Here is a 576716-nt window from a genome sequence, read left to right as displayed (position 1 = left end):
CAGGTCCGGGGTAAGGATTCGATAGGTAGACAAAACACCAAATCCAATCTGAACATCTGGCTGACTGTGCGATGATCCATAATAATAATAATAATAATAATAATAATAATAATAATAATAATAATAATAATAATAATAATAATAATAATAATAATAGACGAACTGCAAAGGTTTACCCAGGGCAAAGAAATCAAAGCCTTACCAGAAGTAATTCAGAATGTAGAGGCAAACCAGGGGGAGTTGGCAGTGAAGGAATCCAGCAGAGATATACAACTGTTCTCATTTGGAAACCAGGCACCTCTTCCTCAGAAAGAACAAAACCCTCTAACTAAAGAAATAAAAGAATTGAAACAAAGAATAACTGAGCATCTAGAACAGCACAAAAACAACAGAATAAGGCTGCCTGTATTGAAGCTTGTTCCAAAGAAACAGCTAGCACAAGCATTAAAAGATGCAAATACTGCAATAGCAAGTATAAGCACCAATTCACTGCAAGAAACAAACCAACTAATGTACAGCACAGCTGCAGTTATAACTGAATACCTGGGATGCAAAATCAACAAAGAAGAAAAACAAACAAACAGTGCACCAGAAAAATGGAAAGTTAGACTAGAAAATAAGATCAGGAAGTTAAGATCACATGCAAGCAAGCTAGAACAGATGAAAGAAAAGAAGCTGAAGAACAAGAAGACCAAAGAATACTAATCAAGAAATACCACTTAGAAACAAGGAAGATCAAGGAAGCACTGGAAATAATAAAGCAACAAATAACAGCTATAGCCAGGAAAATCAGTAGATATGAAGCTCGAATTGCAAACTATAGGCAGAACTTCCAATTTCAATCCAATCAGAAACATTTCTACCAATCCATCAATGGAGAAACTGCAAGGAATCAGTCAGTACCTGACAAGGAAGAAACAGTGCAGTTCTGAAAGCAGATATGGGATAACCCAAAGAAATACAACAAGGATGCGGCTTGCTTAAAAGAGGTGGATGCAAATAAAACAGAAGCTGAAAGGAAAGAACTAGTAATAACAACAAAAATGGTAGAAAAAAGAGCAAAGAAAATCAAAAATTGGTCAACACCAGGTGAAGATGAACTGCATGGGTTTTGGTTGAACATCTAACTGTTATACACCCACTCATTGCCAAGCAGTTCAACAATATACTACAAGGAGGAGAAATTGAAAAGTGGCTAACAACTGGGAAAACCTACCTAATAATGAAAAATCCAGCAAAAGGGGCAACACCAGGCAACTACAGGCCAATTACCTGCTTACCAACAACTTTCAAATTACTAACTGGTGTGGTAGCTGATGCAGTACAACAGCATCTAGTTCAGTGGTTCTCAACCTGTGGGTCGGGACCCCATTTGGGGTCGAACGACCATTTCACAGGGGTCGCCAAACAAGTCTGTCCACCATTTTTCCCCCTTTTCTTTGGCCATGCCCCTGGCACCTGGTGATGTATAAGTGGTTGGGGGTCACCACAACATGGGAAACTGTATTATGGGGTCGCGGCATTAGAAAGGTTGAGAACCACTGATCTAGTTGAAAACAATCTCTTTCCACCTGAGCAGAAAGGAAACCGCCCCAATAGCAGAGGAACAAAAGATCAACTCCTAATAGACAAAATGATCTTGGAAAACTGCAAGAAAAGGAAGACCAACCTGAATGTGGCATGGATTGACTACAAAAAGGCATTTGACTCTCTGCCACATGACTGGATAATCAAGTGCCTAGAAATAACAGGAGTCAGTAGAAACATCAGAAAATTTGTGCAAAGATCGATGGCACAATGGAAGACACAGTTGCAGATCAATGGTGAGAGACTGGGAGAGGTTAATATCAAGAGAGGAATATTTCAAGGAGATTCATTGTCACCATTACTATTTGTTATTGCACTGTTTCCTCTGTCAACAATACTGAATAACTCAGGACATGCTATCAAACATCAAAAAGATCTACCAGACTATCACATCTCCTTTACATGGATGATCTGAAGCTGTATGGAAAAACATCATCTGAAATAGAATCGCTGCTCAACACTGTCCGTATATATAGCCAAGATATTGTTATGGAGTTTGGCTTGGACAAATGTGCCACACTTAACTATCAAACAAGGAAAAGTAGTGAAAACTGAAGGAATCAAGATGCCCCATGAAAATAACATTAAGAGTCTGGATGAGGAAGATTACTACAAATACTTGGGTATCCTTCAAGCTGACAGCATCAAGCACACTGAAGTCAAGAAAAAGATTAGAGGTGAATACATCAAGAGAGTGAAGAAGATCTTAAAGTCCAAACTCAGTGGAGGAAATACCATAAAGGCAATCAACACCTGAGCAATTCCAGTCATTAGGTACACAGCTGGAATAGTGGACTGGACTCAAGCAGAACTAAAAGCAATGGATAGGAAGACCAGAAAAAATAATGACAATGAATCACGCCCTTCATCTACGCAGTGACATTGACAGACTTTATCTACCAAGGCAAATAGGTCGGCGTGGAGTGCTACAAGTACATCAAATGGTTGAAGAAGAAAAAATGGCTTTGGAAGAATATCTGAAGAACAATGATGAAGATGCACTGAAATTAGTATATCAGGAAGGCTTACTGACTACTGGAGAGACCAACTGGCCTACAAGAAAGAGCAAATGAAGAACAGAATAGAGGCATGGGAAGACAAAGCACTACATGGCCAATACGTGAAAAAAATAGCTGGGAAAGCAGATAATAACAAGACCTGGCAATGGCTAAGAGCAGGAAAATTGAAGAAAGAGACCGAGGGACTAATTCTGGCTGCACAAGACCAAGCCTTAAGGACAAATGCATATAAAGTCAAAATTGAGAAGACAGTAACAGACAGTAACAGACAGTAAAAATGGTGCATTGGAAGATTTGCAAAAAATATCATTTGCCTGTAAGCAAAATGGATCATAAGATAGAGAAAGTCATAGAAAATGTTAAAATTAAACTGCTCTGGGACTTCAGAATTCAAACAGACACGCACCTGCAACATAACACCCCAGACTTAACAATTGTTGATAAGAAAGACAAAAAAGTCTGGATAGTGGACGTGGCAGTGCCTGAACACAGCAGAATAGATGAGAAAGAACTGGAGAAGATAACAAAATACAAAGACCTACAAATAGAAATAGAAAGACTGTAGCAAAAGCAAGCAAGGGTAGTACCAATAGTAATAGGCTCCTTGGGTGCAATCCCAAAACAACTGGAGCACCACTTGAACACCATTGGCATTGACAAATTCGCTATTAGTCAATTGCAAAAGGCGGCCTTATTAGGAACTGCTTCCATCCTGCGACGATATCTGTAATACCATCAAACATCCACATCTGCCTATCCCAGGTCCTGGGTAAGGACTCGATAGGTAGACAAAATGCCAAATCCAGTCTGAACATCTGGCTGACTGTGCGATAATCGATAATAATAATAGTAATAATAGTAATAATAATGATGATGATGTTGGAAGGGACTTTGCTCAGCCAGGAAACCCTATACCATTTCGGAAAAATGGCTGTCCAGTCTCTTCTTAAAAACTTCCAGTGTTGGAGCATTCACAGCTTCTGGAGGCAGGTTGTTCCACTGATTAATTGTTCTAACTGTCAGAAAATTTCTCATTAGTTCTAGGTTGTTCTCTCTTTGGTTAGTTTCCATCCATTGCTTCTTGTCCTGCCTCCAGGTGCTTTGGAGAATAGCTTGACTCTGTCTTCTTTGTGGCAACCCCTGAAATATTGGAACACTGTTATCATGTCCCTCCTAGTCCTTCTCTTCCTTAAACTAGACATACCCAATTCCAGCATCCGTTTATTTTTAGCCTCCAATCCCCTTATCATCTTTGTTGCTCTTCTCTGTACTCTTTCCAGAGTCTTAACATCTTTTTTACATCATGGTGACCAAAACTGGATGCAGTATTCCAAGCATGTCCTAGCCAAGACATTGTAAAGTGGTATTAACACTTTATGTGATCTTGATTCTATCCTTCTGTTAATGCAGCCCAGCACTGTGTTGGCTTTTTTGGCAGTTGCAGCATACTGCTGGCTCATACCTAAGTGATTGTTCACTAGGACTCTGAGATTCTATTCTAGTCTAGTCTAGTCTAGTCTAGTCTAATCTAGCCTAGCCTAGTCTAGTCTATTCCTCTCAGAGTTACTACTATTGAGCAAGGTACTACCTATACTGTACTTATGCATTTGGTTTTTCTTGCCTAAATGTAGGTATTACTTTTTTCATTATTGAATTTCATTTTGTTAGATAGCGCCCAATGTTCAAGTCTATCAAGATCCTGTGTACCTTAAGTCTAACTTCTGGAGTGTTGGCTATTCTTGCCAGCTTGGTGTCATAAATTTGATGAGTCCCTCATCCAAATCATTGATGAAGATGTTGAAGAGCACTGAGCCCAGAACAGAGCCATTGGGCAGCCTACTACACACTTTCCTCCATGTTGATGTAGTTCCATTGAGGACCACTTGCTGAGTACAGCCAGTCATCCAGCAACGAATCTATCTAGTGGTGATGCTGTCTAACCCACAGATGGTATATCTGTTATTTCCAGACTCCGTGAAAAAGATGACAGGTCAAAACTCAAGGATGAGTGAAAGAAAGGGGGAGGAGAAGAAGAGATAACTTCCTATCCAATGTTGATTCTAGAGCAGTGTTTCCCAAACTTGACAATTTTAAGGCATGAGGATTTCAACTCCCAGAATTCCACAGCCAGCAACGCTGGGAGTTGAAGTCCACATGCCTTAAAATTGTCAAGTTTGGGAAACACTGCTCTAGACCCATTGACATGGAACCTATAACAAAGAATGTAACCTTTACAGAAACATCTTCATCTGTTAAACCTAGAAGAGAAATATAAAGGACCATTAAGTATCCGTTTCCTTGCCTCATAGCCTAATAGGTGATTTTTCCAGGCACCAGGCATAGTAGTCAAGAGTTAAAAGACATCCTTCAAAAGAAGATTAGGATGGAATGGAAGAAGAAAGGGTTAAATCTTCACTTCTTCCATCCCACTGCCTCAGTTCAAATATCACATGCAAAGTTAATTTTGACAGGAAAAAGTCATTGGAATTTCACTCCTGCCTTGCATAGTCTGGATTTTCAAATAAACTTAGCGATGATGAGATTTTGAGTGTATCAGGATACAGCCAGGCATAGCTGTATCTGTTCATACCAAATAGTACCCAATATAGAAAACAAAAGGAAGAGTTCAGTGTAGTTCATACTAAGGGGAGGGACCATATATGCATCATCCACATGATTATTAGAAAATAATCATGGGTATATTAGTACTATTTCCTCGGAAATTATATCTTATATTTTATCTAGTACTTATGATCAGGCAGGATGCTACTTCTTTGTATCTGATGAAAGAAAATTATTTGTAGGGGGGAGGAATAACAGAGAAAAAGAGGTTGGGAAATTTATAAATGATGGTTGAAATTCTTACTCAGTTTCATTGAGTTTACTAAATCTTTTCTGATGAAAGCTTGCAGAATTGCCAAAATGCCTTTTCCTAGTCTCCTCTTAATAAAAGAGATTTGCTGGATCTGTAAGCTACTAACTTTATGGATTTGTTTAGAAAAGCGAGACATTCAAATCCTTTCTGCTTTTCCTCATGCATTCCTTTCCTGTTGTCCTTTTTGTGAGGGCATCAAACTGAACCCAGCTTTATACTATACTGTAAAATATTTTTATTCATCATAACACCTGGTTCTTACAAAATTCCTCTCCATTCTTTCTGCTTGCTCTCATTCAACTTGACTAAAAGAGCTTGACCATCAATGGTTTAGTTCAAAGAGGAATATTTTGGAGATATTCATATGGATGGAAGAGAATCCACAGTAGAAATTTAGAAGAATCACATACCCCCAATAATTTTTCTATCATATTGATGGAGAATTTTGAAAGGCAATGTATAGCTATTTCTTTATCTTTCTAAGTTTAGAGACAAATTTGGGTGACTTACATTTAAAATTTAAAAAAGGTCAGAAAAGTGATAAACCATCCACAAAAACAAAGAAACGTACAGTATAACAGAACAACTGACAGAAGCTCAGTACCCAGCCTTGGCCTAGGAAAACAGCCAGATTTTCAAAGACTTTCAGAATGTCATGAGGGTGAAAGCCGTATATATCTCTAGGGAGTGATGTTTTGAATTATAGATTTGGAGACTCTTTCTAAGGGTGGCTGCAAGAAGAACAAATCAGTAGGTCCTTGATGAATTAAAGACTACCTCCTTCGTGTTATGATTAGCAAACAGAAACTCACATATTTGGGCATGTAATGGAAACAGATCTATGTACTAAAACAGAAAACTTTGACCAGGTTGAAGGAAGTACAAGACTGAAGGAAGTATAGAAAGGGAAATACAATGGATAAAGTGGATTAAGGATTAAGATTATCACTGGAATGTTCTTAGAAGAGCTACAGAGTGTCACTGAAGATAAATCTGGATGGAGGGAATTTGCCTACAAAGGCAATTAAAAGTCAAATCCTGCTCAATGGCACATAACTAAATTGACTACCCCCTCCCCCCAAAATATCCATTGTTCTCAGCAACTAAAAATAACAATGTTTAGGTAGCACATGTTTAGTTCATCAGATGTAAAAGCAGTTAAGAGCAACAGCATATCAAGACTCTAGCTTTTTTCTAGTGAAGCAACCCATTTGAGAGATTTTAAAAGATCAGCGTCCAGTGTTTCCATGTACTGCAGCTTTCTGCCTTCCTACAGGGAAAACCAATAGATAACAGAATCCTATGACAGAAACATCAGCTTCAAAGAATGAAATGTGGCAAGACTAATAAATATTTCTGTATAAGGCTGAAGCACTCCCAAAGCACAATTCTTGGATTTTGAAGACAGTCAAGGATGATTTGGGAGGCTGTGAATATAGTAAGGGTTATATCCTTGTATCTATGCTTCACAGCTGCAAATTTCAACCACCCTTACTTAATTCTTAAAATAACTGTTAAAAGTATTACTAAATCTGAATTCTTAAAGCTATTGGACATAAACAGTTGTAATATGACATATTTCAAATTTAGCCTTTTACTCATTGTCCCCCAGAAAGTTTTGCAGCAACAAGACTGAAACCGAAGATCTTGCTTTAGAATTCATAACTTATTATTCCAAGTAGTGATGTGTATGTATGTATGTATATATATATATATATATATATATATATATATATATATATATATATATATATATATATTAAAATCAATAAATAGTCGAACACCAAGAGAATAAAATTATAAAAATGTTAAAATTTTATTTACTAAACCTAGCTTTCGTCAAGAGCTCTTGACATCATCAGGGTGTAAATGGCTGTCATTGGGAGGGCTTATATGCAGCCTCCAATCATTTGCGCTCAGCTCTTGGATCGTGTCATGGGTCCCAGGTGTATGCGTTGTAATCTGAGTGTGTGTCCTGCATCGGGGTGTAGTTCTTTCTCACTCCTTTTATGTGTGCTGTTTCGTGTGTCTCTCTCGCTAATTCTAAAGTTAGCTGGGGTATTTCCCCTTTCCTTGCAGTTAGTGGATGTTTCACTAGTTTCCCGTTCGTCATAACTCCCCGACGAACGGAGTGAGTGGAGGCATTTTGGCAACTGAATTGCAGCAGGGAAGAGAGAGAGAGCCCCCCCCAACTGGTTCAACAGGAGAACGAAAGGTTATGAAACGGATCACCGCTGACACATCCACAGTGAACCCCACTCTGAGATGTGGGAGGAGAGGTGATGGATCTGGTAACACACGAACAGAAACAACAACTGTAAACAGAGGGGGGAGAATAGGGAACACAGCATGCGATAGAACACTCGGATTACGATCGCACATGCCGGGGGGAATGATTTACCCCCCGGTGAGTGAAACAGACACTCACGCAATGTCAGTTGGGCTGGGTTGTGAGAGGGGGAATAGTTCCATGTTGATTGACCCTTTAGGAGGGCAGAAGACCACGGACAGAGCGCGCCTAATGGTACAACGGAGAGATTCTCCAATGAAGGATGAGGACGGAAGCCCCAAACAGGATGAACAATGGACAGACCGGTTACGAGCTAGGCGATGCCTTACTGACATGCACACACTCAGGAATGACTGCTCCCAAGAATATAAGGAGGAGAGTGATGACAGACTTAAGGGGGTGATGGAAAGGAATAGGAGGGAGAGTGGTGCAGTATGGGATGGCAGACGGGGGCTATGATCCCAGAAAATAGGAGGGCTAGAACGTGGCTCGGAGGGGATGGTTGGAGGAACTAGAAGGAAGCAGAAAACAGCATGTACCGCCCGTAACAGACAGTATTACAAATGGGAAACTAGTGAAACATCCACTAACTGCAAGGAAAGGGGAAATACCCCAGCTAACTTTAGAATTAGTGAGAGAGACACACGTAACAGCACACGTAAAAGGAGTGAGAAAGAACTACACCCCGATGCAGGACACACACTCAGATTACAATGCATACAGCTGGGGCCCATGACACGATCCAAGAGCCGAGCGCAAATGATTGGAGGCTGCATATAAGCCCTCCCAACAACTGCCGTTTACACCCTGATGATGTCAAGAGCTCTTGACGAAAGCTAGGTTTAGTAAATAAAATTTTAACATTTTTATAATTTTATTCTCTTGGTGTTCGACTATTTATTGATTTTAATATGAGTATACCCAAGAGTCATATTTTTACTTGCATAGCTGATATATATGTATATATATATGATTAGTGATATCTGTAAAAATATGACTCCTGGAAACTTTCCAATGAAAGCTTGGTTTTATTAAAAGTTTTCCTGATTGGATAGCTTCCAGTCGATGGGAGAGGCTATTTATGGATATTGTGTTCTTTGCGCCCAGCTCCTGGACCTCATTACAGGTCCCACCCAATCCACTTGCATTCTGATCATAGTTTCCGTGTTGCTGATAGTTATTTTCTTGCTTTCCTTGTTTGTACCTATGTCCCCACCCCCTTCCTCATGTGGCCGTGGATTGGGGGAGCCTGTACGTTTTCGCTGTTTCTTTTCCTCATCCTCCTTGCTGATACTCCCCCTCCTCGTTCTCCTCCCACCTTCCCTCTTTCCATAGTCCTTTTTCACAGTTGCCATCTCATTGCTTTCTCCTATGTCACAAGATTTCATTGCAGTTATCTTATCAACTGGAAGCTACCCTGATGATGCTGGCAGTTGCCGGCGAAAGCTTGGTATTTTAACTTATTAAAACTTTTTATAGTTTTATATTTCCTGGTGTTCTTGCATTTTTGCTAGTTAAACATGAGTCTACCCAGGAATCACCTTTTTGTTTTTAGCATTCTTAAGAATATATACATATATCTTTTTTAGGTTGCTAACAAAAAATAAAGAGAGAACTGGTATAGCTATTTCGAGTTTCGTTAACTCTCTTCAGCCAGACTTACTCTTCTGAGATTCGAACCTGGGCTTTATATTCAAAGGATAAAAACGAGCACCAGGAGGTAAAACAATTAAATGTTTAATAAATAAATAACCTAGCTTTCGATGGCTGTATTGCTGCCGTCATCGTCAGGGTGTTAAAAGCCAGAGGGTGGGGGAGCTCGTTTATAAGCACAAACGCGCCTGCACACGGCTCATAGACCTCGTTATGGGGCCTGGTCGATTGATCCTCTCATCACTCATGTCAGAAGTATTTCTGAGTTCTAAGTTCTTGCAGCTGATTACTTCTCTGTTGTGTGCGGCTCCTAGGCTGGGAGGCGAGCATTCCATGTCACTATGCACTAGAGTAACCTGTGTAACTGCAGACCGATCCTGCGATGAAATCCCGGATCTGGCCATCTTCCTCCCCCGTGTCTGACATATCACTCTCAGGGGGCATGCCACCCATGCGTGCTCCCATCTTCCCCTATAGCCCCCAACCCACCGCCCTTCCATACATGGGATGCCCAATGAACTGCTTTTCTCGTGTAAGATTGAGAGTATCTTGGTAACGTTTCAACGATGTCCCACTCGTCATCTTCAGGCTGGGGTCTTCAGCATCGTGCTTGTGCGAGCAAAGTGTTATTGGAGCTCCTGTCTCTCTATATATATTGGTGGGGGGGTGGAGTACTGTCTTAGTTGCTGTAGGTGGATTGGTTGGCTGTGTAGGAGTTATTGTTTGTGGATTGGTTGGCTATTTTGTAACATCCTGAGTAGTTGAGGTGCTGGCTGTGTGCCCATTAGTCTTTTGTGTTGTAACAACCTGGGTAATGGGTTGTGTGATGACATCCTGAGATCTAGTGTAGTAATATCCTGAGTTCTGTGTTGCACCATCCTGGGTGGTCAGCTGGGTTGTAACATCCTGAGCTTTGGCATTGTAGCCTTGTGAGTTCTGTATTGTGATGTCCAGGGCTGAAGACTGTGAAATAACATACCAGGCTTTGGTTTGGCTCCGAGTTTGCAGTCTAGCTCTATGTTCATGGCGTGTGTCCATTTGTTTTGTGTGGGGGTTGGAGGGAGTGCAGAAGCTGGTGATGTTGTTGTGGTTTGGCTTCTGGATGGTAGTTGCATTTCGTCTGAGGGATGGGTTTGGGCTTGGGGTTGGGTCTGGTGAGGGTGAATGGTGGTGGCGTTGTCAAGCCCTCCCGGGCTTGACACACGAAAGGGGGGACAGCATGGTGGCAGAGGAGGAGAACCAGCACAAGATCCAAAGCAGCTCACCGTCCTGGGAAGAAAGCACGAGCCGTGGATCCTCCTCCGAGCGTTCTGGCCTCTGAAACAGCTGACGAGTGGTTCCAGAAAACATGGGACACCGCGCATGCGCAGATAGGCTACTGTGGGAAAAAAATTGGTAATATTGCAAATTTTGTAGCAAAATTGATCACAATATTCAGGTGTCTATATTCATTAACATGTTTTGGCTGATACATACTTGCTGTAATTTAATTATTTATTTATTTTGTTTGTTTGTCGCCCATCTCAACATCATATTGTGTCAGCATTGCACTGACCTATTCAGTATTTTTTAATTTTCAAATATTTGTCTGCCCATTTTGTCAAAGCTTTGTTCTTTCTATTGAGATCTACTGAAGCCGGCTCTTGCAGATCTAAAGGATTCATCATGTTAATGGAACGATTTGTGTTCTACATGGAATCTCTCCAGTAGCATCTCTCTCTGATTCTTGGAAAAGTATGCTATATGTTGATCCTGGAAGAGATTCCATCACTCAGGCCTTCATATACAGTACTTTCCATATGGAAAAGAAGGTGGGATGCAAGTCCATCCTTCCATTATTTTCTACTTTGTCACCAGAGAAGAACCTCAGAAAACTACTTTATAATCTTCTGGACATGTTTACATACCCTATTTCACTAATTATCTCATAAAAACACATGGGCAAGAGTTTAACTTATTTTTGGTCTATGTGAAAAGCCTTTATGTGATTATAGTTACACTATGGTTTTTAAACTTAACGGTGCTGCTACTATTTGCATTCCTTTTTTTTTTTTAATAGCATCAGAACTGTCTGGCACTATTGCTTGCCTGATACCATTAAAAAGAAAATTCATCCAACTGCACCAAAATTCTCTGCATAGCTTCAAATCTTCATGTAGCACTTAGAAGTATTACTATAACTATTTGGATATTATGATCTACCAACTTATAAATGAGATAATGCATTCTCTTTTTGGGGAGAAAATGAACGGGAGTATATCCGAGATCTTGCAGAAGTTATCAATCTATAATTTCCAAAATCTCTGATTTGAGGTTAGAACAGGGGTGTCAAACTGCTGGCCCACAGGCCGGATGCGTCACACCAAAACCGTGCCCACCCCATTGCTGGCAATGGGAAAAAAGTCACGATATGTCATGACACATCACATAACGTCATGAGTTTGACACCCGTGGGTTAGAGTAGTTAGAGATGATAAGAGCTGGTGTCTAATTATGTCTGAACATCTTGCAGTCAACTTATCTGCCACCATCTAACAAGACTTCCTACTTTCTGGTCTTTAGTGCTCCTTTAATTCCCCACCCCCACCCAAGCTATGGCTCTGTTGTTTTGTTCCAGCCACCCAGTCATTTTCATTTTAGTGTCATGCTATCCTGTCATGTTGTGAACTCTGGTTGGCCAATTTATGTGTCCATGCCCATCAGCACCTGAAAATTAAAGCAGTGGTGACAGCCAGCCCAAATGGCAACCATGGTGAACAATGCCAGCAGCAGCTGCAGAATGGGAGATTAATCACAAAGAAGGGGGAGCACAAGGGCAAGAGAGGGCTTGAAATATGCTAGGACTGATATTCTCCAGATTCAGACTTTATCTGTATAAGAAGAACATTGAACAGCTTTTTTCTGACAGCTGATTAAGACAGTAAATTCTGAAGTTTGGATGGCATTCTTCTATATTACATTGATGATCCTGCTATGAATTAGAGACAATGCTGTTCTTGTGCTAGCTATGAAAAACTGAACAAAATTTATGTTTCTGTTATGTGAAATGTTCAGCCTTGAACCTCTAGACTTGTCTCTTTAAATGCATTATGAATATTATGTGTAATGTATCAAGGTGTCTTTATATACAATGTTATAAACTTTGGCATGACTTACTGCCATAAAGTATATTCCAAAATTTTATTTATATGCACATTAGATGAATCAAATGAGATATCTAGTCCCTAGTAGGAAGGATGGAGAATGTGATAGAGGGTGGGTGGGTGGGTGGATGGATGGATGGATAGATAGATAGATAGATAGATAGATAGATAGATAGATAGATAGATAGATAGATAGATAGATAGATTTCTGTAGTCACTGCTGGGTGATTGGAGGCCATTGGTAGCTTTAATTAAAGCAGTAGCATCTAGGTAAATTGAAAATAATTCTCTAGTTAAGAAACAAGATGTAAGACAATTGGCAACAGGGATCTTAGCACAGCAAGGTTATGCTAAACAGACTTTTAAATGGTCCTTTTCTGTACCTTTGGGGCAGAAAATATAAAATGTAACCGGGTTGTTTGGGCATGAAACAGAATCCAAAGGAGGGAAATGTACATTTCAAATCTTCCTCAAGCACAGCATGGAACGGCAATTCATTTGCATGTCTAACAACTGCTTTACAATCAAATGCTTTACACTGGGCGATCCCAGGTACCTCCTGATGATTTTCTTTGCTGCATTCAAGCACGGAAGACCTTTTGGGGAGTGCTGTCATACAGTCAGTTATTCCCATGGCATCATAGCATTATTTATTAATTTGATTTACCACCCCACTCAGTATCCACTCTGGGCAGCTCACAATATAATGTAGAAGGCAAAAGAACAAATGTACAATCAAAATAGAAAACATTAAACAAGATGGCAAATCCATTCAACAACACCACAGCAAATGCCACACAGCCAGCAAGGGGTTTCAACCACCTTATCCTTAGCTCAGGTCCTGCAATATTCTTGGTTTCATTCGCTTTCTGCATCACTTTTCAGCCCACCTATACTTTAAAGCAGCTCACTTAGCATTCTGTTCTCACAATGGTCTCTACTATTTCTTGGTTTTTGTTGTCGTTTAGGGTGGTAGTGAGAGTATTAAAAAAATAAAACTGGTGGCTTAAGAAGTTATCTTAATTACTTCCTAATCTGATTGAAAATATTTCTCCCAGGCATTCTGGGTGATCAGGACCTCTGAGAGCTGAAAATGGAATGCTACAAGAATTTTTTTTTAAAATCATGAAATCTAAAACTTAGAGCAGAAATAACAGAGAAAATGAAGCCAGTGGGGATGGAGTTGGGGATAACAGGAAGTTTATTTATTTAACCTGTGTGTGCATTTGTATGTAGGCCTAGGTGGCTTACAATAAAAATAAATCAAATACATACAATATAAAATACAAATAAAAACATATAGCAGCCAAGCCAAGATGGTCCCAAAAAGTATGAGTCTACAGAATACATAAACCCATTTTTCTGGCTCCCAACTTCCATAAGGATACAACTGCGAAATTCAATAGCAAACCCCACTAGCCTGTATGATATAGATGTTGGTGTCCTGCATCCCCCACCTAATCCCCAGTGAACATGATACAAACTACTGCTTCCTCTACTCAGATAAAGCTTGCCTGCCCCTTTCTTATAAGTGCTATTCTCTTAACACAGTGGAGGAACAGATCCTTCCTGGCACAGTTGGAGACCTAGCCCTAAGTTGATTTGCCTCCCAACGAGATTTCCCCATGGATTTTTCCAGGAAACATAAAGTTTTGGTGATGTCTATTTTACAATTCATTAGGACCTAAACCTAACCCTAATTGGATTTGACCCCCAGTGTGATTTTTCCCATGTATTTTCCCAGGAAACATAGAAAATGAGGTTCAAAAAGTCAGGGCCCTCTTAACCATAGCCAGGGGCTCTGAATCTATTAGTGCAGTGTTTCTCAACCTTGACAATTTTAAGGCATGTGGACTTCAACTCCCAGAATTCCACAGCCAGCAATGCTGGCTGTGGAATTCTGGGAGTTGAAGTCCACATGCCTTAAAATTGTCAAGGTTGAGAAACACTGTATTAGTGATATCTATTTTACACTCTGAATTCATGGGGAGCTAACCCTAACTCTAAATGGATTTGCCCCCAATAGGATTTTCTAATGTATTTTCCCAGGAAACGTAGATAAGGCGCTCTCAAAAAATCAGAGACCTCTTAAGTATAGGCTGTGAAAATACTGGCAATGTTTTACTCTCAGAATTCATGGGGACCTAACCCTAAGTGGATTTGTCCCTAAGTGTTTTTCCCATGAATTTTCCCAGAAAATGTATATTAGGCGGTCTCATAAAATGAGAGTCCTCCTAACCATACCCATGGACTCCAAATCTATTGGCAATCTCAGTTTTATTCTCTGAATTCATGGGGATCTATCCCTAACTGTAAGAGGATTTCCCCCACCCAAAGGGATTTTCCCATGTATTTTTTCCAAGAAATGCAGATAAGGTGGTCTTGAAAAGTCAAAGCCCTACTTGTCCCTAAGTGATTTTCCCATGGATTTTCCCAGAAAATGTATATTAGGTGGTCTCATAAAGTGAGAGTCCTCCTAACCATACCCATGGACTCCAAATCTATTGGCAATCTCAATTTTACTCTCTGAATTCATGGGAGCCTACCCTATCCCTAAGAGGATTTGCTCCCCAATTGGATGTTCCCATGTATTTTCCCAGGAAACATAGATATAGTGGTCTCAGAAATTCATACCATGGCTTTTGAATCTATTGGCAATGTCTATTTCACTCTCTGAATTCATGGGGACCTAACCCTAAGTGTATTTGCTCTCCAATGGGAATTTTCCCATTTATTTCCTCAGGAAATTAGATAAGGTGGTATCAAAAAGATCGGATGCCTCCTAAGAGTACCCATGGGCTCCATGTCTATTGGCAATGTCTCTTTTACTCTCTGAATTCATGGAGACTTAACCCAATGTAATTTTCTCATGTATTTTCCCAGGAAATATAGATAAGGTGATATTGAAAATTCAGACCCCTTCAAGCATATCATGTGCAACAAATCCATTGGTGATGTCCATTTTGCTCTCTAAATTTATGGGGACCTACCCTAAGAGGATTTGTCCCCAAATGGGATTTTCCATGTATTTTTCCATGAAACATCTCAACAATCAGAGCCCTCCTAAGCATACTGACATGCTAGTAATCTATTGGTGATGGCTATTGTACTCTCTGAATTTGAGAGGTTCATTGTTCTTGTGCTGAGAAATGAGTCTCAGAGAACCTTTTCTTTTTGGAGAAATTGCAAATTGAAATTGATAGCATTGGAAAAAAAATATCCAAATGATATTAACTGCAGTGTCTTCCTGTTTCACTGTGTGATACATATGAGATCACCGTATCTCCCTTTCTTGTGCAATGATTTATATCTTCTTTCATATTATTCCAGATTTGGGTTGATACAGGTCTCTAGACTTCTTCCTTGGTCAGTGAAAAGATATGGTAGAATGAGACTGCAAAAGAAGCTTTGTGCCTTTTTACACTAATTGTTCAGCCACAGTTCCACACCTGAGTCTGAGGATTATAGCCTACCATAATTTAATAATAATTTAATTATCTTCTTATGAAAGATCCCAGATCAAACTATAAAGAGGCCAACAACAGTTTGCCCCAAACAGTGAATTGTGCTTTCAGTCTATAATTTTGCCTCAATTAATCTGAGGGAGGGAGGGAGGGAGCGAGCGAGGGAGGGAGGGAGGGAGGAAGAAAGGAAGGAAGGAAGGAAGGAAGGAAGGAAGGAAGGAAGGAAGGAAGGAAGGAAGGAAGGAAGGAAGGAAGGAAGGAAGGAAAGGATTTGTGAAGTAAATCTTCTAGCAAAAGAGGAAGAGCTGATATCCAATGAATTTGTCATCCAGGGATTAGCCATTTATTTTCAATAGTGCTTTTTTTTTTTACTATAGCTAACTGGAAGTTTGTTAAGTATGTTGTTTTGCTTATGTTTTAAATTAAGGAGTAGCATAGGCTAAACTTTGTATCTTGTCCAATGAGATGCCCTGCATTCTCCAAACCCAGATGCTAGTTGCCTGGGTCCTTGCTGGAATCCATTTCTCCAAGGATATTTGCGAACCTGACTTCATCACTCATAAAAGAAAGATTTAGGGAATCAATTATTCCATCCAGTGACCTCTCCAGTACTCATCCATTCCACTACCAATCATGCCATTAATGAATTGATTTTCCCATTGACATAGCCAATCCTCATATATTTTTTCTACATCATGCAGCAATAATGTTTTTCCTTCTGGGACCCATCTCTTATTCATGAAGGGAAAATAAACTTTTTTAAATAATTTACTAAAATCAGTTGCAATAGATCTACTCATTTTATATTTTCAGCAAACATATTTGTTCCTGACTTGGCTCGAAGGATTTTGAATGGGGATGTGTGTGTGTGTGTGTGTGTGTGTGTGTGTGTGTGTGTGTGTGTGTGCGCATTCAAGCATTGTACTTCTGACATAGGAGTCCCTTCCTCTCTTTTGTATTGCCTCTGTCACATTACTTGCAGGAAATGGCAATCCAGCAAATACAGTTGCCAGAATTGCTTTTTATGATTGTGTGATAGTACTCTATTCTCATGCAGCTTTTCGAAGCCTAGGATTCTGAAAATTCCTACTTGTGGGGCTCTTGTCTCCAGAAAAATTAATTGCCAGAAAAAATGCAATATGTTCTTTATTGTTCCTGAAAAGTCTGAATACCTCAATATGTAGAAGGTAGGCCCCATGTATCTATTTAGAGGTAGCTCTTGAAAGATTGAACAACCCATATATATTTGGGGATGGTGGTACATAAGCAAGCAGAGAAGATTGTTTAAGGTAGCACCTCCATTCACAAATATTTCAATGTATATAATACAAACATCTTTTGTATTTTTTTACAAAATACACAATCATTTTGTAACAAAGAATGTACACATGTTCACCAGCATCAATTTTGTTACATTTGGTAAATTAGAAATTCTAGAAACACTCAGATTTCACCATACTGCCATGTGAAACCATATACTCTTTATGGACCAAAGTTAACTTTATAGCAGTTATGAAATCCAGAGCAATAGGGGAAAGGGTCTTGTAATGTCAATATGTCTTGAATGGAAAAACTGTTTCATAACCATTCAAGTAAAGGCAAAATTTAAAAACAGTTTGAAAAAGTAGAAAAGTGACAAATCAGTATACCTGTCTGAAATGGTGTAAGTTCTCCTGCTCGAGCAGGGGGCTGGACTAGAAGACCTCCAAGGTCCCTTCCAGTTCTATTCTATTCTGTCAACAATAAACTAATACCTACACAAAAATTAACAGAAGACCCAAACAAATGCATACATACACACACACACACAGGTACACATACATACATACATACATACATACATACATACATACATACATACATACATACACCTTTGAAAATGACTGCAGAAAAAAAAACTACAAGAACAGAATTCTATATGAGCTACCTGGAGAAAAATAGACATTCCAACAGGGAACAGAAATTATACCATCAAATTCTAATGCTTTCAAATTAAACAGTGTCTAATGATACTTGAAGATGTATTTCTTACAGTTTTAAATTAACCCAGCAGCAAAAATATGAATTAAGTGCAACTAATTCCACATAAAACACTGGAAAAATGTAACTAAACTGATTTTATTCCACAAGGATTAAGGTTGACGCACCAGTATCAATTAGTAACAACACAGTACACCATAACAACAGTACCACATAAATCCTAACAACAAAGATGGGTCAGAAAGAGTTTTCAAACTCTAAAGCTGGTCCTTTAGTTTTGAATGTAGATAACCCCAATCTGAACAAATAAACCCTGCCTCCATAGGCAGATCAACTAGTGATCTGTGCATCTTCCATATTGTCAAGATATGAAGGTCAATGTATTGGTTTTCTCCTTTTTATTATTGATTCATAGCATTGATTTAACACTTCCACAACAAACCTGAATCAGCTATAAACAGAGATGAGTGTTTTCTGCATTGTGATAATGCTCATCTCCAAAGCCCTATTTAATATAGATATTCAATCAGGCCATGATTGTCCTTAATGTAAATACAGATTCGATTAATTCCACTCAATCACAATATACATAATGTTGGAGCCCAGCAACATTAATAAGCAGTTTAAGTGTTCTCATCTCCCAACAGTAGGATTGAGATCAATCATAAAATCTTATAGTTGAAGGGCTTATTTAAGTAATCAAGACCTCTAATCCCTTGTTCAATGTAGGAATCAAATTAAATCATGCCCAACAGTTGGCAGGTCAGCTCCTGGTTGAACACATTCAATGTCTTCCACTCTCAAACAGCTTTCATCACTAGAACATTTTTCTAACATTCAGCCAGAATCAATCACTGGATACAATAGATGTATATTATTCCTTTTTTTTTTTTTTGTAGAAGCGCATTATGGACTAGATCAGCAGCCCCCAACCTTTTGGGCACCAGGGACCAGAGGTTTTTCCATGGAGCAAAGGGGGCATGGTTTCACGTGCTCCCTGCATCCCTCAGATGGTGCTTCACTTGTTTGTGCGGTCCTATTTCTGGCATGCCATGGACCAGTGCTGGTCCATGGATCGGGGGTTGGGGACCCCTGGTCTGGATTTTTTGTGACATTTGTTTGGGTAGTCAAGGCTAAATATACCTAATTCCCTTATGTTCTCCTAATAGGACAAACTTATAGTTTGCTGATCATTTTCATTGCAGTTCTTTGCATATGTTCCAGTTTGTGAACACTTTTAAAGAACAGTGTCCAGAACTGGATATAACAATTCAAGGTGATATAATGTATCAAAGCTCAGTGATACAGGCTACCTCTCATCATAGCACTGACCACTCAGACTATGAGGAAAATGTTCACAGTTGCTATTGGGAAGGCATATCCAATATTACCCAGTTCTTCATTCATCAAATATGGGTGTGGGGTTGTTAATCTGAACAATCTGAACAAGTAGCACTAACAATCTCCTTAATATAGGCTTGGAAGCTAAGCAGAATGAGTCCCGGTTTATATTTGGATGAGGAATCATTAAAGAATCATAAAGCTAGATTTCTTGGAAAAAAGCAAGGATAATTTAAAATAGTTGCCAAGAGAATTACATGAATGTAGTCTTATAGCCATAGTCACTGAGCTTGACATGAGTTTGTTTTTACTTTATCTAAATCACCCTTTAGCTTTTACATTTATTGCTGTAGTTTATGATTTGTATTTATTTCATCTTGCTAATACCATGTGGGTTATCATTTTGATATACCGTGTAGTTGATTTTTACTTTGGTCTGATTATAAGCTTTTTTGTCTTACTGCTTTATAGATTTTTTTCAGTGAAAAGATAAATAAAATTATAGCTGGTAAACTAGTGGAGGTTAATGATTAGCAAAAAATACAATTGGTTCTATTTTCATGAAGCTATCAAGATATCTTTACTGGTTAACTAAAGGGAATCAATTTCTCTGATGAAAAGAACTATTTAATTGACTTCGTAAAACTTTTTCAAAATGAGAACAGTTTATGAGACTGATCAAAGGCAGTATGTTTTTTTTAATCTAAATGTAGTTATCCTGGCAGTTATACTCACAAATGACAATTACTTTGACATTAATTTGATAACTCAATAGCCCAAAAGTGATACAGAATTTCCTAGTAGCTGGCAATGCATTATGCCACCCTTCTACAGAGTAACTGTCATCTTTCAATAGTGTAAATGCTATCAATAGACAGTCTTCTGAAAAAAAATCATGATTTCTTCCAAATGATTGAAGCCCATGGATATTTCTCTTTTCATTCTCTTTCTACACTCCCCCCCCCCCATTCTTCTTTCAATATACAGCACCACATAGCAGAATGGATGACAGGTTATTTTAACACCAGTTCTGAGTAGGATTAAGTCATTTTCAAGCAGACATCATTGGACACTAAAGGAGTGCTATGGAAATTATTCCGAAGTAATGGGACCAATTATTCTTAGATACAGTACTGTTGATTCTTTTGAATCTTATTTTACATTTGTAAAAATTCAGGGAGATTTGCACTCATCAAAAAACCTGCACCCATTGTAACTGGCTACAAATGATCTCTGTTAGCCATCTAAGATATCTAGAAAAAATCTCCCAAAGACTGTCCAGTCTGAATCTGATTTGTATCAGACTGAACATTCTTGCTGGTTCAGTTTTGTATGAAAAATGTGACTACTTCCTAATTTATAACTGTAAACAGTTTGGTCAACTATCAGTCCTATGTTTTGGTTCATTTATTGGATGGCTACCTTTTTCTTTCTTCTTCCATTCCTTAACTTTATGCAGATAATAATATCAAAGAATATTTAAGCTTCTTGTGAAATCAAAATAAAATAATAAAAACAAATAATACTAATCAAGAAATTAAGCAAAATACAATCACTGTCAGAATCAAAACATCCCAGTAGAAATGTTAAATAATAACTAAGAAATAAATATGAAAGTTATGCATTGGAAGAAGGGAAATAATTGGTTCTAATGCTGCAGTTGATTTCCTGACACTCCTTTGTCCCTAAATCAGGTGAGTGATTAATTTCAAGGCATTGTCACAACAGTTAAGATGAATGTTCAGAAGCAGGTTTCATGCTCTACACCAGTGTTTCTCAACCTTGACAATTTTAAGGCATGTGGACTTCAACTCCCAGAATTCCACAGCCAGCATTGCTGGCTGTGGAATTCTGGGAGTTGAAGTCCACATGCCTTAAAATTGTCAAGGTTGAGAAACACTGCTCTACACTAATAGAAACAAATTTTACTGATGAGAATGGGAAAAAGCTTCCAAACAAGTACAATTTTTGTAAATATATTCCTGAATTCTGAATCCTCTGGCCTGACTTTTCCCATGACTTTCAGAGGGGAGGGAATTCTGTATTGATGGTGTTATCAATATGGAAAGCTCCTCTCCTCCAAACCCTGGCATCCCCTTACATTTGGCAAGACTAATGCCGTTCTTTCTTGGACTCTTGTCTAAGGAATCTGCCAGATTAAAATTTGCATGTATATGCATGTATATGTATGTGTATGTGTGTATATATATTTGTGTATATATATATTTGTCCTAGTGAGAATAAAAAGTGTGACTTTGACTTGGTGCCTAGGTTCTGTGCCTCCAAAGCCCAGCTGGAGAGCAGGAGTTTTAACAGACAACAGCAGCACAATTAGTTGGGAGTTGTGTAGCTGTCTGTGGCAGGCTGCTTGCTCCTGTCTCTCTATAGGTGGTCTCTCAGTTCATCAGTTCATAAATAAGTAATTTGAAATGTGTTCCTGGGGGAAATTTCCCTCCTTCTCTCCTGAACAGACTGTACTCATCAGTTTTCCTGTTCTCAAGGTACCTGGTGTTCTCATTTAGAATGGCCAGAGGACCTGTGCTGTTCTAATTCCTGCTTCATTACATTCCTAATGCTTGTTTTCAGCAGCTTCACAACTCCATGTTTTCTTTATATATTGATAAAAAACATGCTTTGCATATATTATTTATTGGCACGTTCATGTTAGCTTTATTGCTGATTTTAAATGGAATATTTTTACATATCAACTAAGGCTCTGAAGTTAGGTTCTGGTCTAAGGATTAGTGATTTCAATTTAAGTGACGGGCATGGGTGTCTTCTGGAAGAAAAGCATAAGCAAGCAAAATCATTGTTATTGGACCACATCCACCCATTTTGTTGCATTCCTCATCCCGAACTGGACATTCTTCCTTTCCATTAGGGAAAAGAGGCAAACACTATAGCTAGGGAATGTGGGCCATACATAAAAGCAGCATTTTCAGAGCAGTAATAGTGGGGAAGTTGAGAAACAGAAGCATGCAGTGAGCCAACGCAGATCTCCATTCCATAAGTAAAGAATGTTGATAATTTTGACCAACTCTTTGTTAAAAGATTATTTCAACTGAATTCTCACCCACCTACATTGGGTAGGTTCCCAGCATAAAGAGAATCCCAACAACCATCTGATAGGGATACCTTTGCACAAATTTATCTAGTGCACCAATTGTCCCAAAAGTGCTTTTCAAAAGACAACTGCACTTTCTTGGTTTTTTTCCTTGAAAAATGTTTTGCTTCTCATCCAAGAAATTTCTTCAGTTCTTAGGTGGGATGCAAAACATTTTTATGGAAAAAAAAAAAGCCCAGGAAACTCCAGTTGCCTTTTGAAAGGCATCTTTGGGACACTATGACCTAGATGATTGAGAATCTCCATAGATATTTAATGCACCAATTGTCTCATACCTGGAACTGGAGACTTTTAGCTTTGAATACCTCTCAGAAGTTGCAGATATTCCAGAATACATAGGTGGTTTTAGCTAAGTCATCATATGTTCATGCAACACTACTGCTTTGTGAGCTATGCAGAACACCAGTAGGCATCCAAGTGCAATTCACATAGATCATATATAAAGCCTCTCATGGCTTATGGATGGATATTTAAAGGATCATCCGATTTCCATAGTTTCCTCCTGCCCTATACAATTGGGAATGGTTCAGGTGCCATTGATGAAGCCTTCTCTGTAGCCCAACCTACCATCTGTAACAATGTCCCTCCAGAGATTTGAATGGGCCCTATTTAAATGAGCTCTTAAAATCTGGTTTTTCCCTAAATCTTGGACTGAAGTGGTTAATGGACCCCTTCTGGGATGTTTATCTTGATGATATTAATGCCCTTGTTTTCTAAGGCTTTATATAATCTATTTTTAATTGCCAAAGTTGGGATGGAGGTAGGCAGACTATACATTTAATAAATTTGAATTCCTTTACTGAGGGTTGATTTTTATGGCCTAAGTGACACCTTCTAACTTTAGGATTCTGTATCAACAAACAAAACTGACAAGCATATTTACCCATTATCCACACATGGACAGGGGTTGAAAGCAGAGCTTGAAGAGCTAAACATTAGGACTATAAACATTTTGAAATCTATTTTGATGCAGTGAGAACCTATCCGTTGGGAAACCCAGCTCTCTGTTATTTATTAAAGCAACTCACTCTTTCTGTCTGAATTCATAAAAAGTGTTGCTGCTTTAAGAGTCCCATTAGTGGAGAATTAAGGTATCATCTTGCACAGAAGCCTAAAAGATTGGTTTCCTTCAATAATTTCAAAGTACTTCTTCCCTGCTAAACATTCAAAGTTCCTTTTTGGATAGACCACTATTTCTAGTCCTTTATATCCTGTTCTTGAAGTTACCAACAAATTTACTTAAGTTTTATTGGGGGGAGGGTAATGTAGAAAATAAAATACACCCATTCCTAACCTTTTCATAAGAATTCTTGTCTATTTGATTTATTAGCTACTAGAAAGTCATGACATAGTTAACTAAATCAGCTGAATTGGCATGTTGTTGCAAAAGAAAGAATCTGAGGATACCTGTACTAGTCAATATTTCTGAAAAGTAAATAAGTTGTGCGTTGCAAACATTATGTCTGCAGAAAGACTTTTGGCACAAGCAACCTGCAGAGATACAAATGGAGTTGTGAAGTTATAAAATATGTATTGTAGATACATAGAGTACACTGCCTTCAAAGGGGATGACTGTGTTTTAACTTGAAGATCTTTGGGGATATGGGATTTGGACAGCAGTACAACACTTTCAATAACCTACATTATAGAAAGAATGATAACAGTAGCATTACATCAACTACTTGCAGGCTGTGCTTCATGAAACAACCATCTACTCTACCACAGTACTCAAATCTTATGATCATAGCAAATGTTAACTAAATAGCACAGATATTGCCTTGGAAAACTGATCAGTTATTTCCTCCAGCAATGAAGGGATTCTGTTTTTAAGTTCTCTCTTGCACGCTTTCTTCATTAGGCCCAAAATTTATTTATTTACTTATTTATTTATAGACCTATATGCTGCCCTTCTCATCTAGAGGCAATTCCACAGATGCTTTGCTCATCAATAAACTACCAATTTTGTTTTTTTAACCAATTAACCATGTGTTTCCAGATGTCAGAGTTTTAAGACTGCAAACATATAATACATTTAATTTAATCTCCTTCACCAGAAGTGGAGTTCAACTTCAGCGCATCATTACTTCTAGCCTTATTTTACATGGTGGGATTTATGTGGCATGACATAAATGTGCATAAGATTATGTTGCTGCAGAGATGACTCTCAGAAAGATTAGGAAACAATAAAGGCCCACCTTGGCCAGCATAGAGAAGTTTCTCTGATGTTCTGTGCAACAGAGAGAAGTTTTGCATGTAGCAAATTTGAAATGCCTACATTGCTTGCCTCAATTATGTCCACAGATATGGCTGTGGGCAAACATTTATACCAGGTAGCAGAAGATTCTCAAGGCAGGCCAGAGATTAACTACTGTATATCTGTTAGATACAAAATTCCTTTGTGAAGCCATGAGGTTTCTACATTATCAAGCAAGATCCATTCAACTCCACCATTATTTTTTCACTGTCATTCAACTGCTTCCTATGACCCAATTGGCCACATTTACTTGTTTGTTTCTTTGTTTTTTATGGAATGGTGTGCTGATAAATTAAAATTTAAAAATACAAAAAAACCTAAGAGTTATAAAAACTTACATTATAAAACTAAGATAAACCAGCATGTGTTAAAATCAGAATAAAACTACCAGAGTGGGGGACAAAAAACATGCGGCACGTAATAAAACAAAGTACCCTGGTACTTCAGTTTGGTATTCAACGCATTTTGAGTTCGTTTGGTACTCAACATACTGCAAAAGGAAGTGGGGGACAGCTGCAAAGGGTGGACAGGAAGTCAGCCAAGCTGGGTGTCAATGCTGCTAACATTGGATGTTCCTGCTCTGACAACTGAGAAAAATGCAGCCATTTTCTCTTCTCCTTTAGCATGCTTTTCTTTACTTTTAGAATTCAGGTGTAGCGGGGAGGGGTGGGATGTAAGCTCAGTTAGCCATAATAACAACGCTTCCATGAGAACTCAAGGACGAGCTAATAACGTTTTGGCGGGCTGAGGAGCTGAGGAGAAAGCCCGCATTTGAAGCTAATTGGGGAATGTGTTTTATGACAGTTTATTGGGGGTGGGAATTGTACTTTGTTATTTTGTATCTGGGGGAAGGGAATTTAGTTTTTTGGTTCAACTATGTGGTGCCAATACTTTGTTTCCCAAATAAATGTTCTTTAAGGAAGAATTTTGCCTCAAAGTTCTTTTGATGGGTTTCATCGATCGGAACCATGACACTGGGAAGGTCACTGACATAGGAAAAGGGACAAATAGGAAGTTCTTCCCTGCCGAAACAAAGGGTGACATGGTAAGTCAGATGGTTTGTTTGCTACTCATCCTTTTTACTTGTTGCACTTCCTGAAACCAATTAAGGACAAGTACAAGTATTACAATAAGTAATACTGTAATGCTGAAGATGTACTAGGCTCACTAGGAATGTGTTAGGATCTATAAGGTTTCTTCCTCTGAGAGCTCAGAGAAACAGAATCTGTCCTTTGACATCTATGTTCAGATGCCCCTTCAAGTCTTTCGTAAGACTCTGTGGCCTGTACCTTAACTTTAACACTACCATAGTTGGGGGGGTGGGGAAGCAGGCATTGGAGAAAGTTTGGGATCTATAAGATCCAAAGTGCTTCTGATCTACAGATATAAACCAAAATACTATCTTAGCCTTCTGTTTGCTAGACCATTTCCTCTCTTCTTGTAGTTTCCAGTGAAAGTAAATGTTTTTAAAAGAGGAAGGTTGAAAAGAAGGAAAGACAAATATCACTTGTCTACCTTTCCACCCTGTTGAGAAGTCCATCAGAACTTCAGAGTTTTTAAGACTTCTCCCCTTGATGTTTTCCTTCCTATAAGTGGGGCTACAACAGTGCAAATTGCCCTGCAGTTTATATGAATTTGAATTTTTCTTCAGTTATGTCTGATTGGGTGTGTGAGAGGAAATAGTCTTAATGTGCATTTGATAATCGAATTTACTTCCATAACTATTAAAAAAAGATACTTGTCAACAAAAATTTCTGCCTGCTGGTACGTTCAGGCAGAGTAGATATGTTCTAGGTGCCTTCAATTAAACATTGCCATCTTGTGGGATAGAGGAAGTGTGCCTTCCTTGTTATGGCCCACCCCTTTACTTCCAGACTTGCAATTAATTGTGGATGTTAGATACTGATGGGGCCCCAACATATTTTTATGCTGTTTACTTTGCCATTTGATTAGCTGCCCATTTATGTGGGTTTTAATTATTTGGAGAGGGGGAGATTTTATAAGTTGCCTAGAGACTTTTGGAATGGGCAATCATAACAAATCTAATAAATTAAATTAACAAAACAAATCTAAAAACTAGATTTCCTTTACAACATCAGTGTTCTCTTCCAAAATCTGAAAGAAATTAAATCTTTTAAAGGTGAGATAACCAGGTGCTATTTCAATCCAATATAAGCATACCCCTCTGGAGTTGGAGCAACTGAGTGCACTTTTCACTAAGAGGAAAAAGAGAGATTATTTTCTGATCTCCATTATTCTCAGCCAAGAATGGCTCAGCCTGCTCATAACACACACCTTGATCCTGCCAGTAAGTGAGGAAGAGGACCATACAATTTGCTGCTAATGACCCTTTTGGACAACTGGACTCTGAGCAAGCTTTGGAAACGGCTCAGCTTTGCGTTCCACACTGAGACACCAGCACAATCATAATGCCTGCTGTTCTCCCCCCTGCCCCCACCGCCCCCAAAGCAATTACAAGCAAAACTGGCAAATGGCGGATGGAAGAAGAACTGACGAAGGGGTTACTTTGCCCCAGGACCCCTTATCTAAAATCCTCCTCGAAGAAGGAAATAAGTTGATTTGCATTTTCCTACTGAAGCATGCTGCAGCGGAAAGTTTCCTGTTACATTATGCCATATGATCTTCCTGGGTTTGCTCCAGGCCTGCTCACAGGCTCTCAATGGCTTGGAAAACACCTGTATGGCTCACACTAAAATATACGCTTTAGACAAATCTTTTCAGAGTCTTAGACACAAGACTAATATTTTTCCCCTGCTTGCATGTATTTTCATTTCTTTTTTTCTTCCTCCCCTCCTTGCCCAAGGCAGATATTAAACATTTGAGTTGCCTCCTCCTGATTGCTCTTGTGCCTGTGAAACCTCGGGCTGAGCTGGAGCCAAGTTACAATAACTTTCTCCTAAGAAACACATTTAGAAAACAAGCTGCTCAAAGAGAGAGGCTATTGGGAGGAGCTCCTTTACTCTGAACTACTCAAATCCTCATCCTGCATGTTTCAGAGGCATTTCATGTTTGAAATACTATTTGGAAATGGTTGCTCCATTTTTTTGGGGGGGGGGGGATTGCCTTTTTAAGTGGCTTTAACAAAAATATTTTAAAACCTGAAACAAATACCATCTGGCAGGCATCCAGTCCAGCCTTTGTGGTATTTCTACACTTTTTCTAAGTTAAGGAAACACAAAGCACAGGAAGTTTTTCTCCAACTTATTGTATAGACTCTGCCCATGGGTTTTGGTGTGGAGTGGGAATACAAAAATCAGTAAATCCAGAAAATATTAATGTCACATCTTATTCTATTTTAGAAAATAATTTTGTGAATTGAGAGAGAGAGAGAGAGAGAGAGAGAGAGAGAGAGAGAATTGACTGGATTTTTTATCATTTACTTTTCCTCATTTTTGTGATTACAGTCTTTTTTATTTTTATTTATTAATTTTATGGAAACACAGTTAACAAAACAATCTCTAAACTTTAAAAAAATGTTTCAAAAATTAAAAAGGGATAACCTCAAACAAACTAAAACTGCAAACTAAAAAAGAAAAGGAAGAAAAAATATATCTTATATCTACACTTAACAATACTCACTGGTTTATTAATGAATACACTATTGTAATATGATCACTACAAAATATCACTGTAAAATGTCACACAATGTCACATAACCATAAGATCACCTTGCTGCATTCTTTGATTTGTTGAAAATATTGCCTTTTCCAAAGAGATAAATCACACATTTCCAACAACCATTCCTTGACATCTGGAATAATGGCATATTTCCAGTTTCTCAGAATTAATCTTTTCCTCATAAATGGAATATTGTCTATAACTTGCCCTGAATTAATGCATATTATGAAGCTTACCATCTGATTTTTTTTGTTTATGATGATGAAAGCAAAGGAAGTATAATCTTGATTAAGTTTTATTTACTTATCTATATATTTATTGGATTTATTAAGATCACTTAATCCCAAGAGAATCATATGATACGAGAAACTAGGAGTCATATGTTGGGTGAGGGGTGCTGTTCCAGAGGGCGGAGATTGAAACAAAGGAGATATGCTTCTTTAGTCCATAACGCACATTTAATTGAGGGGACTTGCACCAGATGGGAGAAACAAATGGGGACAGACAGTCCATCAAATAACCAGCCCCTGTGTTATGGAGGGCTTTATAGATGATGACCATATCTTGAACTTACAGATGATCTTCAAAAGCAATCCAACATATCATGCATTGCAGTAGTCCAATTGTGAGATGACCAGGATATAAATGACCATCTGAAGTAAGTAGAGAGTTGAGTCCCACCATGTGTGAAGGAGAGAGATTTTTGCTTCCTTCCTGTCAATAGCTTTGAAACATTAACACACACACACACACACACACACAAATCAAGGACAAAAACTTAGTAGTTTTTTTTAGCAAGTTCCCACTATGAGAACTAGTGGACTTCTTTTGTCTTCCTAGCACTTACTAAAAGCATCATATCCTTAAGTTTGCTTTTATGTTGATTGACAAGTAAACAGACAAGTAAAAGCACACTCAACTAATTAACAGCTTCCTTATTTATTAATAACATAACAAACAATGCTCCTCTCACAAAGGCAGGTAGAACAAATATGAAACATATTAGACCAATATTAAAAACAAACTCTTAAGCATACCTCATTATTAACTTTTCTTTCAAGTTTTCTCCCACAACGAGGGAAAGCCCTATTACAGAAGATAGATGTTGCTGTTGGACAGGACTACCACTTCTGTTTCAAGTTTAGATGTTGGATGCTACTGTATATAGTTATTACATACATACATACATACATGGGACTTACTATGCCTCCTAAATCAGCTGAATGAAATTGTTAAAAATAATGCCATAATGCTTTTATACTCATGCATAACTGCTTAAATTTATTTATTAGATTTTTACTTTCTTCCATACATGAGGTCATGGTAGCTTACATAGTATTCCTTCTTCCTCTTTTTTCCCAAAACAACAACCTTATGAGGTAGAGTAAGCAAAAAAGACTAAATGGCCCCAAATCATGCAGTGCATTTCTGTGGAGGAGAGAAGTTTGGAACCTGAATTTTTCCACTCCTAAGCCAATACAATAATTACTATACTATACTAGCACTGTCTGAACACTTGCCTGGATTCTGCACCTACAATCAAGAGAAGAGACAAAGATGCACATGACACAATACCCCAAATCCAACCAGCAAAGAACCAGACAGCTAGCTGGCAAGGACCCCACTAAAGTACTAGGAATCCAGATTCCACCATTCAACAACCTAGAGCTGAATTATGAGAGTCTTGCTTAAGAATCAGCTACATGCAATAAGAAAGCCCTTGCAGACCTCCTATCTTACTTGTGAACAGCCTGTTCTATTCTGTTTGTCACAGATAACCACTCTCTTTCTGGCCATCAGCTGAGTTTGTGTCTTCTGTTGCTTGTGCTGCAGAAAACAGGGCAGCAACTCAGGCTGGTATTGCATAACAGATTCCAAGGCGTTCTCCCCTCAGGGAGTTAGAAGTTTCTTTTTTGCCTTAAGATTTTTAGGAACAACTTGAAGTTCCGGATCTTCTTCCAAAGTGACCAGCTATTACTCGTGAAGCAAATAAACAACAAATACCAAGAGGAACAAGGTTACTTTTAGGCAAGGGTTCTTCATTGTCTGGGAGAGGTCTGCCTCTGTATATATTGTAGAGAGACTGGGGTGTTCAAGGCCATACTTTGATTAAACTATCTATGAATCTTCATCAGAGATTTTTGCCTTCCTTTCAGCATAGATTCAGCAAAATCTCACTTACAAATATATAACAGCATATCTAGTAGAATATAAAATGCAGTACAGAAATGAAATTTATGTTTATTTCTCTCTGACTTAACATGTACAGTATATATTTTGAACTCTCCAGCTATGAAAGATACTGTAATTCTAGCTTTAAAGAAACCACGCAGGACAAGAAAGCCACTTTTCTTCTTTCTTCCCTCCTTGTCAAACATTTAGCATAAGTATAAAAGCTAATTATAAAACTGTATTTAACCTTTGGGGCTGAGACAGGAAGTTACAAAATGCTATAACTCCCAGTCCAGCAACAGAAGAATGTGATTAAATAAAGCAACAGAAGCATTGGTGGAAGTTTGCAATATTTTTAAGAATTCATAGTGTTTATTTTTCCCCCTTACTTAGATCTTTGATTGATGCGCTATGTACAATGATGCATGGTCCTCATTGTTATTTGGTAATAACAGTTTTTAATTCAAAATTTATTTATTTTTCTTACTTATTGGCCCTGAAACATTCAGTGGTAACATAGACATTCTCATCCAGTCTTGTGGTGTCTGAATCAGAAGGAATGTTACATATTTGATTATTCCACCAGGTAGCCAACAAAACATTAAATAAAAGCCTTTTTTAAAAAAAAAGGTTAAAAAAATAAAATAAAGAAGCCGATTTTTTTTAAAAAAAAAAACTTGCCAAGAATGTCAAACAACACAAAACAAAACAGGTAGCCTGGTTTCTAATCCTAGGAGAGATGATAAGATATAATGTTTTCTCTAGTATGTGGGACTTTTGCCTGCTAAGTTTACATGTTTTATGTGTTTTTATTGTTAGCTGCCCAGAGTCCTCCGGGAGTGGGGCGGCTTATAAATTTTAAAAATAAATAAATAAATAAATTATTTCTTTCTTTATTGGGGAGTATTTATTTATGGCCTCTCATCTCCAAATTAATTTTGAGATGAACCATGGCATGTTCTCCCTCAATGAATAGCAGAACACCATCAATTTTTACACTTTACTGGGGCTGGCAAGTTCTCCACTTTCCACGACAATTGCAGCAGCCATTCACCTTCCTCTTAGTTCTTTCTTAAATAAAACTTAGTGAGACTTGGCAAAAGCAAAAATTAGTGTAATGAGGCTGTGATCAAATTTGTGATTTGTCATCGATCAGTTCCAGTGGAGGGGATGACCTTCACATTATACACGAGATCTCTCAAATCTCTTCTCATGTGGAGACTAAAGTAGCCTCTAGCCCCAAAATGTCCTTAGATGGACAAAGTCCAATGTTTATATATCTATATTAAAGTCATTAATACTCACCAGGGTTTAAATCAATTTCTCTTTGGACCCCAGTTGGTTTAATTTTGAGCGGGGTTTGTTTTTTCCCAGATATTGTCTGTTGAAATATTGATAAGTTAGAGAGTGGAATCATTTATTTTACAAAATATATAAGAAAATCAACGTTAGCATGGCAGGTTGTCTGACATAAAGAAGCCTGCCAGTCCAAGCACAAGACAGGAGGAAAAAGTTGCTTTGCAGGGTGGCGTCTCAACAAGCTTTGGAAAGTTCAAATGTTATTCCTGCTAAAGAAATCACCAATGGACAGAGAAAGAGAACTTCTCTAATTCAGCTCCTGCAGACAATATTTCTATCTGGTATGCTGGATCAAATCATCTGGGATCTTAAGGCAATTTTACTACTGAAATGCAGAGAAATATTCAGGAGGGTCGAAAAGTTCCAGTTCAAGTCCTAGGAATTTAATGCAACATGAATGAATGTTAAATAAAGTGGAAAATTAGAGGTTTGCCAAAACCCTCATTTAAATAGAGCAAGCCAGCTTGACTAGATTGACGGGTGCACAAACAAATAGCAGCAGGTTCTTTCCTTTAAAAAAATGAAATTGGCGAATTTGCTTATGTGCTCAAAGAATAAAAAACAGCATGATGACGCAGAAAGATACAGTAATGCAGATTTTATTGGACTGCTTTGTTCCTAGAGAACCATCAACTCCTACAGAATTTTTTTTCAGATAGAATGAAAATAGTTACTCCTAACACTAACATTATATTTCATTAAAATTAAAGCCCATCTATTTACTTATTGGATTATTATTTTATACCTCAGTTTTTTGGGAGAATGAATCCATAATAGCAGAGGGGACAGATCTTGAAACATGCACTGTTTCCCACAAGGAGATGCATATAAATGAGCACATAGTACAAAAGAAAATAAAGCAGATATGAATGATTGGAACTACATTTGTTGTATTATTTATTCATTGTGGTTGATATAAATCCAAATAAATAAGTGCTAAAGGTTGGGATGGGAGGCAAAAGAATTTCCAATTCATCATCTCATTTTTGGATAACAAATCATGGGCAGCTGATTCTGTTGCATGGGGGGGGTGTAATTCATACTTTCAGGGAAGAAGTGGGAAACACTCACAGAAGTTGGGTTGAGCCTATTCTTTTCAACCCAACAGATTGTAAAGAGACTGTCTGCTATCTGTCCATCTACTGTATGCAGAATAACTTTTAAAAATGGAACAGAATAGGACCAAATTTGTTGTATGGCATAAAGCTGATCAAAGAAAGACCAGATTAAAAAATGGACTTATCTGTAAAGAAACAAAATCTCTATCAATCTGCAATTGTAACTTTGCAGGGGGGAAATTTGGGCAGTGGCTTGCAATACCATTGATTGCTCCATTCTTAAGTTTCCCTCCCTCCTTCCCCACTTCCTTCTTTTCATGTCGAATTTTTCCACTTGTTCCATCTTATCAAGAATATTAGAGGAAACAATCATAGTCTAATAGTATCCTGAGAGTAGGAAATATCCTTTGCTGGATTAAACCTCTGCTCTGCAAGGAATGGCTCAGCACTAAAATTATTTAAAAAGACAGCAGTGGAATGATGTAAGAGAAAATCAGAGCATTATGGTCACAATTTTGAATAAACGAATTTGTTCGAGGGGATGTGTTCTTACTACAAATGGATTCCAGACAGTATCCTAAGAGATTTATAAGACTTGGGTTTCAGATATCAGATCCTTCCAACAATGCAGAAAATGGTTTAGCTTCCAATAAGAGCAATCAAAATTTAGCATAAGTTGGATCCCTAAGTCTAAAAATAACGACTTAAGAGAAGAAACTATGTTCAACTAATGCCGTACTTCATATAATATAGGTTTATGAGTTGGGAGCTGGGTTTAGTTTTTTTCTTGCCTGATTTATAGAATGACACAGTGAGACCTTCTCTAAGAAAGAGGAAAGGGCTGGACTTTCATCAGAGCATAACATTCCTGGCCCTTCCTTTGACCACCTCCGCCCACATGCTGAGAACAGCCTGCTTGGACTTTCAAAGTTTGTCTGGAGTCACTTCAGCTAGTACCATGGGGGGCGGGGGTGGGGAGAGAGAGAGAGAGAGAGAGAGAGAGAGAGAGAGAGAGAGAGAGAGAGAGAGAGAGAGAGAGAGAGAGAGAGAGAGGCTGCTCCTTTGCCTATATTTTCAGCTTAGTTTAAATCATCAGATTATATCGTGCAAAGCTATTTTTTGATGGTATTTTTTCCATTAAAAAGTAATGTCCCCTTCATGTGAAGTTTTGTCCCCTTCCTTCATTCTGTTATGAGATTAATTTTATCCCCTTTCTTCATTTTCCTAATCTCTAAATTTAAGCAGATTACTGTTACCAATGGAAAAACATATCCTCCCCCTCCTTTCCCTTCCAGTTTGAATGTTCTTTGCATTATCTTGACTGCTTTGATCTCCCCCTTTCCCCCTCCCCCTCTTTCAAGGAAACAGTGAATATATTAACAACATTTAATGTGTTGGGTATTTTTTTTTTTAAAGAAAATAGTTTGGTCTACAGCTCTCTCTGCTCAGCTCTCTAGGTTGCTCCCTTTCTTTTCCATTGCTCCCATCTCCATTGACTTTCAAAAGTGGAAAGACACAGAATCATACCAGGTGGTGGATTCAAACCCACAGAAATTATCTACATTTCTTCGTAATCTTTTATTTCCTGTAGGGAAGCAGTCTAAGAATAATCAATCAGGAAAACTAACAGTGATTCAGAACTTAATGGTTGGCTAACATCACAGCAGGATACTATTTTATTGGTACTTAACTGGATTTTTCTGACAGTAAATTGTTTTAATTGCTCACTGCCTTGGAAACTCTGGTTATGGGACAACTGATAAATAAACAAACTTTGGTAAGACTGTTCTAAAAGCAGCAAAAACTCCCAGCTAAATTTTCACTGAACCACTACTTTAGAAGGTCCACTTTCCACAATTGGATGTATTTATTCTTTTTAAATCAATATGTATACAGTATATGGATTTCTTATACCTTGTCTGCTAAAGAATATGTGAACAAGGCTTCAGCCCCCATTAGAGAGCCTAAGTAAATTATTTCAGAACGAGAAGTGTAAATAAATAAATGATGATGAATACATACCATCAAAACAGTCCCTCAAAGTATTTCTTCAGATATAATTTGGAAAGAAATGCAGTGAAAATTAAGTACACATTACCATATGCTGCTCTTATAGAACTAATACACAGCTCCATAAATATAGAAGCTAGCACTTCAGGTTTCAAAAGTGGGGATGGGACCCCAAGTCCTACCAGGCTATAGAAAAAATGCAAGAATTAGGATTTAACAGTGTGCAAAACAATTGACTTTAGCAGTTGACAAAAGACCCTCCTCTGAGACAGCTGGACAGACAAACAAATTAGCTATTACAAAATATATAGGAATATAACCTTGCATATGACAAATACCATAAGTCATAATGACACATACCATAAGTCATTAATTTAATGTTTTCCCTTAATATATATAAGTGCCAATATATGCCAATCAGGAAAGGTCTCATCATTTTTCATATGAAGGGGAAAGCCATTGTTTATGGAAAGGGTCAAGCAAATGTGACACAAGAGATACGTGATCAGGATCCCCTATGGATTCTTATATTTAATTCAACACAGCTGGGGCTGAAACCTGACTGAAGTTGCAGCATGCTTTCCTATTTGCCAAACCGAAATACTCTCCTCTCTTGCTTTTTGACAGTCAGTAGAAATAACATGCAATTACTACATGAATAAGGGAGGAAAGTCATTTTAGGACTCAGGAGGAGAAAATGGACACTCCTGTTAAGTTGGAGTACCCTTTTCAGAGGCAAAGCTTTACTCCCTGAGCATGAGCAAATTAAAGTTTGGAGAGATGGGCAATAAGCTGATTAAGCTGATAAATAAATGGAGAGACAGACTATTGGCTTGTAAGACTTTGTTTGGTCTAAACTGGAAGCATTTCTTGAAAGTTTCGATATTCCTAAGTATGCTGTGTCTTGGCTGCAAAAAAGGCAAGATGGCAGCAAAGAGTTTTTGTGTTTCTCTGCCTCCCCCAAATGGTCACTAGGTTTTTTTACAACCCAGATCTGGTTGAACTAGCTTTTTCCAGCCTTATCTGGACATGTCAGGGACTGAACTCTGGACTTTTTCTAAAGAAAACATAAGCCTAATACTCAGTATAGTCTATCAGATAGAAGGGAACAGATTGGCCTTGAGAGTTGGAGACAAATGAATGTCCCTCAATGTATTCTACCTATGTGATTCTATATGTGATTTTGACCTAACAACCTAGGGCACAGCCTCTCCTCCGATGAGCTTGCTCTGAGACTCCAAAATCTGCAGGAGACACTCATCTGGAGTTCTCTATCTCAGAGAAAGAAACGAAGGGCTTTGCCTGTGCTGCTTCCCAGCCATGGAATGCACTTGGCCCCTCCTGTCTCCAGCCTTAGGAAATTTGCAGACAATCTCTTTCATCAGATTTCTAACAAATTTCATGTTTTCATCTATTTGTTTTTCTGCTCTTTTCATTTTTTGACATCTCTAAGCCACCTTGAGTGTTCCTCTGGAGTGGGCAAACAACACGTAAAACAACTAAATAAATAAATAGCTCCCCACCATCTTACTGTAATTGCTCTTAACATTATTAAAATACACATAAATGCATACAACATGCCTCTACATCTTGCTGAGATAGAATATATACTCTTTGAGCATGCATGTTAGTGGTGGGATTCAGCCAGTTCGCACCAGTTCAGTAGAATTGGTAGCTAATTTTTTGTTGCCCAGGCCCAGAATGGACTTCCAGAAGCAGCATCCACACAGAGAACCAGTTGTTCACGTATTTGAATCTCACCACTGATGTGTGTGTATATGTAGTGTATGTACATAAATCATAAATTAATATATAAATAGAGGTAAAGATAGATGGAAGAGAATTCCATAGCCAAGTGCCAAATCAATGATTGTCATCTATTCAAACTATCCCCTTTGGCACAATTCAAATGTAAACTGAGTCAGAATGATATTGTGAAGAGAATTTAGTAATAGTTATTTGTATTTATATTCTGTTTTGTAAATCTGTAATTATTTTTTCAATTATATTATCACCTTTGTCATTGATATATTATAGCATTCTGTCTTTCCAGTGGGGAAAATATGTAATGGATTAGGGATCAAATTCTTGAACAACTTCTCCAGACCAGTTCTTTGCTTCCTTTTATTATCTCCTCAGCATTTCCTCATGTTATGCAATTGGCAAGAAAAAAGATTTGGGTAATAACTTTAGACTAGTCACAGACTAAGGGATACAGAGGAACTCCTTTCTACTTCTTTCTACTATTTGAGGGGCTGCCACAAAGAAGGGGGGGGTCAACCTGTTTTCCAAAAGCACCTGAAGGCAGGATAGTGGTGAATATTTGTAGCTTGGGTATATAGGATGAGGGTGAAGGTTCATTCTCCAAGCTTGTGGGTTGGTTTCTGAACGTTTTGTTACCAGGCTAGGCAACATCTTCAGCAGCATTTAGGGGATGTACTAATCAAGGAGACAAAAAAACCTAGAACTGAGAAGAAATTTCTTGACAGTAAGAACAATCAATCAATCAATCAAATGTCTTCAGAAGCTGTGGGTGCTCCATCACTGGAGGCTTTTAAGAAGAGACTGGACTGCCATTTGTCTAAAATGTTATAGGGTCTTTTGCTTGAGCAGGGGTTGGACTAGAAGACCTCTAAGGCTCCTTCCAACTCTGTTATTCTGTAAGCTTTCCTTCAGTTTTAGTGAAGGAAATCCCAGGCACTAATTGAAGCCCCTCCATGCCATGATATAAACCCATTGCTTCTCCTCTGTTATACCTCCAATGCTGGTGAATGCAAAAAAAGAGATGAACAGGGCAGATCTGAGAAATTTCTAAACTCCAGTTACTAAATCTGATACAAGAACTGGAAGAAAGTGTCATCCTTGGAGTTGACTCTTTTGTCATGAGCAAAATTCAGTGAGCACACTCTCAGCTACAGAAGTCAAAATACCATCCCATCACTTTTTACGCTGTGACATTAAGGCCACCAGAGCAATAAGAAGTGGTGGTTTGGCTGCCACAATTTCTCCCTCTCACAGTTCTCTCTGAGATTAATATTTGTTTGGAGAGAGACAAATGTCCAGAATATACATTTACCCTCCTAGACCTGTCATTGATTTTCTTGCAGAAAATCAGGGGTGGATACAAAACATGCGAGTTTGCTGGATTATGCTTTTTGGTATTGAAATTTAAATACAGGTAGTCCTACAACAGTTTGTTTAATGATTGTTCAAAGTTACAATGGCACTGAAAAAAGTGACCTATGACCATTTTTCACACTTACAACCATTGCAGCATCCCCATGTTCAGCTGATCAAAATTCGGATGCTTGGCAGCTGGTTCATATTTATGAGGGTGGCAGTGTCCCAGGGTCACGTGATCACCTTTTATAACTTTCTGATAAGCAAAGTCAATGGGGAAGCCAGATTCACTTAACAGCCCTGTTACTAAGTTCAGTAATGATTCAGTTAACAACTATGGCAAGAAAGGTCATAAGATGGCAAATGTCTCACTTAGCAACAGAAATGTTGGGCTCAGTTGTGATTGTAAGTAGAGGATTACCTGTCGTGGGGATGATTTTCTTTCCCTTCCAAGCTGTTCTATGTTCTTATTTTGGACTTCTGCCTTACTTTTAATGCTTCTCATATACACACCATCATTCTGAATTTATAGCTCCAGCTGTTCTACTCAATGGCTCAGCACCTCAGTCCTGGATGCTTCCTTTACTTAGTTTTTTTTTGGTCAGGCAAAAAGTGACACGTTGTTCATCTTTATTCCTCTCTATTGTTGTGTCTAACCACTTCTTTCTCCCTGCCTTCCAGGTGAGCTCTATTATGAGCTTTGTTCCCTATGCCATCCATCTGGTAAACTCGCAAGATTTGTTTTTCTCTCCATGCATAAGTATACATAATCCGAACTAGACTGTGTTGTTTCTCTGTGTCATATAATATATGTGTGTATATGCATAATTCTACATTTATTTATTTTTGTCATATATATGTAGTGTATATTGGAGGTGTATGCAATGAAAAGCGGATTAAGGGTGAAAATATTTAGAGTTGAGTGGATCTGGACACGTAAAGCAAATTCAAGGACTAAAGAAAAGTTTAAGCTAGTTGATCAATAACAAGTGAATTTTCAATATCTTTGGTTAAAAGAAAATGAAATACAAATATGACCAAGGCAGCAGAAATTTTGTAATTCAGTGTAATATGCCAAAACCCAAAAAATTAAATTTGGCCTGAATTTATATGCATGAAGAAAATCAACAAATAACACTTCAGCCAACAAACAATATAGCATAATAACATATGGAAAGTGATGGATAAAATACACATGCTTTGAATTAAGCATGTTAACTTAAGTATTAAGTTAAATAAGATATCAGAGTTCATTGGAGATTGTTTTTTGGGAAAGAAAAAGAAAAGAAAAGTCAGAATGCTGGACTAAAGCTTGATTAAGTTAATATCTACAGAAATAAGTAAATATAAATACAACATTCATCAGTTTAAATACATGTTGAAGATTTAGACAAAAGCAGAACAAGTTTACCTTTTAAATTTTGAGATTTTGACATTATGTGGAACAAACTGCTTTGCAACACTTAAAACCATGAATTAACCATCTCTTTTCCAGTCATGAAAGCGGGGGCAGCTTTGGAAGTAATCATACAAGCCTTGGGAAAAGATGCAGTTGCTATAAGAATTGGAAAAGGGATGCCTTCACAACGAATATTTGTCACTTGTTCATGCTGATAGATGATACCTCCCGCCTACCAGCCATTTGGAAACCCGCCCTTATTGACAAACGACTCCCTAATACAAAAAATGATACCAGACCCACACTCACAAAAACCACACAGGATGTCACCACCCCACATCCACGCAAAAAGCACACCCAAAGCCACACCGATGATGAGGCACGACCACAAACCAGAAGCCAGACCAGAGCTGCATCATTAGCCACTTTAAAGCCCTCCAATCCATACATGAAGCAAACTGACACCCTCCATGAAAATGAGGCACGACCACATACGCGAAGCCAAAAAATAGCAAGGCAGCCCAAAATCTTAAACCCCTCTGCAACTCAGACTAACCTGAGCACAACCAAACAGAACACTCCCCCAGCCAATCAGAGCACAGCCAACCCACCAGCCAATCAGAGCACAGCCAACCCACCAGCCAATCAGAGCACAGCCACGCCCCTAACCAATCAGAACACACCTCCACCCAATCAGAACACAGCCAAGCTCCCACCCAATCAGTTCATACCCCCACTGGCAGTTAAAAGGAAGAAACAGTTAAGACCACACATTGCTGCTCGAAGCACGAAGCTGAAAACACCAGCCTGAAGATGACGAATGGGACTTCGTCGAAACGTCGCCAAGATACTTCCAATTTTACGCGGGAGAAAACCCGAACAACCAAAGACCTACATATATATATATATATATATCAGTGTTGATGCAATGAAGCCATTTTGGAAACATTTAACTTTTTGCATAACTTCCAGTCTCTTTAGTTAGCACTAAGGTTTTCCTAATATTTCACTGTCCACCTTGGGTTGTTTCTAAGCAGACCGGAAACTGAACTAAACTATGTGGCCACAAATCTAGTAATTTTAATTAGGAAATATAGCAACTTTCTACATGTGTGCATTACTTATAGACATGTGATGGGTATGTTGTTGAAAACATATGTTAACACACTATGTGAATATTTAGATGATGGATATCTATATCTGTCTTTATACATTTTCGCATCTACATCTATATATCATGTGTGTATTGATTTTCCATTTAGGGTTGATCTAAATTCTGTTTTCATTTTATTGGTGGACAAAGCTTTTACTGTACAACTTTTGTTAGAAAACAGTGCCATCTAGCAGAAAAATATCATGAATGTTCACTCACTAACAACAAAAAGTGACAGCCCTCTGTTTCAGAACATTTTTGGAGAAGACTTGAAAAACAAGATTTGTGGCTTACAAAAACTTTTGATCACAAACCTACTCAATAAATACATGGATCTCATTGTAGATATCTTCTCAGAACAAAAATGTTGCTTCTGGGTCTCTTTAACCATAACTTCAAAACTGAAGAATTGCAGTCCAAAATATTTAGAAGATGACAACTAAGGAAAACTGGCTTACGATAAAGCCTTTAGATATATCTAACCATATAAGCTGACCTTCTTTACACTGATTTTGCATTACCTCATTTTGCATTACCTAAGAATAAGCTGAATTCCACAGCTATAGAAATGCAACCTTAGTATATTTCACCACTATGGACATAAAATAAATCAGTATTATTTACAATATCAAAACAATTCTTTTCATTAATTTCTCTCAGAATACCACCCTGCCTTGAGTTATGAACACTGGCTAGCATTTAAATTAATCTGTAAATAAAAGGAGAAGGAAGCAGCATATGTATGGTGTGACTTGAAACTCTGTGAAGAGAAATTCATTCACATTCCATGAAATCAATCAAAACATTTTGACACTTCTAAAACTGAAGCAGATTTTCAGGGACAATAAATAGATCCCATTCCAATTAATTCATTCAAATGTTTTATACTCTCACAACAGTATTTTATTGGGACAAATATAGGTTGCATTCACTTGATAAGAATTCATGGAGCATAATTATCCTTCATGCAGAATCTCTCAGATGGTATAGTCCCACTTTTTGCAATTGGTCAAGATCCTTTCTTGTTTATATGCAGTTTTCTGTAGCATTGATTTTTGCACGTTTTCTCAATTCTTATCCTAATAAATAGTTGCATTTAATAAAACAGTTATCTAAACAAAATGATTTTATTCTTGGAAAGGTCTGCTGCTGCTATTTTGTTCTGTTGATTATGATAGTCTCTAGGTCAGTGCTTCTCAACGTTTGTGTGACGGCGACCCCCGTCACACAAACGTGCCGCATATGCGCGGCATGGTGCGCATGCGTGGCACCGCCCCCATGTACAGCGCACATGTGCGGTGCCGCCCCCATGCGCAGCGCGCATGCGCGGCACCGCCCCCTGAGGGGGAAAAATGGCGGATCGCCTTGTTTGGCGACCCCCGAGAAATGGTCGATCGACCCCAAATGGGGTCGCGTCCCATAGGTTGAGAACCGCTGCTCTAGGTTAATGGAGGATTGTTTTTCTCTTCTAAAGCTGTTTTAAGCTTTGTTGCATTGAGCAATATATAAACTGTAACAAGCTAACAAAATGAATTTATGTGGCTACCGTTTTTCCTCTTTCAATTGAATAAAGCTCTTAAACATTAGGAGAAAAGCATGCAATGAATGTTGATCCTTTACCACGGTAATTGTAGAGATATGCCTAATTATGATAGTGGCCATATATTAATGGAGCTCAAGTGGGATCACAAGTAGAAGGGTTCATAGTGCTAATGCTTCCTGAGACACAGTGTTATTATTTTATTCTTCGTAGCTTGGTTGTACTTGGGACACTTTTCTACTACAGGCAAAAACTTCATAGGGTAGGCAAAGGACGTCATGGATCAGGTGATAGGAATAGCAGCATAACTGTCTTTTTGAAAAGCAGATTATACATTTGGGGGAGGAAATGTGCCCTTTACATCATAAGAAAAGGGACTACACTCGGTTTCAAAGTAGGAAGCCGATGAAAAATGAAACAGGATCCCTTAGGCAAGGATTAAATATAGTGGCTAATATATTTAACTGACATCAGAGAGATCCAGTTTCTACTCCATCTGCAGCCACAGCAGCTCACTAGGAGACTTACAGCCCAACCTACCTCACAGTGAAGAAATAGAGGAGGATGGAGCACTATTTATGTGCCTTGAGTTCCTAAACAAAGGTGAGATATAGACACATGAGCATGTTTGTGTGCCAGAGAAGGTCCGCATAAAGCAATAAAAATATCCAGTCCTTTTTTTTTCATGTACCTTGTTGCTTTTTAAAGAGCAACAAGGAGGAGTCAATTCCTTAAAACAGCTGCAACTGTTTCCAGGCTAGTGCAGAAGCCTGAAGAAAATAAGGGTTACTTTGATGAATTGTGCAGAGGGACCAGCACTGCCCAAGGTCCAAAGCTTTTTTCCCAACTGCTTTTTGAACCATGCCCAGCTCCTATGGGCATGGTTCAAAAATAGAGTTACAGTGCATGCCTGTATCTCTATTTAAAACTGCTGGAGGGGGCAAGAGGGGAAGATTTCCAAAACTATCTATGCAACTATATAGAGGTGAAACAGGCAGAAAAATATAATCTTGTAGAGGAACAGTTGTAACCAAGACAATGATGAGATAAAAGAAATCTCATGTAATTTGGGGAAGCATCTCAGACATGATCATCATTAGTTCTAATGAAGATAGAGGGAGAAAGGAGGGGAAGTACAGACTTGTCAGATTCTATTACTATAACATCATAATAAAAGTAACATTAGCTTGCATGACTTTGGTTTCCAAGTGTGGTCTACCTTGATAATGTTAGAGGGAATAGAAGGGAACTCATCAGATTTGCAGACACCAAGCTGGGGGGAATAGCCAACACTTTAGAAGATAGGCTTAAGATCCAGAAGGATCTTGACAGACTTGAACAATAAGTGGGAGCAAGGAGTCCTAGTGGTCACCCACTTAAGTATGAGCAAGTAGTGTGTTGCAGCAGCTAAAAAAGCCAACACAGTGCTAGACTGCATTAATAGAGGGTTAGAATCAAGATCATGCGAAGTATTAATACCACTCTACAATGTCTTGGTAAGACCAAACTTGGAATATTGCATTCAGTTTTGGTCACCATGATACAAAAAAGATGTTGAGACTCTAGAAAAAGTGCAAAGAACAGCAACAAAGATGATTAGGGGGCTGGAGACTAAAACATACAAAGAACAGTTGCAGGAATTGGGTATGTATAATTTAAGGAAAAGAACTAGGGGTGACATGATAGCAGTGTTCCAATATCTGAGGGCTGTCCCAAGGATAAAGATGTCAACCTGTTCTACAAACCTATCAGAGAGAGATTCAACACAAAACTAAGGAGAAATTTCCTGACACTGACAACAATTACTTCTGCTTGCCTCCAGAAGCTTGGGTATTCCATCACGGGAGATTTTTAAGAAGATATTGGACATCTGGAATAATGTAGGGTCTCCTGCTTAAGCAGAAAGATGGAGTAAAATCCTCCAAGTCCCTTGCAACTCTGTTATTCTGTTATTAGTGAAGAAATGAATAAGCTGTTATGAGGGAAAAGTATGAAAACTCCATCCTAAGAAAGAGAGGATATGAAAAAAACTTCAAGCAATCCTACCTTGATTCTGTTTGATATAAATCGCTTTCAAGATTCTGTAACATTAATTAGTATTCCTATAATCCTTGCAATGTCTGTTCTTAACCCAGTCTACATCAAGGTCTAACTGGCCATGATTCATCCCAATTGTATTCTCACATTTCTCAGGGTCAGCTAATCCTTGGACTTCAGTACAGAACATCAGCTGGTTGACAGAATACAAAATTTTGCAATCAAACATTGCTATATTGCAGATTTTATAGGTAAGCTGTACAGCTGGCTCACAAATGTGTAATAGTGCAAACACAAGGGAATGAAAATGCTACATTGATCATTGACATGCACACATTGGGAGGAGGGTTTTCAGTCTCATTATTTGATGGTTGACTAAGGTTAAGACTAATCATATACAGTGTTTTCCAAACCAGATGCCTAGAATCTACGTAGTCTAAGAATCACATTGGAAATCCAATCAACAGAAGCTTGAGATACACATTCCCACGCTAAAGATGTCACTTGAAATAGTGTTAATGTAATTGCATCAGTGAGTCATCTGTGGTTTTCATTCTTTTTTTTTTTAAGCCCTAAAAAAACAGGATGTGAAACTATACTGGTAAAATACTCTAATAAGGCAAGCTATCTTCTCAAGAACTAAGTTTTACCTTCATGTCTGTTTTTCAATAGTCAACTATCCCTGCCAACATTTTCTGGCACATTAAAGTACAATTCTTTTCTGAAAAAAATTATAGAGTGTTATTTCCCTACTGAGTTTTTCTTCTTGAAAGTAATAACCCTGAATGAGACAACCAAAATTTAGCTACAATTAACATTTATGGTCACAAATGCTAATAGTGTTAGACAGGATAAGAGATAGAATTCTCTGTTAACATATTTATTTTCTACACTTAAGTCAAAAAGCTGAAGATTATCAAAAATAGCATCAACTGTGACTGATTTCCATCAATTACAACAATAATTCTCACAGTAATCTAAAGTTGGGTTTATCTCACAATAAAATCAGAAATATATACCTTCTGGAAAGTATGCTTATACTCTACTCTCTCTCATACTTCAGTGCTAGACAATTACCTAAGTTTCTCAATGAGCATATACCAGGGGTCTTCAAACTTGGCCCTTTTATGACTTGTAGACTTCAACTCCCAGAATTTCTCAGCCAATGTGCCTGGTTGAGGAATTCTGGAAGTTGAAGTCCACAAGTCATAAAAGGGCCAAGTTTGAAGACCCCTGGCATATACCATTTCTGAAATCAGCCACAACCAGCTTTGTTTTTTTTTAGCATTAAAGCTTGCTCAGGGCTCCATGTCTGTAGGCCCCAAGATGGGGCAACCCCATCTAGACTGTACTTAAATCACTAGTTATAACATATGTGGTTTTATAGCTGACTATCATGGTTGCTATTAAACCCATACTTTCTAATTTAAAATACTCCAAATAAATAGTCTTTCCTCATAGGAGAACTGGTCTAATAATCATGTTGATCACATTGGCTTCCTTAGCATAAGAAAAAAAAATGCCTCCCACCAATTCATTTGAAATGGCTGCACCTGCCAACAGTGATGGCATTAATAAGGTAAAAGGAGGAATTTCCTTTTGGCAGAAGGAGGTGGAATAAAAGTTTAATTTTTCTGCAGTTGGAAATGCACTGAGAGTGAGAGAACAGAAAATTTTTCCTTTGAGCCAGGGAACTAAAACCTAAGAAGCTGGAGAGCCAGCAGGAAACAATAGCCCTTCTGAACTTGCCAGGAGTTAGAGAGGTAGAAAAGCAATGGTAAAACTGTGAAGATGCCTTTTATCAGTGAAGCAATAAGCAAAAGCATAGTACTGGATTCAGTAAGAAACACCAAAAGGAACCTTTTGGAGAGGCTACCAAGGAGTGCACAATGAAGGTAGCTACTCCATTGTTTCACACTGGCAACTAGGACTTTTTCAGCCATTTCACTTCTCCAGTATTTTTTTCTCTGGTGAACTTGGTTTAGATGTTTTAAAACTTTTATATGACTGAGTCTGTTTTGCATTAAACTTGTCCCTGCAGTGATTACTTCTCTGGGCACTTTAACCTCTTTTTTGGGGGGGGAGAGGGGGTTTCTGATAACACATTTACCATCACCCTCCCCCCATTGTTAAAATTGTTCAGTCAATTGTGAAAACAGGACCATAATACATGTTATTACTATTGTTACAATTGTTCAGTGAATATTTTCATTGCTACAATTGCTCAATGACCGTCTTTGTCTTTTGTGAAAGGTTCAGCATTGTAGAAGTGCAACTATACAAATATGAAGACTGTCATATTTTAATGTTCCTGTTTCATCTTTATTCCAATAATGTGGCTTTTAGCTATATATCAAGTACTTTGTGTTAAACAATAATGCAATTTGAAGGGTCCGTAGTTCTGATGATATTACCTAGTTTGAGTAATGAAATGTCTATAAGAAAATAACCAAGTTCAAAGACCACCAAGGACCCCTCATTTCAACCCTGAGCTACAAATATTCTTTATTGGCATAATGTAGTTGGCTAAGTTTTGGCTTAGCATATATTCAGAGCCAGGAATGAGTTTTACAAATCATGTATGTGGTTTTGTATGTTATTCAAACCTAGCCTAACCTTATTTAATCCATGATTTACTTGTTAAACAATTTGATATGTGAACTAAGTCTTTCTTTAAAAATGAGAATGGGAATGCCCATGATTTATATATACCAGCGCTCAACATACAACCACAATTGAGCCCAAAATTTTTGTTGCTAGGTGAGAACATTGTTAAGTGAGTTTTGTCCCATTGTTAAGTGAATCACTGCAGCTGTTAAATTAGTAACACAGTTGTTAAGTGAATCTGGTTTCCTCACTGACTTTGTGTTATGGTTCCAACTAATGAACCCAAACAAATCAGAACTCTGAGGCTTGAAGATTCCTCAAAGAACATGTTTATTGGATACATAATATCGGCACAATCAAAAGTGAAACCAACTCTAAAATTCTCATGCAGATTCAATGTAATTAAATGTAATACGTCCCTCCCTGTACCATGCCATTGATCATGCTACCCAATGAGGGCAACTGGTGGGCTCCTTAACACTCCTTCTCTCCAGTTTCCAGCACCTGTGAGGATGATCTTGGTTCCCATGTTATGTCTAGCAATACCTCCCCCCCCAGCCAGCAAAGTGTGGCAACTGTGTGGCAACCGTGAACAGCAAAGGTGGCTTCAGCCAGGTTCATTTCAAAAGTTGAACACATGACCCCAGGACACTGGAATCATCATAAATATGATTCAGTTGTCAACCATCCAAATGTAAATCACATGAACATTGGGATGCTGCAACGTCACAAATGTGAAAAATAGTCATAAGTCACTTTTTTTCAATTCTGTTGTAACTTCACTAACCAAACTGCTGTATGTATATTGTGGACAGTAAAGGAAACAAACAAATGCTGTGCAATCTTCTTGCAGCAGCTTACCAGGTGGGCCACTGTTTCTTCAGCTTCTTTGCATAGGCAGCACTTACTGTCTGTTGCTGTCTTCTCAATTTTGATTATTATTATTATTATTATTATTATTATGGATCATTGCACAGTCAGCCAGATGTTCAGACTGGATTTGGCATTTTGTCTATTATTATTATTATGGATCATCGCACAGTCAGCCAGATGTTCAGACTGGATTTGGCATTTTGTCTACCTATCGAGTCCTTGGCAGGACCTGGGATAGGCGGATGTGGATGTTTGATGCTATTACAGATATCGTCGCAGGATGGAAGCAGTTCCTAGTAAGGCCACCTTTTGCAATTGACTAATGGCAAATTTGTCAATGCCAATGGTGTTCAAGTGGTGCTCCAGTTGTTTTGGGATTGCATCCAAGGCCAAATTATTATTATTATTATTATTATTATTATTATTATTATTATTATTATTATTATTATTATTGATCATCGCACAGTCAGCCAGATGTTCAGACTGGATTTGGCATTTTGTCTACCTATCGAATCCTTACCCAGGACCTGGGATAGGCAGATGTGGATGTTTGATGGTATTACAGGTATCGGCGCAGGATGGAAGCAGTTCCTAGTAAGGCCGCCTTTTGCAATTGACTAATAGCGAATTTGTCAATGCCAATGGTGTTCAAGTGGTGTTCCAGTTGTTTTGGGATTGCACCCAATGAGCCTATTACTATTGGTACTACCCTTGCTTGTTTTTGCCACAGTCTTTCTATTTCTATTTGTAGGTCTTTGTATTTTGTTATCTTCTCCAGTTCTTTCTCGTCTATTCTGCTGTCTCCAGGCACTGCCACGTCCATTATCCAGACTTTTTTGTCTTTCTTATTGACAATTGTTAAGTCTGGGGTGTTATGTTGCAGGTGCTTGTCTGTTTGAATTCTGAAGTCCCAGAGCAGTTTAATTTTATCATTTTCTATGACTTTCTCTATTTTATGATCCCACCATTTTTTGCTTACTGGCAAATGATATTTTTTGCAGATCTTCCAATGCACCATTGTTGCTACTTTGTCATGCCACTGCTTTTAATCAGTTTGTGCAATCTTCTTGCAACAGCTTACCAAGTGGTCCACTGTTTCTTCAGCTTCTTTGCATAGGCGGCACTTACTGTTGGTTGCTGTCTTCTCAATTTTGACTTTATATGCATTTGTCCTTAAGGCTTGGTCTTGTGCAGCTAGAATTAGTCCCTCGGTCTCTTTCTTCAATTTTCCTGCTCTTAGCCATTGCCAGGTCTTGTTATTATCTGCTTTCCCACATATTTTTTTAATGTATTGGCCGTGTAGTGCTTTGTTTTCCCATGCCTCTCTTCTGTTCTTCATTTGGTCTTTCTTGTAGGCCAGTTTGGTCTCTCCAGTAGTCAGTAAGCCTTCCTGATATACTAATTTCAGTGCATCTTCATCATTGTTCTTCAGATATTCTTCCAAAGCCATTTTTTCTTCTTCAACCATCTGATGTACTTGTAGCATTCCACGCCCACCTATTTGCCTTGGTAGATAAAGTCTGTCAATGTCACTGCGTGGATGAAGGGCATGATTCATTGTCATTATTTTTCTGGTCTGCCTATCCATTGCTTTTAGTTCTGCTTGAGTCCAGTCCACTATTCCAGCTGTGTACCTAATGACTGGGATTGCCCAGGTGTTGATTGCCTTTATGGTATTTCCTCCATTGAGTTTGGACTTTAAGATCTTCTTCACTCTCTTGATGTATTCACCTCTAATCTTTTTCTTGACTTCAGTGTGCTTGATGTTGTCAGCTTGAAGGATACCCAAGTATTTGTAGCAATCTTCCTCATCCAGACTCTTAATATTATTTTCGTGGGGCATCTTGATTCCTTCAGTTTTCACTATTTTTCCTTGTTTGATAGCAAGTGTGGCACATTTGTCCAAGCCAAACACCATTACAATATCTTGGCTATATATACGGATAGTGTTGAGCAGCGATTCTATTTCAGATGATGTTTTTCCATACAGTTTCAGATCATCCATGTAAAGGAGATGGGATAGTCTGGCAGATGTTTTTGATGTTTGATAGCCATGTCCTGAGTTATTCAGTATTGTTGACAGAGGAAACAGTGCAATGACAAATAGTAATGGTGATAATGAATCTCCTTGAAATATTCCTCTCTTGATATTAACCTCTCCCAGCCTCTCACCATTGATCTGCAACTGTGTCTTCCATTGTGCCATCGATCTTTGCACAAATTTTCTAATGTTTCTACTGACTCCTGTTATTTCTAGGCACTTTATTATCCAATCATGTGGCAGAGAGTCAAATGCCTTTTTGTAGTCAATCCATTCCACATTCAGGTTGGTCTTCCTTCTCTTGCAGTTTTCCAAGATCATTTTGTCTATTAGGAGTTGATCTTTTGTTCCTCTGCTATTGGGGCAGTTTCCTTTCTGCTCAGGTGGAAAGAGATTGTTTTCAATTAGATGCTGTTGTACTGCATCAGCTACCACACCAGTTAGTAATTTGAAAGTTGTTGGTAAGCAGGTAATTGGCCTGTAGTTATCTGGTGTTGCCCCTTTTGCTGGATTTTTCATTATTAGGTAGGTTTTCCCAGTTGTTAGCCACTTTTCACTTTCTCCTCCTTGTAGTATATTGTTGAACTGTTTGGCAATGAGTGGGTGTATAACAGTTAGATGTTTCAACCAAAACCCATGCAGTTCATCTTCACCTGATGCTGACCAATTTTTGATTTTCTTTGCTCTTTTTTCTCCCATTTTTGTTGTTATTACTAGTTCTTTCATTTCAACTTCTGTTTTATTTGCATCCACCTCTTTGAACCAAGCCGCATCCTTGTTGTATTTCTTTGGGTTATCCCATATCTGCTTCCAGAACTGCACTGTTTCTTCCTTGTCAGGTACTGACTGATTCCTTGCAGTTTCTCCATTGATGGATTGGTAGAAATGTTTCTGATTGGATTGAAATTGGAGGTTCTGCCTATAGTTTGCAATTCGAGCTTCATATCTACTGATTTTCCTGCTATAGCTGTTATTTGTTGCTTTATTATTTCCAGTGCTTCCTTGCTCTTCCTTGTTTCTAAGTGGTATTTCTTGATTAGGTATTCTTTGGTCTTCTTGTTCTTCAGCTTCTTTTCTTTCATCTGTTCTAGCTTGCTTGCATGTGATCTTAACTTCCTGATCTTATTTTCTAGTCTAACTTTCCATTTTTCTGGTGCACTGTTTGTTTGTTTTTCTTCTTTGTTGATTTTGCATCCCAGGTATTCAGTTATAACTGCAGCTGTGCTGTACATTAGTTGGTTTGTTTCTTGCAGTGAATTGGTGCTTATACTTGATATTGCAGTATTTGCATCTTTTAATGCTTGTGCTAGCTGTTTCTTTGGAACAAGCTTCAATGCAGGTAGCATTATTCTGTTGTTTTTGTGTTGTTCTAGATGCTCAGTTATTCTTTGTTTCAATTCTTTTATTTCTTTAGTTAGAGGGTTTTGTTCTTCCTGAGGTAGAGGTGCCTGGTTTCCAAATGAGAACAGTTGTATATCTCTATTGGATTCCTTCACTGCCAACTCCCCCTGGTTTTCCTCTACATTCTGAATTACTTCTTGTAAGGCTTTGATTTCTTTGCCCTGGGTAAACCTTTGCAGTTCGTCCAATTCTGTTTCTGTAAATACTTTATTTCGTATTATAAATCGGCGTTGATCTGCTAGTCTCTGTTCTGTTATTTCTGATTCTGGATGTTGTTCTTTCCAGAACTGGTGCATTCGTTTTAGATATCCTCTTCTTGTTGAACTCGATCTGTAGTAACAGATCATTATTTCTTTGTTTTCCATCACTGTGTATCTGCGACGAGTAAACACCTTTTCTTCCAGTAGTTCTGCAGCTGCTGGCCCTGGTTGCTCAGCCAACAGTCCTGAGTCCTGTAACCCATTTTTCACCAGATATCCAGGAACTCCAATATCTAGTGCGGACCTTGTTAACCCGGGCGACGTCCGAGCCGGTATGGCATTCTGAAATTTACTTCTCACCATATTTTTTATGGGAGAGACACTCTTTGTCTGACTCCTCTGATGAGACCTGTCCAGTATGGTTGAACCTCTGGCATAGCTCTCATCTTCCTCAGAGTACACAAGCCCCACAACCACGTCAAAGTAGTGCCTCACTGGGGGATGATGATGATGATGATGATGATGATGATGATGATGATGATGATGATGATGATTATTATTATTATTATTATTATTATTGATTTAATCTTCAATTCAATTCACAATCTGCAACTGGTAAAAACTTAACAGTTCAAGTCTTAACCAAGGACCTAAGAACTATTAAGATAGCATCTGAACTGTAGGCAGTTCCAAGTAGGGTGGCTTTTTGCAAAGTCAGGATATTTAAATCAAATAAGCTCAACATTTCTATATATCTAGGTAGCCTTTTGAGTATTTTTCCAAGTGCTCCTATTATTATTGGTACAATCATTGAGTTCTTCCTCCATAGTCACTCAACTTTAATTTGCAGGTCTCGGTATTTCATTATTTTTTCTAGTTGTTTCTCTTCAATTCATGCATCACCTGGTATTGCAATTTCAATGAACCAGGCTTTTTTCTTCTCCACAGTAGTGATGTCAGGCACATTATGGGATAGATGTCTGTTTGGATATGAAAGTCCCACAAGATCTTGACCTGTTCATTTTCAAGAACTTTGTCAATTTGGTGTTCCCAGTAATTTTTGCTGCATTTGAACCCAAACTTCCGGAAAAGCTTCCAATGTATGATTTTGGCAACTCGATCATGATATTGTAGATAATCAATTTGTGAGATTTTGCTGCAGCCACTGATAAGGTGATCCACTGTTTCATCTTTCTTGTTGCATAAGTGACATTTTCTGTTTTTACTGAAATATTGAATTTTTGCTTTCATGGAATTGGTCTGCAGGACTCATTCTTGGGCAGCCAAAATGAAGCCTTCAGTTTCTTTGTTTAGCACCCCTGATCTTAACCATCTCAATGTTAGCTTTGTATCTACCTTTTCTTCAATGTCCTTCAGAAATTTACTGTATATAGGCTTCTTTTTCCAGTTAGAAACTCAATGCTCAGTTGTTTTCTTTTGACATTTTTCTTTCAATCTCATTGCTTTCAAGAGATTTCTCTTGTTCATTTTCTTCAGCAAAGGCTCTTTTGCTTTTTTATGTAGTCATTTAAACCATGTTTTTCTTCTTCCACAGTTTTTTTCACCTGTAAGAGTCCTCTACCACCCTGAGATCTAGGCAAGTACAATAGATCAATATCACTTTTTGGGTGCAGAGCATGGTGCACTGGCATTAGTTTTCTTGTCTTTCAATCTAAGTTATCAAGTTCTAGCTGAGTCCAATCAATTATTCCAACTATCGTATTACAGGCACTCTCCAGGTATTAATTACCTTTATGATATTTCCTCCACTTAGCTTTGATCTCAAGAATTTCTGAATTTGCTTTGTGTATTTTGTTGAAGTACCTTCCTTGACTTGGTGTGCAACAGATCAGAGGCTTCCTAAACTCCTAAGTACTTGTACCCTTCTTCTGGTGTTACAGCTTTTAGCAACTCTTCATTATCAAGTATGAATCTCTCATCTTCAACAATTTTTCCTGCCTTAAAAGCAATTGTTGCACATTTTTCAATGCCAAATTGCATTTAAGTGTCTTTGTTAAATTCCACAGTGCTTTTCAGCAGTGAGCTCAATTCAACTTTCATTTTTCCAGAGAAGTTTTAAATTATCCATGTACAACAAATGGGAAATTTTCAACCCTTTTTTAGTCTATTCCTAGCCAGAGTTTGTTTTGTTTAAAATGCTTGTTACTGGTGCCATCAAAAGTACAAGTAACAGAGCTGCCAATAAGTCACCTTGGAAAATTCCTCGTTTGATTTCAACTTCACCAAGTTCTTCGCCACAGGCCATTAATTTAGTTTTCCATAGCTTCATGGAAGTGTTCAGGAATTTCTGGATGTTGCTACTAATTCCAAAAATGTCTAAGCATTTCTCAATCCAGCTGTGTGGAATAGAATCAAATGCTTTCTTATAATCAATCCAGGCCATGAACAAATTTGTTTGTCTTTTCTTTGAATTTTTCAAAATTATTATTATTGTTGTTGTTGTTGTTTTGTTACTGTTGTTATTGTTGTTACCAATATTATTATTAAGATTTAATCTTCAGTTTGATTCACAGTATGGGACTGGTAAAATTTAACAGTTCAAGTCCTAACCAAGGATCTAAGAGCTATTAAGGTAACATCTGAGTATTGTTGTTGTTGTTGTTGTTGTTGTCATCATCGTTGTTAATGTTTTTCATGCAGCAAAGTTCTCAATATGGATGAAGATTTATTAGTAACTTCTTTGAGCACATCTCAGTTATTCCTAGCTGAGAAACCGCCATCAGTACATAACTGAAGGCTTGAAAAACTCAGAGCTTGTTTGCTCTCACCAAGTTGTCTTTCTGCAAAACATATCATCAATGATTTCTCAATCATTTTTCAGTAACAACACAGGAAAACCACAAGAGCAAATAGCCCCTATAAATGAGGAGCATAAAATTGAAAATGCTGACTTACAACATAAACCTAAATTTTCCTGTGCCAGAGAATTGATGCTGAGTAATAAAATGCAGTGTTACAACAGAGATTGCAGTTGACCTTTCATGAGTGATAGGGACTAAATCATGGAAGGTGTTATCCGTGGATCTCCTAGGTACAATCTGCCACTAGCTTTGCATAAATAAAAAGCCTGCTGTAAGTGAAAGAGGTTTGTGCCCAGATTAAATTAATTAATGAAATGAAATTAATGTTAAGGAATATTTTCAATTTTTTTCACACTTAAGACCATTGCAGCATCCCCATGATGCATCAAATCGACACACTGGGCAATTAAAAAAAATCATATTTCATTTGATGCGTATATTTTCAGTATTTATTCAGTTGACCCAACAAAAGCAACAATGTATATAACTGAAGAGATATCCCAGTGTGGGCCAACCTCTGCAAGGACAACTTATTGCAAGATTCACATCCCAGGCGGAATTCATGCCCAGAAATCTTGGCATTTCCTCTGTTTTCCTTATTATGGCTTTTGAAAGAGAAGGAGGTACAGGAACAAGACAAATCCTTGGGCAATAGTGTATCTGAAAGTCTAGTGCTATCACATCGCTTTTGGGCTTTTGGGCTAACACTAATCATCACCTCTAGGGCTATCACAGGTGAACTGACAATGTAGAAAATCATAAACTTGTTAAAACTGGACTGCCAGGCAATGAATGAAAGCAAACAGTCGGGAGCATCCTTGGGGATCCTTAATATAGGATGCTAGTTTTGACAAAAGTCCTGCCCCTTGGTATGTGGATGTAGCATGTATGCACCGGAGAATCAGGACTGGAATCAAGTAGTTACGACCATCGTGTTGACTTTTTTGACATGTACCACCAGCCTCCAAGAATAGCCAACACTCCAGAAGGCAGGCTTAAGATACAGGAGGACCTGGACAGATTTGAACATTGGGCGCTATCTAACAAAATGAAATTCAATGGTGAAAAAAGTAAGGTTCTACATTTAGGCAAGAAAAAACAAATGTACAGTATAGGGGGTACCTTGCTCAATAGTAGTAACTGTGAGAGGGATTTTGGAGTCCTAGTGAACAATCACTTAAATATGAGCCAGCAGTGTGCTGCAGCTGCCAAAAAAGCCAATTCAGTGCTGGGCTGCATTAATAGAAAGATAGAATCAAGATCACCTGAAGTATTAATACCACTTTACAATGCCTTGGTAAGGCCACACATGGAATACTGCATCCAGTTTTGGTCACCATGATGTAAAAAAGATGCTGAGACTCTAGAAAGAGTACAGAGAAGAGCAACAAACATGATTAGGGGACTGGAGGCTAAAACATATAAGGAACGGTTGCTGGAATTGGGTATGTCTAGTTTAACGAAGAGAAGGACGAGGGGGGACATGATAGCAGTGTTCCAATGTCTCAGGGGCTGCCACAAAGAAGAGGGAGTCAAGCTATTCTCCAAAGTGCCTGAAGGCAGGACAAGAAGCAACAGATGGAAACTAATCAAGGAGAGAAGCAACCTAGAACTAAGCAGAAACTTCCTGACAGTTAGAACAACTAACCAATGGAACAGCCTGACTCCAGAAGCAGTGAATGCTCCAACACTGGAAGTTTTTAAGAAGAGACTGGACAGCCATTTGTCCGAAATGGTGTAGGGTTTCCTGCCTGAACAGGAGGTTGGACTTGATGACCTTCCAACTTTATTATTGTTGTTGTTGTTGTTGTTATTACTATTACTATTATTATCGATCATCGCACAGTCAGCCAGATGTTCAGACTGGATTTGGCATTTTGTCTACCTATCGAGTCCTTACCCAGGACCTGGGATAGGCAGATGTGGATGTTTGATGGTATTACAGGTATCTTCACAGGATGGAAGTAGTTCATAGTAAGGCTGCCTTTTGCAATTGACTAATAGCGAATTTGTCAATGCCAATGGTGTTCAAGTGGTGCTCCAGTTGTTTTGGGATTGCACCCAAGGAGCCTATGACTATTGGTACTACCCTTGCTTGCTTTTGCCACAGTCTTTCTATTTCTATTTGTAGGTCTTTGTATTTTGTTATCTTCTCCAGTTCTTTCTCGTCTATTCTGCTGTCTCCAGGCACTGCCACGTCCACTATCCAGACTTTTTTGTCTTTCTTATCGACAATTGTTAAGTCTGGGGTGTTATGTTGCAGGTGCTTGTCTGTTTGAATTCTGAAGTCCCAGAGCAGTTTAATTTTATCATTTTCTATGACTTTCTCTATTTTATGATCCCACCAGTTTTTGCTTACAGGCAAATGATATTTTTTGCAGATCTTCCAATGCACCATTGTTGCTACTTTGTCATGCCGCTGCTTGTAGTCAGTCTGTGCAATCTTCTTGCAACAGCTTACCAGGTGGTCCACTGTTTCTTCAGCTTCTTTGCATAGGCAGCACTTACTGATGATGATGATGATGGTGATGATGATGATGATGATGATGATGATGATGGTGATTATTATTATTATTATTATTATTATTATTATTATTATTATTATTATTATTATTATTATTATTATTATTATTATTATATAGACCAAACCTGGAAAGCAAAGACACAAAGGCCAATACAATTTTTATTATAAGGCTATAGTAGGAGAATCATGCAAGTCTGAAATCACTTCCCCACTTCTCCTTTATCTTCATGAGAATGAGGGAGGGGCTTGTCTGAGATCCTTTCTCAGATTATGGTTCTGCCTAGCACTCAGATTTCTTTTATCTGACTATTGTCTTGGTTTTAGCTCTTCCTCCTGTTCTTCACAGTTATTTCTACTGTTGTTTGTCCATCGATTTCGATGAAGACCTTGACATCTTGTGGGTTATGGGCCATCAGCAATGTGTCCATAGGTGGCTAATAAGACCGATGTTAGCACGGAATGTTCTGCCACATACTGACCAAAGAAATGTAGACACTGTTACTTCAGCATTTGCAGCTCTGGCTTTGCGGAGTACTTGCTTTTCTTGTGCCAAGATTGTCCTTCTGTGTTCATATGTCTGGCAACCTTGGTACACCAAGGTGTGCCATGTCGGTCGATCATGCGCCAGAAGTTCCCAAGAGATGGTGTTAATATCCAGGGACTTAAGAGAGGCTTTCAACGTGTCTTTGAATTGCTTCTTTTGTCCCCCGTGCGATCGCTTTCCTTGAGACAGCTCACCATAGAAGAGCTGTTTAGGGATGCTTAATGGGTAGTATTTCTACTACCCATTACGCACATACATATGCATCACATTATGGATGCTACTGTGCATAGTGTACCAAGTGTGGATACTCTGAAGTACCAGGACACCCTGCGATCCCCTCATATGGTGGATTTACCCTCCAGAGATTTCAGTATACAGTAATTGTTCATATGATGGAAGAGTCATATATCAAATACATGGGAAGTAATTACATAAACTGTAGTTTCATGTTATTATATGTAACTTAAATTTAAATAACATTGGTCTTCAATTTGGAGAGAGTGGACCTGGCACAACATTGAAAGACCAGGTGCAAATCTCAATGTGAAAAAGATCGGACATTTTCTGGAGTAAATTCCATTACTCTTTTAATAAGCTACTACCAATATCACATAGTAATTCAGAAGCTTCCTTTTCAGTAAATTTCAATATGTAACTCTGTTAGGAAACTGATGCTCACTTTTCAGCTGGAAAGACCAATTATGAGAGCCAGAAGAGGAAGAAGCCATTAATTTGCATCTTACATGTCAACTGAATCATTAAGTACAGAGACTAAAACATAAAGTAGCAACTATTCCTATTATACCCTCACCACAAATTAAAGGGGAATATTTTTAACCCAAAAGAAGAGAGAATTTTCATTCTCAAAGAAACAATTGTATCATCCTTCCTCTTGTCTGTCTTTACTGACTTGGTGCCCTCCTCCTTGATTCCAGAGACCACACTAAGCTTTCATGAGGAAAAAATATCTGTAATAATCAATAGTCTAAAAAGTACTTTATGCAGACCAGAAAGAAGAACTATAACTAAATGAAGGAAAGTAAAACATTCTTTAATAGAACTTTGCAGATCTGACAGTTTGATCAAAATAATTGCCTGGCATTACATTCCAATAGAGATGGGAAAACATTTTTTTAAATGTAATAATAAAGTTAAGTGTAATAGTTTAACAAGTATAATTCTTTAGAGAGACTGGTTTATGTTTGGCTATCATTTGAAGGAGCACTAGTCATTATTAACAGGAAGCACAGAGAAAGTGGATTTAAATCACTAAAGTAATAAAATCAGAACAAGAGCTAGCACCTTGAAAGGCATTTGGAGAGAAGATTACATACAAATGCAATTAAAATGATGCTTATAAAATACTCAGATGTTAATTGGGTTTGGTCCCAGAAGCCTTGGCAATACAGTATGTCAGAAGTTAGCTGGTTTGAAGTTTTGAAAGAGTGGTTTAATTTGTACACCTTGTCCTAATTACCCAGCTTTCTGCAGCCTGGATATGTGTATGGTTTATGGTGGCTTAGCATTTTGTAAACCAAACACACACCAGTAAATTGTGTTACTGCATTGGAAAATTAGGCCAAAAAGCTGACAGCTTTCTTGCTTATGTTCCTTTACAGACACAATGTCATGCTCAACAAATCTGTAAGGTATGTCATTCACAATCTACTTGTGAAGTTCTTGAGAAAGCAAAGCAATAGAAACAATAATGATATAAACCTAATTTCATGGTGGATCCAAGACCTCCAGATAGCTTATTTTGATTTTTTTTCAAACCCTAATGAGTTCCAAAAGCTTTGAACTTCATTTGTACAGACACAAAAAATGGGTCTAATCAGGGTGGGAAACACAACTCTAGGGAAGTGAAAGTTTCTCAACTATGGAATCCTTGGTGCTCTCTGAACTTGGTTGTTTGCTTGCAGATGTTTCATTACCCAGCTGATGTTGCTTAGTTAGGTAATGAAATGTCTGCAGACAAACAACCAAGTTCAGAGAGCACCAACTCTGAGCTACATATATTCTCTTCTGTTAGAGCTTTTCAAATCAGGATCTCTGTCAACATTACTTGATTTTTCATAGTCAGTAAAATAACCATCAAGAAACCAGGGTCATTTCACTCCTAACACAGTTTCTGGTTTAAGGATCTAGGTATTTAGGAAAGCACTGTGTGTTTGAGTTATTCGGTAAATCTTAAAAGAGGTGATGTGTAAAGTTCATAGATTTTTGCAATGATCACACTTTGGGTGACAAAGATATGACTTATACAACATAAAAGTTGAGGTGGATCATATTAATATTTATTTGCAATGTCTAGATAGCAAACCCGTCAGTTACACATTTTTAAAAATGTATTCAGATCACAGCAAAATGAAGACAAAATGACAAATAATCAAAGAGGTACTACGCGCTTCTATGAAGGAAGCGCTGCACGTCCTCCAGCAGCCAATATATTATATAATATAAATTAGATATACTGAGGGCATTTAGTAAAGAAATTCAGGATTAGAGTTGGCATCATTTCTAAGTCTATTTGATGCAATTATGAAACTCCACAGGGTCATATCCCAAAGGGAGTGGGTTACTTCGGGTAAAGCTGAGCAGTATCATCCTCCTTCTCTGCTTCCCTGAAGGATATAGTCTGGGACTGTCTCAAGCTGTTCTGAAGTTTTTCAGGGAAAGATTGGGTTGAGTGTGATAAATAGATAAAAGTTGTTCACCTCAAAAGCAAGAGGGAAACTCTTTATTTTCTTGACCTTACGTTCAAAGACCTTGATATGTACACTGGGGAAGACAACTGAGTATTAATGGCAGTTTCCTTGTTCCATTTCAGATATAAGACATATCACAAATACAAATAGTTTTGAGATACTTTGACCTGACTACAGTTTGGAGAAATAGGAAGACATAATGAATTGTACCAATGCATCCACCAGTGGTGATAAGTATGTTGCTGTACTACATTCCTTCCATTAGCCTTTCTGACTGAGCCTGCTAGGGATCTTAGTTCAGCAACCTCTGAGGAACCATAGACTTTCCATTAAGATAGACATGATCACATCACACAAGGTCAAGCTAGCATGGTTAAAGACAAAGCCAATTCAATATTTTGAGATCCAAGTATCCCAAATGACTTCAACATTTGGATTCTAATTAGTTGTACATGGAATATTCCTCCTAATTTAAAAAAAAACAGAGAGGTTAGTGGGGCAGGTTTCTTAAGTTTCACACCTTGCATTTTTTTCTGCATTTTTTTCACATTTTTTAATAAGAATGCAAACTTAATTCTGCATTTTTTCACATTTTTAATAAGAATGCAAGCTAATTTATTTCCAGTTCTTACTTGAAAAGCACCAATTTTGTATCTGCTGCTTTAAAAACCAGAAGAAACATAACTGAAAGTCATTTCAAGGTAATGCATTTTTAATTATTTTCAGGAATCAGAAATATCATAACTATGTTTTATCATCATCATCATCATTTTAGCTATTGTCTATATCCACTCCAGGATGAAGGCCTCTTCTGCATGTTTCCAATCTGCCATTGTGTGACAGTTGGACATTGTGAAGCAGTATATAATTGTATATAATGCAGGTATATAATCTCTGCATATGCCATCATTTGGGCATTATTGTGGTTTACAAAAAAAAATAAAAAATGTAATTGTTTTGAGGAGAATATCAGTCTGTGCACATTTGGAGAAAAAAAGGATGGTGATCATATAAATTATTTTAGAATTGTTTCTTGTTTGAATAAAAATACAATATATCACATCACAATTGAGAAGGCTGTGTTTAGATGACTTCTTTCAGTTCCTATGTTACCTGTGCTTTCAAGGTCCCTGCTTCTATCTTTGTTTCTTTAACTTTCATATAAACTGGTTCAAAAATCCTTTAAAACCAAATATGCCTTCATATAGAGGGCTGTCCTCTGGCAGCTTTTCAAATAGTAGATTGTCCCAAAAGGCAACTTGGCCATCACAACGGTGTCTATTCTTATTTATTAATTAATTTAATTAAGTCAGTTAAAGTTAGCTTAGTTAGGTTACACTCCATAAACCCAGGATTTTCAAAAGTAAGGGTGAGGCTTTTATGTATATCAGCTATGATCAAAAATGATGTTCTGAAATGCTAAGATGGCTCATAAGGCCAACCAAGACCAGGACAATACATTTTTTTTTAATTTGAGACAGTCCATCCTCCCCATTTGGGCCTAACGGAGAAAAAAAAAGTACAGCTGCAAGGGGGACAAGTTATTAATTAGAGCAATTTATGATATTAAACAATGTTCAAAGTTGGCACTGAGCCTGAAAACACTATGCAAATTAAAGTCACCTGCAAAAGAGCAGCATGAGTAGAAAAGGGTTGTGATATGGTTTCTGTATCATTATTTTTGTAGGTTCCATATACTGTAGTTAGTGGCATACACCTATGTACACAGTTTTGGGCTCTTTTGCATGGAAAACTGGTTCTCTACTTTGTAACTTCCCTGACCTGAAATTATTATATTTCTAAGCTATTTAGAGCAATCCTACATTTAATTTAGTAGTTGGGTCAGAGTAATTCAGGTAGCCGGAGAAAAGGTGTTTTTTTAAGTTATTCACTCTGTTCCTAGATAGCACTCAGCTTCAGCAGAGTCCACTTTTGTGGATCATGGTATTTTTATGTCGAGAAAAAAAATGGTGGTGGATTTTTTTTGTATCCTTAAAAGGATGTATCTTTTTATGTGTATGTGGGTCAGTAGGACAACTGACAGGATTGATCCATTGCCAAAGAAATCTACGGATGTCATACACCGTTCAAAGCCTGAAATTGATAACCTAATCATTTGTGCCCACTATTGCTAATTGTCACATTGGGGGGAGTTTTAATATAATACCTTAATTTATTGTTCACTCATTTCATAAGATGAAGCCAGACATAGGACTCTTTTTTTAATCAATTCTTATTTTTATGTGACTGAGCCACTCAGATAAAAAATCTGCTAGAGGTTATAGACTTTTAAAAGTGATTCCCTGTAGGCAGTGTAAAGTACAGTGTCTATTACATGACAGCTTCGTGTTTATTGCTACTTTTGGAGCATTGTTCAGGAGTCTACTGAAAGATAACACAGAGAATAGGTTCTTTGTTCTGTAAAACAGAAAATAAAGTAGAAGTTCTTATTAAATATTTCTTTGTTAGTTTTTTTTAAAAAAACATTCTGCCACCATTGCTGTTCTCTATGATCTTGTTAATAAATGCAATAATAAAAGACATCATTCTTAGCATATAAATAAAAAGGCACAACTTTCCCACCCACCCACCCCTCCTTTTGAAAGACCTGCAGTCTTGGTGAAATCCATTGCTGCTTATGATTAATGGCCAGCATGTTATTTAGCAGCTGTTATTTTAACTAGCAAGGAATGGGACTTTCAAGAATTATTCTCAATGACAGAATAGGAAGGAGGACTGGACTCATCTGTTATATGGCTACTGTAATGGTTCAAGGTGACACCTGGAAGGAGAATGCAAAGCTTAGACTAGGTACTAAAGAAGGTAAAATTGCAATGAGAGCTGCTGAGTCATTGCCCTATATAGTTTTGAAATTGGAGAAAACAAAGTATGTACAACAGTTTTCATTCTTCTAGGCTTTTGAGATGTCTATGAAGTTTGTTGGGATGCTCAGAAAGTAAAAGTAGGGTTAACTTACAATGGACAGGTCATAATATAGTTGCAGTGAGCATACTTTGTGTGCTTAGAGACAATTGGCCTAATGGTTAAGAAGCCAGTCTAGAAACCAGGAGATGGTGAGTTCTAGTCTTGTCATAAGCATGAAAACCGACCGGGTGACTTTGGGCCAGGCACTTTCCCTCAACCCAATCCACCTCACAGGTTGTTGTAGGGAAAGTAGGAGGAGGAAAGGGTCCTTTCAACAGTTCCAAGAAGGCTCCACACCCATTTGCACTACTTAGGTGACCCCGATGACACAGATAAGCCTCCAGGGGGCATCAGTGACTCTCTAAAACAGACATGTCAAACTCGTGACATCATGTGACATCGCACAATGTATCGGGACAGTTTTGCCATTGCCGGCAATGGGGTGGGCGCAGCTTCCGGATGGTGCATCTGGCCCATGGGCCAGCAATTTGACACCCCTGCTCTAAAAGAATGCAAATGACCAGCTGTCTGTGAGGAGTTTAAAACCTTACATTCCCCATCATCCAGTCAGAGCTGAAGAAGGTTCTTAAATGAGAAGCAAAATGTCTTCAGATAAAAAGAAGAAAGTCCAGTTGCCTCGTGAAAAAGCATATTTGGGGCAACTGTGACCTGGACGACTGAGAATCTCCATAGACATTTAGGAGGAGGAAGGAGGATTATATAAGTGCACTACCTTGAGTCACCTATAAAGTAGCAAAAGCAAGACAGAAATCAAATAAATAAATAAGGTCTGGGCACATTCCTTGGCATATCCGCCAATGCAAGACAATTTTTTTCATAACTAGAAAAGGCACATATATATTTGAGATTTTAAAAAGGGTTTTGTAATTAGGTTAGCTTTTTACACACTCCTTCAGTTGACTTTGCAGTCAGCATTGGATTTGGATGAAAAGGAGGACGGCAATCAAACAAGGAAAATCTCAAAAACAGCTGTTGCATTGAACATCTATATTTATTCTCCTATATATTTGGATAGTTTCTTTATCCATAAGAACTCTGTATTGCAAAATGTTGACTAAAAAGAATTCATTGGCTTTGACAAAAAACTGATTAAAAGCTAATTAAAAACCTTTCAGTCATTTGAGTATGTGATTTACAAATAGGATGAAGGAAGCAAAGTAAATATACTGTCCTAAACCAGAAAGTCAGAAACAAGTTAACGAGTATCAGTGTAAGCTGCAGTAAGTATCAGAAGAATTGAGCAAAACTATTTGGTTTCATACAGGTTTACAACGCAGCTTGATTTCTGTCAGAAAAATCAGGTTGGGAAGTACATCAGGTCTCCTATGTTGAGAAGAATCATTCCATGCTCAGCATGGAGAAGATACCTGCTCTGTGCCAAATAGCAAAAGTACAGAATGTACCATGTTCCTCTCTTGATCACAGATGAGGGCAAACTCCTTTTTCTATGGAAAGAAAGCAGCAGGCTGTCAAAACAAAAGAGAACTCAGTTGCTTTCTTCCAAGGGGGGGGAGGGTCTGCAAATTCTCTTATTTTCATGGGTTTCAAGGTTTGAGTGTGTAGGAAGTCACACACACACACACACACACACACACACACACACACACACACACCAGAGAATGAAATATTTTGGGGAATACTAAAAAAGGCCAGAGAGAATATTTCCCCTAAAGGTGAAATGGAGCAAAATCTTAACAAAGGCAAAAAGCAGCCCCAGCCTCAAGCAAAAACATGAAGAGGCTAAGAGCCCTGGTGGCATAGTGGTTAGAATGCAGTATTGCAGGCTACTTCTGCTGACTCCCATTTACCAGCAGTTTGGCAGTTCGAATCTCACTGGCTCAAGGTTGACTCAGCCTTCCATCCTTCTGAGGTCGGTAAAATGAAGACCCAGATTGTTGGGGGAAATATGCTGACTCTGTAAACTGCTTAGAGAGGACTGTAAAGTACTGTGAAGTGGTATATAAGTCTAAGTGCTATTGCTATTGCTATTGTTATTTAGGAGATCAGAAAAAATTGGGCCACTCTATTCATAAGCAAAGAGCAGAGGTTCCAGATAAGCAACACAATTAGGCAAGCCAAAAGTTGACAAGATTATCTCAGACAAACATTTAGGATTTGCATTTCCCCTTTTGCCTGTAGAGCCAGCCATGGCCCCTATATAACCCCCTAGGAATCTGGCAACAGCCATTAGAATATTAAAGGACATGTTCTTGCAAAATGTTCTTGCATAGGAACAAACATCTCAAATACAAAGCCCGAAGAAAGTATAAAAAAACCCATCCTCTCTCAACTCCATTTTGTCACCTACCCTAGAACTACATGCTGTTGTTGGTTCTGCTCATCAATAAACAGAAATCTTCTTTCCTAAGCAGTCTCCTTTTTATTTCCAGCATCTTAGCCTCCATTTTATTTCCAGTATCTTACCCCCAGAACTGATCCTGATTTTTCATTCAACAGGTGGGATGTTCAAAGGGCCAGATGCATTTTCAAATCACTGGGTGCTCGGTGTTCCTAGGGGCAACTGGCCTCAAAACTTCAAAAGAACTGAACTACTTCTGCTTTGGTGCAGTCCTCCTACTTACCATTGGCTGCTGGCTAGCTATTATTCCTGTAATTTAGATTGGCCTGTGAAATGTGTGTGGTTGTTGCTTGCTTTGGTTTGGTTTTACTTTCTGCAGAACATTCTGCATGTTTGATGTTTAGCATTCTTTTATTGTCTGCTGCATCTGCCTGCCGACATTTTCCTTCTTCAATCTGTCTATCCTCAAGTCATTTGTCCAAAAAATCATTTATATTCATTAGCTATAGGAATGCATGTGCTTTTCTCTGCAAGCATCTGAGAATTCATCGCATCAGCCACATCAACAAAATCATAATAGCAAAAGTAGAAGAGAAATTACTATGTCTATGTGCTTAATATGAATTCCAAACCCAGAGGAAATCAGAGCAATTTGGAATAGTTTTTTAATTCATCCAGAGAGGAACAAATGCCCCTAATTTGCTTTACCCCAATTCAAATCATCCATGACGCTTTTTCTCCAATGTATTATTTGCTGGGAATTCTACTTTCAGCTTGATAGAAATTACCTTTTCCCTCTTTGCACAAATCTCCATCAAACTATTTGTCTCATAACAGGATCCATTTTTTTGCTATACATTTTATTACCTACTGTCTCCAAACAAAAAAGAGTGAGGGTACTTAACATGATTTCTTCTTATTCTGCTGAAAAATTTAAAAAAACCAAAATCACAAGCACATTAAAGAATAAGTTTAAATGCAACTTAGTTCTTACATTGGCTTCTATTTAATTAGGCTTGTTTCCTCCACATATCATGTTCGAACTCTCCTGAAAGGTTTATGCTATTGAATTCATGCATATATAGGTATATTTGGGAAAAAAATTCTTATTCAGAATAGTTGAACTAGGCAACACTCTGAATTGATTTGAAAAATATCAGGTTCCTTTCAAAGTTGATGATATGGCTGCAAACGTTCTAGAAAAGAACAACTTTGAAACAAAGACTATGCAAAAGAGCTCATATCATCCATACCTAAGAATAATGCAGTATTGTATTATTCTCCATCGTAGTTATCACCCCAGTCCTAAACCTCAGTATGGTATTTGAGAACTGTAGGATAGAAAACAGATTCCAGCTAAATGTATCGGTGCCTTGCTTTCAGCAATACCAATAATAACTGCATAGAATTTGCCTACAGTATTGTAAGTCTTAATATATTTCCACTGCTACATCAAGGATGGAGAGGATACTATGAAGGCTTCCAATACAGATTAAACTGGGCAAGCAGTCTAAAGTCAAAAAGCATAATAATTAACTTAATAGGGACTCTGCAAATAACTCAGTCTGTTGTGATGTTTGTTATGCTATGATCAATTTGATGAGTTAGTCTTTTCACCTGAGAAACAGCAAAGAAACCGATTTGTTACATTTAAATTGAAACATTGAGAAAACAATTTGAAACCAGGTTATGCATCCGAATTCATCCAAGGCCACTATGGAGTCACTCTGACTTGGAAAAATTATGGAGAGATTTAAACTGAATAAGGTTTCCTCTCAAGTGAACTGAATCAGAAACTTCCAAACTTTCATTAACAAGCCAGACATTTGGAGATTGTCTCCCAATGTAAATATTGTGGGGTGGAGTCAAAATGAAAAGAATGTGAGAGGCATTGAGTGGTATAATTTTCTGACAGTTCTAGCTTCATTCATAGCAAATAGTTTTACTTCTGTTCTCCAACCATGACACTTTTGGATGTTAAAATAAATTGACTGCAAAGGGATTTTGCAGCTCATATTTTTTCCCTCTCTCTATTCCTCAGTCCTCTCCTCTTCAAAAGGCATATTTGCAGTATGATGAAATATGTGGAAATTAGGAGATATAGCTGTAGGTTGCTCAGAAAATATTTGATGTTTGTCCTTCAATCACTATCGCTGAGTGCACTACATCTGTCATTTACTCTTGTAATATTTCACTCTCTGTATCTGGAAGATCAACTGAAGAAAGGTAAACTGTTTTCATTCATCATAACATCCATCTTTACAGCAACCATCCTTCTAAAATTGTGCAGACTTCTTGCATAGATACTTTATATCTCACAGGGGAGAGGGAAGAGAAGAGGAACAAAAACACACATTTCCAGACAGAGTGTTACCCTCTGGAACACTCCCAAACCCTCAGAATCATCCTCACCAAAAAAAAAATCTCCAATTGTGTTCCTTGCAACCATTCTTAGCATGACCAAATTTAAGAGATTCCTCCACTTAATTAGTAAGGAGGTGCAGAAATTAGCTTTTTGGCAGTGCCCTTCTTTCCCTGTCTTACCAAATTAGTTCATGGGGGGGATTAAAAAAGAAAGAATATGTTTGCTCAATGCAAACATAACATTCTAGAAGCATAGCAACAGAGATAAAGAAGGTCTTATCTAACCCACCAGCCAGCCTACATTATGGTATTGAGGTAAAATAAAAATAGCCATCTTCTATGGACTTCTGATGGCCTCACCACAGTCATTCTGCAGCAACCAGTTCACCACAGAAAATCTTCCAGTAACTTCTAGCCACACCCTTATGGCTCTAATTCCCATTAAATTTGCAATTATACTCTTTTATTGCTAAAAACTGTACACTCTGGCGCCTACGGCTCAGTCTCAGAAGTGCAATTAGGCATACTGTGGCAAATCAGGTTCCAAAAGGTAAAAGAAAAGTCAGTAGGTGCAGGGTTCTGTGTCCTCTTCTAGCAAGAAAGCAGATGTTTATGCCTCAGTAACTCTGAACAAGCTTTATCGGGAAGGTAAGAATAATTCAATAGAGAGTAGAAAATGGGAATGATTACACAAATACCTTTTTTTTAAAAAAAACTAAGCAATGTCGACAACCAATGTTGATAATCTCAGCAGAACATTTCCAAATAGTAAAAATAATTGTAGAGATAACCAAATGACAAAAGGTTAAATTAAGTTTTATTTCCATTCAGTATACAAGCACAGCTGCTCTTCAAGTTTCTCAAAAGTTTCTTTGTTTTAAAGAATTGAAGTAAAGGAGACGGTAAAAGCAACATCCTCTGATCTTTGAGAATTTTATTCACTTTCTGAACTTTGTTATACACATCCAATTAATTCAGCTGCAGATGAACCAGAACTTTGTTTGGAAAAAAATAGAGGAAAGAGAACTATTTATAGTTTTAAAAAATAATAATATGATTCTTTTTCTCTGCTTTGTTGTGCTTTCCTACATCCAAAAGAAATATACAACATCCTTGATTAGCAGGAAATACAATAGATAATAATAGAATTATAAGAATAATATTTCAGCAATACCAAATGATATAATGGAAAACTTTAAATTTCCATATCCCAAAAGACAAGAAACCAAGTGATATAATCATAATTATTATTACAGAATAATTTTCCTTGAAGCTAGGTATTTATGAATATATCAAGGGTAATTACGACTAGTTCACAGATTTTATTTCATTTTTGTACCATATTGATGATGAGCAGTATACAAAATAAATGCTCATCACTATCAAAGGGCTGAGTTCTCAATTGCAAAATATGAACTGAATTTCAGATCTGAATGTTCCTGCAATATTTCTCTAGAGGATGGCTAAGAATGATCTTCTATTGAGTATCAGTGAGGAAGAAGAAAGTCTGTTACATATTTAATTGAAGAAAGGATGAACCTTACTGGCCTGAAAATATGACTTTGCCATTGTACTTGGGGTTTGGTGGCAGTGGAGACCCTCTTCAATGGCTGTGTTGCGTCCTTGGCGGGAAAGCAGACACGAGAAGCAGCTGGAGTTCTCAGTTTCTTTTATTCAGCGTTCAGCTTACAGGAAGATGGCTTCAGCCTCGCCCAAACGCCTCGCAGCCTCTTATATAGGCAACTCCCGGGTAAATGGGTTACTTTTCCCGCGCCAGCAACCGCGCATGCGCACGGCGCTGGCGACAGCCTGTCTGGTCCCGGGCAGCTTTGCACCTGCCCGGGACTGCCTGCAAACGCCCAAGCCGTTTGCAAGGCTCGGGACATAACACCCCTTTCCCCCGGGCTAAAACTACTACCAACATACAACATTTATTTTATACGACAATTTGCTCCCCAGTGCTCCCACTGTTTACTGGCTTTTGCTTTGCCAGCAATGTTATGTAGTCTTCTAGGTACTTGGGAGATTTCTTTGCTCTCTGTGACCTTCTTAGCTCTGGATTACTGGCATAATTCCCCTGACTGGAGGGAGGCGTGAGACTGTTCTCTCTATTGTGCCCTGGTGTCTTCCAAGGACTGTGCCCCGATGCCTGGCCTGCTTGCTTGCCCACCGGGCTCGTCAGTCCAGGGCTTCTGTTACTTTGTGACCTGGTTGACCTACCTAGCTGTAGACCCTCAGGCCCCTTGAAGTGATAGCCGCTGCTGGGCGTCTCTGTAGAACCTCCTAGGTCAGTCCAAGACCTGTCAGGAGGCTGTCCATTCCCTGAACCCCATTCTGTGTTCGGGCTCATGTGGGTTTCTGTACTTTCCCAAAACTCAGGTGTTCCCTGATTTGTGCTAGGGTTGTTGTAGTCAGGACTTGGTTCCTCGACTAGCTCTGTGTATGTTTGACCCCCTGTAGGATTTGGGGTAAGGTCAGGCCAACCTTGGGGATTGTGTGCCAGCTCTCTTGCGGGGAATGATTTGTTGGAATGCCCCCGGGTATCCTCCGTGACTGGAGTGCTGTGTGACGTGTGTGGAAAGTGAGTATGCCCCGGGGTGACTCCCTGGCTGGAGTAGGCGTGGATGCCTGGTAGTTAAGTAAGCTCATGGAATTCTTGTTCGGAGCTCTCGCGGAACCCTGGGATGGGCCGTTTGTGGCTCCCTCAGTGGAGATGGGCAGCAGCTCGTGCCCTTCCCTTTGCTCCAAAGGGTCCCCCTCCCCCTGGAAAAGACCCAGGAATCTCAGCAGAAAAGTCTCGCCTAGAGCGAAGTTGGTCGATGTGCCGACGTAGGACACGACCGTTGTCCAGGGCAACCTCGTAGGAGAGAGGACCTGTGATCCTGGACACAGAAGCGGGGACCCATGTATGACCAGGCCCGTAATTGCGAGCCCAAACCGGGGCACCCACAAGTAGTTGTCTAGGTGACCTAGGATGTGAGGTAGATGAAGGCAGTCTGTCCGGATGCAACCGGTCAAGTCTAGTAGTAAGTTGGCGCCCCCAACGAAGTTCAGCTGGACTTCTCCCTGTAGAAGTGGACGGTGTGGTGCGATAAGAAAGGAGAAAGTCAGCCAACCTGTGATGCCAGTCCCCGTAGGTGAGTCTCTTCAAGGCGTCCTTTGCGATGCGCACCATGCGTTCAGCCATACCGTTGGTGGACGGGTGAAAAGGCGCAGACGTGGCATGACGAATCAGGTTTGCCTGTAAGAAAGCTTGGAATTCGGAGGAGGTGAATTGAGGGCCGTTGTCGGACACAATGACATCTGGCAGCCCGTGTGCAGCAAAAATCCCCCTCAGTACCTGAATAGTCTTTGCAGTGGTGGTGGATGAGACAGGCACAACCTCAAGCCATTTTGAATGGCTGTCAACAAGGACCAAGAAGAACTGGCCCTGAAAGGGCCCAGCGTAGTCAATGTGCACCCTAGACCATGGGGACTGTGTTTCCTCCCATCTATGCACAGGAGCTTGGGGCATCTCTGGGCGAGATCGTTGGCACAGGTGGCATGCGTGCACCTTAGCCTCAATATCTTTATCTAAACCAGGCCACCACAAGTGGCTTCGTGCAAGAGCCTTCATACGGACAATGCCAGGATGACCCTCGTGGAGGGATTCTAAGACCCTAGTCCTCATTGAGGTGGGAATGACAACTCTGTTTCCCCAAAGCAGACAACCCTGAGAAAGGGACAGTTCATTTCTTTTGGACCAGAAACTCTGAAACTCAGGACTAGGGCAGTGCTCAGGCCACCCGGACAGGACCCAGGAGCGGACACGTGAAAGTGTGTGATCTGTACCCGTTTCAGCGGTAACATCCCTGGCACTAAGAGGGAGCTCGGGCAAGGCTTGGATTGATAGAATGTTGACAGCTGGCGCGGGGTCAGCTTCTACTACTGGCAGAGGCAACCTACTGAGGCCATCAGCATGGCCCATTTCTTTCCCAGGCTTGTGGAGTAATGAAAAATCATATGCAGACAAAAAATAGACCACCTAAGCATTCTAGGGGAAATGATGTGGGGAGTCTGCTTACGTGTGGTAAACAGTCCCAGCAGAGGCTTATGGTCAGTGAAGACCGTGAAATGCCTGCCATATAGAAAATCGTGGAATTTTTTAATTCCAGCAACAACAGCCAGAGCCTCCCTGTCTATCTGAGCGTAGTTGCGCTCGGCAGAAGACAGTGTTCTGGAGTAGTATGCAATAGGAACCTGAGTTCCATCAGACCTGAGGTGACTCAGGACAGCTCCAACCCCGTAGGGGGATGCATCACAAGCGATGCACACAGGGAGAGACTCGTTGAAATGTGCAAGAACACTGTTAGAAGTGAGCAAGGCCTTGACTTCTTTAAAGCAAGCCTCATGTGCTTGTGACCACAGCCACACAGCTTGTTTGTCTAGTAGCCTGTGAAGAGGCTCAGCTACACTAGCTTTATGTGGAAGAAAAGAATTGTAGAAATTCAGGAGGCCTAGGAAGGCCTGAAGTTCGGCCTTAGACTTTGGCCTGGGTGCTTCTAAAATAGCAGTTAGTTTGGATTCAGCAGGATGAATCCCAGCAGCATCAATTTTGAATCCCAGAAATTCAGTAGAAGGCACCCCAATCTTGCATTTGTCTTTTCTGAGCTTGAGGCCTGATTCCCTGAATCTTAACAGGACAGCCCTAAGTCTTTCAGCTAGAATGTGTGTGGAGTCTCCTGCAATCAAGACATCGTCAAAGTAGGGGCAGACCCCTGGTATACCTCGTAGTGTGTTTTCCATTACGCTTTGGAAAATCCCAGGAGCGACATTTACTCCAAACTGTAGCCTTTTTACTTTAAAGGCTCCCCTGTGGGTCACAATGGTCTGAGCTATGGCAGCATCATCATCAACAGGCAGCTGTTGATATGCTTGAGCTAGGTCAAGCTTTGCAAAAACACGCCCCCCCTTGAGAGAGGCCAGGATGTGACTGACCACAGGAACAGGATAGGCATGTTGCTGCAATGCCTTATTGAGTGTGCATTTGTAATCAGCACAAATGCGAATGTCCCCATTTGCCTTTAGAGGCGTGACAATGGGGGTCTCCCAGGGCTGGAATCAACAGGTTCTAGGATTCCCTGTTGGATTAGTTTGTCTAATTCAGTGTCAATCTTACTTTTTAAAGCAAAAGGGACCCTTCTTGCTTTAATCCTAATGGGAGTGACAGTGGGGTCTAGCTTTAAGGACACAGGTGGTCCTTTGAATGTGCCCAGCTGGGGGCTGAAAACATCTGCAAATTCTTTGCAGACTTCCTGTAGGTCGAGTGTTTGTAAGCTGTTGAGTCCTGTGACGTGTATCCCCAGGGCCTCAAACCAATCGAGTCCTATGAGACTCGTTCGTTCACCCCCTACTACTAATAAGTCTAGTGGACCTTCAAAACTCTTGTATTGCACGTTAAGGGTGGCCTCCCCCTTAACACACACTCTTGAGTTCTGAAAATCTGTTAATACAATATCAGAAGGCCTTAACTTGGCCTTAGACCCACTTCTGGAACAAATCTTCCTAAATGTATGCAATGAAATGATGGACAGGGCAGACCCTGTGTCTAGTTCCATAGATAATGGAACCCCTTGTAGCTTCACGTTGAGTGACAGCTTTTTCTTCATGGGCTTGTGTGTGCCTGTTCTACAGATGCTTCTTCGCGAAGCGCAAAACCCTACCCTATTCTGGCTGGGGAATCTGGTACCTTTCAGGCGTTCTTCTTGGGGTTGTGCCTTTCGTCGGCTCAGACACACAGCTGCAATGTGCCCTTGTTTGCCGCATGCCCGGCAGGTAGCGGAGCGGAACTTGCAGTCGGTTCTTCTGTGGCGACCTCCACAGCCGATGCACTTGAGCGGAGCCGAAGAGCTTCCCTTCTGGTTCTCTTCCTTCGCGGGGTGTAGACGGTCGACTTCCTCGTCCGGATCCTCCTCGGAGTTTCGTCGGACGTCTTCCTGGTGCACGGACGCACCCTCTGCACTGTTTCTGATCGGCCGCATGTTTTTGATGGCGCCGCCTGCTGCTTCTTCTGCGGTGACTTCCCTTAAGGCGTCTTGGAAGGATAATTCTTCCTTGGCAAAAAGTCTCTGTTGTAGCTCTCGATGCCTTAGCCCGCACACGAATCGGTCCCTCAGTCGTTCCTCGAGGTCCTTGAACTCGCAGGGCTTGGCGGCCTTCCGTAGCGCGGCGATGTATTCCTTGGCTGTTTCACCGGACCGTTGATCCCTCTGCTCGAAGGTGTGGCGCCATGAGATAACGGACACCTTGGGGTGGAAGTGCTCTTTCATCAGCTTCTTCAGGTCTGCGTAGCTTACAGACTCTACTGGAACAGGTGCTGCAAGGTTTTCTGCGATTTCGAAGGCGTCTTGGCCGCAAACGCAAAGCAGGGTGGCGGCCTTCAAGCTATCTTCCCTCACTTGGTTTGCCTTGAAGTAGTTCTCCATTCTGGATACGTAGGACTCCCACCGCTCTGGATGTGAGACGTCGAATTCCGAAAGCCTTCCGATTTTCGCCATCTTCGGATCTTCAGGAGACGGGTCTATCAGCCAGCCTACCCCCGAATGCGCACCGGATTGGCGGGCAGCTGCCGAGTCGACGCCGTTCCTCTTCCGCCGCTCAGGACTCCTTGGGTAAGCTTACACTTCTTCCTTTCCAGGTAGTGCAAGGCATCCCATCCTCGTCGCCAGTGTTGCGTCCTTGGCGGGAAAGCAGACACGAGAAGCAGCTGGAGTTCTCAGTTTCTTTTATTCAGCGTTCAGCTTACAGGAAGATGGCTTCAGCCTCGCCCAAACGCCTCGCAGCCTCTTATATAGGCAACTCCCGGGTAAATGGGTTACTTTTCCCGCGCCAGCACCCGCGCATGCGCACGGCGCTGGCGACAGCCTGTCTGGTCCCGGGCAGCTTTGCACCTGCCCGGGACTGCCTGCAAACGCCCGAGCCGTTTGCAAAGGCTCGGGACATAACAGGCTGTGTTGATTGTGAGGTGTTAATAGGGTGTCGCTGCTGATTATGGTTGCTGCTGATTCTGTTTTTACTGCTGTTTCTATTGATGGTTTATAGGTTTGTAAGCTTTTCTATTAATTGTTTTGTGATTTGAGTATTATTGTAATTGTTGTGAGCTGCCTAGAGTCACTGAGGTGAGATAGGAAACTATGCAAATTGGATGGATGGGTGAATGAACCATAGGGAACTGAAAAGCCACAAGGACCACCATCACCATTTCTACTAACAGATTTCGTATTCAGAATTTAGCCCTCCCCAATCTGAATAAAAAGGGGGGAAACTCATATAAAAAAGTTATCGTTGCAAAGCCAGATGGAGAGATGAAACTATTAATGCTTAGTATATATATCATGAGTCTTTCCAAGGCATTATGTGTATATTCAAAAAGAAATAGATTATTAGTGTCCTTTCATACTAACTTAAAATGAACCAAATAAGGGTTCCAGAATGCTAAGCCATCTCTTTTAGCAATAGGGAATAGATACACTTCCAAATTGTCAGAGTTCCATGCAATGATGCATTAGCTTTTTAGTTCAAATTAAGAAAGCAGCCATAGAAGCCTCTTACTTATACTAGCAAGACTGCTGCAGGACAGTTGATTTTTGATATCTATTTTAGATGCATCCTTCATAACCCCATTTTCAATTCTAGTTATGTTTGAATGTTGTATTTATTTGCTCTTATACCTTTTACAAAAAGACAGTGCTGCTTAAACATTTGACTCTCAACTGATAGTTTGATAAAAGAATAATAGATCACCTGTTCTGAATATATTAAGTTCTATAAAAGTTTTAGTACAGGGAAAATCTTTCACCTATTTATTCCTCATAAGGAATATGACAAGAATAACTATACAAAATGGTAGAAAGTAAGTTTATCTTGAAAAAATGCTTTCTATGCAATTCAATACATAGCTAGTTAAAAATAAACTCTATTAAATAAATGAAATGTCTAGGTAAGCATTAATGTATTAATAGAGCATTTATTCCATATTTTTAGTGAAAATTCTTTCCCTTTTTAAAGTACTAGGGACTAAATATGCCAGCATTAGTTGTGCAATCAATAACAAAGATAAAGTTATTAACATGACAACATTTGTCTGCAAAATAGATGAATATGTCTAGTTTTTTTCAGATCTCTGTGCACCTTAAATCACAGAACATGAATGAGCCAGACAATAATGACTAGCTATAGTCCTTAACATAAACAGAAGAATTTCCCCATCATTTCTCTTCCGAATAAAGCTTTGTATGGATTCAGAAAGAATATAATCTTGGATTCTGGAGTCAGATAAGAGGCAGTGTAGCCTGCAGCTGGATAGTGAGCAGGGTAAGAAGCTCAGAAGAGATCCTCATTTGTTTCTCAGGCTGTAAAGAAAATCTGGGCGGGGGGGGGGAGAGAGAATTGTACTTTCAGACTTGCAAGGTTCTGCCAATGTAGCTTTACAATAAAGTGGAAATGTCTCATACTATTGTGATTCCTATCTGGTTTACCCCACGAGACCCATGGTTGTAACATTTCAGAAACTGCCTCATATAAAGCTGTAGAATACATAAAGAGAAAGAGGGCTTCTGAAATTAGGCTGTATGGATCCGCTTCTCAATACCATATTTTTCATTCGTATTCCAAAATTTTCTTCTTTCTTCACAGTGCTACTCAGGAACAGCATCTTGCTAATTTAACAAAAAGTTAAGCGAGGTTTGACAAGGTTAGTAGTTGGACTGGAGATGATTAGGAGATAGCAAGATGTAACCTAAATTGGGAAACAAAACAATCAAGCAACCAAACACAAAGTCATTGCCAGCCTATTTGCATATAATTGCTAAGAACTCACCAGGAGCTGGGCAAGACTCAAAGGAGATTTTATCCTTTTCATGTACTACACTTACTAAATATATCGCAATGTATTTAGTTTTCAAGTAAATTGCATGGAGGCACAACTATTCATTCAGTAGGAAATATTATTTATATCCCTCTGCATCAATTTTCATTCAGTTCAGCAGGTATCATAAAGCAGATGTGCTCCTAAATCATTATTCTTTCTTTCTTTAAAATGTTAGTCTATACTGTACCAGGGGGGAAATTATTAGACCTCAAAAACAGCTTATTAAAAATGTATACTGCTTATGACAGCCTCTTTCAGAAACATAACCCCCTAACTAATTCATGTTCACTTACCCTGCAGATTTCTATTTATAATACTTCACAATTTCCCTGTATTTGTGTTATAAATTATTCAGTGACACCAAGGTTTTTATTTTGATGAGGGAATTTTTGATGAATTTGACAGAGTAATTACTTCAGATCCTGTTCAGAATTGCTATAAAAATATTTAATTTTATTGACTCTAATAAATAATTAAAACAGGAACACTTGCATAGCTTATGGTTCCTTGTTTCTGTTTGCTTCTCTCTAATTAAAACAGCAATGTTGTTATGTGCACCATTTTTAATATGTTTACATCCAATTTGGTGATTTAAAAAACTACTAAGAAAATGAGGCTTGTGAATATATGGACTTATTTCAGTTCCACCTGCCTTTCTGGTCTATGTATTACTCTGCCCATTATTTCTTTGACAATTCATAGTATTTATACAATTCATGTAACAGTCTCAAGTCCTTTTTCCCACAGAGATTTTCAGTACTAAGAGTAGTTCATACCATAGAATGGATTAGAGTATAACTAAGTGTTTATGATCTAATTATTTATTCAAATAATTATGAATTTCATGTGAACAAGGTATCTATCACCAGAGTGGAGAGTAGAGTTATATTTTCACTTTTTCAAAACATTAGTGTGTATGTGATATGCTATAGATCAGTGGTTCTCAATCTGTGGGTCGGGCCCCCATTTGGGGTCGAACGACCATTTCACGGGGGTTGCCAAACAACGCAGTCTGCCATTTTTTCCCCCTTTTCCTTAGCTGTACTACTCCCTTTTATTCTATTGGCTTTTGAAAGCCAATAAAATAGACTTTCTTGAATAGAGTCTAATTCTATTGGCTTTCAAAAGCCAATAGGAATTGTCCAGGCTGTCTCTGCCCTGCTGAGCCCGCCAAAAGTCCCATTCTGCAAATGGTGCTGCACCAGTTGAGTAGTCCTCGACTTATGACTGGTTGAGTAGTCCTTGACTTACGACCGGTTGGGGGTCGTGGCATTAAAAAGGTTGAGAACCACTGCTGTAGATAGTTCACTCATGACAAGACTCCCAATTTACTCATGTAACCTTTGACAATACTGCTACAAAACTTGTCCTTCTTGATATCAAGTTAAAGATTCCAAATCCCATGATAGGAATAAAATCTGAACTAAGGATAGATGACAAGTCCTGACTCATGGATTTATTGATGATAAAGAGAAGTACCTAGAATTAATCCAGAATCAGTACCTTGGACAGTGCACTGAGCTAATTCAGGGGAAGACTAAGAGATACTGGTTAATTTAAATTTAAGATCTTTTTTGTTTTAATTGTTTTATTCAATATCTGTTAGCCACCTAGATTCACCTTTGATGCTATGGCAGCTTACAAATTTAATATTTATTTATTTATTTAAATAGTCATACAAACTTACACCAAGTGCAAATTGGAAACAGTAAAACAATGATCAAGTATGGATAAAGTACAGTTTCAAATATATTCATTTCTTATTTTATCTACCAAAGTTTGTTATATGAAAAGCAAAAGTGGCTTTCCATAAAAATTAAAACTCATTTTAACAAGAGCTGCCAAGAAGGAGTTCAAAACAGCGAGCAGTAACAAGAAGGCAACAAAATGGGTACAACTCTTTTGCAAGAGAAGTTGAAAAAGGTTGTGCTGAACAATCACACTTATTCTGAAAAGCCTTTTGAAAAAAAGAAAGCTGTACCTTGACCAAGTTAAAGGCCAATTAAATGGAAACAAAGACATTTCCTTGGAAAGATCAAGGTTGGGTTGGGTTTTTGGGGGGATGGTGGTATTTTACTCTTTTGGTCGATTGAATTGTTTTCATTTTTTGTTTTTAGATGTAAGCCACCAAAAGTCATTTGGGAGCCAAACAGCTTATAAATTAAAATAAATATCAAAAAATCAAAAATGCAGAAATGTAAACTCAGACACTCTGCTGTGTGCCAGTGGAATGAACATATTCAAATATATGAGAAGCTGAAGTGGGATTTCAAGTTGCACATTAAAAAAAAACATAAAAGATCATGGATTGACTGCCATAGAATAATCTGGTTGCATAAGAAGCAAAAGGGGTAAAAATAGGAACATCTAAAAAAAAATACTGTATTTAGTTTGTTCCAATACAGTTTTATTCCCCTGTGGTAGATTGGAATATGAAAACAACAGACAATACTACACTTCTCAATCATGTATCCTAAGACTGGGCAAATGAAAAGCTCAAATTCCAGTTTTATACAAGTCATGCAGTGCTATGTTTTCAAGGGGAAAACTGCTGCTATTATTGTATATCTAGTCCAGCCCTAACCAATGTTAGTAGCTGACTGATTACATATCAGCAAGTCAATGCAATAGCAAGTTCTGTGATTTTCAGGAAGCTGTAAATGTATTTCAGTGGCAACCACCAAAGTTTGCACAGCAGTAAATAATGCTTTACGTCACTAACAGTTGCAGGTTCTTCAGTTGTTCACTAAGTGATACAAACAATTCATCTGCACTTAAACCTAAAAATATTGTAATTAACTACTGTATACTATAACAGAGCACCAAAGAATTGAAACCTTTGAACTATGGTGCTGGAGAAGATTTCTGCGAGTCCCCTGAACTGCAAGATGATCAAACTGGTCAATCCTAGAGGATATCAACCCTGACTGCTCTTTAGAAGGCCAGATCCTGAAGTTGAAACTCAAATACTTTGGCCACCTAATGAGAAGGAAGGGCTCACTGGAGAAGAGCCTAATGCTGGGAAAGATTGAGGGCAATAGAAGAAGGGGACGGCAGAGAATGAGGTGGCTGGATGGAGTCACTGAAGCAGTAGGCGTGAGCTTAAATGGACTCCAGAAGATGGTAGAGGACAGGAAGGCCTGGAGGAATGTTGTCCATGGGGTCATGATGGGTCAGACACGACTTTGCAACTAACAACAACAACAAGTACTATAGCAAGAGGTGCACCAAATAAACAGGAAGCAAACCTCTTTGCTATTCAAAAATCCACACTAAGTATGATACCCAGTTGTGTGCCTCTTTCCTTTGACTGAAAGTCTGCAATGGGAAATTATTTCACTTTTTCCCTTCTTTTCTGCCCCATTCAAAATTATCTTCATGTGGACAAAAATAATTAAGCAGAAATAATGTTTGTAATGAAACATAGCAAAACCAACTAATTAGGTAGCTCTGTTCCCACTATTCATCTGCTTAAAATCACAACTCTCTAAGGTTGCTATTGGACATGCATGTATTGTATATGGATACAGATGTACAAATATGAACACTTTTCTTTGCTTGGAAATGTAAGTGCTTGAAAACAGGCAGAAGAATAAAAGCAAGCAGTTTCCCTCACACACACATTTATTGACCAAGCAGCCAAAATTCCTGGTAAATAAGGTCCCATATTGTACAGAGAGATTCAGATGACTATCAGTATGGTTCTCCTTTACATCTTTCAACTGAATGTGCAGAGACAGGAGAATTGAATACTAGTGTTACACGCAAAATCTTGTTTTCTGTATTCTTTAAAACATCAACTGTTCATGAAGAGGACTATATATGCATGAAGAGGACTATATAAACAGCTATTTTGGTGAAAGGGAACCCTCTAAATATATTAAAGTAAACAAAGCTGTGGACAGCAAGGCTGTCACCATATAGTCAAACAACTTTTAATATGAGCTGGATTGAAACTTACATCCATCTCTATTTAGCATCCTCAGTCTTACTTGACCATAAAATTTATGGGTGACTGAAAGGACTAAAGGCTTATATTTTGCATATTTATATATAGAGATAGCCATAATAATCTGCACTGGGGGGAAAAGTCTAATTCTGGTATATTTGTGCATTAATCAAATTTCTATGGCTGTCCATCTACCCAAATAAACTCTGGGTGGTGAACAGAGAACAAATCTCAATCCATTAAAAAACCAAACCATGGCTACACTCAAGGCTCCTATAAAAATATTATACCCCTTGCACAAACCACTGCTCCAGGAAATTAGCATCTTAACTTCAATGGCTGGTGAAAGATCCAGGTCTTTACTGCCTTCTGAAAGGCCAATAGATATAGACCAGGGGTGTCAAACTGCCTATCCACGGGCCAGATGCATCATAGCAAAACCTCGCCCACCCCATTGCTGGCAATGGCAAAAAAAGTCATGATACATCGCGACACGTCACATGACATTGTGAATTTGATACTCCTGATATAGACCATAAATTTGTTTGAGTAGAAGCTATTCCAAAAAAGATTTCCTTCCTGGACCTATCAGATGATATTGCTTCACCAAGGGACTTGGAACATGGCACCCTGCCAAGCTGATGGAATAGGAAGAAACATTGGGGATTTACAGACTTTCAAGTAACCTGGCCCTATGCCATGTAAAACTTCAAAAATGAATTGCGCCTGAAAGCCTATTGTGAATCAGCTCACCTGGCAGGTAGTTACCATGCTGTGTCCAAAACTGTATGTGCAATTGCACTCTTACCCACTTCTACATCCTTTCAAGGGCCAACCCGTGTAGAATATGCTGCAACAGTTCATGGACAGATGATTAAGACATGAGTTACCATCTAGGAATGAGCACAACTGTTATACAAAATGGTGTCCTGGCCATGACTGCCTTTTGCCCCTTGAATAAGACCTTATAATGGCCAGAAGGACTCCCAGAATGTATATCAATTCTGCCTGGGGAAGTTTAACCCTGTATGGAATTAAAGTTTAAAGATTAATTGTAGTTAAAGTTTAATTTATTTATTAGACATGCTTTTTGTAGATTCCATCCCAATGCACAGAGTACAGAGTATTAAATATATCTATGGAAAATTGGGGAAAAATCAAGTGCAGGAGGTGCATGCAATGGTAATTACTTTTTAATAGCTGCTAATTACAAGAATTGCTGGATATACAGATGAACCTTTAGTTCATGTTCTGAAACTCTTGATGAATTTTAGTGTAGTGAAAGCACTGTTTGTAAGAGTCATTTTAAAACAAAAATGGTGCTGATCTTTAATGTTAGACCATGTCACAGAAATGCAAAAGAGGAATTAATCCCTGAGGCATTCCCAGATGCTGATTTTGTTTCTTATCTACTCTGGAATCATTATTTTAGGACATAATAAATTAAACCATAACATCCAAAATATATTCACTTGATCATCTTTCAATGTGATGCATGCCATCATCTGTCAACAACTTCCTTCTACATTCTACAGCAAACAAGCAAACCTAATTCTTTGCGATAAGCAAACAAATCCAAATATGGAGTCAGAAATGGCAATGTTTAAATATCATTTCCATCTCCAGGGACTTTTCCTCTGATATTAAGATGGTCATTCTTAAACAAGGAAGTTCAAGGACAGATGTCAACATAAAGCAGCTGAATTACAATTTCTGAAGAAATTCACTTCCTCTGACTTGAACAAGGACAATTATTGTTCATTAATCAACTATTTAATGAGGTCACAAAGGAAGGGAAATTTGGATCCTCACCCAACAGCTTCCCACAACTCAATCATGCATGTTTATTTACTTGTATTTCAGGATGTACCTCATGAAACAGGCAATAAACTGTGAAGCCTTGTGCAATAATAAATTGGATAATTCTTACAATGACCCAGATTCCTTTACTATTTTGTCAAAGTACTGCTTCAATGAAAATTGCATAGAGCAGTACAACATGTAATTATTTAATAATGGTCTGATGGTTTTATTTCATTTTTCCCCTTTGGAAGGCATCTTTATTTGATTATTTATTTGAAAAAAAGAGTAAGAGAATGATGGAGAGAGTTTGCATGTATGTGTGTCAGAACTCTTAACTAAATATTACCCAGATCCATCTGTATATACATATATACTGGAAAAAAAATCAGGATTATTCAGCTGGAAAATCTTCCAAAGGAATTGATATAGGTCTTTAAGACATTGCATGATTTGTTGTACGAGAAAGGAGATCCATTTCATTACAATTTTTTTGTACAGACTCTTAGTTTTGATGTAATGCAACAATTATTTTTCATCAAACCAACTGCAAAAATAGTAGGCATCCTAACATTAATCTACATAGTTCAGTCTACTAAGTTAGGGCCTTTCAACCCATGGTACGCATACTACTGGTGGTACTTCGGCACCTGGCAGGTGGTATGCATATGACGGGTTGAAAAGCACTGTAAAAAAAGTGTATAAAAGTGTAAAAATAGATGAGCTGAAGTGGCATCAGTGCCAGAGAGACCTGGAGGAGAGTCAGTTGGAGCAGCCTAGCGTTGCTGGGGCTCTGCTGAAAGTCCAGGATCGGCCCACGTGGCTCCAGCTGATCGGTGCTTCCAGCACACCCGGAAGAGAAAAGAGGAGGAAGGGGAGAGAAGAGAAGATATAAAAGGAGAAGGAGGAGGGAGAGAAGATATAAAAGGAAGAGGAGGAGGGAGAGAAGAAGTGATATAAAAGGAAGAGGAGGAGGGAGAGAAGAAAGGATATAAAGGGAGTAGTAAAACCAGTACTTTTTTCTTTTCTTTTCTTTTTTAATGTTTGTAACATTTTCTTAGATTATAAAATAAAATAAAATACAAAAACAAATAGTAGGACACAGTGGGGAGGAAAAAGGGAAAGAAAAGTGAGGGGGAGAAGGGAAAAAGAAAAGGTATTGACTTTCAACTTCCTCTGTTGCAGTAGAATGAAGCATTAACATCGAACCTCAACTTTTTACTTTTTTCATAATAGTATAATTAGCCATTTCTATAACAATAAATCAATCTAATCAGTAAAAACCAAAATTCTCCCCCCTTTTTTTTTAGTCATCAGGTTTTTGACACCTTGCTAAAGCAGTGGTGGTACTTGGCTACTGTCATATCCTAAAAGTGGTACAATCTGTAAAAAGGTTGAAAAGCCCTGTACTAAGAGATAATGCCTTGCAGAGTTCAGCATATAAACCAAGATGCACTTTTTGTGCTCTGCACATTTGGAAATTATGGAAAATTATGGAAAATCCCTTGAAAACATGTTGGGGGTTTTCAAGATCTCAGTGTTGCTCTTTCATTTGTTTTGTTTTTTTTTTTAAGATGTTCAAAACTCATTCTATACAATCACTGGTTCCTGAAATATGCATGTATATTAATATATTAAATTATTGATAGTATGGTGATTATTGCCAGTAATTGATGGAAAGTTATTTGTTATTCAGAAAACACTTTCCTGCAGGTTCCTGCAATTTCAACTCCCTCTATCACTTCTTCTCTGTTCATGAGAATTAAGTCCAGTATGGCTGTTCCCTCCTCTACCTTTTGGGCAACCAAGTTGTTGGTTAGGTTGATAAGGAATCTATTCAATTTCTCACTTGGTGCCTAATTAATCTTCCAGTTGATGTCAGGGTAATTAAAGTCCCCCATTACTATAGTAGTGTGTATCCTACATATATTTCTTAATTGGTTAGCAAAAAGTACACCTACTTTTTCTGCTTGGTTGGGTGGCCTGTAGTACATACCTATGGCAATGTCATTCTTTTTTTCTTTGATATGCATTCTAAGAGGTTTTTGTCTTTGGTCTTGTGCATTTCTGTAGCAATACAGTGGTCTTTTACATATAGTGCAACTCCATCTCCTCTTTTATGGGGTCTGGGTTTTTTAACAGTTTTTATCCTTCTATCAGTATGTTCCACTCATGGGTTTCATCCCACCAAGTTTCAGTAATTCCAATTATATCATATCTACCTTCATGTATTAATAATTCTAGTTCACCCTGTTTGTTCCCCAAACTTTCTGCATTTGTATATAGGCATTTGAGATCTTTATGTCTGACTCTGGGTATGCTTCCAATGTTTCCTATCTGGTGTTTGAGTTTGTCTTCCTTCCCATACCTCCTTACCTCATCATTTGATTTGTTTTCTAGGGGTTTTTGCTTGTAATTATCTCCTAGAGATCCTAAAGTTTGGTCACGCTCCCCCCCCCCTCAGTTTTAGTTTAAAGCCCTCCTAATAAGTTGAGCCAGACATTTTCCAAAAGCATTCTTCCCAGTTTTTGTGAGATGCAGCCCATCCCTTACCAAAAGTCCATCGTTGAGGTAGTGCAGACCATGGTCCAGGAATCCAAAGTTCTTTTGGCAACACCAACCCTTTAGCCAGTGGTTCATTTCTAGAATCCTTTTTTTCTCTTACTGGATGTTAAGCTTTCATTGGCAGTATGGATGAAAAAACTACTGGTGCACCTAACTCGTAAACTTTGGACTAGATGACCTACAAGGTCCATTCCAACTCTGTTACTCTATTCTGTTTTGTTCTGTTCATGCAAAAGGAACATTCTGCAGGAAACCATTATTGTCACCAATCCTTGCAGAGTTACATTATTTTATAAGTAAAATATTTGATGGTGAGGAGGTTCTGTGTCATTGTATAAGGAGGTTTAGATCAGTGAAACTTCCCTGTATATTACCTGTATTACAGGACAAGAAACTCTGCCTTTAAGACTACAATCAACCTCATATCCTGAAGAAAGAGAAGAATGGCAAGGAGAAAAATGCTTTATAATGATTTCCTTAGCTGAAATATACACTGAAGAATTGTTCTGATTTTCATGGTTCATGATTGTTCTGATTTTTAGCAAGTAATAATAGCTGTTAAACTTTGTTAGAGTCTAATATCTGTTAGTCTCTCCCTGTTAGAGATTTGTAAAAGTGCACATCTTATGCAGCATCTGGGCATTTCACGAGGAATAATAAAACAATAAAAATAGTAAAATAAAACATAAAAACCAACAAAAAACCTCTGGGTACTCCCAAACACAATTAATCCAGAAACCATTTTAGAGATTCCTTGTTGTTACATCAAAATTGTCCAAAAAGGCATTATATGAAATAATCAGGGAAGGCCTATGCAATATATTGGGTCACATTAAAAAAAAATCCCACTTTCATGCATTAAGGGGACTCAGCCTTCCATCCTTCCGAGGTCGGTAAAATGAGGAGCCAAATTGTTGGGGGCAATATGCTAACTCTGTAAACCACTTAGAGAGGGATGTAAAACACTGTGGAGTGGGTATATAAGTCTAAGTAGGGAGTGGTAATGAGTATTCTCATCCCTGGGACTGAGAATAGTGATCTTGTAGGGTTTCTAACTTCAGTCCCTAGACAGATTATTCCTAAAACAATTTTACATTTGCATATTTGTTACCCAGCTCTTTAAAGAGGCGCATTTACTCTGTCACAATGTGATTATCTTTTATAAACCACCTATTCTCCATTACAAGAGAAATAAGCATAGTAGAAAAAGCAATACACAATTTATATTTAAACACGGTCCTTCTCTCCTATGAGAACAAGCATAGTGACTATATGGCATGTCCCCTGATTTTTGCAGTTCCTCCTCTACCCAATGTTTATGGAGCATAACAAACTCTAAAAGAAATCAAAGGGAAAAGAACAGGCTAGGGATGGAGTGGGGAGGCACACAGAACAACTTCCTTGTCGGGCCGTAGCAGAGGCTGCCCCGGTTACCTGTTCCGAAGGTGCCTCGACTCTCCAGGCACGCGTCCCGACGGCCCGACATCCAGCTGACTGGCGGGCATGCACGGAAGGTGCTCCGATGACCAGCTGGCATTGCTGGCTCTGCACATGCGCAGACGACGGCCAGCATACTACAACGCATGCGCAGATGGTCGGAAGGGCTAAAACTGCCCAGTGCCCATGCGCGGACGCCGAGATGAAGCTATTGACAGTAATTGAAGCAATACAAGCTGCCGAAGCGTCGGGAAGCCGTCGAAGCGTCGGGAAGCGTCGGGAGGCGGCAGCTGAAGGCTAGCATAATCGGGATGGGTCACCATATATGGGTATTTAGAGCAGTCCGGAAGAGGGTGACGGTGCATGGGTGTTAGCATGGGTGTGGGCTAGGTGGGGTATCTTTGAATTGTATAAAAGAACCATGACTGTAATGGTTGTCAGTGCTGACTTTAAACTATATTTTTGCTGTAATAAAGCAAAGTTCTTCGTTCCTGACGTGGTGGCTCTGTGTCTGTATGTGAAGTCTGGTTGTGAAGTCAAGACGAGGCAACAGTAAGTCAGCCCAAGGGACTCTTATGCAGCTTGGACGGAAAGGAGAGTTACTGGTGACGAGGAGGATGAATGGAGTTACTCCACTGCTCCTGGACAATACACCCTTGATGTTTTAAGGGATAGGTTTGGGGAAACGGGTTTCCTTCCCAAACAAGGGGTGGCTCCCCAGCCTCCTATTGGTTCATCTGGATTCCGTTTGGCTAGCCCGCGATTGAGGGTGACAGCAGCACAGCAGGAGCAAGGGGTGCAGGGAGGTTTGAGAATGGGACCCACACATGCTAGTTTCTCTGCCTTTAGGTTCTGGGGATCTTGGTCGACAATCTGCTGTTAGAGGGGGACAACAAGGGGGTCAACCGGCGTTAGTGTGGCCCACGGGTATGCCATGGACCCCTCCCCCTCTTGGTGATCCCGATAAATTGGCCATGTTCCTAGGCCATGTTTTGAATCATTTAGATCGCTTTGCAGCTCATTACACTTCACAGTGGGCCATAGTGGTAGCAGTGACTGCCAATTTGCAGGGTGAGGCAGCTACTTGGGCAGCGGATTTGTTTGGGGATCACACCAGCGAGCTGGCAGATATAGGTTCTTTCCTAGAGGCCCTGAGGGTACAGTTTGAGGGTTCAAAGAGCGGAGGCAGAAATTGTACGCTTAAAGCAGGCGGGCAGACCAGTACGCTAGTTCATAAGGGAATTCCAGCGTGTGGCAGGCCGATTAAGATCATGGCCTGAGAAGTTGCTAGTGCATCGCTTCCGACATGGGCTAGATTTGGAGCTACGACAGGCCTGTCTGGTGAGGGGGGGTTCCGGCTCGTTTACATAATTGGTATAGGGCACTTACTGAACTTTATGCTGGGTTACGGGAGATCAGTCCAGGTGCATCCTCCCCTCTCCCCGCACCCACACAGCAACCAGCCAGTAAACCGAAGACTGTGGGGGCTCCGGTACAAGCAGTTACACCAGTGGCGCCAAGGGGGGTATTCCGATGTTTCCGATGCAATAAACCGGGTCATAGGGTGGCCCAGTGTCCACTGTCTCCAGGAAAGGGGGTGTCTGCAGGACAGTCTGTGCTGGCGGCGAGAAGGCAGGATGTCACGCCATTCCGGGGTACCGATCAAATGAGAGCTTTGCGGCAAAATGAAGACAGCACACCCTATGGACCTTCCCCAGGAGTGGCGGTTTCAACCCCAGAGGTGATACCTGACAAGTACGATAGGGAGGATCCAGAAGAGGATCCCATGGTGAGTAGCCCAGTGGTACCATTCGCCATACCAATCTTCCTGGTGAATTGTAAAAACGGCCAACGCATGGAATGCAAGGCGTTGATAGATTCGGGTTGCACAAGGTGTCTAATGAGTCGGAAAATTGCGCATGCTTTGGGGCTCCGGTTGAAAGTTTTATCCCGGCCGATCAATTTCGAGCAGGTGGATGGATCCCTGTTGGGTGGGGCACCGGTGACTCAAGTGACTGAACTTGTACGGTTAGAGATGAGAGATCATTGGGAATTAGTACGTTTTATTGTAATTCCATCAATGACCGAAGAAGTAATTTTAGGATTGGCCTGGCTTGATAAATGGCAACCGGTCATATGGTGGGCGGGTGGATGTCACCGCATAAGATTGGCTATCAGTCCCCGGCCTCCAGGGGATAGCCATGAGAAACCGTGTATGCAAACACCACAGTCTAAACTGCCTGATAAGGAGAGGATCAAAGTGGCAGTGGAAGCCAATGAAGGGAAACGTCTGTTCCCGGTAGAGTATGAGGATCTACGGGATGTGTTTAGTGAGAAGGAATGTGATGTGTTGCCGCCACATCGTCCTACAGATTGCACAATAGATATCGTGCCGGGGGCAAAGTTGCCAAAGCCCCGGATGTATCCAATGTCCCCCAGGGAATTGGAGGAGCTAAGGAGCTACATTGATAAGAACTTGGCGCGCGGCTTTATACAGCCAGCCCGATCTCGGATTGCGGCTCCTGTAATATTCCAGGGAAAGAAAGATGGTGGATTAAGGCTTTGTGTGGACTTTAGAGGATTGAATGTGGTATGTACTGAAAATATGTATCCCTTACCCCTGTTGAAAGACGTTAACCCATTTGTCCCAGGGGAAGGTTTTCACCAAACTAGATCTTAGGGAGGCATACTACCGCATCCGAATAAAACCAGGAGACGAATGGAAGACTGCATTTAATTGTCCTTTAGGGAGCTTCCATTTCACTGTCATGCCGTTTGGATTAAAGGGAGCTCCTGCAGTATTCATGCAAACCATTAACGAGGTATTGCATGAACATTTATATCATGGGGTATTGGTGTACCTTGACGATATTCTGATATATTCTAGGACCATGGATGAGCATATAAAGTTGGTTAGGGAGGTCTTGCACAAGGTCCTCAAGGCCCAATTATTCGTAAAACTCTCAAAATGTGAGTTTCATAAAACCCGTATCAATTATTTGAAATATAGAATATCGGCCTCAGGTATAGAGATGGATCCGGCAAAGGTGAAAGCGGTACTTGAGTGGCAGGCACCCAGGACGAGATACCAGTTGCAGAGCTTTCTGGGGTTTGCGAACGTTTACAGGCAGTTCATTCCTGATTTCGCACAGGTGGCTCTGCCACTTACGGAATTATTAAAGATGTGGAAAAACCCCGTAAAACCCTGACCTGGCCAATCGTTGGTGTGGACTAAGGAAAGCCAATTTGCATTTGAACACCTAAAGTCTTTGTTTGCCAGAGCCCATTTTACTGCATCCAGACCCTGATAGACAGTATATTGTACAAGCGGATGCGAGTGATGTGGCGGTAGGAGCTGTATTATTGCAGCGAAATAACATCGGTAATTTACAGCCTTGCGCATATACCTCGCGTAAGTTGACAGAGACTGAGAGGAGATGGGCAATATGGGAAAAGGAGGCCTTTGCCATTAAATGGGCCTTGGTAACGTGGCGACATCTCTTGGAAGGGGCTAAACAGGAAATAGAAATTTGGATGGATCATAAGAATCTGGCAGTCTTGCAATTGCCCTGACGTTTAGCACCGAAACACGTGAGATGGGCGCAATATTTTAAGCGGTTTAATTTTCAACTTAAATATGTCCCTGGGGGTTGTAACTTCTTGGCGGACGTGTTATCTAGATTGCCCCAATATGAGAGTCAGAAGGAGGAATTGGTACAAGCCATATTACCTCCATATACGCAGGGAGTAGGTAGGGTAGGTTCCCGTCCTGATACCAGAAATATCGAATCGGAATTGAGGGCAGCAATACCACAGGATCCTTGGTTTCAGGAACATAGTAATCTGTTCACTCAAAGAAACGGGTTGGCATGGTATGGAGCAAAATTATATGTACCACTTGTGTTAAGGGCTAGAATACTTCAAAGGTGTCATGATGTAAAACTGGCGGGACATTTTGGATTCGTCAAAACATTACACCTAACCAGACGCCAGTTCTGGTGACCCACGTTACGAAGGGATGTAGAAAGATATGTAAAAGCATGTTCTATATGTGCTAGGTGCAAAACCCGTCCGGGAAAGCCAATAGGGTGTTTACAGCCAGTAGCTGATCCGGAATATCCATGGCAGGATATTGCCATGGATTTCATTGTGGAACTTCCAAAGAGTAAAAGACATACAGTAATATGGACGGTAATCGATTTATTCTCAAAACAAGCCCATTTCATCCCATGCAGGAAGTTGCCGACCACTCAGAAATTGGCTCACATGTTCCTTACACACATATACCGTATCCATGGGGCTCCCCGACGAATAATATCTGACCGGGGGGTTCAATTTACGGCACGATTTTGGAAAGGATTCACCACCTTGCTTGGGTCATCGCAGGGACTTAGCACTGCGTACCATCCCGCTACTAATGGAGCGGCTGAACAGGCTAATGCAGCGGTGGAACGGTATTTGAGAAGTTATGTGTCATACCAACAAACTAACTGGGCAGATCTGCTGGTGTTCGCGGAAGTTGCGTATAACAACGCGGTACACGGCAGTACAGGGTATGCACCGTTTAAAGTGGTATCTGGAAAAGACTTTGTTCCTATACCTGAATGCCAGCAATTTGATGCACAGCCATGTCTCCCACAAGAATGGACACAAAGGATTTGTGGGGCATGGGCTGCTGTGAAGACAGTGTTGGTAGAATATGGGCGAAAAATGAAAGAGCAGGCAGACAAAAAACGGCAACCCTGTAAGCCGTTTGTTGTAGGACAACTAGTTTATTTGTCCACTAAATATATAAGACTGAAGATACCATGTAGAAAGTTGGGACCTAAATACATTGGACCATTCGAAATCGTTAAAATCATTAATCCAGTTACTGTACAATTACAACTACCCGGGTTGTTAGGGAAAATACATCCGGTGTTTCATTGCAGTTTACTAAAACCAGTATGTATGTACCGGAAAAGAACCGCACCGGGTCCTGTTTTTGATGACGAATATGAGGTACAAGAAATACTTGACTCCTGTATTAAACAACGTGAATTGTATTATCTGATTAGATGGAAAGGTTATCCTTTATCAAAGGCTACATGGGTATGGGCTGATAATGTACAAGCTCCTCGCCTAGTTAAAAAATTCCATGTACAAAATCCTGGAAAACCAGGAACCAGTAGCACAGTGGGGGTCGGGGAGGTGGACGTGCGTGAACCAAAGTAACATATTTTTGTCTTTTCTCCAGGGGGAGCCCTGGTAAAGGGGGGCAGTATGTCGGGCCGTAGCAGAGGCTGCCCTGGTTACCTGTTCCGAAGGCGCCTCGACTCTCCAGGCGCGCGTCCCGACGGCCCGACATCCAGCTGACTGACGGGCATGCGCGGAAGGCGCTCCGACGACCAGCTGGCATTGCTGGCTCTGCACATGCGCAGATGACGGCCAGCATACTACAACGCATGCGCAGATGGTCGGAAGGGCTAAAACTGCCCAGTGCCCATGCGCGGATGCCGAGATGAAGCTATTGACAGTAATTGAAGCAATACAAGCTGCCGAAGCATCAGGAAGCCGTCAAAGTGTCGTGAAGCATCGGGAGGCGGCAGCTGAAGGCTAGCATAATCGGGATGGGTGACCATATATGGGTATTTAGGGAGGTCCAGAAGAGGGTGGCGGTGCATGGGTGTTAGCGTGGGTGTGGGCTAGGCGGAGTATCTTTGAATTGTATAAAAGAACCATGACTGTAATGGTTGTCAGTGCTGACTTTAAATTATATTTTTGCTGTAATAAAGTGAAGTTCTTCGTTCCTGACATGGTGGCTCTGTGTCTATATGTGAAGTCTGGTTGTGAAGTCAAGACGAGGCAACATTCCTTAAGTGGGTCTGCTGAAAAATAAAGATGCAGAGAAATTGTGCCATATTTTAAAAGGCCATTCTTGTTTAATTATTTATTAATTAAATTAAATTAAATCTATTTCATCACAGCCAAACACCTGGTCAAAAAGCAGGAAATTGGAATTAAATATTCTTCTGTAAAGGGTCAAAATTGGGTTCTTTACAATTGGGGCATCTTCTAAGATGCCATGTTTTGTTTTCATTGCAAAGTTATTTTTGCTGAATGCCTCTCCTCTCCATGTTCTAAATAAAAAATTCCATACATTATGATAGCTGCAGGTGGATAGTTGGGTTCTCACCTGGTTAAGGTAGAAAGATGAACCTGTCAGGAAAATAAAAAAAAACATCCAGAAATCCAGAGGCAAAACAACTAAATATACCAACAATTAAGAAAAAAGTATAAAAAAGCTATTTTCTCCCACTAACCTAAAAGCATCAAACTGAGAGAAAATAGGATAACTCAATATTTTGTAAATAATGGCTGTCCTATTTTAATCCACACGTTTGCAGTACAGAGCCACCCAGTGAAAGAACAAGACAGAACTTCTCCCAAGTCTTGGCACAGAGTGGAAGAAACCAATATTTGCTGTGTTTGGCATATATTTCAATGTTGATTGAACATTTTGTCTTGGTCTGGTATTTAATTGTACTTTTTATCTTATTCATTTATATTGCAAATTGCCTGGAGTCAATTTGGAATTGGGTGATGCTGAAATTAATAAGTTTTCTTGAACCCTCTACCAATACTTTTTATGTGCAGGGTTGGGTCTATGCATAAATTATGAAATTATTACATTGTGTGAAGATTATTTTGGGTGTTCCTTCTTACAGAATAACATGAAAATCCCTTCTAAATAAGTGTCAGACCCTCAAATCTGTCTCTGATACTGCAGTCAGAATATAAATATACAAATATTATGATCAAGAGCTTTGCAATAGCCTTAATCCCCATTAATTGTCTAATCCTCTTTTAGTGCCATCTAACTTGGATAGAATCACCACTTCTGAAGATAATGAATTCAACAAATTAACTATCACCTCTAAATGTTTTAAAAAATCCTTTTATTTGTCTATCTTAAATCTTCCATGATTCATCTTAGAAATTGTAAAACTATGAGAGAGGAAGAAAATGCATTATGTATTCATCATGTATCATTTTTAAATCCTAATCCTGTTTCCCTTTTCACATTTTTGCCCAAATGTAATGTAATTGCTCCTTTCTTTTGAGCTTCATGGACTTTCTTCACTATAACTTCTAACTTTAGCTGCATCCAGGACTATTCTTTGATTTATATATTCAAATAATAATAATAATAGTCAAGTGGGTAGCAACAATCACACAATATTTATATAACACTGAATCATTTCACATTTAATCCTTTTTACATCAGTTATATAAGGAAGTATTATTTTGAGCGCCTTAAAATTCCTCACAGAATGATAGTATTGGATGCAGCTATTCGGGTCATCAAATCCAACCTGGGCTCAGGGTAGAAACTCTTTGGATAATCACTTCTACTATAGAATTGCTCTTTTCATTAAATGGTTTTATTCTTTTAACCTTAATCAGGAATCTGCTTTTTTTGTAATATGTGTCCATTATTCCCCACTCTGTTCTATTGGAATAAGCCATAGCCTTCCTTTATCTAGCAGTACTTCAAATTTGGTCTAATGGTGAACAGCAGCAGACTAGAAACCAGGAGGCTGGACCAATCTCTCTCTCTCTCTCTCTCTCTCTCTCTCTCTCTCTCTCTCTCTCTCTCTCTCTCTCTCTCTCTCTCTCTCTCTCTCTCTCTCTCTCTCTCTCTCCCGTACCTCACTCCTATTTGCTCCCAGGCCCCAACCATCCCATCATTCCACTGTCTGCATCAAAACCCAATATGGAGCTTCCATAAACCCATTGTAAATGATCTTACATAGGTGCAAGAAAGAAAGGTTCAGCTCCAAAGGAATAGTAAGGGAGATTGGAGCAAAACAGATAGGGAAAGGAGAGAGAAAAGGTGAGGTTTTTTTTTTTTTTACATTTTAAGAAAAGAAACATGTTAATCGCCAAAATTCATTAACATTAACTTTGGGCTGTGATATGTTATTGTTAACCATTGCTGATACCATCACTGAAACATATTTGACGCCATCAGCATGAATTTGGAATAAAAACTGTGTTTGTACTCCTTACTTTTAGTTTATATTAAAACACCACAATCAATAACACAGAGCAGCTTTCAAAAGTGATAATAAAACATCCTAAAATACTCCCAGAGTACTTCTATAAATAATTTGCTTGGCATACTTATGTTAAATAGCTTGCCAGTTATAGCACTTTAAAAACCTCTAAAAGTACATGTTTGGACTTGATAAGTCTCCTGCTGCTAAGGGTCATAGAGGGTTACACAATGCACCCTAAGAAATCATTATTTTTCTTTAATACATAAATTACCATCCTATATTTCATGTAACACTCAGACTTGCTGGTATTCATGCCTTAAATAATAAATAACAAATAACTCTATTCATTTATTAATAATAATGCATGACTTTTGGGGGTCTTAATATATTTCCTTGGCAGTATATTGACTAATAGTCATGTGAAAGGACAAATAGCTAGGCCACTGGGAACATTTAGATTTTTCCAGGTTAAGAAAATTGCATCTATGATCTGACAGCCAGCTTTTCTCTGTCAATTGCTCAGATATCGACAGTGCCATGATTTATGAGTTTCAAAGCCACAAAAATACTTTTAAAGCTATATTAGCTAAGAGAAACAATTTCTCATGTGTTTCCTTAAAAGGTGATATATTCACAAATACTTATGGAAATATGGATATGGGATTATGACTATTATAATGACCAAGCATTTCATAATTCTCTCCTTTAACTAATGGAAAAGAAGTGCATTTGCTTTGATGATACTTGGACACACCATGGTCTGGATGGGTATTTTGTGGCCCTAGCTTCTAAGGCAGGGGTCTTCAAACTTGGCCCTTTTATGACTTGTGGACTTCAACTCCCAGAATTCCTTAACTGAGGAATTCTGGGAGTTGAAGTCCACAAGTCATAAAAGGGCCAAGTTTGAAGACCCCTGATCTAAGGTCTGTGGGTTAATTTCTAAAGCTCTCTGGAAGTGATCAGTTCAACTATCTATTCTAGCCAGAGTCTGAAACTTACAATAGATGAGAAGGAGAATAGGAAAAAGAAAAAGAGATTTCCACAAAAAAGATAAGGCATAGCCTCAACCACCACTGTACACTTGGTTCAGTCACATCCACCATTGGTTAAATGGCCTTCCACAGATGTTGTGTGCAACTTTTGACATAATGTAATATGTTTAGTAAGTCTGTGCAGAGTAGCAAAGATTCACTTCAGTGAGATAATTGGGATCATTTGATTGCTTAACTTTACCAGAATGAAGAGTTGACTCCATTCATCTCAAAGAAGCAATGCAGGTAGTGTTGATTTGCTTTGGGTGTTATGCAAGAAGGGTTCTCTCATTCTTCTCCTTCAGCACTGGTTGAAGTACTGCAAGGCTTGCCAGTCTAGAAAGTCTTCAACTAGTCGTGGAGTAAACATTTTCACTCAGTCTTCTCCCATAATAAATGAGTGAGGCAAAGAGATCACAATTATTTGCTTCCTTCTGCTTTTAGAGCTGCTCTTACTATTCTGCCACAAAGAGGATGGGGGGAAGCTTCACCACAGAATGAAGCATATGATTGCTGTCCTTTTGCTTCATCATTAGAACAAGAGACACTAGCAAGGAAGAAGTGGGCTGTCTATGAATAAAGAGGACCATTTTCTAAGCAATTTTCAGGGGCTTGTAACAAAACAAAATCTGAAGAAAAAGGGAATATATTAATATATATCAATCCCCTATATTATAAAAGTCAGGAGAAAGGAATACAGTCAGGGGGAGGAGTCTTAAACTTGGAAGAAACTAATCTTCCTTTAACCTTATTGTTAGGGCTAACTGTTTCTGCAGTAAAATTTACTATTCTATTCACACCTCATCCTCAACTTCCCATGAAAGCTGTAGAGTGGGGCTTGGGAGTCTTCCAAAGATTTATGACAATGATCAGAGTGAAAACCTGACAGGTAACCATTTTTTCTTGGTGAAGCAGCTTCAGGACAGTTCTTTGTTTGAAGCTCCATTGAAATGAAGGACTCACCAAACTCATCTGAGTCAAATGAGCTGAAAATGCAGCCAGGTTTTTTTGGTGGGGTAAAAGGAAATAAATTTACATTGTGATTCTATGAACATTGATATATTATTTATTTGCACCAGTCAATAAAAACTCTGTGCAGTGAGATTAAAACAATCAATGAAAATAAAAAAAGAATACAATCCAATTACGTAGACCATAAAAGCTAATATAATGAATATAGACAACTTACTTTGGAATAAAGCAGACAGACAGACAGACTTATACTATAAATTTCTCTTAGCAAGGTTAGTAAACCTCTCACTACATTATGTTAAATAATAAAAGACTTCAATCTCAAAGATTCAAACTTTGACTTGGATTCAAACTTTGTTTTATGGCATTTATATTTACTAATGGCTGATAGCTATTATAACCGCACCAGTAAGTATAAAACCAGGGTTTATTATTAGCCTTTGGTTTTCTATAATAATAAATTTTATCAAATTTAGGTGAGGATGTATATTGGATATGTCTTTATTTGTTAATTGCAACTTCCCCTAATAAACACAGTTTTCCACCTACATTTCTTTATATTACATTTTTAGTTTCTCTGAGGTATGCTTTTTGAGGTAGATTTCTCAATACATGATTTTAATATGAATTTTCCTGTGTATAATAATGTATAATATGTATAATAGTTTTTAATATTCATTTTTCAAATCAGAAATATATGCAATATGTATTTTTCTGTACAGCTGTACATTTTACCAATTAACCACTGAAATTATAGTGAACCCTATATTCACATATTGTATCTATTTATTTTCATAGAGATCTGATGAATTTCTTCCTGCAAGTCATGCAGGCTGTATGCCACCTCCAAAATCAAGGACAGAAGGGGAACAACATGATTAGCTATTGGGCCATTGCATCCTGCTTGTGAGTTTCCCAGAGGCAACTGTTTATATTCTTGTCTGGGAAACAGTTTGCTAAACTAGAGAAACCTTCGCTCTAATCTGGCAAGATTTCACTCAATAACTTTGGGCCATTTTCTGCTTCTCCACCCAAGGACAATAGGACAATTGCAGTTAACCCTAAACCCACCATCTGGACTTCTTGGCTCAAAGATGGGACAATGAACAGATTAAAGATAGCAAGAACAGCAACAAGAGTAATCATGTTCCATGAAACATCCTGCTTCTATATCTTGTCACTGTCAATGACATAGAAGCTTTGCTCAAATATTTTCAGGATTTCCAGCCTACAGTATAATTCTCCAATCCCAAAAAACAAGTTTGCCATTATCCAGGTAGAGCAGACAACATCTAATCTCCGCAAGCTTCCAGTATGGGTACCCCCCCCCCTTCCACATGCTCCTGGATAGCTTGCCAATCTGCTGTTTGGTAAGGCTGAAAATAATATGGCATAAATTTTCAATTTTTCAATGCCATGATTTCCTTTTCTTTTCTTTTTTTCAGCTGAGCCTTTGGTAAGTTTCAGATACCTATTTTATGTAACAGCCCCCACATATAAAGAATGGGACCACAATCTCAACACTCCCTGTGTATTCCTGAAGTCAAAAGAAGTAAAAATGTAAAGTCACTCCTTCCTCAAATCGAGGATACATGCCCATAATGTCATTCACCATTTCCAGGGTCAGTTAAATGGATGTGCAGTGGTGTTCATTTCCTCTCCTTGGAGGAAAATTCAAGCCTTGTGCTTTTTCTTTCCTTTCAGATAAGCCTCATCTGGATAGATGAGGAGGGATGATGGTCTTTCTACATATACATGCATGCATGTATGAATTTCTGCAGAAACACAAGCAGAGATTAGTAAGCACACAGTCCCTCTGAAAGTCTGAAACAGCATTTGGGTGGATTTTAAGCTCTATAAGTATGGCCACTCTTGAGACAGAGACATGTTGCAATCTTAAACATGTAAAATGTGCAGCCCAAACTATCTAAATACATATATAATCTTGCATGAACCTAAGTAACTTACTACTATAGCTTTCTTGTGAAGGCTTCAGTAACATGGAAGGATGGTCTTTATCCTGCATGCAGCAAGGACATAGATTTTGGTACTCCGAGGATGTGCCTTGTATGTTGAGAGCAGCCAACCTCTTTTAAACCTGTCTTCATTGTGCAGCGCTGTCATATTCTGTGACAAGAATTTTTCCCAAGGCAAAGTGATGAGGCATATCTGAAAATACAGATGAGAAATCTGATGCCCTCCCAGTGACCCAATTTATTAGATTCTTGCTGGCTGGAGTGGTTGAGTCACTTTTTTTTCCTTGAATTTTCCATACACCTAGCAAGTTACTTGCCTCTTTTGTGATCTCTGAAATTTGTTCTTTCTTTACTTTCAGTCTTCTATGTGTCACCCTAGTCTCCAAGCCTACAGCATAAACATATCCCAGATGCATACGAGGCTCTAAAGATTTGATCTTTGCATAACTAGCAGAGTTAGTTCTTTACTATGAACATTATTTTTTTGTATTTAGAAACAAGTTTAGGCCTTTGTCTCACATTCCAGCGATAGATTTTGGATTTCCAACAGGAACAGCACATCTGCTTAATCCATAGATTTATGGAAAAAATTTGTATTTAATTTCTATTGGACCTGGACGTTATTATTGCTGGGTAATTCCCCAACTTTCCTCTCATCCTTTCCTTCTTTAAATAAAAAGGCTATGTTTGGGCTATACAAAAGCCCTAATTTCAAGTCATATATATTTATGTGTATTCTTTGAGCTGATTTTCCCAAATTCCATAATTTCAAACCACACCATGCTGCACATTGTACTTAGTACTCAGCAGTATAATTTAATTGCAGTATAATTTAATCAGATTCCCATAGGTCAAGGACATGGTACATATGCATTAGGAAAATAGGGAAATCAGTGGGACTGTTGCTTTGTTCTTGATAATCATTGGTTGCTAGTCTCCAGAAAGCACAGCTGATACTAAGCTTAGAAAAAGGGAAGGGAGGGAGGGAGGGAGGAAGGAAGGAAGGAAGGAAGGAAGGAAGGAAGGAAGGAAGGAAGGAAGGAAGGAAGGAAGGAAGGAAGGAAGGAAGGAAGGAAGGTTCCAGAAGCTTTGTTATAGCTTTTACTCTAAAATAATGGATGCCAAGTCCTGGATATCAACCCACTGTAGCTTCGAGATAGCACAATGCCTTTTTGAACCAGAGTTGATAAGATCATCTAATAAATAAGCTCAGTCTCATACACAAACACACACACACACACACACACACACACACACACATACACACACACATGCACATATAAACAAACTGGGAGTGTGTGAATTCTAGTTCTATACCAAACTGGCTCTCTACATAAAATTAGCCAATATAAATATCTAGGTGGCTGGTTAGTTTACCTATTCTTCTGTATCTTATCTTTTGCTTTTAAAAATACTCAAGGCAGTTTAAAGTGTTTTGCTCAAAGTGAGATTACAAATCTTCCCACATTTAGGGTTCCTATTGATGTTACATGCTTCCAGACTTTTATCCTGTGACTATCATCTCCTAAATTCCTCTATATTATCTTGCATGTACTATGGGCCAATGGCAACATGGGATAATAAATCTGTACTTTCCACTTGGAGTCAACTACCCATGGAGTGATTGTGTGATATCCTAGAGCTTTTGAAATGAAAAAAAAGCCATTTAAATAAAAAGTATTTTAAATGAGGAAGAGACGCTTTATTTCAGTAGAACTCCCTAAGAATAAGAACTGTTCCTGCCTCTGGAAGTGGTGACTCTCCTTTCCTGGAAATATTTAAACAGAGACTGGAAGGCCATCTAATGGGGATGCTTTGACAGTACAGGTTCTCCTTGCTTGATGACCACTAGTTGAGCAATTGTTTGAACTGTTGGCTTCTAACAATCAAACTCAATGGGGAAGCCAATAGGAAGTTGCCAATGTTAGATGTCACATTTAACAACAGCAATTGGAAGTCTTGGAACTACCATCACTAAGATACATTGCACTTTACAACCACATCATTGAACAATGGTAAATTCTGGCTCAATTACTATCATTGACTTAGACCAGCACTGGCTGAAGAATTCTGGGAGTTGAAGTCCACAAGTCACAAAAGGGCCAAGTTTGAAGACCCCTGACTTAGATGACTTATCTGTAGATCCCTGCAATGGTCCGGAGTTAGACTAAGTGACCTTCCGTTCCTTCCGGCACTCCAAGCTTTGCATCAAGTTGTTATTTTTTTTTTCTCTTTTAACTTGATGTGCACAGATATTTTATGAAGCTTTAATTGCTAAATAGAATTAGTATAATGTTTATCAAATATTGTATCTCAGCTTCAGATACTGCCCAATATTTATTAGAACTATTTCATGGACTGTCAGATTGCATCAATTTTCTCCTGTCATTGTTTGAATGAAATTAAATTCAGGCTATCCCTTAGTTTAAAATCCCAAAGAGATTTTATATAAGACAAAGCTAATAACTTTACAAAGATCTTTTTAAAAAAGAAAAGGACTAACTTTTAATACTTGGACTAAAACTGGAATGGAATACTTTTACTCCTAATGAATTTTATTCTTTTAATTGGTATTTGGGCTTCACTGAATTTTGATATTAGTGTTTCTCCTTGCTCTAAGAATTAGAATGGGACAGGTTGAAAAAATAAATAAAACTTCTTAATTAACTCCTAATTAGCAAGCTCAATGCTTCAATTAGAATTAACAAAGACAGAAGAAAGACGTGTGCTTCTGCCTTGAAGCACAGCAGTAAGATGCACCTTAATAGGTTTTCGTAAAACCCACATTTTCTATTGCTGTCACCATTAAGCAACAGCTGAAAGAACAGGGCTAAACACTAAGGTACAATCAAAGCCTTGTAACACTGGCAACTACAGAGAAGCACAACTGGGAAATCTGCCATCACAACCTTACATGAGCAGGATTATTTTTATTCATTTATTTATTTTGTTAATCCAATTTATATGGCCACCCATGTATCCAAGATACTCTGGGCAAAGAACAAAATTAAAACAGGGAATTTCATTACAGCAAAAAAATACAACTAAAACGGTGTTGAGCCTAAATAAAAAAACACGAAACCACTAGAATCCATGCCAGAACTCCCATGCTAACATCCTGACTCCAGGGCCAAGGATGTGTTCTGAAGAATTTTCTGTGCACTGACATACAGCTGGCATGTGGCCTGAGAAACAACAGCTGCTCTGAGGGCACTGCATTTGCAAGCTCAAATGCAGTACAAAAATTCCCCAGTGCAACTTGGAAGATTGAGATGAGTAACTGGAGTTTGAAAGGGTTTTTTTAAAAGGCTGTTAATGGTACACTCAACAGCATACAGGCCCAGGAAGGTTGATGGGGAATTGTCCTTTCTGCTTAACCAAAGCTCGGAATTGCCCCAGTAGTTATCACTCCAAGAAGTGCCCTTAATACACAGCTGAAGGAAGCTACAATTATCCTAAACAACCATTTCCAAAGTAATGGGAAATTTAGAAAAAAACAAGTTTTTGAACAGTGCCTTAGGAGTGATTCTCAGACAACCACTCCACAGTCGCATAATGATCTTCACAACTCAGTCTCCCAGCTTCCAAACAAGCAATCAGCCTGCAACATCTAATATATAAACAGAGCCCTTTGCCTTCTCAGTTACTACCAGTCAAGCTCCAGTCACATTGAGACACTGGTCCTAAGTAATTAGCCATTTTTATCCCAGGGAATTGCGTGCAATAGAATTTGCAAGATGAGATTCAAAAGAGGAGAGTCATTCCCATGGGCTTCTGCAAGGCCTTGTTGCTTTTGCCAAAATGACAATAGTAGCATTGTACTATTGCCCCGCTATTTCCATCCTTTGTGTGTCTATGTGATGTCATGCAGATAAACTAAGGGACTTGCAAAAGATACTTGCACCTCAATGGCTTGAATCACTGCAACTACTGTATATTTTAGCTTCATATCCCCCCCCCTCCCGGTTTCGGAGCCCCATATTGCAAGGAGAGAAAGGGAAGCAGAAAGAAAAGTAACTGCCAGTAAAGTTGGGAACAAATAGGGTGAAGAGGCCAGGATCTTCTCAGGCCTCGAAGTGCTGCTGAGTGCCCATGTCTGCAGACACTCTTTGGCCTGAGTTATGCTCAGGAATAAACTAGACACAGCCATCTTTGTGCTACAAACATGATTTGATCCATAGAGAAAATCACTCTTCAATCTTTTTTCTCTTCAGTAAACGATAATGATCTACCTCACAGTGCTATATTGAAGTTAATGCAGACAAGACTTATACCTATTTATTTAATTTCTATAGTCACCCATTTTAATCAATGACTCTGGACAACTTAAAATTCAAATAATATGCTACAATTAAAACAATAAAACCATTTTAAAACTATTTTAAAAATCCAAAATAAATACAGACAGCAGCCAAGAGACATGGCCAGGAAATACAATAAAAATACAAAATGCAATAAAGCCAGAAAATGGGGTCCTTAATGCAGGCTCAGGAACCCAGCTAGGTTTTTAAAGCCTTACAAAAGGCTAACAGGGTTGGGCCATTCTAATTTCTGAGGGGAGAATAGACCCATCTTCTCATCCCCACCAACTGACACTCTTTGGCTGATGGGATCTGCAATGTGCCTAATCTGCTAGATCAAATTGGACAGGTAGAGACTCTTAGAAAAAGGCAATCCCTCAGGTAACCCTTATGAAGCAACAAGGAGGCAGATTTTGTTATCAATACAAATATTTCTAGATAGCTTGCAGACTAATCACAAAATGTGCAGTCCAGTAGGGAATTAAACTTTTAATTATATGCTGGAATCCCATTGAGGTTGGGCAATCATAGCATTTACTAGTTTGGATGGGTAGGTTTAGCTCTTTGTATGCATTGCATAGGTTGAAAAAATGAATGAGTTTGGTCATTGGCCAATCAACATATAAAGACCACAACTGGAATACCAGTGTGGGGAGAGAAGTAGATAAAGAAAGCAAGTTTGGTTTCATGTAGGTGAAACTAGGCGACTGTGAATTCTAATCCTACCTGATTCATGAAAGTTGGCTAGGTGACATTGGGCCAGTTACTCTCTCTCAGCCCAGCTCACCTCACAGTGTTGTTGTTGTTGTCAGGAAAATAGGAAGTAAGAGCATTAAGTATGTACTCCACTTGAAAGAGGAGGGAGGGAGATCCCAGCCATAGAGCTTTACATATTTCTGTTTATGGTGTCATTTTCAGAAGAGACTTTCTTCTAATATTTTTGTCTGACTCCAAATCAGCTAGCAAGAGTATTGTTTTTCTTTTCATGTCTTTAGAAAGCCAGTATTATTTTTATTTCTAACAAATTACCTGAGTCTATATTTAACATTTTATTTATTACCTCTTGTCACTGAGCTTCTAGGACAATCTTTTTCTTTCCAGTCCAAAACTGTGGAAACATCTTTCACTTGTTCTGCAGCTGAAATTCCAATGGAAGTCAAGAAATTGCCTTTGTATGTCTTCCTTGTGCATGTATTTATTTCTCCTCTTGCTTAGTTAGCTTAAAGGCTCTTCTGTGTTGAAAGCCTCATAGATGCCAGCATTCTTGACAGCCATTATGTCATGTTGACAGCAATGACCTACTGTAAAGACAGCCTTTTCCAACATCCTACCTACTTACTTTCTTGGATAAAATTCAAAAGATTTTTTTTACTTCTTAAATCTCTAAAAAGTTTGAACTCTCTATCATCAGACTTTTTTAACAGAAGTATATAAATATTCAATTAGGAAAATGACTTTGATGGTCCCTTCAATAATTCAGTTTGGATCTCTAAACAAAAACTCCAAATCCTTTGAAAAAAATGTTTCCAAATTTATTGGGAAAAAAATTGACCCAATTCAGTGTTTCAACGTGCTTTGCGCACATACACAAATATACTTTTACTGGATTGCTTTAGAAGAGCAAATTTATTTGATTCAGATTTTCTAAATAAATTCAGAATCTGAGCTGAGCAGAAGTTCTCCAAATAGATCAAAAGGTCCACCCATTAAATCTCATTCCCTTAGTAATTTAGCTTTCAAAATCCTACTTTTCACATGCCCCTTCACCTTTGATCTCATAAAAATGTCCCCTTTATCTCTAATCTCTTTTGATGGGGTATCTTCCTGTAAATTAATCTTGTTTTACTCCTAGACTTGGAAATCTTTCCATTCTTCGGCAGGATCATTTCTGAATTGCATTGATATCATAATCATGAATTATTTTCTCAGAAACATTTTTTTTGGCTGCAATCTCAATGTAGATAAGTAATTTCATCATTAGGTTACCGCCCAGATATTTTGATATGAAAGACTTTTGTTGAGTAAATCACGTTTGATGGAAAAGAAGATTTGGACATTTCTTTTTTGATAGCCTATGTTCTGTTGCTCCATACTCTAGAACAGGGGTAGGCAACCTTGGCCCTTTTATGATTCATGGACTTCAATTCCCAGAATTCCTGAGCCAGCATGGTTGAGCCAAGGTTGCTTACCCCTGTCCTAGAACTTCATACTACTGCCTCAAATCCCTTTCAAACCTGGTTACAAAAGCCAGTGGCACACATTTTATCAGTCCTTCAAAGTGGACCAGACAAGAAACATCAAACATGAGTACTAACATTATCTTTATAGTAAAGTTCAGTTACAGAAACTTGCAGGTTTGAAAACACATCTCTCCTCCCCACACCTCACTTTCCTAATCCAAGAAATTAGGATAGTTCTTTCCAAGATGTTTGCCACTTTCCCCCCCCTCTTCTTCCTTCAGTGGGTTAAGCCAATCCTTAGACTAAAGTTATTTCTCCTCCTTTTCTTCCTCTTTCTCAAGGAAATTCTCACAGACCATTATACTTTTGCAAAACACAAAGTGTAGCATGTATCTAAAAATAGTTTTATTTTAAAAATAACCCACTCTACATGTAAGAATTTCTCAAAAAAAAAAATAGAGGAAAAGGGGGAAAATATCCCTGCTCATACGTATGATACGGGTTTGGCCATATTGCATCACTGCCTTTCCAAAGCAGTTTTCAAAAAACATATACCCCAAAAAGGTTTTACAGTGATCTAAGCTATGCTTCTTTCACAGCCCACTTGTCAAGTCTCAAAAATCTGCAAATCAGTTGACCCATTCTGATTTTCAAAAAATTCAGTCAAGTCTGTTGACACTAAGATAAGACTTCAGTCATCTACAGCATTCTCCACTCAGAGAACTGCTTAGAAGTAGTGATTCAGAATTGGTTGGATTAAATTGCAGGATGCAAGGAAGTTCTTGGATGGAAAAATGAAATGCAATAACACAGGCACTTTCTTCTGCCTCACCATTGAGAGAAAATAGCTTTTCCTGGGCTGATTTGTTGATATTTCCATGCAGAATGGGTCACTGCAATGTCAGAACTTACTGGCAACTGCATCCTGTCTATGAAAGAGAATGTAGATATATTTGGTCTGGGGTAAAGGGGGAGGTCAGGTTAAAAGTTTGGCAAGCAAACCAATGAGCCCCATTTCCTCTCTGGGCCACTGAAATTGAGCCTTGGGAATTCTCGCCTGGCTCTTTTCCCCTCACAGCTCCCTGCTGCTGGTTTCTGTCCATAATGCTCCTCTCTCCCATGGTACATTGCTGTTTCCTAGGAGACAGCATGCTGCTGACCCCACACCTCATCTCGGATGCCCGTGTGACATCACCGGGTCAGCACAATCATAAAACACGACAACTGAGGTTCTGAAGCAATGGCTTGACTCATTGCAGTATTAGCAAATCCTAAAGGACGTGTGAACTGGACAGTGCACTGTGGCTCGCTCTTTCATTAAAGCTGATTTCAAGAGAGCTAGACATAGTGTCACTGAAGGCAGACATTCTAACAAAATAGGAAAGGAAAGGAAAACAGACGCCAGAAGTGGGAACAGGAAAGGGTTTCATACAGATGAAAATTGAGCTGACTTCAAGAATCAAGCAAGTTTTGCTTCTTGACACAACTTGACTCTTTGGTTGCACCGTGACACCAAATAGGTCTCAAAATATATGTCATCCTATTAACTTCTGCCCTGACTCCTCGGTTTCATGTAAAAACCTTTGAAGCAAATAACAGTATTAACATCATTGTGCTTTCTTCGTGGAATCCTCCATTAAAAAAAGAAGGATCCAAAGAAGAAAAGATGCTAGGCAGCAACATAGAGTTTAATCCCATTAGGGACATAAGAGAAATTCAAATGTAAATTGGAGTAACTTGGCATAACCTACCAAAATATATTCTAATTCCTCTACTGCAGCAGTAAATTATCTTGTCTCTGTCTATCATTTCTTAAAAAAAAATAAAAGCATACCCAAATGCTTTGCAAAAAGAAGGCTCCAAAAATAAATTCAAAGTTTTATATAAAAAGGATATTTTTTTACAAAAATGAATATTAGGGAAATCTAGATGGAAAACATATTGAAAAATATATCGATTAGAATGAATTTTTTTTGAAAATGAAATACTGTTTTTTAAAAAAACTATTTAAAAGAACTTTTTTAAAACTTAAAATATTATCATACCATGAAGGACTCCCAGAAGTTAATAATAAAATAAAATCATAGAAAATAATATTAATTGAAATGTCTGTTGTAAATGAAACACACAAAAAAACTAACATAAGATTAAAACAAAAAATGTCAACCGCCAGTCACACAAAAGACATCCCATAATACTACACAGAGGGCTATAATAAAAAACACAGATTTTGCTAGCTGTTTATTTCATAAACAGTTGTGGAATGGAGGGGACTCTCCATGCAGCTTAATAATACATACAAACCTGTGAAACTTCAGACTTCAGTCAAACTGATCTACCTTTTCTTACTATTTCTACATATAGAATGCATCAAAACAATCTTGATACACAACTTTGCATTCATTATTACAACCTTCTTTCCTTCCTTCCTTCCTTCCTTCCTTCCTTCCTTCCTTCCTTCCTTCCTTCCTTCCTTCCTTCCTTCCTTCCTCCCTTCCCTGTTGTTTAGAAGGTTACTTTTAATTGTGTCCAATATAAATTGTTTCCTCCCTCTTTTTCCATGCCCTATCAAAGATACCTTTGATTGACTGATGATATGTCATCAAGTTAGTTGTTGACTTCAGAAATGCTGCACTCCTCCCATGAAAAGTTCATTAAAATTATTTTGTCCTTTGAAAGAAACTACAAAAACAAATTCTCTTTCATCAAACTAAAAGATAGGCAAAAAAATGAAGGAGGATTTTTTTTGTTTGGTTTCTTGCAAGGCACTAGCATCGATATGGTGTAGAAGAATTGGAATAGCTTTTCTTTACTTCTTTGGTCTCTGCTCTGTCTTGTTGTTTTTACTAGATTCCATTCTTCCCACAGTTCACCGGGAAATGTCTCACAAAGATCAAAATGCATTAGAAACATTGTAACAATCAATCCCAGATCAACTGCTCTTGAAAGATAGGATTTGTTCTCTCATCTGAAAGTTTCTCATGCTTTTGGGCCAAGAAGGCAACCTCAGTTGAATCTATGGGTTCTCCATATAGTTTATGGTCCTTTGCTATTTCCACTGATGGCGAGGAGAATAAAGATGGAAGAAAACTGAATTTTCTCCTCTTTTCAAAAGCTATTCTGGAGATTCTTGTCTGTTTTCATCTTGAGTAAGTAGAAGAGAATAAAAATGTCTGGAATTTCTGTGCCAGATTTCCAAGCAAATGGAAAAGAGAATTTAAAAGCTGAACTATATAGTGTCCATCTATTACCCCCATATTTGTGTAAATTACTGATTTGGTGTATGATGAGTTTGTCTGTTTTTTGAAAGCAGTCCCTCACTGCTACTTTCTCAGGTTTGTTAGCAAGTTGTTTGTCTCCAAGATATATTATATTGTGGAACAGGATTTTTTTTTTCCTAGCCTTACAATTTATCCTTTTGGAAAAATTGATGTTTTATTATCTCAGAATCTCATAATTCTGGGATCCCTAAATTCTTACATTTCAGCATGAAAGCTTTGTCTATACAATATTTTATATTTTGTTTAGGTTGATACTGTTATTTCTCTCTCCTACCTTTTCACGCTTTGCCAGCAAGACTGCCAAAACAATAAAATGCAGGAAGTCAACCTCAGCCTGACAAGTTGTTTCCTGCTACTCTAATCTTTAACTATACTTTTCTGAACTTGACATCTGTCCTAAGACTCAAGTCATACATGCTTCTCTTCCATTAATATGAGTCAACCTACAGATGTCCTTTTGCTGCTCTTAAGAATCATGTCAGAAACAATCATTGACTTATTGTCAACTGGCTCAGCCTACCATGTTAATAGTGTTTTCAGAGCTTCTCTTCATCCATCCCTCCATCCTCACATCTGAAGAACCATTATAAAATCTAAAATAACTATGTTCTTGGATGTGAGAGGAAAGGGGATGCTGTACCTGTTTGCTAGTTTGCATTCAGATGACTCCGAAAACAGAGATATCTGTCCTACAAATAATTCCTCTTTCCAAAGGAAAGTTTAGTGCACTGTAAACTCTCTGAAGTGCAATACTCTGCATGTAAAACAACAATATTCCTTGTTTATTTGAATAGTATACTTCATGCTTCTCTGAGTTCAGTCTGCTCCTATTAGGCAAGAATAACAGAAGCATATTTGATTTTAGATCCACTCTTACCATGAAGTATATTGGGCCAGTCACTCTCTCAAAAACCAGCCTATTGCTCGAGGTTGCTATTATTTGAAGAAGAGAAAACACTGATGGAAAAAAATTGTATCTACTCATTTGAGATCCTAGAAGAATCTCTTAACAAATATTAAATAAATATAAATATAATAATAAAATATATCAAAATATACCCAGAAGATGCAGAGATGGAATTGGAACATCTTCGATAACCATCCCATATTGTATGAATTCATGAATATCTTACCAAAAGGATAATCTATCAACAGGAATACTTAATTAACAAAGGAGAAATGGCAGGAATGCTAGTTTACGTAAAGCTGCCAAAAAGTTGGTGTTCTTGATTTTATGCAAAACTTACATTGAGCATAATCAAATACATATATGGCTTTTTAAAAAAAAGGTTTGATCAGATTAGAGCAATGGTACATACATTCCCATATAGGAGAGGATAATGAGAAAAACAGTGCCATAAAAACAGAATAGAAACACAAGTTAAGATAGACAAGAAAATAGTAAGTGAGCACCTGTCCAGCCTAGACAAGTTCAAATCACCAGGACCAGATGGATTACATCCCAAGGTTCTCAGGGAATGGGCAGATGTGATCTCAGAACCACTGAACTATATTTTTCAAAGATCCTGGAGCACTGGGGAACTACCAGGGGACTGGAAAAAAGCTGATGTAGTTCCCATCTTCAAAAAAGGGGGAAAAAATGGATCCAGAAAATTACAGACTTATCAGCCTGACCTCAATACCTGGGAAGATTCTGGAAAAGATAATCAAACAACGAATCAGCGAAAATCTACAGGCAAACCAAGTCATTACTAAAAGCCAACACGGGTTTGTCAAAAACAGATCATGCCAGGCAAATCTTATTGCATTCTTTGACCAAGTGACAAAATTAGTGGACCAGAGGAATGCTGTGGATATAATTTACTTGGACTTCAGTAAGGCATTTGACAAAGTAGACCACAACCTATTACTTGATAAGATAGAAAAATGCGGGTTAGACAGCATCACCACCAGATGGATCCATAGCTGGCTGACCGGCCATACTCAGCATGTGGTCCTCAATGGAACCGCATCTACATGGAGGGAACTTTGTAGTGGGGTGCCCCAGGGCTCTGTTCTGGGCCCAGTGTTCTTCGACATCTTCCTCAATGATTTGGACGAGGGGATAGATGGGGAACTCATCAAATTTGCAGATGACACCAAGCTGGCAGGAATAGCCAACACTCCAGAAGACAGACTTAAGATACAGAAGGATCTGGACAGACTTGAACACTGGGCACTATCTAACAAAATGAAATTCAATGGTGAAAAAAGCAAGGTTCTACATTTAGGCAAGAAAAACCAAATGTATAGGTATAGTATAGGGGGTACCTTGCTCAATAATAGTAACTGTGAGAGGGATCTTGGAGTCCTAGTGGACAATCATTTAAATATGAGCCAGCAGTGTGCTGCAGCTGCCAAAAAAGCCAACACAGTGCTAGGCTGCATTAACAGAGGGATAGAATCAAGATCACGCGAAGTATTAATACCACTCTACAATGCCTTTGTAAGGCCACACTTGGAATACTTCATCCAGTTTTGGTCACCACGATGTAAAAAAGATGTTGAGACTCTAGAAAGAGTACAGAGAAGAGCAACAAAGATGATTAGGGGACTGGAGGTTAAAACATATAAGGAAAGGTTGATGGAATTGGGTATGTCTAGTTTAGAGAAGGATGAGGGGCGACACGATAGCAGTGTTCCAATATCTCAGGGGCTGCCACAGAGAAGAGGGAGTCAAGCTATTTTCCAAAGAGCCTCAAGGTAGGACAAGAAGGAACGGATGGAAACTAATCAAGGAGAGAAGCAACCTAGAATAAGGAGAAACTTCCTGACAGTTAGAACAATTAACCAGAAGAACAACCTGCCTCCAGAAGCGGTGAATGCTCCAACACTGGAAGTTTTTAAGAAGAAACTGGACAGCCATTTGTCCAAAATGGTGTAGGGTTACCTGCCTGAGCAGTGGGTTGGACTTGATGACCTCCAAGGTCCCTTCCATTATTATTATTATTATTATTATTATTATTATTATTATTATTATTATTATTATTATTATGGATCATCGCACAGTCAGCCAGATGTTCAGACTGTATTTGGCATTTTGTCTACCTATGGAGTCCTTACCCAAGACCTGGGATAGGCAGATGTGGATGTTTGATGGTATTACAGATATCGTCGCAGGATGGAAGCAATTCCTAATAAGGCCACCTTTTGCAATTGACTAATAGCGAATGTGTCAATGCCAATGGTGTTCACGTGGTGCTCCAGTTGTTTTGGGATTGCACCCAAGGAGCCTATTACTATTGGTACTACCCTTGCTTGCTTTTGCCACAGTCTTTTTATTTCTATTTGTAGGTCTTTGTATTTTGTTATCTTCTCCAGTTCTTTCTTGTCTATTCTGCTATTATTATTATTATTATCGATCATCGCACAGTCAGCCAGATGTTCAGACTGGATTTGGCATTTTGTCTACCTATCGAGTCCTTACCCAGGACCTGGGATAGGCAGATGTGGATGTTTGATGGTATTACAGATATCGTCGCAGGATGGAAGCAGTTCCTAATAAGGCCGCCTTTTGCAATTGACTAATAGCGAATTTGTCAATGCCAATGGTGTTCAAGTGGTGCTCCAGTTGTTTTGGGATTGCACCCAAGGAGCCTATGACTATTGGTACTACCCTTGCTTGCTTTTGCCACAGTCTTTCTATTTCTATTTGTAGTTGTTATTATTATTATTATTATTATTATTATTATTATTATTATTACTATTATTATTATTAAGATTTGAAAAAAAAGGTACATACTTTACACATTCAAGAGATGGAAATAGAGCCCAATCACAAAGGAATACCACAGACAGGCTGGAAGAAGACAGATTCCAACTGAAAGATAGGAGGAAATTTTCCTGCCAGTAAAAGCAGTTTGATACTGGAACCATTTACACAGGATTGTACTCAGTCTATATTGCCACCTTTTTTAAAAAAGTAATATTACACAGTATAAGGCAGTCATGGAAAACTACTCTGGGAATACACCTATTGGGATGTAGTAGTCAAAGTTGTGTTCTGATAAAGCGATAAACTATAAGTATGGTTTACAACAACAGGTTGGTAATCCCAACCTGTTTGTAACCCCTAGCTTCTTGGCTTTAACAGTTTGTCTGTTTACTGCATTATTTGAAAGGTATTTCTTGCAGCAACTGACAAGATAATATCTTCATAATTCATATGTATAACATAAGCCCTCGACATGTATATTATTGATCGTTTTGGCTTGATGACAGCTACCTGAAATTGTGATCCACCAATTTCAAGACACTGAAATCACAGTAATCAAACATATAACAAATCCATGGATGTTCTCTGAACATTTATGTCATATTAGTCAAACTTTGTATATTACATCCTGCTCCTTTAAGTCACATGAAGTCCTTCCATAACCCCATTTATACCCAATATCTCTCTATTATATATTATTAGGGAATAAGCCAAATGTTGACTTTTTTATTATTATAACACTAAAACCTCCCATTTCCCAAAAGCAACCTGAAATGTCATTTTCCTTTCAGATTCTATCTGTCTGTCTGTCTGTCTATCTATCATATACAATACAGTACCTATTTTGTAGATTTAGGAAAATTATCCCATGGTGATTTGGGGTGATTCTTTGCAGCTTGGTAGGATTAAGAATAGATTAACATCCTTAATACTTGAGTAAAAGTAATTTACATCCAAAAGGCCTATAACTCTCATTCTTACCCTCAAAATCGCTGAAAAATCTAAAACTGTTGGGGGGGAATCATTCCACCACTTCCCCACCAAAAATCAATGGGAACAGCTCCTAATCATTCCTAAATTGACTCCTGTACTTTAAATCAACTGGAGGACTGTAACAGCCTTCCAGCAATTTTAATGATAACAAAATGACATTAAAAAGAAAATGGCTCAGTGAGGAGTGCTTCTTCAGCAACTCTGATCCTCCAGTCAAAATATAGATCAGATCATCAAATCTGATACCATTTTCATCAGCCAAGTAGAAGGTGCACTTTTGTTTTTGCAGGAAGTGAAAATAGCTTAATTGTAGAGAGGCATTTAAGCTCTAATTTAAGAACTAATTGTTAGGGCTGAGATAAGCATGATGACAACCATCACATCAACTTTCTGCTTTGGAAAAAACTCTCTCCCTTCACTAATGGGAACCCTTCTCCCAATGTAAATTACAGCTGAGAAGAGTATCCAAAATGGAGGAACAAAAGCAACTAATATTAAGATCTTTCTTTCCATGGACCCAGATCATATTGATTTGGTCCAAAGCCACTAAAGTATTTACCTTTTTTTTTTTTTTTTTTTTTTATTAAAAGTTTTATAAATTTTACAAGAAAAACAAGAACAATACAGAACAAAAAACAACATATACAAAAGAAAAAAAAATTAAACAATACATATATAAAAAAAAAAAAACCCCACCCCACACCCCTCCCAAAAACCCTCCCTTCCCCCCCCCTGAGCTTCCCAGAGCAGAATATAGGCTTGAGAAATAAAAAAAAAATAAAAATTAAATTAAAAACTTTATGTTTATATATATAAAAAAGATATCTATAATATATATAAAAATAAAACTTATGAAAAAGCTATATGATATTTTTGTATACCCAATCTAAATTGTATAAATTTTATCCATTTGTCCCAGATAGCAAAAAACTTCTCTTGCGTTTGTTGCTTTAAGAAAGCCGAAATCTTTGCCATTTCCGCCAGATAAGCTACTTTAAAAAACCATTCCTGCAATGTAGGCAAAGATTCCTTCTTCCAATATTGTCCAACTAACAGCCTCGCGGCTGTGATCAAATTTAACATCAATACAACCTCCTTTGTATCACAATCTGTAACAATACCTAACAAAAATAATTGCGGAGTAAATTTTACCCTCCTTCTAAAAATTCTCTGGATATTCCACCATATTTTGATCCAAAATGCTTTTATCTCTCTGCATGACCACCAAATATGATAATAGGAAGCCTCCTTATAACCACATCTCCACATTTAGGTTGCACGTCAGGGTACATGTAAGACATTTTTTGTGGATCAAGGTGCCATCTATAAAACATTTTATAAAAATTCTCCCTTAAATTCTGTGCTTGAGTAAATTTGACATTTCTCACCCAAATAATTTCCCAGGTGTCCAATGAAACTGGCTCACCAAAGTTCTGCGCCCATCTAATCATACAATCTTTAATTAGTTCCGTTTCTGAGTCCAATTCAACTAAAACCCCATAAATTCTCTTAATGTGGGTTTGTCTTTGATCCTTCAGTTGCTTAATAAGATTTTCATCTTCTCTAAGAAAACCCACCTTACAATCCATCTTCCATCTATCTAGTAGTTGCCTATATTGGAACCAAGAATAAGTAAAATTTTCTTGTGCTAATTCTTCCCGTGATTTTAATTGCCAGTTTTGTCCATCCCATTTAAGTAACTGTCTATAAGTCACCATATCCATTTTAACCCCTCTTTTTATTCCTTCTATCGCATGCCAAGGTATAGCCCATAATGGTACTTTAAAATCACTTTTATAATATTTTCTCCAGATCCTAAGTAAAGAAATTCTTAAAATATGAGATTTAAAAGCCCAATCTATTTTTTTATTAAATATTAAATAGGCATAAGTATTTACCTTTAAGAAACATATATACACAAACACATGGCCATTCAGTTAGCAGGTATGCCTTGATTGGTACAACTTGTGTGGCTTGGACAGGTGTCCTTATTAAGAAGGAATGAGTGGCATAAATGAAAGGTCAGACTGATCAAAAGCCTTGTTAGACAGACTTTATCTTTATTGGGGAAGGAGGGGTTATTCCAAAACCATGGAGGAGGGAGGCTAGACAGTAGAGAAAGACAATGACCACAATGCAGTGAGTATGAAGGTTTTCACAAGAATGCCACCATAACTTTCAAGAATCTCAAAGTAACTCTGTCTAGAGCAGTGGTTCTCAACCTTTTTAATGCCGTGATCCCAACCGGTCGTAAGTCGAGGACTACCCAACCGGTCGTAAGTCGAGGACTACCCAACCGGTCATAAGTCAAGGACTTTCCCTGTCCGGGAGTGCCACACATGCATGGTGCCGCCCCCTGCGCTTCCTGAGGCGTATCTGACAAGGGGCAGCGACGGCGCAGGGCAACCACCGCCTGGGCCACCAGCTGGCCCAGCCCAAGGGAGGTAAGGCACCCGCCGGGCCCCACGCACACCAGCAACCCTCCCTGCATCCGCCGGCCTCCCACCTCCCACCCCTGGCTCTCTTTTACTTACATTTTTAGTATTTGCTCAGCAGGGAGGGGTGGAAGCTTCCAGACAGCTCGCCTTCGCTGCAGACAACTTGCAGCACCGTTTGCAGACTGGGACTTTTGGCAGGCTCAGCAGGGCAGAGACAGCCTGGACAATTCCTATTGGCTTTTGAAAGCCAATAGAATTAGACTCTATTCAAGAGAGTCTATTCTATTGGCTTTCAAAAGGGATTAGCACAGCTAAGGAAAAGGGGGAAAAAATAGCGGACTGCGTTGTTTGGCGACCCCCGTGAAATGGTTGTTTGACCCCAAATGGGGTCGCGACCCACAGGCTGAGAACCACTGGTCTAGAGTTACTTTGAGCCACACTTGGAATACTGCATCCAGTTTTAATCACCAGGATGTAAGAAAGATATTGAGATTCTAGAAAGAGTACAGAAAAGAGCAACAAAGATGATTAGGGGACTGGAGGCTAAAACATATAAGGAATGGTTGCTGGAATTGGGTATGTCTAGTTTAATGAAGATAAAGATGAGGGAGGGTATTGTGTCCTGAGCCTGCAAAAGCAGGCTCAGGACATTGCTATGGTCCCAGGCTGTTGCAAGCTGCCCGGGACCAAACTAAGTGTGAAAGCGCGCCATTTTCTGTTGTAACCTTTTTGCCTGGGATTTCTATTTAATGTAAGAGAGGCCTCCGAGCCTCTCAGTTGTGTTGGAGTGAGCAGCAGAAGAATAAACAGTTGTTGGCTACAGAATGCGTGCTCTTCTTTCGCCATTAACTCGAGGACTTAACAGGGGACATGATAGCAGTGTTCCAATATCTCAGGGGCTGCTATAAAGAAGAGGGAGTCAAGCTATTTTCCAAAGAAGCAACGGATGGAAACTAACCAAAGAGAGAAGCAACCTAGAGCTAAGGAGAAACTTTCTGACAGTTAGAACAATTAACCAGTGGAACAACCTGCCTCTAGAAGTGGTGAATGCTCCAACACTGAAAGTTTTTAAGAAGAAACTGGACACCCATTTGTCCGAAATGGTATAGGGTTACCTGCCTGAGCAGGGGGTTGGACTTGATGACCTCCAAGGTCCCTTCAACTTTATTATTATTATTATTATTATTATTATTATTATTATTATTATTATTATTATTATTATTATTATTATTATATATGACAAGTTTTGCAAAAGAATTGAAGATCTATTTCAAGGTTATTTATAAGCAGTACCACTAGTGTTGCTAAACTTAAATATATCAACACAGATATTAAAACTCTTAAAAAAGAGTGCAGAGAAGAGCAACAAAGATGATTAGGGTCTGGAAACTAAAACATATGGTGAACGATTGCAGGAATTGGGTATGTCTAGTCTAACAAAGAGAAGGACCAGGGTTGATATGATAGCACAGTCTTCCAATATTTGAGATGCTGTTCCAAAGAAGAGGGGGACAACCTATTCTCCAAAACAACTAAAAGCAAGACAAGAAGCAATGGATAGAAAATAACCAAAGAGAGAAGCAACCTAGAACTAAGGAGAAATTTTCTGCCAGCAAGAACAATTAATCAGTGGAATGTCTTGCCATTAGAGATTGTGGGTGCTCCATCACTGGAAGTTTTAAGAAGAGATTGGACAGCCAATTATCTGGAATGGTATAGGGTCACCTGCTTGGGCAGTGGTTTGGACTAGAAGATCTCCAAGTTCCCTTTCAAACCTGTTATTCTATTATTCCCCTTAACATGCTTTGATTTCAATGAATAGCCAGGAGGAAACGATCAAGCATCTCCTTCATTACAGTCAATATATACACTTTGATCTTTTCTGTTCTTCTGAAGTTTGCTAAGATTAAAGAAATAATTCAGCTTTAGTTTTATAACTGAACTGGTAATAGATGCCATTCAATTGAATCTTGATTTGGTTTCTAGCATATAGTAGTAAGATGTAGAATAATCTTGTTTAGTGATCACCCTGAATTCAGTTGTAATGACTTCAGAACAAAATATCAAAAATAAAGCAGATATATTGGTATTTATGCATGTATTCAGAGTAAAGCCCACTTAAAATTGGCCTCCAAATTGTAACTTTTAACATGGAAGAATCGGAAAATAATCAAGCAGGGTGTAATCATAGTAACTGTATTTCTTTACATTTTCGTTGAATTGTGTTTGTCCTGACCCATCACAATATTCATTTGAGCAAATGTGAACCTCGGTCAGAAAAAAGAAAATGCCCACTTAAATCTTTTTATTTCATTTACTAACCAAAGTTTTGAATTAGCTTACAAGGAAATAAAGACAATTCTTACAAAAGCAGACAAAAAAGTGTACAAGATTTGCCAATTTGATAGTAGTTAATTTGTTCAAACTGAAACAGGAAGACTGAAGTTCTAATCCACCTTCTGCCATGGGTGACTTTATGTCTGTTATTATTCCACAGAGGGTTGCCTTGGGGGGGGGGGGAAGAAATATGAAGTGTTATATATGCCACCTTGAGCTTTTGAAGTTCTACAGATCTAACAATAAATAAGTGTGCAAGCAGCCATTCTGTTTCTGAATAACTGAGCCATGGCAAGCTGCAAACAAATGGTAGCTGTCACAATTAGATATCAGTCCCTCAGAGAACTGCTATCAATGCCTCTTGTGATTTTGGTTCCCAATGCAAAAGCAACTAAGTGAGCAGATACTTTATGGGTCTCTCCAAATCCTTAGGTTTCTAACATAAATTAAGCTAATATGAATTGTCCACTAACATGCTGGGCAGATGCCCTTGGGTGATTTACAAGCCAAGTCAATTAATCCAGTCCACTCTGGCCTAGTATGAACAGAGATGACTGAAAAATCCCAAACTCCATGTCTCAATCAAATCCTTTTTCCACTGTCACTGGTCCCTATGGAAAGAATCTCTAAAAATAACTACATTCTACCAAGAAATACTTGCTTGTCTTCTAAACCAGGGAAGAACAACTAGGTTTTCAGGGCCACATGCAGTCAGTAAAATATCTTGGCTGTGATCACTACAGCCTTCCAAAATGTGCTATTAAATTCTAACTTCTGGTGTAACAAAATGACAAGAGAGCAATCAAATCAATTTTAATCTGACTTGTTGAATATGTGATCAATTTGCTAGAGACTGAAGGGTTTTAGAATTCAATTTTTTGTCTTAACTCTACCCTTCTTTTTTAAAAAAAAAAAATGCAGAATTCCCAGCATACCAAACCCCAAGTGAAGCCCTTGTTCAGAAAATATTGTATATCCTGGACTGAAAGGCAAATGAGCACAAGAAAGAGAGATTGTCTGAGACTCTGCCAAGCATCCTTGACTGACTGTTGCATTCTTTGTTTCCTCTGAACTCAGCTGCTGTCAGACATGCACCAGCCCTGAAAGCTGCCTCGGAAATACAGCTTTTGGGGATGCAACCCACATAACTTTGGTTCCTCTCATTGAACTGCTGCTATGTTAAGCATGCCTGGATGCAATTGGAGGGGGAGCTTTTTGACCATTTAAGAGGATCAGGCCACCCAACCTGAAGCCATGATGGACAAGCTACCCAAAGCATTGTAATTCTGCAGCCAAAACAGACAGCAAGCTCAGCCGTAATTAAAACTAATTATTCAAATACACTCTGCACATAGTACGTGTCTCCGAAGCTCCCTGTGACGAGCGTGTAGGCAGCCCGGCTGTTTTTCTTCATAAAAACTTATGAGGAGCACTGAGCAGATTAACAGCTTTAATGACAAAAATTACTGCTTACAACACCGACTTCAAATCAAAGAACAATATCCGCAGACAGATATTTTCATGGTTTTCATAACAATTCATTATAGGTGGCACCGAGGGATTACATTTTTATTTCCCTGGTGTCATTTCTCTCAGACTCAGGTTCATTTCTCTTAATGAGGCAATGGAAGATAAAGGGCAGTGACGGCTCTGCCCGGGCCGCTGCTGAGAGTGAAGCCTTTAGGAGCGAGGGGATAACTGATCCGCTGAAGGATGGCAGCAGAGAGGGAGGGAGGGGGATTAGGAGGATGAGAGGGGAGGCTCTCTGCCATAATGAACTGAAATTAAGACATAAATTCTCCCACCTTTGTTCTGACCAGATCTAACACAAGGATTCGACTTTTTTTTTTTAATGAGGAATAGATCAGATGCAAAATTATTAGCTAATTAATTGTAAAGAGAAGGGAGAGGCAGGCTGGGAGGGAAAAGAAGAGATTTCATTTCTAACTCAAGAGGGGGTGGGGGATGGGGTGGGCCAAAGGGTTCAGTCTGAGCCTCGGCAGACAGGAAGAAACAAAGAAGAAGAAGAAACCATGCTCTGCATAATGTATAGGCTGAAGTTCAGGGCTGCCTATTGGTCCATCAGCCTTTTTGGCTCCTAAAAGTGGCATTGGCAGGTGCCTCTTTTCTGTTGCACTTTGGAAGACCATCCTGTTGGGCTCTCCTGTCTCTGGAATCCCTTAGTGCCAATACTAATAGAATTAGGGTATGGGAAAAATACCCTATCGCAGTGGAAAGACACAGTCATGCCCCTTCAACCCTTACAAAGACATTCTGGGGAAGAGCTAGTCCCCAGCAAGCAGAATTTTTCTCTTAATAATGGCAGCTATAATGTTCTTTCACAGAGGCAAAAAAATCAAAATGTTAAGACAGAATTTTTGTTCAACAAGCCTTAGTGGTCTGATTCATGCATAATACTCATTTTTAAAAAAAAAAATAAAAATATTCTTAATATTGATTATTGAGATAGTATTGTATGCCATTGTGAGATGACCAGCTATATAACTTTGATGAATGAATGAATGAATGAATGAATGAATGAATGAATGAATGAATGAAACATTAAGCTGCAAAAACATGTTCCCCCTTCATAGTAAACTCAAAGGAAACAAACCTTATGATGAGCATGATATGAAAATCTAGCCAATGTGCTCATTATATCTGTAAGCTTAAAATGGTAATATTTGTATGCGGGAAGTATGTGTGTATTCAAATAAGGATCCTACCAATCCTACCTGGTAGACCAGTCTAAGAAACCAATACTATATAACATTACTTTTACTGTAAGAGCTGTAGTATCAGGATCTAGCGAGTCTGAATGTACTGCACACACACACACACACACACACACACACACACACACACACACACAAACACATTTCTCTTTATGTCATCTGATCAGGGGCTTGTCTGAGACAGTTTTCTCAAGTTATTTTCTTGTCCTGAGTTCAAGCCCTGCTCATCTGACTGACGCCATGGCAGCAGTTCTCCCCCCTGTCTTTCAAGGCCACTCTCTCTGCTCTCTACAAATAGGAAGATAATGGCAGCAGTAGAGGAACAGGTGACTTTCTTACATATGAGGAAACGGTTTAGGGCAGGGTTGTCAAACTCAATTTCACTGAGGGCCGCATCAGCATTGCGGTTGCCCTTGGGGGGGTGGGAGGGTGGCCAGAGTGGGTGCAGCCTACTGGGTGGGTGTGGATGGAGTGGGTGTGGCCTACTGGGTGGGTGTGGGCAGTTTTACATCATTCGGGTCAAGGGGGGCCTGTGGGGGCCTGGGCAGGAGTGGGACAGATCTGAGGTTCTCTGGCAGAAGGAGGTGGGACCGGGGCAAGTGCCAAGATGGCCACCACAAAATTGTACATTGGCTCCCAGCTGGCCTGGGCCAGGGCCAAGGCAGTGGGGGCCGTTCCCTCACTGTTTCCAGGATGGCTTCGCGGGCCACAAGAAACCACTTCACGGGCCGCATCCGGCCCCCAGGCCTTGTGTTTGGGCAATACAGATAGTCCTCAACTTACAACCAAGATTGAGCCCAAAATTTCTGTTGCTAAGTGAGACAGTTGTTAAGTGAATTGTGCCCCATTTTATGACTTTTCTTGCCACCGTTGTTAAGTGAATCACTGTTAAGTTAGCAACATGGTTGTTAAGCGAATCTGGCTTGCCCATTGTCTTTGTCAGTAGGTCACAAAGGATGATCACATGATCCCAGGACATTGCAACCATCATAAATATGGGTCAATTGCCCAGCGTATCAATTTGATCACGTGGCCTTGCGGATGCTGCAATGGTCTTAAGTGTAAAAAATGGTCATAAGTCCCTTTTTTCCAGTGTCGTTGTAACTTTGAACGGTTAGCAAATGAATTGTTGCAAGTCGAGGACGACTTGCAGATGGATTAGGATGGTAAAAGAATTAATTACTATTCCTACTTCAGTGCCATTTTTAAAATTGAATTGTGCAGTCTTCTATCTCTCCCACTTATCTGCGTGTTCATGGGCAGGCAGCAATCCTGCCAGGAACACCAGTGAAGCGGCTGTGTGTGCAGACAGACAGCTGGGGGGGAAAGCCTTCAGAGCATCTGGGAGACCTTTCCAGGGCATGCTGCTGTTTTAATGCTTGCAGGAGGGTTGCTGTTCTTATTCCAATGAGATTTGCAGAGCATCCTTTTGGAATTCTTTGTGCAAGCATTCTACATAGACTTTAATCCCGGGATGAATTCCTTACAAGCATTAGAAGAGGCAACCTTCAGCAGCCTGCATGTCCCCAGGGCCTTGATTGGGCCCCGAACTGGATATTCTGCTAGCTTAATTTTTATACGTTTAAATGTGGGATCAAACAAATCACTCTATATACATGACTTCAGATAATCATATAGACATTTTTTTAAAAAAAAAAGATTGTTTTCTGTTAAAACGCAGGAGTCGTTCCAATTTTGGATTTCTTTGTTTTCCTCCCTGTTATTTCATAGGGAGGGAATGTAAGTGGGTTCTGCCTGGCTGACTCTCCGCCATCCATTTCTGCAAAACCTAGAGAGCAAATAAATAAATAAATAAATAAAAGATCCTTAGAATGACAAAGAGACCACATTTTTAAAAAACCGCCTATTCAATATTGCTGACTTTATCATGTCAAGAGATATGGATTTCTTCAAACTGATGGGCATTAAATTCACTCTTTAAATTGCTTCAATTTGTTACTGGGCATTTATTTTCTGGAGTTTCAGTTTTATTTTGATTGAGATGTTGATGAAAGCTAGAAATAAAGATTTCCCACTTGAAAATGTGTCCTTGGAAGTCAGAAGAAATTCCCAGTATAATCTATATCTTATCCGATAGTGGGCGGCTAAATGTTTCCAGTGTTCCTGCCAGAAATCTGCATTTGTCTTTCCTGGACAAAAGTTATTGCCACTTGATAATCTCACTGTGAAATACAGCACGTGCAGCCTGTGCTGAACCCAATTTCCTCTGGCAGCTGCATATAGCTAAGGTGGTGGTCTGAATGTTTGGCCTCCAGGCACAATACAATTTTCAACTATTTCAAAGCTATTGGGTCAAAGGCTATTTGCATAAATTTAACAATAGTGCCTGAATCCAAACTCTGGACTCACGCGTGGAAAAGCCTGCCCTCTTGCGTTTAATGAATAGATTAGTACATTCAACAAGGATGGGAAGGAGAGGAAGAGGAATAAAGTTTTAATGAAATATCAGTGGCAACATTAGTGGCTGATTGGACAATTTCAAAATATTTCCACTGAGCATGTTTTTCCCATAATTGTGTTACTAATAATTTTGTTGCTAATATTATAGTAACATATCTTTCAGTAGTCTTACTGCAATCACATTTAAGTTTCCTGTAAATACCCACAATATGTAGACAGATGATTTGGAAGTCAGAGTAGAAATAGGAATCAGTCAGGAGTTTGTATAGTTAATTGTAGCAAATAGACACATTCTTGTTTTGTATGGAGTTGTGTGGGTTATTTAAATGAGAAATGTAGCTCAGAGGTTAGGCTTCAGCATCAAATTAGTGAAAGTCATTATTTCACTTACATTTATTTTGAAGATTTTTTTATTTTGATTACCTCTACCTATCAAAGAGTCAATTCATCAATTCCCCACATCCTCCTGTAGTCCTTGATTATCATTTGTCAAAATCTGGTGAAAATCACTTTTTCCATTTCTGCCAAAGTACAATTTCAGCTATGGATCAAAAACCTTTGGTGAATTGAATCCATCAAAGACTTGCATTAGATCCAATTCTGAGTGTCCTGCCTCTGAAATAGATAATATTAAGGGTCCCAGGTCTGCTGCATATAAGATTGTACAACCAATATATCTGGAATTTAAAAATCTCACAGAAGTAATTGAATTAATTTCCCAGTAAATGTATTTAGGACTGAATTGCTTAATGGTCCAGTCACATATTATCTTTATATATCTCCACACACATGTGTTTAAGCAAATCCAGATGCTATGGGGTAGATATGCATGCAAACATATTTTTATATAAGAGGCTGATAAAAGAAAAGCATATTGTGCCAATGACAGTAATGTGAAGAATTTGAATAACTTCCTAAATTTTCTCATGCTAGACTAACAGATGTGATTATTCAGATAATTACAAGACAGTATGTTCATTTGATTGTGTGGGAATCTATATGAAAGTTAGTTCCCTACACAGAGTTGGAGATATCTCAAGTCACTATTCCTACAAGTTTTCCCAACCACATAATCACTGACACAGTATATTCATAATTCTTTCAGATAAATTTATTTTATTGCGGTTGTACTAAACACTGTGGTTCAGTCTGTTATTTCAGAAAAAAAATATCAGATTGAAATTTGTCTGTTCTGAAAGAGTACAAAATACAGATGGATGACTTTCCAGGCCTTGAAGTAGTGAAGCTTCCCATAAAATACAGCTAAATATACATAGAAATCATTCTTGCCCTAAGAGAAAAATAGAATCCTGTGTAAATGAAAAAATTGAATAGATTTGGAATGATTTGTTGCAAGTATAATTTAATTAGAATTAGATATGTGTAGGCTGAAATCCTAGGCACCATTAAATATATTCTGCAAATTTTAAAGAGGCTTAATTTTAAGAATATTAGTTTTAAAGAAGAAAATTAAAAATTTAGACAACTCAGTGAGAACTTCTCTGGTCATGCAACCTGCTTGGAGCAAAAGGCACAATTTCCCCATCTCAGTTCCATCTTCCCAAATTGATTGGATTGGCAGTTCAATCAGCTAAACATTGATGAGTAAAAGAGTATTTCCATTTCAGCTAATGGTTACGGGCTGATATAGTCAGTGATGGATAAATTGTGAGGAACATACTGGTCTGGCCTCAGAAACATGTCTAATCCAGTCCTTCTATTAGGCAAAATGAGATGGCTTTTAGTAGTAGGACTTACCCAGGTATCTCCACATCAAGTCATGTAAGTCCTAGAAGGGAAGTCTTGAGAAAAGTTCATGAAATTCTCATTTTTCTCCACTGGATTTTTCATGCCACAATCCTGTTTGTTCTGTAACACAGAAAAGAGACATTACCTTCCATCTCACAGTCATATATTCCCCTCCTAAAGACTCTGCTAGGCTTATTTTCAAGGAAACCTCCTTTGTATTCAAGCCAGTTAGAAATAAGAATAGGAAAGCTTCTGAAATAAGATTTTTGAAAAATCAAGGGGCAAGGGGAGGTTTCCATGGAAGTCACAAGAAAGGCACTCAGTTTTTCTATCAGCAGCCTTCTATATAGATTCAAAAGGATCTTAAGTTCCAGTCTTTCAGGAGAAATACACCAAAGTCATTCTGGACCTTTAGCAATTCCTTGCACAGTTGACATAGCTAGCTTGTGTGAACTCTCTTTCTTCTCCAGTCATCACTGAAGTAACAAGTAACAACTTAGAGCACATTTAACTGAGGTGAGCAATTTAAAAATCAGTAGAAATAGCTTTAGGCCAATGTCCTTAGCACATTTCTGTGAAAGTAAATTCTAATAAACTCAATGGGATTCTGCTGTTAAACATAATATGTCACAAACAGTCCAATCCAAAAGAGATTATTTTCTTCTTTGTTTACTTTAAGGCTATCAGATCTGGTCTGGATAAATCTAGAAGGCCATGAAACATGGTGGTTAGACCAGTGGTGGGATTCAAATATATAAACAACCGATTCTCTGTGTGGATGCCACTTCCAGAAGTCCATTCTGGGCCTGGGCAACAAAAAATTAGCTACCGGTTCTGCCGAACTGGTATGAATGGGCTGAATCCCACCACTGGGCTAGACACTGTCAAAGGCAACACTAGCCAGAGCATAAAACAACTGAAAGAAGCAAGAAGAGACAAGAAAACATGGAGAAAGCTAGTCCACAAAATCTCCAGGAATCGGACATGATTGAACAGATAGTATCATCATCACCATCCAAACGTTAGACAGAACAAATAGACTCGGGACATGAGATACTAACACTGATTGAAGACATAACATTATGCTATGCTTAAATCTCCCTTGCAAACTTTCCCCCTTTTAAATAAGTTTCTGTTACTCTTCCTTATTTTCAAAATGAGAATTTCTTTTGAATTTCTTGTTGGAAGCAACAAAGAACTTTACTGCTGATGGTGATATTTCCTATTAAATGTGGGATACTTATATTTCCCAATTTGTGGAGAAAATGGGAGGTGTTTGTGATGTCTTTCTTTGAAATGTTATTAAAGTGTGAGAGGCCAAGCAGGCTTCATTCCACTGAAGAGATAATTGTGCAGTAAAAGACAAAATATTCATTCACAGGTCTCAAATCACTGATACTACATGTACCATTTAGTAGAAATTCTTTCAATTTCAAAAGCAAATCCTCTTTCATTAAATGGTAGGGGGAAATGCAGGGGATTTTTTTTCTGTATGGACTAATAAATATAGCAAGATAGAAAATCCCTTCCACTGAATCAGTACAACTATTCATCAGATTACATTTGCCTTTTGTTCTGTTGTATACAAAAACAACAACATATACAAATATATTATATTATTTATTGCACTTTAATGTCTAAAGACTTTGATTGTATTACTTAGAAGAAACCAAGATCTTTGAAGGAGGGCATATAAGTTTTGGATCTCCGCACTTATTTTCCTGCTAGATTTTACTAGTAGTCTCAAACCAGGAAACCACCAAATACCTTTTTCTCCCAAAGGGATTGATATAGAAAAATATGCAGCTTATAACAGAAAAGTTTGATGATCCAGGGAAACCTAAGTGAATCTTAAGTGAATACTAATATTTTTAGCAAAAAAGAAAACTACACCAGCCATTTTTCTTTTAGCTTCGATACATTCATTAACACTGGTTTGGATTTCCATCCAATATTGAACAGCTTCCTTCTGGTTGTGAAACAAACTAAAATTCACCAAATACATGAGTTCTAGTCCTGTCTTAAACATGAAAGCAGCTTTGGGTCAGTCATTAAATATGAGCCAGCAGTGTGCTGCAGCTGCCAAAAAAACCAACACAGTGCTAGGCTGCATTAACAGAGGGATGGGATCAAGATCACGTAAAGTGTTAATACCACTTTACAATGCCTTGCTAAGATCACACTTGGAATATTGCATCCAGTTTTGGTCACCACAATGTAAAAAAGATGTTGAGACTCTAGAAAGAGTACAGAGAAGAGCAACAAAGATGATTAGGGGATTGGAGGCTAAAACATATAAAGAACGGTTGCTGGAATTGGGTATGTCTAGTTTAAGGAAGAGAAGGACTAGGGGGTGACATGATAACAGTGTTCCAATATCTTGGGGGCTGCCACAAAGAAGAGGGAGTCAGGCTATTCTCCAAAGCACCTGAAGGCAGGACAAGAAGCAACGGGTGGAAACTAATCAAGGAGAGAAGCAACCTAGAACTAAGGAGACACTTCTTGATAGTTAGAACAATTAACCAGTGGAACAACCTGCCTCCAGAAGCAGTGAATGCTCCAACACTGGAAGTTTTTAAGAAGAGACTGGGCAGCCATTTGTCTGAAATGATATAGGGTTTTCTGCTTGAGCAGGAGGTTGGACTAGCTGACCTCCAAGGCCCCTTCCAACTTTGTTGTTGTTGTTGTTGTTCTCTCAGCCCAACCCATCTCACAGGATAGTTGTTGTGAGGAAAATAGGAAGTGGAAGGCGTATTATATATGTCTGCTGACTTGAGTTTTTTTATATAAAAATGATAAAGACTGGATAAAAAATTAAACTAAATAAATATGCCCTAAACTATGTCCCCAAATTTCTCCAGATATTACCTGTATCTACAATCCCATTTAACAGACATCCTGGAATGTGAAGTGAAATGGGCCTTATGAAAACTGAGCAACAACAATCTAGTGGAGGTGACAGTATTCCAGCTGAGCTATTCAAAATCTTAAAAGACAATGTAGTAAAAGTGCTACACTCAATTTGCCAGCAAATTTGGAAAACTCAGCAGTGGCCACAGGATTGGAAAAGGTCAGTTTACACTCCAATTCCAAAGAAAGGCAATGCCAAAGAATGTTCAAACTATCACACCATTGCACTCATTTCACATGCAAGTAAAGTTATGCTTAAAATCCTACAAGCTAGACTCCAGTAATATGTGGATCAAGAACTTCCAGAAGTACAGGCAGGATTTCGAAGAGGCAGAGGAATTAGAGATCCTAAGGAAGCTAGGGAGTTCCAGAAAAACATCTACTTCAGCTTCATTGACTATGCTAAAGCCTTTGATTGTGTGGATCACAATAAATTGTGGCAAATTCTTAAAGAGATGGGAGTACCAGACCATCTTATTTGTCTCTTGAAAAACCTATATGCGGGTCAAGAAGCAACAGTGAGAACTGGACACGGAACCACTGATTGGTTCAAAATTGGAAAAGGAGTCCGGCAAGGCTGTATTCTGTCACCCTACCTATTTAACTTATATGCAGAGCACATCATGAGAAAGGCAGGGCTAGATGGATCAAAAGTTGGAATTAAGATTGCTGGGAGAAATATCAACAACCTAAGATATGCAGATGATACCACTCTAATGGCAGAAAGTGAAGAGGAACTAAAAAGCCTCTTGATGCAGGTGAAGAAGGAGAGTGCAAAAGTTGGCTTGAAACTCAACATTAAGAAAACCAACATCATGGCATCCGGCTCTCTCAATTCCTGGCAAATAGATGGGGAAGAAATGGAGGTAGTGACAGATTTTATTTTTCTGGGCTCCAAGATCACCACTGATGGGGTCTGCAGCCAAGAAATTAAAAGACGCTTGCTCCTGGGGAGGAAAGCTATGGCAAATCTAGACAACATACTGAAAAGCAGAGACATCACCCTGCCAACAAAAATATATACTGTATAGTCAAGAACATGGTTTTCCCAGTTGCAATGTATGGCTGTGAAAGTTGGACCATAAGAAAGGCTGAGCGCAAAAGAATTGAGGCCTTTGAACTATGGTGCTGGAGAAGACTCTTGCGAGTCCCCTGGACGGCAAGGCATTCAAACCGGTCAGTCCTAGAGGAGATCAACCCTGACTGCTCTTTAGAAGGCCATATCCTGAAGTTGAAACTCAAGTACTTTGGCCACCTAATGAGAAGGAAGGACTCACTGGAGAAGGGCCTAATGCTGGGAAAGATTGAGGGCAATAGAAGAAGGGGACGACAGAGAATGAGGTGGCTGGATGGAGTCACTGAAGCAGTAGGTGTGAGCTTAAATGGACTCCAGAAGATGGTAGAGGACAGGAAGACCTGGAGGAACATTGTCCATGGGGTAGCAATGGGCCAGACATGACTTCGTAACTAACAACAACAACAATAGGGAAAGGGGAAAAGATGAATCTTTGAAGTTTGTTCCCTTCCTTTAGCTGAAGCAACACATAACATTTCAAATTAATAACCTGCTTCCAAAATACGTTTACTCAAGACATTTTTCAAGTATTGTGCAAACATTATTAAATGATTCATGGTTACTTGCCCCTAAAATATGTGGAGTTCTCTTTATATATGTAGAGCTCTTACTGTGACAACTGTTGATGCAACAAGAAAGCCCATCTGGGAGTTACCATGGAACATGTCACTTGAATAGGTGGAACACACAGCAAAAAAGTCAGTTCATAGTAGACTCAGTGGGAAATTAATAAAATATGAATGTACCTCTATGAAAAGCCATAAGTAATCTACATATAGTTTTGCCACTTACACAGTTCATGACTAATTTTTCATTTACATTTGGGAGCCTCTTTGAAGTGGATTCTTAACTTAATAACTATTAACTACTTCTATGACTTCCCTACCTTTGGTTACCAATTTGCAAAATAAGTGTAAGTATTCACTGTCTCACTTGCATCCAAGCAGGAACCCTAAAGTTTGTTGGATTCAAACCACCAGATCCTGTGCAGTTCTCGGATGAAAGAATCTATATGAGCACAGAAACCATTGTGTTTTATTTCTGTAATCAAGATTATTAACTGTAGAAATGTTGCTAATAAGTCCTTATAGCAGGGGGAATGGCTGGTTTCTCCCCTTTCATCCATGACATTCAGACTAACAATTTTCCCTTGTTCTCCAGCACTCTTCTTGCCTGCAACACAAATCCAACACAGATTCTGTTACCAGATTCTTTACAGATGCAAAGCATTAGCAAAAACTGCCATTCAGCATCCTGTTTTCCCAACCACTCTTCCAAACTCCTCCACGTTTCTCAGAGGCTTTATCAGAAAGGACGTTCCTCTGGAGCACTACAGCCAGGGAAACTGACAACTCTTCAAACACCAGCTGAAACTCATTTATTTTCCATTGCTTCCTACATATGCAGAGTTCAGACTGTCTCATCAGCATGGGCTGATTAGCAGCTTCACATGCCAAAGAATATAAACTGATTACTATGGAATATATATGCCATTAAAAACATACATCCTGATTTTAAAATACCATTAAAAGGTGTGGATTCATGCAAGTTGTGAAATGCACACATGCAATCTCCACCTAAATGTCCAAGTTCTAAATCGTTTGGGATCTAAATTCTAAATCTTTTAGAAATTCTATTACCTTTATTGAGGAGGTGCCTTTTTTCACAGTTTTTAAATATTGGGAGCTTTGTCATCATTTCTCTGAACAGTGTAAATTTTGGGAAAAAAATCAACTAATTCATGTAAGAAAAAGTATACATGTGTTAATAATATAACTTTAAGATTAATAGTCAAATTAACAGAAAAAGACATTGAAAAAGAAAATGGAAATGAAAGCAATTATAATAGCTATAAAATATGACCTTTTGAATGAGGAACATTTGTCCAAGGAATCAGGTACATAGAATCACATTGGAAGGAATTTCAAAGTCCCCTTTAAAGTGCTCTTCAACAAATCAGGATGTCCACATGCTGTACATACATCAAGACTGAACAGCCTAAAATGATAATACTTTTATATTTCTTTCTTTGAAGTTAGAGACAAAGCTGCCAACTTAGAAGTGGAACCTTTCTGCAGTCCCACTGACATCATAGATATTCCCAGCCACTGGGAATATGAGTGACAGTTTTTTTAGCAATTGTTTTCAAACTTCGAAATCTCAAATCATGGATGATTGGGCCAGTTCTTCCACTGGCCTTCTGTCAATATTCCATACTTAGTGTTTAAATTGACCTTTGACATAAAAACTGACATAGTAGAAGGCGCTTATTTTGTGTGATTTGGCTATGTTTCATATTTGTTTAAATGTTTATATTTTTAATTCTTTTGTCACAGAGTTTGACCTTGACTGATCTCAAAAACCTAAGCAGATTTGAGCTCGAACCATACTTAAATCAGAGGCTGCCAAGAAATCCTAAGAGGGTAGACTAGACTGGGAATTCAAAAGGCCACTCAAGAAAGTAAGGGCAAGTGTAATGGTGTGTGGGAATGACCTTGGGAGACTGGAGTGAAGAGATGCTGTCTAGGGCAGGGCTTTTCAACCGGTGGTACACGTACCACTTGTGGTACATTAGCATGTGGCAGGTGGTACACAGCCCTGCCCAGTCAAGTGTAGTGGGGGAGGGAACAAGCCAGTGCAGTGCAGGACTTACTGTGAGAGAGTTCTCTGGAGCTGCAGAGTGGCTGGGGTGAGGCAAAGGCCCCAGAATGGGCACTTCCAGCTCACCCGGAAGAGAAAGAAGAAGGAGGGGGCGTAGACAGGAGAGGCTATAAAAGGAGGCAGTTTGGGCAGGAGAGGGAGAGAGAGAAAAAGAGGCAGCCTTTAGGGAGCAGGTAGAGTCAGCTCTAGCTGCACCGAAGGGAAAGGAGGAGAAGGGTGGGGGAGAAGAGAGGAGATCAAGCAGGCGGCCATGAGCCGATCTACAACTTCTGTGGCAACCACCTGTTCTGGCAGCAACAAACAGGCAAGAAATGCAGTGGGGGAGGGGTCACCCTCCACAAGGAATGAAGAAAGCAGCATCGGCTGGAGGTGAGAGAGAGAGGGAGGGAGGGAGGGAGGGAGGGAGGGAGGGAGATGGAAAGTGGAAGGATTCTTATGTGCTTTTGTGACTTTGAAGTTCTGGGATTGTTAGTTGTAAGTTTTGCTTACAATTTGAATTTTGAATTCAAATTCTTCCTTCAGAAGGAGATGGGAATGAGAAAGAGAGAGGCAGGGAAGGAGGGAGGGAGGGAAGGAAGTCTCGCCTTAGCACTTGGCCACCAGCAGCCCTACCATTTTGCTTGTCAAAAGGTTGCAAAAGGGGATCACGTGACCCTGGGACACTGTGACCATCATAAATATGAATCAATTGCCAAGCATCCAAATATAAATCACATGACCTTGGGCATGCTGCAATGGTCATAAGTGTGAAAAATGGTCATAAGTCATTTCAGTGCAATTGCAACTTTGAACAGGTTTTTTTTTTTTTTTTTTTTTTTTTTTTTTTTTGGTCACCAAGTTTTTAACACCTTGCTAGGTGGTACTCGAATATTGCCATATCCTAAAAGTGGTACAATCGGTGAAAAGGTTGAAAAGCCCTGGTCTAGGGAATGGTCAGATAAGTGGAAGCATAGCCCACAGCTATACAGTGGGTGAAGCAACAGGCTTACAGGGGAACCTTCCTTAAGTTATCAGACTAAAAAGATGAATTGTATTTTCAGATTTGCAAGATTGGTGTCAACGATACTAGGTAAACTAGACAAGAAACATGTCCAGATAACTAATTCAACTTTATTGTAAAGTTACATTGACAGAATCTTGCAAGTCTCAAAATACAATTCTCCTTCCATCACTTTTACAGCTGATTTCTACATTTGCTGTGTACTTAGTCTGAACTCAGGAGTGAAGCAAAGTTGGTTCTGTTTAGTAGATGGATGGGTTAGCATAGGGAAATCCAGAATATTACATTAGACAGAAAAAAATTAAAAAATATCTAAAGAAAACAATAGCAAACTACATGGGTTGTCCTAATCCCAATGAATGTCTCCATGTAATTATTCAGAATTCAAGCTTGATTTGCTCTTTATTCTAGCTCAAAAAAAGGAACACAATTGTCTATAGAAAATTGTGCTCAAGAAAACTTCTGAGATATATCTGCAACCTTAGGAAGCTGAATGTTACAGCTCCAGGAAGAAGAAACTGTGAGTGCTCAAGCATGTGTAGAAGCCTTTTATGTTATCAGCTTTGTGTATTAATATGCTAATTGTAAAAGGAGAAATGTGGAACTAATTCCATGTATCAGTAATGTAGTACTATCCAAATAACAACCAGGCTTAACAATATCAAAACCAGACATACTTGCATTTTTTTTCTCCATATATTATACTATATCAATACAGAACATGTTCTGTTTAAATAGGTTAACAAGCTGCTTTACTGTAACAACAAAAATCCACATCCATTTCTAATTTTTACACAGAGACTGTTTAATGTTACAGTATTTATCTTTATGATTCCTACTAGAAAAAGAAACCCAAATGAATGCTTTCTTCTGCAAGAAGTAAAGCAAAGTCACACTTCTTAACTAGGGAATGAAAAAGGATTGACAAACTTTTCTTCAGAACTTTCCCTTTCCTTTTTTTTTTTTAAAAAAAATGAATGTTCTGGGGGTTCGCAAACACGGTGATTTCAGCTGTGACGGTACAGTTTTATATGTGCTTGATATGTCAGTTGATGGAAGCCACAGACAATGTTATCGTGAAAGGCACAGGATGGCTTGATTTATTGTGTTATGCATTTAGCCTATGATCACATACTTGAACACAGGTCATTCTAGCTGACTAGTGAGATAAGAAATATTATGAAAAACAGTAGTGTCCTCAAGTTGCCTGCTATGAGCCATGACAAAATTGCTTCTAAGTGCCTCATGCTGCCGGCATATAAAAGGCTTGTCCTGCAGTACAAATACCCTTGAATAAGCAGGAGACTGCAAAGTAGATAGAGATGGGTGTGCAGAGATAGAAGTAGCATTTTAATCCATTTTTCTGTGTTTGTTTGTGGGTCAGCATCCTCCCAATTATGGTATAATATTAATCTCCCAAAATTATATTAGACATACTTGGATTATCTTTGTTCATAGGCATGTGCATTTTCTAGTCCAAATTCAGTTGAAGTTTCACTCCAAATTAACTGTTCAAATAAGATTGAGCCCTGGCTACACAATTTTTCCCATCAAGCAGGGAAGCAGAGACAAGAAATTATAAGATTTGTTCTACTTGTTTTTCTTGCATGGTTGTATGGTTTATTTCTTTTCGTGCTGCACAAATCTTATTCTTCTGGCAAAGATACCAACATGTAATGCAATGAGAGGTTCTGGTTAATCTGCCAACCTGTCATGTAGCTTGATGCTGATCTGGACTGAGACAAAGTGACTGGTCCAGGGTCACCCAGCCGAATGTGTGCCTAAGGGAGGACTGCTTCAATGCCTTAACCACTACACCATGCCACTTCTCATAAGGAAAATTCAACAGCTCTTTAAATATTATTGTTACAGAAAAGACAATACAATGAGTCTTCTACTTTGCATAATATATCTGAGGCCACTTCCAGTTGCTACCTAACCACTGTATTCCTGAAATAACATCATGTACAGCACCTGTTCAATCTCTGTGAAAAGAGCATTTCATAATTGGTGTACCATCATTGTGGAAGATGAACCTCAAGAACCTCAAGAACATCTCCAGACAAGGAAGACTTAACAGGAGATCTTAAAGTCCAAGCGAAAGAAAGTATTCCAGAGAAAATATATTGGTATTCATGGAAATACATTCTATTAGTAGCTATTAGACGTTTCTATAAACTACATGGAGCCTCCATATTCAAGAGGCACTACACCTTTAAATGCCAATTACTATAAATAAAGGAAGACTAGCCATTGTCTTCATGGCTTGCTTGCAAATTTATGATGGTATCTAATTCTTTTGATGTTCTGGTGAAATCCACCATTTCTTTTCATCTAAACTAGTGGCCATTCCTATATGGCTGGTAATGAATTTATTCAATCCTGTAAAGAAGTAAGGCAACAGTAACCAAGCTGCTGGGCTTCCGGTTCCAACCTGTAGCGATGTGGCCAAGGGATCACAGGGCTCCATACCCCACAGCTGATTTCACTCTGCCAGGGGACCCTAAATGGGTCAAAAGTCACCCCTAAGAAGCAACAAAGAATGAGGAGCACCCCAATGATCACAGAACAGTGACAGTCATATCTGCTTGATCCAGGGGAAGCCCTCCAACCTGACAGGAAAAAGGCTAGCTGCACATCAATGTGTAGCCCAAGCTACCAGCAACCAAAGTATGGTACTGGTGAAAGACTATTTGGAGGGAGGAGATGAAATATATATTGCATATTTATTTAAAAGGGACAGGAAACCACACCTAATATTCCCTTCTGAGAGGTCTAGCCTGGAACATCAGAAATCTGCAAGAGTAATACTCCAAGACAAGACAAGTACTTTTCAGGAGGAAATGTACGCAATGCTATGACAGATTCAAATGACATTAATTTCAAACTATGATGAGATCAAAAACAACTTTGATGACATAAATGAGCACATCTTCAATCTAAACTTATAATTAAAAAACTCAGAAAATGACAATAAAAAATGAACAAACAAATCAGATAACAGAATATAAACTAGAAGAAAGTGACTTAAACAGGGAAGCTACAAATGAAGAGAACTACAATTTAACACAAACAGAAAAAAAATCTACAAGATTTTACCACAACAATGAAAATGGAAGAAATACTTTATCCATCAGGACTTCAAAACAAATTCAAGGATAAGAAAGAAGATTTAACAAAATGGATTATAGAGCTGCCAGGAAAATCATTAGAGTCTGGGAGACAAAAGTATACATCCTACTCAACTTATCCTTCTCACTCCCAACAACACTTACAAAAATATAGGAACTTCCTGGCAAGCGGAATATACTAACTTGGAAAGCTATTTGGCAAAAGAAAAAGGCTAGAGTTAAACTTAAGAGATCTGATTAACTTATCAGATGGAGTACTACATGATTAAACATTTGATTGAATATGGTTAAAAGAATAGATAATTTTGGATATAAAGGGGCCCTATAATAGGAGGGATAAGAGATATAAGTAGTATAGTATTTTTTTACAATAGATGAAATGTTAAAATACTGGGATGATGTATGTGAATAGAAAGTTTGCACATTTAAAGGTAATTAATTTTGAGAGAATTATGACCCAGAAGAATGATTTGAATACCGAGGGGAAATTAAGCTTATATAAAAATTTTGAAAACAGGACATATAGTGATTTAACAACACTATGTATAAATATAGTTGAAACATATTCAGAAAAGATGTTATATGTGGATGTTATAAGATATATAAATAGTATAGAATTTTTATAATATATGAAATATGAAAATATTGGGATGGTATATGTAAATGAAAAGTTTGGATATTTAGGTAATCAATTCGAGAAAACTATGACTGATAAGAATGGTTTGAATACTGAAGGGAAATTAAGTTTAAATAAGAATTTTGAAAACAGGACACATAGTGACCTAACAAGATGACTTTACAAATACAATTGAAACACAAGTTAATTAGAAAAGATGTTATATATGGATATCATTGTTATTTGTACAAACACAAAAAATGATTATATCCAACCTTGTATGCATTAAAAATATTAAGAATTATATTTATCTAATGTTGACAAAGGAGAATACTATTGGAAGAAGGGAAGATCAAGGAAACATACTATTAATTAATATATTGATCAAGGAATTATAGAAATTAATTATTATTGATTGTTGCTTTTTTTCAAATATATGAACTCAGACAACATGCTGTTCACTAAGCACTAAAGATTGTTATTGTAAAAAATTAATATTTTTTTTAAAAAAAAACAGTAACCAAGCTGCTCCTTGTTTATTTTATTGTTATTTTATTCCATCCCACTTTTTCACAAAGACTAATCTGCACACATTCAAACAAAAGCGTACAAATAAAAGCATTCATACAAAAGGGTACACATTTTAAATTCAGCGAAAGCCAGGGGCCCTTTCTTCTTTACAAGCTTATAGTCAAAATGCAAGTATTTTTACAAGTAAGGAAAGAACAGTCATTTGGAGAAAGCCCTCTCATCACACATAAATACATACACTTATACACCCCTGAACTGTTGTCTTCTGTGGCCTGAATGAGCTCAAACAGGGAAAACAGGAATAATAAATTTAAAATGGCAGATAAAGCACAGAAGTGCATATGTAGTGGATAGAAAATCCAAAATTTCTGGACTTCACAAAGAATCTATCATCCTTTCAGTCACTTTCAGCAACATTGGTTTCATTGCCATCTGTTTTCATCCATTCGTGCCATTCATTAGTACTTTAAGCATTAATACAAAGATAGAACCCTTTTTTCTCTTTCTGAAGACAAATCAATGATTGTAAGCAGGGGAACTACTCTTCACTTCTCTGCTCTCACATCACCATGAGAGGGGAAATAAGAACTGAGTTGAAAATAAAGCTTCACTTTTCAGGCAAGTAATAATTCTCTTTTCAAGGTGGGTGATATTTAAGCAATCATCCCTACCAAATTGATCATTACTACTGGTTAATGACCGATTTGTGAGCTAATAGCCCAAGGTGAAGACAAGGGCAGCGAATGCTCTGGCAAGCCACTCACCAATGGCTGGATTAACAGATTTCAAGGGCATCACTGCTATTATACACCCTGTTTCTTGATTTATAGCAACACTAATATGTTTTTAAAAAGAGCAGGTGCAGGCAGGGTTGGGAAAATTAATTGTTTCCTGCTAGTTCATAGCTGATTATTTGCTGTGTACAATCCTAAAATAAGAAGTCAAGTCCTGAACCATTTAAAGTGGCACAGGGAGGCATCTCAATGAAAGAGAAAATATAGTAGGTAAGTTTATTTTATTTCTTGGTTGAGAGTTCATTCCATAGCTCAGTGTGGCTTTCAAACTGGGTCTCTCTGTTGCAAATCTACCACTTCTTTTAACAAAACTCAGCCCATTACATGGTTTCACCCATAAAAATCATGTACAATAATGCTTCCTTTTTAAAATAATAATAATAATATCCCTTGAGATGTTCTCATTTTTAGAAATATGCAGACTGTTTTTAATTGAAATAAGGAACCATTTTGTTTGACACATTACCACAGAAACAATTCTTTAGAACAAAGCTGGCTCCTTGGCTAAAAAACAGAGATGAGCCCCACCTCCTAGAGTTGAACATGACTGGACAGCGAAAACCTTTTCCTTTTAATTAAAGTGCTGGGCGGAGATTGAGGAGACATAGAAGGCTGAAACCTCAACTGCAGAAACTCACTGGGTGACTGCCTGTTTCAACCCAAACAATTTAACAATTTAATTTGTTGTGGAGAACAAAGGAAGAAGAAGCACTGTTTTGAGATCCTGATGAAAAGCTGGAATCAAGTAAATAAATACTAAAGCCTTGTGCTTTACTTCCTGAATGAAAGCAAAAAAGCCCCCAAAAAACTGCAGAAGGAAAAACTAGCAGCAAACCCCTATCTATAAAAAGAACAGTGATGCTGATGATGTTATCCATTCAGTTGTGTCTGATTTTTTGCCGTTTCTATAGACCAGGTCTCTCCATATCTTCCAATCTTGTACTATTTTTTTGAGTTTTTCTATTCTCTGGCTGGGATCAGCTTTGATGGTGTCCAACCATTGTGTTCTTTGAAGGACTGGTTTCCTTTTACTGCTACCTCCACCAAACATACTTGCTTTCTCCAGGGAAATTCCTCTGGACTGTTTTCTCCATTCTTTGATCTTTGGTTATTTCTTTTGAATGTTTCATAATTAGAATCACTTCTATATGTCAACTGATTGCTAGAGTGTCAACTGATTGTCAGAGTGCCAAGTATCTAGGAATTCTCTTGCATTCTTAGGGTCTAACTTGTTTTAAAATGTCAATAGCTTTCCACCTGAAATTATGGTTGAACTTGTCCATGTGCTGTGAAATTAACAGATTTTCATATCATAAGACTGCCAACTGATGTTCATAGGTGTATTCTGCCAAACTTCTACCTGCTCATTGTACATATTGGTTTTCACATTGCATTTATATTGTATGTTGTAAATGACTTTCTGATTTGTCTTCTGGATTTTTGAGCTAGCTTAGGACAGTTTGCAGGGGATTTTGCTGTTTTGTGGCTTAAGTGATGACAAGAGGTTGCAGTAATCTGTTGGTGGTTTCTGAGATGTTTGTAAGGTAAGAAAATGTTATTTTCCTCGTAGGTGGTGAATGTTGTGCTACAGTTGGTTGTGTGGATAGTCTTTTTATAAAGTTATGTGAGATTTAATAATTACAATGAGACAATTCTAAAGGACAGAAAGTGCTCTAAAATTATGCTATACAAATGCTTCCATACACAAAACTTCCTAACATCCTTCCTGAACAGATCTCTGCCTAATGTCCTTCATTATTATAACACGATAATTTTATTTCTTGTTCTACTTATCACAGAAAACTTTCCCTTCCAAATGCAACCTTCTTTTTCTTTGTTTCACAAAAACCAAATAGAGGATCAGAGATCTATAGTATGTAAGCACAAACATTTATAAAACTCATAAAATTATGTGTGGTTTAGAATATCCATACCAGGAATTATCTTCCCATTTTCTTCCATTTTGTATCTTTGTACTAGGTATTGACAAACAAAATTAAAATGATTGATTAATTATTGTTATACTTTCCACACAATCTCTTAAGTCATTATTATAATTGTCATAGAGGAAGTTCAAATTATATACAGGATTTTCAAAGGTATTGTGGATTTCAATTCACCAGGTTCATTTTATACTGACTGTAAAAGGGAACATTTTCAAGAAAAGTACTGTTTCTTTGTTTTTCCAGATTAGCTTCACAATATGATAGGTTTGTATTCTGAGTTCTTCTCAATGGCTTTTCTAAATAATTAATAGTTAATTTTTGGATGGAACCCTGTAGGGTAGGCAAGGCGGGTTGTATGAGGTATGTGAGTTCTGGCATCTTTTTTTTTTACAAAAAAAGCACTGTGTGTGTGTGTGTGTGTGTATTTAGGTTGCTAACAAAGAATAAAGAGAGAACTGGGATAGCTATTTCAAGTTCCTTTAACTCTCTTCAGCCAGACTTACTTTTCTGAGATTCGAACCTGGGCTATATGCATGTTAGGCAGAATATATATATTCTGAGGTTTTCGCGGATGTTTGTGTGTAGGTCTTTGGTTATTCGGGTTTTCTCCCACGTCAAATTGGAAGTGTCTTGGTGACATTTTGACAAAGTCTCATTCGTCATCTTCAGGCTGGTGTTTTCAGCTTCATGCTCCTAGAAGCACGAAGCCAAAAACACCAGCCTGAAGATGACGAATGAGACTTCGTCGAAACATCGCCAAGACACTTCCAATTTGAGGCGGGAGAAAACCCGAATAACCAAAGACACACACACACACACACACACACACACACACACACAAACACAAACACACACACACATATATATTTTCTGAGGTTTTCGCGGGTGTTTGTATGTAGGTCTTTGGTTGTTCGGGTTTGCTCCCGCGTAAAATTGGAAGTGTCTTGGCGACGTTTCGATGAAGTCCCATTCGTCATCTTCAGGCTGGTGTTTTCAGCTTCGTGCTTTGAGCAGCACTGTGTGGTCTTAGCTGTTTCTTCCTTTTAACTGCCAGTGGGGGTATGAACTGATTGGGTGGGAGCTTGGCTGTGTTCTGATTGGGTGGAGGTGTGTTCTGAATGGTTAGGGGCTTGGCTGTGCTCTGATTGGCTGGGGGAGTGTTCTGTTTGGTTGTGCTCAGGTTAGTCTGAGTTGCAGAGGGGTTTGAGATTTTGGGCTGCCTTGCTATTTTTTGGCTTCGCGTTCGTGGTCATGCTTCCTCTTCATGGAGGGTGTCAGTTTGCTTCATGTATGGATTGGAGGGGTTTAAAGTGGCTAATGATGCAGCTGTGGTCTGGCTTCTGGTTTGTGGTCGTGCCTCGTCATCGGTGTGGCTTTGGGTTTGTTTTTTGCGTGGATGTGTGGTGGTGACATCCTGTGTGGTTTTTGTGAGTGTGGGTCTGGTATCATTTTTTGTGTTAGGGAGTCGTTTGTCAATAAGGGCGGGTTTCCAAATGGCTGGTAGGCGGGAGGTATCATCTCGCTTTTCATGCTGTGTGGGCGTTTTTCTATCTCGATGGCTTCTCTGATTATTCGGTTATTAAAATGTTCACTTTTGGCAATGGTTCTGGTATTTTTAAAGTCAATTTCATGTCCTGTGGCTTTAAGGTGTTGGACCAGGGAAGATGTTGGTTCCTCTTTTTTGACTGAGTTCTTATGTTCTTCAATGCGTGCACTTATTCTTCTGTTGGTTTGTCCGATGTATGTGGTGGGACAAGTGGTGCATGGGATTTCGTATACTCCTTGATTTTCTAATTCAATTTTATCTTTGGGGTTTCTAAGGATGGTGGATATTTTTCTGTTTGTGCAGAATGCTGTTTTGATGTTGTGTTTATGAAGGATCTTACTGATTCTGTCTGTGGTGCCTTTTATGTATGGGAGGAGGGCTTTGCCGTTTTCTTGTTCTTTGTCTTGGATTTTGGTGGGGGTTTCTTTTTGGATTAGGTTTGTAATCTTATTTCTATGGAATCCATTGGATGTTAGTACATTGGCGAGAGTGTGTAGTTCGGGTTTTAGGTGTTGTTCGTCAGCTAAGCGTTTTGTTCTGGAGATGAGTGTCTTGGCTACAGAGTTGATCTGTGCTGGGTGGTGGTGTGAGAGAGCGTGCAGATAGCGGTTTGTGTGTGTTTTCTTCTGGTAGATGGTGTGTCCTAGGGAGCCATTGGATTTCTTGTAGACTAAGACATCCAGGAAGGGAAGTTGGTTGTTAGCTTCTGTTTCCATGGTGAACTGTATTTTGGGGTGTAGGCTGTTGAGGTGTGTGAGGAAGTTGTCCAGTTTTTCTTTCCCATGTGGCCAGATTATGAAGGTGTCGTCTACGTATCTGAGCCAGAGTTTGGGTTTGTGATCCGATTTTTCTAGAGCTTGGGTTTCAAAGTGTTCCATGTAGAGGTTTGCAATGACAGGTGAGAGGGGTGATCCCATGGGTGCTCCTTCTGTTTGTTTGTATTTTTGTCCATTATAGATGAAGTATGTGTTGGATAGGCAGTGGTTGGTCAGATCTAAGATGTGTTTGGGGGGTTATATTTGTTTTGGATAGCTGTCAAGGCTTCTTTGATAGGCACTTGGGTGAAGAGGGATATGACATCGAAGCTCACGAGTAGGTCGCTGGGCTGTAAGTTTTGTTTCTTTATGATCTCTATAAACTGGAATGAGTTTTTTTACGTGTGAGGTGATGGATTCTGCATAGGGCTGTAATTGTTTGGCGAGAAATTTGGCTAGGTTTTGTAGAGGTGAGCCTATGGAGCTGACTATAGGTCTGAGTGGGGTTCCTTCTTTGTGTATCTTGGGGAGACCATAGAGTTTGGGGCATCTGGATGATTTCTCTCTGGGAATGATTCTTTGCTGGATCTCTTCGCTAATGGGGGAGGCTTTTATTTTGGATATGGTGGTTTTTTCCAGGTAGGTGGTTTTCTGAGGTTTTCGCGGGTATTTGTATGTAGGTCTTTGGTTGTTCGGGAGTTCTCCTGGGAGAAAACCCGAACAACCAAAGACATATATATATATAGTCAATTACCAATAAAACGTGAACACCAGGAATATAATAAACTATAAAAGTTTAATACCATCACCGATCACCAAGCTTTCGTCAGATGCTTCTGACATCGTCAGGGTTAATGGTCTGTGGGAGAGTGCCTTTATAGGTGAGCCGTCATTTGCACACGGCTCCTAGATCTTGTCGTAGGTCCTAATTGATTTAACTGCTTTTTAATTATGGCTTTCTTGCTTTTACTGCTTGTGGGTGTGTCATTATTCCCCTCTACCTCCCACTGTCTTGAATTAGGGAGGTTCTTTCCTCCCCTTTTTTGGTCATTCGTATCTCTAAGTTGTTCCCTCTTCACACCTCCGTGTCTCCTACCTTCCTCCTTCTTCTGATCTTTACTTGCTCCCCAATTGTCATCCCTCATTCTATGGGGGCGCACTCTCAGCCTTTCTCCCCATCCCTTGCTTTCCATTTCCCTCTCTTTGGCTGCATAAACTCCGTTTCTGTCGTTGCCATTCCGTCTGACATCTACTTGCTCTTTCACCCCATTATCAATGTTCTCAGACTCCACGTCAGACTGAATCCCTTGAATATCTCCTTCCTCCTCACACAAGCCCTTGTGTGCCCTCCTTTTTTGAATATGTATGTCTGGTTCCTTTACATCCTTCCCTCCATCAACACAGTGATCTTTTTTACAGTTTCTATCACATTCTACCCTTATTTGCATTTCCCCCCCCCAGTCACACTGCTCTCGATCTCTATATCCTCTCGGGCGTTCCCATTGGCGCTCTGTTGTTTCCATTGGTGGGCTGTCATCACAGGGCAAGCCGGTCCCATCCTCCTTCTTTTCTGATGCTGCTGGATCATCACTGTTTTGGGTTTCGGGGGGTCGGGAATGATTGTTTGTTGGCTAATTGCCTCTTTCTCATCATGCAACCGTTCCCTCACTGTCCAGGAGCGTGTGCATGGTCCTGGAGCAGGGGGGGGAGGAGTCCCTCAATTGTTGGTTATTCTCCTGAATGTCCATGGGCCGTTGTTGTTGTTGTGGGGGGTGAAAATTCATCCCCTCCATAACTTCTTCCCTAGGGTTACGCGGTACTGTCACAGGGTGTCTCCTTAGGGGTGGGTGATCTCGCCTGCTCCATGCTCTTAAAGTTAGATGTGCCGGGCACAAATCGATGTGCCGGTTGACAGAGTCCCCGTCAGAGAGCCATGCCTCTTTTAGTAACCGGCCCTCTTTCGTGTTGTCACCGGACAGGATGCATACATTATCAAAGTCAAAGCAATGTCCAGAATCCGTCATGTGCGCCCATACTTGGGAGTGCTGTTCCCCCCTTTTCACCGCTAATTTATGCTCATGGACCCTAGTGAACAACTTAGAGATATCAATGACCAAAAAAGGGGAGGAAAGAACCTCCCTAGTTCAAGACATTGGGAGGTAGAGGGGAATAATGACACACCCACAAGCAGTAAAAGCAAGAAAGCTGTAATTAAAAAGCAGTTAAATCAATTAGGACCTACAACAAGATCTAGGAGCCGTGTGCAAATGATGGCTCACCTATAAAGGCACTCTCCCACAGACCAGCATTAACCCTGACGATGTCAGAAGCATCTGACGAAAGCTTGGTGATCGGTGATGGTATTAAACTTTTATAGTTTATTATATTCCTGGTGTTCACGTTTTATTGGTAATTGACTATGGATTCACCCAGGAATCATATTTTTATTTTCACTATTCTTATTAATATATATATCCTTAATAACATTATAAATGCAAATCCTGGGTATACAATATCAATAAAAATATAGAAAAACAAACACCAGGACAAAAATAAACAAGAACATTTAATATAAACAAGCTTGTAAGTAAAAGAGTTACTGAGCTTTCATTGGCCAGACTACCAACATCATCAGAATTGGAATGCTACGTGATTAGGGAGCTTGCCTATATAGCTGCCTATCTCTGCACCCGGCTTCCTGAGCGCGTCATCGGCCCATTAATTGTGTTAATTGCAACGTGCTAAATTGATTCGCATCTGGCAGCTTGTTGGTGGACCCGATGGTTGTGTTCAGATCCTCCATTGCTTTTCTAGTGCATGTGCGGGCACCTGGGGGCAGCTGTCAAGCTGCCTCTGCTCCTTATCTCTCTCTCCTCTCATTTTGGAGCGATCTCTCAATTTGCATTTCAAATCCCCTGCAATTACGTTGGGGAAACAGCTAAAAGACTCAGGACTAGGGTTAATAATAATAATAATAATAATAATAAAGTTGGAAGGTACCTTGGAGGTCATCTAGTCCAACCCCCTGCTCAGGCAAGAAACCCTATACCATTTTGGACAAATGGCTGTCCAGTTTCTTCTTAAAAACTGCAGTGTTGGAACATTCACCGCTTCTGGAGGCAGGTTGTTCCACTGGTTAATTGTTCTGTCAGGAAATTTCTCCTTAGTTCTAGGTTGCTTCTCTCTTTGGTTAGTTTCCATCCATTGCTTCTTGTCCTGCCTTCGGGCACTTTGGAAAATAGCTTGACTCCCTCTTCTTTGTGGCAGCCCCTGAGATATTGGAACACAGCTATCATGTCCCCCCTTGTCTTTCTCTTCGTTAAACTAGACATCCCCAGTTCATGAACATGAACTGGCAATTAAAAGGCAGGAGCAACGCTCACAAGTGTGGGCCCACATGGCCAACTTGGACCACACATTTGATCTGGAAAATGCACAGGCCATATCTCGTGAGGCCACTAAGGGTGGCCACCTTCTTAAAGAAGCCTGGCTTTTGGATGAGAATTCCATCAACCAGCATACCAGACCCTTATAAGGTGGGAGAGACAACATTGCAATCCATGAAGCAGATGGCCACCCCGCATGGTGCAAAAGGACCATGGCTTTACAAATGGGGAAGCTGCAATCCCTAGGGAGGACAGCGAACCAGCAAAATGGGAGGGGGAGCCAGGGGACATCACAATGAGATAGCAACCAGCAAGGTTGGAGCGACAGGGCTACAGGTGAGGCGGCAATGGCTGCTATAGGAGGAGACGACAAACTAATGATGTGTCAAGATCAGGTGTTGGAAACAGATGCGCGGAAGCAGCTCAGAAGGAGAGACAAAAAGGGAGGAATAGGGAGCAGGAAAATTCGATCAGCTGCTCTTTGGAGGATTGGGAAGAGGGAGCTATGGGCGAAACAACAGTGACCTTAGGGGAGGATGACAGCCCTACAAGGCATTTGAAATGCAGATTGAGAGATTGCTCCAAAATGAGATGGGAGAGAGATAAGGAGCAAAGACAGCTTGACAGCTGCCCCCCAGGCACCCACACGTGCGCTAGAAAAGCAATGGAGGATCTGAACACAACCATCGGGTCCACCAACAAGCTGCCGGATGTGAATCAACTTAGCACGTTGCAGATTAACACAATTAATGGGCCGATGACGCACTCAAGAAGCCGGGGGTAGAGACAGGCAGCTATATAGGCAAGCTCCCTAATCACATAGCATTCCAACTCTGATGACATTGGTAGTCTGGCTGACAAAAGCTCAGTAACTCTTTTACTTACAAGCTTGTTTATATTAAGCGTTCTTGTTTATTTTTATCCTGGTGTTAGTTTTTCTATATTTTTATTGATATTGATGTGTGTGTGTGTGTGTGTGTGTGAGAGAGAGAGAGAGAGAGAGAGATGTGTGTGTGTGTGTGTTTGTGTGTATTCATACAGATTATCATAATATTCATGAAAAGTACATAAGGAAAATATACATAAGAAACATAGGCAAAAAATGTGGATTTTACCACATCTATTTGACTGAACACTAATGGGAAATTGCTATCATTTCTCACTTGTTTGTTTGTTTTTTGGAAGTTTTAAATTCAGGATGACACAGTTACCTTTATTTTGATGCAAATCATTTTAGTCTCTTTCCTTTCTGTTTCAAGGCCAGAAGCCAGGAATTAGAAAGAATTAAGAAAAATAATGTAATTAAATCCTACCAATCATGTTCCAAGCCCCCGGATTTGTAAAGTCCTCTTTGCTACAGTAATAAGTCCTAAAAATACAGAGTAAAAGTCAATGGCTGTGAGTTAGATGTCCATTAGGTCAGCCGCTGATTATTTATCCTGCATAAAGAAATGAAAAGAAATCTATGGCCTTAGTCTGAACTCAACATAATGTGAAGAAAGTCCAGTTGAGAGAGCAAATAAGACCAATGAACTGCTGCCAGAAGCACCCGGCAAATGTTTCCTGTTGGGCTATTCTTCTATATAATAGCTTGTTGCTTTGCAAATCCTACACTTACTCAGTTTTCACTGGGTTGACCTGCTCCTAACCTTGGCTGGTTTTTCTTTATTTTGTTTGGAGTGTTGTGCTTTCAAGGAATCTATATGGTTGGATGCCAGACAATTTAGTTTGATGGGCATGTTTGGCATTCAGAGAATGTGCCATGGCCAGTCACACAAAATAACTCCCATAATGGTATACTTTGCCACAAATCATTCCTCTCTCTCAAAACAAAGATAATGAGGATGCTCCCCATTACCCTTCCTATCATTCCAGTGTGACCATTGTCATCTCAGCTTTGTTGTTGTTCTTGTTTCACCAAAGACTGCAGAAAAGCTATTCACCACTCACCCTTCATTTTCTAAGAATGTTTCTGGAGTCCATGTGAGGCCCAAAGACATCCTTGGAAATTGTTTTGTAGGGTACTAGCTTCTGATTTAAAAAATATAAATGAATCTAAGAATCACCAATAAACTTTGTTTGTATTATAATGGAATGATACCTTAAAAAGTTATATTTGAATCTGAACTTTTCTCATTGATTTGATGTGGGTGTTTCCTGTTTTTTAAAAAACTTGATTGTTATGAAGATATGTTTAATGTGTTCTTTTTTTAAAAAAAAACCCTCAACTTTCAGTATGAGGCTATAGCAAACATCATTTCATGACAGAGAAAAATAGATTCTCAATTCGTTTTATGTTAAGAGAGAGAAAGAAATCATTTTGACATTAACCTAGAAAGCTTAATTCAGTTATTCTACTTACCATAAATATTTAGGCAATATTCTTAGTTCTCAAAGTTCTAAAACTCCTGGGCATTTCTAGAGTAGTCTGCTAATGTTATATGAAACTGAATGTAACTCAATAAGATTCTTTTAGATAATAAAGAACAAGTTCCAAATAGTAGCTAAGAAAATTTTAGGTCACAAGACAGCTTCCTAAAAAAACTAATATGGAATTGATTGTGGATCGTGCAGCTACTTTGTATTCTGCAGGGTTAAAGGTTAGATCTAGGAAGAGTAGATTCTTCCTCCTTGACCTCATTTGCAATAGCATCTACTGTACTTCAGGCCAGGGCTGGTTCTCAAGGAATTCATTGATCAAGAAAAGAAATTGGAATGATATTGTGGCTTGGAGTATTCTAAGGAAGGCCACGCTGACAATAGAAACTGCCTGCTCCGGGGCTGTTTTTTGTTCTCTCGTGAAAAGCCACATGTTAAGAGGGTGTTAATAGACATTTCATTACCAAGCTATTTTTCAGATGTTTTTCATATGTTTTAACCTCATCAGCTTTGCAAATTCCTTTCAGCCAAGAAATAGATTCCAAGTAAAACCCAAGTAAAATCCTTAGGAACAATTTCCTCTAATATTCCAGATAATAAAGCATTTTTCTAATTGCTCTGGAATTGTAACTGCATACATTTTGTAATATTTCTAAGAATTGGTTCAATCGATTCAACAATTTTAATTTAAAGTGTAGATTTTCTGAAACATACACATTAACAAGGTTCACGTGCAGCCATCTACTAGATCTACAAATTTTCATATGCTGCTCTTCTGATATTAAGCTAACATGATTTGAGTAGAAGAATAAGGCATGTATGTAAAACTGATGCTACCAGGTGGTGGCAAAACTATACAGAAAGCTGTCTTCGTTTTCTGAGGTTTTCACGGGTGTTTGTATGTAGGTCTTTGGTTATTCAGGTTTTCTCCCGCGTAAAATTGGAAGTGTCTTGGCGACATTTCAACGAAGTCCCATTTGTCATCTTCAGGCTGGTGTTTTAGGCTTCGAGCTTCTAGGAGCAATGTGTGATCATAGCTGTTTCTTCCTTTTAACTGTCAGTGGGGGTATGAACTGATTGGGTGGGAGCTTGGCTATGTTCTGATTGGGTGGAGGTGTGTTCTGATTGGTTAGGGGTTAGGGGCTTTCGTTCCATCTAGTGGTTAGGGTCTTTCTTTCCATCTAGTGGTCATCTGGATGTTTATTCTTCAGATATGGTAGCTTCAATTCAAAGTGGCTTACTCCTTTGTGTATGGTTATAGTTTTTCAACCTTTTAATTTATATAGTTTATAGAAAGCCAGTTTGGTCTAGTGGTTAAGGCTAGAAACCAAGAAATTGTGAATTGGAGCCAGTCACTCTCTCTCAGCCCACAATGTCAGGCTTGGGCAACAAGCTGATCAGTCAAATTCTATTGCAACCAATGGATCCGAAGAAAAAAGCAGACCTTGCATTTGTAGAAAAACATTAGGAAAAAACATTATAGAACTTTTATTCCAAAACTGAATAAGATTTCGGGCCTATTAAGTGTGTTTAGGACAGCAAAATAGGAAATGTCAAAAACCAGGAAGCTTAAATTTATACAATTGCTGCATGCTGATCTTCAGTAAAGCTATAATTTTTTACATATGGAATTTGGATTAATGAAAATACCAGCTATGCATAACTTTTGATGGATTCTGTTAGAGGTCATATCACAGCATATGTATTTTATAAAATTTTATGAAAGTATTGTAGAAAAAAACAAAAGTATTCACCAATAAACTTTCTTTGTATTATTCTGGAATGATACATTAAAACATGATATTTGAGTCTGCACTTTTCTCATCAGTTTGATGTGGGTGTTTCCTGTTTTTAAAAAACTTGATTGTTATGAAGATTTGTTTAATGTGTTCTTTTTAAAAAAAACCTTGTAATTTTCAGTATGGGGTTACAGCAAACATCATTTCATGAAAGAGAAAAATAGATTCACAATCTGTTCTACGCTGAGAGAGAGAAAGAAATAGTGTTGACTTCAACCTAAAAAGTCTGGCTGAATTATTCTACCTACCATAAGTATTTATGCAATATTATTATTAAATTCCAAAATTCTGAAAGATCAGATTGTTTTGGCATCTATGTTAGTAACCATTACAAGGAAGCTAATTAATCTCTATCGCATTGATTGGATGGTCATTCGGCAAAGAAAGTCTTATTTATAGTTCTGGCCTAGAAAAAAGAGACCCAGGTTCAAATCTGTTCTCAGCCATTCACTGGGTGACTTTTAAGCCAGTCATTCTCTTAGCCTAGCCTACTTCACAAGGTTGTTGTTGCAGAGAAAAATAGGAAGGAACAGTCTTATATACAACTCCTTGAGCTCTTGAATGAAGGCGGAGATATTCATCGTATAAACCAATAAATCCCTAAAGCAAAGCTCCTTCCTTAAAAAATTACTCATAGAGATCTTGGTATGTAGTGTATATCTATACGTCATAACAAACGTTATGTGGACATTTCAACTTTAAAATGTTAACAGGAATGTAGCTCTAAATCTGTATTATCATGCCAGGATAAATGGAACTATTTTCACATTTCAACTACCTAATGGACTAGCTACACATTTTCCTTTGCCTTGTGGATGACCTGAAAGCACACATACTCCTGCTTGCTTGCTAATGCAATTGTGTTCTGTTGGCTAATTCATGGCACTCAATGGGGAATCCTGCAGAAGGGCAAAGATAGATGCTGATTTCTTGGAAGCAATCTTTGCTCATTTTTATATTGTTATTTTTTTCCTGTGGTTCTGTAACAGCTGCAAAACATGAGAGATATCAATATAATATGAAACAATATTGCTGCCCAAGGTAGAAAAAATAGGAAGTGATGATGCTCTTGGGGAAAATCTTGTTTGCCTCTTCTGTAATTTAAAGGAGAATGGTGAACTCTATGGCTGGATGTGAACACAGAGGTAAAAGAGGGGAGGGAGCGGGGCAGATATCAGTTATTCATCACTGGAAAAAGGATAGTCTTGCCTTTTCTCTTGGAGGCCTTGAGTGATGTATGTTTTCATTTTTATTTATTTACTGGATTTATAGAACTGCCCAATTCAAACAGCATGATTCTAGGTAATGTACCACAGAAATACAAACAAGCACCAAAATGTACCCTATCTATAAAATGGTGACCAAAGAAAACAATGAAAACAACCCAAAGGGACTCACTTGACCTTTGTCAGGGAAGTTTGATAAAAAGAAACAAAAAGAAAATTGGCAGAATCTGTTGTCAACAATTTTAAAGTTACCATTTCTTATTGGGATGACAGATGAAATAGGATATGTGTCTAACAAAGGACTCTCTCTCTCTCTCTCACACACACACACACACACACACACACACACGCATGCACGCACACACACACACACACACGCATGCACATACACATACACCAATCCAACTTTATAAAACTTTTACATTAGAATTGGTTATGGATCATTTTAAAGCTTGATCTGATTTGCTTGCTTTGATTTATCTCTTTGTTCAGCATTGGATAGTTATACACCCTTTTCCCCACAAAAAGCAGCCCTATGAAGAAGATGGAGCTGAGAAAATGTGATCCATGTTTCCATGGCTGAAAGTGGACTTGAAGCTGAACCTTCCCAATCCATACCTACTTATCTATGGAGAGAGAGAGTAACGCTAGCTATATCTTTATATATTTTTTCTGTCTTTGACTTTTTTCTTTCATTTATTTTCTATTTACTTCTCACTCTTCCTTTACTTTTTTCTTTAAATTTGCATTGTGTTTTATTTTATAAAAAAGCTTCTTTAATAAACATTATTTTTTTTTAAAAAAAAAAAAGTCCAACTGCTGACTGCAAATTCTACAGTTTAATTTGTGCTAAAAGAAAAAAGCATTTCATTCTCTCTGTCCTGAATCTTCTTGCAGTTAGTTTCAATTGACTGGTACTACTGCCAATATTTCCTGGATGAATATTGCATCAAATTTGTCTCCAACTACTTCATGTGAAACATTTATTGCATCATTTTCTCTTGTTCATCACTCTTTCATATTAAACAATAGATTTTACAAAAACTTAGCTGGTTATGTACTGAACATTCTTATGACTATGAACAATCCAGATTAGAAGGGAAAAACTGATTTAGAGTATGGATATACATGCACATTGCACCTATATATTTAAAAGAAAACAGCTGTGAATTTTCTGGGCTCACGTCACTGGAAAAGAAAGATTGGATTTTAAAAGGGGCCAGCAGGTACCATGTGTGTGTCTACATGTGGGAAAAGTCAACACTTCCTCTTCCTATCCAGATTGCTGCATAGCCTTAAATATAGCGTGCATTTGGGCTGGCCTAATCTGATGGAAAAAGCCATAAGAATTAAGAATTTCCTCATTCTTCTTGACCATGGAGGTTCCCAGTGGTGACTTATGATAGCCAGGAAGCATTTTCACAATTGCTAATCAAAATTTTAATCAAACAAAGCAGAAACTCTGCCTGAACCAAAATTGAAAAATTAGCTGACACTTGATTAAGAATGGAAAATATACATGTAGATTTCTAGCCCTATCCAAGAAAGGGAGATGGGCAGTTCAGAAATGTGATAGATTGATAGATAGATAGATAGATAGATAGATAGATAGATAGATAGATAGATAGATAGAGATGGATGGATGGATGGATGGATGGATGGATGGACAGAGATTGTCCTTGACTTAAGATCACAACTGAGTCCAAAATTTCTGTGGCTAAGCAAGGCAGTTTTTAGATGAGTTATGGCCCATGTTCTGATCTTTTTTGCCACAGTTGAATCACTGCCGTTGTTAATGAATCATGAGGTTGTTAAGTGAATCTGACTTCTCTCATTGAGTTTGCTTGCCAGAAGATCACAAAAGGTGATCAAATGACTCCAAGACACTGCAACTGTCATAAATATGAGTCAGTTGTCAAGCATCTTAATTTTGATCATTTGACCGTGAGGAATGCTGCAACAGTTGTGTCATGAGAGCCAGTCATAAGTCATTTTTTTCAGTGCCATTGGAACTTCAAACTGTCATTAAACAAATGGTTGTAAGTCAAGGACTACTTGCAAATAAATATACATAACATATTATCTGTTCTTTGTTGTAACATAAATATAGCATTGATTTTATACAATACCTTGGATTTATGTTAGAAAATACATAAAAGTAAATAAATATGCACAGTAAGTTTATCATTAAAAGATACAATACATTAAGAATTCTTTAGAATCTATAAATGCCACTGAGGTTTTTGGCACAATAAATCCAGTGAGGGTTTTTTTTTTTCATTTACAATATTTTAATGCCAATCTCCTTCTCAGTGTGAGTATAGTAGGGCCCAGATCAAATGAAAAAAAATTATAGAGAAATAATAGAATCACAGAATAAGGAAGTACTATTCCAGGGGTACACATTTTTGAGATTGAAATTATTGGTTTATTCTGAGCTTTTCCAGTCAAACTTTGTTAAACTCTCCAACCCATCTGAATCCAGTTTCAAAAGGAGAATATTTGTAGCTCAGGGTTGAAATGAGGATCCTTGATGCTCTCTGTGCTTGGTTGTTGTTTTTTTGTTTGTTTGTTTGTTTTTTGCAGATGTTTCATTACCTAAACTAGATAATATCATTAGTGCTAATGATTAGTAATAGTAGTAAAGTTGGAAGGGACCTTGGAGGTCATCTAGTCCAACCCCCTGCTCGGGCAGGACACCCTACGCTATTTCGGACAAATGGCTGTCCAGTCTCTTCTTAAAAACTTCCAGTGTTGGAGCATTTACTGCTTCTGGAGGCAAGCTGTTCCACTGATTAATTGTTCTCACTGTCAGGAAGTTTCTCCTTAGTTCTAGGTTGCTTCTCTCCTTGATGAGTTTCCACCCGTTGCTTCTTGTCCTGACTTCAGGTGCTTTGGAAAATAGCTTAATTCCCTCTTCTTTATGGCAGCCCCTGAGATATTGGAATACTGCTATCATGTCCCCCCTTGTCCTTCTCTTCGTTAAACTAGACATACCCAATTCTCGCAACCGTTCCTTATATGTTTTAGCCTCCAGTCCCCTAATCATCTTTGTTGCTCTTCTCTGTACTCTTTCTAGAGTCTCAACATCTTAAAAAAGAAAGATTAACACTGATGATGTACCTAGTTTGGGTAATGAAACGTCTACAAGAAAACAACCTATCTCAGAGAGCACAAAGGACCCCTGAATCCAGTTTAAAACAAATCCAGAATAATTTTCAGATATATCTGAAAATATATCTGTATATATAGTTCTTAGAGAGAGACACCAGCCAATATTAGATAATCATAGGAAAAGCTGAGCTTAGAGAACTGTAAACGGTAAAGGAGTCAGTGCTCACTCAAAAATTAATAGCCAATTACTTTATTTTGCTTCAGTATTTGCACCCTTTTTTCACAAAATGAAATGCTTTCTTCTGTATTTCTATGCATACTCTGGTGGTAATGCATCCTAATTCTAGCACAGCATCAGTTATCCTTAGGATTTCTGCAGTAATCTTGCTATGACAGGATCCAAGGAGATAGGGAGCTGGGTGAGTTAAGAATTTCCATCTGCACAATCAGGGACCCATGACTGTTTCTGAGGCAACATCCATTGCTTGCAACAGCATCTCCTAACTGACTCACAGACACAAAAAAAACACATTGAAATGGCTTGCTATTTCTAGCTTTGATCTTGCTCAAGTACCAGGACTCTGCCTTTGTCTGAAAGCGCTCTATTATTTCTATAAGTAAACATTACAATTTTAGCACCTGCACATTTCTGCAAAGTATGCTTTCAGCCAATACAGCCTAAGGCATAAGGATCTTCAATGAATAATGGGATTGGTCCAATGGTTCCTAAAACACCCAATGCCAGGAGATAGTCATCAATTTCATTCTGTTTTGAGGAATGATGGACAATTGTACATTTATTATATTATATTACCTATCCTGTCTCAGAATGGATTTTGACCCATGAAATACACAGAATAAAACAACCTGGATTTTTTATTTAAAAAATTAATAAATAAAACAATAATAACCATTAGTATAATGATTATGCAGCACAGATTTTTTTTTTACCATTTATATTGAGCCTTTATGCTTCAAAGATCCTCAGTTTCTCTGGCATTCCCACTTAACAAAGTCAAGGATTCCAGTGAATTTCAAGTATGGGCAACATTAGTTAATGACAAAATTCACCCGTTTTCTCTCCTTTCCTCTCATGCTGTGGCTATCCTAATTTTTCCCTCTAGTATAGAAGAATAACAGAGGGCTATCACATCTGGGTTTTTTAAAAACAATCAAAGAATCACTTCACAGCTTCAGAACAATGCAGAAAACTCCTAAGTTTCTGCTGCCATCTAGTGGTCGTCTGGATTTGTTCAACCCAGAATTGGTAGACATAAACTATGCTACAGTATGGGGATCCGAGGATTAACTGGCTCTTCATTATTGGTATGCAACATGAAAAGAAGAAGCAAAAAGACAGGCTTTGGCCTGATGCCATAAATAATAATGTTTCTACTTTAACAAAGATATAAATTCTCTCTTGGGGAGGAGGGGCGTATTTCCAACAAGCCACATTTTTTCCCACAAAAAGAAATCATTTCTGCAAAGCTATTAAAGAACCAGAAAAATCATCTGTACCACAGTCATGGTATGATCATAATATTATTTGCCAAATGTTGCCATTACCAAAGTATTTGTCTTTCTTCCTTATCTTTTTTTAAAAAAAAAATATACTCCCCTTTCTATCACACAGTTTTGTGTAGTCAGCCCTCTTGTTTAAACTTACACAACGATCTGCTTACTGGGTCAATTGCCAAGTGCCCAAAATGCAAACGTGTGCCCATAGGGCAGAGTGTGTGCAAGCTATTGTAACTTCAAAATTGGGTCACAGCTTTGGAGGGAGATTCACTGAGCAATCAGTCATAAGTCAAGGACTACCTGTATTGGCAACAACAAGCAGACTTAAGCATTTAATTTCATTTTCATGTAGGGAAAATAACTGGGACACTAACATTGCCCTTGCCCTCCCCTTTTCTGATAAGGATCAGAAACAGACTTGATTTATGTGACTTTACCAACCATTAAAAGATGATCTCTCTCTCTCTCTCTCTCTCTCTCTCTCTCTCTCTCTCTCTCTCTCTCTCTCTCTCTCTCTCTCTCTCTCTCTCTCTCTCTCTCTCTCTCTCTTTCCTGGATATGTCAACAAGTTACCATATTTGCTCAAAACATGTGTATCCATTGTTATTTTTATACTTTATATTTGTATTATTTACTTAATAATTAAATAGGAGGTAATCATTCTGAGTTGGCTTTCCCATTAGCATTTTCTCCCTCTGACTAACCAGATATGGCACTTCCTTTGGTATGTGCTTGCTTCAGCTTTTCATGAAAGCTATCTGTGAGGAGTAACATTGTCCCTTGTGCCTACTCTTCCTTCAACGGGTCTTCTACAAAGCTCTCTGTCCCAGGCTCTTGCCCCAGACTGTCCTGAAATCAGCAACACAGCTATAACAACCAATACTTTCCAGCATCCAATGGTTTGCCATCCAAAATAGGCGAAGACTGGCTATGGATTTGATCTCAGATCTTTTTTTTTTTATCTTTAGCCAGCATATTTGTCCATTAGGTAAGATTCTTGCTTGGGTGACTGGCTGTTTAACATTTTTTTCTAAGCCCAGGCTCTTCTAGAAGATTTGAAATTGAATTTTAGATATATTTTTGACAAGACATGGTGTTCCTTTTTCAGACCACATGCTGGGCAAACCATAAACTAAACTTGAAAAGAAAAGAAAGAAAGAAAGAACTTGGCTGTGTTTAATGAAAGGTTTTTCAAGATCATTGAATGTAGGAATCCTAGAGGAGCAATGAGGACTACAACTACTAAACTGCCCAGATGGATTTCCCATGACAAATGACGCCAGCCCTTATTTTATGCTACCTCCCAGTATTTTCTTTTCACCAAAGCATGAGATTTCTTTATTTTTTTTTTAAAGGAGGGGGAGGGAGGCAGAGCACTTGGTTTTCTTGGGACATTTGTTTCCAATTTTGCAAACACCATGAATGTGGTTATTTTTATAACCCTGTTATGAAAGCGTGGCTTTTGAATCTTCATCTTGTAGTTAATTATAAATCATTTCAGGGGAGTTCTGCCCACAACAAAGTTCTCAGACCCTGAAACTGAATTGTTTTGTGATCACTATTCTCTCAGTCCCCTCCCATCTCCTGCTGTCAGATCCTCTTTGGGGGGGGGGCTTAATTTTAAGATGTTGCTCTTGGCCTGAATATACATAAAGCGTCAGTTCCCAAAAAAAAATTTCCCAGAGCAAGATAAACTCCTTTGGATCATCCATCATTTGGGCTTTTGCCTGACTTGCTTGACAGGACCCCACATTTAAATGCCTTTTGCAGGCCCATATCAGAGGGATTATGGAAAGGTTGTTGTTTTTCTCAAGGATGTATTATGAAAAGCTCCTTTCAGAGACATTGGGCTTCAACCCAGCTCTATGTCTTTAGCCCTCTCAACAGCAATGTGTTTTCTTCTGTTTCTTTTAGCACTACTCTCCTGATTTAGATAATATTTTCAGAAGAAGTCATTTGGGGTAGGGAATTCCTCTGTTCAGCTACTTGTTTTGCTTTTCAGAATAATACTCAATCCTTTTTAAGGATCTTGCATCGTAGCTCATCTCCCACATGTTTATTCAAACAAATTAAATAGAGCAAAAATTCAATTCTGCAAGATTACATCAAGTTTCCTAAAAGAAAAAAAGGGGGGCTGGCCCTTTCTTACTTAGAACAGGTCAACTCTAAATGGACCAAATGATCTTTATAAGAAACTAAATATTCAATTAGATGTTCTTGCTTTTATTTTTAAAAGATCAAAGTCCTAATGTAGCTCCTACTAAGTATATAACTTTTCTTCTGGGGGGTGTGGAGAGTGATGACTAAGCACCCTAAATAGGATGGCAGTTTAGAATAGAATAGAATATAATAGAATAGAATAGAATAGAATAGAATAGAATAGAATAGAATAGAAGTTGGAAGGGACTTTGGAGGTCTTCTAGTCCAGCCCCATGCTCAAGCAGGAGAACCTATACCATTTCATACAAGTGATTGTCTACTCTGTTCTTAAAAACCTCCAGTGATGGAGCACCCACAAACAGGCAAGCTGTTCCACTGGTTAATTGTCCTCACCCTTTAGGAAGTTCCTCCTTAATTCCAGGTTGCTTCTCTCTTTGGTCAGTTTCCAACCATTGTTTCTTGTCCTGCCCTCTGGTGTTTTGGAGAATAATTTGACCCCCTCTTCTTTGTGGCAGCCCCTCAAATATTGGAACACTGCTATCATGTCACCCCTATTTCTTCTTTTTTTTAGACTAGCCAAACCCAAGTCTTGCAGCCGTTCCTCGTATGTTTTAGTCTCCAGGTCTTTGATCATTTTAGTTGCTCTTCTCTGAACTTTTTCCAAGGTCTCAGCAACTTTTTTTGTAGTATGGTAACCAAAATTGGTTGCAGAATTCCAGGTGTGGTCTTACTAGGGTTTTGAATTCAATTGATACACAGTTATTGAATTTATTTGATCAACGGAGTAGAGATATGGTAATTTACAATCACAAGAAAGTGTGTGAGCCATGTGAAGGTTCAGTGTCTTTTAAGGCTGGGGACTGAGGGAAATCTGATTTTCAAAGTCTGTGGTATCTCTTCTGTTGGGTTCATTGTCACTGTTGTGGCTTTGGGAAATTACTTTCTGTTTCTTTCTCGCTTCCTCCCTGTGGATTTTCTGTCTCTGTCTTTTCCTTTCCATGATAGCTCTAGTTTCCACCCTCTTATCCTTTTTTTATTCATTTATGGGGGGTTTTGTTGTTGTTGTTTTCTCTTCAGAGCTACAGTGCCTCTTCAGCTGCTGCCAGAACTTCTATTACCTGCTGCTCTTTGTATACCAGATGCTTAGTGTCTGTCTGCTCTCTCTTCTCTTTTCTTTCACACAGCTTAACTATACTAGCTCCACTTTAGAATTACAGTACTTTTTTAAAATCATACATAATTTAATAAAATATGCTTCAGTTTCTTACTCTCACTACTTTTAACCAAAACATTTATTTTTTTCTTCAAAAAACAAACAAACCCCAGAAGCTATTGCCATCTGTTCTCCTGATATATGGCACTGGTTTTCAAATTCAAGGAGTTTGACCCTAAAAAGCTTAGATGCCTTCTTTGGGCCCTAAATAAGATTCAGATAATGATATTTAACTGCATGTAAAACTATGATATCTATAAATACTCAGATTCCATGACTAATCCCTGACAGTTACTGACACAAGGCAAAGCTTCAGAAATCAGTCCAAGTTAGCATGTTCAAAAGTAAAACATTTTAGACGAGCAACCATGACAGTAATATCTCGTCCCATATTGAGACAGAGGATCCTCCAAAGTTTTTTTATTAAAGAAGTTTTGTGAACTTGTTCTTTTTAAAGAAGAAATTAACCCTCTCCATTATGTTAAATTTTAGTCTTTTGTTTATATTAGGATATTGGGATTACTTTGTATTTATTAAATGCAGATTTGTTTATAGTTTGAGATGTGGAATGTTTATTAGAATGGAATATGTTGGTATTTGAGTGGCTTTCTTTGGAACTGTTGGCATATGGGATGGAAAATGTATACTGGAGCCTATCTTTTTTAAAGGACTTAAATGATTGTTCTTGCTCATGTTAAATTAGGTTTTTTGTGGAATTTTTTTCACTAAGATATCAGGACTATTTTAGGGTTTTGGCTTACAGCTAAGAGTTGAAATGTGCAATGTTTACATGTGTTAATTAATTAATGTTATTATTTTAGAGCTCTGTTTGGACTTTTTGCTCTTAACTGGACTGGAGAAGACATCACTTATTTATTATCGGTATTAGCAACCTAGAACTAAGGAGAAATTTCCTGACAGAATAATTAATCAGTGGAACAACTTGCCTCCAGAAGTTGTGAATGCTCTAACACTGGAAGTTTTTAAGAAGAGATTGGACAGCCATTTTTCTGAAATTTTATAGGATTTCCTGCCTGAGGAGGGGGTTGAACTAGAAGACCTCCAGCTCTATTCTATTCTATTCTATTCTATTCTATTCTATTCTATTCTATTCTATTCTATTCTATTCTATTCTATTCTATTCTATTCTATTTCATTTGTTTGCTGTTAACAGAGATGTTTTAGGATGAAGAGTTTTACATTTGTTAATTAAGAGGTGATGAGATTATGAATTTTTTATGCTTGTCATGATTAGAGTGGGAAGTTGCTCTTTTGGTGGGGAGGAAATCTTTTGAGTTTTTCTTACTTTTTTTTCTCTTCTCATTTCTTATTTAGTTTGTGTTGTATTTCATTGTTGTATGTGAAACTTTTAATAAAGTTATGACAAAAAGGGCATCTTCTTGCTTGCTGGAAAAATAATTAGGAGCACTTTCCAAGGGAATTTTCTGAAGAACATAACAGTTGAATAGGTTTATAAATGAGAGATGTAGTATCTTAGATAATCAGATCTGGCTTTAAAATATGGAGTTGAAATCCATTGAAATCCCCTAGTTTGGACATAGAATATTCTAGGAAACGCCTAAACAGTCCCTTTCTTTCTCTGAGAATGTGCCAGTTTGGCCATTCTAGTTTCATTTAATCATTTTCTAGAAGTATGTTTCAAGAACAGTACATGATTCTAGAAATGGCCAAGGATGAATTGCATCCAGACATTTCCTAGTCAGGAGCATTTATTATTGGAAAATCCACCAAAACACATCCCAGAGAGTAACCAGAAAACGGAAATTGGGGCATTAGTGAGAAAAATAGGACCATTCTGGGCTTTTCTAGAATATCTGCTGAGTTTTTGCACATAAATATTATTTGTGGCCAATCTCAGCCATGCACTTGTAGGTTCTGATAAAGCTACCACCCTTTAGCTATTACCTGTTTTTCTCTACTGTTAATAATCTTAAGTCAACAGTAAGACGTATTTTATAGGTCCCATCATAGAAATGTTTGATGTCAAAACCCATTTGGATTTTTCACTAGCAGGCCAATATTATGAAACAAATTGCTATTGGAGTTGATGCAATAGTTTTGCTATAGTTTAGAAGTTCAAAGGGTACCAGGCTAGAAATTGAGTTCTAGTCCCCCTCTTAGCAATGAAAGTCAGCTAGGACTACAATAGGAACAACAACAACCAGACAAATCACAATTCCCTACATACAGAATGTTTCAGAGATTGCAGCAAGATTACTACACCAACATGACCTCACAGTAGCCCAATCTCAACTCTCAGAGGGACCCTGTCAAAATCTAAGGAGCAGACAGAAACAAACCAAAGTTCAGGCATCATATACCAAATCCAGTGCAGCAACTGTGAAAAGAACTATGTGGGCGAAACAGGAAGAAAACTGTCTACCAGACTGCATGAATACTCCCTGGCTATCAAAAGACACGACCCACTGTCCCTCATGTCCATCCATGAAGATTCAGAAGGACGCAAGTTTGATCTAACCAGGATCACAGTTGTAACCCAAGGAGAGAAAGAGAATTCCTCAAAGCCTGGTTCTCCACCAATAAGTCAATAAACAGACACATTGACATCAACCCAATCTACCAACCACTGAGAATGAAAGAACTACTTCAGCCACAATCCCAAAGGCAGCATTTAAAATGAACAAACAGGCACCCCACCAGACAGCAAAATTCACAACCCTCCACAAGAAACTAGAATATGTCTCAACAACAACAGCCATCCATCAAAACAACCTGAAACCAGACCATGACTCAGAGGCAACCAAATGAAAAAACACCATTTGCATTACACAGACGATACTTAAACATCAAGGACTATGGCCCAGCAACAACAACCAGCCAATCAAACAGTCAAAAACCAGGCCATGATTCAGCAACATTCAGACAAATAACACCCACACCAATTTACATCACACAAAAAGTTATTTAAAAGCCAGTGCTCTGACAGATGAGCACAATTCAAAGCACACTGAAGATGTCTCCCCCCCCAAATGGAAACAAAACATTTGCAGCCAAATCTCCAAGCTCAGAGATCAAACCAACAGCCCAACTGCCAACCGGAGCTACTAATATTCAAACACATCTCAGTCAGCCAGGTGGACCAGTCACTCTCTCTGAGCCCAATCCATCTCATAGGCTTATTGTGAGGAAAATAGGAGGAGGAAAGGGTGTTGGATATGTTTGCTGCCTTGAGTTATTTGTAAGAATTATAAAGGCAGAATACAAATAAATAAATCTTATTTTCCTGTTTTTTTTTATATTATTATTATAGTTTTTCTAATGATACCGGTTCAGATTTTGAAGTTTATACATTTAATGCTGTTCTAGAACATTTTGTAAGGATATCCATTGTTGCCTACAGAATGGATAGGACAACAATTTTGTAAATCAACAAATCAATGTAACCATCACGTCAGGTAATCATAACAGAGAATTCTTTGTAAATGGGTCTCATTCCATGTTCCATCCTTCATCACATTCTGTGGTGAAGGTAGTTCTCGACTGAGCCCAAAATTTGTGTTGCTAAGCAAGACATTTGTAAAGTGATTTTTGCCCCATTTTACGACTTTTCTTGCCACAATTGTTAAATGAATCACTGCAGTTCTTAAGTTAGTAACAAGGTTGTTAAGTGAATCTGGCCTCCCCGTTGACTTTGCTTGTCAGAAGTTTGCAAAAGGTGATCACATGACCCCGGGATACTGCAACCCTCATAAGTATGAGCCAGTTGCCAAGTGTCTGAATTTTGATTACAAACATAGGGATGCTGTAAGTGCGAAAAATGATCATAACTCACTTTTTTCATGGCCTTTGTATCTTTGAATGGTCATTAAATGAACTGTTTTAAGTCAAGGACTACCTGTAGTAGATTTCATAATTTGGCCAGATGGTTCTTATCTGTGTCTTTGGTCTAACCCAGGGATAGGCAAGCTTGGCTCTTTTATGACTCGTGGACTTCAGCTCCCAGAATTCCTGAGTATGGCTGGCTCAGGAATTCTGGGAGTTGAAGTCCACGAGTCATAAAAGAGCCAAGGTTGCCTACCCCTGGTCTAACCCATTTCCCTATTATTCAATTTCATTGGATGGCTCCAAGTTTGAATAAAATGAGAAAAGGAGAGAGATAGCTCTCTACCTACTTTTTACACTATCCCTGATCTTATGAATAACTGTCATGTTGTCTTCTTCCCTTTTTAAAAATGCCTTGAATACTGTAACTTCCCTTGTAGTAGAAAGTGTCTCATTAAGTCTAACATAATCATTATTTGTTCAGTACATGGTAAAGATACACCTGTTCCTATTAAATATAACTGCTGTGGTTATGGAAGAAAAAAGATTTCTTTTTCAAAGTCATCAATCTCAATTTTATTTAAGCACCATAAAAGACCAATTATATTCTAGTACAGCTGCAAAGAAAGTATATGCTAATTCGGTATCAATGCAATTAATTACACAAACTTTGCAGTATATTTTAAACAAATCAAATCTGTTCTTAATTATCATGCTGAGGCAATTTTATTTAAAATTCTCCGTTAAGATATTTCTATTGCTACCAAATTGCAATATTTTAAATCTGCAGTATTGACAGCTATGTGCTTGCAAGTGTTAAGTCACTGTATAAAAGATATAAGTAAGTGACGACTCCAATAATTATACACAACTAAGGCATAATAGCTCTGTGCTTTTAAAACGATATTTCCAAAATTTCCAAATTACGAATCTTATATTTATTTTTAATTGGTCAATTGTCTCCATCTGGGTCAATTTCTGTTACAACCTCTAGAACAGCATCCCCCCTATACCAGTGATGGCGAGCCTTTTAGAGACCGAGTGCCCAAACTGCAACCCAAAACCCACTTATGCATCATCGGGTGCCGGGTGGCTGTGGCCCATTGGGTGGGTGTGGCCCATTGGGTGGGTGTGGCCAATTGGGTAGGTGTGGCTGCGGTGGTAATGGCAGACTGGGTGAGACTAAAAAGTTCAATCAATCAATTCCAACTTTGCAAGATCTTTTTTTTTCCCCGCAAGAAGTTGAAATTGATTGATTGAACCTTTTTTTTTTTTTTTTTGCACACAGCGGCGGAGGCCTAAAGCGAAAAGGTTTTATAAAACCCAGCTGAAGACCTAAGACTCGGGCGATCCATGCATGCCCATAGAGAGGGCTCTGAGTGCCACCTATGCTCGCCACCACTGCCCTATAGATAAGAACTGTGCCCTCTTTCCTAGGATTCCAGAAAGCTTTGAAAACGTGGCCTTGGTCCTAAGGCCTGTTTTTTTTTTGTTGATTTTTGTTGTTCATTTTAGTCCAGGCAGTGTGATTTTATGTTTTTAGCTGTTTTGATATTTTTCTAATTTTCTATGCCATGCAGAGTACACTGGAGTTGGTTGGTCAATACATTTAAAATAACAATAATAATAGATTTGGAAGAACTGTATATTTCTAAACTACCTATCTCATTTGTGTGACTTGGGTGGTTTACAAATAAAGCCATACAATCATATAAAAACACATTGTTAAAAACAAAGTTGAAAACAGAATTGAAACAAAATTAAAAATTGAACAACTGAAAAGTAGAAGGAGCGTTTTCAAATCACCGTCCACCTCCAGTAATTGCATGCTATTCCTAGACCCCCATGCCAGTTGGCAGAGCCAGATCTTGATGCTCCTCTGGAAGGCCAGGAGACCACAGGCCCGCCTCATCTCCAGAGGCAAGATACTCCACAGGATGGGGGCAATTGGACAAAAGGCCCTATTCCTAGAGCCCACCAACCAAAATTGATGGGAACAGCAACATACCCTGTTGGGTGGAATGAGGCAGGTCCTCATGTAACCTGATCCTATGCCATGAAGGCTTTAAAGGTGATAACCAACATTCTGAACTGGATCCAGAAGCAAACTGACACCCAATGCAGATCACATAGAAGAGGCGTTGCATGTGCAACCCTAGGAGAGCCAAAAACTCCTTGTGCCACTGCATTCTGCAAATAGTTGTGGTGGGCTACAATAACAGATTCTTGCAAGTCTACTTGTGTTTTACCCTCCCTCCTCTCAATGAATCAGGGAGTAGCCAGCTTGAGATTTTTTCTCTAAGTGTAACACTCTCTCATTTCTTGGGTCTTAAGAAATGCTTCTGCCATTGCTGTTTTCTGTAACAGGAATATTCTGAATATTCCTTTCAAAGATCATTTCATTCTACAGATGGACACTGATCTGTTGCCCTCATAGATTTTGAGCTCCCTGCTGTGAACTTTGTAACACTGAAGAAACCATGTGGAAGAATACCTTTCAGAGGTTGGGAATGGCACATTCAGCCACATAAACATCTTTCAAATGACTTTAATTGCATAATTAACACAAAGTATATTATATGCACTATTTGCATGATGATATCATTTATGTTATCTCTTCCTATCTTTCCCTGTGTATGCCAATCAGTGTTAGAACTGAGAAAGACCCTTCCTTGGATTGTGAAAGGCAATGGTGGTCAGCATCAATGGAGGGGGGGAGGTATTGTAAATAGAAGGAAACAGAAGAGATATCACATGTTTACTAGCAAATAGTTGCAATTTTAAAAAAAATCAGTCAAAGTAACCATAGATAAGAAATTTACAGCCTACATGGCTCATCCAGAGAGATCCTGTACATCACCTGAAGGCAAGATTGTATGATACAAAGATCATGTTAAGTTAGCAGCAGGATCCTAGCTTCCCTGCTGAGAGGAGGTCTATTTTAGTTGACTCCTGGGAGTCAAATGGAACAATCAAGATAGATATAATGCCTCTATTGTCCTTTATCGGTCTTCATTTGACAAAACCCTGGTTTCGAATATTATTAACTTTCTAAAACCCTTGCTGATGGAGAATTGCTTCATTACTTTACCTGCAGTTCATATAGCCATGACCCAGTTTTTCAGGAATTATTTTGGGATCAGGAATTCTTTCTCTCTGTATCAGATGAGAATCAAGAGTGTGCAGCCTGGCTGAAAGCATCTACACTCTGCCATTATCTAATCAAGGGTTCCTACCTCTATTCTAAATTCTTTGTCAAGTGCTACCCTGATCAAAAGACCTGTGACAGCAGGACCACAGTCTGCTTCTAAAAATGAGGCAAAACACATCCATGTCTTAGAACCATAGAATTGGGGGGAAAAAAACCATTTAGGCCATCAAGTTAACCTCAGAGCAAGAATCCAAATGAAAACATACTTGACTGATGGAGATCCTGTTGTTGCTTGAACATATCCAGTGAAGGGGAAGCCACCACAACCCTAAGTAATTGGTTTCATTATCAATTTGCCCTTATCGCTAGAAGTTCTTTCTGTAATAAATTATTGCAATTATTCTGTAGTAAAGAGAACCAGGAGAAAAGCTGAATTTCAGTATGTCCAGACTTACTGCCAATAGGAAACACCAGACCAAAGAGTCAGGAGGGGCAATAGGAAAATATTCTTCATAGAGAAGATAGTTAAATATAGCATTGGCTACTGTAGAATGTGAAAATCTGAAGGAATAAGAGCATTGTGTGGACTGATCATCCTGAAAAAGATAAATCTATGTAGTTGTTAAGAGTCAACATCAATCTGATGACACATGACCATAATCAATCATTACAAAATGTGTTAATGATTGTGATCTTACATAGCACTAAAAGAGATTGGATGTAATTAAGAAGACTGCTCATATCATTGGTTATACAGTCCAATAAGTCCATGACTTCCAGAATCAAAGACAATATGTCTCTAAATATCATTCATCAGGAACAATAGCGAAAGATAGTTTTTGACATCATCTAGCTAGCTGCAGGCAAAACAGTACCAGAGAGAAGATTTTAGATTCAGACATTAGGATCTTTCTTAAATTCATTTCAATAAGATTATTGCATATTAGCAAACTTATATTTTGCTTAGGAACCATGGTGGCCCAGTGGTTAGAATGCAGTATTGCAGGCTAATTGTCCACAGTCAGGAGTTCAATCCTGACAGATTCAAGGTTAACTTAGCCTTCCATCCTTCCAAGGTCGGTAAAATGAGGACCCAGATTGTTGGGGGCAATATGGTGACATTTGTAAACCCGCCCAGAGAGTTCTGTAAAGCACTATGGAGCAGTATATAAATCTAAATGCTATTGCTATATAAGAAAAAATTATCCCTGACATATAGGCTGCCAGAGAATGAATGACTACTAAAAACTGCCTCTTTTTTACATCGCGGTGACCAAAACTGGATGCAGTATTCCAGGTGTAGCCTTATCAAGGTGTTATAAAATGTATTAACACTTCACATGATCTTGATTCTATCCCTCTGATAATGCAGCCAAGCACTATGTTGGCTTTTTTGGCTGCTGCAGCACACTGGCTCATATTTAAGTGATTTTCCACGAGGACTCCGAGATTCCTTTCACAGTTACTACTATTGAGCAAGGTACCACCTATACTGTATCTATGCATTTGGTTTTTCTTGCCTTACTTTTTTCACCATTGATTTTCATTTTGTTAGATAGCGCCCAATGTTCAAGTCTGTCAAGATCCTTCTGTATCTTAAGCCTATCTTCTGGAATGTTGGCTATTCCTGCCAGCTTGGTGTCATCTGCAAATTTGATGAGTTCCCCATCTATCCCCTCATCCAAATCATTGATGAAGATGTTGGAGAGCACTGGGCCCAGAACAGAGCCCTGGAGCACCACACTACACACTTCCCTCCATGTAGATGCAGTTCCATTGAGGACCACACATTGAGTACAGCCGGTCAGCCAGCTACGAATCCATCTGGTGGTGATGCTGTCTAACTCACATTTTTCTATCTTATCAAGTAGTAGGTTGTGGTCTATCTTATCAAATGCCTTACTGAAGTCCAATTAAATTATATCCACAGCATTCCTCTGGTCTACTAATTTTGTCACCCGGCTCTGTTCTGGGCCCAGAGCTATGAAAGCAGAACTATGACGGTAATTTGGAAATAAACCTCCATTTGGTTATCAATGACAGACACTCACAGATTCAGAACTTTTATTATACACATTAGAAAACTACAACGTTACATTACTTTTTGACATAATCCCCATGCAAATTGAGGCACTTGTCATAATGTCTTACAAGGTTGAAATTCCTTAGTAGTAGTTGATCAGTGCCAAATCTGGGCTATGGGGGAGGGTGTGTGTGATCAAAAACATCCCAACAGAACTACTTCAAAAGGTGCATTCTTGCGTGCATCTAGCAGTGTGCGGACGAACATCATCATGAACCAACACCACATCGGAAGGCAGCATGCCCCAATGTTTGTTATGAATGGCTTGACTGAGTTTTTGTAATGTTTCACAGTAGATGTCTGAATTGATGGTCGAATCATGCTCCATGAACTTCACTAGCAGTACTCCTTTGGCATCTTCACATTTGGCGGGATTTTTTTATGGCACCACTTCCGGTGTGGTGTTGGTTCATGATAATGCTTGCCCACACACTGCTAAATGCACCTCTGTTTATACAACCCAGGATTGTTCACTAGAACTCCAAGGTCCCTCTCACAGCTACTCTTTTTAAGCCAGGTCTTGCCCAATCTGTACTTGTACTTTTGATTTTTCCTGCCTAAATGTAAAACTTTGCTTTTCTCCATTTTGTTGGATAGGGCCCGTTGTTGGATCCTGAGTTTGTCTTCTGGGTTATTGGCTACTCCTGCCAATTTGGTGTCATCTGCAAATTTGATGAGTTCCCCTTCAATTCTCTCATTTAGGTCATTTATGAAGATATTGAAGAGTACTAGGCCTAAGACAGAACATTGTGGTACTCCACTGCTTACTTCTCTCCATGTGGATGTAGTGCCATTGAGGACTACTCGTTGAGTACAGTTTGCCAGCCAGCTACAGATCCATATGGTGGTGATGTTGTCTATTCCACCTTTTTCTAGCTTACCAAGGAGTAGGTTGTGGTCTACTTTATCAAATGCCTTACTGAAGTCTAAGTATACTACGTCCATAGTATTTCACTGGTCTATTAGTTTAGTCACTTTGCCAAAGAATAAAATAAGATTGGTTTGGCATGATTGCTGGCTATTAGTTATAACTTTGTTTGCTTCTAGTTTTTTGCAGATCTGTTTTTTCATTATCTTCTCTAGGATCTTCCCAGGTATTGATGTTAAACTGATTGGTCTGTAGTTTCCTAAGTCCATTTTTTTTTCCTTTCTTGAAGATGGGAACCACATCAGCCCTTTTCCAATCCTCAGGTACTTCCCCTGAGGATTACAGATGACACCAATCCCCCATTACTTTCTAATTTGTCTTTTGCAGTGGTTTTTTTGGTATGTTGGGCTATAGTTTCTTTTTGTGTGAAGACTGGTGCAAAGTATGAGTTAAGCAGCTCTGCTTTCTCCCTGTTGCCCATTATTTCTTGCCATGTTCTCTCTTTAGTGGACCTACAGTTTCATTGGCTTTTTTCTTGTTGTTAATATGCTGGAAGAAATTTTTTTTATTATCCATGATTTCTTTGTTCATTCTGATCGCCTTGAAGCCTCAAATCTTGTTCAAGTGATCTGTGGGGTTCAGGATGGTTCCATAGTGCCATATTTGATAGACTAAAAGCAATTCCACGACCCTACCTTCTTATTAACTTTCTTTTTCCCCGCTCTTATTGGTATGATTATCTTTATGACTATTATGTTGCTTTGCATGTACACAGAGAGCTTCTGCACCAGAATCATATTCCTTGGGTGCATAATCACACTTGGCCAAATAAAGTATTAAATTCAATACAGTTCAGTATTAATGTGCTATCCACCTGTTCTTGATTTGGCAGAAAATGCAATATGCCAGCATAAATAAAGAACCCACGTAAGAGCTCACAAAATCTTTGAAAGGCACTGTTCTCTCAATTACATCTGCAAATGCCCTGTCCTGCTCTTTCTTGTAGCCAAACCAAATGCCAAAAGAGGGCAATGTCCATTGATCAGAGGGAAAGAGGCATGTCTGAACCAGCCTAAATAGACCAATAGGAGGTAAACTGATTCTAACCTCTGACTGTCTCCACAGCCCACAACAAAGTATAATAGATTGTGTCCAGGGCAAAAACTGCACTGGAAAAAGAACACATTACAAAACTGGATCAGCTAAATATGTTTAAACTGCCTCCACTGTGGGCAATATTATGTCATTTAGTGGGATATCGGGATTAACTCTGATTAGAAGAAGAGCACTACCAATACCAGCAGCAACAATACTTCTAATAATAGTTCATCTTAAAGTCTTTAGCAAGCACTGCAAACTTTCTGAAAGGTTCCCACTTAGTTTATATTGATAAAATGAAGCTACACGTAAAATGGGATGAACCAAAAGAGATCTTGTACCTTCTTTTATCTTCCTTCCTGATATTTTTGTGTAGCAATGATGTATCACCAAAGTATATAAATGTCTGGCCCAAAAATGCATATTGTTTTTTTTTTAATATTCATAATTTACAATGAAGTAAATATAATTTCCTAGGTAAATTTTTCAACTCAATTCTTCAATGGAAAATGCAACTATTCGCAAACAAGCCACAGCATTTTACTCTAGAAATAGATTAAGTCAAATATCATATTTCCAAACAATCTTTAAATTGTCCATTCAAATATTATCTGTAATTTGTATTCCAAAATTAAAAAAAATCTTAAATGCAGAAATTGTCCAAAGTACAGAGGTTTGTTAGTGATTATGTTACTGTGGGTTTGATTCAGCTAATACCCTTTGGAGATATACTGAAGTCACTTGAGGCTTAAATTTACATGTTGTAGCTGTTTACCTAAATCAATAAAACTTTACAATGTTGAACTTTGTCTCAATTAAGGTGTGAGTTACCTGGATAAGGGTTTACTACATATTGACAACTTTTGAAATCACAGATTTTAATTGTACAACTTCTATATGGTTCTCTTGGTAGACTGTTCCTGAAACTTAACAAACTTGCCTTAATTTGAGAGGCATTTTGTAGGCCACAATCATTTCTTAGGCAGCACTATATAAATAGAATGGAAACTGTTACCGTTGTGCTCATAGTTGGTATTAGCAAGGTTGCTTAATGAAGCATATTGTTGTTTTAAAGTTGGTGTCATATTCTCATTGTTCCACTAGATGTCGTGGCAGAGCACAGAAGTAGACTATATTTGATTAACAACTGATTCACACCAACATTTTCTTGTGGCCACCGACACATGCAGGACTGCTGTTCTCTTTTATCCTCTCCTGACACCAGCAGTGTTGAAATCCAGTTTGTAATTTGGGAGCCTTCTGTGTGTCACTAGACAAATGACCATAGTGCTCTTTTGACAGGATTCCAAGAACAAGAGATTTGCAAGGCTGATCGACTTTGCCAAGGAGAATGGAGTTAAATGTCCATTCCAGTCTCCGATATGCCCTGGCTGCTAGGATACCAACGATTCTGGGCAACACACTGCTGCTAGTAGCACACAATCAACATTAATTATTTAGGCCTTAGCAACTTTTACAGCCATTTTATTATCTCGTCTCATTCTAAAAGCATCTCCCTGTGAAAATGTTCTGGGATGTACTTTGCCATCATAATATAACCTTTACTGGATTTTTTCTCCTAGCTTCTCAAACATCTGCAAAAGTGAATTCTTCCATCAAACATGAGCTTCATTGGATACTGAGGTGTACTTATGCATTGTCCCCTCACAGCTGAGCTATTCTTTGAAAATCATAGTCTTCATAGTAATAGCCAGATGCTAGCTATTCTTTAAGTACATACAGGTTGACCTTAGATTTTACCAGCTGTTAGGTATGCTAGGCACTTCTTCTTCCTGTACGCATTCAAGTATACACTGAATAGGAAATGCTAGTCAAATGCACATGTCCAAAGATACAGACTCAAATACTAGGTTGATGCTTGCCTACTGTATCCTGGTGATAATCAGAAACTGGAAAAACAACCACTGTACCTGAAAGCTAACACAAGATCCTGCCATCATGGTGGTTCTATCTACACCTTCATCTATTGCATTTTAGCAACTTCTCTCATATTTTTGAAACACTTGATAAGCATCTGTTATACATTTCTAAATATTGGGCCTGACACAAATAAAATCTTGAAGCTAGGAACTTGAGATCTCTGAAAGGCCTTGGACAGTTGGACATTTCTTCATGTTTTTTGTGAGAGAGTGGGAAAGGAGAGAGAGAGAATGAGAAAATGAGAATTTAAAGCACATAGCCTGCTTTTTATTCAAAACATTAACTTCAGGTTTTGACATGCAAGACTAGCCAGAACTCGCTAGAAAAAAATGTCATCTTTGGCTTCTCTCTGTTCATGATGAGGCATTGAACTTGTTCCAGCCCTCTTCCATGTGATTTTTCCAAGTCTTTCAAAACACAGGGGAGATGAGGCAGAATCCTATCATTTGCTGTCAGCTCACAGATAGCCTAAGTAAATAATAATAATAATAATAATAATAATAATAATAACAACAACAACAATAACAACAACAACAACACTTGGAAAACTGCAAGAAAAGGAAGACCAACCTGAATGTGGCATGGATTGACTACAAAAAGGCATTTGACTCTCTGCCACATGACTGGATAATCAAGTGCCTGGAAATAACAGGAGTCAGTAGAAACATCAGAAAATTTGTGCAAAGATCGATGGCACAATGGAAGACACAGTTGCAGATCAATGGTGAGAGACTGGGAGAGGTTAATATCAAGAGAGGAATATTTCAAGGAGATTCATTATCACCATTACTATTTGTTATTGCACTGTTTCCTCTGTCAACAATACTGAATAACTCAGGACATGGCTATCAAACATCAAAAACATCTGCCAGACTATCCCATCTCCTTTACATGGATGATCTGAAACTATATGGAAAAACATCATCTGAAATAGAATCGCTGCTCAACACTGTCCGTATATATAGCCAAGATATTGTTATGGAGTTTGGCTTGGACAAATGTGCCACACTTACTATCAAACAAGGAAAAGTAGTGAAAAATGAAGGAATCAAGATGCCCCACAAAAATAACATTAAGAGTCTGGATGAGGAAGAATACTACAAATACTTGGGTATCCTTCAAGCTGACAACATCAAGCACACTGAAGTCAAGAAAAAGATTAAGGTGAATACATCGAGAGAGTGAAGAAGATCTTAAAATCCAAACTCAATGGAGGAAATACCATAAAGGCAATCAACACCTGGGCAATCCCAGTCATTAGGTACACAGCTGGAATAGTGGACTGGACTCAAGCAAAACTAAAAGCAATGGATAGGCAGACCAGAAAAATAATGACAATGAATCATGCCCTTCATCCACGCAGTGACATTGATAGACTTTATCTACCAAGGCAAATAGGTGGGCGTGGAATGCTACAAGTACATCAGATGGTTGAAGAAGAAAAAATGGCTTTGGAAGAATATCTGAAGAACAATGATGAAGATGCACTGAAATTAGTATATCAGGAAGGCTTACTAACTACTGGAGAGACCAAACTGGCCTACAAGAAAGACCAAATGAAGAACAGAATAGAGGCATGGGAAGACAAAGCACTACATGGCCAATACATTGAAAAAAATAGCTGGGAAAGCAGATAATAATAAAACCTGGCAATGGCTAAGAGCAGGAAAATTGAAGAAAGAGACCGAGGGACTAATTCTGGCTGCACAAGACCAAGCCTTAAGGACAAATGCATACAAAGTCAAAATTGAGAAGACAGCAACAGACAGTAAGTGCCGCCTATGCAAAGAAGCTGAAGAAACAGTGGACCACCTGGTAAGCTGTTGCAAGAAGATTGCACAGACTGACTACAAGCAGCGGCATGACAAAGTAGCAACAATGGTGCATTGGAAGATCTGCAAAAAATATCATTTGCCTGTAAGCAAAAACTGGTGGGATCATAAAATAGAGAAAGTCATAGAAAATGATAAAATTAAACTGCTCTGGGACTTCAGAATTCAAACAGACAAGCACCTGCAACATAACACCCCAGACTTAACAATTGTCGATAAGAAAGACAAAAAAGTCTGGATAGTGGATGTGGCAGTGCCTGGAGACAGCAGAATAGAACGAGAAAGAACTGGAGAAGATAACAAAATACAAAGACCTACAAATAGAAATAGAAAGACTGTGGCAAAAGCAAGCAAGGTAGTACCAATAGTAATAGGCTCCTTGGGTGCAATCCCAAAACAACTGGAGCACCACTTGAACACCATTGGCATTGACAAATTCGCTATTAGTCAATTGCAAAAGGCGGTCTTACTAGGAACTGCTTCCATCCTGCGACGATACCTGTAATACCATCAAACATCCACATCTGCCTATCCCAGGTCCTGGGTAAGGACTCGATAGGTAGACAAAATGCCAAATCCAGTCTGAACATCTGGCAGACTGTGCGATGATCCATAATAACAAAGTTGGAAGGGACCATTTCAGACAAATGGTTCTCCAGTCTCTTCTTAAAAACTTCCAGTATTGGAGCATTCACAACTTCTGGACACAGGTTGTTCCACTTGATTAATTGTTCTGTCAGGAAATGTCTCCTTAGTTCTAGGTTACTTCTCTGCTTGATCAGTTTCCATCTGTTGCTTCTTGTCCTGCCTTCAGGTGCTTTGGAGAATAGCTTGACTCCCTCTTCTTTGTGACAACCCCTGAGATATTGGAACACTGCTATCATGTCACCCCTGGTCCTTCTCTTCATTAAACTAGACATACCCAATTCCAGCAACCGTTCCTTATATGTTTTAGCCTCCAGTCCCCTAATCATCTTTGTTGCTCTTCTCTGTACTCTTTCTAGAGTCTCAACATCTTTTTTTACATTGTGGTGACCAAAACTGGATGCAGTATTCCAAGTGTGACCTTACCAAGGCATTATAAAGTGGTATTAACATTTCACGTGATCTTGATTCTATCCCTCTTTTAATGCAGCCTAGCACTGTGTTGGGTTTTTTTTGGCAGCTGCAGCACACTGCTGACTCATATTTAAGTGATTGTCCACTAGGACTCCGAGATCCCTTTCACAGTTACTACTATTGAGCAAGGTACCACCTATACCATTGTGAGAAGAATCCAAAGAAAGAAATATTTTGAGGAATATTAAAAAGACAGAATATATTTCCCCAAAGGAATAATGGAGAAGATCTTTTTAAAAAAATAGAAACCAGCCCCCAGAAACCAGCCCCAGCCCCTTTCCCCCAGGCAGAAATTAGGCAGAGGCCAGCTTTTAGAAATGCAAATGTGATAATCCTTTCAGAAAGGCTGGAAACAGGAAGCCAGAAGCTGATGAAATTAGAAAGATAAAGACCCCTAAAATCTACATACCCCACCCAAACTCTAAAGACAAGAAACATAATAGGATTAACCCACCAACACCAAAAGAGCACACTCAGACTCAGGTCAAAGTACATGACACAGGAAATACAAAGCCTCAAACAGGAACAGGAAACAAAAACCCAGAAGGTATAAAAACCCCCAACTCCCAGCAACATGTGGTCAGCTTTCCCAGAGCCATCTTTCTGTCTGGCTCTCCTCTTCAATAAACTACAATAAACTTCTTTCTAAAGAAGTTTTTTGTTATTCCTGGCTTGGACTGGACCCTGATGAAGATTTTTCTTTCATCACTAGATCTGTGTGTTTGATTTTTCTTGCCTAAATGTAGAATCTTACTTTTTTCACCATTTCACCAAAATGAATTTCATTTTGTTAGATAGGGCCAATGTTCAAATCTGTCAAAATCCTTCTGTATCTTAAGCCTATTTTCTGGAATGTTGGCTTTTCCTGCCAGCTTGGTGTCATCTGCAAATTTGATGAGTTCCCCATCTATCCCCTCATCCAAATCACTGATATAGTCATGTGTACTAAAACTTTTCCTCCAGGCCTTTTCCTCAATAACTTGAGGATCGTCTCTGCCAGAAGAAATAACCTCTAATCAACCGAGAAACAGTTTTCAAACAGCAACATCTGAAGAATATTTTTCCTTCTCTAAGAATTCTGTACTTGGCCACTGCAGTCCTTGCAAAAAGAGATCTGCCAGCAAACAAATCATGCAAACACCCTCACAACACCGAGACATAAATTCACATATGTGCTGGTTAAAGCAAAGTGAGAAAGACGTATTTCTTAAGATTTCAGAACAGCCTCCACTGATTTTTTTTTCTCCCCTGGAAGGGGTCTCTCCACCAATTTTCCAGAAAGTTTTAAGTCATGCGAGGAAACACCCGGAATTATTTAACTCTGTATTTCTGTGAGAGAATCAGTTTCCCCAATGACTCGGCTTGACAATTCATCTATTAGCAGGTGTGAATATGTCCCCAGCTTCTCCTCCTTTCCTTCCTTTCAGGACCCCCAGGGAGCCACAGATCACTCTCTTAGCAGAAGGAAATGTGCTGTCGGAGGCAAGAAGGGAGCCAAAGTCTTTTCAGGAAAAGAAAAAATGTTTTGTTAGGGTCTCTCCTACCTCTTAAACCAGCATAATGGAAAACTGATACGTACAGAGATTTGAATGCCTTGATGGGCAGAGAATGGCTCTCGCTTTCTGTGGGTTTTTCCTTGGGGAAAAAGGCGAGATGGGTATCGTGGCTAAAGAGAAGCACCAGAATTTCAAAAGAGGCTCAGATAGCAGCCTTGCTCAGCTTCTGTTTCTTATTCATTTGAGGCTTGAGCATTTAGAACATTACTAGCCTCCCACATCACTCAATGCAGCCTTTAATAATTCTATCGGTAATCATGACAGGCGTCACCTCTGACAGGGCTGAACAACAGAGTCAAAATAAGACCGGAGCACATGGAAGACTGGGCAGCAGGCAGGACTCAATCAAAGCAGCAAAGATGTCTGGGGGTTAAAAAAAAAAAGTCAATATGGTGGTTGTGATGGTATAATTATAACTCCACCCCTGTTTTAGCCATTTTGTTCATAAAGAAAGGGAGAGGGGCTTTGATCATGCAGTTGTTTTTGCTACATTGATTTTTTTATTAAATGTTATTAAATTATTGGCTTATATTGATGCCTATGTGGCCCAGAGTGCCTTAGGATGCCTTGCATGGGCTTAACGGTTATTATTTCTCAGCTATTCTCAATTAGCTGAGGAACCATTTTTGCTGTAATGCACCTTATGGACATAATACAGATGGGTTAGAAAGCTTTATCTTAGTTAAAACAGTCATACCACTTTATTCAGCTTTCTTAGAACCAGTGATGCATTTAATGAAAACAATACAAGGACAACAGAGAAAGGGAAGAAGCAAAAGAATAAAAAAAAAATCAGGCACAAATAATTAATTCCAATCAGATATTTATCAAAGGAAACAGAGATAAGTTAAATTTTGCAAAGAGGGAAGATTTCATTCCCCTCTTTTTTAAACTCCAACCTGAAGACAGGGATGGAGAAGGACAGAATAACTGGAGGGAAGCAACTCTGAAAGAAACCACAGTTTGTTTTCTGTTTCTCATTTTTAATGCATTTCTTTTTCTTATATACCACTCAGAAGCTGCTTAGAATGGAGTGGTGTAGAAATCTTTTTTTAAAAAAATGAAAACAAGAACATTGGTTTTTTTGCATGACAATTACTGTCCAGACAATAACTGCTAGGACAGGGAGTTAAGGGAGTTGTCTTCCAGAGCAAAATAGTTGGCAGGACTCCCATGCAAAGAAATGCCGGATAGTATGTGTTACAGAAAGTAAAGTAATAGTAATAGGCCCTACCATCTGGCGCCAGGATTACTAAATCTAAATTTACCCATATATCTGTGTCCAAATCCAGGCTCTCTGTGCACTTACTTGGAACAAAGCAGAAAGCAGCAATTCTTCATAAGTTGGCGTTAATGTGTCATTTTGCTCTAATTAAGCAGGATTGGTAGAAACCATCTTTTCCATTAATCAGACTGAAGTAACCTCCTCAAGTTTGGTATCATAAAAGAGCAGCAAATTGTTTGCATTTAAATATAGAATGGCATTTCACTGCAGTGGAGGAATTTATGGGATTTTCTCAGGTAGCCAAACATTTTGGGCTGATCTTGGCTGGATCTTCTCCATCTGAAGTAAATGTGGCTTTTTAAAACTATATACTGGGGGCAACTGTTTAAGTGAAACTGGATCATGAGTTTTAGCAGAAGCCATTTCTCATGAAACACAGAATTCTGGAATCTTTTGTTAAAACTTCCTGTTCCCATGCTTCTGCAGTATAAACATTCTTTGCCTGAAGCTGTTACATATCAAAAAGGAGAAGTAACCCATACTCCACAATGGTTCATTTTATGTATTCGATTCTTAGGAAATTGACAAAGACCCATGATGAACAAGTAATCTCTTTATTGATATTCTCCTTACAACCAAGCAAGCAGCAAAAGGCATGCAGGCCTTTTACAGAGTCCTGAACCCGAAAAGTGTTAGCCAATAGGCTGACTGTTTTCATGCCTTGCGCATGCGCACAAGGCTGGCGAGAGCCAGTCTGGTCCCGGGCAGCTTTTGGTCTGCCCGGGACCATTTGCAACATTTCTGAGCCTGCTGAATGCTTCAGCAGGCTCAGGGCACAACAGTTCAGTTGATCAACTAGAAGAATCAGATCTTAGAAAAAAGAAAACTTAAGGTATCTTAAAGTGCTTCAGGTCATAATTGTTGTCATTCATCATTAATAACAGAGCTGAACAACAAGCCCAGTAAGCTATGGTAATCATTTTGCAAACCATAATGATAGTTTATTATGTCTCCAGGCTGATGATTTCTCTTTTTCTCTTCCTACTTGAGTCACTTTTATGTTTGCAGTCCACATGTAATGTGTTTTTTTAAAAAAACAACAACAACAGCTTCTTCCTTACTTATCCTTTCTAACAAGCAACCAAACCAGCAGGAACCTTGAAAATGAGATATGGGATCTCAGTATGGCCTTATTAGGAGCACATATTTAATACATATGTAAATCAATATATCTCTTTTCAGGTGGGAAAAAGTATGTGAATATAGTCATTCCACTTAAATTAACTTTGTATTAAAATGTTTTTTAGAGGATACAAAGGAAAGGAAAGGAAATTAAAGTGTTAAGAAATATGACTAGATTTTTTTTCAAAAATCTTCAGTGGTTTTTCCCAAGCATAAATCCCCTCAAATCACTTCACTGTATGATTTCAGATAGTTTAATGACAGTTCTAAAATACATACAGACTTAACTATCACATTATTTCCTTTCAGGGTAAGCAATGTTTTGCAAAGAGAAAAACAGAAGAATGAAACAGGTATGAGATAAGAAAAGAAAAATTAATGTTAGTAGCTATTGTTTTCATCAACATCTTTCACCATATTTTTTGTACTTTTCTGTTATTGCAGACCAACTTAGCCTTTGCCATACTCAACTCCATAATCACAACTATTTTTAATCCTCCATTCCTCTCAAGCAGCACAGTGGTTCAGTGGTTAAAATGCTGGGTTTGTTGGCTGGGAAGCCAGCAGCCCAGGTTTGAGACCTGAGTGCCATGCAACAGGGTGAGTTCCTGTCCTTGCTCCAGCTCCTGCTAACCTAGGAGTTTGAAAACATGGAAATACAAGTAGATAAATAGGTACCAATTTCATGGGAGGGTAACAGTGCTCCATGATGTCATGCTGGTCACATAACTGAAAATGTCTTCGGACAGTGCTGGCTCAACAGCCTTAAAATGGAGATTAGCACCGCCCCTATGGTTAGTGACAACTAGCTGAGTAAACTTGTCAACTCTACAACGAACCTGGCTGTAGCCATCTTGCTCATTCAAGGTTATCACAAAGGATGGAGGGAATGCAGAGGAATTTTGCTAGTCTAAACAATTTAATTTCCCGTGCGAACCAGGGTCATTTTTGCCAGTTGGATTGGGAGGGGGAGCAGCTGAGTAGAAAGCCTGCCCAACTATTCTATTAGGAAACATAAATGATTCATAGCACTGGGGAGGGAAGTTTAACTTCATAATAGTATGGCTCTTTCACACTTGGTTTCACTTTTGACCATGCTGATACTATGTAACCAATAAACATGTTCTTTGAGGAAACTTCTAGCCTCGGAGTTCTGATTTATTTGGTCTTGTCTATCGGAACCTTGACACCACCTTCCTTTTTTACCTTTCTTTTTTTTATTCATCTCAAGCATTTCATTTTTCCTTCATTTCCTTGGAATGTGGTCCATGCATTCTCTCTCCATTACCAAACCATCTCAAAATATTTATTCTGTAATGGTCATTCTCTTTTCTATTTAATCTATACTCATTCAGCACACATTCATATTTTTGTCTATATGTCTTCTTATACTATACAGACTTCTGACAGAGCCAATTCTCACTTCCATATAACAAAGGCTCCAGACATTATCACTACTTTCAGCAAATGTTCATTTCTCACAACAGATCATATGTTATGCACAACTTTCTATAAGCATTTGTAAGCCTTAAAAATTCCCCATCCATTTTATTGTCGTTACTAAATATATACAAATTAGTCTCCAGACTCTAAGGTTTTTTTTACCTTTTATCTATAATTTCTAATAATTTTCTCTGTCAAGCCCAGCTACTTTGGTCTTTGGTATATTAATTTTCAGATCCACATTTCTTATTGTATCATGCAGTCTAATCTAACATTGTGGTTCTCAGCCAAAAAATGACATCATTTGCCTACATACTTATATCTTCAATCAACACATCTCTTAAACGTCAACGTGATCATTCCTATGTGCTTGTTCATAAATAGATTAAAAAATTAAGGGGATTTCACACATCCTTGTTTTACCCTCTTGTCAACATTGAACCATTCATTAAGCATTCAGTTTATTGTCATGCCCACTTTACTTCCAACATATGACAAGTTAACCGCATTCAACAACCAACATGTGTTTATATTCACGTTATACAATCTATGACCCACTGGGTCACTATTTCAGAGATATTTCCTTACCTAATCCAACAAACAAAATAATCACGGGCAGACAAAAAAGAGAGTGGGAGTGAGTTCTGATTTCCTATTGGCTTCCCCATTGACTTTCTGTGTGGAAATCTGGTGGGGATGGTCAGAAATCATGATCACATGACAACAGTTGATGGCAGAATTGTGGTGGCACTGCAGTGGCTACAAATTTGCCAACATAATTGGTCTGAAGATCCTTGAAATTTCAGTTCCACAGGAGTAAAAAGTCCTAGTGTCAACTTTGAAAATGAGGGTGGCTGCAGCCATTTTCCCTACTCATTTTCAGTTGACACAAAGCATGGAGGGAGTGGGGTTTGCCAGGTGCTTCACTAAATTAAACAGATTTTCTCCCATGGAAACCAAGGTCATTGGCTGTTCCTGGGACTGCAGGCTGGGTGTTTTGTGAAAAGCCCACCAAGAAGATGTATTGGGGAATGTAGCAGCTTGCATAGCTTTAGGGGTGGGATTTCTTAACTTTGTTTTGGGGATTGTTACGTGTCTATTCAGACTTGGTTTCACTTTTGATGTGCTGATACTTTGTATCAATAAACATGTTCTTTGAGGAACTTTCAAGCCTCAGAGTTCTGCTTTATTTGTCTCTGTCAGTCAGAACCATGGATGTATTCCTTAAAGTAGCCCATTTGAGATACCTTGATTCAAAAAATGTCATCCTATGATGCAGCATTTTACTCAACTGAATATTACAAACAGACAGGAAAGTTTTAGTCTTATATAGGTACAGTAGATAAATTCTAGCCATTTATCAAGTACTTCCTTTAAATCAATCAATATACAATAGAACTTTTTCCCACATTCATATATTTCTCAGTGACCTGTTGAAGAGCAAAAAATCTGGTCAGCACATCTGTCCAGCATAGAGCTGCCCTGCAATTCCCACATTTTGCTTGTCATCATCTCTTTTATCTTTTCAATTTCAATTGCCAAAGATCTTCCAAGGCACAAGAAACAAACTGATTCCTCTGTTATTACCTTTCCCATACAAATCTTTAACATATACTTTTCCTCATTATGGTTTCATCCTGAATAATTTTTGTTCTTTTATTTTTTTAAAAAAAGTATATTCATTGCTAGGGGCTCCATATTCAGTTCTCACACAGTCAAAAGTAAACAGTCTTATACTAGATCAGGCTATTATCAAAATAAGGAACAGATGGATGCAGTATCTCCCACTCAAAAGAGATTCACTTCTAGTCCTTTTTGTAGATGGGAAGAAGAAAGAGACAGAAGAAATTTGATTATTGTTACAAATAGAGCTTGGATTTGATACACATTGGTCAATTCCCTGGAATTCTTTCATAATGTCTTCATAGTTTTATAACAATAAATCCTATCCCAGCCTTTGTGTCTTGATATATGTATTCTTGCAATATTTTGTGTTGTTAGCTGAGAAAAGCCTGACATTTAGCTGTCTTCTCACATTTCCAAAATATTTTTTTATTCCCATCAAAACTATTTTTTTTTTGCATCTTTTAATCTAAACCATTCCTTGCTTTCTTTGACTGCATTCTTGGCAACATATTTTTTCTCTCCTCATGTGTTATGCAATTTCTGTCTTTTATCCTCATTTTTGTAGAACTCATCTTCACATATGCATTGGTTTCTTCAGACACAGTCTCTCTCTCTCTCTCTCTCTCTCTCTCTCTCTCTCTCTCTCTCTCTCTCTCTCTCTCTCTCTCTCTCTCTCTTTCTCTCTTTCTCTCCAGCATTTCAGCAATCACCTTTTTCATACTTATCATTAGAATAATTCCACCCACTCCTGTGGTCCTTGGTAACATAATTATTTCATTCTGCAGCTTCCAATTTCACTTTCTTTGAGTTTACTTTCCATCCAGGATGTTTGAGGTTAAAATATCTTTTGATACTTCTTTATACAAAATTTGTACTTTTTCTTCCTGAAATAATTCTACTTTCCTTTCCTCCACTGTTTTCCTTTTCTTCCATGTCTATTTCTTTCAAAGAACTACACTTGATAATGGTCTGTTTTACATTCAGAAGCTCTTATCACCACTGTATCCTTCATAATTCTCTCTATTTTTCATTATTAACAATCAATGAATCACGTGTTTAGGTTGATTCTTTTACCATTTTTATCTATGAATGAGCTTATGCTTAAACTATGAAAGTAAGTAGACATTTTTCTAGGCTAATACACTTCAGTCATCTTTCTCATTTATTCTTGGGTCTCCAAATGGCCCATTCACTCTTTCTATAGTGTCTGTCTCATTTCATGTTAGGTATTCATGTTACCTAACAGAATCATTCCTAATCCACTTGCCTGGATCAAATAAATTTAGAATGTTCTCATCTCATGTTTCATTTATTGCTCAAAATTCATCTTCCATAATCACTATGCATTGGACTATAATGATGAAATTATCATCAACTTATATACCCACAACAATTAAATGATACTAATTCATATTTCTTAACATAATTTTAGTCCTTTCACTCATGAGCAGTTAAAGTGTTGGGCTAGAAATGAGGAAACACAGATTCAAGTTTGTCTTCAACCATAGAAGCTATTGGGTAATTTTGGGATAAGCATTCTCCTTTAGCTCAATCTTCACCACAGGATTGTTGTTGTGGACAATTATGGAGAAGGGAATGCTATACATGCTAGTTTGAGCTCCTGAAAGAAATATGGAATCCTTATGAAGGATCTCTCATATAGAGATTACATAGTTTGGTGCATATTCTAGGAAGTGAAGTGAAGTGAGGTGAAATGAAGTGGTAAAGATCAGCCAATACTTAAAGCAATGAAGATTAATTCTTCTAACCCATCACACCCATTTAACTCTCAACAAGCTTGTGCAGTATGTTAAGCTTATAATCCATATCCAAGGAATTCCTTGATTTAAAGGATTATTTGGGGCCAAATATTTTCTTGCTGTTGATATGGCCAAGTGACCATGATAGCTTCATAGTCTTCTATCCACCAATCTGGAAAAAGAAAATTAGTGCAGATTAATAAAAACATGTCACTAATTTACAACACTATGGGCATTTGAGCACATTTAAAATCTAATATCAGACAAGCAAAGGACTGACAGTTTAAAAACAGATCAAAAATTTCCAGACCTAAAATGTCCTCTTTCAGGCATGAGACACTGGTGCTTTCTGGCATGAGACACTGGTGCTTTCTGGGACTTAGGGATCATCCATTTTCCCATTGCTGGAATTTTTGTCTCATCTAGTTCCCTGTTGCCTGGATTCAGATCTCTGCAGTAGATTTCACAGGGAACCCCATCTTAATTCTTCCAATCATCTACTAGCCAATTAACAAACCCTGTAAAGCTGCAATGGCACATTATGATGCAATAGAAACACATAAAAATAGATTTATGTTCACTGTTTATGTCTGTTACCAGTTTGTGTGGAATGGAACTCATCAGTGCTTGGAAAGACATCAAATATTTTTTTAATTGTCTTCCTTTTTCTTTTGTATTACAGTACAATAGTTATATGCCCCTTTACTAGATAAATCCTACTTTGGGGTATTAAAAAAAATTCCCAGGTATACATTTTTGGGGTTTTGTTTGTTTGGTAGGTGTTTGGGTTTTTTGTTATTTTGTTTTGTTTTGTTTTAGACTGGGGAAACATTTTATGAATTTCCTACCCCCTGAAGAATTAAATTATTCTAGGAATGGTGCAACAATAAGATCCTGAGCATAGAAACTAAAGAAGTGCCATAGATTAGGGCATTCAAGTGCTGGGAAAATAAAATTCTATTCTGTATCAGAAAAGAATTGGAGTGGAACAATAAGCAGTATTTGAAACTACAGTAAAAGTCCTTGATTTAATTTCTCTATCTCAAATCTTCATTCAAATACTAAACACCACAATACCTTTTATTGCTCTTTCACAGAGAAGATCTTGATCAACCCTACCCCATCCCTTCCCTGTGATGACTCTGCCCCATGAGAGGACAATATGGCCAACAAGCTGGAATTCTTAAAATCAGGTTAGTTTCCACTTTCAAACTTACAAAATAAGAAAATGTGGCACTGAAGAGAAAAAAAGTAGGGGAGCAAAAGAATAGGGGATGGGGAAGAAGGCAACTAAGCCACCACTTCTTATGGGTTCTGAGTTCTCAGAATTAATCCAGAGGTGAATAAATTGCTTATAGTTCAAACCAGGCTTATCAGCTCTTTGAGAAATTGGCTATCTTACTATGCTCAAAAAGAGGCAATATATTATAAAAGGAATAGAAGTTAATAAAAAAGAATATAAATTAAGCGCTTTTGCAGACGACTTGGTTATTACTTTATCTCAATCTACTTATTCTGTAATAGAGTTATTACAATTGATATATCAGTATGGACAGGTTTCGGGTTTCAAAATTAATAATAATAAGACTAAAATATTGCCTAAAAATATGACTAATTTGGATAAGGAGACCCTGGTTAGGTTGACAGATTTTGAGGTTGTCAATAAGGTAAAATATCTGGGAGTTATCTTATCTGTTTCTAATGCAAAATTGTATAAAAATAATTATGAAAGGCTGTGGGTCAAAATACAAAGAGATTTGGAAAATTGGGAGAAGCTGCAATTATCTCTTTTGGGGAGAATTGCAGCAATTAAAATGAATGTTCTGCCAAAGTTTCTTTTTTTATTTCAAATGATACCCATCTTAAAGAATGAGGTTAATTTAAATGAATGGCAGAAAGGTATCAATAAATTTATCTGGGCAGGGAAAAAACCAAGAGTAAAACTTAAAATTATACAAGATATTTGTGAGAGAGGTGGACTCAAGGTACCGAATTTGAAATTGTATTATGATGCTGTGGTTTTAACATTAATTAGTGATTGGGTTAATTTAACAAATGTAGAAATACTCCTCTTAGAGGGTTAGGATTTGCTTTTTTGGATGGCATGCCTATTTAATTTTCAGTAAAAAGGTTGATAGGGTTTTTAAATCTCATACTATAAGGACTTCTTTACTTTGGGTTTGGAAGAAATATTATAGAAGTGATTTTAAAATTCCATTATGGGCTATACCATGGCATGTAATAGAAGGGATAAGGAGAGGAGTCAAGATGGATAGTGTTTCTTGAATGCGCAATTACTTAGATGGGATGGTAAAAATTGGCAATTAAAATCTTTGGAAGATTTAACACAAGAAAATATTACTTATTCATGGTTTCAGTATAGACAAATAGTAGAGAGGTGGAAGATAGATCGTAATTTGGGTTTGCTTAGAGAAGATGAGAATTTGTTAAAACAAATAAAAGATCAAAGACGAACTCATATTAAGAGAATCTATGGAGTGTTAGTAGAATTGGATTCAGAAGCAGAATTAGTTAAAGAATGTATGGTTAAATGGGCACAAAATTTTGACAAACCGGTTTTATTAGATACCTGGGAGATTATTTGGGTAAGGAATGTTAAATTTACACAAGCCCAAAATCTAAGGGAAAATTTTTATAAAATGTTTTATAGATGGCACCTTGATCCACAAAAAATGTCTCGTATGTATCCTGACTTGCAGCCTAAATGTTGGAGATGTGGATGTTTGGATGCTACTTATTACCATATCTGGTGGTCATGTAAAAATATAAAAGCTTTTTGGATTAAGATATGGTGGAATATTGAAAGAATGTTTAGAAGAAGGATAAAATTTACCACACAATTGTTTTTGTTAGGTATTGTTTCTGATTGTGATAGTAAAGAGACTATATTGATGTTAAATTTAATTACAGCAGCCAGGTTGTTAGTAGGGCAATGTTGGAAGAAGGAATCTTTGCCTACTTTGCAAGAATGGTTTTTTAAAGTTTCTTATTTGACGGAAATGGCAAAGATTTCGGCTTTCTTGAAAGATCAATCGCAGGAGAAGTACCTCCTGGTATGGAAAAGATGGATAGATTTTATACAATATAAGTTGGATATAAAAAAATATTATTTAGTTTTTGAATAATTTATAATTAAAGTTTAAGATATTTCATAGATATTTTTTATTATTATTATTTTTATCTTTTTTATTTTTTCTTTTTCTGTTTTTTCTTTTCTTTCTTCTTGTATTTTTTTTATATATATTGTTGTTAATTATTTTATAATTTGTTTAATTAATGTATTTAGATTTGTTTATGGTTTATATGTGTTTTAAGATTTTTTTAAAAAAAATTTTTTTAATCAAGCCTGTATTCAGCTCTGGGAAGATCAGGGGAGGGTAGGGGAGGGGTGGGAGGGTGTGGGGGAGGGGAATCTTTTTTTTTGTAAAACTTAAAAATTTTTAATTAAAAAAAAAAAGAGGCAATATATTGGAAGACAGTAATCCAGTTGGAACCATTTCTTGTCTCTCTGCTCTGCAGATAAGGTTAAGGATGGCCCAGATGAAACTGACAGTTCCAAAGCAAATATCCCCCGCTCCATGTTTTTCCTGTATGGACAGTTAGTTCCAATGACCTTTATGAGATGGGAGAAGGCCAGGTTTGAATCTGTTGATAATAGCCATGCAATGACTATTGGATGGAAATGACAGCTCCTTGCCATCTGTTTCTTCTTCCTGGAGCAATTGTTTAACAGATTATTAACACTGCATTATTGGTAACAGAATTACTAACATAAAGCAGAGAAATACTGTGGACATGGTGTCCTTGAGCTACAGAAAAGATTTTTGTGAAGTCTCATGCAATAGTCTTCTTAATAAAATGGTAAAAGATGAGCTAGAGGAAACTAGTATTACATGGATTTGTCTTTGGTTGAATGACTACTGTATAGCTTAAGATTATTCATTAATGGCTCCACTTGAGCTTGGAAAGATGTATCAGTAACGTTGTCACTGGGCTCTATAATGTTTTTATCAAAGGCTTGGATGAGTGAGTTAAGGGGGAAAGGCTTATCATGACTGTGGATGGCATAAAGCTAATACTTAAGGTTATTAGGGAGGGATGGCTAATACTTAGCAGGGAGAAAATTCAGAAAGGCTTAGCAAGCAAGAACAGGGAGCTAAATTAAACAAGATGAAATTAATTAGAAAAAATGTCAAGTTTTGCATGTGGATAAGAAAAATGAAAGTTATATTTAGTATTCTATAACTTTTGAGTTGCAAACTTTTGCTGATGTGAACAAATTTGTCCATAATTCTAACCTATAAAGTAGGTCCTAGAAGTTCAACGTAGGTCCTGGATTTTCAATGATTTGGATGAGGAGATAGATGGGGAACCCGTCAAATTTGCAGGTGACACCAAGCTGGCAGGAATAGCCAACACTCCAGAAGACAGGCTTAAGATACAGAAAGATCTTGACAGACTTGAACATTGGCACTATCTAACAAAATGAAATTCAATGATGAAAAAAATAAGGTTCTACATTTACTTGGACTTCAGTAAGGCATTTGATAAAGTAAATCACAACTTACTACTTGACAAGATAGAAAAATGTGGGATATACAGCATCACCATCAGATGGATCAGTAGCTGACTGACCGGCCCTACTCAGCATGTGGTCCTCAAGGGAACCACATCTACATGGAGGGAAGTGTGTAGTGGGGTGCCCCAGGGCTCTGTTCTGGGCCCAATGCTCTTTAACATCTTCATCAACGATTTGGACAAGGGGATAGATGGGGAACTCATCAAATTTGCAGATGACACCAAGCTGGCAGGAATAGCCAACACTCCAGAAGACAGGCTTAAGATACAGAAGGATCTGGACAGACCTGAACACTGGGCACTATCTAACAAAATGAAATTCAATGGTGAAAAAAACAAGGTTCTACATTTAGGCAAGAAAAACCAAATGTACAGGTATAGTACAGTATATGGGGTACCTTGCTCAATAGTAATAACTGTGAGAGGGACCTCGGAGTCCTAGTAGACAATCACTTAAATATGAGCCAGCAGTGTGCTGCAGCTGCCAAAAAGGCCAACACAGTGCTAGGCTGCATTAACAGAGGGATAGAATCAAGATCACATGAAGTGTTAATACCTCTTTACAATGTCTTGGTAAGGCCACACTTGGAATACTGCATCCAGTTTTGGTCACCACGATGTGAAAAAGATTTTGAAACTCTAGAAAGAGTACAGAGAAGAGCAACAAAGATGATTAGGGGACTGGAGGTAAAACATATGGTTGCTGGAACTGGGTATGTCTAGTTTAATGAAGAGAAGGACCAGGGGTGACATGATAGCAGTGTTCCAATATCTCAGGGGTTGCCACAAAGAAAAGGGAGTCAAGCTATTCTCCAAAGCACCTGAAGGCAAGACAAGAAGCAATGGATGGAAACTAACCAAAATGAGAAGCAACCTAGAACTAAGGAGAAATTTCCTGACAGTTAGAACAATTAATCAGTGGAACAACCTGTCTCCAGAAGCTGTGAATGCTCCAACACTGGAAATTTTAAAGAAGAGACTAAACAGCCATATGTCTGAAATGGTATAGGGTTTCCTGCCTGACCAGGGGGTTGGATTAGATGATCTCCAAGTTCCCTTCCATCATCATCATCATCATCATCATCATCATCATCATCATTATTATTATTATTATTGATCATCGCACAGTCAGCCAAATGTTCAGACTGGATTTGGCATTTTTGTCTACCTATCGAGTCCTTACCAAGCACCTGAGATAGGCAGATGTGGATGTTTGATGGTATCACAGGTATCATCACAGGATGGAAGCAGTTCCTAGTAAGGCTGCCTTTTTCAACTGACATTATTATTATTATTATTATTATTATTGTTGTTGTTGTTGTTGTTGTGTTGTTTGGGGAAGGTGAGATAGGGTTAGTTTGCAGCTTGCCACTTATGTAGGCAATGTGTTGGAAAATAATCCTTACCTCTATTCTCCCACCTTCCTTTCCCTGACTTCCATTTGTATATTGTTCACGGATCCACTTACATATTGTCAGGTAAGAACTATACCCTGCATGTTTTTTTATGCTTTTTAGACATGTGCACAAAGCAGACTAATGAACAGCCTCTTGGAGCATAACCCTTTTGTAAATAGAGCACTGTCTGTACAATGAAGGAAACCTGGCTTGGTGATATTACAAAAATGTGAGTGTTCTTGTCAACCATAAATTAATGCAGCAACTAAAAAGGCAAATGTTATTTTGGAATGCAGCAACAAGAGCATAGAGTTGATATCATGGAATATCAAGTAGCAAACATTCTAGATTATACCTACCATGTCCAGTTCTGGCACCACAGTTCAAAAATGGCACTGACAAATTGGAGCAAGTTCAGTGGAGGGCTATCAAGACAGTGGGGAATCTGGAAAAAATGTGAATATGTTAAGACTTCAGAAAAGGCAACTGAGGAAAGATATAGTATGAGTATTATACCATCTAAAGGATAAATATCTAAAATATCTAAAGGGTTGTCACATAGAAGAGGAAGTGCGCTTTTGCTATATTGCCCAGGAGGTATCACCGGAATGAATGGGTTAGAATTACAGAGAAATAAGTTCAGATTAGACATCAGGAGGAACTTCATGCCAGTATGAACTGTCAGCTAGTAGAACAAGTCACATATAAAGAGATGACTTCTTCTTTATTGGAAGATTTCAAATAAAGTCAGAGATGTTCTAGTGGATCCTACACTGTGATGGGGGCTGGACTAGATTAATTCTAAAGTCCTTTCTAATGCTATGATATATTTGTTTTGTGCTTCAGAAGTTATAGTGTATATATGGTGCTAAGATTAAATAAACTGCTGCAACTTTATTATTTGAGACACATCTCACTACATCTTTACAAAGAATAATACCATTTATGTATGTGTATGTATCTATGAAAATTCATAGCAGCATTTTCTCCAAGAGAATACAGATATTCTTTATAGGCATGTGTAAACAACTTTTAAAAGTATTGAACACATACAATCAATGTGGGTTCTCATCCCACAATCCTTTTGAATTGTTGAGGTTTTTTTTTTTTCATGGGCAGTAACTAGTCTCTGTGCAGTTGTCAGTCACTGGACTCTGATGTGCAGTTCAAACAGGAGAGTTGAAACTAGATATACCTCTCCGAGATACTACTTGGTCTTTTCCGACACAGCTATACTGGTATGTGACTAGACTAAACAATGAAATTCTTTCTTAGAATATTCATTCTTTCTGTATAGATTCCTTAACAGTCAACTTATTTCCCTAACTTCCAGTTGCTTTTTCTTGTTAATTGTAATTCATTTGAGGATAGGAATAAAAAATGACAAAAGACTGTAAATCTGAGGTGTATGACATGTTGTCAGAGTAGGTGAATTAACAGATCCTGATGGATGTCATCTATCCAATTCTGATTTTGAAAAAAAAAACTTAATTTAAAAACTTTAGCATAGAGTTTTAATATACAGGTCGTCCTCAACTTGTAACCACAATCCAGCCCAAAATTTATATTGTTAAGTGAGACATTTGTTAAGTGAGTTTTGCCCTATTTTATGACCTATCTTGTCACAGTTGTTAAGTGAATCACTATAGTTGCTAAATTAGTGACTCGGTTGTTAAACAAATCTAGCTTCCCCACTGACTTTGTCAAAAGGTCGCAAAAGGTGATCACATGACCCTGGGACACTGCAACTGTCATAAATATGAGCTAGTTGCCAAGCATCTGAATTTTGATCACACGACCATGGGGATGCTGCAATGGGACATAAGTGTGGGAAAATGACAATAAGTCACTTTTTTCAATGCCGTTGTAACTTTGAATGGTCACAAAAATGAACTGTTGTAAATCAAGGACTACCTTTACTGACTTTGGCAAAATTATAAAGTCCATAGTCTGAGTCTGAGTATTATTATTTTTATAGTCTTTTCTTTCAGTATATAATAATCTGTACAAATTTAAATAAGAGTAAAGATACAGTGTTCTCTTCTCACAAAACAGTGTCAGAAGCTAAAATTGAAAAATATTCAGGAACCATTACTGCATTTTAAAATAAATAAATTAATATTAACATGATTGATATTTTTATAAAAATATTTTTATAAAATATTATTTTAAATGTTTCATTTCAGCTTTATTGATCATTAGTCAAAAGACCAGTGCCACTGACTATCAAAAATAAACATGCTCAAGGAACAACAAAATTCATATATATCCTAGATCCTAAAAGACAAGCTAAAAAAGGAATGTTTCAATTTAGCAATTATATGCTGCCTGAGCACTTAAGTAAATGGGAAGGTAAGATATTTGAAGGACCCTCATAACTTCTCTGTGCAAGGAGGCGCTGGGTAATATTTTAAAATTAGGCTACTACCATAACAATAGACTGTCATATAACAAAGACAATCTGGCAGGATGCTGAGAATACAGAAGCATATTCCACTATTCCGTGCTAATAGTACATGAACATGTAGCTGAGTCCAAGGCAAGAAAAAAAGAAAAAGGAAAAAAAACTGTCTGACAGCTGTTCAGTTTCTGTATTTCTTCTGTAATAATGTATTCTCCTTGCAGTGGAATGCCATTGCCTCTGGCAAGGTATCCCTTTTTCTGAGGCAAATGAAAAGCTCAAAGCTATGAGAAAGTAAGTATGCTCTTGGTGCCTACAGCTACTTGTACTTTTGTGACTTTCCTTCCCTACTAAAAATACATATTCCTCAAAGATTCCAGCCACTTCGGCTCTATTCCATGATAGAATTGTTTCAGTAATAATGAGCACTAGGGCACAATGGATGCAGATTTCAAGCATAACTTTCCATAGAATGTTGTTCAGTTTCTATAATTCCTCCTTCCATTTTTGCGCTTACTCTACATAGATAACAGTAGCATGCTTCTTAGCAAGATAATCATCTGATCCCATATTTTTTTTTCCATATTGAAGAGTGGAAAATCTTTTCATTTGATGCTTTATTAATTTTATGCAGTTTGCATCATCCTCATAATTTTTTAAAGATCCATCAGAATCCATCTGAATAGGTTTTAACCTTAAATCCACCCATTCACTATTATTTAAGTTTTATTGAGTGTAGAAACTGCATCAGAGGAGAAGAAACAACATCACACTGTACACGCTTTTGAATATTGCAAATAAACTCTTATGCCAACTCAGGCTCTTTAAAGATAAATTATTGTTCTCCAGATCTCTTCAGAAAAAAGTAGTGTCTTTACTGTTGACTAGCTCTCTCTAACAATGTATATATTACTGTACTCTCATTGTGCATATCTGTTTGTTTGTATCCTCAGGTGTATTATATTGCCACAAGTGTTGAATCAAGGTATCTAAAATCCACTAATTTAAAGAATGCATTGAGGATTGTTTTCCACTGCAATTATTTTTCTGTTTACGGTTTGTACTCTTTTTAGATGATCACAAAACCATCCAGCTTTGGAGTTAAAAAAAATATGGTCAGTCTAAAATGTAATAGAATAGAATAGAATAGAATAGAATAGAATAGAATAGAATAGAATAGAATAGAATAGAATAGAATAGAATAGAATAGAATAGAGCTGGAAGGGACCTTGGAGGTCTTCTAGTGCAGCCCTCTGCTCAAGCAAGAGAATCTATACTATCTCGGACAAGTGACTGTCTAGCCTCTTCTTAAAAATCTCCAGTGATGGAGCGCCCACGATTTCTGGAGGCAAGATGTTCCACTGATTAATTATCCTCACTGTCAGGAAGTTTTTCCTTAATTCCAAGTTGCTTCTCTCTTTGATCAGTTTCCATCCATTGTTTCTTGTCCTGCCATCTGGTGCTTTGGAGAATAACATGACCCCCTCTTCTTTGTGGCAGCCCCTCAAATACTGGAACACTGCTATCATGTCTCCCCTATTTCTTCTTTTCTCTAGACTACCAGGGCTCTGCAACCTTTACACCTTTAAGACTTGTGGACTTCAGCTGCCAGAATTCCTCAGCCAGCATAGGTATTCTGGGAGCTGAAGTCCACAAGTCTTATAGGTGTCAAGGTTGCAGACCCCTGGACTAGCCAAACCCAGGTCCTGCAGCCGTTCTTTGTATGTTTTAGTCTCCAGGCCTTTGATCAGCTTAGTTGCTCTTCTCTGAATTTTTTCCAAATTGTCAACATGATATGGTGACCAAAATTGGCTGCAGTATTCCAGGTGTGGTCTTTCTAGAGTTTTATAAAGTGGTACCACTACTTCGCATGATCTTGATTCTATGCCTCTGTTTATATAACCCAGGACTGTATTAGCTTTTTTGGCTACTGCAGCACACTGTTGGCTCATAGTCAAGTGATCGTCCACTAGGACTCCAAGGTCCCTCTCACAGTTACTCTTTTTAAGAGTAACTAATCTGTACTTATACCTTTGTTTTTTCCTACCTAAATGTAAAACTGTGCTTTTCTATGCATTGAAGCTCATTTTGTTATATAGGACCCATTGTTCAAGTTTGTCAAGATCATTTTGGATCCTGAGTTTGTCTTCTGGGGTGTTGGCTACTCCTGCTAGTTTGGTGTCATCTGCAAATTTAATGAATTCCCCTTCAATTCCCTCATCTAAGTCATTTATGAAGATATTGAATAGTACTGGGCCTAAGACGGAACCTTGTGATACTCTACTGCTTACTTCTCTCCATGTGGATGTAGTGCCATTGAGGACTACTCGTTGAGTACAGTTTGCCAGTCAGCTACAGATCTATCTGGTGGTGATGTTGTCTATTCCGCCTTTTGCTAGCTTACTAAGGAGTAGACTATGGTCTACTTTATCAAATGTCTTACTGAAATCTAAGTATACTATATCCACAGCATTTCACTGGTCTACTAATTTAGTCACTTTATCAAAGAATGAAATAAGATTGGTTTGGCATAATCTGTTTTTCAAAAACCCGTGCTGGCTACTAGTTATAACTTTATTTGCTTCTAGTTGTTCGCAAATCTGTTTTTTGATTATCTTTTCTAGGATCTTCCCAGGTATTGAAGTTAAACTGATTGGTCTATAGTTTCCCGGATCCGTTTTTTTTTCCCTTTCTTAAAGATGGGAACCACATCAGCTCTTTTCCAATCCTCAGGTACTTCCTGGGTGCTCCAGGATTTATGAAACATATGATGCAATGGTTCTGAGATAACATCTGCCAGCTCCTTCAGAACTCTGGGATGTAATCTGTCAGGCCCCGGTGATTTATATTCATTAAGGTCAGATAGGTGTTCTCTTACCATTTTCTTGCTTATTTTAATTTTTGTTTCTAATTTGTCTTTTGCAGTGGTTTTTTTGGTATGTTGGGCTGTAGTTTCTTTTTGTGTGAAGACTGATGCAAAGTATGAGTTAAGCAGCTTTGCTTTCTCCCTGTTGCCTGTTATTTCCTTGCCGTTCTCTCTCTTTAGTGGACCTACAGTTTCCTTAACTTTTTTCTTGTTAATATGTTTGAAGAAACTTTCTAGGATCACATTTCATTCTGATCACATCAGACTGCACTGCCTTTCTCTCAAAGGATGATTCATAGTGTTGTTTAGTTACCTTTAAAAGGCTTTCATACTTAATGCACTTTATGAATCCAAAGAGTCTGAATTATATATTTTACCAGGCTTCCCATCATTTCTGTGGTTTCTTACCTGTGCAGGAACACAGCCTTTATCTGATTCTAATTAACTCATCAGCATAAACCTCTCCCATTTCTGTGTGCTGCAGTTCTGAAAACAACCAAATCTTCCTCAGAGCATTTAGACTTGGTAAAATGAAATCTGGTCTCACTGACACTGATTACAGTTTTTCTAAAGTTTTCAAATCACTTCATCTCTTTAATGATGAAGCCAGCAACACTCGGTTTATAAATTGAGATAATTCTGCAACTTCAAAGAGAAGAATACACTGGTGCTTTGTCGACTGAAAACTATCATTCTGTCTTGTGTTCTAGCATTGTAGTAATTCCAGTATTCTTTGCTCACTTTATATTAGCTAAGGTTATGGCAGCACTTCAGATTCCAAGGAAAAACATCGTTCTGAGCACGTGGAAGCATGAACGTTGGACTTGCCCAATGCATTCAACATTAATCAAAGGTATCTTTTTCTCAGGATGACTTATCTGGAACTAAACCCATAATGCAGTACTGAATAACAATTATAATATTGTAACAATCACACTTACATTGATTCCATTTTCATGAGGATTTGCAGGAATTCATTCTTATAATTTGAACTGAGTATAAAGCTGGATCTTTGGAGTAAAAACGACTGATTATGAATGCTGCCCTGCCACAACTATTTACCATTTGGTACTACTAGCTGATTCAGTGTTCTTGTGCTGTCAGCAATGTCCACTTTTACTAATCAGAAAAACAAATACTCAGTGCCTATACTTGTTTCTCTTCTCGTCTAACATGAGTCAACTAAAGAAAGATTTCTGCTACTAAATATATTGTAGCATATAAATCTTTTGTGGGCCAACAGATGATCATATACTCTTACTTTTGTGACTACTACAGCTATTATTGAGTACTTGTTCATTATTTTATAACTCCCATCCCAAATTCCAAACAGACTCTCAGTGGCTCATAACAAAATTAAAACACAAAATGCAACATACATAATACCAAAGAAACAAACAAATGCTTATGCACCCCCATCCATTGACCATAATTGCTGTTATATTCCAACACTGTCAATTGGTGTTATATCCCACTATCAACTTTTTCTGGAAAGCAGATAATTAAAACCCTAAATCTAGTCAAATCTCCAACAGGAGGCAATTTGTTAGCCCTGCAAGGTAGATCAGACTAAGAAACCAACACCATGTGGGTTAGGAGTTCTTTTATTTTAACATGCACGTAACAGAATTTGCTTCCCCCTTCCTCCATGTGAACTAGGAAGTGACAAAATATATGGATGAAAGTAAGGTTTTTTCCCCCCTCTCTCACAAGCTTTGAATTGAAATAATTCCAGACAAAAAATGTGGAATGATCAGCACTAATAAAATGAAACTTTACACTCAAGCATATGTGTACTGTGGCATTTGTAGCAGATTGATGTTATTAGCAGTTCACAATTTTAAAAGTGAAGTTGACAAAGTCATGATGGATTGTGCTATCCCTAGTTGATAGTGTTAATTGCCCTGGAACCTCAGACAGCATACCTTAAATAGCAGCTGCTTAAGAAAACTTTTTTGGTTCGCCGCCGTATGCTACAAATACTGTATGTCATACTTAGCAACGCTGGCTGAATTCTAGAACTTAGCAGTTATTTACACACAGTGTGTTAATCTAAGAAATGATTTGCTGAATAAACCAGAATGGATGGGATTCACATCCCGCTATATCACAGGCAAGCAAACATTATTGTTTGGTAATGCTGTATTTCAAATCACAATCTAATAGATCTGGAGGATGACAGATTGGAAAATTGAATATCTGTACCCAACCTCCTTTCAAAACTACCTCCTTTCCTATGACGTTCTGAAAAATGATTAAGGATACCCTCTTCCATGCTTGTAGTATAATTGGATGAAAAGGAAAATATTCTCCTACAGTACAGGGGTATCTTTCATAAATGTAATCCTCATCAATTTATCCTCATCAACCTAATCCTAATCACTCTCTTGGGAGTGTTGAATTACTTCCAGATTAGGATGATTGTTAAAGATTAGGGTTAAATCATAGGGATCTGTAATCCAAATGGTATATTCATTAGATTGATTTATTATTGTTTTAATGAGACACTATAAAGAATGAATTTCTTTTTTTCATTATTGCATACCCCATCATTACAGTCATGATAGTTTGATAGACAAGCAATGTAAACAATCAATATGAAATATGAACAAAAGGAAAAGTCCAAGTAAAACCTACCTAACAGGGAAAAGAAAATTATTTTTTTTCAAATACACCCATCCTTAATTACTAAGCTTTAGAGAACTTGTGTGCAAGTAAAAACTTGAACGTGCAGTGATGTTGAAAGGTTCTACCTTGTTTTCAGTTAAATAAGGACTACCAGAGTGCTCTTACGTGCAAAGTAATAATTATATCTCTTCTACATTACTAGCAATCAACTTGAATAAAAAAAGCTTGGTACAAGTGCACGTCACAAACAATATGGATATTCTAGTACAACTCCAGCAGCTAAATCCAAATATAAACATAGAAAAGGTATAATACTTTAGTGTTAAGATATATTGTGACTAAACACACACACACATATTCAGACAAAATATAAGCTTGGAAAAAAATGGAGGCAATGTAGGAAGACAATCCAGTAAGCATTTCATAATTTTAATTTTTATAAAAATTATTTTAACCTAACTGCAGAGGTTGCAGTACCATAACAGAGCTGTTATAACTGCTCTATACTAACAAGTAGATGAATGGTGTTGAAAATAAAACATGCAATGTATTGTTGGCATTAATTCATATGGGATGAATTAATATTTTTTGGGGTAGTTTTATTGCATAAGTCTTCATAATTTTTATTCAAATTCGTATTCATAAAACGTTTTCACATTAATAGCTATAAATAAGTAAAATACAAAGAGATCCTCAATAGTGATCATAAGGAGAATGAGAAAATATCTTTATATGTATATAAATCTTCACATTTCCAAATCTTAACTGGTTAGCATAATCAAAAACCCAGGGAAGGAGAAAGTACAGAGGTTGTGGCCGGAGCAAATATGGCTACCGGTAGCACCACTTCTGGGAAACTACAGATATTAGGTCCTATCAAATATAAAAGTGATATTTAATTGTACTGCAGAAGAATCAAGCAAGTAATGTGGCCATCCCCAATTCTGGAAATATAAATTTAATCTATAAAAGCAGGGCTTTGTTTGTCATAGAACACACCGGAACAGAGTTCCGGCACCTTTTTTTGAATGATTTTCCAGAGTTGCGTTCTTTTCCTATTGTTTCCCTTCCTATCCTCGTTTGTTTTTGAAAATGCCTGCTGGTGGCATCATGCGAGCGGGGTCCCCTCCAGCGCTGTCTGCCTCTTCTAGGAGGAGCCATGAGACACCAGATTACCACAGCCAGAGCATGGCTTGATTGGCTGGGTCGGACCATGTGATGTGGAAGCCAATGGTGGTGGTGGGAGACACATAAACATGGAGGCCATCTTTCCCGAGACAGTCAGTGAGCCTTTTGCTTTCCCTTACAGAAGGTGGGGTGTGAAGTTAAAAAGAGGCAAAGCAAGAGGAAAGAAAGGTGGCTGGCGTGGAAGCTTGCCTGACAGAGAAACTTTGCTGTTTCAGTTCCTTGGGTAGTTCAAAGGCTGGGATGTCTACGAAAATCTCTTTTTAGCTTTTTATACTTAATATTTAAACTGCAGAGGAGAAGAATAAGAATAAAGCCAATGTCTTGTGATTTGGAGGTATTATTATTAATAATATATATTAATTATGTATTGGTCAGATGTAAAGGTAGACCTACAATATGAGGTTTAATCAGATTTATTTATTAAATTGGGTTTAACTTAAAGGTAAATTAAAAAGTAATCTGTTCATTGACAAAGTTTCAACTTTAATTTGTTTCAAATCAATATTCATATTAAACTCCAATTGTAAATTTTTCCACCTTGACAACTTCTTAAAAATAATTCAATCTTTTACAAGCAACCAAATTTTGTTTTATTGGGCCAATTTCATTCCACATAGAAAGCTGACATTTCCACTCATTAAACTAAATAGGTATGCCAATGATAAATGTCCCAAAAGATTAATAAAATGCCTTCTTGTAATTTAAAACCACACAGTGCATGATAACATTAATAATATTAACTTATCTTAAACAAAATCCTAGTCTTTTAGATACACTAAAAATTGAAGGGCTTTTTTTTCAACTACAGAGGTAAACCTTATAGGGTAGGCAAGACGGGTTGTATGACGTGTGTGAGTTCTGGCACCTTTTTTTTTTTTAACAAAAAAACACTGTATAAAAGTATAAATAATAGTTTTCTTTCTTTTCTAGAATGTATTTGTTCAATTAATAAGGCACCAGGATAGAAACAGGGAAACTGTGAGTTCTAGTCTTGCTACAAGGTAGGAAAGCTGATAGGGTGACTTTAGGGCCAGTCACTCTCTTTCTCAGTCCAGCACACTTCACAGGGTTGCTGATGGAGGGAAAGAGAAGAAGAAGGAATATTAGGTCTATTCACTCCCTTGAGTAACTGTATTTATAAAAATAATAAAGATAGGATAAGCAATCTAAAAAAAAATTAAGAAACAAACATATTGAATTAAAAAATAAAAATAAAAAGTAATCAAAGAACAAAAACAATTTATTATTACAACAGGGAGAACAATGCAGCATGAACACCAAATTATATCTTACTCAGTATAGGATTCCAAATTGCTGCCCCATAATGTTGGAAAGTCACATTTTGGGGGCTTTCCTAAATAGCAGCAGGGTAGGGCCCTGCAGGTTTTGGTGTGTATGTGTGTGGTATTTCTGCAATGGGCAGACATTTATGTTCTTTGTGTTTACTATTATGGATTTTTAATTTTTTTTTATAGTGTAAGCTGCCCAGAGTTGTTCTGCACTTGAACAGTCTTAAATCAAATCAAATATAAATTCGAGGAGATAGTGGAGCCTGGCATGCTATGGTCCATGAAGTTGCGAAGAGTTGGCCACAACTTACAACTAAACAATCACATTTAACCTTGTGAGCAAAACATATGCATACATTAATCCTTGTTGAATCCACATTAGAGCTAGATTTGAACCATTTCCATGAATCAGTTATTTGGGTGTAGTCTGGCACATTCAGGAAAGAACAATTAAGCTCCTTCTTCACCTTCTTCAAGTAGTATGTTAAACAAAGTCTCAATTTTCCCTTGTGATGACATGCCAGAAAATAACTAAAGTGGAACAGGCTAACTGGAAATAATTTGCTGTCATTAAAAGTACACATAATGTTTAATTTATAAGTATAGCTTTGTGTCCAATTAGGACTTATTTAGGTTCTTTCAGAATAAAGATTCCAGTTTCGGATCTCTGAATAAGCTTGAATAATATAGAAACAAAAATACGAAATTAAAATTTATATCTCTTCCTTGTTCCCTTTTGGCAGACAAACGCAGTTACATGGATATTCAATTGTTGAAACCTTTAGTTTACAGTTAAAGTTGCATCATTACGACTTCCTTAATCACGAATAACTTCCACTAAACCCAACTCTTCTGAGCCTAAGAAAGCAATTAATTAAAACTTCAATTCCCAGCAAACAGTGCAAATAGATCTTTTTCTAAATCCTTCCAATAAGAAGAAGAGCCCGGAAGATTCCCAGGATGCCATGCGATGGAATGCTCTGCCTTTCCTTATTTTCCAACAGGCAACGTCGTTTCTTACAGTTCGGTACTTCGTTGCATCCAGACTTCATGTCCCAGCAGGCTTTGCGACCATGAGCTGCCGGTTTCCGGAGGCAGAACCGAGTTTGTCTCTCTGTGCCGTTGGCGAAGCTCGGGAGGTGGCAAGGCTAGACGGGCCTGGCCTGGCGGTGCCGTGGCTAAAGAGCGGCTAGCTGAGCTCCGAGGGGAAAATTAAGAATTAAGGGGAATTAAGAGGGGTCTCTCGGCGGCGCCACCGCCACCGCCAAGATGCTCAACATGTGGAAAGTCCGGGAGCTGGTGGACAAGGCGTGAGTATTATAGGGTGCCGGGGAAAGATCTGGGTCCCATCCCTCTTAGTAAAATCACACAGATTTATGTCTGTAATTCGTTTATTTTCGCTTCCACCTCAGCCTCTTACTCTGGCCACGAGTTCAGGTGCCTCATTCCCTCACCACCATACGATCCCCCCTTGTAATGCCTCCTACTAGGTCCTAGCAAGATGCCATCCAGGTTGGCTCTTTTGGGGTTGCCTCTTACGCCGCATTTCCAGTTTAGAAGCCGTCACTGAAACTTCTTTCTTTTCAGCGGCTATAAACTGATATTTTTACCTGTTGGCGCTCTGGAGACCTGACCTTTGGTGTAGTGTGGGGTTTTAGCCATCTCCACGGTCCTAGTCCCATTTGATTGCCCCATCGTTGACTGATTTCAGCAATGCCCCACTTGCTGAGGATGGTTGGCTTGGATTCCCAGGGTTTATCAATCTGTACCAATCTCCCCACTACACACACTGTTTTTTGGTAGCTGCCTCTGGCTGATCTTGAGTATTTCCTCCCAGGGAGGAATCATATTTAGCATAATTGTTTCTTATCTTATCTTGCCAGTTCCCATCCCCCGCCCAGTACATTTGCAGTTCTTCATGGGAGTGTGTGTTGCGTGTGCTGGCAAGGCCTAACTTTGCAAGGGTTTACAGAAATTCACCTCTTGCTATTCTGCTAAGCCTGCTCAAAAATGGAGGAGAAAAAAAAAATAGGGATAGAGGAAGTAAAATAACTTGCTATCTTTGACAAAGGTGTGGTGGTTGCCATGTGTAAGAAGTACAGTAATAGCTTGTTGCATTTCTGTAATTTAACCTTTGTGTTTCAAACATAGCTGTCACAGGAATGCTGATATCTGCCAGTAATATAAAGACTGGATAAATTCAGTAATTTTCTACTTTTGCTTGACAGAAGGAAGCAAAACTTTCATTGATATCCATGTCACCTAAAATAAAAAAAGTAGAATGAAATTGTTTCTTGAAACATATAATTAAAGCAGTATTCAGATCAGTAACTCTCAGAAATTTTACATTATTTGACTGCTGGTTAAAAAGATATGTTAAATTGTTTCTGCCACCACACCTTGTATAAGTAAGTACATTGCCCAAGTTTGATTTACTTTTTTAAAGTAAAAAGCAAAGGAATCTTTTAGAAACTTTTTGAATAAATGTTGTTGTTTTTGTCTGAACAAGCTAGGTTTATTTTTGATGTCTTGGTCTTTGGTACAAATGGGCCTACTTTTAAGGGGTTGTGCATAAAATATACAAAGTACTTGTTTAATTGTTCTTGAGAAATAATATATAAGGAACAATAGTGGATGCATCTTCTAATCTTTGCTTACAATTGAGTTAGGAAGAAAATTGATTCAATTTTGATTCAATTCAATTCAATGTATGTTTCACAAAACAATTCACTGATGAATTGGATTTAATACCAACTCTTTATGTTCTGTATAAGTAATACAGGTAGTCCTCAAGTGACAACTACAATTGAGCCCAAAATTTATGTTGCTAAGTGAGACAGTTGTTAAGTGAATTTTGCCCCATTTTATACTTTTATTACCACAGTTAACTAAACCATTGCGGTCATTAAGTTATAAAATGGTTGTAACATGGCTTCCCCACTGACTTTGCTTGTCAGAAGGTCGCAAAAGCTGATCCTATGATCCTGGGACATTGCAACTGTTATGAGTAATTTGCCAAGCATCTGAATTTTGATTACATGACCAGGAGATGCTGCAACAGTCATAAGTGTGAAAAATGGTCATAAGTCACTTTTTTCAGTGCTGTTGTAACTTTGGTCACTAAACAAATTGTAAGTAAGGGACTATATTGTAGAAGTTTATTGTAATCAGAAGTAAGATTTATGACTTAACTCAGCCTAAGAAATTCACCAGTTTACAGTTTTGTAAATAAAAATATGCACAAAGAAACACTGAGTCCAATTTAGATAAAATATTTCCTACCTCAAAACAGTTAAATAACACTATAGTCTCAGGAACATGGGGGGAAAACAGGGGCCTTAAATCTTTACAAGGAACTGTGGTTTTGACAGAAAACACATGTCTTCTGCAGACTTTGTAACAGAAATTGAGTTGTCTAGAATAGCTTCCTGGTGTCAAGTACTAATAATACAGTTAAAGCCTCAAATACTAATATAGTAAAGAGGACTGAACCATTTGTATTATTGCATTAAGTGATATAAATTGGTACAAATTAAATTTGAGTAGTTTGCATAGTTGCATCATTCTACAAATAGTATAAATTGCCATTCTTGTTTACTTATTTAACAGACATTTGTGAATAGTTGATGCCCTTTCATTAGTCTGTTGAAATGAAATTTCACTGGGTGTCACATTTATTAATGAACATATTATTTGAAAACAAATTTAAGGTACTTTTCAACTTGAAATTAGTTTCGATGTTGGGATTCCTTGGTGTTCTTCACTAACAAAAACTGAATACTTGGAAACCAAAGGATTAAAATATGTTTGGAAATTTGTGATGAATTTTTACGAGTTTTATTTTTTTAAAACCTGATATTTCTCTTGGTTGTGACTACCTTGGCCAGAACATGGTAAACTGAATATAATAGGCTACTGTGATTTATGTTTCTGGGTTTATGATCTTATGAATTTATGATCTTTGGGGCACATAGACAAATATAAATGCATTTAGAAATTTTGGGTTATTTTGGATGCTCTTCACTATCAGCATTATTTGTTCAGAATTTAATTAGCATTCGGTTCTGCATTTTTTAAAAAAAATCATTTTAATATACAAAAAGAACAAAAGATATAAGAACAAGAGAAAACAAGAAATGCATAATGGATGCAAAAATAAGCAGCTCAGTTTTTAGACACTACATTAAACCATGACCACAAAGTACAATATTGATCAAAATTTTCCATTATGTCCATAATTATTGAGTTCTTAAACAGAAAGCAAACATCAATCCAAAACTGTAAATCTGTGATGACACTAACTTTCTACTGAAAAGGGTTGTGTTTGTTTTTGCTATAGTTCACGCACAATAAATTTATAATTCATCACATACTGATAAATTTAATGTTAAGTTCCAAAATGGTGGCATATATTTTAAATCACATTCTCTTTTTTAAATTGTACTACTACTATAGTACCAAACTTTACTAACAAATGTATAGTTGTTAAACTAAGGAGAAATTTCCTGATAGAACAATTAATCAGTAGAACAACTTGCCTCCAGAAGTTGTGAATGCTCCAAAACTGCAAATTCTTAAGAAGAGACTGGACAGCCATTTGTCTGAAATAGTATAGGGTTTCCTGCCTGAGCAGAGAGTTGGACTAGATGACCTCCAAGATCCCTTCCAATTTTGTTATTGTTTTCTGTTATTTTGTTAAACCAAAAAAAAGGTCAATAGGGGGACAAATCCTTATGATATATGTGTCTCATGATTTTACATTTTCTATGTAATGAAGTTGGCCACCAACTTGAGATGGGTAAATATATGGATGGAGAAGGAAGTACTTTGCTGAATTAGTCTCATCCTAACATTATAAGAAACTTCTTTAACATTTTTTCAGGCCCTTAATATTTCAGATTTCTTGCAAATTAACAATATCCATTTTAGCAATAACTTTTAGGCCTTGGCAAATTACAGGTACTCCTCATTTAGCAACCATTTGTAGCTACGACGGTGATGAAAAACTAACTTTGCAACCAGACCTTGCATTTACAACCTGTGTAAAGCAAAGGAAAGCTAAAGTAAAATCATAAGCACAATCACAGTTTCACTTAACAATCAAGTTGCCGATCCTGGATCTGTACTTCATTTTTTCAGTTAGCGTCACAAGTATATAATTCTGTAGTTGTATATAGAATTTCAACATAACAGGTGGGTTAAATAAATTATAATTTAAAAAATAGCTGGCTGACCGGCCGTACTCAGCGTGTGGTCTTCAGTGGAACCACATCTACATGGAGGGAAGTGTGTAGTGGGGTGCCCCAGGGCTCTGTTCTGGGCCCAATGCTCTTCAACATTTTCATCAATGATTTGGATGAGGGGATAGATGGGGAACTCATCAAATTTGCAGATGACACCAAGCTGGTAGGAATAGCCAACACTCCAGAAGACAGGCTTAGGATACAGGAGGATCTGGACAGACTTGGACACTGGGCACTATCTAACAAAATGAAATTCAATGGTGAAAAAAGTAAGGTTCTACATTTAGGCAAGAAAAACCAAATGTACAAGTATAGTAGAGGGGTACCTTGCTCAATAGTAGTAACTGAGAGGAATCTAGGAGTCCTTGTAGACAATCATTTAAATATGAGCCAGCAGTGTTCTGCAGCTGCCAAAAAAGCCAACACAGTGCTAGGCTGCATTAACAGAGGGATAGAATCAAGATCACGTGAAATGTTAATACCACTTTATAATGCCTTGGTAAGGCTACACTTGGAATACTGCATCCAGTTTCGGTTACCACGATGTAAAAAAGATGTTGAGACTCTAGAAAGAGTACAGAGAAGAGCAACAAAGATGATAGGGGACTGGAGGTTAAAACATATAAGGAAAGGTTGATGGAATTGGGTATGTCTAGTTTAATGAAGAGAAGGATGAGGGGTGACATAACAGTGTTCCAATATCTCAGGGGCTGCCACAAAGAAGAGGGAGTCAAGCTATTTTCCAAAGCGCCTGAAGGCAGGACAAGAAGCAACGGATGGAAACTAATCAAGGAGAGAAGCAACCTAGAACTAAGGAGAAACTTCCTGACAGTTAGAACAATTAACCAGTGGAACAACCTGCCTGCAGAAGCGGTGAATGCTCCAACCCTGAAGTTTTTAAGAAGAGACTGGACAGCCATTTGTCCGAAATGGTATAGGGTTTCCTGCCTGAGCAGGGGGTTGGACCTGATAACCTCCAAGGTCTCTTCCAACTTTTTATTATTATTATTATTATTATTATTATTATTATTATTATTATTATTATTATTATTATTATATACAATATCAAATTTCAATAAAACAGCAGTTATTACATGTAAAAATGGCATAAATATATAAGAAAGCAGGGTAGATTGACTGGTTCACAGAAAAGAGTATCCTGTAGTTTTGAACATTTCACAAACAGTAGATGGACCAATCTTGTTTTAAAAAAGCTTCTTATTCCAGAGTGATAGAACCAAGTTATTTTTTAAAGTGATGCTTCTGAACTAGGTCTTGTTCTTTGTTCCTGTCCTAACAAATGAGACTTTAACCTTATTTTCTCAAACTGAAACAATAAACTCGGAATTACAGTTTTACTACACAGCTCTTTTTTTGCTTTTGGGCAAGTTCTTGGTTATATTACTCTTGTAGGAAGAAAGAAGTAAATGAAGTAATATGGTACAGTGGGGGAAAAAAATATTGGATCCCCTGCTGATTTAGTTTGTTTGCCCACTGACAAAGAAATGATCAGTCTATAATTTTAATGGTAGATTGGTGAGAGACAGAATAACAACAAAAAATCCCAAAAAACGCATTTCAAAAAAGTTATAGATTGATTTGCATTTTAATGAGTGAAAGAAGTATTTGATCTCCTATCAATCAAGCAAGATTTCTGGCTCCCAGGTGTCTTTTATATAGGTAACAAGCTGAGATTAGGAGCACTCTCTTAAAGGAAGTGCTCCTAATCTCAGCTTCTTACCTATATAAAAGACACCTGTCCACAGAAGCAATCAAATCAGATCCCAAATTCTCCAACTTGGCCAAGACCAAAGAGCTATCCAAGCATGTCAGTCAGGGACAAGATTGTAGACCTACACAGAGCTGGAATGGGCTACAACAGGGGTCCCTAATCCCTGGTCCGTGGACCAGTACTGGGCTGCTGCATGCCAGCAATCGATCCGCACAAACAAAGCAGGCATGGGATGCCATGGGATGCAGGCAGCACACAAAACCATGCACTCTCTAGTCTGTGGAAAAACCTTTCTCCACGGAACTGGTCCCTAGTGCCCAAAAGTTTGGGGACCTTGACTACAAGACTATTGCCAAGCAGCTTGGTGAGAAGGTGGCAACAATTGGTGCGATTATTTGCAAATGGAAGAAACATAAAATAACTGTCAATCTCCCTCAGTCTGGGGCTCCATGCACAGGCAGTAATTTCCAAATGGTCTTCATGGGCACCCACATATAGAGCAAATTGCAGACATTCATGCACAAGGTGCCTAAAGCATGAGTAAACATGAGAAAGGATTCGCAATCTGAGAAAGGGCATAGTTGGCACATCAGACAAATTTGAGGAAAAGCCCTGACCACAGCTGTTTGGGCAGGACTGTGATCCAGCAGAAACTCAAATTGTGTCATTGTTCTGTCCAGTGGAGAGCTTCCCCATTTAGAGCTTCAGGTAGATGGGGCTTTAGACTTGACCCACCTCCATCAGAACCATCTGGAATCAGCTATAGAAAAAAGGAGAAACACTGCAACACCTACCTGCCACTCCTGATCAATGTGGTTGGGCCAAAAAAAATACTGTAATTTTGAAAGCTGATGAGAGATCAAAGAGGACCAGGACAATTGAAACACAACAATCTTAGTTCCACCAGAGCTAAGCCCAAGTGCAATTAGTAGTCTCCATGTCCTGGCTTGAAATCTGATGGAAAATGCTCCAGATAATCTATTTCCTTCAGGTAGAGTGATGGGAACCCATCGGTGGTTATTGAGGCATCCCAGGAGAATGACTGAGGTTCTGAGTTTTTAATTTCTGTTTTTATGGTTTTGTGATTTTATTTCTAAGAGCTGCACAAAGTTGTGCTCTAGGACAAACATACAAATATTTTAAATAAATGAATGAGCAACTATTGTATTAGTCATTGGGTAACAAAATGTATTTTGGATAAATTCATCTTGCATTCTGGCCTAGTGCTCGGGAAGCACCATAAAGAATTGGGGTAGCCAAACCATCAGTGGACTGATAGTCCGTAGGACAGGTGTTAGATATAAAACAATTTGGAGTTCTAACAAGATAACATTAGCAGAATTATTCTGCTACTATATATAGGTAGGATATTTTTTTAATTATATCTTTTTTCTTTTAATGGAGTAGCTCACTTAGTGCAGAGTTTAGAAATAATTTTTTATAGAAGTAGTACCAACTATTACAATAATTCCACTAGAAATTTGTCCAGTGCAACAATTTTACAGTGAGGTATTATCTGCCTTAGGGTATAATTGCTTCTTGCAGTTTTCTCATTTCTCATCCTTCTGTCTTTTAAATTAATTTTAAACTTTAGCAGTTGAAACAACATAATCTTTGATTTTATGAGCTTGAAAACAGTTCTTCAGCAAATCAAATTTCAATGAAGCAATTAACCTGACTGAAAGACTGAGCAATATTTACTTCAAGGTAGGCAGTCCTTAGATAATTTGGAACCTCCAATGTTTTAATTATTTTTCATCAAAAATTACTTTAGAGTGTCAGGTTAATCAGCTTTGTGAAATACTGTCCAAATACTTCACAAGTTGATTAACTTGGGATTTTTTTTAAAAAAATATATTTTTTATCACTATGATTATTCCTCTCCTGTCCTCCCCTTCCCTTATATACCCTTCTAAGAGCCATGCTATTGTTTGTTCTAATTTTGTTGCAAATTTACGACTAGTATTTTTATATTGTGAATATTTAGAATTTCTTCCTTTTCATTCTTGTTGAACAAGAGATTTTGGGGGAAAAGCCCTAGTTATTAGCATTTTATCTTCTAAATTAATTTTCCTTGATTCATTTCACAGCAAAAAAAAAAGTTGCTCCAGCGTTATTGACAAGCTCCTTTTCAGTTATGTTTTACCTATCTGAATTGGCCGATTCAGTATCTCTGTAGCAACATTGAACTGATTTATTCAGAATCTGTAGCAACATTAATAGCAAATTGTGTGACTATTCAAAATCTACTTTGTGAGTTACCTATTGGTTTTCAATATTTAAGTAATAACTAGGGAGAAAAAATGACTACTATAAAAACATAAAAGTTTAAAAAATTAAAAGCAGAAATGTTAATTTGAAACATTTACTCATGTATAATTTTTCCCTTGAAGATCTATTCACCAACATTTACTCAATGGAATTCAGTAATACTTATATTTATTATTGTTTAGTTGTTAGATTTATATGCCATCTTTTGCAGAGAAGGTCAAGATCTCTCCTTTTTTTAATCCCCACAATAAAAAATTTTGTCAAGTAGGTTGGGTTGAAAGAGATTGGCACAATATTGGAGATAAATAAAATCACTACACCACACTGACTCACCTAATAATATGAAGCTAAACTCTGCCCTATCTAATTTAACTAATTAAATGTTCAAGCTTAGTGAACTATGAAGTGCAGCAAAAATTATTTTGGAACTAAGGTTCTTATTGCCTATGAACTACATCTAGTACAATATGAGGGGATTTCTGTTCATACAACATGTCTTCCTCTCACTTTTTGCTTACTTGCTCCTCTCCTCAAATTTGACATTTTGTGAGTCCTTGGAAATCTAATACAGATAGGGAATGACATTCATGAAAGAAGAAAAATCCATTAAGTTCTGTGGATGAATGGAGATATTTGGATTCAATTACATGTCACCATGGGATCGCTTTATAAACAATGCCATTACTTTCCCTCAGTTTTTTTTTCTATGAAAAGTTAGTCGCCTATTGTGAGTTATAGTTATGCAGGTAGTTGAGTGGTTAGTAAAGTAGAGATAGAATGCTCCATTTATTTTGTATATCTAGCAGAGAAACCAAGCAGCTTAGTACGAAGTGGAATCTTGGCTTCTGCATGAGAGGCAATACTGAGGAACAATATTTCTGAATGCAGAGATGTCAGTTATGTCAACAAGCAATAGTGCCCAACCTCAAGGGCAAGAAATGCAAAGCAGAAAGATTCTTTGAACTATTGTAGAGTTGGAAGAAAAAAGTCATATAATTATGCCATAGTCATTATAAAAAGGTAATTGCACCTTCTAGCTGTGAGATGTCATATATCTGAGAGCCTTAAGTAGGAGTTTAGTCAATTGATGTCAAGAGTTTTGCCAGTAAGGTGCACATGTTGTACCTGATTTAAATCTATAGCTGACTGTGCAAGAATGAAGCTTTCTATTTGTTTGCATATCCTCTTTAGATTAGTATCAGTGTGTGTTTCTGTGTGTAAGAGAGAGAGAGAGGAAGAGAAAAGCCAATTAGTAATTTAATAACTTTTGTGGATTTCTCCCCAAGGTAAAATAAAAATGCAATTAAGTTTTAAACAGAATTAAAAAATGATCTTTTGAAGAGTCTAAGGCAGACTAAATTTGAAAAATATAAATTGGTAATAAGGCCTAAGAGTGACTTACTTCAACACAGTGATTAGTGAGTTTGTTGACTTCCTTGTTTTTTGTTGTTTCTTTGCAATTGTTTTACTTATTTTAATTTTCAAACTCACTTATATTTCCATTCAAAAGCTGCAGAAAGTATACAATATTTTTACTTGCTTGCTGAATCATAAAAGTAAATTATTTAAAGCAGTTAAAACTGCAACCTGCAAAAATGATTTCATATATTAATATGTTAAAATTATAAATAATGGCATACATCTATGTTATATATTTTAGTTTGACCTTGCATTTTTCATTGTGTCTATTTTTTCATACTCATATTTTGATTTCAATAGCTCCAGTAGTTACCCATATCTTTAAAAAGTGTAGGCTACATTAGAAATTTGGGGGAAAAGGAATAAACTACTTTCTTGTTGCTTAACTTTTTAAGCTGTATTTATTGTTTAACAATGGCTTTTAATACAGAACACAAAAGCTATGATTTTAAAATAATATCAGAAAAAATCTCAAGATATTTGCAACTTTGAATGTTGGGTATGAAACAAGTAGATAGAAAACATTGACTCCATTCAGGTTAATAATGGAATATTGCTAGCATGCTTATATTCTGATTTGTTAAATAATAAGAAAATGAAGATGAGTCTGATTAACAGGACTTATAAAAATCCTTGATTAAAAAATAAAATAATATTTTTAAAAATTATAATAGAAACTTCTCTGAATGTTTTTGGAAATTTTAATTTTAAACTCAAATTTAAGTTTGAATTTTATTTATTTTTTTAAAATAACTTTTTATTTAAAAATCAGATTTAAGTTTCATTATTTTTTCTTTGACTAAGTATATTAATCCATGAAAGGTTTAGGTACATGATTACACTGGGTACATTCACAACAAATACTAAACTGGATTTATAATTAAAGATTTCAGGTGAGCTCTTTTAAAATTGTTTATATTTATTTTATTGGCATCCCACCTTTATTATTTTTTTACAAATAACAAGGCAGCAAACATATTCAATATACCAGTGGTGGTGAACCTATGGCACGCATGCCAGAGGCGGCACTCAGAGCCCTCTCTGTGGGCACACATGCCATGCCCTGGAGATGGCAACTGTCCCTCTTCAACCAGCTGCCTGCTAACTCACCGAGATCCCACGTGGCCGGATGCATCCCAGCCCGGCTGGTTTCCCTCCCCCCCCGTCCCATCCTTCCTGGCTTCGCATGCTCTCCTTTTCCCAGGCACGACCCACTGCATCGCCTCCTCAGCTGTTGGCTGGCCATCCAGCTCAGAGGCAGCTTCTTTGAACTGCTGGCAGCAGGCTGCGGAGCCCCAGAGTGCGCCAGTCAAGGGTCCCTCAGGCTGTGGCTGCTGACGGACACTGTCAGCCCCCATGTGCTCGCTGGCCTCTGTGTGTGGAGGCCAATGGTGTCAGGTAGCAGCCACCCCGGCCCTTGCCTTGCCCCATGGCAATGGCACCCCCGCCTTGCTTCACCTCACCCTGCAGGACGAGCCTCCTGCCTCCTGCCCCACCTGCCAGAAACCCTCTGGATCTCCCCCAACCCTGCCCACCCCCCACAGGCATCTCTCCCCATGAGCAACATTGGGGTGACTACACCCACCTTGGCCACACCCATTCAATCTGCCATGACCACCACAGCCATGCCCACCCAGTGGGCCATGCCCACCTGGCACCCGGCGATTAATAAGTGGGTTTTGTGTTGCAGTTTGAGCACTCGGTCTCTAAAAGGTTCGCCACCACTGCAATATACCTTCCTCTTGCTATTTTTCTCCACAATGTTTTTGAAGCATATAGAAACCCACAAAATGATAAAAGCATCCAGAGTGGCAAACAAGAGAAAGAGTAGTAGTATGTACTTCTGACTTGCAATGTTCCTTCTTCTCTTCTTTGCTGACAAAAGAAGGTCTTTGAAACTCAATTTTCTACGTAATATCTAATTAGGACATATTGACTACATATAATACTAAACTGTTACATATACCGTATATGCCGGTATATTAGGCGACCCAGCGTATAAGACGACCCCTGTCTTTATCGCCGAGTCGCCTTCCTAGAACATCATCTTATACGCTGGAAACTACCAGTATTTCCGGCGTATAAGACGACTCGGCGTATAAGACGACCCCTGTCTTTGGCGCCAAGTTTAGCACTTCCGGAAGTCGTCTTATACGCCGGCATATACGGTAGTTTGCCAGAAAATCTATCACATTAGGCCAAGTAGATGCAATATGGATATTTTTTCTCACCACATTAAATCACTGGTTTGTATAATATTCTGATTGTATGTATTGCAGGTATAACGTGCATTTAAACATATCGCTGTAATTTATTCTGTTTTTAATTACATTGTATTAATTGTTGAAATGATGGTCCTTGAAACATTCCTTCCCCTTGCTCTGTACTAAAAAGAAAGAACACTTTGTTGATTCTAGACATAAATGCAGGGATAAAAGACTATTTTTAGTAGGCGGTACAAGTTTCTTTTTCTTTTAGGTATTAATGTAGTTTTGAAAAAGCATATTTTGTTAGGATTTTTAGGGATATTCTCACCAATTCAAGGAAATGTTTGCCAAGGTATGGTGGAAACCCTTTTGGTATCCACGTATGTAAGCCCAGCACAGAGGCTGTCAGACTAAATGATACCAAGAGGTATCACTAAACAACTATTTTTGCTGGCCATCTGTGGAACCTAATGGTGAAGTAGTAATTAGCAGATGAAATGTAAATATCTTTTATATTATCTGCTACAGTTAAATATACTGAAGTTCAGCACTTGATCTCAAATTACAGAATTAACTGAGAAGTACTCATTACTGCTTTAGAATTCCACTTCCCAAATTTCAGTATACTCCAATTGGTAAATTACTATTCCCAAACTTCTCACCAATGATTCTAATAGCTAGAAAATCCTGGGAGCTAAAATCCATACTTGTGAAGAGCACTGGACTAAGGAAATATGTTTTGATTTTCCAAACAAAAATATGTATATGGATATCTGAGATGCTCGAGAGGGACTATTCATACCTGGAAAAAAACAGACAGAAAACATTTCTTTTCTTTTGTCTTTGGATGTTTTAAAAAAAGTATTATTTTTCTATAGTAGTAATGACTCTTTATGTTTGTCTCAGATTCGTCTGTTTTCTGTATCAATTGAAAAAAAATCTGACTAATTAGAAGTGTTTGGTATTATTTGTGAATCAAATCAATAGTAGAACTGATTTTATTATTCCATTTTCCAATGAGCACATGAGTTATAGTTCTTCTTGTAATATTGTTTTCTTTCAGTTACCAAGCCAACATAGTGTATAGTTTTATATAATTATGTGTCTCAAAATTGATTATAATAAGCTAATTATAAGAAGAGTCGATTTTCTGCAGATTCTGTAGGAATCAGCTCGTTGCCTTTTCATTTCTGGTCAGATGGTGAAATCTATTTCAGTTTTACTGATGAGCAGTTCACAATGATACCACCCCTGTTTTGATACCAACATACTGTAGTCATCCCTACAGTGATCATGTCTTATGGAATTTCATGAAACTGCCTCTGTGGTGTGAGCCATTTAGTGATTAAGTTCTGTTTCTTGGCCCCAAAACAGTATCTATTAAATTACGGTGAATCTGTATATTTCTCCATCCACCCATAGATGCATATAAAATGAATCATAAAAATCAGTTTACATTATTTAATTAATGTTAACATTACATCCTCATATACCTCCTGTTATTTGACTTTCATAAAAAGAACTGTTTTTATATAGTCATTAAATTTATCTTGCATTGAAGATTTATTTTAGTTATTATAAACACTCTTAAAGTAGAGATCACTTTGATCATGGTAAATGAGACATTTAACCTTTAACTATATAAGTTAACCTCTTCTGATGCTATATTGAAGATCATTGAGTTATTTTGGTATTTTGAACAATCATGTATTTATAGGCAGAAAGTTGATTATTGGCTTATTCTGCCTAATTATGTCCTCTGCGCTCTTCTATAGTACAAACTGGAGAGTGATATTTTATGAAGTTAGATAATGAAATAATTTTGTCCTTCAGAATGTCACATGCAATGATTTCCCTAGGCCATTGAGTAGAGAGGTTTAAGAGAGCATTTGGTATGAAGATAAACATTATAAATTAAAATTTAATTTTATACAGACTTGGTTTAAATATACGTGTCTTTAAAAATCAGACAGCCAAGTTCTAAATGTATGGCATTTGTATAGTTGTTGCGCTTCCTGTGTCTTACTTAAATTTAAATGTTTGTATATGTACCTTCAGTGCCTATAGCAGAAGGAAATACTAGATGGAATTTTGGCTGATAAGCTAAACAAGTTGGCCCTCATTAATACTTGGATGGGAAAACCTACAGTGAACACCAGGACTGTAAACTAGATGGCAAAGTCAGAAAACATCTCGAAAGAAGGCAGTGACAAACCACTTCAGTGTAGACGTCAAGAATACTACATCGACATCTATGTCCAATTAGACAAAATATCACTTTATGCCACTCAATTAAGAGACTTTTATGAATATCTTTTAATGTTTGTTATTGATTCCTAGTAACTGATTGGACCAACCTGTGTAGTCGGCAACATTTTCAGAAGTGGTTTGCCCTTGCCTTCTTCCTTGGAATGAACGAAACTACCTTCAAAGTCACTAGTTGGCTTGTGTCTAAAGCAGGACTTAAAATCACAATCTCCAGCCTGGTGCCTTAACCATTACACCAAACTGGCTTTCTTGTCTAAATTACAGACATTAAAAGCTAATTATATTCTACCTTTCATATATCTGAGTAGCCTGATTGTATAGTCAGATGAGAGCTGTTAAGACAGTGCCCTTCCTCCATGCATTAGGGTCAACTTAGTGGAAATTTCCCCATGATTGTTTTGTTATGTGTTTGGCTACTAATTTCTATTTGGTATTTATATATTGTTTGACGTTATGTGACTTCTCTGTTTCCTTCTTTGATTTACTGTTTATTTTTGTGGTATACGCCACCCTGGTTGGGCAGCCTTGTAAATCTTATAAATAAATAAGTTGTCATGGCTCTGGATCAGCCTCTGTCATTTTGATGTCTTCAACCACCACCGTTATTCCTGACTAATGTGATCAAAAGATATTTTAGGTCTTCTGTCTGCAACCTGCACAGGTTTTAGATACTTGCCTAGCTTCCACATGTTTTATGTGTGAGCTCAATTCTTTTCCCTTTATTGTCTCTTATCTATGATGATGTATGCAACCCTTTTTCCTCAATCATTGGGACTTTTACAAAAAGTTGAAAAGTTCTGTCAGTGAATTGATGATGCCCATTGTAAGCTGCTGTTACTAAGTGAATAATCAGAATACAAAAATAAAATGTCTTTGCCATTACAGCTGGGTTTTTTTTGGGACCTAAATGATTGGCTTGATTTTATGTACTGTTCATCAGTTGCTCTTTTTTAATATGAAGGGATTAATTTGAGTTTATTAACCCTAAATATCTCATCTTAACTCTGAACTTATTTTCAGTGACAGAATTTAAGCCAACTTTTCTCAACTTTGTAGTATCCAGATGTCATTCTGTCTGAGATTTTTGGTAGTTGAAATCTTATACTTTCAAAGCATTAGGGAGAAGAAGGTTACTTTACATTACTGGTGTGGAAATAATAATAATGATTCGTGTATTGGTTATATACATGAAACAGGGAGCTCCAAATACATTTAGAATTAGGGAATCAAAGCTTTAAATCTAGATTATTAAAATCTGAAATATGGAAGGAAGTGAAATGTACCACAAGGCTAAGTTTGTAGTAAACAGATAATATACATAACATCTCAGTCTGATTAGCAACAATTTTAGGTAGCAAGAGCTATCATTTTAAAATAATTTTAAAAACATTTTAAAATATTCATTGTTTTTTAAACATTTTTATTTTAGAAATGAGAAATGTACAAAGGTCAGAAAACAAAATGTCATAATATTTGGCAGCCTCATCCCTAAGGTTTCATACAAGAATGCCAAAATATTTGGACATTTTGATATTCCTGTTTGAAAATCTTGAAGGGTTTCAAATCAGAACATCTTGTGAGATTTTGATTATTATTTTTTTTAAAAAGGAGCAACTTTGTTAAGAAAAAAACTAATTTGAAGACTTTGTATGCATATGTATCGAAAGTATTTTTACACTATGTTGGTCATCCATGTCATCATCATCATAACATTTGGTAGTCCTAATGTGGAAGTCTGAAACAGTAGAAAAAAAACTTTTGGAATTTTAGTATAAATAAAAATATAAATAACAGCAGTTAAATATTATGAATCTTCCAGCATGGTTAAAATTGTCCTGAATGAAAAAAAACTGCTAATTCTGGGTTTGTACAATTTGAACTTCTACTGGGTCTTGTAAATAAGCAGAGCACACATTATGGCTTTTAACCCAAAACTAATTACTAGTCTATCTTTCCAGCCCATTGTGCAACTTCTAATCAGGTCAGTTCTTTTCTTTCTTTTTTTCTGCAAATATCTTCTGTATAAACATTTGTGCTGTCTAAATTCTACCTAAATACCACATGAAGGCTATTAGCTGGAATTAAAGGGCAACATGAGTTGCAGAATTAGTGAAAAGCACTAGCTCTTAAGTTTAGACAGATTGGTATATGGAAGCATGAGCTGCTTTGTTCACTTTAAATGAAGATGTTAAAGGAGGGCATTAATTCTCTCTGGCCCTTTAGTGGTGAATGCACTTCAGTACTCGGAAGGGAAAGTAGAATTTTTCATGGTCTGTTTCTCCCTGTAGTTTTTCGTAACTACATGGTGATGGTTTTGTGTGGCCAATAGTGAATGCCTCTGAATTGCTTTGAACTGTCTTAACTTTTCTTATACACATCAAGGGAAAAATAAATCCCCTTATTTCTTGCTTAGAGGCTGCTTAAAAAACCAGTCATCTGTTCCTGGCCTCTAGATTTCATGCATTTAATTTGACAGTGGAGAGTTAAGTCTAGTGGTGACACTGAAAGTAATAGCACTGTGGCAGTATGTGAGAAGTTATATTAAAGGCCATCTGCTAGACGTAACCATTTAAAGAAGTTTAGCAGTATGCCTTTAATATGTAGCATCATCTTGAAATGCATAGTTCATTGCCAGCCATTTCCGAGTCTTAGGAATTCTAAATGCCAAAACATGTGCCAATTCCATAAACTACCTGCAGGTATTTTGCATAGATTCTGTCTTTTTTATTTTTTACATTGTTCTTCATTTTCATATTGCTCCTTGTCCATGTTATGGCCTTCTGGTTTATGAGCATAATTGAATCTAACAGCTTTCCTACTTGTTTTGGAGTAGCATTGATGTACTAATAAGTTCTTATTCCTCTCTATTCAGGTTATTTCACGAGGCCTCTGTATATTGGGACCTCCCCAAAACTGAGCAGTCCTAAAAACATACAGCACCCTGGAGGGTTTTACGGCCTTATGGCTATGTACTTATGTTCCATCTTATAACATAAAAATATGTTTCATATTGTAGTCAAGGGACAGATTGTCTAGTCAATGTATTTCTTCATTTGACTAATGAACACATAGGTGAATGGAAGGCAGCAATTAAAAGTATAACATTCCTTCAAGTTCAGTACAAGTTGAAAAAACAGCTGCATGTGAAAGAATTAGGAGTAATGCTGTGCATTATTCCCTATGAAGGAAAAAATCAGGGCCTGAAGTCAGTATATCATGTTGGTAACTAACTGTGACCATCAGATTTTCCCCAGATACCGTGAAGTATATTGCCATGAACTTCGCAAATAAATTATTAAACTTACCTTTGGTGAGGGAAAGACCATTGTTTGGCTCACAGATTTGTAGGTCTGGCTTATAGATCAAAAGAAAAAACAATTCCTATTACTCCAAATATTCTAAAAAAGAATATTGTTATTGATATTCATGATTGTACATCGTATTTCTATTTGCTCCAATAACCAGGTAGTACATGTTGGTGATTACATACTGTACAGTTAAACAATCAGTGGAAAGACTTGTCTCCAGGTGTGGATTCTCCAACACTGGAGGTTTTTAAGAAGAGATTGGGCAGCACATGTTCTGAAACAGTATAGGGTTTCCTGCTTCAGCAGGGGGTTGGATTAGAAGACCTCCAAGGTTCCTTCCAGCTCTATTATTTGGTTACATGTTTAAATACATTTCATATACTGTATAAAGCACTTTATAAACTTGGTACTCCTGCTATTGCAGGTAGCAATCAGAGTAGCTTTCCTGAGAACGGATCATCCTGTTGCTTTTCCTTAGTGTAGTTTGTACTGAATTGAAAGAGGAGGGCCTCCTGCCTAAGTGGTGATACCCACAGTACATGGAGATTATTAAATTAAGAAGTGGGCTATCTGCCTTGCTTGCTAAAAGAAGCAGTGACTAGACTAGAAAGATCACTGTCTGCAGCTTCTTTCCTTGAGTTGGAGTTCTTATAACAAATGATTGAAGAGCAGATGTTTTCCATTTTTCTCCTTAGAGAGAGAAAAAAAGCAGGGAATCAATGAAATGCATGCATTTATTTATGCTTTTCTGATGCATATACATTATAATGATGCATATATCTTGTTGTCTGGATGTCAAGTTCATTTTTGTTTTTGGTTATTTTTGCCAGAATTACAACAATACAGGATGTGTACATACCCATAACTTTGTCATTTGGGGTTGTTGTTGTTTTTTTGCTTCATAACTATGACCATGCCATTAGGTACATATTTTTGTTGAAAAGTTTCTTGTTGAAGAGGACAATCCATTGGTGGATTAATCTCAGAATATATACCATGTGTGTGCACACGTGCCCACACACATACACACTTACTTGTCATGGCCAGAGAGTGGAGTGCTAAATTATTTGGGAGGTTGGGGAAGATTATTATTTGGAAAGTCACTTGCACCATTTCCTATTTATAAGTCACTTTTCCATTGTTGAACATTCAGGTTTTCAACATAAAACAATATAGGTATTAGAACTTGTCAGTATAACATAAATTGTAAACGTAGAAGTTCTCATTTCAAGATGCTTGGTTTTCAGTCATCACATTTTAGATTTTAATTAATAAAGATTACTATTGAACACTTTTTACCCATGTTCCTTGGTATGCACTAGTGGCCTAGCCTTCAATTGCTTTTTATTTCAAACTTGAGATCAGATCTCTGCCTATAGCTCAGTCTGCATGATACCTGCTACCCCTTTAAAATGAACAGTCTCTAAAAAGTATAAAAATAGACACTCTGTCTATATTTCACAGCCTTAGGTAGGTAATTTTTACAATCTTCATATTTATATCTTGCATCTTCATATTAGAACTTTTTTAAAATGTATTTGCTGACAGGTTCCTGTAATTGAAACATTTCACTTTATAAGATACGATGGTTATTTGAGAAATGTGTGCTACCAGTTTAAACAAATGTTATAGAAATTTAATATAGACCTGGAGATAAACAGGGCGTAGCCTCTTGAAGGAAATAGCAAAAGAGATGTGGTTGTGAAATACTGCTGAAAGAGATTAATTATTGTTTGTAGCTGAGTGAAATAATAACAGAATTTGGAATGAAACCTGGAACTTCCTGAAAATACAGTGTCCAGTGTATTGAATGTATATCTAATGCAAAAGTTATAAGGGTGAAAGATAGCTTTTGAATGGATAAACTCTGTGATGCACAAGGAGGCATTAGCAAGTTTTATTAATTAATATGCCCAGGAATAGCTTTCCTGACTGCCTAATAAATTAATTCAGAGAAGAGAAAATAACATATTAATTAAAACTACTATAATCATCAGTGAAGTTAAAAATAATATTTAAGTGTGTGACATACTATTGTCAGGTTATTTTAATAGCATAATTTTAGATGGTTTACCTGATAGAAATTGAAAGTAAAACTTGCCTCTTTTCTTTTAGCAACATTTTAAATGCCTTATGTACTGTATATTGTCCTTGGCCTTATGTAAAGACTAAGGACAACATAGAATATATTAAATATGACTAAGAGATAGTGCCCACTCTACTGTAACCATGTATTTGCTTTTTTAATTTAGCTTTGTGAACTTACAAAATTTATGGCAAGTAAAAGTTGTTGACAAGGCAGAGATCATTCCCTATCAGTGTTTATGCAGTTTCTTCTTCCCGCAGTTGCCTTTTTCTCTTCCCCTTCCAGATCCGAAAAAAACGCTAAATAAATCATATTGAATATATGATGATAAAGCAAGAATACAGTTTTTAAATTCTTTTGTTAAAGTTTTGTCATTTTTGGTGCATCCACGTCAATGTTTGACTCCTGGAGACTCCCTGAGCAATTTCTCTGCAGTTTTCTTGGCAAGATTTTGGAAATGGTTTGCCCTTCCCTCCTTACTAGAACTGAGAGAGAATGACTGACCCAAGGGCATCCAGCTGGTTTTGTGCCTAAGCTGGACTACAATTTAGAGTCTCCAGATTTATAGCCTGGTATCTTAGCCACTACTTCAAACTAGCTATTGTTAACTTTGGTTAGAAAATAATTACGGAAAATTGCTTTTACAATTTGAATGAGCGACATATCTAGCATTTGGTGATGAAAGTGATATATTTGTCTCTGTAGCCAGTTTTTCCAAGGACAAGAAGCTCTACTCGAAGATAGATTACTTGTTTCTGTCTCTGCAGCTTTGGAGTTGGATTTCATAGGAGTTGTATTTCTTTCTATCTCTAGTCCCATAGACTAGGAAAAAAGACCCAGTAAGGTCAAATTTTAATGTTGATTATGAAAAGTCCTTTGTTGAGGTATTGTTTTAGCAATATATTTGTAAGTGGTGGCCCAAATACCTGTCCTATTTAGAATTATATTGCAGATTCTTAAAACATTTGAAAAGTGTAGGAAAATAAAGATCTATGTATACTGAAAGCTCACATATAGTTTTAGTACAGTGTTATTGGTTTTAGCTAAATTTTAAAAACTCAGTGAAATATTTTTTTAATTTAATTTTTAATTTCAAGTCATATTTGAGTTCAAACTCAGGAAGCTCATCCCTTTGAGTGGTTCTATTATATTAACTTTCTTCTAGTTAATAATATAGATTATCTAGAATAATACGGTCTAAAATATTGACACTACTAATCCCAGAATCCTTAGACAGCTTTATAGCTTAGAATTCTGGAAGTTGCAGTTCGATAGTATTTGGAGAACACCAGATAGTTCTACATATTTGAAGGTTTACAAGTATCAAACAGGCTATGAAGCAATAAAAGATACCTAAGAATTCAGGCAGCTATTTCTAGGGGGGAAAAAACCTACATGGTGAAAATCAGAGCATGAAAATAATTGGATTTAAAATCCTTACTAAATAGGTAATGATATGCATGAATTTAATACATTCTTTTTCCTATCACTTTCTTGTTTTTTGGTACAGAGCAGCAAAGTAAACCAGGAAACTGCAATTTTGAAACTAAACAGCGATTTGCTGTAGCTTATAGTAACAGTTTGAACGCTAACTGCAGTTTCTTGACTTATTTCAGAAAAAGAGAGGAACAGTGTGGCAAGGGAATAAAAATATTTTGCATAGCTGTATACTGATGATTCCTAATATCTCATGCTAATATGCGTTAACAGAATGTAAGCTGCTGGGATTTACACATACCGTATATAGCAAGAGCTACCAGTGCTTTAGGGAAAAAGGATTGTTGTAGTGAGAATATGGCTGATTTCACAATGATATGGGTAATCAGCTTGAAGCAGTTTAGAATCCCCAATGTATTTAACTCAAGGAATTCTGTGCCGCATTCAAAGTTTGTGAATAGTTTCAATCTCCACGATTTATTTATTTTCATATAAGTGCGCTGCCCACTTCAGTAGCTGGAAATGGGTTTGTTCTGTCATGATTATGTTTAGTATTCTAAAAATTCAATTCATGCTTCCCAGTACCCCCCAGATACTTTTGTTTTCAACAACTTTATTTGGCTGTTAAATTGGCAGTAAAATATAATAGTCACATGGTCTTTTATTTTGTTCTTTGTTGTTAATTGCGAAGTTGTGTCCGACCCATCGCGAGCCCATGGACAACATTCCTCCAGGTCTTCCTGTCCTGAAACCTTAAAATATTGTATAATGGATAAAGTCCAAGGTAGCCAGTTAACTGCCATCAATAACCTAATCTAGTCATTTCAGAGACTCAGTTGAGCAGCTTATCCTCTGTAAGGGTCCGGTGTTTGAATTAGTCAGTCCCCTTGCTTTATGTTTGTACCATTTTTGCATCAACAAACTTTGCAAATTAATGTTGGTCATTTAAAAAAAACACCACCTGCTAGGTTCTTCATGCCTTGTGTTTTTCTGGAAAAAAAATGCTTTACATTTATTTCAAGTGCAATAAATACAATACTGTTCTGGGTAGGTCACAACAATAAAACCATAAGATGAAAAGTAAAAATCCAGTTCCTCAGTCATCCCTCTAGGATGCCCCCAACTACAGACACCTTCACTCTACCCAGCACCGTATAAAGAAACAGGTCTTGATGACTTTTGGGGAAGCCGAAAAAGAGGGCGGGAGACTGCTGGATTACCAGGGAGAGTGTATTCCACAAGGTAGAGATAGTAATGGCAAAATTTCAGGAAAGGGACCTGGAACATGCCTACCCTATCTTATCTAGTACTGCAAGTAAAAATGGTTTTCACTTGTACTAAGCAAGTGGTAATTTAAACAAAACATTATTTTGGGACTTTCGATTCAGTGAAAACCGTTTCCCCAGAAGTGCAGGGTCCAGGTGTTTTTTTTTCCTTTTTCTTTTTTGTAATAACTGAGCATTGATTCATTGGTTACAATAGGAATGGGCTGAGAGCAACTGGCCCCAAAGTCACCTAGCCGGTTTTCATGCCTAAGGCAGGATTAGAACCCCCTGGTTTCTGTTTTGGTGCCTTAACAAACTGGCTCTTTGATTCAGTCAAAACGACTCATTTAAAAAGCAGTAAGCAGATGATTTTTGGCTGGCATTTTTGAAGCATAAAAGAAGGGGAAGGAAAGCATGCAGTCCTGGAATTTACATAGTATGGAGTCATAGTTTCTCATGTGTGAACCAGGCTGTTGTTTTTATTTAGAATAATGGGTAGTTTCTATAGCTTAAAGCAAACTCTTGTCTATCATGTCTCTGCCCTTCAGGCTTGTCTATATAAAGAAGAATCCCTTGTTGCTGTTCCAAAATGTGTGGCATTCTATATAAAATCCCCAAATAAGAAAGATACTGTTATTTACCTCAGAGTTTGAAGGTTGTAAATTAAAAACAAACAAACAAACGCATAACTGTAAACTCATTTTAAAAGTATATTACATTGAGAATACATAATAAGCTGGCATTATTTTGTATCTGAAAAGAGTTTCTGTAGATGCTGCATTTTTATATTTGTTATATGTAACTTGGTCATACTTGAAAAATTTAAAGATTGCCCATAGTTCTGTCTTGTTAGAACCAACATCTGAACTAGTTTTATAGGTTGTATCTGTTGGGTGCCTTGAAACTTATATTCTGGAGACAAATACAGACACTTCAATAAATAGGCATCATATTATAGAACTGCGCAAAATTTTTAAAAAAACTACAATCTTCGACTTACTACCACAATTGACCCCGAAATTTCTGTTGCTAAGCGAGACAGTTAAGTGAGTTTTGCCCCATTTTATGACCTTTCTTGCCAAGTTATTAAGTGACTCATTGCAGTTGTTAAGTTAATAACAGGGTTGTAAAGTGAATACTAACTTTGCTTGTCAGAAGGTCACAAAAGGTGACCACATGACCCACATCAATCGTCATAAATATGAACCAGTTGCCAAGGATCTGAATTTTGATCACATGACCATGGGAATGCTGCAAAGGTCCTAAGTGTGAAAAATGGTCATAAGTTATTTTTCTCTGTGCCATTGTCACTTCAAACGGTCACTAAATGAATGGTTGTAAATCAAGGACTGCCTGTACAGAATGTGACTTTGAAAAATTCAATTTCCTAAAAAAAAAACCTGAGCTTTAATTAAAAAAGATTTTTTGGTAAGAAATGTAGACTAAACTATATTAGAATCATGTCAACTCATGCCTATGAATAGTCTATAATTAAGATTCTATTATCTTAATCCATGTACTAAATAAATCTGAATACAGATTTTTTTTTTTTTGGTCCTTATACATCTAGTCCTTATCCAATTGCAAAGTGCACTATACTTAAAAAAAAATCTCTCTCCCCCCCCCCTGAAAGTTACAACAGACTCTGTGTAAAAGGAATCAGTTCACCTCACTGTGCATTTTGCCTTAGAAGTTTTATTAGTTCACATGATACAGAATGTTTCGTTTTAACTTTACTTCAGCATGAAAATAAAAAGCAAATAAATGTAGGCTTGGAAAGAGAAAGAAATGAATTATAGGAACTAAAGTGTTAAACATGGACAAAGTTCATATTCCTTGTCCTATGTTCATTTTTTATTCATTGGAGAAAATGAATTACAATGGACTAGAGAGATCAATATGTTGAGGGGGGTTTTCCCTCTTCTTCTCCAAATAACATTTAAAGCTTCACCAGCAGGAGGCAACTTCCTGTCTTACAATACAGGAAGCTAACCCTTTATGGCCTTTAAAGCTCTCTGGTCTTTAAAAAAAACTTGCAGCTTTAATTAAAGGGCTATCTGAAAGATCTCGCTTGTATTTTTAATCTTTCAAAGTTCTCCAAACCATTCTGACAAATGTGGGAGTTTTGAAGAGTAATTTCCTAACCTGAAAGCTTAGCTCAAAAGAAAAAGTCTTCATTAGCAAAGGAGAACTTCTCACACTGTGTGCCAAGACTAGAATCAAACCCATGTTCTCAGTCTTCAGCTATTCTGAAAGTCTGCATAATGAGCTTTTTTAAAAAAAAACAAAAAAACACAGCAGATGTGAGTAGGAAATGGTTTTTATGGTTCCTTTCTACACCAAGTCATAACTCAGTTGTGGACATCCGGATGTTCTTATCTTTTTCTGTTTAGTTTGCCTTGCACATTTGCCACATAAAGTAGTAAGATTTGTACATTAAATCTGTGGAATATTTTTGTGGCATTTTACAATCTGATTATTCTTAACCTTGTAGCAACTAATTTAAGAATTGCTTTGTAACGCATTGCCTTGAGGATATTTTTGCATAAGAAAGAAGAAAAACCTCTAAAATCCCAATTGGATTCTGAACTGGCTCTTCCAAAAAGCCAGTCTACAGATCTGATCTGTCATTTTTATTTATCCATTCAGTTATGTTTAACAAGATTGGACTGGTTCCTCAAATTTTCTTCAGCAGCTATAAGAGATCAAGCTGCTGAAATCTATCAGTAAATCACAAAAGTTGATGCAATTTTCCTCAAGTCCATTTTTTTAAAAGTGTCTAATCACTGCTGCAATATTCATAAGTGTGAAAAACTGTCATAAGTCACTTTTTTCAGTGTTGTAACTTCGAATGGTCACTAAATGAATGATTGTAAGTGAAGCTCTATCTATATAATATCAAAAGTAATACATTCAATATGAATTGAATAATCCATGAAAGAAGATTACTGTAAACTTTGTATATGGAAAAATTGTTGTTTGTAATCTCTTCTAAGAAAACTAAAATGGCTCACCCTAATCCTTTTCATAAGATCTGACCTTGACTGTCAAAACTATTCCCAGGCCAGGGTATAGGATGTTTGTAGAGCTCCTGTCATGTTTTTGACTAAATATTATTTGTTTTGTCCTAAGGATTATGTTTTAACTGTATTTTTAAATTATATATTTGAAGTATTGTAAGCGCCCAGAGTCTTTACGGAATAGGGCAACTTTAAGAATCAAGTAAATAAATACATAAAAATAAAAAAATGCTTTTCTCCTGACATGCACTTTGGGTTTTTGAGAATAAATGCAACAGACTGTCATTGACCTATTTGCAGTTATACTACTTGCCATAAGTATTTTACACTGCCAGTAAGATATATATTGGAGTGGGAGAAGTAACAGTTAATTAAATTAAATTAACAGTTACTTGCTTTCTAAGAGCGAAGGTGTTCTTGAAAAACACAGGCTAGAGAATATTGTTACCTTTATACCTATACTGAGTTTCTCCCTTGTCTAACTCTAATCCCACACATCGTGTCAAATTCAGTTCCCAAGGTCTGTAAGGGAACACTGAGAAGAAGAAAGCATATGAGCCCCCCCCCCCCCGTGCAAACCAGCTGATCGTTTGCTGGCCTAGGTTATAGGACTTGAAGAACCAAGCAGCACCTGTGCTTCATAAGTCTTGAATTTTTGGAATGATTGGCACTGCTTCTGGTGCAGGATTGATGGCAAGTGAAGTTATCTATCATCTCTTACTCTTTCTGATGTTTAGTATTTAGTCATTCAGGTGGAAAAAAAAAGAGTCTCTTTTCCAATTAGGCATTTTACGGGAGCTTGATAGTACCAGAAGAAGGGACCTACCTAACAGATGGACATGTCTAGGCTTTCAGAAATGCTTAATTTGCTTTATTAGACTATACAAATTCTTCTGCCTTATTAGTCACTAGCAGCATGGCACATTCTATGAGAGTTTTATTAATTTAGCTTTGGAGGTGGAACTGAGATCATTTACTATATATGTTAGGATAAGGTATCCAGGAAAGATGGTGGAAGACCTGTTGACTTTTTCTGTGAAGAATAGGTAATTGTTAACAAATCATAAATGTTCCAGTTCATACCTCCATTTTTTCCCTCTGCTGTCTAGCTCTTTTGACACCTATTATCCAGAGTGTCTTCCTAGGGCAGCAATTTTTTCTTCTTCTTGGGTAGGCTGCTATCTGATAATGACCTATAGTTTTGCTCTGTGATTCAGAATTACAGTTCTGGTCCACTAATATACTTTTGCTGAAGAATTAGAGGAGAAACTTGATGCCAGTTGTTAGTGCATGGATCAGCAATAAGGGAGGCAGATTTTTATATGTATAGCTTGCTGTAGTGTCAGTAGCTATTTCCTATTGTCCACAGTTGATGGCCTGCTAGTTGTTCTACAATGTATGTACTGTTATTTTAAAACTTACACCTTGTTAGCAGAAAGACAAAAATAGGAAGAGCATAGTCTCACACTGAAAAAAATAAATGCAGCCTAATACCAAATAACCCATTATCAAAATGAGAAACAGATGAAGATTGTCTTTGCAGTCCAAAAGAGAGTTTCCTGCCCTATTCATCATAGGTAGGAGAAAGAGTCATAAGAAGATAAAGACTGATTTCTTTTGTATTTGATATGCAGCAGTTGCTGGAACTCTTCCCCAATGGCTTCATAGCTTTTCTACAATAAATGTATTTATCTGAGTATTTGTCTTCTTGGAAATCTGTTCTTGAACTTTTTATCTTGACGTTTAAGGGAAGCCTGAGAAAACATTCATTGAAGTCATCACTGCTGAAGGAGGTGCTACCAATTTCTAAATCTACAGTTTCACACTTTCCAAGAAAGACTTTGAATGTTGGCTCTGAGTGTTCAGTAAAGCCACAATACATTTCAGCATCTGGGGTGCTGTTGCTTTAACCATAATCTCTTTATCAACAAGACTTAAATGAAGTTCTGCTCAGACAATAAGTATTGTAATACAGCTGGTCCTCAACTTAACAGCAGTTCATTTCGTTCAAGTTCAAAGTTACAACGGCACTGAAAAAAGTGACTTACAACCATTTTTCACACTGACAACCATCCCTTGGTCGTGTCATCGAAATTCAGACTTGTGGCAACTGACTCATATTTATGACGTTTGCAGTGTCCCTGGGTCTTGTGATCACATTTTGTAATGTTGAAACAAGCAAAATCAATTGGGAAACCAGATTCACTTAACAACCATGTTATTAACTTAGCAACTGCAATGATTCACTTAAAGGTCATAAAATGGGGCAAAACTCATTTAACAAATGTCTCACTTAGCAACAAAAAAATTGGGCTCAGTTGTGGTCGTAAATTGAGGACTACCTGTAATGCTAAAGGGATCACAAACTTTTTTGCCCATTGTAACAATCTGCCTTTAAGAGACTTTTTTTAAAAAAATGTATTTTAGGATTAAATGACTACTATTTGTTTTTAGGATATTTTTGGATGGAGGGCAGGGTGTTGGTAGTGTGATGATGATGATGATATCTTCTGAAATCTATGATGCAATAACTGATAGTCATCAGTAGAGGGAGTACAGTTGATAGGATTTTTTTTTTTTTCATTGCAGAGGTTAATGTTTCGCATGTGGTTTTCTGGCCTCTGGTGATTCATGAACAGTGCTGGAATTCTCAACTGAACCCAAATTGGTTGCATGCCTGAGCAAATGCTCTGTTAGACGTTTTAGGCTCAGCTGGGGAAGCATTACACAAGTTATTTTTGTAGCAGATGAAAAATAATTCTGGAAAATGACTTATAATAGACTTTTATTGAAAGAGATAAGTGGGCAGGCATATGTTACAGCCATGTAATTTTGCATGTAAGCAAGCTGAAACCTGGAGTAGCCTATCTAAAGTTGATTTCTAATTTTCTACGAAGAAAGAGAAACTTTAATTCATGAAAAGTGACTATAAGACTTTCGTCCCGGAAAACATATTACATTAGCTGTCCAATACACTATTGAGAACTTTGTTCTACTTTCTTAGCCAAAACACTCTCAGAACAACTGATAACAGTTTTGTAGTTTTATACCACCCAATAACAGAAACTCAGAAGATGAGTCATATGGCAGTCCCTTTCTTAGCTTATGCATATTGTACATAAATTATTGAGCTCTTATTGTTAATGTTAATCTTCTAAAAATTGTTATTCCTCCATTTCCTTAAATTTAAATTAATTTGCTTGGGCTTCACATATTTGTCTTTATTCTTATTTAACATATGTAAAATATACCTTTTGGCATTTGTTGCTATTAGGGCACCAAAACGTGTACTTAATTAAAATCTGACTGGAATCAAACTTCCAGATTACCTGAGCACAACTATTTATGTTTTCTTGGCTGCAGTATTATACTATGGTGATTTGCATAGCCTTCTTCCATTTTTTTTTTTTTTACTTTACAATCTACAAAATATCTCCTATGTAGATGCTAACCTTATCTGACCCTGCTTAGTTTGAGTTTGGCAAGGTTATTTAAATTAGTTTTTCTCAACATTGACAGCTTGAAGATTTAGGGATTTCAACCAAACTGACAGAGGAATTCTGGGAATTAAAGTATACCCATCTTCAAGTTGCCAAGTTGGAGAAACACTGATTTAGACTCTATATTGCTAACTACCATAAAAAAAAAAAATTCAGCTTTGCAGAAATGCATTCTAGGCATAGTAGTCTATTGATAGGGGATTGTATTGTTATATTCCTCTTCCCCTGCTACATTTCTGTGCTAGGACTGGAGGATGAGGCTTTCCTTTTGGTTAGCTTGCTTTATGGGGAAGCATCAACTTTTGTATATTTGGCTGAAAGAGAGCAATGCAGATTCATAGCAGGTATTCACACATATATAATTTGGGTCTTTTCCACACAATTACTGCTTACTTCATCAGATACCAGTTATTTTACCTTTTCTTTGAGTAGGTTTATACTACTGTGTCACACATACCATAATATAGTAATGCAATACTTTGCCTGTCCTCTGACAGGGAATCCACCTTTTGGTATAATTGGTTTGCTTTCTTGTTATAATTTATACACAAATGCTTGGCTGAGAAATAGTGACCCAGAGGACTTTATCACCGAATGGAAATTTGAACCTGGATCTAACCGTCCTCTTAACCAGCATAGCAAAATGGAACTTCAATCCTCTCACCTCTGATATATTTAATCCCTAATCAGAGCTTTCTTCCTTTTAGTTATGCAGACCTTTTTAAGGTTTGTCTCTTGGAAGTTAGCAGTTTAGGTCATTTTTCAAAAACAGCACTTCTTTGCAAAATCCTAAGTGTGGCAAAAAACATCTTTTTGAAGGAATGGATAGCTCATGTGATTTTTCTAGGAAAGGCAAGCTAGAAAATATCTAGAAATATTTCTAATATAAGCAACTCACTCACTCTGAGTATTGTGATAAAAATAGCCACCCCATAAAACTGTGACACTGCTATGATCCTAAATCAAGTTTGGGATTATATATTTCCTCCTATATAACAGGAGGAAAGGATATGGAATCATTATGTGGTGTGTGTATGTAAAATATGAATATTATTCTTCCTTTCCTAAAATGTCAGGCAAAATCTTTATTGAGGTTTAGCTAGCTAGGCAATTAGTCCACTGTTGTTAGAAAGGACTTAAATGTTTTCAAAGCTGTATCCAATCGTAATACCGAATGGCACATGTTCTAAACTTCTCCTAGAATAAAACTAGACATATAATGTCCTTTAAATATTTGACCTTAGTTTAATCTGTCCAATTGGCATAACTAACAGCAAAGGAATAGGGATATTTAAGCTCAAAACATCTCGAGATATAGATGCCTAACTGGTTTGTCTCATCTACAATATTGGTTTTGTGCAATGCTGGGATTCAAATATGTGAACAACTCGTTCTCTTTTGCCCTCTCTACTGTTCTGTGAAAAATTGTTTTGGATCTTGGGAGATGCTTCAGATTAGTGCATTTTTTTGCCCTTCTTTCAATGGTTCTGGATGCTTTTTTGCTAGATGATGGTCACTTCTGAATCAGTGGAATTGTGCTTGGGCAATGCTTCAATTACTGGTACATGTCTTTTTTCTTAAGGAAAAGGATAAGTTCATATGGAATGTATAAATTAGATAAACAGTTGAAAAGACTAACTTCCAAAAATTCAGAAGCAAAACTAACTATGAGGGAAACATTAAGTTTCCAAAGCCGGCTTTCCCTACTGTTGAAATTTTGAGATGAGAAATCAAATTTAAGTAAAAACTGGTGGCCAAAGAGAAATATTAAACTGTGCCACCTTTGAAACATTCTTGTACATTGGGAAGTAACACTAATATATCTTATTTATATAAGCATTTTATTTATTATTGCAATTATATTTGTATTATTTCCAGGAATTCAGAACAAATTAGACTTCCTTTAATTTTTATCCTCACAACAATCCTGTGAGGTAGACTGACAGATAATAATGTTGGTAAGAATCATCCAGTAAATTTCTGGGACAAGTTACATTCTTCATATTTGAAACTTGATACTTAATCAGAACCAAGGTCCTGATTTGTTTAAAAAAAAGGTACTTCTAGTTCATTTGAAAACAGTTTGAAAGTAAAGTAGCTTTGGAAGTAGATACTGAAATAACAAGGCAGATCCCAATAGAATAAAATGTTTACCATGACATAAATATATCCATACACTTCATTTATTTATTTAACAATACAGTACTTAGAAGGTACTCCAATCCATAAGGACTTGGGTGGCATGCAATAGTTCAAACCATAATCAGAGACAAAACAAATAAAGTAATAATGACTTTGATGATCATCTAAACAAAGCTAAGGACCCAAATCTTCCTGGAATTGTACCAATTTAACATTGATAAAGGAAGGAGACTTGGGTTGCTGTTACTTCTTGGGGTGAGAAGTGGAAGATTCTCCAGCACAGGAGAATCTGTCTTCCTGCTCTGTCTTCCTGCTCTTGAGACCAAGTCAGCCAAACCTGCCACGCCTCCTGTTGCTAGGAGAACCCAGTCTTGACTTGGTCTCCAGCTCTGAGAGACATGACAGGTTTGGCTCTCTGAAAGTTTTGCAGGTAGTGAGTCTATCCCATTAGTGGATTCTTTATTTCCTCACCTCCAAAACTATCTCAGCAGTGCTGGGAACAGCACTGCTCCAGATAGTTTGTTGGTAACCTGAAGGGGGTGGGTGTTTTCCTTTCCCCTTCTCATAGTCCCTGGGGACCATTGCTGAGGCTTCAGCCTTCATCTCTTCCCCCCTTTAACTGTTGTTTGTCATTCTCCCTTCAGTGCTTCAGCTCTGGGATCAGCGCTGCAGCTCAGATCGCTGAGGCTTCAGCCTTTCATCTTCAATTCCCTCTTCCTAAGTGGCTTCAGTGCTGGGCTCAGCACTCCAGCCCTAATCTTTCCTCGGCTTCCCTGGAGAAATACATGAGGCCCTTGGCCTCCGGTTCATTGCTTTTCTCCTTATTCTTCGCGGCCACCATTTTGGCTGCCAGGAATGGGACGAACAATTGCTGGATCCCCAGAGGGAAACAGAGGCTCCTCATCCGGCCGTTTCTTCAGTTGTCAGTGAGGAAATAGGCCTCGCATCAGCGCCAAACACCTTCATTCCCTTTCTCGCAATTGTGATCCATCACTGAAGATCGCATTTTGCCCTGGGCGGACGCCATTTTGAGCATGCCCGGCCTCCTCGCCTGAGGGGAATGTCAGGCCTTTCGGCCTTTTCTCACATCAAAAGCCACCCCTTTGTCGTGGCCACAGCCGCTAACCTAGCCTTACCGGCCCCTTCCTCCCTGACCTCTTCGACGCTCGAAACTTGCATAGGCATCATTAACCTCACGGCCGCCATTTTAGCTGTTGTTTGCAGGCTGGGCAGCCGCCATTTTGTACATGTGGCAAACACTTGCACAAAGGTGCCCTGGGTTGTAGTTCAGGCTGGCAGTGGGCCACTCTGCGCTCAAACAACTTGGGCCTCTCTGGTGCAAATAATTTCCTTGACCTGGCCACCAAAAAAACATTTCAGCGGGCTGCACTCCAGTTGGCTGTCATGGCCTCTGCCACAGATTGACCCAACCGGCAAGCGTACTGACCTCTCCCTCGTCACCTCCAAGTCATCAAGGAGGCACTGAGTTACCAGTCAGGTGGCCAGGGGAGCAGCGCACCTTCCCTGCTCCAGCTGCTTTAACCAACCCGCCAATTGATCCCCTGCCAGAGCTCCCTCTCAGTACTTCCTGAGATAACTCCCTTCAGGATGGAGGACACCATGGTGCCTGAACTTACAACCAACACCTCCCCATCCTCTGGCCAGGAAAGGCACAAATCCTCCAAACAGAAGGCGGCAGGCAGAATCAAAGCCAAGGCAAAGGCCATTTCCAGGAAACCCTCAAAATTGGCAGAGAAACAGGCAAGCAGGAGGCACCAGGCCCTGGAAAAGGAGTTCTCCAGAGCGCAGAGGCAGGCCAGGGCAGAAGCGGAACAGGCAGGGGGCTCGGACTTTGAACTTCCGCTGGGGCCCTCAACCTCTACTCAGAGGGCATGGTCCCTGCAGGACCATCCCATTTCACACACACCTCCCCCCGGGGCGGGTCATGATATCACCACCGCACATCTGGGACCAGAGGCCACTTTTACCCCTACAGCTGCCGGGCTCAGGGGGATTGACCCCGCAGGTACCCCCCTGACGATTACCTGGAAGCTCTGATCTCTTGGGCGGTTGACCGGGCACTTGCTGCAAGGTCCTACTGCTTGCCTGGGACAGAGACAATGGCATTTTCCCCTCCATCTTATTTTCCCCAGTCAGGGCCTCCTATGTACCATGGTCCGTCCTCATCTTCCCGTTCTTAGTGGGGTCTCTTCTCCAGCAGAGCAAGACCAGCCAGACATCCCATGGTCAGAGGAGGAGGACCTTCCAGAACCTCCTCCACCTGGAGGTCTCTTCAATCCGGCCCTTTTTCGGCCACTTCTGCGCAAGGCCAGCATGACGGCCAACATAGCCCCCCCCCTAACCAGACCCTCTGCCTACTTCGGACCCAAATCCGATGTTCTTCGAGACGGTGGTGACTCAACACCATGTCCCTTGTCCATCCCTCTTTCTGAGTGCTGTTCACCAGGTACCTTTCCCCCTCTGGGAAGAAATGACAGAAAATTGTTCAGCACAGCACCAGATTTGACTGATGCCCTGGAGGTGCCAAAGGTGGATGAACCTTTGGCCCCTCTAGTGTCCTCGTCCACAGTGTCGGGAGATTTGGCTGAGGCACTGAAGACGGAGGACAGGAGATGGGAATTGGCCTTCCGCAGGACCCATCAGGCAGCAGTGTGGGTGGTAAGAACAGCCTCTTGCACTTCCTTCTTTACTAGAACCTCTCTCCTCTGTCAACTTGAAGCCAGGATCCCTCCAGAGGAGATACGTACTCACCAGGATCTGAGTAAGCTGGTCACAGTGACAGAGTATGCCTCTGACGCTACTTTCCAGGTGGCCAGATTTTCATCCAAGTCCATTGCATCCAATGTCTCAGCATGTAGGATGCTATGGCTTAAACATTGGCAAGCCGATGCCAAATCTAAGTGGCGCCTGGCTGCGGCTCCTTATTAAGGAAGCCATTTATTTGAAGAGGTCCTAAATCCTTATTTGATTGAAAATAAGGATAAGTCGAAGGTCATGACACATCTCAACAGGCGGACTGACGGGCGTGCTTACCCGTATGCCCGCAGGCAGTCCTTTCGGCCAGGAACAGGCTCGGGAGTCTCACAGCCTCCCCATCCCTTCATGGCCAGACAGGATCGTCCGTCCGACAGACCTGGTTTCAGATCCAGGCAACAGTACCAGGGCAAGTGGCCCTTTCGTGGGGGAGGTCGCTCCTTCAGGAGGTCCAAGTAACTCCCGTGCTGCCCCTCCCATAAGTGGCAGTGGGAGATCACCACCATAGATTCCTGGGTCCTCCATCCAATTCGCTCTGTCCCTGGAATTCGTGTCCAGCCCACCGGGGCGCTTCATCTCTTGCCAAGTCACAGAATTCAATCAAATGGGGCCTCATGCAAGAGGCCCTTCATCATCTTCTAGACATAAGAGCCATAGAACCAGTACCAGTTGGTCAGAAGGGATAGGGATTCTATTCCATCCTCTTTGTCGCTCCCAAGGCCTTGGGGGGATGGAGGGCGAGACCTCAAGGGTCTAAATTCCCACATTGCATACCAGAAATTCAAAATGCAAACACTCCAGTCCATCCTGGGCAGCATCAGAAAAGGAGACTTCCTGACGTCCATAGACCTCACGGAAGTGTATCTCCACATCCCTATCCTTCCTGACCACCAACGGTTCCTCAGGTTCTGTTATATGGGCCACCACTACCAGTACAGGGTCCTACCGTTCGGACTCTTCTCAGCTCCCAGAATGTTCATCAAAATCCTGGCGGTGCTCGCGACACACCTAAGACCGGTGCCGGTACACATTCAATGCTACCTGGATGATATTATCATCCAGTCGTCCTCCCTTCTGGCGGCCCAGTCAGACCTGAGTTTGTCAATCCAGGTCCTTCAACAGCACGGATTCTCGGTGAACTTCCAAAAGAATCACACAGTTCCCTTGACCCGAATCCTACACCTGGGTGCCGTCATAAACACAGTTGGTTGCCTGGTCTATCTATCACAAGAGAATCGGGACAGTATCCGGGAACTAGTACTCACGGTATGCAGGGAACGTGTAGTGTCACTGCCCTACTTTCCCAACTCCTGGGAAAGATGGCTTCTTGTATTGCCATAGTCCTTTGGGCCAGACTCCATTCCAGGAATCTCCAATGGTTTCTGCTCCCCTTCCAGAGGTTGGGAACCGGTTCATCCAACCAACAGGTGACGGTTCATACCCAAACCCTAAGATCCCTCCGCCAGTGGTTCTCGCCACTGGTAGCCAGAGGGTCACCCTTCAAGGAACCCGTCCGTCTCACACTTACGATGGACACCAGTCTGTTCGGTTGGGGAGCTCACCTTCGGTCTCAGTTTGCTCAGGGCCGATTGTCCTGAGCAGACCTGAGCCACAACATCAACTGGTTGGAGCTCAGAGCCATACACCTGGCTCTCCAACACTTTCGCAACAAAGTTGCAAAACAGCACTTGCTAGTCCTTACAGACAACATGGCGGCAAAGGCCCACGTGACTGGCAAGGGGGTACCCGATCCAGGTCCCTCTTGGCCGAGGCCCAGTTACTGGGCTACTGGGCAGCGTCCAACCTTTCCTCCCTCGGGGCCGGGCACATTTCGGAGGAGGCGAACCGGCAAGCGGACTTCTTGGGCAGGTCAACCGTGGATCACTCGGAATGGCATCTGCATCTGGATCTCTTCGCAGAGATGGCACAAAGGTTCGGCCAACCGGTCCTCAATTTGTTCGCTTCGCCGGCGAACACCCAGCTCCCGAGATTCTTTTCCTGGTTTCCATTCCTGGGGGCAGAGGGGGTGGATGGCCGGAGGGTCTGTACGCATTTCCCCCTCTCTCACTGATTCCGGCAGTCATTTGCAAACTGCTATAGGAACAAGCAGAGGTAATCTTCGTGGCCCCTTACTGGCCTCGGAGACCTGGTTCGCCGGCCTGGTGAACCTCTCCTCTCCCTCATAGAAAATCCCGCCGAATCGCGTATCTCTCCACCAGGGGGTTCTATGACTCCCGGAACCCCAGTGGCTACAGTTAGCCACCTGGCACTTGAACGCCAGATCATGACCTAGGAATCGTTCTCGGCAAGAGCAATTTCCATGATCCAGACCTCTCAAAGGCCAGCGACCAATTGCAACTATGACTCCACATGGAGGAATTTTTGCCATTGGTGCGGAAGGCGGCAAATGGATCTCTCGGAATTGACAATTCCTCAGATCTTAGAATACCTCCTTGATGGACTTGATAAGGGCTTGGCCCCTAATACCATCTGAAGGCAGGTTGTGATACTATCAACCTTGCTTACCTGTGCCTATTTGGTCCCTTTGGCCCAGCATCCTAGGATACGTGCTTTTCTCAAGGGCGCCACCAACACAAAACCACCCGTGGTACATAGGTACCCCTCTTGGGAATTACATCGGGTCCTACAGGCTCTCGCCAGACCACCGTTTGAGCCTATCACAAATTGTGCTCTACGATCCTTCTCCCACAAAGTCGCCTTCCTGATCGTTATCACGTCAGCCAGGCGCATTTCTGAGCTTGCGGCACTGTCGGTGAGGGACAACCTCTGTATCTTCCACTGGGACGTCCTTCGATTGGACCCCACATTCGTGCCCAAGGTCAACTCCCTTTTTCCTAGGGCCCAGGAGATTTGTTTTGCCGTTTTTTTGTCCTAATCCTTCCCACGACTTGGAGCAGCAGTGGCACACACTGGACGTCCGCAAGGCACTACACCGATACATCAAGCGAACGGCGTCTTTTCGCAAGTCCGAGGCCCTCTTTGTTTCCTTCCACCCATCCTCTCTGGGACAGAAGGTGTCTTCCTCCACTATAGGCAGGTGGATCAGGGCTTGCATTGCGGAGGCATACCAGTCTTTTTCCCTGCCAACTCCAAGTCATATCACAGCTCATTCCACTCACAGCGCTGCGACCTCTGCAGCATGGGCCACTCAGGCATCCATCAAGGAGATTTGCAAGGCTGCAACATGGTCTTCGCCCTCCCCATTTGTTCATCATTACAAAATTGACCGCTTTGCTTCCGCAGATGCCTCCTTTGGTCGGAGGGTCCTTCAGCAGGTGGTTTCTGGGGACGTGGATCCGTCTTTGTCTGTTTCCCTCCCATTGGGACAGTGAGGCTTTGGTATGTCCCATTGGTGGATTCTCCATCTCCTGTGCTGGAGAAGGGGCGTTGTCTTAACTGAACGCCTTTTCTCAGCACGGAGATGGAGAATCCACTCCCACCCTTAGCGTCAGGCCAGGGTTAGGAGTCTGAGAGCCAACACTTTGGACTGTCGTCAGCCGCTTTCGCCCTCTTCAAGGCTAGGTTCTCCTAGCAACAGGGGGTGTGGCAAGTTTGGCTGACTTGGTCTTAACAGCAGGAAGACAGAGCAAACCCATTGGTGGATTCTCCATCTCTGTGCTGAAAAAGGCGTTCAGGTAAGACAACACCCCATCCACTGCCAACAGAAACCTTTTTGTTTGCAACATACTTCTTAAACTAGGCTCCCCAACCTGTGATCCACGGCCCACATGGCTAGCACCCGCATGGCAAAAACTGGGTGATGCTAGCGAGTATCACGTGGGCAATAGTACCGCCCAGTTTGCATCGGGTGTAGTTGCAGCCCCATTTGAGTGTGCGCATACATGTACACATAAAATGCTTCCCCCTCCCTTTCCCTCCAGTACGCCAACTGAGAAAGGTTTGAGGTCTCTGCCTTAAACCATAAACAAAGTACAAGAACTTTGAACTGGTTGTATTCATCTTTTATCTTGAAACAGGTAAAGGAAGTTTGAGTCATCACTTTCTAACCTGCTTGGGATTTTCCCTGTGTTAATGTTAGGCAGGTCTCCACAAAATAAGCTTCAATTTCTGTTTTCTTTTACTGCTATTACATCAGTGACTTTATCTCTGTGGAACATTACTTTTTATTGAAGCAGTTCCGGGGTGGGAAATGAGATTTTTCTACTTTTGCTCAGATGAACAATTTTAGAAAATGGTTTACAATGAAGATTCTAATTGAGGACGAGAAAAAAGAAAGTAACCTCTGCCAGACAGCATCTTGGAGTTTAGCAAGCGCTAAGCATAAAGTGTCCACAGCCCATTTGTCAATCCAGCTATTATGTAGCACATTCATATTTGCAAAGAATTCTGTCCATGAAGTCCAACCGGATTCTTTGGAAGAGGTCCAGGATAAACTAATTCAGGAGCCCCCTCCCCTGGTGTCTGAAAGTGTCCTCAGATATCAAATTTATATCAATCACAGGAAGTCTTGGCAGTCAAACCAGTCACTTTTTCCCCTCACATCTGGAAGTAAAAAATTTTCTGCTTTAAAGGTCACAGGAATCATGGGTAGGGCATGGAATGAGGGCCATAGAAAACATGGGAAAGGAAGAATAAAACTAGATTTCCACCTTTTTAGAAACAGTTATTTTTAAATGGCCTGGAACGTAGCCAAACTACACAACCCTCTTTCTTTCTTACTCCCTTCCCGATTTACATTTGTTGCTGAATGAAATGTGACTGCAAGATTTTTTTTTCCTTCTGCTCCATCTCTTCTTGGGATTTACGAGTACTTTTGTTTGCTGAGAACAATATTTTTACAACAGGATGGATTCAGAAATACATTGTATCCCATGCTGTTTGTAATTTAGGGTGTTATGCTGTTTTTCAACTTTCACAATCTTTAAGTACCTCACAGATTATTCAGGGAACTTTTCTTCTAAAACGACTGATAGGGATATGTTTGTGTGCGTGCGTGCGTGTGTGTGTGTGTGTGTGTGTTAATGGATGCTTGTGGCTTTTCTTTCCTGCATGACTTGAAATCTTAAGCATTTAACTTAAAGAAATGGAGGAAACACTTCATCTTCCAGTCTTTCCTCCAGCCCTTCAAACAAGAGCTTGGGGAAAGGTTGTAAAAACAGAACCTTTTGCATTTGATCTACAGGTATTTCTAACATTAGACAAGGGAAGTTGTGTGCTGAAAGCTACCAAATCTCTGAAGCCTGTCTTGAAAACCAGTTCCATATGAATGAGAATCAAAATTGGCATGAGCCATGAGGTTAATATGTGCCTGTAGAAAAAAGGGGTTTGCAGAACTTTAGGATGAAGGGGTGTGTTTTGATGACCCAGTTTTAGTGGGCAATAAATACAGTTTTAATTGTTATGTAAATCTGATTTATTTTGATATCTGAGATATGTAATAGTTTTCATTTGTAGACTAACTTGTATTACATATCTCAGATTATATCGAAATAAAGCAGATTTGGATTTTATATTGCCCAACTATAATATAGGTAAATGTTAATTTTAGCCTTTGACCCTAAAAACTTTCTCATATTAAAACAAATTTATTTTGGAGGCAGTTTTTAGGGGGATTGTTTTATCAACGTCAATCCCAACTGTTATTGTACCTCCAAATTTTATAAGATCACAATATGAACAATGAAAAACTATGTCTGCAAAATCATATCTAGGTATTTAATTATTTATTATTCAAGTTTAGATAGCTGCCCTCTCATATATAACTCCGAGCAGCTTACAAACAGAGACAAATATAAAAATAGCAAACAAAAATGCAACAATTTAAAAACAAGGAAAACATGTAAAAAGCATATTATAAATACTAAAATATATGACACTTCCAGCAGAGGTAAAAACATTTCATCCATCAAAGCATTCAGGACAGCCACTGCACCAGTTCTACCACAATCGTGATTCTCCATAGCTGTTGGCATAACTATATTTTTAAGGCCTTGAAAAAGGCCAACAGGGTTAGGGCTGATCTGATTAGTAGATGGATGATGTTTCCACCAGGTGGATGCCACAGCAGGAAAGGCTCTCCTCTTGGACATTTCCTGCCTGACAGGACTTATAGGATACCCCTCCTGTCAAACTTGTTTAAATAAATAAATAAATAAATACACATTACTTCACTGGTTTTGCAAGGTACATACGGCAAAAAAATTAATAGATCATACTTCTGAACATTTCCTGCACATTTGGGGCTGTCAAATAAGATGCCTTCTCCATCCAGCCAGTATCTTTATCTCCCTCCCAAGAGGAACCCTGGTCATACTTTTCTTAGCTCATTTTAAAATGGGAAATGTAGAGGATTCATCAGAGGTTGAGTATGTATGGTTCATGTTCAGAAGCTATTGAGTGGCATTTAATATAAAGTTGTGGCAGTTCCACAATGATTCTGTTTTTTCTATTCTGCAAAGAAATAGACAATATTTGGTTAAAGGGTCTTATTTTTCTAGAGTAGTGTTTTAAGTATACAACAGGCAATGATTCTTGGCTATAAAGGCATGCTTGCTTGTAAAGTAGACCCAATGGATGTATGATTAAATTCATTACTGACCAACAGCTTCTTTTACTTTCTCCAGAAAGAGATCCCAGCCAACAGTTTAACTAAGCATTTTATCTCCAGGATCCCCCTTATATCATGTATCATCATATATTGTTCATTCTTTAGATTCAGTTTCCTGAGGTGCTATTGGTGCATCAGTTGTAACTGATAAACTTTCTGCTACTAGTAGTAGCAAGCAGCTAGGAATAGTAGGCCTGACTCTAGAAAAATACCTTTCTGTAAACCTGCCTATTCAAGAAAGCATTATTTTGCCTAAAATGGACACTTTTTAAATAATTCCCTCTGCTTTGACCGAGTTCAACTTTTGTTGTCACTCATTAACGAATGCCCGTAAGAACTTGAAGAACCAGAATTTAACTTTACCTATGCTTTACCAATTTCCCAAAACAATTTAATAGAAATTGGGCAATGGTATATGAAAGCAGAGTATCAGTAATATATATGTTCACTCAAGCCTGTAGAATCAATTTAGCTCAAGGCAATCTATGACCCAGTATTTCATCTAATTGAAAGAGAGCTAACTTCTGCTTAAATGATAGATGGAGGAGTGGGAGATAGAGAACTGGCCTGTGGTTATCAAGATCATCTAAACACTTACGAAATTATTGTTTTCTTCAAAAGTGTAACTTCACTTTTTTGAAAACAGATTAATAGTCCTTACATCCAGATGCTGTCACTTGAAAAAATAGGCAAGAACTAAGGAGAACATATGTGATCATCCATACCTATCCATATATATACATAAATATAATCTCTGCCTAAAGCATGATGCATACACTATATTATACATCAGTTATTTCATTTGCTAAGAAAAAGTAGGAATCTCTTAATGGCAGTAGCCAGGAAATTATTTTGTTTGTTTTATCACAAGATAATTATAGAAAATTTTGTATTTCCATCTTGTCCATCACAGGACTTTCTTATTTGTAGAATAGGACACTGAGTACATGACTGTTGTAATATAAATTTTAAAAAACCACGTTTCCAATATTAAGATGATTTAAGAGCACATATCAGTGAAATTTCAACAAGAAGAATATTCCTAGTCCTACCTAGAGCAGCAATTTATGTCATGTTTCAGATTCACCAGCTTCATTGTGAGCCTTCTTTTGAAATTCTTGTGAAACAGTAGTGATTCAGTCATACTGTTAGCTTTCTAATCTATTTAGCTATTATATTCTGTGGAGATTAATCTGTTTTCCTCTGCATGTTTGAAAAAAAAATTAAAGTATGTTAATTAGTTAAATTTTCCCAGTAGGGATTTGTGGAGGAATAGAAAAAGCCATTTTTATGTGACTTTTCATATGGTTGATAGAAAAATTCTTACAGGCAAGATATTGAGCACAAAGATGATTAACGGTTCTTCTGTAAGGGGGGGGTTCTTTAGATTTTGCCATACTATTCTACCTTGCTCAGGCTATATTCATGCTATTACAATGCTCTACCTCTCTTTTTCCCTCCCTTTCTGTAATTGAATGGATATCTGGTAAGAAGAGACATAAGGCTTGCTTTTCACAATGCAGTGGTTTTAAAAGAACACACTTCTCACCTGATTCCATTCAAGATAGGGGGCAAAGAGCTGTAGTCTTTATGGGAGTTGTGATAGAAGGCCAAGAAGCTGTGCCTGGAGCTGCTACTGCCTTCTTCAGCAGCTCAGTTTCTCTTAATTTTAACCAAAAGCCATTTTTAACTGGACTGTTTCCAAGACTCCTGTAACCCCTTATCTCTGATGTATATTCTGGAAGGTTAATGGGATAGTAAAACCTTCTTAAAGATAGATAAATGTGTTCCAGTTTCCTCAGGGTAGTTCTCTACTAAAGACATTTTCTTTCCCACCCTGCAGAGGTATCTCATTAAGCCCCCACTAGTGTCATTATTAAGTTTTCATGTGTTTCTCTGCTTTGATGCTAATCTTTGCGCTTGCATCTAATTCTGTTCTGTACAGCACCAATGTGGTTATGAACTATTCTGAAATCGAATCTAAGGTTCGAGAAGCAACCAATGATGATCCGTGGGGACCTTCAGGGCAACTGATGGGGGAGATTGCCAAGTAAGTAATTTTGATTCAGCACTGTTGGAAGATACATCTTTAAGCATAGATGCCACTGCTGCTTCATCGCTCCTGAAGGATATAAATAAATTAGGGACAGAAATATATTAATGATGGAAAAGAACGATCACAAGTAACTGCTTTTAAATACAGGTTGTCCTCATTTAGTCACCATTTGCAGTTACAGTGGTGATAAAAAGTAATTTGGGGACCTGTCCTCACATTTAAGCCCTTCACACCTGAAGATTATAATCGTGGTCCCCTTTCACTTAGTGACCATTTTGTTTAAATTGCCAGTCCCAAATGCGGTAACTAAACAAGAACTGCCTGTGTTCCTTTTATTAAATAACACTTAATACTTTGGGGGGAATGAGAATCTCGTACGTTTTTCATATATATAAAATGTTAAAATTGGAGCTCCTTCGCAATCATGCTTTCCCACAAAGAGCTCATGAATGTCATGTTAGACTAAAATAATAAAGGTGTCCTTATTTTTATTTCTTTTCATTGTTGCCAATGGAAAGACATCAACATTGCTAATTCTGTATATGAAATATTTCTGTATAAGTGGTCTGTAGCCCTTCATTGCTGTTGGAGACTTAACTCAGAGCAAGTCTGCCATCTGCTGTCAAATGCCAGAGCTGACATAAAGTAACACCATTGATAATTCTCTTTCTCCTTTCTTCTTCATTTTCATCTTTTTCTTTTCTAGGGCTACTTTTATGTATGAACAGTTTCCAGAACTTATGAACATGCTTTGGACACGGATGTTAAAAGACAATAAAAAGAACTGGAGGAGAGTTTATAAGGTATGTACAGTAGTGACTTTTTGTATTAATTTATTAAAACCTTAATTTTGTTGTAAACTCGGAATGCTGAAAAACACATCTGAATGTTTTAATTTTACCACAGTGTCCTCTGGCAATTAACTCAGTTTTGTGCATTCATTAACATAATATCCATGCTAAACTTCACAGGTTTCCAGATCCTCTGTGTGCAATTAGTAGAACTTGAGTTTAATCAAGTTAATTCTTTTTCAGTATACATTTTTAAGAAACTAGTCTGCTTTGAAAACCAAGGGATTTTTTTGCGGGGGAGGGCGGAGAGGGCTGTTGTTGTTTTTATAAAAATGCTCTTAAGTTGAATTCCTTCTGGCAATTTTGACTTTTACTGCTTAATAAAAACCAAAGAAGGGATCCTCTGTAACTTGATCTTCTGAATCCCTCCTAGCAGTCCACTATTGAGAGGCCCAATTTTAAATATTTGTTCTGAATGTTCGTTTAAGAAACTCAGTTTGAAGCTGTTAAAGGAACATTCTACATTTCTTTCTGATACTATTATATATTCTATTTTCTCCTTCTCAATGCACAAGTTTATTTATTACATTTTATTTTTTTTCCTTTTATCTTAATGGGCATAGAACCAGTTGGTTATCTCTTATTTTGCTCCCATTATTGGCCCAGTTCAGTTTTATTTCTTCTATACTTGCTCTTCCGCTATACTTGCAGTGAAATTCAAGTATGCCTAATGCCATATTTTTCCTGTATTTTGCAGCACTAAGAGGCTTTAAATTTAAAAGCTATACAGTCCACACAATTCTGAAGCTGTTAAATTTTTTAAAAGAGGAACTTTATGCCAGTTTTGTATTGTGATTATTTGCTTTAAACATACATACATACACACACACTTACATACATATGTTTAAATGTTGTTTTGCATTTTGTTCAATATTCTTAAGGCTACATGGAATGATCTGTTTGCTTTCCATTGTTACAATTTATAGACATGTTTCTGCTGCCGGTGAATGACTTTTATGCGTGTGGGGAGGGTTTCCATTTTGTTTCCCTGGTTTTAGTTTTTCAAAAAGAGGCAAATTCTGGAAGCTGCAGGAAGTTTAAAGAATTAACATACTTTAAAAACTTATTTTTGTTTTGAAGTTTGCTTACATTTATCTGAAAATACTGAATTTTATACATCAACACATTTCCTGCAGAAAACGGCATAGAAAAATTGCTGTAAAATTGCTTTTAAATGGAAAAACACTGGGGAATAAAGTAATTGCAAAAAAGAGACACAAAAGAAAATTGTTTCAGTCTTTAAAGTTCAGAATGTTTTTCCCCAAATTGCCTTAACTGCAATTTTTCCCTTCCTAGAAAAAAAAATCATTCTTCAGGCAAATATTATATGAATTAATGTTCTCCATTTATTCCTTTGTCTTAGCACAAGCATAGATTTACATCTACACAGTATTGCTAGCAGTTCTATAACATTTTTAAGTTGGCTCATTTTTACCAGAATGAATCCTACTTTTCCTTCTAATTTTTGCACGTTTAAGCTTTCCTTTTCATTACAGTTTAAAATACTGATGGCATTTTTCATGTAGTCATAAGGTGCTTTGTATTTTTATAGTCTCTGCTGCTGCTATCTTACCTCATAAGGAATGGATCAGAGCGTGTTGTTACAAGTGCCAGAGAACACATTTATGATTTGCGATCCCTGGAAAATTACCACTTTGTAGGTGAGCGATAGAAGAATCTTATAAGCAAATTAAAGCAGTTGTTGGAATTGTCAGTCACCTGAACCAGCTTAGAAGCTTCCCTGCTCTAATTAGAATGTGACTGTTGCCGGTTGTGTGAAGAGTGCAGAATTCAAGACGTGGGGCCCTAGAGTATTAATTAGTGAAGACAAGAACTTGTAGAAAAGACCGGCTAATAACAACAGAACCAACACAACCTGAGTGTTTGGGTTTATATTAAAATATGCACTAGAGACTTGTTCCCTGTGGTGTATATAAAGGAATAGCTTTAATCATCTGGGAAGAAAGGTTAGAGCTCCAAAACATACACATCTGTTTGAAGCTAGGGATTTTTTCCCCTCCTACCAAATAATATTTACAGTGCACAGGCAAAAAGGCCAGTGTTTTTTTCTGAATAAAAAAGAGACTTCGAGAGGTGGAGCAAATTTTAGTGCATAGTGCACTTCAGCTGATAAGATTTTAAAAATAAGGTTTGAAGCTAAATAGAAAGCTAGCAATTAACGTTTAAAAAAAACCTTATTTGTGTTTTTTTTTTTTTTTCCTTTTTAAATACCTCAACCCTTCCTAAATACTGGAGAAGCAGGGTTGTTTTAAGTGGGTTAAAACTGACAGGAAATGTGTTTTCAAGCACCATATTTTACATTTTTTTTAAGGTAAGCTTTTTAGTAGATCAGTGTGGGTTAGAAAACTAGAAACTAAAATTGTGCTCTAATGCTATCACTTTAGATTAAAATGAAATATTGGCTCTAAAAAGTATAACTTATATTCAGTCAATAAAATTGCTTTAAAATACATAACCTTAGCAGTTTTGGGGTTCATTTTATATAGAGATTTCTCTAAATGCTTCAGGTTAAAGACTATTCCCAATTTCTTTTTGTGTGTGCCTCTTTTCAGATGAGAATGGCAAGGACCAAGGTATAAATATACGCCAGAAAGTGAAAGAAATGGTAGAATTTGCCCAAGACGATGACAGACTCCGTGAAGAAAGGAAAAAAGCAAAGAAAAACAAAGATAAATATGTTGGGGTTTCTTCAGACAGTGTTGGAGGATTCAGATACAGTAAGTCCAGCCTGGAGAGGACAGTTGATAGCTTTAGTAACATACAGTGGTACTTAAAGGTTAATGAATCCTCTTGAATTTTCAGAATTTCTGCATAAATATGACCTGAAATCTGATCTGTTCACATATAAGTCCTAAAACTAGGTGAAAAGAATCTGGTCAAACAAATGAATCAAAATATTATACTTGTTCATTGATTTATTGAAGAAAATGATCCAAAGCTATATATTTGTGTGGCAAAAAATAAGTATGAAATACAGGTAAATAGACACTTAATGCATGGATACATACATAAATAAACACATCATAATTTGAATAAAGTTAATTTGATGTACTGTACCTAAACAACTGTTAATGATGGTAATGGAACTGGGAACTCTGTTGTTAAGTGACATGCTCATAAAGCATAACATCACAGTTCCAGTTCCTTTCATTAGACAAATCCTACAAGGTCCATTGATGGAACATCACATGATCACCATCAACCTCCTGCCAGCTTCCCCATTGACTTTTTTGTGGAAGCCAGCAGTGAAGTTTGGAAATGGTAATCACGTGACTGCAGGACTTTGTGACATTGTAATTCAGACCCGGTTGCCAAATGCCTGAATTGTGGTCATTTGACTGCTGAGATGCTTCAATGGCTGCAACTACAAGGACCAGTCCTAAGTCTTCTCAGCACCGTCATAACTTCAAATAGTAACTGAATGAATGGTCACTGAACAGGTATTACCTGTCTAGGAAAGAATTCTCACATTTTTGCAGATTTAATACCTAATACTGAAATAATTATTTTTTTCCATGATGGCTTGGTTTATGTGAAGGGGAGCAGAACCATGTAGTTTTGTGTGCAAGCAGGTATTGGTGATTTGAAATAATGCTTTTGATGAATCCTCTTGGTAATATTGAGAAAAATGGATAATTTGCCATATTCTGGGGACTGAACTTAGTTGATATGGAGGGTCACAAATGAAAGTTGCCATAGGAAAAAATTACTGAAACAACTCCTTCATTGGCCCAGTTCTTAACTGTCATAAAATGGCTGCTACCAGAGTTGTGGCTAGTCAAAAAAAAAAAAAAAAAAACAGACATGAACATAGCCATTGAACAGAAAGTAAGCAGATGAGATTGTTTTTTAATACCACATTTAGCTCCATACATAAAACATTCCATGTATAGATAGTACAGCTGATTTTGGTGGCCAGTGACCAAACTGAAATGCACTCGTTTCAAGTGTTTGTAGAAGAAAATGTGATGGAATCAAGTAGGCGTGTCCAGTAGAGATGTCATTGTTCCAGGCAGGAGTGGGAAAAGTGAGAAAAATTGAGGCTGAGGGGTTTCCTTTGTGACAGTGGCCCTTGACGCTGCTGAGGGGAAGAGAGGAAAGGGAGAAGACAAGATTGGAAAACAGGAGGCCAATGAAAAATGTCACCCTAGGACAGTGGTTCTCAACCTTTTTAATGCCGCGACCCCCAACCGGTCGTAAGTCGAGGACTACTCAACCAGTCATAAGTTGAGGACTACTCAACCGGTCGTAAGTCGAGGACTACTCAACTGGTGCAGCACCGTTTGCAGAATGGGACTTTTGGCGGGCTCAGCAGGACAGAGACAGCCTGGACAATTCCTATTGGCTTTTGAAAGCCAATAGAATTAGACTCTATTCAAGAGAGTCTATTCTATTGGCTTTCAAAAGTCAATAGAATAAAAGGGAGTAGCGCAGCTAAGGAAAAGGGGAAAAAATGGCGGACTGCGTTGTTTGGCGACCCCCGTGAAATGGTCGTTCGACCCCAAATGGGGTCCCGACCCACAGGTTGAGAACCACTGCCCTAGGAGGCTGTTCTAGATTGCCTTGCCTTCATCCCCCCATAAACTGCTTCAGAAGCCCTCCAAACTTTGTTTCATCTTAAATCTGGAGCAACGGGGGAGGGGAAGAATTGGTTGGTTGTTTCACCAATCCATGAACAATCCAAAACTATTTGTCAGAATTTCTGAAAATCAATTATTTGTTTCAAGTTTGCAACAGTTTTGTATATGCTCCTATTTTTTCCTATTCTATCTTTTTTTTCTGGATATGGAAGCATTTTTTCTAACAAAGCACTCAGCTACTATCACCAACAGGTATTTTTTTCTCCAAGAATGTCTGTGAGAGACCCAGAGACAGTCTTGTAACTCGAAATGGTACATTGTGCTTTGCAGCAGACCAGCTTCTCATGTAAAAGTCTAAAAAGAAAGTTAAACACAAATGGAGGCACAGGACAGGGGATAGAATAGTGGACATATTGTCTCCATGAATGTTGTATATCTTATCTGTGATCATCTGGTATGATGTATAAATGGAGCTGTTTGAGCAGAGGAGTGGATTTAGTAATTTCAGATTGGGGAAAATAACCTGCCATGAGCTAATGAAAGTGGGCAGAGAAGTTTTCACATGTAAGTAATGTATGAGTTTTTATTTTATTACTCTTAGCACATGTGCTTTGGGATAACAGGCCTAAGTGCTTATTCATGAGTATAAAACAAAAGTGATATTGCACATAATCTAGTATCAGTACAGAACATCAGTAGTCACACCTCAGCAATTATAACTGAAATTCACTGGCCACTCTTTGATGGATTGTCCCCGAAACAAATTAAATGAGAAGCTACTCCGCATTATTATGATACAAATGACATGATTTTAGTATGAAAAATAATCTGTATTTGGCCAATATGGTTTTTTTCTTCAAATTAAAAGAATTTGGCAAGCAAAATCACAATTTTGAGAATTTCAAATAAATCTGCAACGGATTATACTCGGCTTTAAATCTCCCCTCTTGGCTACCTAAACTATATGGAATTTAAACCTAACCACTTAAAACTGTATTTAAAAACAACTGAGGAAAACTGGCATCTTCTGCTATAGTTCACAGCCAGTTGGCTCTCTCGCAAAGCAAATTTTGTTTATGTAGCTATTGGGGGAAAGGGGTGGGGTGAGGGTAGGAGAATGGGGAAATTAAAAACTCCTAACTAGCACATAAGGGGATAATGTGCTCCATCGTCATTAAAGACTTTGAAGAGAGTTTAAAATTGTTAACTGAGGCTAGAAATATTGCCGTCTTGCAGGGTTTGGTCTGAGATCCCCATGACAGCCTAGTTAAAAGTGTACTAATGAACATTTATTATGTTTGGATTTTATTTGTCATATATGCTTTATATGAGTCTCATTTTGTCGGGCAGAAAGAAAGATGCCTTTCTACTTGTTTTTACAGTGTGTATATTTGTATACAGCATTTGTCAGTAATAACATCTTTTAGTTATATTTTCTGGCAATAGAACATTATGTGTGATATAATGTATTATATGTTAATTCAGCTCTGTAAAAATGTTTAAATTTTGGTTGTTGTTTTTAACTTGGATTTAAGTTCCATCATAGAGTAAAACTGCTAGAAGTAGTAGTAATTTAGGGTTAATCACTTTTTTCTTTTCTTTCATTCTTTGATTATCTGTCTGCATTACATAGGTGAAAGATACGATGCTGAGCCCAAGTCAAAATGGGATGAGGAATGGGATAAAAACAAAGGTGGATTTCCTTTCAGCGATAAACTAGGCGAACTGAGTGATAAAATTGGGAGTACAATTGATGACACCATTAGCAAATTCCGAAGGAAAGACAGGGAGGATTCTCCAGAGAGATGCAGGTATTTCTGGCATCAGTCTGTTTTTATGTAGTCCTTGTAGTAGTTTCTTTTAATGAGCTTTTAAATATTTGTTTCTTGAAAAATTTTCTGTGTCGAGCATCTTCTTCAAAGTGGTTTATAATCTAGTGTTTTAATATGAGGTATGTTGGTTTTCTTGGCAGCAATATGGAATCAATTTGTAATTTTCTTTTTCTAGGTTGTATTTCATTTTCCCAATTTATCCTACAACCTGAGTATTTTCTGGAACTCTGTTCAACTTTCACCTTATTATTCAGGCACCATTCAAAAATTACAACGGTGCTGAACGAATGGTGGTTTTGACTGATTCTCAGAGTTCTGATTATCCCCATGCCCCCTCAATCAGGTGTTCACAATATGGGTGCCTCACAATCACATGATCACCATTTGCAACCTTCCCTGCTAGCTTCCCCAGAAAATCAGTGGGAAATCCAGCAAAGATCGCAAGCTGCTAGGGTAAATCTTCTTCACTTGCACATCATCCACAGCCACTCCATGCTCGCGCCATGCCTATTACACAGGCATGCTGTCTGAGCCTCCCCCACCACTTGTGTACCCTGTACATCCTCTGTGAGCTTCACTGCATCACCCTCACCATACCTCACACATACTTTCACCATGCTTCCCTTGTAATGCCCTGTACTCTCACTGCCCCTCCCTCCCTCCAGTCCTTACTACATCTCCCTTGTGTCCTCAGGCACCTGTTTGCATCCTTAACCTAGTATGTGCCAAGCTGGATGATACTGAGAAGTATCGAAGTGCTTCTTTCTGTGGTCTCTGTTATTGTCTTATCTTTACCGTAAAATATATACATGTTCCAGAATATAGGTAATCTTTGTGTGTTCAATATGTATTACAGCAGCCTTTTCCTTTGTTACGAATTCTGCAAGTAAGCATATCTTGTGATTTTAGTGCATCCCTCAGGCATAAATTTGCTTTATTGTGCTTAATTTGATCTTCCAAGGCCCTGACAATCTGTCACACTAGATGGAGCAGTTGCACTTCCATCATTCCTGATTGATATCATCCAACTTGTAGTCATAGACTCTGCTTCAGTATATACTGTTTCAGGCAGGCAGCCTGTTTCTGAATTTTTTTTTTTAAAAAAAAAAAAAACCTCCAAAGGACAGGACATGAAAACAAAACAAAAGCCTGTAGCCTAATATTGCATGAATTGGCTCTGCTTCTTCTGTATTCTTGATATGTCCAAATCTGTAATGATTCCACCCTACAGCTCAGGATGTGTCAGGGTTTACCCTTATGTGCTCAGTTGATACCAAAATATATCCAAACAACTGCTTGCTCAGTTTGCATAGGATTTGATCTGGCTACACCACAAAAATAAAAAAAAAAATGTAAAGAATGTTAAGCAGGCATGGTTTATGTGCACTGGACTTCTGTAAATTAGCCCATTTGATTTGAAAATTGTTTTCTGCGATGTACCAGTTGGCCCAATTGAAGGTTACAAGGTATCAAATAGCCATAAAAACTTTGAGTTATATAGATACAAAAATCTTTCCCGGAACATAGTAAATTCTATTTTGTCTTAGTATTGCTATTGCTCTTTTTTAGTATTAGTATTATATTACCTGTTAATATATAATGTATAATATTTTAGTATTAATATATTATACTGTATTAGTATACTTAGCATTTCTAACCATTGGTAAGCACAAGCAAATTCAGGTGAAAGTAACCACTGATTTGTCAATAGACTGCAGTGTCACTTCTGTTAAAGTCTGCTCCAGATCTGACTACTCTCACTAATATTAGTGCTAATGTTCACTAATACTGAATTTTTTCCCAAAATAGTTTTTGGTGAAATTTGATTGTGATATTTTTCCACTACTAAGCTGTAACATAAAAAGTAACACTTGTCCCAAAATGTATTCCAGGCTGTACATATTATAATGAAAAAATCCTAAATCATGAAGTGAATGCAGAACTTTACTCTTTTTACTTCAACAAAAAGAATTAGCTGGCTTTAGCAGCTTGGTATTATTCTAACTGTAGCATTTATAAAATTGAGTTGTCCAGCATTTCTTTTAAGTTCTTTCAGGTTTTGTCCTAATCCTGCTTAGCTCCAATGCTTAAAGTTTATGGTAATTGTATCATTACAGGGGCCTGTCCTGTAACTTGCCCTAAATTGGGAATATCCCTTGTCTGGCAGTTGGATTTTGGGTGTTAAGTCTAAGTTTGATCAAGTTGAATAGTGATTTCAGAGTAGTTTTGCTGATTATTTTCACTTCCTTTCTATATTTCCTGTTGATGCTTTATTTGATACATTTTCAAATTGCTTGTTTTATGATTATTTGTTTTAACACTTCTTACTTTGGAAGTTCTTTGGAAATGCTTCTGGTATTTAATAGTAGGATGTGAATGAATGAACAAATAAAATAACCGTGTTGCAATGCAACAGTACAGCTATAATGTGGCTTGTACTTTCCTATAGTAAGGACTTGAGCTTTTCTTTAAGAATAATTATTGTTGATATATTCTTACTTTATTTGGTTGGTGCTATTATGCCCTCATATTATTCTTCCTCTGTAATCTGTATTGGAAAATACTAGGAATTGTAATCACTGATTTTAATAAATTAAACTACCTCTGTTGGCAAATAGCTAATATACAGAGATACAATGAGGAAGCATAACTAAATAATAATAATAATAATAATAATAATAGTAGTAGTAGTAGTAGTAGTAGTAGTAGTAGTAGTAGTAGTAGTAGCAGCAAAGCCTGAATCACTGTTTAGTAGAAAACAAAGACTTTCCCACAGGGATACTGTATAGTAGTTTGTGTGCCTCCATGCTGACAATAAGACAACCTTCTTTGAAAGAAAATGGTTTAGTGCTCTGTTGCATTATTCAACACAAACCTTTTGCAGCTAATTCTTGTTTGAGAACACAGTTATCTTTCAAGCTACCTCACAGCATATTCTTATTATTCAATGAGGCACCTTCAGCTCTAACATGAGCTGCAGTTTTGCCTTATCTTTTCTGGAAAAGCACAAAATTTGAGTGGGTCAGTAAGCCTTGTGTTCTTCATAAGCCTGGAATTGTAATTGCAGCCAATTACTCTATATAATACAATGCGTAATAGAGTTGCCTTATGATGGAGATAAGCAAGCATATACATTTAATAAATAAGTAATCTTATACAAATTGCATTTTGAGTAATAAATTATAGCATAGTCACTAGAAAAAATGAATTATCTTCTAAGGAGAATATCAACAATAGTGACAAAGTTCTGGTGAAGATCCAGTATTTCCAATATCAGTACCCTAAAAGGAAAAGAGAATTTTCTCAATCAGTAGAATTGATAGTGAAAAGTCTGGCAATGATTCAGCTCATCTTACTTGGTTGGCCATCCCAACCAAATGTACAGGTAATTAAATTTGATATCTTAAATAGAAATTATCTAAGCAGAATCTTTCTCATTTTATAAAATCTTAATTATAAAACTGACTAAGCAAGCACTTGGTGTTTCAGTATGGTACCATGTACTGAAATTTGATTAGGATGTTGCATAAATCTCTTGAAGAAATCAGGAATCAGGATACAGGTCAAAAGTATTACAACTTTATTAAATGCTACTTATACACAAGAATCTGAACTACTGACAGTCAAGATGAATTGGTGTCAGTTAAAAGTCAACGGACTTCAAGTGAGACTGGACTTAGGTCTCTCACAGGGTATAGAGATTCCAGACTGATGATGCATTTGACCCTACGCTTTAGTTTAGCCTCCTACAGTGTCAGATTTTGAAAAATATTATAATTTGTAACCAAAATGTTATAATTAGTTAAAGAAAAAAAAACTTCAGTGAGGACTTTAAGCAAAAATTGCCACAATAATAAAAATAACAAATGGGTTGAAAGAGATTTTGGTTTTTAAAATGATACAGTTTGGATTCCTTGATTAAAATTTTGGTTTTTAAAATGATACAGTTTGGATTCCTTGATTAAAATTCAGGTTTAGAAGATGCTCACAAGATAATTGTAAGACTGAATAATTTCTAGAAGCGTGTAAGACATTTCAAAGAGGTGTTTCAGAGTTGGGTCACTTCCAGGTGGCTGAAAGAATTTCAGAAATAAAATTGGAATAGCTTTTTCAAGTTGACATTGCACTAGTAATTAGTTCTCCACTCTTGTGTCTTCATATAATATCTAATATGTGTGTTTTGGTTTTAATTTTCACAGTGATAGTGATGAAGAAAAGAAATCCAGAAGAGGTAAATCACCAAAAGGTGAATTCAAAGATGAGGAGGAAACAGTGACCACAAAACACATCCACATTACACAAGCCACAGAGACTACAACCACCAGGCACAAACGCACGGCAAATCCTTCCAAAATCATTGACTTGGGAGCAGCTGCCCATTACACAGGTGACAAAGAAAGTCCAGACCAGAATGCTGGCGCTTACACTCCACAGTCTACAGCTAAGGTAAGAGAGTAACCAAAGAGATCACATGCGTTAGAATTCTCATTGCTCTTAATCTAAATTGCTTTTGTTTAAAGTAATACATTTAAAAATATTTTGGCTGTGCTAGAAGATTCATGTATTGAAAACAGCAGGACTATTTTTGTGTAGAATGATCAGTGATTAATGGAAGTCATGGGCATAACAACCACAGTTTACCAGAAGTAGTGCTTGTGTTTCCTAAATATGAGATAATTGTCATAGGCTTGACTAGGTTGGTATCCCCAGACTCTCTTTTAAAGGTCTAACTTTTCTGCCCAATTAATTATGGAGAACCTATGGCCCCTCCACTACAAAATTTTAGTCCTTGAGCTAGCTAAACTCTCACTAAGGCTACCTGGGCCTAGACAGTCTGTACAAGCTTTCCCAAGAAGCTATCCCAGTTCAGTCTTTGCCCTGCCTGCCACTGTTAATCTCTCTCTAGGCAAGACTGCTTCAGTGGTTCTCTTTGGTAGATTACCTACACTTCCCAATGGTCTACTCGGAGGAGAATAGATCAAACCATATTACTGAGTAGACTGTTGGCTGCTGCATCGCTTATTACTGCAGTGTCCACCCTGATTGAGCTCTTTTGATCTTAGTTGTCAAATCCAATGATTTAATATTAAGTGATGTTAACATTGTATTTAAAACTGTTCAGTATTGTGCTGTACTTCACTGCAGACTGGTATTCCAGGTGCATGGGGATGTAATCTTTAATTCAAAGATAAGACTTTGCAAACACAAGAGAGCAGGGTTTAGATTTTGGTCTCTACCAGTTTTGCCTCCATCTTCTATAACATTCAAGTCAAATTTAGCTTTGGGCTTCAGTAAAATTTTCATTTACTGAAAAGAATGAGACAAAACTATTGGTGTTCTTTTCTAAGTATCTGCAATAATGACCTTAACTGTTAAGAGCTTAGCATCAGAAGTTGCTGTTCTCCAGCACTGGAGATGGAGAATCCACCAATGGGTTTAGACTGTATTCCTGCCCAATCAGATCAAGTCAGCCAAAGTTGCCACGCCCATCCTGGACCATAGAGATCCCAGACTTGACTTGATCTTGCCCAGGAGAGACGTGCAAGTTTGGCTCTTAGGCAGGTATAGTTCATTGGTGCATTTTCCCTTCTCCAGTAGCTCTGTTGTGCTGTATTTAGCACAAAAATTGGGCCTACTATTGCCAAAATGTCTTTTCCTCTCCCTTTCAGGAACTTGGAGCTTGGTCCCAATCTCCTGTATTGGGGGGGGGTAATACAAATAGCTTGTATTGGGGGGAAGGGGGCTCCTTCCTCTCTCCTTTTTCCCCCTCCTTAATCTTCCCCTTATCTATAATACCTGATCGAACAGGGGACTAACGGCCGTTAGGTCTCACCCAAACGTGGGGGGAGGAATTCAGGATCCCATCGGAGCTTGCAGCAACAGCTCCTGTGGTTGTTTCCACGTCAGGAGCTTTACAAGGAAGGCCCTCATGAGCCCTAGATCTCTTCAAAATCGTGTGGGGCATTTTTCCCTTTGTTGCTGCTGCCGGCTGCTTTGAGCTGTTCAAGATCGTAATTTTGCCGGGAGGAAGTGCGACGAGCGCACAGAGGCAGCACCAATCAGCTGGCAAGCGGTTGATCGGAGACAGAAAGGGGCTGCTTTTTTTCCTCCTCGCTTTGGTCGCATTACTCCTCTTGTAGGCTGAAGTTTTTGGATCGGCATTGCTCTTGTCAGTCTGCCCTCATGCGTGGCCGCCATTAAACCTCCCAAGGAATAGCAGGTCCTCTCGAACTCGGGGGATGCAGGAGGAAGGGGATCCTTCCTTCCCGCCACTGAGATTGGCTTTTTAAGTGGGGGCTTTCCCCAGGGGAGGTATTCAGAGAAAGCGAGCTCAGCCAGAGCAGGTCTGGCATCAGTCAGGCCGTTATTTTGTAGACGGCCACCATTTTGTGCTGTATAATAAGGCCTCCGTTTATAGATGACCGCCATTTTGCAATCAAGATAGGCCCTCTCCCAACTGAGGCCTACTACCAGCAGGCCTCTCTAGACCTCACTTCTATTCCTGTTCAGTCCTGACTGGATGTTTTTGAACATCCAGTTTTTTTTGCCTTTCAGGGTTTGGTGTCTCCTGGTCCCTACTTGTCATTATTTACACAATTTGGCTCCACTCGGATTCCAGCCACCCCCAGTAGTGTGTCTGTCCTTATCTAAGCAAAACTATACTTGGATTCCAGGCGCCCCCTGTAGTGTGCCTGTCCTTATCCACAGTACTTCAGGCCGGATCCAGGCACCCCAGTAGTGTGTCTGTCCTTATCCGTGCACAGCCATAGTTGGATTCCAGGCGTCCCCAATCGTGCGCCTGTCCTTATCCACGCAAGGGCTTTACCTGGGTTCCAAATGTCCCCTGTAGTACGTCTGTCCTTACCCAGCGTGTAATACTCTCCAGATACCAGGAGTCCCCTATCGTGTTCCTGTGCTATCGGAGAATGGAGGATTCTACTCTTACCTCAAAGGGAGCCTTGCCATCCTCATCGGATCCACCTGGTCTGGAGGGCATTGTTCAGACGGCGGCCAAAACTAAGGTCAGACCTACCGCCAAAATTTCCAAAAGAACAGACAAGCAGGCCAAGCGGAGACACCTAGCCTTAGAAAAGGAGTTCTCCAAGGCGCAGAAAAGAGCCAGGTTGGAGACACCTCAGACCGAAGGGTTAGCCTTGGACTTACCCCTGGGGGCTCCAACCTCCCCTCTGGGGATCTGGTCAACGGGGGAATCCTTACATTCTCCTGCGCAGTACGGGGCAGGCGAGTTTCCTTCCGCTTCCCAAGCTTCTGCTGCACGGGTTCCTCAGTGGGCTCCCAAGGCCACATTTACCCCCACTGCAGCAGGGCTCCACCATAGCGAGTCAGCCCCCTTTCCTACGGAGGACCGGCTAGCCTTACTGATCGCACAAGCAGCAGACTAAGCCCTTGACTCCAGGGCCCAGGCTTCCAGGCCAGTGAATACCATTCCCCTTCCTATCCAACAACTGGGGGCTGAAGTCTATTATAGTCCTTCCTCTCCATCTGGGTCATCAGTTTCTGAGGATTTGTACCTCCATCAACCCACCACAGAACAGGAGATCCCAATGTCTGAGGAGGAGGAAGTTCCCCCAGAGGTCCCTTCTTTCAGTGGCCTCTTTAATCCTTCTTTCTTTATCACCTTACTACGTAAGACCACATCCACTGCCCATCTTGGGCCTGACCGTTCAGCAACAACAACTCCCATTCCCGCGGATTCGGAGGCAGACCCGAACTTCATCGAACCGGTCGCAGCGCAACACCGCATCCCTTGTCCTTCTCTGTTTGTGAATGCGATCCGGAAGCAGTGGACTTCTCCGGCTTCTCTCCCCATCCCAGGTAATGCTGACAAGAAATTGTACAATGTTGCCAACAATCTGGAGGAGGCTATGGAGGTACTGACTGTGGACGAGCCCTTAGGGCCCCTAGTATGGCCACCGCCATCTCCGGGGATTTTTCAGAGGCCCTTAAGGCTGAGGATCGCAAGTGCGAGTCCACTTATCGCAGAACACACCAAGCGGCCGCATGGGCGATCAGGGCCGCAACCTCCGCCTCATTTTTCAATAGGGCCACCCTCTGCTGGCTCCGGCAACTTCAAGCCGGATTCCAGCGGAGGATATCCGCACACACCAGGACCTCAGTAAGATGCTGGCGGCCACTGAGTATGCGTCAGATGCAACTCTCCAGGCCGCCAGGTTTTCGTCCAGGGCTATGGCGTCTAGTATTACAGGTCGCTGTATGCTTTGGTTGAAACACTAGCAAGCCGATGCTAAGTCTAAGTGGAAGCTGGCGGCCGCTCCATATCAGGGAGGTAAATTATTTGGGGATGCCCTAAATCCCTACATAACTGAAAACAAGGACAAGCGCAAGGTCCTTAATCATCTCCTCAAAAAATCGGACAAGCGCTCCAATTATTATCCACGAAGACAGTCCTTTCATGGAGGAGCTAGATATAATTACACCTAGCCCTTCCACCCCTTCCTGGCCAGGCAAGATAGGCAGGAAAGACAGCCTGATAGACAAACTCCCAGACCCAGACAACAGTCTCAGGGTAAACGGCCCTTTCAAAGGAACAGCAGACCATTCCGCCGCTCCAGGTGACTCTCCATCAGTACCTCCAATAGGGGGCAGACTCTCTCTATTTGCCCACCAGTGAGAGGCCATCACCACGGACGCATGGGTGCTCAACACCGTTCGTCATGGTCTTTCTCTGGAGTTCATCTCCAACCCCTCAAATCGGTTCCTCTCTTGTCCATACCCCCGGAACCGAACAAAGAAAAGGCTGATGAACGAAGCCATTCAACATTTATTACACATATGGGCCATAGAACCGGTACCGCTGAGCCAGAGAGGCCAGGGATTTTACTCCATCCTCTTCGTCATTCCCAAGGCGTCAGGGGGATGGAGAGCCCTTTTAGACTTCAAGGGCTTGAATTTTCATCTTGCATACCGCAAATTCAAGATGCAAATGCTCCGCGTTGGGAAGCGTACGAAAGGGGGACCTCCTGACGTCTATCGACCTCACGGAGGTGTACCTCCATATCCCTATCTCTCTGACCCACCGACGGTTTCTACGGTTCGCGTACAAGGGACATCACTTTCAGTACAGGGCACTCCCATTTGGCCTATCATCGGCTCCCAGGGTGTTTACCAAGATCCTGGCGGTTCTGGCAGCTCACTTAAGGATTATACCAGTCAGAGTCCAATGCTATCTGGACGACATATTAATCGAGTCATCGTCCACCCAGTCCACCAAGTTGGACCTCGAACTGGTGGTAAAGCTGCTCCAGACCACGGGTTTTCGATAAACTTTCCCAAGAGCATTTGGTCCCCACAACAAGGCTGTTACATCTCGGGGCCATCATAGACACAGTGGAGTGCCAGGTGTACTTATCCCAAGAACGCAGGGACAGTATAAGGCAGTGGTTCTCAACCTGTGGGTCAGGACCCCATTTGGGGTCAAACGACCATTTCATGGAGGTCGCCAAACAACGCAGTCCACCATTTTTTTCCCCTTTTCCTTAGCTGTGCTACTCCCTTTTATTCTATTGGCTTTTGAAAGCCAATAGAATAGACTCTTGAATAGAGTCTAATTCTATTGGCTTTCGAAAGCCAATAGGAATTGTCCAGGCTGTCTCTGCCCTGCTGAGCCCACCAAAAATCCCATTCTGCAAACGGTGCTTTACCAGTTGAGTAGTCCTCGACTTACGACTGGTTGAGTAGTCCTCAACTTACAACCAGTTGGGGGTCGCAGCATTAAAAAGGTTGAGAACCACTGGTATAAGGGAGTCAGTCCTCCAGATACGCGGGGGGCGGTCAGTAACGTTGGCCAGTTTCTCCCAATTGTTAGAGAAGATGATCTCGACCATAGCGATCGTCCCGTGGTCCAGGTTCCACTCCAGGGAACTACAATGGTTCATGCTCCCTTTCCAGAGACAGAACCTCAGTACCTCCCAACAAAGGGTAAGACTCCCACATCAGGTTTTACGCTCCCTCAGGTGGTGGCTGTCACCAGCCATGCTCAGAGGGTTAGGTTTCAAGGAGCCGGACCGGATAATGCTCACGACAGATGCCAGCCTGTTTGGTTGGGGAGCACACCTTTGGTCACAGTGGGCACAGGGCCGTTGGTCCTACTCAAACCTCCGGCACAACATAAATTGGCTTGAATTACGGGCCATCCACCTAGCCCTTCGTCACTTTCACAACCGGGTGACACGCCGCCACGTACTGGTCCTCATGGACAATGTGGCAGCCAAGGCTCATGTAAACGGCCAAGGGGGTACCCGCTCTCAGACTCTTTTGACCGAGTTCTTCTTACTGGGATCCTGGGCAGAACACAATCTGGCCTCCATCAAGGCCGATCATATTTCAGGTGAAGCGAACACCCAGGCCGACCTTCTGAGCAGGACAACGGTAGATCACTCAGAATGGCGCCTCCACCGAGGGTCTTCAGAGAAATTTGTCACCGTTTCAGTCTCCCACTTGTGGACCTCTTTGCGTCCCCGTCCAACACACAGCTGACGCGCTTCTCCCAGTTCCCATCTGCGGGAGCGGAACAGATGGATGCTCTTCAGAGCCCATGGCCGCAAGGCCTGCTTTACGCCTTTCCCCCTCTACCTCTTCTCCCAGTGGTAATACGCAAGCTCCTTCGGGAGTGAGCGGAGATACTCCTGGTGGCCCCTTATTGGTCAAGGATACCTTGGTTCGCCGATCTGATGAGCCTTTCCCTCGCAGACCCTTGGCGGATTCCTCCGGAACGGGTCTCCCTCAGCCAAGGGGCTATTCTCCATCCAGACCCCCAATGGCTCCAGTTAGCCATCTGGCACTTGAGTGCTCAATGTTAACAAGAGAGCTTTGCTCGTTGGGTCATCACAATAATCCAGGCCTCCCGCCGCCCATCCACAAACCATATCTACGAGGCCACGTGGAAAAACTTCCGATTATGGTGCTCTGGGCAACAGTTGTCTCTCTCGAAACTCACAGTTCCACATATCTTGGACTACTTGTCAGACGGCCTGGAGAGGGGCTTGGCCCCAAACACATTGCGCAGACAGGTTGTCACTCTTTCCACGGTCCTCACATGCAACTCAGCGGGGTCATTGGGTCATCACCCCTTAATCCGCTCATTCCTTAAAGAAGCCGCTAACACCAGACACCCTACCGTACACAGGTACCCTTCGTGGGAATTACCACGGGTCCTGCGGGCTCTTACTAAGTCGCCTTTTGAGCCCCTAAGGATGTGCGACATTCGTTACCTGTCCCACAAGGTGGCATTCCTAGTGGCAATTACGTCTGCACGACGCATCTCCGAATTGGTAGCGCTCTCGATCCGGGATGACTTGTGTGTTTTCCACCAGAATCGAGTGATCCTTCGACTCGACCCTGCCTTCGTCCCGAAAGTCAATTCCCTGTTCCATAGATCACAGGAGATAGTGCTGCCGGATTTTTGCCCTAACTCATCGCACGCAGTGGAATAGCAATGGCATAGTTTGGATGTCCGTAGAGCACTTCGGTACTATATTTCGTGGACAGCAGAATTCCGCAAATCAGAAGCCTTCTTTATATCTTTCCACTCCTCCGCCAGAGGTCAGAAGGTTTTCTCTTCCACAATTGGCAGGTGGATTCGGGCATACATTGCCGTGGCGTATAAAGCTGAGTCATTGCCGGTTCCACAACGGGTTACAGCCCACTCTACACGGAGTTCAGCTACATCTGCGGCATGGGCCACCCAGGCTTCCATTGAGGAAGTCTGCAGGGTAGCCACATGGGCTTCGCCATCTCCTTTCATTCGGCACTATAAAATCGATAGGTTTGCCTCCACAGAGGCTTCCTTTGGTAGGAGGGTTCTCCAATAGGTTATACAGCAAAGTGCCACACCGGACCAGTCTGCTTCCCACCCTCAGGGACTGTAGGCTTTGGTATGTCCCATTGGTGGATTCTCCATCTCCAGTGCTGGAGAAGGGGCGTTGTCTTACCTGAATGCCTTTTCTCAGCACGGAGATGGAGAATCCACTCCCATCCTTGTAGGTCATCTAGGCCTAGGGTTAGTTTTAGTTTGGTGAGCCACAACGTCTTGCTGTAAGTCAATGGCTATGCTCGCGTCAAGTCTGGGATCTCTATGGTCCAGGACGGGCGTGGCAACTTTGGCTGATTTGATCTGATTGGGCAGGAATACAGTCTAACCCCAATGGTGGATTCTTCATCTCTGTGCTGAGAAAAGGCGTTCAGGTAAGACAACGCCCCTTTTATGGAATCAGCCAAGCAGGCAACTTGAAACGATATTGAAGGGATCAGAGAACAAAGGGACAGCCTTCTCATCAGCCTTAGGGAAGTTCAAACACTAGAAATATTATCTATACTAGTGAGTACATGGAAACATAGTTTGTTTTTGCATGGCAAGGGAAAAGATAGCATGTATCAGTACTTCTCTGGCACCAGCCCTGACAAATATGCGCTATAATAAAGGGAATTCCATGTCATAAAAGAATCCAGAAAATACTGAGAAAAGGCATAAGCACTTTTCTTCCCTCTTTATCTACTTAGGATTTACTTAATCTGAATCGAAATTAATGTAGTTGTAAAGTCAGCCACTGAGATACAGTTTTCTCAAGTTAAGCTGAATGAAGTGTAATCAGATGTTTAAAGTTTAATTATGCCCTAAATTAAAAGGCAGTTTGTTTATATCTCTTTCAGCCACCTGAAAGCAACTATAATTTAACAGACAACCGTTTGGTAGCACCCCTAAACAAATCATCTTCATCTGAATTGTCCATTTAGTTTGTTCTAAAATTGTTTTCTGTTAAATTACTTAATTTTAAAAATGACCCAATAAAGATAAAGACATTTTATTGGTTAGAATTTCCCCTCAGAAAAAGCTTGGATTCTGTTTCAAATAAAAGCCTGCAAATTGCCCTAGATGTTCTAGTAATAAAGTCCTATTTGATCTGTACTGTATTCTTCTCTTGCTTTTTTACCTTATGGAAACAACCAAGGGTACAGATAAATTAAAAGCATACAAACTGCAGTCACATCCCAGAAAAAAAAATCTGTTAAGAAATTATCTGTGGGAATTAAATCACTTCCATGGTACTTCAGAGCATGTGATTTTTCTGCCCCATAGCTAGTGTAGCCATTGCTGAGAACAAGGGGAATTGAAATCCATATATCTGAAAGTTGTCAGGATTGGGAACCACTGGCCCAGTTTTACAGTACACATGAAAGAGCCTCTGTGTACGGGGAGTAAAGGAGAACAGGTTCAGTTTCTTGAAGGACCAGTACAAGTGGTCCTTAACAATAGTTCATTTAGTGACCATTTGAAATTACAACAGCACTGAAAAAGGTGACTTATGACCTTTTTTCAGACTTAACGACTGCTTCAGCATCCCCATGGTCATACGATCAAAATTCGGACGCTTGGGAACTGGTTTATGTTTATGTGTCCTAGGATCATCTGATCCCCTTTTGCAACAAGCAAAGTCAGTGGGGAAGCCAGATTCACTTAACAACAGTGTTATTAACAACAGTGATTCACTTGACAACTGTGACAAGATAAGTCATAAGATGGAGCAAAAACTCAACTGTTGCTTAGCAGTGGAAATGTTGAGCTCCATTGTGATTGTAAGTCAAGGACTACCTGTACTTAGTATCTATTCCCCAGCTAAATGAAACTAAATGGATACATGTATCACTGAAATTTTGGTCACTCCCACATCTATGGTTATCTTGGTGCTCAGTGTTGGAATCTACTGTATAGCTAAGAACATAACACTTAAGTTTTGTTCTCCACCTCCATTTTTCCTTAAACTTAGAAATCAGTCACAGCAGAAGCTTTTTTTCCCTCAGAAGTAGGAACCACTATTCTGATGTACCTTTTCTCACGAAATATATTGTGGACTATGTTACGCTGTTTGTTTGTTTTTGTTTCCGATTATAATTTATCTAACAATGTACTGCTAAACTAATGTATCGGAGAAAATACCATAAAAGAAAATTAAAGTGGGCCATTTGTCTACTTAATAATGCTGCACTGAGCAGATTTTTTTAGAAGCTCATCAGGTACACAGAGTTTACTATGACATGTGCCAACTTTTATAGACTATTAAAAAAAATAAGGTGCTACAAGAAAAGCAACTTTACATCCATTGTTATTTGTGACTATACAGAAAAATGTACACTATCAGATCACACATATTAAAATATAATAGCTTTATGAAATTATTAGCTTGCAGTTTAATCAATGATTTATTTTAGTAAATTCAGGGCCCAATGATAAGATAAGTCATAACAGTATTTGTAATTATTTATTGAACATTTTGGATATATACAGTATTCTAGAAGTTCATTTTCTAGCCTACTAGTTTTATCAAATATATAGAATTTAAAGTATCAGTTGTTGTTTTATAAGAGCCAGTTTAAACCAACATGTTAGCTTTGAACTATGTCAAATCCTTTACTGAATTTTCTCTGTTAGTAGAAATGTTTTTTCTGGACATTCATTGTTCTTTTCTGTTTTTTTCTATTTTTAATGTTGGCTCCTGGAGTTGGCCAGCCTTCTAAAATAAATAACACCATCTACATATTTGCTCATCTTATGTGGGATGCAATGTTAACTACATGGGCTGGAAAGTAAATACAGTAGAATTAAAAATCTTACTTCCAAGTTTTGTATGCTGAATTTAAACCACAAATCAATTTTTGATTTTCAAATTAGTGATTACAAAGGGCTTGGTAAGAATAAATTTTGGGAATAGCTCTTTGTGAAGAGCATTTTATGAGACAAGCATTTTATGAGACTGAAGTGGTTTTCCAGTATTCTTAAGGTCCCAATATCAATTTTAAGGAGCCAATTTCATATAGGCTTTTTCTGTCATATTTATTTTGAAATTTTTAAAAATTATTTCTTTCTTTTTACATCTTTGCAAACACTAATGGGAAGAAACTGTTGTACAAAAATCCTAACAATTCCTTCGATATGTTAATTTCTATTCTTCCATTTTCTAATTTTTTAATATAAATTTATTTCTAATAAGGTTTTTTGGGATGTGCACTCACTGGCCTGTATCCAGTAAAAGAGGATCTTTGTAATGTTATGGGTTTTTTCAGTTTTGTTTATAGTATGTATTTTAAAATAGTTCAGTTGTGTTTGTCCTAGGTTCCTGGTAGCAAGTCATCCAATGATCTGGTGGATCTTTTGTTCGATGGTACAGACCAATCCGTTTCAACAGGTAAAGTGCATTTTCTGTTTTCCATTTGAGCCTAATTTTCTATTTGAGATACAGAACAATGAAGATACTGCATCCAAATTGCCTCATTATATAGATTAACACCAATATTAATACTAAGAAGGATTCATAATTAAATTAGTCTATCAGGAATTATAGTGACTGAAATATGCAATCCAATCAATTTTCAGCCCTTAGCATGCTACACATATTGAGAACAAGGGAGATGTGGAAGTGGATAAATTATATTTCTAAATCTGATGTATGCTACTTTATAAGCATTAATTTTTAATTTGTCTTTTACTAAATAAACCTATCATCACAGCTAAAAATTATATGCGATCGTCATGAAAAACCCAGCCAACTTTAACTATTTTTGAAAGCTATCCATGATCATCTCCTATTTGAGTACTTGGATGGAGGATTATGCAGAAAGGCCAGGAATGTAAGCTAAGCTGGGGGGGGGGGAAACCTAGGAGGCAATAGCAAGCAAGTTCCGTATTTCTACCAAGTAGTTTTATAAGGACATTTTCTTTTCGATTGGATTGTTACGATTTGCAAAACGTTCAGTCTCAAGTATAAAATGGGCTTTTTCAAACAGGCTGGAGTGCTTCAAACTTGAAAATGTTTCATTAGTTTTCCAGATCCCGTCCTTTCCATTCTCACAATAGAAATGTCCCAGTTGTGAAAGTTGAAAAACTTGTGTTCCTCAACATGAGTTAGGACAATTGGCAGAAGAGAGGATGATCTCATCTCTCTTCCCTCAAAGTTTGGCAGTGAGTACCAGAAGATTCCCTGCCATCTGGTTTAGGCCTTGTTTTTAGGGAGAACGCTTTAATAAGCTGAATATCAATATGGGTACCCGTATTTAGGAATCTTTTAATAAATGTGCATATTTTTGTACATGACTTCATTCTTTATCACCAAGAGTAGTTTTCTGAAATGTAACAAAGAGCTAGGTTAGTGATTTGAAAACTTTGCTGAGATAGAATTATTCTAGTTTAATTTCAAAATATAATTCACATGTTTGTCCATGTATACGTGACTGCATGTACGTATATTTTTAAAATGCACTATGATATGTGTATATGCTCTTGTGAACAAAGACACACAGTTCAGTCTTACTAGGTTTTAATCATTCCCCCTTTTTTAAAGCATATGTATTTGCTTATTAGTACAAGGATAGTATCAAACATATTTTATTTCCCGGTCCTGATTATTTTAAAATATAAATATTTTGTTTATTTCTTATTTTTTATAATTTGCTATCTTAATTCTTTCTAAAAACAAGTCATGTTTCTATCTGGGTAAACATTGCTCTGAAGTCTGTTTTATAATAATGACCTAGTCTTGTAAAACAGCATCATTATTAAACTCTATTGACTTTTTAAACATATCATCATGTGGATAAATAGTTTTTTAGGCAATATATACAGTTCATAAAAATAATGTGTTACAGCACATTACCTAAAACAACAGCAATATGAATTAAATATATGTGCTGTCAAGAACAATAATTTGTTATCTACCCTATAGCTCTCTCCTACTTAAAAATTAGAGGGCTTCCCTTAGTTCCTGGGGCTCACTGGACTTCTGCCAGTCGGTTAGGCACAGAGCCATCTCTGCAGATGTGTGCAAGAGATGTAAAGGGAAGAAGAAACATACTTTCATGTGCTCCTGGGACACTTTAGGCACATCCTTCAGTCAGATGGGAGCTACTTCCCTTTGAGTGAATTCTGTGCAGCTGGACCTGAAGCAGAATGGGACGCCTATATTTGAGGATTCATCTAAAAGGCACCTTGGTTCAAATACATTGAGCTTATAATGCTTGTGATTTATCAACTCGCTAACCAATATATTCCTCTTAAAAGCAATTGGTAATCAGTATTGTTTGCGCGAACTGTGACAATTGGTCACACAGGCTTTAATGATTGGGAGTTGTAGTCCAAAATATTTTTTCCCATGCACAGGTCAGTGGTAGTCACAGGATGCTCTGCTTTACATAAATTATTGCTAAGAATATGCAAAATATGTATGAAAATACAAAATCTTTATAATATTGGAATATGAATGCATTTAAATGAAATGCTACTTCTGCTACTTATTTCTAATGTTGTAGAAATAGCCAATTTCCTCCCCCCCCCCCTTCACGTTCCTGAATTAGATGACTTGATTTAAGCCACCTGAAGTCAGACAAGTCATTCCCATCCCATAGGAGCTTTTCCTGTAGGAGTAACATGGCCCCTTCACAGAAATTGTTTTATCCACAAGGACTTTGCAGTTGGGTACAAAGCTTTTTTGGATCTCAACATTTGTAGCTCATGCTTGAACTACATGCTCCTTTGTGCTCTCTGAGCTTGGTTGGTCTACCACTGATGAAGTTACCTAGTTTGGTAATGAAATAGTTCAGAGAATACCAAGGATCCCACAGTCTTTGGATCTCCCTCCCAAACCATATCCTGTATAGTTTGTTTAATAACCAAATGCTCCCCCCCCCCCCGTTATACCAGATGAAGAGTAGTTCCAGCATTTCAGCATTACTAGCTGTAAATGCCTTATGAAAAACAGAGCATGCAGGTCTTTCTTCTGAACGCTGGAAAGTAATCCGTTCAGCTTTCTGTGCTCTGATGGAAATTAGACTTATCCCTCTTTCTACACCACATCAACATTTAGAAGATGTCCTAGGGATGAAATGTATTACTAAGTTGCTACCACAAATAATGTCATTGCTGGCCTAAGGGGGCAGATGGAGTTGGATTATTATGACCATGTTCACTCTGGAGTCTTTTTATGTAATTGCTGTCCTTCATAAGCAGATAAGCACTGCCCTGGGCTGGTGTGAAACTTACTGTGTGTGGCATTGGTCCATACCACAAAATAGGTCTAAAGTAAGTTTTACTTCTGTAAAAGAAAGGGTCAGGAAAATGTATGCTACAAAGAATTTGTGCATTTTCCTTCTGTGAGAGATTTTCATAGTGATTTAGCAGTTTCCTCAGCAATTTCACCTGGGAATTTAGCTGGTATTTATCATTCTGGGATGACACTTAAATTGTTTATTTAGGGTTCTTTTGGCCTGTGTTGTCTTAAATATATCTTTAAGACTATACTTTTTGGAAGTTTCTAATTATTAGACTTTCCTGAAACTCATATACTATACAATACTGCATGTAGATGTGCTGTGTAAAATTGTACAATGATAACTCCTATTAATCTTAGTCTTTTTGTGTGTATGTATTTTTGTGTGTCTTGTACAACCTCTAAATATTTGAATCATTAAGGTGATGTCCATCTTTTCATAAATTGCTAGCATGAACCCATCCACCCCATCATTATTTTAAATCAGCATCAAAAAATAACCAGCATAGCTTTTCTATAAGCATCACATAGTAATTAACAATAAAAGAATTTGAGACAGATATGGAGTCTAATTTCAGTATATTTCTAACTTAATAACAAATCAATATACATTCCAAAAATAGAGGCTTCTGTTTGAGAGTCAAGCCAGCCAACCTAACCTTGACTACAAATGGCATTAAAAAGAAATACAAGTACACATGTTGTAGAAAGGGAATTATTCATTTTATTGCTGCTAGCCATTTATTAAAAAAGGAGATGGTTCTAGTTTAATTAACTGAGTTGAGAGCAGCAGATGGAACAGAATGTCTTGCAGCAATAAGACAATTCAGAAATGGTACCAGATGTTGGAAACTGTCCCTGGTGTTGTTTGAGTGCAACACAGATGTTACAGTCCCACCTGGCTAGTTTCTAAGCACTGCAGGCTAAACAGCTGTGATGTAACCCATATAATGTACACAGGCACTAAAAGTAGAATAATTGAGCCACTGCTACTTCCTATAAGGATGTGACCACTCAGAGATGACATTTTTTAAGGACAAATGTAAGACCAACTTTTTAGTACTTTCAAGGGAAGAAAGGAGCTAATTAATACATTGCCCAGGAAGCTTAAATTCCTGTATTAATGAGAGGTTGATTGTGCAGCAATGAACATAGGCTCAAATAAACACTCTGCACAAGCTCATTAACATATACAGGTTTAAAAAATTAAAGAGCAGCTTTTCTCCTGAGTCTAATAGCAGTTTTAGAGGGGCTGATTTTTTTTGTTCCAATTATGAATATCCTCCTGAAGTATCGCAGCCCCAATTTTTGTCCATCAATCTTATCTAACCTGTATGCCAAATGTATAGCAGCGTTAAGTTATATAGTTTATTCTTCCAGATTGAGACTCTCTGTGAAATGACTGATGTATTATGACTATGCTCAGCTGTATTTTAAAACATTTTTTCTATTTTGATTTATAAAGTAATTGAAGTACTGAAGTACATTTTGAATTAAATGGTTTCAATACTGGAAAGAGAGCATTTCAACATGAAAAAAAATGAAACCCAATTTAGATTGTATGACTTAAAACGTGGAATCGTGTGTTCATCTTTTATGCTTTCACTTGCTCAAGATTTAATTTGTGCAATGTCAGTTTAAATGTTGTGCTACCAGCAGCATAATAAGCAAAAAGAGGGGGATTTTATTTTTATTTAAAAAAAAAAAACAACCACCCTTATTCTGTGTCTTGTTTGAATTAGAATTGTTTTAACTCTTGCTAGTATAATAACAAGCCTTTGTCTATGGTAATTTTTTTATGAATTATGACAAGCATTATATCATGCGGCCTCAAAAACTCAGCTGTATAAAAAAAGATTCAGTATGATTTGGATACAAAAGGGGAGAACTGAAGAATTGGGCCGTTTATGGGCCTCATTATATATTTAGTTTGGATGGGCATTGTTTAAGAATAATTTCTTCATTGTCTCTGCTCTTTCTTCTATATTTTCAGCATTAGTATGGACCTTTCGTTTTCTGTGTCCCTTGTGAGATACGTGCTGGTTCCTCTTGATTACATTCTCTTTGTTTTTTCTCACAAAAAGTGCGTGTAAACTTGTACCAAAGGAAGTGTTTCTGTTTTTCTTCACGGTAACCTGCCTTCTCATTCCTTTGGTTTTAGGCAGCTCCACTGACCCCTTTGGAGGCTTTGCTGACTTCAGCTCTCCTGCCGCTGCCTCTGTAAGCTGTCCCTCGTCACAAGGTAGGAAAAGGAACAGGAATAGACTCCGAAATTGTTGAGTACTATTATGCTAGGCCCAGAAGCCAGTCCTTTAGTTTGAACAAAGGGCTTTAAAAAAAAAAAAAAGCTGTTGACCTGAGGATGAGGAAAGAATCCAGTTTATTCATCACAATAACCAAAGGCTGCAGTAGACAGAATGATGTGTTTGATTTTGATATACATTATAAATGTTTTAAACCTTTCCAGAGGCTTATAAAAACTATTTTCTTTGGTTTTTACTGAAAAACTGCATGAAATCTCATCTCTGCTTTTTGGCAGTTTGCCACTCAGTGCTAAAGCTGCATTTTTTTTTTTTTTTAGAGAGAGCATCAAGGCCCACAATAGGGGATATGGGAGCCATACGTTTTCCCACCCCTGCTTTAAGCCTACCTGTTAGCAGTTCAGAGAAAAAAATATATTTTTGTCCTCTCTCTAATAGAGTATTTGCCCCAGTATGTTAGTTCTGCTTGTTGTAGTTTGAAAATCTAGATTAACAAGATTTAAACTTATTTCTTCTCCGTCTCTTTTGAGTATTTTATGTTGATCAAATTATTCAGAATGAGGCAATATCAAAGCTGTTTGTTATGCCTCCAATGTGCTTAATCAACAATTTCATTCCTCAAGCATTTTCCCCCCTTGTGGAGATTTGTGCAGTTTCTCTTGCAGGTTGTGGATTTCATGCCTTCCTTTCTCTCTTAAGGAGACCAAGAATTGTAAAGCTCAAGCAGGGGGCTGGACTAGAAGACCTCCAAGGTCCCTTCCAGCTCTGCTCTATTCTATTCTATTCTATTCTATCTCATATCATATAAATATAATTGGTGCTATTTGTCTTGATATGAAGTTAGACGTGTTGGTAACTGGTAATAGGAAGTACCTTCATGTGCATTACTTGAAATTGCGAGAGAGCTCTTCACTGCTGAATCCCAGGACTTATTAGGGCCAGGTTCATCTATGCAATGCCTCTGTTCTTTAGAACAGGAAGGCAATTTTTAAAAACCTCAGCTTTAGAAAGTTTACAAAAATCTTACACATTTTAACTGATCTCTGATATTTGCATTAGTTCTAGATCCAGTACTTTAATTCTAAAACTCCTTGGTATCTTTATACATTCGTTTTATAATCATTTATGAATGCCTTAATAGATTTTTTTTTTTTTTTTTTTATTAAAAGTTTTATAAATTTTACAAAAAAAAAAACAAGAACAATACAGAACAAAAAACAACATATACAAAAGAAAAAAAAATTAAACAATACATAAGAAAAAAACCCCCACCCCACACCCCTCCCAAAAACCCTCCCTTCCCCCCCCCTGAGCTTCCCAGAGCAGAATATAGGCTTAAGAAATAATAAAAAAAAAAAAAAAAAAAAAAATAAAAATAAAAATTAAATTAAAAACTTTATATTTATATATATAAAAAAGATATCTATAATATATATAAAAATAAAACTTATGAAAAAGCTATATAATATTTTTGTATACCCAATCTAAATTGTATAAATTTTATCCATTTGTCCCAGATAGCAAAAAACTTCTCTTGCGTTTGTTGCTTTAAGAAAGCCGAAATCTTTGCCATTTCTGCCAGATAAGCTACTTTAAAAAACCATTCCTGCAATGTAGGCAAAGATTCCTTCTTCCAATATTGTCCAATTAACAGCCTCGCGGCTGTGATCAAGTTTAACATCAATACAACCTCCTTTGTATCACAATCTGTAACAATACCTAACAAAAATAATTGCGGAGTAAATTTTACCCTCCTTCTAAAAATTCTCTGGATATTCCACCATATTTTGATCCAAAATGCTTTTATCTCTCTACATGACCACCAAATATGATAATAGGAAGCCTCCTTATAACCACATCTCCAACATTTAGGTTGCACGTCAGGGTACATGTAAGACATTTTTTGTGGATCAAGGTGCCATCTATAAAACATTTTATAAAAATTCTCCCTTAGATTCTGTGCTTGAGTAAATTTGACATTTCTCACCCAAATAGTTTCCCAGGTGTCCAATGAAACTGGCTCACCAAAGTTCTGCGCCCATCTGATCATACAATCTTTAATTAGTTCCGTTTCTGAGTCCAATTCAACTAAAACCCCATAAATTCTCTTAATGTGGGTTTGTCTTTGATCCTTCAGTTGCTTAATAAGAGCCCAAAAGAAATGCCAGTCAGCTGGAATGTTGCAGCCTCTCCAGGATCTTGTGATTTACATTCAGAGCTTGGCAACTAATTCATATTTATGACGGTCACAGTGTCCCAGGGTCATTTGAAGTGACCAAAACCTGCTGCAGTCACCCAGCAGACGGGGGGAATAAAAACCAAACACCCCCCCCACCCCACCTCTGCTGCCAATCCTCAACACAAATGCTCACAACAATGAAAATCTCGGACAGAAGGAAGAGCACCGCCGGTTGAGCAGGCAGGTGTCTTGCTCAGCTGTGGCTTGAGGGGCACTTTTTTCAGTGCCATTGTAATTTCAAACAGTCACTAAGCGAACTGTTGTAAGTCAAGTACTCCCTGTACTTCATCACTTTTTTTCCCTTTTTGGGGGGGGGTCATCAAGTTTTTGACACCTTTCTAGATGACTAGTGGTAGTCGGATATTGCCATATCCTAAACATGATACAATGGGTGAAAAGGTTGAAAAGCCTTGCTATAATAGCTGTAACGATGGTGCTTATGTAATTTATACAAAAACTCTTTTAAGAACTATAAACCACTAGTTCTGTATCTTATGGTGTTGAAAAATATCTTAAGAATAGTTGCATTGTTTTTAGGCAGAATAGCCACATGTCCTAGAACAAAGAGAGAGAATTGCTTATTTTCATTTCTTTTTTTTTTCTTTAAGATTCTTGCAAAATAAAATTATCCATGAAACAAAAAGCCTTGGTCCAACCACTTTCTCAAAAGCTTTCCTTAAAAAGAGAAGAGAGGTGGAACAGTAGTTATTTAAACCTTTGTGTCCAAGGATGACCAAGAGGGGGCATACCCCTGTCTCTGTCGAGGCTGGAAAGCCCTTTTTTTATTAAAGTATGTCCTTTCCCCCCCCTCCCCCCCAAATCATCACCAAAAGAAATTTTATGGGAAAAGAAGATCTGAGTTGATCTAAGAATTGTGCCTTTAAGTACTTTAACATGCATTGTTCTACCTAAAGCTTTACAGATTATTAAAACAGTTGTTTTGGATAACTGAATTCTGTTATGCAAATATTATGGTATAACTTAATAATATTCCTTTATCAGTATTACTATGATTAAACTGTACTGATCACCATTATGCAAATGGGCAATTATGATTTATCTTTCTTGAACAACAAAGCCCCTCTAGAAATGTTGGTTGATTCATCATCATTGGTAAAGTTCCCCAAAGAATGGCAACAGACACCTCTCTATTTCCCCATTTCCTTTGTATGTGTATTGGAATATGAGCATCCAGTAACTGGAGAATCAACACATTCAGCAGTTACTTACCCATCAGGAATACTTTAAATGTGCTTACATTTTTAATAGGCAAGACTAATTGAAACACTCCCAATAAAGTCTTTTTTCTAAGGGAGATCAAAGAAAATGTTTCATCATAGCCCCAAGCTAATGAATTTCAACCTGCTACTTGCATTAAAGTGCATCATTGTGCTTAGAGGTGTGGATCTTCTTTTCCCTCCCCGTCCCTGCTTACTTAAATTTTAATCCACCATTGGAAGTGAAATTAATTAAAATAAAGGGTTTTATACCCAGGTGCACAGGTAATATTAAGAGTTACTGAAGTGAGATATAAATTATTGCAACAACTTTATAATTAAGCACATTAGATTCTAGATAATCTGCAAGTTTGTCGATCACTAATTCCTTATTATCAGTACAGGTCGGATTATTCTGCAGTCAGAAGGGTCTCATTTGTCTGACCTTATATGTCCCCAGTCTTTCATTGCTCATTTCGAAAAACTCATCTAGTGTAATTTGTGAAAAGTCCTGAATTATTTCCTTTTAGTCCTGCCCGACATTAAATATAAAATGTTAATTACAAGGTGTAAATCTGCGTAATAAGCAACATTGGTGTCCATTACCTTCCTGGTTGAGGTATGGGACAAAAATGATTGGTTAATCATTTATTATTCCAAATTTTCTTTCATTTAAAAGTTATAGTATTCATCTGTGGCTAATGAGTGAAATTTATCATCAAAATCTACTCCACATTTTAAAAAAAAGTAGGTTTCGCTTTCACCCATACGGTTTCATCATAAGATTTGCTTAGGCAGGTAGTACTCCACCTATGGTCGTTTGTTTAACGATAGTTTGAAGTTACAATGGCCTTACAAAAAGCAGCTTATGATCCGCCCTCAAAAATACCACCATTGCATACATAACACATACGCACCCCATAGTCACCTAATAGCAATTTGGGTGTTTGACAACCAACTCTCATTTATGACAGTTGCAACATTTTGCAGCCATGTAATCATGATTTGCAAACTTTTCAGCTATCTTCTGACAAGCAAAATCAATTGGGGAAGCTAGATTCACTGAACAACTGTGTGATTCATGTGACTGAGTGATTTGTTTAATGACCATGGCAAAAATGGCTGTTAAAATCAGGTCCAGTCACATAACTCATTTAATGACCACATTACTTATTGACCAAAATTCCGGGGCAATTGTGATCATATGTCTAGAATTACTTGTATGTTTATGCAAGTAAAATGTGTACTTTTATAAACTATGGAAATAGATTCCTCGATAAAAGAAGACATAATTGGAGTGCTACTCAATATTTCCTGTGGAAAGATTTGAATGTAAGAGAGAGCTTTAAATGCATATTTATCAAAGCACCCACAGAGTGCTAAACAAATACTATATAATGCTGTCAACCAGCACAACAGAGGTGAGATAAACACCCAGAGGCAGTTGAATTTGAAAGCCATTATTTTATTGGTATCCCACTTAGCTCTACTGATTTAATAACTCTTTGTACAGCAAATAATTTATATGTAATCGGGTGAGTTTGAACAAATTGCTGTTTTTATTACTTACGACTGTGAGACCATTCTTGTTCATAGCGATTGATTCAAAGCCTCAGCCTAAGTCAGTGTTTTCTGCTTTACCTAAGGCTCCTCATTTTTCAGTACTGACAATTTAAATAGTGAACCTCTGATGCCTCCTCTATCCATCATGCGCTTGTTGGGTTAGATGTTATACTGTCCAGGAATTTGCATCCCACTGATAAAATGTCAACAGGTGTCACCTTTACCAAGCCATTCTTTCTGCCATTGTCTTGCTACCCTATTCAAGTGATTAGAATATTCATGAGGGAGAGTAGGGCTCAAATGGAGATTCTACCTGCAGATGTTAATCTGGGTGGACAAATGTCAATTCCCATTTGTATCAGTTCATATAATGGGGCATTCATTTGCCTTACAAAAGGTTTCTTTTCCTTTCCCTCTCCAGGTACAGTTACAAGCGGGAATGGAGAATTTGGTGACTGGAGTGCCTTCAACCAAACTGCTCCATGCCCAGCTGCTCCAGCTGGAGACGTCTTCAGTAGCTCTGCTCAGCCAGCTGCTGAACTCTTTGGCAGCTCTGGTCAGCAGGTTCTTGGCCAGTCTCCAGCTGCTGCAAATTCTGCTGACATGTTTGATTTGATGGGTACCTCCCAAGCCACAATGACCTCTTCTCAAAGCATGAATTTCTCCATGATGGGCTCTAACACTGTCAGCATTAATCTACCTATGTCAAGGTCACAGGTATGTAATTGTTCTGCAAGCCATTAATGACCATTTTGTCCATGTTTGAAATGGTGTCTGAATAATTTAATACTCAGCTTATTTTATCTCTGTGTTGGGTGTTTTCTAACCTATTTTGCTGTGATCATTATTCTTTGAGATTCATTTAAGTAGGGAAAAAAAGTCATTCTAGAGCAGCAACATATTGTAGAATTTCTAGCTGTAACTTTTTAACAATTCAGAAGAAGTGTCAGTTGTTTCCTGTATTAGAGTTTGAAGAGGGATTAGCTCAATTACAAAATATTAGTCCTTTAGTTAGGTAAATTTCCATCTAATTTAAAAAAATTTCAAAAATAATTGGAGAAATCAAATATGTGGATGGGAAAAAGAAGAGGATTTTTCTGAGTTTTTGGTCTTGGCATAAATTAATGATTCAGTTTCAGAATCTGAAGAATTGGGAAGGACTTTAGACTCATGTAGACCAACCACTTGCTCAGTGTAGGATTCACCAAATTCTTTCTGATTGATGACTAAAAAACCTTGTAGTTTTATCCCATTGGTTATTCCTCTCTGAAGCAATAAAGAATGTCAAATTCTTCTATTGTGAAAAAGAAGTCAATTCCCTTTCAGATATTTGAAAACTGTTATCATATTGCTACTTGGACATCGGTTCTACAGGCTACACATATTCAAGTTTTTTAATTGTCTCTCATAGAATTTGGTTTCCAGATCCCTTACTATCTTAGTAGCCTTCCCCTGAATTAGATCAGGGGCCTTCAAACTTGGCCCTTTTATGACTTGTGGACTTCAACTCCCAGAATTCCTTAGCCAGGCACGCTGGCTGAGGAATTCTGGGGGTTGAAGTCCACAAGTCATAAAAGGGCCAAATTTGAAGACCCCTGAATTAGATTGGTCAATGTCCTTTGTGATCTGTGATCTCATACTGTGCGAACTTTGTAGGTTATTCCTGTGTCAAATTCTAGACCAGTGTTTCTCAACCTTGACAATTTTAAGGCATGTGGACTTCAACTCCCAGAATTCCACAGCCAGCAATGCTGGCTGTGGAATTCTGGGAGTTGAAGTCCACATGCCTTAAAATTGTCAAGGTTGAGAAACATTGGTCTAGACCATTAAAGCAATGAATGTCACAACTCTAAAAATATCTTTTCAATGTTTTCAGCCTTTACAAAGTGTTAATCCAATGATACAGAAACCTAATCCACTATATAATCTGGGCACAGAGATCGTCCCCAAAAATGTAAGCAAAACTCTGCCTTCGACTTGGTCCGATCCCAGCGTAAATATCAGTTTGGACAATTTAGTTCCTGGTATGCAGCCTTCAAAACCCCAGCAACCGTCACTGAACACAATGATTCAGCAACAGAGTAAGCAACCATTCTCCCCTATCTGTTCATGCATGTTTCTAAAACAGGTCCCTCTGAATGGGTTCGTGTAGGATTAAAATTATCTTCATTTAGAAAATATTTCATCTGACTTCAGTTTCAATGCTTCGACTCTTTTCTCTCAGTAGAGCTCATGTTACATTTCAAATAAATGTAGGGCTTTGCCAGTTCAGTAGTAAATTGTGATTTTGCACCCAGAAGGGACCAAATGCAATCTCAAGAAGGGGAAAAAAAAGATCAAATGCTGATTCTTCTGGCTGGCAAACTGCTTCCAGTAAAAATAGGCAGTATTGAGAGGAATTGAATAAGGGCCTGATGATCTTTTCATGCTCCCTTTAAAGCTTGTAGCCACCTAAACCAGTGGTTCTCAACCTGTGGGTCGGGACCCCATTTGGGGTCAAATGACCATTTCACGGGGGTCGCCAAACAAGGCTGTCCGCCATTTTTCCCCCTTTTCTTTGGCCATGCCCCTGGCACCCGGTGATGTATAAGTGGTTGGGGGTCACCACAACATGGGGAACTGTATTATGGGGTCGCGGCATTAGAAAGGTTGAGAACCACTGACCTAAACATAGACACATTTATGCAGGCAGTCCTCGACTTAACGACCACAGTTGAGCCCAAAATTTCTGTTCAATCGTCACATGAATTTGGCCCCAGTTTACGACCTTGCTTGCCACAGTTGTTAAGTGAATCACTGCAATTATCAAGTTAGTAACACGGTTGTTCAGTGACTCTGGCTTCCCATGGACTTTGCTTGTCAGGAGGCCGCAGAAGGTGATCACATGAGCCCAGGATACTGCAACCATCATAGATATGAGTGAGTTGCCAAGCATCTGAATTTTGACCCTGGGGATGCTGCAATGGTCTTAAGTATGAAAAATGGTCATAAGTCACTTTTTTCAGTGCTGTTGTAGCAGTTACTAAGCGAACTGTTGTAAGTCAAGGACTATCTGTATAGGGAAAGAATAGACCAGTGTTTCTCAACCTTGACAATTTTAAGGCATGTGGACTTCAACTCCCAGAATTCCACAGCCAGCAATGCTGGCTGTGGAATTCTGGGAGTTGAAGTCCACATGCTTTAAAATTGTCAAGGTTGAGAAACACTGGAATAGACAGTGGTGCAAAAGGAGTCTGGATTAAGGAGTGTTGGAAAATGAGAATGACACTTATTCAGGAACTACTGATTAGAGTTAATTGATTCCCACAACTGCTGTATTCTGCTGTACAATGTAAATTAGTAGTACTCAACTGTTATGTGGTTGGTTGATTTGTGTTAGCTTTAACGTATTTTTAAATGTTGGAAATATGCACAACATCGTCATGAATGATATTTACAAATATCAGAAAGTGATAATTCCTTATTTCTCTGTTTTGGATCTGAACCTTTTGTATTACACCAGTATGCAGTGTGGTTTTCCAAGACAAGTTTAATTGTTAGTAATGAGATGATGTCAGCTTGAAACCTCACGAAGTGTAGCCATCTTAATCTAGTGGCGTATTTACTTCTTTTGTCAACCTCTTTTCCCAAACACCTGGGAAATCCCAAATCCATCTCTCCAGGCAATAATTGCTCTTCTTTCTAATGTCGTCCAGTCAGAGATAAGAGAAATTCAAGCAGAAAAGGAAATAAGGTTTTTTTTCCAGTGAGGTTAGGAATGTGCTATAGATGTAGATCACTAAACATCAACATACATTGACAGGGATTTTGATAAGGGAATAGCTGAAATTTGTACATAGGAAAGCTACAGGAAGAAGTTAATACTACATAATGTAGAAATGTATTGAATGATGGTCTAAAGGTTGTGACTCAAATTTTAATTTATTTGAAGCTTTGATTTGAAGACATCTCCAAGGAAAAGAGAACGAAAGATTGCCTTAAATAAGTAAGACAGTAAACATTTAAAATGCTTTACTTAAACCACATTTTTCTTCCAGATATGCAACAACCTATGAATGTGATGACTCAGAATTTTGCAACTTTGGGCCTCAACTCACCCCCCAGCATGATGCCTCTTCGGCCTCCAGCAAACCCATTGATGGGCAGCCCTGTTCCCGTGGGGATGGGAATGCCTACTGCAATGACTAGCACAATTGGGATGGCTTCCATGGGAGGCCCTAGCCCTATAGTGAACCAGGGCATGATGGGAATGAATATGAACATGGCAATGCCAACTGCTGGAATGGGTTTGTCAGGTACGATGGGCATGGGAGTTTCTAATATAGCTGTGGCATCCTCTATCACTCCTGGAACTGTGCCACCTAAGCAAGATGCCTTTGCCAACTTTGCCAATTTTAGCAAATAAAGATAATAAACCAATCAGATCGAATGAAGGATTTTAGCTGCACAAATAAAGCTGGGATAAGGGTGGAAAATGCTGATCAAATGCTTTTTTTTCTCCTTCTTTTTATTGCTTATTTTAAAGGAATCCACATACGAATCCAAAGGTCATTTTTTTTGAACTCTAAAACTACTTTTGTTCAAGTTTCGGAATTGAATGTTCTTCCAGTGAATCGACACTGCAATGTCTAGGCCATGTTTTATAATGGGACAATTCAAAGCTTTTCTGGTAGCAGCAACAGTTTTAACTTCGAAACTTATGGGAAGAATGGAATTTGGGGGTAAATACGTGTGAAACTAATTTTATACTTGATTTTTTCCCCCCTTGGAATCTGTTTTATCTTAATTGGATCCATTCCTTTTCCTACCACTGAGTCAAATTTGAAGTCAAAGTATGCTGATCAATTTTTTTATAAGAAAATATATATATATATTTTTGTCCAAAATGGCTTACATGTGTGATTATGGCTAATTCAAAGAGACCTGGAATGTATATATACTTTTGCTACTCTTCCAGCAACACTGCTGTACTATCCAAATTTTTATTATAGATCTCTTCGAGCAATTCGCCTACGAGTAAAACTGGGGCAGGGAGGGAGGTTCCTGCAAGGTTCTGCTATATAATATTCAGTGCAGGACTGATGGAAACATTCTCCAGAACTGCTACATGGTTTCCTTTTGGAGAACTCTATGTATAATTTGGAATTCTTTTTAAAAAATTGTTTTCTGCAGTTCTGCATCAGCGGCCAGTGACATATTCCCTAGCATTCTCTGGGGTTATTGTTTACATCACCGATAGTCAAAAGGCAGCAATATTTATTCTTTCTTTCCTTCTTGCAACCTTACAAAAAAAAAAAAAATACCAGGAGGACTGTCTTTTAAGTTAATGGTAATCATCTTCAAACATTTTGTCAAGCCAATAGCATTAAATTTTAGATTTTATACAATTGTTGGCTTTGTTTTATGTAAATATGGCCTTAGCAATTGCAGAATCCAATAGAGAGGAGTTAAATATATATAAATATATATTATTATTATTATTATTATTATTATTAAAGGAAACCTGTAGCAGTCAGATTTTATGAATCAAATGAAAATAAAGGAAGTGAATGAATGAATCAAATATTTTTTCCCCTTTACCTGTTTAAAAGAAATCCTCCATTTAGGATCACCCACATATCATGATTTTTGATCTGGCATGTAGAAGTTCAATTTATGTTTGCAAAGTCAGGGCTGCTACTGAAATAAGTACTATATTCTAGGTATTAAAACTTCATTGCTTCCCCCTTTCTTCTGTTGGTTACTTTATTTTTTTATTGTTCCTATTAAATTGCTTAAAATTTATTTCCATTGTACTCATAATGTTCTGTTATGCATAACATTAAAGTGTTCATTAAAAGCACTGTTGGGGCTGTTCTTCCTTTCATTCCATTTGATGTTTATAAGAGCAGTTGGGAGGAATAAGGATCATTTGGGTAAAATAATGTTTATAAATAATTTAAAAATGTTTAATGACTTCTTATCACCCACCTTTTCTATCCAACTCTACTGTTAAAAATTAAAAATGAAGCAGCCAAGATATCTTGACCCACTCCAGCCTTGCTAATGCTCCATCTACAACATTTCTAATTAGGCAGAAATTCATGTACTTCAGCTAAGTGGTAATGAAAAGTGATTCATTTGCTGAATAAGAGATGAGAGTGAGTGTAATTAGCTGACTGTGGTTTTTAATCTTTCAACAATTCAGTGTGTTTAAATTAGTTTCATAAAATAGGAGCTTTCAAGTGTTGTTACATCAAAGTAATCAAGACAAGCTTTACTGGCTGAGCAGGACAGGTCTTCAGTTCCAATTTTGAAATCCTTGAACTTTTTGTGGGAATTGTCTTCATAACTTCGCCTTGTGACAGATGTTGAGAAGCAGAAAAAGAAAGAAAGCATGCAAATAGAACATGAATTGCAAGTGATGGCAGCAGATGGGTTCCATGTAGGAATGAAGAAGGTTTTTAACCACTAGGATGGCATGGTACCAAAATCTAGGAATATGGTCTCTATACAATAAAAGATCAGGTTGAGTCCCTTTAAACTAGAATGTTTTGCAAGAAATGTGGAACCAAGCTGGGCTGAACCTGGACTAGATTACTGTTTTGGAACCACATTGTGAAACCTGTCAAGTATTTTGGTAGAAGTATTACAGTTTGATTGTATCCTGCTGTACCCTTTCCGTGGCCACTGAGACACGTAACAATATATGCAGGGCAGGTGGGAAGCATAAAAGCAAAATCATTGGCAGCTTTTCACATTGGAGTCTCTTCAAACCTGGCCAACAGGTACTAGACTTCAATATGATTATGGAATATGTTTCTGCAAATATCCAAGGAAGGAAGTGGAATGCAAATATAGAAACTAAGAACTTGGGTACGTTTCCCTTTCGTATGATGTTGTGAATATTTTTCATGGATAGTGGGATTCAAAATAGATAGATTTGTTTGTTTGAATTCTCTTCTCCCCCCCCCCCCCGGACAATTGAATGTTTCAAGTAATCCAGCCCCCAAATGCTGTTCTAAGAAAAAAGAAATAGCAAAATGGAATAAACTTTCAGGGGCAAGTGATGGCATATATTTAATTAGGGGAGTATTAAATCCATCACTAAAGTCCATCTTCTATTCTGATGCCAGAAGACCCCAAAAATAGATTCTTTCCCAGGAATGCATTGGACAGAAATTAATAAGAAACTTACGGTATATTTCCGACACAGAATTCTCACAGAAAGTGTAGGCCACAGTGGTATTGATCACTGAAACTATGTGCATCATTCTTTACAGAAAACAATCTATATTTTGCCATTTCAAACAATAGCTAATGAATCAATAAAAGATTTATTGGTAATATGATAATGCAACATATTCTAACAGATAATGATGTCTAAAGCTACTAAATGAGTATGGGTGGCAGCATCTGTTTTATTGTGATCCATCAACAAAGAACTGCCTAATGTTTTCTATGGAAAGAAGGAACAAAAAGGACAGATTTATCAATAAACAGCTTGGATAATGTGAGCTGTCACCCTGTGCTTGGGTGACAATAACAGTAAGAAAGCCTCTTCCCTCAAACCCCCCTCCCCAACACCCACCCACCCACCCACCCCCCACTTCTCAGGGTTTAGATTTCTAGAGATTGCAGGAAATTGAACTGTTTGGCTATGCATTCAGTCTGAAGATCAACAATAATGATCCTAAATGCTAATTATGAAAGTCTTTTTTGAAAGCAGATAATTATATAGCCAGCAGCACCATCACGTTTAAAAATATTGTCAGACTTGGGGATCTCAACATTTGTATTCTTCCCTAGTAAGGAAAAGATTGGCTAGAACTGAGCATGCTCGGTAACAATAGAAATCTGACTGACTCAGGATTGACCGTAATCGGAGGAGAAATAACAGTTGAGTATTTTGGAAAAGAGTAACAACAGCAACATTTTCTTTAACATTCTGCACATTTTGATACATGTTATCTTGTAAGTGAGTTTAACTATTGCTTGGTTCTGGTTTAATATTTTAATATATTCTTTGGAACTGCAAAATGAGATTTTTTTTAAAGTTATAAGTAATTTGATCCCCAATTTAAATATCGACTCACAAAATAAATTTGATCCCCAGTAACTCTGGGAAAACCAATACTTTTCAGGTTTTCTCAGGGTGGCAAAGATGTCTCTGAGTTCTGTCAAGGACGGAACATTGACTTGGTAATGAATTTTCATGCAGGAAGAAAAGACAATCACAAAAATGTTGGTAGTGGAAAGTCAGCTAATTACAAGTTTAATACAGAGTACAAGAACCTTTTGCGTAATCTGCATAAACATTGGCCTAGCATGCATTCTTCAAAACCTCTTAGGTTTTGTGATTCCAAAGGAAACAAAGAGTTACATTAACATCCTACCTATTTGGGGTGGGAATGTGTATTAAAGTCAGAAGAAGTTGGCCATTTTCTTGAGATTTGAAGCTAAATCAGTATCTGATGTTGTAGTATCAGTCAACTAGAAATCTACTTATGAAAGTGGAACTATTCTTCTAATTTTGTGGATTTTCACAAGAAAAGAGCCAGGCCGTTTATACCAGTATTTCTCCACCATGGCAACTTTTAAGATGTATGGACTTCAATTCTTCAGCATGCTGGCTGGGGATTTCTGGAAGCTGAAATTGACACATCTTAAAGCCACCAACATTGAGAAATCCTGATTTACAACACTTTGCTATTATGAAAAAGCAATTTAAATTGCAGATGGGATTGGATTTGAGATTTAAAAAAAAACAGTTGGCATTCTGGACATTTTAGATCATGATTTTGTTTTCTATATAGAAGTTCGTCTTCTATTTCCTTCCTTGGAGATAATCAGAGAATGACGTTCAACAATTGTACATGGCTATTCATATTGTGATATTTCTTGTGCTTCTTGCAATTTAAGTACTAGTTATACTCAGTGATTATGTTTCCAGCAAGATACAACAAATTCTGTCATCTATAACTGCCAAATATATTCATGTATCGTATGTTTCTTTAATGGAGCTGTAGCTGTTACCATGATAATGATCAAGTGCAACACTTTATTTAAAGAGTTCTGACAAGGTAGTATGACATGAAAATGCATGGAACAGAATGCTGTGTCTTACTTAAAACCCATTAAAATGGAACCAGATTGCAACTAAAATTTCTCAGAGTTGATGCTCCTAGTATAAAAATGGAGCAGACCATTTCAGAGAAAGGATTTTTTACCTTGCCTAGCAGAAAACAACAGTGACCTAACATTTCATGTATAATTAATTACAAGATGTGGTTTAGACTCACATCTAGCAATTTGGACATTATTCCTCTTTCCTGAAACTTTCAGAGCCCACATCATCCATTCGTGGTTTGCAGTGAAGCATGCACCCATATATAAGATGTACCTTACTTCCACAAAGAGATAGGAATTGAATGTAGCCTTAGGCAAATTCCTCTGGAAGGATTGGCCTGCTGCAAGTTCCTTCAACTTTTTTTAAAAAATGAACTTCCTAAGTAGTGCAAGTTGCCAGTGGCCTCTTTCTTCTATTGCAAGCTTTGATGGGTAACTTCCAGGGCTCTTAGAAGACTCCATGCCACCTCTGACCCTCAGGCAAGAAATATACCATTCAACCATTTCACAGTGCTGAGTTCCACTTGTATATACAATGGTACGAAGAAGGCAAACAGTAACATTTCATTCGATGTGCTAAAGATCTCTTAGAAATCCCATGAGTTTTATGATTCTAATGATTATAAAAAAGGCAAAAAAAAATACAGGGTACCATAAGGTTCTAGTTTAGTAATTAACCAGCTCTTTTAATAGACCTCAATTGATTTATTCCAGAATAAAGAGCGCACACACACGCACACACGCATGCATGCATGGAAAGATATATAAACATTTTAAGATAAAGCTACATTCGACATCTGGGAACCTCTGAACAGCTGGCTACCTAATGAATATGCATCTGCTTAAGAGGCTGTAGTCCATTAATAAACCAATAGATATAAAGCAGAAACCATCTTTGTCAGCTTCAAATGAGATTGGATGCAATGTGCTGTGAAGTGTCATTGTCACATTGAATTGGGCTGCCGAGGTTAACAACCAGCTCTGACGCCCACACCTTTGTGCTTGCAAACAAAGCTCCATTTCTCCTCCATTGCAAAGCAGAGCTAGTAAAGAGGAGATCTTTTTGGCTGAATTTCATTTTACTTTTCTAAATTTTCTGATGCCTAGTTCTGTGATGGATACGGGATTCCTTTCCATGGAGACTTTCCACTTCCTTTGCATTACTAAAAACTGGTCCTGCATTTCAGAAAAACAAAACAAAAAAACCAAACAGCAGCTAACTTTAGTAGTGCAAATTAAATAACACTTTTAGCATTCCACTGTACGAATAAATCGATTGCTCAATCGATACCTGATCCCAGGAACAGTATATTTGTGGAGGCAACTGAGGCACTTTTATTCTTATTTTCTTCTGAAGTGCATGTATACTATTCCATATCATAGAAGAGGCGCTGGTGCCAGCATCTTTTCACTATGCTATGAACAGTATCTATTGTGGATGTGTGGGTGTATGTGCTTCTTTTCATAATCTCAGTAAAATTTCACATAGACTTGATGATTCTGTCCATTGAATTGTGTCCAGTTCTTGATGATTTTATGGACCAGGTCTCTCCACCTTTTCTGATCTTGTACAGCTCCCTTCAACTCTTTTATACTCTGTATGGTGTCAGCTTTGATGGTGTCTAGCCACTGGGGTTTTTGGCGGCCTCATTTCCTTTTAGCACTGACCATTCCAAGCATAACTGCCTTTTCCAGTGAGTTTGATTGCATGACAGTGAAGCGGAATTTTGTGATTTTTGCCTTCCAGCGATACGTCTGGTTTTATATGTTCCACTACTTACTTGTTTATCATCTTTGCTGTCCAAGGAATGTACTGGAGCCTTCTGCAACACCACAGCTTAAATGAGTCAATTTTCCTCCTGTCTAGTTTTTTTTTAAATAATCCAACTGTCACAACCATAGGTAGCTACGGAAAACACAATACAGGTAGTCCTCAACTTACAACAGTTCATTTAGTGACCATTCAATTACAATGGCACTGGAAAATGTGACTTATGACTCTTTTTCACAGTTATGACCTCATGATCAAAATTCAGATAGTTGACAACTGGTTCATATGCATGCTGTGTCCCAGGGTCATGTGATCATCTTTTGTGACCTTCTGACAGGCAAAGTCAATGGGGAAGCCAGATTCACTTAACGACTGGGTTACTAATTTATCAACTGCAGTGATTCACTTAATAACCAAGGCAAGAAAGGTCGTAAAATGGGGTAAAATTTACTTAACAAATATCTTCCTGAACAACAGACATTTTGGGCTCAATTGCAGTCATATATCGAGGACTACCTGTAGTACAGATTAATTCCCAGGTTGATGTTTTCCCATACTCAAATCGCATTCAACACCACTGCGTGACCTAGTCTGATTTGATACTTTATTTCTGGTCTGTATTTACTGCTTTGATCAATCTGCGATCCTAGGAAAATGAATTCTTGCAGGCGTTCAATTTCTTTTCCTTGTCTTCATGATCAATCCTATTTTGACATTTCCATTCCTCCCAGCGGTCATGAGATGGTCCTTTTGATGTTCAGCAGGAAGACAAATTTCTTCCATTTCTTTAATCCTTTTGATCAGACGTTTCAGACCTTTTTTCAGCTTTGGGGAGGTGAATTGTATTGTCAGCATATCAAAGAACGTTGAGGTTCTTTCCTCCAAACTTTAGTCAACTTTTCAGGCCAGCTCCAACCAAACATGTACTTCAGTTTTCCAATGTTTTTCACATAGACACTAATCAACGTGATTCAAATTTTCTTTTCTGGTTTTACTTTCTGGCTACAGCATAAAGGCATATTTTAATAATAAGGTAGCCAAAGATCCAGCCAAGAAAATGAAATAAAAAATACTTTAGAACTGAATTGTGTCAAGGTCGCTCTCTAATACTTGCCAGCTTACTCTCTAAACTGAGTCCTTAGAGCAGATTGAACTAAAGGTGTAGAAAAGTGCTAAAGGATTTGAACCCCCTGTGTTCTCCAGACTAGTCTGTTTTTCAGGACCATCCTATTCAGACTGGAACAGTCTACTGCAGGGGTGTCAAACTGCTGGAGGCCGTGCCCACCCTAGCTCCGGCAATGCGAAAAAAATCACAATACGTCACGACACGTCACGTGACACGGCGAGTTTGACACCCATGGTCTACTGGATAATCCAAGATCCTTCTTCTACTAGAAGATTTATTTTTAGAAACTATTAGTCTGTTTCCAGAACACTCATCTGGCAATTAGCAGCTGAAAATAGTAGCAAATTCTAACAAAATTTTAAATGGTATTTTGAGGTGGAGTAGAAGGGAAGGAAAAAAGTAAATCTAAAGCGATGGCTTATTGATCAGCCGAATGGGACAAGGCTGAACTTCAACAGAACAAATTATTATCTCTTTTTGGAATGAAATTGTTTATATTAAGCTTGTGACATTTCTCTTCCTATTTATCTTTGATGAAATATTGGGGTCTGAGAATTTGGATGTTTGTGTGTGTGTGTTTGGATGTTTGTATACACATACATAGGAGAAAGTCAACCAGAAAAAGAAGGATGGAATTGATTGATTATCAATTAATTATATTGAATATTATTTTTCTTCTGTTTGGTTTAGATGGGAAGGTTACAATCAGCATAACATCGCAGTTGATACTGTTCTAACCTTTGTCTCTGGGAAAGCAGTGAAAAAGTTCAAAAGAAGTCCTTCAATTGAGCACATACGTGGGATAACGTCTCTGTGTTTTCCCAAAGCTAAAATAGAGCCTTTCCTATATGCTTTTGTTCCACAAAAGAGAAAAAAGGTATGCCTACTTTATAGAGTGGTCCAATACCCATCTCATAACTAAAATGATGTAGTTACTGGCTACTTTCAGGCCTTCCCTTTACCAAAAAACTCCAGATCAATTTTCCATAACCTGGTGACCTGTAGATTTGTGAAAACTTACCTTAATGTAACAGTGGGAACTATCCAACCTCTTTATCCAGAACTTAGACACACGGCCACTCAAGTGGGTAAGATTCTGAATGCAGAAATGGAAATTTAGTTTCTTGATTTCCCCACTATAATTGGTTTATTAATGACAGCATTTTAATGATCTGTTTAAAATAAATAAACCATTCTCACCATTTCAAAGGTTTTTTTGTGAGGCTCAGCTGATATTAAAATAGCACCAACCTTATGTGCTTTTTCAGCAAGTGACCTAATTAGTTAATAAAGTAATTGAATATTAAAAAGGATGTTGCAAGTGATTAAAATTTAAGAGCCTTCAGAACATTATTAAAGCTATAAATCATACATCACTGTTTTAATTTGCATAGCTATGGAATTACTAATGGTCCCACATGAATATGGTACTTGGCAATTAGTCTTTTATACAAAATGTTGGCAATGCCAGGATAGTTTACCAAAATTGTCTCTTCTGAATATATTTTTGGGCTAATTTCTGGTTTGAATGGACACTGGGGGTGACGGGGAAGGTTACTTTTTAGGGATTCAGATCCTCAAATGGCAAAGAGTCCCGTTATGTTCTTTTATGTGTTTGGACAAGGTATCTCAAATGACATTTCTCTGAATCCCCTTGACATTGATTAATTCACAGCCACAGCTGTGAATAAGGACATGATCTCTGCTATGCTTTCATTTTGCTTAGGATGTGTAGCTGGATTTCCCAAGACAGCCCTTGAAAGTCTGTGTTGGTGAAGTACCAGCAAGATAGCCCACAGAGCTGCCAACAACTTTGTTTCATGCCATTCAGTGCAACTGGAGGCCTATTGTCCTTAATGAAACTGTAGCTCACAATGTAGGCAAGTTTTCTTCAAGCTCTGTCATTTCCTGCCTGTTCTTTCTAGGATCAGGGGCGAGGTTTTCAAGGGGAGATTTATGCATATTGTTTGTGACTTCTATGCATTACAGCTATTTCCAACTTAGTGTAATGTTCCAGTAATGTTGCTATGGGTACCAGAGGCATCCCCTTTTATATCTGTATTTATTGGTTATCTGTAGATTTCACCTTTTCTCCTGGAGCTCAAGGGGTGACATGCATGGCACTCCCTCCATCATTTTTTTCCTACTCCTCCTCAATAGAGAGATTGAGCTGTGAAACAATGCCTGCCATCCAGCAACACATCGCAGCCCTCCAAAGGGAATATGCATCCCCCTCAAAGTGATGTAGCCAGCCGGTTTGACGGAAGTCCAAGGATCATGTGCTGCATTTGGACATGCAGACCAACAATGCACCCTGACCCTCTCCGTGCAATTAGACATTGTTTCTGCAGGAGAGCCCCTTCTGCACTGAGATTTGTTCCCCTTCAAAGAAAAGCCTAGACCAGTGGTTCTCAACCTTTTTAATGCCGCGACCCCCAACCGGTTGTAAGTCGAGGACTACTCAACTGTTGCAGCACCATTTGCAGAATGGGACTTTTGGCGGGCTCAGCAGGGCAGAGACAGCCTGGACAATTCCTATTGGCTTTTGAAAGCCAATAGAAGTAGACTCTATTCAAGAGAGTCTATTCTATTGGCTTTCAAAAGCCAATAGAATAAAAGGGAGTAGCACAGCTAAGGAAAAGGGGGAAAAAATGGCGGACTGCATTGTTTGGCAACCCCCGTGAAATGGTTCCCGACGCACAGGTTGAGAACCACTGGCCTAGACGCACTTGATTTCAAATCACTGCTCCATGGTTTTGCGGAACAATACATCAGCATACTTCCTTGTTTTGTTATTTTATGGGCCTATTAATCAGGCAAAATGTTACCCAAAATGTCATCCTCTAACCTGAATGCTGAAGGGGAATGTGAGGATCTAGATGTCTTCTCATCTCTAATTGGTGCTTAATTGCTCACTCCTCCAGTGGGATGAATCTGGCTTGCACACCCATCTTCTGCTCTCCTTCTGAATCTCTCGTGATGAAAAAAGGTTGCACTCCAGGCATGTTGCATCGTATCATAAACTTGAAGCATCGAAAGCCTAACAACGATTCCTGTTTACGCGCCCTCCTATTCCCAATGTGATATTGAGCGGCTATTTTGGTTTTGCACAGTGAGTGCATTTCATTTTGAAGAGCTTACAGGGCCAGAAGCTACAGGCAGTTGCCTTCTCCTTGAGATGCCTGCCTTCCTCTGCCTGGCTTGATGAAAGCCAATGCTTCTTGTTCATTAGCTAATAACAGCAGACAAAGGCAAAGCCCAGAGTCAGAGGAGTTGCTAGAAAACGGTTTGCACCCGGTATGCCTCGGTGCACTGAAGCTCTGCAAGCCCTGGCTTAAAGCTGAAGTTTTAATTAGCTAGCAGTCTGATAGAAGAAGCAAACGCTAAGAACCTCTAGCCCAGGGAAGAATGATAAGTTCCCTACTCCCTTTGAAATAAATTAATTCCCACGATCTGGCACTATAAGGAAGTCATTTGCCAAGACGATAGGATCAAAACTTGTACACATCTAAATCAGATAAGAGCCACCACAACAGCCGAGGACTTCAGTATTAAAGAAGTTGCCAGGTCCTATTTGAATCAATCCAAATTCGGCACCTTTTTCATTTCCAAAAAGTAGTAAAATTCATCGTTAAGGATGAAAATAGGTTGGCATATTGATAGTTTTTTTTTACTTTATTTACAGAGGGGAGGGCTATCCAATGGCAAAGTGAATGCCATTTCTATTACCCCCCCCTACACACACACACACACACACACACACACACACATCCAGTCATCTCATTAGCCGGGTGATTCATCCTGGGGGCAGGGATGCCTTAATATCACCCATCTCAATGACACAATTAGAAGAGTGGCAAAATTGACTTATTTGACTGGAGAAAGGATAATAGGTGCATTTATTAACGATTGAAAGCCCTGTATGGACTTTTTGCTGAAAAAAGAAAAACAAACTTGTGATTTATGCGATTAGAAAGTGTAGTTTATGGAAAGAAGGAGCTATGTTGTAACCTATGGCAGTGTGTGTGCTTAAAATATAAATGTAACTGCTGTTAAGAAGCCCCCTTCTTTTTAACTTTTTCTTTCTTTGCACTTTTTCATGTACTTACATTTTTTTTACTTTTCTTACTTTTCTTTCAAAATGTTGTATTCTTTTAAAATTTATTTAATAAAAAATGTATATAATACATATAATACCTATATCTATCTATCTATCTATCTATCTATCTATCTATCTATCTATCTATCTATCTATCTATCATCTATTAATATCACTCATCCTGCATCTAAGCTATTTTTGCACAAATGTCACAGGCAGGGAGCAACTAATAGATCCCATGTTCTATGGTAGCCGTACCCCCCCCCCCCGCAAATATTTCTTAATATCTACACCACTCGGGCTTCCCATGCAAGTACCAGGAGACACAAGGATGGCCAAGATATTGGAACTTTGATATGATAGTTTCTTGGCAAATGTAGAATAATTCTCCTGGCTGGGAATTTTAAACCTCTGGTCATATTAAAACCTTATGCTAAATATAAATAACTATATTTAGTTGTATCTATACTAAAAAAAATGAAAAGAAACACTGAACAACATATTAAATATACCTTCTATAACAGCTAAATCTAGGAGGAGGAGGAAGAGGAGGAGAAGGAGGAGGGGAGGGAGGGAGGGAGGGAGGGAGGGAGGGAAAGCCAAGATACAAGTAAACAAAAGCTAACTGAAATTAAAGAAACCCAAAATGTCTCTAGGGTTTTCAGTAGGAACGGCCAGTCTGCAGCACATGATCTACAGATGGTACAAAAATGTGAAATGAATTAAAGAAGCCGAGGATGTTAGTTTAGGGTTCCACCACCCTCCCATGAGGATGTGTCTATTCTGGGCAGACTGGACCTGCATTTGGATGACAGCAATCCATGGAAGTCGCACTAATCACAATATCTACTTCTAAACTAACTTCTGCACATTGTAGGCAAATCAGTGTTTTCTCTAATGCTGAGCAGATAAATTCTCCTCTGCAGGATTTGTTTCTCTCAGGATTTTTTTTTTTTACTTTGATGAAAGAGAGTTTGCCATATAAATTCTATCAAAGGAAAAGAGCATCGCAGAATATGATTTTCTTGCAGTGGTTTATTACAAGGTTGTCAAGGGGTATAACAGGTCTTTCATTGCATTCACACTTCTCCAGAAATCAGCAACCTCCTTGACTTCCCATGCTTTTTATTCAACCCCAAGACTGCTCAGTTTTTATTTTCAATAGCAGGGCTACCAAGGGGGACTCCTGTCCTTGAGAAATGGTTGGAAAAGGAATGGAGAATTACTGAAGGCCATGAATGTCCAGCTCTAGTTCTCATTTGTCTCTTCTTTTATGGATGTGTTGCTATGATATGGTAGGTATTTGAACTGAACTTCCTCTTCCTCCTATTGTTGTTGTTGTTACTATTATTCCTCCTCCTCCTCTTCCTCCTCCTCCTCCTCCTCCTCCTCCTCCTCCTCCTCCTCCTCAAAACAAGCTGAGGGAGGACTGGGGAAACAGCACCAGCATTTAAAGACTGTCCTTCCCATAGTTTTGAAGGGACAAGAAGGTGGGAGTTTGAGTCATGTGTCCCCTACATTTCCTCCCAATTGATTTACAGCTGAATAGTAGATGGAATAACACACACACACACACACACACACACACACAAAATTAAGGATGATGACTTTGTGCCATCCACATACTCCTTCCTATCCAGACCTGTCATAAATCATAAACTATCTTCCTTCCGTGAATACTAACACCTGTGGTAGTATTTAAAGTATTTAAATTTCTGAGATGGAACAGAACAATCGTTACTTTTGTCCTCCCTGTCCAATGTAGTGTCTGTACTCTTACATGTAAGCAAAAAAAAAAAAAAGTATGAGGTGAAGGTTCGTTCTCCAAGCTTGTGGGTTGGTTTCCGAACGTTTTGTTACTGAGCTAGGCAATATCTTCAGCGGAGTTTAGGGGATGTGAGTCTCAGTGTTCTTCTGTTTATAAGGGCTTCAGATGTTATATTCAGGTGTTCTGTGTCGGTGTTCTTCTATTTATAAGGGCTTCACACCCAAAGCCCTTATAAACAGAAGAATACTGACACTGACATCCCCTAAATTCCGCTGACGTTGTTACCTAGCCTGGTAACGAAATGTTCGGAAACCAACCCACAAGCTCGGAGAACGAACCTTCACCCTCATCCTACACCTGAGCTACAGATATTCACATTGCAAAAAAAAAAAAAAGTATGCTGAGATATCACTTGTAGGTCTCACATTTTCAGCTCTACATATATTTTCACCAAGATGCAGACTTCCTTATGTACCTACCGGAGTGACACTATCTCACACTTAAGAGTTCACTCATGACACACTCCACATCATGAACTTAAGTTTGTGTACAAGTACTCCTCGATTTTCGACCACAATCAGGACCAGAATTTCCGTTGCTAGGCAGGCCAGTTGTTAAGTGAGTTGCACCCAATTTTATGACCTTTTTGCCATGGTTGTTAAGCGAATCACTGCAATTGTTTAAATGAACCGTGGCGTTAAGAGAATCTGGCTTCCCCCGTCGACTCTGCTTGTCCGAAGCCAACTGGGAGGGTTGCAGATGACCCCAGGATGCCCCAATCATAGTAAATATAGGCAGGTTGCCAAGCACCCAAATTTGTGACCATGAAGATGCTGCAACCGTTAAGTGCAGGGACCAGTTGTAAGTCACTTTTTTCAGTGACGGTCGCTAAACGAACAGTGATAAGTCAAAGTCTACCTATATTAGCCATTAGGCAACCTTGGCTTTTTTATGACTCGTGGACTTCAACTCCCAGAATTCCTGAGCCAGCCAAGCTGGCTCAGGAATTCTGGGAGTTGAAGTCCACGAGTCATAAAAAAGCCAAGGTTGCCTACCCCTGGGTGCAAGGAGACAAAAAGAGTTACTTGAAATGTTGCACAAACATCACACACAACCAAAGCAGTAACGAGTTTATCCAGCAGGTGCAATGCTGTGAGCAGCAGGTCAGCCTTTTTTTTTTCTTGCTTCTGGATGCAAGTTTTAGAAGTCAAGTAGCAATAAAGAAAAACTAGATTATAAGAACCGAATGAAAACACACACATACAAAAACACAAAACAGGAGCCAGGAGAAAACATGCACCAATATTTCCAACCTTGTGCTTTAAATCCGACATTCTGCAGCTCTCTTTGAAATGTTTACAAAAGATCCCTTCTAATTAGTAATTGCCCTAATTACTTGAAAACAATGGGCACCCTTTTAGATCCCGTTAAAAGATTTTCCGATGAAGCACTTCGGGCTATGAAATGAAAGGACGCCCCTGCTAAAAGCATTCAACGCTAATTCAATTATATGTGTTTTTAAGCCACCTGCTCCAAAGGAAGCAGGAAAAACTAGCATTCCCAAAAGGTTTGCACTTTCGATTTCGCTCGGACTTTTGGCCGGAGCAACAACTCGCATTAACTCACACTCAACTCTTCCCCTCCCCTCCCACTTCGGTGATCTTCTAACTCGGCTGACTCCGAAGTGGTGGACCCCAACCTCGTCGGGGGAGCGGAACACAGACTTGCTTTACGCTACTGCCATCTAGTGGACAGGCCTGGAGATTACAAGCAGGTTTGTCACGGAAACCGCTTGCAGAGACGAATGTTTGGAAGGAAGCCCTTTGTCCAACAGAGAAGTGCATTTTCTAGCCCCGCCCCCCAACAACAGCAACAACAAAACCCGCAGCCAAACATGTACATATGTTAATTCCATATTTATTTATGTATTTTGTATCCCACCTTTAATATTTGTACAAGTAATTCTAGGCAGCAAATATATCCTCCTCCTATTTGCCTCACAACAGCCCTGTGAAGTGATGAGAGATATGCATTCACTAAGCCAGTGTTTCCCTAACTTGACAATTTTAAGGCATGAGGACTTCAACTCCCAGAATTCCACAGCCAGCAATGCTGGCTGTGGAATTCTGGGAGTTGAAGTCCACATGCCTTAAAATTGTCAAGTTTGGGAAACACTGCACTAAGCCAGTTTGGGTTACTGACCTCAGTTGATTACAGTAGCGACAGCCTAAGTCTGTTGTCCTTGAATGCTTTGCATGGCTCCTGTGACTGGCCTTCAGGGCCGCTGGGTTTCCAACGTGCAAGAAGACAGAACGAAGCAATTGCCTAGCTGGGAAAATCAAGGCACAGGGTCCTCTGTTGTGAGACTCCCCTCCTCCCTTCAGCACTAATTTCCTAGCCTTCCTATAGGTAAAAATAAGGAAACTTCCCTGCCTTGTTTAATGTGGCAGAAACAAGGAATCCTTTGCCTCAACTTGCTAGCTTGTTTTCTTTCTGCAAGCAACTTCTAAGTTTTTTTTCTCTCTCTCTCTAACTTATTCTTGCTCTCTCTCATCTTGTCCGATGACTAAAGATTGACTCTATATTAAAACAAAAAAACCCTTCTTATTGAAAGGACCATGCTTGGCCGTAATACGCTTAATCAAGAAGCATGCCAAGAATAAAAGTGCCAAAAATTGAACGGGGCATTGAAATATCAACCAAATGGCAAATTGTTCCAGAGCTGTTAAAATAGGTTAAGCAGGCTGAAGTGAGCTTGGAGGAATGGGTGGAGCTGAAAACCTCTGATTTGGGGTGGAGGGGGGGGGGATTGTCCCTTTGGGAGAATATCTCAGATTTCTAATGAATGATCATTTGCTATGAACCTATGAACGATGTGAACTTTTCAGCACTGACTACTCTGGGCGGCCATAACAAGGTACTGCATTCAAGACAAGAAAAATTCAGCAATATGAGCTGATTATTGGGAAATATAAATTTGCAGTAACCGATACAAATCAAAGCCTTGATATAACTTTGTTTAACTGCAAAAGTAACGATGCCCATTTTCTCCCTTCAAGGTATTTCAACCCAAGTAATTTCACCTGGATTAAGCCTAGTATTTAACGCAGAGAAACAAAATACATGTATTACTGAGCAAGTAAAAGGGCCATTTGTGCATTTGGGTAAAAATCATAAACATGGAATAAACTGTTGAAAATCTAATTTATGAAAAGCTAGCATGCCAGTATGTCTTTCATACAGCAGTGAAATAACTACCCCCAAATTCAGCAAAAGTTTACAGATAAAGTCAGTATTACCCCCCCCCCCAAATATTAAAAATATTGGGTGGCTTGTTAATATGCAAAAAGAAAAGGCTCTCACAATTTCAAGATTTGCTTGTCAAGATTCCTTGTCAATCTCTTTATCTTATGATCAGACTTAAAATGCTCGTTATTAACAGTACTACTAGTGATGAAATAGAAAGCCAATTTTCTTAGCTGTGCTCAAATCAAAATATTCTAAACAAAAAATGGGAATTCATAGAAAAGTTTCTTTCCACCCAGGGTCAGCAAAAGAAAAGCAAAGGTTTTCCTCCCTCTCCTCAGGTTTGGTTATAGATCCAGACTTTGTTACCTCCCAACTGGTAGTGATAAGAACTATGCTGTCTCTGTCTTTTGGTTTCCTTCTTGCACAAACCTCTTAAAAAATTCAGGTTGTTAGTTTCCGTTCTCTTGGCATATCTTCAGATCAGGACTGCAGGCCCCATTTCTTTCCTACCACCGATGCAGTCCTTCCACTGAACTTCCATGAGATCTCTTAATTTCCCACCCGATAGCAAGATCTCTCTCTCTCTCTTTCTCTCTCTCTCTCTCTCCCCTTAAAAATGGCAAAATGTTTGCAAACGACTGAGCTGTTGAACAAAGGATGAGGGGGGACATGTTAGCAGTGTTCCAATATCTCAGGGGCTGCCACAAAGAAGAGGGAGTCAGGCTATTCTCCAAAACACCTGGGCAGGACAAGAAGCAAAGGATGGAAACTAACCAAGGAGAGAAGCAACCTAGAACTAAGGAGAAATTTCCTGACAGAACAATTAACCAGTGGAACAAACTGCCCCCAGAAGTGGTGTATGACAGTTTTACACACAACCGTGTTGCAGCATCCCCATAATCACGGAATCGAAATTCAGATGCTTGGCAACTGACATGTACTTATGACGGTTGCAGTGTCCCAGGGTCATGTGATCACTTTTGCGACCTTCTGACAAGTCAATGGGGAAGCCAGATTCACTTAACAACCATGTTACTAACTTAATTGCCGTGATTCACTCAACAACTGTGGCAACAGAAATTTTGGGCTCAGTTGTGGTTTAAAGTCGAGGACTACCTGTGTGTTATTACAAATATATTACTGTCTACATTTGTCAGTAGAGAAAGTTAAGATGAAAAAATGAAGTATCGCTAAAAATGGTTCTATAAAAAAAATGACTCTGGCACAGCTTATAATTACAGTCAGACATTTATTGCCTCAGAGATTGAACTCCTGATACAGATGCTTAACATCCTCAAGCATTTTGTTTTTTAAAGACACATACATGTACATACATTGCAGGGATTCAAGCAACAATTCCTTCTTGGAAATACAGTCCTTAGGAAAAGAGACTAGAGGCCATTTGCACATTCTTTTAACAATTTATTTGCGGGGCAAAGCACAGACTTGCAGCTGAGTGGCGCTTTTCCCTTGCTGATATAGCACAGGTAGGTTAGTTGTTAACTTTTCCCAACTATTAAAACCAAAGTTGGAAGGTTGGGGGCGTTTGCACTGTGCAGGTTCTGTCTTGAGTTTACACTGAACGTGGCACGTGTCCTTCAGATGTGCCAACACTCTCTCACTTGACAAAAATGTCTGAAGAAACTAAAAGAACAAGCAGAGAAAGAAAACCAAGTCCTGTGCATTACAAATGTGGAAGGATTCAGAGCCAGATCTCAAGCCAAGGACTATGGGAACTGTATTTCAAATTGCACTGCATTGCTACAAACCAGAGTTCCCAAGATTCAAGGGAGGAACTGCAAGAACAAAATTAGTTAGAACTGTGTCAGGTCAATGATTCATTTCTCTAACATCAGGCTTTGAAATTGAGGATGTGCATGAACCATCAGCACAAAGGTTTGCCGTTTCTAATGGCCACAATAGCAGCGGGATAAGCAGGTCCTATTCACAGGGAGTTCTCAAGGAGAAAATGTGCATGATGTACCTGCACTTTTACCCTGAAACAGTGAAATCAAAAGTCAGACATGGCATTTCTTTCCTGTCTTTTGTGACAGGCTTCATGTCTTGTCAGCCAAGGAGCCGGTCTTTTAAGATTCTCTTGAAACATTTGCATGGATTAGTGAAAAACAAGTTTTTTAGACTTAAGTCTTCACCAAACTAGACTTCTGTCATTCACTTTGTGGAATAGCTTCAGCAAGGCACTAGGGTATTTATTTCTCTTGCTGAACAAAAATTAAATTCTATTCATCTTCAGCCCCAATAGGGTTTCTGTGAAACCAGAAATGAAATCTTTAACAGCATGAGCCATGTGAAGTGAGAAATGAATTGTTGACTGACACACAATAAACTATTATCAACAAAGTTGTAAATATTCATCTTTGCACTGTTGACCAAAGGTTCGGATCTCAACATGACAGAAAATCCTCAAGAGAAGAAGGTTGTTTTAAGATGTGCTAGTAACAGACACACTTCATATTAATGTCCAAATATCCTATCCAATGAGAGCCAATGTCTGCTGTTACATAGGATGACCAGCTTTTCATATCTTCATAAAAGGGAATAGTTGCATAGTATGGCAGAGGTTAAATGTAGCTTCTGTGAACAGACAATGGAAGGAGGAGGAGGAGGAGGAGGAGTGGGGGGAGGGAGGGAGAAGAACAGTAGAAGCAACTGTCATTTTATAACTGTCCTCCACAACTTATTTCATATCACTGATGTACAAATCCTGTAAACAGCTGAACAAATCACACATTATCCAGTTCACAATGATAGACTTAACAAATAATACGTGGTCACAGAGAAGCATTTTTAAACACTGTCCAAATGGAACTTCTGTTTTTGCCAACAGACAATTTGAGTTTTAAGATTGTCTCCATAGATTTTTCTTCAACTGAAATGCACAGAATAGGACGAGACCCAGTTTGACTAACACATCTGAAGGTAGGTTTCTTTTCTATTTTAGTTTTGCTTACCTTTTCTTTTTTGGTCGAACTGAGGATAAACCATTGTTGTCAATTTATCCACTCATAGGTTATGCACTTTCCAATAAAGCAATCAAAATATTAATCCTTCTCACAGCTAAGTAATCCACCCATGGTATTTGCATGGCCTCTAGTCTCAAACTTCCTTTTTCAAGTTTTTTTTTTTTTTTGCATACAGTATCTCTACTGGGTATTAAACTATGCCTTGGTAGCTTTTAAATATTTTTTTAAAACTATATTTTGGTAGTACATGTTCCATTCTGGCAAAGACTTTTCTGCAGAAATGAATTAAGTCATCCTGGGTTAAGTTGCTATGGATCGAGGGCATAAAGGAAGACAGGCTGTTTCCAAATACAGTTTATACTTAGCGTATGAAAAGTAACACCTTGGAAATTAAGCTTAGCACCTAGAAGTTTTCAAGTAAAACTGCCAACAAGCTATTTAAGATTTATATGATTTAAAAATAAGGATGACTTAGAAATATTAGTGATATATAGTGTTTATGCAGAAACAAAGGTTAAGGAATGAGATGAATCCTGGATTACTTCTACTTCAGTAATGGCACTTTAGAAACTACATGAAGAAAAAGCAGCAAAGGAAAGTCAGAGAGATATTCTGATCTTTTGAAATTAAGTTCCACTATAAGGGAACACGACTCTGTCAAGAAATTTCTGACAGAATATTGTAGAAGACAAAAAACATAAACGATAGTGATACATATAAAACCAATGTACACACAGTATTCTATTTTACAAATATGGATGTACCCAGAAAGTTTGGCTTTCATTACACAGAAACAAAAAAACTAGGTAAGATATTAAACTTAGGGGTTTTTTTTTTAAACGCTATCACAATAAAAATCTGAGAACGAATCAAACAAATAAAGTGAATCAAAACACTGAAGTATATATTCAGCTTTTGATCTGGAAAAAGAAAGAAAAAGAGAGAATGCATTGTACTTAATACACATGCAGTCTGTTCAAGCATGGAAATGGATCATTAATGGAAAACCACACAACTAAATTTAAATAATCAATTCTACTAGTAGTTTTTGACCCTATTACTGAAGCACATAAATCAGTACAAAATTCCAGAATGAATATGGCAATAACATTCAAAAAAGAAGGAAAAAATGGGATTTTAAAAAAATAAGAGACAGCCATGAATCAAGTGAGTTAAAGAACACTCAAAATTTTGTGGTCATCCAAAGGAAGTCAAAATTGGTATCAAACACTTTGAACCCAGCCATAAGACTCTTACAATAGAGAGTGCACGGGGAGTAGATGATGTAATGTTGCACATGATATCACTGCAGCTTCTCCTGGACACTTGTGAGCCTACTCTAACTAGGTGCAATCTAGATGCAAGTCATAAGAAATATATCTAAAGGCACCAGAGAAGACTACTGTGGAAAGAACCTTACGATGTTATACATTACAAAGAGGCTGGAGAAAATCAGAAAGGGCCACTAGAGATTGCTGCAAGAAACTGAAGCTATCTCACATCAAAACATGTACTGACATTCTTTTTTTAAAAAACAACAACATAGAATAGCAAAGAAGATACTATGGAAGACCCACATTTTGCATATATCATTCCCATTTTTGTTAAAAGAAATACAATTACACACAAATTTGCTTGCATCCTAGACATATTGCTTCCTAGCTCCTTCCCTTGACTATTACCATATTTACTACCGTGCACCGGATTACGCTGATGACATAAAATTTGATGTTTTGACTCATTCATCACTGGAGAAAATTAATTGTTATGCACCTTGTCACACTTTATCCTAATTTAAAATAAAACTTGAGAATGAGAGCCACTCAACTTTCTCCTCATGCATTTGCATTGAAGATTGCCTTTCATGATTATTTTTATCTTTTTTGTGGGCTCCAAAAGGGATGGGCTTGATCTGAGTCAGGAAAATGTCTTTCTCAGGTGTACCTGTTTTGTGTAATTATTATGCAGTTCAGGGTTCCAGCATCCCAAAAGAAAATTGGTTTTCCATTAGTTGTTGGTGGAATGATGGCAAAACCTTTAGTCACCCTAGGAAAGTGTTTAGAAGAAGCAATGAGGTTTTCTTTTATTGCCTGTTTTACTTCCAAAATGAGCATCACATGCAACAACAAAGCTGCATGCCTTCCAATATCCTTCTGATACTCCAAAATATCTGTTAAAAAAATCTGATGATAAGATTTCTCCCTCTCCTAAATGCTTGATTTTTATACCCTTTGGAGAATATTAGGCAAATTACAGTTGGTTTTGCCATTCAGACAAAAATATATCACAACTGACCTTTGCTTAATAAAACTCAGTCATTAGGTTTTCCAGTTATTTTAGAAATGCAGAATGACTAACCAAATGTATTATATTAATTATGCTTTTATAGATGCTTTGGAATTCAATTTTAATAAAATTGTAAAAGACCTCATGGCATTTCTCCTACTAAAGGAAATCTGCTCTAGCTACTGATATGTTCAACCCATTCCCTATAACACAGGTGCTATTTTATAGTGCCCTAAACATTTTCATGGACATGCATTGTTACATTTGCACCATTCTGACAGATGCTGAAGGATACAGAGGTGCTGCAAATAGCACCATTTTGGGGAAAAATCATCATGCATTCTTTTCAGCAGTTTTAAACATGCTTCTCAAGAACAAGCAGCATCTGAAAAGGATCACTGAGAGCCAAGAAAAGAATTGGAAAAATCCTAGTGGATATTGCAAGTAGATATTTTCTGTAGTTACTAAAAATTGCTGGGAAATCGGATTCCAAAAGCCACCAGATAGTACATAGCAACACCAAGCATACATTGAATATTTCCTTTTTTAAGCTGCATATGTATATCTTAGTCTTTATTGTTAAGACACAAAAACGGATGGAAAAACAGCTATCATTTCTGGATTGTTGAAAAATACACTGAAACAAGCTCAAACGAGGGAAGCCACACATATTGTTTGCAGGTAGAAATGAGTAGGAAAACAAATAGAGAAAATTGGGTGGAAGGCCCCGTTTTTATAAATACCAAACAAAAGGTCAAACACTTCTTTCAGTCACCAAAAAAGAAAAAAAAAGATGAACTGCTGAGGAAAGTTTTTTCAAATTACAGTAGATGCAATGCAAACTCTTTTCTTTCCATTCATCTTCTGATAATAGGACTTCTTAAGGGCCTGCAATGCAAAGCTGGACCAGTCCTTTGCCCCTCCCCCGTGCATAGTGTATGGAGAAGGGGGAGATGGCTTCAAGCAAGCTAATTCCTACAGCTGCAGCAACTTTTCACAAGCTTTCAGCATTCTGTCCCTTAACTCAGTTCACATTTCTCATGGAAGTATCAATGCCACGACCACGTGCCTTTTCCAGACCTACTTAGCCAGCTGTATATGCTGCAGATTTTAAATATTTACTGTATAATGAAAGTCGCTCCATATCCAAGCAGTACAATTTTGAAAGCCACACAGCTTGTGTATCTCCCAAGGTTTAGGGCATCAGCTGTAGATCAATTCCAGTCCACTCAAATAGACCATTGGCTCAAGTCTCTAGGTCTATAATCCTTTCTCTCTTTTGGCCAAAAGGAAAAAAGAATTAAAATACTGTTTCTTTTCACCACTGAGCTGCTATGGCTGAAATCAGTCAATGAGATCAATGTGCCAAGTGAACAAGCAGGACATTTTCTCCTCGAATGAAAATCTGGTTTATGTGTCTTGTAAACACTTGCTGATAATCCACTTTGGACCTCTGCCTTTTTCGGGAACGGCCCCTTTTGCCACCTGGGCTCTTCTCTACTTGGGAGATTCTGCTGGGCAAATCTGTGTCTCTCCCAGAGACTTTCGGCAAACTAGAGCTTCGTGTCCTCTCTCTGCTGGCGTGCTTCTTTGCTCCATGTTTCTCCTCTGATCTTCCCCTACCTGACTCAGATTTCCTCCTTGATGTCCTTGGGTCATATGGAAGGGCTGGCAAATCCGTAGTCATCTTTAAGTCGGCTTCTTTTTTAACCAAGGACTCCTGTAACTTCAGTCTGTCAAAGAGCTACAGAGAAACATTGGAAATAAATTCAGAAGTCATAAGAGATGACACAGAGTATTTTATATTCTGACCGACCTGTTCAAACCATGGATAAACACAGGAAACTAATCTTTTTAAATGAGAAGCCCTTGCTCTTTTGTCCAATTAAAACATGTTTGTAAGTCAAAGAATGGTGCATGTGTGAACTCCCTGATTGTTTTTATTTAAAAGCTTTCGGTTTTGTACTTATACGCACATTCAATCTTCACTCCCAGCTTCCAATATCCATCAACTATTTAAATAAATAGAGCTTGCCAAGGATGGTGTTAGTGAGCACTCAGGATAAAGCCATTCACATGCTGAAATAATACACAAACGGATAAAAATCTGTACAGCACAGCTGCACAAAGAATACGATTAGTATTAATAGCGGGCCTACCTCTAGAGCAGGGGTGTCAAACTGCCTTTGGGGCAGATGCATCATAGCGAAACCGCACCCACCCCATTGCCGGCAATGGCAAAAAAGTCGCGATACATCGCAACACATCATATGACGTTGCGAGTTGGACATCCCTGCTCTAGAGCATGCTGCCTGAGGAATTCTGGGAGTTGAAGTCCACACATCTTCAAGTTGTCAAGGTTGAGAAGCATTGCTCTAGTACAGGGGTGTCAAACTGCCAGCCCGCAGGCCGGACGCATCATGAGGAAACCGTGCCCATCCCATTGCCGGCAATGGGGAAAAAGCTCCGATACACTGTGTGACGTCACGTGACATTGCGAGTTTGACATGTCTGCTCGAGAAGATAATAAACCTAGTTTGCTCAACAGACCCCCTATTTACACTAAGATATTTTTTTTGTCCTTGGAGCTCTGTATTTCAGCATGTCCTGAATGTGTAGCAAGCAGGTTAGCAGCAGACTAATCCTTCCAAATTGCATACAAAGTGCACACACCCCAAATGCATTCTTTTATGCATGTGCAGTAGGACTAACTGTTATGAAGTCTTCAACAGACATTAATCAGTTACTAGAAAACCCATACCAAGGATTGTTCAATATTTTTTTTAAAAAAGAACTTTGCCTAAGAACAAAGACACACACACACACAAACATCTTTTTGTTTCCCTATCTGTATTTATGTACATAGAAAATATGCACTCTTCTGCACTGTAGTTGTGTAGTTAAACCAATTCTATCACTGTTTAAGGTCTCCACAACATCTTAGGTCTTCACCATAACTTGATGACAACAAGTTCTTTTAAATTCCTATATCCGTTCACTACTAGTTTCCTGTCTCTCAAACAGCAGAGAAACTCTCATCCACTTTCTCAGGGCAATAAAGTTCAGTGAAAAAGGAAGGAGAGCTGGTTCACTTGGTAGGTGAAAAATATGCCATAAAAAGCCTCAAAAGCCTTTTATCTAGGACAGCTCCCACAACAGACCAATGAGAGGAATGAGAAATGTTCTCCTTTCCCCCACTCCATGGAACATCTGGAATGAAAGGACAGGTGGCAATTCTTACTTCTCCTAACACTTGGCAGAAGGCAATAGAAACAAGCTGCTATTTGCATTCTGCAAAAAGCCCAAAACAAGATCAAAGGCCCAGCCTTTCCTAACTTTACCCTCTTAGGGAAGGATGATCTTAGGAGCAATCCTGGTTAATGATCTGGTAGTTAGCCAATCCAAACTTTGTGGACTTTTGATGATTAGGCCAATCTTCATCCTCAATATGGATCAAATGTATTGATGAAGGAATATAAAGAAAAATGGAAGAGAAAAACTAGCATGTAAGATCATCCTCATTGGATCAAGTTTAAGCCTATCTAGTCCAGCATTGTGTTCTACAGTAACAGACCCAAGTGTCCATGAGAAGCCCACAACCTCGTAAAGAAAGCCACAGTGCCTCCGCTAGCCAGTTGTGTTCCCAAGTCCTGCTATACAGACATTCTGTAAATTCTGATTATTTGAGTAGACCGAAGATTAGTTTCTACAGCATTGGGAGATGACTGTAACTCTGACGAATCTAGAAATCAGTTTTAAATCATTATGAGTTTCTGGTGACTGATACAAACATTTAGTAATAAACACAAACAAAAATAAAATAAGAGCCACTGAATCAAACCACTGGAGAGCAAGAAACTAAACTCTGAACACACTTAAACTCCCCAACGATTGTTTTGGGCTACATCTCTGCCAATTATTAAAAGAAGAAATAACCTTCCTTCTTCTTTGCTAGCAGTGTAATCCAACTTTTATAAGGTAAAGAAAGGCAGGAAGGGGCCATATCTTTTTGAAACATATGTGATATTGTGGAGAATGGAACTTACTCTGGTGAGGGTCAACTGTGGCTCCACATAGAAAGCTTTACCCAGCACTGGTTTTCGGTATGTCTCGTCTACATCAGTCAGGGCCTGGGGCAAGGCAAATAGGCAGAAAGACTTAAAACATATAGGATCTCCTTAACATAAAATTTGGAGTCATGGTGGAGAAAGATGACAGAAATCAGAAGGATATCAACATAAAGCAATGATCTGACATTTGTTCTCATTGTCTGACTGAGATATTATGAAAGCAATGGAATGTCCACTTTGCTCACCCAGAATTTTTATTTCATTATGAGAATAAGCCCATTTACATTTAACAGTAATTCCATACACTTAAAAGAGGAAACACAAATCCCAAATTCTTTTGACATTTTCTTGCATCGGAAATGCCACACCCCCAAAGTCCTGGTTGCTCTCCTAACTACCTACATTCACATGGGTGGGTGGTCTGAAGCCGTCAAATAAATGCTAGGAAAAAAGCACAGAAGGGAAATGTCCATGATTACCATATTCCAGAACTTGTCAAATGCCACCAAGAATCCAGTGCAGACACCACGAAGCCCCTTGAAAGTCCGGATATGCACATTGACCTTGACACCATCACGGACACAGCGGTGGAGTTCCCCAAGTGGACTGCCTTCATGAACTGGAAAGAAAGATAACAACCATCATTTGCTGTAGAACACACAGTTTGCAGCTATTATTGCTATTATTATTTGAATTATACTTCTGTCCACAAGGCATAAAAGAGAATACCTGCAAGGCAATTTTGCCTTGTATTATTCAGAACTGTACATCTGAAAATTCCCAAATGTTCCATCTACGTTCTTATTAAGCATTAACTGACACGGTTCTTTGATTTTACACCCCTCTAAAACAAAAAGAATAGCACATTTTTATTCCATGAGAATCATTTAACCAAATACTGTTTAATAGTTCTCCAAACATTACCGAGTGTTATTCTTAATGTCATGGAATTTATTTTTCTCTGGCTTTAGGCACTGAAGACTTATAATTAATCATACAGAGTTTATGGGCATGTAAATGAATATGCAGTAGTGGTGAAATGGATCTTTAGCACAGTACGTATGCTTAATATCCCAATTCTAAAGGATTATTAAAAAGCTTGTCACTATGCAGCAGTTAATATTTCTGGTTGATAATCATGTCAGTAACCAAACAACAATCAATACAGTCTAAATTCTAATCTTGCCAATGATTAGTCTTCTATATCTCATAATTTATTATAAGTGACAAATAAATATAGCAGTCATCTCTCTGGATAACATAAAAGGATCATGTTAGCATTAAAAGAATACTGAATTATCTAGTATAGAGTTTCCAGTCCTGGACTTACTCTTTTTTGTATGGATTCTGTAAGTGTATCACACACACACAGATACTGGGAAGGAAGAAATATCCAGGAATGGTTCTAATCATTGGCAACAGCTTTTTTTTTTGGAGAGGAATCATCTTAAGATATAGGTAAACTGCAGATCCTCCAAGCCAGTCCAAAATTCTTCTTTCCCCCCAGCTTCCTATCATTTAAACATCCTTCCACTACCTAGATACATCTTGTACTGTTGATTTAGGAGATTGTGACTATTTGCAACAAAGTGTAGGCTGTCTGAGGAAGTCTATAGTTGAAATCAACCCATCTGGGGGATGGCCAGGTTGGAGAGGAGTGCACAAGGTAATTTAGGCACACTTAACAATATGTAATTTTGCCACTTCACTGCAAATTTCCACACTGCACTATGCTACTTCCATGGCTTTTGGAATCTGGAATCCCTTGGAAGATTCATTGAAGTGAGCTCAATAAAGTTAAAAGCTTCTATACTTTATGAGCCAGATGAGAAGTACATGATAAATCCTTTTATTTTTTGTATTATCACCTTGCATCGATCGGAAAGCACAACCCAAAGAAGTTAACCTCTTTCTCTTCTAATGTGATAGACAGCTGCAATTATTTGGTTGACATTTAATTCCAATCTCTAGTAATTACGTATTTTTTCATGATAGGAAGCAAATGTGTGTGTGTGTGTGTGTGTGTGTGTGTGTGTGTGTATGTATATGTACTAAAATATTAGTTTGATATATTCAATTTGTATCACTCTTTTCACTTCTAGTACAGGGCTTTCAGATCATAGCTGGGAAACTACTGTATGATCTCTCTGAAAGTAATGGGAAAATGATGAAAAGATTTAATATATGATCTCAAAACAAATAACAGACATTAACATAGAGGTTTGCCTATTATTCTATTATCATAACTTCTGCATTATATTTATAAGTCTGGAATAAAGCTTAAGAACTAAGATCATAACAACCTAATTATTGCTACAACTGCTACAAAAGACAATGTCAAGTTCTAGGCTTTCAAAATGCTGCTTACAGCTTTTTCTCCAAGTCTAGTCATCTTAATTCAAACCTGAAAGAATAAGCTTTGGAAGGGGGGGGGGAAGCAAGTTCCTGCAAATGACAGACTCAATTAGGAGGCTGCGAAACATTTTGAATTATACTGGACAGAATAATTTTTAAATGAGAGGTTACAACCTTACAGAATGATCAGTACAACATAAGAACACTTCCAAGTAAGATTAGAATAACTATTTTGAACTTAAGATATTATTTCAAATCTAAAATGTTTAAAATCCAAAATGTCTTGCATGCTGTTAGTATTAACTACTAATAGCCAGACCTCCTCAGCACAACCTTTGAACGTTCTTTTGGAATGCAGAATAAAAGTTAATACATGCCTTACATTCTAAATGTGTTTTTGAAAGTTATTTGATATGTGTGCACAACATGTTGGAGAAAATATAGGCAAGTTTGTATTTACTTCATGCTGGACCCATAGTAGGGCTTTTATCTTGAAGCTACTCTCAATCTCATCTAAACAGGAATACTTAACAGCATCCAGAGCATCTAAGCCAATAGAAACTTCAGATTCTTTATTTTCCACCAACTATAATTCTATTACCAGAAATAGTTCCAAGCCGTTCTACATCAATTCCTTATACTTAAGAATATCAGCGATATTTTGGTGCTTTCCCCCAAAAATACCTTGGACAGTTCTCTCCCTTTTCCTATTGTTATTTCATCAGGAAAAAAAAATTCATTGGCCAATTATGATCATCTCTTTAATCAATTTTCAAGCAGTCCAGTAAATGTGGCTTTCAATCTATTAAAGCTCTGGGTCCCATGGTGAAAGTAATCTCAACTTTTCATTTAATAGATGTACATCTTCTCTTATTTATCCAAATAGCATTTACAGGGTCGCAAACACTCTCTTCAAGGCACTGCCCACATTCAATCCTGCTTTGCTACAGCAGAGGATGAATCTATAAGGACCTTCTGACCTCTTGTACCTCAGAAGATGGAACAGTCTGGTCTCCAAAACATATCTGGGCATCTTTCTTTCATTATGCTTCATTGACAAATGCAGAAAATCTGATTACATTCAGTATTTTTATTCATTTTTATCCTGCTTTTATTATTTTTTATAAATGACTCAAGGCAACAAATATATCTAATGCTCCTTCCTTCTCTTATTTTCCTTACAACCGTATGAGGTGGGTTGGGCTGAAAGAGAGTAATTGGCCCAAAGGCATCCAACTGACTTTCATGCCTAAGGCAGAACTAGAACTCACAATTTCGGGGTTTCTAGCCTGGTGCCTTAATCACTAAAGCAAACTCCCCAATGCCTTTCTTTCCTGAAAGATCAAAGCACCCACGACCAGGACCTTCTCTCACTCCCCCCAAATTTTCAAACTCTTTAACCAGGTGTTTCCTTGGATCACATTTGCTGGCTAATTGTGACCCACATACAGTATTTAAAGTCAGCCTAATTATGGTTTAATAATTGATCCCATATTGTCGCTTCACACTAAATAAATAACTAGGCACATAGGCTCAATTCACACAACATGCTAAAGGTAAATGTAGGCAGCTAGTTTATAATTGGTGTGGTGTGCGACACATCCACCTACTCTAGCTGCAAAATGGCTTGCCAGGACTCCTTTCGTACTACCTACCTTCAAAATAGGCCAACACCCATAGTTCTGCATTCTCACTTTTTTCACTCTCTTTAGCACCTACTCTTAACTTAAATCAATTACAGCTGGAAAATAGGATTACGAGAACTGTTTAAAAAAATGGTTTTGGGGAACGTAAAATATTATTTTTAGAGAACCCTCTCTCTTTAGACAAGCTTGTTTTGCACCCATTGGGGTTTTACATTCGTGCCTATCTGTGCCCAATGCCCAGACGCAGAGTCGCCCCCGCGGCGGACGCCGGATCAAAGCCAACATGCAGCAGTATATTCTAGACTTCACAGCTCGTCCATATGCACAAACTGCGGGGACTGCCAGATCTCACATGCGGCACCCAACCCCCGAACTGCTTGCCAATAACCAGACTCTGACACGAGCAGAGTGCGTGCCCTTCGGGCAGATATTTGGGGTGGGAGGGTGAGGAATCGTGGCATTGCGTCTGAAAGGAGACGTTGCGCTAAACGCCGCTCAGCTTACGGGGCATCTTGGTGAGGACGTTGCGCGGCGCCCTCCTGCCCCGCGCCCTCGCTCTCTCCGCCGCTTCTGGCGTGGGTTCCTTGACCAGCATGAGGTTGCGGAGCCGCTGTAGGCGTTCGGGGTCGGCGGCGGCCCGACCGGCCCGGCTCCGAGCACGCGTCCCGGCGGAGCGGCTGCTGCGGCCAGCGGTTGCTCGCGGGCGACCCGGGGCGTGGTGCAGGCCTCGCTGGAAGCTCTCGTACTCGGCCAAATTGTTGAAGCAGGGCGCGGCCGGGTAAGGCAATGGGGTGCGCTCCGAGTACAGCGCCAGCAGCGGGTCGAAGTGCGGCGAGCTCACGTCCAGCCGGCCGGGACTCGGCGATCGCTCCGAGCTGCGACGCCCGCTAGAGTGGCGCCGGCTCCTCCGCCGCCTGGGCTCAGCCCCGGCCTTCTCCACCTCCTCCTCCATGTCTCTCCCGCTCTTGCCCTGGCCCCGGCCCTGCTGGGAGGGGCAGGAAGAGCTGCCCGCAGCGCGCTCCTTCGCCGCTGTGGGCCGCCCCAGCCCCGCGATTGCACGGCAGGTCCCTTCCCGCCTTTCCCGGCGCCTCTTGATGCTCTAGGCAGGCCGGCGAGAACTGCGTTCCCGTCAGCTCGCCCGCCCGCCCGCGGAGATGGTCCCCCGGAAGGCCGCCCTTGGCTTTGGCTCAGCCGGCTGCTTTTGAGGTGTGGGCGGTCGCCTGGAAGGAGGACCATTGTCCGCCTTCGTTCATCTGAGGAACGGATGGCGGAACTCTCGGTTCTCAAGACGTTACTGCGTTCTTTGCATTCCCTTCCTGAGGCTGCGGACTGCTCGATACTTAGTTGGCTGGGAAGGGTTCAGACCGTGACTGGTTTGCATTTGAGTTCGTCTTTTGTGAGCCCAGCCACTGAGTTTATTCACTAAATCAGTAGAAAGAAAGTAGGGCTACTGTAAACTGTGCTATAACAACAACTGCTGAGCACCGGGTGCAGTAGAACAATCAAGGATAATCCAGGCTACGCTACTTAGACGCGAAGTAGATTCTGGCCTGGTTAGTGTTTGGTTGAGGTATTTCAGGGCTGTTGGCTTGAGCAGTCATGGCTGGGCTGCATTGCACCAAATGGCCACTAGATGGCAGTTTTCTAAGGTTCTTTGCTGCCATCTAATATTTTCCGGATCGTTTGCTGCCCAAGTAGCGTAGCTAGATGGGGGGGGGGGCGGGGGGGAGGAGGTGGATGGTAGCAATGTCAAGTATTTTGATAATGCTGTCAAACTCTTGCATGGGTAGTGAGTAGTACTTGAGCTGGACAAAGATCTCTTTAAGTGCAGTAGTTAAAATAGTCTGGTTAAATATCAATTATTACATTTGTCTTTCCAGTTTGCTTCTTGTTTCATGCAATTCTATGAAGAAATAGAAAATAATTGTATGTTAGTATGCTGTTGATCTTGTATGAAGCATTTGCATGTGTGTATTAGTAAAGGCCAGTAGATATTTTTCAGAGTTGCAGAGCTATGCCTTTATTAAAGGTCATTTTTAATTCATTTAGGAAAGAAGGCCATCTGCTGACAGTGATAAGGACACCGTAAGGACTAGTTGAATTGTCCAGTAGGAACCAAAATAATGGAGACGCTAGGCCAGATTTACTGAAAATAATATAATACGCTGATTCCTAAAATGTTCAGAGGTTGGGTCCAAAGTTGTGATTCAATCAACTGATAACAAGGAAGTGATTGTGCAAGAGTGTGAGCATTAAATAAACTAAGAAGGATGATTTTTTTTGTGTGAATATTTACTCCAGTGGCCAATCAGATGCAGAGGGAAACTAAAACTGGATAAGAAACCAACAATAACTCTCCATTCTGTGTATAGAAGGTGTAGTTTTGTATAAGAAGAAAGATAAAATAAATAACACATGCTGGATAAACCAGTACTGTAAACTCCAATTGTACTTGTAGTGTGACAGCAGTTAAATCAGTGGTGCCACATTTCAAAGTTACAGTTAGAATACTCCGATTGCAGCTGCTTTCTTGCAGGTGTGTGGAACGGTGTGGGACTTATAGGTTTTGCAAAGTGAAGAGAGGAAGTTGGTTACAGCTTATTAGGAAATATAAAATAGACAACCAAGAATGCCTTATTGACCATTCTTCATCCAGATTTTATATCAGTTGCATCTGCTAATACAGGTATTCTGAAACACTCTTCTGTTTTAACTATTTTTCCTTGTCACTTTTTGGAGTTTTCATTCTGCTTTCATAAGAGGGCAGCATTTGGGAGGGGGTGTAGCTGCCCCCTCCCCCCCCCAAGCCATCAGCTGAGCAAGATGCCCACCTGCCCACGTTCTTCCCTCTGCCCGAGGCTTTCATTATCATGAGCATTTCTGTTGAGGATTTGGGAGGGGGGCTGTTTGGTTTTTATTCCACTCCCATCTGCTGGGTGGTTGCAGCAGGTTTTGCTCTCTTCTGTCATACTGCAAGGTTACCCACGAAGCACGTTTGTTTTTTGGGGGGATCCCCACTCCGGTTGCTAAGCTTGTTTAAACCCTCTTCCTTCTCCTCACCGGAGCCCCCCTTTGTCTGCAACTAGCTCCTGCCTTGCCTCGCCTTGCCCTGCAGCAGTGGCACCCCCACCCTGCCCCCTCCCTCGCCTTGCCTCACTCTACAGGACAAGCCTTCTGCCCACCGCTGCACCCACCAGAGACCTCCTGGATCTCCCCCAACACTGCCCGGCCCCCACAGGCATCCCAGGAGCAACATCTAGGTGGCCACGCCCACCCAGTCAGCCATGACTACCATAGCCACACTCATCTGGCACCCGGTGATACATAAGTGGGTTTTGGGTTGCAGTTTGGGCACTCTAAAAGGTTCGCCTTCATTGCACTAGGTCATAGGTCTGCAACCTGCGGCTCCGGAGCCGCATGTGGCTCTTTGAGCCGTCCCCTGTGGCTCCCAGCCTCCTCTGCCATTTGCAGAGAGAGACAGAGACAGAGGCACTTGCCTTCCCTTCCCTTCTTTCTCTCTCTCTCTTTCTGTGTGAAAAAGAGAGTGGACTCATGGTGTTCTCCGAGGGGCTGAAAAGCTTACTGGACGGAGCTCCTCCCTTTGCTGCGTCTCTGCAGGAAGCAGGAAACAGGAAGGACAGGAGAGAGATAGCTAGCCCAGCTATGCTGACTCAGGAATTCTGGGAGTTGAAGTCCATGAGTCATAAAAGAGCCGAGGTTGCCTACCTCTGATCTTGTTGGAAAACAGCTTGAAGCCAGGTTGCCAGGTAAGCAGAAGATCGGAGAGAGAGGGGGGGGGGAGAGAAGGAGGAGAGAGAGAGAGACTCTTTTGACATCTAAAATTAAGATAATACTGCATATATCCTTTTTTACCTTTATTATACACACACACACACACCTCTATACCTAGAATAAAGGTAAAAAAAGGATATATGCAGTGTTAGCTTCATTTTAGATATCAAAAGGGTTTTGCGGCTCCCAATGTTTTGTTTTTGGTGGCTCTTTGAGTGTTTTGGATTGCCGACCCCTGCACTAGGTTAACAAGTAGTCAGCTTGTTTTTGCTTCAGTGTGTTATGAAAACACAGCTGCTTTTTTATTGTTGCTGGTAATAACTTGGAACACCTTATGGAAAGCAGGAACACAAAAATCCACCTTGGATAGATACTTTTGCCTATTCCTATTAACTTCACTACAAGTATTGTGGATTGCTGACACAGGTACAAGAATGCACCATTTTTGGAATGCACATTGTTCCAGTTTCTTTTTACCCGTTTAATGTTATCTTAACTACAGTAATGAAGACACCTTGCCATTTCAGGAAAAAATGAGTACAATTTTTTCAAATGGCTTTAAAATGATGCTAAATGCCTATCATTCCAAATAATTTCCTTTTACAGAAAATTAACAGATAAAAACAAACAATTAAAAATCCCCTTAAAAAGTTCTATATAAAAACCTAGCCACTAGAAGCCAGTCCAATTTTTACATCAAACTCACATTTGCTCCCAATGCCTCTATCTTTTTCACTCCTGGGCAGCTTGGCCTTCAAAAAAGCAGAAGAGTAGCACAACTCTTTGAACTTCACATCCCAATTCAAGACTTTCAGTAAGTTGGTTGCCACAATTCTCAACAGCAGGAACTGGATAGTTTCCCAGGCAGCAGCAAAATGAGAGCATGACCTGCAAACACACCCTGCTGCGCTATCTCCCTTATACAATAACGTTATTGCTCTTGGTTGGCCACCTGAGACCTTGGCTAATAATCCAAAAAGCAGCAAGGAGAGAGTCCAAATAATAAATGTTCGATTACAGAGGGAAATTATGTTTCCATAGCTTTCAAAAAGGCCGGAACTAATTTACACTTGAGAGAAAACTTCCTAATTACTTTCTGCTACTTGCCAGGGTATTTTGTTTATCACTCATATAATCCAGAGACATTAGCAACTAGGATAATTTGTAACTTGGCTCCCTGATGATAGAATTTAATTTGAAGGAGTAGTTTAAATGTTTTCGGAGTTTTAAATGGGCAACTTACCATCTCATGAGACCTACAGCAGTAGAGTCCTTTTGAGGGCCGGAGAAGAAATTAAAAGCATTCCTTTTCCAGTGTAAAGTTTAAGATTGTTATCAGCCTACTCGTAATTTTAATAAAAAAGTATTTATTTATGAACAATACCTGGATTTTTCATTCATTCACTGAAGTAAAACGGCTATTACAAAGTACAGAAATACATTTTTTTCCACCATGATGCAGTCCTTATAAAATAAATTATATCCAATAGGTTCAGACTAAAGCCTCTTATCAAGCAGGATTTCAGGATTGTGTTTCCAAAATTCATTTCCAATAATATCACAATGCAAAGGAATTGGTCTATTTTTTGTCCTGGTTTCTTCAATTTCCTTCTCTTCTGTTTCCCCTGTTTTATTTTTTTTCTTAATGATTTCATCTACCTAGGAATAGAAATACAAATAATATATTAATAATTGAACTTTTTAAAATCTATTCAGAATTTAATTCTTTTAGAGTTGCGGTGTTTAATGTACTAAAGTGAAGCATCACTTTCATGTGTTAAGACTATCATTGTAAAATGGCAGACCATCTTCAAAGCATACTCATTCTACTTCATCCAGAACAGAATGACTTTTTCAACATAATTTTGACATGCAGAGGGTAAACTGATGCATAATGTTAAGCCAGGAACAGACAACCTATAGGTAACACGTGTGCGCACACGCACACAACCTTGTCTTGCAGTTTTCAAGGAATTGCCTCATTCCCAAAACCACGCTGCCCAAATCTGACATCAAACCATTAATGACATAATGTTTAATAGGGACAGAAGGAAATAAAAATGTGTTAAATCTTTAGAAAACCTTAACATGTTCTAATGAATGAATTCCTATGAAAGTAAAAGAATCATATCTTGAATGCCAAGATGCCGGATGTTATTATAGTTTTACCTTATAGCCCATGGCTACAGAATATAGGGCACAAAAAAAAGAGTCTTGTGACCAAAAAAACATTCCTTGGTTTTCAAGAAGACATAAAATAAGTTGTGCTTGCTTTTGATTTGGGGAATGCAAGAAGCCATACCATGACTTAGTACTATAGCTTGCTGATTTATATACTTAATTGGATCAGCAAGATCTAATTCACATATTATACACACTTCAACACAGTATTCAGATCCATATGCAGGGCTGGGGAATCAAGTGTCCTGTGTTCCATAATTAAATTCCCATCTTTCACCAGAGGCCAGATAAGCTATAGCTAATAGTACAGATAGTCCTAGAATTATGATGGCTATTGGGACCAGGATTGCCATTCTAAGCAATCAATTGTAAAGCACGATGTGTGACTGAATTACTTAGTGAGGGCAATCCTAGCAGTTCTAGTTGCTTTTATAACCCCAAGATATGTGGGTTGTTAAGTGGTGGGAGTCCAGGTAAGGAGCTCTGAGATGTATGGGAGGATCAGGGAAGCCCAGCACAGGTTACACATGAGACGGGGGAGGGCTTGGGAGGCCCAGTGCAGGCCACACAAGACAGAGTAATGCCTGGGAGAGGTGCTGGAGACTGTAAGGTGTGGTGCTGTGGGCCGGAGCAATTTGTGACCTTCCCTGACAGGTTCCTCATTGTCTTTGCTTATTGTAAGCTGACAGGAAAAGTCACAAATGGCAATCATATGAATGCAGCTCCCAGCAACATAATCATGAGCCAGACACTTAAATGCCTGGATCATAATCACATGGTGTGGGGGCATTGCAATAGATGAAATTTCAGGACTGGTTGCATGTCCATATTTTTAGCACTATAGTAACAGAATGCTTACTGAACAAGTGGACATAAGCTGAGGGCTTTCTGTAATTGGAACTGCAGATACCATTTTCCTGAATCATGTTGTATAGGTAGTCCTCAACAGTTCATTTAATGACCGTTTGAACTTACAATGGCACTGAAAAAAGTGACTTATGACCGCTTTTCACACTTACGTGCATCCCCGTGGTCACGTGATCAAAATTCAGATGCTTGATAACCGACTCAGGACGGCTGCAGTGTCTCAGGGTCATGTGACTTTGGCAACCTTCTGGCAAGCAAAGTCAATGGGGAAGCCAGATTCACTTAACAACCATGTTACTAATTTACCAACTGCAGTGATTCACTTAACAACTGTGGCAAAAATGTCATATAAAGGGGAAAAATTCATTTAACAACTGTCTCAGTTTGCAACAGAAATTTTGGGCTCAACTGTGGTTGCGAGTCAAGGACTAACTGGATGCTATGTCAAACAGGAAGAGTTGATTGAAGACAAATAGGTGCTTGGAACTTTCCCAATCCTCTGGTATTTGAAAGGGAGGGGAACTCCTCCAAAGGGGAGCACTAATGGAGATCAGACCCCATGTGATCTCTGTTTCAGTAGCCCAGGCATTCCTCTCCATGCATAGAGGAGCGGAAATCCTCTGAAGAGCTGCAGAAAAGGAAGTCAGATCCCAAAGATGTGAGCCTCATTTCTGCAGCCACCAAAGCAATTCTCTTTCATACCTGGAGGGGAAACAATCACCTCCAGTGGGATGGAGAAAACAGACATCAGATCCCAAAGATCCAGCTCTGTTTCTGCAGCTCGCTTGGAGCAGTTCTCTTCCACATGTAGAGAAGAGCTAACCTCAGCAGGCAGCAATCTCACTCCACTTAATGACCCAGGGTACAATATCACAAAATATGAACAGCATAATGGTGCGTACTCCAGTGTAAATGTTCAGTGCTACTACACTGATAAAGTCTGGCTCTTTTTTTAAACTTTCTTTCACTAAAGACTAAAGTGATATTTAGTGAAATGCAATGCCTATTATTTTGGGGTAGATTCAACTTAATACAGTATTCTACTTTACAATTATTTTTGAAAGGATTCAACAGTAGAGGTAAGTACATGATTTGGTTTTATGTATAGACAGATATCTGCATAGAGACTTCAAAAGCCCAAACTTTTCCACCTTCAATAGCAGGGATATTAATATGTGAAGATCCAGCTTTAACTAAACCTCAAACCAGAATTACCACTATTTTGCTTCTGGTTCTTAGTATCTGCTGGCTGGACACTATAATGGATGTCACTGGGATGACTATGGCGGACCTGAAGGAGTCAGTGCAAAACAGAGGAGCATGGGGAGTGCTGATCCATAGAGTGGCCTAGCGTCAGACACAACTGAATGGCTGATGACAATGACAATGCTTCTGATTGTCTAATACAGGAATAATTCTGCAGTAACTTCATCATACAAAAGCATGATCAACTGATGAAACAGATGTCTCTGGTAATTCAGCACAGATGGACTTTGTAAAAACCCCCCATTATATTATCTTAAAATATTTTGTATAATTACTTATTTAAAATATGCCTGCTGTCATTTTAAAAACAAACAAGAGTATGACTTACCTTCTTCCATATTAAAATAGTTCCTTTCTTATATATTTCAGGTTCTTTGTTGTAGTTAATGTTGAATTCTGAAAATAAAATCTCATTCTTGTCATTTGCAAGGGTTCCCTAAAAGGAAAAAAAACCCCACTTCATATGAACCTAGGAGAACTGTAATAATTTCAAATGTAATGAATGGACATTGCTCTTTATTTAGGGCAGAGGCCCCCCAACCTTTTATGCACCAGGAACCGGTTCTGCAGACCGGAGGTGGCGTGGTTTTGTGTGCTGCCTGCATCTTGCAGATGGGGCTTTGCTTGTTTGTGCGGACTGGTAGCTGGCATGCCACGGCTCAGTACCTGTCCATGGACCGGGGATTAGGGATCCCTGATTTAGGGGTATTTGAACAAAAAGGAACCCACCACATTTCTAAACACACATTCTTTCCAGAAAGAAAATAAGGAAGCATATATTATCTATAAGGAAGCATATAGATACTAACTGGTAGAGCTTAAAAACTCATTCTTTAACAGTTACTAAGATGCCATCCATCATTATTATTAGCAGGCAAAAAGTTGGTGAATAATGTAATATACATTTCTCCCCATTTGGTGGCCTCCAAACGTGTTGATACTATAACTATCAGAATCCCATGACTGCATACATATACATATAATAATGAGATCTAACACATCAAAAGGGTGCCAGATTGGAGAAGGCAAATTTAGTATTTAAAAAATTAATATTTTTATTCCATAACAAACATTTGCAAAACCAGCAATTTCAGTCTATCTGTTTCTTCTGTGGACTCAAGGGTTTAGGTGCATATGGAAATATTTATTCTTAGCTTATAAACTGTTTAGACCATGGGTGTCAAACTTGCTGCATCACATGACGTGTCGCGATGTGACTTTTTTTGCATTGCTAGAGCTGGGGTGGGCGCGGCCTCCGTATGATGCAACTGGCCTGTGGGCCGGCAGTTTGACACCCCTGGTTTAGACCTAAAAGGTGCAATTGGGAGAGAATATTATTTGCCAAGCAGCAAAAAAATGTAATGTGTCCCCATCTTCTCTTAATAGCTATGTATACTTATGTCACTATGACATCTATTATTTTCTTGCCCTGATCTAGAGGTCAATATTTTCATTTACTTGTAATTCTGATAAACATAACATGGCCAGAATCCTTAGTTAAAATCTCCAGTAGCACACAGAGAAATCACTATATTTCCCTAACTCTATGGCTGGAAGGTAGACTGGGAATCTTTGGGCTGTTGCACTCTTGAAACACTCACATAGTTCACCGTTACACAATCAAGTTATCAGATCCCCCTTTCAGATCCAAACCTGATATTATCAAGAGAAAAAGAATTGTCCGTGAATATGCTTGTGCATAAAGGTACAAGATAAGGATAATGGCAAAGAAATACCTGGCAAAATAATATTTTTGATCACCTTGCCAAGATTATCTATAACACATGGATAAATGATCCCATTCAAGGGTCTAATCTAGGCTACATCCCACTAACATTTGCACATGGGAAATTAAATTTAGGAAACTAAGATTGAAAAGTAATCAAAGCTTCCTGAATGATAAAAGCTAAAGATGAGCAATGAAAAGTATGTAGTACATATACGACATTTCTTCTAAAATTTTAAGGTCTTAAAAATTAGAAAAGTTGAAAGAAAAATGAATCAAATTACAGTTTTGTTTTTCTAGAGGAATTGAGCTTTGTGTCATTGTTTTCCTGCAACTTTTTCTTTCTTCTTTTTCTTTCTTTTTTCTTTCTTCTATCTATCTATCTATCTATCTATCTATCTATCTATCTATCTATCTATCTATCTATCTATCTATCTATCTATCTATCTATTTCCTTCCTTTATTTTACAAATAACTCAATGTGGCAAACATATCCAACACACCTTCCTCCTCCTCCTTTCCCCACAACAACAACCTTGTGAGGTGGGTTGGGCTGAGAGAGAGAGAGAGAGAGAGAGAGAGAGAGAGAGAGAGAGAGAGAGTAATTAGCCAAAGGTCATCGAGCTGGCTTTCCAAGGCAGGAGTTGAACTCATGGTTTCCTGCTTTCTAGGCTGGTGCCTTAACCACTAAACCAAATAATAATTTAGAAAACAAATCCTAAGGTAGATGATTCCCTGCAAAGAATTACTATTTTTAAGTCCTGCCAGATAGCATTAACCAGAGGAAAAAGGGAACTTTTTAGTCTTTTTCTTTTAATCTAATTCATTTAATTTAATGTTAATTTATATTGCTAGTCCATGAATCATATGCCATACACTAAATAAATAAAGTGTTTTTCTTTTTTATTTCCTGTTTTACCTGAAGTTGATCGGTTGCTATACTTACATCTTTCCTAAATAATAGCCAGTTCTTTGTAGGCTTAACCTTCCTACCAGAAACCAAATCTAATCCATGTAGACAAGCATTCCAGCAAAAACAGCAAATGTAAAATAAAACTTGGAATATAACACAAATGCACAAATACATCTGTTCCAATATTAAAAATACTTCGAATGTTATATATGCTTCTGGAAATAACACAAGCTAGGTACAATGTACTCTTTAGGCTGAAATATTTGGAATAATGTTTCAAACCTTAAGTCTCTCTTGGGCTTGTACTGGTGTCAGGCCACCTTTCTGCACAAGAGTCCAAAATACTGTATTATAGAGGTTATTGATATGACCTATAGTGATACCAAGTGAAATAATAATCATTAGAGAAGAATGGAAAGTGTATTAAATTTCATCTTCACAGCAATATTTACTATAAGATTGGTTTCAGAAATGGTATTATAATTGTTACAACTTAAACAATAGCATCACAGTTTCTTAAAATGTATTTTTATAATAAATTCCTACATTGTGCAGAGGTTTTTTGTTTTGTTTTGTTTTTTTACTTTCTTCAATTTATAGGGCAAGCCATCTAGGGTAAGGATTCAATAACTAGAAATTTTTGGAAAAAGCATCTCATCAATTGCTAGATGCAATGGAAGGAAATAGAAGACATCACTGATAATCTTGAATGTCCATCAATATTAATATATTTGCACTTGTTGACCTGAATAATAAGGCAGCATCTGAATCATATTTCATAGAGTAATGGATTATAGCACAGCTCCATTTTTGTTGTGGAAAATATTTCTAAGTAAGAATACAATTTTGAGAAAATACTTGAGTACTGTAAGAGACACCCCTCCTCCAGCTACTTTCCACCTCTAAAGTTGTGATGATAAAAGTTGATAATTCAAGTGAATAAAATCAGTTACCTTTAATGTTTTTTTAAAGCAGAAAAAGAGATTAAATATCTATTCTTAAAAATTACCATTCTACAACCTCCATCTCCTGCAATACTTACAATCAGCTTGTCGCCAACTGAGATAATCTTTTAGATTTTGGTCACTAGGATACAAGACAACACGTCCATCAAATCCTGGTGGATACAAGAGGGGCTTGTCCTTAAAATAATCCTTCCAATAGAAAACATAGCTGGATGCAAATGTAGCGACCACAAGAGTCATTAATTTACTTGTGAATAGAAAAAAAGGAAGAGAAAATATAACTTTTTAATATAACCAACCCAAGAGTTAACTAGTCTATATAAATGCAAAAATGTGTCCCTTGTTCTTGATTTTCGGGATTCTTTTTATAACTTTATAACTTATTCTCATAGTTTATGAATCCAAAATGTTGGCAGCATAATATATAAGATTTCTCTACAAAGAGTAATGACTAGCTCTAGTTATCTCAAAGTATATGCTAAGTATAAAGTCAAAATCCAACATGTTTAATTTTGTCATGCATATATTTTATGTTAGGCAGTATTGACTGTCAGTATCTATGATTCTATCAGTTAACTTCTCATAACTGTAAAATGTAACTCTTATTTATGAATTATATATAAAGCATCTTTTAAAATGTCTTTTAGTCTATCATATTAAACTGATTTAATATCTTTCTACATTTTACTATAAATGAATTGTACAATTTGTTGTCAAATAAAGTGCTTCAAAAATAATTGGTATACCACAAGGCTTCACTCACAGACTGAAAGTCACACAGCAGCTCATATTGCTATAAGACCTTCATGTACTAAATAAACTATAATCCAATATTGCAAAATCTCTGTGCAATTGAAGTACTAATGTTAAACTATTTTGCAGTTTATTAAATAAGAATATGAAATAAATAGGCATATAATGAGGCCATCATCTATTTTTGGAAGATTTCATACAGTTAAACCACTTTTAAAAATGAAATATGGGAATGAAAGTTAAAAATACCTTGACAGTAACATTTAATGGCCACATCCATCAAATGCTAGTATACACGTGCAAAGATACCTGTGTGTGTTTGTGTATGTGTCTCTTCCTCACTACATATATTGATGTTTCTAAGAATGAATATATATGGGAAAGCTGCTAGTATCATAAAATCAAAAGTAATCAAATTGTTATATTAAAGCTTATTTTGGAGTGTCTTAACCCATTTTGGGAGGGGGAAGAAACTGTAAAAAGAACTACCTTGCCCTTCTCTTAAACAAGTTGGTTTTCTTTTTGAAAACAAAGCTGTATTCATCACTTTGTCCATAGGCAAGGACAATTTCCTCCATCTCTTCCATCACTGTTTGGGCGCACTTGTTCATCAAATTAAGTGCACAATCATCATTAGGTTTCTTAAAATCATGCTGCTCAGCAAAGCTTCAAAATGAAAAATTAATTAGGCATTAATTAAAGCATTAATTAAAAATACTTGATTTGTCATATCTGTTTAAATAATTCTCCTGTGTTACAGATACTGAAGTTTTGGTAGAGGCTATGATAGGGGCTTTGCGCACTTAGTTGCAGCCCTATCTGGAGCAATAGACGTAACAGTCATTGCAATGTGTTTTACATGGGGCTGCTTTTGAAAGTAACCTGAAATTGGTGCAAAGTGTAGTATCCTACTTGCTTGAAAATGAAAATCATGACAGCCATGTAACACTGGGGTCGCCAAACAACGCAGTCCGCCATTTTTTCCCTTTTCCTTAGCTGTGCTACTCCCTTTTATTCTATTGGCTTTTGAAAGTCAATAGAATAGACTCTCTTGAATAGAGTCTAATTCTATTGGCTTTCAAAAGCCAATAGGAATTGTCCAGGCTGTCTCTGCCCTGCTGAGCCCGCCAAAAGTCCCATTCTGCAAATGGTGCTGCACCAGTTGAGTAGTCCTCAACTTACGACTGGTTGAGTAGTCCTCGACTTACGACGGTTGGGGGTCGCGGCATTAAAAAGGTTGAGAACCACTGCTCTTTATGCTTTGGCTTCTAGGTACCTTCAGGATTTTCTTTTCCATCTGGAATTAACACATTTGGTGTATGTTCTCTGACATTTCTGTCAACTGTCCACCATGCTTAAGAAGTTAAAAGATCAGGTGCTTGAAGACAATGTTTTTCAATTGAAGCCTCTATATTATAATATACCTCTTCTTGATCATGTCAACATCTAACTCCTGGAAACTAGTAAAATCAGAACTTGTCCAGATAACATTTGGAGCATGATGAATGCATGTCATCTGTACAAATGCAATATACTGTTTTATTTTTTAATACACCATTGATAATTCTTCCAAATAATAATAAAATACAATATGAAAAACATTAAGCTGTGATCCATCTAATTTTACATAATCTGTTTTATCGTCATTACAAAATGTTAGAAGATAATCATTAAAAAGCTAAACCAATGCCATTTTAGAAGAGTAGTGTTTTGCTAATAAGATATATCAGTTAGAAAAGGAGAAACTATTATTAGGAAAGTAAAACTTTAAAATTCTAAAACTAGACATGTGCAGACTATTTACCCCTGAATATAAGATAGCTTTGCACTCTTTGCAATAGGTCAATAGCATTCAATGCTTTCACCTTGAACACTAATATGCTTTTCACCTCTGGATAATGGCATCTGATGTTTTGACCTGAGCAAGGAACTAGAGAAACGATTCTTCCCAAAAATTACAAATGTAATTAAAAGAAATTAATATTTGTTAAGATTTGACTCATGCTACTATATCCAATAAAGCCCTCCTAATATCAAAGATCAGTTATGTATGGTATTAAACATACACGCAAGCGCACAGTACCCCCAAATTCGCAGTACTCACTAAACTTGGCCACTTTCAAACGTGTGAACTTCAATTCCCAGAATCCACAGCAATGCCCGATGAACTGATGAATTCTGGGAACAAAAGTCCAATATCAAGTGGCTGCCGATGGCTGGGAAACGGTATTCTAAAGTGAAGTCAGGGATTTCACTTTGAACCGGCGCCGCCGAGGCCTGAGCAAGATCCCGGCGCTGACTCTCATTCCTATTGGTTGGCGGTCGCCGGGCAACCAAGCCTGTTAAATCCACACGCTGCCGCCAATGGTTGAAGCGTGTCTTTACCGGTGGAAGCAGCGTCCGTCCAACCGTACCACGATCCAGCAGTTGGGCAAACATTTATCCTCCACTTCGAAAGCCCGGACGTATTCGAACTTGCTCTTCGCCATAGCGGCTCGGACATAACAACGAAATCTTGATCTGAGGCCCAAAGCGATGGCAGCGAAGGCGCCACCAAGCCTAGGCTGCGGCAGCATTGCCGGAAGGAGCGCTGGGCGACACCGGAAGAGACGAACTCTAATGCTGCCTCTCTATGATACCGTAAGATCCTCCGGAATCACTACCGGCCCTCTGCCTCTTCCAGGCGTACGTAGAGGCGTCCGAGTAAAGACTTAAGGCTGAGCCCCGCCTTCTCGGATCGCGCGTCCCCTCATCCTCCCACCCCTCCATGTGCGTAGACTTGTGGTTGCTCAGTGGGGTGAGGAGAGAGGAGCAGATGCGCAAACCACCTTCCGCTCAACGGCGAGAGAGTGCGAGGCCCAAACTCATCCCTCCGCAAAAAAGCGGCGCCATCGACGTAGGGTCCGTGCGCCTGTTCCTCCCTCGGTCTCCAAGGCGACCTCATTGTTACGTGGCGCCCAGGGTAGCCATGGCAACCTCCAGGCAACAGTCCAAGGAGGGAAAAGTGGGAGGCACGTGGAGCCCCACAAATTGCCATTTCTGGCCGGCGGGCGGAAGGCGCGAGGCCCTGGCGAGCCAGAGGGCGGGGTCGAGTGCGGCGCGTGCACCTTGGAGTTGGGGGGGAGGGGGAGCGGAGAACGTTTGCAAGCCAACCGCAGCAGACAAACGGGCGGTAACAGAGGACCGGGCTGAGCTCACAATCCCATAACAATCCTACTATCAAGGCTGGGCTGCAGCATGGAAAAAGGGGCGCAGGAGGAAGCCCCAAGAGAGCAGCACCGGCTCCTGCATTCCACGGCTAGGCAGAGCACTCCCTGCATGGACCATCTTCTCCTGCACCCTCTGCCAGGCCAGGGGGGCAGGGTCTCCCACCCTCTGCTATTCCCTCCCAAGCAGGTTCCCCAGCACCATCTCCTGCACCCCCTCTCTCCCAAGCAAAGCGTTTTGCACCAGGAACAGAAACTTCCACAGCCTGGGGAAGGGGGTGCCCTTAAAGAGCAGCAGCATATTTTGGAAGAGCAGATTTGTCTTGAAAGGCAGCTTTCCCAGCCTGTCTTTGGGACGGAAACTGGAGTCTCTGAAAAGCAAGAAGAGGAGGAAGAAAATGGGCACCAGAAAGGGTTACAAGTGAAAGCAGAGGAGCGTGAGCCAGAGAACCCATTGCTCTTTATGGGAAGTAGCAATAAGAAAAAAAGACGAGAGCCTAAAACTTTTATAAACCATCTCAACGGCAAAGATGAAAGTAGCAGCAGTGTGAAATGTGTAGGGGAAGTCAAACTGGGGAAAGTTGAAGAGCTGGAGGAAATCAAGAAAGAGGCAAAGATGAAAGAAAACTGTGATGCCGAAGTCTTGGGATCTGCAAAAGAAGGGACCATCAAAACTGAACTGGTAGAACCTCCTGAGGAGTATTGCAAGGGGAGGGAAGAGGTGGCATCCAAGCCTCAACCATCTTCCAGTGGTCCGGCTCACATTAGTAAGGATGTTAGTTTGTCTCAATCTCTGGGAACACAGCATTCTCAAGAACTGAAGATTCCTGTTACACTCCATCCAGTCCCTCCAGGGGCTAGGATCCAGTTTCAGGGACCACCTCCATCTGAACTTATAAGAATGACTAAAGTGCCAGTGACACAAGTACCCCTTAAAATGCAGTCCTTGTTGGAGCCTTCAGTCAAAATTGAAACTAAAGATGTTCCTCTCACAGTGCTACCCTCAGACGCAGGTATTAGAAATTAGTCAGAATTTATCATATTGACCATAATACATAAACACTGGATTGAACCCTGGATTGGAGCTCCACTATTATTTCAAAGTGTAAGACAGTGGACCCCACTCTTCAAACTTTCAGCAATTCATATACAATAGTGCATATTCCAATGCATGAAACCTACTCACAGGGATTATTATACTTCTCAAACTGTTTTACAGTTTGGTGTAGTGGTTAATGTGCTGCCCTAGAAACCAGGAGACTGATTTCTAGTCCCACTTTAGGTATAAAAGCCGATTGTGTGGACTTGGGCCAGTCACTCTCTGAACACAATCCCCCCTCACAGAGTTGTTAGGAAAATAGAATGAGGAAGGAGTATTACTGTATGTATGTTTGCTGCCTTGAGTTATTTATCAAAATAATAAAGTGGGAAAAAATTCTGTTTGACAGAGGCAAAAGATACTAAAATAGCCTAAAGTATAATAGGGCTATGGGATGCTTCAAATTTGATTCCAAAAGATGCAGTTGCTTTAAAAAGCTGAAGTGCTGTATTTCTGCTCCCACATGTCTTTGAAATTGAATAAAAAATGCTACACAGACCTAAAATCTAACATTTATTTTAGGATTTAATTTCATAGAGTAAAACCTATATTACCAATTCATAAAACCTTATGTTACAATAAAAGAATTAGGCTTTTATCAAATGTATATAGCCGCCCATATCTCAAATGTGATTCTGGGCACTGTACAGTAAAATCAGAATGATAAAACATCTGAAATAACTAAAACAATAAACCAGGGGTTCCCAATACTGGGCTGCAGCCCACTACCGGGCTGCAGCCTGTTTGAAAAGCTAACCCTATGTAGAATGCTTTATAATAGTCTGGGTGGGAGAGGTGACCAGACCACAGATAATTGTCATCAAGGAAATGATACAATTAGCAGATAATTGAAATTAATTTTATTCCTTTCTTCTTATGAGGAGTTACAATAAGCCAATAGTCCTCCATTTTATTCTCACAATCCCATAAAATAAATTAGATTGAACAAGGGGCAGATAATGGGCCATTCAGTGAATGACATAGTTGAATATGAATGAGTTCATTCTATTGGAAGTCTCACATTCTACCATCTGTATAAATCTGCTGGTTTGGTATCAAAAGGCAGAGGTTTTATTGTTCCCCTAAAGCAGGGGTGTCAAACTGTCGGCCCCTGGGCTGGATGCGTCATGAGGAAACCATGCCCACCCTATTGCCGGCAATGGGGAAAAAGCTCCGATAAATAGCATGATGTCACATGACATCACAAGTTTGACATGTCTGCCCTAAGGTATCTATGCAATTTTGTTGCTTAAAAATAAATTAGTCTATGTCAACTGAATTTGGCCAGATCGCTAATAAAATGCCTTGTCAATGACACATAGATGGAATCCTCAATTATTTAATACGATGGTGGAAATAGTGATGAAGTTAAAACTAATCTTGTGAATTATATTTCATGGTCAATGAGAAAGAAGAAAACTATTTCCTGACCTCAGCTTTATGTTTTCTTTTTGGGGGATATGAAGTGTTTATCATAGCTTAGGAGCAGTCAAAATATTCAGTCTTCCAACACTAAAGCCATTTATTTATACTATATATGATTTTATATAGAGAGAGGGATTCAGATAATTAAATGTTGGTTACTGTGCTTTTGGTACTAATTTCTTGAAGGCAATTCCACAGTCCATAGATGTTAATAGGATTCATTAAATATGGTTAAGGTTAGAATTTCACAGCAGATATATGTTGATTATATGAGTGTCTATAAAAGGTTTTTTTTAAATCTGTCCATTCCACACATATATTACAGTATAACATGAGCAAGAGAAATCAGTATAGGGCAATGGTGGCGAACCTATGGCACGGGTGCCAGAGGCAGCACTCAGAGCCTTCTCTGTGGGCATGTGCACCGTCGCCCCAGTCCTAGGCCTTCAGCTGGGTTCATAAAACCTTTTTGCTTTAGGCCTTCGCCACCATGTGCAAAAAAAAAAAAAAAGGTTCAATCAGTCAATTTCAACTTCTGGAAAAAAAAAAGATCTTGCAAAGTTGGAATTGATTGATTGAACTTTTTAGTCCCACCCAGTCTGCCGTTACCACTGCAGCCACACCCACTCAATTGGCCATGCCCACCCAATTGGCCACACCCAGCCAATGGGCCACACCCACCCAGCATTCAACGATGCATAAGTGGATTTTGGGTTGCAGTTTGGGCACTCAGTCTTTAAAAGGTTCACCATCACTGGTATGGGGCTACATGAATATAAATGGACTCTGTCCTATTGAATTAGAGAATAAAGGGAAAAAATATCTCCTGTTTGTAATATTGCGAGGCAATATTTTCCTAAATGAAATCCTGAGTGCAAACATTTATTTTCATTCTTACTAGTATGTGAAAAGTTAAACATTGAAACTTAACATAGCCCATCACAAAAAACGAACACCTTTCCTGAAGCTGTAAAGAATAACTAGCTGCCATTAAAAGGGATTCAGTGTTAAGAATTTTACATTAATCTTCCTGGATCTTTTTAGGCTCAAACACCACAAATATAATTATTTTATTAGCAAGTAAATAAACCTACTCTTGAAAATATTTTTAAAAAATTATAAAGTTACTCTATTTGGGGAAAATATATTTATTAAAAAAACATTTTTTTATGTCAGTGGTAGAGTATGTCTGTTTTTATATGCCAAAGATCCATTTCTGGCAATTTTATGTGGGAAAGTCTGTTATCTGAATTTCTGAAGCATTATCTGTTATTCAGTATAGCTAGATCAGGGGTGTCAAACTGCCGGCCCGCGGGCCAGACGCATCATGAAGAAACCGCCCTATTGCTGGCAATGGGGAAAAAGTTCCGATAAGTAGCGTGATGTCATGTGACGTCACGAGTTTGACATGTCTGAGCTAGATAATATAATATTAGACAAAAATGGGTCATTATAAAGCATTATGTTGTACTATTACAATAAAAAATGAGACTGAAAGCTTACTAATTTTTCTTTCAGTGTATTTTAATATGGAAGATAATATGTTATATAAATGAACACTTTTACTTGAAGTTTGTTGTATTGTGTTTTGCTGGAAACTGAAAATTAGATACTTGTTCCAGTGTAAGGCTATAAAAAAATAATTTCAAGTACACTCAGAATAAGTGGGTTAATGGAAACATGCGTCTTGAAGGAGACAACATTATGTATTCTGTATGAATGTAAAAATTATTCTCTTCATTTAATATTTAAGTATTGGTGTTACGACCAAATCATTGAAAAGTTACTGATAAGTTGCAGTAATGAAAAAATAAATCCACTGAATTAGATGCAGATCTGGCTTCCAGACATAAGGTTTCTTATGTTTGTGTAAGATTTGTGATCATAATTAAAATATGATCTAAAAGTCTAAAACAGGTTAGAAACAATGTTATGTAGTTGTTTATCTCAACATTCTTACCACAAAATTAGAAAAGATACAGAATAAAAATTCTGAACTGGAGCATAAAAGGGTTGGAGTTTTCAATTAAGAAAAAAAGAATTAAAACTGTAAATTGATAGTATACAATTTAATGATATGTATAAATGGATAAAGAGATGCTAAATGGGATTTGTTACATTTCTAGTCCTTCTATCTGTTCTCCCTGAAGCTATGGGGTTTTTTTCCCTCACAAAACTCTTTGATGTGATTTTAGTTAAGTGATCCTACTAGCCTATTGAGGAATTGCAAACATTTGAATTCAGGTGTCTCTTAGTGCAGTATAATACTTCCCTTATCTTGCAGGAGCTTTCCAAGTGATTGGCAGTTGCATTTAAGAAGATGAAAGGCACTCCTTCACCTAGGACTTATTGAAAATTTGGAATTTGTTTTCATGAGATACAATGTTGTTGGCTAGTTTAAAAGGGAACTGGCAGATTCTTAGATTGTAAATTTAGTGACAGATGTGATACTTAAATTGGATTTCAAGGAGTTGATCGCTTAATAGAGATGGGGTCCAAGAAACCGGACGCTGGGCATTTGAGAATAAATGTTTGTCAAGATGCTCAGTTAACAAGCTTCTGGCCAGAATGCTATTCATCTGGTGACAACATAGTTATTTGAAAATGTATCCCACTGATTTCAATGAAACTTGCTCCCAGAAAGAAGCCTGATCCATATAGCATAATATGATTTGTTTTAGTGTTGATTTTGCTTATTTGTTTCATTCTATTTATATGGCTGCCCATCTTGCTACCACATATCTGGCCAGCTAGCATAGTTTAAAACACCAGTGCAGTAAACTGCCTCATTAGCAAAAGACATAAAGTAAAAAAATGGCAACCAAGAGCAGACCATGCTATAATAGATTAACAAGACCTTACAGACCTAACTATCATGACCTCCATGCCCGGGAAACAGCCAGGTCTTAAAAGTTTTCCAACAAGCGACTAGGGTTAGGGCCATCTGAATCTTGAGTGTGCAAGCTGTCTGAAGAGCAGGTGATGTTACAGAAAAAGCTGGTTTCCTGGACCCTACACAATGACATCCTTTAGTTGATGGCATCTGAGTTATGGTATGGTTTTTAGGCTGTTGTTTAAGATACAATGTGTTTTCTGAGCCTAACCAACTGGCTTGTTCAAAAGTCATGGTATAGCATAACGTTAAACCAGTTGGGCCATGTAGTATAATATGTTTTTATATTCTGATTCAATATACATTTGTAGCCATGGCTGCTTTAGTCTAGGTAAACTCAATTTAGAAACCAAACACTAAAGGTTAGAGTCTTATTGAAGGGCACATAAGGTACACTCTTAAACACAGTCATGGATAAACTTGTCTTGTTCATGATGTAATTATAATAGTAAATTTCAAGAGAAATTTACAGAGGGAAACATGGGATATTTAATCTTTCTTTTGGAGAATTGGAACCTTATACAAGAGCATAGAACAGATGTGCCTTTGTTTGTTTTGGCATATAGTTACTTAGTGTTTAGTTAGATTCAAGAAATTTAGGTAGAAGTCTTGTAACCACCTAGTAAATTTCTAATCCCTATGCCATCTTGCAAACTGATCCTGACAACTTCACCCAGTTTCAAATATAATTTGCCCTGTGACAAAGTGGAAATCAAAGTTCCCAAAACTGGTAGAAAATCTGCTTGTTATTTACATAGTTGCTAATATTTAGCATGTTGCATGTAGTGAGAAAAAGAATTAATTGTAAAATCCAATGGACTTGTATAACAGTTTTTTTCCTCTTTTATATTTCCAACAACTCCTTAGAGGAGGTCCCCAGTCTAAAGTATTATTGCAGATAAAGGCTCCAGGAGGAATCATACTCCTACCTCTTCCATACGCAGTAGAAAAGTAAATTACACAATCCTCACTGTCCTATATCAGTTTATAATTTCACTTTACAATAAGATCATTTTACACTTGCCTATAATGGCCCTATACTAGTCACCAAAATCCATAATCTACAGCCAGATGTAATAACCATAATAATTAGAATTTAGAATTGGGGTGTGTTTGAGCCTAGATCTTTGCATTTGTTGCCAGAATGAAGCAGTGTTTGCTGTCCTTTCATGCTAAATTTTATACATTTCAGCAAATGAGGTAGAGAAAAATCATTTTATTATTATTGCTAGGATCATACTTCAATGCCCACAGAATACCGCAGAATTAGCAGTATATTCCACCAATCCCTATATTACCTAAACATTAATATTACTTTATCGTAGGGATACCAGATACTCCGTTCAGCAAAGATAGAGATGGCCATGTCAAGCGTCCTATGAATGCATTTATGGTATGGGCAAGAATTCATCGGCCAGCCTTGGCCAAAGCTAACCCTGCTGCTAATAATGCCGAGATCAGTGTCCAGCTTGGATTGGAATGGAACAAGCTCACTGAAGAACAAAAGAAACCTTATTATGATGAAGCTCAGAAGATAAAAGAAAAACACAGAGAAGAATTTCCTGGTACTAGAGAGACAATTATTTATACATTTTTAATATCTGATCGCCATTAGATAATCCACGGGTTCGTGCATGGAAAGATGGTGTTTAAATATAATCATTCAGGAAACAGAATCCTGGAAGGACAATGCAGATGAAAAAAACATAGTATGTTTAAATAATGAAGCAAATTCCTTAGTTTTTCTTTCTCACTTATGTATCTTCTCCCAAAGACATACATGTACCAGATGAATGGTGACATTATGCCACCACACATGTAGATAAATCATCTGTATATTAGTATGAGCACTAAGGTTTTCCCATTTTGTCAAGTGGGACATATTTAGGATATGGAAATAATTATCATTATTTATTAAACTTGCAGACTCTCAGTGACTCTGGGCAGTCCACAACAATCAAACAAAGAAAGCTGCAACTTTTCTCTCATCTGTCTTGTGAATGTGCATTTCCGCTGATTTATGTAAACTTTGTTAATCATTTGAAATTACATCTGGGGAAAAATAGTTTAATCAACTAAAGGCATATGTTAATATTAATTTCCCCAATTATATTAATGCTGATAATTTCTGCTGGTGTTCTTGTTTTAAACTCATTGCATGTTTTTGTGTTATTCCCAGTGAAATACAATTCAGATAATATAATAATTTCCAAGGCTCTGATTTTAAATACATATTTAAAAAATAATCTGATGCTAAATTCTGTAATATTAAAGCAAATATAATGAATAATAGAATAATAAATGCATTATTTTTATTTAGTATTAGCAGAAATAATAATGTTTTATTTAACAAAGTTGGTATTCAGTCTTGATTGTAAAGTTATGCCACAATCGGATGATAATATTGATAGCATGAATACCAATTTGGTGTAGTGATTAATGACAGTGAGCATGAATAATAATCTTGCACAAAGCAACTGGATGACTGGGGCAGTCATTTCCTTTCAGCCCTAAGAAGAACCACTTCTGAAAAATGCTGCCAAGAGATTGTGGGAGCTTATCCTTGTAATCGCCAGGATTCCAAATTGACTCTAATGTTTGTATAGAACTCAAACCAAAACCCATGATAACGAGAGATTACAAATAGAAAGAAACAGTATTTCTCTTTCCCTTTGAGAGATTGTAAGCTTCCTATTCATACTGTACGTGTGTTCTTTTGCAAATATGATTTTCTGAGCTTACTACAGAGAAGTTTACGTTATTCTTAATAATGCATAGCTTCGTTAAGTAAGAATTTTCAAAAGGAACTCTATCTTTCAGCTGGCGTACTCTCTAACATTTCTGCAGGTTGGGTTTACCAGCCAAGGCCTGGCAAAAGGAAGAGGTTTCCATTGACTGTCTCCACTGTATTCTCGGGTACAACTCAGAACATCATAGCTACAAGTCCAATGACGGCCTCTACTGTCTTTACTGGGACTTCTCAGAGTATTATTACTACAAATCCAACTACCATTTACCCTTTCCGATCACCTACCTACTCTGTGGTTATACCCAACGTACAGAACAGCATTGGACATCCAGTCTGTAAGTTAATTTTGATTGTTTATATCACGGGTATCTAAACTTGCCACGTCACATGATATGTCGTGACGTATCACGACTTTTTTCACATTTCCAGAGCTGGGGCGGGTGCGGCCTCCACACGATGCAACCGGCCCGTGGGCTGGCAGTTTGACACCCCTGGTTTATATGAATTCTTTAAACTGGCTTGAAAGGAGTCAAAGAGGCTATCTGTGTTAAAATTGAACAGCCCTCCCTCAACAGAGGGGAAGGGATAGGACACAACTTATCTGTTGATTACAATGCAGCCCTTTCAACAGTTCCAAGTCAGTACCACACTCCTTGGCACTCTGATTCAGGTGACTCTGAGGACCCAGATTAACCGCCAGGTGGTGTAATGACCCTCATAGTGACTGATTGCAAACAATATAAATCCTTTCCATTGCCCACCAATTAGTTAGAACTGAAGAGACTGCTTGGGTGAGAAGTGAAATGTCTTGAAAAAAATCAAGACAGCCCAATTGCCTTTTTGAAAGCACCTTTGGAATAAGAATTTTAATTCCTATAAGCATATTCATAGCACAAGCACATTTTGTAGAAATCTTTAAACTAGCAAGTAAACATTGCACATATATTTAGATGTTTTCAGCAAGTTAAAGAAGCTGATAAAATATAACCATACTTTTATAACCATTTTTTTCAAATTTGTAAATTTGATTCTTATTAAGTAAAATTGTCTTTAAGTTAATTCACATGGTAAGACTTAAATAGTATCAAATTTCTTTGCCACTAGCCTGGAATGTAATGAACAAATTTCTCAGAACTCCCAAGACAAGAATTCCACAAAGAACATTATTTTCAAATGAAACGCATATAAGCAATTTCTGACAACACCACTACTCACACTTCTATAATAAATGGAATCAGAAATGTGCTTTTTTTGTAAAGGATGGTGTTGTGTTATGGCAGCTGACTCAAGTGAAACTGATTCTTCCAAATAAGAATCTCAGAATCTTTCTTAGTTACACATACTAAGATTAAGGGAATAGGGTGACAAGAATTTCTCCAAATGCACAGTTTCCAGTTTATCCCCCAATGCATTATGTTGGAGTGTTTCTTTGTTTTTTTGTAACAGTTCTGTTGTACATAGTTGAGGAGACAGTTCTTTCCGTAAAAGGGAAGTTCGCAGGTATTTGTCTCCTAAATACAGACCTAAATATAGGCTTTTATTAACAAATTTGAAAGATATCCTAAATATCTTTGGATATTATACAGCACTAATTTATTTATTTATTTGATAAATAAAGAGAGCCAGTTTGGTGAGGTTAAGGTGCTGGTCTAGAAACCAGGAGACTGAGTTCTAGTCCCCACCTTAGATAGGAAAGCTGGCTGGTGACCGTGGGCCTATCCCTTAATCTAATTCACCACACAGGGTTGTTGTGGGGAAAAGAGGAGGAGGAAGGAGTATTAGGAATGTTTGCTGCCTTGAGTTACATATATACATTAATAAAGGTGAGATAAAAATCAAATCAATAAATCATGCATGACTCTGAACGAAGTTAAAAACACAAAAAAACAATACTACAAAATAACAAAACCATAACAAAAATAATTTAAAAAACCTAAAACAATATTTAGTTATTTAAAAAGCAAAACAAAAATCCATAATCTGTGGAAGATAATCTGTGCTCAGTTTCCCTAGCAATACAGTCTCCATATCCATGTTTTCAGATTCCCAGGCCAATTGGCAAAACCTTTTTTTCAGGCTCTTTTAGACAGCCAGCCCAGTTGGGGCCAATCTGATATCGAAAGGAATAATATTCCAAAAGGTAGGTGTTTAGCAGATAAACCTTTCCTCCTTGGTCCCATTAGATATCATTCCTTCCTGGACAGGACTCTTCATATGCCTTTCCTGCTGGATCTGTTGGTTAGGTATGATTAGAGAGAGGTGTCCTTCAGATCACCTAGGCCCATGCTTTTTTATATTAAAAAAAAATCTTTTATTGTTGATAATAGTGATGAGTTTCCAAAAATAGAAGGAATTTAAGTTTTCAGATTGTAAAAACCAGATTGTAAAAATTTAAGGAATTATAATATTTCTTTATCTTTTTATCAAAGTATAATGGCATGATATAATTTTTTATAAAAGCGTAAATTATAATATAGTCCTACACATACTAATTACGTGACATGCTTTTCATTCATAGTATAATTATAATTTGCAGGCAAATGTTTTGTAGTAAAAGAAAATAAACTTTAAATAAGAAAATACTATTAATCTGAATTTCTCAGTTATAACTGATCGTTTTCCTTCTCCACAGGTGAAGCCGCTTCTACTATCCAGCTGCCAGCTCCTTCTGCTCAGCATCCAGGCCCCATTACACTGTTCCAGCCAAGTGTAGGAAACACAACACCATTAGCTGCCTCAACTGCAAACTTGCCGATTCGGCCAGTCCTTCATCCTCAACGATTTGCTGCACCTTCCCCAACAGAAGCTCATCGTGTCTCTTCAGGAACAAATTGCTCTATTAAGAGACCCACCCAGATTTCTATTGAAAGCTCAAGCAGGACCCCAAATAATACAAGCACTACTCACCCTAGATACAGTGTCTCAAATAGCCAACCCCCCAAGGAATACTCAGGTGTTTCTTCATGTTCTAGAAATGGACCCATTCCTCAAGCACCACCTATCCCTCATCCACACGTCTATCAGCCTCCTCCCAGTGGTCATCCAGCAACTCTCTTTGGAGCTCCTCCTCGATTTTCATTTCACCATCCTTACTTTTTACCAGGGCCTCATTATTTCCCATCAAGGTAATGCAACCACATACTTGCATTTTGGAATATGTAATTAGATATATTATGCCAAGGTTTGCAGTTACTGTTAGCAAAAGTGCAATCATATTAGATAATTTTCCTTCTGTTTTCCCTCTGTTTCCTTTCATTTGGAACTTCCATACATTTCATTCTACTGAAATTATTTTTATCCAATTTTCCCGTCACCATAGAGGCCTTCAAAGATTTTTCTCCCATGTCCAATCTTTTAAACCTGTCTAGTACATTATTGTCTCTTTTTAAGACTTTTAATTTATTAGAAAACATGAAACAAGACCTTCTAAGTAGAAAAACCAAGTCAGAATCATCATACTCATCTAATTATTAAAATAAATCTTTCCAAGATACAATCTGAATGTTTGGGGCTCTACACAACAGTTTTTGATTAGAGACCTCAAACTCCAACGACTTAGTCTCTGACTTCCAGCCTTGATTTTTCTTAAGTTAGATATAAACTCAATACAATCTGGACATGTGTTATTTTTTACCTGAAGCCGCTCTCTTCCTTGAAGAGAAAATGATGATGATGATGATGATACCCTGATATATATCAATCAGTCAAGGTGACAAACCTACCGAATACTCCTGCCTCCCATTTTCTTCACAACAAATACTTTCTAAGGTGATTTGGGCTGAGAAAGAGTGACTGGCCCAAAGTCACCCAGCTGGCTTTCATGCCTAAGGGAGGCCTAGAACTCACAGTCTCCTGGGTTCTAGGCAATACTTCACCATGATACCAAGCTGGCTGAGTTTTTAGTTCTCTTGTATAATTCTCTGCTGAAGTCACCCATCTAGCTAAGTATATGGTGAATACACCACAGATTGTTCAATAACCAATAGGGGTTTGCACAAGACAGTAAACCATAAAACATGTTTTACGTATAATGTCTGAATTTACACAACACACTAAAACAGAATAAAATGTACTTTAGATTTATGTGAACTTTCCCTTAAGTCAATCTTTCCTTGGTAGACTACTACTACTTTTTTAACCTTCCACAAGAGTCTACTGAATAGTGTGATATGGAAAGTACCCATTAAGAAAATGAGAAAAGAGCAAAGTACTCTAATTTTAGTTAGTTAGCTATGCGCTTATTCTGGAAAAAAATATCCTTATAAATGCCCTGTTAATTTCACTTTGGGGCTGCTGTAGTGCATATTGTATAGAGCATTCACAATCTCAGCAGGTATTATAAATTGGGACAGGATAAGCAGAAAAACCATTTAAGTAAAATTTATTCCAAGACAAGTTTGACTCCTGGTAACTTCATTAACTTATTTATCTAGGATTTTTTTTTTTTATTCCCCTGTTTAACTATCATCTCTGGTATCCCATCCAATCTAATCAGTATGCTCTTACCAAGCCTATACAAGACTGCCCAGATACTGTTAATTTGTTGAGAAAAATCTTCACTTATATTAAATGCAAACGGGGACTTTTAAAAACAAAATTCTGTTTAGCTTGTATGGCTTGATACAAGAGTGATTTTGTTTATTGGATCAATCACCTGTCTTGTTAGTATTTAGACATGAGCTTCAAGGCAAAAATAACTGCCATTGAAGATAAACATTATAGCAATAGTGCTGAGTCTTACAGTATATTTTATTTAGAAAATTTGTATTGCTACCTACTTGCACATGGCAACTCAAGGTGGCTTACACAAACAGAAAAACACCCTATATATACTGCTCCACAGTGCTTTACAACACTCTGAACAGTTTATGTCAGCATTTTGCCCCAACAATCTGGTTCTGCGTTTTGCCAACCTTGAAAGGATAGAAAGCTGAGACAATATTGAGCCGTCAGGATCAATCTCTTGGCTGTGGGCAGAGTTAGCCTGCAATACTGCATTCCAACCATCGTGCCACCAGGGCTCATTATAAAAGCCCAACATTTTGAATTGGCATCAGAGATGAACTTAGGTTGTTACAATGTGGAGCAGTTGAAGGGAGATGAAATGAAAAATATAAGACAATAATTATCTTATTGTTAACCATAAAGATCCAGAACTACATGAGGTCTCTTATTCAATGCCAGGAAGTTATTTGATCAACAGCAACTGTTCTGTAAATTGCTAAATGTAATTATCACAATACCTCACCTATTTAATTTGCTTCTGATATCTCTATTTATGTGTTCCTTGTACCCATTCAAATCTTGTATTTCTGAATGTGAGTGTATATATCTGTGTTTATGATGGATGTTCAAATGCTTCAAATTCAAAAGTGCTGTTTCAGTTTTGAAACAATTTGCACATTATTCAATCCAGCCAGCCAGCCGGCCGGCCGGACAGCCAAATTATCAGGAGCTTGAGTTGAAGGAGAATAGAGAGACATACCCAGGCATACATGCATACACAAAGCCACATACATATACTTGTTAACATTTCATGTAAACAATAAAGCAGGCTATATGGCATTTCTCATCACCACAGAATTTTTAAATTGCCTTTTAGTTATTATTTAACCCTCTCTACGTATATTGAGGATGCTGTTAGAGTGTTTATTGCTTTTGTTTATTTTATATCATCTTAAAGCATTTTATTATTTTGGGATGAATGCTATACTGTATATTCATTACATAAATCAGCTTTTATTAAAAGTTGGGGGTAAGTGACTGAATTGACCTACCTCTGGATTGATTTCTGTACTGTAGGACTGCCTAGTCCAGGGGTAGGCAACCTTGGCTCTTTTATGACTCGTGGACTTCAACTCCCAGAATTCCTAATTCTGGGAGTTGAAGTCCACGAGTCATAAAAGAGCTAAGGTTGCCTACCCCTGGCCTAGTCAATATTCTACTTTCTGTGTCTAGACCTTGTGGCAAAAACCTTAGATGCGGCTATAGATCACTTCCAAAAGTTGTTACAGAACTGTGAATTTAAATGTGATCAGAAAAATGCTAAATATGTGGGGAATAACTATACTTTTAATTAAATACACAAATTAAATACTAAATTAACAGAATTGAAATTAAATGAATTTTTTATCCTGCTGCAGATTATGGTCACTTGGCTGTCTATTAAAAAGTCAAATACATTTTTCAGCCTGAAAGAGAATGTACTTTTCTATTAGTTTAACTCAAGGCTTAAAAATAAAGATCTGCTATGTAGGTAGTCTTCAGCGAATGACTACAGTTGAGTCCAAAATTTCTATTGCTAAGTAAGGCAATTAACTGAGTTTTGCCCCGTTTTATGACCATTTTTGCCACAGTTGTTAAGCAAATCACTGCTGTTGTTAAATGAATCGTGGTTGTTAAGCAAATCTGACTTCCCCCATTGATTTTACTTGTTGGAAATCAGCTGGGAAGGTTGCAAATGGTGATCACATGACCCCCAGACAGTACAAGTGTCCTAAATACACTCCATTTGCCAAGTGCCTGAATTTTGATCACATGACCATGGGGATGCTGCAATGTCATAAGTGTGAAAACTGGTCATAAGTCTCTTTTTTTTCACTGCCATTGTAACTTTGAACGGTCACTAAACAAATGGTTGTAACTGTAAGTCAAAAAGTACCTGTATGTGTTAGTAGTGCCATATCAGTCCTAGGACAAAGCAACTGAAGTAACCTTTTTCTTTGTTTTGATACAGCACATGTCCATATAGCCGTCCTCCTTTTGGTTATGGGAATTTCCCCAGCTCCATGCCTGAGTGCCTTGGCTTTTATGAAGACCAGTATCAAAAGCATGAGGCCATGTTTTCTGCCCTGAACAGAGACTACCCATTCAGAGAATATCCTGATGAACACACACATAGCGAAGACTCCCACAGCTGTGAGAGCTTGGAAGGGACATCCTATTACAGCAGCCACAGTCAGACTGAAGAGGAGTATTTAAACCCAATGCCACAGTTGGACATTGGGGCCCTTGAAAATGTTTTTACAGCCACCCCTTCCACCCCTTCTAGTGTACAGCAAGTTAATGTGACCGATAGTGATGATGAGGAAGAAGGAAAGGTGTTGAGAGATTTGTAATTTTTCAGATCAAATCTAGCATACTTTTTAAAACGTGAAATAAAACATGTTCCTCATATAACACTATTTTAGTGAGTGTTATCTAGAAGGCATAGTAAATCTAGGTGGTTCTAAAGTTTTTATGACACATGGGAGAGTTCCTGAACCAATGTATCATCACAGGTACTGTATATTTTTATATTAATTTTGCATACTCTGCTGATCAAGGCAGCTCTTAAGATGGTGAAGACTTTTTTATTTAGTTATCTCTTGCCTTGTAGCTGAATGCTATGGGTAATGTTTCCAGAGACCATGTGAATAGTGTGTCTTATTGATTCTACATTCAGCTAAACTGATTAGTCAACATTGTGCATTTGAAAAAGTGCACTGAAGAAGTTTGATAATTAATGAAATCAGGGCATTGACCTATATTCCTCATGTTATGTAATGCTAGAAGCAACATAATTGTGTGCAACTTACCACAATTTTTAAAATCTGCTCTTGAGCACATACAGACCTTAATTTAAATAGAATCATACTATTTATGATGGGAAACTTCATTTTCCTGTTTCAGTCTCTGTTCCTTGATGGCATGGTGAGATTTTAATTTCTATCAAGATAAAAAAAAATGTATTTATTTCTCTGTTGTGTCCATGGTGTGCACATACTTTGTTATACATAAGTCAGAATTGTCAGATTTAAAAATCTGACCTGTGGTAAAAGTAGTTATTTTTTAAAAAAGCAACTACAGTTGTTCCAGAATCTAATCTATATTTATGCAGAAATTGCTATATAATTATCTGAAGACTGCAGCCCTGTTTACGATTTAACTTATTCCTCTGCAAGAACAATTCATCTTTTAGCATCCATATAAATGGAACAGTTACATAATTCTAAGAATAAGTAAGACTCAATCTAGCTGTCAGTTGTATACAAGCAGGTTATGATTCTATACCAGAATATAAATAACAACATTGCAAACAATGCATTTTAAAATGTAGTGCATCAAAAGTAGTTGTAAAGAAGATGAAACATTACTAAGCTATTTGTTCATGTTACAAACCAATTTTATAGCTACACTTTTCTTTCTGTTTTGGGGAAAGGGGCTGATAGTATAGATGTTCCATTTTTGTTATGTTAAAATAAAATCGTATGAACTGTATGTTGTTACCTCTCTATATTGTGACAAAAAATGAATTATGACCCTTGCTTGTATGTACATGATAAGGTCAAATGTGGTTATCAATTTTCATATTCTGTAGAGGGGTTTGTTTTAATGATAATCATACAAAGGGTGTACTATTATCAGTAACTATTGTAAGCTAATTGAAAATGTTAATCCTGTTCATAACATTTTATTTAAATTGTAAATTTTCTTATCATACATGTTAAGAGATAATAGCCTTTATTGGATAGAAAAAAAATTTAAAGGATGAAAAGGAAATTCTATGCTTGATTGGTAATTTTTGCTAACAATCATAGTACTTTTGCATCAGCACTAATATATAATACTGATGTGGTTTAGAATACTTGCTATATTCTAAACATATATTTCAAATATATGTGAAAGTTGTCTTCAAGAATTCTTGTGAGCAAATGAGCTACGATTCCCGCCACCACCCAAAAAAAGATTGTGCAACCCCATCTAACACAATACAATTGTTCTTTTTTTCCCCTTTACAATATATAAATAGCACAAAATAAGTTGAGCAGCACTAAAAGAAGGACAGGTAAGCAGACACCAGGCCAAATCCTGAACATCCTAAGAAAAATGTTATAAACTAGAAGAATCGGCGTAAGCCAGTCCTTTCCAACCTACAGTCCTCTTGATTTGTTAGATTATAACTCCCAGAAAGACAGCATACACAAAAGATTATCCTGCAATTCAGTGTCATTTTATTATTATTCACAAATCACAGAATTAACCATAGTATTCTGGTTCAAATGAGTCCCATTACATTTCATTAAAATTATTACATTCCCCAGTCTATGAAAAAAGATCAGAAATAATTTTGTGATAACAAAAAGGAAAAAAAACAAACCTCACATTAAAAGTTCAGGGTGATAAAAATGTCATTATAAAAAAAAACATCAGCTGTAGCATAATGTATATAACATTTAGCTTGCCCAATAGAGTGCTATTCCAGGGCAAAGAAAAATCAATATATTAATTTACAATTTTTATGCAGCTTTTTTATCTGACAGAATGGTAAACTGTGCAATATGGAGAATAAATTGCTGACTCTTGAAACCAAAAATTAAAGACTAATCTCATGGAGACATTCCTCTATGGTAGAGACCAATGATTTTGTCAGAACTGGGATAAACCTCAAAGTAAAATCTGCTTATTAACATAAAACCCCAAGCTTTCTGTAGTAGAATAAGGGGAAAAGTTTGTCCATTTTCTTTCCTATGTACAAAAAATGTAAGCAAATAAATATTCAGGATGCTGATTCTAAAAACAAAACAAAAACATTTGGCAACTCAGTTTATAAAACAATATGCCTACTACATTTTATCTTGTATAATTGGGCACAAGGCACAAACAAAATTTTAATGCAGTTCCCCTTTAGAATAAGTTTTGTTTTATGCAGGCATCCACAAAGAAAAGAGGAAGAAGGGCATTAATTCTTTACAGAAGATATATAGCGTTGTATGTATGCATATATGATTCTCATGCTGTTTTGATGAAATAAGATCATGTGAACACCTTAATGGGAAGTGTATAACCTGGATTCCTTCCATCATGGATTTTTGTCATTATTAAAGCTACTAACTGGGATGCATTCAGAATGGTTTACTTGGGTCACAAATGTAGCAAGCTGCATAACATCAAGTTTATGTGCCCACAGGTAGGTTTGCCCGAAGGCTGCACTTCTTACAAATCTTAGAACAGTAGCGAAGATTAAGCTGGGATAGGAATGAACCACAGTACAACGGTGTGATCTTAAAAGCAGAGGTAACTCTATTGATCCAAGGAAAGAAATCTAATCTTTGTGGATTGCTGGAAGAGTGTTAACCCCAAACTTTTTATAGCCATGGCGCATTTTCTCCTCATAAAAGGGTCCAGTTTGAAAAGAGGATAGTAACTTTTTTTTAAAAAAAACCCCACTATTAAGGAGCATTGTTTAATTCTGCCCAGGCAATAGGGTCAAATAGGTATCTGAACTGCATAGTTCATAGAATAGAATAAGAACTGAACGGATAGAGGAAGTTCTATAAAGGAAGAAAACCCAAGAACAGGAATTCAATCAATGGTAGACATGCCACATAGAGGCAAGCAATGTAAATAATAGTAATAATGATGATGATGATGATGTTGGAAGGGACCTTGGTCCAACACCCTGCTCAGGCAGGAAACCCTATACCATTTTAGACAAATAGCTGTCCAGTCTCTTCTTAAATTTCAGCACATAAAGATGCAGGGATCTTCTACTCATTGTCCTGAGTGATCAATAGGTTTATAGGTGCAAAAGGCTGGCACGTGCAAAATTGAATTATAATAGCACTACAATTCTCAAAAGCTATTGCACCAATTCATAACTCTCATCACTTCATGAAGGTCTTTAAATTCATAGTGCCTTGTAAGTATATCTGTTATTATCTTTCCTGTGGAGTAGAAATCAGCTCATCAGTCCCGTTCAGCTGTGCATCTCATCCAGAATAGTAATTGGCACCAATGTGCTTTACGCATAATTTTCTCTGATTTGGAAATCAGACTGCAACTTTTATTATCCTCATGCATAATTGTGGGACTAATTTATGTATCCAGATTAATTATCTTCAGGTATGTAGTCTGCTTCTGTGGATGAGAGGGTGACTATTGATTGCTTTCTATTAGTCCAACTGCTCCCCCATAGTGAAATAAGTTTATACTCATGGATTTTCTGTACTTCCAGCCCATTTGCATCCATAACCTTGTACTTATCTGAAATGCTAACTACCAGTAGCATCAGATCTGGTTAAATTGGATGGGTGACCATCAAGAAACAGAGCCATAAGCTAAATTGGAAAAGAAAAATATCAAAATATGGTATTGTTGCCTCCCCCCCATCAAAAAAGACAGAAATATTCATAGGTCAACAAGACTTGAACTCAATTCAAAGAAGATTTTATCTGCCTAATAATAGCTGCCAGTACTTAGATTAATTTTTCTTCAATTTTCGCTGTGCTTGTTGGACATTCTGAAGATTTTAAGCAAATGTACCTGGAAGACTCCAAGTTTAGAATATAATTCTTTATTGGCCAAGTGTGATTGGACACACAAGGAATTTGTCTCTGGTGCATAAGCTCTCTGTGTACATACAAGCAACAAGTGATAAATCATAATCATAAAATACAATCATAAATCATAAGATACAACAGTGATAATCACAGGATAATAAATAAGCAATCAACATAAATCATAATAGCATACTAAATAAAAACAATCAACATAAATCATAAGGAAATGGGTAATAGGAAAGATGAGAAGGATAATAGTAATATAGCCCTACTAGGTTAGTTTAACATCCCAGAGCATAAGACAGTGTTGTGGGAATTAGTTGTTTAGCAGAGTAATGGCATGGAGGAAAAAACTATCCTTGTTTCTAGTTGTTTTGGAGTAGTATTGTCTTGAAGGAAGAAGTTGAAACAGTTTATGATCAGGATGTGTGGGGTCTTTTGATATTTTCACAGCCCTCTTTCTAGCTTGTGCAGTATACAAGTCCTCAGTGGAAGGCAGGCTGGTTGCAATTATTTTTCTGCAGTCCTAACTATTTGTTGAAGTCTGTTTGTTGCTGTGCCAAACCAGACAGTTATAGAGGTGCAAATGACAGACTCAATTCCTTTGTAACTGTATCAACAGCTTTCTGAGTTTTCTGAGTTGGTGCAGAAAGAACATTCTTTATTGTGGTTTTTTGATGACATTTTTGATGTTAGGTATCCATTTTAAGTCTTGAGATATTACAGAACTTAGAAATTTGAAGGTCTCTACTGTTGATACTGTGTTGTCTAGTATTTTAAGAACTGGAAGAATAGGAGGACTTCTCCAAAAATCTATCAACCCTACAGTTTTGAGTGTGTTAAGTTCAACATTGTTCCAGATACACCACAAGGCCAGTTGATCAGCTTCCCATGTGTGCAGATTCATTGTCAGATCAAATGAGACAAATCACTGTTGTATCATCTGCTAACTTCAGTACTTTAACAGAGGGGTCCTTTGAGATGCAGTCATTGGTACACAGAGAAAAAAGTAGTGGAGAGAGCACACAGCCTTGGGAGGCCCCTGTGCTAATTGTACAGGTATCTGATGTGATTTTGCCTAGCTTCACCTGCTGCTTCCTAAGCTTGTGATCCACTTACAAGTGTGGTCAGGCACAGCTAGCTGAGTCAGTTTAGTGAGAAGAATATCTGGAAATATGGTATTGAATGACCAGCTGAAGTCTACAAAAAGGACCCTTGCATGGGTCCTTGAAGATTCAAGATGTTGTAAGATGTAGTGCAGTGCCATATTAACAGCATCGTCTGCTGATCTATTTGCTCGATAGGAAAATTGCAAGGGGTCTAACAGTGGATCGATGATAGTTTTCAGGTGGGCCAGCATTCCAAGGACTTGTTTCTATCTATCACTGAACCACACCAATGTTTTTCAACAGATTCCAAACTAGTACTGTTTTTCTCTCGCCAAACAAACTAGAAAAGTTACCTACAGTATTTGGGACATTGTCTTTCTTTGCAAGATGGGTTGCTTGATGCTTGGAGCCATCATTAAGTTTGAAAGAAAATTGTCTGTGCCCATCTGCTCAACCCAGAAGACGGAGCAATGGAAAATATAACAAACTATAGCTGCAATGTGTCTAGTTAAGAAGATTGTCTGTAGCATACATACATTCTTGATTCAACATGAATCAAAGGAAATTATTGGAGACATAATATTTGACTCATTACCTTCTGAATAGTATTTTACGTAAAAATAACCAAATATTCAGCTTCCTACAGGACTTGTTTTGTCAAACTTGAAAGATTTATTATAGTTACTGCATAGCTTTTGTGGGCTACAACCCATAATGGCAGATGTCAGAAATACAACACTGATAATTCACAAAATAATAGTTTCAGGACACCGAGAAAGATCCTGATGTTCAGAATGAAAACTGAATCCTTCAGATGAATTCACTATTTCTTATTCTCTTGATCTAACTCCAGTGGTCAGTGGATTTCATATGTAAACCAGCAACTACTGCTGCCAGAATGTGCTTTTTCTTTTCCAGTTTGTAAAAACTTTCTGAACAGCACTGGACTAGGCACTCTCACAAGGCCTTTCTCAAGACAACAGTGTCTGCTCGGGTTGGGAGAGGGTCAATAGTGATAAGATGGTGAAGGGAGCATTGTGCTGTAAAGGCCGATCTTTTTAATGTATGCTAAAGTCATTCTTTCTGCCTTCTTGTCAATTTTAGCTGCCACAGTCTATGCTGCTGGCACTAGTCTTTTAAATACCGTAGGTCCTTTGGATAGTGGGAACTTGGTTACACATAAAAAGGAAATCAAATGCACAACTATAGGAGGAAAGGTACTTGGCCCAGAAACTATCTTGGAATTTATGGTTTGGACTATTTTTAAAAAACCTTCTTAACCTTCATTTCTTAATCTTAGCACCAGAGAATTCTGGGTCTTGAAGTTCACACCTCTTAAAGTTGCTGAAGTTGAGAAATACTTAGACTGTGGTGCTTTTCATGCAGGGAGAGCAACTTAAAATATAGCTTCAACGATGATTTCAAAACTGTAGGTTCCCCACACAACTGACGTCCATGAAAAGAAACATGGAGAAAAATACTATTGCGGGTATCACTCTACCTCCAGCACCGGCGGCAGCTTCTGGCAACCAGCAAGTTCTAGACTCGCCACCAGAGGGCGCACCTGAAAGGGCCATTCTGTTTATTGCGCAATGCGGTCCCTTCGGAGCTTGGTGGAGGCGTGCGCGGCGCGCGGCTCCTTATTTCCAAGGTTGGAGCTGCTCGGGGCCGCTAGCTCGATTTGCATGTTAAATTTTAAAATAAAGACAGGCGGAGGAATTTTAATCCCTCAGGGATTTTAGAATCCGAAGAGGCTCCTTAAAAGCAGACCTGATGGAAGTAAAAGATTGCACGTATAAATCCATCGCCCCATAGGCTTGGAGACTTGGAGAAGTAATACTCGCAGCAGTCTCTGATCAATTTTAAAACCGGAGGCACGAGAAAGTGGGAAAGAAGGATCGGTTTTCTCGTTGGCATCTTTTGTGGTGGCTTCTCATCGTTGATACCGGGAAGATCTCTGACCAATGGGCGGAAGGATGGCTTCCGTCGTGGGCGGGCTTTAAGAATGGCCTTGAGTAGGCGCACGAATTCAAGGGGCTTGTGTCCAATGCCTTTGCAAGCGCGGAGGCATAGAGCGGCGGAGCTGTCAGTCTTCATCTCTCGGACGATCTTCTTCCCAGACTATTGGAAAAACGATGCCCGTGTTGGCAGAAGGGGGCTTGGCTTATTGCATTGGCATCATCTTGCTTTGTCTAAGAGAGTTTGCAGCTGAGCCTTCAAAATGGATAGGTAATTGTTTGCCTCTCTCTGCAAGCTATGCATGCTAATATTATAATTAGAGCTGCTAATGGAATAGACATCCGATCTATTCAACTAGACAGAGCAACTTAATTATGAATGTAAATATCCTCAGCATTGGAAATAATGTTTATTTTTTCTTTAACCGGTAGCATTAAATAAAAGGGCATTTTGCTGGAAATAATTCTAGGGAATGGAACAAGTATGAGATGTTAGCATTTCTGGGAAGAGGAAACAATGAGGTGTGTGGTTAGTTTTCATAAGTGCATAAGAATTTGTGCATAAATAACAGGTGTAGAACAGAGGAGCAGAATTGTTGTTCCTCACCTCCCTGTTCTGCTTTTATTACTACTATAATTGTTGTGCTCCCAAGAAGGTTTAATTCTGAAGCTGCTGCCTTGTTTGCGAAAAGATGTTCAACAGGTATGCCCAGGAGAAATGGAATTGCTGAACTTTTTTTCCAAAACAACACCCACAACCTGGTGTCAGCAGAACCCCGAGGGATAACTTACAGCAGCTATAATTTAAGAGTCACAGCCTCCAGTTGAACTAATGTAGAAGTTTTTAATTTTAGGTTAATTGGAAAGGTATGAGTTACTCTTTAAAGAACCAACCCAGGGTCTTAAAATGCCAACAGTACTTATGATGTGTTTTGAAAAATATGCTCCAAAAATGAGTAAAGTGAACAATCCATACATTAGGTGGGTTAGTTTCCCCCTTGATTGGGGAAGAGGAGAGAGCAACTTGCCTGTTTCATTGTAGGCAAGTGGTTTTTGCACTATGATAGACAAGCCACTTCACTCTGGTCACTGCTCTCTCTGGTCATTTCTTAAAAACATATTCTCTCTCCTCCCTTGAGAAGTTTTCAGCCAAATCAAATGAAGAAAAAAAATCTGCCACTTCCTCCTTTAGCCTAAATGACAGGAAGACTTATATATTCAAATATGTTTCTTTTCCAGCAGGTCCAGCACAGGATTCATCAGATGTGTCAATATGTAAGGGAATCAGTTCGGGGCGGGGCGGGGGGGGGGAGGAAGGGAGGGATCCTATAAATGATCAAAACCAAATGTCCCCAAAGCTTTCCAGCCATGGATGGGAGGGATAAAGCAGCAGAGGAATCAACCAATCAGGCCAGTGGAAAGCATGGTCCCCACAAAACATCACACCATCATTGGACAAAAGATAGAAAGGCGTTGAAAGTCAGAAATGAATTCCTTGAGCCAGTGTTGTTTCCAGCTAGTTTACATGTAGCAGTAGAGCAAGTTAAGGCTGCATGAGGAAAAAGCAGGTATCAGTCATGAAAACTACATTTATTTATTTATATCCCACCTTTATTTTTTTTATATAATTAATTCTAGGTGCTGAACATACCTAATATTCTTTCCTCCTCCAATTTTCCTCATAACAACAAACCTGAGAGGGAATAACTAGCCCAAAGTCACCAGTCAGCATTCATGCCTAAGGCAGGAGTAGAACTTTGCTAGTTTCTAGGCCAGCACTTTAACCATTAGACCAAACCTATATTGCTGCTTGAGGTGGTCAGGGTGGGGTACAACTAGTATCAGTGAAAAATAATAGAGCAAAAATATAGCTAAGAAAAAATACAGTAAAAATTGTAGAATCTTAAAATAGAAATTGTATCGTCAGGATAATTAATAACACCTAGAGCTGCAGAGAAGTAACAATAAGAAAATAAAACTTAAATCAAAAATAGGATAAAGCAGTGGTTCTCAATCTTTTTAATGCCGCGACCCCCAACCGGTCATAAGTCGAGGACTATTCAACTGGTCATAAGTCGAGGACTACTCAACTGGTGCAGCACCGTTTGCAGAATGGGACTTTTGGTGGGCTCAGCAGGGCAGAGACAGCCTGGACAATTCCTATTGGCTTTTGAAAGCCAATAGAATTAGACTCTATTCAAGAGAGTCTATTCTATTGGCTTTCAAAAGCCAATAGAATAAAGGGGAGTAGCACAGCTAAGGAAAAGGGGAAAAAAATGGCGGACTGCGTTGTTTGGCGACCCCCGTGAAATGGTTGTTCAACCCCAAATGGGGTCCCGACCCACAGGTTGAGAACCACTGGGATAAAGAATAAAATATATGAAGGAATATATTTGCTTCATCAAAAAACTTGTATCAGCTTTCTTGTATTTACTTCAGTGAAGTAAATAACTTTCTTTTCTGAACCTTCTAATAATAAAAGACTCTTAAGTGTAGTAGACATTGTTTCACTTCCTGCCTGAATCTGTTACTATCTGCAAACTGAACCAATGATGACTAAGAGGCTTATGCTTCATGTCAGGGATCCCCAACTCCTGGGTCACAGCCCACTACTGGCCCGTGCGCGGTTTGGAACTGGGCCGCAGAAACGACAGGTAAGTGTGCGTGCATGCAGGAAGATCCCCACTTGTGCGACCAGTGGGCAAGTGCGTCCACTCCATTTGCATAACCAATGGGTGCGCAAATGGACCTGCGCATGCTCTTGACAGCTGCTCGCACGGAATCATCCCCTCTCGCCTCCCCACCTGCCGGTCCGCAAAGCCGGAAAGGTTGGGGAATTCTGCCTTATGTAGGATAATACTTAACGTTCTCCTGCTCTCAACAGTCACCAACCAAACCTAGAGATAATGGGCTTTGGGACAGCCTTTTTAAAAATGGTTCCTAGAGCTTGACTGACACACCAATGGCTCCTCCAAAGTACATCCCTCCCCCAATAATTGTTCATATCTGAGCAGCAGCTTCCCTGCTCTCTTTCTGTGAAAAAACTTCTGATCAATTTAGAAATAAGGATGATTATAAATAGAATTACACATACATACAAAAATAATAATTCTTCTTTCTGGTGAAAAAAACTGGTGACCAAGGATGATACTTGAATGTTCTGTTTTTGTTTCTAGAGATCAGGCAGTGTTTCACAAGATAGAGGAAACAAGTACAGGTATGATCAATGGTTGAGGGAACTAAGTATATGTAGCCTATTAAAGAGAAGAATTAGGAGGGACATGATAACTATATTCCAATACTTGAGGGGCTGTCACAGAGAAGAGGGGATTGACTTTTTTTCTCTGAAGCACCTGAGGGCAAAACCGGAAGTAACGGGTGGAAGCTTGTTAAAGAGAGATCCAATCTAGAAGTAAGGAGAAATTTTCTGACAGTGAGAATTATTCAGTGGAATCGTTTGCCTCCCAGAGGTGTGAATGCTCCTCCACTGGAGGTTTTTAAGAATAGACTGGACAACCATTTGATTGAAATGGTATAAGGTCTCCTGTCTTGAGCAAAGGTTGGACTAGATGATCTCTGAGATCCCTTCCAGGCCTATGAGTCTGTGCTGTATGTTCTATATTCTAAAGGGGCAATTTAATGGGAAATTAAATAAATAAATAAATCTTTCAGTAAAAAATGAGAAGAGATAAAAGATGAAACTTTTCCAAAAGGAGAAAATGTAGTCTGGCTTATGCATTTTGAGAGGGCCCTTATAAATCTGAAGCCTAACAGACAAGCAGAGATTGGAAGGAATGGCATATTTACCCAAAGTCCACCAGCATCCATTCAGCCTATGAACCATTGGATCTTGGTCATCAGGTTGTTGGGATGATCCCAAAATCTAACCAGATGCTACCAAGGATAGAGAGAAAACCAACCTAAATAAAACCACAAAAAACAAAAAGCCATAAACTTTAACAGAATGGGAGGACAAGATCCAATGACTGTGAAGGAAAACAGGAACATAGTGACAGAGCTACCTAACACAAGTAGCAGTGGGTTAAGCTGGAAATAGCTCAGAGATCTGTGCCAGTTTAACCTCAATATCAGAAGATTTAGTGTTATAAATCCAGAAGGAGCAGTTGAAGAAAGTCAAGCAAACAAACTTAGTTCTGCTCCTAAATCAGTCCACCATGAATATTTATGGAGATTGTCAATCATCCAGGTCATGGTTGTCCCAAAGGTGGTTTTACAAAAGACAACTGGACTTTCTTGTTTTTTTCTTTGAAAACATTTCACTTCTCACCCAAGAAGATTCCAAGAACTGAACCAGCCAAGAACTGAAGAAGTTTCCTGGATGAGAAGCAAAATATTTTCAAAGAAAAAACCCAAGAAAGTTTAGTTGCCTTTGGGACAGGCCACCATGATAGCAGTTTTTGAATATCTCAGGGACTGCCACAAAGAAGAGGGAGTCCACCTATTCTCCAAAGTACCTGAAGGCAGGACAAGAAGCAATGGATGGAAACTAATCAAAGAGAGAAGCAACCTAGAACTAAGGAGAAATTTCCTGACAGTTAAAACAATTAATCAGCCTCCAGAAGTGGTGAATGCTCCAACACTGGAAGTTTTTAAGAAGAGATGGACAGCCATTTGTCTGAAATGGTATCGGGTTTCCTGCCTGAGCAGGGGGTTGGACTAAATGACCTCCAAGATTCCTTCCAACTTTATGATCATGATCATGATGCTGTTAAAGACAGAATATTTGGAAAACACTAGATGAGTCTTTTCTAAAAATAAAGGATACTGTTGAAGGGAAGTAGGAAATATCTAACGTGATAAAAGTTGTTGCTGTCTTAATGGATTATGAATTATGGTTTTTTTCCTCTGATGAATTTTACAAATTCATAATGATCTTTGAGCAATTCCTTATATTTCTCCAGCAATGAGGAACACTCCCCAGATGCCCCATGAAATTATAATCCCTCAGTGGAGAGCAGATGCAAGCTCAGGCAATGACAAGGTAGGTGTCTAAATTACAATTGCTAGCAAAAATTCTGTTATTCTGATGATTCCTCCAGATACTCATTTTTGATCTGCTCATAGCAAGAATGGTTTGCCTGTGGCTGGTTGCTCAGTAGCTGCAGTGAAGAACCAAAACAACTTAGTTTGCATGTGTTTGTGTATGTGCGTGTGTGTGTGAAAAAGAAAAGATGTAGCCTTTTGAAGCAATATATAGGAAGAAAATTAGAATGAAAGTTAAAATGGGTATCCCATTTTGAGATTTGAGTGATTTGATATTAATAATTTCCTCTTTTACAGAAGGAATCAGCCTTTGCCAAAATCTGTCTAAATGTTAAGCATTTGTTTTTCCTTCTCATGGGTTTGTTCTGGAGAGGGATTAAAAAAAGTCAAGATGATAGCTGAAAATTTGCAATTAAAGTCCCTGTGTTTTAACATCCCTTGTGCACATGACACATATAGAGAAAAAGGGAGGTTGATCGTTCAACCTTGGCTCTTTTATGACTCGTGGAATTCAACTCCCAGAATTCCTGAGCCACCATGCTGAGGGGAAAGGGAGAGTTTCCAAGCTGAGCCATGCTGGCTCAGGAATTCTGGGAGTTGAAGTCATAAAAGAGCCAAGGTTGCCTGCCCCTGTAACCTAGACCTAGAAGCATCTATAAGATTAAGCTGAATCCAAAGTGAGTTGAATTGGAAAAGTTCAAAAGTTGTCTGGATCAAAGCAGGGCTTCTCTAGATAAGGTTGAATGTAAATCCTTTCTTAATGATGTGGAGGAACAGGAAATATATCTCAAAATACTGATCCGCTTTTCTTCCTGTTCTTAAGCTAAGGAAAGCACCAGCCTACAGAGCTGCCTCAAAGTAGCTAATTAACTTTAAATGGTTGATCATTCATCGCCATTTTCCAATTGCTGCACTTAGTTTCCGAAATTTAGCAAAATATTGCCTGGATTGTCAGTGGAAAAGAGAGAGACTATACAGACTAGTGATTAACATATTACAGTTATGAGTGGGAAACCTGCTGTGTGTCCTCGGGCCAGTCTCTCCCCCTCAGTCCTAGGCAGAAGGCAAGAGCAAAACACATCCACACATAACCCCCCCCCCCAAAAGAAACTTCATGGACTTGTCCATGTAGTTGCCAGAATGAAAAGATCAAAAGGAAAAAAAAAAGAGTGAAAATAAGAGAAAGAGAAGAAAAAGCATATCAATTCTTTCCAACTGTAAAGGTACTCTTGTACAACAATTTTTCAGTCCAATGAAGCAAACTGGATCCCCTCAGAAGCAATCAACACGCTGAGAAATCTTAACTCAAACCTGCTGACAAACTATTAAAAAAAGAAGAGCAGTTCTGTATAAAAATACAAGGTATAAATAAACCTGGCATATATTTACATATATTTATTTTATTTATTTATTCATTTATATCCCACCTTTATTATTTTTTTACAAATAACTCAAGGCAGTGAACATATCCCATACACATTTGTTCTCCTATTTTTCCTACAACAACAACAACCCTTTGGAGTGAGTTGGGCAGAGACTGGCCCAAGGTTAGCCAGCTAGCTTTCATGGCAAGGGCATGATTAGAACTCATGGTCTCCCGCTTTCTAGCCCTTAACCATTAGTCCAAACTAGCTCTTTATAAACAGAGAAACACACAGACACACAAACACGTGCATAGAATCTGTTATCCATACACAGGTGGTCCTTGCTTAACCACTTCTCTGTTTAGAAACCATTCAAAGTTACGATGGTGCTGGAAAAAGTAGCTTTGGAGTCGTCCTCATGCTTATGACCATTGCAGTGTCCTTCTAGCCATGTGGCACTTTTCAACCAGTAAATGGCATTTATGACCATCACAGCGTCCCAGAGTCATGTGTTGCCATTTGCATGCTTTACAGACAACTTCCAGTAAACAGTCCAGTGGAGAAGCCAGCAGTAAATTTACTTCAGGCAGTCCTCGACTTATGCCAATTTGTTTTACAACTGTTTGAAGTTACAGTGACTGTAAGTGAATAACAACAGGTCCTTTCACTTATGTCTCTCACAGTATTCCCCAGCCACTTGATCAGAATTTGGGTGCTTGGCAACTGACATGTAGTTACAACCAGGGCTTTTTTTCTCATAGAACGCCCAGAACGGAGTTCCGGCACCTTTTTTGGATGGAACCTTGTAGGGTAGGCAAGGCGGGTTGTATAACGTGTGTGAGTTCCAGCACCTTTTTTTTTTTTTTTTTTAGAAAAAAAGCACTGGTTACAACCACTGGAGGATTCCAGGATCACATGATCACCCTTTGCAACCAGAGGACTTCTGATAAGCAAAGTCCCGGTGGGGACTTGCTCTTAGGCTCAGCCCCTCTCGTCCTCATTAGCCTTATTCCCCCAATTTCCTTTCACACCTAGCTGTGTGTGCGCACGATCGTGTCCCGTCTCTCTGTCCTGTCTGCCTACGGTCAGTTGGACTGTCTGCTGGCTCCTCTTTAAGTCCAACCTCCCCCCTTTTTTATCCCTTTCCTCCTCCTTCCCCTTCCTGGCTAACCCTGTCTTGTTTGGTATCCCTGTCCTACGTGTTCTGGGTCGTACAGTCAGGTCCAGCATTCCCAATGCCCCCTCATTGTCACCTCCCCCCTGCGGCTCTTCACCATGCTCGCGTCTCCCTCCTTTTCACCCCATCCATCCATCCATCCATCCATCCATCCATCCGTGATTCCAATATTTCACCATCCATCCCTGCCGTCCCTATTCCCTCCAAATCCTTTCTTTGCCTAGCCATGCGATGACTGCCTCCCCCGGTTCTGGTTCTGCCTCTGGTAAGCACCATCCGCGTCCTGATTTGCTCCTCGTGTACTTTTAATGTCTGGTATGCCAGGGGCAATTCTATGCATCGATTGATTGAATCCATGTTGGAGAGCCAGGCCTCCTTCAGCAGGCGTCCTCCTTTGGAGGCATCTTGGGCGATGGCTTCTGCCCGCTTGAAGTCGAATGAGTGCCCGTTGTTAACCATATGCGTCCATATTTGGGAATACTGCTCCTGCCTTCTGACGGCCAATCTGTGTTCATGTATTCTGGTTTTTATCCATTTGGCCGTCTCCCCCGTATAATTACATTGGCAATCCTTGCAGTGTACCTGTTATGTCCCGAGCCTTGCAAACGGCTCGGGCGTTTGCAGGCAGTCCCGGGCAGGTGCAAAGCTGCCCGGGACCAGACAGGCTGTCGCCAGCGCCGTGCGCATGCGCGGGTGCTGGCGCGGGAAAAGTAACCCATTTACCCGGGAGTTGCCTATATAAGAGGCTGCGAGGCGTTTGGGCGAGGCTGAAGCCATCTTCCTGTAAGCTGAACGCTGAATAAAGAAACTGAGAACTCCAGCTGCTTCTCGTGTCTGTTTTCCCGCCACGGACTCAACACTGGCGACGAAGGTGGGATGCCTTGCACTACCTGGAAAGGAAGAAGTGTAAGCTTACCCAAGGAGTCCTGAGCGGCGGAAGAGGAACGGCGTCGACTCGGCAGCTGCCCGCCAATCCGGTGCGCATTCGGGGGTAGGCTGGCTGATAGACCCGTCTCCTGAAGATCCGAAGGCTTTCGGAATTCGACGTCTCACATCCAGAGCGGTGGGAGTCCTACGTATCCAGAATGGAGAACTACTTCAAGGCAAACCAAGTGAGGGAAGATAGCTTGAAGGCTGCCACCCTGCTTTGCGTTTGCGGCCAAGACGCCTTCAAAATTGCAGAAAACCTTGCAGCACCTGTTCCAGTAGAGTCTGTAAGCTACGCAGACCTGAAGAAGCTGCTGAAGGAGCACTTCCACCCCAAGGTGTCCGTTATCTCATGGCGCCACACCTTCGAACAGAGGGATCAACGGTCCGGTGAGTCAGCCAAGGAATACATCGCCGCGTTACGGAAGGCCGCCAAGCCCTGCGAGTTCAAGGACCTCGAGGAATGACTGAGGGACCGATTCGTGTGCGGGTTAAGGCATCGAGAGCTACAACAGAGACTTTTCGCTAAGGAAGAATTATCCTTCCAAGACGCCTTAAGGGAAGTCACCGCAGAAGAAGCAGCAGGCGGCGCCGTCAAGAACATGCGGCCGATCAGAAGCAGTGCAGAGGGTGCGTCCGTGCACCAAGAAGACGTCCGACGAAACTCCGAGGAGGATCCGGACGAAGAAGTCGACCGTCTACACCCCGCGAAGGAAGAGAACCAGAAGGGAAGCTCTTCGGCTCCGCTCAAGTGCATCGGCTGTGGAGGTCGCCACAGGAGAACCGACTGCAAGTTCCGCTCCGCTACCTGCCGGGCATGCGGCAAACAAGGGCACATTGCAGCTGGGCCGACGAAAGGCACAACCCCAAGAAGAACGCCTGAAGGGTACCAGACTCCCCAGCCAGAATAGGGTAGGTTTTTGCGCTTCGCGAAGAAGCATCTGTAGGACAGGCACACACAAGCCCATGAAGAAAAAGCTGTCACTCAACGTGAAGCTACAAGGGGTTCCATTATCTATGGAACTAGACACAGGGTCTGCCCTTTCCATCATTTCATTGCATACATTTAGGAAGATTTGTTCCAGTAGTGGGACTAAGGCCAAGTTAAGGCCTTCTGATATTGTATTAACAGATTTTCAGAACTCAAGAGTGTGTGTTAAGGGGGAGGCCACCCTTAACGTGCAATACAAGAGTTTTGAAGGTCCACTAGACTTATTAGTAGTAGGGGGTGAATGAACGAGTCTCATAGGACTCGATTGGTTTGAGGCCCTGGGGATACACGTCACAGGACTCAACAGCTTACAAACACTCGACCTACAGGAAGTCTGCAAAGAATTTGCAGATGTTTTCAGCCCCCAGCTGGGCACATTCAAAGGACCACCTGTGTCCTTAAAGCTAGACCCCACTGTCACTCCCATTAGGATTAAAGCAAGAAGGGTCCCTTTTGCTTTAAAAAGTAAGATTGACACTGAATTAGACAAACTAATCCAACAGGGAATCCTAGAACCTGTTGATTCCAGCCCGTGGGAGACCCCCATTGTCACGCCTCTAAAGGCAAATGGGGACATTCGCATTTGTGCTGATTACAAATGCACACTCAATAAGGCATTGCAGCAACATGCCTATCCTGTTCCTGTGGTCAGTCACATCCTGGCCTCTCTCAAGGGGGGGCGTGTTTTTGCAAAGCTTGACCTAGCTCAAGCATATCAACAGCTGCCTGTTGATGATGATGCTGCTATAGCTCAGACCATTGTGACCCACAGGGGAGCCTTTAAGGTAAAAAGGCTACAGTTTGGAGTGAATGTCGCTCCTGGGATTTTCCAAAGCGTAATGGAAAACACACTACGAGGTATACCAGGGGTCTGCCCCTACTTTGACGATGTCTTGATTGCAGGAGACTCCACACACATTCTAGCTGAAAGCTTAGGGCTGTCCTGTTAAGATTCAGGAAATCAGGCCTCAAGCTCAGAAAAGACAAATGCAAGATTGGGGTGCCTTCTACTGAATTTCTGGGATTCAAAATTGATGCTGCTGGGATTCATCCTGCTGAATCCAAACTAACTGCTATTTTAGAAGCACCCAGGCCAAAGTCTAAGGCCGAACTTCAGGCCTTCTTAGGCCTCCTGAATTTCTACAATTCTTTTCTTCCACATAAAGCTAGTGTAGCTGAGCCTCTTCACAGGCTACTAGACAAACAAGCTGTGTGGCTGTGGTCACAAGCACATGAGGCTTGCTTTAAAGAAGTCAAGGCCTTGCTCACTTCTAACAGTGTTCTTGCACATTTCAACGAGTCTCTTCCTGTGTGCATCGCTTGTGATGCGTCCCCCTACGGGGTTGGAGCTGTCCTGAGTCACCTCAGGTCTGATGGAACTCAGGTTCCTATTGCATACTACTCCAGAACACTGTCTTCTGCCGAGCGCAACTACGCTCAGATAGACAGGGAGGCTCTGGCTGTTGTTGCTGGAATTAAAAAATTCCACGATTTTCTATATGGCAGGCATTTCACGGTCTTCACTGACCATAAGCCTCTGCTGGGACTGTTTACCACACGTAAGCAGACTCCCCACATCATTTCCCCTAGAATGCTTAGGTGGTCTATTTTTTTGTCTGCATATGATTTTTCATTAATCCACAAGCCTGGGAAAGAAATGGGCCATGCTGATGGCCTCAGTAGGTTGCCTCTGCCAGTAGTAGAAGCTGACCCCGCGCCAGCTGTCAACATTCTATCAATCCAAGCCTTGCCCGAGCTTCCTCTTAGTGCCAGGGATGTTACCGCTGAAACAGGTACAGATCACACACTTTCACGTGTCCGCTCCTGGGTCCTGTCCGGGTGGCCTGAGCACTGCCCTAGTCCTGAGTTTCAGAGTTTCTGGTCCAAAAGGAACGAACTGTCCCTTTCTCAGGGTTGTCTGCTTTGGGGAAACAGAGTTGTCATTCCCACCTCAATGAGGACTAGGGTCTTAGAATCCCTCCACGAGGGTCATCCTGGCATTGTTCGTATGAAGGCTCTTGCACGAAGCCACTTGTGGTGGCCTGGTTTAGATAAAGGTATTGAGGCTAAGGTACACGCATGCCACCTGTGCCAACGATCTCGCCCAGAGATGCCCCAAGCTCCTGTGCATAGATGGGAGGAAACACAGTCCCCATGGTCTAGGGTGCACATTGACTACGCTGGGCCCTTTCAGGGCCAGTTCTTCTTGGTCCTTGTTGACAGCCATTCAAAATGGCTTGAGGTTGTGCCTGTCTCATCCACCACCACTGCAAAGACTATTCAGGTACTGAGGGGGATTTTTGCTGCACACGGGCTGCCAGATGTCATTGTGTCCGACAACGGCCCTCAATTCACCTCCTCCGAATTCCAAGCTTTCTTACAGGCAAACCTGATTCGTCATGCCACGTCTGCGCCTTTTCACCCGTCCACCAACGGTATGGCTGAACGCATGGTGCGCATCGCAAAGGACGCCTTGAAGAGACTCACCTACGGGGACTGGCATCACAGGTTGGCTGACTTTCTCCTTTCTTATCGCACCACACCGTCCACTTCTACAGGGAGAAGTCCAGCTGAACTTCGTTGGGGGCGCCAACTTACTACTAGACTTGACCGGTTGCATCCGGACAGACTGCCTTCATCTACCTCACATCCTAGGGCACCTAGACAACTACTTGTGGGTGCCCCGGTTTGGGCTCGCAATTACGGGCCTGGTCATACATGGGTCCCCGCTTCTGTTTCCAGGGTCACAGGTCCTCTCTCCTACGAGGTAGCCCTGGACAATGGTCGTGTCCTGCGTCGGCACATCGACCAACTCCGCTCTAGGCGGGACTTTTCTGATGAGACTCCTGGGTCTTTTCCAGGGGGGGGAGGGGGACCCTTTGGAGCAAAGGGAAGGGCAAGAGCTACTGCCCATCTCCACTGAGGGAGCCACAAACGGCCCATCCCAAGATTCCGCAATTGCTCCGAAAAGGAAGTCATGGAGCTTACCCACACAACAGGCACTCACGCCTACTCCAGCCAGGGAGTCACCCCGAGGGCATACTCACTTTCCACACACATCACACAGCACTCCAGTAACGGAGGATACCCGGGGGCATCCCAACAAATCATTCCCCGCAAGAGAGCTGGCACACAATTCCCAAGGTTGGCCTGACCTTACCCCAAATCCTACAGGGGGTCAAACATACACAGAGCTAGTCGAGGAGCCAAGTCCCGACTACAACACCCCTAGCACAAATCAGGGAACACCTGAGTTTTGGGAAAGTACAGAAACCCACACGAGCCCGAGCACAGAATGGGGTTCAGGGAATGGACAGCCTCCTGACAGGTCTTGGACTGACCTAGGAGGTTCTACAGAGACGCCCAGCAGTGGCTATCACTTCAAGGGGCCTGAGGGTCTACAGCTAGGTAGGACAACCAGGTCACAAAGCAACAGAAGCCCTGGCCTGACGAGCCCGGTGGGCAAGCAAGCAGGCCAGGCATCGGGGCACAGTCCTTGGAAGACACCAGGGCACAATAGAGAGAACAGGCTCACGCCTCCCTCCAGTCAGGGGACTTATGCCAGTAACCCAGAGCTAAGAAGGTCACAGAGAGCAAAGAAATCTCCCAAGTACCTAGAAGACTACATAACATTGCTGGCAAGGCAAAAGCCAGTAAACAGTGGGAGCACTGGGGAGCAAAATGTCGTATAAAATAAATGTTGTATGTTGGTAGTAGTTTTAGCCCGGGGGAAAGGGGTGTTATGTCCCGAGCCTTTGCAAACGGCTCGGGCGTTTGCAGGCAGTCCCGGCAGGTGCAAAGCTGCCCGGGACCAGACAGGCTGTCGCCAGCGCCGTGCGCATGCGCGGGTGCTGGCGCGGGAAAAGTAACCCATTTACCCGGGAGTTGCCTATATAAGAGGCTGCGAGGCATTTGGGCGAGGCTGAAGCCATCTTCCTGTAAGCTGAACGCTGAATAAAAGAAACTGAGAACTCCAGCTGCTTCTCGTGTCTGTTTCCCGCCACGGACTCAACAGTACCCATGACTTTTCTTCCTTTGATAGCAGTCCTTGGGACACATCGCTTTCATCCGAAGTATTTGGTCGGGTCGGTGACCCACTTTGATGTTGTAAGGTCAAAATTGGGATGCTTGGCAACTGGCATGTATTTAGGACAGATACAGTGTCCCAAGGTCATGTGATCACCTTTTGTGACCTTTTGACAAGCAAAGTCAATAGGGAAGCCAGATTCACTTAACAACCGTGTTACTAACTTAATAACCGCAATGACTCACTGATCACCTATGGGGCAAAACAACTTAGCAACAGACATTTTGGGCTTAATTATGGTCATAAATCAAGGGATACCTGTAACCTTTACTGGAACCAACAGGTTATACTTTTTCTATATTTCTGAGGTACTTCTAGCAAATATGCATAATAGCTATTGTGCAAATGAAAATACTTCTTAAAACTGAGAAGCCTTTTGTTTGTTAATAAATGCCTTGCATAACTTTCTGCTTGGTTCCTTTCGTTGCTTCCTCTTTCATTACCTGGAACAATGTGTGAAAATGCTTAGCCCAGAGTAGCAAATTAGTTTTCCTAGTAAGCTTTTGATATGGAGCTTTTGATGTGGAGGTCATTTCAGAGTATGATAAAGGTTCTGAATAGAAAAATGAATTTATCAGTCTTTGGCACTTAAAAAGTCTATAGTTCATATAAACATTTCATCTTCTGAATCATCAATTTTCGTTGTGGATAAAAGAGGAAATATGCAATATGTTAGCACAGCATTAGATGGATTGCCTCTGAATTGCCCAAACTGCCACAAAAAAGATAAAATTGCCTTTATATTGCTAAAATCTCAGGCAAGAACACTAAAAATGTGTAAGGCTTTATATATGAGTATAGCTGATATACATCACAATACTGACATTTTGAAGGGTATTATTACTTTAAATGTTCTTCTGGCAAGTCTGACATTTTTTCCCTCATTTATATATATTTAGATGGTATTTAACAAAGGTAAAACAAGACATTGATGATAACGCCAGTTTATTCAGTGACAATTCGAAGTCACAATGGCATTGAAAAAAGTGACTTATGATCATTTTTCAGACTGTTGCAGCATCCCCATCCATGGTCACATAATCAAAATTCAGATGCTTGGCAACTGACTCATATTTATGACAATCACAGTGCTTTGGGGTCATGTGACCAGCTTCTGCAACCTTCTGGCAAGCAAAGTCAGTGGGGAAACCAGATTCACTTAACAACTGTGTTACTAACTTAACAACTGCAGTGATTCACTTAACAACTGTGTTACTAACTTAACAACTGCAGTGATTCACTTAACAACTTACTAACTTGACAACTGCAGTGATTCACTTAACAACTGTGCAAGAAGAGTCATAAAATGGGGCAAATCTCACTTCAAAAACGTTTCACTTAGTGACAGAAATTTTAGGCTCAACTGGGGTCGTAAGTCAAGGACTAACTGTATACAAATAGTCCTCAACTTACAAAGATTTGTTTAGCGACCATCCAAAGTTACAGCAACATTGAAAAAAATGATTTATGACTAGTCCTTGCACTTACAACGGTCACAGCATCCCTCCCAGGTACGTGATCCAATTTTGGGCTCTTGGCAACTGGCATCCATTGCCTTGCCCAGTGTCATGTGATCGCCATTTGCAACCTTCTCAGCTGGCCTCTAGCAAGCAAAGTCAATGGGGGAAAGCCAGATATGCTGCATGACCATGTGATTCTCGTAACTGCAGTGATTCCTCTAACCATGGCAAAAAAAAACCCTCACCTAACAACTGCTTTGCTTAGCAACAGAAATTCTACTCCCAGTTGTGCAGTAACTTGAGGACTACCTATATTGGTAGATGCAGACTTGGGTGCAGTTGGGACATTATTTCTTATGCCTAGTTCAGGACCATTAAAGAAATCCTGAAAACATAAAAAAATAATGTTTATGCAGTTTAATTGGTCATATGGCTCTTCCCAATTATTATGTATTTATTGTTTTACTTTATAAACCTCTTTGCATATCTGGGCATCCAAAGTCACTTTATTTTGCCATCTAATCTCTTTGGTAAAGTGACGGCCCAGACCAGGGATAGGGAACCTGGGCTCTTTTATGACTCATGGACTTCAACTCCCAGGAATTCTGGGAGTTGAAGTCCACGAGTCATAAAAGAGCCAAGGTTGCCTACCCCTGGCCCAGACTACACACTGTGATAACTGTTGGCTCTTGCTTAAGGAACTGGTGTTATATACAAGACTCGAATAGTATGAATCAAGAGTAGTGATTGGATTTGACCTCTCTTCGTTTTCTATTGCTCCGGGCTTCGGGCCAATGTTGAACATTCTTTTAGTCCCTACCCAGTTATTTCCTACAGAAAAACAAAACCCAGTGCAGGGAGCAGGTTTTGATGATATGAGAGCATTCACTTGTTTGGTCTTTGCTGTTCTGACTATATGGTAACACCAACCAAAATACAGTGAACACACACAGAATGTTATTTCCTTTTCTGTGCATGTGGCAGTGTGTTTGGTTCAACATCCTTTGAGTTTCATTTGTGACCAAATCTTGCAGAGTAAAGGATGGGGAGGATGTGGTAGCCTTGTGCCTCATGCAGGAAAGAGTATTGTTATTCTGTTTTTTGTTTTTCTTGAGTTCAATGTTACATAGATTGCCTAACAAAGAAAGGCATTGCGCAGAGAGCTGTCAAGCTGGAACTCTATCCGCCTCTTTATCCTGGGGGTGAACTGGACATCTGTGCAGCCTGATTAACTTAAAGGAAGAAAAGTTGTGCTGAATTTATCCAGTGGAGAATGGGAGCTAGCAATGCTAATCTGCAGACTCAACATTTATTATCTTGTCCTTCAACTTGATCATATTTTTAGCATTGTGCATGAATTGGACTGAATGTAAACTGAAAAATTCTAAGAGGAAAAATTCCTAGTGGGTAAAACAAAGAGTTCTTCCATGGCTTTAATTTGAGGAGTCCTAAGGCATTGTGAATGTCCTGTCTTTCATTCTACATTCTCTGTTCTTATTCATATTCCCTTGCTTCGGTTAAATCCGAAGAGAAGGAACAACTTCTATGGACCTTTGGCATCTTGGGAAGCATAAATTGAGACAATCTGCAATTGAAAAATGTAAAGATCATAACTAGGGAAAGAACAGCAACTGCAACCTCACAGACATAAATACGCTTTAAAATGAAGTAGAGTAAGCATCTTTTATGAGGGCGGAGGTACTTCCAAGGATTTAGAAGTGTTTGATATTGACACAGTATAAATGAAAATGAACCACACAACCCAAAAAAGATGGAGGTTAAATAAAAAGAACAGAGAGAAACTAAAATTACCAACCAATATTCTAGTTTATCCAATTACCAACCAATATTACCCAATTACCAACCAATATTTTACTTTATCCAACAGAGGAGGCCTCCTCTGACAAAAATAAAAAAATCCAAAGGCTTTGTAGGTAGAAAGGATTGTGGCATGACTGGAAAGCTCATTGTAATGATTTGAGGAATGTAGGGAATAGAACTTTAAAATTAAAATAGACATTTTCTTTCATAGTTAATGAAATTGTATATATATAAGATGGCATCACAGAGAGCTAGCAGAGTGTAGTGACCTAAAACGTAGGGGTGATACTAGGGCTGAGGAAGTCCAAACTGTTGTCCTTCTTCAACCAAAGAAGCTGTTTAGGAGCCTTCCAGTCAATTCATTTAGCCCAACCTGCTTCACATGGTTGTAGCTGTGAAATAGAAAGAAGACTGTCATTTGAAATTCCTGGAGGAAAGACAGGATATAAATCTAACAAAGAATAAACACATAATGGATGGATGGATGGATGGATGGATGGATAGATGGATGGATGGATGGATGAGGTCATTATCATTTAATAGTGCACTGAGTCATAAAAATACGCTTGGACTCTAGCTAGAGTACAGTATATTTTCTTTGCCTTATTGTTTGTGTGTTCAGCATTTAGCATTTAGTGAACGAATGAATGAATCTGTAATTATATTTAGGCAGCTGAAGCTGGGGGATTTATATTTGTGTGTTGTATCTGTATCTATGGCTGACCACAGGAAGTATGGTTTTAATGTGATGTCATCTGAGAAAATAGAATCAGGTTTTTAGATTTTTTTTTTTTTTTTGAGGTTGAAAGCTTAAAAGTAAAATAGGTATGTCAAAGTCTGTGGTGGATTAATCTATTTAGCTTTTAATTTTCAAGAACACCACAAAAATTATGCTACAGAAAACAAGTGATTTGCTTTCAACTTTTATCAGTGTGGTCTGGGGAGTTAGTCTCTATAGATTGTGAAAAATGAGCTGGGGGACTACATATAGGCTTCATGTTTCTGTCCCACATGAAAAGAGAAGTAATTTAATTTTACAAAGAGAAAACAGGACCTAATCCATGATGGTTAAAAAACAAGGAATCTGTTCACCTAGATTAGGGGTGGGAACCATGGTTTCTCACCCCTGAACTAGATAGATTATGTTCCCTATATCCTGTCATAGATATTAGGGTAGAAAAGAGAATGTAGAATACAAATACTGTATAGAAGGTGCAATGTTCTACTAAGTAGAATGTCCCACTAAGACTACAAGGGACAGATGGTTATGCAAAGCTATGAAGATGAGAGCAATTCTTTAATGATATAATTTGAGTTGCAGGAGCCCAAATTGCCATTTTCCTTTCTGTTCATTGACAGTTTTAATTCATTATATCTAATACACATGCTGGCAAGGTTACGCAGAGGAAGGAGACAATGGCTTGTTATTTTGTTCACGTTTTTTTGCAATGCCTATATTTGGTTCCTCAGCTCATAGTTGACAGTCACACAGAAGATCGCTCTAATTGACCAACTTCCCCACAGATGTAGCAAGAACTCTATTACCTTCTTTTTCATAACCTGCTTCCAGTAACTGTCACAGCAGATGTTCACATTAATTTCCTTATAAGCTGGGTTTTCTCTATATAGCTGGTCATGTTGCATGTCCATGTACTGCAGAAATGTTGGTGGCAATTAGAGAAAAGGAAATTCTTCAGACAGCAACATCTGATACCAAGATGTTTTAACGGGCTCTTGAAGATACTGAGTGGTATGTCAAGGAAAAGATTATAATAAATGTGTTTGAAAATAATTGGTGATATTTCAAGAGGCCCCTTGTTGTACGAAGACATTTGGTTTGACCCCTTTTTCCAGAAGCCACTGATTCATCAAACTGATATCAACTAGAAAGCATTATACAGAGGTAGATTGGTACACATGCAGAATCATAGCTTTCAAGGGGGTCACTTAGATTATCATGTCATACCCTCTACTCAATAGAGCAATCCAGATAGAAACATCTCTAACAGATAATATCAAGTTTGCACTTGAACACATCTGATAAAGAAGAATTTCCACCTCTCTGAGTAATTGTTTCCACTGTCAAAATGCTGGTACAGTTAGGAAGGTTTTCATCACAATTAGTAAGTAACGGTCTTGCTGCTGTAGCATGGTTATGAAGGCGTGCATTCACTACCATTGAGCTGGAATGCAGGAGTTGAATTTTAATTCAATGTTCATTAGAAGCTGACTCCAAAAATCAGCTTCTCACAGTTTTTTTCTCTTTTTATTATAGTTCAATGTACCATTTGCAAGCACAGTGTAGATTAATGGATTTGAAGTATAGTATCAACTGATCAAGAAACCTGTGTCAAAAGCAATAAGGAAGAGCATGAAGCTATAATTTGAAGTTGGCTATAATCTGAAATTTGAATCCTGAAAATTCAAATGTTTACCTAGACAGCAAAGGAATGGGTGTGTGTATCCACAAAGCTTCAGTGTATGGATATTATTGATTTGGTAACTGTTAAATTTTACATTCTATGTAGCATCCATCGAGAGCAGAACTCAGGATAACAGCTGAAGGAAGAAACTTTATTGTGGATGTTGAAAAGAACGAGTGAGTACTTGAAATCTTATTGTCATAAGGAAAGGTATAAGTAGTCAGACAGTGCAATGCTTCAGACTGGATCTCCAAATATTGCTTGGGGCACAAATGTAGCCCCTCTCCATAATACTTTGAAGTAGCTGTGACTGCTTCCAGGATCTCAGATCCCCAATAAGTGTTTTTTAAATTCATTAAGCAAAAACATGAATGTCTTTTAGGGCTGAGTAGCTAACCTAAAGGGCTGACAAGTATCTTTAAATACGTAACAGAGTAAGGTTTGGGAGAGGCTATAATATCTTCTGACAATATTAACATGCCTGTGATCGTTCACATTCCTCCTTTTCATGAAGTTTCATTCCTGTGCATTAGTAAATATGTTCTGGCTGTATTAAAATTGCAAGCAATAATACATGGTATTTATTACTGTAAAGTAGCTTCAGTATTTGCATATCAAAGCAAAAAAGTGCCATATCAAGTTCTCAGCAATGAAAATTAGCATAAATTCTAGTACACTAAATGAAAATTAGCATGAACCTTCATTTGTGTTCTTAAGAAACAAAGAAAGTATACATGCATTTGGGCAATGAGAGAATAGCATTAAAAACATTTAGTCTAATCCTATTATGAAGTGTGCATCTAGCTGCCAAACTCTCCCTCCACAGAGAGAAGTTTTCATCCTGTTTCCTAGTGATTTGGATCTACATCCTAGTATAAACAGAACTCTCTAACCATCTGGCCTTAAATTTCCAGCAATATTTCTGAGTCGTATAAAGCAGTACAGGCAAAGCCACTGATGCAGCAGAATTGGAAGAAGCAAAATCATAAGCAAAATTTAGTCACATATTAGCATGGAGGACAATGATATAACCACCAGATATAATGAAGGATAACGATATAAAAGCATCCTGGGAATTAACAGTGCTATTGCCATGCAGGACTTGCTCTCAACAGGCTAGCAAATATATCTTATCTTTACTTCCCCAGTAGGCTCACATTTCATCCAAATGTGCAAATATAGCCGTTCAACTTTGTAAAGGATTGAAAGAGGCAATGATATGGATTCATAATTGTGTGTACTGTATGCACTTAAGTACTTTAAATTTAACCTTGTGTAGATTTGAAGTGTTCTAAACATTAGCTATTTAGTTTTTTGCTAGTAGAATTTTTCTTATTTATTTATATCCCACCTTTATTATTTTTTACATACAACTCAAGGCACAAATGTATCCATTACACCTTTCCCCTCCTATTTTCCCCACAGCCAACACCCTGTGAGATGAGTTGGGCTGAGACGGACTGGCCCAAAGTCACCCAACTGGCTTTCATGGCTGAGGCAGGACTTGAACTCACAGCCTCCTCCTTTCTAGGCTGGTGCCTTAATTACTAGACCAAACTGGCTGATTCTAAACAAGAACTTATTGAACCCCTTGGTCATCATCCAGTTATTCCTGTTAGAAGTAAAGTCTTCATCCTGGTTCATCCAAGCTGGGAATAAATAAGCAAACATGGCGACTGCTTTGGGAAGAAGGTTACAGTTTATTGCAGAAAGATGGTTCTTCAGGAAAGAGCAGAGGAAAGAAGGGCTGAGCACATGGTGTTGTAGGTTTTTATACCCCCTCTAGCCTTTTGTTTGGAATAGTTTCCTATTCCTGTGGCATGAACTTTGAGGCTATTTCCTATGTCACGTATTCTGACCTGAGTTTAGGTGTGCCTCTATGGTATGCTTGATGGTAATGGGTTAGTCATATTATATCCCAAAAGTCATCTCCTGCTTCCCTGGGGCTGGGCTAATGACTCTTAAGAGTTTCTTTGTCTTCTTGAGCTTCCTGGCTCCAACCTTCCTGATGGTTTTACATCTGCATTTCTATGAGGTTAGCTCTTGCTTGGGGCAAAGAAATTTGGGGCCAGGTTTGGTTTCTGCTTTTCAAAAAATCCTTGAGGAAAAATATATTTTCCTTTTTAATATTTCCTTCTGGAGGGCTAACTTCCCTCATTCCATTACCACTGATTTTATAATTTTAAGACACTGAAGTAGGGGGAAAAAGGAGATTGTTCTTTAAAAAATGCAGTGGTTGGAACATAGAAAAAAATCCGTAGAGTTTGTATATTATAATAGGTTAAAAGTGAGGAGAAGATAGAAAGCTCAGCATCAGGGAATCAAATATGTAGACTAGAGACGGGTAATTTGAGGGTAAATGGCCACATTTAATATTTGTAGAAATACAGAAATTTAGGGCTGTAATGTGCTTCATAAGTATTGTGCTTATGAAGTCAGCCAACGTTTTCCATTTTATTTCTGGGTTGGTAGAGAGACATTTTGAGGTACCTGTTTTAAAAAAATCTCCATTAAAGAAAATTATATTAAACCTTCCTTAAACTACATATATGTTGATGACTAGAGCTGAAATCTTGTGCACAGGGGACAAATCCTGTCGACCACAGAGAAGCTTGTTTAAGTATTAGGAAATAGCAAACAGTTGCAAATTTCTCTTTACCAGCGGATGTGCTTGATTTCAGCATCTGTTCAGAACATATCTCAGTTGGTGTATCCCACGAAACAGGGACATTTGTCTTCTCTATTTGGAGACCACTCCCAATCTGGCAGCCAGACTGGGAAGTTAAAACCTCTACAGCTAAGGATTTATTATTTGTTTTGCTATTAAAAGTGAGCTATGAAATAAGCATTTTTCACGCTTTTTAAAAGCTTTGAAATCGGAGTCCAAATCTAATTTGGTTGGGATCCAAAGAATTGGAGCCCGATGGAAAAAGCTCTTAACCTGTCATGTAGCCATGAAGCAAAGTCCCTGGTTCAATAATTGGGTTAAACACACAGGCCCATGAATCCCTAGCAAGTCAAATTGCTGAGGGTGCTCATACCCAGAGGACAATGCATCATCACCATCAATGAACTTGATAGCTTTTTCAAAATTCCAAGGAATATAAAGATTGGCAGTAAAAAGAGGTAGGGACAAAATATGAGGTAGGTCCAGAGCAGAATAGTAGCACTCTGGAAGGAGATTTTGGATTCTACTTTATTTGAAGCTATTTGAATATATACTGAGCACAATCTGACTAAGATTAATTTACATTTGCCTTGATGTTGCCAATATTGTGTCAGTACAAAGCACATTTAATTCCACAGGAAGTTACTCTTATTTACATAACAATCTCTGAATTAATTCCCAAACCCCGGTGCACTCGGTTTGTTTTTCAAAAATGGGTTGTTGAGATGTTTAAGTTCTGCAGCTGTAAAACAGAAAGCCCAAAGCAGAAAGATATCATGAGAGTATAACATTGGCCGTTATTGTCGAAGAGCATCAGATGTTCACAGATGTGTTTCGAAGCATAATTTTCTGGAAGGAAAAAAGAAAGAAAGAAGCCAGTCCTCTGACTGAAGTTAAGGAAGTCTTGAAGTTGTGATAAAAACAAATACACTGTTTTAAGTCTGTGTTTAGTAAGAATTAATTGCTTTGGGTCAACACCAGCCATCTGCACAGGCCAACTGAGGACAAGCTCAGGAAGGAAAAGAGAGGATATTGATTTAATAATGGAGGCAGTAGCATCTTCAGGGGGTGGCAAGGGAGGTTAGAGTGATACAAAGGGAATCATGTAACTTGATGCAAGATGCACATCATTGTTTCATCCACATATCCCGAAGGAGCAGAGTTTATAGTTCAATGTTGCTTTTTTCATTGTGACCAAGGCAGCAAGAGATTGTAGATACTACTGAATGATTGTGGTTAAACATTTTAAAAATATTTATTTATTTATTTATTTATTTATTTATTTATTTATTTACCGTATATGCCGGCGTATAAGGCGACTTCCGTAAGCGTAAAATTGGCGCCAAAGACGGGGGTCGTCTTATATGCTGAGTCGTCTTATACGCCGGAACTACTGGTAGTTTCCAGCATATAAGACGACGTTCTAGGAATGTGGCCCAGCGACAAAGACGGGGATCGTCTTATACGCCAGGTCGCCTTGTACGTCAGCATATACGGTATTTATTCATACATACATACATATATACATACATAATTGTATGTTGCCTATTCTCAAAGTCTCTAGGCAGCTAACAATCAACAGTTCTTTAAAAGCTAACACCTAAATCAGTGGTTCTCAACCTGTGGGTTGGGACCCCATTTGAGGTCGAATGACCATTTCACAGGGGTCGCCAAACAACGCAGTCTGCCATTTTTTCCCCTTTTTCCTTAGCTGTGCTACTCCCTTTTATTCTATTGGCTTTTGAAAGCCAATAGAATAGACTCTCTTGAATAGAGTCTAATTCCATTGGCTTTCAAAAGCCAATAGGAATTGTCCAGGCTGTCTCTGCCCTGCTGAGCCCACCAAAAGTCCCATTCTGCAAACGGTGCTGCACCAGTTGAGTAGTCCTCGACTTACTACCGGTTGAGTAGTCCTTGACTTACGACCGGTTGGGGGTCGCGGCATTAAAAAGGTTGAGAACCACTGACTAAATCAAAATACAGAAAGAACATTGATACAAACAAAACAAAACAAACAAAAAAGGCAGAAACCATTAGCGTAGTGAAAAACACTCTCTTTCGGACTTATTGGAAGAAGTGAGTTTTAGCAAAATCCCAGACAACTTTCTACTTCTTATAGGCCCAGGAGATAGGAAATAGACCAAATCTGCACTGGGAGGAAGTTTAAAAGAACTGGAACACTGATGGATAAAGCCCACCTTTTTCTGACAGTAACGAGGCCTGGAGTTAGTTAATCTGTATGATCTGGTTGTACCAACAGATAAATACAGAAAAAAGCAATCCCTCAGATAATCAAAACTGGAGCCAGGTAGAGTTTTATACAGGTATCCATAGAAGAGATTATCTGTAGCTCAGGGTTGAAATGAGGGGTCCTTGATGATCCCTGAACTTGGTTGTTGTCTTGCAGTCATTTTATTACCAACCTAGGTAAATTCATCCGAGAGCATCGAGGACTCTTCTTTGTAAAGGTGACAACCACCACCTTGAATCATACCTGAAAGCCCACTGGCAATGAATGGAATTCCCAAAGCAGAGAGGAATTTGAGGAGCACACAATCATCACTGCCTTTTTCGAACTTTCTTGTTTTTCTTTGAAGATGTTTCGCTTCTCATCCAAAGAGCTTCTTCAGCTCATAGCAACGTCTTCTTCATCCATGACCTGGATGACTGAGAATCTCCATAGACACGTTCAGCACTGTTTCAAATGACACATTTGTAGTAACTGTAGCTTCCAGCTTTCAAAGGCAGCCTTATGTTACTCTTTACACTGTGTCTTGGGGATGATCAAAGCGTGACTGACAGAGCCTCCCAGTCCAACAATGGTTGCAGCTGGTGTATCAGATGTAACTGTGCAAAAATCTTCCTAGTTGCATCTGTCACCTATTCCTCAAGCAGGACTTGTGAGTCTAGGAGAATTCCCAAACTGTGAACCATCTTTGAGTCGGGGGGGTATACCCTATTCAGAGACAAAGATGGTGCTTCCCTGGAAGGTTAGGCCCAAAAACGCAGAGCCAATCTCTCCATGGGCAGATTAAGCTTGAATCTATTTCTCCCCATTCAGCTCCCATCAGCCTCTAGGCACTGGATCAGTGCATCTCTCACATTTGCTTGTTCAGCATGGAGCTGAGATGTATACAGGAAGTCCTTGGCTTAGGACCATTCGAAGTCATGATATCCTTGGAAAGGGTGTTTTACAAGTGCTTTAAAGCATTTCTGGCCCTCATAAAATGTCACGCTAGCCCATCCACCCTTCCCCCATAACCATATGATTTCCCGCAGCCACATGACCACAATTTGTGACTTTGTTTGCTTGTTTATTGCAAAAAAATACCTGTTTTGGACAATATATTAACAAATGTGTGATTCATTTAACTGCATGATTCAGGTTTAACAACCACATGACTCACTTAATGACTTCTGTATAAACAGTCGAAAATTGGGTCCAGTCATGTGGGTGACTCAACTTAAGATCAATATGATTTACGAGGGCAACTCGGAAATAAATCTCCATTTGGTTATCAATGACAGACACTCACAGATACAGAACTTTTATTATGCACATTAGAAAACTACAACTTTACATTACTTTTTGACATAATTGCCATTCAGATTGAGGCACTTGTCATAACGTCTTACAAGGTTTGACATTCCTTAGTAGTAATCACTCGGCCCCAAATCTGTGTTATGGTGGGTGGTGATCAAAAACATCCCAACAGAACTGCTTCAAAAGTTCTTGGGTGTGTCTAGCAGTGTGAATGCGAGCATTATCCTGAACCAACACCACGCCAGAGGTGGTACCATAGAAAATCCTGCCAGATGTGAAGATGCCAAAGGAGTACTGCTAGTGAAGTTCATGGAGTTGGTTCGACATCAGTTCAGAAGTCTACTGTGAAACATTACAAAAACTCAGTCAAGCCATCCATAACAAGCGTCAGGGCATGCTGACTTCCGGTGTGGTGTTGGTTCATGTGAGTGTCTGTCCTTGATAACCAAATGGAGGTTTATTTCTGAATTACCCTCGTACAAATAATAATAATAATAATAATAATAATAATAATAATAATAATAATAATAATAATAATAATAATAATAATAATAATAATGATAATAATAATAGTAATGATGATGATGTTGAAAGAGACTTTGGAGGTCATCAAGTCCAACCCCCGCTCAGGCAGGTAACCCTATACCATTTCGGACAAATGGCTGTCCAGTTTCTTCTTAAAAACTTCCAGTGTTGGAGCATTCACCACTTCTGGAGGCAGGTTGTTCCACTGGTTAATTGTTCTAACTGTCAGGATGTTTCTCCTTAGTTCTGGTTGCTTCTCTCCTTGATTAGTTTCCATCCATTGCTCTTGTCCTGCCTTCAGGCGCTTTGGAAAATAGCTTGATTCCCTCTTCTTTGTGGCAGCCCCTGAGATATTGGAACACTGCTATCCCCCCTCATTCTTCATTAAACTAGGCATACCCAATTCCAGCAACTGTTCTTTATATGTTTTAACCTCCAGTCCCCTAATCATCTTTGTTGCTCTTTTCTGTACTCTTTCTAGACTCTCAACATCTTTTTTACATCGTGGTGACCAAAACTGGATGCAGTATTCCAAGTGTGGCCTTACCAAGGCATTGTAGAGTGGTATTAATACTTCGCATGATCTTGATTCTATCCCTCTATTAATGCAGTCTAGCACTGTGTTGGCTTTTTTGGCATCTGCAGCACACTGCTGGCTCATATTTAAATGATTGTTCACTAGGACTCCAAGATCCCTCTCACAGTTACTACTATTGAGCAAGGTACCCCCTATACCAGTGATGGCGAACCTTTTAGAGTCCAAATGCCCAAACTGCAATGCAAAACCCACTTATGCATCGTCAGGTGCTGGGTGGGTATGGCCCATTGGCTGGGTGTGGCTGTGGTGGTAACAGCAGACTGGGTGGGGCTAAAAAGTTCAATCAATCAATTCCAACTTTGCAAGATCTTTTTTTTCCCCACGAAAAGTTGAAATTGACTGATTGATTGAACCCTTTTTTTTTTACACATGGCGGCAGAGGCCTAAAGCGAAAAGGTTTTATAAAACCCAGCTGAAGACCTAGGACTGGGCAACGGCACATGTGCCCACAGAGAGGGCTCTGAGTGCCACTTCTGGCACGCGTGCCATAGGTTCACCACCACTGCCCTATACTATACCTGTACATTTGGTTTTTCTTGCCTAAATGTAGAACCTTACTTTTTTCACCATTGAATTTCATTTTGTTAGATAGCACCCAGTGTTCAAGTCTGTCCAGATCCTCCTGTATCCTAAGCCTGTCTTCTGGAGTGTTGACTATTCCTGCCAACTTGGTGTCGTCTGCAAATTTGATGAGTTCCCCATCTATCCCCTCGTCCAAATCGTTGATGAAGATGTTGAAGAGCACTGGGCCCAGAACAGAGCCCTACGGCACCCCACTACACACTTCCCTCCATGAGATGTGGTTCCATTGAGGACCACACGCTGAGTACGGCTGGTCAGCCAGCTACAGATCCATCTGGTGGTGATGCTGTCTAACCCGCATTTTTCTATCTTATCATGTAGTAGGTTGTGATCTACTTTGTCAAATGCCTTACTGAAGTCCAATTAAATTATATCCACAGCATTCCTCTGGTCCACTAATTTTGTCACTTGGTCAAAGAATACAATAAGATTTGTCTGGCATGATCTGTTTTTGACAAACCCATGTTGGCTTTTAGTAATGACTTGGTTTGCCTGTTGGTGTTCGCTGATTCGTTGTTTAATTATCTTTTCCAGAATCTTCCCAGGTATTGAGGTCAGGCTGATAGGTCTGTAATTTCCTGGATCCATTTTTCCCCTTTTTTGAAGATGGGAACTACATCAGCTCTTTTCCAGTCCCCTGGTAGTTCCCCAGTGCTCCAGGATCTTTGAAAAATATAGTTCAGTGGTTCTGAGATCACATCTGCCAGTTCCTTGAGAACCTTGGGGTATAATCCATCTGGTCCTGGTGATTTGAAGTCGTCTAAGCTGGACAGGTGCTCACTTACCATTTTCTTGCCTATCTTCACTTGTGTTTCTATTCTTTTTTTTATGGCACTATTTTTGATAGGTTGGTCTGCTTTTTCCCTTTGTGTAAAGACAGATGCAAAAAATGAGTTAAATAGTTCTGTTTTCTCCCTGTTGCTTGTCACCCTCTTGCCACTTTCACCTACTAATGGACCAATCATTTCCTTCACTTTTTTCTTGTTTTTTACATGTTGAAAGAAGCTTTTTTTGTTATTTTTGACTTTGGTCGCAAGCCTTAATTCATTTTGAGCCTTAGCTTTCCTCACTTCATCTTTGCAGGCTTGGACTATTTGCTGATATTCTGACTTAGTTATGTGTCCTCTTTCCACTTTCTATACTTGTCCTTTTTATTTTTCAATTTATCAGAGAGTTCTTTGTGCAGCCATGCTGGTTTCTTTTGAGAGCTGTTATTTTTCCTTTTTGTTGGTATTGTGCTAGACTGAACTTTTATTATCTCACTTTTCAAAATTTCCCAAGCAACTTGAGTTGTGTTCCCCTGGAGGATTCTCGTCCATGGAATCCTTCCCAAACCCTCTCTAAGTTTATTGAAATTAACTCTCTTGAAATCCAAGACTCTAGTTTGACTGTGTTCTATTGCTTGTGCTTCCATAATGTTGAATTCCAATATTGCACGATCATTCCTCCCAAGGTTCCTATGGCTTCAACACCTTATATCATTTCATCTCTGTTAGTGAGAATTAGGTCCAAAATGGCTGATCCCCTAGTTCCCTTCTCTACTTTTTGGGAAACAAAGTTATCTGCTAGGTTTGTCAGGAATCTGTTTGATCTTCCACTTGGTGCAGAGTTTGTCTCTCAGTTGATGTCAGGGTAGTTAAAGTCCCCCATTACTATTGTGATGTGCTTCCTACATACCTTAGTTAGCTGACTAGCAAAAAGTTCATCTATTTCCTCTGTTTGGTTGGGTGGCCTATAGTATACACCTATGGCAATGTCATTCCCCCCCCCCTTTTATATTGACCCAAATGCATTCAAGACAGTTTTCATCATTGTTGTCCTCTATTTCTGTAGAGATGTAGTTATTTCTTATATAGAGAGCAACTCACTTCCTCTTTTACTTGGTCTGTTTCTTTTAAACAATTTAAATCCCTCTAGATGTGTGTTCCGTTTGTGGGTTTCATCCCACCATGTTTCCGTAATGGCAACAATATCATATTTGCCTTCATTAACTGGGGGAGGCTTGCCAACTTGATCAGGGCAACAACACAACTCAGGGAAACCGTGCCTAGGTTCTTACCTCATGCTGAACCATCATGCATTTGCTTTGGGTTTAAGAAGTTGTGTGAACCCAGCCCATTATGGCTTATTCATTTTGTTATGGCCAGCACTATGTGTAAGCCAAGTCAATGTGGAAATACACAAAGGCAGACTGAATACTATTCTTCCCCCTGCAAGTTTTCTGAAAGAAGAAGGAAAAAAGACACGGCGGCCACGGCTCTTTGTGTTTTCTGAAGTTTCATCGTGAAGGATGTTTGCCCTGAGATGTGGCATTTTGCCAGAAAAATTCCTGAGTAGCCAAGATGTGATGTAATTAACTCCATGACTAGACCAGCTGGCACAGGAAAAAGTCCTGGCATCCAGCTGTATTCAGAGATCTAATTTTAGAATTACTGTAGTTTGGAGCACAAAACTCCCTCATTGCCAAGCATACTGTACCCTTCCTTGTGTCAGGACTACTCTGAATGTCCTCCGGAGGTGGACAGATTTGGCTGTGCTGTTAATCTTTGTCCATCATTTCCTGCCTTGCGGTTTCCTTTCTAGTGTTTCCTTTAGAGATTGGAAAGGGGAAAGATTGTTTTCCAGTATGGCTTTGGGTTGGCAGGATAGCTGAACTTTTCTCTGCAGGGATGCCCTTGCATTAACTTTTGCTGGTAATTTCCTAGATTCAGGCTAATGATTGGATATCTTGACCCTTTCCTGCAGTGTTTTCAAAGACTATCTGAATGGTCAGCAGAAGAAAGCTGCCACTTGAGAATTTTTAGTTCGTCTTCCTCCTGGAATAATGATTTCATTTTCTGGAGGCCAGGCAAGGAAGCTTGTCTCTCTAAGTTATCTGTTCTTCGTTGCAAAATTTCCTGGGAGGGAAGTATGCTTCCTTCCTTCCCTTCACTGGTGACTTTTTGGCTCTGCAGTTTTACAATGCAACCCCTTTGAGTGATAATAATTTAACAGAGAGAGAGGGAGAGAAGGAGAGAGAAGCAAGCATTGCTTGAAAAGTTGCATTCTTCACAAATAGAAAGATGCTGAAGTAAAGACTATTGTAATCTCTAGCTTTGGCACAGCATGTTGAATATCAGCATCTAAAAAGGACGACTTTATCCTCTTTTTAGCTCAGGGGCTGGGTGTGTTAATGAAAGGGTGGCTTTCATTCTTAGCCTCTCAGTGATCCCAGATCAGCAAAATATAGACTGAAGTTTGTCAGTGCAAGCAGCTTGTCTAAAAATACAAGCCTGAAACCAGAGTATAATAAATTGTGTGGATACAGCATATATTCCTCACTCATACAGGTGATTATTTGCCTGTAGCAAAGAAGCATTGATGTTCAAATCCCACCCAAAAAAAGGTTCCCCTTGAAATTACATTTTTCAGTAGAGTTGGTTCATAGATTTGACTGCAGGTTAATCAAACGTGAAAACTAAGTCTGCAATGATTACAAAGTACATTGTGTCCTTGATAGATGAATGTTGGTTCTTGGCCATTACCTAAGTCTAGTATCTGGTACTGAATATATGCAGTCATCATTTTGTATTTCATTCAGCTAGCTGGTCATTAAATTCCAATACTTCCTTATAGAGATAAGATGGTTTTACAGAACAAAATTCTTCTCTGCTCTTTTAAACAAATACACATGTAAGAAGAGCTGTGCTAGAACAAGACCTACCTGAGAATTCCATAGAGAATTGTTCAGTATGAAACAAAGATAGGAAACCTGGTACGCTCTAATACAGCACCCAGCGCCCCTCAATGCTGGGAATTGTAATTCATTAGTAACAGGATGAACATAGATTTCCCATCATTGAAAGGTGGCATATTTGTAGCCCTCCTGATGTTAACGAACAGTTTCCACATCCTCAGCCATCCTGACCAAAGAATGAAAGATGTCTGGGACATAACTTTTCAAAAAAATATTTTGTCTACAAAAATCAGCAGGTCTCAAACCAGAGGAGGTATCTGGTATGGTATCTCAAGTTCTTCTGGAAGAGATTTTATAACAAGTGCTTGAAACTGCACCCTTGCCTGAAATAAAGGGATTTGTGAAAATAGCCTTGGTCTGTTATAGTCTTCATCAATTTAGTGTTCTCCAGAGCTGTTGGGTCTACAACTCTGAAAATGTTTAAGTAGCATGGCCTCTGGCTCTGCTGTCTCAGAAGTGCTCACTGTCATAATATAATTTAAAGAACTGTTATGATTTCCTGTATTTTATGCCAATTAAGATGTTATTACCACCCATTCTCAATCACTAGGTACTAAACAGAGTTGCTCAGAGTTGCATTAACAGTGAGATGGGTGAAATGTAAAATTAATTAGATTTGTTCATCACAGATAGTAGACTTTAGAATGAGATAAGGAATGGATGACATTTTTGAATTGTCAGAGGTTACAAATCTGGGCATCCCAGACAACATAGTCAATGAAAAGGAATATTGGGAGTTGTGATTCAAGAACAATTGAAGGCCCACAAATTTCCCAACTGTGTCCCGAATAGTCAGAGATATTGTCAGTGTTATGGATTTGTTGTCTTTTAATTGTGTTACATACAACAAAGATCTCATCTTCTTCCATCATGGAAGAAAGAGTCTCAAGGGGCTCTTGTCTTACATAATTGCAAGAAATAGACAATCCCAGGTCAAAAACCAATGTTAACTTAACATGAAGATAGTTGAAAGAACCTAGTCAAAGCAAGGAAGGTTCCGAAGGAAGGTTCAAAATGTTAAGTAACAGGCATTGGCAAATTAGATAAAATTAGGATTAATCAAGTTATTTCACAGTTTTAATGTCAGATTGATACAATCATTGTTTTAGTGCTTGAATTACTTCAGGCAACAGCTTTTATTCCAGAAGCTTCTGGTCTTCATTGGCCACAATTTATAATCGTTAAATTGAATTATGCTTTATGACTTGTTTTGGAGCTATAATTTACTCTGGAGATATGGTTACTCAGTTCAGATACTCTGAACTGGCTACTCTTCCAACAATCTGGTGTTTCTCAGACCCCCCCCCACTTTCTTCCGTTAAATGTGGGGAAGATGTCTTTGATTTTGTATTGGAATCAGAGTGTAGGATTGGGAATGGTAGAAGATGATTCTGCCAAAGTATATCTACAGCACGTAAACAAGCTCATCTTGTTTATTTCCTGTATACCGGACATTGGTATGTAGACAATGAAGATTATGACCTTTGCAAATCAGCATTGTTCCTGAGTTTTCACTGAGTGGTGCAGTCATATGTACTATTCCCAGATTAATCTCAATTAAGGTATGAATAACACTGAAACCATAGTTGAAAATTATTCAGGTAAAAAGAGTTAATCCACCCTATCCCGAAACCTAGAAGAATAGCCTTGGAAGTATGGAAAGCTGAGTCAACCTTGAGCCCATCAGGATCAAACTCCAGACTATGGACAGAGTTAGCCTGCAATACTGCATTCTAACCAGCAGCGCAGTGGTTAGAAAATTGGTCTTAGGTATGTTTATCTGTTCTGATGGGGTTTTCCGCTGTGTAAGAGATGATGAACTCAGTAAGAACAGTTTTTCAACAAAGAAACTGTGTGTCTCTATACGGGCATACTGGCATTTTCTACCCAAAATTTCCATCTGCCTCATTCATAAACTATTTGCATCCCTTCTCTTCACATTGTGTTAATGGCGTTAATGCCACAAAATAGAAACCCCCTTCACTGCAGGCGCCTTCATTGCTCCATCCCCTACTCTGAAGATGGAGGCTTTGCTCAGAACAATGGTATCATTGACACAGTGGAGCATAGCCAGAAATGTGCTGAATAGGGCTGGAAGGGAAATACAGCCGTTAAAACATCTGTATGTTGTGGCTACAGGCCAGGTTCTTGCTCATTCTCTGGATCGGGCTCTGCTCCTGAGATTTCTACTGTAATGAAAAGTGGCAACAGCTGTCTGCTTTCAGCCAACATCTGTATTTTAGCAGAAAGGATGCTAAGTCTGCAGGCCATAGTCAAGCTGTATTCACCACACAGTGTATTCTTTCAATGAAAAAAGAATGCAAACTTTTGATCCTAATAGTCCTAAACATGCAAACTTGGAAGTTAAGTCCTACTGAATTTATTGAGTTTACTTGAGAATAAACAGGTCTGAGCCCAAATTTAATATAATCCACAGTTATTTTACCCTCTATTTGTTCTTTTACCTAGCATTTTATTTTCTCCATATGTTTTTTTCAGATGCATGTCCAGGTAAACAAAGCAGCTGCAACAGCTAGAGATAAAGTCAGCCATTGCTATTTTCTATGATTGCAGCACTTCAAAAAACAAATATAAAATTTATCTTATCACTTTGAACAGTTTCCTTTTCCAATCAGTGTGGTCAAAATTAAAAGCAAAAGCCAGCAAAATACTGAAATCAGCAACCTGATTAGGTCGCTGTACTAATACCAGTTTTAAATAAATATTGCAGGTAGTCCTTGACTTACAGCCATTTGTTTAGTGGCCATTTGATGGCACTGAAAAAAGTGACTCACACCTGGTCCTCACACATACATACATCACAGGAACCTCATAGTCACAAGATGAAAATTCAGGTGCTTGGAATTTGCTACAGTTACAGCATCCATGTGATCTCCTTTGCTACCTTCCCAGATAGCTTCTGATAAGCCAAATCAATGAGGGAAACTAAATGCTCTTAATGACTCCATTCTTCACTTAACAACTGGAGTGATTTGCTTGGCAAAAATGAATTGTAAAATCCAATTTCTTAGCAACCAATATTCTGGTCCCAATTGTGATTCTAAGCTGGGGACTATCTGTATTGACTGATCGGATTTACAAAAGGAAACCGGTGACCTTGAGGACACAGAAAACCTCCAAATGGCCTCAAGGACTCTCTAAAAGAATGCAAATGACCACCTTTCCGCAAGGAGTATAAATCCTTCCATTCCCCACCACTCAGTCAGAGCTGAAGAAGCTTCTTGGATGAGAAGTGAAATGTCTTCAGAGAAAAACAAGGAAGTCCAGTTGCCTCCCCAAAAAGTAACTTGGGAACAATCATGACCTGGATGACTGAGAATCTCCATAGACATTAGGTTAAAAAGGGAAGGTTGATCATAGCAAAAAATTATGTTTTTTCATATGCTCTGTTAATTTATACTTTAAATCATTGATTGGCCATGAAACACCTATCAGATTCTCCTGTCAAAATTGGGAATCTCTGTAACTCTAGCCATCTGAAGAACAAAGTGATTTTTAGCTTTTTTTTCTCTCCTGTTTCTAAGATTCTGTTTTTTTCAATGTAAACGATACAGTATATAACCTCTGAAAAAGGCTTCATCCTGAGGTTAAGTCTAGCCCTTCTTAACATTCTTCACAGATCTTTTACAGGTATAGGAAAAAGAATACAATTGCAATTTTCACAAAATGATACCCTCTCCCCAAATTTTTGGCCCCAGTTTGAGAAATCTGCTCCTGAATATTTGGGGAAGAGCATGTTGGACGTTGTTCACTGTTTTTAAATATAACACATAATTCTTGGGACAAGAAGCAAGTCTTTATCTCAGTGGTTAGAGATATGGCTATTAGAGTAATTAGTACAGCGACCCACTTCTTTCAAGTACTATTTCATCATTTTGCAAAAAAGTTGTGGTTTTGTGTCTTTTGTTGTGGCAGTTACATGCAGGGAAGCCCCCATGTACATTATCTTGTTCTCTCAAAGAAAAGGCCGGACACATAAGCAATAAATAAAAGCAGCTAAATATTTGAAGATGGGGGTGGGACTGTTAAATACATTCAGTCAGTTGAATGATTATGTGCCATCAAATCATTATCAACTATATAGATGGATAATAGTTTGTCCCTAACCTGGTTTTTCAGACCTTCCAATAGTGCACTCATCACTCTAACATCAAAGATCAAACATACTCACTTAAGAGAAAAAAAAAAGGAAGTGGTTCATTTTGTTTCAGGAAAATAATGTAAACCATCACACATAGACCACATTGATCTTAGTTCCTCCAAACTTATTAGCCACAGATTCATAAGGTTTGCCATTATATACCTTTTTGTGGTAAGATAACAAGGAAATGGATGACTTTGAATAAATAGGTACACAGATTTTATCATGTTCTTCAGGGAAAAAAGACCACAGTAGCCATCGTCATATTGAAATAATTAGTCATTCATCTGTCTGTGAAGATTCTCAGTCACCCAGATCATGGTTGTCCCAAATGTACTTTTTCAGGAGGCAACTGGACTTTCTTGTTTTTTCTTTGAAGATGTTTTGTTTCTCATTCAAGAAGCTCCTTCAGTTCTTCATCTCTCACTTTTGGAATAATCATTCATCTGTTGTCATTTCATGATTATCAATGAATAGCAAAAGAGCCAAAAATGGTTCCAGTGAGGTTTTTAGTGGACTTTTTTACATCCATAGTCAAGAGTCATTGTTGAAGATCAACGTTTAAAGTTACTAAGTATGCTCGGTCCCAATGAAGTTAGGAGATATCTGTAGGTTTGCATTGCTCATTTAAGAATTGTTAGTATTGTATCCATAGCACCAGGTTGAAAAAAACTAACATAAGCCTTACATTATAGAATAATTACGGACTCTGTTGCTAGAGAATCAGCTTAATGTAATTCATAAAGGTGTTTTCTGTAGTGGTTTAGAAATGGGAATAGTGTAAATTCTAGTTCTGCCTTAGGCATGAAAGTTAGGTGAATGTAGGCCATCTCTCTCTCTCTCAGCCTTAGGAAGAAGGTAGTAGTAAACTGCTATCAAAAATGTTGCTAAGAAAACTTGTACTTGTCCATTTAATTGGTAGACTGATTTAAAGGTACATTCACATATATACATTTTCTTTGTTAGCACTAAACATTGGTTTGTATATCTCAGATTCTGCATCTTGGTGGGCATCTAACTGCCTGGCTCATAATGACCCTGGATGGCTTCCAATTGTCAATGAGAAGTCAGTAATGGGACAGGAAACAGACACCTTTTAAAGTATATGCTTAGTAATTAAATGAACATGAGGTGCAGCAAAATGCTTTTTTTCAAGGTCCATCCATTTTTTATGTGTTCAGATTGTCTGCAGGCTGTGAGCCAAATGAGCTCAGAGGTAATGATAATGATGATCATGGATGGAGATAGAGCACAAAGCAGTAAACCCTTTCTATCATTAAAGTAACAGCTTCCTGATGACCCCAAGTAATTAGAGGGGGAGGCTGGAGAGGAAGGACAATAAAGTAACCAAGACACTTGAGAAGTACAAAGATGATGGGCAGAAAGAAGGGTGGTAGTTGCTCAGTGACAGAATAGTTTATTTATTTATTTATTTATTTTTAAAATTTATAAACCGCCCCACTCCCACAGGACTCAGGGCGGCTAACAATAAAAACACCATATAACATGACAAAACAAACAATGCAATAACAGTCATCCAGGGGTCAGATTTTATAAACCCCAGGCCTGCCGGAAAAGCCAGGTCTTAAGAAGCTTGCGGAAAACCAACAGGGTGGGAGCGGTCCTAATCTCCGGGGGGAGCTGGTTCCAAGACGTGGGCGCCATCACAGAGAAAACCCTCCCCTGCGGCCCCGCCAAATGGCACTGCTTGGCCGACGGGACCTGAAGAGGCCCAGCCTGTGGGATCTAACCGGACAAAGGGAACTATGAGGTAGTAGGCGGTCTTGCAAATAACCTGGCCCTGAGCTATATAGAGCTTTAAAGGTAATAACCAACACCTTGAATTGGACCCAGAGACCAATAGGCAACCAGTGCAGCTCACGGAGGATAGGTGTAACGTGGGTGTACCGAGGAGCACCCACTATCATTCGCGTGGCTACATTCTGGACCAACTGTAGTATCCGAATACTTTTCAAGGGTAGCCCCATGTAGAGCGCATTGCAGTAGTCCAGACGTGAGGTGACAAGGGCATGAGTGACTGTAAGGAGAGCCTCCCGGTCCAGGTAGGATCGCAACTGGTGCAACAGATGAACTTGTGCAAAGGTCCTCCCAGCCACAGCCGTCAAATGATGTTCCAATTTCAGCTGTGGATCAAGGAGGACACCCAAGTTGCGAACCCGCTCCGAAGGGGGTATATTTTCCCCTGCTAGAGTCAACACTGGACAGTTAACATGATCCTTGGGAGGCAACATCCAAAGCCACTCAGTCTTGTCAGGATTGAGCCTGAATCTATTAACCCCCATCCAGACCCTCACGGCTTCAAGGCAATGGCCCATCACATCAGCCGCTTCACTGAGAGAGCTCGGGGAGGAGATATATAGCTGGGTATCATCAGCATACTGATGAAACCTCACCCCGTGCTGTCTGATGATCTCACCCAGCAGCTTCATGTAAATGTTAAATAGGAGGGAGGAGAGGACTGACCCCTGCAGCACGCCGCATTCAAGGGGCCTCGGGGTTGACCTCTGCCCCCCCCACCAGTACCAATTGCGACCAGCCAGAGAGGTAGGAGGAGAACCACTGTAAAACGGTGCCTCCCATTCCCACCCCTTCAAGTCGTCGCAAAAGGATACCATGATCGATGGTATCAAAAGCCGCTGAGAGGTCAAGTAGCACCAAGACAGAGGAATAACCCCTGTCTCAGGCCTGCTGGCTGATCAAACTGCAACTAATTTATTGTATATGAAACAAAATACATTTTGTAACGCCAATAAACCAGGGAGATGGTTGGCTTATCAATTGAGAAAGAAGCAGAGACAGGGAACTATAGTTAAAATAAATTATAATGGTAAGTTGGTATATCAGAAGGAGTTGATTAAGAAATCTTTTTTAGATTATTATCAAAAATTATATATGAGTACTAAAGTACAGGTTTTAGATATAGACAATTATTTAAAAGATGCTAATTTTCTTAAACTAACAGAAGATCAGAAACAAGAAATTAATGGTCTGATTACTAGTGAGGAAATTGAGACAGTAATTAAAGAATTAAAATTAGGTAAAGCACCGGGTACGGATGGATTGACATCTATTTATTATAAAACTTTGGTACAAGAGATGATTCAACCTTTAAGGGAGCTTTTTAATAATATATTACAGGGTTCAGAGATCCCCCCGTCATGGGGTAGAGCTTTTATATCCTTGATTCCAAAAGAAGATCAAGATCTCACTTTACCAAAGAATTATAGACCTATATCTCTTTTAAATGTAGATTATAAGATTTTTTTGAAAATTTTAGCTAATAGACTCATGAGGGTCCTGCATCATGTAATACATATGGATCAAACAGGTTTTATAACTGGAAGGTATATGAAGAATAATGTTAGACAAATTATTAATTTATTAGAATATTTAGATAAAAACAATCAAATTTCTGCAGGATTGATATTTTTAGATGCTGAAAAAGCTTTTGACCAGCTGAACTGGCAATTTATGTTAAGATTAATTGAGAAAATGAACTTTGGAGAAAAAATTTTACAAGCTCTTTGTGTTATTTATCAAAAGCAAATGGCACAACTTATAGTTAATGGGGGTTTGTCAGAGGTGTTTTCAATAGAGAAGGGGACTAGACAGGGTTGTCCATTGTCACCATTGCTGTTTGTTTTAACTTTGGAAATTTTGTTGATTAAAATTCGAGAATCACAGCAAATAAAAGGAATAGAAGTTAACAAAAAAGAATATAAATTAAGGGCTTTTGCAGATGACTTGGTTGTTACTTTATCTCAACCTACTTGTTCTGTAATAGAGTTATTACAATTGATACATCAGTATGGACAGGTTTCGGGTTTTAAAATTAACAATAATAAGACTAAAATATTGCCTAAAAATATGACTAATTTGGATAAGGAGACCTTGGTTAGGTTGACAGATTTTGAGGTTGTTAACAAAGTAAAATATCTGGGGGTTACTTTATCTGTTTCTAACGCCAAATTGTATAAAAAATAATTATGAAAGGTTGTGGGTCAAAATACAAAGAGATTTGGAAAATTGGGAGAAGCTGCAATTATCTCTTTTGGGGAGAATTGCGGTGATTAAAATGAATGTTTTGCCAAAGTTTCTTTTTTTATTTCAAATGATACCCATTTTAAAGAATGAGGTTAATTTAAATGAATGGCAGAAAGGTATCAATAAATTTATCTGGGCAGGGAAAAAACCAAGAGTAAAACTTAAAATTATACAAGATATTCGTGAGAGGGGTGGACTCAAGGTACCGAATTTGAAATTGTATTATGATGCTGTGGCTTTAACATTAATTAGTGATTAATTTAACAAATGTAGAAGTACTCCTCTTAGAGGGTTGGGATTTGCTTTTCGGATGGCATGCCTATTTAATTTTCAATAAAAAGATTGACAGGGTTTTTAAATCTCATATTATAAGGACTTCTTTACTTTGGGTTTGGAAGAAATATTATAGAAATGATTTTAAAATTCCATTATGGGCTATACCATGGCATGCGATAGAAGGGATAAGGAGAGGAGTCAAGATGGATAGTGTTTCTTATGCACAATTACTTAGATGGGATGGTAAAAATTGGCAATTAAAATCTCTGGAAGATTTAACACAAGAAAATATTATTTATTCATGGTTTCAGTATAGACAAATAGTAGAGAGGTGGAAGATAGATCGTAATTTGGGTTTGCTTAGAGAAGATGAGAATTTGTTAAAACAAATAAAAGATCAAAGACGAACTCATATTAAGAGAATCTATGGAGTGTTAGTAGAGTTGGATTCAGAAGCAAAATTAGTTAAAGAATGTATGGTTAAATGGGCACAAAATTTTGAGGAACCGGTTTTATTAGATACCTGGGAGATTATTTGGGTGAGGAATGTCAAATTTACACAAGCCCAAAATTTAAGGGAAAACTTTTATAAAATGTTTTACAGATGGCACCTTGATCCACAAAAAATGTCTCGTATGTATCCTGACTTGCAGCCTAAATGTTGGAGATGTGGATGTTTGGATGCTACTTATTACCATATCTGGTGATTATGTAAAAATATAAAAGCTTTTTGGATTAAAATATGGTGGAATATTCAAAGAATTTTCAGAAGAAGGATAAAATTTACCCCACAATTGTTTTTGTTAGGTATTGTTTCTGATTGTGACAGTAAAGAGATTATATTGATGTTAAATTTAATTACAGCGGCCAGGTTGTTAGTAGGGCAATGTTGGAAGAAGGAATCTTTGCCTACATTGCAAGAATGGTTTTTTAAAGTTTCTTATTTGGCGGAAATGGCAAAGATTTCGGCTTTTTTGAAAGATCAATCGCAGGAGAAGTATCTCCTGGTATGGAAAAGATGGATAGATTTCATACAATATAAGTTGGATATAAAAAAATATTACTTAGTTTTTGAATAATTTATAATTAAAGTTTAAGATATTTCTTAGATATTTTCCTTTCTTTTATTTTTTTATTATTATTTTTTCTTTTTCTGTTTTTTCTTTTCTTTCTTCTTGTATTTTTTTAATATATTGTTGTTAATTACTTTATAATTTGTTTAATTAACGTATTTAGATTTGTTTATGGTTTATAAGTGTTTCAAGATTCTTTTTAAAATTTTTTTTAATTAAGCCTGTATTCAGCTCTGGGAAGATTGGGGGAGGGTAGGGGAGGGGTGGGAGGGTGTAGGGGAGGGAAATCTTTTCTTTTTGTAAAACCTAAAAATTTTCAATAAAAAAAAAAGGATACCATGATCGATGGTATCAAAAGTCACTGAGAGGTCAAGTAGCACCAAGACAGAGGAATAACCCCTGTCTCGGGCCTGCCAGAGATCATCCATCAGCGCGACCAAAGCAGTTTCTGGGCTGAAGCCGGGCCTGAAGCCAGATTGAAAAGGGTCTAGGTAATCCGTTTCATCCAGAGACCGTCGGAGCTGGAGCGCCACCACTCTCTACAACCTTCCCCAAAAAGGGGAGATTGGAGACTGGACGGAAGTTATTTAAGTTAGCCGGGTCCAGGGTAGGCTTCTTGAGAAGGGGCCTCACAACCGCTTCCTTCAAAGATAACGGGAAAGACCCCTCCCTCAACAAAGCGTTGATCAACACCTGGAGCCAGCTTCGTGTCACCTCCTTGGCGGCCGAGACCAACCAGGAAGGGCACGGGTCCAATAAACAAGTGGAGGCGCTCATCGCTCCCACCGCTCTGTCAACATCCTCAGCGGTCACAGACTCAAATTCATCCCATAAAACTGGGCTAAGACCTGCCCCAGTCAGCTCAGAAGGCCCTGCCCAATCGGAGTCTAGGTCTGTCCGAATCTGAGCGATTTTATCTGATAGAGTGACATGGAAGGTGGAGGATCCCCTTAATCCAGAAATAATATTTAAGTCTCTTGCTTTTTTTATTGCAACTAGTGTCTATGCAGCTTCTTTCATTTACTAGCTTTTTCTACAGAGTTCTGACATTCAATAAGCTGATCTGTACTGTATAATAAAAATTTTGGAATTACTTTTAGGATTATAGAAGTATATTAGTTACTAATAGTGTCTTCTGATAATTTTACTAGGGAACCGAATGTTGAATGGGTCCACTATAGGATTTGGGACAGTTATTACTCCCCCTTTAGCTTTTATTAGATTTACTTATTAGATTTATTCTATAATTGATAAAAGGATAGTACTATAGAAGTGGAAATGTGTTCTCCTAAATTCTTTCTCAAAAGTAACTTTAGAGGGAAAAAAGGTCAGCTTTTTTAGTTGTTAAATTGACAGTAGTAAGACAAAAAGAGGTTAGAGCTAAGCCTTAAATTTTACCCTTTTCATATTTTAAAATATTGTACATAATGTTTTATTTTGGAGTTTCATATAGACCTGATAAAAGTGTACTCCTATGTAAGGTACATGGCATTTCTGACAGAGATGAGATATTGACTAAACTCAACTTGTACAGATGGTATTACTGTCTAAAACAGACATGTCAGACACAAGGCCCGTGGCCCGGATGCGGCCCACAACATGCTTTCATGTGGCCTGCGAAGCCATCCTGGACATAGTAAGGGAATGGCCCCCGCTGCCTTGGCCCTGGCCCAGGCTGCCCGGGAGCCAATGTACAATTTTGTGGTGGCCATCTATACTGAAACGCATTCAGTCTTAGCTCCACAAGGCTACCTGGAACAGCAAGGGATCGGCCCCTGCCATGTTGGCCCCGCCCCCTGAGTGCATGCTGGGGAGGTGTCATCCTTTGTGAGGAATGAAGAAATGCACCATCCCCTGGAAGTGGCCAGCAAATGGCCCTCACCTACTTCACATATCCGGCTTGGAGTTTCAGCAAGCTCTTCCAGTGGACCATGCCTTGGCGCTTGCCCTGGTCCCACCCCCTTCTGCCAGAGATCTTCAGATCTGTCCCACTCCTGCTCAGGCCCTCACAGGCATCCTTGACGTGAACGATGTAGAACTGGCCATGCCCACCCAGTAGGCCATGCCCACCCAGCAGGCCAAACCCACTCCAGCCATGCCCACCCAGTAGGCCACACCCACTCCAGCCACACCCACCCAGTAGGCTGCGCCTACCCTGGCCACACCTACCCGCCCCCCCCGAGGATAACCGCAATTCTGATGCGGCCCTCAATGAAATTGAGTTTGACACCCCTGGTCTAAAATGTTAGTTATCCTAAATTCTAGTTTTAGGATTTAAGGAGCCCTTGGTGAATCTTTTATTTGCAGAAAGCAAGGCATACAAACTAAAAATTCTTTCTTTGAGATTACATTTTAGTTTATTAAATATCCAGACAAAAGGAAAATGGTAGCAATATTAAAGCAGTTGTCTCTCATCTGGGAACAGTTTTAGTCATCTTGATATCACCCCCAAAATCTGTTTTGATTATTGTTAATGTTAAATTTGTAGATAGAAATCAGATGGTGCAGTTTTGTTTGTTCCTTGTAAATAATCCCAATATTTCCTGTTTCTTTTATAGTCTAAAGAATGGCATCATAGGCTAGAGAACAATAAAGGGAAATGAAATGATAGAAAGACAATGTAAGGAATATATAAACAGTATTAATTGTATATATAGTGCCCTTAATAGCATCACACTGTTGAGGTGCAATTCAGCCATTCTCATTTGTTTGAGACCTGAAAGTTGGAAGAGAGCAAAGATATTCAAATAAGATCCAGTTATGGATATAAATATATGGGTATATATAGAAAATGTAGCAAATTTGCATACACTTGAATAAGCAGCTATATGGGTAATAGATAAGCAGGTTCTGAACCCTGAACAAATGTAGATCAGTGAGACTCAGATGTAATAATAAAGTTTAATTGCATTTAGTTCCACTACTCCACAAAGCAATCTTGACTCAGCCATTCTCCTGGCCACTCTTTGCTAACTGTTAATGTCATTTTTCAGACAGGTAATACAATTGGCAAAGAAAATGATTGATTTTTGAAGATGCATGCTGTCCAGACCCTTGGTAGTACAGGATGTATAACTGAGCTTATTTTGCAGTTTTGTTTGTGGCTGTTTTGGTTAACCATAGTCTGAAGATGCAGCATGATAAGCTGGCCTCTATTAACAAAGAGAAAGGGAAAAGCAAAATTAGATTTTTAAGTCTTACAAGAGGATAAAAGCTTCCATGACTCATCCATGGAAACCTGAAGTTTTTCCAGAGCACATTTGGTATACAAAATACTTAAGTTTCTCTAATCTTTCTATGAATTCATGAGGTGACGAATCACTAACCTATTGACACCTGTTTAATGACATGAACAATCATATGTTTATAGAATTATGAATGGTACGAAAGGAATGGAGAGAGAAAGACATTTTTCTTTCCATCTTATATTTCATTATGCAGATTGTTGAAGTGTCAGATTGGCCACAGGGAATCAGATGTCCAGCAGTTTTAAAAAGACTATTTTTTCACCTGCTAAATTCATCTTGCCATTTTTCTTGATACATAATGTTGACATTTATTAATCATTGTCACAACTTTAATCTAATTTTTTCATGTCTGATTGATCACTTTTGCTAAATGTTAGAATTGGTTACTGAGGACATAGAGTTACAAGATTTCATTGAATATTCATTGAATATTCAAATAATATTAATATTATTTTTTCCTCCACCCCATCCTTCTCTGTTTCTTCATTTTTGTTGGTAGGGATCTCTTTGCACCAGACTACACTGAAACTCATTATACTAAAACTGGAACAGCCCAAACCATCTCCTTGAACAAAACAGTGAGTATCAAATGTAATTTGATGAGACAAATCCATTTGAACACAACCCTGGTTCCAACTTTGATAGGCTTTACACAGAACAAGTCTTGACTGCACCCTGAAAAAAATGATTTGGAGGCACAAAAAATTTGGGGAAAAATTATCAGGCGAGCAGTTTCAAATATACTCTGATTCAAGGCTGGGGAAATAAATAAAGAAACATTCACTGGTCTTTTTGCTTTTTTCCAGATGAGTTCATTGCTAAGTGTAATGATGTAATATGGAAGTAGTGGTTGAATAAGTATCTGATGGGGATTTGTGATAGTGGCTGCTACAGTTTTCATAACTGCAGCAGTCTCTAGTCAGTTCATTTCTTTACCGAGTAATCTTTCTGTGAGTAAATACAGTATAATAAGCCACTGTATTTTATTTTTCACTGCCCGGAGTCATTTTGGAGTAGTATAACATCGAAACTTCAACAATAAATAAATACAATTCAGATGAGGCAGAATACTTAAAACAGCCAAAATAGAAATAAGTTCTATTCCTTTTCCAAACTGTAATTTTATTTTAAAAAGCAAAACTCTTGCAATCTACTACATCCCACATTAGCAATTTAACAGATATTGTTTCACAGAATTCACTGAAATGTTGAGTGTAATTGTGCAATGATGAAGAGCACCACAGAGCACTGCTGTTACAACTGCAGTGATCCATAACTATGTAGAATTAGCTTGCAATTTGGGTGTGGCCCTTGAAATTCCATACAAAATTGGCAATGAACTACATTGGTGTCTCTAGTGCAGTGCTGTCTTGCAATGATATGCTGATGGCCCCCTGAACTATAGTGGCAAAAAAAAAACAACCCCCAAACACTAGAACTATGCAGCTGAACTAATATGAAGCCATGCTATAATGTGCATTCTTTCTGATTGCCATATTTTGACCTCTCAACTTGCACTTTCTACTTGTGTATTATCTGTTTATGTTCTAGTCTAGCCCATGCCCTACATCTATCCTATCCCTTGCTTTTTTCTGCAGAGGACTCTTCACATTATAAAACTAAAAAGATTGGCTATAACCCTTTCTTTTGCCTCAATAGCAAAGCATCAGATGTGAAAATCCCAGATTCTAAATTTGTGTGTTGTTTCTACCTGGATATCATCCAGGAGCTGACCTCTCAATTTCTGCCTTCTGCTAAGTGGGATCTGAAAGCTTGTTAGCCTCTCAAGGCCTTCCAAAACTAACTTATGCCAGTTGGGTCTTGTCCAGCCAGACCTCTCTTCGAAATTAACTGACTGGAAAAATGTTGACTGGCTAGCAGCACTTCAGATAGGTTTACAAATAAGTGTTCATAATAACACCTTTCTTCTTCTCTTTACTGTAGTTTTCTAAAAGAGGCTGATTGTGCAAAATTGTAATGGCTGTTGGGATGCGGATTCCCCCCCCCCCCCGTTTGTTAGCTTTTATAGTGGAATTCTATGTAGTATAGTTTTATCATTTCATAAGAAGAAAATTGTAAAATACTAGCTACCCCAGAAGTCAGTAAACATGTTCAGGATATTTACAACTCAGAGTTGAAATGAAGAGTGTTTGGTGCTGTCTGAGCTCATCCATAACATAATTTCTGGCATTGTCCAAACCTTTTGCTAAGCCATGTTCGATTTAAATGTTGTTTATTGGATAACTACAATTGCTGGAGTTTATCAAGACAAGATTAAGACAAAACCAAGGTAACTGTATTATGGTTTAGACCAGGGGTAGACAACGTTGGCTGTTTTATGACTTGTGGACTTCAACTCCCAGAATTCCTGAGTCAGCATAGCTGACTCAGGAATTCTGGGAGCTGAAGTCCACGAGTCATAAAACAGCCAAGGTTGCCTACCCCTGGTTTAGACCAATCTGGGACACCCAGCCATTATGGACAATTCAGCTATAAGTTTTATTTTACTAGGGGTGAATAGAGGGAGAGATTGAAAAGCCTTCATATCTCCAGAGGGTTAAATAAGCCATAATAGGATCACTTGTATGCCTTTTCATGTAACACTGATGTAGATCCCTACCAAAGGAGTGGGGAAAGATAAATGAATCTGCAGAATGAGATTACTTGCTCTTGGCACTTCCTTTCACCCTCTCAGGATAATTGCTTTTACCATGGAAGAGTGAGGGCCATTCGAGAATCAAGTGTGGTGCTCAGCACATGCAGAGGTCTACGGTAAGTTTCCAGCTCTTTCATGCGTTCTCTGCCTACAAAGTAACATTTGCACAATCTCATAATTTGCGGTTAAAAGATAGAGTGATGACCAAAGGACTTAAAAAAATACTATATAAATCAGGAGTCTTCAAACTTGGCTCTTTTATGACTTGTGGACTTCAACTCCAGAATTCTTCAGCCAGCATGCCTGGCTGAGTGAGGAATTCTGGGAGTTGAAGTTCATAAGTCATAAAAGGGCCAAGTTTGAAGATCCCTGAGATAAATGAATAAATAATGATGGACAAATGAGAGCTTTTCTCTGCATGAAGCTGCTGTTAAACCAATATTTCTGAGGATGATCTCAGAAGGAGTCAGTAAGCTTTATTTCTACTCTTCTTTCCAAATACCACAAGATAGGGAGAGGCAGCTTTTGGCAACAGGACTGCTGATGCTGCTGCTCCCTTTCCTTCTTCTCCTCCCCCATCATCACCAACAGCAACACTGTGGACTACACTGAGATGATCACACTGGGGGGAATACTGATACACTCATTTGTTTTAAGAAACTTGCCTTTTTTTTAAAGAAGTATCTTGCTACACCTATTTTACTACTTCTGTAAAAAAAATACTTCTTCAGAGTTTTGCACCAACTTTTTATAGACTAATTTTAAGAGGCTTCAAGGGTCATAAAAAAAAGAAGCTAGAGAGTAGCTTCACATAACTCAGAAGTTGGAAGTTACTTATCCTTGCTGTAAAAACAAATAAGAATTTGTACCCCAGGATTCCATTTTCTGGGGATCCACAGAGTCTTCCCGTATTATCCACCTTAACTGATAGCAGGTCTGAAAAATTTGGGGTAAGTGGGTTCTTTTTCCAAGTATCCCTGGAGATACCAGGGATGAAATCTGGAATTTCTGTATACAAAGCAGGTCTCTTCAAAAACAATACAAATAATCCCCAGTTCTCACAAATGCCAGGATCTTTCCATTTTCATTCATTCTTGCCTTTCTGCTTCTTTAGCCTGATATATTTATCTCAGAACAGTTTTCTGAATTTTATTTTGGTCTTAATATTTGTAGCAATCTTGCAAACATCTGATCCTTACTATAGTATGAAGTTCTCACTTAGTAATGGGATTTTGTAAAATCCTTGGATAGCAATGAGCCTTTGCTGTTGATTAACATATGCTAATTGTACAGTGCACTTAAGCAATTAAACACATTGTTTTTATAAACAGGACTTGGTTTCCTTTTGGTCACTTCAGAGCCTATTGAAAGCTGGGCTTCTGTCCAGTTAGGAAATAGCTTTGGCCATTTTTTTCAAATCCTCAATAGCCTCAAGCCAAACTTAATGTAAACAAATTGTCTGGGTTTATAAACAAAACAAAGTCTGCCTTTTATGGCTGATACACAAAGCCCGCACAAAATAGAGAGCATCACAGGTACAAAGTGAGTCACTTTGATGCATCCCTCCTTTTTCAGGTGTTTTGGCTCTGGCTTCAAAATTTCCAACCAAAATTGTAGTTCATTGTTGTTAATTTTTTGATTGACTGTACAACTGTTCCATATACTGGCCATTCTTTACATTATTCTAATATCAAAATAATTTAGGATTCCTGCTAAAAAACTGAAGCTAAACTCTTATATATTTTTTAGCTCTTGTGGAAAAATAAAGCACAACTAGGAAAGAGACTGACCACAATTATTTATTGCTTTGTAAATTGGTTTTCATTAAAACCCCATTTGGAACTCAGTAATTAATTCTGAATTATAACAGTTATAACAAATATAGCTTAATATTTAAATAAAGCAGTTCTATATATAAGCGTTTACCTGAAACTTAATGATATTAGGTTTTCTGTAGAAAACATGAGTAGGTTGTGAAAATATTGACTAAAACTCATTCCACATATATGAAAACATGCCAGACAATAATGTTATTAGCTGTTGATCACACTCTTATTTTTTTATTTATTTATCTATTCCCATAGCTACTCACCTTACAGACACGACTATGTGATGTAACATAAATAACTATAAATGAATAACATTAAAAATATTCCATATTTTTTAAAAAAGCAATATTATTAAAAGACTATTTACAGGCAGAAAAACATCTGACTAAAGAGACAATTTGGTTTTTCAGAGGCTGAGCTCCATAATAGTTTGCAATAGTTTTCAGTGACTTAGAAAGTCTTCCTTCCAGAAAAGACTGTTGAACTTGAAAAAAAGAGACACTATTAATTAATTAATTAATTAATTTGTTCATTTATTCTTTTGTTTCAATCAATTTATATGGCTGCCATCTCATAGCAGTGACTTTGACATAAAATTAAAACTCAATTTTAAAAGAACAACTAATAATAGCAGTAAATATACATACAGTAGACTGGTTTAGGTTGCTTAGACCTCTGTATTTTAAAGACTTTTCAATTTTATCATGAAGCCTTCTACTTCCATTACTAATTTTACTTTAAGATTCTTTTGTTCACTTTGTTTTATTGTAATATATTTAATATTAGTCTCCTTATAGCCATTTAATAAAGTGGAATGGTCTTTTTTGGGTCTTAGAAATAACCATGTCTTTTCTTTGTTGAATTCAAGATTTAAAATCCAGGATTTTATTAAAAATCCTGGTTAGCTTTGAAAATTAAGAATAAAATGGGCTTACCAACTTTCCAACATTACTAAATGTCACTCGTGTAAATACCAAGTCTGAACTACATCTTACTAAATTCTGCTGTTGTCCTTTTTCTTTGTTTTAGCTGATTTGCCTTCCCTGCCTTCTGATGGTTTGTTGAATTGTTTTTCAGTGGCCTTATACTTATAAGCAACAACATTAGTTACGTCTTAGAACCTCTTCCTGATAGTCAGGAGCAGCACTTAATCTACAGGTCTGAGCATCTCAAAGTTCCTCATGGAAGTTGTGGAAATGAGCATTTGGAATCAAAGGTGACAGATTGGCTTGCAGAGTTGTCAGGCCGAACTGAAACACGTCACCACAGGGTATGTCTGAGTTTTGCCTCCTATCTTACAGGATGTAGCAACATCAGAGTGAGGGGGCGAGTGGGAGGGAGTGAGGAAAAATAAGATGGTGCTTTTGTCCAGCTTTCAAATTGCTCTATATGGGCTATTCCAACAATCATTCAACCACCAGCAGTTAGAAAATATAGACTAGTTTATTATCCCAATGCTAATGGATAGAAAGCTGAAGCTGAAAAATACAGGTAGTCCTTGTTTATTGACCACCTGTTAAGCGACCATTTGAAGTTGCAACAGTGCTGAGCTAGTAATCAGTCATGTGATTACCAATTGTGACCTTCCCTGCCAGCCTCCCATAAGCAAAATCAAAGGGGAAGCTGGCAGGGAAGGTTACAAGTCTTTCAAGTAAATCTATTCCCCCCCCCCCAACCGCTGGGATTCAAAATAATTCTGTCCAGCCCCATGGGCTCGTCACTGACGGGAGGGGGGGAGGGGACAAGGACAGCGCCGGGAGGAGGCCAGCGACCAACCCAACGGCAACAGCCCTTCCCTCATTACCTGGACATGGACTGGCTGAGCATGGTGGCATGGTCATCATCTCCGCGGTTACACTGCCGAACAGCCTGTTGGCTCCATGGTCGGCCTGCTGATCAGCTGTTCAGCACTGGGAGGCACCAGGAAGTCAGAAGCCTGCCACGCATCCCAACAAGCAGCTGATCGGTGCAGGGACGTACCAGGCAGCCAGAAGCCAGTAGCATGTCCCGAAGAACAGCTGAGCAGAGCAGGGAAGCTACGTGAAGCCGGAAGCCTACAGGGCGTCCTGCCTCGCTGCTCATATCACTTCGCACACTGGTTAGGAGGGTGGGGGATGGGGCCAGGTTGGAAATGCATATGTAAGGTGTTGGGAGGCAATTGCTCCCAGCGCTCACTTTGTTTGCTGTTCTGCCTGCCAGAACGTTCCGTGATTAAAGCCACCTGTGAACTCAACTCAACTCAGGGGTGTGGTAAGGACTTCTGACACATTCATGCACACCACTGCAACCACTGCTACTGCAACAACCCATACATCCTCTTCCACCTGGTATCAACCAGCTGCAGGCCTTAAATCACTTTCCCGCACTTTTGCAACCTTCACACACTTTTCCCCTGCTTGGCAGCAGCCACTGACCCCCCCCCCCAAAAAAAAAACCTGTTTCATCTCTTTGTTGGCCACAATTGAGCAGAGAAGAACTAATTCATTTCTGATGTCCTTAAATATTTTCATTGCTTCATAAGTTGCCATTTTCTATCCTGAAAGTCCCAATAACGTCTGTGGGAGATGAGGTAATCATTTTGGCATTGTTTATTTATTTAAGGGTATATTTTCTTAAATAAGGAAAAAAATAAATAAACAAACCCAATGTTTTTTTTCTAAAGTAGAATTCAGTCAGTTCAGAAGGCTAGAAATATTTTCTAGTGTTTGTATACTTAGTGACTTAAATAAATCATAATTTAAATCTTGTGATAAAGTAATAGGAACTAATATTTATAGGAGAATAGTTCAGTAAGTATTCTGGGCTGAGGCTTAATGTATTGATAATAAAATAAGAAAGCAAGTAATCTGTATGTGTGGCAGATAACTGAGAGTAGGATTGAAATGAAGGGTACACATGATGAATCATGTATAAAAGAGCAATTCCTATATATAGCTTAAAATGTAGTTTGCTTGAGAGAAACCATTGATGCTTATTATGAACAGTTGCTCCTCTAATGTATGACTGGTCATTATTTTTCTTAAAATGAACATATGTACAGAAGTTTACTGTTTGATCAAAACAAATCCCCAGTGTATATTTTTTGTGTGTGTTTCTGCCATAGGTGAAGAGGGATGATCAACAATCAATGAAATATGTGGAGCTTCTATTAGTAGCTGATTATGCAGAAGTAAGAAAGTCTCTTATTATATCTGATTAGTGGTGAACCCAGGGCAGATAAGAGCCTATCTTCACATAACATGGACTTCAAAGTCCCAGTTATGTTACGTTAAGAGTGGCTATGGGGAAATCCTAGTATCAGTTTTGTGAGAAATACTTTTGATTACATACTGCCAAAGGTTAAGAGGCAGTTCTGCCATGTGCCAAGTCAGTCTCTAGAACTCGAACTATGAGGATATGATTGTTTCTGAGTAGCCCCCCTTTAATTGTTGATCCTTAGTGTACTGAGGAGCTTTGGGAATGAAGCAGCTGAAAAGGCACCCAGAGTGCTGAAGGCACAAAATAAAGAAAAATATGATTAACACAGATACAGTGCAATAAGAATGGTGTAGCATCAGGACAGATTTATTGTGTCTGAAGATTTATCCAAGGCAATGTTTAAAGTGACTTGCATTCTGTTTGATCTGGCCATGAGAGAAGATTTTCCAGTAGGCCACTGTGGCTGATTTGCAAAACATTTGTAGACAAAATCCCTCAGAGTTAAGTAACACTGATACAATGAACTAGCTGAGATGATATTTTATGATGTAATCTGGGATTCCTTGGAGTTTGTAGACTGTGCAGTAGTAGCAGGGTTCTCAGCAAATGAACTCTGCCATCTGCACATTGGACCAAACCTTTTGGTGGTTTTAAGCTTTAGCCAGTGGTGGTGGAGTAAATGAATTTAAGAGGAGGCAAGTGTTTCTTTGATTGCAGTGCTTACCTGTCTTCTACCAGTGGCACTCTAGATATCTCTTAATCCATTTAATCTCTCTTCATTCTTCCATATATCATGGAGAACAGGAGAGACCATTTGGGCACAATCTTGTCTAAACCTCACTCACTTCCCTATTCCAGATGGCGACTAGGGACTTGGCAGGACTAAGCAGCTGATCTCATAAACTCCTTGCTCAGGAGAAGATCATAGCTACCAAACTGTGATCTGACAATGACAGAGGGAACAAAGAAAAGATTACTAATTCCAGATCACAAAGATACCACTCCTTCAAGAACACCAAATTGGATGTGTGACCATTATTCCTAGCTGTGTCCTGGAAGAATAGACGGATCCAATAGACAGAGATGTAAAAACATTCTGCCTTAATGTGTCTGGAATCTGTTTCTAATCATTTTCTGGAAGTATCTAGTATCATTCCCAATAGGACATTAGATCATTCATGAATTTTTAATTTTAATTCCTTTTCTTTCTGCCCTGTTCTTTTCAAAGACAGGACTTCTGCTGACATAATATTTCTGGGGTAATTTGATTGTCTCACTGGCTATTTACTTGACTATTTTTTCTCTATTTTTAATTTATACTTGATATAAAGAAGTATATATTCCCAGCCATGGTGACAGCCACATTCATAGTCACAGCACGTATCCATACATCATGCACCTGAGTCTTCAATTATGTCACTCAGAATTTGCCAAGTATAAAATGCATAATATACCAATAATTTTTATTCAATCATCTTAGAGTGAATAAACCATCTTGTCTTACTCATGAATTATAGCTAAAATTGTGCAGATCCTGCTGAGCTATGGCTATAATATATTCTTAGTAAAATGAGCAAAAGTGTTATTTCATTTTTCTTTCCCTCCACAGAGAAGGTGTATGTATGTGTGTGTGCATGTGTGTGTGTGAGAGAGAATGAACAATAAAGGAGATTCTTGAGATTCCATCTTTTGTTATATAAATTAATTCACTTAATTAAACTCTGTTTCCTAAAACAGAAATGGGCAAGTTCTTCATAATAAACTCCCCAAAATGAATAAATAAATATCTTACATCATGTTTTATTAAAGAAAAAGTTTATAAAGCCCACTTAAACCCATGGAATGGAGGAGAAGGGAGATGTAGCTTTCCAGGTGTTCTTCCAATTAACTCTCATTATCTCCATGAATTATGCCCAACATAGCAAATTACAGAAATGTATATTCATACATTCAGGTAGGATGAGTTGCCATAAGGCTAAATGAAGGTAATGCAACCAACTGACCATGAGGAAGAAGGATTAAAAATATTGTTTCCTAAAACACTAGCTTTTATTCCCAAAGATCCAAATACTTCTGAAGTCTATGCCTAAGATAATGCCTTAACTGTTGTAAAGAATGAAACAAATGGGAAGCAAATCTTCCCAGATTTCTCTGCTGGCTTTGGAAGTTGGGATGTCATTCATTTGTTATTGTTAAGCACTTAGCAATAACAATGTCACTTAGACTTATATACACTTCATAGTGCTTTACAGCTCTCCCTAAGCAGTTTACAGACTCAGCATATTGCCCCCAACAATCTGGGTGCTCATTTTACCAACTTTGGAAGGATGGAAGGCTGAGTTAGCCTTGAGCTGGTCAGGATTGAACTCCTGGCAGTTGGCAGAGTTATCCTGCAATACTGCATTCTAACCACTTAGATGGTGTCTACTTGGTTTCTTCCTGTGCATCTCTATCATGCCCAATCTTGTTTCCTATTAATACAATACAGAGTTTGTTGCCCCTTGTGGGCTGTGCTTCAAAAGATTTAGGCCAATTCCAGGTTTCTGATATTCTAGTGAAGTGAATGCTGTAAGCATCTTCAAGACTTCGAGTACCCATTTTACTTAAAGTCCTACCACCTACCTATCCCCAGTTAAAATTTTCATCCCATATTTGCCCTGTCCATTGTGTGTCAAATTTCGAAGCATGGTTTTGCTGGTGCGACAAATATTGCTTCTCAGCTTGCCAATGAACTGGGGGGGAGGGGAAGAGGTGTGGTATTCAAAGATTAAGAAGCCAGACTGTGAGACTCAAGGACATTACACCAGGTGTCTGGCCAGACCTAGAGATACTTTCTCATAACAATATTTTTCCACTTGATTGGGCAAAGTGACCTGGTCCAGAGAGAAGAGGAAGAATTCAATGCTTTTATTATATGGGTTTGGGAGGGGTGTTGCCAGAGCTGGTTTTGTTTTCATTAGTGCCAAACTGATGTACTCAATAAAGTTTTACACTGAGAGATTGGAATGTCTCGAAGGAGTTTGCTTGGTTGGGTTCATCAGTTGGAACCTTGACATTATGGGCTGCTGCTGCTACTTACATGTGATGAAAACACTATTTCAAATGTCATATGACCAAAAACATTAAGATAGTGAAGGAGAACACTCATTGAACAAGTGTGTACACTTTACATTATTTATTTGGATTCAGTGTTTCATTTAAACATGAGAAGAGAAGTTAGGGAAAAGAAACTTCATTAGTCATGATGGTCTTAACTCAAAACTTGACTTATAATATCCATGGGATAAACTTGAGACTTAGATTTCAAATCCTGGCGGCTAGGGCAGTAACAAGAGCTGAACATAGTATATTATCTACAGCTAGAAATGGCAGCACCTTATTCATTTTATTTATGAAAATGCATAATGTAATATAGTTTTGACTGATTTTTTTTTTGCAGTTCGGCAGCACTGATTGTGGCTGAATTTCTTTTTCTATTTCAGTTTCAGAAAAATAAATATGATCTTCAAGCAACCAAGAATAAACTAGTGGAAGCTGCCAATTATGTAGATAAAGTAAGACCAGATATATGTTTTGCAGGAAAACCTGTTATCTTTTAAAATAACAAATCAGGAAAAGATGCAAATTTAACTTCCTATTCTGTGTAATTTCCCACATTTTCCCAAAAAAGAAAAACAGAAACTAATGGATAGAAGAAGAAAAAACTTGGAGTAAAGATAAGGTTGTGGGAGAGTTGCCTTTTAATTTAATTATTCTGTTACTGAAAAAAAATACAGCCACAGAACAATTAATATTTATCTTCTAAAATATATATATTCTTTTTATGCAAAAAAAGAAAATTAAAGAAAAAAGGAAAAAAGGAACATACAACTATAGGAAAAAAAGTTTAAATACTTAGAAAATTCATGTTTTTTTTATATATATCATGCAGCCAAATTTTAAGATAATATGTAATAAGTCTTTCCATGCTATCAATGGAATGTCACTTTTTAAATATAAAATAATTACGTCTCTCTAATCCTGGATGGTAAATCAGAATAACTCTGAAATAATGATTTTCCTTTCTACTCCTCGTCCATGATCATATATCAAAATTTGGGAATCTGTAGTCATGAATAATTATGGATATAACTGTAGATTCCAAAATTTTGGTATATAGTTTGAGGGCATCTTCACATCTTTAAACAACAGTGATCTTATCACATGAGCTGAGAGCAGGTTTGGTGGAGTAGTTAAGATGTCAGGCTAGAAACCAGGAGACTGTGAGTTCTAGTCCCATCTCGGGGCACAAAAGCAGCTGGGTGAGTTTGGGCCAGTCACTCTTTCAGCCCATGGAAGAAAGCAATGGCAAATTATTTCTGAAAAAACTTGTCAAGTAAACCTCAGAGACTTGTCTAGCTAGTCTCCAAGAACTGGACACAATTGAACAGAAGATTAAAAAAAAAATAAGAGTAAAGTGTCATAACGCAGTTAGTAACCAACTCTTTGTAGACATTGTGTGAGGAGTCTATTGCCTAAAGAAATTATTTAATTTATCTCATTTTAAGATGTAGCAATATGGTTGATATGTTTTAAACCCTTTCTCATTGATTCAGTAGCATAGGATATCTTGAAGATGACTATTATCAACCTTAGTAATAAGAATTTTTCTATTTCATTTCTCCCCCCTATGATATTGCAATTGTGATGGCAGTGTTGAATGAAAGAAGACCACTTGATGGTCGGTGGGTGCTTTTGGAGCAGAGAAGTGTATAGGCTGCTTTCATGCTTCGCAATACCTTTTCTGTTTGGAGACCAATCCCAGAAACCTGCAAACCACAAAGAACTCAATTCAGCAGATGTTCTTTGGAACATCATCATATTGTCTATCATGGACATTTCCTTCTCAGGGAGAAATAATAAGAAAGAATCTGTCACAAAGAAAGGTGGCTCATATTAGCGACAAAGTCTATTAGTTAACTAAAACCTTTCTACTTTTCTCCCCTCCTCAACTTTTAGTTTTACAGGTCGTTAAACATACGGATTGCTCTGGTTGGACTTGAAGTTTGGAATGACTATAATAAGTGTGACATCTCTGAGAACTCGCATTCAACGCTTTGGTCATTTCTTGCTTGGCGACGCAGATTACTAATACATAAAAAGCACGACAATGCCCAGTTGGTTACGTAAGTTGCTGATTTTGGAACAGTATGACTCCTCCTAGATGACAATTACAGCAGGGATAAGGAACCTTGGACCAAATCTGGCCTGCTAGGCTGGATCAGTACCTTCTCTTGTTTTAAATGGAAGAAGGGTGAGGCTTCCTCATAAGTCTCTCTTCTTAAGTTCCTCCCTGTGAGATCATCTATCGTACTTTGGATGGTATGCAAAGTTAGATCTGATCCAGTTCCTCACTGTTGTCTCAGGAGAGTGTGTAGTGCAAGCAGTCATCTTAGGTTACGTAAAATGAACTCCTTTCAAAATGTAACTGCATGCAAAGATGGACAAATTTTATTCACCATTTGGTTCTCTCTGTCTTGCAACATGGTACAGTGGCATGTCCTATGGTTCTACTATTGGCTTGGCCCCTCTGATGGCTATGTGTTCGGCTTATCAGTCTGGAGGGATAAATACGGTAAGTTACATTTGATAAATAAATACTTGCCTTGTTCAAAACAGTTTGAAATAAATAGGAACAAACCCAAAACGAAAAGATGTTTTGTGCTATAGGTCCCTCCCACCTTTTCTTAAAATTGGTGGGTTGTGTTTTGTTTTGTTTTTGTCAAAAGGGTGGAATTTCAGGATCCAGTTTCTTTAATAGACATTACCTCTATGGTTTGCTTTAAAAACAAGCATGAGGAAGGGAGGAAGTTTGTCCACAAAGGGGTGAAAATAATCAGTGGGGCGCTCTGTTTGTTTCTGCTAGTTTTTGGCCAGATTGTTTTATACAGGCTGCAACTTTAACCAAATAAGACATACTCACCCAATAAAACTTGCTAAGAGTAGTTATTTAAGCATTATCTAATGACAAAGTGAGGACTCTGAATTGACTTGATGATCCAATAGTTTGTTTTCTTGACCAGCTATCACAGCATTCTCAGGAGGCTTCTCCAACACCAAAGTTCACAATTGTCAAAACAACAACAACAACAATAATAACAACAATAATAATAAAGTTGGAAGGGACCTTGGAGGTCATCTAGTCCAACTCCCTGCTCAGGCAGGAAACCCTATTCCATTTCAGATAAATAGCTGTCCAATTTCTTCTTAAAGACTTCCAGTGTTGGAGAATTCATAGCTTCTGGAGTCAGATTGTTCCACTGATTAATTGTTCTAATGGTCCAGAAAGTTTCTCCTTAGTTCTAGGTTGCTTCTCTCTTTGGTTAGTTTCTATCCATTGCTTCTTGTCCTGCCTTCAGGTGCTTTGGAGAATACTGTTTGTATGCTGCTGCTTCAAAATCCAAATTTCACTTTCATTGAGCGACACAGGAAAAATCAGTGCCTGCGTGAATCTGATTTTTATTGGTAGAAACACATCATGGCATCTGAATATCTCTCCAAAGTCTTCATGGTCACTTTACCAAGCACCGCTCTGTAGCATATTTCTTGACCTATGGTTCCTTTGCTCTTGGTAGTTGATCCTAAAAGGCAAAATCTATCCACCACTTCCATATCTTCATTGTCATTTCTAAGTCTGCTTGCTGTGCCTATTGTCATTAGTTTATCATTCATTATACAATAAATTAGATTATATCTTTATAATCTTGCATTCATTTTTTATTGTGCTTCATGACTTTCATTACCAAATGATGTATAAACCTACTGCAGATTCCTGTGCTTATTGTAGGTTTTCCAGAATTTTTACTCAGAGTTGCATTCTTATGTAGTACATGTAGTCATGTATTATTATTTTTAATTGTATTTTTAATTTGTTAAAATATTTTTTTCTTGTGCAGTGATGGTTAAATACCCAAAGTTGCTTATTTCAGATGGGCAAACTTATACACTTAATAAATACATTAAAATAGATGGATGCCATTGAACATAGTAAAAAATGGACGTTTGGGCTATGATCTTAATGCACTCTGCTTGCCTAAATGGGCCAGGACGGGGAATATACCGCAGAATTGTAGTATTAAGTCATCTTAATTCTATGCTTGGACAGGATCACTCTGAAAATGCCATTGGAGTTGCTGCCACTATGGCCCATGAGATGGGTCACAATTTTGGCATGAATCATGATTCAGTTGGCTGCTGCTCTGCCAGTCCCAGAGATGGAGGGTGTATTATGGCTGCTGCAACAGGGTAAGCTGTTCGTGTTTATGTACAAAAAATCTGCAGTAATGAAGCATTTCACTTAAATTAAGACCTTCACAAGGAAAGGGACTTTATCTGAATTACTATTTTGTCCAGGACCGATACAAGAACCAAACAAGCAAGATGATGGACAACAGTGTCATAAGGCAAACACCATCCCTTTCTTATGTACAGATGTTCAAAAGCGTCAGGGCTTATATTGTAACATCACAAGTGTAGAATATTGTATTTCAATAACATTAAATAATTCAATATTATAAAATAATTTCACACTGTATAGGACATTGCACTACTCTTTTTCAATCGTTCAATAGAATTTAATTTACTACTAAAATCAGCATTAATTTCAATTTTTTAAAGCTGTTTTGTACATAAAGAATTAAGCAAAACACTGTTAACATTTAGAGGGTATCAGTTCAAAACCAAATTCCTTCTTTGACCCCAAACAGGTTACGGAGTGCTTGTTTTCACCTTTATAGGCAAATGTTTATGGAGATATTCAATCATTCAGGTCATGGTTGTCCCAAAGGTGGTTTTTCAGGAGGCAACTGGATTTTCTTGTTTTTTCTTTGGAGACATTTCTCTTCTCATCCAAGAAGCATCTTCAGCTCTGACTGGATGGTGGGGGGTGGAAGGATTTATATTCCTTGCAGCCAGCTGGTCATTTGCATTATTTTAGAGAGTCATTGAGGCCATTTGGAGGTTTATCGGCATCCTCAGGGTCACTTGAGTAGCGTAAATGTGTGTGGAGCCTTCTTGGCTGCAGGATGTGAGGACACAGATAAACCTCCAAATGGCCTCAACGATTCTCTAAAGCAGTGGTTCTCAACCTTTTTAATGCCGCGACCCCCAACCGGTCATAAATCAAGGACTACTCAACCGGTCGTAAGTCGAGGACTACTCAACTGGTGCAGCACCATTTGCAGAATGGGACTTTTGGCGGGCTCAGCAGGGCAGAGACAGCCTGGACAATTCCTATTGGCTTTTGAAAGCCAATAGAATTAGACTCTATTCAAGAGAGTCTATTCTATTGGCTTTCAAAAGCCAATAGAATAAAAGGGAGTAGCACAGCTAAGGAAAAGGGGAAAAAAATGGCAGACTGCATTGTTTGGCGACCCCCGTGAAATGGTCGTTCGACCCCAAATGGGGTCCCGACCCACAGGTTGAGAAACGCTGCTCTAAAGGAAGGCAAATGACCAGCTGGCTGCAAGGAATATAAATCCTTCCATTTCCCACCATCCAGTCAAAGTTGAAGAAGCTTCTTGGATGAGAAGCAAAACATCTTCAAAGAAAAAACAAGAAAGTCCAGTTGCTTTCTGAAAAAGCACCTTTGGGACAACCTTTATAGGCAATTGGTCCAGATGTATCTCTGGTTCTTCAGGAACCAAACATCTCCCGAAGGCAATTTTTTCTAACTAGGAAAATAATCACAGCAGCTGGCAAGTTAGAATTTGTCTTTCAAAATTGTAGCCCTTGTTCTAGATGATTAGGGACATAATTGTCATTCAGCCAACATGAACTTTCCAGCAAAGTGGACCAACTTTCCCCCCTTTTTCCTTTCTTCCTATCACGTAGTAGTTCTCCTTTTAGGGAACTAAGTCAAGTGAGTCACCAAGGTTACAATAATATTTATTAAAGGGACAAGTAGAGATTGCAGCTTGGGGACAGTTGTTAGATTTCCTGCAGGATAAAGAAAAACATGAAGTTTTGACTTTGAGATGTGAGGATTAGATTTGATTTGACTAGAGAAATATTGTGGATTGTCAGATAGAGGTAGTCCTTGATGCATGACCACAATGGGGCCCAAAATTTCTGTTGCTAAGTAGGACAGCTGTTAAGTGAATTTTTGCCCTGTTTTATTATCTTTCTTGACACATTTGAGTGAATCACTGCAGTTAATAACATGGTTTTTATGGGAATATGAGCCAGTTGGCAAGTGTCCAAATTTTGATCATGTGACCATAGGGATACTGCAGTGGTTGTAAGTGTGAAAAACTGTCATTATTCACCTTTTTCATTGTAACTTTGAATGGTCACGAAATGAATGGTTGTAAGTTGAGGACTACTGTGTATAGCTATATTAACTGTATACTTACTGTATATGTTTACAGTTAATAGGCTTCTATATGCTAGATTAAAGTTAAACTAAGAACATATATTTTTTCATATTGGTTGGTTTAAGTAAACTTCAAAGGTTTACTTAAACTTAGAGGTTATTGTATTATATAATTGTCTCTGTATTGAAAAAAGTCAGACATCATTTTTATATATGTTATTTTATGTATTTTTTGTCACTTTTTAACTTTTCCCTTCTATCTCCCCCTTTTTTCTTTCCCCCTTTATGTTAGTGTGTATTTTATTGGGTTTTTTATAAAAAAAATTAATAAAGCCCAACTCTGGAGTACCTTTTTGGAGGTACTAATGCTTAAATAATAGTACTCAGTTCAATACTGCTCCTTGGGTTTTCATAGGGCACCCTTCCCCAGAGTCTTCAATGAATGCAATAGGAAAGAGCTGGAACGGTATCTGCAATCTGGCGGTGGGATGTGCCTTTACAATATGCCAGATACAAGGACCTTATATGGAGGACAGAGGTGTGGAAATGGGTATCTGGAAGAAGGGGAAGAATGTGATTGTGGAGAAGTAGAGGTAATTCCTTTTGGTTGGTTTCACAGATTTTCAGAGTCAACTGGAAATTAGTATTTAGGTATTCCTTAAGAAATAATGAGAATTATGTTCCTCTAGTTACCTTTGACATTATAGCCTCCACCAAATATTTTTCTGGTTTGAAAAGCTTCTGTTTATTCTAGCAATGTCTTAATGTAACTTAGTGAACATGGGGAGAAGCTTCAGAGTCAGTTCCTTCCACCCACATCTCCTCATTCCATTTTTTGCTACTTGAGAGGAACATCGCTCCTCTTCTTTCTAGAGTTTAGAATCTGCTAATGCAGTCCAAAAACATTTGAAATTAATTATTCAGATAAAATAGCAGTGAGCCGGTATTGATGCTATTGTCCGAGAAACTTAAGAGCAGATTCCATTGTTTGATAAACTCGGACCTGATGTTTTGGTGTTTTGGTCTCAATTTATTTGAGAATTGAAGCATTTGAATCCCAGATGTGACATGATTAAGAAGCAACTTTGAAGCTTCTTGGAGGCTGTTATGCTTGGCATGAAAAGTAAAAGCATGTCTAGCTACAATCTCACAAGCCACCCAGAAAGACAGCCCAATGCTTTCCAAGTTTTTTAGATCTAGAACATCTGTTCCGTAAGTGCAGCACGTGTCATTTCTGTTATTTCTTCTGCAGGAATGTCATAATCCTTGCTGCAACGCTGCTGATTGCACTCTGAAGCAGGGTGCTGAGTGTGCTCATGGAATTTGCTGTCACAAATGCAAGGTGGGATCACTTTCCTTTTATCTGTGCCTTTCGATTCCTGTTTAGTTTCTTAATTTTAATGTACATAATAAAAGGCCTGAATTCCCATTTGAATCAGCACTCTGATTTGGAAAGACTGTAACCTAAGGGCACACATCCTTTTCTGAGTCACTGCAACAGGAAGAAAAGCAGGGTTAGGGTTACATGACTGCTTCATCTACTTGTGAGTAATTAAGTGCCAGAGAGGACTGGTTGGTGGCACAATGTCAACTAGGATCCCTATAGGAGTGGGGGAAGGAGTAGAGATTGTGGGAAGGCCTTAAAGAACCCCAGCTTCAGTCAACCAGAGGGTTCAGTCTACCAATCATAACCATCTATCAAGCAGTGTGTGTTAACATGCCACGCTCTTCAAGGCTCTATGGAAGGCCAGCAGGATTGGGCCAACCTAATCTCTGGAGGGATCATGTTCCAGAGGGCTGCTGCTATTCTTCTTCAGGGCCCCACCAACTGACATTCCTTGGCTGACAGTACCCACAGCATGCCTCTCCTGCCGCATTGCATAGGACAGACAGAGACAACCAGGTTCTGATTTTCTCAATTTTATATCTTTGGGAAGCCACTCAGAGCAGCTGTTTTGGCTAAAATTAGTCCCACCCTAAGATTAGAACAACTACAGATGGAAAGTTTGTCTTTCAAGGAGGCAATTGACCTAGCTGGGCCTGAAGTTTAAGCCTTCCTGCTTGCTTGGGTTACCAGTCTTTTTTATATGCAGTATCTGGCAAGACAAAACCTCATTTAAGGTTTTCTCTGACCCTGCTTCATATTGATAGTTTTCTGTTGTCTGTTATATTTTACATCAGGATTTTTCTATAGATTGAATTTCATTTCTTGGGTAGGGTGGACAAGATAAAATATACAGACAAAAGATTCCTGTGTATCACTTTACATTATAGCTTTTCTAGAAAATGTACTTAAAATAGTCTTGGTATGCTGGGTTTTTCCCATGCTCCTCCTGGAGGCCTTTTTTTTCGTAAGTGCATCCCTTGACCCTACATTTGTGGCCAATTGGTCAGGCAAAGCCACTCAATATGCAACATTTGGATTTTTGCACACCACTGCTGTCTGATATTTTGGATTGTTTGTGGTGGCATTCAAAAGCTTAGATCTTTACATGGTGGCTTTAAAAGCTTAGTCCTTTACATGGTGACAGCTGAATACAGCTGTCTAGATACCATCACAGAGCAAAAGTACCTTCCATGCAAATTCAAGCAGTGACCACATCTCCTGTTTTGGTTAAAAGTGAAAGTGTTTCTTAAGTGTTGCATGCACACAGCAGTTCCTTTCCCTTTCTTGTACTTGTTAAACAAATGAAACTTCAGAATCAGCATTAGGTGTACCATTTTCCTGAAAATAAACAGTGTAGCCTATTGGCTGTTGAAATAATCATTTAAATTTTTTATAATATATGCCAGACCTTCTACGTAAGACAGAAATCAACTTCCACTTGCTCTGTCCATTAAGCCACTTGCTAAGTTATCAGTGCATCTGCCAGGAGCTTTTAAGCAATAAATACGATTAAAAAACAAACAAACCAGAAAATGCTGGGAATTGAAAATGAAATATTTTCCATCCCAACTCTGTGCTCTCTCTCTTTCTGATATGGGCTGTCCTGTGGAAAAAAGGTATAAATGATCAATAATGAAGCATTACTGAGAGGAAGTCTAAATTAGGATATGGTTCAAGACTGCCTTTGTTTGAAAAGGTTTCCTCGAGTGTTTGACAAAAAGAGATCCTTTTTATAGAATTGAGGCAACAAAAATGTAATTTGGGAACAATAATAAGACATTTCTTCCCTTTAGTGATGCTTCAAGAATGAGGTTGAATGGAAATGATATTTGCTATACAGAATGAAGGGAATTGAAAGTCAGGGTTGTCTTCAGAATAAATATATGATATATTTAAGTGCTTGGATCAATGCTTAGCCACCTTAACTGCAATTCCCAAGTATTCCATACTACCCTGAAATAAACACCCAATTACTTTCCCTTCGTTTAGTTGGTTTCACCTGGAACACTTTGCCGGGAACAGGCGAGAACATGTGACCTACCAGAACACTGTTCGGGCAAATCACCATTTTGCCCTGCAAACTTCTATCAGTTGGACGGTACACCCTGTGAGGATGGGAGGGCATATTGCTACAATGGAATGTGTTTGACATATGAGCAGCAATGTTTGCAGCTCTGGGGATACGGTAAGGACGACTAATCTCTATGAAAGACAGAGGCCCCTTGCATTCACAGGTGTAAGGAAAAGGAAGGAGAAGATTGTTTTTATTTTTAGTTTATGGAACTATAATTACATCAAGGAAGAAGAACAGAGAAAGGAAAAATCCAGATGTTCATCTGCAGAGGCTATTGTAATCAATAAAAGCCAGGCAACTACTTTTATGCATAATTCTGAGCCTTGCTTTGCTGAATTATGTTTGTTGGATAACATGTTGATTGAGTCCATATAACTCTACCTTAATCTTAACATGAACAGCTGGGTTCATACATAACACACTACATCAGAATGCCATAGTGTGACCCTAGCCAAATCAAGTCTGGGTGATTTTTTAAAAAAATTATTTTTAAGTTTGAAAATTAATTCCAATTTTCATCCCAAGGGCTAAAAAGTCTTTTTAAAATGCAGTGTGACACTTCTTATGCTTATATTATAAATAATTATACATATAGATAGATATGTGAGGATGGAGGTTCGTTCTTAGCTTTTGGGTTGGTTTCCCAAAATTTTGTTACCAGGCTAGGTAACATCTTCAGTGGAATTTAGGGGGTATCGGTGTTGGTATTCTTCTGGTTATAAGGGCTTCATGTGATCAGTGGGTCTTGTGATAGGGCAATCACGTATCTATATCTAACATATCAGTATACAGATATGTTAGATATAGATAATCATAGATTATATTTGCACGTGAATAATCGTGTCTGGCAAACCCCATGAGGATCATATGAAATATATTTTACAGAGTGGGCTAGGACAGTTTCACCTATCCTAGTAAAGCAACAATTTTGTCCTTACTGATAGGTTCATACCCAATGCTACGCAGCTGTGTGATACAGTTGATAAGTTATCTTTCACAAATACCATACATGTGAATCTTTTCTATACAGGAGCAAGGCCAGCCCCTGACCTTTGCTTTGAGAAAGTTAATGCTGCTGGAGATTCCTATGGGAACTGTGGGAAAGATATCACTGGGAACTACAGGAAGTGCGACACAAGGTAGAAAGACACAAGGACAACTGTTTTCATGTGAGATGAGATAATTCGGTATCCTCACAAGTTAAAAGATGAGAAAATGAATTCAGTCTATATTGCAAATAGCTGCAAATTAATGGGCAATTTTGTTGGACAAAATTGTCACTTTTGCTTTGCTCATATTAAATCTTTCAGAGCAAGTTCATACCATGACTTGCTGGTTGTAAAAAGACTGAGATTATTTTTCATGACCTCCTATCTATGAACATTTTCCCACTATTCCTTGTTGCATACATAAATAATGTCAATTAAAAAACAGTAAAGAAAGGACTCATGAGTTGTGTGAATATGAATATATCATCTAAAGTAAAGAAGTAAGGAGCTCCTTACTTCTTCCAGCAGATTTCTCTGAAAAATCTTTTGAAGCTTAAAGCTTTTCAACAATTCCAGACTGTTTTCATAAGTAACCCCCTTTTTAAAAAAAAGTGAAGAAAAAAAGAAAATCCACCAATACTTTGGTCCCAATATGGATCAGGACTTTCCACACTTGATACTGAAAAGAAAGAGATATGGTGTTCCATGCTGAGATATCAAAATGTTCTTTACAACTATAAGCATGCTTATTTTCTTGCAATTCCATAATCCTTAGATACACAGGGCCAACAAAGATTATATTAATGAAAAGCAGAATTAAATTTAACTCAGAAAGTAATGGAAAGTCACTGTAAATGTTTGAGTACATATACATAATTCTGGAGACCCACCAGGAAGTAAGTCATTGCTTTTTTCTGTGGGCAATGTCATAAAGAAAAGTTTTTAGTTGATGAAAAAAGCAATGGCTTATTTCCTGGGGGTTAGACTCTATGTGACATTGGCTTTTTAATTACCCTGTTATTGATAGGGTAATCCTGAGGTCAGTAAACATGAACTAAGATATTCAGCATCTAAGTAATATACTTTTCAGCATGTAACATGGAATGTGATTCACTAGGTCCCTCAAGATTCTTCATTTTATTGGAAGTGAATAATATTATGAAAGCCTTTGTGTTAGGTGGGTGTGAAGCTAAGATCTTAGCCAGACTCACAGATTTTTTTCTTTCTTTCCAGAAATGCTAAATGTGGCAAGATACAGTGCCAAAGTTCTGCTTCTAAGCCTGTGGAGTCCAATGCTGTTGCAATTGATACGACTATCAAATTAAATGGAAGGGAAATTCATTGTCGCGGTACCCACGTCTATCTAAATGAAGAAGATGAAGGAGATATATTAGACCCAGGTCTTGTGATGACGGGAACCAAATGCGGTGACAGTCATGTAAGCCCTGGCTGTCTATTGCACCTTATTCCGCTTCAAAAATACATGTTTGCTGTTTCCCAGAATTAACTGCATGCAACAATTTGTTTTAGAGGTTTAAAACCTGAAAGGAGTCCTCAGAATCAACAACTTGGAGTAAGAAGGACACGCTGGGTATAGCTTCCCTCCCTTGGAGCAGGCTGCTCTTTGGCTAAGATCAGGTTGTCACTCCCATTACAAATCTTGAATCTGGATGTATTCACAATCTGCACAACATGTTGGATGCTGCACTACAGATTTATGGAATTTGGGGAAGGGTTAGTTTAGTAACCCTTCATTCCTCATAAACTGTTGCTCTTTCTTCCCTTATATTAACTTCTATTAGTTGGATCATGCTGGGCATGATGCTGACAGCAATGGTCTTACCTATGGGGTAAGTGCAAGAGTTGGCTTCTCAGGGTTGATGCAGTGGTTTAATACCCCAAGCCTGCCTTACACCCAAATCATTTAATAGCATTATTCCTGTAGTACAGCATTTCTTAAACATTTTTTACTATATTAAAAATTACTCTAGTATAATTCTGAATGCTTGGTTTCTCCTACAGGTGTGCTTTGAGGGCCACTGTCAGAATACCTCCTTCTTTGAGAGTGGAGATTGTGGAAAAAAGTGCAACGGCCATGGAGTAAGTATCTGCCTTGTATTCAGGTACCAGGTGACTGTATTTATTCCTTGCTTAGTTGGCCAGCTCTTATTCTTTTTAAGCTATTTAGATAGCATCCATGGAGAAAGATGTCCTATCAAAGATATGCCTGGCTGTAGAAGGACTTCCAGTTCAATTACAGTTGGAGAACTAGTTGGTATGGTGGTTAAGGTATTAGTCTAGAAACCAGGAGACTATGAGTTTAGTCCTACCTTAAGCATGAAAGTCAACTGGACGACCTTGGGCTCTTCACTCTCTCAGCCCAACCCACTTCACAGAGTTGGGATGGGAAAATAGGAGGAGGGAATATGTTATGAACATTGCGTATGTTCACTGCTTTGAGTTACTCATAAAATAATGAAGCTGGGATCAAAATCAAATAAATAAATAAATAATCAATCAACCTCTGGAACAGGAATCAAACACATTGTTTAAAAACCATTCTTGTTTAATTTGTACATTGTCCAAAATATATTCTAGAACAGAAATGTACACTATATATGTCCTTCTAGCACCCTATCTGTGTTCTGACACTGCCTTGAAGTCATATGGCTAAAATTTGGCAGCAAAATGCTAATTTTTAGTAAGCAAAACAATGGGGATTGATGAGAACAGTATGACGAAAACAGGAATAACAAATATAGCCTTCTCCCTTTTCAGTGATCTTAGCATGTCAAATGACTTTCTGTGGCTTTTTTAAAGGTACCAAACTTTTAAAAAACACATACACTCTCATTTTAGGAAAATAATTTTTCCATCCTATATTAACACATGAACTGTATAATAAATAAGGAATTAAAATGTATGCCCATGCCACAGCTTTTAATTTAAAGTAAAAATTCAATGACTATAAATGCTTTTATACTTTTCATATTTTGTCCTAAGAGAGGTTCAGCAGAAGTTAAGTGGAAGAAAGAGGAACAAAATGCAAAGCATACTTTTGTATTTATGATCTATTTTTCTTGGAATATTTAATAGCAAAAGTTGGATTGTTCACTAAGCAATCGTATTTATGGCAAAGTGGTGGTTGAACAGTGAGACACAATAAAAATGTTAGAGTAGTTGTCCACCATGCAAGATTGAATTGATGCTTTTCTCACAGTTTTAAACAAATCCTAGGGTTCTCTTCAGATAGGCTATGAAGTGTTATATAGATCTTAAATATCAAATGTTGGATGTGGCTTTCCTTAAGCTGTGGTTTTACATTTGAGAAGAAGTTATGGCCATTTGTTATGGAGAGGGTATTTATTGGGAGGTTAAAAATAGTGGGATGTCATCTCTGTTCCTCTTCAGGAATGCACATATAAGTAACAGTGAATTTTGAAGGATGGAAATATATCCTTTGTGAATTAAGTGTAAAAAATGAAAAGAATGTTCAAACACTGCATTTCTTGGGAGGTATGACGGATATAACATGGATTGTCTGGGTGACTTTTAGATACACTGAGTTCTAACAAAACCCAACGCAAATTGCAAAAGCTTCTTGTGCTGTTTGGATTGGCATGAGCAGGGTGTTTACTACAGAAGTAACACTGATGGTGTTCTCTCAATACAGACTTGCAACAACAATCACAACTGCCATTGTTTCAGTGGATGGGCACCTCCATTTTGTGATAAACCTGGAAAGGGAGGAAGTCTGGACAGTGGCCCCATGCTTGAAAAAAGTGGGTCTAATTTGTATTTTAATTTGATTAATGACATTTGAACAGAATTTGTGGGGCAGGAATTTGGGTGAGCAGATGAGGTAAAGGACCACAATGTATTGAGTGGTCCATACCAGAATAATTGAGGGAAAGATGGAGTTTTTGTCTCTTTCATGTTCAGCATTGGAACACATGACCCAGATATGTCCTTTACTGTTACCTGTTCAAATACTGGCATCCTACAGTGGGGTTTTTTTGTGTGTGTGGTGGTTGCATTATAGCACAATCAGTGAATTTAAATAATTTTGCCTTTTTTTTTCTGGTCCAGATCCTATTCCAATCATCATAGGTGTCCTGGTTTCCATCTTGCTTTTGACTTTAATTGGACTAGCTTTTTGCTGTTATAAATGGAGAGCCAAACTTGTGCCAATTAAGAAGATTATCTTTACTTCCAAGAAAACCCAACAGTCCAGGTGAATGAATGAATGAATGAATGGTTTGTCAGTACATGAGAAAATTGCTTTTTTTATGGTAAGAAGGGATGAGGGTCAATGTGATATTGCTCATATCCCCTTATATTTCATTTGTTTTCTGGATACATATGCATGACAAGCCAGTATTCTTTTATTTATATCTGTATTATAAAGGTACAATTACAGTTTCTGGAAAGGCTTTGGAGACCATATTTAAGACTTTTAGGGAAAGGTTACCTATGGCAAATCTCAGTCTGTAGATCTCTGTCCTAAATTGATTTATAAACACAGTGGTTCAGTACATCTAAGAGGTGAATTACACATAAGAGCCTTAGTATAGTGTGTGAACTATAATATGAAATATATTCAGGGCATAATTCCACTTAATTTTTAGATAAATATTCAGACCTGTCAGTACTATAGATTGCCTGCTAGAAACCCTGTTATGAAAAGAAGTTTCTTCTTATATTTAACAAGAGATTTCACACATAGAAATATGAATTGTTACAACTTGGCTACTGAGTATATTGGCCTTTTTCCAATGTTAGTCTACATAAAAACATGTGGTTTTATTTGTAAGGCATTCTTTATACAAATAAAGCAAGTGGAAGTGCAAAAATCATTTATAATACTTGTTTGTCTCTATTGTTTGGATACAGCCCACCTCTTTCCATTCAGAAAGAAGTGGATGGACATGCCAACCCAACATTCAAATCGAAAACTCCACAAGGACAGAGAAAGGTACTTTGAAACGACTAATTTCTAATCAAACCTTTGTTGTTCCATGCTCTGATTCCTCAGCATTTTAAAATACACCACCAAAGGAAATATCTTAGCTGTACAACTAATTTTCTTGTTATGTTCTAAGAAACTTGTTCTATATGTCAATTCCCATAATCTCTGAACTAGACCATTTTGGGATCTTCACCCATTTTTTTTCCTCACTGCAAATCATTATTTATATATTTATTAATTATTTGTTAATTCGAGACAGTGTAAGTAGGGGATCTGTCATTTTACTCTTATAGCAATCCCTCAGGGGAAGGGTGGTTTGAAATATAATACCTGACTCAGTTGCTCAGTGAGTTACTTAGTCAAGTGGAGGCTTCCAAGCTCCCTATCTTAAACACCATACTATATTATAATGCCTCTTAATTTTGTTCTATTTTAGAGTTGCAAATCGTATTTATTGCAAAAAATGTTTCTAATAAGGAACATATATAGATTATATTTTAAATGTAGTCTTCCATGAAACCAAGTGCTGGAGCCTATAAAAATAAGGACATAAGAATAAACAGAAAAATCCACATACACACACACACACACACACACACTAAGGCAAAGCAGCCAGGACATAAAATATATCAGCAGCATTTGGCGGCACTCATTCAAAAAGATACTTAGAAAACAGAAGTGTAGTGATTGCTGTGAATGTGTTTGATCCCTGTGTGTATTTGCCAGAGTAGGAAAAAGGTAAGATAAAATGAATTTTACACCTGGTGACTTAACGAACACATCCCTCCAAGCAGTTTGGAGTTGTTCTTTGACTTCCAACTCTCACTTATAACCGTGCAAATCCCTTGAGGTCCCCCAATTAAGCATGAACTAAGTCTATCCTACTTCATTTTGATCCCAGATTGGGTCAGTCCAGCGCTGTCCTCTGCTGAAGCCGGGAAAAAAGTTAGTTATCAATCAGTCATACTAACTTATAATATACCGTAGAAATGCCATCTTCCTCTTTGTGCTTGTAGATTACTGATATACAGAATATACCTTCAAAACCTGAAGTGCTGTATTGCCAGCCACCTGCAGAGTTCAAGAGACAGGGGCAGACACCACCCCCGGTTTTTCCAGCTAACTATACAAAGAAACCCCTCTTGCTGGAACATCAGACCGAGGAGAAACATTTGCCAAAACGAACTCCACCAAGCAGGCCTGCACCGCCACCTCCAAACGTCATGGTTCAGCAGGTGAAGAATTTATATACCTATGAAATTCTCTTTGTCAGTAACTCTGGGTAAACTGTACAGGTGTTTTAAAAATAGTGAACATTCAAACAACTACATTTGGTATTTGCTAGGAAAGATGTGCTAATGAAACTTTAGAGTAGAAGTATCTGCTTCAGTGGGACTATACATTGTGTATAATTGGATCATATATTTTTCTCAACACAGATATAAACCGTGTATCATTTGGGTGTGTCTTATATGAGATTGACTGTCACTTGTACTGACATGACCTGGCCTATAAGGAGAGCACTCAATTCTTTTGTGTAAGCAAGTATTAGCAAGGAAAATATAAAGGATTATATAAGGGCAGATGGGTTTTTGACTGATGAATTGATGCAGCAAGGGAACATAGTGGTTGATGTGGTAATATACTGAAAGTAGTCCAGGACCCAGCATTACCATAAGAGAAGTGTTTATTCTCAGGAGAATGGTTTTGCTTGTATATATCAGAAGGAGAGAACTAAGCTTTAAAAAAAGATTCCCATCAATAAATAGCAAAGGACTTGCATTTCTGGATTTTGATGGGATTACTGTCAAAGATTAGTAGGATAGTATATAGGGGCTTAAGAGCTGCAAAAAGGGAGAGGGAAGAGCTCCTCACAAACTGGATTTCTCTTATGCCCTTACCACTTCGTCTCAAATCAGGTTGAAGTTGGTTGGCAAAACCAATAAGGTTGAAATGACAGCACCACCTTGTGTCTGATGAATTTCCCTTCCAATCTGTTTTCTGCCTTGAACATCCTCTCATTTCAGTGGTCTGGAGGTGTGACCAGGCAGGGCTTTATTTTTTAGTGTGGCATAATGTGTAGTTGGTTTAGTAAACCAACTACAGATTTTTAACTGAGCCTCATGGCTGAACCAAAGCAGGTCTCAATATTATCTTTCATTAGTTGCTAGGCCCTGACAGGCTATAATGGTTCATCCATTGAAACCAAGGGTGCCCAGCTTTTCCTGAATATGATTGTGCAAATACGTTGTGGATGTATGGACATGACAGTTATGATGCTTAGATTTGGAATCTGTCTGATCCGATTTATCTACAACAACCAGAAAGTCTGGCATGGGACTGCAGTGAAGAGAACTCTGAAACTGATGCAGCCTGAAGAAAATACTGCTATTGTATTTCATACTAACTGATGTTTCTGGGCTTTCTGTAAGATCAGTCCCATATATAGCACATTGCGCTAATCTATACAACTAGTTGCTAGAGCATAAACATAGAAATAGAGAGGCAGTGCCATATGCATATAGGTAAAACCAGGGATAAAATGGGCCTTTCAGAGCAAAAGAACAATGATTCCTTCCTACATATTCTTAAATCCCATCCCATACCTTTTCACATTGATTCCTGACTCTGACTTTGGCTTTCTTATATGGAAAATCAGCAGCAGTTGAGGAGGGTTGTGTGAGCCATGGGTGGACAGATAAACAGAGAGCAATAGCACTTAGACTTTTTGCAGCCCTCTCTAAGTGGTTCACAGAGTCATCACATTGCCCCCAACAATCTGGGTCCTCATTTTACTGACCTCAGAAGGATGGAAGGTTGAGTCATCCTTGATGGGGTAAGGATCAAATTCCTGGCAGTGGGAATGCAGAGTCATCCTGCACTACTGCATTCTAACCACTGCACCACAATGGCTCTTGATACACACAGATACACATACACACACAAACACAGGAAAAGCATGGTGGGAGGAATTTATGATGTTTTTTTCATATACATCTTCCAAAAATGCAAATTTTCTCTTATTATATAATATACTTCATAAAGCATGAAAAGGAAGAACAGATTATAATTACCTTAAATTGGCCTTCCCAAATCTGGTGGCCTCCAGGTGTATTGCATTGCTGCCCGTGAATTCTGAAGTTGCAACACCACCACATTTGGGCAGTTTCAAGTTGAGGAATATACCTTAAATCATGAATAAGTACTGTTTCTTCTGCCTAATAAATTGCTTTTCATTCTGAGCTCTTAATAGATATCTATTTATCTATCCAGTTATAAGATCCGTATTATGTTTATTCTCTCTCTCTCTCCCTCCCTCTCCCCCTCCCCCTCCCTCTCTCCCTCTCCCTCTCCCCCTCCCTCTCTCCCTCTCCCTCTCCCCCTCCCTCCCTCCCTCCCTCCCTCTCTCTCTCTCTCTCTCTCTCTCCTCACAAAAACTGAAGAATTCTTACTTTTTGCCCTAGGATTCTTCCAGACTAAGACCACCTCAGAGAGCGCTTCCAGCTAATCCAGTCTCTTCAAGCAAGAAGATGGGGTTGTCCAAAGTGAATACAGGAACAGTACCATCATATGGCACTGCAAGGAATACAGGAATTCATGCTGTCTTGGCAGAGGTGAGCTATAAAATGGTAACAAGGATATACAAATAAAAGATAAAGGAAAAAACAGCACTCGAGTGTTGTGTGACATTTTTCCTAATTTGAAATATTCAACTGGACACCTGATATCAATTTTTTTTTCTTGGACAGAAAGATAAGTTGATTTAAGAGAAGAGTAGTAAAGATATTAAGATAATTGTAGCATGATATTTTCCAGGGGTAGAAAAGTCTAAAACTAAAATTCACCAACAGCTGCAAAAAGCTTGAGACAGTGAAATGTCACTGGAAAATTCTCAAGGCTCCAGATAAGTCTTTCATGGAAGACTCTAGTCCAGGGGTCTTCAAACTTGGCCTTTTATGACTTGTGGACTTCAACTTCCAGAATTCCTCAGCCAGGCATGCTGGCTGAAGAATTCTGGGAGTTGAAGTCCACAAGTCATAAAAGGACCAAGTTTGAATACCCCTGCTTTAATCCTTGGAAGTCACACACACAAAAGATCTGCCTCAATTGGCTTCACGAAAAGTATTAAACCCTGAATTAAAAGGTGAAAACAACACATTGAATTTGGCCCAGGAATGACGGGGAAGGAACAGAGTCACGGATCTCCTGGGAGATGATGTGTGATTAGGTCCAGGAAGTGGGAAATGCATCTCTGAAGATGGTTCTAATGGTTCCCCTGGCTCTTAAAGAGGCAGTGGTTTGTCCCCTCAAGTAGCCCTGCCTGAATCCAGTGGTACTGGCAATTTTTGTCTGGTTTCCAATTCTTCAATTTAGGGAAGGTTGAAGGAAAATTATCAATTTACAGCTCCTGTAGGCCAGCATGTTGGTTGAAGATATGAATATGTGTATACTTTGTATGCGGATTAAACCAATGTTGTTGACTGGGAACTCATATGATTTGTGGTAAATGCCCAGCTGATAGAATGAGGAACAGGGATCTTAAAATTACTGTATCAAAGCTCAAGGTAGTTGTATTTTGGGAAGGAAATTGAGTGAATTATTGCAATGTGTACCTTGATGGTCAGCAGTTAGTGCAAGTAGGTACATTTGTGTACTTGGGTAGAAAGTTTACTAAATAAGGGAATATGCTGAAATTTGGAGAATGCAAATCCTGACAGAAACCTAGTGGGTAAATAGGTAGTCTAACAGAATATTGTTGGAAGGGACCTTGAAGGTCCAATCCCCTGCTGAAGCAGGAAACCCTATGTCATTTCAGACAAATGGTTGTCCAATCTCTTCTTAAAAACCTCCAATATTGGAGTAGCCACAATTTCTGAAAGCGAACAGTTCTAGTTAATTGTTCTGTTAAGAAATTTCTCCTTAGTTTTAGGTTGCTTCTCTCCCTGATTAGTTTCCATCCGTTGCTTCTTGTTCTGCCTTCAGGTGCTTCAGAGAATAGGTTGACCCCCTCTTCTTTGTGGCAAAGATGGCTAGAGCCTGCTTCACCCACTTTATAATATGGAAGTGAGACTTTAAAGTGTTAGGAAAAATTAGAAGTCAGCCGAATGACGTGGAGAATGGATGATTTAACTTGCAGGATAAAAAAGAAGAGAGTCAACAATGAACAGGTGATGATTGAGTGGAGATCAAAAACAAAATTGAGTCTTCAGTATAAACATTTGAGTGGGGATGTGTAGAAAGTATAAATGGCTGAAGAATAAAGAGTATACCAAGAAAATTATAGCTGGATGAAGTTGATGTGATCTTTAAAAGGAGAGAGGTGAATTTGAGAGAATAAATGGCAATATGTGAAATTGTGTATGGATGTAGAAACAAGAAAAGTTGCAAAGCTGGAGAGCTACTGAATAGTTGCTGTAAATTCATTCCATTCAGATTCTTCATTAACTAAGAACAGCAACATATTTTTATAGTCAATGATCAGTGCAAACATGAAGTAAATTAGAGAAAGCATTTTAGATTGAGATACAATGCATATTTAGTAGCCATTCTATTTTATTACATTCAGCAGAGCTATGTGGATCAGACCATAATTCACTTATGGAAAGAAATGATGTGTCATTTAAAATGTTTGCATGTTGGAAATCTCCATTGTTCCACCTAAATGCAAATATACCTCTAAGTCAGGGGTCTTCAAACTTGGCCCTTTTATGACTTGTGGACTTCAACTCCCAGAATTTCTCAGCCAGGAAAACCCCTGCGCTAGTTTCTTCTATCTGAGACAAAACAATACTAAAATTCTTTTATCTTTTCTAGAATCGAGCCATGAGAAATCCTGGAGCAGCACATACTCTGAAGTTTAGAAACTGAATTTTGTCCTACGGTTCTAAAATCTACATCAATTCCATTTGGTTTCACCTGCAATTTTCAAGGGCTGTGTTTCATTTTGTACAAATCTCAGGCCTAAAGTAACTGAGGCCAATTTCAGAGCAATCTTTAGGAAAGGACCCCATATTTTGTGGCATGGGCTGATGCAATTCTCTAGAAAAGGTCTAGCGATCTCCCAGTACATACCAAGGACCTTTCTCCATTAAATTTGTTTATTTAAATTCACATACAGAGAGAAGCAGAGGACCTAATTACTCCTGTAATTTGTTGTTTCAACAATAGACAGATTGAATAATCAACATTGCATAATGGAGCCAATACATCTATCTGTGAACAACTTCGGGAACAAAATCTGAAGTCCTTTGAAGAAGAGGGAAATGTGATGCCCCAACAGCATCTCATGCTGGTGAAAGATCCTCCCAAACTACTTTAGATCATATAGAAGAGTTTCCTAATTTGAAGGATTTTGCTGTATATGCATTTAAGAGAAGAATTTTCTTTCCCTTTAAGGAATCTTCTACTTACATATATGTAACCTCTTATAGTCTTCTATGGAGACAGCTGTCAGTCCAAAGTTTTTTCAGTCCATAGTTTTTCAGAATTTAGAAATTTTAGCAATGTAAGTGCAGTGAGTTCATATTTTGCCTTGAACTTCCACGGTCCTCTGAGGTATACTCAGGTCTACTTGCCTTGAAATTGTTTAACAAGTACTGACCAGCTATGCAGGTGTGTTTTTGTGATGGCAAATATTTCCCTTCAGCCTGGATGGTCTTGGTATTATTTCTTCTCAGCTGTATTTGCTTCAGGTCTTATGCAGTGATGGGATTCAGCCAGTTTGCACCACTTCGGCAGGACCAAAGTAGCTAATTTTTTGTTGCCCAGGTCCAGAATGGACTTCCGGAAGTGGCATCCACACAGAGAAGTGGTTGTTCACATATTTGAATCCCATCACTGATCGTATGTATCTCTGAAATGCAACTTTGGTAAGTGATTGCTGAGTTTTCCTCAAGTGTTATATGAGGAAATTCCAACAGAAAGTGAAGAATGGAGAGATGCTTCCATTATGATACCCTTCTCTAGTCCAAAAGAAAATATGTTGAAGTGAGTTCATAAACTTTTTATATGAAGAGAAAAGTAGGACCTTTTAGAGGGGACTAGAATAGAGAAGAAAATGACAAAAATTAGGTTGGACTGTATCATGCATGGGGCAGGGGCAGGATTTTTTTTCTGTTTTTTTTTTTTTGTTTGTTTGGTGAAGTAGGGTAGGTTTTTAAAGTTGTATTATGCCTATTTTAGGTAACTTTAGAGTTTATTTATTGTCTGTCTTGAAATGACAGGAACCAACAATTTGCGGTACAGTTGGAGAAGGTGCAAAAAAGAGACTTTTTAAAATTCTTTTGCTCTGAGGGATGTGGCAAACCCTTGTCCCAATACCCCATGGTGTGCTGGCTTCTCCTGGCTCACAAGAGCCAATTGTTAAATTTTCTTGAATTTTGTGAGCTGATTGAGAACAGAACTCTGAGCTACAATGCCTAGCACACTGATCACCATTTATCAGCACATCACTACCCATATTTTACGTACCGGGAGATCCTCATGGATTTTGCTGCATGGACTTTACTTTCATGAGGACAAAAAAGGATGAGAGATATTATCCAGGGTCCACACAGTGTTTTTGTCATTGCTGCCCCTCAATTAATATTACCAAGACACTCTACTTAAGGTAGTTTTTTAAAAATGTATTTATCTTTCATATAGACTGAGATTATTCACTTAAAACATTTCAAAACTGTCCTTAATGTAACTAGTAACTTTTTATACTTTCCAATTTGGCACTGGCATAAAGAATACAGCAAATTTATAATAAGAACAAAGTCATCAGATAAGGTACCACAGTAACCTTTATAACACCATTATTATGGGGAATTTCCTGATTAAAATGCAATTAGAACTAATTATAAATGTCCTGTTGATCAGTGTTTTCCTGCCATGTTACTTTACTCATCCAACATTCAAAGTTTTATAAGTTTCTCATTCCAATTCATTTGAGGATACCTAATTATCCAGCTTAATTAGATATCCACCACAGTTCACGAAGCTCAAAATAGGCTTTTTGATTCATGGTGCTAGTTGGGCAGTTGATAAAAGTCTATTATTTGTCTATCTGTGTTCTACAAGTTGTTTTTGCACTGTAAACAACCATGAATCCTAGTGATACAATTGTAACACTGAGGCATATACGAAGCTTCACAAATGTTCTCAGGTTTTAAGTGGTGCTTCTTTTATCCTGTGGAAAATTTTTTCAGTTTGCTTTGCAATATGTTGGTGCTAAAGAAATGATGTTTGGTTTCTGATGACGTAAAATTACCATGGTTAGTCTAGGTAATATAGAGGGACAATGCATATGTGTTAGTGCACTACCCATTTTTTTCTGTTTTTAAAACTTATTCTAGTTTTAACTATAAGTATCTGAATTGTGACAGAGTGAATATAATCCAGTTACCCTACATGCTAGTTCAAGAGTCCATGCAGATATCTAAAATTATGTTCCTGAAAATATTATTTCAAGCTGGGCATGTCAAATAGTATTTTAATTGCATACCTAAAATTGCCAGAATACAAAGTAATATTGTTATGTTTAGGTTTCATACTAAATATTTGTAGCCACAAGAAGAGCAAATATTTCCCATGATCTTTCTCTGGTGCTCATTACTTCTTAGCAAAACTACAGTTATTTGTAGTATGAATAAAGAGTTTTCTAGTCCCTTTACATGTATATTTAATTTCTTCTGAATGAAGGAGTGTATTTGTAGAAATGTGCATGGAATAGAAAACATGTTGCAGTTTTTGCTCAAAACAAAATAGCTCTCCTTAATACATACTATCAAAACACTTCTGCTTAACCGTGTTGTGCTAGAACATAGTTTGAAAAGTTTCATTCTGTTGGACAAAGCTTGAAACTGTTAAAAGTATTCTGATCATAGGATTTAGTGGGAACTCTAGATTAACTTGTTTTTTCTTATTTTTCATGCCAGAGCTACAAAAGTTTATAGATTAACATTTCGTGCCAAGTTTTTATGTGGAAAATTTGATCAAGTAAAAACTAACACCCCCCCTCCCTCGCCATGTTTTGAAAAACATTAAATCCGGACAGGAAACAAGAACAGAGTTGTGCTCTAACCATGTATTCTTTTCTCTGTACAACCCACATCTGCTTATTCGGTATGAACAATAACAACAAGAGCCTCACTTAATCCTTGCTTTCTACCGGTATGCTGAAAAAGTGTGAGAAAAAGGAACCTAGTGATAAGCCCCAAAGCAATAGCCCAGCTGCAATTCTCAGAACAGGTAAAACGCCGAAAATGACTCCAAAGCTATGCACAAAATTTCACACTCAGAAGCAACTGCTGTGTTTTGCTCAAACGTCAGAACCAGACTCTTGAACCAAATGACTCTTTTGTTCCATGTTTGCAGTAGCTGAAATGATCATTTTTAAAACCAAAGTATTTTGTGCATTCCTAGGTGTATGTTTCAAACCCACACCAATCTAGCAACTCCTTTACAATAGGAAAGTATCTAGATCAGGGGTCTTCAAACTTGGCCCTTTTATGACTTGTGGACTTCACTTCCAGAATTCCCCAGCCGCTGGCTGAGGAATTCTGGGAGTGAAGTCCACAAGTCATAAAAGGGCCAAGTTTGAAAACCCCTGATCTAGAAAGTACATTTGTCACACAGAGTTATTATTGGCCCTTTGAAGATGATACATTTTCAATATTATCATTATGTTATTCAAAATTACAGCTGCAGGACTTGAAGCCTTGCTGTAGCCATATCACCCAGGAGACAATGACAAACCTTTAATGAAATGCAAACACATCCTATATTCCCAGTCTTGCATAGTCTGAAAATCTGTTTCCAAAACCTTGCAGAATCCTATTTAAAAAATCCTTTACTGAGGGCCATGGCAAGTGAAGACCTCCCAAAAATCATATTCTTAATTTAGCACTGTTTTGAGTAAATATGCACAATCCTGCCGTTTCTTCCACTAACCTTTATTTGGCCTATTTCATATTGCTTCAAGGTGGCTATATTTCCAAGAATATTATACAGCCAAAAGGATATCTTTTAAATCAGATTACTACTTCTTAAAAGAGTGACTCCCTCATAAGTTCTAAAATTAGCATCCTGCTCCCTTCTCACTGGTGCACGGATACACCTGTGTGTTCTCCCTCTACCTCTTGTGGATAACAGAAATTTCCTTGTGTGATATAGTTAATGCACTATGGAAGGAATTTTGGTACATCTCCTAACTATGTTCTAGAGGAGCCTTTTCAGATGCAAGAAATGACAGTCTTAACTATATAGTATACGCCTTAATACTGATAATACTTCACCTAATTCTGTTTTTTCGTATGCATGGGAGAAAAGTGCTACATGTGGCTACAGCTCAATACCTATTGAATCAGATTGTACTCCTAAAATCCTATGGAGCTTATTTCCAAGTTTAATAAACACTAGAGCTGTGCAGTACTTTGGATTCAAAGGCAAAAGGCAAGATCAGGGTTCACCAAATTGGAGGGGGTGGGGGGGAAAAGTCAAACATGGAACATTTTCTAAGCCATGCATTATCTGCAGATGATAACAGGAAATGCATGATCACAGGAATATATATATATATTTGATTAAATGAGTTGCAAAGTGATCTTTTTTGCCTTTATAACTGAAACACCATACAATCCTATACTGCACTATTACCATTTTCTCACATATTTTGGAGCTTTTTTACCATGTTTCACCACTTTGTTTTGGAGTTTACGGTATGATTTTTGTGTACTTATATAAATTGTTCATCTATACAAATACTTGAATAATGCAGCTTGTTGTGCCTTTTGCCTAGATATACTGAATAAATTTTGCAATTGCTATTTGTATACTTACTTGTTATAAATTGTTGTATGGGGATTGATACTATTAAAGAGGTAGAGGATACTACATATGCTGTTCTTTAAACCAATCGTCCTCATAGCTGGAGAACTAGAAAAGACAATTTTCTTCCATTTGAATTCAATCCTGCAGAAAATGTGGATTTACCTATGTAGTTTCCTTGCACACAACAAAATATGAGTCCTGGTGAATCAGGCCACAGGCCCACCTAATCAAGCATTTTGTACTACACAGTGGCCAACTAGATGAAACTCAAAAGTTTAGAGTAGAACAACATACCCCTTCTACTGACCCTTCCCAGGAAATCAATAAGGCTTTTTGCCTATGATTCAGGAGGTACTTTAACAGTCATCAGTACAGAAGTGGTTTGTCACTGTTTTCTTCAAAGATGATTTCTGAGTTTTGAGGATCAACTAAAGTTGGCTAGCTTTGTGCTGCTTTTCCCCTGATAATATTTAACTTTTATTTTTAAACCCTATGGCCATCAGATCTGTTAGATTGAAATATGGTTTTTTTTTCTCCTTTTGTTTGCAGATCATTCAGAGAGTAAATCTCAGATACAGGAGATTTTCTCCAAATGTGATACCTTTTAGGAATATTGGATTGCAACTCTCCTTGTCCCATAAAACAAAGTTAATTTGGGGAAAGATGGTAGGGGGACAATAGAAACTAGGAAATGAAACAGCTTTGGAAGTTCATAAAAACGATATGTTCTTCCACATGAAATAAATGAGTTGTGCTAAACTCTTATGAAAGAAACAAGAACAAATTTCAGTCATTTATAAAGCCATTTGCAAAACTCAATTACAGTATACAATTATCTAATTGTAAAATACATTCATTAGCAACAAAGATCTCAAAAGTTTTACAAGATTTGCTTGATACAGTTTTATTTTTTGTAGTTTTGGAAAAAGTAGTACCTGTGATACAAACCTTCACTGTAATGAAAACCAAGCCAGAGTGACTGGGTTTATACATTCTAAACAAAATCTACATTGTGACTTAGCATAAGGAATAGACACAAAAAGCTGTTTTCTAATGCCAGCAGGGCACAACAGCCCTTAGTACCAGATCATTACATCTAACCATCCAGAAAGCTTCAAATATATCATTTTTCAATTCCCAAAGTCAATGTAGGACCTTAATTTAAAAAAATTGAAGTACATTATTTTTAACTTACTATTCACCCATCCACCCATCCATCTACAGGTGCAAAAGCAAAGAAACAATATTTTGCACTGGAAATAAAGTAGCAAATACAAGTATAGAAGAGAATGATTACTTATATAAAGTGAAACTGCAAATAGGGGAGATTTGGGAGGGGTTAGATTTTTTTTTATCCCACTTTTATTATTATTTTTTATAAATAAGGTGATGGACATACCCAATACAGGTAGTCCTTGATTTAGCACCACAATTGAGCCCAAAATTTCCACTGCTAAGAGAGACAATTTTTAGTGAGTTGCCCCATTTTATGATCTTTCTTGTCACTGTTGTTAAGTGAATCATTGCATTTATTAAGTTAGTAACACAGTGGTTAAATCTGTTTCCCCTATTGACTTTGCTTGTCAGAAGATCACCAAAGATGATCACATGACCCTAGAACACTGCAACCATCATAAATACATGTGTTTGAATTTTGATCACATGACCATGGGGATGCTGCAACAGTTGTGTGAAAAATGGTCATAACTCAGTGCCGCTGTAACACTGAATGGTCACTAAGCAAATGGTTTAAGTTGAGGACTTCTTGTATTCCTTCCTCTTATTTTGCCCACAATCTGTGAGGTGTTGGGCTAAGAGAGAGTAACTCAGTGGTGGCGAGCCTATGGCACACGTGCCAGAGGCGGCACTCAGAGCCCTCTCTTTGGGCACGCGTGCCGTATCCCGGACATGGTGAGGGACTGGCCCCCACCGCCCTGGCCCTGCCCACCCAGTCTGCCGTGACCACCACAGCCACGCCCACCCAGCACCCAGTGATAAATAAGTGAGTTTTGGGTTGCAGTTTGGGCACTGGGTCTCTAAAAGGTTCGCCATCACTGGAGTAATTGGTCCAAAGCCACCCAGCCAGCTTTCAAACTGGAAACAGAAGGGCAATCCTTTGTAAGGCATGTTTGTGCTACACAGTTAGAATTTTTTTTAAAATTTTACAAAAAATAGGTAATAGAAAACTTTTTTTTTGGTTTAGCATTTTCATATAACCATCCCATGAATTATACATACCGTAAATGCCGGCGTATAAGGCGACTTCTGCGAGCGCTGAAATCGGCGCCAAAGACGGGGGTTGTCTTATACGCCGAGTCGTCTTATACGCCAGAAATACTGGTAGTTTCCGGCGTATAAGACGACGTTCTAGGAATGCGGCCCAGCTATAAAAACGGGGGTCGTCTTATACGCCGGGTCGCCTTGTACGCCGGCATTTACGGTAGATGGAACTCTTCCAATAAACCTTATGATGGTATGCCTCTTAAAAGTTACATGTGCTCTAGAGTGTGATCCCTGCAGTTGTGTCTACTGCATTACAAAATAAGTCTTCTTTTAAAATGAGAACTACATTCTGCTGTTGACCAATAGCATAGCACAAATAACTATATAAGAGCTTGTTTACAAGTCAGAATAGGCCCATTAATTTAGAAGCACAGAGAGAAGACTGAAAACAGCCTGAAATATTTATCTAGAAGCCTTTTGTAATGAAGTGTTCCTTCAAACTTAACAAAATTAAGTTTGTTAATTTTGTACTTGATGCAACCCATAGTTAGCTCATAACCAGTCTTGTCTTATGTGAATCTTCACAAGCACAGACAATTGTAACATTTTAGAATATCTTGGTCATCCAGGCTAAAAAGACTTTCATTAACCAATAAAATAGCATAATATGGGTGGCTAGTGATAATTATCATAGGCAGTTGAGCCTCTAACTCAATCACTTGTTATCACTAATTAAATCTTATTAACTTTTGACAGTTTTGAGCCCAGTTTACACTTTCTGTGATCATAACTGAGTTCTAAACTATAGAAATTATTTGGCTATAAAGCACATACATTTTCCCCCAAATATCTACAAAATATCATTTTCTATGGGGACAAGAACAAAGCATTATCACAATTAAATTATAATTCATATTTATGGAAAATGAAAGATAATTGCTGCTATATCTGAACATCTAATAGTATCAGTAAAATTAATTAAAATAGTGGAAGCACCAAAATATCTTAAAATCCAATATCCAAGAAAAAGGCTGTAGGGCATTTTTTTTTTTTTTTTTTTTTTTGAGACTGCACCATTCATTTAAGAATAAGGACATGACTGAAGGTGCTGAATGTCTTGGACAACATTACAATCTGGAGGGAAATGTAGCTATTTATTTTACCATATTTTCAAAAACGACTTGGGTATTCCTAGCTGGAAAAAAATACACATGCTTTCTTTTGAAGCTTCAAACTCTTCACACACTTCAAACAGTGAATATAGCTTTTCCTTGTGAAGATAGGAGAAAAGTGAAAATGATCTGGAAGAAACAATGCCACTTGACAGTAGAATATTTCTTCCAAATGCACAGGGAATATGCCCATGTTTGATGCAAATACAATCACCACTGCTATTGATTCTAGAGTGTGCAAAATACAGTGCCATTGCCAAGGATGAAAAGAAGAGAATCACTATGCAGAAATGTGGAGGTAGCAAGCTGTGTTGAAGGTGGTTGCTATTTTCCAAAGGCACATGTGGTGATGCTTCATTTAAATTCTTCCAGATGCATGCATGTTTTTATGCTGTTTGGCCCAAATACTCAAAGAAATAGAAATATTAAATTAGGTTTCAACTGAAGATCATAAATACTTTGGATTTGTTATGATCCTTGGTGTCTGGATTATCCAATTCTATTAAAGTGTTCTTGTCATCCTTAATTGCTTGCGGTTCTTTAGAAGTCTGGATTGTTTGTGGCAGATTCTTCAAACTGACATCCATATCCTTGAAAGCATGGAGTAAAAACACTCCTAGAATAATGGTAAGAAATCCACATACCGTCCCGATAATGTCTAGTACAGACATAGTGACCCACTCCTTAAAGAGGATAACTGAAGTTGTGATGACAATAGTGGTGAAGAGCACATAGTAAATGGGAAATACCATAGAGGTATTGAAGATGTCCAGAGCTTTATTGAGGTAGTTGATCTGAGTAGTAATAGAAGCCACTAACGTGAAGACAAGAATCCAGGTCAATGGGTTTTGTAGAACAGTCTGGTGAGTGAAAAAACTCTTGATGGCAATGCCCAGCCCTTTGACAGATGAGACGGAGAAAGCCCCAATCACAGAACAGATGGAGAGGTAGATGAGAATATTGGTCCTGCCATAACGTGGTGCTAGGAAACAAATCAGGACTAAGCTGATAATCAAGAGGATACTGGCATAAACAAGAAAACCTGGAAGAAATTAAAAAACAAAAAAGTGACAAATCATGACATTTCTATACAAGACAGAATGCAATGCTTAGCATAAGTACTGGCTAGTACAATAAATTGATGGGTAGAACAACACAGCACTGCATTATTTTAGGAACTTAAATAAATCAATAAGTTTATTGTAAGGGATGGGCATCCTCCTACACATGCAAGAACAAGATTTAAGTCTACAGAAAAACAAAGTTTTTAAGGACACAACCCTATGGCCCTAGAAAACCTTGGAGAAGAGAAATCTAGGAGACAGATGTGAATATCTATGATGTCTTGCTGGCTGCAGACCACTAGATTGGGGAATTACTGAAATATTTCAATTATTAAATTGGGGGCTACTTTGCAATTGATCATACAGCTCTAAGGATAAGGTTATTTTGTCTGAAAGGCTGTACATCAAAAGCAGTTCCCTGTATCTCATCTCGAAGTCCAATTTTTTTTAATTGAAATTTATATCAATTCAAAATGAAATGTAAAAAAAAAATTGACAACAGGACATGAGAGTTTCATTAAAGATTTTCTCCCTGGAAAGAGAAGCAAGACAATTGGCACAGTCCATGGGATGCCACCAAACATAAATGTATACAAAATCATGGCAACTTCAGGGAAGAGTCACCCTTGTGCAAGACATTTTTACAACCATCACTTTACTGCCCCTGGGAATCTGGTTCAGATATGAAAACATTCGAACTAAACACAACACCTTCATTCCTTTGCTGCTTTAGTTCAAAAGCTTACCTGGTTCCTTCAGTTTTGAAAACAATTCTCCCAAAGTGGTTATTTCCTCTTCTTCAGGAGCATGTATCACAAGAACAGTACTACCCACAATGCTCAGCATGCAGCCAAGTTTGCCCAGTAAGTTCAGCCGTTCTCCAAGCAAATAAGAGGACAAAATGGCACTGGGCACAACAGACAAATACAGAAACACAGCCTTTATTTTTCCTGTTACACTTGTAAGTTACTAATAAAAAACAAAAGAGTCCTTACAAAACTGTACTCTTATTAACTGACGTAAATTAAAGTCACTGAAACACAAAACTAATATGCAAGGTCAATTACAGAGAGGGAAAAAAACCAGAACTTAAGTACATACCTGGCTATTGGTATATTAGTACAAGATTAGAAATCTTTTTTTCTACTGGCAAGCCAGATTGCATTATTAGTACCTAGACCTAGAATAAATATGGGATAAAAGAGCAAATTGGAAGATAGTCACCTTATAAGCACACTAAGTGCTCCGAGTGGTGTAACAATTGTTGCAGCTGCAAAGGCATATGCGGCAAAGTTGGCAGCCTCTCCTCCACCCACTGAGCAAATAGCCACCAGGAAACAAAAAAAGAATAGGTGAATTACAATTATTACTATTTAGGTTCTCACTGACCAGCAACTCTTGTTTCCACTCAGTTTCATACAATTTGTCCTTCGAAGAAAATATTAAAGCTTAGGAACTCTAAGCAAAAAGTTATCTGTCCAGATAGGCCTCGGCTTAATTAATACCTTTATTATGGTATATATTTTATGTGGACTGGAGTTACCTGCAAATATTTCCTGCATTCCAGTCCACCAAAGCTCATACCACTATAAATTTGTCAGTTGCTGAAGGTGCTACAAGGCATATTGCTAGCTCTAACCAGCAAATGTCTCTTCTGAAAACTGAATCATTTAAATTCCTGAACATTCCTATGTTATGGTGATAAGATCTGAAAAATAATTTCCACAGGCTTCAGCGTAACTGCTCAGCCAAAGAGCGCTTTAAGCGAAAAAAAATCTTTAAGGCATTCAAACATAAACTCCTTCAAGTACAAAAAGGCCAAACAAAGTTGTAGAAACAACGTTCGTTAACTGCAAGATGTGAAATAATCTTTCCAGCTCAGGGAAACACAGAGGGATTAAGTCCTCAATAATCATCAAGGTTAAATATTTTATCAGATACCAACCCAGGCCTGGGTAAATAATCCTACTTACTGGTTACCAAACCAGCCCACCATAGCCAGTCCCTTAGATAGCCGTGACCTCCATCTCCTGGGGAAATAAAAGGACATATATAGAGAAGCATTTTGTAAAAAGGTTCCATATAAAATAAAATCAATTTCAAACAGAATGCTACAGTAGCTAAACATAAAAGAGAGAAAGAAACAACAGCTTCAACTGACAAAACGACAGTTGTGCAAGCCACAACATACATATGTTCAATGACTTTTCAATGCCTTTCAGAAAGAAAAGGAAATACTACCAGAACTGGCAGGCCCTTAAAATCCCATCCTCCCCCACACATGCACACCCCTCTTGCGTGCATGGACTGGACACTCACAGCTTAACATTTCTGAAATTAACTGCCACAACCTTAAGCTCCGACTTGAACATTTCACCATATGACATAGTGTACATTGTTACAGACTTGTTTTTCAACATTTTCTCCAGAAATATCATACTAGAAAAAGTATTGTTGCTCTAGGAAGCAGGACTGGATTATTAGTCCATTTGCAGCTGTTCTGTGAATACTACTAGTAGCACCTCTAGTGTATTTAAAATGGCAAACAGGATGAATTCAATGTGATACCTGAAGGGGTCTTCAGAAGCCAGAATGTATTAATAACTTCTCCAACCTGGAAGGTGACCATTGTGTTTTCTCACAACCATTATTTCCAGTCAGCATACCCTTGATTATTCTGGCTCTGAATTTTTATGAGAATTGAATTCCAATACAACAATGCTTCGAGAAATCTGGCTTAAATGTCACTAGAGTTCTTTTTCAGAAAACAGATGTTTTTCTATTCCCCCCTCTTAAGTCAACAAATCCATACCAGCCCTGGTGCCTCCTTTCTCCACCAGTCGACGCAGTCCTTTCTTCTTGAGGATGACACTGGTGCCAATGAGAAAGCTTGAAAAGATGGCCAAGGCCAAGCCAATGTAAAACCCATATTTTTCTTCAACTTGTACCATCCAGTTGGAGCTTAAATTAAGATTCGTATGGGGTGAAACTGGAGAACTGACATTCTTAATGATTTGACAAACAGCATGATGATTCAGACAAGCCAGAGTGATCAGGGAGCCTAGTAAGACAAGCGGGAAAAGATAAGATTAGAAATTAAGACATTAATAACTAGCAGCCCTTTTGTCTTTAATTCTGCATGTAACCAGATTATTATTGCTAGAAAACTTTTTTTTTCTTTGAATTCTTGCCCCATGAATTGACATTTAATTAGCAAAACTATGAGGTTAGTTCTTAGCAAAACTATGAGGTTAAAAATATATATTCTAAATCTATGCAAGGTGAAGAATTGAGAAATAATGGCACCCAGATGCCTTAAAACACAACCTTATAATAACCCACAATCTGGAGGTATTTTTCTTGGACTGTAAATATTTTCAAGGCTTATTTCAATCTTGAAATTCATTTTAGAGTAAACAATAATTTGGAAACCTACTGCTTCCTTGGTTTTTTAATTACATATTTCTAAGACTATGACATTATTGCTGCAAACCATTGTCCTTCTAATGCGTGTTTTCACATTTGCCTTGCTCTGCAATAAATTACTATTTGCAAGTTGCCTTTGACCATTTCCACTTTTAAAAAGAATTATTAATCCTGAGATAATCTACAAGAACCTTCAAATTATACACACCAATTTAGTAAATATTCAGTGAACTATTCCAGTGTTTCCCCAAGGAAAAGCTTTGTCTCCATTTTATTAGATGGAAATAATGAGAAGGTAATATTTTTTCACAAGTTCTGTCTCTCTATTCTCTATGCTAAATTGCAGTGGTGTGATTGTCAGAAAATACCGGGGGTGGGGGGGGGGGGGAATTGAAGGTTTTCAACCTCCATCTTCATCAGCTGCTCTGTATGAAAAAAAAATGTAAATGTGGACTTGTGAAAATTTAATTGAGGGAGCAATGAAACATTACCTAGCATTGGTGCAAGGAATGGTTTGTGCATGTTGAGTATCATTATTTTAAAAACTTAATTTTATTACATTTATACTTTTGTTTCAAGAGCTAAATATTTCTTCTCAACTATCCTATCTTCAGAGCAGCCTGGGAAACAGGAACTCATCTGAAACAGGAACTCATCTGAAATGAATTTATGTATGGAGAATGAAGGTGGATTTTCTAACCTTTCTCAGGGTACAATAAGCTTTGAACCTTTCCCCTTTCTCTTCAGGTCTGAATGTGAGTCACCTGTGAGAGTGAATATGGATATGTACACTGTACAAGAATGACAAACTATTTAGATTTCCTCCTGCTATGTAATTCATGCCGTAATTCTGGCATTCAAACAAAACTTCAGCTGAAGTTTTATCCAGAATGGAGAACAATCAATTGAGAAAGATGAAACTGCTGAGGATTGGGTTTTTTTAGCACGTAAACATCAAATGACAAAATGTGACTATTACAAGAAAAGCATGAGAATCCATACAGGTCATCATGAAGGGAATATTTCAAAAGCACAAAGTCTTTGTCTGCAAAATAAATTCCAGAAATTCCAATTTAAGAAAAGTGAATATTTAATAATTAATATATTCCATTATTTAACATCTTATTTCAATCAGCTTGCTGCTTACATTTTCTAATAATCATTTACTTTCCTTTGTAGAAAGTAGGACTTTGTTATATTCACAACTCATCTCTTTCATGTAATGACTCCTTTTGTGCCTAAGACAACACCACTTTCTGAAAGACTGATCCACCAATGGGCTTTGTGATCCCAAGCCTAGTCCAACAGTCTAGAACTACTTTGTATAAAGAGGTATAAATATAATTAGAAAATTAACAAATACAGGTAAAGGACTGTTAAGAAATAAAGTACTGAATTTTATTAATAACAAAATACTGTTCAAGCTGGCTTATACATCTGTAATATTATTCTTATTTAACAAGGAAGAAATAAGAAAAAAACACATTTTTAATTAGGGCACTAAAGAATTCTGTGACATAGTCAAACATAGATTCCTTACAAAATCTGAAAAAGGAAACAAAACTCCTTGTACTTGTGTCCTGGATACTTTTTAATTAACATATATTGTATTGGTTCTATATTTGTAGCTCTAGCCATCTTGTAACTAGTCCATTGTTTGGATTTAAATGCGTTAAAGATGATTTCAATTGAATCTCTTTTTTAATTTAAATAATTTTTAAATGAATAAATATTTCTGTGGGGTACTTCATTTGTTCTTTGATAGCTCTAATAATACTAATGAAGCACCCCACAGAAATATTTATTCATTAAAAATATGTTAATTAAGAAGTATAAAGGACACAAGTACTATTTCTAAAATCCTCCTTTGTTCCCTTTTCTGTCTTTTCTTTTTCATTATAACATACAAGGTTTCAGATTTGATGGGATTATATTTTTGTGAACTCCTCTTAAAAATTAACTAATTGAGCCAAAGCCATGCTATAATTTAAAGAAAAGCATCTGAAAAAGAGAAGAGCATAAATTTTTGGAAACAGCTATAGCACACTGTCTTTCAAGATAAAAATAGAAAATTTTATATCACTAAACGTATCTTAATTTATGAAACAGAAAATGATACATGCTGCAATTTAACACTGAGATGGGAAACTGATACATCCTCAGTTTCCAGATTTCAAACAAATCATGTCTATCATAAGCATCAAACACTGGAAGTTTTTAAGAAGAGACTGGACAACCATTTGTCTGAAGTGGGATAGAGTTTCCTGCCTAAGCAGCAGTTGAACCAGAAGACTTCCAAACTTCCTCCCAACTCTGTTATTCTATTCTATTCTATTCTATTCTATTCTATTCTATTCTATTCTATTCTATTCTATTCTATTCTATTCTTTTTTGTGAATGTTTATGTTTAATAAATTTATTATAACTTTGGATATAAAGAACTGATATTTGTACTTTTGAAAAAAATAACCTTGTTTATTTCAAATGTGGCACTTTAATGTGCAGCTCCACTAAGCTCTGGATTAAGTTGCACATACTTCCAAGTGATTTGGAATTAACAGTTCAGAAAAAAAAGAGAAAAGAAATCAAGCTGATTCATTAAGGCAGCCAAACCCTTAATACTGTTTTTAAAAGCAGCCATGTTCTTTTCCAAAGCGTTTCTTCTGAATGAATGTCAAAACCTGCCCAGCCGTATTCTATAGTTTCTATCCCATACTTTGGGGAATAGATACATATTCCAAAGACAGTCCACAATATTGAAATATCTAATTGTTTGTACATACCACAGTAATTGCCTAGGCCAGGGGTAGGCAACCTTGGCTCTTTTATGACTCGTGGACTTCAACTCCCAGAATTCCTGAGCCAGCATGGCTCAGCTTGGAAACCTCTCCCTTTCCCCTCAGCATGGCTGGCTCAGGAATTCTGGGAGTTGAAGTCCACGAGTCATAAAAGAGCCAAGGTTGCCTACCCCTGGCCTAGGCCAAGAGCTTCCTGCTCTAGAAGAATACAGGAGTGTCACCATTATACTGTACCTTATCTATCATTGCCTAAACCAGGCATGTCAAACTTGCGATGTCACGTGATGTCGCACGACGTATCACGACTTTTCCCCCATTGCCGGCAAGGGGTTAAGCACGGTTTTGGAGTGACACATCCGGCCCCGAGCCGGCAGTTTGACATGCATGGCCTAAACCAGTGTTTCCCAAACTTGACAATTTTAAGGCATGTGGACTTCAACTCCCAGCGTTGCTGGCTGTGGAATTCTGGGAGTTGAAGTCCTCATGCCTTAAAATTGTCAAGTTTGGGAAACACTGGCCTAAACTATGGATCCATGTCTAACTTAAGACAGCTTCTACTGAACTATCAGAAACAAAGACTGAGGCAGATTGTTCTTTAGAATTGTCACTTGTTAGGACTCCCTCCCCAAAAATCTGCCTTCATATATATAACAAAATTGCATAAACTATCATAAAGAATTTCTCACGAGATGCACATTCTTAATGTTAATTTATGTTCTTAATGAAGAAATGAAGTATAGTGGGTAAACACAATCTAGGAAGGTTAACAGTTTCATCAAAGCTTTCCAAGTGGACCTTCCCAGAAAAAAGGATTTTTTTTTTCAATCCAAGTATGTAATGGATTTTTTCTCATATAATATACTATATGTAGCCTTTTCTGTTTCCTCACCCATCATAACCCTCTTCCCAGCCATCAAGGTGTTTGTGATCATTTTTAAAGCCCTTCCAGCCATGTGCTGAGATTATCATTTGCCCAGGTTACCTTGCTTGTTCAATTACATTGGCCCACAGGAATGTTAGAAGCTATCAATCAATCCACACAACAATATGATAAAACGTTTTCCTACATTCCAGTCTGTAATGAGCCCTAATGCCATTTTAAAAGAGATAAAATAAGTCAAATTAAAATATAAAGTAGCTATGTTAGTTAACACATTACAAAGTCCATGTCATGTGCCCCTTACATCCCACCCAATTAGGCAGGACTGCTGAGAAATTTTGACTGATAGGGTCCAGGAAGAGACCCTTCTCTGCTTTTGCCCCAACCCATTCTATCCCTTGAGGTAAGTCTGGCCCCTACCTTTCTTGTATTCCAGAATAGCATTAAAATTTGGGTCTTCTAATTGCCATAGGGGCCGAAAAGTAATATGCAACTCTGGGGGTAATTCGTGGCTTAATTTTATTTTTTGTATGGATTTTATGGATTTTTTAAAATCTGTAAACCACCCACAGTCACTTCATTAGTGAGTAGTGAGATGGGCGATATATACATTTGATTCATAAAGAAATAAATTCCTGAATGTCATGGACATTTTGGAGTTGCATATTCAAAAATTGTAATGGTACAAGTTACCAAGAGAAATTGACAGAGCTCCTTTGAGCAACAGGAAGTGTCTTTTTGATTGCACCAGACAACCCTGGATCAAAACCACCTACTTAAAAATAAATAATTTAATTTATTCTTTCATTTATTTTTTTGTACCTTGTTTTTTGTTCGGAGTTTTAATAATGAAGTAGTAGTATGCATTTAAATGGATATATTTACAAATCAGAAATAGAATAGAATTGACAGGATCATTACAGAAAAAAATGTTAGCAGCTCTATGTTTACGAATTTGCTAAAACTGCTTAAATATGAAAGGAGATATAATGATCAAATATACTGAGGGAACAGGAAACTCAATTCTGTCTTTTGTCAAATTAAACAGAAAAAAAGAAAACTGCTGCTAAATTATATCTACAGCGATGCAAATATAGCATAATGGTGTTTAGACCCTGGCACTTTGCCTTATATAGGACAGTCTTTGTGAGCTTGAAAACAAAAAGAGAATTCTTATTAGTTCTGAAGCCACAATGCCCTAATGTCATGCAATAGCTAGCCCTTTCCTTCTTCTGTGATAGTTATTTTCAAAAGCAAATAATCAGAAGGAAAAAGGCTGAAAATGGAGAACTGTTAACTCATACATTTTATTAAGATAGATTCTGCTACACTTTTTGGTAAGAAATTAAGTTCAAAGTCCTCTCTGATTAGATAGGAGTTGAATGTTAGGCCTAATCCATGTATACAGCAGAAAGAAATGGTGATAAAGCAGAAAGCATATTAAAGAAGCAGAATGGCTTATTTCCTTTCAAACTTTGAAAGGAGAAATTATTTTTAACACTCCTGTTAGAATCAGAAAAAGACAAGCTTTTCAAGTCAGGAAACTGAGTCCCTTTGTCTAAGATCTAAGAGGCTTGTTTTGTAGAATAAATTTATTGTGGGATATTTTTGCAATTCATACACATCTGTTTATTTACTTTATTTACTTGCCTTTCTTCTAAATTTCTGCTGATTCTGCTAGAGAATCTCATAATTAACCCACACAAACCTGTCAACCATGGGAAATTTTAAATAGGCACATGTAATAAATCATGCTCCCCAATAAATATGGTACTGGGAAAGACTACCAATGTCTACTGACTCTGACAAGTCAATTTAATTTATGGAAACAAGACTCAGCTTTCCTCCCACAAGAATAAATTAAATCTATATTGGTAATTTCACAACAGCAGAGTGCAAAGATTTGTGTATGAGCAAAAGGATAATGCCTCTTAGTATGCAAATTGGAGAATATTATTGCTCTGAAAAAGTGATTACACATCAATCTGTAGAATTCACAAGTTGCTTTCCTGGATCAGGCTTCCAATAACTCTTTCAGGATCCACTGCCTGAAGAATCTCCTTCCAGAACACGCAGACCCAATCCTTTGCTTAGCAAAATGCAGAATAAACTCTATAAAAGCTGAAAAGCTGAACAGGAATTGTGGGAGGATGTCAGGCAATCACACCCTTGCTCCTTTCACCTCCATTTCTAATAAGGTTTGGTTTTCTGGTTTCACAAACTTTGTAGGCTTAGGACAAACAGGAATGGCGTGATGGGGCTGATTTGTTCCTTATATACTGTGCTTCCTCTACTTGGTCTTGCCCCAGTTGTATCATAGGAAGATGACCACATTCCACTAGCCTGAATTCCAGTTTTGTGTTGAGAGTTACTCATGAATGCCAAAGAGCATGTTTTCAAAAGCAGGCAACCTTCCTCCCATGAACCATACCGCAATCTTGGATCTTGTGTGGTTTCGCCATAAATTAAATAAAAATACCTGGCTGAATCCTTAGTCCCGAATCAGTAAGTATCCCAGTGCAAACTGTTTTACAGCTGATTGCAAAATTAATTAGGAAAGTGATAAGTTCATTAAAACAACCATCTTTCCCTCAGCTAATATATCTCCCTTTTGATCCAGCCATTATATCAGTGTTTCTGAATCTTGGTAGATGAATTTTAAGAAGTATAGACTTCAACTCCCAGAATACTACTTGGGAAGGTGAAGTCCGCATCTCTTAAAAGGTTGAGAAATACTGAATTATACAATATGCTTCATTCTTGTTAAATTTTGTAGGAGGAAAGGGAGGAGGAAGAGGAGGAAGAAGAGTTGAGTGGAAACTTCTGGAAGCCAAGAAAACGGGTAGCAGAAGAGCTGTGCCAAAGAGATAAGGAGGGCCAAGTGGGGAAAAAAGCTGGGATGGAGGCCTTATGTACTTTCTGATCAACGTTTTAGAAACCAGCCTTGCCTTCTTGCTTCTCTCCCAGGGACAACAGGTGAAGTTAGATTCGTCGCGAAGGTTGGAGAAGATGAAGGTTTCTCCCTAAATCCTTACGCCACGTCAGGGCGAATTTGGAGGGGAGGAAAGGTTTTCCGTGAATCTGAGAAATGCAAGTGGGAAGGGAAGAAGGGGGCTTCCTCAAAAGCCAACCTGGGGGCAAAGCGAGCGCGCTCACTCACCGCCGGCACAGCTCCGGTTCACCCACAGCGGCTCCGGGAGCTCCATGTGCGCTTTCGCAGGCGAGAAGATCAGCACATTCCTAGAAGGCAGCCGCGCAGGAGATGCGGCAGGGGGAATCTGGAGATGGGACGAAATGCGCGCCTGGTGCCCCCGCCGGTTCGCTTCGGTTCGCCGCCGCCTCTCTCTTTCGCTGTTGGTTCTCTTCGGCCGTCAGCTTCGGAAAGAAGAACGGCCTTCTCTCCCCTCTCTTCTCCTCGCCCCGCCCAAGCCTAACCTGCGCGGAGCTTGAAAATTGCCCCCTGGCAAAAAGTGGAGTCGCACCTGCCCCAGCTGGTTACGCCACGCCGCGCCCCTCCTTCCTCTCCTCTTGCTTGCTGCCTCCTCGCGCGTGCGCTCCGTCACAAACGTCTCGTACTGGACCTACGGTATGAGCTCGAGGGGCTGAGGAGGGGAACCGCGGCAACCAGGAGCTCTCGCAGGCACTCCGTGCGTGACTCTCCGCGCGAGGCTAGCGCCCCCGTGCCCTTTTTTGAGCATAAATTCGGGCCCCTAATCCTATTTTCAAAGGTGGCAAACCCATCCGTTTTTCCACTGTTTTTTTTTTTCCTTCTTCTTAAATTTTGCTTTTGGCATTGCACTCTTCCTTGTTTGGGCAAGATATGATTTGTTGAGTGTGAGCATGCCCCACGCTTATTTCGCTGATGGTGTTATCTAGTCAGGTAATAAAGCGTCTGCAAGCTAATAACCAAGCTCAGAGAGCACCACGGACTCCACAGTTCAACCATGAGCTACATACATTATTTTCTACTGGATTTAGTATAATCTTGTTCTAAGTGATTCAGAACCTCATAGTCTCCAGATATTGGACCGGGATATCAGCAGTATCGCCAATCTTACCTGGAATAGCAATGCAAAGCTAGGGTATCAATTAGCGTACTGATAATATCAAACCCCAAAGTGCAAGGTGACTACTTCAATGGTATCGTGGATTGTTAAATGGGATGGGGGAAGAGGACCGATTCTTATAGTACTGCGCAAAGAAATAGGCACGGAGCCAATCTGCCCTCCCCACCGACTACCTAGTGGGACTGACCACTGAGGGAAGAGCAGAATCATTGCAACACTGCCTGCAATCTCCAGACCCTGCAAGTAATTCAGAAAGATACCATTGTTGATGGTAATGAAAGCTGCTGAGAGATCTAAAATGGTCAGAATGAGCTTATTTTCCCCAGTTAAGTCTTGGCCAACATTGTTTACTAATCCAGCCATTGTTGTCAGAATGTCCAAACCTGAACACTCATTTGCCCTCTCAAGAGAGCTGTGTAGTTGAGTGTTCACCACTATCTCAGCAACCTCCCCCAAAAGAGAAGGTTGGCAGTAATTGTTTAACACCCTTGGATTCAGGAAAAACTTTAAGATCTCCTTCAAGGTCACTAGAAGGTTCCCTCATGAACTGAGATGTAGCAATCTGTCATCCTTTTGTGGTAGGCCAGTCAAGAAACAGACATCTCAGAAATTTCAGGAGTGTTGAATGGTAGAATAAGAGAATCCTGAACACTCTTCCTTTTTCTCAAGATTCTTTAATTATTTTTCAAAGTCTTCCTTAAATGCCACATTCCTTCCTTTCACACTCACAAGGACAGCTCTTCATTCCTTCACACAATCTACCAGAAACAGGAAACTCCAGCTGCATGAAGAAGTCAGGAGAGGTGAAGGTCCAGCATGCAATTGGTAGAGGATTTCCTAGACAGCATCCTATCCAATTTGCAGACGATCACAAGTCAAAATGAACCCCAACCAAGCAAGATTATGCCCTTGAACCCTGCTTACATGAAGTCAAGATTTAAACAATCTGAGTTACTTCACCAGCAAAACTGTTGCAGCAATTCAACAGTATCTGGGCAGAAGATCTTAGTGCTGGATCTTCCATTACAGGGAAATGGCTGCCTAAAATATACATGCTAGGTGACAATCTACCAACCCAATAAGATGCTTTCCCTCTTTTATTGCCATGGAATATAACATAGTCATGTACCATGGTTAGTTGAGTTCACTTCTTGTCTTTCTCCACCAGCAATGTATGAACTGCCTCTACCAATTCATCCTCCAGAGACATGGAAGACATGTTCCAAACCAATAAACCAGGTCCTCAATAGATTCATCTACTAGATTGTCAGGAAAATCCCCAAGCATCTACCAGAAAACATCCAGAGCTACCTGGGGAGTAGAGAGGCAATTTGAATAAGCCCAACCCTACAGAGGTCAAGATGGCAGTTACATTTGAACCAAAATTGATCTGATCATGGTAAAAGGTTGATGGTGATACCCTCCACATTCATATTATATAATAACTGCTTCAAAGCAAAGGCACAGTCTAAGGTTTGTCAGACCCAAGATCATCTGAGATACCTTCGAGTTTACCATAGGGGTCAGGACATCTAGAGTCAAACTGGATCTGTCAGTCATCAAATGGATGCTGAAGCTCTCCAATATAAACAGGTAGGGATTTTCCACCATCAGTCCAACAATCAGGGCAGAAATCTAGGAACTGACCACATGTTTTCTGAATAGTTTTTATCCCAGAGCTATAATTGCACTTAATAATGAACTAAAGGGCCACCATCAGTGAACTGTTGGATAGTATTACTTGGTCGGTTGGGTGGATGTTTGGGCGGTTTTAGGGATGGGGAATTGTGGTGGGTGGGAGTGTGGGGATTATGTGTGTGGGACCTGGTCTTTGGGTGTCACGTAAATTTTGTTGTATGTGTGTACTGTGTATACACATACAATGACAAAGTTTATTATTATTATTTATTCTACTAGACAGCAGAATGACTGGTAGAACCATTGGGCTCCTAGCTTGTTTTTATAGACCAAACTAACCCACGGCATTCAGTTCTACCATGAACAGCGACCATGGTCATAGGTAAGATCTCCCAACCCTATCTCCCTTCTCCTGGCCTTAAAGCTGATAGATGATCTGAAACCAAGCTGAACAGATTTCAAATAGATCAATTTTGCTACCCTCATTCAGCTAGATCAGGCATGTCAAACTCGCAACGTCACATGATGTTGCATGACGTATCGCGACTTTTTTCTCATTGCTGGCAATGGGGTGGGCGCGGTTTCGGCATGATGCATCCGGCCCACAGGCCAGCAGTTTAACATGCCTGAGCTAGTTCTTTGCAATATTTGTCAGATCCTTGTACAATTAAGTCCTCAATGTATGACCACAATTGAGTCTAAAATTTATGTTGCTAAGCGAGACATTTGTTACGTGACTTTTCCCTTATTTTACAAACTTTTTTGCCACGATTATTAAATGAACCATTGTGGCTGTTCAGTTAGTAACACAGTTGTTAAGTGAATCTGGTTTCCCCATTGACTTTGATTGTCAGAAGATCATAAAAAGTGATCACATAATCCTGGGACACTACAACTGTCATAAATATGAGTTAACTGCCAACTATCTGAATTTTGATTACATGGTCATGGGGATGCTTCAACGATTGCAAGTATGAAAAATGGTCAGAAGTCACTTTTTTTAGTGGCATTGTAACTTCGAACGGTCACTAAATGAATTGTTATAAATCGAGGACTACTTGTACTTGCCCATCATTAGACTGTGAATGGAGAAGGTCTTATTGCAGGGCAGATCTAGCATTTTAGATGGTTTTGTTATTATGCCAATTTATTTAGGTGGATGAATATTTCTTTTAACTGTGGATCTTGCTGTTGTTTAGCATTCTTAATAGAAATCTGGCATACGGGAGCAACAGACAAGACATATGAATAAACATCATTTTCAGCTAGAATCATACATTTGGATAAATGTCATTTTATATAGTACAGTGAGCTCTATGGTATTACCTGATAGTATAGAGAAAAAGATGTTCAGCAGTGGCTGAGCTAAGATATTGTGGCAAGGTGCAATAATTTATCACTCTGAGAATGGTGACTGGACTAGTTGAGTTTTATTGCTTCAGGCTCTCCTCAGTCATTATTATGGCTTGCAAGGAGATTTAGCAACGACCTGACACATTTGTTCAACACTGAGATCCCTTTGCTAGCTTTAATCCTCCTTCAATGTCTCCAACAAATCTTTTTATAATTCATATTGAAACATATACATTTCACGGACACAGCCAGAATAGTTTTGTGCCAAATATATAGGTGGAACTATTTGGTTACATTGGGATACTCCCAAAAGATGAATATTTTTTGTTATGTCCCGAGCCTTTGCAAACGGCTCGGGCGTTTGCAGGCAGTCCCGGGCAGGTGCAAAGCTGCCCGGGACCAGACAGGCTGTCGCCAGCGCCGTGCGCATGCGCGGGTGCTGGCGCGGGAAAAGTAACCCATTTACCCGGGAGTTGCCTATATAAGAGGCTGCGAGGCGTTTGGGCGAGGCTGAAGCCATCTTCCTGTAAGCTGAACGCTGAATAAATGAAACTGAGAACTCCAGCTGCTTCTCGTGTCTGTTTTCCCGCCACGGACTCAACACTGGCGACGAGGATGGGATGCCTTGCACTACCTGGAAAGGAAGAAGTGTAAGCTTACCCAAGGAGTCCTGAGCGGCGGAAGAGGAACGGCGTCGACTCGGCAGCTGCCCGCCATTCCGGTGCGCATTCGGGGGTAGGCTGGCTGATAGACCCGTCTCCTGAAGATCCGAAGATGGCGAAAATCGGAAGGCTTTCAGAATTCGACGTCTCACATCCAGAGCGGTGGGAGTCCTACATATCCAGAATGGAGAACTACTTCAAGGCAAACCAAGTGAGGGAAGATAGCTTGAAGGCGGCCACCCTGCTTTGCGTTTGCGGCCAAGACACCTTCGAAATCGCAGAAAACCTTGCAGCACCTGTCCCAGTAGAGTCTGTAAGCTACGCAGACCTGAAGAAGCTGCTGAAGGAGCATTTCCATCCCAAGGTGTCCGTTATCTCATGGCGCCACACCTTCGAACAGAGGGATCAACGGTCCGGTGAGTCAGCCAAGGAATACATCGCCGCGTTACGGAAGGCCGCCAAGTCCTGCGAGTTCAAGGACCTCGAGGAACGACTGAGGGACCGATTCGTGTGCGGGTTAAGGCATCGAGAGCTACAACAGAGACTTTTCGCTAAGGAAGAATTATCCTTCCAAGACGCCTTAAGGGAAGTCACCGCAGAAGAAGCAGCAGGCGGCGCCGTCAAGAACATGTGGCCGATCAGAAGCAGTGCAGAGGGTGCGTCCGTGCACCAGGAAGACGTCCGACGAAACTCCGAGGAGGATCCGGACGAAGAAGTCGACCGTCTACACCCCGCGAAGGAAGAGAACCAGAAGGGAAGCTCTTCGGCTCCGCTCAAGTGCATCGGCTGTGGAGGTCGCCACAGGAGAACCGACTGCAAGTTCCGCTCCGCTACCTGCCGGGCATGCGGCAAACAAGGGCACATTGCAGCTGTGTGTCTGGCCGACGAAAGGCACAACCCCAAGAAGAACGCCTGAAGGGTACCAGATTCCCCAGCCAGAATAGGGTAGGTTTTTGCGCTTCGCGAAGAAGCATCTGTAGAACAGGCACACACAAGCCCATGAAGAAAAAGCTGTCACTCAACGTGAAGCTACAAGGGGTTCCATTATCTATGGAACTAGACACAGGGTCTGCCCTTTCCATTATTTCATTGCATACATTTAGGAAGATTTGTTCCAGTAGTGGGACTAAGGCCAAGTTAAGGCCTTCTGATATTGTATTAACAGATTTTCAGAACTCAAGAGTGTGTGTTAAGGGGGAGGCCACCCTTAACGTGCAATACAAGAGTTTTGAAGGTCCACTAGACTTATTAGTAGTAGGGGGTGAACGAACGAGTCTCATAGGACTCGATTGGTTTGAGGCCCTGGGGATACACGTCACAGGACTCAACAGCTTACAAACACTCGACCTACAGGAAGTCTGCAAAGAATTTGCAGATGTTTTCAGCCCCCAGCTGGGCACATTCAAAGGACCACCTGTGTCCTTAAAGCTAGACCCCACTGTCACTCCCATTAGGATTAAAGCAAGAAGGGTCCCTTTTGCTTTAAAAAGTAAGATTGACACTGAATTAGACAAACTAATCCAACAGGGAATCCTAGAACCTGTTGATTCCAGCCCGTGGGAGACCCCCATTGTCACGCCTCTAAAGGCAAATGGGGACATTCGCATTTGTGCTGATTACAAATGCACACTCAATAAGGCATTGCAGCAACATGCCTATCCTGTTCCTGTGGTCAGTCACATCCTGGCCTCTCTCAAGGGGGGGCGTGTTTTTGCAAAGCTTGACCTAGCTCAAGCATATCAACAGCTGCCTGTTGATGATGATGCTGCCATAGCTCAGACCATTGTGACCCACAGGGGAGCCTTTAAGGTAAAAAGGCTACAGTTTGGAGTGAATGTCGCTCCTGGGATTTTCCAAAGCGTAATGGAAAACACACTACGAGGTATACCAGGGGTCTGCCCCTACTTTGACGATGTCTTGATTGCAGGAGACTCCACACACATTCTAGCTGAAAGGCTGAGGGCTGTCCTGTTAAGATTCAGGAAATCAGGCCTCAAGCTCAGAAAAGACAAATGCAAGATTGGGGTGCCTTCTACTGAATTTCTGGGATTCAAAATTGATGCTGCTGGGATTCATCCTGCTGAATCCAAACTAACTGCTATTTTAGAAGCACCCAGGCCAAAGTCTAAGGCCGAACTTCAGGCCTTCCTAGGCCTCCTGAATTTCTACAATTCTTTTCTTCCACATAAAGCTAGTGTAGCTGAGCCTCTTCACAGGCTACTAGACAAACAAGCTGTGTGGCTGTGGTCACAAGCACATGAGGCTTGCTTTAAAGAAGTCAAGGCCTTGCTCACTTCTAACAGTGTTCTTGCACATTTCAATGAGTCTCTTCCTGTGTGCATCGCTTGTGATGCGTCCCCCTACGGGGTTGGAGCTGTCCTGAGTCACCTCAGGTCTGATGGAACTCAGGTTCCTATTGCATACTACTCCAGAACACTGTCTTCTGCCGAGCGCAACTACGCTCAGATAGACAGGGAGGCTCTGGCTGTTGTTGCTGGAATTAAAAAATTCCACGATTTTCTATATGGCAGGCATTTCACGGTCTTCACTGACCATAAGCCTCTGCTGGGACTGTTTACCACACGTAAGCAGACTCCCCACATCATTTCCCCTAGAATGCTTAGGTGGTCTATTTTTTTGTCTGCATATGATTTTTCATTACTCCACAAGCCTGGGAAAGAAATGGGCCATGCTGATGGCCTCAGTAGGTTGCCCTGCCAGTAGTAGAAGCTGACCCCGCGCCAGCTGTCAACATTCTATCAATCCAAGCCTTGCCCGAGCTCCCTCTTAGTGCCAGGGATGTTACCGCTGAAACAGGTACAGATCACACACTTTCACGTGTCCGCTCCTGGGTCCTGTCCGGGTGGCCTGAGCACTGCCCTAGTCCTGAGTTTCAGAGTTTCTGGTCCAAAAGGAACGAACTGTCCCTTTCTCAGGGTTGTCTGCTTTGGGGAAACAGAGTTGTCATTCCCACCTCAATGAGGACTAGGGTCTTAGAATCCCTCCACGAGGGTCATCCTGGCATTGTTCGTATGAAGGCTCTTGCACGCAGCCACTTGTGGTGGCCTGCTTTAGATAAAGATATTGAGGCTAAGGTACACGCATGCCACCTGTGCCAACGATCTCGCCCAGAGATGCCCCAAGCTCCTGTGCATAGATGGGAGGAAACACAGTCCCCATGGTCTAGGGTGCACATTGACTACGCTGGGCCCTTTCAGGGCCAGTTCTTCTTGGTCCTTGTTGACAGCCATTCAAAATGGCTTGAGGTTGTGCCTGTCTCATCCACCACCACTGCAAAGACTATTCAGGTACTGAGGGGGATTTTTGCTGCACACGGGCTGCCAGATGTCATTGTGTCCGACAACGGCCCTCAATTCACCTCCTCCGAATTCCAAGCTTTCTTACAGGCAAACCTGATTCGTCATGCCACGTCTGCGCCTTTTCACCCGTCCACCAACGGTATGGCTGAACGCATGGTGCGCATCGCAAAGGACGCTTGAAGAGACTCACCTACGGGGACTGGCATCACAGGTTGGCTGACTTTCTCCTTTCTTATCGCACCACACCGTCCACTTCTACAGGGAGAAGTCCAGCTGAACTTCGTTGGGGGTGCCAACTTACTACTAGACTTGACCGGTTGCATCCGGACAGACTGCCTTCATCTACCTCACATCCTAGGGCACCTAGACAACTACTTGTGGGTGCCCCAGTTTGGGCTCGCAATTACGGGCCTGGTCATACATGGGTCCCCGCTTCTGTGTCCAGGATCACAGGTCCTCTCTCCTACGAGGTTGCCCTGGACAACGGTCGTGTCCTGCGTCGGCACATCGACCAACTTCGCTCTAGGCGAGACTTTTCTGATGACACTCCTGGGTCTTTTCCAGGGGGGGAGGGGGACCCTTTGGAGCAAAGGGAAGGGCAAGAGCTACTGCCCATCTCCGCTGAGGGAGCCACAAACGGCCCATCCCAGGATTCTGCAATTGCTCCGAAAAGGAAGTCATGGAGCTTACCCACACAACAGGCACTCACGCCTACTCCAGCCAGGGAGTCACCCCGGGGGCATACTCACTTTCCACATACATCACACAGCACTCCAGCAACGGAGGATACCCGGGGGCATCCCAACAAATCATTCCCCGCAAGAGAGCTGGCACACAGTTCCCAAGGTTGGCCTGACCTTACCCCAAATCCTACAGGGGGTCAAACATACACAGAGCTAGTCGAGGAACCAAGTCCCGACTACAACACCCCTAGCACAAATCAGGGAACACCTGAGTTTTGGGAAAGTACAGAAACCCACACGAGCCCGAGCACAGAATGGGGTTCAGGGATGGGACAGCCTCCTGACAGGTCTTGGACTGACCTAGGAGGTTCTACAGAGACGCCCAGCAGTGGCTATCACTTCAAGGGGCCTGAGGGTCTACAGCTAGGTAGGACAACCAGGTCACAAAGCAACAGAAGCCCTGGCCTGACGAGCCCGGTGGGCAAGCAAGCAGGCCAGGCATCGGGGCACAGTCCTTGGAAGACACCAGGGCACAATAGAGAGAACAGGCTCACGCCTCCCTCCAGTCAGGGGACTTATGCCAGTAACCCAGAGCTAAGAAGGTCACAGAGAGCAAAGAAATCTCCTAAGTATCTAGAAGATTACATAACATTGCTGGCAAGGCAAAAGCCAGTAATCAGTGGGAGCACTGGGGAGCAAAATGTCATATAAAATAAATGTTGTATGTTGGTAGTAGTTTTAGCCCGGGGGAAAGGGGTGTTATGTCCCGAGCCTTGCAAACGGCTCGGGCGTTTGCAGGCAGTCCCGGGCAGGTGCAAAGCTGCCCGGGACCAGACAGGCTGTCGCCAGCGCCGTGCGCATGCGCGGGTGCTGGCGCGGGAAAAGTAACCCATTTACCCGGGAGTTGCCTATATAAGAGGCTGCGAGGCGTTTGGGCGAGGCTGAAGCCATCTTCCTGTAAGCTGAACGCTGAATAAAAGAAACTGAGAACTCCAGCTGCTTCTCGTGTCTGTTTTCCCGCCACGGACTCAACATTTTTCACTCTAAAATGTCTTTATGTAGAGTATTTCACAAAAAGTCCAATGTATACTCCCTTATCCAGACCTTATCAGTCTTATCTGCTGCTCAGTTTAGGCATATTATGTTTCTTTTGGCTGGTCTGTCATGAAGACATCCATGGGATTTACAGTCCTATTGGGTGCCAGCTGATAAACAGCTTCTAGCACAATAGTGGAAAGACATGGGAGATTACAATAAAAGATAATATCCTTTGAATTCCTTTTATTTTTTGTGTGCCAGGCAAGGCAATTGTAGGATAAAAGCACAAGATGAATCATATGTAAATTCCAGAGTTAATGATAGGATGTTCAACCTATGTTCTAATTTAGAGGTACATTCCCAACAAAATATTGTGCCAGTTCTACCTCTCTCATGATATCAAAGGTTATTTTGACTAAAGAATTATTAAAGGTAAAGATGCTATTTTAAAAGTAAAGATAAGTCTCTACTTTCCACCTCAGGCTTTATGCTTGAAGCCTCCCACCCAGTTACCATGCCTCACCCTGCAGCATTTCTGTGATCAGCCAAGGTTGGCTTGATGCCGTTTCCTGCTGTTGTCTTTTGCTGGAAACAGGTGATAAGAATGTAGGGTGACTTTTCTGGCCTCAACTTATTAAAATATTGTGGAATTAAATAATTAATTAAAACAAAGTAATGATAAGAAAAGGTCCTTTCTTTCTTTGCAATAAAGTCTTAAATTAAAAGTAGAGCTGTATGCCATAAATGTCATTGAACCCAGATAAAATGGAGCCTTTAAGAGCTGAATCCATTAAAAAGTCCTACCAAGTCCCCTTGAATTTGGCCCAGTGAAACTTCTATAAAGAACATTGTTTTCTTAACAATGCAGCCATACTTGAAATACTGGTTTGCAAACCGGGTGATGTGAATCTGAGGTAACTAAGAATCTGGAGTGTAGGTTAATGCAATACTTCACTATGTTACTTAGCTGAATAGGAAACCTCAGGGATATTATCTGATCTAAAGAATATCTTTTAATATTTAGAGTTTCTCATTTTTATAATATTAAAAGTTTCTTTGTTATAATAATTTTTATTAAAGTTTAAAACTAGAAAAATAAAAAACCTAATACAAACTAAGAAAAATATAAAAAGGAAAAAAATTAAAGAAAAAAGATAAATAAGAAATTATTTTCCCTGCATCAACTACAATTATAGTACCAATATCTCAGGAGCTGCCACAAAGAAGAGGGAGTCAAGCTATTCTCCAGAGCGCCTGAAGATAGGACAAGAACAACGGATGGAAACTAATCATGGAGAGAAGCAACCTGGAACTAAGGAGAAACTTCCTGACAGTTAGAATAATTAACCAATGGAACAACCTGCCTCCAGAAGTGGTGAATGCTCCAACACTAGAAGAGATTGGACAGCCATTTGTCTGAAATGGTATAGGGTTGCCTGCCTGAGTATTATTATTATTATTTAAGAAGAGATTGGACAGCCATTTGTCTGAAATGGTATAGGGTTGCCTGCCTGAGTATTATTATTATTATTGTTATTATTATTATTAATCATCATCGCACAGTCAGCCAGATGTTCAGACTGGATTTGGCATTTTCTCTACCTATCGAGTCCTTACCCAGGACCTGGGATAGGCAGATGTGGATGTTTGATGGTATTACAGATATCGTCGCAGGATGGAAGCAGTTCCTAGTAAGGCCACCTTTTGCAATTGACTAATAGCGAATTTGTCAATGCCAATAGTGTTCAAGTGGTGCTCCACTTGTTTTGGGATTGCACCCAAGGCGCCTATGACTATTGGTACTACCCTTGCTTGCTTTTGCCACAGTCTTTCTATTTCTATTTGTAGGTCTTTGTATTTTGGTATCTTCTCCAGTTCTTTCTCGTCTATTCTGCTGTCTCCAGGCACTGCCACGTCCACTATCCAGACTTTTTTGTCTTTCTTATCGACAATTGTTAAGTCTGGGGTGTTATGTTGCAGGTGCTTTTCTGTTTGAATTCTGAAGTCCCAGAGCAGTTTAATTTTATCATTTTCTATGACTTTCTCTGTTTTATGATCCCACCAGTTTTTGCTTACAGGCAAATGATATTTTTTGCAGATTTTCCAATGCATCATTGTTGCTACTTTGTCATGCCGCTGCTTGTAGTCAGTCTGTGCAATCTTCTTACAACAGCTTACCAGGTGGTCCACTGTTTCTTCAGCTTCTTTGCATAGGCGGCACTTACTGTCTATTGCTGTCTTCTCAATTTTGACTTTATATGCATTTGTCCTTAAGGCTTGGTCTTGTGCAGCCAGAATTAGTCCCTCGGTCTCTTTCTTCAATTTTCCTGCTCTTAGCCATTGCCAGGTCTTGTTATTATCTGCTTTCCCAGCTATTTCCTTTGGGCCTGCAATATTTGCTGATGTCGTCGCTCTATCTTGTTTTAGGTCTCTTTCATGGATGCTTTTTATCAAGTGGGATCCATTCTATGACTGACTTAGCCCATCTGCCATCAATTCTTCTTGCTATGTGACCAGTCCATTTCCATTTCCATTCTTCTACTCTGTTTTTCGTGGTTTAATTTGGTGTTTAATTTGGTTTGCAAGCCAAGCGCACTCCTACCTGGCTTGCAGTGGGAGAGGGGAGAAGGGAGAAGCTACATCTCTCCTTAAGCACTGTCTCTCATCAGCACCTTTTCCAAGGCTGCTGGGCTTGCACAGTGTCCTCCCTCCCTCTCTCTCTTTCATTCTCTCTCTCTCTTTGAATGGTTTTCTCTGCACTTCCTCAAGGTGCTGGGTTTTTGCTTTGTTTTGCTAGAACACTGAGTTTAGGATTGCCTCTTTTCCTTCCCACTTTCTTACAAGCAGAAAGTCACTGGTCTAATCTAATACAATGTAATAATAATAGAAATAAAGTCCATTATTTGTTAGTTTATTTAGAAAATTTAGAATAAATATAATGAATAATCCTGAAACTCCCCCCCCCCGGTCCATGGAAAAAATTATTCTATGAAACTAGTCTCTGGTGTCAAAAAGGTTGGGGACCTCTGCTCTAATCCATGTGCAGGTCTTTCTATCTTGTCTTGTAAAGCCAAGCATGTATCTTTCCATGGTTCTTTGCACCATATCTCATAATTAAATCAGTTGTATATTCCTTTAATTTACTTTTAAAAACAGTAACACCACTGTCTCCAAACAACACCCCCCCTCCAAAAAAATATTTTCTTCCCATCACTTATCTTTAAACAAATTTTCGAAATCTTGTCACTTGAACCTAGTAAAGAAAAATTGATTAAGAGCTACCAGAAACAACATGTATGTTTTAACCTTGATCAAATAAGTCCACTCTGTATTTCTTCTGTTTACTTTTATGAATCTTGCTGTTTAATATCTTCAGTTCATACAGATTGACATTTTCTGCACTACACTTCCTGACATTGATCTGGAATTTCAGCAAATATTGCCTTTGTGTTCATTAAATTAATGCAATGAGCCAGTTGAAGAAATGATAATTTAGAGAAGAAGAAATTCCTGATCTTTCAGACTGGGCCACCAACAAAAGATTCATCAAAGTAAGAATGCCTCGTAAAGGTGAAATACATGTGCTGAATATTAAAGAAGACTAATTTCATAATCTTGTTTTCTTATATTCATATTCACACACACACACACACACACGTATACAGTATTTATGATTTGGGGATGCTGATAATACCTCTCATCACCCAGAGTTGCTTATGGTTGATGGCTATGAATATGAAATTGTTCAATAAATACAAAAATAAACCTGAAATTTAATTGATGTAGAAGAAATAGGTATAATTTCTCATCAAATGCTCAAAGCAATGTTGTGTAAAATTCAAAAACTGTGTAACTTTCTAAAATAATATTATTACATAACCAATAGAATGGCCATTTCAAGTGCTAAAACCTGAGAATGAAAATGAATTAATACATGTGTGAAAACAGGAAGGGAATCATTTCAAAAGATTAAATTGGATTACAAAGGGAATGCCTAAGCAAAAGAAATAGGTGTAATCCATCAATCAGACATGCAAAGTGGTGTTGTGTAATAGCATAGGCGCTGTAGGAGGAGAGCTGTGTTAACCTATAGTAACCTAAAAACCACTTTTTATAGGTAGCATCTCTTCTAACTAATTCTGTTAAAAGGCATGATTTTTCGTGATCTGCAATTCATCAGACTCACTACCAGACACCTTCCGATTTTTAATATACTAGTTTCATTTTTACTTCATTGAAAACCAATTCCTGACTTTTCTATTCTGCATTTTGACCCTTTTTACTACACATTAGAACATCTTATTTCTGTATCCAGCATCTCTGCCCAAGTCAGTCCATCTCAGAGAAGATTTCAGTTCTGCATTGTTCAATGAGGAGAAAAAGAAAATACATGTAGTCACACTAAGTCGTTTAAGATCTTTTGGTTTTAAAATTCTTTGAAGTCCAATGAAATTTAATTATTGTCTTTAGCTTCTTGAAAGGATGTAAAAGGCATTTACATAAAGTAATATAAACATGAGGCCAGATTGCACTACTGTTATGAAATAAACATTGAGATATTAAGGCATAATAAGTAGCTGTTAAAATTTTGAATCTATGTAACTAGAGTGGCAGGTTCTTAGACTGCTCTAATTAAGCTGGCTTGGTCTCTGACCCTCCTTGCTTCCTACTTTCTGGAATTAAAGCCAATTAACAGTAAGTATTTTTTTTAAAAAAACCTTGTGAAAGAGGTATTAGAACAATGCCCATTTTATGCTGGTTGTACTACTTCTTGGAAAACGGGTCTAGCAAGTGTCAAATGCACTTTTGTAATTGCATAGACTAATTATGTGCAATGTGCAGTTTGTGCCGCTTAGCTTAAAGATAATTTAGAGATTGATGCTGGAGCAAAAAGATATCTCAATTTGTATGTGTCATACAAAATGTGCTGTATATACACCTATGTGCTGGATATATGTGTGTCCATGTGTATATATGCATCCAACCGTAGTCCTTATGACTGTAATTGAGCCCAAAATTTCTGTTGCTAAGTGAGACATTTGTAAATTAATGTTGCCCCATTTTATGACCTCCCTTTCCACAGTTGTTAAGTGAATCACTTCACTTGTTAGTAACACGGTTTTTAAGTGAATCTGTTTTCCCCATTGACTTTGTCAGAAGTGCATTCCCACCCCAGGCTTGGCCTTTTCCCTCCGAGTTACTCTTTAAATTTGTAGAAAGACAAATAATTTCTTACCCTTAAATAAACATACTGCCAGTTCATAGAAAGCATTTGCCTCTGTATAGATTTGCTGAATGCATGTATATACCTGAATGCATGTATATACCTTTCTCAGTTAATGTAATCTTATCTCAGCTACTAATTTATAGGTGAATGAACAAGTAAAACAGAATTTGGAAAAAGTTGCATATAGGATAACTTTATGAAATAAATAAAACCTGCACAATATCCGGGGGGGGGGTTTTATTTGTCTATTTATGTTGCCAACAGGACCAACATAAAGCTTTGATAACATTCAGCGGTTAAAAATACACATTTAGGAAATCCATAGAGGGAGAGGGCAAATTCTTTTTCACAGAATTGCATATTATTAACAGTGTGTTGCTTTGCTGTTCTTCCATGGTTGCTGGGGAAAAATTTGCAATACGATTTGATTTTAGATAGTAGCTTTATGCTTTCTTGATCATAAATTGCAATTTTAGTTTTTCTAAGTATAGCAAAGTAAAGGGCATTTTGGGCCTTCAAGAAATTCCTGCTTATGTCTGAGTATTTTAAAGAAAAGGCAACAATACAACAGGCAGATGTTGTCTATTCAATCATGCCTGATCTTCTGCAATTCTGTGGATTAGCTCTCTCCACATTTTCCAATCTTATGACTTTTTTCACTTATTTTACTTGATTGGTGTTGGCTTTTAGGGTATATAATCACTGTGAAGGTTAATTTTATTTCATTTTTTGAAGCCTTATTACTTTTTATCCATGACCATTCTAAGCAGAACTACCTTTTCCAGTGAGTTTGATCACATGACTTGGCCTAAATAAGTAAGATAGAATTTTGTGATTTTGCCTTTCAGCAATATGTTTGTTTTTATACACAATAGTTCTTGCTTGTTTGTCACTTTTGCTGTCCAAGGGGTGCACAGGAACCGTCTCCACTACCACAGCTTGAATGAATCAATTTTCTTCCTGTGTGGTTTTTTCATGGTCTGAATGGACAAATAAAGAATTAATAAATGCAACTTTCAATTTCTTGATTTACCAGTCATACACTTACAGAATATATCAGTCAGCAGAAGAATTCTTCTTCATCATCAGTAGCCCATTATGTGCATATTAAAGAAAGTAACTGTACAGTTATTTCACTTACACTACAAAGGTGTATAATTTGAAGCCTAATGCTGAACAAGGCCACCGAAAGCCTTCAAGACTGTCCCTAGAACATTTCTAATGGTTGTTAGTAAATTGCCTTAATATGACACATTAATGCATGCATTGAAAGCAATGCTAATAATAATCTGATGTAGATTAAATTAAAAAAAATACCTTTACATTCTGCCACACTGATGATAAAAACTTTTATTTCCTAAACAGTGAGCATCTTTCATCCTGGAAACAATTATCCAGGTTTTACTCTTTTACTCATCCATGTAAAATGTTTGGATCATGACTTTAAACTTGCCTAAGAGGCACAGAAGTGTTTCGTAGAAAATTAGGAAAAACTATTTATGACCCTTTCCTACCATTGCTCCTGTTTGCATTTCCCTTTTTGCTATTCTGCAAGATCACCGGTTTATGAGTGGCAATTTAATGTTGCAGATATGACACAGCAGCTGGAATACCCATATTTATTTGTAATATCAGGTGATTCTGAAATGCCCAGTTCAAGAAAATTCATCTTGTATCCTATATCACAGACAAAATCAAGTGCTGGAGTCATTTTTTCACCCTCGTGTTCACACATTTATTATTTCAAATTTCTCCCTCTTGTTAATTAGATCCATCCCAACTTTATTGTACACATTATTTGAAACTGCAATATAGGTCATCATCATGTCATTGCACGCAAGGTATCTTATTATTAGAGAAGCATTGGAACAGCAACAAAACCTCTGTTGACCAATGATGAAAGAACAAAAAATATAAAACAATATATACCATTTTCTGCTGCTTAGTAAATATGATTCAAACACCATAGCTGATCACTGCTGAAAATATACTGCACCATAAATAAATGTAAAGTCATTGTACAAAAAAACTTAGACATTTTTCATACAAACAGGATACATTTGGAAGAATTACACAAAGATTTTCCTTATATTTTCCTTTTAAAAAAAGATTGTGTTTATGTTCTCAAATGTCCAAATACTAATGAAATGCAGAGTAATACAGAAAAGCAGGGGAATTACTATGGGCACTGATATATCTGACAAGTGCTGTTGGGGAAAGGAATAGAATTCAAGTGTATGTTTCATTTCAAATTGTTTCAAATTGTTTTCTATCTGAAATCATCAAAACCAAAATGAGAGCAACCTAACTGAGCTACAGAGAATCAAAATGTATTGAAGAAATCACTGTTTGGACTTTTCTTAGTTCAAAGGACTTATAATACATTTTTGTAAATTGCTAATTCCCATGAAGAATTACTACTTACCAAACTATATGTTGTATGTGGTTGGATAGTTTTAATGCACCAAAACTTTTGTGGTTGTTGAAAATTAAACTTGAAAGTTGCAAATTATTGAAAAAGAGGTAGTTAGGGCCTTTCAATCCCAATTTTTCTGTTATTTGCCTATTGAAAAATCATCTTTTCCTTCTCAATCATAAGAATAGGAAATACATGGTTTTGTACTTAGATTAACATGAGCCCAACATCTGATAAGTGAAAACACCACCTGGTATAAAAAGTAGGTGCACATTTAAACTTCATCAACATGCTTTTGAAATGTGTGGGAATAAGCATTATCTGCAACCAAGATTTCCATTCCTATGCCTTGCATGAATTCTATACACAGGTGGACTTCACACTTCATCAAGGCAAACAATTGTGCTATATGTCTCTATGGGGTTAGTCTTTGTGAAGTTACAGATAGCTTTCCATTGCCCCATCTTTATTATTATTTTTTGAGACAGAAATGGTGTCCTCATAAACATCAGAGTACTATCTTAGCATATAGTTTGGGATGAGTGATTTACATTTCACAATTTTGTAATGTATCTGACAGCAGGGGAAATTAAAATAGCATTCTACACAGCCCAATACAAACATGAGGCAAGTCATTTAGAGAACAAAATCTCAGAGGAAAAAATAGTCTCTAGCAGATGGATCTATATTGTACAGTATTATTTAAACAAAAACCTGAGTGAAATATATCTTAACTTACTTTGAGGGTCTCTAACACTCAGCGATGAGACATACAGACAATATTTAGGATTTCCCCACGAGCAGCATTGATTTTTTTCTGGGAATGATTGAGAATTCTTTTGTAATAGTAATATAAAAGCAGAACCCAACAAACCTATTTTACATGATTGAAAATGCTTATTAGAATTACTGCTCTCTAGACACTTCTTCAGAAAACAAGATATAAAATGTCATACCAATCCTACAACAGATACTTTGGGAGGATAATTTGTTTTGAACATAAATGGAAAATTTAGAACTGTGACATTATCCTGCTCTGATGGGTAACTGCATTTTTATGTATCTATTATAATTAATGACTGCTGTAAGAAGAATAAAAAAAAAGAACAAGGAGCAGAACACCTGCATATCTCGTCAAGTGAATTCAAAATCAATCACAAGAATATGTTCATGTCTGGTTTAGTTTTTAACGTTTGCTGTGGTTTTTTTTTTTAAAGTTAATCAAGGCTTACTATGGTAGAAATACTGATGTTAAGGAGTGCTGGCAGTATTGTACTTGCTTTCCATAAAAACCACAAAACACTTGAACTATTCTAGGAGAAATTTAGGATTGAAAAGAGTAGAACGTTTCCCTACTCTGAACTCTTGTTCACCATTGCTTTATGTATCCAGAGTCATAATTCTATGAGCATTTGATATTTCCATCAGTACAAGAGACCCCTATTGAACCACCACAAACCCATTGAATGAATGTTAAGGGTAACCCCAGCTTCAGCATCACACCTGAGATATTACACTAAATCAGACATTTGCACACAAAGTTTTCACACATGTTGACTTCAATTCAGCCTGGAATCTGGCATTGCAAGATTTGAGTTCATGTGAAAAGCAAACTATGTATGATTAGGTGAATATCTCCTTTGTACAAATAAGCAAACTGTATATCTGAATATCTGCTTTGATGCTCTTGGATAGAGGGCTTAGTGTTGCTGATATCATGGTTTTCTGTTGCTTGAAAAATATCTCACCACTTGAATAGCTGCCTTAGTAATTATATATAGGAAACAGATATGACATGTGAAACAATATTCCATCAACTTTTTTAATGAAAAGATGTAAATCTTCAGTGGAAAGGACGGATTTAAGAAAGGCCACATACTTAATACTAATAATGTTAGGCTGCTGCTGTTGCTTAGGACATAATGTTCTTCCAAGATTGAAAATAGAGAACATTAAGCTAATTTTTTTTTGTATATTTATCAAACAGAAAAAAAGTTAGTAATTCTGGTTTAATAAGTAATTAAATATGCATTTATGATAAAGAAGAAAAAGCATAGATGAAAATTTCTAAAATCTAAATGATGGGGGAAAAAAATCTTAGCTAGATTGCCCCTCTTTGGCATCTTCCCATCAGGGGTGGGGCCAAAATTTTGGAGGGTTGCAAATTTGGCAAAACTAGTCTTGAACAAGATAAAGTGAAAAGCCAATTGTTATGAAAGAGGCAGGAACTGTTGGGAAACATCCAACAGTGGAAAAGCCTGTCTTTATTTTCTGCAGACTAAAGACAGGTAAAGACCTCTACCAACATCTCCTCTCTTAAGAATTTCACAGATCATTACCTTAAAGTGGCCCCAGCAGCAAATTACCAAGATGTTCTAATGACTGAACCTCCATGAGATCAATAGAAGACAATTATTGTCTTGCATACTGTCATTCATTTACATAAAGGAGCTTTTTAATGCACGGTACCCTTGTAGTTCTCAACAAACAAGAAAAACTATCCAGATCTTTAATATTTTTTACCCTTAATTTTGAAACTGTGAACAACTATAGAGCAACTTGTATTTTCTTTATAGAAAATTAATCTGAACAACTGAAATGTTAGAGAACTTCATTCTAAAATTCCTCTTTTTGCCCTGGAGAATTACAGGGGAATTTGCTTGATGAATTTTATCAAGTCCCTCAGACTATATCAAAAGAACTCAGAAATGAATTATTCTCTTAAGGTCTTAAGAGATCTTCCTTTTCCTTTCATGATCTGCTACATGGTTGGGTTTTGATAATTAAACTAGTTCTGCTTGGGTAATTAGACTTGCTAAAATGGGTAGCTTTTATCTTCAGAATCTATTTTACTGTGATATTTAGAAACGCAAAGATCTTCTTACCTGATAGGAAGAATTGTGACTAACTTAATAGTTCTGTTTCTTTCATCATTCTTGCCTGATCTTGTCTCTTTAAGGCGTATCTTCTCCTATACATATTTATTATGGAAAGCCTGACTATGTGTGTACCTCTCATTCAGATTATATGGATTTATCTCCTGGATGAAGAAAGTAAGAGGTCTATTATGAAGAAGAGCACATATGTGTTCTCAAATTATCCCTCCCCTTCATTCTATAAGCTTATTCATTTTTTAAATCAGGTATTGGAAATTCATATGTCATTGAAACCATACATATTAAAGGAAGGCAAGCTCTTGTTTAGAACAAAGATTTTGTTGCATGTACTGTATTCTTAAGAGCATTTCCTTTCAATTACTAAATATGTATCTATAATCTTGAATTACAATAGATTACCATTTTTCAGGAATACAGAAATATAACAATATCATTCTTCTACTAAAAGCATTCCAAAGAGAAAAAGATGCTCAGCTCAAAATACGAACCCCATTTCAATCAACCATCAAAAATGATGAGGGCTGTTAACTTCACTAAGGACTGGAGGCCATTACAATGTTTATCACACATAGACAATGACTGTCTGTCATTCTAACAGTAAGAAACAAATATTAGCTCAAATGTATTCATGTCAAGAAGGAGATTGAAAAGAAAGCATCACTTTGTTTTCCCTTCTCCATAGCATGGTCAGCCAATGCAAAAACTGAGAAAATTTGTTAATATTCCACTGTAAACTTAATTCCAAATTTAGTTTAGCAAAGTAAATCTAGAAGGCAAGATAACAATTACAGCAAAAACCTGTTAATTCCAAGTAGACAATTCTATGCAATTCTAAAACAATAGGATGTTTTTTCTGTATCACCTGCAATGGGAGAAACTCACTATTTCAAAATGTTTAAGTGCTTATACCACAAAACTAAGTTATCAAGGAAAACTATTGTTTAGTGTGCACCAAGACTTGCAACATTTTGAAATGTGGGCTTCTTTACTGGAATCTTAAAAATAATGACCATTTAAAGACTGCAGATTTTTGTGCTTGATCAGATGATTATGGGTTGTCATGAAAATAAAAGAAACTTTAGGAGGAAACCACTTTCTGCTTCTTCTCACCACAGTTTCAGCACTATAGGTAAAGCCGGCCAGAAAGATATAGAAGAACATGCATTCAAATGAGTCTTCTAGGAAATGCATCTTTGTGTACTGGATCCATCCATGTCTGCTTTGCTGCGGGACCTGTGTTTGCAGCTGTTTGCCTTCCAACAGCTGGAGTCCAACCACTTCTTTCTCACCAATATCCAATGGAAAGACACAAATCTTCACACTGTATTTCCAAGGCTGAAAGCCTAACATGTTGTCGCCAAGGACTGATGGATGGGGGGTTGGAAGCAGCGCACATGCTCAACTGTTGAACTGTCTGTTTCCACCGATTTCATGTATTTGTTCAGGATGGCAAAAATCTCATTGTTCAGAATTTGGTACTTCCTGATCCTGTCAGCCATTTTCTTAAGTGGCTGGAGATTAAAACAAAAATGGAATAAGGAAACATGAACACCATCTCTACTATTTCTATAGCCACCCTGTTGTCAAAAGAATCAACAAGACTACCGGTTAAATATTTACAGTAGAATAGTTCTCTCCTACCTCTAAATGGAAAAAAAATGTTTCAAACTCCCCTATTCCTAAGGCATCATAAATATAACATCTCTTTACATACTTCCACAAAGGAGCTAAAAGATAACTCATTTGCTTAAAGTTTTATTAAATGTATGTACAAGTGGAGCTATATTTGTTACATTATTGACTTCCTTTAGGCCTTCTTTTCCTCTTTTTCCTTGCCTCACTACCATAGAGGCAAAAGTACACAATTGTTTGCTAATAAAGGTCAGCAGACCCTGAATTTATTTTATGAATATACAAAGTATCCACATCAAACATCACCGTGTTCAGTTGGGAAGAGCTATTTACTGTTCCTTTATATAATTCTCCTACATAAAAATGCAAAATCTGCTAATAAAAATGTGCTAATCTGGTAGACAATTGTCTGCTCTTTTTAGAATAAAAAAGATAATTTCAGGAGAAATCCATGGCTCAGTGGTAAAGCAGATGCTTTGCACAAAGAATGTCAAAAGGTCCAGAAATTTGGATCTTCCTGGCCAGAAAGTCATCTCGCTGAAACACATTCAGTGCATGCAAAAGTTCTGAGGTTTGACAGCAAACTATTTTCAAGTTTCCACCTGGGATATGTAAAAAATCTATTTAAACGCTGGGGAACCACCAATGCTCCATGTATAGAGTGTGCAGTCAGCTAGTGGAACAAACCCTATACATGGCATCCAAGTCCTCTCAGACTTACCACATTCTTTATGATTTCATCCTTCCCATCCTGTCTCTGAACTTTTAAGAGATGATAGCAGAAGTCAAAAAGGTCAAAACGACGCTGTTGCCCCAGAAGAACTATGACTGAGCAGCCAGCCCAGTTTAAGCCATCTCCAAAGCACTGTCTAGAATAAAAAGGAATAGGGAAGACATTATTTGGAAATGATGGAAAGATTTGGAAATCATCTTGCTTGATTCTATGAAGAAATAATATATTCTGAGAAGTTCCTACAACAAAAAGACAGCCAGATGGCCTTCATTCAGGACTAGCTTCAAAGATATGGAATCAAGTCACTAGCATAGATTTACATGTCATAAAATCTCAGTTCTTTGCAGAATGGATATAGCCTTCAACACAGGCCTACTCACTCAGCAGTGAATTCATTTGTTCCAACAGGAATGCAGTACACAAATTGCATGGCGCTCCAGAGCCGGTGAAATTCAACACATTCATCAACGTGCATGACGCCATTGGTTGGGGGAGGCCCACGCCAGATGGGGTCTTGGAGGTAGCTCCGAATGCGGGTCAGGATAACTTCAAACATGGACAGCCCACAGCACAACCTCTCCTTAGTCAGCAAGTCTCCTTCACGGGCTATGGCTATTTGCTGATGAGGAAGGAAAGTTCTATTATGAGATACCAATTTCTCCCAGAATTCCCAGATTGATCTCCCCACCTGGATAAAGTTTGGAACCTGTTCTTAACCCTGTTTAAGAAAGGGCTTAGTCTGCTTAAATTGAATTAAAATCTAGTAAATTTTGCCTGAGAACAGTGAGCTGATTTGCTGTTTAGTTTAAGGAAATTGCTTTCTAATACATCTTTGTATATTTTACCCAAATATTTATTACTTTACTGGTATTTTTCAAATGAAATGACATTTTGGAAAGAGCCAAAATTTGCTTCTCTATTAGGATATTTTCAAAAAAATAATTTTCTGCACAGGGTATTATTCCTGCAAATTGAATTGAAATTTATGTTTGCAATAATGTTTTCTTACTGTAGTGAATATTTAACTTCTATGAAGTATAATTTGCATAAGAGCATGTATTTTAGATGTGCATTTATTAAAAATATTAGCAGTATCTGCTTATTATACATTATTAATCTAGATCTGCATGCCTATGTGAATTTGCATTTCCTCTTTAGGATGATCTTACATATCTGATTACATGTTTAAATTTAATATTGATTATCTATAATGCAAAATTCATGTAAAACTTAAAATGGGGCAGATAATAAAAAGAGCCTAGGAAAAAATGTCACTATTCTGATAATTTTTCATTGTGTATTTTAGTCATGATGACAAGAGAATAAGCATTTTTGAGATAATATAAGAAGAACAATTATTTTTCTCTGCTTTAATCTGAAAAATCAATTTTATAGAAAAAAAATTCTTCTTCCACCCAATTTTGTAGAATTCAGAAGCGGTGGTAAAATATAGTAAAAAATAATTTTTTACAATATCAATAATTCAACATTTTTGGAACTCTAAAAAGTGTAAATAATTTGCATGCAGAAATGAATGAGGGCTATATATACCGTGTTTTCCCGAAAATAAGACCGCGTCTTATTTATTTATATTTTTTGCCTCTAAAAGAGGCACCAGGTCTTATTTTGGGGGGATGTCTTACTCACCTCCAGCACCCACAGCGTTGCCCAGCAGGTCCACTTCTTCTGGGGCCGAAGGAGCAGCTTCAGTCTGCAGCTGCATTCCGGTCTGTATTTTGCAGTCGGAAGGCCACTGTAGCCAAGTACTGAGCTATAGATTCATCCATAGCTTGGTCTTTGGCTGCAGAGGTCTTGCAGATCTGAGCTATGGATTGAATCCATAGCTCAGTTCTTGGCTGCACAGGCCTTCTGGAAAGGCCTGTGACTGAGAAATGCAGGCCTGGCTGCAGAAGACGCCTCAGAAGAAGTGGACCAAGGAGGAGAGGCCTGGTTGCAAGGTAAGTGGGTGCGGGGCAGGTGGGGCAGATCCACACCCCCACCCCAGCTTGATTTTTAGGTGTTTGCCTCGCCTCCAAACTAGAGCTTATTTTTGGGGTAAGGCTTATATTAGATCCACCACCCCAAAAAAATCAAGCTAGGGCTTATTTTTGGGGTAGGCCAGTGGTGGGATTCAGTCAGTTTGCAGCACTTCAGCAGAACCAGTAGCTAATTTTGTGTTGCCCAGGCCCACAATGGACTTCCAGAAGCGGCATCCACACAGAGAACCAGTTGTTCACATATTTAAATCCCACCACTGGGGTAGGCCTTACTTTTGGGGAAACACAGGTACTATTGCCTGGAGAATGACAGTTGTCAATTTTCTACACTTTCATTTGAAAGAGCAGCACAATGAAAATACAGATATGCAGCAATAGAAATGAGAGGCAGGATGGCAGAATGAAATGGATTAGCAAAGTGAACCACTATAGGTATTTCAGCCATCACACAGCTAGGGCATTTCAGTCCTTTGATAATGCAGTTGTGACCACAAGAGAGCACAGCTGGATGGACTTTATCTATTTGCTTCACAAAAATGCTAAGGCACCTTCATTAATACATGTTGAGTTACTTCAGTACTGTTTATCTTTTATGTTCAAAAAAACTCCTATTACTTCTAGTTGAAATCTAAAGTAAAACATCTAGTATATGTATCGATAGTAATGGGTCAATCCATTTGTAAACCATTAGGCATTGAAAGCTAAAAGATTGTATAGAAAACTATAAATATAGATGCACTTTACCAAGGAGTAAATCAATATATGCAAATCAGTCCATATTGGGAAACCCTGAAAATAATTCCCAGTCTATATTTCTGCTACTTGTTTTGCAGGTTGAAGATTCTTATATTGAAATCTTACACTGATTTCCTCTCAGGAAATTTCCCACTAAACTCAGTGGGAATTATACTGACGTGACTATTTCAGTCTCTTCTTTTCTGCTCCAAGTCTTTTCTAATAATTTTAATGCAGATTATATTCATTTAATATCAATAGCAACACAATGTTTCTCAATAGTTCCAAAGAGTGATTAGCAAAACCTAAGGCCATATTTGTTTCATGTAGCAAATCTGAGATTAGATGTTCTACTGTTATTATCTAATCTACTGAGTCGCTTTCGATGGTGTGGTGTATAAAATAAATAAATAAATAAATAGAGTTATAAGATCATTCTGATGGGAAAAAATTAACTTTAGAGAAAATGCAAAGAGGTGCAAATCAAATTATGGTATGTAAAATGTATATATTCTATATCTGGGACCTTTCTAAAATTAACAATACAATTAAAGAAAAATATGTTATTGTTTTCTTGAGACTAATATGACATATCCGTTAGAACTACATTGTTTCATCCCCTATTCCTCTGGGGTTTTCCATAAAAAAATGCTGAGATACACATGGTTCTCAATTGGGCATACAGTATGCTTGAATATTAAGGAATGCCTATTTGCACTTCAGAGGAAGAGTATGATGTGACACAACTCAAATGGAGATATTAATCTAGGAATAGAAGAAGCTGGGTGGTGAAAAACTCAGTGGGATCCCATGGAAATATGGATAGCTTCCCCACAGACATTATTATCTGTGTAACTCAGAAGCAAACAATCCAAGAACAAGAAGGCTTTGCTGTGTTAGGAACAATCAGCTGAGATCACCGACAACACATCTCCCTCTGTACTGGTTTATATTTTTATCATCTCTAAAAGTACCACTTTAATGCTGGATGTGAGACAGCTGACAGTGCAGTATGTATTTGTGAAGTGGGAACTTCCCATAGAAATCAATTCTACCTGATCTTTCTAACTGGGTTTGTTTGGTGGTGAGAATTACTGGGATAGATATATATGTGAACTGATTGTAATGAAGGATAGATAATGGCCTGAAAGGAAAAAATGTACAATGACTTAGTTCTTTAAGAAAATATTACAGATATATCTATCACCTAACACTGAAAGTCAGCACAACTTGAGTCAAACTGTATTAGTTTGTTCAAACTGTTTGGCCATAAAATGATATTCAGATAAAAACAACAGATTGCACAATATTCTATTATGTTTTAATGTTGGGTTATTCAATGTCTCAAAATATTCCTACTATGTATACTAAGATGGAAACATTTCAGTGGTAATTGATTTGGGAGTATCTGATAATATATTAAGATTCTGACTAGTGAATAGAGGTGTCTATGTATGTGCACATGCACTTTCAAGTCCGTTTTTGACTTCTGTCAACTGCCTGGACAAGTTCCAGCAGTTTTAGTAACCCTGAGTTATTTGAAAAATGAGTAAGGTATATCAGGAAATTATCAAATATTAAATTCCAACATTCAATCAGTAGAATTTATGATTTCACTTGATTTTCCAAATAGAATAGCTGATCCAATTTGAATAATTGTATTAGAGGTATCCAAAAAGATTTAACTTCAGCCATGAACTTTTGTGTTTTTACAGTATTAATCAATATGAACTGATTCAGCTGAATTTAAATCACCAGGAGCAATCTGTACATCCATAGAACGTATAAGAAGACTGAACAAATTATATCTTTAAGGTGTAGTGTAAAATCAGGGATGATAATTGGATGAGGAATATTTCTAATTGGAATCTGCTGTAGGGTTTGTTGCTGTTAACTGTTAGCAGTTCATGGAGCTTCAGATTAGATATGAGGATTTTAAAAAGGGTTCAAAGGTAGAGCAAGTTACCTCACTTGATATGAGACTCTGATGAAGTTTTTAATTTTTTTTAGAAGAGATCCTAATTTTGGATTTCCTACCATGTCACATTTAGGTTGAATTAAATGTTTAATTAAATGTTTAATTAAATGTTCTTGTGTGCCACAGACTGCAGTTAATACAGGCTTACAAATCTGTCAGTGAAATCAACAGGAGCAATGGAAGTCATTCATTTTATCTGGACTGCTGTTCTGAGACAACTGATCAACTAATACTTGGTTATATGGATGTCAGACAAAGAGCAAAGCACTACATACAGAGAAGCCCCCAAGCACAGGCTGTCCTCCTCCATCTTGTAGGAACAGCAACTACCAGCATGATATCTGAGGATTATGAGTTGCTGTCTTCACACATTTGGAGGGGGTTAGGCTGGAACAGGCAAACAAAACTTCCGTGTATTGCTTCATTTAGTCCTCCACAAGGATCAGTTCAAAATGAGCCCATGAAATGAATTTATATTTAAATTTTGTGATCCAGAACAAACATTGGAATACTGGGGGTCATAAGACAGACACATAGCCTATACCATACTGGTATTGTGTCTTTTTTAAATTAAGTGTCAACATCTCAGTGGTTTTAAAGGTGGTAATCATAAAAGGAAAAAAAAAACTAGTATAGCTGGTAGCTTTAAGACCAAGTCCTCTATTAAAAGAACAACAAGCAAAGAGCAGGTGTGTAGCAAAAAAAGGGCTGTGCCAAGCACAAAGATTAAATAACTCATGCAAGTGAGCCAAGACACAGAATATAAAAGCAGGGAGAAAACCCAACATTTCTGGAATTGCAACCAGTCCAGACTGGCAATTTTAAATATGTATTCAAAAATGTAGAATGGCCCTGTATGCCTGTGTATGTGTGCTTGAAAGGGAGACAAGTAATCAAATGTCAAAAAGTGTTGTCATCAGAATGCCAGGATTGATTGCAGATTCTTGTGAATGGTACACTAAGAAAATGTCTTGATATAGAAGCACGTCCCCCTCTTCACCTTTTCCTTCTCCTGATAGTTGGGATGAGGATTTAGCCTCAAACAGGATTCAATGGCTATGTTTTGAGGTACATATGGACCAATGACAGTGGTTTAAAAGTTTCATTAAACACATACTTAAACAATCTAATAAAATTTGTAGAATGCTTAAAGTTACATTTGTAATGACAATAAGTGGTAAAACATGAACTGTCATGTCTCTCTTTGGCTGCAAAAAGGAAGGAGATGAGAGCAGGAGATGAGAAGGCAAATTGAAAAGTCTACTTGGGTTTGAGTAGTACCAAATCTTCTGAAATGCTATGTTCACTCATCTCAGTGCTGAAGCTCACAAGGCAGAACATGGCTATCTCCATTTTTTATTACAGAGACATTCTATCTCCAACACTGAAGCTTGGGTCAAGAAGGGGCAACAGTCTGTAACAGTCTGTTAGTTCAAAAAGATCAGATAGAAAAATCTAGGATTTATACTCCATGGTAATATAGATGCATATGAACCCTGTGATCTGCACTAAGCAGGTCTGGTTATATAGGATTTCTCTCTGAAAAAAATTGGAGCCGGGGATGGTGTAGGATAAAGTAGGAGTCCATGACTACTTTGAAACTTCAGGGTCCACCTACAGAAACAAGAAATGCCTTGTCTGACATTCATGTGAACAACAACAAAAACCAACAACAAATAATTCCGATTCAGGCCAATAATGACAAACTGATTGTCTCTGAGGCAGATGGTGATTATGGGAGACACAACTACATAAGAACCACATTGAATTTCACTAATTTTGTTCGGTCACAAGTGATATTTCTACAGATATTCTGGGATGTACAGTTGAAATCCAGGCAACAAAACCAGAAAGGCTTCCTGAGATCCAGGGCATCAAGGGATGGGGGATGGGGGAGAGAGAATCAGGGCTGGGTGACGTATTGTGGGACCCAGTCAATATGGGTTTCAATGTCATCCTTACCTGAGGAGTTCCCAGCCTCTCTATTAAGGGAACCAGGTGAAGTGGGGCATATTTGGCTTCGAGACGCTTCATGCGTACCTCCAAGCGTTCTCCTTCTGTTAAGCGAGCAGCAAACAGTGAAATGAGAAAGCAAAAAGAAAAAAAAAACTAGCATTTCAGAGTCATCTCCCAACCATTATCCAACTCTGGGACAAGTATGACATAAAATTGTGGAAATGAATTGTGAAGAAGGGTCTCTACTTATAATTGACACCAAATACACTTGTAAGAGGGTCTTGTTTTTAACACAAACATCTTGCTTTGCTTACAGGGTGCCCTTTCTTGTGGATTGGCCAGTAGGACCCCTAGTCCAATGAAGGCAATGAACAGCTAACTACATCTAAGATTTTTTGAAAGCTGAAGTATGTGTAACTTCGTAGTACTACCCAGCTAGGGAATAATGACTGATATCTGTGCATCTCTCCACTCCTTACCTTTGATGTAGACCCTGGGCAAAATATTTTGGAAAGGAGCAGCATGCAGCAAATCACACACTTCTTCCTGGGACTGAGGCAGGAGGAAGAAAAATAAAAGGTGTTAAAAACTACCTAAGAATTGACTGTTTAGCTGTCAACCAAACTGGGAAGGGCATAGTGATCAGAAGACTATTTAATTCTAGTTCAATATCCAGGACAACAGACACATAACTTGTGTCAAAAGTAAGTTTATAATAAAGATAATCTTGTTTTAAAAATTGTAGCTTCTGCTTTGTTACTTCTGATTCAGCGATAGGATTTCTTGATCCCTGCTGCTGAATGATGTACTCTCCATAAAACTGTAATAAGGGCTGCCGATAATTAACCAGGCTCCTCCTCCTTTGTGTAATCTAAAGTTGTCAGGCACTGCCAAGGGCCATGAGGGTATGTGTTGGATGTATCTTGAGGTGGTTACATTATTCCACATAGGTGTATTCACATATAAGTTGCTCACAGACATATTTAATTGATTTGTCCACTCACAATTGCTTTTTTAAAATCAGTCTTAAGAATTCTCTGAGTGATTTGTTTAAATATGAACTATAAAGACACCCTGAAAATTTCATCCTGTTTCAGTGACAAAACATGTAGTATGTCTTGCACTAACAGAAAAAACTCCAGAATGTACCAGACTTTCAGGTTTTCTACTAGGCCATGACTTTAATTATGATTGAACATCTGTACCTGGTACTGAGCATCCCCATTACAAAAACTTACAGTGTGTAAGTCACAGTGTATTACATCATGGGACAGAAAGTAGTTGCATTTAAGCCACTATGTTCAAGCAATAAGCCGAAACCTAGGTTTATGAGGAAATGTGCTTACATTATACTGTAACCTATTTTGACAAGGCTTTACCTTGAAAAGTAGTATGATAATATTATAAATTAAATTTATATAGTAGGGTTGTTAATTTGCCTTTTAAAGAAAAAAAATGAATATCTGGTCATTTTTGGCTATGTTAATTATAAGTGTGCATCAACAAAGATTCAACATTTGGTAAACTGAAAAAAACCCGGAATGGAAAGTAGCAAGGTAACTTTTTCACAGAGCCTTCCTTGGCCACTGATGGCAGTGGGACAATGATCGGTCTGATAGACGTACAGTCTGAGTTTGGAGGTTAGAAAGGCTGATCTAACATCTGGGCACAGAGTATTTGGAATAATGTTGCAAATCATTTTGTAACTTCTAATCAAGTTGTTAGCAGCCTATGGGTCCTGTGATTACAGGAAAATGCCTAAAAATATAAAAAAGAGGGTCTGAGAATTCTGGTACTGCCCACTCTGATATACTCATAAAATGACTCCTTGGCATCACTCAACAGAGTCTGACTTCCTGAGGTGTCTTCTTTTTTTAATCAACTTCATTTGGAATCAAATGGTAGTAAATAAGAGATCCAAACTACAGGAAGAAGAATATGAACCAGACTGGGTGTCAAAGTTGATTCAACATAAGATCTTCTATGTTGGGCTTCTTTGTTGTTGCTGTGTTTTTCATCTGAAAGCAGCCACAAGAGCTGCGTGACATTTGGTTCAAGACTGTACTTACAGGGAAGGAAGACTTATCTGTTCCCTACATGTCAAATGGGCAAAAATACAGGATGGCAGAGGAAGGATCAACCTCCTGCTCATACAGACATAGGCCAGATTCAAATCTTTAGGAACTGCTCTTACTTTTAAAAACATGGGAGATCTTGATTGGCCTTCAGGCTCTAAGTATACAGTGGATAATACAGTTGTGCTATCCATCTATATATATTCAAACCTAAGTTTCATTAATTCGCTGCACGTTTCCTGGCATGGACCACTCTAAAAAGTGACTCTGTGATGTAAGTTGTCTATTTTCCTGGGAATAAAGCCCCACTGATTTCAGGTCAAACTTATTTCCAAATAGCCATACTTAGAACTGAGCTGGAAGAGGCTGAGAGAGGAACCACAAAATGAGAAGAAATTTAAAAACACATACAGAGATCCAGAGTTAATCTAAACTGCAGACACACAAAGAGGCAAGACCTCGGAAGCAGGAATGTTGGCAGAGACTTGAGTAATGATTGCAGCAAATTCTGCATGACTCTACATGGCGGTATAGCAACAAAGTAAGCCATGATAGCTGCATGCAAGAAGCAAGACACTGCAAAAGGAGGTGGTTTTGATACACCCTTGTGTAAAGACGCATTTGGAACGTTGTGATAAATTCTCCAATTCCCAGCCACACTTTATATAGACCAAAACATGAGCATTGGTCCCTTATTCAAGCCTCAGTGACTTACAGAATGTAATTTTCTGTACATTTTTTGTAGAGGAGTCTTAAGGAGTTGTTGCCTTAAATTTTACTGCAATATTTTATGGTAAGTAATGCATCATATAATTAGATATCACTGTTTCCTATTTTATAAAAAAGGCCACATCAGAACTGGGATGTTCAACTTCATTCTTTGGAAGTCCAACACGGAAGGTTTTAGCTGCTTGATGCAGCACCCTGTCATCAGCAGGGCCTCAATGAGGAAACATTCATAAGTGATACAATGCACTCAGTGAAATACATTCTGCATGCAGGGTGCTTATCTTTGTGATCATAAAAAAACCCAAAGAAATTATTTTAAATGCCACCTTCTTCATTTAAGAACTGAAAATTGTCAGGGAAATTAGATAATTTAGTTATGGATACAAGAAATAGGGTTTCTTTCTTCCAGACCAGAGGATGGTTCTTGGCATATGATTCAGAATGCTTACCTCCATTCCACCTTTGACAATCTGCAAATTATTGGCACTATAGTATTGTCACAATAAACAATGTGCTATTATTAAGCAATTCAAAAAACAACATGTCCAATAAAAGGGAGAACCTATTGTGAGCTTTCAAGTACAGTTTTAATGCTATGCAAATTAGAAGGATTGTCCCAGCAACAAGAAGAATAGGCATGACTTCTTGAAATCATATCTTTAAAATTGGTAAATATGTTTTTCATCTTAATGGGAAATATCAGAGAGTTATAAACTGGTACAGAGTAAGCAACCTGTGGCACTCCAGAACTTGCCGAACTACAACTCAGAACATCCCTAAGCTATATAGCACATTCCTTCATTGGTTATTAAGATATATATTCTGACAGAATATACATCAGTTTTTTTTCATTTGGAGTTGGATGCTATCCCAGGTATGTGAGAAGCAATATTGGGTGCTAACTTGATGAGTCAAGTTGTCTTTACAGATATTAAGAGCAATTTTATGCAAAATTAACAAGATGCACTACAACCATCACTGCTACACCTCAGGTGGGACAGATAGGTAAGGGCTCACTGCACATTTCAAAAATGAAGCACAAACATCATGTTATCAAGGTGCACATGTTATTGTTTTGATACTATTGTGGATGGTTAGAGATGCAGTTGATCACAATCTGCAATGAAGCCTGAAGGCAACTGTGGGTTTTTTTGCAATAAGAAATGGAAAAGCAAGTAAGTAAATAAAATCAGCTCATCGGAATTGTCTTTAGGCACTCAGAATGCATTAATATGGACAAGCACTTCTGCTTTTGTGTTTGTCTCTGTACTTCATTCTGCCAGACTTTTAGCAAGCCGCTGAAGAGAACTGTGACAAGTAATAGCAAGCTGCAGCATCCTTTTCAATCCGGGACCTTTCTGGCTGTGTGGGCTTCAGCTCACTGAATATCCCAAGGAGCATGGCCATTGCTATTGTAAATTCTGGGGTTTGACATCCACATATCTGGATGGCATCCAGATTGAAGAAGGCCACTGTGCAGGACTGGGAATATAGGAGTTCCTGAACTAAGAAGTTCTATACTGACATCTAATTGAATACAGACTTATTTGTTTCTTCCTTTGTTTCACGTACAATGATTTAAGCCCAATTATTTTCCCAAATAATTCATTTTAACTCACCAAGGCCTGTTCTATGAGAAGGCAGAAAAGAATGGCATTACCCACTTCCCTCAGACTTTGGAATACATCAGTCTTTAGTTCTGCATATTCAATTATGTCCTTCAGCTGGTGATGGAAAAACTCCAGGATTCCTGGGGAAAAGCAAGATATAAATAGAACTACAAAGTAGCTGACCCAAAGGTGTTTTTTCAAAAGGCAACTGGGCTTTCTTAGTTTTTTCTTGAAAACGTTTCATTTCTCATCCAAGAAGCTTCTTCAGTTCTAACTGAATGGTGGGGAATGAAAAGATTTATATTTTTTGCAGTCACCTGCTTGTTAGCACTCTGAAGGGTGGTCATTAGCTCTCAGGGAGCCATTGAGGCCACCTGGGGGCTTATCCAGGCCCACCTCATAGGACCTGCCAGGCCTAAGTTCCTAGCAGAAGGATCTGAATCATGCTCTCTCTGAAGCATATCAAATGCAATGGGCAGATGTAACTGGGAAGAAATGGGGCCTCAGATTTTGTTAATGGGTAATAAAATTAAAACAATGTGGGTAAGTAAAATAAATACATTTAACAAAGACAAGTAGAAAACTCTTCACTAAGAAACCAGTGCATAAATACAGGATGGGGATTCTTAGCTTGGTAACAGTATTTGTAAAAAAGATCTTGTAATAGCAACTGATTGCAAACAGCTGTAAAAAAAGCAAAGGCAATTTTTACACCACATCAAAAGAAAAAAAAATATTTTCCAAATCATGGAAAGTAACTGTTCCACTTTCTTCTGCTTTGATTGGATTCCATTTTAAATATTGTACCCCATTCTAAGAATCATATTTTAAGGATTCAGAATAACTGGAATGGGTTTACAGTAGGACATAGAAGATAATCGGGGGACTGGAAACTAAGTCCTAAGAGAAGAAACTGTAGGAACTGTGAAAATTTAACCTTGACAAAGAATTGGAGTGGATAAACTACTGTGTTTCCTCAAAAATAAGACATACCCCGAAAATAGCTTGATTTTGGGGGATGGACCTAATATAAAACCCACCCCCAAAATAAGCCCTAGTTTTGGGGTGAGGCTCATGCCTAAAAATCAAGCTGGGGAGGGGTGGAGCTACCCCACACACCCCACACCTGCTTATCATTGCAGCCAGGCCTCCCATGCTCCATCAGCTGCCTCGCCTCATTGGCCCATTTCTTCTGTGGCCACTTGCTGCTGCTCATGCACATTGCCCCCAGCCTCCATTTTGCTGTCACAGGCCTTCAGGAAAGGCCTCTGCAGCTGAGAATTGAGCTCCAGATTGATGTGCACCAGGAAGGGGGCACCACATGCATCAATCCAGAGTTTGGTTCTCGGCTGCAGAGGCTTTTCCTGAAATGAATATGGAAGCGGCAGCAATCGGCCGCAGAAGAAGTGGGCCGGCTGGGCGGGGCTGTTGGTGCTGCTGCAAGGTGAGACCATGGAAAAGATACCCCCCCCCCAAAATAAGACCTGGTGCCTCTTTTGGAGGGGAAAAAAATAAGACCGGGTCTTATTTTCAGGGAAACACGGTATTACAGCACTCTTCAAATATTTGAAAGGATGACATATTGCAGAATTTTAAAAATGTCATTCTGTTGTTCAGGAAGCATAGTAGTTTAATTTACACAAAAACTGAATTTGATTTAATGTTAGAAAAAAATCCTGATAGGAAGTTTGTCAGTGGAAATAACAGCCCAGATAAGTTATTGGCATATCTGGGATGCCTTAATTTGGATTCTTGCACTGGGCTCAACTCTACGTTTCTACAGTGATTCTTACACAGTAACTAGGTTGTTTTTTACAATTCTCAGTGAGTTGCTAAATTAAACCTGGAATGTTAAGTTTTAGAATATATTTCTTCATGTCTAAAGCACAAATTGAGACCAGAGAAAATTGCTGCAGACATGTACAGTAGATAAAATGAAATGGGTAGTACAATGAAAACTTTAAAATAGTATAATTCAAAATAAGTTATGCTGATGATTTTAGACAAAGAACAGGAATACCCAAAAGTGATAAACAAATAAGAATTAACAGAATAACAGAGTTGGAAGGGACTTTGGGGATCTTCTAGTCCAGGGGTAGGCAACCTCGGCTCTTTTATGACTCATGGACATCAACTCCCAGACTATGCTGACTTAGGAATTCTGGGAGTTGAAGTCCATGAGTCATAAAAGAGCTGAGGTTGCCTACCCCAGTTCTAGTCCAATCCCCTGCTTAAGCAGAAACCCAATACCATTTCAGACAAATGGTTGTCCAATCTCTTATTAAAAACCTCCAGTGTTGAAGCACCACAACTTCTGGACGCAAGCCATTCCACCGATTAATTGTTCTGTCAGGAAATTTCTCCAGATTTACTAATTTCACAGTACTGACCTGGAGATCCATACTCATGCCTTGGCAGGCGGCAAATCTTCGGCATCACCTCTATCAAGGTCTTCACATACTGAAGGATGGTTCCTTGCAACTATCAGAAGCAATTGGAGATGAATGTCAGCTCTGGGAAGTAGACTCAACATTCAAAGCAGCTTCAGTTTTATAAAGTGGCCTGCAGCTGCAAATCTTGGCTCTCTTCAGCCAATTTATGTAGTTGCCTGTAATCTTGATCCAGTTCAGAGAAGAAGGAAGCCTCAAGTATAATGGCTTATTAAACAAAAGTAAACAGATGTAGCAATGCCAGATACTTCTTCTGAGTTCAAAAGTTTGTAGGAAGAAGCTGAGGCTTCAGAAGTTCCAAAACCCAAAGGGAAACATTTGCCAACTAAAAACAGATAATCGAAATTGGCAACTGGATGTGCAGTTTTCTGGTCTCTGGAAGCTCCTTATTGTGTTTTTGAACTGGGATCCAAACAAGTACTATATTCTTGTTGTGAACTGTTTCAGAGTATTTATATTCAGACCCATAACAGAGATCACTTTTAAGTGGGCTACAATATATTAAATATATCCAAATAGCTGTTTAAAAATATTTTTCTTTGAAAACGAATCCCTATTCCTATCACAAATGTTTGCAACCCAAAATCTATTTTTTAAAAAATGAATGCCTGCTAGGAGAGGAGTGGGTGGGACTGATGCATTCTGTTTAGGGAAATAAAAATAGTAAGAGTAAGAAAAATAGAATAAGAAAAATAAGAAAACAATTTTAAAAGTTGACACTAACACTAACCCTACTTAAAAAACCCAAGCAGCCTTATTATATTGTTATATTTCAGTGCAAAAAGTTTTTTTTTCTTTTTTTCCTTTTGCTACAAAGAAATCACTATATCTTAATGATGGGGAAATTATGTGTGCTGACCTGATAAATTTGATATACAGGTTTCTGAACACAGGCTTACCATATTGTGAGATCTCTCAGAATAATTACAGAATTATAGCAGAAGTTTGCAACCTTGGGCCTTAAAATCTTGAGGCTATATTCAATGACACTTGAATCAACTTCTATTCACACAACATGAGTTTTCATTTTCTCCTCCCCAAATCTACTTGCGGTTCCCCTCAAATCTTTGCCAGAACACCAGTCAAGTTTCTGGAGCAGATTTTGGGGAACCACAAGGAACCTTAGGAGGAGGAAGAGAAGGAGGAAGGGAAGGAGAAGGAAGAGGAAACCAGGGGGTTTATTTATCCCCATTACCAGGCTTTTGACAATCTTCAACAATTCTTCCATCACAACAGCAATCCCTTGGTATCCAAGGAGTCGGCAGATTGTCTTGAAGTGGGGGGGTCCCACAAAGTTTCGGTAAGAGCTATAAATGTGGCTGTATGCAATGTTGAGTGGCTGAGAATAAGAGAAGCAAAACATTTATTTAATAAGACAACTAACATATTGTAGTTAGAGTTAAGGACTATACATTGATAACCACCAGGCAATGACTGATATTTTATTCCTTTTCCCCCACCTCTTCACATCCAAACAATTTGGCTCAGATTCTTTTTCTCTTTTAGCAACGGCATTTCAAACAGCTACTAAACAACAATGCATTCATTCATAAGGTTTATTTAAAGATAATCTAAAGACATGGAAAGGGAATTTAGCAATACAGGATCGGAGCTGTAATATTAGCCTTGCAGTCTGAGCTTGGTTGATACTGCTAAACTATTTTCTGATGCCAAAAGGAAAGTTTAGTCCATTTTAGAAAGTTGTTTCTGTCTCCAACAGTGGGAGCTGCTCCTAAAAACAGCATGAAAGTTTTGATGCACAATGTCTTGTAATGTCTCCTTACAAATGCAATGGAGTCCAAAAATTTTTATTGCTAAGCCATGTGAGTTTAAGTGAGTTTTGCTCTATTTATGACCTTTTCTTGCCAAAGCTGTTAAGTGAATTACTGCAGTTAATAACAATGTTGTTATGTGAATCTGACTTTCCTATTAACGTTGCTTGTCAGAGGTCACAAAAGATGATTGCAGGACCTCCATCATTATTCATGCATGCCAGTTGCCAAGCATCCAAATTTTGATCATGTGACCATGAGAATGCTGGAATAATCGTAGGTATGAAAACTGGTCATAAGTCATTTTTTCAGTGATGCTGTAACTTTGAAAGGCACTAAAATGGATGGTTGTAAGTTGAAGACTACCTGTATATAACATCTTGGGCTTACGTACTGTGTGAACCGCTGATGACAGTGAAATATATGGGGGGGGGAAACATCTGCCCTCTTAAAACTCCAGAAATGCTCTGATACATAAATAGTGAGTTACAGGCATGCACTAGCTTCGTTCACAGTTATTATTTGATACCCAATGCTGCACTGTTTCAGATGGTGTATTGTGAAAAATTTAAACTCCTTTATTCTGAAGTGGTCAAAAATTAGGATTGCCTACTATTGATTATTCCTGCCAAGTATTCCATAAAATTGGAACACAGGAATTTTCAAATTCCCCTATCAGCTGTATGGGGATCTAGAAATAGCAAACATTTTTTTTGACTCACCTTTGAACCATAAAGATAATATGGCTGAACATTGGCAGGTTTATCTCTCTGGGGTTCTTGAGTGAATGGAATGGCTGTCCGCACAAATCTAATATTTATAAAAAGAGACAAAAAAAGTGTGTGTGAAACTGGAGGAGGAGGAGGGCTATATTAGTCATCCCAAGCCACTAATAACACAAAATATCTATGTTTCAATTAAACATTGCTTCCTAATTTAACACTACTTATTTTAGATGTATCTTCCAGTAAGACATCTAACACTTTTGCATCCATACTAGTCAGTTACATGGAATTCATTATATAATGCAACCTGGTTTGGACTATGGAATAGAAAGGAGCCATTTGGGCTACAGAATCCAAACACCTACTCAGTGCAATAATTAAAAATTAAATTATTCTAGACTTGTGCAGCTTCTACTTGAAGACAGCTGGTGACAACCACTGTCTCTCTGAGCAATTAGTTGTACTGTAAAACGAAGTCTTCTTGTTAAGAAACGTATTCTAGTTTTTGGGAAGAGCAGTAAGCACAGAGAGGCAAAACTATTGCAGTTATTTATCCCTAGCAGCTTAATGTCTATGGAGATTCTCAGTCATCCAGGTCATAGTTATCCCATGGTGGGGAATGGAAGGATTTATATTCCTTTCAGACAACTGGTCATCTGCATTCTTTTAGAGAGTAGTTGAAACCTTTTGGAGGTTTACCTGTGTCCTCAAGGTCAACTGCTAAAAGGACTGTGTTGTAGTCATCATCTATCTCCAGTCTACAACACAGTCCTTTCAACAGTTCCAAGAAGGCTTCACACCCATTTGCACTACTTAAATGACCTGAGGACACAGATAAACCTCCAAGTGGCCTCAATGACTCTCTAAAAGAATGCAAATGACCAGCTGTCTGCAAGAAGTATAAATCCTTCCATTCCCCACCATCCAATCAGAGCTGACAAAGCTTCTTGGATGAGAAGCAAAACATCTTCAAAGAAAAACAAAGAAGTCCAGTTGCCTCGTGAAAAGCACCTTTGGGACCCTAGCAGCTTAGTGATTTATCTCTAGTCTTCAGTGAGAGGACCAAAACATATTATTTTGACATTTCATTTGTACCTGTTAGTAGACCCATTGTAGCAGTAATTAGGTAAAAAATCAAAGTTTAGCTCCCAGAAGACATGCAGCGTAATGCGCCCATAAGGAGCTGACACATTATGATTGGCCTCGCGGAACATGGCATCAAAACTGTCCAGAGTCATGTGGTTGCACAAGAGTCTGTGTGTCAAACGATTGATCTCCAAAAGCCATTCAAGTTCCTGCATTGAAAAAAAAAATCTGCTTTATCAGGATAAAAACTGAAATCCCTTATATACAATGTTTATTTACCCCATATTATTAGATTAAATCAAATATTAACAAATATGTTCTATATACAGGTAGTCTCTGACTTACAACCAACATTTCTGTTACTAAGTGAGACAGTTGTTAAATGAATTTTGCCCTATTTTATGACCTTTCTTGCCAGAGCTGTGAATCATTGCAACTGTTAAGTGAGTAACACAGTTGTTAAGTGACTTTGCTTGTCAGAAAGTTGCAAAAGGTGATCGCTTGACCCCAAGACACTGCAACCATCATAAATATCAGTTGTCAAGTGTCTGAATTCTGATCACATGACCATGGAGATGCTGTAACGGTCATAAATGTTAAAAATAGTCATAGGTCACTTTTTTAATGCTATTGTAACTTCAAACAGTCACTAAATGAATTGTTGTAAGTCAAGGACTCTTGTATAAAGTGCATTTGTGAATCAGAATCAAGTCCAATTTTTGCTTCTTCCCAACCCAAGTTGTTTACAACATCCTGCCAATTTCAGAGGGAACTTGAATCTTACACATATTTAAGAAGTATGGAAAATCTTAATAATTAGAAAGAAACAAGCTGTTTGTTTGATCTCTGAGCTTGGCAAATCATGGCTGTTTGATTGGCTGGTTGTTGTTGTTGGGCCATAGTCCTTGGTGTTTAAGTACTGTCTGTGCGATGCAAATGGTTTGTTCATTTGGCTGCTTCTGAATCATGGTCTGGTTTCGGCTTGTTTGGTTGGCTGGATGTTGTTGTCGAGACGTGGTCTGGTTTCTTGGGGGGGGGCTATGATTTTTGCTGTGTGGGGGTTGTCTGCTTGTTTGTTTTAAATGCTGCCTTCGGGATTGTGGTTGAAATAGTTCTTTCGTTCTCAGTGGTTGGTAGATTGGGCTGATGTCAATGTGTCTGTTTATTGATTTACTGGTGGAGAATCAGGCTTCGAGGAATTCTCTTTCTCTTCTTGGGTTACAACTGTGAACCCGGTTAGATCAAACTTGTGTCCTTTTGAGTCTTCGTGGACGGACATGAGGGATAGTGGGTTGGGTCTTTTGATAGCCAGGGAGTGTTCGTGCAGTCTGGTAGATAGTTTTCTTCCTGTCTGGCCCACATAGTTCTTTTCACAGCTGCTGCACTGGATTCGGTATATGACGGTATATGAAGAGTCATATACCAAAAGCCCAAAACCAGATCATGACTCAGAACCATCCGGACAAATAACACCAACACCAATTTACATCACACAAAAAGGTATTTAAAGGTCAGCACTCTGACAGAGAAGCACAATTCAAAGCGCATTGAAGATGTCCCCCCGAATGGAGACGAAATGTTTGCAGCCAAATCGCAAACATTTGAGATCAAACATTTGAGATCAAACCAACAGCCCAACTACCAACCCGAGCTACTAATATTCAAACACATCTCCACATTAGAAAGAAATACTGATAATTCTTCCTTGTCTATAAATAAAATCATTAAATGCAGACAATTGCCAAAAGTTATATACAGGTTTGACATCACTTCAACATACTTGTGAGCAAATTAGGACTCACTGTAAAAACATACATACTGCAGATGTATTTTTTATTTTATTACTACACTGATAATAACACACTTTAATAGATATAAATTGAATGTATTGATGGATACAATTGTATTAGACATGCAATACTGTGCAATCCTGTATTTCTTTTGATTCCCGCCCCCCTTGTTTTGGAGCAATACTTACCACTATGGATGTCAGATCTTCACTTTCAAAGCGGCTGATAGCCTGATCTAATGATTTGTACATCGCAGCTGAGATACGCTGGGTGATAAGTCTGTTCAAGTCAATTGACCTCCCTAGCAGCTGCAAAAGACACAAGCGTAAAACCAAGAACTTGGTGATTAAAAATAGAGCCAAAATCAAGTACAGAGTGAGAATAATAGAGTGCTTAAAGTTTCAGACTGGCACGAGGTGTCAAACTGCAGGATGCTGAACAAGACCAATGGGACACAAACTATCAGCTTCCAAGACGGCATCTTTAATGTTCACCTGGGGCAACAAAAATCTTGAAATATTAGAGGAATTCCCCCCTTTCTTTTATAGTGAGTTAATTATGGCAATGTCTCTTTGAATACTTTGAAAGATTTTCCCCCAGATTTCTTCTCACCTGGGCTACATTACTTTTTATAACATAAGCTGGCAACGGAGTTAGCCATTATTTATTTCCTTCCTTACATTGAGAGTACTTTTTATATTTTCCAAAAATATCTCTTATGTAGAATGCCTTCTGCCATATAGAGATTCACAGGTGAAGCCATTACACATGTACCTTTTGCTAGTATGATTATCTGAAATGTGACACTGGAAAACATAAATACTTGCAAACAAGTATTCTAAGCCATGGAAGAGTATGCCATGCCTACTAATTCCCCCAGACTTTCCCATGGGAAATTAATGTGTGAATTTGCCCTAAAGAGCAGTCCATAAAAAACACCAAAGAATTTGCTAAAAGGAAATTGTACCTGGACATGTCTTTGTTTGAGCAAGGTTTCATAGCGATTGGATGGTGGGTAAGGGATAATCACTCCATAATTTTTACATTCAGCCCGGAAGCGCTTATCCAGTAAAACACTGCAAATGGAAAATACTCATAAGAATCTTTACTTGATTGGCTCTTCACTACCGCAATTCACTTATTCTCTAGATGTCAGTGAAAAGAACAGCTATATAACAAGATCTAGTGCTTGCATTAAGGGATAATGAAGAAACAAATAAAGACAGAAGAAGGTTGAACGTAGAAACTGACATAGAAGCAATTCTTGCTTTCTCTCCATAAATTTTAAATGCTTTTCTGAGTAGGGTTACAAGAATCTATGTCTTATTATTTCCTATATATTGTTCATTCAATGTTAGTATGAAAAGATGGTTAGTCAGGAATATTATTACTATTGTCATCATCATAATATAAATCTGAAAACTTGGGTTTTTTTGGTCGTGGAAAGAATGTTTCCAATATCTAAAATGACTTGTTAAGCTACATTGGAAAGGTATTGGCTCATTAGCAGAAATCAAAACCAATAATTTATCAGGACAATGTGAATTGCCAAATTAATTATGTGAATCATATGTGGAAAGATGAAATAGTCTAGAAACAGCTACTATTTTGATAGTAAAGGAGACTGGTTTCCCTGATGTAAAACAGATGTTAGTGATATTATTCAACCAGTTGATTTTTAATTGCTGAAGAAGCATTGATCATTTAGTAAGAAGCAATACTATGCAAAGGTTTGCCATGAATTATTGCTATCATGTTTGAGTATGAACAATCTTTTCCCATCAATTTCCAGCTATGTCTACTTCTTGTAATGTCATCACACATCCTTCAGCTCAGGAACTAGTTTATGCATACAGAAGAACATGAATAGCTGACGCAATGCTCCCCAAACCAACAGAGGCTCCATACCTGCCAGCCATTGCTTTATAGTAAGCAAAGATTTGATCTGCCAGTTTATACACAAATTGATCAAAACACAAGTTCACCTGATAGAAAAAGAACCAGAAATGGGCTTTAGAATAACAGGCATAAAAGTTGAAGTGAGGCATAAGTAAAACAAATCAAATGTTTGATATTAATAATTAACGAAAATAATGCAGAGAGAACTTACTTCTGCTTCAATTTCATCATAGAGAAACTGCTTTTTAAACTTGGTCAAAGCGTAATACGCACTGTCGTTGTAGAGGTCCAGTGGGTAGAGCACATACCTGCAATGAATGAAATAGGCTCATTATCTGTCAGCACAGACATCTTTGGGCAAACATTTGTCTCAACTATTGTAGAAATTCTAAAATGCAATTTAATTTAAAAACCAGCGGTTTGGGGTTAGCATGCATAAAATTTAATACAATGTTAAAGCAAGCTTTCTTAATTATATGCATTAAGAATCAATATTTGCTTACAATCCCTCTGGCTGTATAAAAAAATTTCTTCATGCATAAAATGGTATTTCGTAATCCAGCCAATCACAACTGCCTATGAATTCATTCATTTGCAACATTTCTATTAGCCTCTATCAGCCAAGTGCCCATCTACTAGACTGCTCATAAATTATTTCCTATCATCAATTTTTCCTTACATCCTTAAAAATCGCTTTATACAAGTCACTTCATAATTCCTTTATGCTATATGAAACGTGTTGTCATTTAAAAACACTTCAGCCCATTCACTCCTCTTGGTGAGGGTACCACTAAACCACATGCAATAAATAAAAGTAAATTATCCTTCAAAAGAGATTGGCAGATGCAATAGAATCTGATCAGGGAGACTGATTACTGCTCCCTGTCACGAGGCAGAAAGCTGAATTTGAATTAAATCAAATTCCTTCAAGTATTATCACAAAGACACCCACAGATACATTGCATATATCATCCTGGAGTTCTTACTCCATCATGGAGGGTTCTTTGGTATCCAGGATGTGATCAGTTAGAATCCATGGCATTGACATCTCAATAGGGAACTGAATTCGGCGACCCATGGTCAACTCCAGAAAAAATTCTCGGAACCAAAGTTGGGATAAATCACAGCACTGTTGGAGGGCTTCTGAAAACATAAAACATTTTCCCAATGTAAAAGTGTTAAGTGAAAGCATATAATATTCCCCAAAATAAACTGCAAGACAGGTTTAATGCATACAGCATAAAAAAATACATTGCATATGCACTAAATAATATGAGAATATTTGTATGATCACCATGCTTAGATGGAATTCCGGTCGAGTCTTATACAAAATATGAGTGTATTACAATGAATAATGTTGGATTCTTAGTAAGTAGTAGAATATGAAAGAAGGAAAATGTAAATAAGAAACAATGGGGCAATAAGGACAAATATTTCAAAGAAGAAAGAGGGGGGAAATGTAAAGAATAGAAGAGTACTGTTACAAACTGCTGTTAACAAAAAAGGATATATTACGTGTGTATGTGTGTAATTTTTGTTGTGTTTTGTTGGTCTAAAATAAAATAAAATTAAATTAAAAAAAAATACATTGCAGAGTGTGTGAATACAACAACTCCATGTTACAAATATTACATGGAGATAATGTAACAGCATATTTGAACCGATAAAATTGAATATATGAATATATAAAATTAGACTGTTTTCTTACAAGAATAAGATCATAATTTATTTTAAAAAACTAAACAATTTGACTAACAATTTATTTCAAGTTCACACTCAGTTCTAATAATTCTTTAATATAACCACAGTGAACTGAAAATTCATTGCTCCAGAGCTGGCTATTCTTAACAAGCTAACTCTTGACAAGCTAATTCTGTCTAGGTTATTTATTTCAGGCTTGACGTTGCTACTTACCACTTATATTGAGAAGATGTGTAAAGAAGAAGGACTGTTTATGGAATTCTTCAATGGCCAGAACTATTGGTCCATCCAGGCTGCTTCTAAGAGTCTTTTTTGAACCACTCTTGTCTGCAATGAGGGATTCTAGCATGGTCCTCACCATATAAAGCTGAAACGACATGCTGATGGTTGTTATTACAGCAATCCCTTTGTAAGTAATAATATTCATCATGTATAAATAATAGTGCAGGTAATCTTCAACTTAATACCAGTTGTTTAACAACGATTTGGAGTTACAATGTTTATAAGGGCCTTGGGAATGTGCTGTCATAAAATGTCACACTGCTCCCCTGTTGGTCACATGACCACTTTCGGGTACTTGGCAGCTAGTTTCCATTTATGACTGGTTGCAGCATCCTGCAGTCATCTGACCATGATTTGCTTCTTTTTTTGCCAGCTTCTGATGTTTTACATTGGTTTCTGGCAAAAACCATACATTCGGGAGAAAGGGTTAGCCCTTACAACTATATGATTCATTTAATGAGCTCCCCATAAAAATGGTTGTAAAATCAGGTCTAGTCACATGGGCACTTTGACTTACAACTGTCATGGTTTAGGACTGAAATTCCAGTTCCAATTGTGGTTGTAACTTGAGAACATTATTCACATTCACTGGAAACTGAGAAGAGAGGTGGTTGTCAGTCCATATCTGTTATTCCACAGCTGAGGATGTACTATTGAGTAGGCCTGCTCAAAGGAACCTGGAAGGTGGAATTCACTTGGAGATGGGCATCTCAACAGGATTTCCCTTCTTGATCTCAGTGGAAAAGCAGATTTATTTTGGAGCACAGAAGGTTTGCTACTACTATTACAGTCATAACAATCTGTTTCAAAGGAGAAAGGAAGCCCCTGATATACACAAATGGATAAATAATAGAATACAGGTAATATTTAAGTTATGACTATAATGGAGACTTCCCAATACAGTTGTAAGATGTGACAGTCGTAAAGCTGGTGGATCATATGACCAACCCATTTTATGATAGTTTTTTGCAGCAGATGTTAAGTGACTACCATATAGGATAAAATAGAACAACAGAGTTGGAAGGTACCTTGGAGGTCATCTAGTCCAACTCCCTGCTCAGGCAGAAAACCCTATACCACTTCAGACAAATGGTTGTCCAATCTCTTCTTAAAAACTTCCAGTGTTGGAACATTCACAACTTCTGGAGGCAAGTTGTTCTACTGATTAATTGTTCAGGAAATTTCTCCTTAATTCTAGGTTGCTTCTGTCCTTGATTAGTTTCCATCCATTGCTTCTTGTCTTGCCTTCAGGTACTTTGGAGAATAGCTTGACTCCCTCTTCTTTGTGGCAACCCATAAGATATTGGAACACTGCTATCATGTCACCCCTAGTCCTTCTCTTCATTAAACTAGATATAGCCCACTCCAGCAACCGTTCTTTATATGTTTTAAATTCCAGTCCCCTAATCATCTTTGTTGCTCTTCTCTGCACTCTTTCTAGAGCCTCAACATCTCAACATAGCAATAGCACTTAGATTTATATTATATACCACTTCACAGTGTTTTACATCCCTCTCTAAGTGGTTTACAGAGTCAGCATATTGCCCCCAATATCTGGGTCCTCATTTTACTGACCTCGGAAGGATGGAAGGCTGAGTCTTTATAATAATAAAAAAACACCTATTCTAAACATCTGGTTCATAAATTAACCTGCATCTTCTTAATAAAGAAACACATACCTGTGTGCTTGAAGGCCCAACAGCTCGTCGTGGGACTTTGATATCAAAACCCCCTTTGGGATCTTTCTCCCCTCTCAGACAGGGATCGTTTGGAGGCTCACGTCCTCCCTCCCAATCACAGATTGTCTTTCTAATTGCCTGAAGAACACTGGGAAGGTGAAGAGTGGATCTATCATTGTGCTGAATTGCTGTGTTTATAGCTAAGCCTAAACAATCAACTTGAATATGAAGTACAAATATAACTATGTAAGTACCGCTTGAAGCTTAGGGATATCATACAAACCTGATAGCATTAACACTAATTAATACAAAAAAGCTCTACTACTTTGTCATGTAAAAGAGTTAAACATCACATATCACATTAAAAGGCTAATTTCAGTTGCTAATCCATTCAGGATAAAGCAGCAGATGAATGAAGATTGTCTTCATTTACAGACACACATTCATACACATTATATACACACTCACACAGACAAAGAGATTGTGTGCGTTGCTGGAAGTGGTGGTGATGAGGAGAATAGGAGAAACAAAATGTTCTGATAGTTTATTGAATGAGAATAGAATAGAATAGAATAGAATAGAATAGAATAATAACATTATTGTGTCAACTCTACAATGAACCTGAATGAAGCCATTTGGCTCGTTTTCGGTTGCCACCAAAATGGGAGGGGAGTGGTGGAATTTTTCTGCTAGCTTAAACAATTTTCTGTCCCGTGGGAACCAAGGTCATTTCTGTTCATTAGACTGGGGGGTGAGCCTTCTGTTAGAAAGCCCACCAAACTATTATATTGGGAAACGTAGTTATAATAATAATAATAAAGTTGGAAGGGACCTTAGAGGTCATCTAGTCCAACCGCCTGCTCAGGCAGGAAACCCTATACCATTTCAGACAAATGGCTCTTCTTAAAATCTTCCAGTGTTGGAGCATTCACCGCTTCTGGAGGCAGGTTGTGCCATTGGTTAATTGTTCTAACTGTCAGGAAGTTTCTCCTTAGTTCTAGGTTGTTTCTCTCTTTGATTAGTTTCCATCTGTTGCTTCTTGTCCTGCCTTCAGGCGCCTTGGAAAATAGCTTGACTCCCTCTTCTTTGTAGCAGCCCCTGAGATATTGGAACACTGCTGTCATGTCCCCCCTCATCCTTCTCTTCATTAAACTAGACATACCCAATTCCAGCAGCCTTTCCTTATATGCTTTAGCCTCCAGTCCCCTAATCATCTTTGTTGCTCTTTTCTGTACTCTTTCTAGAGTCTCAACAACTTTTTTACATCGTGATGACCAAAACTGGATGCAGTATTCCAAGTGTGGAATTGCATAGGTTATGGGGTTGGAAGTTTAACTTTGTAATACTGTTACTTTTTGGAGGGAACTTTAGTTTTGATTTCACTTTTGACAGTGACGATACTTTGTAGCCAATAAACATGTTCCTAAAGGAAACCTCAAGCCTCAGAGTTCTGTTTTAGTTTGTCTCATCTATTGGAACCATGACATATTCTCACTTTGAATGTACACTAATCGGCATACATTAAAATGAAATTTCATTGCATTCAGCTCTCAAAGGTCACCACCTCTGATATACACTACATAAATATGACAAAAATAAATACAGAATTATGCATATATCCACATATATTATATGACACAGAGAAACCACAGTCTAGTTCAGGTTATGTATACATGTATATGGCGAGAAAAAGAATCTTGCGAGTTTACCAGACGGATGGCATAGGGAACAAAGCTATGATGGAATCGGGTAGTCCTGTTAGAAATACTTCAAAACCTTCTCCCAGAGGGGAGCAACAGAAACAGACTGTAAAGTGGGTGTGTGGGGTCTCTCACAATGCTTTGAACTCTAAGCACATAGCGCTTATAAGTAGCATCCTGAATACCAGGAAGCAAGCTTTGTATGATCTTCTCAGCTGTCCTTACCATTCTCTGTATGGACTTTCTATCTGAGGCTCTGCTGCCACCAAATAGGCGATAGAAGCTGGAGAAAACTAAAAAGCACAACCGCAAGAGCTTCTTGGTTATAAGAGATATGATATAATCCATGTTCTACCAAGATCTTTTCTATCAAAGAGAGAGACATTACTGGCCAAATATCCAGCATATGTAGATTCTGTCTGGAAGGCTGATTTTCTAAATACAAATTCTTGGGGACAGCAAGTATTTGAAAATACCTTGCTTGACACCATTGATCCACCTAACCAGGAACTGTTTATTCTTCCTCCAGTTTTCTACACTTGCAGCCTAAGTACTTCCCAATCTTTCTACCTTTTAATCGGCAATACTATAGATTCAGCCTGGCATTTTCTGTAAGCCATGCATGGAATCAATCCTGCACTTAGAAACATATACACTAATTTAATTCTGGGTGTACGCATGCAGAAAAAAATAATTAAATAGAGTCCATGTATTTACAAAGCTTCTAGGAATCGACACTGAATCCAATTTAGTTACCTGATGAGGACATTTTTCTTCTTTCTGACCGCTTGCCTCAGAGGCTCTCTCAGAGTCACCTGAGCAAAGTCCTGCAGAGCAGCGTAGATCGTGTTCCTGATAGCTTGGTTGAAGACGCTCTCCATGCGACCCATGAGCACTTGCAGGCCCTTGATCATAGCAATAACCTAGTAGAATAAAAATAGTCAGTGTGGCTCTTTTAACTATACCATGCGCATCTGCATGGAATCTCAGACTGCATTCCAAAGGCGCTCTTCCACTGTTACCCTGGAAGCCCTGGATTCGCGTGGATTTTCTCTGCTAAGAAAAATAATACAAGAACAAGTGCAGAAAACAGGACACTTGTAAACTGAAGACGGCAACGTCTGGATCCTCCAATATTCCATTTCAATACAAGATTGTTTGAGTCATCCCATTCAAGGAAACTATCTACCCTGGTGCAAAAATGAGGGCTACAGCCACCTACCTCCACAAAAGCAAACTTTTCCTCACTGGTATAATTGTATCTTGTAGCTCTCTCATACTCTTCGGCAGTGCCTGGACAATCTTTGTTACAGAACTTATCAGTGGGATGGACCAGCTTCCAAGAATACTTCAAGGAGAAAAGAAAAAACAGAAAAATCCAGTTGGAAAAATCCAACACACTGATTTCTTGGGGGGAAAAAAAACTAAATTCAGCCTATATCATAATTTCTCCAGTATATGTAGATTCTGTTTTCTTTAAGTTAGGTTTTGTAAACAGGCACGTGCATCTTTAAATAACTCTTCGGTTTTTGCATGCTTTAGAGGGAAAGTAAATTAAAACACGTTCAAGACACTGGCTTATACTGAAGGCAGCTTTATCTTAAAACTCAGCATATAAATCTATCAGAAAAAAATAATACTTACCACTTCCATCACATGTGCACTCCACTTGGACAAAAGCTGAAGTCCCCGTAAAGCCAGATCAAAAAGCTCCCTATATTCTTCATCTGACTTCTGACTATCCAGTCCTGAGCCCGTTACAACCTGGAAAAACAGCAGACATTTGTCTTACTCAGGAATCTTTTCCTGTAGTTGCTTCAGGTTGCTATTTTCATTAACTGGGCAAGAAATTGCAAACATTCATCAATAAGAGTTAATCAGTGGGCAGGCAATAAGGAGAAGAACTGAGAAATTAATTGATTGACTTATTTACTCAATTTCTATAACCGTCCATCTCAATCAATGAATCTGGGTGGCTTACAAATCCAGAATTGCTGGAATGCTGTTGAGTTAAAATACACAGATGGTCGACATCAAAGTGAAATGATTCCTCCAATCATTTTCATATTCTAGCCCTTCACCTACATATCCTGAACAATATAGCCCAAAGATAACACTGAACTATCTAAATTCATCCAGTTTCCTGCATGTTCAGATAAAACTAGGAAGATCTTCAAACAGAGAAAAATGCACCTGAATTTCTTAATTATTGCAACTTTCAATGAATTCTTTTGCAGACATTTTGACAAACAGTAAATATCTAGGATAACTTCTCCTTTGGGTTCATATATGCGTAGTATAGTTGTGTAGTATAGCGCCCTCTATTGTGCAGGCAATCATCTGCCCATTAATTAATTATGAAAGTTTTTTAACTTTGAAATGGGAAAGGCTGTAGATATCCAAACTACGGTATACAGGTGCTGGGTTGAAACAGTGCCCAACAGTACATCATCTGAAAGCACTAAAAGCATGATACAATTTGGAATTTGGGAGGCCTAGGAACACCTAGGGATTCTTAATTGTTTTCAGAAGAAGATTCATATTTATTCTTCAATGGTATAGTGGATCCACAATTCAAATAAGTAGATGGAGTCTGAATAAAGACTAATTCGGTTTAACCAATATTTAAGTTTAGTTGAAAACAAATCAATTAGACAGAATTACAAAGATTACTTTTTAATATTTTCCCCCACCATCTAAATTTAAAAACTTATAATTTAAAGGCAACCTTTGAAAAAATTTGCAGGTAGCACATAGGGTGTTCCAGGACTGCACATGGCCTGGGATATTGCATCATGTACTTTTCTATACAAAATAGTAAATAAGAATTGGACTGCAGAATATATCTATGATATAGAAGAACAGAGAGAGTTACACAGTTTTGAATGAGGAAAATCTTTCTACTCTGAATATCTAGAGAGCTGCTGTTGGTTGGAATAGACAAGAGTTGGGCATTCAACACCTGACTCTCCAAGAGGCAAGCTGTTTGCATTCCAACACCATTAATCAAACACAGAATCACAGCAATCCTGATTTGTCCATAGAATGCACTCAACATTTATTCTTTCACACATGGATTGTGCAACACATGCCTTCATGGAAGCTTACCTCACTGTTGCTGTAGCGAGCAAGTTCAGAGATAAACCGGATATGATCATCTCGGATCTGTACCATCTGCTCACATATGTTATACTGTGGACTGATGCTGCTCTGAGTGCATGTCCATCTGGGCAGAAAATCAATGTCTTTAAGTTAACACTCATTCCTGAACCTATAGCTATTACTCAAGATAAATTTGCTCCAATGGTCTACTAATACCTCATTTGGCCCAATGTCTTTTGATATGGTCCTCACCCAGTAACTGAAAACTATAGTTGTTGGCAGTAGATGTGTTGTTTCATAATGTTTCCTATATGCGATATGTCTATTTTACTTATTTGGGGTAAAAATAACAAATCCATGGACGACAAACGGAATTATTCACTCAATAAGTGCACAACAGAATTTGAGGACTGGTCTTTAAGAAATTATATATACTGTAAACAAAAGTGTAAAAGGAAAAGATGTCTAGAATCAAAAATTAGGGTCTATTTAACATATATTTATAACATTCTAGGTTTATGCCAATACAGGACATTAAAAAGTAAAAAATTGAATTAGGAAATAAATAAGGGACAAAAATGATTTGATACATCTGGCAACCATAAAAATAATAGCAAAACATAGTTTAGAATAGTTTCCTTTTCTTGGCTCCCAGTGCAAGGTCTAAGCTATGATTCATCTATTCAGATAACACAGAGAATCATAGTGAGTAACAAACAAACGTTTTATAAAATCCTCAAATTAGAATTTCTAAGTCTTAGTTACAGATTCATCATTTCTCAGTTTAAGATGACATCAATAGTGACACATCTTTAACGAGGTTTTCTATGAAGTTTGAACTTAGCCATTCATTCCCTCTCTCTTTACATGACCACAAATTATTCTTAAATGTAGCAAAGAAACCAGTCTTCTAGGTAAATGTCAGTAAGGGGTATTTATGCAGACTATATGAAGTGCCAACTTTCCTATTCAAAATTTGCTGCTTATTTGGAAAGAGTAGGATATTTTAAAATCTCATTTCTGGGACTAGATCTTCTTGGTTATACTGAAGTAGATGGAATTCTCTTAATTACGTTGACAGTGATGATTAGGTCCTATTATATTTCCAGGTGTTCAGAAATCCAATGCGTTACTCTTACCCTTTCAATGTACTGCTTCCCCCAAAGAAATCATCAACAGGTTATCAGTGGTGAGCAGATATTTTGCTGTACTAGCTCAGATTGCCATATATAATCTATTCCATTACACAAAATTAAAAGGCCATACAAGGGAAAAAAAAACACAGTTAATTACATCTCACCACAAGGATGGAAATGAATTAGGGAGACGAAAAGGAAAAGAGGGGCATGAATGTGCAGGAACATAAAAACCCCACAATTGTTGTACAGCCAAGTTAGTGTTCATAAACTCTTTTCCAAGGAAGGAGAAAGAGGCACAGGAGGTGATACTGCTCTGCTTAGAAACTGAATAAGTAAATAATTGTTAGTAAGTAAAGATGAGAAGAAGAAATAGGTTACAGTTTGATTTTTGGGATGTAGTAGGATAGATTAGAAATGGGATTAAACACACATTGTTAAATACTTCCATGGATTAGGCTGATTTTAAAATCCAACTTATTTTGGCAATAGAAGTAAAGGTTAGAATGATGAGTGAGAAACAACATACACAATTTATGTAGTATGGAAGTCATTAGTCAGATACCATAAAACGAAATAAATATGCACCCAACGAACACCACGAATTCCAGTAATGAAATCCAATTATAATTTCTTTTTTGTAGTAGTTAGTGTTTGTCTTTTATTAGCAATAACTCTGTGACTGCTGGTCTTGTGATCTAAATTTGAGAAATCGAAACTATTTATTTGGTTCGAATCTTGGTAATTATCTCAAAATAAAGTCACCACGCTGTGTAGTGAAATGGAAAGTGAAGCTGCCAACTGAAAGGCATGCAGCAATACTTTTATCAAATTTGTGATCTTCGGTATAGTTGGACTTATGTCTTGCAATAAATTGAACTGCAACACTTACCCTTCATGACTAGAAATAGCTACAGGGGAGGCTGCCTTAAATACAGGGGACAGCATGGCCTCCTAGAATTCCATATCAAGAGAGGTGGTCATAATTTAACCCTTAATTGTGATTTCATTTACCAGGATCCTTGTAGGGGGAGCTGGGCAGCTTAAAAATTAAATAAATAAATAAATAAATAAATAAATAAATAAATAAATAAATAAATAAATAACTCCCCTCTAAGCTATCACTAAAGACACTCTCCAAGATCCACATTCATCCCTATGAACAATTCCACTGAAAACAATTCTAGTTGGAAGTAATTAGAGTTTATGCTACATTTCTTTTATTGTCCTGCCTAAAGCCCATTCTGAGAATTCTTTTGGACAGATAGAGTGCTGTGTTCATGCTCTGGAGGATTTTCTATCCAATTGAAAAAATGTGGATAAAAACTACCCAGAGCAGGCACACTCGGTTACATACATGTTCACAGTATGAGCATTCATACCTACATTCACAACCATCAAGCATGTAAACAAATAACAGTCAACATACAAGTACAGACACTGAATTTAATATATGCAAATATATTGCCAGTGTATATCACCACTCCTATACATTAACAGCCGTATCCATTTTTCAGCCAGGTAAGCATACTTCACATATACACATTTGCACAAATCCAATCATTCATTCATTTCCACCTTCATCAAAACCGCTCAGTCAGTACTTTCTTATACACACAAGTATTCAGATATTGGCCTTCATGCAGACACATAAACTGTTGGTGCAAATTACTGATCTGCTCTCAGTTCTTCCCTGTATCCCCAAAGACACATCTTTATGGCTATAATTTATGAGCACTTTGCTATTTAGAGATATTTAGCTACCTGACTGGTGAACATTATGAAAGCTTGAGGAAGGTAAATCTACATCCCTCACTAGCCAAGGGACTGGATGAGATTTTAAAATGAAATTAAGATGGAAATAGCAAGGAGTAAGTAAGAAAGTTGAAACTTAGGAGCAAAATCTGCCTGACTTTGGGGAAAACTCTAGGAATGCAGGAATTTTGAATGGTAGCCAGAGTTCACTGAGCTTGGAAAGTGTTGATATAAAACAGAATTATAAGTCTTATATTTGATATATGTTTTCAGTAACTGCATGCCTGGATTTGTCATCAAAAGATAATAATCTCTGTGTAGCCAAGCAGAGAAAGGTCCCAAAAGATCTGGACTGCCACTTCAAGGGCAAAATAATCTGATTTAATTATATCTTCAGAGCAATTCTAGAGTTATTCTTGAATTGATCCTTTAATAAATAAAAAAAATAGGGGCTTTTAGGCACTCCGTCAGTTCAAACTCACAGCCTGAGATGTCGGGATGTCTAAGAATCAGAAAATACCAGAGAAGGGAGATTAAGGTTGAAGAATATTCAATTCCAAAGATGGCAGTACTTGAGGAATCAACATTTAAAAGACAGCACTTTCTGCACACGTTATTTCTTCATTTCATTTTCATGGCTTACTGGGAGATCTGGCTAGGGAACCAAGGAAGAATTGGTTTATTTCAGGGAAGTAAGGTACATTTAACTGTACAGAATTGGTAGAATCAGTGTCTTTCAAGGTACAGCAAAGAGAAAATAAGAAATTTATATGGTGACATACATCCTTAGCAAAGCACTCATTTGTATGTTCAATCATTTAACCACTCGGACACAGGCTCACAGGCAGTCACGCAGTGAGCTTACACACGAGTGGGAGAGGAGACTAAGACACACCAAAGCCAAGAGACATTATGGCAGGCACTCACTTGGATTTGTTCTCCTCATAGTGAGCACTGGTCTTAATGTATCTGGCCAGCTCTATCTGCATATCGCCGAATAAAGGAACCACCTGCAGCTGCTGGAAGAAAAAACAAGAAATGGTTTAAAGAACGAAAAGAGGCTTCCTTTGGTATGAGTGTGACGTGTGGAATAAAGGAGTATCTAACCACCAGAGGGGGCTAAAAGGCTGAAAGAGTATTCCTAAACAATTATATAGAGGAGCAAAATAGTTGGTGAATTTTCATGGTGAAGCCCAGAAATATGTTGTTGTGATGATTCAAATCAGGTCAGCACAATTTTTAGTGAGCAATCTCATCATCATCTTGCATGGGCATCACTCCTTTTGAAAACTACCTCTGCAGGATTTCTGAATGTTAGGTCTATTCGGAAAACCACACTTTCTCTTACAATATAGTACATTGAAACACTCTTGAGTTCATGAAGTGGTGGTGGTGGGGGCCATATTGAAAAAGAAATACTAATGGTCTTGAGAAGGTTAATCTGCTCAATGATATCTATTAGAAAGAAGCAGCCATGTTCCAGGGCATCTAGTGTGAGGAATACAAGTTGTCCTCGACTTACAACCACCTTTCTTGCCACAGTTGTTAAGTGAATCACTGCAGTTGTTAAGTTAGTTACGTGATTGTTAAGTGAATCTGGTTTTCCCATTGACTTTGCTTGTCAGAAGGTTGCAAAAGGTGATTACGTGACCCTGGGACACTGCAACCGTCACAAATACCTGGCAGTTCTGAAGCATCTGAATTTTGATCATGTGACCATAGGGATGCTGCAACGGTTGTATCAAAAAGAGTCTAAGTCACTTTTTTCAGTACCGTTGTAACTTTGAACAATCACTACATGAACTGTTGTAAGTTGAGGATTACCTGTAGTACTATCATGTGAAAACAAAACAGTGGCTCTAAATCATCTGGCCAAGTTCACCGAGGGCAGAACCTCCATTGCATTAATAACTGCCTAGAAGAGGAATGTCAGCAGAATTAGTAACAGTGCATGAGCATTAAGTTCTCTTGCACCTGGTCACCCTAACTATGATCACTTTGACACAGGAAATATTATCTTCATGTTTTTACTTTCTGTTTTGCCTCCTGCTACCATGCTGAGCCATGAATCTCAACACATGTAGAAGCTTATTATACAGACAGGAAGACAGGATTTCTATTCTCATTACAAATCTTGAATCACATATTTCATTTATTAAATATGAAGCCAAGTCTTCTCAGTTGGCTCAGATTATTAAAAATGAAAATAGCTTTGGCCAGTGAGAAAGGAAATTTACTCTTGGTAAGTTTTTAGTATATGATAATATGCTTCATTTGAAGCAATTACATGAATTTATTAATAATCTTGGATTACCATTTGTAGGTTGCAAAAATCTGAATCTTTGCTGCCATTTAATGAGCATCTAGATTTTGCAACCCAAATATGGTAGCCTTAAATAGTCATTTTTGAAAAACCTAACAGTAAAGGTTATTTCTTAAAAATAATTTGACATTATATGCCCATTTTTATTGATAAAAACAACAGAATATCAATTTCATACAACAACAGATTTTTTCCTAAAAGGAAACTACAGTCTTCAAGGAGTGTTCCTGGATTAAACATGGTCAGATTTTGTTCAACAAAGTGACTTCTCCCAATTGTGCTTTTTTCCAAAAGGCAACTGAACTTTCTTTGTTTTTCCTTGAAGACTTTTCACTTCTCATCCAAGAAGCTTCTTCAGTTCTTCTTCAGTTCAGTACTGAAGAAGCTTCTTGGATGAGAAGTGAAAAATCTTCAAGGAAAAACAGAGGAAGTCCAGTTGCCTTTTGGAAAAAGCATGCTTGAGACAACCATGACTTGATGCACGAGAATCTCTATTGAAAAAGTGATTTCTCATTTCCATTCTTCTCCACAGTATATTTTTGATTACAGTGATTTGTTTGAACCATTCACTCTACCCAAATAGCATAATATGAACTACATCATCAAAGTTGAATCAATCAGTTAGCAGCCAATTACTAACACATTATAGATCTTATATTTAAAGAGGCAGAGCTAGGATTGCTTTTTCTGTGATGATGATTATTATTATTATTTTGGTAAAGTAAAATCTTTAAACTGCAGATAGTTCTCATTTAATAGTCATTCATCCAGCAACCATTCAAAGTTACAACAGAGTTGGGGGAGACTTGTGACTAGTCCTCATAGTAGTGGCCACCACAGAGTCTCTATGATCAAGTGATCACGATTTGGGCATTTGGAAACCAACTCACAATTATGACATTCCAGTGTTCTGCGGTCATATGTTCAATTTTACAATCTTCACTGCCAGCTTCAGACAAGCAAAGTCAATGGGGACGTTGGCAGGAGATCACAACTGGTGACTACATGATCGTGGGACATTGCAACCATGTGGGATTAGCCTAACAAGGGCAACTGGGACTGCCAGAATTGCTGAGGTAATTTGGCATAGTCATATGATATTGTGCTTTATGATAGCATTGCTTAGCAATCCCAATTACTGTGGGTTAAAAGGACTACCTGTATATGGAAATGGTATTGGGTAACTGAAGAAAATAGAAGTCTAACTCAGATATTTAATACATTTTAGAATAGCTCTACACTGTGCTTGGCATAGATTTAACATTATTTTTAAACAGATACAAGAATCAAGTGGCCTTCATGTGATAATGAGGACTATAAACTTTGGGTACCTGTCACTTTTGAAATTCTTGCACTCCAAATATTAAGTTTATGGAAGAAATTAATTTAAATTAATTTCCATATTTCCATAATTAATTAATTTCCATAATTTCCAGAAATGCAGGAAATCACTTTAACCTCTGCATGCAAGAAGAAAAATGAAACTTGTAAATCAGTTAACATGTAGATTTCATTCACAGGGATGTGTGTGAACTGTGAAATACTTTCTGGAACTTGGCAATAGCTTCAAGGTATGGTAAAGTCGAACAAGGATACAAATACCTTAATTTAAAATCTGTTTATTTAATTAAACAAGATCCTTAGCAATTGACCTTGCTGGTGGGCCAAGACTAGACTGATAATAGATAATATTTACCAAAAGATGTTGTCTTCCTTTATTTACTAAATGAAACACATTGTTATGTTTGAACAGCAGTAGGTAGAATGTTAGTAACTAGTAATTAGAGGTGATGCAGCTACAATGTAGTTTTTGAGTTCAACTTAACAATGGAAAGCATTTATTTTAATGAATTTTCAAGAACAAGCGTTTAGCAATGCTTCAGATTGAACTGCTGTAAAAGGAGCCACTGGAGAGGGCACCTCAAGGTTCACAGCAAAAATCTGTTGTCCTGATAACAGGAACTATGTTTGGCCACTTATGTACAGCAGATGCTATTTGGAAACTTTAAAACTTCTGCAAACCATCGTAAATGATTATGAACAATCCCCTTTCATTTCTTCAAAATTTTTAAGCAGCAGAAATGCTACATCCTTTGTTTAAAACGCACCACAGTATGAAAGAGTACCGTAATAATTTCTGTCTTTTGAAAGAAGCAGGCAAAATGGCCAGACACTTTTTCATGCTGATACAGGAGGTACACATGACTGATACCTAGTTTTTACAGTTGAGTAGCCATATTTTTTTTAAGATGGATTGAAATTTCTACCTACAAGCAGGTCCCACTATTCTAAGCAGTCCAAATATTCTTGGCAAAACCTATAGCAAATTCTAGGTGGGACATTTTTGAGATCAGCAGGTAACACACTGTATTTATACAAATCTGTTATCTAAAACCAATGCAGCTGTTGCTTGATCTGGTTGCTAATAGATAAATCAAGCAAGAGTGAAACAATCAGAACACTTTTTATGCAGTTTAGTTTTAGTTTGTAAAATAAACTAAAAATGATGATAAAGTTTCTCTCCAGGTGAGTTTAACTTTCGATGGCCTCTCTGGTGCATCTGTTTGGAGATATATTTTTTTGAGATACTTTTTTTTAGACTTCTCGTTTTAGTCTCTTCCACAGCCTTGGCATTTTTGGATAGCTTTCACTGTTGTACTATAGAACAGAAAATACAGCATGACTTCTCAGCAGGTCCACCCCTTCTTAACTCTCGGAGATGAGTCAAAGTTAGCATTACCATGTTTTTAAAAGTTTGGTACCGGGCCAAGAATAATGCACAATTGAATTTTTTTGAAAAAAGAGGGGACAGAGGGAGGTAAATCAGAAAAAAGAACCAAGCAAATTATGTGTTTCACAATCAGCCATTAGAATGAATTCCGTAAGGACTTTCTTTCTTCTCCCCTCTATCCACACCTAATTTTACTCAGAAAGTACCTGAATGGATGCCAGTTTCCATTTATTGATGTATGTGTATCTATAAATATGCACACCCTGTATACTTTTGTTTTTTGTTTTAGTTCCCTCCTTCTGATGTAATTTTGTGCATTCTCTTTTTCTTTGTTTTCTGTATTTAATTTAAAAAATGAAAATTAAAAACGAAAGTATATGAATGGACAAGCTTGTGCACTGTAACTCACATTCCATTAAAAAATTCACCACTATCTAAAAGATGATCAACCTATTGTCCTAATATGTACAGTAGCCATGTCCACTGTAGAAACAAGGTTTTCCCTGAAGAAGAAACAGAAGAATTCCTGTCTATGATGCATGCCCCAAAGTTGATTGTTAGGGTTTATTGTGCAGAGGTGAAATCTGTAAGATATGGAATTAATTTGCATGAATCTGATTCATCAGAATATTTTTTGCAGAAATATTAGCATGTTGTTAAAACACACAAAATAAAACCCCCAATTGCTTAAAATTTTCAATTATGCAGCAGTAAAATATTCAGATGTTTGCGATTCAATCACACCTTTGGTTCTAGCTTGCTTTATCCCTAGACAATACCAATACATATAGTTTTGGGTTCTTCTGGAAATAGTCATGAACCAGAGCCAAGCCAGACACTGACCTTGAAGAATTTATCAATTTTGCTGAGGTTGATTCTCTTCTTGGCATCTAATTTGTAAATGTTACTGACATTTCCATCCATCAGATACAGACCAAAACCCATCACCTAAAAGAAAAATACGAGCAACATCTGAATGCTTGACCCATTTAATAGTTGCCATTTGAAAGAAGGAAAAAGAGTATATTCCATGAACAAATTTTCAATTTAAAAAAATATATCTAAGATTACATTTAGTTTGTGACTAACCATAACATACTTTTGATTTCCAAAATTGTAGGAAGTACAAATTTCTTTAAATTGCTTCAAAGTATTTGGCCAGTTACTCAGTATTGTCCACTCATACTGGCAGCTGTTCTCTGAATGTAAAGATATTTTACCCTGGCTTGCTTATACATCTTCCATTTGCACTGGACATGCAATACTTTGTAGAAAGCATGCACACGCGCGCACACACACACACACACACACACACACACACACACGGATTGGCTACTTTCTTTGACCCATAGGCTTCCAATCTTATATAAAGAAAGAAGGATTTTCAAGCTGACTCTGGAAAAGACTTTGTTTAATGTATGTTCTTTTAATAATTTTAAATCTTCCTTTTAATAACCCAGAAGTTGTCTTTTCATAGTTAAAATCTAACTATAAAAGCAACATCTGAATGTTTGTCACAGTCATTTAATAGTTACTGTTTGAAAGAAAAAGAAAAATTGCATTCAAGAAGTATACAATCTAAAAAGAGAAAAAATGCAACCCCCCCCCCCCAGGCATGCATCATGAAAATCACAAAGTACTTGGGAAAAACAGAGATGGCTAAAAGACATTTGTGAAGAATTGAAAGAAGTTACCTTCAAGAGCATATGCTTCTCACTGGGTGTCAAGTACATCTTGTTTTCATAGTAATCCACACAGATGTTGACAATATCAGCCAGCAGTTCTTCATAACCAGGGATCACTTCCAGTTGCTGATGCAGGCACTTAAAAAAAATTCCCACAAGACCCTCACTAATTTTCAGTGAGAACAAAATGAAAGGTTGTAAAGTTTAATTTAGCATCTTCCTCGCGGTGTATAAGCAATGGATTAATTTAAGTAAGAACTGCTTACATCAAATACTGCCTTTGCTCTAAATAGTTGTATGCAGTGTAGGAACATGTGTGCAGCAATGCCAACAGCAAAAAAAAACTGCTAGAGAGAGGGGCAGCATTTTTCCCAGGAGTCTCAATGTAACTAAGGCTGATATAGAAAGATTAAACCTCTCTTTTCCTATAGCTACTGTATCCTACCATCTGCCTACTCCTGATGTATTTCTGCTACCACCATTCTTTTTAAAGAGGCAATGCTTCTGACTTCTGCACTAACCAATTCTACATGTAGTAGCTTGCGAAAGTTAATTGCTAACAAAGGCTGCAAAAGCAATAATTTAAGTGTTTGTGTAAAAAAAAAAAAGGAATAGAGTAGAGTACTTGGTGCTCTGTTTCTCCATCTCTATCAAACATCTCCTCCCTGCAAAAAATAAAAAACTGACAGGGCAAGTTACTATACATAAAGAGGCAGCACACCCTACATCACATTGATGATGTTACCTAGTTGGATAATGAAATGTCTGTAAGCAAACAATCAAGCCCAGAAAGCACCAAGAACTCCATAGTTCAATACTGAGCTATATGTATTTTCTTCTACTGAAATGGAATAGAGTCAGAAAATTCAATGGATCATGCCAAATGATTATTAGCAGGGTGTATTCCTGATTTTGTGCATTTGTGTGTGTGTATGTGTGTGTGTGTGTATGTGTGTGTGAACACATCTGTTGTATAGATAAAAACCACAGTATTTGGTTGCTATGGAAATGTGTTTAAAAGCCTTGCACGGTGTTTGCTATTTCATGGAGTTGATGAATGATGTTGTACAAGTGACACCTATATTTATTTCATAATGCACAGGGCTTCATAAATAGTCCAAGATGATTAATTTCCCATGTAACAACTTGCATTTAATAAAACACAAAAGTCCCAAATACAAATAAGGCCTTATGGTTGTAAATACTTCTTATGATGTACTGTGTCCTTAGAATTGGAGACCAAAGCATACATGTTAGGCCAAAGTAAATTTATTAATGTATCATACTATGTGAGAAAAGATAAAAGAGAATATTCTACCTGGGTGATCCTGTTATGGTTTGCTAGGAACATAGAGAGATTCTGTGATTCCTGAATAGACTGAGGATCAGCCATTTTTCTTAAAAACTGGGCTGCTCTGAAAAATAAGAGAAACTCAATTTTGTTGATAAGTTGGAACACGATGCCAGCATATGGCTGAGTAATACAGATTTATAAAAAGGGGCCACAAAAGGACTACAATAATGCTGTTTCATTATCTTTACTTCACCGTAAATATATTTTGACACAAAACAGGATTCAGAAGCCTCTATTCCATGACTAAATACTATTAACTTTGAAAAAAATACTGGCCATATTTCCAAAGATCCCAGCAATAAGCCCTATAAAATACATACATACATACAAATCTCACCTTTTATAAGCAGAATGGTCATTTTTGACACTGCACTTCATGTTCTTCAGTTCATCCAAGACTGCAAACATATTGATAAACTTTCCCAAGGTCAGTAGATATGCTTCTGAAACAAAGTCTTTCCTTCTCTCTGCATGGCATAAACGCTTGACCTCACCACAGAATCGTTCAATGGCCTTTCTCTAAGAAATAGTAAGACAGCAATAATTTAAAGAAGGAGTAAAAGGGGAGGAACTGCCAGTAATTGCTGAGAAATGAGGCTTTATTAAGTACATGGGATTCCACCAGCTCTGGTCTAAATTTGAATTTGCCATCTCCTAAAGCGTCAAGGGATGTTGATCCCAAAGGTGCTTTTTCACAAGGCAACTGGACTTTCTTGTTTTTCTTTGAAAATGTTTCGCTTCCCACCTGAAGAGCTGAAGAAGCTTCTTGGATGAGAAAGAAACATCTTTAAAAAAACCCAAGAAAGTCCAGTTGCCTCGTGAAAAAGTGCCTTTAGGATAATTATGACCTGGATGACTGAGAATCTCCACAGACAAGGGATATTGATGTTTATTCATCTAGTTGATCCGGTGTCCTCAACAAACTGGGCCTCATGAAGCATTCTAAAAAACTAAAAATGGAAATTGGCCCAAATTGTGAAGCCAGAAAACAATCCAAACAAGCAGAGGAAGTACTAAGAAGCATCCCAGGAGTCTGGAGAATGGAAAAAGAAGGGATTCTTTTGGGTATGTTAAATGTATCATTGTGAAGTATTTGTTTTTTTTATACCAGCACTTATGCCCTGTTTTCCTTATGGATTTGTGTGTGGTGGCTGACTTGCATTTTTTTCCTGGCTTTGCTTTTGGCATGATGCATATTTTGCTTTCTCTGTTTCTATTTTTTTTAAAGTATATGTTGGAGATATTTACCTTAGCATCCACATTAGCCTGCTGTCCCCACACTGTGGGGATGAATTTTGGGAGCTCTGGCCTTGATTTTGATCTCTTTTTTTTTTCATTTGGTAGTTGGATTATTTGTTTTTTCTTTAAAGCCTCACCAAATGATCTATTTGAAAATTGACATTTTTATTTAGTGTTACTCTAGAGAATGTGACTAAGCAAATATCTTCCTCAGTTTGCACCAGTTAGTGAAAGTGCCCATGGCACATTGTCAAACTTTTAAGAAGACCTATCAACCCCAAAGCCTTTGGGACACCTACACTTTTCTCCTGTGAGAAAAGAATAGCTGAATGGTGCCTTTTTATCTGGCAGTCACATACCTAATTTCATTTGCTGAAAATTGTATTACATGGACTGCTGGAAAAAAAATGGGCTTCAATTGACAAGGGAATTTCAAGAAAGAAATTGGAATCTGTATTCCTCTTCTGTTTAATTCTTTTAAAAACCTAATTTTAGATACGCTAATAAACAAACTTACATTAGAAAGGAAAATGAACCTGTATCTGAATAGGATAGTGCTTCATGTGACACAATTAAAAGAAAAGTGACAACCACACCACAATATTTTTATTCTATGGTATCCCCTAAATGTGTGTTTATGTGCTTTGAGTAGCCCACAGCTACGATAGTGTTAAATATAAAGTAGTATTTAAAGTATTTCTCCTGTTACTTTTAGTTTAGTCTGTTTCTATCATATTATCTTCCAACTTAAAAGGCTTTCATTATCTGGGGTCATGTCCTTGGGTTTGCTTATTTGGACTATGATTTGTGGTGCAGTTAAACATCTTTCAAAATCTACCACAATGAACCTCACATTAGATTAGAGAACAGTTTTCCCACATCTGTGTAACTAGTCTTTTTAGGCAAGCAGAAGGAAAGGTCAGCCAATATTAACAAGAGCTGGAGTACTGTCTGTGTGGCATCCAATAACATCCATTTGTTGACAAAATAGCAAGCAGACTAAATGCTGGCTTTCCCCAACAGTATCAAATCTACCTCTTGAAGAGTATTATGTCTTTCAAAACAAGTTTGGGAAGTGTACAGGTATATATGAATGGGAATGGATACAATCAGCAGAAATGTGTTCATATAATTTTAGATATTGCCCTCTTTCACTAATTAAGTCAAAATAAGATGCCATATGGGAACATGAACAATACTAAGCACTTAGCAAAATCACCATACCTCAGATAGGTTTACTGCAAAAATGATATTTTATTTATCAAATTAGTTGGCCTCCCATCTTAGGAGAGGGTAACTCTGGACCAAGAAATAATAGAAGATATATTTTCATCTGTACAGTAACTGGGTGGGCCACAATAACAGGTGAAGGGGACTGGAGTGAAGCACATGAATTTGGAACACCTACCTGAAAGTACATGAACTTCATGAGTTTTGTGACTTCTGGCTCTAAGACTTCCACTGTCTTCTCATAAATCTCTACTCGGTTTGGCTGCTCATTACACTTTACCTGAAGGTCAATATAACAATTTGATATTAGTCGTCCTCATGGACATGGGACATAGAGCAAGATCATTTTTAAAGGGATAATTTTAAAAGTCTAATGTACCAAGAACAAAACATCTTGGAGTACTTTTTGGATGAATCCAATTTAAGAATGAGATGGACTTTCATGGACAAAGGAAGTTATTATAATCAGTTGTCAGATAAAAGGCTTATACATGAGAAAAATGAGAAGATTATAAGAAAGTAATTAGTACTAGGAATCATATTCCACCATTTACACGATCATGCTTTTTACACAATTTGTTCTCTAGATCAGAATGAACCAATGTTGCTGATACTTACTTCATTTATTATGTTAATTTATACCTAATTTTTCTTGCCAAAGAATAGCATTCACAAGCCAAATACTTGTGAATGTACTTATGTCTTTTATATTTAGCTTGTTGAAAACTCATCTCTTCATTCCAAACTACATTTTACTTACTTAGTATAATTGTGTTTGTTGTCTGTACAACACATATATTTGTATTTGTACTTATTTTATTAGCTATGCATACTGTTCTAGATACATTTAATACTACAACACAGCATAAAATATATTATTATGGTTGGTTGCACAGTCAGCCAAATGTTTAGACTGTATTTGGTATTTTTGTCCACCTATCAAGTCCCAAGTCACAACTGCAGGATGAAAGCCTCTTTGTTTAAGATTATGCAGTGTAATCTACACAATGATCCAATGTGAGTTTGTAGTGAAACGCTTATCAACTTCCCAGTCTAGGATTGATTGGCTCAAATTCACCCAACCAGATTCTGTGCTTAAGTGTAGACTAGAACCTGTGTCTTCACACTCTAATCCAGCACTACACTGGCTGTCCATAGTAGGTTAAATAAGAAATAAAATCATTATTTGAGTATGTACTAGTGATTTGTTTCTTTGGAAATACTGGTAGTCAAAAGCTGGTCATAGTGGCCCATAAGTTATGGCATTAACATAAGAAGACTATTATACCTTGGGTCTTATAAGTTATTAGAGTTTGTCTGCTGAGAAAAAGAGAACTTATAGCATTCTCAGAGTATATTTCAATTTTTTCTTGATAGCAGACAGAAACTTCTCTCTGATTGTAGTGGATTACAATTTAACTGCACATCTTACCTGGGGAATAGCTCTGGAGCAGCTCCTCCAAGTATAAAGCATTACTGCATATTCATGCCCTTCCTCCAACATCTCATTCTGAAACACAATGGGACAATATAACAGCGTTAGTTGCCACATAACAGTAGATCCTGCATCCCCTTCAGTCAGTTCTGGATCAGCTGATACCTACCATGCTGGAATGCACTGTTGCTTGCTCGATGTACCTTGCAATGCCAGTTACAAAAGCATTTCTGTCTTCAAAATTGGTATCAAAGTTGGCCTGAAAGCAGATCAAGAAAGAGTTAGACATTCTATTTACATTTTCATTTGTTTTCAGAGATTTTCCACTGCCCTATTGTAAGAGTTATCTTGGCATGTACAACCATTTAAAATGGAAAATATAAAACTTGATACAAGTAATGCATAAAAAAATTTAAGCAGCTATAAAACAGTTATCAGATTACAGAAAGTAAAGTATGTATCTATTTTAATATTAAAAACAACTGGCAATGAACGGTACTACTGTACCAATAAGATAAAATCAGAATAAAACCAAGAATAAAAATGGAAATTAATATTAGCCTTATAATGATTTAGCTACTTGGCTGTTTGGCTAAGATCAAGTGTACATTGCATTATATAATAATAACTTCATATATCATTTGATCACTAGGTTATATACATAACTACAAAATCACCTTTTTAATCCCTCTATGCAGATATCCATGTGCAGAAACCAGAGGGAAAAGTTTTAAAAAACATTTTGTTTTATGATTATATTTATTGGTACTTACCTTATTAAAATTTTGCATTCATTGGTAGAAATGACATTGATACTACAGTTTCTCACAATTGTTTGATGGGATCCTAGGATCACATTTTAAGAAGGATTGCTATGGATTATATCAATATACAGATTTGTTGAACTTGAAGAAGAAACAATAGAACTGTTCCACAATAAACTATGGATTGTGTTTATTATAAGAGCAAAAACGTATTTTGATATAAGAAGCATACGTTTAGCCAAGCATGTACCTCTTAAAAGTCTGTGCAACAACTAATTTTAACTGATTTGTCAAAAGAAGCCAGTTCATATAATTTCCACTAATATTTCTCCACCAGATTCAAACAAGACAACTTCGTAGTAAATTAAAAGAAGAATCAAACATTTCCAAACTGCTGAAGGAGGAAAAATATGAGTACAAGGAGGCATTAACTTGTTTCCATGCCACTAAATGAGGATATAGCTTTATAGCCGAACTATCCCATGATTCACGTTCTTTTCCTGCTTCTTTAAGTCTTCTTGTCCTCTTGTCCTATTCCACATTATTCTATCTGCCTCTTGGAACTGTCTAATATTTTCCCCATTGACAAACTTTTTTCTTCTCTTCAAATCATGAGTTGATGAGTTACTTTAAAGTATGATTGTGAGGTAATATTTGTTACCTGGTACATAATGGATGATGGAGGTGGCTCGATGCATGGCTGCTGATCTGGTAATGGCAGCTCCTCCAATAGGTCCACGTTGGACAGAGCATCCTCCAGCGTTACGTGAGTTGTCATGATTCCCAGCTTTTAGACTCACCACTAAAACTATAATAAGTGCTCATGTTATAGAACTGAAATAGAAATATAGAACTTTAGAATGACTATTGAAGAAAATTAGACAAGAGCAAAACATAACTGTTTCTGATGGGGACTATGAGTTCTAGTGCCACCTTAGACAAAATGGGTGACATTGAAGACAACAGAAGCCTTCAGTGTGAAACTGATTAAAATCTGGTCAGTTTCAAGAAACAGAGAAAGGGTGGACTCCCTTTCTCTGCTTCTTGAAACTGACTAGATTTTAATCAGTCTAATCAACTAATTAAGGTCATAGAGCTGATCTTATTAATTTGCCCTTAGCACTTTAGGGAAGTGCTATGCTGCAGAGAGAAGCAACTCAGGAAGAGATAGCTTGTTTAAGCAATTTCTCCATCTTGCAACAGGGGCAAAAAGTGGGGGGAGAGTCAGGCCCAGGACACTGTGGGAGAGAACTTTATCTGCACAACATGGCAACAACCATTGATCTTCTCAGCATTTTTTTCCCTCTCAATCATGTGTTCACTTAGCAACCATTTTTCTTATGGCTATGCCATTAGAACAGAAGGTGGTCACCAAAGAGAGGATATAAACTAAGCTACTAATAAGTATATGTCAATCCAAAGATATATACCAAGTGATTTCTGTCCTGTGACTGTCTTGGTTTTTTCCTCTCTCCGTCATACAGAGGAGAAAGATTAGAGAGGAAGGGATTACAAGAGAAACATACAAAACATACAAGACGAAATACAGCTAGCTGTTTGCATAGTGTGCTCATGGTGGCTGGTGCCCTACAAACAAAAGTGAAAGGTGTGAATTTGATTAGTTTTGTCCATTTGAAACCACAGGCAAGGGTGAGCATTTCAAAGGGTGGGGAGGTGAAGAAAGGGAAAGCACAGTTACAGTCACATGATTTCCCACCTATGCCTTTTTCACTTAACAGAGCTGCTGGTTGAAATTCTGGCCGCTAAACAAGGCCTACCGATATTTTTTACACATTTTGTACTGGAAGAAATTTATTTACAAATAACATTAGTAAAACATTTTCCCTCTGCAAGGTGGCTTTTCATATCATTCTCACCACTTTTTACTATTTCAAAATTCACATCATAAAAACAAATAAGCAAAACCCCCGTAAATTTCAAACCATGAAGCAATAGGCACTGTACAAACTCCGCAAAGCAAACAAATATGTATGAATTACTCAAACAATTCAGGTAAAAGTGGCATCGCTGTCTTGTCTTTTAAATTCTCTTTCACCATGTAGCTACTATCAGTGTAGCACGAAAGTCCATATTGCCTGGAAGACCGTATAATGTTTTCATAATAGCATGAGAAGATTGTCATGATTCTGCAGAGCTTTTTATATTTCATCAGATAACATATTGTTGTTTTTAAGGGCAATTTCACACCACGAAATCTTGTTAATAGTATATAAAATATATGGCAAAAGCATTAACGGTAAGTGGGGGACTACAAATTGTGCATATATAACCAACTGCAATCGCATATCAAGATGCGTCTATTCTTCAGCTTCTATCAGTGGTTAGTAGCACTTGGAAAAGGGATGGATTCCCAGAAGACCTTTTCCAGAAAATAGGACAGAGGGACTCGAGAATCAGATGAGGTAATTCTCCAAAGGTTTCCATGACAAGTGTGATGATGAACAGCCATGACAGCAAAGCAGCTGCTCACCTAGGCCTCATGAAAATAATAGCATAGAGTAAGAGAGTTTTGGGAAAATGACCTATGGTGCCCTCCTATTTTGCCTGAAAAAACTTAATCTGTATGCTCTTGCACGCTGATAGAATCTAAAGTGTTGAATTTCATTATCAAGGTAGCAACCCTAAATATAAGACGTCAATTACCTTTAAGAATTACTGGCATTATGTTAATGTTGTCTAGGAGGCACTCAGGTGACATATGTTTATTTCACAGCAGTCTTATCTCTTGCATAACAGTATAGGTTTGCAGAGGGGTTCCTACCTGCAGCTGTGCAAATAAATGTGGAAACTGATTTCACAGAAAAGCAGTCTGTTTCAACTGGTGTGTGATGTAATATACAAGCTCTATTATTTTATTGCATCTTACATATTATAGTAAGCAGTTCAAAGAGCTCAGCAGGTAGAGAAGATCTTTTGTTTCATCAAAGGAAAAATTAAAAGAGTTGGAATATATCTCCACCCAAACATTTCCACAATGTATGGAGGATATGGAGAATAACAGAGGCGTTTCCAAAGGATAGATGGGTATCAAAAAAAGTCAAGATGGTGGCCCCTGATCCTTTTCATGTGTTACATGTAAAATATTGTCCCCAAATATTATTGTTTGCAAAAGCATTGCTCAATTAGGACTTGGAGAATACACTTTTCCCTCTTTCAAACTACACAAAAGAATATTGCCTTCATACATTCTATGAGGATTCACAAAAATGAAGCTTCTCTTCTTTATTAGCATATTTATAATTTAACAATTTTAAAGACATACAAAAATTTATTGGTAGGATTTTACAAGCTTCTTATCTTCTGCATGGGAGGGGGGAGTTTCCTTACTATGTTATTCCCACAAAGAAGCTGTTAAAGGGACAGGGACACAAGACACACACACTTGGCAATCCAACAATCCTAATAAAGAAACAAATCAGATATCTTAATCCACAACAGTTTCTACTGGTAACATTAGTAATTTTATCTTTGTATCCCCAATTCTTGGTTTCTAAAAATCAAATGCTGTAGCAGTAGATCTACCCAGCATTCTCATATGAATGAAGAACATCTGCCAGTTAATGTTAGAGTCATTATCACTAGCAACCGGAGCCAAAGAAAGTCACCTTTTACAAAGCTATAGCAATGGGTTCATGGGGTCACTGATCAAAGGTCAGCATGAAATATTAGCCAACAGAAACCATCTGTGCCTCCTCCTAGGCCTAAACCAGGCAAGGCTGATTGAAGTGAGAGCTCAAAAGTGAACAAAACAGGATGGTGGGGGAAGGGGCGTTAAGGAAAGGCAAATAAGCTGTTAGGTCTGTGGTTCATGTATAAGTGCAACACTTCCTGCATTGTCATGCTCAAGAGACAGCAGTTGCAACTCCAGATTCTCAAGATGTTAACAGCTGGATGCTAGATGTAGATTATTCAATACTAAAAAACTTGAAAGAGGGATTTTTGAAAACTAGGCTGTTTTACTTTTTGTACTGGAAACACAAAAGCACAGGAAGCACTATCGCTGTACAATCTGGAGTGATTTATGGCTTCATTAAAAAACAAATCCATGGAAACTCACCTCCCCCCTTCATAGAGATAAGTATATAAGTATTTCCAGCCACTCCAAAACAAATGAAATCAGTAATATTGGATCTCTGGAATTAATTTGCTCCTTTATGAACATAGAAGAGCTAGTTAATTGGTTTGGGGGGGGGGGTTTCTTTCCGAAATGTACAGTTATTACTTTCCAGAGATTCACAGAAAACGAAGCTCTTCCATGCGCTTCTGGTATCAATCTAAGGCAGCAGCAACTCCAGTGGAAAAAAATACCTTGAATTGGCTTGGTGACATCTGAAAGATCTATAAGAGCCTGGAAAAACTGCATGGTTGCACATTCATTTGCAGATTTTGGTTGGAAGTACTCGATTTCATGGAACTCATAATTTGAACATGCTGTCATTCAAATGCTGAATCTGATATTGATTCAGGATTGTCCAGATTATTTGAATTTATTTATACATTTTTGTTGCAATTGCAATATGGAAACAAGGGACATAAAAATCAGAAAGAGTCTGGTAGCACCTTTTTAAACTAACAAATATTACTAAAGTGTATAAACTTTTGTGGGGACTTCTAGGAGAGGTATGAGGAATTGAAGATAGCTCTGGAAAAGGACAGCCAATGACCACAGCAAAAAAGAGGAACTAGTGAATAGATGGGTCATAGGAACGTCTCCAAATAAGGATGGAAGATTGCCCACATATGCTCTGGATAGCTGTTCCTCAGAAGTCTGTAAGACATTGGTTTTCTGCAGGTTTAAGCTCTAGGAGACAATGGGATTAGCCATCTTGCTCATAATCACAGTGAAAACATTTAAAGAACACTAAGTTTGCAAACTGCACTTTATAATCCCTCTTGGAAATTGCTCATTAATTACTTCTAAGCTATTAGAAATCTTCAAAACGATGAGTTTGAAAACATTAGGTGAGTCTTCTTTTAATTCTAGATGAAAGAATACCTTAATTATAAGCTTATAAATATGAAATAAACAGCAAAAAGTAAATATGATTTTGATCTTAAAAAGTTATAAACCGATTAAGGGCCCAAATAAAATTGGAATATTGAATCTTTTAAGTAAAGTTTTAGAATTAATTATAAACTTTTCTTGGGAAATAGATTTTGTTTTGGTTTTCACAAGACATAACATAGATATGGATTTTTATGATTTCAAAAACTGGACACTGGGGCGGACTAAATTTTAGGTAGAGGAAACATATACAGGTCTACAAGATAGTTATGACTTTAGAAGAATGGAATCAGAAAAATAATAACAAGGTCAGTAATGATATCTGCTTCTATGGTTAGACCATGTCCAAAAGATGTAATTGAAAAAATATCATATACAGAACAAACTTTATCTAACAAGACAGAGATGGATTGAAAGTGGATTTGAAAGTGATAGGTCAAGACAATGGTTCGGAAAGGATGTTTCACTTGATTAAAAAAAACTGGCTGATATTTTAAAATTTAGAAAGTAAATACAAATCATAAACGAAAAGAGCAATCTGGATATTTTTTGCAACTAGATTTAGAAAAGAGTCTTGCGAAAGCTTTGAAGAACTCTGTGCAATGAAATAAAGAAGAAATGAAGGCAAATCAAACAACAATATTTGAATGAAATAAATATTGGAATTAAAAAAAAGGAATATAAAATTGGTTTATTTGATCAAGGTTAAAACAATATGTGTTGTTACTTCTGGTTATCCTTTTTCAACTTTCTGCTGACACCAGGACTGAAAATTTGTTTATAAATAAGAAATGGGATATGGGATGATGAAATAAATGTTTGTAACTTTAGAGAAAGTGAAGAGTTTGCAATAATGGCAAATATCAGTAGCTGGGGTGTAGGATGAGGGTGAAGGTTCATTCTCCAAGTTTGTGGGATTGTTTCTGAATGTTATCAGGCTAGATAACTTCTTCATTACCAGGCTAGATAACATCTTCAGCAGAGTTTAGGGCAGTGGTTCTCAACCGGTGGGTCGCGACCCCATCTGGGGTCGAACGACCATTTCATGGGGGTCACCAAACAACACAGTCTGCCATTTTTCCCCCTTTTCCTTAGCTGTGCTACTCCCTTTTATTTTATTGGCTTTTGAAAGCCAATAGAATAGACTCTCTTGAATAGAGTCTAATTCTATTGGCTTTCAAAAGCCAATAGGAATTGTCCAGGCTGTCTATGCCCTGCTGAGCCCGCCAAATGTCCCATTCTGCAAACGGTGCTGCAAGTTGTCTGCAGCAAAGGTGAGCTGTCTGCAAGTTTCCACCCCTCCCTGCTGAGCAACTACTAAAAATGTAAGTAAAAGAGGGCTAGGGATGGGAGGTGTCAGGTGTCAACTCTACAATGAACCTGGGTGAAGCCATCTTGCTCGTACTAGGTTGCCATAAGAAAGGGAAGGGGATGCGGAGTATTTTTGTTAGTCTAAACAATTCTGAGTCCTGTGGGAACCAAGGTCATCCTATCAGTTAGAGGGTTGGGTGTTTTATTAGACAGCCTGCCAAATTATTTTATTGGGGAACGTAGCCGATAGCCATTCATTGGGAGGTGAACTGATGGTGGGAGGGGATGTCCTAGGTGGGTTGGTTGCGGGTCGGTGCTGTGTCTGGTTGGCTATGTGGTTGATTTGGATTCTGAGGGGTTTGTAGGCTGCTTGTAGGTCAATGTTTTTGTTGATGGAATTGCTTGTGGAGTGCAAGGCTTTGATGAACTCACAAGTGTGGCAGGTGGTAGTATGGCCAATGATTTTTGTGTTGCTCCAATCGAACTGGTGTTGTTTAGTGTCAGTGTGGGTAGTGAAGAGTGACTAAATTTGTTTATACTTGTAATGAAAGTTGGAATTCACTTCTTGATATATTTCTTTTTTCTTTATTATGTTCTTACTTTTCTCTTTCTTCTTCCTTTTTTCTTCCTGTTTATTCCTCTTTTTTCTTTTTTTAAATTTAGTTTCTATTAGATTTTACAATTATAATCAAAATTCTTAAAACTGCAGCTCACTTAATCACATGTACAAAGTAGCCAGACTAATAGGAAAGTATACATTTATATGTTTGTTTTTCCATTTATTTATTTATAGTTTACACGTCTTCTCATTAAATTGAGCAGATAGGTAAGCAGCTAAGTTGAAAAGATGCATATAGAAAATAGACAGTGGGATGAAGATCATGAAGTGATAAAGGAAGTTAAGATGAAAGATTGATTAACAGTTGCCTCACACACCTGGTAGAATAAGGGAGCAATGGATTTTTAAAAAATGCAGTCTGTGGCTGGCAAGCAGCAAGAAAGATGAGCAAGAATAATGTACAGTGGGATCTTTGGCTTGATTCATGGCATCTGTCTTTGGAGAGAGGGTTGGAAGAATTACAACAATGAGAGAATAGTCTTGGTGAGATGATAGACGATTGAATGAGCACCAGGCCACAAGCAACCACAACAGAGTTTTTTGCTGGAGGTATATTTGCTGTTCAAGTCACCAGGAAGGACTGATGAGTAGTGGCATCAGTAGAAAGCAGTCAGAGTAAAGAGACAGAATTTGAAAAAGCACCTGGTAGGTGCACCAGGTGAGTTCTGTAGCCTAGAGGAGTTATTTAGGTGAAAAGGCAGTGAGTAGGTTATTTAGATGAAAACCTACTCACTGCCAAGAGAAGTTTACTTGTTGGTTTCTTGAAGGGGAAAGTCAACAATAGTCAGGACATACCTTAGACCCTGGTCATAGGAGCAGAGTGACTGCCTGAATGAGCAGGAAGGATAAATGGCATGGTGTGATGGAAGTGTAATAGGGTGGTTATGTAATGGATAAAATAGGAGGAGGTTACGGGATATGCAGAAGTTTTAAGGGACTGCTCAAAACAGAATGATGGAAGGGAGTATGAGAGTATGAGAATTACAAGAAGCTAATATTGAGGTGGGGGACATATTCCCATTGCCTTGGTCCATGGGAACTACAATAGGAGGCTTTTGGTGAGCCATTTTAGAAGACGGAATTTCAGCAATTTTAATACAGGTCCTAGTCTTCAACATCATCCCTCAGTTCAGAGGGGAGGGTAACTAGGCACAATGGTCTCAGACAGCTTTTGCTGAATGCCACATTAGTTTGCAAAAATGCCTCATTTATCCACAATATAGTGGAAAAGTAACATGTGGACAGGACTTGCTTCACAAAGCTGTGACTAGCTGAGGACAGGGATATAACCATGCAAACCTCAAAACTTTTTCTAAAAGCCAGACCAACCAATTAGTTTTTCTGATCTAGAGAACAATCCTTCCCAATCCAAACATCTTTCATGGACATAAGCACTATATTGCTACTATCATCCAGGCAGTTTTATTTCGATACAAATTGTTTCCACTCTAATTTTTGTTGCCACCAGGCTTCTTATCATATAGGAGGGCAAGCAATGGAGAAATAAAATATGGGAAACCAGAAGGAAAGTGGAACTAATATGTATTAACCAAACAATCCAAAATTGTGACATCAGAAGATATCATAAAATCAATTTTCTACTGATTTGAATAATAATATTGAAATATAAGATGCAATCAGAAAAGCAGAGAAGACACTGCAGGAATTTAAATTGAATATATAGGTTATCTTAAATACTATATGTTCAATTAAAAATAAATCACAGTGCCACATAGGATTTATTCCCAGATATTCCCAGCATAGAAGTGTCACCTATATGTTTAAAATGGGAACTAGTCTTGAATCTAATCTAGCAAATGAAAACTTCTTTTTCAAGAAATATGATGGTTAAATTCTTCTGAAACTGTTCTAACTTCCTCAGTCCCTAGAAACTCAATTTTGTCTTTAGAATTTGTTCTTTCCCTTATGATTTCTGATTTGCTAAAAGAAAGTCTAACAAAAACAAACATGGATGTTACTTGGAATTTTGTTAAAGTTCCACATAATTAAAGAGAAAGAGACTTCATCAAATCCATTTTTTACAATTAATTTCTCAGTTTAAAGATTCTAAGTTAATATATAAATGGAAGAAGTAATCAGCTATTCCACCTATCTATCTATTCATGGCTTCTGTAGCTAAGACTTCCCAATCTTGCATGATCTCATAGAAGAATGCCAATTCGTCAGTTTCCGGGGCATCAGCAGCAAATGTGGGGCAGAGACAAGATGACAATTGCAGCAGAATGGTCAAAATCCCATCCCTTTTCATAACTGTGTGATCTTGATGAACTTATCAAGAAGGGTTTGGTACATTTAAAACTGCCCCACCAACTTCCTTTTTTTGATTTTAACTGTGTATGCCTGTGCTTTATTGTCTGATATGGCCTCTGAGGTTGAGAGAGGTTGCTGTCCCTTGATCTACTTGAAAGAACCATATTCCTTCTCCAAACAAACTCAGGAGAGTTTACATGCAATTTCCTTCCTTTGACTGTAATTTTGTGCACACTTGTTTCAGATTAGAATTTACTATATTTATAGTTTTTGTTTTTTTTTACTTTATTGTTCTAAATGGAGCATACCAAGTTAATTTAAAATGTAGCTTTTCATAAACTCCGGAGGCTATGTGGCTTTCATTCTTATTGAATTAACTATTACTGAATAGATGGTTATTGTGGCTTTGTCACTCACCTTTGAAGTGTAACTGAGTATGTTTAGTTTGAATTGTGTGCTTCTACTGAATAAATGCATTTATCATTTCTTTATCACTTAAATCACATCATGCCACATTTTGGGTCCCACTACCTCTCAGACCCAGTCCAAAAACCCTATTTACCATTTCCTTAATTATTTTCAAGAACAAATACTTGGCTTTTATCAAATTCCAGGGAGCAAACATTTTTCTTCATTTGAAGAAGAAATATTTGAAATATGAGGCAATTTCCTGCCGGTTTCTTTCAACCAAAATCAGTGGGGAAGCCAGCAGGAAATTGTAAGTTCCAGGCCTGCAGGCAGGTTGGTGGTTGCTGCCAGGTAGAAGAGGGTGCAAGGGTAAGTGTGAGAGGGGTCAGGGAAGGTGTGCAGGGTGCCCAAGTAGCTGGCACCGCATGAGCACATGGGAGCTGGGTTACAATGTGCTGTTGGGGGAGACTTACCCCCAGTTATTTGCAACTTTTCCTGCTGGCTTCCCCTTTGACTTTCTGATTTTTTTTAAATCTACTTTCTATAACTATTATGACTTATTCACTGTCATTTTTTTTCCCATTTGTCCCCTTTTCTAAAAGATGGAAAAGAATGTTTAATTATATTATAATACTCAGGCCTTTTTTTCTCTTCCCCTCTCCCTTTAAAAATTGCTCTATCAAGTCTTTAATGTGTCATTTGCTTGTACTTTTCTCTTGTTTAATTTTTCAGCATAAGCAAAAAAAAATAAAAATTATGAAAAGGTTCACTATATATTTGAACGCAGATTGTTTAGTCTTGATTATGGTTTAGGAAAGTAAAACAAAATCAAATTGTTATGAATAATCTTGGTCTGTTTGATTCAGAAAAGCAAGTTTTGTTGCTCAAGGCCATTCCAAAGAAGGCAGAAAACAAATCTAAGGTTAAATCGATTTAATACAATTTGCCAACCAATCCCAGTTTAATACAATTTAAACCAAATCAATTAATCTTTCTATGATGCTTCTCCTCCATTGAATGTTAGCTATAAGTTTTTTTTTTTAACACAGTCCTGTCCTTTATTATTCTGCAAGCACAGTAATGAAGTATATATAACAACAATCCAATCTGGCACAATGAATATCCTTACAGTGGATTCAATGAAAATTTATCTTAAATTTACTATTGGCCTCTTTCTGTGCCCTATCAAAGTAACTTTGATTTCTATACAGTTAGAATCTTCATATGGCAAGTTCCCATTATATGAATTTACCTTCTATGAAAACAACTTGAGAAAAAATGACTGTACACCAAACAGTTTCATTTGTCTGTGTAATAAACATATACGGTAACATAGTATTTTTCATGCTATGGTATATACATTTTTCCATATTGATTCTGATTCCCACTTAGAGCCACACTGGAGGGCTTTCCACTTTTAGCAGTGACTTTTGACCTAATATGAAACCCATCTTTTTATGAATGTTTTTTCACAATGAACAACTATTGATAAATGTGTAAAGTCTACAGATGAAGCTGACTTTTTGGTTCTTGTAATGGAATTTAGTTTTACATCCACTTTTTATTCACTGTAGTGTAAAAATTGTATTTGGAGCCCTACTGATTGCTTTTTATTATTGTAAGTAGCCTTGGATATCATCTTGGTCACAAAATAGGACAAAAACATAATAAAATAAAAAAAGAAAGTTATTTAGAAGAAAGTCTTCCTGAATTCAATAAATATGAATAGATCTGGGCCTCACATGCTAAAGAAAAGCATTCATGGGTAAATAACAGATTCCAGGAAAGCAAGATAGGTTTGAAGAAAAAGGTACTTATACAGTACATACCCAAATGCACACACTGAAAATTAAGTTTAATTGTGTTAATCTGGAAGAATATCATTGGTTGTTTGGCCACTGGGTTGGAGAATTTATTTTACTTTGAATGCTGGTGTTAGCTGAAACTTTATTTCAATGTAGATTAAAGTCAGCTGATTTCTTTTATTATACCAGTCAAAAATATTTTTTATCCACAAAGGTCTAATGTTTCTTCTAATGAAATAGCCTAGGAATAAAGTCAGATCTCTGCATGCCTCTTTCCATTTCCTGTAGTTAAATCAATTTCATTACTTGAGATTTTTGTGATGGGAAATCCCTGAGCCACCATAGTGACAGCAACAGATGGCTCAGGAGGCCTTCTGTTTCACTAACAGCAATGTTTTTTACCTGAAAACTCCAAAATCTTTAAAACAGCCTAATGAAACTGCACAAGGCCATTCCTTTCTATATGTCCTTTTCCCTTTTTATTTCAGAGATCTCAGCTATGATTGACAGTACAATTCATTGCAAACCTTATTTAACTGTTGTCTGGCACTAGCAAATAGCTAATTTCCAACCCACTCAGGCTTTATAGCACAAAAGTTTGCCGCATACCTAAGGTATCCTCAAGGATAGAATTTAGGTGACACATAAAAATAATAAATTGTTATAGCCCATTTCAGCTTCCAATCCTGAAATTCTAGTCCAAATTCCCCTTTAACTAACCTTTTCTTTAAAGACTCCATTAAGAACAAGATGGTAGAGAAACAGTCCAAATAAGCATGACTTAGATAATTTCACTTTTTTTGCATATTTAACCACCCCAAGCATCTTTTGTATTTTCAAGTTGAGAAATACACCTGCTGTGATTCCATTTCCTTTGAGCATTTTCTACTCACGCCCTCCCAGATGTTTATTCCTGTGCATCACACTTTTATTTTGAAAGAAAGAAAGAAAAGACTAAAATAGCAATGATTTCTCCAACAGCGTGAGATTTAATTTAATCCCCAAAGCCATCCCTTAATTCAATCTGGGTGTGTGTGTGTGTGTGTGTGTGTGTGTGTTAACAAAGATCCAATTAGCATTTCATGGCATGGAAAACGCAGCCTTGGATCACATGTGTTTTTTTCACGCAAGACATCAGTAAAAAGGCTGATCACATGGCAGTTGCTTGATGCACTCTTATAAACAAGGAGGCCTCAATGCATAGCATAGGTATTTCTAAGCATTCTGGGATATCGCTCGTAAAATCCTCTTTCCCGAGGGGGCTAGCAGGGCCCGCTCTCCCAGCAGAATGACAGTCGCACCTGCTTGTGCCCCCCCTTATTCCTCCCCCCCCCCGTCAGCCGGGGTCTCTTAAGAGCCTGTTGCAAAAGGGCTGGAATCGGGGCAGCCTCTGCAGCAGCCAAGCTGTCAACGCCAGCTCTTGGCGGCAGCCGCCTCCACCTCCCTCGCACCCGTCAACCCACCCAAGGCCGCCAAGCCTAGCGATCGGAAAGATTGTGGAAGAGGCCAGAGGCGGATAAATGAAGAGTGGGTGGCGGAGAATGGAGGGAGAGTCTCGGTTCCCGCGCCCCGCTTCCTCAAAGCTACACCTGCGCCTTTGCCCCTCGATTTAGCGTCTCTCCCCCCCTCCCCCGCCTGCATGCATCTGCAGGTCTTCTGCCTTTCATCAACCCAAACAACACCCCCCCCCCACACACACACAGACAAATGCACACACTCACGCTTGCCAGCCGCCGAAGCAGCAATCTCGGCCCCCCACCTCATGCTCCAGGGTGACTCTCCGAGCCCGAGGCGAGGAGAAACCAAGAGGTTCCCGGGAGTACAAATAACGAGGAGCCCCGTGGCTTACCTGGCGTGAGAGGAAGGGTGCTTACCCGGCCTCTGCGGTTGGGCTCAACGGTGGCTACAGCGGAGAAGGAGGCAGGGATGCTACAGCGTCGACGCCGCCGCTGCCACCACTCGGCAGTCTCCACCTCCGCCGCCACAGCCGCCGCCTCCTCCCCCTCCCTCTATCGCTGCTGCTTGAATCTATTTGTGTCTTTCTCGCACACGCAGAGCAGGAGCCGACCGGGCTGTAGCCGGGGTAGACTTCCTGAGCTCTTGCTTTAAAATGATTCCCACCCGCCGAGAGAAAGAAACCTGCCTCTCCATCGCCTGCCTGCCAGCCAGCCTGCATGCCCGCCCGTCCGCCGGCTGCTTACCCCTCAAGAAGCCACACTCTTGTCCCGATGAACAGTTCGCACCTGTTAATCAGACAAGGACTCATTCATATTTCTCCTTTTTTTAAAAAAAAAAAATCACACACACACACACACACACACACACACACACACACACACACACACACACACACCATTATCTAATTCTAGTGGAAAATCTTGGGGCATCCCCATCCTCAGTTAAAAAAAAAATAAAAGAACAGAGTTGCATCTGTCATTCCCAAACTGAACAAACTTGTGTTTTACATGTGGAATAGGGACGGACTGTCCTCTTTAAAACTGATGCAAATTCTTCTTCAACCTGTTCCTTAAATATCTTCTCTTCCTGTAAGTGTGTTACAATAAATACTTTGGAAGGAAATCGATTCTAGAGCTCTGCTTGAAAAAAACCTTGAAGCTACAGTCTCTCTCCGGGTACTGGACAGGGGGAACCACTTGAAAGGAATTTATGGGAACTGAATTTCAATGTACCAGAAAGGCACACATTTCGGTAAGTTGGACTATCTCAGTGGGTTGTACACAGAATTCTCTGAGTACATGACTGGAATTGCAACTGGATGAGTGATGTAACACAGATAAACCAGGAATATTTTAATTAAAAGTGTACTTTAGGTACATAGCTTGGATTCATGTCATTTATTTTAAAATTCTTATTTTAGAATTATTCATTAACAGAATTAAAGGAAACGTTATACAGATGACTTCTAGATGCACATCTACATCACATTTTATAAATATATATAACACCATTGTTTATTTCTTAGCTTAAAAACATATTTAATATTTTAACAATGCTCAAAGTGGATAACACATTTAAAATATAACCATAATATAAACCATACAGCAATTATCTACAAAATCCGTCAATAGCAATTCTTTTCAAATAGAGTTCAATCATTTTAAACGATCTCTAAAATAACCAAGATAAAGAATTGTACATCCCCTCCTAAATGGTTAATAAATGAAGGACTTTAATAAACCACTTTGGCACAGCTATATATATCAATTCGATGCCACTAAAAAGTCATTAATAAATATAACATTTTATGAAGCTGTGATATCACTACAAATATACTTTCAAGGAACTAACTCATAATTTAAGAGTTGGAAAAATAATGCACAGTGTAATTGGACTTTTTGGATATATATAATAAAATGGGCACCTTGACATCATTAAGCAAGTAACACAGGGGTCTTCAAACTTGGCTCTTTTATGACTTGTGGACTTCAACTCCCAGAATTCCTCTGCCAGGCATGCTGGCTGAGGAATTCTGGGAGTTGAAGTCCACAAGTCATAAAAGGGCCAGGTTTGAAGACCCCCTGAAATAACATGTCCAAAACATGCAATTTATACTTTGCTTGATGACATCATGATGCACATTATATCACTGGCTCCCCTGTGGTTATCCAGGCCTTTATAACACGAAATCCAAAAATATATAGATGTGCCAGAATTCTTCCATTATTTTTATCTGCCCTTTCAATACATCAGACTATTTCTGGAACAATTTACTTTTCCATCTAAAGGTCAATATTTCTTCAAGCTCAGGGTCTGTGACTGAGAAACTGAAGCTGAATGCCTGAGAAGCACCCTTTACAGCATTATTTATTTGGAATGTTAATGTTTTATAAACATTATTGTAATTTATTCCTTTTATTGTGTGTTGATATGTATGAGTGGTGGAAAATAAATGTTAATTCAGAAATACAAAATTTTATATAGTCTACAATCTCCAATAGTTTTCTCCTCCTTGAAAGAGTAAGATGTAGCAAACCCCAGAGAAGATGAATTCAGCTATATTTCAGCCCCATAAGTGATTTACACTAAGCAAAGTTACATAGTGCTTATTTTTAAAGGAATGGTTAAAAATATGTTCAATATATTCCTGACAAAAATAAAGAATTACACTTGCAGTCACAAACAGATCAGAGTGAGTTTCATAAGAATAGTTCAGAATAACTGTATAAAAGCAATCTTTATATTTGGGGCAATTCCACAAAAAATAAGTGGACGCCTATATATATATTCATGGCAACGTTTCAACTGACAAAAAGCAAATCAATAACTTTAGCTTAAGAAATCTCAGATAATAGATTCAGCTGTATTTCCTGAATCTGTCCATAATAGTGTAATTATAGAATCAGTGAATGAAAGATGCAAGGATTTATTTCACTGCAGCCAAATTAGAATGAAAATCAAAGAAGTCTATTCCATTCTCTCTCTCTCTCTCTCTCTCTCTCTCTCTCTCTCTCTCTCTCTCTCTCTCTCTCTCTCTCAACAGCACATCAGACTACTTCCCTGTATCTTGAACTGTCCACTTTCTTGGTTCTCAATTTTCTCAAAAGGCCAAGAGTCTTCTTAGTATCTCAGTCGCAGTTTGTTACTTCTTCAAGATATAATGATTACAAAAATGTATGTTTTTCATATCTTTTCAAATCCACTCATTCTTAAAGATCAGATTCAGAAATTTCATTGAGATGGTAGAGCAGGTGAGAAAAAGGTGGTCTGTCGTTTTGCTTCTGAAGAAGAAAAAAACAAGAAAAGATAATTAAGTGCTAACTTGTGAGTGCATTAGAATGGCAATTATGAAAAAAGTCTATAACAAAATAACATTTTAGATGAATACTGCACATTGATGAATTCAAGAGACTATAATGGTGTTCTCCAGTAGCAAATGTATTGATAATTTCCTCCCTTCTGGAGGTGAAGCCATTTGTAACTGATAGGAAGTCGGAAGGGAAATTCATAACAAAGAATTATGCTACTAGATGAATGGTCCAACTTTACAAGAAAGATATTTAACCCTATTCTTAAATAAGTATAATTTAAAATCCAAAGGTAAAATAAGCCATTCTAAATAATGTTTTTTTTAAAATCCCACATTCCATGTTAAAGATGAATATTTGCTTCTTTTTAGATTTCCCCATTGACAGAAACTCTTGATAAGTGATCACAGATACTTGTAATTTAATAAAATAAGTAGTAACATTTATATGGCCCCTATATCTTAGTTAGAGTATGTGTAGTTGAATAATTACATTTTTTTCAATAATAAAACTTCCAGATAACAACTTAGTTATATCCTTAATAGATAGATAATAGAAAGTAAAAAAATGCCATTTTGTGAGAAACCTTTTCTCTACTGACTTTACAGTCAGGTCCATCAAATCATCAAGAGTTGGATGACTCAATAGAGAATATATTACTTCATTCTTACATCTTTTTGCATGAAATAGGGTGTACTAACCTCATTCCAACAATGTTGCATAAGATTATAAATGGTATTGGAAGCAAGTCTGGGTTTATACAATCGGAGGCCAGCACTGACTTCTTCTACCACATCAGCATTTGTCCGATTCTCGTAAGGAGTTTTGCCTTCAGAGAATACCTCCCACATCAATACTCCTAAAATAAGACAAGACACATAATTCATGAAGAATAGCATAATAATGTCCTCCATTCCGTCTTTCGCTCAAATATCTTAATGTTTTGATCCATTGCTTAAAATAGTCATTTTTTCAGTGAGATTCACAATGTAATCCTATAGATAACTAGAGGAAGTTTCATTAAGTTTAAAGGAACTTTCTCCTAAATTAAGATTTAAGGATGCACATTGCTTAGTCATCCTATTGAAATAATAATAGCAGGCTCCAGATTGTCAACAGATTATGAGTTTGCTTTTGAGTATATAGTCATATGTTGTTTGTTCACTGTCAGTTACTATTACTACACTCCCCCTCCTCCCTAATCCTGCTGTTCTGTGTATTGTGGCAGCAGAGGCAGGTGGGATGAGTGAAGAATGACAGAAATGTATGTCAAGAGAATATAATCCTCACAGGGTCCTCTAAGATATGGTGGTCATCCCAGCTGCCTGCTAAAACAAGCAGACCTCTCTATTGGGCAGTGGTGATAGAGGAAGATGCTAGAAGCAGATGATCAGTTTAGTGACATCATTTCACACTGGCAGGAAAAGGCAATTATCAAACTACTTGTGCATTTCACCAAAAAACCACAAGGATAAACATTATAATGTGAAAAACAATATAGTGCTGAATGATGGCCCCCTCAGGTCAAATGGCACTCAACACACTATTGAGGAAGAGCTGTGGATCTTTCAAGGTACTAATGACTAAATTAAAGCCTTCAGGATGCTTCCATGGAAGAAAAGAAAATCTGAAGCTACAAAGATAGAATTACAATGGGAGCATAAAATGTAAGAAGCATAAACATAGAAAAGCTCCACACAGTGAAGAATCAAATGAATCGCTTACACATAGACATTTTATGTATCAGCAAATCAACACTTTCAGTCAGGAGACTATACTACAGCTAGTCCTCGTTTAGCAACTGACTTCTTTAGCAACTCTTTCAAATTACCACACTGATGAAAAATTAACTTTGGACAGTCCTTGCATTTACAATCTTTGCAGGTAACATTCAAGTTCCAAGTTAAGCTAAAGTGGAAGCAGAAAGCCAACCAGTTTCCATGATATGATCTTGACCATATATCCAACATTTTCAAGAAGAACATTAGGAATCACTTTGACGTGCTGCATCTCACCAATAAGGAACCATAGGAATTGTGGAATGAATTTGAAGATGTTGTTAAGAATGAATGTGAAAAGAAACTGCCAAAGACAAAGAAACAAAAAAAAGAAGGAAAGAAGAAAGAAAAAGAAAAGAAAGGAATCAAGCCAGTTATCAGAATAAACAATGGAAATTGCCAAGAAGAGAAGAGAAGCTCAACCAAGAAAGACAAAGATTTCAGAAGAAACTTAACAAAGAGTTTCAGAAAACTGTTAGAAGAGACAAGAAGCTACATTGCAACAATATCTATAAAGGCACTGTGTAAACAGGCATGAAAAAACAAGGAAAGCCTTCCCCAAAAAATCTCTGAATTCAAGAGTTTCCAACTTGAAATGATGTGATAAAAGACACTAATGAACAGACAGTAACTGATTCCAAAAAAGTCAAACAAAAATAGAAGGAGTATATTGAGATTCTGTACAATATACAGTAGATATCAACATCCAAGATACTGAAGAAGATATTCTGTATTTACAAGACCCTCTCATGTTAGAAGATGATCAGCACTCTCCTCCTCATCATTTGGAAGGCTATGGGAACTAATGGAATATTTATAGAATTGTGGCAAGCAACAGAAAAAGATGCGGTAAAGGTTCCAATCAAACTACACTAGCAAATCTAGACAACAACCTAGAAGTCAACAGATTGGCAGAGGTCAGTCTTTATATCAATAAGAAAGAAATGTGCAAAATATTATAAATATTCCTTAACTTTACAACCTAACATGGAAGAGGAGATGCCACATGCTCAATCTGGCTTTAGAAAAGGCTGAGGAATATAAGACATAACTGGATAATTGAGAAAGTCAAAGAATATCAACAAGGAGTCAGTATGAGTTTATATTTAACTTATGAGATTATAGAAAGGCCTTTCATTGTGCTGATCATGTCCGACTGCTAAATCTGTTTAAAAACTCTGAAAGATCCTATTGCCCTCATGCAGAAACTATAGAAAGATCAGGAAGCCACAGTGTTGGCACATAAGCTTCAGATTGGCAAAAGAGAGAGAAGAATGTGTACTCGCCCCTTATTTATGCAACCTATATGTTAAATACATATTAAGGGAAACTAGATTGGAAGAAGCTGAACATGAGTTAAACGTGGAGGAATATCTGCATGATGCTGATGACACTATTTTGATACCTGAAATGCAAATGATCTGCAAGCTCCAATAATGAAATAAAGGAATACAGTGAAAACAGGGGATTAAGATTATATATACAGATGGCCAAACTAATGACAACAGGTGCAATCAATAAGAAAGCTGCTGAAATGGTGGGATAACTTATGCCTCAGAATAGCGCTTAGTAGAATAGAAATGAAGGCCTGTAAATGATATTCAGATGTATTCTATATATACATACTTTTAGGTATTCTATACCACATAATCAGAATTGTGCAGGAAATATTTTTCTCTATGACATTATATGAATCTGAAAACTGAACTTTGAAAATCCAAGACAGGAAGATTTCTGACAACTTTGATGTTGAGAAATACTTTTGAGAATCCCACAAATAGCCAAGACAACAAACAAATGAATCATTGAACAAATCAATTCCACAGTTCTTACTCAGGGCACAAATGAACAGGTTCAAATTGTCGTATTTTTGAACATATTGTGCAAAGATCAGGCTCTTGGGAGAAGTCTATAATTTTGGGTGAATTGGAAGGAAAGAAAGAAAACGATAACCAAGGTGAATAGACTCAATCACAATGGCAATGAATGGCAATAGATTAAGTTGGGGACAGGTCATCCTGGAGAAAATAAATCACTATTACTGCTACTGCTATAATTTTAGAAAAATAAAATAAAGAACAGCACCGATTCATTTGAACAATCTCCTATGACCTTTTCTTAACTAGAATCAAAATTTGTTGATGTGAATCAACCTGCTAAATGGCTGGCTTCAAAAGAGCTTGTCTAAAAGAAGAAAGGTGAAAGAATGAGAAGCAAAAAAAATCTGAACTGTCCTTGAAATGTAAAATGCTGTTCTTCTGGTTGACTGGAAATAGCAAACCAGATTATTTGGGATCCTTGCAAACCTATCACAGTTAACTTGATTTTTATTCAATTGTCAGCATGGAAATTTTTTTAAATAAAAATCTTAATTGAAATAGAAAGTTCTTTAGATATTTCTTGAATAAACAGTCCCTGTATACCTATGATAAGAGACCCCAAATCCTGCCACCCATGCTAAGCAGCACTAGTTCTAACTAAAGGAATGTTTTTATCATTCAGGTATTGTAAATGTTTTTATATATTCCATACAAGATTCCCTTTCAGCTGAATAAATTAAAATATTAATTGCTTTTGAGTTGTTCATTCATAGATATATTTCATTTTCATTTCTGGATTATACTATTGATTTAACAACCCAGTAAAAATATGAAATGGACTGAGAAGGGTGAAGCAGAAAAGCCCCTTTTATGCCAATCATGTGATGTGGTGTGATAATAAACTATGGAAGGATCTCATGTTTTGTGGAATTTATGTTGCTCTATCTTTACAAAATTCTAAAGCAGCGGTTCTCAACCTATGGGTCGTGACCCCATTTGGGGTCGATCGACCATTTTTCGGGGGTCGCCAAAGAAGGCGATCCGCCATTTTCCCCTCTCAGGGGGTGCCGCCGCCGCGCATGCACGCCGCACATGCGCAGCACGTTTGTGTGACGGGGGTCGCCATCACACAAACGTTGAGAACCACTGTTCTAAAGATAAATATGGCTTTAAATACTTTACACTTTAAAAAAAGATATTCAAATATTTTTAGAGATCATCTAAGACAAAAACATGGTCGAATTTCTTGTCCTGTTAAGACAAACAATGAACAGCCTTTTAACCACAAGACCTTGAAGCAATTATGTGACTAGATATTTGTTGTTTAAGACTCTTACCAAATGACCATACATCCGACTTGGTGCTATAGCGGTTATAGGAAAAAACCTCTGGTGCTGACCACCTGATGGGGAATTTAGTACCCATGGAACTGGTATATTGATCATCAAGAACATACCTAAAACAGATAAACTTGTTTAAAGTCATTAACCGGTAATTCTGTTATAGCTCATGCATGGAAAACAAAAGATTCAAATCTCAGAATCTTATTGAATCATTAATTTGAAACCATGAGTTATAATGATACAGGAGGCTCTACCTTTTTATATACGTGATCCACCAACAGTAATAGAACAGGAATATATATACCCAGATTGCAAGTTACATAGATTGATTGTCATTCCAGGTTATCAAACACTAACCATTCTATAGACATGCTTCTCTTTAACTGTCGGTACTATGGAAGCTATTGAAATAAGACAGACGGCTTGTTGTTATACTATAACCAATGCCCTCATTGATTTTATGAGTAGCGCTATTCTTTCACACTCTCCTCTTTAGAAAAGCAGTAATGTCTGTGGAAAGAAACTGACTTCAGATTACCAATAAAATATAATTGGAATATGTCTGGCTGGCAAGTGATAGAAAGGTATCTGCAAAGAAGGAAATGATACTAGAGAAGTATACATGATAGGATGTTGGGTGTTTCAGTGAATGGAACTCACAGGTGAACTCCAATAACGTCCTGTGCAGAACTTCTACCAGCATAACTATGAGCAGAAAATTTCTTTTCCCTAATGTAATCCCTTGGGCACCTTCAGAATATGATTTGCAAGTTTTATGGGAAAAGAAATTGCATTGAAAGGGCAGGAGAACTAATGCCCCAATAAGCAAGCAGAGTTGCTATACAATATAGCACTCCAAATATGAGTCATAGCTGCCTTCTTCAATGTAGTAGTTTGGTTAGATGGGTTTGGTTTTCAATGTTGGGAATTAGTCCTAACACATCTGAAGAGGGCCTGGTTGGGAAAGGCTGTACTATGAACCTTACTGACTTCATTCATACAAGTTACATATTTGCAGAGGTGAATAGTGGGAAAATTCAAATGATAAACTAATACAAAAATGCATTGAGATCCTTTAGTTCTCTTAAGCTGGCTGTCAAGAAAGGAGTAGGTTAAAGAAATTGCAGCAGAAACAGAGCAGAGATGAGCTTTAGAAGCATTTGCCAATCCAATAAATTTTAATTGGGTTAGGTTGGATATAACTCAAAAACTAGTAGATTTCCACTTATCAACCATAGGGCTAATAATGTATAAGAAACCTATATTACCGTGACATTCCAAAATCTGACACTTTGACAACTTGAAATTCACCCACCAAACAGTTCCGAGCAGCCTGTGGGAAAGAAAAGAAAGAATATATTTGTAGAGAAAATATGAGCCACATTGTACAATACCCACATTTATTGCTGACTGAAAACCCTTTATGAACTTCTGGCAAACAGAAAAAAAAATGAATTTCTTGAGTGACCAGGATATGAATGACCATGAACAGGGCATGCTGATCCAGGGGTGGGTACATCCCACCAGCTGCTGCTTAAACTGTAAGTTTTGGGAGAATCCACCAGGAAAGTAGCGAGGCCCTGATTGGATCTCCATTATATTTATAGTCTATTATACTCTATTTAAACCCCATTCCAACTTTGGTCGGGTTGCTGGAACGTGCTACATCCCACCAGCTGCTGCTTAAACTGTAAGTTTTGGGAGAATCCACCAGGAAAGTAGCAAGGCCCTGATTGGATCTCCATTATATTTATAGTGTATTGTACTCTATTTAAACCCCATTCCAACTTTGGTCGGGCTGCTGGAACGTGCTACATCCCACCAGCTGCTGCTTAAACTGTAAGTTTTGGGAGAATCCACCAGGAAAGTAGCGAGGCCCTGATTGGATCTCCATTATATTTATAGTCTATTATACTCTATTTAAACCCCATTCCAACTTTGGTCGGGCTGCTGGAACGTGCTACATTCCACCAGCTGCTGCTTAAACTGTAAGTTTTGGGAGAATCCACCAGGAAAGTAGCAAGGCCCTGATTGGATCTCCATTATATTTATAGTGTATTATACTCTATTTAAACCCCATTCCAACTTGGTCGGGCTGCTGGAACGTGCTACATCCCACCAGCTGCTGCTTAAACTGTAAGTTTTGGGAGAATCCACCAGGAAAGTAGCGAGGCCCTGATTGGATCTCCATTATATTTATAGTCTATTATACTCTATTTAAACCCCATTCCAACTTTGGTCGGGTTGCTGGAACGTGCTACATCCCACCAGCTGCTGCTTAAACTGTAAGTTTTGGGAGAATCCACCAGGAAAGTAGCGAGGCCCTGATTGGATCTCCATTATATTTATAGTGTATTATACTCTATTTAAACCCCATTCCAACTTCGGTCGGGTGCTGGAACGTGCTACATCCCACCAGCTGCTGCTTAAACTGTAAGTTTTGGGAGAATCCACCAGGAAAGTAGCGGCCCGCGCGCCTAATGGCACGCAAATTATATAATTATATAACTAAAAATCACAAACAGTAGCAGTACATTCAGGGCAAGTGTGTCTGACATCCCCTGTATCTAAGATGTCCGGCTTAGTTCAGTGCAACACCTGCTTTGCAGCTGTCTTTCGCAGTACCCTTTTCAAACTTGGAAACTGTCCTATCTGTAAACAAATCACTAGCCTACAAGGACAGATCATTTACTTAGGGTCTGTAATCTGCGCTCTTCGGGCAGAAATTAGGTGTCCAGTTCAGCCCCTCTACTCTAATAAGCCTCCCTGCTATCAGCCCCCTTTACCACAAAGATCCTGCAGGAAAAGGGCAGTGTGGACAACCGTGGGATCTGGCAGGGTGAGAGCTGTGAACCATAAACACAAAGCTTTCGCTGTGTCCCTGCACAACAGCTACAGTGCTCTTGCTGACCTTAATAGGGACATTAAGGAGACTGGTAAAGGTATTTGTGAAGATAACTCAAATAAGCAGGGGATTGTGGTCCGAGATGAAGAACTAGATTTTGACAGGGAGAAGTGTGAATCAGGTATTGCACATCAGTCATGCAAGAATAGAAAGGCTCCCAAAAAGAGAAGCTACCTTCTGGTAGGTGATTCAATTATAAGGGATGTAAATTTAGGAAAGGACACAGAGGCTTTGAAAGAGGTCAGGTGTCTTCCAGGTGCTACTGCCAGTAGGGACAAGAAGCGTATTTCTAAAATAATCAAGAATGGCAGCAAGGACTGTGATGTGGAGGCTATTGTACATCTTGGCACTAATGATCTGTCCCAAAAAGATGTACTCTCTGTGCAGAATGATTTCCAGAGCTTGGGGAAGGAACTTAGCAGAATAGGCTGTAGGCTTACTTTCTCAGAGGTTTTACCAGTGTATAAGGAGCAAAATGGAAAAGGCCAGCGCATAGCACAATTCAATATGTGGCTAAAGGAGTGGTGTAAAGGGAAAGGCTTTGGATATATTAGTCACGATGTCAGTAGCTGGTCCAATCAAAAGATGTACAAAAGAGATGGTTTGCATCCATCAAAAAAAGGGACTGAGTTACTCGGCTATAAATTCACAGATTTTCTGGAAGGAAATTTAAACTAAACAGCGGGGACAGGGAGTTAATTGATACGGAACAACCTTGTCCCCGGCAATTTAAAAACTATAGGGATATCAGTGCATGTAGCATAGATGTGTGTGTGGACAAGAATACCAACCTTGCTACCAATCAAAATGAAGCCTCTAATAGCGAGTGCCATATAAAGTGCACTAACCAAATAGGTGGTAAGACAATAGGGGAACTCAGGCACCACACAGGTTATGTAGAAAGGAAACACAGGGCCACCCACAAAGGACTCAAATGTTTATACACCAATGCACAAAGTATGAACAGCAAACAGGGTGAACTAGAAATTCAGGTTAATGAGGGCAGATACGATATTGTTGCCATTACGGAAACATGGTGGGATGAAACTCACACATGGAACACACAGCTAGAGGGATTTAAATTATTTAAAAGAAACAGACCAAATAAAAGAGGAGGTGGAGTTGCTCTCTATATAAGAAATAACTACATCTCCACAGAAATAGAGTACAACAATGATAAAAACTGTCTTGAATGCATTTGGGTCAATATAAAAGGGGGGGCAAATGACATTGCCATAGGTGTATACTACAGACCACCCAACCAAACAGAGGAAATAGATGAACTTTTTGCTAGTCAGCTAACTAAGGTATGTAGGAAGCACATCACAATAGTAATGGGGGACTTTAACTACCCTGACATCAACTGGGAGACAAACTCCGCACCAAGTGGAAGATCAAACAGGTTCCTGGCAAACCTAGCAGACAACTTTGTCTCCCAAAAAGTAGAGAAGGGAACTAGGGGATTAGCCATTTTGGATCTAATTCTCACTAACAGAGATGAAATGATAGACGGTGTTGAAGCCATAGGAACCCTGGGAGGAAGTGATCATGCAATATTAGAATTCAACATTATAGAAGCACAACCAATAGAACACAGTCAAACTAGAGTCTTGGACTTCAAGAGAGCTAATTTCAATAAACTTAGAGAGGGCTTGGGAAGGATTCCATGGATGAGAATCCTCAAGGGGAAAACAACTCAAGAAGCTTGGGAAATTTTGAAAAATGAGATAATAAAAGCACAGTCTAGCACAATACCAACAAAGAGGAAAAATAACAGCTCTCAAAAGAAACCAGCATGGCTGCATAAAGAACTCTCTGACAAATTGAAAGATAAAAAGGACAAGTATAGAAAGTGGAAAGAGGGGAACATAACTAAGTCAGAATATCAGCAAATAGCCCGAGCCTGCAAAGATGAAGTGAAGAAAGCCAAGGCTCAAAATGAACTAAGGCTTGCGACCAAAGTCAAAAATAACAAAAAAAGCTTCTTTCAACATGTAAAAAACAAGAAAAAAGTGAAGGAAATGATTGGTCCATTAGTGGGTGGAAGTGGCAAGAAGGTGACAAGCAACAGGGAGAAAGCAGAACTATTTAACTCATTTTTTGCATCTGTCTTTACACAAAGGGAAAAAACAGACCAACCTATCAAAAATAGTGCCACAAAAAACAAAACAGAAACACAAGTTAAGATAGGCAAGAAAATCGTTAGTGAGCACCTGTCCAGCCTAGATGAGTTCAAATCGCCAGGACCAGACGGATTACACCCCAGAGTTCTCAAGGAACTGGCAGATGTGATATCGGAGCCACTGAACTATATTTTTCAAAGATCCTGGAACACAGGGGAACTACCAGAGGACTGGAAAAGAGCTGATGTAGTTCCCATCCTCAAAAAAGGAAAAAAAATGGATCCAGGAAATTACAGACCTATCAGCCTGACCTCAATACCTGGGAAGATCCTGGAAAAGATAATCAAACAACGAATCAACGAACACCTAGAGGCAAACAAAGTCATTACTAAAAGCCAACATGGGTTTGTCAAAAATAGATCATGCCAGACAAATCTTATTGCATTCTTTGACCAAGTGACAAAATTAGTGGATCAGAGGAATGCTGTGGACATAATTTACTTGGACTTCAGTAAGGCATTTGATAAAGTAGATCACAACCTACTACTTGACAAGATAGAAAAATGTGGGGTAGACAGAACCACCACCAGATGGATCCGTAGCTGGCTGACCGGCCGTACTCAGCGAGTGGTCCTCAATGGAACTGCATCTATATGGAGGGAAGTGTGTAGTGGGGTGCCCCAGGGCTCTGTTCTGGGCCCAGTACTCTTCAACATCTTCATCAACGATTTGGATGAAGGGATAGATGGGGAACTCATCAAATTTGCAGATGACACCAAGCTGGCAGGAATAGCCAACACTCCAGAAGACAGGCTTCAGATACAGAAGGATCTGGACAGACTTGAACACTGGGCACTAACTAACAAAATGAAATTCAATGGTGAAAAAAGCAAGGTTCTACATTTAGGCAAGAAAAACCAAATGCACAAGTACAGCATAGGTGGCACCATGCTCAATAGTAGTAACTGTGAGAGGGACCTCGGAGTCCTAGTAGACAATCACTTAAATATGAGCCAGCAGTGTGCTGCAGCTGCCAAAAAGGCCAACACAGTGCTAGGCTGCATTAACAGAGGGATAGAATCAAGATCACGTGAAGTATTAATACCACTCTTCAATGCCTTGGTAAGGCCACACTTGGAATACTGCATCCAGTTTTGGTCACCACGATGTAAAAAAGATGTTGAGACTCTAGAAAGAGTACAGAGAAGAGCAACAAAGATGATTAGGGGACTGGAGGCTAAAACATATAAGGAACGGTTGCGAGAATTGGGTATGTCTAGTTTAACGAAGAGAAGGACAAGGGGGGACATGATAGCAGTATTCCAATATCTCAGGGGCTGCCATAAAGAAGAGGGAATTAAGCTATTTTCCAAAGCACCTGAAGGCAGGACAAGAAGCAACGGGTGGAAACTAATCAAGGAGAGAAGCAACCTAGAACTAAGGAGAAACTTCCTGACAGTGAGAACAATTAATCAGTGGAACAGCTTGCCTCCAGAAGCAGTAAATGCTCCAACACTGGAAGTTTTTAAGAAGAGACTGGACAGCCATTTGTCCGAAATGGTGTAGGGTTTCCTGCCCGAGCAGGGGGTTGGACTAGATGACCTCCAAGATCCCTTCCAACTTTACTACTATTACTATATGATGAAGCTGTGCAAAGGCCCTCTAATTCATGGCTGCCATCTGCTTTTTGAGTAGCAGCCATAAGTCTAGAAGATTCTGTAAATGGAGCTCTGGCTTTGTTTGAGTCCATGCTATCCCATCCTGAACCAAAGATGGAAAATCTCTGGATCCAGGAAGTCCCATAATCCACAGGGACTCAATTTTATGAAGGTTGACTCTGAACCTGTTTTTTTCTATCCAATCCTTTATAATCCCCTCCATCTAGGCTCAGCAGACAGAACCTTAGTGTGATATAATATACCCAATTAGCAAACCACAAAGACATTAAATTTACTTCACATCAAAAACTAGTGGGCACTAGAAAACCAGACAAAATCAATAAAAAAATTAATACTCTCACATAGAAGGAATAATCAGAAATATTGCACAATCCCCACTGTTGTACATTGTCCAAACACTGAAAGATTTCTTACGTTAAAATTTAAAGATAATGGTGTAATTTCATTTTTATACTGACTTTTTATCTTATAGATTTATTTGCAGGGAAACCAGATGTGATTCAAACATACCAGATCTCTATGAATGACAGATGCCTCCTCAAGATAAGCCATTCCCTCACAAACATCTTGACACATTCCGAGAAGTACTTCCTTTGATAAGCTTCCACGTTGCCTTTTCAGGTAATCAGATAAACATCCAAACTCCATGAACTCAAATACTAAACATATAGGAGAATTTTGCATGCATACCCCATGTAACTGGACCAATTTGGGGTGAGATACTTTCCTGATGATGCAAAAAGATAAACCAGATAGAAATTTTCAACAGAAAATAAGAAAGAATACCACAAAAGAAGAAACCCAGATATATGACTGATATGCTAAGAAATAAAGAAACCATGTTACATTTCCCTCATTCATTATGGATAATTCTTGAAATGGAAACCAATTGTGAAGTTACTACCTTCACACATAGACAAAATTCCATAGACAAAATTTTTTTATTTTCTGAAAAATAAGAATCTTGTTAAATATGTGCCATAGAATCATCAGGAATAAAGTTCACCTCAAAGAAAAATAATTTTCTTAAAAGCTAATTAAAAACAATATTAGAGATTAGATTCTGTAGAACTTGTAACAATACAGCTTCTAGAAGAAAGATCCCAATGGTTTAATGCCTAATTGTGCCAATCATGTTTGGGAGACAGTCATGTTTGTGAGAAATAGCAAAATAGTGTAAGTAAGATTTTTTTTTTTTTATTGAAAGTTTTATAAATTTTACAAAAAAACAAAAACAATACAAAACAAAAGACAACATATACAAAAGAAAGTACTCATAGTGGGACTTTATGCTCCAAATCAACAACAGGAACAATTTTATAAGCAGTTACATCAAAAAATAACATTGCTTGACTATAGATCAGTGGTATTAATGGGTGATTGGAATGGTGTCTTAGATATACAAAGGGACAAGAAAGGTTCCTCTCCTTTTCTTAAACAAGCAAGGTTACCTAAAGCTTTTTTTGATATGAAGGAAGACTGGGAATTAAGGGATTATTGGCGGGAATGTAATCAAGAGGAGAGAGATTTCACTTTTTTTTCTGATAGACACCAATCTTTTTCAAGAATTGACTTTTTTTTGATTACTACGGATTTGTATAATAAAGTAAAGAATGTAAAGATTTTTCCTAGATCACTGACGGATCATAGCCCAGTTTGGATGGAGCTGACTCAAGAGAAAGAGGAAAGGAGATCCTGGAGAGTTAATGAAAATTTGTTCAGACAAGAGAAGAATGTTCAAAAGTTAAAGGAGTGTTTAAAGGACTATTTTGCTTTGAACATGTATAAGGGGACTTCAATGTCAATGGTATGGGATGCAGGTAAAGCATTTATGCGTGGTGTTTTGATAAAAATGAATAATTGTCATAAGCGGAAGCAGTTGCAGAAACGTAGAGAACTTGAAGATGAAATTAAATTAAAAGAAAGGGCCTTGATTCTAAATCCTTCTGATGAAAGTATTAAAGAATCTGTAAAGTTACTAAGGTCACAATTTAATATGTTGATAGCAGATCAAGCGGCAACCAATTTATTGTTTATGAAACAAAATACATTTTGTAATGCTAATAAGCCTGGGAGATGGTTGGCTTATCAATTAAGAAAGAAACAGAGACAGAGAATAATAGAGAAAATAAATTACAAGGGTAAATTAGTTTCTCAGAAGGAATTGATTAAAAAATCTTTTTTGGATTATTATCAAAAGTTATACAAATCTACTAATGTGCAACTGCTAGATATAAACAAATATCTAGCTGAGGCAAGTTTTCCTAAATTGACTGAGGATCAGAAACATGAAATTAATGGCTTAATTACTAAGGAGGAAATTGCCTCAGCAATTCAACAATTGAAACTAGGGAAAGCACCGGGTACGGATGGGTTAACAGCTGTTTATTATAAAGCTTTAATGGAGGAGATGATCCAACCATTAAATGATCTTTTTAATGGTATCTTACAGGGTTTAGAGATTCCTCCTTCATGGCGTAGTGCTTTTATATCATTGATTCCAAAGGAGGATCAAGATCTTACTTTACCAAAAAATTATAGGCCTATATCTCTTTTAAATGTGGATTACAAGATATTTGTAAAAATCTTAGTAAATAGGCTTATGAGGGTTGTGCATCACCTTGTGCATAAAGATCAATCTGGGTTCATAACTGGAAGGTACATGAAAAATAATGTCAGACAAATTATTAATTTATTAGAATATTTAGATAAAAACAACCAAGTTCCTGCAGGGCTGATATTTTTAGATGCTGAAAAAGCTTTTGATCAATTGAATTGGCATTTTATGTTAAGAGTAATGGAAGAGATGAATTTTGGTGAAAAGATATTGCAAGCTCTTATGGTAATATATCAAAAACAAACGGCACAACTTATCGTTAATGGAGGTTTGTCGGAGGTTTTTACAATAGAGAAAGGTACTAGACAGGGGTGTCCTTTATCGCCATTGTTGTTTGTTTTAACACTGGAAATATTATTGATCAAAATTCGAGAGTCTCAGGAAATTAAAGGAATAGAAGTTAACAAAAAAGAATATAAGTTGAGAGCTTTTGCGGATGACTTGGTTGTTACTTTGTCGCAACCTGATTATTCTGCAGTAAACTTATTACAGTTGATTCATCATTATGGTTTGGTTTCGGGTTTCAAGATTAATGTAAATAAGACTAAAATTTTACCTAAAAATATGTCTAGTCAGGAGAAGCAGATTTTGGCTAACTTGACGGGTTTTGAGATTGTTAATAAGGTAAAATATTTGGGGGTGATGTTGTCTGTTTCTAATGTAAAATTATTTAAAAATAATTATGAAAGGTTGTGGGTCAGGGTACAGAAGGACTTGAAGAATTGGGAGAAGTTGCAATTATCCCTCATGGGAAGAATTGCAGTGATAAAAATGAATATTCTACCCAAGTTTCTTTTTTTGTTTCAAATGTTACCGATTTTGAAAAATGAGATTAATTTAAGTGAGTGGCAGAAGGGTCTTAATAAATTTATTTGGGCAGGGAAAAAGCCAAGGGTTAAGTTTAAAATTATGCAAGACTTCCGTGAGAGGGGTGGACTTAAGGTACCAAATTTGAAATTATATTACGATGCGGTGGTTTTAACACTAATCAGTGATTGGGTAAATTTGACAAATCCTGAGATACTTCATTTAGAGGGATGGGATTTACTTTATGGGTGGCATGCCTATTTAATATTTAATAAAAAAATGGACTGGGTCTTTAAATCTCATATTTTAAGAATTTCTTTACTTAGGATTTGGAGAAAATATTATAAAAGTGATTTTAAAGTTCCATTATGGGCTATACCTTGGCATGCGATAGAAGGAATAAAAAGAGGAGTAAAAATGGACATGGTGTCTTATAGTCAGTTACTTAGATGGGATGGGCAAAACTGGCAGTTAAGAATACGGGAAGATTTAGCGCAAGAAAATATTATTTATTCTTGGTTTCAATATAGGCAACTAGTAGATAAATGGAAGGTGGATTGTAAATTGGGTTTTCTTAGAGAAGATGGAAATCTTATTAAGCAAGTCAAGGATCAAAGACAAACCCATATCAAGAGAATTTATGGGGTATTAGTTGAAATGGACTCAGAAACGGAATTAATTAAAGATTGTATGATTAGATGGGCGCAGAATTTTGGTGTCCCAGTCTCATTGGACATTTGGGAAACCATTTGGGTGAGAAATGTCAAATTTACACAAGCACAGAACCTTAGGGAGAATTTTTATAAAATGTTTTATAGATGGCACCTTGATCCACAAAAAATGTCTCTTATGTACCCTGACGTGCAACCCAAATGTTGGAGATGTGGTTATAAGGATGCTTCCTATTATCATATTTGGTGGTCATGCAGAGAGATAAAAGCATTTTGGATCAAAATATGGTGGAATATCCAGAGAATTTTTAGAAGGAGGGTAAAATTTACTCCGCAATTATTTTTGTTAGGCATTGTTACAGATTGTGATACAAAGGAGGTTGTATTGATGTTAAATTTGATTACAGCCGCTAGGCTGTTAGTAGGACAATATTGGAAGAAGGAATCTTTGCCTACATTGCAGGAATGGTTTCTTAAAGTAGCTTATCTGGCGGAAATGGCAAAGATTTCGGCTTTCTTAAAGCAACAAACGCAAGAGAAGTTTCTTGCTGTTTGGGACAAATGGATAAAATTTATACAATTTAGATTGGGTATACAAAAATATCACATAGCTTTTTTATAAGTTTTGTTTTTATATATATATACAGATATTTTTTTTTATATATATATAAATATAAATTTTTTAATTTAATTTTTTATTTTTATTTCTTAATTTTTAATTAAGCCTATATTCTGCTCTGGGAAGCTCAGGGGGGGGGAAGGGAGGGTTTTTGTGAGGGGTGGGGGATGGGGTTTTTTTTTTTATATATATATATGTAAGTAAGATTTTTTAAAATCACAAAGCAGTCATATTTTAAAAGTTTCTTTGTATGTACCAACGATAGAAACTATTTACTACTTCAAAAATAATACATAGCAAAATTCTGAAGTATAAAGGAACACTCAAACAAACCAAAAACTGACTACAGTTATTTAATGCACATTTCTTTAGAAGCTTTATGCCATTAGAATTGCCTAATGTTAAAAATGCCTGTTGTCAGCTTGAGACTAAGAAGCACTCTGCATTTGCTAATACTCATTCATACAAACATCGGCACATAACTGTAGACAACAACATTCATTTGAAAAGTCTAATTTTCCAGTAAATATTTATAGAAGAGATGTGTCGACCAAATCATATCTTTTAATTTCATCCGTGATGCACAACATTCAGTGTTGCTTTGAATAAGTTGGAGGAAGATTCTAAGTTTAATTATAAAAATAATAAAAAACTTTGTGGTCCCGCTTATCAAAATTATTTAAAATAAATAATAATGTGAGCCACCTAAAGTGATTAAAATTCATGTCATTACATTATTCATCGTATAAATAAAATGGGAATTAAGTAGGTATTTTTACTGCTTACATCATGACTTGGGCCTCTTCAATAAAGTCTTCTTCTGACATTGTTCCTGTGCGAATTGTCTTTATAGCCACTTTCATCCGATCAAGCCAGTAACCAAGATGAACCACTCCAAACTCGCCAACACCGATCTCCTGTTCAAATGTTAGTTCTTGCGGACTAATAATCCATTTACCTAGGGAAAAGCAAAAGAAAAACAACCTTGCTTTTGTCCAATAAATAATAATTGATATATAATCAATAGTGCCAGTGTTTGTGTATGTGGAAAGAACTTGGTTAGGAATCCTTCATGTAATCATTTCCTCCTCTAATACTCCACACTCTTACTCCCATTCACAGAAACAAAGAGAATTTGTGATTGTCTTATTTACCCTTATTTAAATTTTAAAGAAAGGAAGTGTGAGTTTCACTTCCATTTTGTCTCAAAACCAAAAAATTACATCTAGTTTACTTACCATAACTTAATCCAGCTGTAACAGGAGCTTTTTCTCTCCAGGAGGAGACAGCATATCTCAATCGAGTAACAAGACCTGTGTTTTGAAGAAATATACAAATACATTTAAAAAAAAACTCAAAAGTAAGAGTCAGTACCAATAAAGGAGAATATTTTTAACTCAGGATTGAAATGAGGTTTCCTTGGTGCTCTCTAAGCTTGGTTGTTTTCATTGCAGACATTTCATTAACCAAACTAGGTAACATCATCAGTGCTACTGATGTACAGTGATGTTTGCAAGAAAATAACCAAGCCCAGAGAGCACCAAGGACCCCTCATAAGTGCCAGCTTTTGGTAGCTTAGAAAAGATGATGGCCATAAAAATAGAATTATGGAGATGTACTATAAGAATGTATTTTAGAGTCAAATATAGAAATAAGAAGTTACTAATGTGACACTTCAATAAAGTATACCAAAACAGTTTTCCTATTATGTGAAAATTTTCAGGAAGGTCTGTGAAGTTTTGAATACGCAATATAGCCACTCTGAGCATCTACCTGAACATGCTGAGCATTTTATATTAAATTTCTCCCAGAATATTCAGAAAGGCAAAGAATTGTCATTTATTTATATAGAATCTTTCTCTTCAATATAATTCAAAGTTAGGAGCACATATAAAGAGAAGGCAAATACAGGCTTACTGCAAAAGAGATCCAGAATTCAGGAAACATTCAGCATTTTATGATACTAAGCAAAATGATATTAATTTACCACAAGAACTTTGCTAATAAGGAATTATTTAAAACATCAGATGTCAGGGTAATTTTTCCTCCCATTTTTAAGATGTTAGAATCTTAGACTTAAGTTATCTGCATCTTCTTACTTTTCTTGTCTCAACTTACCTCCTGCATTATACTGGTGGTAATTGATCAATTCCGGGATATAATCAAAAATATGTTTCTCTGCCAGATAATACCTCTTGGGCTTGTCACTGGTCTCCTTGATGTGATAGTGCTTTATAACAGGGCTGTTGTCATTGCTAAAAAGACAGCAAATATGCCTCTTTAAAATAATGTAAAAACTACTAAAATTTCCAGGTAGGGCAAAATGAGCAATGATTCATGAAGCATCAATCCAATTCGGGTTTGAACCATAGAATAAATATTATGACCCACTTTATTAGAGTCCTGCTACCTGTATAGTTCCACAGTATTAACAATATTTTTTTCTTCTTCTCGTGTTATGTTTCTCCAAACAAGTACCAGAATGACACACTTTGGAAAGTCTAAACTGGGAGACTAAATTGGCTAGGATATATATAAGTTCTACCATTCCTTCAAAATGAAGATATAAAACAAATATCCTTTTATCTTTTCCTCTGATTTTGAAAGAATAATATTGGAATTAGGGGAAAACACCAAAGGATCTGTGTAGAAAATCTATTGGGAATTATTAAATGTCTCTGAAAAGCCAGACTTTACATCTTTAAGAAAATTAAAACAATACAGAAAATAAAAACTGTAATTGTTTATTTAGACTGAAACTATCAAGTTTCGACTTTGGAAAGATTAAAGAACATTTAATGAAATGAATACACCAATGGTATCATATTCTATTATTTTATCAAAAATATGAAGACTATATAAATAGTTAGAAAAGATAGAAACATACAATTTTGTTTGCTGAGATTATTATTTATGAATCAATAATTCTAACAATTAGTTTTCAGAGAAATATGTAAATTGTTTATTGAGCAGTGTGGTGGCCTAGTGGTGAAGACACTTGCCTCCCACATAGAAGGTTGAGAGTTCAATCCCAGGTAATGATAGATGTTTCTCTCCTAGGGCACAAAGAAAAAATATCTGCTGCAAACTCCATATAGGTGTCAGGAAGGGTATCTGGCCATGTGAATGATCAGTTCCATCCAGTCGCCCCAACCCTACTCCCAAATTAAGGGATTATACAGTTGTAAAAAGGAAGTTTTTATGTAAGTTGTTTATTGTTGCAGCAACACCAAAATTCTGTTCTGCCTTCTGTTAGTGTTGAGAAATTAATGTTGACAACAAATGTATGTTTATCTGAGTGATAATCTCCTATATTCATCCATCAGTTAGTCAGATCAAATAATGTCAACTCTTCCTAAGTGCCGTCACTCAAGAACTGTCACCTGATGAGGCCTTTGAAGGGGGTCCATTTTGAATTGCCATTGACACTCCTTGAAACTCTTTGGCAGGTTTGGTTACCTTGATCTTTCTTGGGCTTTAGGAACCCTACCTGTTTCATGTGTTGGAATTGTAAGTAGAGTTCACTGGTGTAGGACTTTTGTATCTTTTGGTTTTTATTTCTTCATGCTCTTTTAAATACATTTGGGATTAGGGGGTCATTTTTTTATATGTTGACACTCTTAGCTGCCCCGATTCTTAAGGAATAAGCAGTAGACAAGCAGAGCAGAGCAAATGAATAATCCAGAGGGCAGCAAGAATACCAATAGCCTAGTAATAGTATTATATTCCAATTGCAGACCTTTAGTACATTATTTATTAGAAAGTGTTTTAATAACAAAGTCAGGGTATTAGAGATAACATCTATTTTTACTTTATTTTGAAATATGAAATTATGCTAAAAGGCATTTGCCACAATAATTGTGCAAAAATAAGATGAAGATGAATTACCATTGTGAAGGGAAAGTTCTCCAAAAGATGTCACAAAGAAGCCGTATATTACAGTAAATTATTTTTTTATTTCCAATGCCTGACAAAGTTTTATTGAATATTATTTTTTGTATTAAAATGATTTTTTTTAAAAAAATGCCATCTTTCCTAAGATCTAGCTTACTTTAATGCTTTTGTGAAGACAGAGACTGTATAGGTGCCACGCTGTCTTGAGTCTCTCACCATGAAAGCTCCTTCTTTATCCTGCAGAAAGATGAAAAAGACCAGTTTTAAAGTCTGAAATGCTCCATAAGCATTCATTCATTCATTCCAGTCATGGCAACTTCTGGACAAGGCCATGCAATCTTTTTGGCAATATTTTTTTCAGTAATAGTTTGTTATAGCCTTCTGCTGAGAGAGTGACTTGCCCAAAGTTACCCAGCTGTTTTTGTGCCTAAGGCAGGACTAGAATTGAATTTTCACCTTAACTGCTAGATCAGTGGTTCTCAACCTGTGGGTCGGGACCCCATTTGGGGTCGAACGACCATTTCACGGGGGTCGCCAAACAACGCAGTCCGCCATTTTTTTCCCCTTTTCCTTAGCTGTGCTACTCCCTTTTATTCTATTGGCTTTTGAAAGCCAATAGAATAGACTCTCTTGAATAGAGTCTAATTCTATTGGCTTTCAAAAGCCAATAGGAATTGTCCAGGCTGTCTCTGCCCTGCTGAGCCCGCCAAAAGTCCCATTCTGCAAACGGTGCTGCACCAGTTGAGTAGTCCTCGACTTACGACCGGTTGGGGGTCGCGGCATTAAAAAGGTTGAGAACCACTGTGCTAGATCAAGCTGGCTTGCAGTGACCAAATGTATCCATTGCTAATCATATAATAAAGGCATTTCATACTTGTATATGTACATCCATACATAATTTGCCTAAAGGAAAGAAAAACAAAACAAAAATGCAAGGAAGCCAGAAAATGAGAAGATGTCTAATAAGGAACAGACCAAACAACCCCGAAATTATGGAAAATGGATGCAGTAATGTCAATTTAATCTGAATAATTGGGCTGTTTTGGCTTCCCAAAATATTCAGATAAACCTGCTGAAAGCTGGAATTTGGCTTCTGTTTTAGTTGCACAAGACAGCTAATTCCTCTTGCTTGTTCTCTGTTGATATCTCATGTTTTCCAATAGCAATCTTCTTCCAAAGGACTCAGGACATCAATAAATGGTGATTTAGCCTACATTTTATATGCTCACCAATCAGGTGAGGAAGCAGGCAGGCTGAGGAACAATGAGTGGAAATTATAATTTACAATAACCACCATAACCAACCAATTCAAATTAAACATTTTTAACCACTTCAATTCAAAACTACTACTCGATTTCTTCATTACATCACTGAATGTTACTTTCTTATATGCCCAAGTAGGTGAAGCAAGAATTGATTTAAGTACGGTAAAATGTGAGTACTACCTAAAGGGATTTATCTTACCTCTTCCCTGAGCATTGCTTCTGCTTTGGTTCTGCTGATATTCTTGTTGTACCAACTGCAATGGTTAAGTACAAAGCAAAACATGTTGTGTGTCAAATGGAACCAATCCATAAACAGCATTAATATTTGGCATAAAACATTTTTGTAGATTCTGGTAGTCCTCAGGTTATGATGGTAATTGGAACTCAAATTTCCAATTGCTAAGCAATGTAGTCATAAAGCACGACCACATTGATTAGTGATGTGAATGCCAGCAGCCCCCATTGTCATTGTTAACTGAATCCAACCAGTCACAATTCAAGGACCATACTGATTTAAGCCATTCCTGTCTTGGTTCCTCCCAGTCCAGAGCTTTGGCAAGGTAAGGGACTGCCTCCTCTTGAACTCTCCCATCTCTGTCCTTCTGGCCAACCTGCACAGCAGCACTCCTTGGCAATGATGCAAGGCTGAATTAGAAGCCTGGCCCTGAATTAGATGCCTGGCAGTCTCAGCCAGCCACTGTTGCCCCCAGGCCCCACCATCACCAGTCCACTTCTGCTGCTGAGAAGCCCTGGCATAATCAGCAGCTCCAGTACTACAGTGCAAATCACCAGGTGCTCTGACCATCCTGCCTCCGTAGACCCTGATGCCTCCAGCTGACCTTCACCATCTCTTTCTTTCAGCTGCTGACAAGGCATATGCCTGCCCTTATGCAAGGCAGTTGCTTGCTGTGGCTGGCCTTCTTCCTGAGGCCATCTGTACCTTCGGAGGCTTTCCAAAGCATTGCATGATTTGGAGAAGGGCGGGCAGAGCCTTCTTGCAAGCTTTTGGAAGGCCTTGTCAGCAGCAAGTGTAAGAAGATGGCGAAGGTCAGCTGGCTCTGACTAGGATCACATTTAATAAAAGGAAGGGAAGGGAAGGGAAGGAAAGAGAGACTGAGATTTCCATTTCATTCTATGATCTCAAAGAAGAACTTTAACCTACTCTAACATTGCTTGGGGGTCCTGATTAGCTAACATTTTTCTATATGCTTTTGAATGCGATTATCGGTTTATTTTTCTAATAAAAATTGAATTGACATCTTAATGTGAAGATTTAAAAATTACATACTTCAAAATTTCAGTTATAACTTGTTAATGATACTACATACAAAGAAGCAACGAATTCTTACTTATATATTTGAAGATTATCTGGTGATTTTTCTACTATGTAGCTGCTTGGCACATATCCTCCATGCCTGCAACAAATAAGTTGTCATGTTATTAAAAGATGAGAAATTTCAGTATATGACTTGTTTAAAATTGTCTATTAGAGCAGAATACATGATACCAAACTTGCTGATGACATTAATGAGTAAATAGCACCATCCCTTACTAGATACAGAAAATAAAACTTTCAATTTTATTTCAAAACATATTATTTATTATTTTGTGTATGGCATATAATACATGGACTTGCAATATATATTAACATTTCATCTAGATTAGTAAAAGACAATAAAACATAAATGTTACAAAGATCTATGTCCAAATACCAATGTCTAGGTCCTAGGACATCCAAAGAAAAACACAGCAGAACATATATAAGTATCTTATTCATCATGGACTATACTTAAAGTATGCTGCAGTAATCTAAGACAGGAAAGCAAAATGAATAAGAAACTTACAGCATGTGGGGAAAATGTAATGTAGGAGGGAATCAGAACATACATTTTTTAAAAAAAGAAAAATGGTCTTTTCTACAAACCTACCCATTCTTATCCTGAACCAACCACCAATGGACTTCAGAGTTATCAATAACATAATATTCCTCATTGCATCGTAATGTCAGTTCCTGAGGATTCTGAGCAATATAATCATAAATGGCAACTACTGAAGATTCCTTGGTATCCAGTGATGATTTCTGTTTTTTTTTTAAAAAGAAAGACCTATTAAATGCAGAAAATGAATGCAACAAATATTTGTTTACATATATAGTATGCCAGCTTTGTCAAATCTTCTTATATTTCAAAACACGGAGATTTCTAGAATTCTAGAACTAAGGAGAAATTTCCTGACAGTTAGAACAATTAATCAGTGGAACAACCTGCCTACAGAAGTTGTGAATGCTCCAACACTGGAAGTTTTTAAGAAGACACTGGACAATCATTTGTCTGAAATGGTATGGGGCTTCCTGCCTGAGCAGGGGGTTGGACTATTATTATTGTTGTTGTTGTTGTTGTTGCTGCTGCTGTTGCTGTTGTTATTGTTTGTAATATTAATACCATAGGCATACTAGCCTTTTAGAATCTATTATTTATTTATTTGTGTGCTGCCTTTATTATTTTTACAAATAATTCAAAACGGCGAATATATATATTTCTCTTTCTATTTTACCCATAAGAATCCCATGAGGTAGGTTGGCCTGAGAAAGAGTAAAGTAAAATCCCAAGTTACCCAGCCAGCTTTCATGGGTATGGTAGGACTTGAACTCACAGACTCCCACTTTCTATCCTGATGCCTTAACCACTAGACCAAACTAGCTCAATATTGGCCTTTTATTTATAAATAGATACTGAACTTGAATAACTGAGCCCTACATTTTTTAAACAAATTGGGCTTTGGTTGCTGTATTCTTAGAAAGTAATAGTAGAAGGTATCATGTGGGATCATGCAAATGACGGATATTGAAATATGGTCACCACAAATTGCAGATCTATTACCTGTACTAAAAAGTTTGACTAGAGGTGTTACAAAAAAATTGCAATCATTAATCCACATTTTAGATGTAAAATTTGTTGTAACATTTCAAAAACTGAACTTCAGGCCTCATGACATCAATGCCATACATATGATGTCGCTTCCATATGTACTACCGACATCTTGATACTCACCATGTTATTCTCCGGTGTAGGCGGTAGAGGTTTACTAGAGGCTAGGGAAAGAAAAATATATGAAATCAACATAACTTGTGTGCATACAAAAGAAAAAAATTATGAAAATGGGAGCTTTATGAAGTCGAGTGTTTTCAAGGACTATAGAGTAACTGTATACCGATTGTTCCCTATATTTTTTAATCATGGGCTGAGGTAGAACATCTTCAATGACCCAGGGAATGGGTAAAATACGGGATCAAGTATCATGACTAGAAACTATAAGCAAACAGATCTCACTTTTTGCTAAGAAATGAGCACTTGATTCCATCCAAACTACATCTGCAAATTCTGCCAAGTATACAATTAACCACAGCAAACTTATAAGTATACCAAATTAAATAGAAAAGAAATACAATTTACAAATAGAAATACAATTCACAAAAAGTGTAAATGTTTTTCCGTTTTATTTCTCAGAGCTATATTTTTCTTTGGACCTAGTGTTTTCTTCCTTCTTTACAATATGTGTGATGTGGTGTTGTAATAAAGACTTCATATATATATGCAAGAAGATCTGTCTTTGCTCCAAATACCTACAGTACATAGCTGTACAACGTATAGGGAATGCAGCTTTGCTAACTGGGCAGCCATTTATTTAGAGTAGGATCTGGCAATGGTCACAACAGCAGCCCACAATCAGGACATGAGTGATAAGAGGATAAGAGTATTGCCCTTAAACACAGAGGTCAGAGCAAATGAAGTGAAGCTTGTGCAGCACAAAGAAAAACCACTCACAGATCCTAATGAATCCAAAAGTGAAACCTAGTGCTTAAAAGAGATAATCTGCAATACATATTTTGCTTATTTAAGATATATAATTAATGCATAGGACTGCATATCAGCTAACAGTACTATCCACATATGTTCTAAACAGTGACTGCTTCACAAACACAGTGCAAGAAGCACAAGAAAATAATTCTAGGTGGGTTTTTCGGCATTACACATTGCTTTGCACCATATTATGGAGAAGCTAAGTATTTAGACATTTATTGGTTTTATAGATGAGCAATGCTGAGTCTGGAAATCTTCAGTCCCAAAGGAAATTAATAAATCCACATTACAGATTTAAGCCATATGGTGACCAGATCACCACAAGGCAGTCAAGCCACTATATAAAAATAACAGAATTAAACATAAAACTGTATTGAACTTCTCTCATACACATTTTACAGATGTCCTATAGCTTACAAAACAGTACTTTAAATTACTCTTGAAGCCTTGATGGAAGAGAAGTTTTTGAATTTCCTACCAGTCTTGGCTGGAATATATTCCGTGCAGCCTGTTGCCATCTTTTCTAGCTGAGCACAACATCTCCATCGTCCATCTATCCAAAAATTTGGGTGAAACTTTGACACCAAAGTGGTGTTGTTCTGAGTTTCTGTAATGGGGAAAATGACAGATACTCTAAATAGAGCAATCCTGATAATGATAAACAGCTTTTACAATAGACTTCCCCCACTGAATACTTTGCAAGTGTATTGGGATTGCCATTTCTCCTAGACCAGTGATGGCGAACCTTTTAGAAACCGAGTGCCCAAACTGCAACGCAAAACCCACTTATGCATCATCGGGTACCAGGTGGGTGTGGCCCATTGGGTGGGTGTGGCTGCGGTGATAACAGCAGACTGGGTGGGACTAAAAAGTTCAATCAATCAATTCCAACTTTGCAAGATCTTTTTTTCCCCACGAGAAGTTGAAATTGACTGATTGATTGAACCTTTTTTTTTTTTGCACACGGCAGAGGCCTAAAGTGAAAAGGTTTTATAAAACCCAACTGAAGGCCTAGGAATGGGCAACAGCACGCGTGCACACAGAGAGGGCTCTGAGTGCCGCCTCTGGCATGCGTGCCATAGGGTCGCCACCACTGTCCTAGACAATCATTTTAATCATTACATTTGATGGGAAAGAATTGCTTCCATTACATGCTCCATCCCATGAAGTAGAAGAGAGCAGGTATTTATGAAATTCGAAAGCACCCTAACCATGATACAGAAAAGCAAAAGCTACTTTTACTGGGATTAAAACAAAGCAAAACACAAAACCTCTGAAGTTTGGAGAACAGATTTCACCATGATATTATGAACAGATGATGAACATGCCATTGTTCTTACTACAAATAATAAGGACCAATCTTGTTTTATTTTAATGTGCTATAATGTAAAAAAAGGTGTCGATGCAGCATGTGATTTAATTAGATACTTAGATAAACACTTATCTCTATCGTTCTTAAACACTATACCCAGCATATGGAGGTGAAATAAATTTGTTTCGGACAACTGGTAAGTTAATAAATATTTTATTTTATCATTAATTTTTATAGCACCAACTAATAACATACATATCTGAACATAAAATAGACTCTTAATTTCTGAAATATAAGTTTCCTTTACCATTTGCCATCAACTATTTTTTTTTAAAAAAAGTGATACCAAAATAATTAAGGGCTGCAGCAGGAAACAGGAATATAAAAATCACTTCCAAGCCACAAAAGCTTATATCTAACATGTATTTCTTAGCCTTAATGTTACCTTGACATAATGACACTGAATTTCAAATGAAGAGTTGACCTAAGGAATTACAGTGTGATGGGCTAGGAATTACCTTCTTTCAGAACCATGACCCATTTCTGGCAGCTTGCTAGGTTGGGAGCAAAGATGTAAAGCATATAGCTGTCATGAAAAATCTGTGATGAGAGAAAAAATCATTTAGAGTCAATTCTAAACTGAACAGGATCAGCCCATGTTTTCTGATGTGATGTTAGAAGGAAAAATGAACTTGTATTAATAAATAATATAATGTGGTGTCAGATTACTAACAAAACTATTACATTAAACGTTTTGCCAAGTGAACATTATATTATTTGTTATTCTGAGATATTTGTGTGTGGTATGTGTGTGTCTAATGAATACATTACATATATTTGCATACAATGGATAAACATAAAAAAGCATTGAAGACCCATTATCCCATTATTAGACTTTCTTAGCAAAATTTCAGCAGATTTCCGCAGACTGGAATAGAATTTTGCTTTTTAAAAGAAAGTAAACATAGCTGAGATTCTAAAACTCCTAATTCTCCAACAAATATTCATATCTGTATTTGTCCTGTAAGAAACAGAAACCACAAGCTATTTCTATCCTGGTCAATCATGAATTGTGTCACTAGGATCAAACAATTTTCTTGATTTTCTGAACGATACTATATCTGCAGCACATTATGAATTGTTCATTTCATTGCCAAACAGGAAGCTAGCATTTGGGCTGCAGCTGAGGGGAAAAAATAATTTCACATGCTATTTACATTGTTATATATCTGGCTTGCTTTAGCACAACCCACTCAAAAAAAGTCCCATATTTCCCAGAAGAAACAAAAAGTTTTCTCCCCAATTAATTACTTGTGTTTGAGGATGGGGTGGGGAGTTTTCTAGAGAAAAATGTATTGGAAAAATTTTGCGGCAGGTAAAAATAATGGAAGGAAGAGACTGAAATAGACAAAGGAAGAAACAGATAAAATTAAATTTTATATGCTGTTCTAAAATTTGACAGAAAGGTATTATACAAAGCAGCTGGATCCTTTTTAAAAATACTAATTAGTCTCACAAACATAAACAACTCTGAAAATGCTATAAGTTGTTTTTGGTACAATTTCCCTCTCAACACTTAAGCAGTTTTTACCCCTTAAATCTTTTGATCAATTAAAAAAGCATTAAGCATGACTTGCAAATTGGATGTACTGGTTATATTTAGGATGATTGTAATGGCAAATGTTAATACTTACCTGGAAAGGATATTTATAGTGACATGGAACTGGGATGTCACTTTTCACAAGTTCTACACATTTAATCTTGGATAGTTCAATTGAACCCTTTAGAATTCTTTTTTTCTAAGAAGAGAAAGAAAATACAAAATACAATTAGACTTCACGATCGGTTTCATTGCTTACTTGACATTACACTACCAAGTCTTTAAACATTCATGGAAAGTGTTTTAGCAAGAGAAGTGTAAACAATGTATAACATGTTATGATTTTCAGCATAAAACAAAAAGAGAGAGAAATATCTAGGGAAATGTCTAATTAAATTTCTGAACATGTAGGTGACTTATTTCCTGAGAAATAGTGGGGTTTTTTTTTTGGCTCTCTTTTTCCTTGGTGGATCTAGGAAGCATCAATGGATTAGCTTGTATATTTTGCTGTAAAAGCTGCATTGAACAGGAAGCCAACAAGCAACAAATATAATAACCTTCCTGTCCATTGATGCCTTGCTTTGAATGATTCACAGCCCTCTTTGAAAGTAACTGATTTCCTGCTTTGATTTTTCTACAGCCGAGATGGAATTTTTGTTATTCATTTCAGAGAGAGCTTAAATGTGAAGTTTCAGGAATAATTCTTCTAATGTGACAAGCAATTGATCTTATGCTTTTTCTATCAGAAACAAATCTAAGTGGCTTACAAAAATGACACACAATTATGCAATTCATAAGAAATGGCATTATCATATAATCACAAGAAGAACATCAGAAGCATCTTTGATTGAAGAAAACTTTCACAAACTGGGAGGATAGATTTTGGTATAGTTTTCATTCACATATAATTAAGCCTTACATAGCCCACAGCTGTGTGATAGCTCATGTTTTTCCATGCTTGAGGATGACAACTTAGTACAAATAGATTGCCAGTCACATTCTATTTATAGGTTATAGCATTCACATTCACCATATGTGAATCTGCATATAGTTTAGAAGGACTGACACAGTTTATCTGTCATCCATTATTTAAAAATGCATCCCAAAGAATGCTAAACCCTGATATAAAAGGTTCCTGCACAATTCCTGAACAGGGCATGGTGAAACATTGGTTAGACAGGCAGATGCCTCTGGGAAGTAAAGTATCCAACTCTTCTGCAGGTCACACCCCAATCCAAAATAGACGTGGAGGGCATGACCCACCAATTGGCGGGATGGAAGTCTGCCAGCAGCAGTCAAATTTGACCCATGGATGCTGGGCCTGATTATGCCATTGCTAACATGATCAATGAAGTATCAGAGAATGCTCATTCCTCCTCAACACAGGAGAGAAAAAACTTTAAAGCTCAAACAGGGGAAGATGAACTGAAGAAGGCTGAGTATGACAAAAGATGCTTCATAAAAACACAATCTCTAAACCCATGTCCTCTAAAGGCAGAAGACTGGATAGTTGGTTCTGATTTTGGATTACTCTAATTTAAGCAATTTACAGAAGACATTTATTCTGAGATTTTTCTTCCAAACCAAACTTTGCTCCAAACCAGGCAAGTGATAGCAAAATATGCCTGCTACCCTAATGTGTCTCTTTGGTTATAATTTCATTTGTTTTTTTTTTTGTTTTTTTGCCCTCACTTGTAAAATGATTTGATGCAATATACAGCTTAAGCTGTAAATGTGAAAAGAGCCTCACCCTGGTTTATTTTCAGCAAATCCTTGATACATATATATTTATAGTGAAATAAAATACTCTGCATATGTTTAAATGCACTAAATTGTTCCATGAATTCCTGTGAAAAAGAAATCCTGATGATTATGTAGATATAGTCAAATAATTTTCTTGACAACAGAATGGGGATGGTTTGCCATTGCCGTTCTTCTATAATATTTTTCAGTTGCCTAGTCTGCTATGTCAACTTCCATCATCTCATTTTAATGTTTATCCAATGACTGAGAGGCTGACATAAATAGATCATAATTAATCAGATTATCAATCCAATTTTGTCTGTAGATTATTGTCAGAAGATTCTCGAGGAGAATTATAAGCACAAATAAATTGTTCAGGGAGTAAAGCTGAATTTATTAAGGTAGCCTTATGCTGGAAAGTGCAGTGGGTGATTTTGTTCATTCACCAGAGTTAAAATTAATAATAATAATAATAATAATAATAATAATAATAATAATAATAATTCCACCAAGTATGAAAATAAGTTGCATCTAAGCTTCCACATCTCCAACATTTGGGCTGTAAATTAGGATACATACAGGACAGCTTTTGAGGATCCAAATGCCACCTATAAAACATTTTATAAAAATTTTCTTTTAAATTTTGAGCTTGAGTAAATTTTACATTTCTAACCCAAATTGTCTCCCATGTGTCCAATAGAATCGGCTCTTGAATATTTGAAAAAAAATGTTTTTTTTTTCCCCTCCTTTTGTCTTCTTTTTTCTCTCTCTCTCTTTGTTAAAGGTTTTATAAGATTTTAAGAATTTTTTTTTTTTCAAGATGGCTTCAAAGCATTTTGGAGCTTTTGTTTCTAAAGCCTCAATCTCCTCTTCGGTAATGCAGACAGCTCAGCAAGTCGAGTCTAAATTTCCACCACTTTTCTCAGCTTTACCAGCAGTTTTACCTAAAGACTTACAGGATGCTTTGGAAGATAGTGTACGACGGATTGAAAAAGAGATAAGTGAAATAATTGAAAATAAATTTAGGAAATTGAGAGAAGATATAGTGTCTGTCCTTCAGAAGTTTGCTGATCACATAGATCGTTTGGATCAGCGTATCGATGTTGCTGTAGAAAATTTTGAAAAATTGGAAGATAAAATAGAAAATAAGGTGGAAATAATTCAGGATGAAATTACTATGTTACAATACAGAAGTATGGACTTTGCTTTAAGAATAAGGGGAATGCAGGAAAATAATAAAGAAGACTTGAGACAAGTGGTTGCAAAGGATATAGCTCTTATTTTGGAATCCGAGCCTGAAGAAATATTGAGAGAGATAGAAAAAGTTTTTAGGGTTAATTCAAGGGTTGCAAGACAGAGGAACCTGCCACGAGATGTGGTTATTTATTTTTTTAGTAGATCACTTCGTAATAAAATTTTACAAGCCTTTTACAAGCAGAGATTTCAAATTGCAGCCCAGGATGTTATACTTCTGAAAGAATTACCTTCAAGAATTCTCAAAGTAAGAAAGCATTTTGCTTTTTTGGCTGATGAGCTTAAGAGGCGACAGATTCGTTTTAGATGGGAGATACCGGTTGGAATGGTGGTGAATTATGCGGGGACACACTACAGACTTGATACAATTTTGAAAGCGAAGGATTTTTACACTTCCGTTTTGAAGGCGGGCTCTTTATTACCTACAGCTGAGATATTAGAAAAAAAGTTGGAAGAGCAATTGATAGAAGATATGCAGGTTAAACCTTTGCAACAATCTCTCTTGACAGAAGATTCATTAATGAAATTGAGTACTTGTGGAGCTTTTAGAAGTAAACTAAAGGTGGAAGAAAAGCTGGAAGAGCAGCTGATTGAAGAAAATATGGTTGAACCTTTGCAGCAGTCCTCCTTAACAGAAGATTTATTAAAGAAATTGGGCATGACTTGCGCAGCTTTTAGAACTGAGGTATTAGAAGAAAAGTTGGAAGAGCAACTGATAGAAGATTCGCAGATTAAACCTTTGCAACAATCTTTTTTGATAGAAGATTCATTAATGAAATTGAGTACTTGTGGACCTTTTAGAAGTAAGATAAAGGTGGAAGAAAAGCCGGAAGAGCAGCTGATTGAAGAAGATATGGAGGTTGTACCTTTGCAGCAGTCCTCTTCAACAGAAGATTTATCAAAGAAATTAGGCATGACTCGTGCAGTTTTTAGAAGTAAAATAATGGAACAGCAGAAGGTTTTTCATCATCTTCTAAGTAACAGATAATAGAAGGAGAAGTTGGAATATCAGCTGGCTTGTTATAAGGAGTTTTGTTAAATTTTTGTTATTTAGGGGAAAGTTTAAATTTATGATTTTTGCCTGGGAGAAGACTTGTTAGGCTTTAATTTAGGGATTTAATATCTGAAACTATCTACTATGATTTCTGTTTGAGAGAATAGATAGGTTTTAATCTGGTGATTTAATATTTGAGAGTACTTATGATATATTATGATTTAAAAGTGGATAAGAATGTTATAAGGTTTTGATTTGGGAGAAAAGGGTATTACATTCATTTGGGTCTGGGGGCGAAAGAGTTAAGAGCTAAGTTTATATTGTTTAAAAGAAATACACATCTTGGTGTGGAGAAGGTGGATAAATTATATGAAGAACAAATATGGGATTTAATGGGTAAATTATGATTAGAGTAGATATGATTAAAAGTATTGTTTGGATTATGAATAATTTTCGTTTTACTTATTGTGATTTAGTTTGTATTAGTTAAAGTTAAAATAAATATGGGATTTATTGGGTAAAGTTTGATTAGAGTAGAGATGATTAAAAGTATTGTTTTGATTATGAACAATTTTTGTTTTAAATTTGGAATTATTTGATTTTGATAATTGATTTTCTTTAATTTGTTTAAATTTGTTTTGTATCTGAGTTGAAGTAATGTATTGATTTTGTTATTTGTATAGTTGGATAAGTTTAGTTAGATTTAGTTTGCATTAGTTAAAGTTAAGTAGATTTTGTTTAATATGTTTGAAAAAAAAATGGGTAAATTTTGATTAGAGTAGATATCATTAAAAGTATTGTCTTGATTATGAATAATTTTTGTTTTAAATTTGGCATTATTTGATTTTGATAGTTGATTTTCTTTAATTTGTTTAAATTTGTTTTGTATTTGAGTTAAAGTAACTTATTGATTTTGTTATTTGTATAGTTGGATAGGTTTAGTTAGATTTAGTTTGCATTAGTTAAAGTTAAGTAGATTTTGTTTAATATGTTTGAAAACCCTGTGCCAAGCTCTGGGAAGGGGGGGGAGGGGAGGTTGGGGTGGGTGGGTTTTTGGGACTGGGAGGGAGGGGGGTTGGGGTGGGGGGGGTGTAAGATAATAAGGGATAACTTATGAGAGAGATGTTGCTTGGGCATTTCCCTGGTACTGTATCCAAAGAGGGATGAGAGAGGAGGAGAAAGATTAGGGAGGAAGTAGGATGGAGAGAGGAGAGGGGGAGGGGAGAGAGAGGAGGAGGAGAAAGGTTTGGGAGGAAGTAGGACGGTGAGAGGAGAGGGGGAAGGGAGAGAGAGAGGTGAGGGGAGGGAGAAGGAGGAGGGAAGTAAGGGAGAGTATAAGAGAGGGCGGATGCAGTTTCGGGGGGGTGGGCAGGCGACATCTAGGTGTATTTATTTTATCTTGTTAAATGTGAAATTTCTTCTTTTTTGTTTATGTAATTGATAATTGGAAAATAAAAACTTTTTTGAAAAAAAAAGAAGTATATTTTTATTTGTTAAGTTAAACCAATCACTAATCAAAGTTAAAGCCACCGCATCATAGTACAATTTTAAATTAGGCGCCTTAAGTGCTCCTCTTTCCCGTGCATCTTATATAATCTTAAACTTAACTCTTGGTTTTTTCCCTGCCCAAATAAACTTATTAATACCCTTCTGCCATTCCTCCAAGTTGGCATCTTTTTTCAAAATAGGTATCATTTGAAACAAAAAAAGAAACTTTGGAAGAATATTCATTTTAACCGCTGAGATTCTCCCCAGCAAAGATAACTGTATTTTTTTTCCAATCATTTAAATCCTTTTGCACTTTTACTCATAATGTCTCATAATTATTTTTGTACAATTTAACATTAGAAGCTGTAATGTATACTCCCAAATATTTAACCTTTTTCACTATTTCAAAACCTGTTAATTTAGGTAACATATCCTTTTCCTTCATAGACATATTTTTCGGTAATATTTTACATTTTTAAACATTCTTTAAGAGTTCCAATAAATCTGAAATAATATTGTCTGATGAATTAGTTTTATTTTTAAATCATAAGAACCATATTTCACTTTTTAAACATCTGGACTCATTGATTCCCAAAACTGCATATACTACCTCTGCTTTCCATAATTATACAACAAATAATTTTATTTACCTTTTTTATATCTTTTAAAATTGAATTCTTGGTTTCCATTTAAAGTTCAGAATGTCTTAAAGAAACCTAAATTGCAGGTACCTTAGAAGCTATTAGCACATTAGCACATCCATAGTGTTTAGTTACCTATGTTACCAACTATATATGGAAAGTAAGTCAAACTTAAAAGGCAATCTTTCAAAATCTTTACAAAAAAAATTAAAATATCAAGTGATTTAAAATATTCCAAAAAACATGTTCCCTACTATTTTAACATTTAGCTCTGGTATTTCCTAATGATCCAAGTACTTATCTTATTCAACACAGTTTAGTTTCTGAGTGCAGATAAGATTGACCAATGGTGCTGAAGCTGAATTACAAGAAAATAACTTCGTACTGCTTCAGGTTCCTCCACCATCCCCAACCTTCTAAAAAACTAAAATAGCCCTGGACAGTTTTATCCATGCTCTGGGAACAACTATATTAATCTTTTGCAATAAATTATAAAGCTTTGTGACTTTTGTGCTTTTTGCAACTAACGCAGCAAAAAGATTCTAACCTGGTCAAATGGTAAGTTGCCTGTTACGGTACAATTGTTGTGGTTTCATGTTTATTTACAGGAAAAACACAAATGGCTATTTTTAAACTTTCAGGCTGGATGCAGCATATGACTTAGATCATCTTTTCATGGGACCCTACCTGCCTGTTAGGTTTGGCATTATAGTAAAGACTTCCTTGGTAATCCCTTCAAAAGTTCTTCTTAAGAGGACCTGCCTGAAGCCTACACATTTTAAAAATTGTTGTTGTTTTTTGTAAGTGTCCAAAGCTTTAACAGATTTGCATTATGTTTAGATATTTTGAGATTTTGTTTTCTTTTTATAATCTACAATGCAATCTTAAACTATTTATAAACCATCTTGAATGTTAAATATTAAACTAAACTAAACAAAGATAGCCTATGAAAAATATCACCAGATGACAAAATACAAGGGATGAAGAAGAACCGTGAGCATTTCAGGTGACTTGATAAAGAGAACTTAACATCGTAGTTTAAAATCAATCTCATCACAGAGATTAAATACAGAGAGCAATAAAAACTGCATTTGGAGATATTAAATTATAATTGCCAATAGCAGTTCAGAGACAAAGAAATTGAAAATACAAAGACCCGTTGAATCTCATACTTTACAATAGTAAATCACAGTATAAAGTAGCTTTACTACTTTATTAGTTTTATTGCTGGTTACTAAATTTGTGGTTATCCGTGTATAGGGATCTACTTCCCAAATTAAAGCTGGATTGTTTGACATAAACATAACTACCTGAAACTGGGTGTAAATGCTACCTACTATGGTGCTGTGGGCACCCTAGGGATTTTTAAGGAGGTAACCATTAGACAATTCAGAACAGAGCAAATTAAGCTGCATAAATCTTGAACTTGGTACAGAAGAGTCAAATGATAAGAGCCTAAGAATATAATTTATATTGCCAGGATATTTTGTAAACAACCAAAGAAGAAATCTCTTTAGTGAAGTAAACAGTGAAAACAATAAAAGGAAAAAATATTTCCTTTGTATTTCACATTTCTCTTGCCCAAACTTAATCCTTTATAATTGTAGAAAGATGTCTACTGCATATGAGAGAGAATAAATATAGAATATAATTTATTGGTCTTTCCCCAGTGTTGAGTTAATTTCTATCTTTGAATTGGCAGAAAACTATACCAGTATAGCATCTGCAGCCTTCATGGCTGAATCCTATCCGTAGAGAACATAAGGAATGGCCTCAAAGGATGGAGGAAGAGTGGCTACCCTAGCAACAGCCAGATGAGCAGAACTTGAGCCTGGGCTGAGAAAATAACTTGAGAAAACAGTCTCAAACAAACCTTTCCTCTCACGAAGATAAAGGGAAGGACAGAGCAAGTACTTTTAGATTTTCAAGATTCTGTTTCCATAGCTATTTAAATAAAACTAATCATAACCTTCATGGTATGGGTTTCTTAGTCTGGTCTGCCTTATAGTGCTGACACCTGCCTCAGCTGAATGGGTTCTGAATCAGTGCACACACTTGGCTCCCTTCCAAAGTAATGGGTGACAATGCTTAATAAATTTCATACACCTTGAAAATAGTATAGGAGAGTGTCAGAATCAAAGGAAAAATACTATTTCAGTGATAATACAGCTGAGCTTTGCCTAAGCCTATCACACTTGTGCTCTGGGGATGAGATGATTGCAAAATTATTGCCTTGGCATATTTCTGTAGTGCTGATATGCACTGGCCATTAGTCAGACAATTGAGGGAGGTAAATTTCAATAATATTAGTTTTGAAATACATTTTTAAATTCAGACAAGCAGGCAATATCAGCAGGATCAAGGACACTAATTTTTTTTGAAGTATTAATAGTATCCCCTACAGTTGAAAGGATTTGCTTCTAGTGGGTTTCCTAAAGACTCTCATGCAGAGAGTACTGTAAATATAAACCTACACATAGGATTATGATGAGTCTATCAGATTCTTCCAATGATCATTGCTAGAAACAAGAAACCACTAATCAATGTGCTTAATTGCTTACGATACTAATTAGGCAGGGAGCAGGGAGCAGGGAGCAGGGAGCAGGGAGCAGAATGCATTTAAAATGGTGAGGGCTACAAACTGCTGAGTGTCCATATATGCCTTAAATTTTTACAATTAGTTCCCTAGTTTTTGTCAATATGCTAAAAAAACCAAAAACAGCAAATTATCTGTTCTGAACTACAGAAGCAATGGAATATCTCTCTGCAGGTATAGTCTTGAAAGATCCCAAAAGTATATTGATTCCTTCACTGTGGAACTTGATAGTAATTGATACAAAACTGAATGTGCTGAGTGAACTGTAGGCTTTGAGTTCCTTGCTCACTGCACCTTGCTTGCTACATGTTTTGTAGATTTGACCTAATTAAGGGCTCCAGTGAAGAGAATATAGATTCTAGTTTCTAGGTCTCAGAGTGAAATCCATAGAACTAAAGCAGGTAACCTAGTTCCCTTTAAGTATTTTGGAGTTCATCTCCTGAACAAGACTATTTGGAAGAACTGTGGAAGTACTAATACAGGACATCTTTAGGGAACTGTTTTCCCTACCCATGTACTAGTGCAACAGATAATTTATTTATTTATTTATTTATTTATTTATGAGACTTATATACCGCTTTAAGTGCAAGCACTCTCTAAGCGGTGTACACCAGTAAGCAATGTATGTATGTATGTATATATATATATATATATATATATATATATATATATATATATATATATATATATATATATATATATTTACATTGCCCCCAACAATCTGGGTCCTCATTGTACCTACCCCGGAAGGATGGAAGGCTGAGTCAACCTTGAGCCGGTGAGATTTGAACCGCTGACCTGCTGAACACAGTCAGCTAAAGTGGCCTGCAGTACTGCACCCTAACTGCTGCGCCACCTAGGCTCATTAGTAATCATTTATATATAATCATTATAATTAATGATTATAAAAACCCTTGTAAAATATCCAAGATCTAGTATTGATGGCTATCTGCTTCAAGTAATGCATAGCAGGAGAGGAACTGCAATAAGATGTCTCAGTCTCTCCCATGTGGTGGTTTTAATTCTGAAAAACCACAAGATACAACTCAGAGTAACAAAGACAAGACAATACATTAAAATACTTACTGCACCTGCATTAACGTGCAGTGCATGCGATGAATGTTTGTATGCTCTACATACATAAAATGCAAGAAAAGCACATTGATAACTTTGGCAGATAACATCAGAAGCAACTTGGCAGAATGGTTTAATGCAGCAGACATATTAGCTAACTAGAATTAGATTTGAGCTGTGTGGGATATATCTTCTATTATCCAACATAAGGAGGATAAAGCTCTTTTTCAAGTGAAACACAGCTCCTGGGGAATTCATAATACACTTCTTTGCAATTTTACTGGCAGCAGTTTAGAAGGATTTACTATTACTTTCTTCCTGGATTTTCCCCCTCTCAACTTTCCAATCCAGCCCAAAGCCTTAATATTCCCCGGAATATGAAATAGCTGAGGAGAGCTGAGCCTTCTTAGCCCAGAGGTCATACCTGCCTTATTTTTTTATTTTATTTTTTAAAGAATTGTCATGTTTGTTTGCACATATTTAAAACTGTATCCAACAGGAGCAGAACTGGCCTCAAGTAACCTGCAAAAATAAAGAGTTCATTTAAAAGATGACACAATAAATAAATTATTCTTGGGGTGTTTTACTTTATCACTTAAGCCTTTGAATGTTAAAAAAGAAAAGGCTCTGTAAAGATTGAGCCTAACTCCATTGGAAACTAAACAACAGGAAATGCTGGAAGAAGCGTTGATGGGGCCATGGAAATATCAGCTGAAGTCTATCACCCAAATAGTAAATAGCTCTACTCAACTTTTGGGGAGAATAAGTCAAATTTGATCTGGTGCTGCCTCTGGTTAAGTGGAATGATAAGCAGGAAAGTGGTTATCATTCATACCAGCAGCCTTCACCAAAAGAATCTATTTGGCTAGTCTGGGAATGGATTACTAGAGAGGCCTTTGTTGTTAAGTGAATCTGGCTGCCCCATTGAGTTTGCTTGTCAGAAGGTCGCAAAAGGTGATAACATGATTTTGGGACACAGCAACAATCATAAATATGAACCAACTGCCAAGCATTTGAATTTTGATCGCATGATCATGGGGATGCTGCAAAGGTTTTAACTGTGAAAAATGGTCATAAGTCACATTTTTCAGTGCCATTGTAAATTTGAACAGTCATTAAGTGAACTGTTGTATGTCAAGGACTACCTATATACAATATTCAAAATGTGCAGACAAGGCAATTTAAGCCCAACAATCCTACACATATTCCTTTAGAATTCAGCTCATAAAATTTTTAATATATTTTTAAACAGCTTTTTCCCCATGATCATTTGAATTTTTTGCTCATTTAGATATATTTCAACAGAAGAATCTATTTAAATGTAGAATTATATTAACCCCTCTGTCAAGTTATCTACCTATCGTTTAGTTTAGTTTATGAAGTAGGATACTTCTTAATCAGATGTAAAAATCTAGTTTCAAGGCAAGGCATTGTATAAAAATATAGCTGAGGGAAAGACACAAACACAGCAGCATCAATGATCAAAATATTTTAGCAGGAATTTTTGCACAATACTGCCTATCATCTTAGGTACACACTTCTGAACTAAGCCTGACAGGTAACAGATAATGGAAAAGAAACCTAAATGAGGGCTTATCACTTCTATGGTTTACCATTTTTATAAATGAATATTATCTTGCTCACAGATCTCTCACCCATATATACAGTTGGCTATGTTGCCTTTCTATTGCTATAGTCCAGCATTCCCCAAGTTAGATGCTTTTAGAATGTATGATTTTTGACTGTCATTATTCCATACTAAGCATAATTATCATGATTTCTAGGAGTTAAAAGTTAAAGATAGTGATAGAGATTCTCAATCATCCAGGTAATGGTTGTCCCAAAGGTGCTTTTCAAAAGGCAGCTGAACATCCTTAATTTTTTTCTTGAAAACATTTCACTTCTCATCCAAGCTTCCAGTTGCCTTTTGAAAAGCACCTTTGGGATAAAGATGATGATAAACATCTGATTCTGTGGCACCATAATCTGAATAACTATGGTTGCAGGTTTGGCAGCTGATCCAAGGGAAACAACATACTCTCAGACTTGCCTGGTTCATGTATCAGGTGAGCTCATGTGTCAGACTTTTGTGAATATTATGATACAATAGCTTAAGTAAAGGATATTTTAAAATAGATATTTAAATGCTAAATGTACTATATTTGCAAGACAGAGGTTTGTATGTCTATCTATACACATTGATAAAAATATTGAAAACACAGTTGGATCAGCAAGAAAATGAGGGAAGTTTAAAAAGCTACTGATTTTCTAGAGAAAATTGTGGAATTTCTGAAAATCTGGTCAGCTGAGGTCCTTATTTAAGGATGCTACTATAAGAAAACAAGAAGTGGTATCACAAGAAGTATATAGCATAATTGCCATATATAAAATTCAGTAATGGATTTTTAAAATGTATTCTTAAAGCATTTTAAAAAATAGAAACTGAAGATTCCCATAAGGTTTATGACCCAGCAGATTTCCTAATTCAGTCTGGATTCAATCAACTATCAAACTATCAAAATCTTCAAAGCAGGATAGAAGTGATCCTAAGCTATAAATGCTCGCTTCTTATTGATTGTGATTTCATTACTGACACATTTGTTTGCTAGATTATCATGATGAGAAAAAACAAGCAATAATTTAATATATATATTTTTAAAAAATGATACCAAAAAAGATTCAGTTATTTCTGGTGATCTGTATGCCTTCTTTAGAACAGTGAAAAATGCCATCAGGGAAGTGCTCCCTGGCTGATGGAATAAGTATATAAGAATTTTTGTCAATACACTACCTTTCCAATGAACTGGATTTAAAACTCATGGACATTATGATAGCTGGAAATTGTAAATGTTGCTGTTCAACAGATCTGCAAGTCATGACGGTGGGAGGGCTAATATGGAGAGATGTACCCTGGATGAAATCGTGGAATAAACTAAGAAGAGAAATTTGGAGTAATTGAATCCTGTATTTTCATTTAATTCCTTATTACACGGCAGTATAGCTAGGCTTTGAATAACTTAATAAATACGTTATAAATTGCAGCTGTTCTGTGTAATTTCATTATGGGCATTTCTAAATGTGCTGTACTGTGTATATATAAATCTTTTTATAAGGCAGCTGTTGCCCTTTTGAATTGCATTGTCAGTTAAATGCCTCAAATGCTACCATCAATTTTTTTCCAAAGAATACTTGCATGCTATATTATAAAGTAACCCTGATATGACCAAGTAAGCCTGCATCCCCCAAATTTACTGCTGTCAAGAATTCTCCCATCACCAAATTACAGTGAAGTTACATTTTTGCACTGGAATGGAATATGATTTTATATTCTCCAAATGTAGAATATGTCTATCGTTCAGAAGTCACTCAGAATTTTGAACAGTCCGACACGCACCTATCTCCAATGAAAGAGCACATTCTTTTTTTTTTAAGAAGGAAAAGATAAAATGACTTTAACATGGAAGGATTATGTTATCAGAGACACTAATTCAGCTACCATTTTCTAAAATTACTAATACAGTTATAATCTTATGACAGGAAGTCTTACCATGACTTTTTAAATTATAACTATCATCCCTGGCACAGAAAGTTCTTTCTTCTCTTGTGTTTAGCACGCAATTGCCATTAGCATTAATGAAAGATTTGTATGTAATCAAGGGGAAAATTAACCCCAGAAAGACTATCAACAATAAGCATCTGTGTCTTCCAAAATTCATTTTACAGTGCACAATGAGGACCTATCTCATCATGAAGGAAAGCACTCATAATGGGTATGTGTTTCCAAGCTTGACTCCCTGCATAAGTCGACCAGCATCTCATAACTGACTTTCTTATTATAAGATGCAAATTACTATTGCAGACAAAACTCCCCCCCCCCACTCTCTGAAAATCTGACCTTACATACACTGACGTATGCATGCAAACTATGCATATGCCTGCAGTCTAATTGGCAAACAGCCTGGCCCTTGGCAAAATTCCAGAATGTGAATTCCAGAAGTACAAGTATTCCCAATCTTTTCAGGTTTGTTGGTTTTTAAAATTAGGATGCTGCCTTTTTGTGAACGGTCCTCAAGGCAGATTTACCAACGTTATATATAAATAGAACCTAAAACCAGAAATCACAAAGATGGCAACAGCAGACAAATTGAAACACGCTAAAATATAGCCATGAGATCATTGATCATAGAACTGGTGCCCAAAGAAAAGCAATTAATTTCACCAACAAAGGCCAACATAAATCAGTGTCTGCTTAACAAGACTCAATAGTTTTCTCTGGAAGGAAACGGCAGTTGTGGCCCAACCAGAGAATAGTTTTCACCAAATAGTTTTTGCCTCAGGAGGCAAAAGTTCATTTAAAGATGGGGCTCCAACAGGTATCAGAAGAGTCATGGCGCATAAGAGATCCTTCAGTATCTGCCCTTGGTTACTCACTGAGGCACTTTACTCCTGTTTTAAGGAAAAACAGAATGCCAGTCTGGTTTAACTTCAGCATTAAGAACCCTTGTTGCCAGGCCAGGCATAGTGAGGACAATAAAATGATCAGGTATAGTGAGGGCAATAAAATATTCTGTGCCATGTAAACCAATTATTTTTTTCTTAGTTTATTTTCCACAATACAGATAATCCTCGACTTATGACAACTGAGCCCAAAATTTATGTTGCTAAGTGAGAAATTTGTTAAGTGAGTTTTGCCCCATTTTATAACTTTTCTTGCCAGATTTGTTAAATGAATCACTGCAGTTGTTATGTTAGCAAAATGGTTGTTAAGTGAATCTGGATTCCCTATTGACTGCTTGTCAGAAGGTCGCAAAAGGGGATCACATGACTCAGGGACACTACAGTCATCATAATATGAGTCAGTTATCAAGCATCTGAATTTTGCTCATGTGACTGTTGGAATGCAGCAATGGTCGTAAGTGTGAAAAGCAGTCATAAGTCACTTTTTCAGTGGCATTGTATGAATTGTTCTAAGTCGAAGACTATTTGTCTTTTTTTGCCTTCTAATCATAGTTACAAAAGCTTATCTTCTTGCTGCCTGGATTCTGAGAGTCAATAAGCACTGATTGTATCATTCTAAATACAATTTTGCAGATGTAAGATTCAGGTACTTTATTATGTGACTAAATGCACGCTGCAGTTCTGGTGGCAAGAACAGAAGATGTTCCATGACACATTTTGAATTTTACACTTTTGCAATCAGAGTGGTTTTTATAAATTAAGCCCCAAATTAGTATAGGTTCAGCCAATGAAATAACCATGTGGATTTTTAAAAAAACTAAAAATTCCCTTGGGGATTTTTTTTAATATTACCATCACTATGCTTTAAGTGGAAGATTAATATGGGGGGGGAAAGTCTCTGTTTCCTCTCAAAAGGCCACTTTTCCGTTCAAAACAGTTTCTTTTCCACTTGGGTTAGCCTTTCCTCCTATGAGAGAATTACCTATAAAAAAAGTTGCAGGCAGGAAAAGGTACATATGTGAGGGAAGGAATATCAAAAAAAGTCAAGATGGCAGTTGTGATCATGCAATACAATCTCTTCCCCCCGCAAAGTCCCCCTGCAAAATAGAGACCAATTTTACTCATGCCATTTTAAGTATTCCTTACATGTAATAGCAGTGCCATTAGGTTTTGACACATTTTGGCTAGAAGTACACAAGTGTAACCAGAGCCCAGATTTGCCTCAAGGATGCTCATGCTATTATATACAAGCTATGCAATCTAGAGACGACCTTGCAAGTTAATATACTATAGCCCACATTTCATTGACTAGGGAAGAAATGCAGTGTAGTGACCCATAATCAGGATACAGGTAACATATATTGATCAGTAATTTTCTATGATCTTACTTTTCTCATGCTGAGGATCATACCTGGCCCATGAGTTGGTGTGCCAAGTTGCAATTTTTTTTAAAAAAATGGGACCATGTTTTCCCCAATAGTACTTAGTTAAATATATCATGTTTCATTTTAGAAACAACCTTGCGGCATTAAATTTTACAACTTTTAGAGAAGATCTGCAGACTACCCTTAAGTTTTTCATTGTTTTTATTTATACCCAACCTTTCTGAAACTTGCTGGTCTGCATAGGAGTCCCACTTCCAAGGTTTTTCATGACAACCTTGTAAGGTAGTTGGGGGGGGGGGAGGCAGGCAGGGAAGGAGAGAGACAGGCTCAAAATTACCCAGAGAATTTTTAAAACTAGGTGTGTGCTTGAACCTGATTCATGTCTTGGTCTAATTTCACCTTTGTATAGTAGTATAGGTGAACATTTTAGAGGCTTGTATTATGCACCTGGCTTAAATTATACCCCATTCACTCTTACAGGAGGCCTGATTTGTACAGGTTATTCAAACTAATTATATATGCCTGGACTACATACAGAAGTAGGTTAAAACAGAAATAAAAGTGAATTATTAATTTATGGAAACATACCACTAAATATTTATATTTTTATCTGCTTACAAAACAGATATCAAGTTCCTATGTTTAAGAGATACAGTGTAGAAGATGCAGACTATTTACCTCCAACCACCTGCTATTTACTTTAACTTTAAACCAGCCATAAGGGAGCCTAATGCAAATTGGTTGAATGTATTGCATGAGATATTATTCAGAAATCACCACTGATTGATCTTTGAGGTAAGTAGCTTCAGTGTATGTGCAATGTTATTTTGGTTGGAGAGGCCAAGATAAATCAGAAGTACATTTCTGAGCAGGACTCCCAAAATATAAAAATGTTTGATACATATATTGTCAAAGATAAGAAAAAAGAATACTTACAAAGCGCTATAACATAAAAATGAAAAAAGAAGGAAAGAAACATACGTTTTTTTCTTTTTTGTTATTAATTAAAGAGCAATAAAAATTAAACAGAAACAAAGTTTCTGAATATTTATAGGAAACTCAGTGATGTCTATGGACATTCTCAATCATCCAAGTCATGGTTGTCCCAAAAATGCCTTTTCCAAAGGCAACTGGACTTCCTTGATTTTTCAACTTTGTGGCACTTAACGATAAATTTGGAGGGGCGGATTACAGTAAAAGCAAAACAATATATATTTATAGAATACTTTCAAATCATTGGCAAAATAATTTACATGTTTTCTTTTAAAAAATGTTTAATAAGTCACTTTTCAAACTTATTAGGAGTGTAAAAATTAGCTTTCAATATAGGGAGGTAAGATGGGGGAAAATACAGGAGAGATAGTTGAAAAACAGTTCTGGATGCTGTGGCTATGGTCCTATCTAATTCTTCCTGAGATATTTTTAAAATATCAGGAGATGCAATCTCGCTTATATAGAGCTCATTTTAAATCATCAGAACATAATTTAAACTTTTTAACAGAGGTGATCATCTCAGACAAAGTTAATATCATACTTTATTTCACCGCTTTTCTGTTTTTCAAGATTTAACATTCCATATTAAATATGGAAAAATGTGTGGGAAATTGGGGGCCCTTGTCCTTGGTCTCACTCAATGTAAGGCTTATATGAATCAAATATTTTTTTTATTCAAGGCAATAAAACAATAAATTAAAACAGAAATAACTCCAAGAGCTGTTTCAATATTTGAATAGGTTGATTCAGCCTTCCATCCTTCCAAGGTCAGTAAAATGAGGACCCAGATTGTTGGGGGCAATACGCTGACATTTGTAAACTACCAGAGAGTTCTGTAAAGCAGGAGTCCTCAACTTTGGCAATTTTAAGATTTGTGGACTTCAACTCCCAGAATTCCTCAGCCAGCAAAGCTAGCTGAGGAATTCTGGGAGTTGAAGTCCACAAGTCTTAAAGTTGCCAAGGTTGAGGACCCCTGCTGAAAGCACTATGGAGCGGTATATAAGTCCAAGTGCTATTGTTATTGCTATACATTTCATTCAACCTGCCTCAGAGATATAATTTCATGAAATCCAGACATAATCTTTCACCTGTAACCTCCTTTTTTTCTCAGTAGAATAGTTCTTTTATTTATTTTCTTAAAACAAAAACTTTTATAAAGGAATAACATGGCCACACAACACCTTTTTACTGTTATTTTTCTTGCATACAATCATGGCCAGTCTAGGAAAAGGACTAGGGGGGACATGACAACAGTATTACAGTATTTGAGAGACTGCCACAAAGGGGTGTGTGGAGTCAGTTTATTTGCAAAGCACCAGAAGGCAAGAAAAGAAACAATGGATGGAAACTAATCAAGGAGAGAAACAACCTGGAATTAAGGAGAAACTTCCTAACAGTGAGGACAGTTAACCAGTGGAACAGCTTGCCTTCAGATGATGTGGGTGCTTCATCACTTGCGATTTTTAAGAAGAGACTGGACAGCCACTTGTCTGAAATGGTTTGGGACTCCTGCTTGAGTAGGGGGCTGGACTAGAAGACCTCCAAGGTCCCTTCCTGCATCATCATCATCATCATCATCATCATCATCATCATCATCATTATTATTATTATTATCATCATCATCATCATCATCATCATCATCATCATCATCATCATCACCATCATCCAGTTCTTGGAAAGCCACTGCCTTCTTCCTTGCACTGAGAAAAAGTGACTGGTCTGAGGTCACCCAACCAACTTTGTGCCCAAGGCAGCACTAGAACCCACTCTCTACCAGTTTCTAGTTTGATGCCTTAACCACTATACCAACTGGTAATAACTGTCAAAAGGCACTCTTGGGTGCAAATATTTTCAGACAAGGCTTTATCATTGGCCTGTCTTATTCGGAGAATTTTACAAGGAGATCAAACATTTTCATATTCTATTTGGTAAGCCTCTTTTTTAATTAGTTACTTTTACTCCTTATATTATTTTCTTATTAAAGAAGAAAATACTGAGATGGAATACCACACTGTCTTTTGACAGGTAAATCCAGGAGCAATCAGGGATAACTCCAGTATTCAGTCTCTTCCTTTTTGAATCTTAAGAAGTGAAGAGACAAAACTACTGGTATTATAAGAAAAGCATCTCTACTTGAATCGACAGTTCCTACGTTTGGCACTAGACATTGCCCTTCACCTGTCTAGCTGGATAATGAAGAGGGAAACTGTTCTTCCTGTTCAGAATCTCTCCCTTCCTATTATTCGTTACCACCTTCCATCTGTGGTATTAAAAAACATATTGGAAAGCAGCTGGTAGAAGAAAGCAAACGACAGGACTTGAACCAACAATGAGCCAGAAAAACTACATTTGTCTTTCATCCTACTTTCATGTAAAGGAAGCAAGTCCAGCTTTCAACGGAAAGACAAAGCAATACAATGATATACATTTATAAGAATTATCTGCAAAGAATGTATTTCAATAATATTCAAGAACAGTTCCTAAATTCAGAACTGTTTCAGAAAAAATATACCACACAACCAGAAAGCGGCAAAGTGGAAACAATCACTTTGAAATACTTAGGATTTCAGCAGCAGCTTCCAAACTGGTTAGCTAAACTTGAAGTGTTCAGCTGATAGTCATTACCAGCCAAGTATCTGGAGAGTTGGCTGATGGACTTCCTTAAGTCGGGGATCTGAAGTATTAGTCTACATTTAATTTTACTAAGTATTTAGAAAAATAATATTATTATTTATATCCTCAAAGGAAGTTAATAACATTTTAATTTTCTTTGAGAAACAATAGAAATAATAGAAACAATAATATTATGAGAACACTCCATTTTCCTGAAAAAAGTACACAGGACAAATTTTTATTGGCATGGCTGTAAAGGTGTGTACATACAAAATATTGGTTCTGTATGCTCCTGCAGGATTTGAATAAGTCCCTTTTTCAATAAGAAATCTGGACCTTGATAAATCTTTCAATTGTAGTTAAAAGACTGTCCTTCAGAATATTCAAGCTGATTACCAAATTCTTTTCAACATTCTTGTATATACATCATTTTGTATAAACCGAAGACATAGACACCATGGGCGAAAAACACAGAACTACCTGTATTAACATTGTGGCTAAACAAAAGTCACAACTTTAAACTCTGTAAAGGGATAAACACCATTATGCTTTTATGGTTCCCCTCAAATGCACAGGATAAAGTGTTAATTCACAAATTAATTATTTTTCATATCACAAATTATTAGTCTGATGAAAGCTTTGTTCACTACCCAATTACAAAATAGCTGTGATGCTACATAGTATGTAACACACATACTATGAAATCATTATATATAGAATAAACAGAGTAAAACTTTGAAGCCTTGCTCTACAAAAATTAACATTAAAAAATCCAATGAAACATTATTCATTTTCTTAAGAGCTTCTGTATTTTTTGAGTGATGAAGCTAGGAAACTTCATGGAAAATAGCACACATACCCCAGGCCGACGTTCAAAATATGCCAGTCTTGATTTTGTTAAGACAAAGAATCGAACTTTAAAGTTGGAAGGGGAGGTTCTTCTTTTTTGCTGAGATTTTTTTATCAGTTCTTCTTCCAGAAGAACGCAGTTATTCATTGCCAGAAAATAATGATCCAAATTCCAGGATGAAAAGGGATCTGCTCTTAATACTCCACACATGAGACCAGGAAAATGAAATTAGACACAAAGAGTGAACAGTCTCAAACATGGATGCAAAAAACAATGTAGGTGCTTTATCTTTCCATCTGTCATCCAGGCAGCACTGTTCTATAGCTTCCTTTCTGATATAAAACCCACAACCACATCCTTTCAAACACACTGCGCAATGCATTGTACTTTATGTTACACATGTAATTGAAAAGTAACTCAAAAGCTTGAATGACAACTGCTCTTTATCTGAAAAATAAATGCTTTGGTGAAAACACTTGGAGCCATATTTTGCATATAAAACAAACCCCTAAAACTATATATTTACTTTTGTTTTGTCTTACTATTCAACTTTAGGAAGGATTAAAATTATTTTTTTTAATCATTGACATTTTATTAACTGGATTCCAAAATTCAACTGCAGTTCAGATTTTTAATTAGTTATTGATATACTTGGGTGCTATTCATTTCAGAAAGTCTTGAGTATGCTTAATTTATGTTGATATTTCTTCATAACATCTATTGCAAAAAATGTATGCACACATATTTTATAGAGAAATAGACACCTTAGAATTTAAGCACTTATTTCCCAAATAGAAGAAAAAACACCAAAATAGATTAACCTTTATTAATTGATCGAAACAGAGAATCAAATAATTGAATGACACAAATCATATTTTTTGACTAAGTGGATAACATTATAACTGCCTACATTTTTAGGGTGTTTGAATGTTTTTCCTATCTATAAGCCCATTTCCTTGTTCATTATCTTTTCAATTTACTCTGTGCTCATTTAGTTTTCTGTTTTGTTCAGTGATTCAACCAAGAGTATTACAATGGTGTTTCAGTAGAGTTTGTGGGTCTGCAACTATTTTCTAATAGTTGTTTCATTGTTTTGGTTTAAAGATTAAGCAAGGCATGTAAAGTATGTGGAAGAATGTGGATTATCC

General features: G+C 38.3%; 8 protein-coding genes and 1 long non-coding RNA gene across 18 annotated transcripts; 4 read left to right on the top strand and 5 right to left on the bottom strand.

Moving 5' to 3' along the window:
• The first annotated feature begins 42681 nt into the window (after positions 1-42681).
• Positions 42682-86574, top strand: LOC120318153. Its single transcript, XR_005559425.1, has 3 exons — positions 42682-42783; positions 44374-44468; positions 85154-86574. It is a non-coding gene; the product is annotated as an uncharacterized LOC120318153 (long non-coding RNA).
• A 113661-nt stretch (positions 86575-200235) lies between these two features.
• On the top strand, positions 200236-280990 carry CLINT1 (clathrin interactor 1). The gene is made up of 12 exons (XM_039365475.1): positions 200236-200502; positions 242400-242504; positions 243217-243313; positions 244914-245022; positions 245935-246099; positions 249596-249773; positions 253994-254240; positions 264943-265015; positions 270030-270110; positions 275570-275865; positions 277025-277229; positions 279186-280990. Exons 1-12 carry the CDS (start codon positions 200462-200464, stop codon positions 279551-279553), a joined length of 1965 nt encoding a protein of 654 aa, XP_039221409.1. The 5' UTR covers positions 200236-200461; the 3' UTR covers positions 279554-280990.
• Positions 280991-297501: 16511 nt separating this feature from the next.
• LSM11 (LSM11, U7 small nuclear RNA associated) lies at positions 297502-310693 on the bottom strand. The gene is made up of 4 exons (XM_039365479.1): positions 310115-310693; positions 306089-306228; positions 305586-305669; positions 297502-303283 (listed from the first exon to the last, which is right to left on the bottom strand). Exons 1-4 carry the CDS (start codon positions 310560-310562, stop codon positions 302897-302899), a joined length of 1059 nt encoding a protein of 352 aa, XP_039221413.1. The 5' UTR covers positions 310563-310693; the 3' UTR covers positions 297502-302896.
• Positions 310694-314749: 4056 nt separating this feature from the next.
• On the bottom strand, positions 314750-324813 carry THG1L (tRNA-histidine guanylyltransferase 1 like). 6 transcript variants are annotated; one of them, XM_039365484.1, is made up of 7 exons: positions 324459-324677; positions 323256-323370; positions 322563-322739; positions 321398-321567; positions 320638-320726; positions 318045-318152; positions 314750-315061 (listed from the first exon to the last, which is right to left on the bottom strand). In XM_039365484.1, exons 2-7 carry the CDS (start codon positions 323300-323302, stop codon positions 314900-314902), a joined length of 753 nt encoding a protein of 250 aa, XP_039221418.1. In that variant the 5' UTR covers positions 323303-323370; positions 324459-324677; the 3' UTR covers positions 314750-314899. The 6 variants fall into 6 exon arrangements, with proteins under 6 accessions (XP_039221418.1, XP_039221417.1, XP_039221419.1 ...); XM_039365483.1 differs by lacking the exon at positions 323256-323370 and having other exon boundaries at positions 324459-324813; XM_039365485.1 differs by lacking the exon at positions 323256-323370 and having other exon boundaries at positions 321398-321472; positions 324459-324681.
• Positions 324814-325179: 366 nt separating this feature from the next.
• SOX30 (SRY-box transcription factor 30) lies at positions 325180-343288 on the top strand. 2 transcript variants are annotated; one of them, XM_039365481.1, is made up of 5 exons: positions 325180-326292; positions 332022-332261; positions 333544-333780; positions 336078-336570; positions 340182-343288. In XM_039365481.1, exons 1-5 carry the CDS (start codon positions 325311-325313, stop codon positions 340561-340563), a joined length of 2334 nt encoding a protein of 777 aa, XP_039221415.1. In that variant the 5' UTR covers positions 325180-325310; the 3' UTR covers positions 340564-343288. The 2 variants fall into 2 exon arrangements, with proteins under 2 accessions (XP_039221415.1, XP_039221416.1); XM_039365482.1 differs by lacking the exon at positions 332022-332261.
• Positions 343289-347489: 4201 nt separating this feature from the next.
• Positions 347490-428858, top strand: ADAM19 (ADAM metallopeptidase domain 19). 2 transcript variants are annotated; one of them, XM_039365492.1, is made up of 24 exons: positions 347987-348104; positions 351010-351050; positions 352756-352835; positions 367193-367263; positions 392064-392142; positions 394260-394336; positions 397127-397319; positions 399153-399218; positions 402730-402801; positions 404246-404412; positions 404780-404861; positions 406392-406531; positions 409015-409192; positions 409852-409941; positions 411976-412171; positions 413091-413199; positions 414283-414487; positions 415072-415149; positions 416723-416831; positions 417139-417283; positions 417943-418024; positions 419035-419253; positions 421483-421632; positions 423833-428858. In XM_039365492.1, the coding sequence occupies exons 1-24, from the start codon at positions 348097-348099 to the stop codon at positions 423884-423886; spliced, it is 2691 nt and encodes an 896-aa protein (XP_039221426.1). In that variant the 5' UTR covers positions 347987-348096; the 3' UTR covers positions 423887-428858. The 2 variants fall into 2 exon arrangements, with proteins under 2 accessions (XP_039221425.1, XP_039221426.1); XM_039365491.1 differs by lacking the exon at positions 351010-351050 and having other exon boundaries at positions 347490-348104.
• Positions 428859-432092: 3234 nt separating this feature from the next.
• NIPAL4 (NIPA like domain containing 4) lies at positions 432093-443991 on the bottom strand. The gene is made up of 6 exons (XM_039365501.1): positions 443557-443991; positions 436105-436353; positions 435266-435322; positions 434517-434607; positions 434039-434199; positions 432093-433270 (listed from the first exon to the last, which is right to left on the bottom strand). Exons 1-6 carry the CDS (start codon positions 443600-443602, stop codon positions 432666-432668), a joined length of 1209 nt encoding a protein of 402 aa, XP_039221435.1. The 5' UTR covers positions 443603-443991; the 3' UTR covers positions 432093-432665.
• Positions 443992-460094: 16103 nt separating this feature from the next.
• CYFIP2 (cytoplasmic FMR1 interacting protein 2) lies at positions 460095-524456 on the bottom strand. Of its 3 annotated transcripts, none has more exons than XM_039365476.1 (31): positions 524270-524455; positions 511642-511788; positions 510386-510475; positions 510214-510291; positions 508960-509061; positions 506650-506831; positions 506277-506373; positions 504968-505096; positions 504117-504221; positions 499147-499238; positions 495335-495452; positions 493871-493990; positions 493449-493574; positions 492983-493149; positions 490527-490674; positions 488779-488932; positions 487851-488007; positions 487076-487172; positions 486874-486950; positions 485933-486041; positions 485154-485273; positions 483185-483384; positions 482087-482174; positions 480788-480931; positions 479533-479623; positions 477152-477282; positions 473208-473280; positions 472735-472829; positions 466443-466681; positions 466051-466198; positions 460095-465208 (listed from the first exon to the last, which is right to left on the bottom strand). In XM_039365476.1, exons 2-31 carry the CDS (start codon positions 511756-511758, stop codon positions 465041-465043), a joined length of 3762 nt encoding a protein of 1253 aa, XP_039221410.1. In that variant the 5' UTR covers positions 511759-511788; positions 524270-524455; the 3' UTR covers positions 460095-465040. The 3 variants fall into 3 exon arrangements, with proteins under 3 accessions (XP_039221410.1, XP_039221412.1, XP_039221411.1); XM_039365477.1 differs by having other exon boundaries at positions 465041-465208; positions 499147-499235; positions 524270-524456; XM_039365478.1 differs by lacking the exons at positions 472735-472829; positions 473208-473280 and having other exon boundaries at positions 524270-524456.
• Positions 524457-525885: 1429 nt separating this feature from the next.
• ITK (IL2 inducible T cell kinase) lies at positions 525886-575834 on the bottom strand. The gene is made up of 17 exons (XM_039365502.1): positions 575578-575834; positions 555574-555678; positions 554398-554479; positions 553046-553174; positions 551758-551798; positions 550636-550787; positions 550057-550122; positions 548907-548961; positions 547600-547679; positions 545667-545803; positions 544787-544861; positions 544335-544506; positions 539345-539561; positions 533396-533460; positions 532122-532240; positions 527888-528045; positions 525886-527159 (listed from the first exon to the last, which is right to left on the bottom strand). The coding sequence occupies exons 1-17, from the start codon at positions 575776-575778 to the stop codon at positions 527088-527090; spliced, it is 1926 nt and encodes a 641-aa protein (XP_039221436.1). The 5' UTR covers positions 575779-575834; the 3' UTR covers positions 525886-527087.
• Between the last annotated feature and the right edge of the window lie 882 nt (positions 575835-576716).

This window comes from Crotalus tigris, unplaced genomic scaffold (genome assembly GCF_016545835.1).
Source record: "Crotalus tigris isolate CLP2741 ecotype Arizona unplaced genomic scaffold, ASM1654583v1 scf7180000020075.792833, whole genome shotgun sequence".
Classification (NCBI taxonomy): domain Eukaryota; kingdom Metazoa; phylum Chordata; class Lepidosauria; order Squamata; family Viperidae; genus Crotalus; species Crotalus tigris.
This window is presented reverse-complemented; position numbering and strand designations above follow the sequence as displayed.

Bases quoted from the DNA above. Each gene is read 5' to 3' on its own strand.
- LSM11 (XM_039365479.1), bottom strand. From the start codon at position 310,562: ATGGAGGAGGAGGTGGAGAAGGCCGGGGCTGAGCCCAGGCGGCGGAGG. The intron at 306,229-310,114 runs GTAAGCTGAGCG...CTTTCTTTCCAG, and splicing joins CGTCCTCACCAAGATGCCCC to TTCATGAAGGCAGTCCACTT. The intron at 305,670-306,088 runs GTAATCATGGAC...GCCTTGCCCCAG, and splicing joins TTGACAAGTTCTGGAATATG to GCCCTGACTGATGTAGACGA.
- ITK (XM_039365502.1), bottom strand. From the start codon at position 575,778: ATGTGTGGAGTATTAAGAGCAGATCCCTTTTCATCCTGGAATTTGGAT. The intron at 544,862-545,666 runs GTAAGTTGAGAC...TTCAAAACACAG, and splicing joins CCACCAGTATAATGCAGGAG to GTCTTGTTACTCGATTGAGA. The intron at 533,461-539,344 runs GTATGTTTGAAT...TCTTTCCCACAG, and splicing joins CTGTCATTCATAGAGATCTG to GCTGCTCGGAACTGTTTGGT.
- CYFIP2 (XM_039365476.1), bottom strand. From the start codon at position 511,758: ATGACAACTCACGTAACGCTGGAGGATGCTCTGTCCAACGTGGACCTA. The intron at 493,575-493,870 runs GTAAGTATTATT...TTCTCCTTGAAG, and splicing joins GTGCACATGTGATGGAAGTG to TATTCTTGGAAGCTGGTCCA. The intron at 482,175-483,184 runs GTACAAATGAAA...TATAAATATTAG, and splicing joins TACAATGGGTCTACTAACAG to ATTTGTGCGGACAGCCATTC.
- ADAM19 (XM_039365491.1), top strand. From the start codon at position 348,011: ATGCCCGTGTTGGCAGAAGGGGGCTTGGCTTATTGCATTGGCATCATC. The intron at 367,264-392,063 runs GTGAGTACTTGA...TTTTGTTGGTAG, and splicing joins GTGGATGTTGAAAAGAACGA to GGATCTCTTTGCACCAGACT. The intron at 413,200-414,282 runs GTAGAAAGACAC...CTTTCTTTCCAG, and splicing joins TACAGGAAGTGCGACACAAG to AAATGCTAAATGTGGCAAGA.
- NIPAL4 (XM_039365501.1), bottom strand. From the start codon at position 443,602: ATGGAGCTCCCGGAGCCGCTGTGGGTGAACCGGAGCTGTGCCGGCG. The intron at 436,354-443,556 runs GTGAGTGAGCGC...TTGTCTTACTAG, and splicing joins GAACCGGAGCTGTGCCGGCG to GCTCCCTGATCACTCTGGCT. The intron at 435,323-436,104 runs GTATGGATTTGT...TTATTTCCCCAG, and splicing joins GAAAGGAGGCACCAGGGCTG to GAGATGGAGGTCACGGCTAT.
- CLINT1 (XM_039365475.1), top strand. From the start codon at position 200,462: ATGCTCAACATGTGGAAAGTCCGGGAGCTGGTGGACAAGGC. The intron at 243,314-244,913 runs GTATGTACAGTA...GTATTTTTATAG, and splicing joins ACTGGAGGAGAGTTTATAAG to TCTCTGCTGCTGCTATCTTA. The intron at 254,241-264,942 runs GTAAGAGAGTAA...TGTTTGTCCTAG, and splicing joins CTCCACAGTCTACAGCTAAG to GTTCCTGGTAGCAAGTCATC.
- SOX30 (XM_039365481.1), top strand. From the start codon at position 325,311: ATGGAAAAAGGGGCGCAGGAGGAAGCCCCAAGAGAGCAGCACCGGCTC. The intron at 326,293-332,021 runs GTATTAGAAATT...ACTTTATCGTAG, and splicing joins AGTGCTACCCTCAGACGCAG to GGATACCAGATACTCCGTTC. The intron at 332,262-333,543 runs GTACTAGAGAGA...ACATTTCTGCAG, and splicing joins ACACAGAGAAGAATTTCCTG to GTTGGGTTTACCAGCCAAGG.
- THG1L (XM_039365483.1), bottom strand. From the start codon at position 324,649: ATGCTGCCGCAGCCTAGGCTTGGTGGCGCCTTCGCTGCCATCGCTTTG. The intron at 322,740-324,458 runs GTAAAGACACGC...TTCATTTTGAAG, and splicing joins GACGGACGCTGCTTCCACCG to CTTTGCTGAGCAGCATGATT. The intron at 321,568-322,562 runs GTAGTTCTTTTT...TCTATTCACAAG, and splicing joins TTGTTTAAGAGAAGGGCAAG to TAAATTAATGACTCTTGTGG.